The 576,716-nt window shown below is 46.4% G+C and overlaps 1 protein-coding gene and 3 non-coding genes across 6 annotated transcripts; 2 read left to right on the forward strand and 2 right to left on the reverse strand.

Moving 5' to 3' along the window:
* Positions 1-83,243: 83,243 nt before the first annotated feature.
* Positions 83,244-83,319, reverse strand: TRNAT-CGU (transfer RNA threonine (anticodon CGU)). The gene has a single exon. It is a non-coding gene; the product is annotated as a tRNA-Thr (tRNA).
* Positions 83,320-120,468: 37,149 nt separating this feature from the next.
* On the forward strand, positions 120,469-427,957 carry GULP1 (GULP PTB domain containing engulfment adaptor 1). 3 transcript variants are annotated; one of them, XM_060257247.1, is made up of 13 exons: positions 120,510-120,589; positions 229,502-229,635; positions 269,758-269,819; positions 307,512-307,573; positions 344,786-344,857; positions 362,116-362,214; positions 367,986-368,123; positions 369,307-369,423; positions 371,104-371,196; positions 401,673-401,897; positions 409,392-409,530; positions 418,439-418,533; positions 427,778-427,957. In XM_060257247.1, exons 3-13 carry the CDS (start codon positions 269,792-269,794, stop codon positions 427,847-427,849), a joined length of 1,140 nt encoding a protein of 379 aa, XP_060113230.1. In that variant the 5' UTR covers positions 120,510-120,589; positions 229,502-229,635; positions 269,758-269,791; the 3' UTR covers positions 427,850-427,957. The 3 variants fall into 3 exon arrangements, with proteins under 3 accessions (XP_060113228.1, XP_060113229.1, XP_060113230.1); XM_060257245.1 differs by lacking the exon at positions 401,673-401,897 and having other exon boundaries at positions 120,469-120,589; XM_060257246.1 differs by lacking the exon at positions 401,673-401,897 and having other exon boundaries at positions 120,469-120,589; positions 409,467-409,530.
* Positions 427,958-472,759: 44,802 nt separating this feature from the next.
* On the forward strand, positions 472,760-472,834 carry TRNAA-GGC (transfer RNA alanine (anticodon GGC)). The gene has a single exon. It is a non-coding gene; the product is annotated as a tRNA-Ala (tRNA).
* Positions 472,835-484,994: 12,160 nt separating this feature from the next.
* TRNAS-GGA (transfer RNA serine (anticodon GGA)) lies at positions 484,995-485,061 on the reverse strand. The gene has a single exon. It is a non-coding gene; the product is annotated as a tRNA-Ser (tRNA).
* Positions 485,062-576,716: the final 91,655 nt, after the last annotated feature.

Consider the following 576,716-nt stretch of genomic DNA (forward strand, 5'->3'; position numbering starts at 1 on the left):
TTCCTTCCCCAGGGGACTTGAGGGGGGGGAGCCTCAGCCAATAGAAGGAAGAGAGGCTTGGCTCAGTAGTTCTGCTGTGCGATTGAGAGAGCCTGGAAAAACAAGCTCTGCCTCCCCCCCCCCCTTTCTCCCCAAGGGAAAAACCTCAGCCAATGGAGAAAATAGAGGTTTTCCTCTGTAGCTCCTGTGCAATTGAGCAAGCCTTGCGAAGCAAGCTGTGATGAAGAAGGAAAGCAAGAGAGAGGGAGAAGGTAGCAGACAACAGCCAGTTGCTCAAGTGCCTGATAGAAGCCCTCTGGGGGCCTGATTCAGCCCCCGGACTGCATGTTTGACACTGCTGATTTAGAAGCACCAGGTGCTTAGACCTGGGGAAGGTGGGAGAAACAAAGTAATTCCTCTGAAGAGGGTTGCATTTTCATGGATACTCTCTCTGGAGTAGCTGTGCCGAACCCAGGGGTGGCCAAACTGCAGCTCAGGAGCCACATGTGACTCTTTCACACATATTGTGCGGCTTTCAAAGGCCTCACCACTCCATCAGCCAGGCTGGAGAAGGCATTTGTCTCTTTCAATCACTTCTCCAAGCCAAGCCAGCTGGCAGCTTAGAGAATGCCTTTAAAGTTAAAGTTGCTTTCTTTCCACCTCTCTCTCCCTCATCTATTTTCCTTCATTTGATTGCTTTGTTGGGCTATAAACATCGATTGAACTGAGGTTTAATAACAAGGCAATCCTAAAACAGAGCTGTGCCTTTCTTATACACTTAGAAGGGCCTAGCTCAGTTTAGGATTGCACTGTATATCTTTTAAATAAATAGACTTGGTGAGTTGTGGTGTTAGGGTTGGAGAATGCATTTAAAGTTAAAGTTGCTTTCTTTCCACCTTACTCTTCCTCATCTATTTTCCTTCATTTGATTGCTTTGTTGGGTGATAAACATTGATTGAACTGAGGTCTAATAACAAGGCAACCCTAAAACAGCTGTGCTTTTCTTATGGACTTAGAAGGGCCTAACTCAGTTTAGGATCGTATTGTATATCTTTTAAATAAATAGACTTGGTGAATTCTTGCGTTTCTCATACTTATACATTTTAATATCCCTGTTGAAAATGGCTGCTTTGAAGGGTGGACTCTGTGGCATCATACCCTGCTAAGACCACTCCCCTCCCCAAACCCGGCCTTCTACCGGATCCACCCCCAAAGTCTCCTGGTATTTTCCAACATAGACATGGTGACCCTAAGCCGACACTTCCTTATTGGTGACATCACAAACATAAATCCACTTTCTCACATGGGGATACAGTTATCAAGCAACACAACTGCTTTCTCTCTGGGTGTGCCACTCAACACCATGCCCTCCATTTGCTACTGTTGATTTCTAGCAAAGCTTCACACCCAAACGGGTCGTTATCTCTTGGCCTTTACACTTAGGGAACTCGGTCTCCCACGTGAGGTGCCATTTATGAGTTTAATCTGCGTTAATAAGACACAAAGGTTGCATTCGAAGAGCAGGGACTTGTAAGCGAGCTAATTGCAGGATTTTAACAGCACGAGCGCATTGTTTCCAATCGCTGGTAACAGAAATCTAGTATTTTTCCTCCTGGAGTTTTGAAACACACCTCCAGCTGACTTGTTCAAAACAGTAATAAATCTTGAAAATCACTGTGCACAGCCTTTACCAGCTGAGCACCTAATACATTGAGATTTAACTTGTTTAAATGCTAACCAGGGCATAGGATTGCCAAGTCCCTCTGCTAATGTGGCGGGGGACTTCTCACGTACGCGCAAAGCCCATGAGTACTACAATGATGTCACCCAGGAGTGACACGTCACCTGGACGTGGAGACATCGCACAGGGGATGTTCTAGGAATTGTGCTAAAACGCTATGGTACCATAGAGTTTAACCATAATTTGTAGAATGTCACCCTGGGGACACTCTAGGAATCACAGTAAAACCATGGTACCATAGAGTTTTAATGTGATTCCTAGAGCATCCACTGTGTGAGGTACACACACACTATATATATACACACACACACACACACACACACTGTGGCTAATAGCCACTGATGAACCTCTGCTCCATATTTTTATCCAATCCCCTCTTAAAGCTGGCTATGCTTGTAGCCGCCACTACCTCCTGTGGCAGTGAATTCCACATGTTAATCACCCTTTGGGTGAAGAAGTACTTCCTTTGGGTGAAGAAGTACTTCCTGACTGCTCAGCAATTTCATCAAATGCCCACGAGTTCTTGTATTGTGAGAAAGGGAGAAAAGTACTTCTTTCTCTACTTTCTGCATCCCATGCATAATCTTGTAAACCTCTATCATATCACCCCGCAGTCGACATTTCTCCAAGCTAAAGAGCCCCAAGCGTTTTAACCTTTCTTCATAGGGAAAGTGTTCCAAACCTTTAATCATTCTGTTTGCCCTTTTCTGAACTTTTTCCAGTGCTATAATATCCTTTTTGAGGTGCAGTGACCAGAATTGTACACAGTATTCCAAATGAGACCGCACCATCGATTTATACAGGGGCATTATGATACTGGCTGATTTGTTTTTAATTCCCTTCCTAATAATTCCCAGCATAGCGTTGGCCTTTTTTCTTTGCAATCGCACACTGTCTTGACATTTTCAGTGAGTTATCTACCACGACCCCAAGATCTCTCTCTTGGTCAGTCTCTGCCAGTTCACACCCCATCAACTTGTATTTTTAGCTGGGATTCTTGGCCCCAATGTGCATTACTTTGCACTTGGCCACATTGAACCTCATCTGCCACGTTGATGCCCACTCACACAGCCTCAACAGATCCCTTTGGAGTGCCTCACAATCCTCTCTGGTTCTCACCACCCTGAACAATTTGGTTTCATCTGCAAACTTGGCCACTTCACTGCTCACTCCCAACTCCAAATCATTTATGAACAAGTTAAAGAGCATGGGACCCAGTAATGAGCCCTGCGGCACCCCACTGCTTAACGTCCTCCACTGCGAAGACTGCCCATTTATACTCACTCTCTGCTTCCTATTACTCAGCCAGTTTTTGATCCACAAGAGGACCTGTCCTTTTACTCCATGACTCTCGAGCTTACTAAGGAGCCTCTGATGAGGAACTTTATCAAAAGCTTTCTGGAAGTCAAGGTAAACAACATCTATTGCACACAGCAGTTGCTGGAATCCAGCTGTTCATATTCTTCATTTTCACATTTGCCACAAAAAAATAAATAAACCTTTATTTCTAATTACCTTTCCAAAATGAGCAAGGTCTTGTCATTAGATCTTTGTGTAAGCTTTGCTTTATTGCCAATTGCTCATCTCTTTTCCTACCACTTATACAGCTGATCAGTTCAAATTAACACCGATGAATATTCTCGTTGCTAAATACTTAATTTCATCGGGTAAAAAAAAAAAGAAAAGCCCCAGGCATCTGCAAACATAAATGGGAAAATGACATTTATGAAACTTTCCCAAGACAGTGAAATATTACCAAGACAGTAGTCATTATTGACAGGGTGAAAAACAAGAACGCCTGTTCAACAACTGGGGAAATTATTAATAGAGAAGAGAAACGGGGTGAAATAACCCCAAATCAATTTCTAGTTTAAAGATATGCACATCGTGAGGCTGATTTGGGCTTGATCAGACCACTGGTCCTTCTGGGTTGCCAAGCTCCTGGTAGGGCCTGGAGATCTTCCAGAATTACATCTCATCTCCAGACTTGATTCAGTTCCCCCCAGTGGTCAACCAGTAAGGGTCTCACCGTTTCCCACCCACTTTCTGATGTTTCTTGATGGGGCACCATGATGACACCCACAAGCACCAAAATATAGAGGGGGGTTTTTTTTGCTTTGTACCACTTGCGTCAGCAGGCCCGTGGCGCAGAGTGGTAAAGCTGCAGTACTGTAGTCCAAGCCCTCTGCTGAGTTCAATCCGGGCGGAAGCTGGATTCTGGTAGCCAGCTCAAGGTTGACACAACCTTCCATCCTTCCAAGGTTGATAAAATGAGTGGTAGAACAATGAGATATTGGATTTATATCCCACCCTATGCCCTGAATCTCAGAGTCTCAGAGTGGCTCACAATCTCTTCTACCTTGCACCCCGCTACAACAGACACCCTGTGAGGTGGGTGGGGCTAAGAGGGCTCTCACAGCAGCTGCCCTTTCAACTCCTACGGAAGCTATGGCTAACCCAAGGCCATTCCAGCAGCTGCAAGTGGAGGAGTGGGGAATCAAACCTGGTTCTTTCTGATAATCCACAAACTTAATCACTACACCAAACTGGTTCTTGCAGCTCTCGCAGTACCCAGCTTGCTGGGGAAGGCAATGGCAAACCACCCCATAAAATATGTCCGCAATGAAAACGTTGTGATGCGACGTCACTCCAGAGTCGGAAACAACTGGTCCTTGCACAGGGGATCACCTTGACCTTTTTTACCACTTGCATCTACTGGTTCAAAATATTACTTGTCTCTTTCTCATTTACAGCTTTTCAAATTGTCCACTTTGCTCTAGCATTTCCCCGCTTCTGTTGCATGCAAGGTTCTTTCTGTAGTCATGCAAATAAAGGCTATGATCTACCGCAAGGCCTATCATATTTCCCAGATCACACCAGCACTCATGATGCAAGTGTCTGGAATGGGAATGTTCTCAAAGAAAAATAGAGGTCCTCGGTTAAGATTCGGGTTGCTACTGATTGCCTGCTTTTGTAATTGAATCTTGAATGCTTTGACCGCATACCCAGTTCTACGAAGTATGGAAACTTTTTAGCAAGGCTTTTTTTGTAGACAAAGCCCAGCAGGCGCTCATTTGAATATTAGGCCACACCCCTGATATCATTGTTTCTTTCCTAGCTGGAACTCATTTGCACATTAGGCCACACCCCCTGACATCACCATTGTTTTGCACGAGGCTGTTTTGTACAAAAGGCCCTGCAGGAACTCATTAGCATATTCGGCCACACCCCCTGATGCTAAGCCAGCCAGAATTGCGTTCCTGCTCAAAAAAGGTCCTGGCTTTTAGTATAGTAAATATCCAAATTTAGTTGGTTTATGCATGTCACAAAATGTAATACCAGGTAGTCGAGGTACAAAATTTATTAAGGACACAGACAAACTCAATTAAAGAATATTTAATTAAAAGATTAGCACCCTTGCAATATTTTTGTTTATTTAACAGTCTCTGATAATTCCTGCTCGGAATTATTGCATCAAAATCTGGAGGCAATGTCTGCACTGGAGCAATCTTGAGTATGCCGTTCAGGTGTATATCTGTAAGTTGTAAACCAACTTCTGATTTATTGACATTCATTATAGAAATCTCGTGGTCAATGCTTTGAGCCTAAGACCCAGGGAAAAACATGAAATGGTGGGGCATTGCAAGCTTTTGTACATAAGTTGTTTCATATGCTGATCCACCAATGGAGAAAATAGAGGCTTTGCTCTGTAGCTCCTGTGTGATTGAGCAGGCCTGGCAAAGCAAGCTGTGACAAAGAAGGAAGCAAGAGAGAGGAAGAAGGAAGCAGATGACAGCCAGTTGCTTGGGGTCCTGATAGGAGTCCTCTGAGGGCTTGATCTGGCCCATGGGCTGAACGCTTGATACCCCGATTAAGGGTATTCTCTCACTTAGGTACACTGGGCAGTTGGCTCCACCTTCTCATGGGTCAGATGTTGAGCCTCTTTGGCCCTTGCTTGACTTCTGGGTTTCATCTTTTTATAGGACCTCTCTTCTCCTCCTCTCTCTGAGCTTGCAGCTGTAGCAAGTTCACCTTTTTCTGAAGTTAATTTGTTCACAATAAGTTAATGGTCCCTACATGAATATGTCATGCAGGACGCGCTTCTATTTTTGTAAGTAATTTTTTTTTCTCTTGTCACCATTGGAGTCAGATCATCTTTGTCATTTGTTTGAACAGCATCTTTTCCATTAACCGGGAAATGAGGGGAATCAGCGATACTGCGAAAAGCTTCTATGCTTCCAAGGCAAATGTAATTTTTTTTTAACTAAGCCAGGGCTCACTTTTTTGCAGGAGCTCCTTTGCATATTAGGCCACACACCCCTGGTGTAGCCAATCCTCCAAGAGCTTACAGTAGACACTGTAAGAAGAACCCTGTAAGCTCCAGGAGGATTGGCTATATCAGGGGTGTGTAGCCTAACATGCAAAGGAGTTCCTGCTAGAACATAGGGTTCCCAATCCCCGGGTGGGTAAGGCAAAAACAGGAAAACACTGTGTAATTTACAAAGCAAGAATAAATGCGACAACTCTTATTATGCTTTCAGTTCATTGGAACATCACAAACACAGCTTTCAACCAAAATACAGTGGCTCTTCGCTGAGCTCAACATACATAGTCATTCTAAATCAATATGCAATGCTGTACAGGTACAAGATCTTGCTGTCTAAAAATGTCCTGTTTCTTGGTAGATGCAAGATTACCATTTATTCAAGTGTAGTGAGTTTAGCAGTCCTCAATTCCACAGGTATGGCGACACACGGCCCAGGTTCCTTCCGTGTTTCATACGCCACTTCCACTGGCTGCCCGTATTTTTTCCAGAACCCGTGCTGAGGCAAGAGCTCTCACATAACTTGCATGTCTCATCTCCACGCTTGGTTCTCCCACAACCAAGAACCAAGCATGCAAATAGAAGCAAATGTATGTTGAGCTCAGTGAAGAGCCACTGTATTTTGATCGAAAGCTGTGTTTGTGATGTTCCAGTGAACTGAAAGCGTAATAAGAGTGGTTGCATTTATTCTTGCTTTGTAAATTACACAGTGTTTTCCTATTTTTGCCTTCCGATCATTACACTGTGGTTCCCTGTTTGCCTAAATCCGCAGGTGGGGGCAGGGGATTCCTCAGTTTGGAGGCCCTCCCCCTGCTTCAGGGTCATCAGAAAGGGGGACGGAGGGAAATGTCTACCAGACCATCCTTTATTCCCTATGGAAACCAATTCCCATAGGGCCGGGGTGGCCAACAGTAGCTCTCCAGATGCTTTTTGCCTACAACTCCCATCAGCCCCAGCCATTGGCCATGCCAGCTGGGGCTGATGGGAGTTGTAGGCAAAAAACATCTGGAGAGCTACTGTTGGCCACTTCTGCCATAGGGTATAATGGAGAATTGATCAGCAGGTATCTGGGGCTGGGGGGGGACTGGTTTTTTTTAGCTAAAGGTACCAAGTTTGCAGCATAGCATCCAATCCCTGTCCCCAAAACACCCTCCAAGTTTCAAAAGTATTGGACCAGGGGGGTCCAGTTCTGTGAGCCCCAAAAGAAGGTACCCCATCCTTCATTGTTTCCAACTCCACCCCCCAAGTCTCCTGGCTCCACCCCCAAAGACCGCACATATTTTTTTGAATTGGACTTGGCAACCCTACTACATAGTAAGTCTTGATTGAGCTTAAGACATTTTTGGCAAATGCAACTCCCACAATCATCCTGAAGGGGGCGATCCATCCTGAGGCTCCTTTCATTGACTGATGAGTCCTGCCAGCCAAGCGTCCTTTTGTTATTAGAGATGGCCACTGGCCATCTAGCCTGGTTCTCCGATCGCTGGCGGCAGCAGCAGCTCCTCCGCAGAGCTGCAGGCAGCTTCGATACGTCAAGTAGTCATCTGGAAGTTAGCAGGCTCCAGCTTCAGAGCAGCGACTGATAAGGAAGCCTTCGCGCCGCTCTTACTAGAAGGCATTTGGACACCAGGCCGCACGGCTGCTTAGCAACTGGCAGCCCCGAGCGTGAATACAAGCCATGATGTCAGCCTCTGCTTCTGTTCTAGCATCCCTCCACGGCAGATGCCTGTTAACGCCAGAGAATCCCAGAATCCCAGAGTTGGACGGGGCCAAACAGGCCATTCCAGTCCAACCCCGTGCTCAGTGCAGGATCAACCTAGAGCATCCCTGACACGTGTTTGTCCAGCTGCTGCTTGAAGACTGCCAGTGGGGGGTAGCTGATTCCACTCTAGGCAGCTGATTCCACTACTGAACTCTTACTGTCAAAAGGTTTTTCCTAATATCCAGCTGGTACTTTCCCGCCAGTTTGGTGTAGTGGTTAAGTGGGCGGACTCTTATCTGGAGAACCGGGTTTGATTCCCCACTCCCCCACTAGCACCTGCTGGAATGGCCTTGGGTCAGACATCGCTCTCGCAGGAGTTGTCCTTGAAAGGGCAGCTGCTGTGAGAGTTCTCTCAGCCCCACCCACCTCAAAGGGTGTTTGTTGTGGCGGGGGGGGGGGGAGTAAAGGAGACTGTGACAGCTCTGAGACTCTGAGTATAGGGCAGGATATAAATCCAATATCTTCTTCTACCTCACAGGGTGTCTGTTGTGTGTGTGTGAGGAGGGGGGGGAGGTAAAGGAGATTGTGAGTGCTCCGAGACTCTGAGATTCAGAGTATAGGGCAGGATATAAATCCAATATCTTCTACCTCACAGGGTGTTTGTTTTGTGGGGTGGGGGTGGGAAGAAGGTAAAGGATATTGTGAGTGCTCCGAGACTCTGAGATTCAGAGTATAAAGCGGGATATAAATCCAATATCGTCGTCGTCATCGTCATCATCATTGCCATCATCATCATCATTGCCATCGTCATCATCATTGCCATCGTCATCATCATTGCCGTCGTCGTCGTCTTCTTCTTCTTCTTCTTCTTCTTCTTCTTATTATTATTATTATTATTATTATTATTATTATTATTATTATTATTATTATTATTATTATTATTTCAGGCAAATAGTTTGTTTTTGGAAGGGCCATGCATTCCAGGTGGTCTCTTCTCCTTATTCTTCTTTTCCATCCCACCTTTTCTGACCTTATGATGGGGAACAAGACTGTAGCGTTGCCAGGTAAATGAATGGAAGGGAGAGACTTGCTTGTTTCCTTGCCTCTTACTGTTCCACCTCTTCTTCTCTGACCAATACTCCCTCTAAGCTGTGGAGTCTTGTGAGCAAAAATTCTACTTTGTGATCTACTGGCATTAAAGTTGTGAGCTACTGCAGAAATTGGCATGCTCTGGGGCCATTTTTCCTGAGCTAAGACAAAAATGTGTGAGCCGAAGGCCTAAAAACTGTCAGTTTGGAGGGAACATTGCCTCTGACCCCCTTTGACAAGAAAATAATTCAAGTGGAGAGGGTTTAGAGTCCTCGATAGGGCTGCCAGTTCTAGGTTGGGAAAATACCTGGAGATTTGGGGAGTGGAGTCTGGGAAGGGTGAGGTTTGGGGAGAAGAGGAACCACAGCAGGGTATAATGCCAGAGTCCACCCTCCAAAGCAGCCATTTTCTCCAGGGGAACTAGGGCTGCCAAGTCCGATTCAAGAAATATCTGGGGACTTTGGGGGTGGAGCCAGGAGACTTTGGGGATGGATCCAGGAGACTTTGGGGGGGTGGAGCCAGGAGACATTAGGGGTGGAGCCAAGATCAAGGCTGTGACAAGCATAATTGAACTCTAAAGGGAGTTCTGGCCATCACATTTAAAGGGACGGCACACCTTTTCAATTCCTTCCTTCCATAGGAAATAATGTATAGGGGCACCTTCTTTTGGGGCTCATAGAATTGAACCCCCTGATCCAAACTTTTTGAAACTTGGGGGGTATTTTGAGGAGAGGCACTAGATGCTATACTGAAAATTTGGTACCTCTACCCCAAAACACAGGGCCCCCCCCCCCGCCCCCAGAGCCCCAGATACCTGTGCATCAATTCTCCATGATTTTCTATGGGAATAAATCTCCATAGGGAATAATAGAGTTCCCAGCAGACATTTCCCTCCCCTCCCCCCGCTTTCTGACAACCCTGAAGCGGGGGGAGGGCCTCCAAACCAGGGGATCCCCTGCCCCCACCTGGGAATTGGCAATCCTAAGGGGAACTGATCTCTGTAGTCTCGAGATCAGTTGGCATTCTGGGAGATTTCCACTTAGACAGAAGTGGAATTCTAGCAGTGCTCCTTTGCATGTTAGGCCACACCTCCCTTATGTAGCCAATCCTCCAAGTGCTTACAAGGCTACATCAGGGATGTGTGGCCAAATATGCAAAGGAGCTCCTGCTAGAATTCCACCCTTGCTCCTAGAGACTGGCAACCCTAGGATTTCTGGAGTACGTGCAACCCCTTTTTTTAAAACCCTGAAAAGTTACAGATTCGCCCCTCCCAAATCATTCTCTAACTAGTTTAGTTTTTGAGCATTTCCCGTAACCTCTGTAGCCGCTTCATAATCCACCAGGAAATTAGATAAATACCCTCTCTAGCAAAGTGCCTCCGTAATGCACTGCAAACTGCCTTTGAAAGTGGCCTCCTCTCTCTGCGTTAGCATACATTCTGGACTCAAAAAAACCCCTCAGGCACAGTCTTTAAATCTCCCTCTTCCTTGACAAATTATTCTCCCCTCCCCCTCAAAAAAAATTTCACTTTTGTTTCTTTATTAAATGTCCTTATATTTCGAATGTTTAAAGCACTGCCTCTGTGGACATACCAAATCTAATTGCTCTTGCGATCTAAAAAAGCCCAGGTCAATCTGATTTCATCTGAGAGCCAGTTTGGTGTAGTGGTGAAGTGTGCGGACTCTTATCTGGGAGAACCCAGTTTGATTCCCCACTCCTCCACTTGCAGCTGCTGGAATGGCCTTGGGTCAGCCGTAGCTCTCGTAGGAGATGTCCTTGAAAGGGCAGCTTCTGGGAGAACCCTCTCAGCCCCACCCACCTCACAGGGTGTCTGTTGTGGGGGAAGAAGATAAAGGAGATTATAAACCGCTCTGAGTCTCTGATTCAGAGAGAAGGGGGTGGTATAAATCTGCACTTCTTCTTCGTCTTCTCAGCAGGGTCATCAGGCTTCATTTTGGGCAGGAGCACACAGGAGTAGCTCTCCAGAACCTCTAAATTTTATTGTGCTCTTTCTTGCTTCCACCAAAAAAAGGAAGGGGAATAGCCAAAATATATAAAGCAGACAGATGGAAATCTTCACCATGCCGCTGTGGCCGCTTAGGAGAAAGTCATTTTAAAGTCTGATGGGAGTAAAGTTTTATTGTGACAATTACGATTCAAGAAGCACTTTAAGGTAGATGCTGAGCGGATATAATTTAGTGCCCCTTACGGTGATGCCGGGGGTGTGTGGCATGGGCAAACGAGTTATGCTAATGAGCTCCAGCACCTCTTTTTCTACTAAATGACCCCTGAGGGTCAGCCCTGGTTAGTACTTGGATGGGAGTCTCCCAAGGACACCCATGGTTGCTATGAAGAGGCAAGCACTAGCAAACCGCTTCTGAAAATCTCTTGGCTTGAAAACCCTATGGTTAAGTCGACTGGGACTTGACTACATTCTCAACCACCACCATGTGTTTTTTACCCTGGTCTATAGCAAATTTGTCAGATCTCAGAAATCAAGCAGGGTTGACCCTATTTCGTGCTTAGATGGGAGACCACCGTGGATGCCCATGGTTGCTACGCAGAGGCAGGCTATGGAACACCACCTCCATTCATCTCATGCCTTGACCAGGATGGTATAATCAACAAAAAGGGATCACAGTTAATAAGACAGGTAATACAAACAACTACTGCGATGTGCTGGCTAACAATATTTATCGAAATCATTTAAAACCTATCTTTTTGTACTTCATATTACGACAGAGCTCCATTTTCACATTTCAATATGACAAGAAAAAGTCCTATTAGAGACAATTTGGTGTAGTGGTTAAGTGTGTGGAGTCTTATCTGGGAGAACCAGGTTTGATTCCCCACTCCTCCACTTGCACCTGCTGGAATGGCCTTGGGTCAGCCATAGCTCTGGCAGAGGTTGTCCTTGAAAGGGCAGCTGCTGTGAGAGCCCTCTCCAGCCCCACCCACCTCACAGGGTGTTTGTTGTGGGGGAGGAAGGGAAAGGAGATGGTGAGCCGCTCTGAGACTCTTCGGAGTGGAGGGCAGGATATAAATCCAATATCTTCTTCTTTTATTAGCACCCGGATGTAAGTTCATTTTGTCAATGGACTTCCTCAGGAGTAATCATTCATAGAATTCTTCCAGGGTTACCAGCCTTTTTGTTACAACCCAATGTAAATGCTCTTCTACACCATCTTCAAGTTCTTTCATCCTGGAATAAACCAAAATACACACAATGACACTTAAGTGCATGTGCTTCTGTTAGGAGCTAAAGCCAGTCCAAACAATTTTTTTGACCAGGTGCACAAGCCTTCTGGAGTTTGCTGCCCTTTAAGGCTCTCTACAATATTTTTATTGGAAGCAAGCTCTTCTTTTGGATGGCCAATTGCTCTTCTGCTGTCTCTATTTAATTATTTTTAATTTTTATTTTGAGCCAGCCATTCCTTGGACAGCAAGTTTGCTCAAGACCCTTAAGTGTAAGATTCAAAACAGGCCAGTCCTGTGCCTCTACTAAATGCAAAAATCTCTTAAGAGTCTACTGGCAATGGCCTATGGATGGGACAGGCTAGCTTAAGCTCATCAGATATCAGAAGCTAAGTAGGGTCAGCCCTGGTTAGTAATTAGATGGAGGCCACCATGGAAGTCCAGGGTTGCTATGTAGAGGCAGGCAATGGCAAACCATCTCTGAAGTTTCTTGCCTTGAAAATCCCATGGAGAGGATGGGGTGAGTACGGGACTGGGGCGGGAGGCAAATGTGCTCTTTTCTGATCTGTTTCCGAGCCGTCCCTGGGTCATCAGTTTGGTGTAGTGGTTAAGTGCGCGGATTCCCCACTCCTCCACTTGCACCTGCTGGAATGGCCTTGGGTCAGCCACAGCTCCGGCAGAGGTTGTCCTTGAAAGGGCAGTTGCTGGGAGAGCCCTCTCCAGCCCCACCCACCTCACAGGGTGTCTGTTGTGGGGGGCGGGGGTAAAGGAGATTGTGAGCCACTCTGAGACTCTTTGGAGTGGAGGGCGGGATATAAATCCAATATCTTCATCTACCTCACAGGGTGTCTGTTGTGGGGGAGGAAGGTAAAGATTGTGAGCTGCTCTGAGACTCTTCGGAGTGGAGGGCAGGATATAAATCCAATATCTTCTTCTTCTTCACCTTAAATTGCCAGTCTGAAACCAGCCAATCTTTGGAAAGACGAAACTCAAGATGCAGACAATGAGAAAGTATTATTATTATTATTATTATTATTATTATTATTATTATTATTATTATTATTATTATTATTATTATTATTAATAATAATAATAATAATAATAATAATTTGCTTATTTATATTCCTCCCATTCCCCCATTGGGTGCTCGGAATGGAGTACAGCAAATAATAATAATAATAACTTTATATTTCTATCCCGCCCTCCCCGCCAAGGCAGGCTCAGGGCGGCTCACAGCATAAAATACATTATACATCAAGTTATACTTATAAAATCATGGTTAAAACAATTTACAGATTATATTAAAATTAACATTAACAATATGGCGCTATAAACATTAATAGGAATAAAACCATAATAAAATCATAATACAACCAATGGCAACATTCATCAAAGTGCGGCAAGATGATTCAGCAAGGTGGCATGGCACAAAATAGTACCGCAATACAGCATCGCAGTGCAGTAATGCAGTAGAGCAACAGAGCAGTAGGGGGGAGGCCAACCGATTGATGCGATGAATAGATGCCGCTGCCTCATCCAAAGACCTGGCGGAACAGCTCTGTTTCACAGGCCCTACGAAAGGCTAACAAGCCAGGTAGGGCCCGGATCTCCATAGGGAGCTGATTCCACCAGGTCGGGGCCAGGACTGAGAAAGTTCTGGCCCTGATAGAGGCCAGATGGGCATCTCTTGGGCCGGGGACTATCAGAAGATCTTGCGAGGCCGAACGGAGCAACCTCCGGGGCGTATATGGGAGGAGACGGTCCCATATTAGGCTTACCACATAGCCAGACAATTTAATATTTAATTTAACTTAATTGCGTCCTCAGAGTGGCTCAAAAAGTTACCACTTTGCTTTATAAGTGGATCTTCCATTTATTGTTTCAGAATTTGCCTCTGAGCTATCTTGCGTTTCCATTCAGCTCCCCTTTGCCCTGTTGCTTGCAGCATTTTGGAGGAGGGGAAATGCAGAATGATCCCAAATTACTGATGTACTACCGAACAGGAGAAACCGTTCTTGGTAATAATACTTTGATTCCTGATCTGATTTTAGTTACGTCTCAAGTGATTGCAGGAACGCCATCCATCCAGTTGTTCTTGGTTTTTTCTCATTTGTCATTGTTCTTTTCTGCTTTTATGAAGAACTTACAAAATCCATGTAATCATCCCAATATTTCCGGGGAGTGCTTTGGGCAATACGTCATGCTCAGTTATTCTTATGGGGTGGGGGGAGGAGACAGACCAAATGGAAAACACTGGATTTGAAGTAGGCAGTTCAAAAGGAATGGATCCTTAAGGGACAGAATAAACACCTGGAAAAAAAATAGCAAACGTTATAGCCTGGAGTGACAAGATTAAAAGGCAGGAGTATTCTACGGTTGCATGTGTTCATACAGAGTTTAAGAAACTCAGCAGGTGTGCTTATGATGTAGTGGTTAAGTGTGCAGACTCTTATCTGGGAGAACCAGGTTTGATTCCCCACTCCTCCACTTGCACCTGCTGGAATGGCCTTGGGTCAACCATAGCTCTGGCAGAGGTTCTCCTTGGCTTCATTCTGCCCTTCTCCATTTCATGGTTTGAATGGTTTCCCCCATGTCTTTGATGAAAGAATCTGGATTAGGTCTCCACTATATCCTTTTCAATCACTCTACAGTAATTTAGGCTAAGATTATGTGACTCGCCCATTGTCACCCAGGTCACCCAGCAAGATTTGAACCCAGGTTTCATAAGAACAATAGAAGAGGCCTGCAGGATCAGACCAGGGTCCATCTAGTCTAGCATCTTGTCTCACACCATGGCCAATCAGTTCCTCTAGAAGTCCAGCAACAGGGCACAGAGGCCAAATTCTTCTTAAGAACATCAGAAGAGCCCTGCAGGATCAGACCAATAGTCCATCTAGCCCACCATCTAGTCCAGCATCTTGAGAGCCAATTTGGTGTAGTGGTTAAGTGCGGGGACTCTTATCTGGGAGAACCGGGTTTGATTCCCCACTCCTCCACCTGCAGCTGCTGGAATGGCCTTGGGTCAGCCAGAGCTTTCATAGGAGTTGTCCTTGAAAGGCCCCACCTACCTCACAGGTAGTATTTCCTCTAAGCTGAGTTAGCATGAGCTAGCTCACAGATTTTTTTTTCTTAGCTGAGGAAGGATGACCCCAGAGCACACTCATTTATGCAGTAGCTCACAACTTTAATGACAGTAGCTCACAAAGTAGAATTTTTGATCACAAGACTCTGAAGCTTAGAGGGAACATTGCTCACGGGATGTCTGGTGTGTGTGTGTGGTGGGGGGGAGGTAAAGGAGATTGTGAGTGCTCTGAGGTTCAGAGTATAGGGCGGGCATTTCTGGGTGATGTCGTTGCGCCAGTGACATTGGGAGAGGTTCCCCCTGCCGGTCCAACCACAACTGAGAGATTGGCAAACCTATGCAGACATTTCAGAAGCTTCATGGAAGCAGCACAGTCTTCTTTCAAATGCATTACCCTCTCACTCCCTAGACTTTAGGGTTGTTGTTTTTTTAAATTATCTTACAATCTTACAAGGTGGGTTCGGACTAGGATCTTACCGGACATATGGTCCTGTTCTCTTTTAGAGCTTCATGTTGGTCTGCAACAGAACTACAACAGAACAGGATTTGTAGCTCTGTCAGAAAACCGGGTTGGGAAATATTTGCAGATGTGGGTGGGTGGAGTCTGAGGAGGAACCTCGGCAGCCGTTTTCCCCAAGGGAATTAGTCTCTGTCTCCTGGAGATTCATTCTCATTCCAGGAGATAGCCAAGCCCCACCAAGAAGCTGTGCAATCCTATTCTACCACTATAGCAAAGAGCAGAGGCATTGAACTCATTTGTTATGAGGCCTGGATCTGATATAAATGAGATCTTGTTGGGCCAAGCCATGTGTGTCAGGTAGCAGAGATATAAACTATATAAAGGACACAGGGAAACACAATTAAATATTCTTTAAAAAAAACACCCTTAAAAACATGATTAAAACATTAGCACTCGTTGGTCTTAAAGGTGCTTTCTTTGCAGCTCTCCCGTGGGATCCAGGGAACTGGGCAAAGGAAGTTCTGGCTCTTTCCTTCCTTCCCCAGGGGACCAGGAGGGAAGAGGAGCCTCAGCCAATAGAAGGATGAGTGGCTTGGCTCAGTAGCTCTGCTGTGTGAGAGAGCCTGGCAAAACAAGCTATCCCTCCCCCCCTTCCTTCCCAAGGGAGGAGCCTCAGCCAATGGAGAAAACAGAGGCTTTGCTCTGTAGGTCCTGTGCGATTGAGCAAGCCTGGCAAAGCAAGCTGTGATGCAGAAGTAAGCAAGAGAGAGGGAGAAGGAAGCAGATGACAGCTAGTTGCTCGAGGGGGCTGATAGAAGCCTTCCGCGGGCCTGATTCAGCCCCTGGGCCACATGTTGGACACCCCTGGCATAGAGTTTCAGATGATACCTTAGAGAGGCATGGCATCAATTCTGACTGACAAGTCAACCCTACTGAGCATTGGTATAGCTCTGGAGTTGAGCTCGTGTCTCATAAAGCCGTCAGATGTCTAGAGTGCCTTATGGCAGACATCAACATTTGTACTGCTTAGTAACAAACCTCTTTCCTCTAGGTTGTAATTTAGTTTTCATCTGCAGGCTCAGGGGTTTCCACGCTTCTTCAAAGGCATTTTTTTTAAAAAACTGACTCAAAGGCCAAGGGAGTTTATGATTAGCATGGACAAAAAATACCTCCATATGTGGTAATACTTTGGATGCATCTTCTACCAGGTTCCCTCTGCGTTCTTAAATAATGGCATTGTTCATCATACTTTCCTCCAATTTACTCTACACGCAGGAAGGCAAATCGGCCTGTAATTTCCTGAATCTTCCTGCGCCTCCTTTTTTTAAAAAAAAGTTGTTATTATTTTGGCCGCCTTCCCATTCCATCTTGTAAGAAGGCCAATTCTAATAAGGAACATATTTTTGTTAGAAGATCAACGATATCATACAAGGGACTCCAGGATCTGTGTGCAAGGCAGTTTTCAGAGCTTCCTTGACTCTGTACTTTAACTAAATAGGAATCCTCTTGGCTCATTTTTTTAACATTTCCTATAGTGCGGTGAAATAAGAGCCCTGCGGCGCAGGGTGGTAAAGCTGCAGTACGGTAGTCGGAGCCCTCTGCTCATGACCTGAGTTCGATCCCAGTGGAAGCTGGTTCAGGTAGCTGGCTTGAGGTTGACTCAGCTTTCCATCCTTCCGAGGTCGGTGAAATGAGTACCCAGCTTGCTGGGGGGTGGGGAAGTGTAGAGGACTAGGGAAGGCAATGGCAAACCACCCCGTAAAAAGTCTGCCATGAAAACTTGAAAGCAACATCACCCCAGAGTTGGAAACGACTGGTGCTTGCACAGGGGACTACCTTTACCTTTAAGAGCCCCATGGCGAAGAGTGGGAAAGCTGCAGTACTGCAGTCAGAGCTCTCTGCTCATGACCTGAGTTCGATCCCAGTGGAAGCTGGTTCAGGTAGCTGGCTCGAGGTTGACTCAGCCTTCCATCCTTCCGAGGTCGGTAAAATGAGTACCCAGCTTGCTGGGGGGAAAGTGTAGATGACTGGAGAAGGCCATGGCAAACAATCCCATAAAAAGTCTGCCAAGAAAACGTCATGATGCAACGTCACCCCAGTGTCGGAATTCTTGCTCTTTTCTACTCCCACCACCTGATGGTTTCCACCATTATCTCTTTTAGCTTTTCGGCCACCAGAGCAGCTGGGATCTCTTTAACATTTATGTATGAAATACTGTGCAGCGCCAGATACGCAGATGACATTGCATAAATGAATAACTAAAATTACAGGTTAAGTGTGCCCTTTTATCCTGCATGGTTGATTTCTCTTTTCGGTTTGATTTTTCTCTGTGTTACTTTATTCACGGTAACCACTTTTTCTCCTGTTTCCCGAGAAAAATGGTTTCCTTTGTTCCTGGGTCAGGGGCCTTCTCTCCTGAGCAAATTATTAAAACCCGCACTCTGTTGTTTGCATAGCGACAACTGCTTGCCGGGGCATATTCTTAATGAAAACCAGAAAGAAAATAAATTAAACTTTCCTATATTGACAAGAGCTTCCGGAGTTTGGAGCAGAGTGCTTTTTAAAATTTAATAAAGAAACTCTATATCTTGTTTGGTCTTTTGACTCGCTGCAAATAATTGCCTTTGCGCTTTCTAACATTCTCCTTTCTGGGAAATATTTCTACCATTAACTCCAATGAATAAAACTGCTTCATGCCGTTTCTCAAATACATGCTGCATATATAGAATATAGGGTTGCCAGGTCAGAAGGATACTCTCTGAAGAAGTGAGCAGTTACCAGGGGTCATTTTTGTAGAAAAATAGGTGGAAGAGCTCATTAGCATAACTCATTAGTATATGCCGCCCCCCCAGCCAAAAGCAATCCGTTGCAAGAAAAGAGAGCCATGGGTGAGCGAGGCCTGCTTGGGCTGGCTAGACATCCAGACAGCCCAAGCAGGCCTCGTTCGCCTGGGGCTCTCCTGGGCTGTCCCCCCGCTCAAAAGGCCAGCAAGCCACCTGCTGCCCGAAATCACATAAGAAGTGGAGAAAGCGTGGTGCAGGCTTCTCCATGGGTTGATGAGGACTGCTGGGGGCATGGCAAAGCCCCTGGTGGCTGGCTGGCTGGCTGGCTGGCTGGCTGCCCGCTCTTCAGGGATTGTTATGCAGCTGCACCTACTATTCAATGGACAAGGTAGGTGGGGAGGAAAAGGAGAAATTGTCTGAAAGGTTCAGGAGCTGTGCTCCTGTGAGCTCCTGCTGAACCTGGGCAGTTACTCATGAAAGCCATACCACACCACAGATTGTATTAGTCTTTAAGGTGCTACTAACTAGACTCTTTCTCTTTTCTACTGCTACAGACAGACTAACATGACTACCCATCTTGATCTATCTGAGACAGAGACCAATTTCACACTAGGCTTGTTCCGGTCCTGGAGTCCTTCCCCCCTCCAGAGAGCCAGTTTGATGTAGTGGTTAAGTGTGCGGACTCTTATCTGGGAGAACTGGCTTTGATTCCCCACTCCTCCATTTGCACCTGCTGGAATGGCCTTGGGTCAGCCATAGCTCTGGCAGAGGTTGTCCTTGAAAGGGCAGCTGCAGTGAGAGTCCTCTCAGCCCCACCCACCTCACAGGGTGTCTGTTGTGGGGGAGGAAGATAAAGGAGATTGTGAGCTGCTCTGAGACTCTGAGATTCAGAGTGGAGGACGGGATATAAATCCAATATCTTCTTCTTCTCCGGTGCTCCTGTCTGATTTTGCACAAGCTGCCACGGGGCTGGGACTTGCCCCACCTCTTTCCTGCGGCAAGCAGAAACCGGTTTTCAGAGGATCTTGCTTGCTGCGGGAAAGAGGAGAGGCAAGCCACTGCCCCACAGCAGCTTGTGTGAAATTGGACAGAAGTGCGGGGGGTGGGGTGGGGGTGGGAAGGGCTCTGAGACTAGAACAAGCCAGAGCCAGTTTGGTGTAGTGGTGAAGTGTGCAGACTCTGGGAGAACAGGATTTGATTCCCCACTCCTCCACTTGCACCTGCTGGAATGGCCTTAGGTCAGCCATAGCTCTCGCAGGAGTTGTCCTTGAAAGAGCCAGTAACCATGTAGTGGTTAAGTGCATGGACTCTTATCCGGTAGAACCAGGTTTGATTCCTCACTCCTCCACTTGCACCTGCTGGAATGGCTTTGGGTCTGCAGCTCCTGAACCTTTCTGAGAGTTCCACCTCCTCCTTCTCACCTTGTCCATGGAACAGTAGGTGCAGCTGCATAACAACCCCTAGATGAGCTCCACCACCTTTTTTTCTACAAAACAACCCCTGTATCTGGCAGCAGTTATCCTTGAAAGGGCAGCTGCAGTGAGAGCCCTCTTGGCCCCACCCACCTCACAGGGTGTCTGTTGTGGGGAAGATAAAGGAGATTGTGGGCTGCTCTGAGCCTCTGAGATTCGGAGTGAAGGGCAGGATATAAATCCAATATCAATCAATCAATCAATCAATCAACCTTTAATGGCATGTAAAAACAGGTTAAAAGAACAATGGGTTGAAAAACAGAAAATAGGTTAAAATGCTGGACATCAGGATTAGAGTACATTTACATAAGATCACAGTTAAATGGGACAACAAGACTGTTCCTTGTCTTGACGAATCTTTTTGGCCCAGTACAGAAATAAGGCAGTATTTACAGTTATGTCAGGAGCAACATCTTTCAAAAGAAACTGGACCTTATCTGGATCAGCCAGACCCATCTTATTTAAAAGAATAGGATCCAAGAATCGACCACGAATACTTAGATAAAAAGGACAATACAGGAGAATATGTGAAATGGTTTCAATAGATCCAGACTTACACGGACATAGTCTGGCCGGGTATGGTATGTTATGATACCAACCATATAGAACTGCTGATGGCATAACATCAAATCTTGCCAATGAAAAGGCCCTACGCTGTTGAGGACTTTGCAAAGAATAGAGATAGGAAGCCATATGGCCAACATCAAATGAAAACCCTAGACTCACAGGAGAACAAATTTTATTAGCGGCGCTTATCCGGTCTCCTCTTAAAGCCGTCTGTGATTGTAGACACCACCACTTCCTGTGGCAGTGAATTCCACATATTAATTACTCTTTGAATGAAGAAGTTCTTCCTTTAATCTGTTCTAAGCCTACTGCACATTAATTTTCATTGAGTGCCCACGAGTTCTTGTATTGTGAGAAAGGAAGAAAAGGACTTCTTTCCCTACGTTCTCGATCCTATGCATAATTTTGTTAACCTCTGTCATGTCTCACCCTTCAATCATTGTTTTTTTCCTAGCTAAGGAGCCTTAACCTCTTCAACGTTTTCTGCCACTCAATTTAGATCTGGGATTTTATGAGCTGTTCTGGAACCCAATTTTGGCAGAAGGGCAGAATAAACTACAGAACAAAGCAGTAGACAAGTGCACCTTTAAGACCAACTAAGTTTTATTCAGAATGTAAAGCTTCCGTATGCTCTTAAGCAGACTTCATCAGACAAATGGGAATGGAAGCAGCAGTTCTTAATATAAGTGGGCAGTGTAGAATCATGGAATGTTTTTAGCAGATTAAAAGAATTGCAAATAGGGATCTGTGTTTGTTAGTGTTAGGACAAAACAGGGCTGAAAAAGCACTGGAGGATGATAAAAAGTAGACTGCTATTGTATGTGCGAAGTGCCATAAATCTAGGTAACATTTTGGCTTTGTTAGTTTAAATAGAGGGCATGGTTTCTCAAGAGATTATAACATCCATTATAGTTTGCCATTAGAAAAAAAAGGAAGACATTAAAATACAGTGGAGGATGGTTTGGTATATGCAATAAGACAAACAGCCAATATCCCCCATTTGTGTATGCCAATACAAAAAAAAAATAATTCTGATATGCTGTTCTAAAAGAGAAATAATATAAGTTAGCCCTTAGAAAAACAGGGTGCATTAAAGTATAGTGGAAGGTAGGTTAGGATAGGATATGTAATGAGACAAACAGCCCGCATCCCTCATTTGAGCATGTCAAGACAAAAAAACCCCCACATTATTCTGATACACTGTTCTAGAAGAGAAATACATTGGAACACTGTGAATGCCCAGCTATACTCAGTGAGAGTTGGTTTAGCATCTGTAATGAGATAAAAAAAAAAACAACCAATATCCCTGTTTAGTCCTGGGGAGGTGTTTGTTCCAAGTTTCATGACAATTTGTAATTCAGCAATTTCTCTCTCCATTCTGTTCTTGAAGTTCCTTTGCAGTAAAACAACTACTTTGAGGTCATACTTTGAGGAATAAACTATAGTAAGCAAATCATGGCACTCAGGATATATCTGAAGCAGGTCAGATAACTTAGTCAGCAGGGAAAATAAAATTAAAGGGTGCCACTTACCACAATGTGGACCCTCATAAGAAAAGCCTTGAAGTGTTCAAGCGACTGACCTGTTTGGTTTCTGATCAAAGTGACTTCTTTTTGGTATTTGTGTGTGTGTGTGTGCCTGGAAATCATGGCGACTTCTGAACAATGCTCCCTCTAAACCGTGGCATCTTGTCAGCAAAAATTCTACTTTGTGAGCTACTGGCAATAAAAAAGGCCAAAGCCATGCTGGGAATTATTAGGAAGGGAATTGAAAACAAATCAGCCAGTATCATAATGCCCCTGTATAAATCGATGGTGTGGTCTCATTTGAAGTACTGTGTACAATTCTGGTCACCGCACCTCAAAAAAGATATTATAGCATTGGGAAAAGTGCAGAAAAGGGCAACTTGAATGATTCAAGGGTTGGAACACTTTCCCTATGAAGAAAGGTTAAAACGCTTGGGGCTCTTTAGCTTGGAGAAACGTCGACTGCGAGGTGACATGATAGAGGTTTACAAGATCATGCATGGGATGCAGAAAGTCGAGAAAGAAGTCCTTTTCTCCCTTTCTCACAATACAAGAACTCGTGGGCATTCGATGAAATTGCTGAGCAGTCGGTTTAGAATGGATAACGGAAGATTGGTATCACTTACCGTGAAGCTTCCTTCTCGGTGGACTGGCAGTGGGTCGGTCCGACTACTGGGTATAGGCTCCTCCTCCTCGTCACAGGGTCGGGTGCTCCAATCGATCCGGAGGGGGAGTGACCTATACCACCCAGGACGCGCCAGTTGTATCCAAGCCGCATCCCCCTAATAATAAAAATTTTCACCACCTCCCCATTCACGTACAGAGACGAATAAATGAGAAGATTAGTTTATTACAGTTCAACACACCATACAAATGGCAGATTGAAAGAAAGTCACTGTTAAGCAAAGCAAAGGTAACATCCTCCCCACAGGGAAAGCACCATTGCTCCAGGATCCATCTCCAAAACTCAGGAAGCCGCTCAACCCTTAACGGGCGGGCCGGACCGACCCACTGCCAGTCCACCGAGAAGGAAGCTTCACGGTAAGTGATACCAATCTTCCGTTCTCCGGTGGTCTGGACAGTGGGTCGGTCCGACTACTGGGACGTAACAAAGCTGAACATCCCCGGGCGGGACCGGCTTCCCTGTTTAGAGTGCATGCTGCAGCACACGCCTCCCAAAGGCCGCCTCCGCTGAAGCCCATTTATCCACTTTATAGTGCCTGGTAAAGGTATGTACCGATTTCCAAGTCGCTGCCTTACACACAGCTTCTAAGGATGGAAAGAACCGGTACACAGCTGATGTTGCAGCACCCCTTAGAGAATGGGCCGTGATCCCATCTGGAGGGGTTTGACCTTGGGCCTTGTAAGCCAAAACAATACACTCCCGTAGCCACCTGCTAAGGGCGGAAGTGGAGACCTGTCGTCCCTGCGACTACTTGCTAAATGAAACAAACAATGCATCAGACTTCCTCCAGTCTTTTGTGCGATCAATGTAAAAACTAAGTGCCCTCCTAACGTCTAAACAGTGCAGCTCCCTTTCCTTGGGAGACTGGGGGTTGGGACAAAAATTTGGAAGAACCAACTCCTGGGACCTATGAAAGACAGAATTAACTTTAGGAATGAAAGATGGGTCTGGCCTCAGCACCACCCTTTCATTATGGAAAACACAAAGCTCCTAGTCGACCGACAGGGCCCTTAACTCAGACACTCTCCGTGCTGTAGTGATACCCACTAGAAAAATTGTTTTTAGAGTCAGTTCCTTCAGACCACAGGAAGCCATAGGTTCGAAGGGACGCCCACACAACGCAGTTAGTACTATATTCAACTTCCACGAGGGGAATCTATGTACCTGTGGGGGCTTAAGGAGAGCAACACCCTTCAGGAACCGTTTAATGTGCGGATGCGCTGACAAGGACTTACGTCCCCGCACCCCCTGTATAGATGACATGGCTGCCACCTGACGCCGTAGCGTGCTGGTAGAAAGCCCCTTGTCTGCCCCTTCCTGAAGAAAACCTAGAATACCATTTACCTTCACCTTCATCGGATCCCACCCCCGTAAGGTAGACCACGAAGCAAAAACCTTCCAGGTGGTATTGTATATCCTATTAGTGGAACACTTACGCGAAGCTAACATAGTGTCCACCACTCTGGTGCTACAACCTAGTTCCTTGAGCTGTAACCGCTCAACTTCCAAACTGTAAATTGCAACATGTCTGGTTGAGGATGAGACATGCTGCCCTGTGTCAGAAGGTCGTCCCTCTCTGGCAGCCGCCAAGGAGGCTGAATAGACAACCTCAGGAGCTCCTGGAACCATGACCGTCTCGGCCAGAAGGGAGCCACCAACACCATCTCCGCCTTTAGTTCCACCACCCTCTGTAACACCCTGGGTAATAGAGGAAGGGGCGGGAAGGCCTACACTAGTCCCGTCGGCGCTGAGGGCATCGGTTCCTTCTGCCCTTGTGTCTCTGACCTTGGCAAAGAACCTGTCCACTTGGCAATTTTCTGCCGTGGCAAACAAGTCCACCGACACAGGTCCGTACCTGTCCACTATTAGACGGAAGGTGTCCCTGTGTAACATCCACTCTGTTTGGTCCAGCCAGCGTCTGCTGAGCCAATCCGCTAGCAGATTGTCCTTCCCTGGAACATGCACCACTTTGATTGACAGGAGATTGACTTCGGCCCACTCGAAGAGAACCTTCGCCTCGGCATGAAGTGATTTCACCCTGGTTCCTCCCTGTCGATTTACATATGCTTTGGCGGTTGAGTTGTCCGTTTTCACCAGGACATGGTGACCCCTCAGAACTGCCTGCAACCCTAACCGGATCGCCCTGAGTTCCAGGAAGTTGATACTGCGCTTCATCTCGTGAGGCTCCCACTGACCCTGGATCATTTGATCCTGTGAGTGAGCCCCCCAACCCCATAAACTGGCATCTGTAGTCATGCAAACCCTCTGAGGTTCGCGAAGCGGGTAACCTGGACTGAAAAGACCCGGGTTCAACCACCACTGTAACTGGGACGTCACCTCTAACGGTAGTGTCACCAGTTTGGGAATTTTGTTCCTTATAATCTCCTGAAAAGGCCGCAGAAAAAATTGTAGGGGATGAGTGTGGAATCTGGCCCAAGACAGTAGATCCTGAAAGGATACCATCATCCCTAAGACTTGTGCTAACTTCATGACTGGTACCTTCGGTTGAGTAACACCCCTTGCAGAAGGAGGCAAAACTTCTCCCGTCTCTCTGGGGTTAAGAAGACTCTGTCCACCTTTGTATTTATTTCCACTCCCAGATGCACTAGTATCTGAGTGGGAAGCAGATTGCTCTTCTCTAGGTTCACCACGAAGCTGTGAGAGCGCAACATGGTCACTGTCTGCTGCATGCCCTCCAAGCGTTGCTGGTGGGACACTGCCTTCACCAGAATGTCGTCCAGGGAAGGAAATAGGGCCACACCCCGCAATCTCAGCTCCGCCACCAGGGTCACCAGAATTTTTGTGAATACCCGGGGCGCAGACTGCAGACCAAACGGCAGGGCTCGATATTGAAAATGCTTCCCCCCGTAGGAGAAACGTAGAAAACGTCTGTGTGATTCCCGAATGGGAACATGCAAGTAGGCCTCTGACAGATCCAAGGAAGCCAGAAAATCCTGAGGCTGAATGGCTAGCAATACTGACCGTAGTATCTCCATCTTGAAATGTTTTGTCAGGATGAACTTGTTGAGCCATTTCAGATCCAGAATGGTTCTGAACTCCCCGTTCTCTTTGGGAACTAAAAATATCACCAAATAGACCCCCAAACCCTGTTGAAGTACCGGGACGGCCTCCACTGCCCCTATATTCCCCAAGTGCTGAATGGCCGACAACATTGCTCTGTGAGCAGATAAATCTTTTTTCCAGGGAACCCCTCGAAAATGGTTGGGGGGAAGAGAGTGGAATTCCAAGGCGTAACCTTGTTCCACTACTTCTAGAACTCACTTGTCCTGAATTGACTGATTCCAAATGTCTGTGAAAAGGGAAGGACGACCCCCTATTTTGTTTGTCGGCTGGTGAGAGGCATAGTCACTGGGATCCTCCTTTCTTGGAGGAATTTTTGGAACCCTGATCTGCCGTCCCAGAGTAATATGGTTTGGGATCACGCCCCTTCTGCTGCCACTTGCCTCTGAAGGGACGAAAGGAATCTGGTCTGGATGGTTTCTTCGAATCTCGAAAGGAAGGAAAGGACTTCCTGTTTCGACTCTTTACTCTTGGAAGGTAAAGCCTTCTTTTTATCCTTGTTCTCAATGAGGTATCTATCTAGACCCTCCCCGAACAACAAGGCTCCTTTAAAAGGCACCGCTGCCACCCTGGCTTGGGCTGCAGTGTCTACCTCCCAATTACGCAACCAAATGTTGCGTCTGGCAGCTACCCCACATGCCATGGCCCTGGCCGCCAGTTGCATGGTGTCTAATGAACTATCTGCCACGAAGGCAGCGGATAAAGCAATCTTTTTTTAACTCGTCCTTGAACTCCTTAGGAGCTCCACTGTCTGCTGCTGCCAAGATATTAGACCACGTGCACATTGCTCTGGCAAACAATGAAGACGTAGTGGCTGCCTTGATGGCCCAAGATGTCGCTTCAAACTCTTTGCGTAAGGCCTGCTCAACCCTCCTATCGCATGGATCCCTGGGTAAACCATCTGCGTCCATAGGAAGGACCGAATTGGAAATCAGGCTAGTTACAGGGTCATCCACTGTTGGTAACTTTAATCTCTTAGTAGCCTGTGGAATAAGCGAATAAAGTTTGGAGAGAACCTGTTGGTTTGCTTTAGGCTTAGTCGGACGTTCCCATTCCGCTTTGACTAAGGCAAAAAAGGCCGCAGGCAAAGGAACCCCTGTCTGAGCACTGCTCAATTTTGGCATCATCTCCCCTGAACCTGTGGAGAGATCAGGATCCAACTCCTCATTTTCTTTAGGAGTGGGTACAAAGTTGAGGGTCCTCAGTACTTTGGGAAGCAATTTTGAATAGTATTCAGAAGGAAAGAGCCTAGATTGAACAGTGTCAGTCTGCTCCTCCTTGTCTGACAGTTCACCCTCCTCCTCATCTGACTGCTCAGAGTTTTCTGATTCCTCAGCTGAGCTCAAGAGGGGGAATCCAAACCCAAAGGAGGCTTGATCTTAGAGCGTCCTTCCATAGTGTCACTGGGACTAGTATCTCTGCCCCTTTTCCCTCCATCCTTCTTTTTTGGTTGTAGGGAAGCAGGGGAGTCCAGCTGCTGACGAAGGTCCTGTCCCAACTCTTTTAGCAGCTCTTTCTTAAGCCAAAGGACGAAATTTGACTTGGCATCCTCTCCTGTGAGGTCAAGATTCTGAGCCTCCTGTTGAGGAGTCAGAGCCCCAGACAGAAGAGGTAGATCACATTCGCTGTGTGAGTTGCTGTGTGAGCTAGCCGCCATTTTGTAGCTTCTCACGTCCCTATAAGGGAAGGAAAGGCAAAAGCAACTAAAAAAGAAGCGGGAAAAGGCTCAGAATGGAAGACAGAATGTCTCCGTTGCGCCCTCTTTTGGGCCTTTTGGTATCTTGCCTTCCAGTCAGGAACAAACCCCCTCAGAGGCCTCTCTCTCTCACTCCTTTGCCAAGCCTATACGACTAGGCAGTCCGAAGGAGAGACAACGCGGGCAGCCTGGGCACCCATCTGAAGCCCCGTGGACTCGCGCGCAGCCCTGTTGCTGTAGGGCGGCTTACCGCGCTGCCTCTTCGCTTGCCGCCTCTCTTTCCTTCCGGCTTGGTTCCAATCGCGACTGCGAGGGAACGAAGCGCTGCGGGCGTCTGCCGTTCGCTCAAGGTCTACTCGTGAGTAGACCCTGCAGACTGCCGCCACCGGTGTTGTTGGGACCGATCCCAACGCTTCCGGTCTGTTTTGTTTCAGTAATCCGGATCTTCTGCGCTTCTCAGCAAGCGCCTGGAGAAAAACCGTCCTGCCTCGTGCAGGGCCGGGAGAAGAACTGGCGCGTCCTGGGTGGTATAGGTCACTCCCCCTCCGGATCGATTGGAGCACCCGACCCTGTGACGAGGAGGAGGAGCCTATACCCAGTAGTCGGACCGACCCACTGTCCAGACCACCGGAGAAAAGGAAGTACTTATTCATCCAAAGGGGTGTTTAACATGTGGAATTTACTGCCACGGGAGGTGATGGCAGCTACAAGCATAGACAGCTTCAAGAGGGGAATGGATAAGCATATGGAGCAGAGGTCCATTAGTGGCTACTAGCCACAGTGTATTGTTGGAACTCTCTGTCTGGGGCAGTGATGCTCTGTATTCTTGGTGCTTGGGCAGCACAGTAAAAGGGCTTCTAGCCCCACTGGTGGACCTCCTGATGGCACTTGGTTTTTTTGGCCACTGTGTGACACAGAGTGTTGGACTGGGTGGACCATTGGCCTAATCCAACATGGCTTCTCTTTTATGTTCTTATGTGACACAGAGTTTTGGACTGGATGGGCTATTGGCCTGATCCAACATGGCTTCTCTTATGTTCTTCTGTGACACAGAGTGTTGGACTGGATGGCCACAGGCCTGATCCAACATGGCTTCTCTTATGTTCTTATTTCTGGCCAGTGATGCTCTGTATTCTGGGTGCTTGTGGGGGGGCACAGTGGGAGGGCTTCTAGTGTCCTGGCCCCACCGGTGGACCTCTTGGTGGCACCTGGGGTTTTTTTGACCACTGTGTGACACAGAGTGTTGGACTGGGTGAGCCATTGGCCTGATCCAACATGGCTTCTCTTACGTTCTCATGGCAGTAAAGTTGTGAGCAGGCAATTTGGCTATTGCCTAAATTAGTTTGCTTTAGGGGCCATCCTTCTAAGCTAAGACAAGAATGTGTCAGCTGGAGGCTAAACAACTGTGAGCTAGCCCACACTGACTCAGCTTAGAGGGAACACCACTCCTGAAGACACCTACTGGGGCATGAAGGAGATAATGGTTTGATACAGTGGCCTGATATAGCTTGCCCCTGTCTTCCTGACTGCTGGTATTGCAAGGAGGTCTCCCTTCCAAGTACTTACCAGGGTTGGCCATGCTTAGCTTCCAAGAGATGTTGAAATCGGGCTTGCCTGGGCTATCCATGTCAAGGCACTAATCACAGTGACTTTGGAATCTCTGAAGTGTTAGTTTTGGTGTCAGATTCTCAAATATGAGGGGGACTCGAGGGGCCAAACACACTGTCTCTCAGGGGTGGAATTCTAGCAGGAGCTCCTTTGCATATTAGGCCACACACCCCTGATGTAGCCAATCCTCCTACAGAACATAGGAACATGAGAGAAGCCATGTTGGATCAGGCCAATGGCCCATCCAGTCCAACACTCTATGTCACATAAGTACATAAGAGAAGCCATGTTGGATCAGGCCAATGGCCCATCCAGTCCAACACTCTATGTCACATAAGAACATAAGAGAAGCCATGTTGGATCAGGCCAATGGCCCATCCAGTCCAACACTCTGTGGCACATAAGAACATAAGAGAAGCCATGTTGGATCATGTCAATGGCCCATCCAGTCCAACACTCTGTGTCACATAAGAACATAAGAGAATCCATGTTGGATCAGGCCAATGGCCCATCCAGTCCAACACTCTGTGTCACATAAGAACATAAGAGAAGCCATGTTGGATCAGGCCAATGGCCCATCCAGTCCAACACTCTGTGGCACATAAGAACATAAGAGAAGCCATGTTGGATCAGGCCAATGGCCCATCCAGTCCAACACTCTGTGTCACATAAGAACATAAGAGAAGCCATGTTGGATCAGGCCAATGGCCCATCCAGTCCAACACTCTGTGGCACATAAGAACATAAGAGAAGCCATGTTGGATCAGGTCAATGGCCCATCCAGTCCAACACTCTGTGTCACACAGTGGCCACAAAAAAAACACACCCAAGGGCCATCAGGAGGTCCACAAGTGGGACTGGAAGTCCTTCCACTGTGCCCGCCCCGCCCCAAGACCCAAGAATACAGAACATCACTGCCCCAGACAGAGAGTTCCAACAATATGCTGTGGCTAATAACCACTGATGAACCTCCGCTCCGTATGTTTATCCAATCCCTTCTTGAAGCCGGTTATGCTTGTAGCCACCACCACCTCCCTCCTGCGGCAGTGAATTCCCGGTTCTTTTTTATTTATTTTATTCAATTTTTAGCCCGCCCTTCCCATAGGACAGGCTCAGGGCGGGTTACATCATTAAAAACAATCTACAATAGAAACAATAAAAGACCAATTTAAATATATAGCATCTAAAACTACAGAGTGACAATAGGTACTAAAATGGCGGGTTCTGCCTCACAGACGTGGCCTCACAGACAGGTCCAGCAGATCTTAGAGCACTGGGATGGAATGAAGAGGGGAGGCCAGTAACAGGTGCCATCCGCTGCCTCAGCTGAAAGCCTGGCAAAAGAGCGCTGTTATACAAGCCCTGCGGAATTGGAGCAGGTCCCGCAGGGCCCGGATCTCCAGGGGGAGCTCATTCCACCAAGCAGGGGCCAGGGTTGAAAAGTCCCTGGGACTCATTGAGGGCAGATGGACATCTCTGGGGCCGGGTATTACCAAAAGTTGTTGGGTCGCTGATCGTAAAGACCTACAGAGCTCGTATTTATTTATTTATATTTATTTATTTATTTATTTATATTTTGACTTATATCCCGCCCTTCCCACCGAAGTGGCTCAGGGCGGCTTACAACATAAGCCGTACAGGGAGCGCGGTCCCGAAGGTATGCTGGCCCTTTTTGCAAAAAGCTCTTAATGGATTGGCTACATCAGGGGGGTGTGGCCTACTATGCAAAAGAGGTCCTGCTAGAGTTCCACCCCTGCTGTGTCTGATGCACTCGGCAGATTATGTATACTCAGCCATCCACTGACATTTCCAGCTAATCAGCAAGGTACACTCAGCAGCTGCTGGTTTTGTCCTTTGCACTATAAAAGCTTTTGCTTTTTGATAAAGCATGCTATTTGTGAGCCCCGAGAGAACATTCTGATGGACGGACGAAGGGAATACTACTTTATGCTGTGAGTGATTAAAATGTGGAATTCACTGCCAGAGGTTGTAGTGGTAGCCACGGGAACAAATAGCTTTCAAAGGGGGTTGGATAGATTCGGGGAGGAGAGGTCTATCAGTGGCTACTAACCATGGTGACTAAGGGGAACCTCCAAATTCTGAGGCATGAATCCTTTAAACCCCAGAGCCCAGGAGGCAACATCAGGGCAAGGAAGGCCTTGGCTTCTCTGCCCTGTTGATGGCCCTCCAGAGGAACTGGTTGGCTGCTGTGTGAGACAGGATGCTGGACTAGATGGACCACTGGTCTGATCCAGCAGGGTTCTTCTGATGTTCTTAGGAAGGCCTCAGCCTCTCTGCCCTGTTGTTGGCCCTCCGGAGGAACAGGTTGGCCACTGTGAGAGACAGAATGCTGGTCTGATCCAGCAGGGTTCTTCTGGTGTTTTTAGGAAAGCCTCAGCCTCTCTGTCCTGTTATTGGCCTTCCAGAGGAACTGGTTGGCCACTGTGTGAGACAGGATGCTGGATGAGATGGACCACTGGTCTGATCGACGAGAGCACTTTTTATGTTCTTATTAGAGGAAAACCTGACTTGCTATGTCCTGTTGTTGACCCACCAGAGGAACTGGTTGCTGGGCTAGCTGGACCACTGGTCCAATCTAACATGGCTCTTATGTTCTTATGAAGGCCTCAGCCTCTATGGCGTTTTGCTGGCCCTCCAGAGAAACTGGTTGGCCACTGTGTGACACAGGATGCTGGACTAGATGGACCACTGGTCTTATCCAGCAGGGATTTTCTGATACTCTTAGGAAGGCCTCAGCCTCTATGCCCTGTTTATTTTGCCCTCCAGAAGAGCTGGTTGGTCGCTGTGTGAGACCAGATGCTGGTCTGATCCAGCAGGGCTCTTCTTATGTTTTTAGGAAAGCCTCAGCCTCTGTTCTCTGTTGCTGGACCGCTAAGTAACTGGTGGGCCTCTGTAAGACAGGCTGCTAGTCTAGATGGACTATTGGTCTGATCCAGCAAGGCTCTTCTGATGCTTTTCTCATGGAAGGCCTTTGCCTCTATGCCCTGTTGTTGACCCTTCTGCTTAGCAAATGTAAACTGGGTTTTAGTGGTTTACGTTTGCTACGCAAAAGCCACGGCACTTCCTGTAACTCCGGCGCAGATGGTGCAAAATCCGACCGGACGCTGCGGAGGGAACAGGATTGTGACTGCGAGGTTAGCTGTGTGCAAAAACAGTCGTTATTTTAAAAGCTTCGGCCTTTATGCCCTGCTGTTGACTGTCTAGATGTGTGTGATAGGATGTTGGACTAGATGGGTGGCCAAACTTGCTTAACATGAGAGCCGCACAGAATAAGTATCAGATGTTTGAAAGCTGCAAGACATGAACATCAGATGTTTGAGACCAGGAAGGGAGGGAGGGAGGGAGGGAGGGAGGAAGGAAGGAAGGAAGGAAGGAAGGAAGGAAGGAAGGAAGGAAGGAAGGAAGGAAGGAAGGAAGGAAGGAAGGAAGGAAGGAAGGAAACTCTAACTTTAAATACATTCTCTAAGTCACCAGCTGGCTTGGCTTGGAGAAGTAATTGAAGGAGAGAAATGCTTTCTCCTAGCCAGCCAACAGGGTGGTGGGGATTTCAAGAGCCACACAATATGTGTAAAAGAGCTACATCCATCCATCCATCCATCCATCCATCCATCCATCCATCCATCCATCCATCCATCCATCTATCTATCTATCTATCTATCTATCTATCTATCTATCTATCTATCTATCTATCTATCTATCTATCTATCTATCATCTGTCTGTCATCCATCCATCCATCCATCCATCCATCCATCCATCCATCCATCCATCCATATGATTGTACTATTACTTCATGGCCCCACATCTCTAATCCCCCAATCCCTACAAACACTTCCCTTCAGAAACCCACTCACCATTATGACAAATTCTGTCAATCTTCTGTGACTTCTGGCTATTTATATATAACGGTGGAAGACTGTTTTGCATTCAGCCAGCAACATCATCCAGCTGTATGAGGGCAATTCAGACCAGGAAGAAAGAATATGCAATGTTCTTGACGCTGAAAAAATTAGACTTTTTTACCATGCTGCTAAATAACATGCAACCCCCTTCTTGTGAGGCTGGATATTCTGCTTTTAGTACCTCCCTCACATATAGTTTTGTGACGCACACACAAGAACTGGACGAAGAGCACCTAGTAGGCAAAATACCGCCAACACAGGTAAATGGTGTAAATAGCCCCAATTAAAAAAATAAAATGGCAGCCATGGCTGCTGACATCACCTTGAGGGCCTGGCAGATTAGTAGTACAAAGACCACCCACTGAAGAAATTGTGTTTCTATTCTACAGGAGGGGGCAGGCCTCATTTTGGGCAATAACTCTCAGGAGCAGAGCTCTGGAACCTTTATATTTTATTGTGCTCTTTCTTTCTTACCTGCCCCCCTCCCCGATACTTTCTTCTGGGCTCCATTGTTCAAACCCCCTCTGAGAATTTTGTTGAACTCTAAGATTTGACAAATAATATTTTTTCTAATGTTTCTAATATTTTTCCCCACTAAAAAAGGGGAGGGGGGGAATAACCGAAATACATAAAGCAGATAGATGGAAATCTTAATCACACCACCATGGCCACATAGGAGAAAGCAATTTAAAAAGTATGATGGGAATAAGGTTTTATTATGGCATCGATAATTCAAGAAGCATTTTAAAGTAGATGCTGAGCTGATTTAGTTTAGTACACCTTGAGGTGATGTCAGGGGTGTGTGCAGGGCTGGAATTCTAGCAGGAGCTTCTTTGCATATTAGGCCACACACCTCTAATGTAGCCAATCCTCCAAGAGCTTACAAGACTCTTTTTTGTAAGTTCTTGGAGGATTGGCTACATCAGGGGTGCATAGCCTAATATGCAAAGGAGCTCCTGCTAGAGTTTTACACTTGGTTGTGTGGCATATGCAAATGAGTTGTGCTAATGAGTTGTGCTAATGAGCCCTGGGAATCTCTTTTTTCTATAAAATAACCCCTGGGAGGGGGGAGGTAGGCTTCCCAATCCCCAGGTCCCAGCGGGGGATCCCCCATTTTTACAGGCTTCTCCCAGCCCCCAGCCACCTGGGTGGTGGGGGAAGCCCCGCCCCGCACAGTCACCATGTAGTTTTGGAGCTCCTGCAGGTCCGTTTTTAAAATATGTGCCTTTAAGGCTGAGCAAGAAGCAGGAAACAGGAAGGGCTTCGGAGAACGGCCCCTCCCTTTCTTTTGCTTTCGTTTTCAGATGAAGTAAAGTTCTGCAGGAACAAGACCCAGTAAGTATTTGTGTGCGAGAAAGAGGGAGGGGGCAGGGGATTCCCTGGTTTGGAGGCCCTCCCCCTGCTTTAGAAAGCGTGGTGGGGAGGGAAATATCTACTGGGCACTCTATTATTCCCTACTGAGAATGATTCCCATAGGCAATAATGGGGAATTGATCCGCGGGTATTGGGGGCTCTGGGGGTCTATTTTTTGAGGTAGAGGCACCAAATTTTTAGTATAGCATCTAGTGCTTCTCCACAAAATACCCCCCCCAAGTTTCAAAACGATTGGACCAGGGGGTCCAATTCTACAAGCCCCAAAAGATGGTGCCCCTATCTTTCATTATTTCCTATGGAAGAAAGGCATTTAAAAAGGTGTGCTGTCCCTTTAAATGTGATGGGCAGACTTCCCTTGGAGTTCAATTATGCTTGTCACACCCTTGCTCCTGGCTCCACCCCCAATGTCTCCTGGCTCCGCCCCCAAAGTCCCCAGATAGTTCTTGAATTGGACTTGGCAACCCTAGGGGGAGGAAAAGAAATCACAGCAAAACAGTTCTTGGAAAAATTGGGAGTGTAACAGGAAAGGTCAACTTGAGCTGGATAGGCCAGGCTAGCCTGATTTTGTCGCATCTGAAAGATAAGCAGGGTCGGCCTTGGTCAATATCTGGATGGGAGACCACCAAGGAATCCCAGGGTCATGACGCAGAGGCAAACTTTGGCAAACCACCTCTGATGGTCTTGTCCCCAAAACCCCATAAGGTTGCCATAAGTCAGCTATGACTTGACACCAGTTTCCACCCCCAATGGGAAAGATCAAGAGAAGAGGAGATATAGTGGTATGAGTTGGAACCAGTGTTCCCTCTAAGCTGAGTTAGCGTGAGCTAGCTCACAGATTTTTAGCCTCCAGCTCACATATTTTTGTCGTCGTTCAGGAAAAATGGCCCCAGAGCACGCTAATGGATGCAGTAGCTCACAGCTTTAATGCCAGTAGCTCACAAAGTAGAATTTTTGCTCACAAGACTCAGCGGCTTAGAGGGAACGTTGGTTGGAACCACTGTTATAACTGTGTGTAAAACTTTTGATAACTGGATTGCCACTTACTGGTGTGAAATCATCCCACAATTTTTTTTTCAGGAGCACTTACGTAGCTGTAGGGTGGGGGTGGGGGGTGGGGGGGCATATAGAAACCATCAAAATGGTGTCATGGGAAACATAATAATTTTCTTTAAAAATTCACCCAACATGTTCTTGTATGAAGGGTAGCCAAAAATAAAACGGATATATAAATCTATATACATAGGAAAATGGAATAATTGTCTAGGTACCATTTTCATGTCAATTGGAATAACTACTCCCTCTTAATGGAGATTTGTATTTGTATTACCTTTGACAACAGTTTTTTTTATGTTTGTTCTTATAGACATCAGGGCACTATTTGTACCTTTTCATACTTAGTATATTTTTGTTGAGACAGGCAACAGCAAACTAAATCTGACCACCTCTTGTCTGGAAAACTCCGCGGGGTAGCCATGTCGGCCACGACCTCGTGAGTTTTCACAACCACCATATTTTTATTAATGATTTTGTTCCTCTGAATTGTTTCTGTAAATTAATTTGCATTGGGTTGTATTTGTATTGTTACATGCCTGACTAGCTTTGATAATAGATACGGTATTCATTGACTGACAACTGATATGGTATTTATGTGTACAATGTAAGTCAAATAAAGTTTGATGCTGATTTATTGGTACCACGGAACATTTTATAACATTGTACCAGACAGGAAAGGGGGCTACGAATGGAAAGGAGACAGTCGAAGGAACTGTTTGTCAGAATTTGGTTATTCAGTCCTGCATTAATTTTTTTTTTAACTAAATGAACAACCCTGACATTTATTTATTATTTTAAAAACATTTCATTTAATGGTGCTGTATCACTACAATATAATATAAGCGGTGATCACATAGTACTCTATAATGATATAGAGTGGCAGCTCTCTCCTGGTTAGCTCTCAAAGGCCTGTCGAAACAATTCGGTCTTACAGGCCCTGCGGAAAGTAGAGAGACCCCACAGGGCCCTTATGGCATCCGGGAGAGCATTCCATGATTCTGGTGCTGCCACCGAGAAGGCCCTAGCTCATGTCAGCTGCAACCTAGCCTCTTTGGTCCGCAACCTAGCCTCCTTATCATAAAAAGACATTTTACTTGCATTAGGGTTTGAGCCTGAGGTTTGAACACCCACCTGTGAGGGCAAAAAAGAGCCAGTTCGGTGTCGTGGTTAAGTGTGTGGACTCTTATCTGGGAAAACCAGTTTGATTTCCCACTCCTCCACATACTACTGCTGGAGTGACCTTCGGTCAGTCACAGCTCTGCCAAAGACTGTTCTGGAAAGAACAGTTTCTGTCAGAGCTTTCAGTCCCACCTACCTCACAGGGTGTCTGTTGATAGGAGGGGAAGGGAAAGGAGATTGTAAGCTGCTCTGAGACTCCTTCAGGTAGTGAAAGGTGGGGTATAAATCCAACCTCCTCCTCTTCTTTTTCTCCTCCTCCAAGAAAAAATATCAGTTTTTGGTGATATCACAAAATGGCACAGCAGACGGCTGAAAGAAAAGGGGAGGGTTTCTTGGGAAGGGGGAAGGAGTAGGATGACAAATTCAGAATCACCCCCATCCTTGATAAAGAACAGTGCCTCAAAATGTGTGAGGTGATTTTTTTTTTTGGGGGGGGGGACGGTGGGAGAATAATTTCCCACTGAGATGCGAAGGCTGGTACAAATCACACACTCCACCGGAGATGCCTTTGAAGTTTTTAGCAACAATACTTAGTATTTATGCAGCATCACAGGGCTTAGGAGGACGAGGAGGGGAAGAAATCATAAAAAACCCAGTCACCATCCATGCGGCTTCCATGAGGAGAACAGGCCTCATGCATTATGTTGCGCGCACAGGGAACAGAAGAGTTCTCTGGCGGCCCCTCCGCCGCGCAAATTAAAATGCTAGGCCAGTGCAGAAGGAAACCAAGCCTGACATCCATAAATTAAGTTTTAAACTGGCAGATGGAAATCATTATATTTTCTTAGAGATACATTTTTCATGCAAACAATACTGTCCCCGCATTCTTAAACTGGCAGGAGCTGGTGAGAAGTTGCCTCCCTGACAGAAGTAATGACTCAAAATGTGTGAGAGAATCATAACCTCTCTTCTTTGGTTTCCCATCACATTAAACAAAGAAAAAATGATTGGCTTATTTTCAAAACAAATTCTTCAGTCATTATTTGCCCTCCCTTGTCGGGGTTTTTTTTTTTTTTTTTGAGTACTCGGGGCAGGGGAGGCCTTTGAATTAGGGTTGCCAAGTCCAGTTGAAGAAATATCTGGGGACTTTGGGGGTGAAGCCAGGAGCAAGGGTGTGACAAGCACAACTGAACTCCAAAGGGAGTTCTGGCCATCACTTTTAAAGGGACCACACACCTTTTAAATGCCTGCCTTCCATAAGAAATAATGAAGGATAGGAGCACTTACTTTTGGGGCTCATAGAATTGGGCCCCCTGATCCAATATTTTTGAAACTCAGGGGGTATTTTGGGGAGAGGCACTGGATGCTATATTGAAAATTTGGTGCCTCTACTTCAAAACACAGCCCCCCCAGAGCCCCAGATACCCATGGATCAATTCATTATTTTCTATGGGAACAAGTCTCCATAGGGAATAACAGAGTTCCCAGCAGATGTGTCTCGGGGGGTGGGTCTCCAAACCTGGGGATCCCCTACCCCCACCTGGGGATTGGCAACCCTACTTTGAATCCATTTGTGTATTCACTGGTTTCAAACGAGATTTGATAGATAGTGAAAAACTCTGGAGGAAGAACCGGGGGGGGGGGGGGTTGTAGCAAAAACTCCTTTGCATATTAGGTCACAGTGTCAGATTAAACCCTGTGGAGGTCCCTATGCAGTCGAACTCTTGGGTACCCCCTCGCAAATTTCCTCACAGTCTGAGTGCCCCACCACCAATGTCCCCCGCTGCAGCCTGCAGGCACCTTCTCAAAAGCCCCTTGGACAAAGCTGCGGGGGAGAAGCAGAAAGAAGAACTGCAGATTTATACCCCGCCCTTCTCTCTGAACCAGAGAATCAAAGCAGTTTACAATCTCCTTTACCTTCCTCCCCCACAACAGACACCCTGTGAGATGAGTGGGGCTGAGGGGGCTCTCACAGCAGCTGCCCTTTCAAGGACAACCTCTGCCAGAGCTATGGCTGACCCAAGGCCATCCCAGCAGGTGCAAGTGGAGGAGTAGGGAAGCAAACCAAGTTCTCCCAGATAAGAGTCCGCACACTTAACCACTACACCAAACTGGCTCTTCAGTTTGTTTCTCCAGTCTGGCTCTCTAGAGTGGCAAACTTGGCGACAACGCCAGCCGCAACCGCACCAGGCATGTTGGGCAAAGAGCGGCTCAGTTGCTGGCTGTGCGTGCAAGCTGGGAGGGCTGCAAGCAAGGGGAAAACAAGGGGGAAAGCCATCCCGGGCCCCCTAAAGGCATGGGGGGCCATAGGCCAGTGCCTATTTGGCCTAATTGTTAATTCGGCTCTGTTAGGCCACACACCCCTGATGTAGCCAGTCTCGCAAGAGCTTAATAGGGCTCTTCGTACAGGGCCTACTGTAAGCTCCAGGAGGATTGGTTGCATCGGGGTGTGTGGCGTAATATGCAAAGGAGTTCCTGCTACAAAAAAAAGCCCTGAGGAAGAGTAACATAGCTAAAATATCCAACTTGAGTTTGAGTGAGAAAGGCAGACGTAGGGGTGCCTGGTCCCCCTGCTCACTGGCAGGGAATGGGAAGTAAGATTGCCGGATCCTGGAGATTGGGGGTGGAGCCTGGGAAGAGAAGGGTCTTCAGTGGGGTGCAATCAGGAGTGGAATTCTAGCAGGCTCTTTTTTGTAAGCTTTTGGAGGATTGGCTACATCAAAGAAGGGTGGCCTAATATGCAAAGGAGCTCCTGCTAGAATTCCACCGCTTGGTACAATCCCATAGAGTCCACCCTCCAAAATCTCCAGGGGAACTGATCTTCGTAGTCTGAAGATGAGCTGATATTCCAGGGGATCCCCAGATTCCAACCGAAGGCTGGCACCCCTATCAAATCAATCAATCAATTAGAGGAGGCCCTTCTGCACAAATGGATCCACATGGTAGTATTTTTTTCCATTCATGGGGTGGCATAATTTTGCAGGGGAATGAAGAATCAGTGTCTCACTGCATTCAAATTACCCTTGATGGAAAATGAAAGCAGATTTAGTTCATGAGAGGAAAAGCAAAATATCTTTCCTAACTGGGAGAACATCATCTTCAGTTCTGCATTTCATTTCCCAGTGTATTCTCTTATTCAGATCTATAAAAATGTTCAAGCTGATATTCCCAGACAAATGCCTATTAGACAGCTGTCAGTTTTGGTTCTCCTGTGAAAACTGAGACATGGTAGCTGCTGCAAACGATCAACAGAACTCAGAATCAGACATTTATTCTCTCTCACACGCATACTCGGGGCTATTTTTGAGCAGGAACGCACAGGCACACAGTTCCTGTTTGGTGTAGTGGTTAAGTGCGCGGACTCTTATCTGGGAGAACCGGGTTTGATTCCCCACTCCTCCACTTGCAGCTGCTGGAATGGCCTTGGGTCAGCCATAGCTCTGGCAGAGGTTGTCCTTGAAAGGGCAGCTGCTGTGAGAGCCCTCTCCAGCCCCACCCACCGCACAGGATGTCTGTTGTGGGGGAGGAAGGGAAAGGAGATTGTGAGCCACTCTGAGATTCGGAGTGGAGGGCGGGATATAAATCCAATAGCATCATCTTCCAGCTGTCTTGGCATCAGGGGGTGTGGCCTAATATGCAAATGGATTCCTGCTGGGCTTTTTCTACAAAAAAGCCCCGTATGAAACAATTGCCATCACCTGGAGAGTCCAGGCAAATCAATCTCATTAGATCTCAGAAGCCAAGCAGGGTCAGCCCTCATTAGCACTTGGAAAGGAGACCAACAAGGGAAGCTCAGAAGTGGTTGGCCATTGCCTGTGCCAAGAATACAGAGCGTTACTTGCCCCAGACAGAGTCCTCCATCTATACCTTGTGGCTAAGAGCTACTGATGGACCTCACTCCATACGTTTATCCAGTCCCCACTTGAAGTGGTCTATGCCTGCAGCTGCCACCGCTTCCTGTGGCAGTGAATTCCATGTGTTAATTACTCTTTGGAAGTAAACAAGTACTTCCTTTTATCTGTTTTAAGTCTACTGCTCATTAGAGGAGGGCAACAAAGATGGTGAGGGGTCTGGAGATCAAGTCCTATGAAGAAAGGTTGAAGGAGCTGGGCATGTTTAGCCTGGAGAGGAGGCGGCTGAGAGGTGATAGGATCACCATTGTCAAGGACTTGAAGGGCTGTCATATAGAGGAGGGTGTGGAATTGTGTCCTGTGGCTCCAGAAGGTAAGACCAGAACCAATGAATTGAAGAACTTCCTGACCGTTAGAGCGGTTCCTCAATTGAACAGGTTTCCTCAGGAGGTGGTGGGCTCTCCTTCCTTGGAGGTTTTTAAACAGAGGCTAGATGGCCATCTGACAGCAATTAGGATTGTGTGAATTTAGGGGGAGGTATTTGTGGGTTTCCTGCATTGTGCAGGGGGTTGGACTAGATGACCCTGGAGGTCCCTTCCAACTCTTTGGTTCTATGAATTTCATTGAATGCCAATGAGTTCTTGTCTTGTGAGAAAGGGAGGAGAGTACTTCTTTCTCTACCTTCTCTATCCCATGCATAATTTTGTAAACCGCTATCACGTCACCCCTCAGCCGATGTTTCTCCAAGCGAAAGAGCCCTAACCCCTTTAACCTTTCTTCTTAGGGAAGATCTTCCATCCCCCTAATCATTTTAGTTGCCCTCTCCTGCACCTTTTCCAATGCTGTAATATCTTTTTTTTTGAGGTGCAGTGACCAGAACTGTGCACAATATTCCAAATGATCACTAATACTTGGAAGTATCTGCAAATCAAGCTGCTTTTCAAGTTGACCGCAGCATGGCTCCACCACCCCTGAAGGTGGACGGGGAAGGTCCTTCCCCCCTTTTTTTGTGATTGTACTAGTTCATTATGCATAATCTTCCTTGAATTCTTGCAGCAAAGGTGGACAATAAATAACATAAGTAAACATATAAATAACATAAATAAACGGCTCACAACCAGTACGATCAGAACAATTGAACAATTAAAACAAATTAAACGATTAAAAGAGTTAAGAACAATTAGGACAGGCTGGTGCTAATCGTATTTGATATTTTCTCGCATCAGATGGCGTTCAGTATATATTAGATGTATCTCAGTCACATCGTATCAGTCCTTCCGTGTCAATTAAAAGCCTGCTTGAATAGAGTTGTCTTATAGGCCTTGCGGAACTCGGCGAGGTCCCGCAAGGCCCTAACTTCTTCTGGCAGTTGATTCCACCAATAGGGGGCAGCAATCAAGAAGGCCCTCTCTCTGTTGGACTTTAATCTAGCCTCCCTCGGCCCAGGGATCGCTAATAGATTTTTCATCCCAGATCGATGTACCCTCTGGGGAACGTGCGGGGGAGAGATGGTCTATAAGGTAAGCAGGTCCTCGGCCATATAGGGCTTTAAAGGTAATAACCAGCACCTTGTAGCGAACCTGGTATACTATTGGCAGCCAGTGCAGTTCCCGCAGCACCGGCTGTATATGCCCCCACTTGGGGAGCCCCAATAGCAGCCTGGCCGCCACGTTCTGCACTAGCTGCAGTTTCTGGGTTCGAGAGGGGCAGCCCCATGTAGAAGGCATCACAGTAGTCCAGTCTCGTGGTGACTGTTGCATGAATCATGGTTGCCAAGTCACCACGCTCGAGGAAGGGAACCTGAGCCTGCTTTGGCAGGGAAGGCGGGATATAAATCCAATAAACCGAAACCTAAACATATAAACAGCTTATAAAGCTCCTTCAAGAGTGACACAGTTGAACAGAAGCTGCTCAATTCCGCTTCCTTGTCCTCAGTTCTGTGCTGCCTCATCGTTACGATCACCCAATTATGAAGGCCTCGCTCGTCTTTACCTGGAAGAGCTCCGATTATTCCTTTATTTCTGAGTGATGGATAATGGCGAATAAGAGCCGGCAGTTTAAATTATTTACTCCAGCGACCTTTGCAGTTCACCTTCATAAGCCTCAAGCAACTTGCGGTGGACGAACGCTTTGAAGGGGTTGACAGTTTTGGAATCAATGTTGATCCGGGAGGACACCTCCTGCTTTTCGAATGGATCGTCTGGAATTAGGTCTCTGTCAGGCATTCCTTTTGAATCTATTTAAGACCGGACAGTCAATCAATACAGAAGATGGACACGTTAACATCTGTTGGAAGCAGTTGTCAATCCAGCTGTTTGCTGCGTCGCTGTTAAATAAGTCCAACAACCCACATTCAGATTGGCACAACCAGCCCTTGAATTCAGCAAGAGCTCACAGGAGTGACAGTTCCCCCTCCTTCTCCCCACCTACATACCTTGTCCATTGAATAGTAGGTGCAGCTGCATAACAATCCCTGGATTAGGAGAGCGGGCAGCCAGCCAGCCACCAGGAGCTTTGTCACACCTCCAGCAGCCCTCATTAACCCTGTCATGAGCCCTGATGAGGAGGAGCTGGAAGGGTTAATAGACCTGGAAGTGTTGCCAGCCAGTTCCTCAGCTGAACAAACAGCTGCTGGCCCATCAATCACTCTCCAGGCACCAGTGTCAGCTGTTGATGATCAATCTCCTCCAAGCTCTCCTCCTCCCATCTCAAGAGTTCGAAGCAGGCTCTGGGAAGAACTTTCAGAGCGAAGACATGAGGCACACCAATGCTTCAGATCTCTCAGCCCTGAGTTCTAGCAGAGTCACTGCCACCCAGGGAGCAGGCTGATTGAGGCTTCTATATAGCTCCCACTCAGGACCTGGTAACCTTGTGGAAGCAACAAGTCTATTCTCTGGCTTGCATCCACGCTCCTTCCTGATCCTGACCTGCTTGATTTCCTTGGCACCCTGACCTTTTGGCTTTTGGACATTGACTTCTGATTCTGGTTTGTGATTCTGCATTGGTGATTTGGCTCCTGCTTGATTTCCTGGACCTTGGACTGGCTTTGGACTCCTGCCTGCCTGCACCCTGAGAATATGACAGACCCCTGGAGAAGCCCACACCACCCTTTCTCCACTTCTTATGTGATTGTGGGCAGTGGGTGGCTTCCTGGACTTTTGACTGTGGAGGGGGGCAGCCCAGGAGAGCCCAGGGTGAGCAAGGCTTGCTTGGACTGGCTGGATCTCTAGCCAGCCCAAGCAGATCTCGCGTGCCTGGGGCTCTCCTTTCTTGTGTTCGCTTGCTTTTTGCTGGTGGTGGGGGGTGGCATATGCTAATGAGCCCCATCACCTATTTTTCTACAAAATGACCCCTGGACACAACCATTTCCACAGCATGTAAATGAAACCCGAATACCAGCACAATTCGAAAGAGCTCCCTAGACAGTAAATAAGCATTCAGTGCCGAACAGCAAGCGGTGAGAAAGATCTAGAGGCCTGCGTTTGCATCTGAAATAGAAAGCAGGATTGATGGACACAAGAAATGTCATTCTTCTAAAAAGGATTAACTGAAACAAACAATATTTCACGTCAAATATGCCAAGCGTTGTTTTTTCTTAAATGAGACTCTGAAGACAGACGGGCATCAGAGAATGAAACATCTGGGAAACTCTCATAATTTGTAATAGAATCAAAAGAAAGGTGTGTCCTCAAGTTGCAATGGACTCCTGGCAACCCCAGGATTGTGGGGTTTTCAAGGCAAGAAATAAGCAGAGGTGGCTGGCCATTGCCTATCTCTGTATAGCAACCCTGGAGTTCTTTGGTGGTCTCCCATCCAAATATGAACCATAGCTAAACCTGTTTAGCTTCAGGCTCTGATAAGATCAGACTGTGGATGAAGAAGGAGAAGGAGGAGGAGAAGAAGAAGAAATTGGGTTTATATCTTGCCATCCACTCAGAATCTCAGAGTGGTTTACAATCTCCTTTATCTTCCTCCCCCACAACAGACACCCTGTGAGGTGGGTGGGGCTGAGAGAGTTCTCACAGCAGCTGCCCTTTCAAGGACAACTCCTATGAAAGCTATGGCTGACCCAAGGCCATTCCAGCAGCTGCAAGTGGAGGAGTGGGGAATCAAACCTGGTTCTCCCTGATAAGAGTCTGCGCACTTAACCAGTACACCGAACTGACTCTCAGGCTGCCTAAGTTATAGCAGATCGGGGCGGGGTGGGGTGGGGGAGAGACCACAGTCCTGCCTTTCCCTGCTTCTACTAAATTTACTGGCAGAAGGTGGTGGGTTGTAAGAGGAAGATAAAGGTCAAACAGTCCACAGCAGTGAGCTGCATACATCTGGCAGTGGGTAAAGGCTGGGTACTCAACCTTGCTGGTAGACTGGAGACTCAGAGGTAAAGTTTGGAGGGAGGTCTGAGTTCCAGAATATGAAGAAACACTGCAGCTACTGAAAGGGGAATGCACGGACATTATTGCACATAAATATTGGGAACACAGAAGGTTGAGGCACTAAATCATTCACATTCGTTTGTATGTTCTACATACATGTTCATAACTGCAACCACTGGCAACCCCTGGGGCCAAGGGAAAGAATTTATTGGCAGCATGAAAAGGCCTAGACAAGAGTAATGGCATCATTTTACCATAGAGGTTTTGCTCAAATACTAGAGTGCTCTGTGTTGCTAGTGATGCAATAATATTACTTCCTGTGTGTGCAGGAAGTGACATCACTGCACTGCCAGAAACATCGTTATGTCTACCTCCAGAACCGCCTTTCCCCATAGATACCCCAGAGAGCACTACGTTCAGGGTCTCAAAAACTCCTGAAGATCCCTGGACCGAAAGAAACTTGATTGTCCACCACCAGAGCCGGAGTGTTCTCAGTAATAGCCCCCACTTTGTGGAATGCCCTCCCTGATAACATCAGGGCCCTGTGGGACTTGCCACAGTTCTGCAGGGCCTGTAAGACTGAATTATTCAAACTCGCCTTCAACGGTTAGGGGGAGGTGGCTATCACCAGACAGCACCGACAATCTCACTGAATTAACATAATGGAAATTAGAAACTTGCCATCTTGGTCTTTTAATGAATGGATTGATGATTGTTAATATGTATGGAAATATTTTATTTTTTTAATACGCTATGTTGTTGATAGTTAATTTTTTTTAACTTTTGTTAGCTCCCCTGAGCCTGTTAGGGGAGGGCAGGATATAAATCTGACAGACAGACAGACAGACAGATAGATGGATAGATGGATAGATGGATGGATGGATGGATGGATGGATGGATGGATGGATGGATGGATGGAGGATGGGTGGGTGGATACATGGACAGATAGATAGATGATGGATGGATGGATGGAGGATGGGTGGGTGGGTGGATGGGTGGATAGGTGGATACATGGACAGATAGATAGATGATGGATGGATGGGTGGGTGGATAGGTGGATACATGGACAGATAGATAGATGATGGATGGATGGATGGATGAATGGGTGGATGGGTGGATAGGTGGATACATGGACAGATAGATAGATGATGGATGGATGAATGGATGGATGGATGATGGATGATGAATGGATGGATGGATAGATAGATGGATAGATGATGGATGATGGATGGATGGATGGATAGATAGATAGATGATAGATGATGAATAGATGGATAAATGGATAGATAGATAAATAAAGCTGGCCATGACCTCTCCCCACTGCTGGTAAGTCCCCTCATCAGCCAACTGATTCATGGGGGGGGGGGGGCAGGTTCCAAGTCTGGGGGATCCCCGCCCTCAACAGGGCCTGGAAGCCCTAACTGTACATCAGAACGGTCCATTGAGCTTGACTCCATATAGAGGTCATAGACTGCTCTTCTAGCCTGCAAAATGCCTTTCTGTGCATCTGTTCTACAGTCATGACTCGGCAGAATTCCGAGAACTTTCCTCTGACCGGACCACTCGTCATTCCCGCTTGGGGTTGGGTCTCCTCTCCTGCCAGGTATCTGGCTGGGGACTGCTGGAAGCCGAATGCTGGCAACACGGCCCTTTGATCTGAGCCAGCAAGGCAGGGCTTATGTTCAGTCTCATCCCAAGAAAATAAAATGTTGTGCAGAGGGGAGGGGGAAATCTGGAGATCTCTGTGTTTGGTCTGTCTGTCCATAATGCAAAATACTGAATAAATAGGATTAGGCTCCACATTACCTGAAGCACTTTTCCACCTCATCCCCGCCCCTTCTCTGTCTTCTGTTGCAGCATGATTCCTTTAAAAAAAAAAGTTGGCATTTTATTTTTTCTGAATTTTCCAGGGCTTTTTAAAAGCAGGAACGCACAGGGATGTGATTCTGGCTAGCTTGGTGTCAGGGTGTGTGGTCTAATATGCAAATGAGTTCCTGCTGGGCTTTTTCTACAAAAGAAGCCCTGTGTAAAACAATGGTGATGTCCTTATTGGTATTTATCACATATTTTCTCAGCCAGTCACCAAGTGGGATACTGATTAGGCTATCCAAAAACAGTCACCCCGAACAATCCTGAAAATATTCGGAATTTTTCAGGACTGCAGGATAGCCGCAGTTAAAGAAAGCAGGCATTTAAAGAGACTGCCCCTTTAAATCTTTACACTTGCTGTGGAGTCACATGGTTTTCAACGCCTGCCTTCTCCAAGCTGCATGACTCCATGGTGAGTGAATGTCAAAGGCATTTAAACGCTTTCAGAGTTAGCTCATCACAGAGTTGTGTGGCTTGGAGAACGCAGGCATTTAAAAGAATAGTCACTTTCTTCCGGGCCCCATAGAATCTGAAACCCAGGTCCAATCTTTTGGAAGTGTTGGGGAAGGTGGGGGGTTCAGGATAGACAACAGCAGCTATGCTGCAAATTTGGTGCCTCTGCCTCAAAAAAGCAGAACAAAAACCCAAATCCTTTCCCCAGTGCCCCAGATACCCTCAGATCTATTATCCATCATAACCTAAGGGGACCATTGACTGTAATGGTCCCCATAGGGTATAATGGAGCCAAAAGAATTTGGCAATCCCAATTGTTTCCCAAATCCCAGTACCATATTAATATCGGGATTCAGGAATATCAAGAAATACCATTTTGGGGGGTATAAATCTGCATTTCTTCTTTTTTGTTCGATATACCTGAACCCCCCAAATACTGATTTTCTTTGTATGCTCATCTCTAGTTGTTACATCGTTTCCGATTGCATTCTGTGTGTCTGGCGAGGTTGCCAGCTCTGGGTTGGGAAATATCTGGATATTTTGGGTGTGGAGTTTGGAGAGGGGAAGCACTATAACCCCATACAGTCCACCTTCCAAAGTGGCCATTTCCTCCATGTGAACTGATTTCTGTTGCCTGGATATCAGCAGTAATCCCAGGAGATCTCTGGTCACCACCTGGAGGTTGACAAGCCCAGTCACGATCTCTCAGTCTAATTTGCTTTGCATAGTTGTAGTGAGGAGGGAGAGGGAGGGGCATGCACACACCTCTGAACTCCTTAGAGGAATGACAAGTTTTTTTAAAAAACCAAAAAGACATAAACGAATAGTAACTTACAGCCCTCATTTACATATAGGATATTCTGACCATAGAGTTCCTGATGATTCCTAGAGCTACCTAGAAGTGACAATCCCTAGAAATTCACTTTACACAGTCGTGAGGATGGAAGGGCATGCACACAACTCTGAACTCCTTTGAGGAAAGACAAATAAAGACAAATAAAAAAGACATAATAATAATTCACAGTCCTCATTTACATATAGGAAGTTCTGACCATAGAATTCCTGATGATTCCTAGAGCTACCTAGAAGTGACAATCCCTAGAAATTCACTTTGCACAGGCATGAGGAGGGAGGGGCATGCACACAACTCTGAACTCCTTTGAGGAAGGACAAATAAAGACAAATAAAAAGACGTAATAATAATTTATAGTCCTCATTTACATATAGGAAGTTCTAACCATAGAGTTCCTGATTATTCCTAGAGTGACTTAGAAGTGAAAATCCCCAGAAATTTGCTTTACACAGTTGTTGTGAGGAGGGAGGGGCATGCACACAATTCTGAACTCCTTACAGGCAAGACAAATAAATAGACAAATTAAAAAAGACATAAACAGTAGTAATACACAGCCCTCATTCACATATAGGAAGTTCTGACCATAGAGTTCCTGAGATTTCTGGAGCAACCTAGAAGTGACAATCCCTAGAAATTCTATGGTACTCTTACCATACAGTCTGTGGTGATTGTTAGAGCTACCCTTGCTTCCTCCAGGTAGCTGTAGCAATCACCAGGAACTCTATGGTCAGAACTTCCGGTAAGTGGTCAAGGCTGTATTTTTTTTTAAATCTTTCTCTGCCCCCCAACAAACCCTCCTGTAATTTGCCAGATGCTGCCTAGCAGCCCCACTTCTCGGTGACCTGCCTCCTATTGAGCATTCAGATTGGGTAGAGTTTAGCATCGGCTCAGCCTGCCAACAGCCTGTGAAATCCCATCACCACTGATAAGACAATGGTTTCATCCTTTATCATCATTAGACACCTACAAAACAGATCTGCTCTTTTGGTTTCAATAACAAAAGCAGCTTAATCATTCAATTTGCTGTTATCATGCGGAAGAATTAACAACGGTGCCTTATCAAGCAGGATAAGACATGGAAGACTGATAAGTGTTGTTATTACCTGAGGCTTCCTTTTGTAACAGAATCAATCTTTTGTCTCATCCGCAGATTAGAGGTACCGAAGAGAAAGACAGCCCTCTTCACCTTTCCCTGCTTAATCAGGTACAACATTTAAATACTTACAAATTAATATTCATGGTCTGTGTTTGTGAGGAAGCCCTTCATACCACATGACTATGGGAGACTGAATAGTATTCCTTGACTCTGAGAACTGAGCAGGGTTTCAGCACAGCGGACATTATCCCTTATGCTGCCACCTTGGCGTTCAGCATGTATACGCCACTGTTCCATGGACTGAAAGGAAGCCGTGCTCTTAATGGCCATTTTCCCACTGAGCTTACCTCGGAGCGATGTCCCTCTTCACCACGCAGCGTCCGCGCGGATTTCCCACCAACTGCTCCGAGGCTGCTCCGAGGAACCAGGAAGTTCTCGACCTTTTGCGTCGCAAATGGAAACCGCCAAAAACCAGTTTACATTTGTGACGCAAAAGCCGCGGGACTTTGCGGCTCTTCCGGGTTCTGCGGAGCAGTTGGTGCGAAATCCGCGCAGATGCTGCGCGGTGAAGAGGGACGCCGCTCCGGAGTAAGGTCAGTGGGAAAACGACCACTGTATGAACGAAAGAAGAGGCCTGCCGGATCAGACTAGGCAGGGGTGGAATTCTAGCAGGAGTTCCTTTGCGCATTTGGCCACACACCCCTGAGGTAGCCAGTTTGAATCACCAGTTTGGAGGCCCTCCTCCTGCTTCAAGGTTATCAGAAGGAGGAGGGGAGGGGAATGTCTGCTGGGCACTCCTTTATACCCTATGGAGCCAATTCCCATAGGGTGTAATGAAGAATTGATCCATGGGTATCTGGAGCTCTGAGGGGGCTGTTTCTTTTTTTTAGGTAAGAGGCACCAAATTTTCAATATAGCATCCGGTGCCTTCCTCCCAGCATCCCCCCCTTCCAGTTTCAAAAAGATTGGACCAGGGGGTCCAATTCTGTGAGCCCCCCCAAAGAAGGTGCCCCTATCCTCCATTATTTCCAAATGGAGGGAAGGCATTTAAAAGGCATGTGGTCCCTTTAAATGTGATGGCCAGAACTCCCTTCAGAGCTCAATCATGCTTGTCCCACCCTTTCTCCTGGCTCCACCTCAACATCTCCTGGCTCCACCCCCAAAGTCCCCAGATATTTCTTCAGTTGGCAACACTACACGTGGCCCTTCTGTATTCACTTAGGGTCAAGGAGCTGTGTTCATACAGCTCCGGTATCTTATATTCCTGCCTCTCCATTTTTATGCAGTTTACTGAACAAAATCCAGAAGGTTAAAAAGACTGAATGGGGTCCAGTTTAAATGTGAACTGGGCCTCCTGCCAAAGGTTAAATGTGGTGTAATCAAGGATTGAATGAATCTTGCCCATTTAAGATAGTCCTTGTTGCATTGGTCACCGCACCTAAAAAAAAATATTATCACATTGGAAAAGGTGCGGAAAAGGGCAACTAAAACGATTAAGGGGACGTAACACCTTCCCTATGAAGAAAGGTTAAAGAGGTTAGGGCTCTTTAGCCTGGAGAAATGATGGCTGAGGGGTGACATGATAGAGGTTAACAAAATTATGCATGGGATACAGAAGGCAGAGAAAGTGCTATTTCCCCTTTCTCACAATACAGAAGCTCCTGGGCACTCAATGAAATTAATGAGTAGTAGGCTTTGAACAGATAGAGGGGAAGTACTTCTTCATTCAAAGAGTATGTTTGCCAGTTTGCTATTGTAGATAAGTGCTTGGAATCTTATCTGGAAGAACCAGATTTGATTCCCGACTCCTCCACTTGCAGCTGCTGTAACGGCCTGGGGTCAGCCAAAGCTCTTGCAGGGTTGTCCTTGAAAGGGCAGCTTCTGTGAAAGCTCTCTCAGGCCCACCCACCTCCTAGGGTGTCTGTTGTAGGGGAGGAAGTTAAAGGAGATCATAAGCCGCTCTGAAACTCTGAGATTCAGACTGGAAGGTGGGGTATAAATCTTATATCTTTTTCTTCTTTTAAAATAAAGAGTAAAGAGTAAACTAGAACTGCTGGTTTCCCTGTGTTAGTCTGAAGAGCTTGGTAGAATATATAGCAGATGGTTACATTCAACAACTCTGTGAGTAAATTGCCCCAGGAAGAACACGAAACTGTGGGATTGCAAGCTGTTTAGTTTGGCTGCTTTGTGTGTGTGTGTGTGTGAGAGAGAGAATTAGCAGCTGCTGGGAGATGAGGAAATGAAGACTATTCATGAGAACTGTACTGCTGTATTTTTATTTATTTTTAGGGAATGTGAAAGTCTCCTGGCTCCACCCCCAAAGTCTCCAGATATTTTCTGAGTTAGCCTTCACGGATATCTTTGATCAGTTAAATTTTCATCTTTTTTTTTCTTTTTTTTTTTACCCAGCAGCAAGCAGATTACCATAAGGTTCATTAGAAAAATTAGATCTCCCCAGGGTTTGTTAAAGAATTTCTGGATCCCTTTCAGAAAGATGAATGGTTTAGTGCTAGGGGGAGACAGCAGAGATGCTACCAAAGGGAATCATTCATTTATCTGCTTAAGCAGCGTTGAATGCCTGCCGTTCTAATGCCTGAAGCATCGATTGGGATACCTTTCGAAAGATCCTCTCTGCCTTCTAGTTCTCCTCCTGCGCCAGAAGTATTTTGTTCCTTCAGCGTTCAAATGAACGCTTTGCTCACTGCATGTACCAGGTGTACTTATTGACCTTGATCAGTCTTTTGTCTGACACCGAAGTGCCCTCTGCGGTCGTTAAGCTGAATTACGTTCGCTAATTCCTCCGTCCGTCTCATTTGTTTCAAACTGCAAGGCATAAAAAAGTCAATTTTTCTCAAGCCTCTGATAACTGCACCCGATAAAATCGTAATTTTTAAGAATGTCCCACCTCTAGAATCAATTAATGTTATTAGGAAAGATAGATGAGGTGTATCAGCTCTAAACCAAACTTTCATTTAAAATATTTGATTCTCACAGTCTTAGCCTGATAGCTACCGGTGTGGTATCATTAAAACTACACATTCAGTGGCAGAGTCAAGAGGTGACATCAGGGGAAAGCCTCAGCCTCTTCACCCTGCTGTTGGTCTTCCAGAGGAACTGGTTGACCACTGTGTGAAACAGGATGCTGGACTTGCTGGACTACTGGTCTGACCCAGCAGAGCTCTCCTGATGTTCTTAGGAAGGCCTCGGCTTGTTGTTGGCCAACCAGAAGAACTGGTTGACAACTGTGTGAAACAGGATGCTGGACTAGATGGACCACTGGTCTGATGCAGCAGGGCTCTTCTGATGTTCTTATGAAGAAGAAGAAGAAGATGAAGAAGATATTGGATTTATATCCCGCCCTCCACTCCGAAGAGTCTCAGAGCGGCTCACAATCTCCTTTACCTTCCTCCCCCACAACAAACACCCTGTGAGGTGGGTGGGGCTGGAGAGGACTCTCACAGCAGCTGCCCTTTCAAGGACAACCTCTGCCAGGGCTATGGCTGACCCAAGGCCATGCTAGCAGGTGCAAGTAGAGGAGTGGGGAATCAAACCCGGTTCTCCCAGATAAGAGTCCGCACACTTAACCACTACACCAAACTGGCTCTCCATGAAGGCCTTGGCCTCTCTGCCCTGTTGTTGGCCTTTCAGAGGAACTGGTTGAGCACTATGTGAAACAGGATGCTGGACTAGAAGGGCTCCTGGTCTGACACAGAAGAGCTCTCCTGATGTTCTTAGGAAGGCCTTGGCCTCTGCTGTTAGTTGTCCAGAAGACCTGTTTGGCCATTGTGTGAGACAGGATGCTGGACAGGATGGACCACCGGTCTGATCCAACAGGGCTCTTCTTACGTTCTTATGAAGGCCTTGGCCTCTGGGCCCTAGGGTTGGCCAATCTCCAGGTGGGTAGCAAAGGAGCCCCTAAGGGTTCTGTGACTAAACCAGCCTCCAATATAATCAACAAATTTTCATTGAAATTTATAAAGGAAACATAAACAACCACTTAAAGCAGTGAATTGTACATAAGGTAAAGTCATACAGTATGCATAGTCCTTTATAAGGACAAAATTAGGTGAAGTTATATAGTATGCACAGTCTTTCTGGGGCCCAATAGGCCTCCAAATGGTTTCAGCCAGGAGCTGGCAAAATAGAGTCTTCTTCACAAGTCAACCTGCTGTAGAAAAAAAGCCAACAGTAGCAACCAGCTACGAAGGCGACACCTCTCTGCCTCCGTTACTCTGAAGCTTCCACAGGCTGAGTGAAGAAGAATACAAACTGAGTATACAAATAATCCATACAAAAATAGTTTCAAATAAACAAATGAACCATTTTGCCTTAATGCAAAAGATTACAAAGTTGATAATGGAAATCAATCCTTCAAGTACAATGAAAGTTGCATTTATAATGTGGTGCTCCAGCGACCATTAAAACCTACTATACATTCATGCAATATAAACCCATTTACAGGTGTTCACAGTTAACATATTCATTTAAAGGAGCCACATCAAGTCTACAGATGCTGCAAACACTCATATAAAGCAGGACAAATCACATTCATAGTTTAAACCATTTGGTTGAAGAGAATTACATTTGAAAATCCAGAATGCCTCACATTGTAATAACCATTTAGTAACATCATTTCTGTTGTATACATTGGAATTGAATTTTTCAATGACAAAAAATCTTAAAAGACTCAGGAGCATGTTTTTTTGCTGTGAAATGTTCCACCAAAGGAGCTGATTCAGTTTGATGTTTTAATCTACTCTTATGTTCCAATAAGCGTGTACGTACTACCCGTGTAGTACTTCCCACATACACCAAAGAACAAGGGCATAAAATTAAATATATACAAGCCCTAGTGGAACATGTAGTAATAGACCTCAACTTGATCCTAAAACCTGTTTGTGGATGCACAAATTCAGAGGAACTGGTTAGCCCCTGTGTGAGACAGGAGGATGGACTAAATGGACCATTGGCCTGATCCAGCAGGGCTGTTCTTATGTTCCTGAACTACAGATTATTAGAACGAAGATAAACTATAAGAATGAAATTGTATTAAAATAAACAATTAAGCAAAGGTAAGATGTTAAAATATGAACCCAAATTATTAAACCAGTAAGAATGAACAATGAAATTGAAAATGATGACATCAAAGGACTCACTTGGAACCTGGATGGTGCCTGCTTCCTTCTCCTTATCTCTTGCTTCCTTCTGCATCACAGCTTGCTTTGCCAGGCTCGCTCAATCGCACAGGAGCTATAGAGCAAAACCTGTATTTCCTCCATTGACTGAGGCTCCTCCCTTGGGGAGGAAGAGAGGAGGAGTAGCTTGCTTTGATAGGCTTTCTCAATTGCACAGCAGAGCTACTCAGCCAAACCTCTCTTCCTTCTATTGGCTGAGGTTCCGTCCCCTCCTGGCCCCCTGGGGAAGGAAGAAAAGAAAGAGCCAAAGCTTCCTTTGCCCAGTTCCCTGTGCCCAGTTTCCTGTGCACCAAGGGAGAAATACAATTAAAGCACCTTTAAGGCTGAGTGCTGATATTTTAAGGATGTGGCAGTTATTTTGTGGCTGGCTTCACCACCTAGGTTTGCCAGACTTCAGATGGGGCCTGGAGATCTACTGCTTTTACAATTGAACTCCAGCCGGAAGAGATCAGCTCCCCTGGAGAAAACAGCTGCTTTGCAGGGTGGACTCTATGGCATTGTAGCATGCTGGGGACCCTCCCCTCCCCAGACCCCACCCTCTCCTTGATCCACCCCCAAATCTCCAGGTATTTTCCAACACAGGCATGGCAACTCCAGCCAGCCCCCAGATCCTGGTGGTTTTGCAGGCTCCTCCCCACCACCAGCCAGCCATCTGGTGAGGGGAAGCTCCACCCCAGCACCCATGATGTGCCTTTGGACCATTAAAAACTTGCAAACTGCTTTTGTTATGGAATGTGTGTGCCTTTAAATCTCAGCAAGACTATAGTTGTGGGGGGGGGGGAGAGAGAGCAGACAGAGCCATGTGGCTCTTCCTGGTGAGTGTGTGAGAGAGGGAAAAAGCATGGTCCCTCTGTTTTGCATTCCTTTCAGAAATGGTATAGTATAATGGAGAGCAAAGAGTTAACTAGAACCTGATTATGGGATGAAGGAAAATTCCACCCCCTAGACCTCTCTCTGCTTATTTACTTTCATTTTAATCTGAAGAAGTCTGTTGAAATACAGCAGACTGTTACATTCAGCAACTCCTGTGAGTAAAGCAATCTATACCATTGCCCCAGGGAGATCATAAAAGTGTGGGCTTGCAAACTGTTTATTTTGGCTGCTTTGTGCGTGTATGTGTGTATATGTGTGTATGTTTGTGTGTGTTCACTTTCAGTGAACTTTTAGTGGAAGTGCAGCTGCTGGGGGAAGGCAAAAAAGAGGAGGAGGAAATGAAGACTGTATTCAGGGGAATCGCACTGCTGTATTTTTATTCATTCATTTTTAATAGGGAAATGCAAAAGTCTCCCAGCTCCACCCCCACATTCCCCAGATACTTCCTGAGTTGGACTGGGCAACTCTATCACCACCTGTGGCAGCCATTTTGCGTCTGCCCAGTGCACTGTATCAGTATTCCAAAGGTGCCCACTGACTCCAAAAGGTCGGGGACCCCTATGCTTAACGAATTTTGCATCATTTGAGCTGTCTGTATCCTGCCATTCCTAAAGGGAGTGACTTGGTATTCCTCCCCTTTAGATGGACTCAATCCAAGTTTGGGATGTTTTTAAGGTGCCCATGTTACACTGGATCAGGAGCTGTCTACCCTATTTCGACAGTTGAGGGTAACCCTTTGAACCCTTGTGATGGGCATCAAAGATAGCAGATATTCCCCATATTCAAGGAATTTTCAGTGAGTAAGGGTCATATTCAAACTCCTGAAGTTTTATTTGAAGTTTACTCTTATGAAAGAAAGTGAAAGAGCGGGATGACTTCAAGATTTTTTCCCTCTTTAAATTATGTTAGTCCGTGCTCTTGGAAGAGGACAGGAGATCAATCATCCATGGCAGAAAAAGCAAAGGCCGTTTTGTTTTTTTCCTGATTACTTCTGTCTTTTTGTTGCCTGCTCAAAAGAACTTGCTGTCCTTCAGATTTCAAATTGTCTTTATCGTCTCCAGAAATGCTGCTAGTATCAGAAAGGTGTCTGGAATTTGGAGGGAATGAGAACGAGTTTTTGAATGCACAGATTTTGGCAGACAAATGAAGGGTATTTAAAAAAAAGAAAAAGAAAAAGCAACCCATTAAACAAATGCTGCTGGAATGGCCTTGGGTCAGCCACAGCTCTTGCAGAGGTTGTCCTTGAAAAGGCAGCTTCTGGGAGAGTCATCTCAGCCCCGCCTACCTCACAGGGTGTCTGTTGTGGGGGAGGAAGATAAAGGAGATTGTGAGCCGCTATGAGATTCAGAGTGAAGGGCGGGATATAAATCCAATATCTTCTTATTTTATAGCTCTTACAGAGGTTGTCCTTGAAAAGGGAACTTCCATCCACAATTTAAGATAGAGAGCCCCATGGTGCAGAGTGTTAAAGCTGCAGTACTGCAGTCCAAAGCTCTGCTCATAACCTGAGTTCAATCCCCGGCAGTTTTCAGGTAGCCGGCTCGAGGTTGACTCAGTCTTCCATCCTTTCGAGGTGGGTAAAATGAGTACCCAGTTTGCTGGGGGGAAAGTGTGGATGACTGGGGAAGGCAATGGCAAACCACCCTATAAAAAGTCTGCTGTGAAAACGTTGTGAAAGCAACATTGCCTCAGAGTCGGAAACAACTGGTCCTTGCACAGGGGACCTTTCCTTTCCCCCAACTCCAGGTTGGGAAATTCCTGGAGATTTTGGCCATGGAGTCTGAGGAGTGTGGGGTTTGGGGAGGGAAGGGAAAGGACTTCAACAGACAATAATGTCATAGAGTCCACTTTTTAGAGTGGCCATTATTTCTAGGGGAGTGGTGTCAAACATGCAGTTTGGGGGCCAAAGGCCTCCGGAGGGTTCCTGTCATGCCCCCATGCAGCTGGCTGTCATCTGCTTCCTTCTCCCTCCCTCTTGCTTCCTTTTGCATCACAGCTTGCTTTGACAGGGTTGCTCAATCACACAGCAGAGCTACAGAGCAAAACCTCTATTTTCTCCATTGGCAGGCTCTCTCAGTTGCACAGCAGAACTACTGCGCTAAGCCTCTCTTCCTTCTATTGACTGAGGCTCCCCCCCCCCCAAGTCCCCTGGAGAAGGAAGGAAGGAGCCAGAGCCTCCTTTGCCCAGTTCCCTGGATCCCATGGAAGAAATACAAAGAAAGCATCTTTAAGACCAACGAGTGCTAATTTTTAAGGATGTTTTAAGGTTAAATATACTTTGTGTTTCTCTGTGTCCTTTATAAAGTTTACATCTCTGCTACCTAATCATAAATAGATTACACACATGGCTCGGCCCAGCAAGGTCTCATTTATGTCAGATTCGGCCCTCATAACAAATGAGTTTGACACCCCTGCTCTAGGGGAACTGATCTCTGCCACCTGGGGATCAGCGGAAATCCCATATCTCCAGCTATCACCTGGAGGTGGGCAGACCTAATTTAAGTCTAGCTGCTACCCAGCTAGGGTTGCCAAGTCCAATTCAAGAAATATCTGGGGACTTTGGGGGTGGAACCAGGAGACATTGGGGGTGGAGCCACAAGAAAAGTTGTGACAAGCACAAATGAACTCCAAAAGGAGTTCTGGCCATCACATTTAAAGGGACCACACACCTTTTAAATGAAGAATAGGGGCACCTTTGGGGAGGGTCATAGAATTGGACCCCCTGGTTCAATCTTTTTAAAACTTGGATGGTGTTTTGAGGAGAGTTATCAGATGCTATGCTGAAAGTTTGGTGCTTCTACCTCAAAAAACAGCTCCTCCAGAGCCCCAGATACCTCCATATCTATTCTCCATTATACCTTATGGGAATAAATCTCCACAGGAAATAATGAAGTGCCCAGCAGACATCCCCCCCCCCCCCCCCCGTTTCTGATGACTCTGAAGCAGGGAAGGGCCTGTTCCCACCTGGATATTGGTACCTCTACTCATGAGTTGCTGAACTTCCAACTTCTCCAAAGTAACACAGGGCAACCAAAAGTTCAAGTTTACCGTTCCTATGCAAACAACCTCTAAAAAGATTGTGCAACCAACGGAGGGTCTGGGTTTCTTTCACAGCCATGTTGTTCTGCTTGCTCCCTCTGCCTCCCTTCAGCCTTAAAGATGCAGACACACCATCCCAAGAGGAAGCCTTTCCAAGTGGAGTCTGAAACTTCCGGAGGTGGAAAGGCACATGGTGGATGTGGGGGCAGGGCTTCCTCCCGCTGGCCAGCTGACTGGGGGCGGGAAGGAGCCTGGGAAAGCGGGAGAACCCCAACAGAACTCCCTGCAGCTGGGACCTAGGGATTGGCAAGCCTATTCCCAGCCCAGTTGAGGGAAGATCAGGTAGGATGGCAGAACCCCTTTCATTAAAAGCAAATTATGGTATACCTGCCCCCCAAATGGGCACCACTGATCTGAGTTCTCAAGGAGTCCATGGCCAAAATTTGAATTTGTGTGGTCTCCTCAAAAGCAAGGGCAATGCCCCTGCCAGTGAACCACAGTGGCTGTTCACAGAAAGTACAGCATTTCCCAAAAGAAGAGGTTGGTTGCTCGAACATCCTGTCAACCCTGCTATAAATAAATGATATCGCTGTGAATTATTGCCAGGCAATTCGAAAGCTGAATGCTTGGCTCATTTGGGGATGGGTTCATTTAGAAACACTGAATTGCCAGGAGGCCTCAGAAGGTTCCGGTGAGTAGACCCCAGAATTGCACAGAGACCATCTGGGAAAAACAGGGAGGAAGGAGAAGAGGAAAGAAAGTTTGTCCTGATCTTTTAGGACATAGAGGGCCTGTTCAGATGCACAGTTTAATCAGTTGTCGCTGCTGTTTCCCATCGGATTAAAAGTGGTTGATCAGACAGCAACATCTCCTCCGCGTAGTCACTCATTGTGGCCCTTCCCCCCTAATCCTTTTCCAACCCGAATTATTTTTTTACCTGCTCCTTTGTGGTGTTTTCTAAGTTATCTGGTTTCACCTCATAGTTTTCTCCATCTGGATAGTTCTGCTGCAATGTTAACCAACTTCCAGATGTCTGAAGGCTTTACCGCAGCAAAAGGAGCCCCAGACATCGGATTTACGGTTGCCTTTTTTTTTTTTTTTACTACTTAACGATATGTGCATAACCACATATAAAATGTTTATGCACGTAATAGCGGGAGAAACAAAAAAAGAACTGCATGGTGCCATCGTGTAGAAAGCAGAGGATAGCACTAGCACTTTTATTAACTATTTTTTAAAACTTAATGTGAATTTTAACTAAACTGTTTAAATGTAATTTTATTTATTTCTGTATAATTAATGTTTGAATTGCTGTTAGCCGCCCTGAGCCTGCCCCGGCGGGGAGGGCGGGATACAAATAAAATTTTGTTGTTGTTGTTGATTTCACCGTGGAGTGATTCGAATTGCAGTATGGCAGTCTGATCAATAATATCAACAAAGATATTTGGGACAGAACCGGGTCAGTTTAACACAGACTCAACATGCTGTGTAACCAAGCCCGGAGTGTCAAAGTTGGAGGGAGCCTTGGTGAAACTTCTTGCTGCCCTTTTTCACAGAAACACTCCAATTTTTTATCTACTGCTTTAAAAAAAAATCATGTAATATACTTATCTATATATTTATTTATTAATTAATAAGGTTTTCCCCACCTTTCTAACTATAGTGTGTATGGGGAATGGATCGTTAAGTATCTGAAAGGTTGTTATGTGATTGTTATGTTCACTGTTAGTAGACCTGAGTTTGAGGCAGGCACTCCTTGCAAACCAGGATCCTGAAGCCTGTGAGAACTAGCCAATCAGGATGCTAGGCATGTAACAACTTGTAACAAAGAGATGCAAATGAAGGATTCTGAAGTAAGCCAATAGGAGTAACTGTTGCCTGCTAGGGGGTGTGGCTTGCCATGGCCAGACTGTATACAGTTCTCTCTGTGTCTGTGTGTGACTGTTTCTTCTTGCAATTAAGTGTTTGTGGTTGATACAGGGCTTTAATTATATTAAAGAATTATTCACGCATTTAACGACGAATAGATAGAAAGAACATATACCCTCACCCAAAGTCACTCAAAGACAAACCAGTGTCCAAAAACTATCACTGGCTGGGTGCAGGTAGAAATTCAGCTGGTGCAGTCTTATTCGAAGAACAATGCTTCCAGAAATTTATATTCCAGTAGGGTAGCTTCACATGGAGAACAACGCTCCAAGAAGGATGGTGTGGAACTCACTATACAATCAAGATTACCCCCAACAAAGCTGCATGCGAAACACGTAGGGTTTATACAATCATTAAAGATTCTTTCCTTTGCACTATTTGTCTTTCCATCTTCATTTTGCTCTTCAGAAAAGCCAAGACTTTTGACCAGGGGGACTTGGGTAAAACTATCTCCCCTTTTGACCTGGATCCACAGGAGAGTGGTAGGCCCAACTGGAGGATGAGGCCAGAGATGAAACCAAGTGGAGAGCATGATGACAGACCCTTTGAGACTTTGAGTTGCTGCCTGACACTGGTATCTTTGGTGACTTAATTAATTATAACTTAACTACAACTAAATTGCGGGTCGCTATGAAGAAAGGTTAAAATGCTTGGGGCTCTTTAGCTTGGAGAAACGTTGACTCAGGGGTGACATGATAGAGGTTGACAAGATTATGCATGGGATAGAGAAGGTAGAGAAAGAAGTACTTTTCTCCCTTTCTCACAATACGAGAACTCGTGGGCATTCAATGAAAGTGCTGAGCAGTCGGGTTAGAACGGATAAAAGGAAGTCCTTCTTCACCCAAAGGGTGATTAACGCATGGAATTCACTGCCACAGGAGGTGGTGGCAGCTACAAGAATAGAGAGCTTCAAGAGGAGATTGGATCAACATATGGAGCAGAGGTCCATCAGTGGCTATTAGCCACAGCTTATCATTGGAACTCTGTCTGGGGCAGTGATGCTCTGTATTCTTGGTGCTTGGGGGGGGGGACACAGTGGGAGGGCTTCTGGTGTCCTGGCCCCACTGATGGACCTCCTGATGGCATCTGGGTACTGCCCTCAAAAATCTCACAGCATTGTCCAAGGCACTGCTGACTACCCTACTAAGGGTTTATTGTTTGTGTACAATGTAGATGAAATGGAAGCTTTTCTCACCAGAGCTATGGGTGGTAGGAAGCAGAAAGAAGCCGGGGTGGGTGGAGGTTATTCCTTTGGTAGAAGGCATTCCTTTGTGGTACCTGTATTTCTTGGGAACTTGGTGGCTTCTTGCTCTCTCCCGTTGTGATCGTATCGTGCTTTGTTTGGCTTTTCTAACCATTACTCCACTTAGCACATCATGCTCACGCTTCTGAGCGGATCGGAATTAATCTTCAGGCACCCTAATTGACACCTGGCAAATTCTCAAGAAGGAGGGACGGCGGGCTTCATTCTGCCGTCCGATATCGAGAGAGCCGCATAATTATCAAAACGGGTGGGCCCTTTCAGAAGAGAGAAGGCATCGTTTCCCTGCCACCGTGCCTGGTGTTGTTTTATGGGAAACTGGGGACATATGCTCACCTGGTTATAGCTGGTTGCGCTCCAAAGGCAATTTGTGGGTCGCTTTATGCCTTCCCATAAAATATACTGCCGGGCTATATCGAGATGGCAGTGATGCAGCCGTGAAAGCCAAAGTCGGTTACATAAACTGCCTGTCAAATTGTAGTGGAGGGGTTACTCAGAAGAAAGGTCGGCATTTCACTTGGCCAAATGTTCCAGGAGAGAGGCACCAGGCTGGCTTTCCATAGAGCTCTTCTGTCTACATTTTTATAGAGACGAAAGATATTAGAAGCCATGGAGCATGTGCATTCTTTCAGAGAAGATACTGGATTTATATCCTGCCCTCCACTCCGAATCTCAGAGGGACTCACAATCTCCTTTACCTTTCTCCCCAACAACAGACACCCTGTGAGGTGGGTGGGGCTGAGAGGGCTCTCACAGCAGCTGCTCTTTCGAGGACAACCTCTGCCACAGCCATGGCTGACCCAAGGCCATTCCTGCAGGTGCAAGTGGAGGGGTGAGGAGGAATCAAACCCAGTTCTCCCAGATAAGAGTCCGCGTGCTTCACCACTACACCAAACTGGCTCTCTGCCACAAGCATTTGCCCCCTACACACTGTTATGGCCAACAACATGTTATCTCCAGTTCTTTCCGAAATTTCATCACCCTAACCATGAGAGAGAGCCCCGCGGCGCAGAGTGATAAAGCTGCAGTAACGCAGTCGGAGCCCTCTGCTCATGACCTGAGTTCGATCCCAGCGGAAGCTGGTTCAGGTAGCCAGCTCCAGGTTGACTCAGCCTTCCATCCTTCCGAGGTCAGTCAAAGGAGTACCCAGCTTGCTGGGAAGGAAAGTGTAGATGACTGGGGAAGGCAATGGCAAACCACCCCGTAAAAAGTCTGCCCTGAAAATGTTGTGAAAGCAACATCACCCCAGAGTCGAAAACGACAGGTGCTTGCACAGGGGACTACCTTTACCTTTTTAACCATGAGAACACCTATACACCCTTAGAGTGATGTAGCGCCACCGCCACCCCCCTTCCCCCACAATGTCTAGACATGTTGAGTTGCTCGCTCCAACAGGTTCTTGATGTGCTGAAAAGATCATCCATACTGTTCTAGGGTTACCAATCCCCAGGTGGGGCAGAAAAACAAGGCTAAAAACCTCCACAGGAACCAGCTTCAATAATACACAGATAAATACATTTTAAACAAATTCCCAAAAAGTATTCAAAATTATATTAAAAAATTATTCACACATTTAACAACAAATAGATATAAAGAACATATACCCTCCCTCAAAGTCACTCAAAGACAAACCAATGTCCAAAAACTTTCACTGGCTGGGTGCAGGTAGAAATTCAGCTGCTGCAGTCTTATTCGAAGAACAATGCTTCCAGAAATTTATATTCCAGTAAGGCAGTTGCACATGGAGAACAACGCACCGAGAAGGATGGTGTGGAATTGTTTTCTGTGGCCCCAGAAGGTAGGACCAGAACCAATGGATTGAAATTAAATCAGAAGAGCTTCTGGGTCAACATTAGGAAGAACTTCCTGACCGTTAGAGTGGTTCCTCAGTGGAACAGGCTTCCTCGGGAGGTGGTGAGCTCTCCTTCCTTGGAGGTTTTTAAACAGAGGCTAGATGGCCATCTGACAGCGATGAAGATCCTGTGAATTTAGGGGGAGGCGTTTGTGAGTTTAGAGTGGTTCCTCAGTGGAACAGGCTTCCTCCTTGGGAGGTGGTGGGCTCTCCTTCCATGGAGGTTTTGAAACAGAGGCTGGATGGCTATCTGACAGTAATGAGAATTCTGTGAATTTAGGGGGAGGTATTTGTGAGTTTCCTGCATTATGCAGGGGGTTGGACTAGATGACCCTGGAGGTCCCTTCCAACTCTATGATTCTAGGATTCTAAGCTCTTCTTCTGTACAGCGAGCACAGAAAGTGATATGCGTCGCGGTAGTACTTTCATCCCACGTTTCGCATTCGCTTCTACGAGCTTTCAAAAAAAATACTGCCTTCATCTCAATGCTGCTGCTTCCAATAGTTTTCACTTGGTATGGTCAATTTGACCATACCAAGTGAAAAAATATATATATTATAATTTTGAATACTTTTTTGGAATTTGTTTGAAACATATTATCTGTGCATTATTGAAGAGGCTGGTTCTCGCAGAGGTTTTTAACCTTGTTTTTCTGCTCTGTTGTCCGCATCGCTCTTTGTGGGTTGCTCAATCCCCAGGTGGGGGCAGGGGATCCCCCAGTTTGGGGGCCATCCCCCCACTTCAGGGTCATCAGAAGCAGGAGGAGGGAAGGAAATGTCTGCTGGGTGCCAAGGCTGGTCCTAGACTGTCCAACACCCTAGGCGAGGCTAACTTCTGGTCGGCCCCCCCTTGCACTGATCACATCACTGGGTCACATTGGGGTGCCCAATTTTTTGCTCCCAGAAGCCTGACACCCTAGGCAATTGCCTAATTTGCCTAATGGCAGGGATGGCTCTGCTGGGCACTCTGTTATTCCCTAAGGAGACCGATTCCCGTAGGGCAAAATGGAGAATTGGTCTGTGGGTATCTGGGGCCCTGGGGGGCTGGTGTTTTAGGTTGAGGCAACAGATTTTCAGCATAGCATCCAGTGCCTCTCCCCAAAATACCCTCCAAGTCTCAAAAAGATTGGACCAGGGGGTCTAATTCAATGAGCCTCAAAAGAAGGTGCCCATATCCTTCATTATTTCCAGTGGAAGGAAGGCATTGAAAAGGAGCGCAGTCTCTTTAAATGTGATGGCCAGAACGCCCTTTGGAGTTCAATTATGCTTTTCACACCCTTGCTCCTGGCTCCACCAGGAGGAAGGGAGGGAAGGAAGGAAGGAAGGAAGGAAGGAAGGAAGGAAGGAAGGAAGGAAGGAAGGAAGGAAGGAAGGAAGGAAGGGAGGGAGGGAGGGAGGGAGGGAGGGAGGGAGGGAGGGAGGGAGGAAGGAAGGAAGGAAGGAAGGAAGGAAGGAAGGAAGGAAGGAAGGAAGGAAGGAAGGAAGGAAGGAAGGAAGGAAGGAAGGAAGGAAGGAAGGAAGGAAGGAAGGAAGGAAGGAAGGGAGTATCTCAGTCACACAATCCTAAATATTTTGCTCATACTTCAGTTCCTATTTGTGAATTTTCACTATGCCAAACTGGAGGCTGGCATCCCTAGCCCAGGCATCCCAGATCCTAGCCTGACACTCTTATCACCATGCTAAATGATGATCCATTCATCATTTAGTAGTACCCTCTCTGGCTATCCTAAGCATCAAAATCTGCCATACACATTAGAACTGAGTAAGACAACTTAACATGGGCTCCACAATGCCTACCCATGGTTTCAAGGTAGCTGCTCCATCTACTTTTGTGCCCATGCACTTTTGTGCCCATGCACTGAACTGGTGCGTAGGCATTCCAAGGATCAAGAGAGATCCATTCATCATTTGGTCAGTTTGCGCTCATTGGTCCATGGCACATGCACACCACATAAACAGAATCTGACAGCTAACTAACCCACGCCAACCTCTTCCCAAAAATCATTTATCACTGTAGTGTGACTTTAAATGACAGCTGTCACAGGAGACCACGGAGGAGGAATATGATTTCTTTTCCCAGGAATGAGGGACGTACACAGTGAAATGGATTTGCCCTGATGCTTTGCAGGCTTAGAGTTCAATGACTGTAAGCATTCTTCTTGCCCAGTGTTCTTGGAAGGCTGGTGAAAGGGCACTTCTTCTTCACCCAAGGAGTAATTAGTATGTGGAATTCACTGCTGCAGGAAGTGGTGGCAGGTACATGCATATAACTCTTGGCACATAGGCTCTGATCTTACACCTACCTTGATCAATTCTGGACCGTGTGGCGTACAATAAGACACTGGATCAGCGGTCATTTTGTAGAAAAATAGGTGGTGGAGCTCATCCAGGGATTGCTATGCAGCTGCAATACTATTCAATGGACAAGGAGGTGGAACCCTCAGGAGGAGGTAGAACTCTCAGAAAGGTTCCGGAGCTGTGCTCCTGTGAGCTCCCACTGAATCTGAGGCCTGCACTGGATGCCATATGTATGCCCTTGGTGAGGACACAAGGCTGTAGAATAAGAGGCCTCAAGAATATCTTTAAGCCTTTGTCACTTCATTAAATTTCCTTGTGGTCCAGCATTGTTCTACTGTGCTATTGTATTCTGTATTATGAGCCAACAGGTGTACTTCCTTTTCTGCCCTCTGAAGAAGACCAGTTTAGGTCGCAACACGTCAGGTCAAGTTGAGTGGGTTCCCATTGTGGTTTTATGATTGTTTGTAGGCTAATGATGGGCCCCTAGATGGTTTTAGCTTTCTACAATAAATACATGTATGTGGGTTAATGATTTATTTTACAGTTTGTTTTTAATGTTTGGCCCCTTAATTGCATATTAACCTTTCAGGTTTCTTACTCCAATTTTTGGGTTAAGTTTCTTTCCCCTCTTCATTTTTGTACACACATAGACAGCTCCACTATTGAGTGGAGGTCCATCAGTAGCTGCTAACCCCAAGGTATACATGGAACACTCTGTCTTATGGGGCAGTGATGCTCTATGTTTATGGTGCTTGGGGGCAGGTCTGGCGCTAGACGTTCTGCCGCTCCTAGGCCGAAGCCCGCCCCCCCCCCCAGACTGTTGCCGTGTGTGCTGGGCTCGGCCCTCCCCTGTCGCGGAGGGCCAGCTCACAGCCAGCGGGAAGGTGGGCATGGGGAGGTGGGGGGCAGCTGGCAGGGGGAGGCGGACATGAGGGGAGGTGGGGAGGGTGAGGGGAGGTAGTGGGGGATGGTGGCGGACAGTGGCAGGCAGGAGGCGGCGGCAGGTGCAGGGATGTGGTGCTGGGTGAGGAGAGGAGGCAGGCGGTGAGTGAGGGGGGGAGGGGGGCAGCACTAGGCATGGGGAGAGGGGGCGCCTCATGGCAGCCTCCTACTTGGCCTACTCCCATGCGCTGGCCCTGCTTGTGGGGGGCAACTGAGGGAAGGCTTATGGAGTTCTGGCTCCACTTATAGACTTCTGGATGGCACCTGAGTTTTCACCGCTAAGTGACACAGCGTGTTGAACTGGATGGGCAATTGGCCTGATCCAACGTGGCTTCTCTTATGTTCCTATTCTGAAAAGCAAAAAAAGAGGACATATTTTCTGACTGACTATTTCAAACAAGTGGTCACCGTGACCAGCGTTCCCTCTAGGCTCTGGAGTCTTGTGAGCAAAAGTCCCATTTTGTGAGCTATCGACATTAAAGTTGTGAGCTCCTGCATACATTTGTTTGCTCTGGGGCTGCTTTTCCTGAGCAAAGACAAAAATGTGTGAGATAGAGACTGATTCCCCACTAATCCTTGCTCCATGCCAGGCTTCCGTTCCTCTCCGGAGCAAGCTAGTGATTTCACACCAGTTGCTCCGTGCCGCCATTTTGCTCCGGGGAAACCTGCAATTTGCCGCACAGCAATGTAAACCTGTTTTGTCAACCTGTTGCACAAAAACCGTCGTCTGCATTTGGTACTCCTGTTAAAAGGAATAGAAAAATGTGCTCCTGCTAAACATAACATCTCCCAGATGGCCCCAAGAAGGAAGTAAGGACAAATCCATCACTTTCCCAGGATCACATCACCTGGCTTGACCCATAAAACATTGAAATGAATGCTTTAAAATGTTATAGCATTTGTTTAAGGCCCATTTGACGCATCGCGGTGAACACTGTAGGCTTCCAGCATTCAAAGATGACAACCCTGGCCATCAATTCTAGTTTATTCTCAAGCAGTACATCCTATAATGGTCCTAACAACATTTCTAGATGGGGATTTAGGTGGTATCAGCCCTCTAAGGTCCTTCCCCTGTGTGGCCAGTGAGTAAGCATGAAGAAATAAAAGATACTTCTTGGTGATTTAGCATGGATGTAAATCTCTTTGCTTTGTGGAACACAGCGGAAAGGGGGGGGGGGGAAATGCTACTTCAGCGCAATGAAGAATTGTTTATTTATTTATCTGAGATTTATATCCCGCCCTTCCCACTAGGTGGCTCAGGGCGGCTTACAGCATGTAAAACTAACATAAAATATAAATTTAACATTACATAATTTATAGTTAAAAATCTAAACATTTGTTATATACATAAAACATTAAAATCATTCAGTGGTCTTAAGCTACACTCAATTCAAATTCGATGTTCAGTGTTCGGTGTTCAGAACTCAGTGCCAGTCAGTTGTGGGCCAGCCGGAAGAGGGCTGTCTTACAGGCCCTGCGGAATTGGGTAAGGTCCCGCAGGGCCCTTACCTCTTCCGGCAGCTGGTTCCACCAAGATGGAGCCATTATGGAGAAGGCCCTGTCCCTTGTAGCTTTCAAACGGGCTTCTTTTGGCCCGGGGACAACCAGGAGGTTTTGAGTTCCCGATCTCAGTGCTCGCTAGGGAACGTGTGGGAATTGTTGTACCCATTATGGGAATAAAATGCTATAGCTGACGTAATGCTAATGATGCAAAAAGGGTATAAAACAGAACTCTTGTTTCCATGGCACAGAGTGGTAAAGCTGCAGTACTGCAGTCCGAGCTCTCTGCTCATGACCTGAGTTCGATCCTGGTGGAAGCTGGGTTCAGGTAGCTGGCTCAAGGTTGACTCAGCCGTCCATCCTTCCAAGGTCAGTCAAATAAGTACCCAGCTTGCTCGGGAGTAAAGTGTAAATGGCTGGGGAAGGCAATGACAAACGACCCCGTAAAAAGCCTGCCATGAAAACGTTGTGATGCGATGTCACCCCAGAGTCGGAAACGATTGGTGCTTGTAAAGGGAACTACCTTTACCTTTCCCCCCCTAAAATTGCTGAAATTAGATACAAAGCATCACAGAATCAAGAGTTCAGGTAACCGGTACCCCATTCTACATCACCATTTTGTGGCAGGTGGATCCGGGAGAGGGCAGGGTTAGGGGAGGGGAGGGGCCTCAGCAAAGTACAATACCCTAGAGCCTACCCTTCAAAGAAGCCATGTTCTCCAGAGGAGCTAATCTCTGCCAGCTGGAGATCAGTTGTAAAAGTGGGAGATCTCCAGGCCCCACCTGGAGGCTGGCAACCCTACTATCCAGGGTATAATTTTTTTTGAGAATCAAAGCTTATCTCTGGAATTCTTCTTGGTCTTTATACTATCGGATTCAAATCTAGCTCTTCTATGGCAGACCAACCTATGGCAGACCAACATGAAGACTCATTGGAGATGCTACCATATCTAAAGTGAACTAAGCCATGCAGCTAATAAAGAGAGGGGCATGGCACAGTGGTAGAGCTTCTGCTTGGCATGCAGAAGGTTCCAGGTTCAGTTCCCAGCATCTCCACTTAAAAGAATCAGAGAATAACTGATGTGAAAGACCTCTGCTTGAGGCCCCGGAGAGTCATTGCCAGTCTAAGTAGACAATACTTGATGGACCAATGGTCTGATTCACTATAAGGCAACTTCAAGAGTTCAGTACAATATGGGTCACCCATAGGCCCTAACCAGGGGTGGAATTCTAGCAGGAGCTCCCCTAATGTAGCCAATCCTCCTGGAGTCTACAAAAAAGAACCTTGTAAGCTCTTGGAGGATTGGCTACATCAGGGGGGGGGGTGGCCTAATATGCAAAGGAGCTCCTGCTAGAATTCCACACCTGGCCCTAACCAACTTGGCTCTGCCAAAAATGAATTGGGACCAGTGTTCTAAAGACTGCAGATTTATACCCCGTCCTTCTCTCTGAATCAGAGACTCAGAGTGGCTTACAATCCCCCCCCCCCCACAACAGACACCCCGTGAGGTGAGTGGGGCTAAGAGGGCTGTCACAGCAGCTGCCCTTTCAAGGACAACTCCTACGAGAGCTGTGGCTAATCCAAGGCCATTCCAGCAGGTGCAACTGGAGGAGTGGAGAATCAAACCAGGTTCTCCCAGTTAAGAGTCTGCACACTTAACCGCTACACCAAACTGGCTCTTCTTTGCACTGTACATGGAGTTATTCTTTCTGCTATGGAGTTATTCACCATACTTTCTATATTGTGTGCATCATGAGGAATCAAGCAATGAAATAAGAGCTATCGAAGGTAGAACTAAATGCTGTGCTTGAAGTAGGGATGCCAGCATCCAGGTGGGATCTGAGGATCTGTTGGAATTACAGCTTGTCTCTAGACTACAGAGGCCAGTTCCCCTGTAGAAAATGGCTGCTGTGGAGGATGGACTCTCTGGCATTGTACCCCACTGAGGTCCCAGCACTCCCCAGGTTCCATCCCCAAATCCAGTTTGGTGTTATGGTTAAGGGCATGAAGTCTTATCTGGGAGAATCGAGTCTGATTCCCCACTCCTCCACTTGCAGCTGCTGGAATGGCCTTGGGTCAGCCATAGCTCTCTTATCTGAGAGAACCGGGTTTGAACATAAGAACATAAGAGAAGCCATGTTGGATCAGGCCAATGGCCCATCCAGTCCAACACTCTGTGTCACACAGTGGCCAAATACACACACACACACACACACACACTGTGGCTAATAGCCACTGATGGACCTCTGCTCCATATTTTTATCTAACCCCCTCTTGAAGCTGTCTATGCTTGTAGCCGCCACCACCTCCTGTGGCAGTGAATTCCACATGTTAATCACCCTTTGGGTGAAGAAGTACTTCCTTTTATCCGTTCTTACCCGACTGCTCAGCAATTTCATCGAATGCCCACGAGTCCTTGCATTGTGAGAAAGGGAGAAAAGTACTTCCTTCTCTACTTTCTCCATCCCATGCATAATCTTGTAAACCTCTATCATGTCTCCCCACAGTCGACGTTTCTCCAAGCTAAAGAGCCCCAAGCGTTTTAACCTTTCTTCATAGGGAAAGTGTTCCAACCCCTTGAATCATTTTAGTTGCCCTTTTCTGCACTTTTTCCAATGCTATAATATCCTTTTTGAGGTGCGGTGACCAGAATTCCCCACTCCTCCACTTGCAGCTGCTGGAATGGCCTTGGGTCAGCCATAGCCCTGGCAGAGGTTGTCCTTGAAAGGGCAGCTGCTGGGAGAGCCCTCTCAGCCCCACCCCCCTCACAGGGTGTCTGTTGTTGGGGAGGGAGATAAAGGAGATTGTGAGCCGCTCTGAGACTCTTCGGAGTGGAGGGCGGGATATAAATCCAATATCTTCATCTACCTCACAGGGTGTCTGTTGTGGGGGAGGGAGGGAAAGGAGATTGTGAGCCACTCTGAGACTCTTCGGAGTGGAGGGCGGGATATAAATCCACTATCTTCATCTACCTCACAGGGTGTCTGTTGTGGGGGAGGAAGGTAAAGGAGATTGTGAGCCACTCTGAGACTCTTCGGAGTGGAGGGCGGGATATAAATCCACTATCTTCATCTACCTCACAGGGTGTCTGTTGTGGGGGAGGAAGGGAAAGGAGACTGTGAGCCACTCTGAGACTCTTCGGAGTGGAGGGCGGGATATAAATCCAATATCTTCATCTACCTCACAGGGTGTCTGTTGTGGGGGAGGAAGGTAAAGGAGACTGTGAGCCGCTCTGAGACTCTTCGGAGTGGAGGGTGGGATATAAATCCAATATCTTCATCTACCTCACAGGGTGTTTGTTGTGGGGGGGGAGGTAAAGGAGATTGTCGGCCGCTCTGAGACTCTGAGGTTCACACTGGTGGCCAGGAGGGACCTACAACCCTAGCTTGAGGCCAGGCTGCCGCTGAAAATGGCGCCCACATTTTCTGAGCTCTGACTCCCTTCTCCTCGTATCACTTTGGTTTAATTACTCGCAATGTTTACTGGGCTTCCTCCTCTTCTCTGCAGCGGCCGTTTATTGAAATGGAGAACATACAGTGATGATATCAGAAATTGGCAGATGTTACCCAGGGCTACTGTTTTTGACAGCAGCTGAAGAAGAACATAATGGTCGGTTTTGGCTAATTCCGTTGAAAGCAACCGAGTGGGAATGACTGATGTCTAATTCAGGTCCCCTTCGTTATAATATAATATATTTATGCTTATATCTGGAGGGCAAGCCCTTGAGCTCTCCTCCGGTCCTGACCTATTACCTCCCACCCGGGATGCTGGCGGGCGAGGCCAACCAGCCAGCTGAGGCATCGATCGGTGCTACTTCCTGCTCCAACAACAGCCAAGGGGTGAGCAAGGTCCCACAGGGAAACGCCTGCCAGGCCATGGGGGAAACAAATACCAGACCTCCTCTTGCGAGTCACTCAGCCGGTCTCAATAAAGCTAATGGGGAGTCAGTGGTGGGGGGAGGTGGAGGGAATGGCTATTTAGGTAATGGGAACGGAATATTTGTATCACTTACCGTGAAGCTTCCTTCTCGGTGGACTGGCAGTGGGTCGGTCCGACTACTGGGTATAGGCTCCTCCTCCTCATCACAGGGTCGGGTCTTCCAATTGATCTGGAGGGGGGAGTGGCCTATACCTCCCAGAACTCTCCAGTTGTATCCAAGCCGCATCCCCCTAAGAAAAATAACTTCCAAAACCTCCCCATTCACATACAGAAAACGAGTAAACGAGGAGAACAGTTTTATTATGCTTCAATACCCCATACAAAATGGAAGATTGAAACAGAGCATTGCAAAACATAGAAACTGCAACGTATTCCAAGAGAGGAAACCAGCTCCAGAATCCATCTCCAAAACCCAGGAAGCCGCTCAACCTCCAAAGGCTGCCTGCGCGGTGCCTCTTCCCGGGGTTTTAGTCCGCCCGCGCCAGGCCCTTTCCCGCTGCGGGGCGACTTACCGCACTGCAGCTTTCGGGCTCACGCGGCTTTGTGCCGCTTTTCTCCTGCTCTGTTTCGATCGCGTCAGCGAGGAAACGGAGCTCTAGAGGGCTCTGCCATCTGACAAACGGGTCTACTTGCGAGTAGCCCTAGCAGCTTGCCCCTCTGCCGGTTTTGTTGGGGACCAACCCCTACGCTCCCGGCCTTTGTTTTCCTGCTCGTCCGGATCTTCTGCGCTTTTCTCCGAAGGCGCTCGGAAGAAGACCGTCCTGCTTCATGCAGGGCCGGGAAAAAAATGGAGAGTTCTGGGAGGTATAGGCCACTCCCCCCTCCGGATCAATTGGAAGACCCGACCCTGTGATGAGGAGGAGGAGCCTATACCCAGTAGTCGGACCGACCCACTGACCAGACCACCGGAGAATTGGGTATACCGGGGAGGAAGAATGCAGGGCTGCCGACGCAGACGTTACCCAAAGAGAAGAGCAGTGAGCGCAAGGGCTGCGAGTGGGGTCCTGGTGCAGTTAACCTCCCCTCCAGCCCAGCCTGAGGTGTACCCTCCTCTGGCAAAGAGCATCCTGGAGCCACTTCCCAACCCCCTCCCCCACACACTCCGTGGCCAGGAGATCCTGACAGCTCACCTTTTGCTGGGTTGTTTAGAGCAGGGGACCCCAAGCTTTTTGAGCCTGTGGGCACCTTTGGAATTCTGAAACATGGGTGCAGCCACAAAATAATAATAATAATATAATAATAATAATAATAATAATAATAATAATAATAATAATAATAATAATAATAATAATAATAATAATAATAATAATAATAATAACTTTTATTTCTATCCCGCCCTCCCCGCCTAGGCGGCTCAGGGCGGCTAACAACAACTTAGACATTAACATAAATGATAAAACTTTAAATTTAACAATTAAAATTAAGCATAAAAACCAGTCAGTTAAGTTAAAATACATGATTTTCGTTAGCCTAGATATATATGAGTGTATCTGGCAGCGATTGAGCTGTTATGGCGCTGGTTCTGCCAGTTTAGGTAGTCTTATAGATGGCGGTTCTTACATCAGGCAACTCAGCAGTCAGTGTCGTTATAAGCTTGCCTAAAAAGGGCGGTCTTGCAGGCCCTGCGGAACTGGCCGAGGTCCCGCAGGGCCCGCACCTCCTCCGGAAGCTGGTTCCACAATGCCGGTGCAGCCGCTGAAAAGGCCCGTACTCTAGTATGTTGGAGTTTGACCTCTCTCGGCCCAGGGATGGTCATTTTGTTTTTACCCACTGACCTCAGTGCCCTCTGGGGTTCATATGGGGAGAGACGGTCCCTTAGGTAGGCTGGTCCTCGGCCATATAGGGCTTTAAAGGTGATAACCAACACTTTGTACTGGACTCGGTAGATAATTGGTAGCCAGTGCAGTCCGCGCAGCCCCGGCCGTATGTGCTCCCATTTCGAGAGCCCTAACAGTAGCCTGGCCGACGCGTTCTGCACCAGCTGTAGCTGCCAGAGGAGGTGGAACCAGCTGCAAAATGGCTGCCACAGCTTACCTTCAGTCACGCAGTGCAGATTGTTGTGCTGTGTTGGGAGCTGCTGCAACACTTTTTTTGAAATCTGCACAGCTAATCGAATCCCCAATGGCCAATCAGAAGCCTTTCTGGGGGAAAGCCCCATTTGGCCCCACCCACTTTCTAAAAGCACTTGTTGGGCACCAGGAAAGGTGTCAGTGGCCCACAGTCGCTGATTTAGAGTGTAATCAGAATGAAGAGAAAAGGGAATTGAAAATACTGAAGAGACAGAGAAGTGACTGAAGTAAAAACCTCACTACAAAATTTCAACAGTTTATAGGCTGATCAGTTTTCTTCACGGAACATGGCCTGTGTGTAGTGAAAATGATACTGTGTCATATCTCATTCATCCAGAATGAGGAAGCAAGAAAATATAAATCGTGCTTTAAAAAAGCAGCTTCGTGTCTGTCTTGTTTAGAAGGCAGCTGTGTGGGCTGGGCAAATCAAACCTGACCTCGTTTCAAGAACTGAACGCGTTCGAGAGAGATGAGCCCAGATATAACTCCAGTCCTTCAGCGGCTCTTGTCAGAAGGTCGTAAAATCACCACAGAGCCGTCTGCCTTCCTATAATATAATGGGTTCTATGCATGGAGGAGTCGCCAGTTGAGTGATAACAAGCTCTTTAATAGACATGATATAGAATAGGGCTACATTACAAGACTGGGAATGGGGCCTACCAACTGATATACATCTCTGGATTCCTGCGCTAGCACATCATTGGGTCATTCAAACCAGTGGGGGCTTGTGATTGGTCTAGGGCTGCAGAGATTTGGATCCTGTAGCCCTTTGTTCCCAAGTCTCCAAGCTCAGTCCGTATGGCTCCAATGAGCCCAGCAGGCACACCCAAAGTCTTCACTTGAGTCCACATACATAACACTTCCCATCATTAAATCCACTGTCTGTTGATACTAATCTGCTTTTGAGTTTGAAATGATACTTCAGCATACTTGCTATATGATAGTGTATGTTTCGTTTCTTCTTTTTCCTTGAATTGCTTCAAATCGCCTGCACTGCAAGTTACTAGAGCTCTTGAAAAACTGGACCTGTTTCTTTTTAATATGCTGCATATTGCTGAAGCAGACCATTATCTTAAATGTGCTACTGGACTTTTGTTTTATTCAATAGATATTGGATTTTCCTGCATTCTTATTTCCCTTGCTTATATGTTCCTCTTTCTTTGGGGAACATTTTGTGTTCTGCACATGTTTTGTTCCCTCTAGTGCAGGGGTGTCAAACATGTGGCCCAGGGGCTGAATCAGGCCCCCAGAGGGCTCCTATCACGGCAACTAGCTGTCATCTGCTTCCTTCTCCCTCTCTCTTACTTCTCTCTCTCTCTCTCTCACAGCTCGCTTTGCCAGGCTTGCTCAGTCATATAGGAGCTACAGAGCAAAACCTCTATTTTCTCCATCGGCTGAGGCTCCTCCCTTGGGGAGAAAGGGGAGAGGGAGAGCTTGCTTTCCCAGGCTGTCTCAATTGCACAGCAGAGCTACTGAGCCAAGCCACTCTTCCTTCTGTTGGCTGAGGCTCCTCCGCCTCTTGGTCCCCTGGGGAAAGAAGGAAAAAGCCAGAGCTTCCTTTGCCCAGTTCCCTGGATCCCATGGGAGAAATAAAAAGAAAGCACCTTTAAGACAAATGTGCTATGCTTTAAGCATGTTTTATTTTTATTTTTTAATCTTTACTTGTGTTTGTCTGTGTCCTTTCTGCTACCTAATCTTAAATAAGAACACACACAGCCCAGCCTGACATAGCCCGGCCCAACAAGGTCTCATTTATGACAGATCTGGCCCTCATAACAAATGAGTTTGACACCCCTGCTCTGCTGGTTCATTTGATATTACATTAGTTTATGTCCAGCATATGTCCCTGCAGATTTCGATGACGTTTTTTATGCTGGACATAAAACAATGCATGGCTTTTTCTCTGGGGGAATCTGCTGGAATAAAGTTCCGAAATCTCTTTGACAATTTTTTTTAAATGTTTAAAAGTTCATATGTTTTCAGTATACAGGCTAAAAACTTCATTTCCCTCTTGAGAGTTCTGGCACTTCTTTCCCAAAAAATGGCTCACTGAAACAATGTAATATCAAATTGACCTCTAGAGGGAACAAAACATAAGCAAGACAGAAATCCCCCCACCAAACAGGAACTTACAGTCAAGGTAAATGAGACTGCAGAGGAGGAGGAAGAGAAAAAAGAAGAAATTGGATTTATACTCTGCCCTATTCTCTAAATCTCAGAGCAGCTTACAATCTATCTTCTTCCCCCCACAACAGACATCCTGTGAGGTGGGTGGGACTGAGAGTGTGTGTTTCTGCCCTTTCAAGGACAACTCTGCCAGAGCTTATGGCTGACCTGAGGCCATTCCAGCAGCTGCAAGTGAAGGAGTTGGGAATCAAACTCAGTTCTCCCAGATAAGAGTCCACGCACTTAACCACTACACCAAACTGGCTCGCCAATAGTCTTTTATAACCAAAGTTAAGTCATGAGTTTGCTTTTCTCTGTTGCTGTCATGATTTTGGGTATTTCTGTTAATTAATTTCTTAGAGATCAGCGGCCGCACTTCTTAATTACAGTACTTAAAACTCAGAACATACACTTATATACAGTGCATGCATTAACGCCCTTTGTTCTATTCAGTGCAACATTTTGAAACTATTAAGTTTTATACTGCTTTTGACTTTCGCCCACTATATCATTTGGATGGGTTCTGATCTTGTTTTCAGATACCTTCACCCAGACTGAATTATGCGCTGTGGAACAGTATTAACATCTTGTCGGCTTTGGGGAGCTGGATTTATTAGACCTACTAATGTTTCTGCAGCAACTGCTAATGCACCAACTGCTTTACGGTCAGGGCCAGTGCGTCCATTAGGTGACCTTAGGCAGATGCCTATGGGCATGGCCCTGTGGGGGGCGCTGAATTGGGCGCCCCCCCTCCCAGGCAGCAGCGGGGGAGCCAGTGAGTTAGTGAGGAAGGGAGAGCTGCTGCCTTTCCCGCTCGCAGATAAAGAGCTTGCCAATCAGCTGATTGGTGGGCCCTTTCACTGGCGTCCTCTGGTGGTTTTTATATCAATGCAGGAGGGAGGTGGCAGCAGAGGTGAAGGTGGTGGGCATGCTTGCAATCCAGACATGCGTCCAGATTGCAGCCCCCACAGCCAGGTTGCACTGTGCTACTGTGCTGGGGCACTCTGCATGGCTGGTGGCAGCACGGATAGGAACTCTGCCCCACTTCTCAGGTAAGGCAGCCAGACAAGGCTGGCGTCTGGGGGGGGGAGACCATGGCAGGGGGCACCTTGCCTGGGGTGTTCGACACCCTAGCACCGGCGCTTTTTGTGTCCCTTGAATGATTTTGTCCCATTCCATCCCGAACTCAAATGGGGGATATTGGCTGTTTGTCTTATTGCATATACCAACCCATCCGATGGCAAACTGTATGGATGTTATAATCTCTTGAGAAACCATGTCCTCTATTTAAACTAACAAAGCCAGAATGTTACCTCGATTTATGGCACCCGCAATTGCGACAGCAGTATGCTTTTTATCACTCTCCAATGTTTTTTCAACCCTGTTTTGTCCTACACTAACAAACACAGATCCCTATTTGTGACTCTTTTAATCTGCTAGAAACATTCCCATGATTCCACACTGCCCACTTATATTAAGTATTGCTGCTTGCCATTCCCATTTTGTCTGATGAAGTCTGCTTAAGAGCGTACGAAAGCTGACATTCTGAATAAAAACTTAGTTGGTCTTAAAGGTGAACTTGTCTACAGCTTTGTTCTGGAGCTCTGTTCGTTGCTTTCTGAAGCTCGAGCCAATGAGGCCGAAAGAAGCAGCTTGGCCCAAGGCCCTGTATGACTGAGTGGAGATTTGATGATGCAAAGTGTTACTACCTCATAACACTTTGTCTGCTTCTTTCGAGACTGGCAGTAGGAAGTGTTGCGAAGTCCCAGCTAGCTTATTGCAATCCCGTAGGCGGGGGGTGGAATTCTAGTAGGAGCTCCTTTGCATATTAGGCCATGACTCGGAAGCGGGGGGAGGGCCTCCAAACCAGGGGATCCCCAGCCCTAACCTGGGGATTGGCAACCCTATTAGAAAGCGGAAGGAGCCAAGTTATTTTCAGCCTCTGTTAAGAGACAGTAGGTGATTGGGGCACACATCTTGTGAGTTTATGAGCTGCAGTAAACAACCAGCCCAATAAATGGTTTTAGTAACATTTTCATCGTCAACTGAAATAATCAGAAGGCACTTGATAAAATCGTTCAAACGAAGTCCTCAAGAAGCCCAAAACCATTTTAAGAAATTGAATCCAGTTTAGAAGAATAATTTCTGCACACAATTTACGACGCAGTCCAATCTTCACTTTCTCACTGGAAAGGTTACCGATTATAGAGTCCTTTATTCCATTTTAGAAGACGCGGCCCGTGATGAATAAGATGATCTAAAATTCTGAATGTTTAGTTTATCACAGTGTATGCACCACACGCTGGTGGAATAACAAGGACGAGACCTTCGGCAACATATTTTTCAAGTATTAATTTATGTCTCCTGAAATCATTTTGGAATATGAGGTTGGGACAATGAAAGTTTACAAAGCTTCCCAGAGAAAAATGTTAGAACAAAGCAGGAGTCCAGTGGCACTTTTAAGCCTCAACAGATCCCTTTGGAGTTCCTCACAATCCTCTCTGGTTCTCACCACCCTGAACAATTTAGTGTCATCCGCAAACTTGGCCACTTCACTGCTCACTCCCAACTCTAAATCATTTATGAACAAGTTAAAGAGCATGGGACCCAGTACCGAGCCCTGCGGCACCCCACTGCTTACCGTCCTCCACTGCGAAGACTGCCCATTTATACTCACTCTCTGCTTCCTATGGAGAAAGTAGAGAAAGAAGTACTTTTCTCCCTTTCTCACAATACAAGAACTCGTGGGCATTCGATGAAATTGCTGAGCAGAAAGGTTAAAACGGATAAAAGGAAGTACTTCTTCACCCAAAGGGTGATTAACATGTGGAATTCACTGCCACAGGAGGTGGTGACGGCCACAAGTATAGCCACCTTCAAGAGGGGTTTAGATAAAAATATGGAGCACGGGTCCATCAGTGGCTATTAGCCACAGTGTATGTGTGTATATAAAAATTTTTTTGCTACTGTGTGACACAGAGTGTTGGACTTGATGGGCCGTTGGCCTGATCCAACATGGCTTCTCTTATGTTCTTATGTTCTTATTCAGAATGTAAGCTTTCGTATGCATGCATACTTCTTCAGACAAGGGGATAGGGTACAATGGGCTGAAATACATGTAGTTGGTGGGTTAAGAGTGACCCATTTCACATACGGCTTACCCCACGGCCATGTTCCTGTTCTCTGCGCAGCATCTGTTGGATTTCCCACTATCTGCGACGGAGTTACAGGAAGTGCCGCGGCTTTTGCATAGCAAACGTAAACTGGGTTTTAGCGGTTTACGTTTGCTACGCAAAAGCCGCAACACTTCCTGTAACTCCGGCGCAGACGGTGGAAAATCCGACGGACGTGGCACAGAGAACAGGAATGTGACCGCAGGGTAAGTTGTGTGCAAAATCGGTGTGAACTGATCAAATGGCAAAATAGTGTAAAAATCACTCTTTGGTCTGGAGAGCAATACAAGGTAATAAAAGTTGCCTGTTAATTGCTGTTGCTGAAAGTCTAGGTAAAACAAAAGGACATGCATTTCCTAGTTCTTGTCCACCTAATTTACTTTTTAACATCGTTCTATACATGATAAGCATCACTCTAGTTTGCCATTAGAAAAAAAAAAAGAATACATAAAATGAAAATGGGTTAAGTATTTGTGAAAAAGAGAAAAATGTCGCCGATGGAAAACGAAGCAAGTAAACTCAGTTGGCCTGTGAAACCAGAAATCCTGAAAACTTGAAGTGGAATACCAGAATCATGGAGGTGGGGTTGGCAGAAAGCCCAAAAAGTAGCTGAGTGGTGTGCAGCAGCCTGCCCCCAACTGCTTAATTGTGTTCCGGGCTTTCTTGCACAGTCCCTTTAAACTCCCCACCACTCAGTTGTTTTCGCAGCTTTTGTAGGGAACAGAAAGGGGTTTAAAAGAACCCTGAATCCTTTTAAACGCCTGTTTTCTGATCCAGCCACAAATCACTACAAACAGCTTGAAAGTTCATGGAAGTTCATAATGGGAGAACCCAAGCTTCATCTTGGGCAGGAGCTCACAGGAGGGGAGCCCCAGAACCTCTAAATTTTATTGTGCTCTTTCTTTCTCCCCCCCCCCCCACCCCCCAAAAATACTTGCTTCTGGGCTCCATTGTTCAAACACCTGTGAGAATTTTGCTGAACTCGAAGATCGGACAAACCATCTAATAATTTTCCCCACCCCAAAAAATGGGAAAATAACCAAAACATATAAAGCAGACAGATGGAAATCTTCATCATGCCATTATGATTACATAGGAGAAGGTAATGTAAAAAGTAAGAACATGAGAACATAAGAGAAACCATGTTGGATCAGGCCAATGGCCCATCCAGTCCAACACTCTGTGTCACAAAAGAACATAAGAGAAGCCATGTTGGATCAGGCCAATGGCCCATCTAGTCCAACACTCTGTGTCACATAAGAACATAACAGAAGCCCTGTTGGATCAGGCCAATGGCCCATCTAGTCCAACACTCTGCGTCACACAGTGGCCAAAAAACCCAGGTGCCATCAGGAGGTCCACCAGTGGGGCCAGGACACTAGAAGCCTTCCCACTGTTGCCCACCCCCCCCCAAGCACCAAGAAGACAGAGCATCTCTGCCCCAGGCATAAGAACATAAGAGAAGCCATGTTGGATCAGGCCAATGGCCCATCCAGTCCAGCACTCTGTGTCACACAGTGGCCAAAAAACCCAGGTGCCATCAGGAGGTCCACCAGTGGGGCCAGGACACTAGAAGCCTTCCCACTGTTGCCCACCCCCCCCCAAGCACCAAGAAGACAGAGCATCTCTGCCCCAGGCATAAGAACATAAGAGAAGCCATGTTGGATCAGGCCAATGGCCCATCCAGTCCAGCACTCTGTGTCACATAAGAACATAAAAGAAGCCATGTTGGATCAGGCCAATGGCTCATCCAGTCCAACACTCTGTGTCGCACAGTGGCCAAAAAAAACACAAGTGCCATCAGGAGGTCCACCAGTGGGGCTAGGACACTAGAAGCCCCCCCCTCTGTGCCCCCCCCCCCAAGCACCAATATTGAAATTTGATAGGAAGGTTTTATGTTGACAATTACAATTCAAGAAGCAGTTTAGATGCTAAGCTGATATCATTTAGTACACCTTCCAGTGATGTCAGAGGTGTGTGGCATATGCAAATGACTTGTGCTACGGAGTTGTGCTAATGAGCTCTGGCACCTCTTTTTCTACAAAATTCCCCTGGTTGATCCATCTTGAACTTTGGTTCGCAAACCACAAAACAGGGCAAAATTCCCATCAAATTTTGTTTTGTGGTTGGTTCGGTCCCATCCCCAGAGATAAATGTATAGTTGTGGAACTGCGGTACCTGCTACTCCACATGGAAGTCTCTGCAATGGACACGGTATGACACAAATGGAAATACTTCCCAAATTTTTTGTTTTATTTTCGCTGCATCTGTGGTTTTTCGACTGGAAAACAAGCAGCAGACATTAAAAATGCCCTCGACAAAATGTCAAACAAATTTAAGAGAGAGAAACTATTAACCCTTTTTGGCTGGCATTCTGCCTGGTTGTGATTCTCTGTGCTAGGATCTTTCCCAGCCTCTGAGAACTTTTCTAGCGGAAGATGGTAAGGTCATTTTGTTGAAAAAGAGGCACTGGAGCTCATTAGCACAATTCATTCACATAACTCATTTGCATATGCCATACACCTCTGACATCACCGGAATGTGCACTATGTCATGAGCCCTGATGAGGGGGAGCTGGAAGGGTTAACAGACCTGGAAGAGTTGCCAGCCAGTTCTTCAGCTGAACAACCAGCAGCTGGCCCATAAATCACTCTCCCCACATTCCAGGCACCAGTGTCAGCTGTTGATGATCAATCTCCAAGCTCTCTTCCTCCCATGTCAAGAGTTCGAAGCAGGCTCCAGAAAGAACTTTCAGAGCGAAGACATGAGGCACGCCGATGCTTCAGATCTCTCAGCCCGGAGTTCTAGCAGAGTCGTTGCCACCCAGGGAGCAGGGTGATTGAGGCGCCCATATAACTTCCACCCAGGACCTGGTAACCTTGTGGAAGCAACACGTCTATTATCTGGCTTGCATCCACGCTTCTTCCTGATCCTGACCTGCTTGAATTCCTTGGCACCCTGACCTTTTGGCTTTTGGACATTGACTTCTGATTCTGGTTTGCAATTTTGCTTTGGTGACTTGGCTCCTGCTTGACTTCCTGGACTTTGACCTTGGATTGGCTTTGGACTCCCGCCTGCCTGCACCCTGAGAATGTGACATACTAAATTATAGCAGCTCAGCATCTATCTTAAGACGCTTCTTGAATTATAACTGTCCTCAAATTCCCAGGTGGTTGCTGGGTTTTGCCTTGGAAGTTGAAAGCTTAATATGAGGCTTCTATTTAATGAATTCTGACCTGGATAGCCCAGTGTAGCCCTGGTTAGTCGTTGGACCACCACAGACATCCCAAGTTGTTACAGAGAGGCAAGCAATGGCCAACCATCTACGTTAGCCTTTTGTCCTGACCCAGATGGTCTAGGCTAGCCAGATCTCCTCAGATCTCAGAAGCCAAGCAGGGGCAGCCCTTGTTCGTACGTGTATGGGAGACCACCAAGGAAGCCCAGGGCTTGCCACACAGAGGTAGGCCATGGTAAACCACTCTGTTGGTCTCTTGCCTTGAAAACCCTATGAGGTAAACATCCGTTAATTGTGACTTGCAGCCTCGGTGCTAAAGGTTCCGCCACCCCCGTGGACTCCAATCACGCGCGCAAAAGTGACGCCATCATGATGGCATGTGACGCACCACCTACCCAGCCCCCTGCCCTCTTTGGAGGGAGCTCAGCAGGGACTGCCATGTTCTTTGATGAACATATGATGAACATATGAAGCTGCCTTCTACTGAATCAGACCCTCAGTCCATCAAAGTCAGTATTGTCTACTCAGACTGGCAGCGGCTCTCCAGGGTCTCAAGCTGAGGTTTTTCACGCCTACTTGCCTGGACCCTTTTGAGTTGGAGATGCCGGGGATTGAACCTGGGACCTTCTGCTTACCAAGCAGATGCTCTACCACTGAGCCACCATGCCTCCCCTTAGACATATGAACATATGAAGCTGCCTTCTACTGAATCAGTCCCTCGGTCCATCAAAGTCAGTATTGTCTACTCAGACTGGCAGCGGCTCTCCAGGGTCTCAAGCTGAGGTTTTTCACGCCTACTTACCTGGACCCTTTTTAGTTGGAAATGCCAGGAATTGAACCTGGGACCTTCTGCTTACGAAGCAAATGCTCTACCACTGAGCCACTGTCCTTTCCTAAAGTCAGTATTTCTACTCAGACTGGCAGCGGCTCTCCAGGATCTCAAGCTGAGGTTTTTCACACCTACTTGCCTGGACCCTTTTTAGTTGGAGATGCCAGGGATTGAACCTGGGACCTTCTGCTTACCAAGCAGATGCTCTACCACTGAACCACCGTCCCTCCCCTTTCTTCATTCTGCGTGATCGGAGAGAAGAAAGAACACTCCACACGCCCCCTGCCCAGCCCCCTGGCTACTTCGGAGGGATCTGACGAAGGGCTGCTCCGTTCTTTCTTCGCTTTGAGCAATCAGAGTGAAGGAAGAATGCGGCTGAGTCAGGGCCACCAAGAGCAGGGAGGGGGCACCCGACCCTCACCCCTGTGGTGAGGTGTTGCCCTAGGTGGCTGCCAACCTTGCCTACTCCCATGTGCCAGCCCTGGTGATCTGGCAGAAATTCACACATACAGAGAGAGAGAGAGAGAGAGAGAGAGAGAGTGTTTTGTTGAAGCATTTGTGAAGTTCTGAGGGAAATGACCAAGATTTAATGCTCCGAATGACATTGCTCACAGGGGTTTTACAGGCCTAGTTAAATATAAGAGGCTCCAAAATAGAATGTCTCCTTTAAAAAAAAATCAACCCATAAAACCACAGCTTACCTCCAGTGGGACACACCACTTCCCTTTAAAGACATAGAGGAGCCCGACCACCTAGGATATGTATAATTAATGGAAATGAGTCAGAAGGAAGGAAACTCTATTTAAAGCAGGATGCTTCCAAACCACTCTGGTCCATTAGATATTCAGGACATTGGCAAGAGGAGCTGTTCTCCATGGCAGTGAACACAGCTGGGGACTCTCACAAGAAAGATGGACATCGATCATGAACAAGACCGAACTGTTTAGGCAGGCTTTTCTGGTTGACTGAAAATGGGCTGCCACCGGACATCCTACAGAAGCTGGCGGTCATAGTCAGACCCCAATACCGCCAGACTAGACTGAGATAGCGTACTAGTTTTTAACTTGATAAATGTTTTATGGTTTTATATGTTTTATGGAACTGACTGTTTTTATGATACTGTAAGCCGCCCTGAGTCCGCTTGCGGAGAGGGCGGGATATAAATGTAAAGTAATAAATAATAAATAAATAAATAAATGGTGCCGGCATCAGGGAGCAATTACCTCAGTTACCATGATGGTGCCAACAGTGTTATCCCAACTGACCAAGCCACTGCAGTTCAGTATATCGGAGGTCAGATATGAAACCACAAGGAACTAGGGTTGCCAAGTCCAACTCAAGAAATATCTGGGGACCTTGGGGGTGGAGCCAAGAGACTTTGGGGGTGGAGCCAGGAGCAAAGGTGTGAGAAGCACGATTGAATTCCAAAAAGAGTTCTGGCAATCACATTTAAAGGGACCACACACCTTTTAAATGCCTTCCCTCCATAGGGAATAATGGAGGATAGCGGCACCTTTTGTGGGGCTCATAGAATTGGACCCCTGGTTCAACCTTTTTGAAATCTGGAGGGTGTTTTGAGGAGATGCATCCTGACAACAGGCTCTCCTGGGACTTTTGAACCTCGTTTTCACCTGAAGGGCTTTTCCCAATACATGACTTCTGCGGGCCCTGTAGAGTCTTGACCAATTCCGTAGGGCCTGCAAGACTACTCTTTTTCAAATGGCCTTTGCTTAAATGTAGACTTAATGTAGACCTGCTGTAGACATAATCTATTATATCCAGTGACCAAACCTACTGAGGAAAACATCTGATATGTAGCACTGCAAATGTTAATTTAAATTGTAAATGATGGTTTTAATTATGGTGGTTTTATTTCATGAACTATGTGCTGTATTGTACTGAGGTTTTTATATTGCAAATTGTAATTTTATATGTTGTAAGCCGCCCTGAGCCTGCTTTGGCGGGGAGGGCAGGATATCAATAAAATATATTATTATTATTATTATTATTATTATTATTATTATTATTATTATTATTATTATTATTATTATTATTATTATTATGAGGCACTTCCAAGCAATTCAGTGTTTCACATTCTTACGCTTCCCCAAAAGGTTTCAGTCTTTACTTAAAGACTGAAACCTTTTTGGGAAGCATAAGAATGTGAAGCACTGGATTGGTTGGAAGTGCCGTTTCACCTATTGAAGCTTAGAAAAAGCCCTTCAGGTGAAAATGAGGTTCCAAAGTTCTGGGAGATCCCATTCAGTTTGTAGAAGGATTAAAATATCACTGCACATCAAAGAACCTGTTGGACTGCAGTTTGCTATTCTCCTTGCGTCCTGAGGTCCGTCCTTTCAGTATCTACACCACGGGAGGAGTAGACAGTCAACCTAAAAAAAGAAAGTTAAACAAACTTACCTGTTGAGCTGTAAGGTTTGGGGAACTGACTGTCCCCCTTCCTGGTTAAATGTAATATTTTGCTCTGTCCTTTATAAGTGTATGCTTTGTTATGCGCTATTAAGGAATTCAAGGGAATCTTCTAAGTGGTTTTCTAAGTAGTTTTTTAATTGTAGTTATTTCTTTAATACTTTAGTTTAGTTTAGTCTATTAGATTTATATTCTGCCCTTCCCGCCGAAGCAGGCTCAGTATTGTTTGGATGTTTTACACAGAAGCGTTGCTTCTTCTAGAGCCAGTTTTGCTTCTTCTAGAATTAGCACCTAAAATCTATTTGTAATTGTATTTGTTTTAAATTGGAATGTTTTTAAGACTAATGTGATTTTAAACCTTTGTATAATTATATGAATATGTTGTTAGCCGCCCTGAGTCCGCTTTGGCGGGGAGGGCGGGATATAAATAAAATTTTATTATTATTATTATTATAACTCCCCATCATAGTTCAATCCTGCTTGTCACAACCTTTCTCCTGGCTCCACCCCCAAAGGCTCCCGGCTCCAACCACAAAATCCCCAGATACTTCTTGAGTCAGACCCGGTAATCCTAATCATAAATGTTATAAACACTTTTGCCACCCAACAGCTGTTTACTGGACATTAATGATCCCTACTATGAAACAGATTCTAAATTTATTGTTGCAACAAATGGGCCTAGGTTTAGGTTATATAGCTCATTAGCTGGACCCGCTGCTCACCAGAGACCGTTTCTAGCAAATAACAGTAAAAAGCACATACTTATTAACAATAACAGAGTGGGGAAGGCTGAATATGGTTAAAAATGAAGGTGGAAAACAAAGTACAGAAGTTAATGCCTTCTGTGCCAGAATAAAGTTCCTCATGACAGTCCTTTGGTGGGAGTGGGGGATCCCTTGCTTCCAGCAGGTGTTTATCTTACTACTATGAGCAGCTGCTAGGGAAAAATAAAGTCAGAAAATATAAAAGGCAAATGCAGTTTTGGGCTGTATCAACAGAAGTATAGTGTCCAGATCCCGTGAGGTGATGGTATCACTTTACTCTGCTCTGATAAGATCTCACCTGGAGTCTTGTGTTCAGTTTTGGGCACCACATTTTCAGAAGGATATAGACAAGCTGGAACGGGTCCAGAGGAGGGTGACGAAGATGGTGAGGGGTCTGGAGACCAAGTCCTATGAGGAAAGGTTGAAGGAGCTGGGGATGTTTAGCCTGGAGAGGAGGCGGCTGAGAGGTGATAGGATCGCCATCTTCAAGTACTTGAAGAGCTGTCATATAGAGGATGGGGTGGAATTGTTTTCTGAGGCCTCAGAAGGTAGGACCAGAACCAATGGGTTGAAATTAAATCAAAAGAGCTTCTGGCTCAACATTAGGAAGAACTTCCTGACCATTAGAGTGGTCCCTCAGTGGAACAGGCTTCCTCGGAGGTGGTGGGCTCTCCTGCCTTGGAGGTTTTTAAACAGAGGCTAGATGGCTATCTGACAGGAATGAGGATCCTGTGGATTTAGGGGAGGTGTTTGTGAGTTTCCTGCATTGTGCAGGGGGTTGGACTAGATGACCCTGGGGGTCTCTTCCAACTCTATGATTTTATTAAAAATTGTGGTTGGCTGGCTGGGTGACATCACTTCCTGGCAAACTAAAAGTGACAACACACATCTTTAGGAATTGATCAAGACCAGGGTTGGCTAACCTTGTTTAACGTAAGAGCCACATAGAATAAACGTCAGGCGTTTGAGAGCCATAAGCATGAACATCAGATGTTGGAGGGAGGGAGGAAGGAAGGAAATAGATGGGGGAGGGAGGGAGAGATGGAAATAAAGAAAATTTACCTTTAAAGGCATTCTCTAAGCTGCCAGCCAGCAGGGCCACGTAATATATGTGAAAGAGCCACATGTGACTCCTGAGCCACCGTTTGGCCATCCCTGGTCAAGACTCTATGGTAAATACATAGGGCGTTTTCGCACTGACCTTCTAGTGGCGCGACCACCCTCTTCACACCGGAGGATCTGCCCGGATTTCGCACAAGAAGCGCCGGCGCACCCAAAAGAGCCGGCGACTTCCGTCGCAAAACCCGCTCAAACGGAAACTGCCAAGAAGCAGGAAAATGTTTGAGTGGGTTTTGCGACGGAAGTCGCCGGCTCTTTTGGGTGCGCCGGCGCTTCTTGTGTGAAATCCGGGCAGATCCTCCGGTGTGAAGAGGGTGGTCGCGCCACTAGAAGGTCAGTGCGAAAACGCCCATTGAGTTTGGGCTATTCTTAGAAATGATGTCGTTCTCATTTACAAATCGCCAATGACTCCATGGTTTTACCATAGAATGTTGGCCAAGAGAGGCAGGAAGTTTTGGATTTTCCTGGAAGTGAGATCATGTCATTGGGCACCAGTCAGCCCCCCCCCCCAATGTCCCTGCCCCCCAAACTTGTCCCAGTTCCCAGACCAGACCTGGAAACCCTTGATACAGCCAGGCCTCGGATTCAGCAGGAGCTCACAGGAGCACAGCTCCTGAACCTTTCTGAGGGTTCCCCCTCCTCGCCCGTTGAATAGTAAGTGCAGCTGCATAACAATCCCTTGATGAGCTCCACCACCTATTTTTCTACAAAACGACCCCTGGATACAGCAGTTTTTTCAATGGCATGTAGGAATTCCAGGCTGCGAGCTGAAACACATTTACTAAGGAATAAACCTGTTAAACTGAACGAGAGGTGCCTCCAAGTAAACAAGCAAAAGGCAAATGCATTATTTTAATATGTTTGCAGTGAGCTCTACGCAGGTCTTCTACACTCTGGTTCCCTCTACTTGATAATTTTACGACTCTGAAGCTAGTGATTTGGAAGTGTTAGACTGAGATCGATGCATTTACATTCAACTAAATACACTTCTGCCAAGATGTAAAAGCTTAAAGAATGAAGACACGGGTAGGCAGAGCTTTGATAAGCCAATGACACCCCAAAACAGCCACAAAATGAAAATTGAAAATGGTTTTCTCTTAGGAGTAGGGATATTTGGGAAATATTTGTGTGTAAATGCTTCATTTGAACTGCAAGGATTAAACTAACATTTCCCATTTGATTTGATTCCCTCTGTCAGTCTTAGACCAAGGAACCAAGGCACAGTCTGAAGTTTGATAATACTGGGGGGTGGAGGGGGCAGTGACCTCCGTTAGCATCTCCTAATTTCCACTGATCTCAGACTCGCACTGTTATCGCCTGGGCTCTCTGGAGTGGAACTGCTGAAGCACAGGTTCTTCTGGAAAACTCCCACAATGATGCATAAAGCATATGAACGCCTGAAGCTGCCTTCTACTGAATCAGACCCTCAGTCCATCAAAGTCAGTATTGTCCACTCAGACTGGCAGCGGCTCTCCAGGGTCTCAAGCTGAGGTTTTTTCATGTCTATTTGCCTGGACTCTTTTTAGAGTTGGAGATGCTGGGGATTGAACCTGGGACCTTCTGCTTACCAAGCATATGCTCTACCCACTGAGCCACCGTCCCTCCCCAAAGCTGTGAGTTACTATGAACATATGAAGCTGCCTTCTACTGAATCAGACCCTCAGTCCATCAAAGTCAGTATTGTCTACTCAGACTGGCAGCAGTCTGAGAGTCTCAAGCTGAAGTTTTTTCACATCTATTTGCCTGAACTCTTTTTAATTGGAGATGCCAGGGGTTGAATCTGGGACCTCCTGCTTACCAAGCAGATGCTCTACCACTGAGCCACCGTCCCTCCCCATAACTGCCTTCCTCCTGCCCCTAGTTCCTGGTTCAAGCCTCATTGTTTTGAAGACTTCAGGGTTGTCAGACACCACCACCCCTCAGTGCAGGAGGGGGTTCTCTGCTACTATATCCCTCCACCCCACTGCTGATCAGGTTGGCTGGAGTGGAGAACTTACCCCCAACAATACGGAGGCCCAACCAATGTGCAGAAGCATATCTACACCACTGCCCACATGACCTGAAAGTGACATCATCACATTGAGGTGACGCTCTGGCATTTGGGCAAAAACTCTATGGTGGAAGCCAAATTTACCATAGAGTTTTTGCCCAGATATCAGATCATCCTAACATCCTGAGCGTGATGACGTCCCTTCCAGGTCACATAGGTCACTGCACATCGGATGGGCCCCCATGCTGCTCACGCCAGTTGCTACGAGAGATCTGACAACCCTAGAAGACTTATACGGATGGAGTTAAGCATGCAAAAGAAAAATTGTTTGCAGAACCAAAATATTACTTCTTACGACTTTCCCCCAGATCTCATGTGGCTATGAGTTCATTAATTACTTTCACCTTTAATGTTACCGTTTATTAAGCTTTTTCTTCTCCCGGAGTAATTTCCTCCTTCACCCCCCCAACCCAATTGAATTACTCAAACAGAATCTGAAGAATTATATTCAGACAACTTGAACAATGATTCGCAAACAATGGCTGTGATCTTGAGCCTAACTGCGCTGCCGAAGGGATTTCAAGAGTCTCTTTATACGGCTGCAACCAAAACTGGGGGGAAGCTCTAATGTACTTAGGCAAATTGTTTGTACGGAGAAGCACAGTGGTAAACTTCTCAGTTTACAACTACCAAATCACATCAGGTTCCTAAGGACTTGGCTGCGTGTTGCGCGACCACCCTGGAGATGAGGACTTGCGACCTTATGATCAGACACCACAGATGTTCCCCTTTGAGGTGGGGCATCTCCTCTAGTGGGACCTTGGCAACATCTCTCTCTTGCTCGACTTCTCCTAACCTTCGTAGAGCCTTCATGTTAGCTCGCTTTAATGTTCTTCCTTCTGCTGTGCTGTATGGGAGGTTTAAGAAAATTCCATATTCCAACAGGTTTTGTGGTTGTGGTTCAAGGGATACAGAAAGTACTGAACATGTTCTCCTGCACTGTACATTTCACTGTGCCATTCGTGACATGTACTTAGAGCCTCTTCTTCGAAATCACGAGGGACAATCTGATGGGGGTAAGACTCTCTTCCTATTGTGCTTTCATCACCCTGAGATTATTGAGACTGGTTAAATATCTGTGCTGTGCTTCTAAGAGGAGAGGGATGTTTCAAATGTTGGGGTAATATATGTTGTTGTTTTTTCCCTTGCTGAGTGTACACAACTATGCTGTTATGCCAAGTTCTAACCTCTGCTCACGACCTTGGTTCAATCCCAGCGAAAGCTGGGTTCAGGTAGCCGGCCCAAGGTTGACTCAGCCTTCCATCCTCCCAAGGTTGGTAAAATGAGTCCTCAGCTTGCTGGGGGGAGGGGGAGTGTAGATGACTGGGGAAGGCAATGGCAAACCACCCTGTAAAAAGTCTGCCATGAAAGCGTTGTGATGCGACGTCACCCTAGAGTCGGAAACGACTGGTGGTTGCATAGGGTTTTGTACCTTCACCTTTTGTTGCTGTTAATGATGATTATCAGATATCAGCTACAAACATGGGAGGCCTTTACAAGGTGAATTCACCTTCTGGTGTCCTCATCTCATTGGGAGCAGTTTGTAGCATCTTCCCTCAACCAACCGAAGATCATTGGAGGGCCTTCCCTTTGCGTGGCTAGCATTGACCTGCCTCCTCACACTTCTTTCATACCTGGTCTTTCTCTCTCTCATAGGTTCCCAAAGTGGTTTACATTATTCACCTCTCCTCTGAGCTTCAAAGGGTGAGGACAGAAGAGGGGAGGGAGAAGAAAAGAGCCCCACAGGCCTGATTAAAGCCCTGGGTGGGCCGCCTGTGATCCACAGGCCGGACATTTGACACCCCTGCTTTAGACCCTTGAAAACTCATACACTGAAAATCTGGTCGGACTCTGAGGTACTACCAGGGCTGGCCCTATCCCTTCTAGCACCCTAGGCAGCACGGCTCTGCCCCACCAAAGTTGCCGGCCTGCTGCCTACTCACGAGTAGTGTCTCCTGCCTACTCATGAGCAGTAGGGCCCAGCCTTGTCTCTCCTCTGAACATGGTGGGGAGGTGGCAGAGCAGGGCGCTGTGCTGTGCTGGGGAGGGAAAGGAAAGGGAGGGGGCAGGAGGCAGCAGCGATAAACAGACAATTGCCTTGGGCGGGGAGAGCCCAATTTGACACCTCAACCTCCTGGCGCCCTAGTGGGCAAGCCGGCCCTGGGTGCTATAGGACTCAAATCTATTTTTTATTTTATTTATTTAATAGGCTTATATTCTGCCTTTTCCCGTAAACGGGCTCAAGGCATATCACAACATATAAAAATAACAATAAAAACCTACATATCAAAGTTTAAACACCGATTTAAAATTAACAGTAAAAACAATAAATCAAACGCACCACCGGCGGACAGGGCACAGCATATCAATAACCAGTTATAGGCCCACCTTATATGATGGTAATAATGATAGCATAGCACTGTAATAAGCATGATGTCACCACAAGGGAGGTCAAATAATGGAATAATGGGACACCTGCTGCCTCAACTATAGGCCCAGCGGAACAGCTCCGTCTTGCAGGCCCTACGAAATGGCAGTAATTCAGGTAGGGCCCGGATCTCCACAGAGAGCTGATTCCACCAGGCAGGGGCCAGGGCTGAAAAGGCCCTGGCTCTGGTTGAGGCAAGTTGGATGTATAGCTGTTCTACTTTAGATCAGCATGGCTGCCGTCTGAAAAAGCAGACTGTGTTTCACAGAGAGACCAAATATCTACAAAATACGTTCTCTTCCCAATCTGGCTCGCCCTTCGTTCAAAACAGAAACGAGGATGCTATTTTTATCAATGAATTGGAAACTGCTAACGAAACATGGAGACGGTGAAGGAATTCTTCAAAGAAAATAATGCCGGGAACGGATATTTGTTTCCAAAAAAAGGACCTTGAACAATCCCGCACTGTTCGTGAAAAGGCCTCAGCAAAGAGCATACAAAGCCACAGGTTTACACAGCTGTTTTTGGGGAGGCGGGAAGCAGGCGTGCTCCGCTTCAAAAATATTTGTGTTTTAAAAACAAACAAAAAAAATCCAGAATGGAAGCGACTTGCAGCTTCGAGCCCACAGTTTAGATTTCTGCTACTCAGATGCCCTAGGTTGGGAAAAATTTATTTGAACGCTCCACCCCTTAACCTCCAAGGGAACAAACGTGTGGCTTTACTCTTTCAGCAGAACTAAAATGATCCGCGTAGGCAGTCGGAATGGAAAGTTACTCGTGAGGAAGGAGGGAGTTCATCTTTGCCTCATGAAGCTTTTGGGAGGGCGGCTTCTTTTTTTTGCAGCAGGAACTCCTTTGCATATTAGGTTGCACCACCTGGTGTAGCCAATCCCCCTGGAGCTTACAGGAGGCCTTGTAGTAAGAGCCATGTAAGCTCTTGGAGAGTTGGCTACATCAGGAGGTGTGGCCTAATATGCAAAGGAGTTCCTGCTGCAAAAAAAAAGCCCTGGCCTTTGGGCAAGAAAAGTATTTGGGGGTAGAATTCTAGCAGGAGCTCCTTTGCCTATTAGGCCACACACCCCTGATGTAGCCAATCCTCCAAGAGCTTACAAAAAAGAGCCCTGTAAGCTCTTGGAGGATTGGCTACATCAGGGGGTGTTGTCATCAGGGGTATTTTATTATAAGATGGCTGAACAAATGTCAGGGCAATGCTCTGGTCCTTCCCCATGATTTACAACCTAGCACCCACTTAACACCTCACCATCTGGCAAAAGAATGTTTACGGTATTGGGAAAAGCCTGCCATGTCTCAAGAATGCACTCCCTAAATTCACAGGCTCCTTCTCAGTTTGCAATGCAGTGTGAGAATGCTTTCGTAGTGAGAATGATAGTGGCTGCTGTAACCTTTGAACCTTAGATCTGAATGAAGCGACTTTTGTAACAGTTTATGATACCCTATATAGTATGCATGCAACCTCTGGTATCTCAGTCTTTCCAAGGACCATGTTCCTTGTAGCACCTGTGAATTCCTAAATAAACCAGTCTATTTGAAATACAACAAAGGACTCCATTATTGGGAATCTCGGGGATCGACAGGTGTGGTCTGATATGCAAAGAAGCTCCTGCTAGAATTCCGCTCCTGATTTGGGGGTGACTGTTATGGATTCCAGCCGCCAAGCGGGACCAGAAGGCCCTCAGGAATTCCATCTCTAGGCTTCAGGAATCAGTTCCTCTGGAGAAAATGGATGCCTTAGAACAGGGATGGCCAACAGTAGCTCTCCAAGTGTGTTTTCTTTGCCTACAACTCCCATCAGCCCCAGCCAGCATGGCCAATGGCTGGGGCTGATGGGAGTTGTAGGCAAAAAACATCTGGAGAGCTACCGCTGGCCACCCCTGCTTTAGAAGGTAGACTCCATGCTGTTGTACTCCACTAAGGTCCCTGTCCTCCCCAGGCTCCATCCCCAAATCTCCAGGCAGGGTCAGCCCTAAACTGTCTGACAACCTAGGCAAAGCTAACCTCTGCCCCCCCCCCACACACACACTGATAATGTCATGAGTCACATGGAGGGCGTCTAATTTGGAGCCCCCAGAAGGTCAGCACCCTGGGCAATCACCTATAGAGATCTCCCCCCTACCTGAGACCTGGAGCAGGCTGGTCAAACCCGAAGGGTCAGGGTCACACCCGATGTTCCCTCTAAGCAGTGTTCCCTCTAAGCTGAGTTAGTGTGAGCTAGTGCAGATTTTTAGCCTCCAGCTCATGCATTTTTGTCTTAGCTCAGGAAGGAGGACCCCAGTGTAGTGTATCAAGAAATGTCATGCGACCCGACGGGGGGGGCAACTGGGCAGTCCCAGGAGCCCCAGCGCCGGGAGCCAGTTCCCCGCCTATCTCCAGCTGTGGCGGGAAGTTCAACGGGGCTGGATTGGCCCGACCAACCCAGTAGGCTGTACCCGGGATTGTACATAAGCGGGACCCGGCCCGCGTGTTTGCTCTCTTGCAACGTGCTCCTAATAAACCATGTTGCCCTACTCTCGTCTCCGCTTCGAGTACGTTACACTGGCGACGAGGATGGGATACTAGCCTCAGCGGCTACGACGGAGATCGGGGCAACAAGCGACTGCCGCCGCCATCATGGCCAACCAAGGCGGAATCACCGGCTACCTCGAGCCCTTCGACCCAACCAATCCAGAGGGATGGGAGTCCTACGCGGAGCGGGTCGAGTTCTACCTCCGGGCCAACAAGATCACTGACGCCGGAGCAAAGAGGGACGTTCTCATGAGCGTCTGCGGGCCTGCCACGTTCGAGATCGCCAAGGGTCTCTCGGCACCCGCCCGTCTGGCAGAGAAATCCTACGACGAGATCATCCGACTCCTCACGGGACACTTCTCACCACAGCCTTCGCGGGTGGCTCGCAGGTTCCTGTTCCACAAACGGGACCAGATCGCGGGCGAGTCCGCCGCGGACTACCTGGCGGCCCTCCGCAAACTCGCCGGGAACTGCAACCTCCCCCAACTGGAGGAAGCCCTGGCGGACAGATTCACGTGGGGCCTCCGCGACGAGAGGCTCCAGCAGAAGCTCTTCGCCAAAGAAGAGCTTACTCTTCAGGCCGCCTTCAGCGAAGCGGTGGCATGGGAACGAACCGCACGAACGTTTCCCCGGGCCAAGATGGAAGCTGCCCACCACGGAGAGCTGGACCACGACGGCCCCGAGGAGGAGGAAGCCCATCAGCTACGCCGCCCAGCCGGGCCACCCAACAGAGCGACCCAACGCCCCCGAGCGACCGACCGACCACCAGCGTCGGAGAGAGCCCCGGCCACCAAGTGCGCCAGCTGCGGCGGCCCCCACGAGCGGAGAGACTGCCAGTACCGGACCTGGGACTGCAGGAGCTGCGGAAAGACCGGCCACATTGCCAGGGCTTGCCGAGCCAAGCCCAACCGCAGGAAGCCGACCACGTACCACGAGTCCGCGGAGTCCCACGCGGTAGACTCTACGTCCCTACAGGTACTGAACTTGCCCCACGATTCCCCCGATAAAATCAAAGTGGCGTTCCTTATAGAGGGGAACCCCTGCCAAATGGAGGTGGACTCAGGGTCCTCCATTTCCCTCATTGCGGAAGAAACCCTAAGAGAACTGTGTCCCCGCCAGCGGCTACAACTTCGGCCGGCAGACTTCATACTCCGGGACTTCCAGAAAAACCCGGTGCAAATTGCGGGGTGGGCGCGGGTACAAGTCGAGCGGGGGTCCTTCCACGGCCCGCTGGACATCCTGGTGGTTAAGCGCCAGCTGGCCACCCTGCTAGGTCTGGCCTGGTTCAAACCCTTGGGAATCCGCGTGGAGGGGGTGGGCCAGACCATAACGCCCCGGGGGTTCGGGGAGATTTGCAAGGAATTCCCCGAGGTATTCGATGGGTCCCTAGGGAGCTACCGGGGGCCGCCCATCTCCCTGCCCCTAGACCCCACGGTCAGACCGATTCGGCTCAAGGCCAGGAGGGTTCCGTTCGCCTTGAAACCTAAGATTGAGGCAGAGTTAGACCGCCTCACGGCACAAGGCGTCCTCGAGCCGGTGGACTACGCCACCTGGGAAACCCCCATCGTTACCCCCATCAAGCCAAACGGGGAGGTGCGGATCTGTGCCGATTATAAATGCACCATAAACAAGGCACTACAGGACAACCCCTATCCAGTGCCGGTGGTGAGCCATGTCCTGGCCGCCCTAGCGGGGGCTAGGATATTTGGGAAGCTAGACCTGGCCCAGGCCTACCAGCAGCTCCCAGTAGACAATAAGACGGCGGAGGCCCAAACGATCGTGACCCACAGGGGGGCTTTCCGGGTAAAGAGGCTGCAGTTTGGGGTTAGCGTCGCTCCGGGGATTTTCCAGAGCCTAATGGACGCTCTCCTAAAAGGGATCCCAGGAGTCCAGCCGTTTTTCGACGACGTTTTAGTCGCCGCTCCGGACCCCGAAGAATTCGGCAACCGCCTTCGAGAGGTGCTCCGCCGGTTCCAGGCAGCGGGGCTCAAGGTCAAGAGAGAGAAATGCTTGCTGGGGGTTCCACGGGTGGAGTTTCTGGGGTTCGCCGTTGACGCAGCAGGAATCCACCCCACGGAAGAAAAGACCCGAGCCATCGTGCAAGCCCCGGCTCCCACTTGTAAAGCGGAGCTCCAAAGCTTCTTGGGGGTGCTCAACTTTTACCACTCCTTCCTCCCCCACAAGGCAGCCCTGGCGGAGCCCCTTCACCGGCTGCTGGACAAAAAAGCCCCTTGGGTTTGGGGCAAACGACAGGCCGCGGCGTTTCAGGCGGTCAAGGACGTCCTGGTGTCCAATGCGGTGCTCCACCATTTTGACGAGGCCCTCCCCGTCATCCTGGCCTGCGATGCGTCGCCGTATGGGGTGGGAGCAGTCCTGGGGCACCAGCTTCCGGACGGGAGGGAGGTACCGGTCGCATATTACTCCCGCACGCTCACTTCAGCCGAGCGCAACTACGCGCAGATAGATAAAGAGGCCCTGGCAATCGTGGCAGGGGTCCGAAAGTTCCATGAGTATCTATATGGGAGAAGGTTCACCATTGCCACGGACCACAAGCCCCTCTTAGGTCTACTGGCCCCAGACCGACAAACCCCCCAAATACTCTCACAGCGCGTGTTGAGGTGGAACCAATTCCTCAACTCATACACGTACACACTGGTTCATAGGGCCGGCAAGGCTATGGGACACGCGGATGCGCTTAGCCGTTTGCCGCTTCCGGAGACGGGTCCGGACCCCGCACCCGCACACCAGGTCATGATGATAGAGAGCCTCCCAGAGCCGCCCCTCCACGCAACGGAGGTGGCCAAGGCCACCCAGAAACACAAGACACTGGCACGGGTGCTCGACTGGGTGGTGAGGGGGTGGCCAGAGGGAAACATGGGGGAAGAATTCAAGCCTTACAAGGCGAGGAGGGAGGAATTAGCCGCACACAAGGGCTGCATACTTTGGGGCAGTAGGGTAGTGATTCCACCCCCGCTCCAAAGGCGTGTTCTAGAATCCCTACACGAGACTCATCCCGGCATAGTGCGAATGAAGGCTCTGGCCAGGAGCTACGTCTGGTGGCCGGGAATGGACGGGGAGATCGAGGGCTGGGTCCGCGGGTGCCAGACCTGCCAGGAATCACGGCCCGAGCCGCCCAGCGCCCCCGTCACTAGGTGGGAGTCCACCCGGAAACCATGGTCGAGACTCCATATCGACTTTGCGGGCCCATTCCAGGGGCAAACCTTCATCATAATGGTGGACTCCTACACCAAATGGCTGGAGGTCATCCCCGTAGGGTCCACCTCGTCCACAGCCGCGATCAGAGCTCTGCGCAGGGTCCTATGCACACATGGCATCCCGGACACCATAGTCTCTGATAACGGGGCCGCCTTCACCTCAGCCGACTTCCAGGCGTTCCTGCAAAGATATCTGATCAGGCACATAAGGTCGGCTCCCTTCCATCCGGCCACCAACGGCCAGGCGGAGCGGATGGTCCGCACAACAAAGGAGGCCCTCGGCCGAATTGTACAGGGGGACTGGGACCACAGGCTGGCCGCGTTCCTCTTCGATAATCGGATCACCCCTAACCCGGTCACAGGAGTCAGCCCGGCTGAGCTCCTCATGGGACGCAAACTCATAACCCGGCTGGACCGGCTGCATCCCGACCGAGCTTCAGACACCCGCGGGAGCCCCGAAGTCCGTGACGCCGCCCGGGGCTTCTTCGCGGGCGACCCAGTTTTCGCCCGAAACTATGCAAGGGGCCCCGATTGGGTGGCGGGGCGGGTACTGAGGGTAACCGGGTCCCACCACTACGACATATCAACGGAGGGGGGCCAGGTACTACGGCGGCACATTGACCAGTTGAGGCGCCGCACCCTTCCGGAGGCCCCCACAGACACGGACGAGGCTATATCCAGCGAGGAGCCTAACGGAGACCGCCTAGAGGACGCGATCCCAACATCCGTGATGCGGGCGCCGGAGGTACCGGAACCGACCGAGCCCGAGGGATCCGCTGAACCGGACAGGCCGCCCCCGTCCACTCCAGGACCCACCGAGGCACCATCCTCGGCGGCCGCGCCGCCGCCACCGGGACCCCCCAGACGGTCCACTCGGGAGCGCCGGCCCCCCGCATACTTACAGGACTTTGTACATTGACCAGGGGGGGAGGGGTGTAGTGTATCAAGAAATGTCATGCGACCCGACGGGGGGGGCAACTGGGCAGTCCCAGGAGCCCCAGCGCCGGGAGCCAGTTCCCCGCCTATCTCCAGCTGTGGCGGGAAGTTCAACGGGGCTGGATTGGCCCGACCAACCCAGTAGGCTGTACCCGGGATTGTACATAAGCGGGACCCGGCCCGCGTGTTTGCTCTCTTGCAACGTGCTCCTAATAAACCATGTTGCCCTACTCTCGTCTCCGCTTCGAGTACGTTACACCCAGAGCACACTAATTGATGCAGGAGCTCACAACTGTAATGCCAGTAGCTCACAACTTTAATGCCAGTAGCTCACAAGGTAGAATTTTTTGCTCACAAGACTCTGCAGCTTAGAGGGAACATTGCCTCTAAGCTGTGGAGTCTTGCCAGCAAAAATTCTACTTTGTGAGCTACTGGCATTAAAGTTGTGAGTGAGCGATTTGGCTACTGCATCAATTAATTTGCTCTGGAGCCATCTTTCCTGAGCTAAGACAAAAATGTGTGAGCCGGAGGCTAAAAAACTGTGAGCTTGCTCACACTAACGCAGCTTAGAGGGAACGCTGGTCACACCTGAACGTGAAAGCTCCTATTTTTATGTGAGTTATCCTCTCCCCCCCCCCCCCCCCCGACAGTTTCCTCCCAGGCGGTTGTTGCCCATCCTAGCATATCTACTTCTGAGGAAAAGGCCTCTGGGATTCTAGATTGATCATTTTCTGTCAATGCCTGACGGTATCAAAGATGACTGGATTTCAGGTCTGTGAAAACAGGTCTTGTCACCCAGGGCGGGCTATTGGTCACGAAAGACAAACTCACAGCTTAATAAAAGAAAGGAAAGAAGTATATATTCTTGAGCAGATGCTTTCTTCACAGGAATGGTTGCATGCGAACTTCTGTTTTTCATCTCACGCAACGGATACATCGCCATAAAGCGTTAGAACCCGGCCGACTTCTGAGCGCTACTTCGCAGAAGGCAATGTGGGAATGAATTTAAATGCGTTCCGCTGTCTGAATCATAAATGAATCCTGATATCAAAGCTCATGTTCTCCGGCAGTGATCTGAAAGACCAAGCTGGGCCCGTTCATCTAGCAGGAGGATTGGGGGTGTCTTAGACGATCTCACAGAGGGTCTTCCTGAGGTAACTTATTTTCCTCACTGTGGGATGGGAGGAAGGATTTTCATTCCACAAGCAAATACTCCTGTGAGGTAATGCAAGGTGACTGAAGAAACAGATGAGATGAAGGATCTACATCCACACCTGACCTCGACAATAAAACCATGAGAAGAGGAGGTAAAGGAAGACTGAACGGTGGTGTTCATAGTTGGATATTATCTCACGGGATAAATGAGGCAGGCATATTGCAAACTTCATGCACAAACACAAAAGAACATAAGGGAAGCCATGTTGGATAATGCAAATGGTCCATCCAGTCAACACTCTGTGTCACACAGCAGCCAAAAACCAGGTGCTATCAGAAGGTCCACCAGCAGGACCAGAACTCCAGTAGCCCTCCCACTATTGCCCCCCAAACACCAAGAATGCAGAGCATCACTGCCCCAGACATAAGAACATAAAGAAACCATGGTGGGTCAGGCTAAGGGCCCGTGAGTCCAACATTCTGTGTCATACCGTGGCTAAAGCCCAGGAGCCATCAGGAGGTCCACCAGCAGGACCAAAGTACACAGAATGAAGAACCAAGTTCATGCCGCGAGAGCAGGGGTCAGAGGACAGCTCTCAGATTAAAATAAAGAGGGAGATACCCCATTCAAGGCGATAGCACCTATAAACCCTTAGGAAAATGTAGCGTCCCCCAAAGCCCAGACATGCTGAGTCAATGGGGAGTTTCTTATGGTGACTGTTCGCAAGTGGACTTTGCTGTTCTTACCCAGTAAAAATCCAGGTGGAAGGTATGTTATTTGGTGCGTGTGAATGTACCCAGTCACTCTAACACAGGGGTGTCGAATTCATTTGTTATGAGGGCCAGATCTGACAAAAATGAGGCCATGTTGGGTTTGTCAAGCATCGATGTTTCTCAATAATCAGTCTTTTGTTATTGAATCAAAAGTTGCTTTATTGTAGAAACTCCATAGCTTTGCCAAGGACAGAGTCCTTGGAAGTAATGACGTATACAGGCTTACATAGTTACTTTATTGGATAGCTTCAAAGGATACCATACAGATGCAATACGAGTCACGGGTTCAAAGGTTACTACATAGTATCTCTTTTATTACTAAGGAATGTAGGCTATTAAAAACATCTCCCTTTCTCTGAGAGTAGATAAGACCTGTCTGTGTGAATCTGGGGGAGAGGCACATCACACTGTTACCAGCCAGGCTAACCTAAACATCCTTGGGCCACATGGATTTATTACTTGCCCTTAGGTTGTAAAAGAGGGGGGAGCAGGAGAGGTTGGTGTTCTGCTCTTTGTCTTAGGGACCATCATGGCACACAGAAATATGTATGCTTGACAGGGTTGGGGCGAGTCATGTTGGGCTGGGCCATCTGTCTACCTATTTAAGATTAGGTAGCAGAGATACAAATTTTATAAAGAACATAAACAAATGTATATTTTTAAAAAACTTTAAACTGCTTAAAACATTAGTACTCATTTGCCTTAAAGATGCTTTCTCTGTATTTCTTTCATGGGATCCAGGGAACTGGGCAAAGGAAGCTCTGGCTCTTTCCTTCCTTCCCCAGGGAACCAGGAGAGGGAGGAGCCTCAGCCAATAGAAGGAAGAGAGGCTTGGCTCAGTAGCTCTGCTTTGTGATTGAGAGACCCTGGCAAAGCAAACTATTCCTCCTCCCCTTCCTCCCCAAGGGAGGAGCCTCAGCCAATGTAGAAAACATAGGTTTTGCTCTGTAGTTCCTGTGCAACTGAGCAAGCCTTGCAAAAGAAGCTGTGATGCAGAAGGAAGCAAAAGAGAGAGAGAGAAGGAAGCAGGATGACAGCTAGTTGCTCAGGGGCCTGACAGGAGCCTTCTGGGGGCCTGATTCGGCCGCCAAACTGCATGTTTGACACCCCTGCTCTAACACTTGGGAACCTTCTGCACGCAAAGCGGAGATTCTCCCATTGAGCCGCTGCCCTCTGCATGTCTTGATATCACAGGAGTAGAAAAATCTTTAGGGGCAAGAACAATGTTCCCTCTAAGTTGTGGAGTCATGGGAGCAGAAATTCTACTTTGTGAGCGACTGGCATTAAAAGTTTGATACCCCAGAGTCCAGTTGCACATTTAAGACCGACAAAGTTTTATTCAGAATGTGAGCTTTCATGTGCTAGAAGCACACTTCATCAGCCGATAAGATGGAATGGCAAGTCGTCCTAAATATGGAGAAACTGGGCAGGGAGTTAGTGCGCAGAGTCATGGAAATGTTTAATTTTTTTAACAGATTCAAAGAGTCACAGGTTGGGGTCTGGTGATTGTTAGTTTGTGTTGCCTGGGCTGAAACCACAATGAAGGGCAATTAAGTTGGACTTAAGATAGATGTCCATGTACTAAACCCATTAAGTATCCTGGGTGTGAAGTGCAATAAATGAGAGTCTGTTGTAAAGTTAGCTTTGGGTTAAAATGTGGGCCTGGGTTTCTCAGAGATTTTTATTTAAACACGTAACACACATATAAACATAATTCTAGTTTACCATTAGAAAAAAGAACACATGAAAATATAGTGGAAGATGGGTTAATATATGTAATGAGAGAAATAGTCAATATCCCTTATTTGAGTATGTCAGTACAAAAAACGTTATTCTGATACACTGTTCTAAGAGAGAAATACATTGGAACAGGGCTTTTTTCTTTTTTTTTAGCAGGAACTCCTTTGTATATTAGGCCACACCCCCTGAGGTAGCCAATCCTCCAAGAGCATACAGGGCTCTTCTTACAGGGCCCACTGTAAGCTCCAGCTACATCAGAGGGGTGTGGCCTAATATGCAAAGGAGTTCCTGCTACAAGAAAAAAAACCCTTCCTTGGAATACTGTGAATATATAGCTATACTTGGTGAAAGTTTGTTTCGTATATGTAATGAGATAAAAAAACCCCAATATCTCTGTTCAGTCCTGGACTTCCAAGGGATGACTGAAAGCAGAATTTCAAACAGCCAAGTCTTTCAATGGAGCAGGAAACAAAGACTTGACCGTTTGAATTTCTGCCTTCATCCATCCCTTGGAATTTCCTGGACATTGATTTGTCTCTAAATGACTTTGGGTGAAGGTTTATGTTCTTTATTACCATTTGTATATGGAATGCTTTTGCACAATTGAATATAAATTTCTCATATTTGTATTTATTGGTTATTAATAGTTGGTAATTTGAGGCCGGGTTTTGCGGAGGGTCATTATCTTTATTTCCTGCCCCGCCTGGGGGTTGGCAACCTTACCCCAGAGCAAACTAATGTATGCAGTAGTTCACAACTTTAATGCCCCTAGTTTAGGGAGTAGAATTTTTGTCTGCCAGACTCCACAGCTTAGAGGGAGTATCGGCAGTGGCTCTCCAGGGTCTCAAGCAGAGGTCTTTCTCATCACCTACCACTTGATCCTTTTCAGGGCTCTCTTTCTAGCAGAAGCTCCTCTGCGTATTAGGCCACGCCCCCCCTGATGTAGCCAATCCTCCAAGAGCTGAGAGGGCTCTTCTTACAGGGCCTACTGTAAGCTCCAGGAGGATTGGCTGCAGCAGGGGGGGGGGGGCATGGCCTAATATGCAGAGGATCTCCTGCTAGAAAGAGAGCCTCGATCCTTTTAATCGGAGATACCAAGGACCGAACCTGGGAGACCTTCTGCGTGCCAACCAGATGCTCTGCCACTGAGCCACAGCCCCTCCGCTAACACATGAAGCTGCCTTTTAGTGAATCAGACCCTTGGTCCTTTAGGGTCAGCACTGTCTACTCAGACTGTCAGCGCCAGTGTTTCATGTCAGAGCCGGTTTGGTGTAGTGGTTAAGTGCATGGATTTATATCTGGGAGAACTGAGTTTGATTCCCCGCTCCTTCGGATGCAACTACTAGAGTGACCTTGGGCCAGTCATATCTCTGTCTGATAGGGTTGCCAAGTCCAATTCAAGAAATATCTGGGGACTTTGGGGGTGGAGCCAGGAGACTTTGGGGGTGGAGCAGGAGACATTGGGGGTGGGGCCATAAGCAAAGTTGTGACAAGCACAACTGAACTCCAAAGGAAGTTCTGGCCATCACATTTAAGGGGACCACATGCCTTTTTAATGCCTTCCCTACATTAAAAATAATGGATAGGGGCATCTTCTTTTGGGGCTCATAGAATTGGACCCCCTGGTCCAATCATTTTGAAACTTGGAGAGCATTTTGAGGAGACTCATCAGATGCTACACTGAAAATTTGGTACCTCTATCTCAAAAAACTGCCCCTCAAGCGCCCGATATACCCTGGGATTAATTCTCCATAATACCCTATGATCCAGCAGACATTTCCCCCCCTCCCCGTTTCTGATGACCCTGAAGCTCCAGAGGGCCTCCAAACCAGGGCTCCCCTGCCCCCACCTGGGGATTGGCACCTCTGCTCACGAGTTGCTCACAAGTTTTTCACAGTAACCCAGGGCAACCAATGGTTCAAGTTGACCTTCACACTATGCAAAGGACCTCTGCAAGGCTTGTGCAACCGACGGAGGGTCTGGACTCCTTTCACAGCCATGTTGTTCTGCCTCCTCCCCCCCCCCCCCTCTCCCCTTCAGCCTTAAAGACGCAGACACACCATCCCAAGAGAAAGGCTTTCTCAAGGAGAGACTGAAGCCTCCGGAGGGGGAAAGACACATGATGGCTGTGGGGGCGGGGCTTCCCCCCGTCGACCAGCTGACTGGGGCGGGAAGGAGCCTGGGAAAGCGGGAGAACCCCCGCTGGGACCTGGGGACTGGCAAGCCTACTGTCAGAGGCCGTTCTGGAAAAAGCACTTTCTGTCAGAGCTCTCTCAGCCCCACCTACCTCACGGGTGTCTGTTGTGGGGGAGGGGGGGAGGTAAAGGAGATTGTGACCGCTCTGAGACGCCTTCGAGTGGTGAAGGGGGGGGTGTCAATCCAATCTCTTCTTGTTCACCATCATCCCCCAACTGCCTCGTCCTTTTCTAAACCCTTGAAAGGTCGAATTCTTCAGGTTGTCCTTTGAAAGTTAATGATGTGCTCTGAGCTGGTTTGATAGTAATATGGCTTTCTCTGAGTCATGCATTTTAATATTTTAGATGTATTGTTTGATTTTTAAGATGTTGGATTGTCTCAGAGGTAAGAGCTGGTCAGCTGTGGTTTACCGTTGCCTTCTTCCGCACAGTACTAACCACGGGGAGCTGAAGCGGCACTTCTGTTGTCTATGAAAGATCCTCCACCAAAGTCACCTTCCTCTACTGCTGCTGCCCAGAAGTTGTGACCATTCCAGGATCCCTCCATCCCCGTCAACATGGCAAACATCTGTCCTCTTCTGCTGAGGTGGCTATTGGTCCCTGAAGTGGGCGGATGTACCTTATGTCTCAGCCTACACTCTCCCTGGGAGCTAAAATGACAGAACTAATTCTGGTTTTTAATGACACCAGTGTCCGTCCTTCCTTCCTTCCTTCCTTCCTTCCTTCCTTCCTTCCTTCCTTCCTTCCTTCCTTCCTTCCTTCCTTCCCTCTCCTCCCTCTTCTTCCTTCCTTCCTTCCTTCCTTCCTTCCTTCCTTCCTTCCTTCCTTCCTTCCTTCCTTCCTTCCTTCCTCTCCTCTCTCCCTCCCACCCTCCATCTCCTTCCTTTCCTCCCTTGCTTTCTTCCTCCTTCCCTTCCTCCCTCCCTCTTCTTCCTTCCCTCCACCTCCTTCCTTCCTTCCCTCCACCTCTTCCTTCCTTCCCTTCCTCCCTCCCTTCCCTCCCTCTCCTACCTTTCTCCCTCTTCTTCCTTCCTACCTTTCTTCTCCTTCCTTCCTTCCTCCCTCCCTCTCTCTCCTCTCTCCCTCCCTCTCCTCCCTCCCTCCATCTCCTTCCTTCCCTCCCTCCCTCCCTTCCGTCCTTTGTCCTTCCTTCCCTCCCTCCTTTGCTTCCTTTCTCCTTCCCTCCCTTTTCCTTCCTCCCTCCCTCCATCTCCTTCCTTCCCTCCATCTCCTTCCTTCCTTCCATCTCCTTCCTTCCCTCCGTCTCCTTCCTTCCCTCCATCTCCTTCCTTCCCTCCACCTCCTTCCTTCCTTCCCTCCACCTCTTCCTTCCTTCCCTTCCTCCCTCCCTTCCCTCCCTCTCCTACCTTTCTCCCTCTTCTTCCTTCCTACCTTTCTTCTCCTTCCTTCCTTCCTCCCTCCCTCTCTCTCCTCTCTCCCTCCCTCTCCTCCCTCCCTCCATCTCCTTCCTTCCCTCCCTCCCTCCCTTCCGTCCTTTGTCCTTCCTTCCCTCCCTCCTTTGCTTCCTTTCTCCTTCCCTCCCTTTTCCTTCCTTCCTCCCTCCCTCCATCTCCTTCCTTCCCTCCATCTCCTTCCTTCCTTCCATCTCCTTCCTTCCCTCCGTCTCCTTCCTTCCCTCCATCTCCTTCCTTCCCTCCATCTCCTCCCTTCCTTCCCTCCCTCCAACTCCTTCCTACCTTCCTAGTTCTGCCATGTTGCTTGTGGGCCAGATAGGAACCCTTCACGGGCCTGATCTTCCTCGGGCATTGCCCCTGGATCTCCAGGAATTTCCCAAGTTGTAGTTGACAGCCCTAAGAGACGCACCTTATGTCATCCACGTTTCAGGTTCAGGAAATGCAAGTGTATGTAGAACAATAGGGTTGCCAGCTCTGGGTTGGGAGATACCTGGAGATGTGGGGAGTAGATGCTGGAGGGGGGGCAGGATTTGGAGAGACGAAGGACCTCAATGGGATATAATGCCACACCATCAAAAGCATCCATTTTCTCCAGGGAACCGCTCTTGATCATCTGATGGTCAATTGTCAGAGCAGATCTCCAGATGCAACCTGGAGGTTAAGCAGGACTTTTTTTGTAACAGGAACTCCTTTGCATATTAGGCCACACACCCCTGATGTATCCAATCCTCCTGGAGCTTACAGAAGGCCCTGTACGAAGAGCCCTGTAAACTCTTGGAGGATTGGCTACAGGGGTAGAATTCTAGCAGGAGCCTCCTGTGCATATTAGGCCACACACCCCTGATGTAGCCAATCCTCCTGGAGCTTACAGTAGGCCCTGTATGAAGAGTCCTGTAAGCTCTTGGAGGGTTGGCTACATCAGAGGGGTGTGGCCTAATATGCAAAGGAGTTCCTGCTACAAAAAAGCCCTGGAGTTTAGTAACCCTATAACGGTCATGTTTACTAGGTAATATAAACTAAGCCTCTCAGGAGGTCTTTCCAGGCCAGGCCAGAAATATCTGCATGCCAAATACCAGGAAGAACCCGTGCATTCCACACATCAGGTGACCAATCCCTTGTCCCTGACCATTTCCTGCATTTCTCCCTCCCCACACAAAAGCTTTCTCTCCCCTCCCTCCAGAGCTGAAATTTCTTTAAGAAGCTCATCTCAATGTGGGGGGGGGGGGGGGGAGAGAAGATTCCCATACTTCGTGCCAGGGAAAACAGCCTATGGAGCCGCAGCCTGTCTCTTCCCTTCTTCTCCCTTCCTCTCTTTTGTCTTGGAGGTAATCCGGGCTCGTCTCCTTTGACAAGCTTGAAAAGCAAGGGGTGTTTTCTTCTCCCGCTTAATCTGTTTACATGGGACGGTTTCTTCCTCTAGGAGGAGACTGTTTTTTTTAAAAACAGAACAAAATAAAACCTCAAGGCATCGGCCTTGTTGCCGACAATAGGAATCCCTCTAGGGGAAGTGCACAGTCTTCTAATTGCAGCCCTAGGAATGTGTGCAAGTGTGTGCATTGTGTGTCTATGCAGGGCTAGTTTACCGCTGAACATTCTGCAGCAAGAAGATGCTTGTGCTACAGGTGATCTCGAAGCCGATGCAGAGAAAAACTTACACCTCTGCTCGGACTGTATGCTCCGCAACGGCACTGACTGGGGTTGCCAAGTCGAATTGAAGAAATATCTGGGGGCTTTGGGGGTGGAGCCAGGAGACACTGAGGGTCAACATCGGCAGCTACTGATCAAGCAATCAAATGTTGGGACAGTTGACTTAGGAGGACACTCCCCCCACTGGCCACAGAAATCAGTTCCCCTGGAGAAAATGGCTGCTTTGGAGGGTGGACTGTGGAGAAGTCTCTCTCCTCCTTAAATCCTCCCCTACCAGGCTAAGTGTTCCCTCTAAGCTGAGTTAATGTGAGCTAGCTCATGTCAAGGTTAGGGTTGGCAGGTCTAATTCAAGCAATATCTGGGGACTTTGGGGGGTGGAGGCTGGAGACTTTGGAGGTGGAGCCAGGGGACTTTTTGGGGTGGAGCCAGGAGCAAGGTTGTGACAAGCAGCATTGAACTCCAAAGGGAGTTCTGGCGATCGCATTTCAAGGGACCGCATGCCTTTTCAGTGCCTTCCCTCCATAAGAAATAACGAAGGATAGGAGCACCGCCTTTGGGGGCTCATAGAATTGGACCCCCTAGTCCAATCTTTTTGAAACTTGGAGGGTCTTTTGGAGAGAGGCACTGGATGCTATGCTGAAAATTAGGCGCCTCTTCCTCAAAACACAGCCCCCAGAGAGCCTCAGATACTGGCAGGTCAATTCTCCATTATACCCTATGGAAATCGGTCTCCGTAGAGAATAATGGAGTGCCCAGCAGACATTTCCCTCCCCCCCCTCCCCGCTTTCCGATGACCCTGAAGCGAAGGGAGGGCCTCCAAACTGGGGGATCCCCTGCCCCAACCTGGGGATTGGCAACCCTAGTACTGATGATTCACGTGTTTGTAAACAAGTTTGTTCCACTCTTCCTTTTGTCTTTAATGCACTGTTTCAGGGCATCCTAGGGGTACATATCGGGAAAAGTGTAATGCAGGGGTGGCCAAACTGTGGCTCTTTCACACGTATTGTGTGGCTCTCAAAGCCCCCAACGCCCCATCGAATGGCTTGGAGAAGGCATTTGATGGCCATCTTCCATCCAAATACTAGACACGGCCAACCTTAATTGGCTTCTGAGATCTGATGTGATCAGGCTAGTATGGCTCATCCAAATAAGGGAATATAGAGGTTGGGGTCGTTTTGTAGAAAGATTGGTGGCAGAGCTCATTAGCAGAACTCGTTAGCATATGCTGCCCGCTCCCTAGCCGAAAGCAAGGAGAGCCCCGGGCGAGCGAGGCCTGCTTGGGCTGGCTACAGATCCAGCCAGCCCAAGTAGGCCTTGCTCACCTGGGGCTCTCCTGGGCAACCCCCCCCCCCATCCCAGTCAAAAGGCCAGCAAGACACCCGCTGCCCAAAATAACATAAGAAGTGGGGAAAGATTGGTGTGGGCTTCTCCAGGGGTTAATGAGGGCTGCTGGGGGTGTGGCAAAAGCCCGTGGTGGCTGGCTGGCTGCCCGCTCTCCTAATCCAGGGATTGTTATGCAGCTGCACCTTCTATTCAACGGACAAGGTAGGTGGGGAAGAGGAGGGGAACCCTTAAGAAGGTTCTGGAGCTGCGCTCCTGTGAGCTCCTGCTGAATCCGTGGCCTGATAGAGATCAACTACACAAGTGTCCTTTCCCATTTCTTTTGCTTCTCGGATGTTGTCGCTTTTGACCTTTTCCCTTCCCCTCCCCACGTTCATTGCCTGCGTTCTCCATTCGTTTCTGTCCTGCTGCTTAGATGGGATATGACATTTTGTACCCAGCCGACGTAGAAACAGGGTTGAAAAATGTGGACACATGACACAGTTGGGTTGGGGAAAGGAAAGGAAAGGTCTCCTGTGCAAGCACCAGTCGTTTTTTACGGGGTGGTTTGCCATTGCCTCCCCCCGTCATCTACACTTTCCCCCCAGCAAGCTGGGGACTCATTTGACTGACCTCGGAAGGATGGAAGGATGAGTCAACCTCGAGCCGGCTACCTGAAAACCCAGCTTCCGCTGGGGATCGAACACAGGTCGTGAGCAGAGCTTAGGACTGCAGTACTGCAGCTTTACCACTCTGAGCCACGGGGAGGGGGGAATTGGCCAAAGGAAACAGGGAATGGCATCGAAACGGCGTGCCACGAGATCAGCTGGTGCAAAGGAGAAGCTAATGGTGCAATCCTATGCACAGTCAGTCGAAGGGAAGCCCTTTGACTTTCCATGGATTTCAGCAGGAGTAACTCTGCATAGGACTAGATTGCAAATCTCCTTAAAAAGAAAAGTAATGCGCAGGGCTGCCAATTCCCAGCAGGGGGCAAGGGATCCGCCGGTTTGGAGGCCCTCCCCCTGCTTCAAGGTTATCAGAAAGCAGGGGTGGGGGAGGGAAATGTCTGCTGGGCGTAATTCCCTATGGAGACAGATTCCCATAGGGCAGGGGTGGCCAACGGTAGCTCTCCAGATTTTTTTTGGCTACAACGCCCATCAGCCCCAGCCAGAATGGCCAATGGCTGGGGCTGATGGGAGTTGTAGGCAAAAAACATCTGGAGAGCTACCGTTGGCCACCCCTGCCATAGGGTATAACGGAGAATTGAACAGTGAGTATCTTAGGCTCTGGGGGCCCCTGTTTTTTGAGATAGATAGATATAATTTTCCACATAGCATCTGGTGACTCTCCTCAAAATACACCCCAAGTTTCAAAAAGTTGTGACTGGGTGGTCCAATTCTATGAGCTCTAAAAGAAGGTGCCCCTGTTCTTCATTATTCCAAATGGAAGGAAGGCATTTCAAGGGTACGCGGTCCCTTGAAATGTGATGGCCAGAACGCCCTTCGGAGTTCAGTTGTGCTTGCCACACCCTGGCTCCTGGCTCCACCCCCAGTGTCTCCTGGCTCCACCCCGATATCTCCTGGCTCCACCCCCGATGTCTCCTGGCTCCACCCCCAAAGTCCCCAGATATTTCTTGAATTGGACTTGGCCACCCTAGCAAGGCAGGCAAAGAGAATTTTAATGGCGTCCCAAACTGGTTACATTTCAGTCTCTGAGATCTTTGTTTGCAAAAGCTTCTACTTTAATTGCCAGTGCTCCGGGCAGAGGACTCATGACGTCTCTCTTCCTCACTCAGGCTGCGTTAACAATGACCTTCGTATCAGCATTCAGATCTCTTGGGCGGCCACTTTCTTATTTCTAATCTTATGTTTCCATCCCTCCCATCTCATTAATCCCACTGGGCGGCGGGTGGGAGGACTTGATCCCTGTTCTCTGCCTGCTCCACCAATTCTTCTACCCCCTTTCTCCTGGAAGGGTGATACTCTTGCTTGTCGTCCTCTAGACATTCCGTTCCAAAGAACAGCCAGTATCATCATGCCCCTGCAGAAATCGATTTATTTATTTATTTATTTATAGGGAGGGACGGTGGCTCAGTGGTAGAGCATCTGCTTGGGAAGCAGAAGGTCCCAGGTTCAATCCCTGGCATCTCCAAAAAAGGGTCCAGGCAAATAGGTGTGAAAAACCTCAGCTTGAGACCCTGGAGAGCCACTGCCAGTCTGAGAAGACAATACTGACTTTGATGGACCAAAGGTCTGATTCAGTATAAGGCAGCTTCATATGTTCATTTATAAGGGAGGGGCGGTGGCTCAGTGGTAGAGCATCTGCTTGGGAAGCAGAAGGTCCCAGGTTCAATCCCCGGCATCTCCAAAAAAGGGTCCAGGCAAATAGGTGTGAAAAACCTCAGCTTGAGACCCTGGAGAGCCGCTGCCAGTCTGGGAAGACAATACTGACTTTGATGGACCAAGGTCTGATTCAGTATAAGGCAGCTTCATATGTTCATATGTTCATATTTATCTGAGATTTATATCCCGCCCTTCCCACTAGGTGGCTCAGGGCGGCTTACAACATGTAAAACTAACATAAAATATAAAATTAAGCATTAAAATTAACATTTCATAATTTATAGTTAAAAATCTAAACAATTATTATATACATAAACATTAAAATCATACAGCGGTCTTAAAGCTACACTCGATTCAAATTCGATTTCAAATTCAGTATTCGGTGTTCAGTGTTCAATGCCGGTTAGCTGTGGGCCAGCCGGAAGAGGCTGTCTTACAGGCCCTGCGGAATTGAGTAAGGTCCCGCAGGGCCCTTACCTCTTCCGGCAGCTGGTTCCACCAAGATGCGGCCATTACAGAGAAGGCCCTGTCGCTTGTAGCTTTCAAACAGGCTTCCTATGGCCCGGGGTCAACCAGGAGGTTTTGAGTTCCCGATCTCAGTGCTCGCTGGGGAACGTGTGGGAAAAGACGGTCCCTCAGGTAGGCAGGTCCTAGGCCATATAGGGCTTTAAAGGTAATAACCAGCACCTTGTACCGAACTCAGTAAGGTATTGGCAGCCAGTGCAGAGCCCGAAGTCCCGGCTGAATGTGCTCCCACCTTGGGAGCCCCAGTAACAACCGGGCGTCGTCGTTCTGCACCAGCTGCAATTTCCGGGTTCAGCACAGGGGCAGCCCCATGTAGAGGGCATTGCAGTAGTCCAGCCTCGAGGTGACCGTAGCATGGATCACTGTTGCTAGATTGTCGTGCTCCAGGAAGGGAGCCAGCTGCCTTGCCCGCCTAAGATGGAAAAATGCGGACTTGGCAGTGGCTGCTATCTGGGCCTCCATTGTTAAGGAAGGCTCCAGAAGTACCCCCAGGCTCCTGACTCTATGCGTCGCAGTCAGCGGCGCACCGTCAAAAACCTGGAGGGGTATTTCCCTTCCCGGACCCCGACGGCCCAAGCAAAGGACCTCTGTCTTCGCCGGATTTAGCCTCAGCCCGCTCTGCTTGAGCCACCCAGCCACAGCCTGTAGTGCCCGGTCCAGATTTTGTGAGGTGCAGACCAGCTGGTCGTCCATAAGCAGATAAAGCTGGGTGTCATCAGCATACTGGTGACAGCCCAGCCCGTACCTTCGGGCAATCTGGGCGAGGGGACGCATATAGATGTTAAATAATATCAGGGAAAGAACCGCACCCTGGGGCACCCCGCAATCAAGCGTGTGCCTACGGGAAGGCTCATCCCCAATAGCGATGGTGCGGTCTCATTTGGAATACTGTGTGCAATTCTGGTCATTGCACCTCAAAAAGGATATTATAGCATTGGAAAAAGTCCAGAAAATGGCAACTAGAATGTTTAAAGGGTTGGAACACTTTCCCTATGAAGAAAGGTTAAAATGCTTGGGGCTCTTTAGCTTGGACAAAAGGTGACTGCAGGGTGACATGACAGAGGTTTACAAGATTATGCATGGGATGGAGAAAGTAGAGAAAGAAGTACTTTTCTCCCTTTCTCACAATACAAGAACTCGTGGGCATTCAGTGAAATTGCTGAGCAGTCAGGTTAAAACGGATAAAAGGAAGTACTTCTTCACCCAAAGGGTGATTAACGTGGAATTCACTGCCACAGGAGGTGGTGGTGGCTACAGGCATAGCCAGCTTCAAGAGGGGATTGGATAAAAATATGGAGCAGAGGTCCATCAGTGGCTATTAGCCACAATGTGTGTGTGTGTGTGTGTGTATATAGACCACTGTGTGACACAGAGTGTTGGACTGGATAGACAGTGGCCTGATCCAACATGGCTTCTCTTATGTTCTTACTGCATCAACCTGATCTCCTTTTTCTTTCTCCAAGATGTTTGGCTGTACACAGACCTCAGATTCAGCGGGAGCTCACAGGAGCGCAGCTCCTGAGCCTCTCTGAGGGTTCCCCCTCTACCTCCCCACCGACCTGGTCCATTGAATAGTAGGTGCAGCTGCATAACAATCCCTGGATTAGGAGAGCCAGCCACCAGGGACTTTGCCACACCCCCAGCAGCCCTCATTAACCCCTGGAGAGCCCGCACCACCCTTGCTCCACTTCTGATGTGATTTTGGGCAGTGGGTGGCTTGCTGGCCTTTTGACTGGGGTGGGAGAGTTGGGGGCCAAGGAGAGTCCCAGGTGAGCGAGGCCTGCTTGGGCTGTCTGGATCTCTAACCAGCCCAAGCAGGCCTCGCTTGCCCGGGGCTCTCCTTTCTTGCATCCGGTTGCTTTAGAACAGGGGTGGCCAACAGTAGCTCCCCAGATGTTTTTTGCCTACAACTCCCATCAGCCCCAGCCATTGGCTATGCTGGCTGGAGACGATGGGAGTTGTAGGCAAAAAAAACATCTGGAGAGCTACCGTTGGCCACCCCTTCTTTAGAAGACTACAGCTCTATTTAGGATTCAACTCCACGTCAGTCACACTTTCTCCTCTTGTGGAAACTGATTGACAGTAAAGTTACAAGAGAGAGCAGCCCAAGCAGGTCTGCTCTTCAGTGGGGCTTCCTTCCAGGAACGCTTTCCTTGGGAGGATGACCACTTTAGTATCGATTTCAGCACAGCTAGATTTCAAAGAACTCGGAAGGGTGTTAACGTTGTCGGGAGCCAGCCCTGCGAGAAGCACCAAGAATAAGACTGCCGAGGCTTCTGGGTAATACTTCTTCCTTTCGCCGCTCCTCAAGCTTTAATAGCTTCCATCCCGTCAGAGAAGCAAGACGCTGAGGCAACGGAAACAATGATGCTGTCAGCTCGTCCTGCTAACAAGCTGTTGGAGCTGCTGCTGCTGCTGTTTCTTATGTGCTTGCAGGTGAGTAGCTGTCAGCAACAAAAATCACGGCTGTGGTAGGAGCTCAGGAGCCACGTGTACGGTTTTTGCCTTCCCAAGCGCAACCTGACTCCAGTCCCTGGTGTGTACCTGCCTACCAGTGTTCCCTGCAAGCTGAGCTGGTGTAAGCTAGCTCACAGGGGTTTTTTGTTGTTGTTGTTCAGTTGCACAGTCGAGTCCGACTCTTTGCGAACCCGTGGACCAAGTCACGCCAGGCCCTCCTGTCTTCCACCATCCTCCAAAGTCTGCTCAAATTTGTGTTTGTTACATCAGTAACGCTGTCCAGCCATCTCCTCTTTTGCCGTCTTCATCTTCTTTTGCCTTCTGTCTTTCCCAGCATCAGGATCTTCTTCAGGGAGTGCTCCCTTCTCATTGGGTGGCCAAAGGATTTGAGCTTCAGCTTCAGCATCTGACCTTCCAGGGAACAGTCTGGCCTCCAGCTGAAACGGCATATTTAAAATGACCTGTTTTAATCCTAAAATAACAACATAGAATATAGGTAATATGTGTTCATTCTCATAAATGGAGATGAATGTTTATCCCAGATTATAAATATCTATGGTGTTTAAAATTGTATTTTCCATGTGGGCTTCTTTCCATGTGGGCTCTTTTCTGTATGGGCTTTCTTCCATGTAGGCTTTCCTCCATGTGGAAGTATTTCCATGTGGGCAATTTTCCACATGTGCTTTTTTCCTGTGAGCATTTATGACCATGTTTTTTTTTTCTGTGAGCTTTTTTCCTGAGGGCTTTTTTCGTGGAACCGAATATCAAATGTTGGAAGGAAGGAAGGAAGGAAGGAAGGAAGGAAGGAGGGAGGGAGGGAGGGAAGGAAGGAAGGAAGGAAGGAAGGAAGGAAGGAAGGAAGGAAGGAAGGAAGGAAGGAAGGAAGGAAGGAAGGAAGGAAGGAAGGAAGGAAGGAAGGAAGGAAGGAAGGAAGGAAGGAAGGAAGGAAAATAGATGGGGGGAGGGAGAAGAGGTGGAAAGAAAGCAACTTTGACTTTAAATGAATTTTCAAAGCCACCAGCTGGCTTGACTTGAATAAGTGATTTAAAGAGAGAAAAGCTTTCTCCAAGTCAGCTAATGGGGTGGTGTGGGGTTAAAGAGCCATACAATCTGTGTGGAAGAGCCACATGTGGCTCCCAAGCCACAGGTTGGCCACCCCTGGATTAGAGCATGTTGTCTAAAAGGAAACACTGAGCGATAGACACCACTCTTTCTCCGCTGACTGAAAATGCAAAGGCCACCCAAAGTCCATCCAAGCCACGGCAAGGATTCTTTTTCCTCCTTGAAATGTGTGTGGGGTGCCATACAGGTGGGATTGTACTGTCACAAAGAGATCCTTGGCAGAAATCAATATCTGCAGAAACAAAGTTTACTAATCACTTTTCTAAACTGCAAAATGTGTCGAGCAGATTTTTCTCCTCATGAAGGCAGAGTCTCGCCCGGCAGTGTTGCATTCCTGATAATGGTTTTTACAGCAGGCTACAGACCGCTGTGAGGATTTCCAGGCTGTTTTCTGTCATCGCTTCACCTGAGACAGTGCCTTATTTCTAACTTGGACTGGACGGACTGGACAGACCACTGGCTGGATCCAACATGGCTTCTCTTACGTTCTTATCCTTCGTTGAGATGCAGCTGGCTTACGGCTCAAAAAGGTTTGGGACCCCTACCATAGAGTATTCCTCTATAGTAAGAACATAAGAGCCTTGTTGAATTGGACTAATAAGTCATCTAGTCCAGTAGTAGTCCATCTACTCCAGGGGTATCAAACATGTGGCCTGGGGGCTGAATCAGGGTCCCGAATGACTGGCTGTCATTTGCTTCCTTCTGCATCTCAGCTTGCTTTGCCAGGCTTGCTCAATTGCACAGGAGCTACACAGCAAAACCTCTATTTTCTCCATTGGCTGAGGCTCCCCCCCTCTTGGTCCCCTTGGAAGGGAGGGAAAGAGCCAGAGCTTCCTTTGCCCAGTACCCTGGATCCCATGGGAGAGATACCAAGAAAACACCTTTAAGACCAACAAGTGCTAATGTTTTAAGCATATTTTAAGTTTAAAAAATCTTTAGCGGTGTTTGTCTCTGTCCTTTAAACCGTTTATACCTCTGTTACCTAATCTTAAATAGGTCCACACATGGCCCGGCCCAACAAGGTCTCATTTATGTCAGATCCGGCCCTCATAACAAATGAGTTCAACACCCCTGGCCTGGACTGTCTGGCACCCTAGGCAAGACTAACTTCTGGCACCAACCTCTGCACTGATAACGTCACCAAGTCACATGAAGAGCCGCCCGATTCAGCGCCCCAGAAGCTCACACCCTAGGCAATCACCTAGTTTGCCTAGTGGCAGAACCAGCCCTGCTTCTGGCTCTAAACTTCAGAGGCTCAGTACCGACCGAATGTGGATTTCCCCCCTCAGAACTCCTCCTTTCCTTTGTTTCTTGTTCTCTACACCTTTTTTTCCTTAATTCTGACACTGTATTTCAGGGATGTCAAACTCATTTGTTATGAGGGTCAGTTCTGACATAAATGAGACCTTGTCGGGCCGGGCCATGTCGAGCTGGGCCATGTGTGTACCTATTTCAGATTAGGTAGCAGAGATATAAACTTTATAAAGGACACAGACAAATAAACTTAAAACATGCTTAAAACGTTAACACTCATTGGTCTTAAAGATGCTTTCTTTGTATCTCTCCCATGGGATCCAGGGAACTGGGCAAAGGAAGCTCTGACTCTTTCCTTCCTTCCTCAGGGGACTAGGAGGGGGAGGAGCCTCAGCCAATAGAAGAAAGAGAGGCTTGGCTCAGTAGCTCTGCTATGCTATTGAGAGAGCCTGGAAAAACAAGCTGTGCCTCCCCCCCCCAGGGAGGAGCCTCAGCCAATGAAGAAAACAGAGGTTTTGCTCTGTAGCTCTGCTGTGCAATTGAGCAAGCCTGGCAAAGCAAGCTGTGGTGCAGAAGGAAGCAAGAAAGAGGGAGAAGGAAGCAGATGACAGCCAGTTGCTCAGGGGCCTGATAAGAGCCCTCCGGCCTCCAGACTGCATGATTGACACCCCTGGTATATTTTATATATAACCTTTATGGATTTTGTGTAATTTGTTGCATGGCTAACGGCTTGCATATTCTTGTAGGACTACACAATGCCTCTTTGAGAAAGAATAATGGAGAAATGGATGCGCAAGTCAACAGTACCCTTCAGAGGTTATCTTTTAGGCTCATGCCAACGTGTTATGAATCTGAACATGAAACTACCATGAATGCAGCTTGAAACCAGAACTCTACAAGCCCTTTATTCAGCTGGAAAAGGACTGGTGGCAACAAGCAGTTTTTTCCTTGCCCTTTAAGAGACGAGGGTCTTGGTATGTTTAGCTTGTATGGAGAAAAATGGTTATTTATTGGGCGGAATAATAACTTGCGTGGAATAAAACATGTGATCGAATTCGTACAAGAGCGCCTTAGTCATTTAGTTACTGCGTTTTTCCTGGCTTCAACCGCCTGTGGGGTGGCAATCCGTATTCCCTCTAAGCTGAGCTAGCTCATAGTTTTTAAGCCTCCAGCTCACCTGTTTGTGTCTTCGCTCAGGAAGGGTGGCACCAGAGCACAATCATTTATGCAGCAGCTCCCAACTTTAACACCAGCAGCTCACAAAGTCAAATTTTTGCTCGCAGCTTAGAGGAAACATTGGTGGTAACCGATGTTCCCCTCTAAGCTGAGTTAGTGTGAGTTAGCTCAGCTTTTTTTAGCCTCCGGCTCACTCTTTTTCGTCTTAGCTCAGAAAAAATGACCCCAGAGCACACTAATTTATGCAGCAGCTCACCGCTCGAATGCCTGCAGCTCGAGAAGTAGAGTTTTTTCTCAAAAACCCCCCACAGCTTAGAGGGAGGATTGGTGGCTTGCCCGAGGTCTTTCCCAAACCCCGACATCTTCTGGCTTCACCCTCAAACCTCCAGGAATTTTCCAGGCTAGAGATGGCATCCCTGTGCTTCACCAGGAGACTGGCAATCCTGATGGTATTATAGGGAGGGGGGGTGTTCTAAAAAAAATGAAAAAAAAGAACCCCCTACATTAGGATCCAGCTATTCCTCCACTTTCTGGCTTCACCCAAACAGCAGTCTGCAGGGCCGAGGCTGTAGGGGGGCCAGGCGTCCCCCCTTCCTGCAGCCTACTCCAGGGGGCAGGGTTGTGGGATACGGGTGAGGAAACTGCTGGAGATTTGCGGTGCACCCTCCAAAGCACCTGTTTCCTCCGGGATTAGCTGATCTCTGTAGTCTGGAGAGGAGCTGTCATTCTGGGGGATCTCCAGGTCCCCCCTGGAGGCTGGCATCCCTGCATAGTCAGCAGGGAACTAGGTCCTCTTTTTTTTTTTTGACTTTTCAAAATGCGTGAACTCTATGATGGGAGAAAGAAGGGTCCTGGCAAGGGTTCATAGAATCATAGAGTTGGAAGGACCTCCAGGGTCATCTAGTCCAACCCCCTGCACAATGGAGGAAACTCACAATGCAGGTTGCCAGGTCCGACTGAAGAAATTTCTGGAGACTTTGAGGGTGGAGCTGGGAGACTTTGGGGGTGGAGCCAGGAGCAAGGGTGGGACAAGCAGGTTTGAACTTCCAAGGGAGTTCTGGCCGTCACTTTTAAAAGGGGCCGCGCACCTTTTCAATGCCTGCCTTCCATTTGAAAATGGACAGCTTTGGGGGCTCATGGAATTGGACCCCCCGGTCCAATCTTTTTGAAACGTGGAGGGTGTTTTGAGGAGAGGCACTGGATGCTATGCTGAAAACTTTGTGCCCCTACTTCGAAAAACACCCGCCCCCTGAATCAATTTTCCATTATACCCTATGGGAATTGGTCTCCATAGGGTATAACGGAGTGTCCAGTAGACATTTCCCTCCACCCCCACCCCCTGCTTTCTGATGACCCTGAAGCGGGAGGAGGGCCTCCAAAACAGGGGATCCCCTGCCCCCACCTGGGGATTGGGAAACAGGGGAGACCCCTGTTCTACACAAAAAAAAAAAAAAAAAAGTCAATTTCAGTGAAATTTACAAGACTATGCTGTAGTTGCTCGGTCTTGTAAATGTCACTGAAAATGACTTTTTTGGTAGAACAGGGGTCTCCCCTGTTTCCCAGCTTTACTGTGTTGATCCCACCAGGGGACTGGCAACTCTCACAGGACACAGCCGTCCGCGGGGTGCAAACCCCTAAGAGTCCCCCCTCCAAAGCAGCCATTTTCCCCAGGGGAAGGGATCTCTGCAGTCTGGAGATGAGCTGTCATTCCAAGGGATCCCCAGGTCCCACCTGGAGGCTGGCACCCCCACCAGTGTCCCCTTCTAAGCTGAGCTAGTGCCAGCGAGCTCACAGTTTTTTAGCCTCCGGCTCATGCCTTTCTGTCTCAGCTCAGGAAGAATGGCCCTAGAGCAAACGTATCTTTGCTGCAGCTCACCACTTTAATGCCTGTAGCTCACGAAGTAGAGTTTTCGCTCCCAAGACTTCACAGCTTAGAGGGGGACATTGATCTCCCAACATATGGCGAGCCCTTTTTTGAAGCAGCCAGCGAGGAAAATCCGTCCTCTTTTTGGCTTTCCAAAACATGGGAGCCCTGCTACGGGAGGCGGAAGGGGGCACTGGCGTGGGGCAGGAGAAAAAGAAAGGTCCCCTGTGCAAGCACCAGTTGTTTCCGACTCTGGGGTGACGTTGCTTTCACAACGTTTTCACAGCAGACTTTTTACGGGGTGGTTTGCCATGGCCTTCCCCAGTCTTTTACGTTTCCCCCCACCCCGGCAAGCTGGGGACTCATTTGACCGACCTCGGAAGGATGGAAGGCTGAGTCAACCTCGAGCCGGCTACCTGAAAACCCAGCTTCCGCCGGGGATGGAGTTCAGGTCCTGAGCAGAGCTTAGGGCTGCAGTACTGCAGCGTTAACACTCTGCGCCGCTGGGGCAGGAGAGGAGAGGCCAAAAAAGTTTTCCCCTTCGCCTTCCCCGGGCAGGAGCGGGGGCCGAGGCTCCAACCAGGCGGGGGAGGAGGAGGAGGCAGTGACGGCGGCGCGGCCAATGCGCTGCGCCCAGGCGAGGAGCGAGAGCCCAGCGCGGGGCCTCCCTTCGCCGGCGAGAGGCCGAGGCAGCCCGGGAGGCGGCCAGCAGCCGAGGCAGGGCGGGGAGGGGAAGGGAAGGGAAGGGAGCCGGGGCGCTGACGTCAGGAAACTTTGCTCGGGGGCCGCGAGAGGCTCCAGCCAGCCAGCCGGGGAGAAGGGAGAGGCGAAGGCGGCGGAGCCAACGGAGAGGCCACCGCAGCGCTGCGCACTCCGCAGGCGGCGAGGTAAGGCGCCCTTCGGCGGGTTGCTCGGCGGGGGCGGGAAGGGGGGAGTCCGCCGCGGAGTTTGGGCGGCTGGGAGGCGCCCTCGGGGCTGCTGCTTCTGCTGCTGGCCGGGGAGCGGAGCTGCGCACCCGGCTGCCGGGCGCCCCTTCCCGGTTGCTGCTGCCGCTGCTGCTTCGGAGGGGGCGGCTCCGGCTCGGCGGCTGGCAACTTCGGCGCCGGAGGCGGCTCTGGGGCTCGCCGGGCGGCTTCTTTCGGCTCGGGGGTTTGGAAAGGCTCGCCCCGGAGCCCTCCGCCGGCTCCTGCTGCGCTTTTGGAAGTAAGCGGGGGCTGGCAAGGTGGGGAGGGGCGCGCGGCGGACTCGAACTCCGGGCGGGGAAGTTGGGCTGGACTTTTCGTGGCTTTCCTCCCGGTGGGGGGGGGGGGGTTGTAGGTGGCTGGGTCGGGGTTGGAGGCAGCCCCTGGCGCTCTGCGGGTGCGGGGGGATTTGGCTGCCTTGAGGGCGAGGACTTGCGAAGAGGAGCCTTCCATGGGAAGATCGTAACGTGGGGACGGGGTCGGAGACGCGTGTCGGGGATTGCGGGGAGACGGCTTGCATTCGGGGAGGCCTTAGTCGTGGGTTGGGTGGAGGGGTTCTTCAGGGTGACGGCTCCTGGTTGGACACCGTTTCTGGCGCTCCCGCCCCCCGAGGGTGCATTGTGAGTGGCTTAGGCTTGCCAACTTCCAGGTGGGGCCTGGAGGTCTCCTGACCGAAGAGATCTGCCACCCCAGGATGGTTTGTGAGTGTCTTAGAGTTGCCAACTTCCAGTTGGGGCCTGGAGGTCTCCCGGCCGAAGGGATTTGCTTCGGGGATGGAGTGAGAGGGTTGCCAACGTCCAGGTGAGGCCTGAGGTCTGCCCCCTCAGAGTGGATTGTGAGTGTCTTAGGGTTGCCAACTTCCAGGTGGGGCCCGGAAGTCTCCCAGCTGAAGGAATTTGCTCCCCTCCCAAGGGGTGGATTGTTTCTCAGGGCTGCCAACTTCCAGGCAGGGCCTGGGGGTCTCCCAGCCGAAGAGATTTGCCCCCCTGGGGGGTGGATTGTGAATGACTTATGGTTGCCAACTTCCAGGTGGGGCCTGAAGGTCTCCCAGAACTAGAACTCAGCTCCAGGCGACTGAGATCTGTCTCCTTGGTCAAAATAGCTGCCTGGGAGGGTGGCCTCTATGAAATGAGACCCCGCTTTAGTCTTGCCCCTCCCCAACCCCCTCCCACCAGTCTTCACCCCCAAGATCTCCAGGAGTTTCTCGACCCAAAGTTGGCAACCCTAGGACTGGGTCCCCTTTAAAATGCTGTATTGCTGGACGAAGAGCAGTGTAAACCTGACAGCATGCATGGCATCTGGGGTTGCCAAGCCCAATTCAAGAAATATCTGGGGACTTTGGGGATGGAGCCAGGGACTTTGGGGGTGGGGCCAGGAGACATTAGGGGTGGAGCCAGGAGCAAGGGTGGGACCATCATAGTTGCACTTCAAGGGTAGTTCTGACCATCGCATTGAAAGGGACTGCACATCTCCATTGGAAATAATGAAAGATAGGGGGACCTTCTTTGGGGTCTTATAAAATTGGATCCCCAGGTCCAATCTTTTTGAAACTTGGTGGGAGTTTTGAGGAGAAGCACCAGATGCCATGCTGCAAATTTGGTGCCTCTACCTCAAAAAACAGCTCCCCCAGAGCTCTAGATACTCGCAGCACAATTCTCCATGATACCTATGGGAGTCGGTCTCCATAGGGAATAATGAAGTGCCCAGCAGACATTTCCCTCCTCCCCGTTTTCTGATGACCCTGAAGAGGGAGGAGAGGGCCTCCAAACCGTGGGATCCCCTGCCCCCACCTGGGGATTGGCAACTCTAATGGTATCTAACGAAACGTGGTCTGTTTCCCAGACACCGTGGGCAGGACACACCTCCTCAATGGGGATGTGTAGTGGAGGGGTGTGTGTGTGTGTGAATTCCTGAATCCTCAGAAGGGACAAGGAGCCGTTAGGGGTGGGCATTAAACCGAAGCAGACGACCCCGTGGTCCCTGCAAAGACAGCCTCTTGGGGCTCAGCCAAAACCTTTTGGCGCCTGAGAATAACAAAAAAACCATCGCTGCTCTGGAAGATCCAGATGTCTTGCAAAGGCAGCCTTGTGTACAGATGCAGAGGAAAGCGCGCCTGCGAATTTGGTCCAGCAGACTCGGCGGACGTTAGCCGGGTAGCACAATCCGATTGTCACGGAAGGAAGGGATGCCACAGCAAGCCGGCATTCTCTGCCAGTCCTTTGAAAACATCTAAAGAAAGGGGGGCATTCTTCTGTGGCATTTCTTCCAAACAGGTGACTGGCATACGCCGCACCATATTGCTTACCCTAGATCCACCCGCACGTGGCTGCAGAAAGGCTAATGGAAGCCTGTTTTCCGCACAAGAAAGTCGGGACAGGAAAGGATCGTTGTGATGGGGTCTGTTTTGACATTCCACAAGTTTTTCCTCTCCTGGATGTGAAGACCGAAGAGCCAGACTAAAATAGTCTACAGTGTTTTATAATTATATACCTCTCTGTCTCTCTCTCCTTTTTTGGGTTGTTTTCTTCTCTTACCTTAGCACACGTTTGAGTCTTTGGTTTCTAACGGCAGGCACTGAGTTATTAAACCGGCGGTCTCTCCTGAGAAGGGGACGAGGCACCGCGCTGTCTGTTTATGGTCGATCCGGTGAGCCAGGGTTGCTGCTTTTAAAAAACTTTCTTGATAAGGCCTTACTGGATGAACGAAACAATAGGTGTGCGAACTCTTACCCCGGGAGAACTAGGTTTGATTCCCCACTTCTCTACTTGCACCTGCTGGAATGGCCTTGGGTCTGCCATAGCTCTCGCAGGAGTTGTCCTCGAAAGGGCAGCTGCCGTGAGAACCCTCTCAGCCCCACCCACCTCACGGGGTGACTGTTGTGGGAGGAGAAGATAAAGGCGGTTGTGAGCTGCTCTCTGATTCAGAGAAAAGGGCGGGGTATAAATCTGCAGTCTTCTTCTTCTTCTTCCGTGTAACATCCCCAGCTGGAGTTTTCCGTTGTCTCTAAATGGCTGGCAAACCAGTCACCTGTTGCACGTTCCCTGCTACGGACAGTGTTGAGAAGATGCTCTGTGGAGGGATGAGATGAAAGAATTGGGGCTACTTCCCCATGGGGAGTTTTCGGGGTGGGTGGGGCATTTAGGGCCCATTTAGCCTGGGGAAAAGGCGGAGGAGGGGAGACGTGATGAGGTCTATAAAATTATGCCTGGTGTGGAGAGAGGGGATGGAGAAACTTTCCCCCCACTCTGATAATACTAGAACCTGGCGTCATCTGCAAGAGACTCATTGTAGGCAAAAGGAAGTACTTCTTCACACGGTGTGTAGTTAATCTGTGGAACTCACTGCCACAGGAAGGGGCAATGGTTGAGGGGAGGGGAGATGTGATATGGGGCTGTAAAATTATGCCTGGTGCAGAGAGAGTGGATGGAGAAACTTTTCTCTCACCCTCATAATACTAGAACTAGAACCCGTCAGAGACTCATGGCAGACAAAAGGAAGTCTTCTTCGCACGATGCGTAGTTAATCTGTGGAACTCACTGCTACAGGAAGGGACAATGGTTGAGGAGAGGGGAAATGTGGTAGGGGTCTATAAAATTATGCCTGGTGTGGAGAGAGGGGATGGAGAAACTTTCCTCCCACCTCTCCAATACCAGAATCTAGGGTCATCTGTGAAAGTCTCGTGACAGAGAAAAGAAAGTACTTCTTCACACGGTGTGCAGTTAATCTGTGAAACTCACTGCCACAGGAAGGGGCAATGGTTGAGGGGAGGGGAGGGGAGACATGATATGGGTCTGTAAAATTATGCCTGGTGTGGAGAGAGTGGATGGAGAAACTTTTCTTCCATCGTCATAGTACTAGAACCTGAGGTCATCCGCAAGGTATTTATTCGCACGGTGTATATACCTGTGTAAATCTGTGGAACTCACTGCCACAGGAGGTGGTGATGGTTGCCAACCTGCAGGGCTTTCCAAAGGAATTAGATGAATTCATGGAGGATGAGGCTATCAGTGGTTACTAAGTCATGTCTGCTTCCTCCACTTCTGGAGGTGTAGTTTGGTGTAGTGGTTGTCCTTGAAAGGGCAGCTTCTGGGAGAGCTCTCTCAGCCCCATCTACCTCACAGGGTATCTGTTGTGGGGGACGAAGGTAAAGGGGATTGTGACTGTTCCGAGACTCTGAGATTCAGAGTGAAGGGGGGATATAAATCCATCATCATCATCACCATCATCATCATTATCTTCTCCTTCTCTTCTTCCTCCTCCTCCTTCTCTTCCTCCTCCTTCTCCTCCTCCTTCTCCCCTGTCTTCTTCCTCCTCCTCCTTCTCCTCCTCCTTCCTCTCCTCCTCCTTCTCTTCCTTCTTACTCCTCCTCTTCCTTTCCTCCTCCTTCTTCTTCTCCTCCTCCTTCTTCTTCGTCCTCCTCTCCTTCTTCTCCTTCTCCTCCTTCTCTGTCTTCTTCCTCCTTTCCTTCTTCTTCTCCTCCTCTTTCTTCCTCTTCCTCTCCTCCGCCTTCTTCTTCTCCTTCTTCTTCTTCCTCCTCCTCTCCTCCTCCTTTTTCTCTGTCTTCCTCCTCCGCCTCTTTTTTCATCTCCTCCTCCTTCTTCTCCTTCTCCTCCTCCTTCTCTGTGTTCTTCCTCCTCCTCCTCCTTCCTCTCCTTTTCCTTCTTCTCCTCCTCTTCTTTTCCTCCTTCTTCTCCTTCTCCTCCTCCTTCTCCGTCTTCTTCCTCCTCCTCCTCCTCCTCCTCCTTTTTCTCCATCTTCCTCCTCCTCCTTCTTCCTCTCCTCCGCCTTCTTCTTCCTCCTCCTCCTTCCTCTCCTCCTCCTTCTTCTCCTCCTCCTTCCTCCTCCTCTTCCTCTCCTCCTCTGTCACAGGCTGGGGCCGGGTCAGGCAAAGTCCAGGGGCAGTCCAAGGTCTGTAGCCGGTGAGCAAAGAGGGTCCAAGGCGCCAAAACCAAATCGCAGTCCAGGTATCGCAGGTCAGAGGTTCAGAAGCCGAAGTCAGGGGGTTCAGAAGTCAAAGCCAAAGTCAGGGGGTCCAGAAGCCAGAGTCAAAAGCCGAAGTGGATGCTAGAATGTCAGGTAAGTGACTAGTTGCTTCCACAAAGCCTCCTCCCAAAGCCCACAGCTATATAGCCCTCTGCTGCCTGTTGCCTATTTGGGCTAATTGCCGACTCAGAGAGGCAGCCAGGATCCTGCTTAGACTCAAGCATCCTCACTCCTAGAAGGGCCAGAATCCTTTCAAAACTCAGGGCTCAGGGAGAGTCTTGCTCGTGAGCGTGCCGCCCTCCTCTGATCCCTGAGGTCCTGACGAAGGTGGTCACGCACACGAGCCACCCGAGAGGGCGAGGCAGGGGGGCTTGGATCTTCTCCAGCAGGAGGCAGGGGCACTGGTGCAGGTGGCAGGGGCACAGTTTCTTCTTCAGGCTCAGCTTCTTCTGCAGGGTCCCCAGTACCCATGACATCCTCCTCCTTCTCCTCTTCCTCCTTCTCCGTCTTCTTCCTCCTCATCTCCTCCTCCTCCTCCTTCCTCTTCCTCTCCTCCCCCTTCTCTTCCTCCTTCTCCATGTTCTTCCTCCTCCTTCCTCTTCCTCTCCTCCTCCTCCTCCAATCAGTTGAGGGGGAGCAGGGGTGGGGGGATGCAGTTGCGGTCATCCTGCTTGGGGACTTGGACAGTCACTTGATAGGCCCTCAGCCTGATCCAGCACAGCTCTTCTCAAGTTCCTGTATGGACAGCCGCATACTGTATCTTCGTTTTTCAAAAGAAAGAATCCACGCAACGTGGTGTTCCTTCTCTGCCCAGTCCGGGGGCTCCCCTCGTTGATCCAGCTCAAAGGAAGGTGAGGGGGCGCAGCATCCACATGGACATTCCGAGAGGGGGTGGAGCTAAGGGGCGGAGCCAAACTCCATCTTCAGAACGAGGGAGCTCTCCATTTCTTCCCTATCTTTAGTCATTTCACAATTTTTGCCATTCCCGGACCTCCAGTTGGAAGACTTGGCTGTCTCTCCTTCAGTGGCTGCTCTCCAGTTGCCCAATTTCTTCCTTTTGGGTCCTTGCCCAAGCAGGTGGAACAGACTGTAGTAAAAAGAAAAAAAGCTGCCAGCTAGGGAAGAATCATCTTTTTGCTATTAGTGTCTGCTGAGGAAATGTCTTTATCAGCTGAATAAAGTACTCGGAGAAAAGCCAAGGTAATGTTCCCTGATTGGGACCCGTGACTCAGGAAATAAGAAAAGCCATGGTTCTGGGTGGCCACCTCCCTGCAGTGTCCTGTTGATGCTGGCGAATGGCACAGCCTGATTGGGTTACTGGACAGTGACATCTTAGAGCAGGGGTGTCAAATATCTGGCCTGGAGGCCGAATGAGGCCCCTGGAGGGCTCCTATCAGGCCCCGAAGGAACTGACTATCATCTTCTTCCTTCTCCCTCTCTCTTGCTTCCTTCTGTGTAACAGCTTGCTTTGCCAGGCTTGTTCAATCGCACAGGAGCTACAGAGCAAAGCCTCTGTTTTCTCCATTGGCTGAGGCTCCTCCCTTGGGAAGGAAGGGGGGGGGAGGAAGACCTTGTTTTGCCAGGCTGTCATGATTGCTACTGATCCAAGCCTCTTTTCCTTCTATTGGCTGAGGCTTCTCCCCCTCCTGGTTCCCTGGTGAAGGCAGGAAAGAGCCAGAGCTTCCTTTGTCCAGTTCCCTGGTTCCCATCACGGGAGAGATACAAAGAAAGCAACTTTAAGACCAATGAGTGCTAATGTTTTAAGCATGTTTTGAGGGTTTTTTAAAAAAAATTGTGTTTTTCTGTGTCCTTTATAAAGTTTATCTCTCTGCTACCTAATCTTAAAGCGGTACACACATGGCCCGGCCGAACACGGCCCAGCCTGGCCCAACAAGGTCTCATGTATGTCAGATCCAGCCCTTGTAAGAAATGAGTTTGCCACTCCTGTCCTAAAGGGACCGCTGATCCGATCCAGCATTTCTCATTATATATTCTTAAACCTGGACATCCTCGGTGGCCTACTGACCCCAGTTCCAGTCAGGCTAACCCTGATTAGCTTCTGAGATCTGATGAGACTGAGCTTACCTGGGCCAGCCGGGTCAGGGTGAAAATGAAGAAGATATTGGAATTATATCCTGCCCTCCACGCCAAACCTCAGAGTCTCAGAGCGGCTCACAATCTCCGTTACCTTCCACGCCCACCCCCCAACAGGCACCCTGTGAGGTGGGTGGGGCTGAGAGAGCTTTCCCAGAAGCTACCCTTTCAAGGACAACTCTGCCAGAGCTGTGGCTGACCCAAGGCCATTCCAGCAGGTGCAAGTGGAGGAGTGGGGAATCAAACCTGGTTCTCGCAGATAAAAGGCCACACACTTCACCACTACACCAAACTGGCTACCAAGCGTTTTGCCCACACACTTAGAATAGTGCACACGGCTCTGTTTGCACCATTTCATTGTAGATACTGTAGCATGGGAAGAACAACTAGAACAGGGATGTCGAATTCATTTGTTATGAGTAGGGTTGCCAAGTCCAATTCAAAAAAAATCTGGGGACTTTGGGGGTGGAGCCAGGAGACATTAGGGGTGGAGCCAAGATCAAGGCTGTGACAAGCATCATTAAACTCCAAAGGGAATTCCAGCCATCACATTTAAAGGGACGGCACACCTTTTTAAATGTCGTCCTTCCCTCCTGCCTCCGCGTGCCGCAGCCTAGGCGGACCGAACTTCTTTTTCCTCCTTTGGAAGTGAGGTCGCTCTAGGCCCGCCTCCATGGCGCGGGGGGAAGCGGAAGCGGGCTGGGTGTTGCTGTGGCAACCGGCGGTGGCATTGTCTGGGCTGGCCGGGAGGCTGAGGAGCCATGGAGGAGGCGGCCCCGGTCTCCGCCTCGGAGGGCACCTTCTACCTCCAGTGTATCCTTCCCTTCGCTCAGGCTGAGCCCATCTCGGAGGAGCAGCTGCGGAGAAGAGGCAGCAGCACAGCGGCATTGCCCGCTCTGCTCTGCTTCTGAGGTTAGATCAGAGAAGGGGAGGGTGGAGGCAGGCCAGGAGCGTGGCGAGCCACGAATCTGGGTCCTTCTAGGACCCGGACTCGCGGCTCGCCACGCTCCTGGCCTGCCTCCACCCTCCCCTTCTCTGATTTTACCTCAGAGGCGGAGCAGAGCGGGCAATGCCGCTGCGCTGCTGCCGCCTCTTCTCCGGTTCAGCTTAGCTGCTCCTCCGAGATGGGGCGACTCGCCACGCTCCTTGGCGCCATTTCTCTCCCCCCTCCCCCCGCTTCCATTTGTTTGGATAGCGGGGGAAGAGGCTGTAAATCCTGGTCCCCCGCCAGGGCGGGAGGGTTGGGAAGCCTAGTTATGAGGGCCGGATCTGACGTAAATGAGACTTTGTCGGGCCAGGCCATGTCAGGCTGGGCCAGGTGTGTACCTATTTAAAATTATGTAGCAGCGATATAACGGACACAGACAAATACAAGTAAAGGTTTTTTTAAAAAAACTTAAAATAAAAAATGCTTAAAACATTATTACTCATTAATCATAAAGTTGCTTTGTCTTTATCTTTCCCATGGGATCTGGACACCTGGACAAAGGAAGCTCTGGCTCTTTCCTTCCTTCCCCAGGGGACCAGGAGGGGAAGGAGCCTCAGACAATCGAAGGAAGAGAGGCTTGGCTCAGTAGCTCTGCGGTGCAATTGAGGGAGCCTGGCAAAACAAGCTCTCCCTTCCCCCCTCCCCAAGGGAGCAGCCTCAGCCAAAGGAGAAAATAGAGGTTTTGCTCTGTAGCTCCTGGACAAAGCAAGCTGTGATTCAGAAGGAAGCAAGAGAGAGGGATTGAGAAGGAAGTCGACAACAGCCAGTTGCTCAGGGGGCTGATAGCAGCCCTCCGAGGGCCTGATTCAGCCCCTGGGCCACATGTTTGACACCCCTGAACTAGAACAACAGGTTGTTGTTGAGACATTGTCTGTTTTCCAAAATGCAACATTTCCAAGGCCGGAGGTTGTTAGTGCTAGTATTGGTAATGGACCTATCTAAGGCAAAACTTGAAGTAGAGAAAAGGATTCCTAATGAAGTTCAGATGACTCCTCCCTAAACTCTATCAGTTTGGCCCACTTTGTGCTGTTGTGTATGAAAGAAGCCTCATTTGCATGAAAGGGGCTGGGGAACAGACATCACTCGGGGGGGGAGGGGGGGTGATTTTGGAATGGTGGCCTGACAGGAGACTGTGACAGTTGAGTGGCGGTTTATTGGCGATAAACAACAGGGTGGGGGTGGCTTATACCCAGCTTCCTGGAAGTGCAGTTGTCCACTGTGGGGAAAAAGGAAGTTGGACCTGTGGGTTGATTATTTGATGGTTCAAGGTTGGGCTAGAATGACTCCTGTTACAGTGGCCCACTGTGGAGAAATAGGAAGTTGGACCTTTGAGTTGACTACTTGACGTTTCAAGGTTGGACTAATATGTCTTCTGTTACAGTGGCACATTCTGGAGAAACAGGAAGCTGCACCTGTGGGTTGATTATTTGATTGTTCAAGGCAGTGGCCTACTGTGGAGAAACAGGAAGCTGGACCTTTGAGTTGACTACTTGAAGTTTCAAGGTTGGATTAGTATTCCTTCTGTTACAGTGGCCCATTCTGGAGAAACAGGAAGTTGAGCCTGTGGGTTGATTATCTGATGGTTAAAGGTTGGACTAGAATGACTCCTGTTGCAGTGGTCCCCTGTGGAGAAACAGGAAGTTGGACCTTTGAGTTGACTACTTGAAGTTTCAAGGTTGGACTAATATGTCTTCTGTTACAGTGGCCCATTCTGGAGAAACAGGAAGTTGGACCTGTGGGTTGATTGTTTGATGATTCAAAGTTGGGCTAGAACAAGGGTAGCCAAACTGCGACTCAGGAGCAACATGTGGCTCTTTCACATATATTGTGTAGCTTAAAAACTTAAAACATGCTTAAAACATTAACATTGGTCTTAAAGGTGCTTTCTTTGTATCTCTCCCATGGGATCCAGGGAACTGGGCAAAGGAAGCTCTGGCTCTTTCCTTCCTTCCTTCCCCACGGGACTAGGAGGGGGTGGAGCCTCAGCCAATAGAAGAAAGAGAGGCTTGGCTTGGTAGCTCTGCTATGCTATTGAAAGAGCCTGGAAGAACAAGCTGTGCCTTCCCTCCCAGGGAGGAGTCTCAGCCAATGGAGAAAACAGAGGTTTTGAAGGCCCCACTGCCCCAATGGCCAGCTTGGAGAAGGCATCTGCCTCTTTAAATAATTTCTCCAAGTCAAGCCAACCAGCAGCTTGGAGAATGCATTTAAAGTTGCTTTCTTTTCACATCCCCCTCCCTCCTGGCTCTCAAACATCTGATGTTCACATTTTGTGGCTTTCAAACACCTGAGCATTTATTCTATGTGCTTCTTACGTTAAGCAAGTTTGGCCACTAGAATGACTCCCATTACTGTGGCCTGTTGTGGAGAAACAGGAAACTGGACCTGTGGGTTGGTTGTTTGAAGGTCCGAGGTTGAACTAGGATGCCTTCTGTTATGGTGGCCCACTGTGGAGAAACAGGAAGCTGAACCTTCGGGTTGATTGTTTGAAGGTCCTTGGTTACATTGGAATGACTTCTCTGGCTGTGGGAAACAGAAAGTTGGACTTTTGGGTTGATTATTTCAAAGCCCGGGCCTGGATTGGTATAACTCCAGCACTGGATGCATGGCCATGCCCCATTTTTGTATCTCTTCCTGTACCCGTCTCGCTGACAGAAATTCCGCATTGAGAAGGAAACAAATAAACCTGCATTTGGAGATGAGGAAAGATGGCTCGTGCTGAGTGGAAGAGAGATTAGTTTTGAAATAAAATACCCTTTTTGTTCTGATGATGATTGCCTTCCAGACAGGAAATCAATGGCAGATCTAGTGCTAGACACATACATTACCAGGGATGAGAGTTTGTACCATTCGAAGTATAGTAACCAGAATTTAAAAAGAAGAAGAAGAAGAAAAAGACGAAGAAGTGAAATGCTAGTAAGGCATTAAAACTATTACAGCACCCTGTTATGCAGGTAAAGGGAAAGGAGCATTGTTATTTGATGCCGAATTGCTAAACCGCATATGGTTTCTGGGAATAACAAGCATATTTTGAGGGGCCGTTTCTCCAGGGAGAATAAAGAGCTCGCGAGGCCGAGCCCCTTCCGGAGCCTCCTAATCGGTTTCACATGCGTGCACTTTAGAAGAGCGTTCTTTGTCTTTGTAAGCAACCTCTCGGTATTTTTTGCCCCCAACTTTTGTCACGAGGGAACTTGCGAAGGGAACGGGCTACACATTTTCGGCGCTAAAACTTTTAATGCGGTAATCCGTCCCGCTGTACCTGTTGCACAGAAAGCAGGGGGCAAGTTTCTTAACCACAAATTTTACAGTTGGTGTCGATGCTAATACTCTCATCTCTTTGCCACCTATGTTGTAGTTGCGCAAAAGGTCTGCTTTGACTACGGGGTGCGTTGGGCTGGCGTGGTGGACTATGTGGTGCGGTGCAGTGGCGTGCACGATGCAAAGGTTCAGAAGAATGTAATACTTTGATTTGTCTTTTGGACTGAAAGAACGTTTTATGGGGTTTCCCGGCGGCGGGCTAGTTTGCGGTCCATTGCAAAGAACTGGAGCCCTGTGGCTCAGAACAGTAAAGCTGCAGTACTCAGTCCGAGCTCTCTGCTCACGACCTGAGTTCAATCCTGGCGGAAGCTGGGTTCAGGTAGCCAGCTCAAGGTTGACTCAGCCTTCCATCCTTCTGAGGTTGGTCAAATGAGTACCCAGCTTTCTGGGGGGGAAGTGTGGATGACTGGGGAAGGCAATGGCAAACCACCCCGTAAAAACGTCTGCCGTGAAAACATCATGATGTGACGTCACCCCAGAGTCGGAAATGACTGGTGCTTGCACAGGGGACGACCTTTACCTTTTTTTACAAATAACCTGCTGCTAATGGACTTTGTGCTTGTGCAGGGGGACTACCTTTACCATTTTTAATTGACATTGTTAGCTTGGCTTTGTACAATACAGGCGTGTCCAAACTGCAGCTCTGGAGCCACATGTAGCTCTTTCACACATATTGCGTGGCCCTTGAAGCCCCCAACGCCCCGTCAGCCGGCTTGGAGAAGGCATTTGTCTCTTTAAATCACGTCTCCAAGCCGAGCCAGCCAGCTGCTTGGGGAATGTAGTTGAAGTTAAAGTTGCTTTCTTTCCAGCTCTCCTTCCCCCCCATCTGTTTGCCTCCCGCCCTCCTTCCTGTCTTGCAGCTCTCAAACATCTGACGTTCATGACTTGCGGCTCTCAGACACCTGACGTTTATTCTGTGCGGCTCTTACGTTAAGCAAGTTTGGCCACCCCTGGTATAATGTGTTCTATAATTATCTTTTTGCATGCCGCTACCATGCCGTCTGTGGAATTATAATGTCGGAGTCTAAAAGTGAGACTGTTCATGTTTACCTGCGACTCCCTGTGAGGGGAGACTGGCGGCTCACATATTCCTGCTTAATTTGAACTTAATGAAAACACGCAGTCCCTCATAATTGAATTTATAATCCTTTTAGGAGTTTGCGGGAGATTGCTTGTTCTTCAGGCAGAACCGTGAGGGAAAACATGATTGTCGGTCATCATGGAGTGTCATGTTATGGCTTAATATTAGGACAGAGGAGTCTCCGCCGGGGTGACCCATTGATCTTTTTGATCTCTCTCCCTGTCTGAGTCTTCTGGCTATAAATACCAGTCAAAGAGGGTGGATGTTTACCTGGCGTCTCCCAGGGAATAAGGATCTATGCAATAACTGCAGTTCCTGGGCAGGATGTGAGCGGGGCAGAGGACAATTGTGATATGAACACAGGAGAAACCGCAGCAGAAAGGTGGGGGTGGGGAGAAGAATCAGAGGAGGAGGAGGAGAGGAAGAGGAGGAGGAGAAGAGGAGGACAGGAGAAGGAGAAGAGGAGGAGGAGAAGAAGAGGAGGAGGAGAGGAGAGGAGAAGAGGAGGAGAGGAGGAGGAGAAGAAGAGGAGAAGAAGAGGAGGAGGAGAAGAAGAGGAGGAGAAGAGAAGAAGAGGAGGAGGAGAAAAGGAGGAGGAGAGGAAGGGAGGAGGAGGAGAAGAGGAAGAGAGGAGGAGGAGAAGAGGAGGAGGAAAAGAAGAGGAGGAGAGGAAGAGGAGAAGAAGAGGAGGAAAGGAGGAGGAGGATGACGTCCACCACCACCACCTTCTAGTGTTGGTTCTAGCCGGCACCTCTCTACAGAAACCTGTCATGGTTGTATAGGGTTTCCATGTCTGTGCTGGAAAATATCTGGAGACTTCGGCGGTGGATTCGGGAGAGAGTAGGGTTTGGGGAAGGGAGGGGCCATAGAGTCTGCCTTCAAAGCCGCCATTTTCTCCAGAGGAGCTGATCTCTGCCTGCTGGAGAGCAATTGTCAAAGCAGGAGATCTCCAGGCCCCACCTGTAGGCTGGCAACCCTGTCAGGCTGCAATTTGTAAGAGACTTCTGCTGCAATTGCTGAGCATTAAGTTACCTACAAGTACACAACATCCGCATATTGTTTTCTAAACGAGTAAACACATTAAACATTTCTGCAGTGTCCCCTCCGAGAGGTATAAAAATTTTAATCAGTTTAAATCAGGATTTTTTTTGTATGCTTCTAGTAACTGATTAGTATGAACTGATCTTCGAAGGTATCTAAATTTAAAAAAAAACCAGAACACAGTAGCTCTGTGGAGCAGAGTGATAAAGCTGCAGTACTGCAGTCCTAAGCGCTGCTCACGACCTGAGTTCGATCCTGGCGGAAGCTGGGTTCAGGTAGCCGGCTCATGGCTGACTCAGCCTTCCATCCTTCCGAGGTCAGTAAAATGAGTACCCAGCTTGCTCAGGGGGTGGGGTGGGGTGGAAGTGTAGATGACTGGGGAAGGCAATGGCAAACCACCCCGTAAAAAGCTTGCCAAGAAAATGGTCTGATGCGACATAGCCCCTGGGTTGGTAACGATTCTGTACTTGCACAAGGAACTGCCTTTACCTTTAAGCAGGTGTACTCAGATTCCTCTTCAAGTCTGCTTGATGGGGCTGACTTCCGAGACCATTTCCTTAGGATTGTGAGAGAATGTTATGATTTTCCATGGTTCTTAATTAAAAAGTAGGATTTTCATCGGTGGTTTAGCCGTGTGACTGACTCAGCCAGGGTGCCACGTTTGATGATGGGTTTCCTGAGCCACCTGGTGGGAAGGGCGGGATACAAATCATAAATAAACTAAACTAAAACTAAAACTTCACACAGATTTTACAACTGGAAGGCTGAGGCGCTGTTCAAAGAAAAAGAACTATAGTAGGATTGCCAGACAGTGCCGCTCAGTTGGCTGGAGAGTTTTGGGGAGGGCAAAGCTGAGGATGGGGGCTTTGTCCTGTTTACTGGCGATTCTGTCTTGATAGATTTCCTGGTAATTCATAGTGCTACCCACAGGTAGGACTGGAATTCTAGCAGGAGCTCCTTTGCATATTAGGCCACACACCCCTGATGTAGCCAATCCTCCAAGAGCTTACAAAAAAGAGCCTTGTAAGCTCTTGGAGGATTGGCTACATCAGGGGTGTGTGATCTAATATGCAAAGGAGCTCCTGCTAGAATTCCACCCCTTACAAGGCTCTTTTTTGTAAGCTTTTGCAGGATTGGCTACATCAGTAGTGTGTGGCCTAATATGCAAAGGAGCTCCTGCTAGAATTCCACCCTTGCCCACAGGGGTCATATCATGGAAGAAGAGGTGCTGGAAAGGAAGGGATAAGTGGTTGTATACAGGTTGGGGGGTTTTTTGTAGCTGGAACTCCTTTGCATATTAGGCCACACACCCTTGATGTAACCAATCCTCCTGGAGCTTATACTAGGCCCTGTAAAAAGAGCCCTGTAAGCTCCAGGAGGATTGGCTACATCAGAGGGGCGTGGCCTAATATGCAAGACAGTTCTTGCTACAGAAATCCCCAACAATAACCCTGGTTGTATTAAGGAGAACATAGGAACTAAAAGGACATCAAAGTGGATCCCAATCTCAGGTCTTCTAAAAGCTGCTTAAATTTCTCCCGGATTGGAGGAGTCCAACTTTGATGTAGTTTGGTGTAGTGTGTAGGAGCCAGTTTGGTGGCAAAACCTATTTGGCAAAATGACTCAGGTGTGATGGAAGAGCTGCCTTATAGCACAGAATCAGATTCGACCTTTCTGCTGAGGATAAGGCACTCCACAAGGCTAGGATCTGAGATGAACTAGGTTTGATTCTGATTCTCTCTCTCTGGTGAGAGCCAGTTTGGTGTAGTGGTGAAGTGTGCGGACTCTTATCTGGGAGAACCGGGTTTGATTCCCCACTCCTCCACTTGCAGCTGCTGGAATGGCCTTGGGTCAGCCATAGCTCTCACAGGAGTTGTCCTTGAAAGGGCAGCTGCTATAAGAGCTCTCTCAGCCCCACCCACCTCACAGGGTGTCTGTTGTAGGGGAGAAAGATAAAGGAGATTGTGAGCCGCTCTGAGACTCTGAGATTTGGAGTGGAGGGTGGGATATAAATCCAGTACCTTCTTCTTAAGAATATAAGAAAAGTCATGTTGGATCAGGCCAATGGCCTATCCAGTCCAACACTCTGTGTTAGGGTTGCCAAGTCCAATTCAAGAAATATCTGGGGACTTTGGGGGCGGAGCCAGGAGACTTTGGGGGTGGAGCCAGGATACATTGGGGGCGGAGCCAGGAACAAGGGTGTGACAAGCATACTTGAACTCCAAAGGGAGTTCTGGCCATCACATTTAAAGGGACAGCACACCTTTTTAAATGTCTTCCTTCCATTGGAAATAATGAAGGATAGGGGCACCTTCTTTTGGGGCTCATAGAATTGGACCCCCTGGTCCAATCATTTTGAAACTTCGGGGGTACTTTGGGGAGAGGCACTAGATACTATATTGAAAATTTGGTGTCTACTTCAAAAAACAGCTCCCCCAGAGCCCCCAAAACCTCCAGATCAATTCCCCATTATACCCTATGAGAATCGATCTCCACATAGGGAATAATGACGGCGTTTCCTTCTCCTTCCCCCCTCCCCCCGTTTCTGGCAAATCTGATGCAGGGGATTGGCCTCTCTACTCACAAGTTGCTGCCAGCTTCTTCACAACAACACAGACACACCATCCCAAGTTGAAGCCTTTCAATCAAGCCTCTGGAGGTGCAAAGGCACATGGTTCTTTGGGGGCGGGGCTCCTCCCCCCCACCACCAGCCAGCTGACTGGGGGGCGGGAAGCAGCCTGGGAAAACGGAAGAACTCTGGCTGCTGTGATCGGTTCTGGGTGGGAAGGGAAGGGACGAGGAGAAGCTGCTGGGATCAGGGCTGGGTGGAAAGGGCCACCATTCCCCCTCCCCCCCCCCCGCTTTCCGGATTTTTGGCGAGCGGGGGGAGGAGGCTCCAAATCAGGGGTCCCCCGCCCAGGCGGGGGATTTGGGAAGCCTACTCTGTGTCACTCTGTGTCACACAGTGAATTCCACCTGTTAATCACCCTTTGGGTGAAGAAGGACTTCCCTTTATCCGTTCTAACCCGACTGCTCAGCAGTTCTTCTTTGCTGTGTGGGTGATGATGGTTGTTGCTGTTGCTATTGTTGTGGTTGTTATTATTATCCCATCCGGTAGCAGCATCTTATGGCAATCCTGAAGGTTTTTCAAGGCCAGAGGCATTCAGAGAAGTGGATTGCCGTCGCCCGCCTCTGTGGAGCAACCTTGTTCTTCCTCAGTGGTCTCCCATCCAAGTGCTAAGCAGCTGCTGAACCTGCTCAGCTTCCGAGATCTGACCAGGTTTTAGAGAATGCTGTAATTGTCAATGAGAGTGGTAAAGCTGCAGTACCGCAGTCCGAGCTCCCTGCTCACGGCCTGACTTCGATCCCAGCAGAAGCTGGTTCAGGTAGCCGGCTCCAGGTCGACTCAGCCTTCCATCCTTCTGAGGTGGGTAAAAGCTTGCTGGGGGGCGGGAAGCGTAGATGACTGGGGAAGGCAATGGCAAACCACCCCGTAAAAAGTCTGCCGTGAAAACGTTGTGAAAGCAGCGTCGCCCCAGAGTCGGAAATGACTGGGGCTTGCCCAGGGGACTACCTTGACCTCTTTTATAATTGGTTCAGTTATCCAAATTAAGCAATAGATCAAAAGCAATGCGGGGAGGTTTGTTAGAGGAAGACGTCCTTTTCATAACTTGGGGGATCAAACACACAGTTGTTGCGTGATGCATTTTTTTTTTTAACGGATCCTCTGCTCTTGTTTTCTACTTCAGTCTGCCCGGTTCTCGTTGACTGGTGTCTTTGGTGTGCTGCTTTCGACCCAAGCGACATTTTCTCTTTACAGCTTTAAAAATTAAAAAAAAAAGGTTCATCGGATATTGTTGACCTTATTTAAACTTCGCTTCTCATTTCTGCGCTCTTACTCTTCTGCTTAGCGTTTAACGCTGTTCTACAAAACCCTGCCCCATTTTCCTGCGTTGTTGTCCAATTAAGAGGACGGCGATGAATGGAATGTCTCCTTAAAAAAACACCCAGAAGCTTGGGGCAATGGCCAAGACCATCGTCTACTTTGGATGGCAATTTGAATTCTCTTTAAAATCCTCGAAGCAACACCGAATTTCAGATAAACACCGTTTTAGCTTCTTAAGGTCATAGCGGGTTCGGGGCCCCCCCGCTTCATGGCTTTCAATCTCCAAGAAAAAGGAGATAACTATGATCAGGGCTTTTTTTTTTTTTTTGCAATAGGAGCTCCTTTGCATATTAGGCCACCCCCCCCCTGATGTAGCCAATCCTCCAAGAGCTTACAAAAAAGAGCCTTGTAAACTCTTGGAGGATTGGCTACGTCAGAGGGGTGCAGCCTAATTTGCAAAGGCGCTCCAACTAGAATCCCACCCGTGGCTGTAACGTTCATAAAGCCACCCTGTGTTTCACAGTCCAGTGGGGTACAGAACCTGGAGCAGCTCCAGACCAGATGTTGGTCATGGTTTTGGATAATCTGGATCTAGGCAAGCCGTTAGGAAGGACTGTTATGCCCTGCGCCCCTTTCCCATTATCATCAGGGCTTTTTTTGTAGCAGGAACTCCTTTGCATATTAAGCCGCGCTCATGTAGCCAATCCTCCAAGAGCTTACCGGGCTCTTCTTACAGGGCCTACTGGAAGCTCCAGGAGGATTGGCTACATCAGGGGGGCGTGGCCTGATATGCAAAGGAGGTCCTGCTACAAAAAAAGCAACAACCCTGGCAATGATAGTCCCAAGCCGAATTCCCAAACAAAAGCCGTATTATGCCTTTTATTAAGACACAACTAGAGTGACATCACCCTGGCCTGTATATTTGGGGCTAGCCTGATTTCATCAGATCTCACAAGCTAAGCAGAGTGGGCCCCGGTTAGTGTTTGGATGGAAGAAGAAGAAGGATGATGGATGATGATGAATTGATATCCCGCCCTGTACCCTCAGAGTTTCAGAGCAGCTCACAATCTCCTTTCCCTTCGTGCCCCGCAACATACACCCTGCAAGGTAGGTGGGGCAGAGAAAGCTCTCACGGAAGCTGCCCTTTCAAGGCCAACCTCTGCCGGAACTATGGCTGACACAAGGCCATTCCAGCAGCCGCAAGTGGAGGAGTGAGGATAAGAGTCTGCGCACTTAACCACTACACCAAACTGGCTCTCCAAGGATGTCTGGGGTTGCTCTGCAGAGGTGAGCAGTAGCAAGCCACCTCTGAATGTCTCTTGCCTTCAAAACCCTACGGGGTCACATAAGTTGTCAAAAAAAAAAAAAGTAAATGATAATGAAACTCAAGGCAGTATATCCTCCTGAACTGAATCGAGACCTAGGTTTCCTGTCTCATCATTAACGTTGTTTTCTACCCCTTGTATATCACGCCTAATCCAATCACGCCTGCTGTCGTAATTGACGTGCTGCTGTCATTTGCTTTCTGTTGTTATTCGGTGTCTGAAATAACTCCCCTCTCCAAGGTGTAAGGACAGACATTCTGGCTGTGTGTGAAGAAGTGAGCAGTGCAAGGCTATTTTTGAGCCCATAGGAGAGTTGTCCCGGCTGGCTTGGAGTCCCTTGATCTCAGTGTACTTAGAGGGATGTGAACTTTGTTAAGGATGGCACAGCAAATGTCTGTTGTTGCATGTTGGAAAATAAGAAATAAATAAAAGCTGAGACCAGTGTTTCCTCTTAACCTGCAGAGTCTTGTGAGCAAAAATCCTACTTTGTGAGCTACTGCCGTTAAAGTGGTGAGCTACTGCATCAATTGTAAGAGCCCCACGGCGCAGAGTGGTAAAGCTGCAATACTGCAGTTGGAGCCCTCTGCTCACGACTTGAGTTCGATCCCAGTGGAAGCTGGTTCAAGTGGCCGGTTCCAGGTTGACTCAGCCTTCCATTCTTCCGAGGTCGGTAAAAGGAGTCCCCAGCTTGCTGGGGGGAAAGTGTAGATGACTGGGGAAGGCAAGGGCAAACCACCCCATAAAAACGTCTGCTGTGAAAACGTCGTGAAAGCAACGTCACCTCAGAGTCGAAAATGACTGGTGCTTGCGCAGGGGACTCCCTTGACCTTTTTTTTTTTTACTGCATAAATTAGTGTGCTCTGGGGTCATCCTTTCTGAGGGAAGACAAAACTGTATGAGCTGGAGGCTACAAATCTGTGAGCTAGTTTACACTAACTCAGCTTAGAGGGAACACTGGTTGAGGTTAAGAATGAAGGAAACTTCCCTGTTCCGAAATGTAGAATGTAGACTTCAGCATCATCGCACAGAAGTAAACAGAAGCTGTGTTTCCAAGGAAAGAAGACGTAGACATTAAACATCCCTGTAGTGCAATTAAAATATTTATAGTGATCATGCTGAAAACGAAAACATATTGGCAAAAGTATTTCTTTATTTCCGCCCCTGTCCCATTGATCCCAGGGAAAAATATATATCTCCACCGCACTCCCCCCCCCCCCCCACAAGCGTTTGTTTTTCTAGACCTTTACATTCGAGACATGGTGTCATTTGTTTCAGGACGTTGCCGTTGTTAGAGTTGAGTGAGCACTTTCTGAGTGGATTGTTTCAGCGAATAGTTAGAATAAGAGCAGCGCTTTAAATTATGCAGCGTATTGATATTGCTTTCCAGCAGCCTCTCGCCTCTGCATTCGGAAGGGAGAAATGATACAGAGTCCTCAAGAGACTCTTGTGTTTTGCTGGGTGTTTAGATATACCGAACAAACCCAGAAAAAAAAAATCCTGTAGAATTATGCTGTCACCTCATGGTAGCTCTTATACTCTACGTTTGGCAGACTGTGTGTGCTATGTTTTTAAACACACACACACAAATATTTTAAAACCACTGGCAACAGGAAGGTTTTAAAACAGGATTCCTCATAGTTTAGTCAGTCTTCTGGAGCTTTAGCAGTAGAGAAATGCGGTTCTGTTTTTAACCCCGCTTTCTTGCTTTACCATTGTGAGTCTGCAGTAGTTGGGCGAATGACTTGATTCCATTGTCTTCAGATTTTTATGGTAAGTGAGTGCGCAGGCGTTATTGGAGTTCGTCCTAATTGTTCTTACAGAAGAGCCAAAGGGGTGTTGTAGTCAGCCTGGGATCTGAGAGACCCAGGTTTGAATCTATGCTCATGCCATGGGATCTGGCTGGATGATTCGGGACTAGGGTTGCCAATTCCAAGTCATGAAATATCTGGGGACTTTGGGGGTGGAGCCAGGAGTAAGGTTGTGACGAGCACAACTGAACTCCAAAGGGAGTTCTGGCCATCACATTTAAAGGGACCGCACACCTTTCAAATCCCTTCCCGCCATTGGAAATAATTGAAGGACAGGGGCACCTTCTTTCGGGGCTCATAAAAGTGGACCCCCTAGTCCAATCCTTTTGAAACCTGGAGGGTGTGTTGAGGAGAGGCATTGGATGCTGTGCTGAAAATTTGGTGCCTTTACCTCAAAAAAACAGCACCCCCCCCCCCGAGCTGCAGATACCTGGCGATCGATTCTCCATTATTCCCTTTGGGAATCAGTCTTCGTAGGGAATAATGGAGTGCCCAGCAGACATTTCCCTCCCTCCTCTGCCTTCTGATGACCCTGAAGTGGGGGGAGGGCCTCCAAACCAGTGGATCCCCTGCTCCCACCTGGGGATTGGTAGCCCTACTTGGGACCAGTCACACTCAGTCAGACTAACCTACCTCACAGGGTAGTTGTGAGGATATGAGTCCTTGTCAGGTAACAAGGAAGGGTAGAATTAAAGTCAATAAACAGGGTTCGTTTGGCAGGGTGTTTGTGGGGAGGGTGAATGGAAATATGTATTCAATGAATCTGATCGTGAATTCGCCCCTTCTCTTTTGTATCATCGCTAATCAAAGCCTACGAAAAGATTTGCTAAAAACCTGGGATGGGATTGCCACTCGAAGTTGGCTGTAGTCATTACAGCAATTTAACCGGAATCTAATCAGAGTGTGGATCGCTGTGAAGAAGAAGGAGACTGCAGATTTATACCTTGCCCTTCTCTCTGAATCAGAGACTCAGAGCGGCTTACAATCTCCTCTATCTTCTCCCCCCACTGCGGAAACCCTGCGAGGTGGGTGGGGCTGAGAGGGCTCTCACAGCAGCTGCCCTTTTGAGGACAACCTCTGAGATAGCTATGGCTAACCCAAGGCCATTCCAGCAACTGCAAGTGGAAGAGTGGGGAATCAAACCCGGTTCTCCCAGATAAGAGTCCGCACACTTCACCACTACACCAAACTGGCTCTCTATTAGAGCTATGGTTGATCCAAGGCCATTCCAGCAGCTGCGAGTGGAGGAGTGGGGAATCAAACCCGGTTCTCCCAGATAAGAGTCCACACACTTCACCACTACACCAAACTGGCTCTGTGGCCAGATCATACTTCAAGAGGAATGACCATGGTGGCCAAACAGCCAGAGCTGGTAAGAGGTATCATGTGCCACAGAATAGAGTTTCCCCAGGAAACTCCACATCAGCTGTTTGATTCCCCCCCCCACACACACCCCACCACCATGGCAATCATGACCAACAAAGTTTAATTCTGGGGTATCAGCTTTCATGTACATTAGGTATCTGAAGAAGTGTTGCGTGCACACAAAAGCTAATACCCAGAGTTAAACTTTGTTGGTCTTAAAGGTGCCATTGGACTCAAACGTTGTTCTTCTTGTGAATGGTTTGTTCCTCCTGGCTAATGTGAATAATCTCCTATGATGATGATGAAGAAGAAGGTATTAGATTTATATTCCGCTCTCCACTCCGAATCTCAGAGTCTCAGAGTGGCTCACAATCTCCTTTACCTTCCTCCCTCACAGCAGACACCCTGTGAGGTTGGTGGGGCTGAGAGAGCTCTCCCAGAAGCTGCCTTTTCAACATTTGCAAGAGCTCTGGCTGACCCAAGGCCATTCCAGCAGGTGCAAGTGGAGGAGTGGGGAATCAAACTCGGTTCTCCCAGATAAGAGCCCGCGCACTTAACCACTACACCAAACTGGCTGGTTAGTTACTTACAGAACTTAAATATTTATGTATTCAGTTTGCCCACAGTTGCTGTTTTGTTTCTGGATTTAGATAAACTGTTGTGAATTTTCAAAACTTCCTGGAGCCTGAGTGAAATTAACTGGCATTGTAGTCATAAACCTGAAGGCAAGCATATGGTATTCTTTCTAAATTTGTGGACACTGTTGGGCATGTTCGTAGAAATATAGAGCTGGAAGGACCTCATGAAACATTTTGGAATCCTGTGACCCCTAGGGTTCCTTAGACCCTAGATGACCCCAGACGGCTTTTTTTTTGTAGCAATAACTCCTTTGCGTATTAGGCCACACACCCCAATGTAGCCAATCCTCCAAGAGCTTACAGGGCTCTTATTACAGGGCCTACTGTAAGCTCTTGAAGGGTTGGCTACATTGGGGGGGTGTGGCCTAGTATGCAAAGGAGTTCCTGCTACAAAAAAAAGCCTCTGGGGTCATCTAGGGTCTAAGGAACCCTAGGGGGTCACAGGACTCCAAAATGTTTCATGTCTCTATATTCAGATGCCTTGGAAAACTATAGTTCCTTGGGACTCTTTGAACATTTTTGTATGCTTACAATGTTTGCATATATTCTGGATCAGAGAAGAATTTGTGGCAGGTGGGGATCTACTCAGTGAGTGATGTAACCTGGACAAAAATTCATATTGTAAATTGAATAAATATGAAAATCTGAGAACTCACTAGAGACCGCTTTGCGCCTCTCAACGGGACCGTGCTCAAGGGCTCCTTCGTGTTCTTCGCATGCTAATAAAATGAAAGAGTTGCCTGCAAACTCTGATAATTGTTTGTTCATATTTATCATCCTTAATAACTGTGCTCAGCCGGGGACGCTGTCTAGCAGAGGTGTCTGTCAGCTCGACACAAGCTGAGACGCAGCCGGCAGAGTAGGTTTGCATCCTTGCAGAGAATGTGTTCAGAGGTGGATCAGTTCGTTGGTGGTCCAATGTGTATCTTTAGGTTCTGAGACATTCACTTCAAACGGTAGGGCTGGGGACACAGAATTCTGAACGGACGTTGAGAGAATACGTATACATTCTAAAGGCTTTAAATCAAGGGCGGCCAAACTTGCTTAATGCAAGAGCTGCATAGAAGAAATGGCAGATATTTGAGAGCCACAAGACGTGAACATCAGATGTTTGAGAGTTGCAAGACAGGAAGGAAGGAAGGAAGGAAGGAAGGAAGGAAGGAAGGAAGGAAGGAAGGAAGGAAGGAAGGGAGGAAGGAGGGAAGGAAGGAAGGAAGGAAGGAAGGAAGGAAGGAAGGAAGGAAGGAAGGATATATAGATGATGGAAGGAAGGAATTTTTAATTTAATTTTAATTTAATTTTTCAATTTATATCCTGCCCTATCCCATGAGCGGGCTCAGGGTGGCTTACAACATTAAAAACTTTACAGCAACATTAAATAAACCATATTCAAACAAAACAATATAATAATTTCAGAATTTGTCAAATTAGAAGAAGAAGAAGAAGAAGAAGAAGAAGAAGAAGAAGAAGAAGAAGAAGAAGAAGAAGAAGAAGATATTGGATTTATGTCCCGCCCTCCACTCTGAAGAGTCTCAGAGCGGCTCACAATCTCCTTTACCTTCCTCCCCCACAACAGACACCCTGTGAGGTGGGTGGGGCTGGAGAGGGCTCTCACAGCAGCTGCCCTTTCAAGGACAACCTCTGCCAGAGCTATGGCTGACCCAAAGCCATGCTAGCAGCTGCAGGTGGAGAAGTGGGGAATCAAACCCGGTTCTCCCAGATAAGAGTCCGCACACTTAACCACTACACCAAACTGGCTCAAAAACCCAGGAAGGAAGAATAGATGATGGAAGGAAGGAAAGAAGGAAAATAGATGGGATGGGGGTGGGGAGGTGAAAAGAAAGCAACTTTATCATGAATTCTCCAAGCTGCCAGCTGGCTTGGCTTTGAGTCGTGATTCTCCAAGGCAGCCAATGAGGCAGTGGGGGCTTCGAGAGCACCCTGCATGCGTGGAAGAGCCACATGTGGCTCCTGAGCCACAGTTTGACCACCCCCTGCTTTGGATGATGCTTTGTACTGGGTTAATGAGATGCGTTATTTACGAAATCAGGGGCTTGAAAAGAGAAGAATGTGGGAGCTGAAATTATGTTAAGGCAAACAGTCAGCAAATTTCTTCTGGTTTAACAAAATAGTATTGTACTGGGTTAATGATGATGCTTTGTACTGTTGTGTTAGCCAGAGATTTTTCACTTCTCTTGTGGGGGGGGGGGGGTAGGCAACTTATTGTGTTTTCCCCATCTCTCTTAGCAACCTGTTTCACTGTCTTGTTTAAGGATATTCCAGTCAGTCTGTGTCACTGGTTCTTTCTTAACACAAAGCATTCGTTCTCTGTGCATTCTTTTAATTCTTCAAGGCTTTGTGACAACATTTCACCACCCACTCAGAAGGAGAGTAGGTTTTTATACCCTGATTTCATCTAGCAGGGGTGTCGAATTCACTTGTTATGAGGACTGGATCTGAAATCAATGAGACCTTGTTGGGCTGGATTATGTCAGGCCAGGCCACGCGTGTACTTCTTTAAGATTTGGTAGCAGAGAGATAAATTTTATAAAGAGCACAGACAAACACAAATATATCTTTAAAAAAAAAACTTAAAAGAGGCTTAAAACATTAGCACTCATTGGGCTTAAAGATGTTTTCTCTGTATTTCTCTCATGGGAACCAGGGAACTGGGCAAAGGAAGCTGTGCCTCTTTCCTTCCTTCCGCAGGGGACTGGAGGGGGGAGCCTCAGCCAATAGAAGGAAGAGAGGCTTGGCTCAGTAGCTCTGCTGTGCAATTGAAAGAGCCTGGCAAAGCGACCTCTGCCTCCTCCCTTCCTCCCCAAGGGAGGAGCCTCAGCCAATGGAGAAAATAGAGTTTTTGCTCTGTAGCTCGTGTGCAATTAAGCAAGCCTTGTAAAGCTGAGATGCAGAAAGAAGTAAGAATCATAGAATCATAGAGTTGGAAGGGACCTCCAGGGTCATCTAGTCCAACCCCCTGCACAATGCAGGAAAGTCACAAACCCTAAATTCACAGGATCCTCGTTGCTGTCAGATGGCCATCTAGCCTCTTCTTAAAAACCTCCAAGGAAGGAGAGCCCACCACCTCCCATGGAGGAAGCCTGTTCCACTGAGGAACCACTCTAAACTCACAAACACCTCCCCCTAAATTCACAGGATCTTCATTGCTGTTAGATGGCCATCTAGCCTCTTCTTAAAAACCTCCAAGGAAGGAGAGCCCACCACCTCCCGAGGGAGAGGGAGAAGGAAGCAGATGACAGCCCGTTGCTTGGGGGGCTGATTCGGCCCCTGGGCTGCATATTTGACACCCCTGGTCTACAGTAAGGAGTCTCAGACCAGCTGATGGTCACCTTCCCTTCCTCTCTGCACAATGGGCACTCTATGAGGCAGGTGGGACTGAGAGAACCAGGACAGGCTTAGGGTCCCCCAGCAGGCCTCCTGTGTCTCAAAATGACTGACAATTGCCTTCCCTTCCTCTCCCAGCAACAGTACTGTCGCCATGTCCAATTCCAGAAATATCTGGGGACTTTGGGGGTGAAACCGGGAGACTTTGGGGGTGGAGCCAGGAGACTTTGGGGGTGGAGCCAGGAGCAAGGTTGTGACAAGCATAATTGAACTCCAAAGGGAGTTCTGGCCATCACAGTCAAAGGGACCGCAAACCTTTTAGATGCCTTCCTTCCATTGGAAATAACAGATAGAGGCCCCTTCTTTTGGGGCTCATAGAATTGGACCCCCTGATCCAATCTTTTTGAAACTTGGGGGGGGGGGTATTTTGGAGAGAGGCACTGAAAACTATGCTGAAAATTTGGTGCCTCTATCCCAAAAAACAGCCCCCCCCCCAAGCCCCAGATACCCAGGAATCAATTCTCCATTATACTCTAAGGGAATTGGTCTCCATACGGAATAATGGAGTGGCCAACTGACATTTCCCCCCCCCCTCCCCGCTTTCTGATGACACTGAAGCAGGGGGAGGGCTGGGGCTGAGAGAGTCCTAAGAACCAGGCCTGGCCCGAGATCATCCAGCAGGCTCCAGTAAGCTTAAAATTGCCTTCCCTTCCTCTCCCTACAACAGAACCCTTGTGAGTCAAGTAGGGCTGAGAGTCCTGAGAGATCTGAGGCTGGCCCAGGGTCACCTTGCAGGCCTCCTGTGTTTCAAAATGGCTGACAGTAGCCTTCGCCTCCTCTCCCCACAACAGAACCCTTGTGAGGCAAGTAGGGCTGAGAGTCCTGAGAGATCTGAGGCTGGCCGAGGGTCACCCCGCAGGCCTCCTGTGTTTCAAAATGGCTGACAGTAGCCTTCGCCTCCTCTCCCCACAACAGAACCCTTGTGAGGCAAGTAGGGCTGAGAGTCCTGAGAGATTTGAGGCTGGCCGAGGGTCACCCCGCAGGCCTCCTGTGTTTCAAAATGGCTGACAGTAGCCTTCGCCTCCTCTCCCCACAACAGAACCCTTGTGAGGCAAGTAGGGCTGAGAGTCCTGAGAGATCTGAGGCTGGCCCAGGGTCACCCTGCAGCCCTCCTGTGTTTCAAAATGGCTGACAGTAGCCTTCGCCTCCTCTCCCCACAACAGAACCCTTGTGAGGTAAGGGAGGCTGAGATAGTCCTGAGAGATCTGAGGCTGGCCCAGGGTCACCCAGCAGGCCTCCTCTCCCCACAACAAAACCCTTGTGACGTGAGCCTGAGATAGTCCTGAGAGAACCGGGGCTGGCCCAGGGTCACCCCGCAAGCCTCATGGGTCTCAAAGTGTCTGACAATTGCCTTCCCTTCCTCTTCCCACAACGGGCACCTTGTGAGGCCACCCCTCAGGCTGCATGTGGAGCAGGAGTGGGGAATCAAACTGGCTTCTGCAGATTAGAGCCCACCACTCTTAACTGCTACACCACGCTGGCCGTCGAAGGTTCATGTTACTGCTGTGTGTGGTTAATGGCTCTGAAATGGCATTTGTAGACTTAACGGGGAAGCAGGTATGAGTTCTGCTCTTCAAGGCCTTCCAAGCCAGCTTCTCCACTGTTGGGAATATGCTGAGTTTCTGTCATGTGTATGGAAGTTAAGGACTAGAGAATACGATATATAGATCTATTCTGCCTGCCTGCTCTGCCTTTGCGAGCCAGTGTGGTGTAGTGGTTAAGTGTGCGGACTCTTATCTGGGAGAACCGGGTTTGATTCCCCACTCCTCCACTTGCACCTGCTGGAATGGCCTTGGGTCAGCCACAGCTCTCACAAGAGTTGTCCTTGAAAGGGCAGCTGCTGGGAGAGCCCTCTCCAGCCCCACCCACCTCACAGGGTGTCTCTCGTGGGGAGGGGAGGTAAAGGAGATTTGTGACCACTCTGAGACTCTGAGATTCAGAGTGAAGGGCAGGATATAAATCCAATAGCATCATCATAATCATAGAAGGAATAGAATAGAAGGAAGTACTTCTCGACTAAAGGGTGATTAACATGTGGAATTCACTGCCACAGGAGGTGGTGGCGGCTACAAGCATAGCCAGCTTCAAGAGGGGGTTAGATAAAAATATGGAGCAGAGGTCCATCAGTGGCTATTAGCCACAGTGTGTGTGTGTGTGTGTGTGTATATATGTAAAGAAGGCTGCCACCAACCAGAACCCACTGAAAAGAAGAAGAAGAAGAAGAGATTATGATGATAAGAATATAAGAGAAGCCATGTTGGATCAGGCCAATGGCCCATCCAGTCCAACACATCTGGATGGGCCATTGGCCTGATCCAACATGGCTTCTCTTATGTTCTTATGTGACACAGAGTGTTGGGCTGGAGGAGCACTTGGCCTGATCCAACATGGCTTCCCTTATGATCTTATGTGACAGAGTGTTGGACTGGATGGGCCATTGGCCTGATCCAACATGGCTTATCTTATGTTCTTCTGTGACACAGAGTGTTGGACTGGATGGGCCATTGGCCTGATCCAACATGGCTTCTCTTATGCTCTTATGTGACTCAGTGTCGGACTGGATGGGCCATTGGCCTGATCCAACATGGCTTCTCTTATGTGACACAGAGTGTTGGACTGGATGGGCCATTGGCCTGATCCAATATGGCTTCTCTTATGTTATTATGTTCTTATCATTATAATCTCTTCTTCTTCTTTTCCGTGGATTCTGGTTTGGTGGCAGCCTTCTTTACATTTTTAGGTGTCTAGTTCCTGGACTGTTTATCCCTGTTTTATTATATTATTATGCCATTAAAAGTTCATTTGATTTGTGATTGAGAGTTTTTGGATAAGAGATGTGGATTTCTGAAACCAGTTTTCTGGATGTAATCTGTTTTAAAGAAGTGTGTGTGGGGGGGTCATATTCATGTCGAAAGTGACTGTGGATCGTAAATGCTCCACCACTCATCGTAACAGCTGTTCCCTACCAGAAAGCTACAGACTGCCCCAAATATTTTATCGGGCTGTCTCATTTCCTAGGCTTTGCACTGCAGCAACAGTAGCTGGGTAGATCAGCATCGAGAGTTGCATTACATTACATATTTGATACTGAGTCCTCTTTGTATTCTCCGTTCCTGTTTCTGAGCTCATGCCTTGCACGATTTCTTAGAAACTGAGAGAAGCCTAATGAAGGCTTGGTGAAACATAATCAAGCTGTAATAGCTTTCTGTGCTTGGAATGCAGGATATGATCGTTTTTTTCCGTACAGCAGATAACCCGGGCTTGGTCCTGTGCGGATGTGTTGAAATAAGAATGTTTTTAAAAGCTCCTCTGGAAGTGGTAGTTTGCACGTAAGGTTCCGAGTTTGAGTCCAGTGGCACCTTTAAGAGCAACAGAGTTTTATTCTGGTTTTGGTGCCAGTTTGGTGTAGTGGTTAAGCATGCAGAGTGTTATTACAAATGGAAAAATTTCCAAAAGAAGATAGAACTCTAATTTAGTACTTGCTCTCAGCTGCTAGGACATTGTATACGCAGTTGTGGAAGCAAGAAAAAAATACCAGAGAAATGGGACTGGATTGTGAAAGTTTTATCGTGGAGTGAGATGGACAAATTAACAGGAACTTTAAGAGATTATGATCTGGATGTGTTTAAAAAGGAGTGGAAGAAATTTAGAGGATATATAGAGAAAGAGTGGAATGTAAAAAGACATTGGACAATTTTTTTAACATGAATACGAGAAAAGAAAGATATTGAACTTTGATTGGTTAAGGGTACCTTTATAAATGAACTTAAGTATATAACCTCGGCGGGAGTCTAGTAACGGAGGGAGGGGGGATTGGAAAATATCATATGGGTTAGAGACAGTAATGATATAATTAGATATTGTTACCATATGTTATCAATAAAATTGTTTAAACTGAAGCATGCAGAGTGTTATCTGGGAGAACCGGGTTTGATTCCCCACTCCTCCACTTGCAGCTGCTGGAATGGCCTTGGTTCAGCTTTCGCGCTCTCGCAGAGCTGTCCTTGAAAGGGCAGCTGCTGTGAGAGCCCTCTCAGCCACACCCACCTCACAGGGTGTTTGTTGGGGGGTGGGAAGGTAAAAGAGATTGTGATTGCTATGAGACTCTGAGATTCAGAGTATAGGGCGGGCTATAAATCCAACATCTTCTTTTAAGCTGGGCATGAGCTTTTGCGTGCGTGTGGAAGTCTTCCTTGGATGAAGCTTATACCTTGAATAAAATGTTGTCAGTCTTAAAGGTGCCACTGCACTCAAACTTTGTTCTGCTGCTTCAGACCATCTTAAAGGATTGTAATGTAGAGCACGGGTGTCCAAACTTGCTTAATGTAAGAGCCACATAGATTAAACATCAGACGTTTGAGAGCTGCAGGAAGGAAGGAAGATAGGAGGGGGAAGGGAGAGATGGAAAGAAAGCAACTTGAAATGCCTTCTCCAAGGCAGCTTGGGCAGGTGGTGGGGGCTTCAGCTGGATTCAGATTGAACATATGAACATATAATTCTGCCTTCTACTGAATCAGACCCTCCTTGGTCCATCAAAGTCAGTATTGTCTACTCAGACTGGCAGTGGGTCTCCAGGGTCTCCAGCTGAGGTTTTTCAAACCTACTTGCCTGGACCCTTTTTAGTTGGAGATGCCGGGGATTGAACCTGGGACCTTCTGCTCACCAAGCAGATGCTCTACCACTGAGCCACCGTCCCTCCCCTAAATTTTTCTGTTGCAGACCGGTAGGACTGCCCTCCCCAAATTATATACTTGGGCTGGGTACAGACAGGCAGCTTGGGACGGCAGCCTCCCGGCAAAGAAAAAAAGCCCGCGCGGTGCGAGGTGCTCTGGGGCAGTCAGATAATGCACACCCGGCTGCTGGAAGAGGGACACAGAGGCTGCGTGTGCTCCAGAGGAGTGGTCAGACTGTTCAAGCTCATGGGAGACACCTCCCCGGCATTCCCGGGCCTTTAAGACAGCTGGAAAAGGAGACATGGAAGCGCTTTTGAGATTTGCTACCACTTCATAAGTGGTAGCTTTTTAGGGCAGCAGAGAGGCGCCGGAGGATGACATAATGGCAGGAGCGAGGCGGGACCCAGATGTGCGGGTTTGAATGTGCAATTTAAATCCAGCTGTGGGGAGTTCCTGTGTCGGCCCGAATAGGCTGTCTGTATTCAGCCCCGTGGCGCAGAATGGTGAAGCTGCGGTACTGCAGTCCAGACTCTCTCCTCACGACCTGAGTTCGATCCCAGCGGGAGCTGGGTTCAGGTAGCCAGCTCAAGGTTGACTCAGCCTTCCATCCTTCCGAGGTCGGTCAAAGGAGTCCCCAGCTTGCGTAGGTGACTGGGGAAGGCAATGGCAAATGCAGGTGACCGGGGAAGGCAATGGCAAACCACCCCGTAAAAATGTCTGCCGTGAAAACGTTGTGATGCGACGTCACCCCGGAGTCGGAAACGACTGGTGCTTGCACCAGTACTGCAGTAAGTGGTAGCTTTATAAGGTGGCAGAGAGGCGCTGAAGGATGACATAAAGGTAGAAGCGAGGCGCGACCCAGATGTGCGCGTTTGAATGTGCAATTTAAATTCAGCTGTGGGGAGTTCCTGTGTCGGCCCAAATAGGCTGTCTGTATTCAGCCTTGAGAGTTGGACCATAAGGAAGGCTGAGCACAGAATAGATGCTTTCGAGCTGTGGTGCTGGAGAAGACTCTTGAGAGTCCCTTGGACTGCAAGAAGATCCAGTCAGTCAGCCCTAAGGGAAATCAACCCAGACTGTTCCCTGGAAGGTCAGATGCTGAAGCTCAAATCCTTTGGCCACCCAGTGAGAAGGGAGCACTCCCTGGAGAAGACCCTGATGCTGGGAAAGACAGAAGGCAAAAGAAGAAGGGGGCGGTAAAAGAGGAGATGGCTGGACAGCGTTACTGATGTAACAAACACGAATTTGAGCAGACTTCGGAGGATGGTCGAAGACAGGAAGGCCTGGCGTGACTTGGTCCATTGGATCGCAAAAGGTCGGACTCAACTGTGCGACTGAACAACGACAAATTCAGCATTGGTGATGCTAGTCGAAACACACTGGATGGGCTTTGCATTCTGTGGGGGCTGTGCTGTTCTTTAAATAGAAGAACTCTTTGAAGTAAGGGGAAGCGCATGACAATAAGGAATACTTGGAAGCATCAAGCAGGGATTTACGGGACCTGTGGCTAAGCTGAGGGTAGTAGTGCGGGAGGAAGGCTTAAGGATAAGAGCTTGCGAGAGTCTCGAAACCCATTAGAGTTTGACAGAAGGGAAGAATCTTTGGATGACCCCCTCTTGCCTTTGAAAAACCGGTGCGTGTGCGTGAATGGGAGCTTCTGAGTGCGATAGTGGACCGAATACTAAGCAGAAGGTAATAACAACTGGATAACGGTAGAACGGTAACTAACCTGAATTAATATGTTTGCCTGTTGTTAAACTAAGAAATATATTGAAAATACTTGTATCTTTGGTTGAGTCAGTTCAGGGGTGTGAGTGAGGAAATTTGGGGAGCAACAGTAGGAGGGCTTCTAATGTCCTGGCCCCACTGGTGGATCTCTTGATGGCATCTGATTTTTTGGCCAGTGTGTGACAGAGGGTTGGACTGGATGGGCCATTGGCCTGATCCAACATGGCTTCTCTTTTGTTCTTATGTCTGGGGCAGTGATGTTCTGTATTCTTGGTGCTCAGGGGTGGGCAACAGTGGGAGGGCTTCTAGTGTCCTGGCCCTCACGACTGGATAACGGTAGAACAGTAACTAACCTGAATTAATACATTTGCTTGTTGTTAAACTAAGAAATATATTGAAAATACTTGTATCTTCGATTGAGTCAGCTCAAGGGTGTGAATGAGGAAATTTGGGGAGCAACAGTAGGAGGGCTTCTAATGTCCTGGCCCCACTGGTGGACCTCTTGATGGCATCTGTTTTTTTAGTCAATGTGTGACACAGAGTGTTGGACTGGATGGGCCATTGGCCTGATCCAACATGGCTTCTCTTATATTCTTATGCCTGGAGCAGTGATACTCTGTATTCTTGGTGCTTGGGGGGGGCAGTGGGAGGGTTTCTAGAATACTGGACCCACTGGTGGACCTCCTGATGGCACCTGATATTTTTTGGCCTCTGTGTGACACAGAGTGTTGGACTGGATGGGCCATTGGCCTGATCTAACATGGCTTCTCTTCTGTTCTTATCACCTTGCGTATGGAGAAGGCAATATGGCTTCTTGTACAAAGCATTATTTATCCCATGGACCTGCAGTATAATGGACATTTGGTGTTTCACCTTGCCCATCAGCATGGGTGCTTCGTTAATACTTCAATAAACTGTGTCCAGACACTTGATTCATTACTGTATTCAATTCAGCTAGTACCACCGTTGCAATATTAACATGCTTTCTAAAACAGATTTCCCTTTTGCCAACCCCTACTTAAATCATGTGGACTTACGGTTTACGTTTCTGTTTCCCTCTTGAAGTGGGCAGTGCACACAGGGTTAAAATTATATATTTTAAAAATTGAATATATGTGCAATGTCATTGTGTTCTGATCTTTCCTTGCTGCAAAATTTCTGAAAAATCTTACTGGGTGATATTGTTGCTTTGATTGACGATTCAGCAGGATACTTTGACAGCCTTGCTGCAAGAAAAGCAGAGAATCGTGAATTTTCTCTTGATTTGTCATACATATTCATCATTCGGTGTTAAGCATCACAGTTATTTTGGGATTACAATTTATTACCACTCTATTAACCACTTAAACTTTATATTTTTTATTTGAATATGCCATGAATGTTGCTTTTCCAGTACATTTCCATTGGTACATCTGATTGATTCCTTTTGTATTAATGTTAAATTTCAGACCCATCAAATAATTAAAAACATAAGAGAAGCCATGTTGGATCAGGCCAATGGCTCATCCAGTCCAACACTCTGTGTCACATAAGAACATAAGAGAAGCCATGTTGGATCAGGCCAATGGCCCCTCCAGTCCAACACTCTGTGTCACATAAGAACATAAGAGAAGCCCTGTTGGATCAGGCCAGTGGCCCATCCAGTCCAACACTCTGTGTCACATAAGAACATAAGAGAAGCCATGTTGGATCAGGCCAATGGCCCATCCAGTCCAACACTATGTCACATAAGAACATAAGAGAAGCCATGTTGGATCAGGACAATGGCCCATCCAGTTCAACACTCTGTGTCACACAAGTACCATCAGGAGGTCCATCAGTGATAGATAACTCACTGAAAGTGTCAAGACAGTGTGCGTTTGCAATAAAAAAGGCCAATGCCATGCTGGGAATTATTAGGAAGGGAATTGAAAACAAATCAGCCAGTATCATAATGCCCCTGTATAAATCGATGGTGCGGTCTCATTTGGAGTACTGTGTGCAGTTCTGGTCGCCGCACCTCAAAAAGGATATTATAGCTTTAGAGAAGGTGCAGAGAAGGGCAACTAGAATGATTAAAGGGCTGGAGCACTTTCCCTATGAAGTTAGGTTGAAACGCTTGGGACTCTTTAGCTTGGAGAAACGTCGACTGCGGGGTGACATGATAGAGGTTTACAAGATAATGCATGGAATGGAGAAAGTAGAGAAAGAAGTACTTTTCTCCCTTTCTCACAATACAAGAACTCGTGGGCATTCGATGAAATTGCTGAGCAGACAGGTTAAGACGGATAAAAGGAAGTACTTCTTCACCCAAAGGGTGATTAACATGTGGAATTCACTGCCACAGGAGGTGGTGGCGGCCACAAGTATAGCCACCTTCAAGAGGGGTTTAGATAAAAATATGGAGCACAGGTCCATCAGTGGCTATTAGCCACAGTGTATGGAGCACAGGTCCACCAGTGGCTATTAGCCACAGTGTATGTGTGTATATAACATTTTTTGCCACTGTGTGACACAGAGTGTTGGACTTGATGGGCCGTTGGCCTGATCCAACATGGCTTCTCTTATGTTCTTATCAGTGGGGCCAGGACACTAGAAGCCCTCCCACTGTTGCCCCCCCCCCAAGCACCAAGAATACAGAGCATCACTTGCCCCAGACAGAGAGTTCTAACAATACTCTTTGGCTAATAGCCACTGATGGACCTCTGCTCCATATGTTTATCCAATTCCCTCTTGAAGCTGCCTGTGCTTGTAGCCGCCACCACCTCCTGTGGCAGTGAATTCCATGGGTTAATCTCAGAGCGGCTCACAATATCCTTTCCCTTTCTCCCCCACAACAGACACCCAGTAAGGTAGGTAAGGCTGAGAGAGCTCTCCCAGAAGCTGCCCTTTCAAGGACAAACTCCCACGAGAACTATGGCTGACCCAAGGCCATCCCAGCAGGTGCAAGTGGGGGAGTGGGGAATCAAACCTGGTTCTCCCAGACAGGAGTCCACACACTTAACCACTACACCAAACTGGCTCTCTATTAGAGCTATGGCTGACCCAAGGCCATTCCAGCAGCTGCCAGTGGAGGAGTGGGGAATCAAAGCTGGTCCTCCCAGATAAGAGTCGGTGCACTTAAGCACTATACCAACTGGCTCTTTCAAACCAAGACCGATTTCCCCAGTTGTGTTGCTCTGCCCCCAGGCTTCTGTCCCCCCCGCCCCACCACTCAAATGATCAATTCCCCATCTGTTGCTCTGCTGACCCTACTGCTGTCTTACCCTACAGTGGTGCCCAGCATTCCCCTGGGTGTGTAAGAAGAAGACCGTAGATGTATATTCCGCCTTCTCTCTGAATCAGAGTCCCAGAGCAGCTCACAATCTCTTTTATCTTCTTCCCCCACAACAGACACGCTGTGAGGTGGGTGGGGCTGAGAGAGCTCTCCCAGAAGCTGCCCTTTCAAGGACAACTCCCACGAGAGCTATGGCTGACCCAAGGCCATTCCAGCAGGTGCAAGTGGAGGAGCAGGGAATCAAACCCGGTTCTTCCAGATAAGAGTCTGCGCATTTAACCACTACACCGAATTGGCTCTCTCAGATGTTGTGTTTGTGCCACCTCTCAAATATTTGTTTCTGCACATGCCTTGCAGTTGCATATTAAGTGGCTGCTGCCAAAATGTTTGAGGATCAGGCTTTCTGTAATGAACAGGTTTGCAAATCTGTTTGGCTACAGATTTAACATATTCTCTGATAGCTGTTCATGACAGAAATATCTTTTCTGATTTTATAAAATGTGTACAGAACCATCTCTAAATGCTTGGAAGACACAAGCTAGTCAATCTATATTTGGAACAGAATATTCAGTCAAGCACCAGAGGGACAAACTACGTGTTACAGACATCTGTAAAAAGAACAACTTCGAAAGGGGATGATTTTTGTGCAGATAAACATGTCTAATATTTTTATGGTTCTTGCAGTCGATGGGTATCTTTGTCCTGGGTGGGTTTTTTGGTGTGATTTTTTTAAATTGTCCAGTGTTTAATCAATCTTGTAACAAAAAAAGACAATCACAGGAGTGGTAATTTTTATAAAAGTTTTTGGCAACATCAGAAATGCTCCCCTTTAGTAGCTTTTTTTTGTGGGAGGGGACGCTGCAAAAGCAGACAAAAGAGTTTGTTAATCTAGGAAGCCTTATTTATTTATTTACTTTCTATTTATATCTCGCCCTCGCCACAAGCAGGCTCAGGGCAGCTAACAGACTGAAAACGGCATCATAAAAATGTAACAATCTCATAAAACAATCTCTCTATCAAACCTATCAAACAATATTTAAAACCATAATACATAAAATTATCAACTTTGGTGCTATTTCTACTGATGCACAGTATAAGAGGTAGACGGCATTCCCATAGTTCTTTACGATTCTCCACAATTTCCAGATTTGCTTTTGGCCTAGGTCGATGTCTCACGGATGTGCGAGGGTAGTAATTTAAGAATAGCTGGCTGATGGTACTTGCTCTGAAGAGACTTCGTATTAGGTGACGGTTTCTGAGAACGTAGGTCCAAGAAACGCTGCTCTAACTCTGCATCGGTTTTGCATGCCCCCATTTGCAGTCAACATAAGAGAAGCCATGTTGGATCAGGCCAGTGGCCCATCCAGTCTAACACTCTTTGTCACACAGTGGCCAAAAAAACCCAGGCGCACATAACCATATGTGATTGAGTGTGTGGTGTCACACGGACAGTGTCACTTATCAAAGATTTCAGGTTTTCACGGCTGGTAACATCATTAGGGTTTGTAGAATCTTTCGGGCTCAAGTGCCGTGTTCTACTGGAGAGTTTTTCTTCCAGACGTTTCGTTCTCAGCTGAGGATGTTCTCCGCAGCTGAGAACAAAACGTCTGGAAGAAAAACTTTCTCCAGTAGAACACGGCACTTGAGCCCGAAAGATTCTACAAACCCTAGTGTCACTTATGTGATCGCTGATTGAATTGGATCAGTCTAAGAAGCAGAACAAGCCTTTATTGAGGTTTGAGGGGAATGGTGGGAGTCAGAGGTGGAATTCTAGCAGGAGCTCCTTTGCATACTAGGCCACACACCCTTCACGTAGCCAGTCCTCCCAAGAGCTTACAGTAGGCCCTGTTCTAAGAGCCCTATAAACACTTTGAGGATTGGCTACATCGGGGGTGTGGCCTAATATGCAAATGAGCTCCTGCTAGAACTCCACCCCTGGTGGGAGTACAGCAGCAGACAGGAGAGACAGGGGCGATCTTTTAACGTCTTTAAAACGCGAACCTTCAGTACAACTCCAGACCAATTGGTCTGAAACCCAAGTGACTATAGCAGATGTCCATGGGATTACATATAGAATGAATAAATGGAAAGCAGACTTACTTTAAGAAGGAGAAGAACTGGTTTTAATCTGTGCTGGCCACTACCCAAAGGAGTCTCGGAGTGGCCTAGCATCACTTCCCCTTCGTCTCCTCACCACAGACACCCTGTGAGAGAGGTGTGGTTGAGAGAGCTCTGGGAGAGCTGTAACTGGCCGAAGATCACCCAGTGAGCTTTAAGTGGAGGAGCGGAGAATCGAACTCGGTTTTCCTGGTTTAGAGTCTGCTGCTCTTAACAACTACATCACAGCTGGTTCTCAAAGGTGTAAGGGACTTCCTTCCATATGAACCTACCCATTCCCTCCACTCATCTTCAGAGGCCCTGCCTTGGGTCTCCCTGGCACTTGAGACAAGATGGGTGGCACTGGCAACTCAAGAACTTCAAGAGCCTGTTCCAGGGTGGGCAAGACACAAACAGAAACGAACAAACAAAAACTTCCTTCCCAAGGAGATGAATCCATCTCCCTCTATCAGTTTTGTTTCCCAACAGGTGAAGAGTTTTTTGTTTTGCATGGCATACTCTCAGTAACCAGGGCTTTTTCTGTAGCAGAAACTCCATTGCATCTTAGGCCATGCCCCTCTAATGTAGCCAGTCTTCCAAGAGCTTATAATAGGTCCTGTACTAAAAGCCCTGTAAGCTCTTGGAGAATTGGCTGCATAAGAGGGGTGTGGCCTAATATGCAAAGGACTCCTGCTACCAAAAAAAAAAAAAAAAGCCCTACCAATAACCCCTTTCTTTGGCCTTCTGGATTTTGGTGTTATGTCTATGTTTTTTGTTGACTTCTTATATATCACTTTAAAAGCTTTTAATGTCAAAACATTTTAAAGTCCAAAGTTTGCCATCCAGAGGAACCCTATTTGGGTGGGAAGGAGGTATAGAGCTGTTTGAAATAAATATTATGTGCCTAAGAACGTAAGAGAAGCCATGTTGGATCAGACCAATGGCCCATCCAGTCCAACACTCTGTGTCACACAGTGGCCAGTTTACCTATTTGCCAAAGACCCTTTTTAGAACTCTCTGAGGAAAAATGTCCAGATGTACTGAAATGTACAAAACCTGATACAAAACCTTGCTTGAGCCTGTATCACCCCTTGCTCTGTTGGAACTTTTTGTGTGTGTCGGTTCAATCATTCTGGTATTTTATGTAGAATACCTGCTTTTATGCCATCTCCTCGCTGTGAAAAATCTCTGTGAAGCTATCCAACAGAAACTTTTTTCATCATTAATCTACACACACACACACACAAGTTCTTTGATACATTGCTTCATGACTAGACATACCGTTCACCAGTGGAACCAGAAACTTGCATCTTTTCCCCCTCTAAATGTGACTTTGGAACGGACCTTCTTTCCTAACAATTAGAAATCCAATTTTCACAAAGGAGCAAAATAGCTTAGAGTCCCCTTCTTCTCATTTTTAATATGCTAACCATCTGGGGCTGTGGTGACTAATTTTGAATGGATTTAGAAATATCCTAGTGTGTGGATCCCCAAAGAATTCTTTGAGCCTCTCCAAAGCAATGGTATTTTTATCCCCCCTGAAAGGACAGCATTTAAATTAAAATTCCAACATTGGCGACAATGTGCCTTTTCACATTGGATAGCTTTGTGTCATTGTGAAACTGAATTAGCAATTCACTCTCAAAATGGAGGGCCTGTAAGTTGTCCGAGGGAGGGCAGGGGTGGGATCTGGAGTAGAGACAGTCTTCTGTGGGCTGAGAATGCATTAGACATATTTCAAGAGGACTGCATCCTGGCAACTTTGCTGTATGTATTTAGCATGTTTTTACTTACATCGAATTGCTCTTTCATTTGGGGAAGAGGCCAAGGTCTGGCTCTGCTGGCAGACTTCCTGATGGCACCTGGGTTTTGGCCACTGTGTGACACAGAGTGTTGGACCAGATGGGCCATTGGCCTGAACCAACATGGATTCTCTTATGTTCTTATGTCTGAGGCAGTGGTGCCGGGTATTCTTGGTGCTTGAGGGGCAAGAGTGGGAGGGTTTCTGGAGTTCTGGCCCCACTAATGGCACCTGGTTGGCACCTTGTTTGGCCACTGTGTGTCACAGAGTGTTGAACTGGATGGGCCATTGGCCTGATCCAACATGGCTTCTCTTATGTTCTTAGGTCTGAGGCAGTGATGCTCCATATTCTTGGTGCTTGGAGGGGCACAGTGGGAGGGCTTCTAGTGTACTGGCTCCTCTGATGGACCTCCTGATGGCACCTGGGTTTTTTGGCCACTGTGTGACACAGAGTGTTGGACAGGATGGGTCATTGGCCTGATCCAGTGTAGCTTCTGTTATGTTCTTATGTCTAGGGCAGTGATGCTCTGCATTCTTAGTGCTTGGGGGGCAACAGTGGTGGGGGGAGGTTTCTGGAGTTCTGGCCCTGCTTGTGGTAGACTTCCTGATAACCCCTGTGTTTTAGCCACTGTGTGGCACAGAGTGTTGAACTGGATGGGCCGTTGGTCTGATCCAACATGGCTTCTGTTACATTGCTATGTCTAGGGCAGTGATGCTCTGCATTTTTAGTGCTTGGGGGTCAACAGTGTGGAGGAGCTTCTGGAGTTCTGGCTGAACTGGTGGACCTTTTGATTGCACCTGGGTTTTTTTGGCTACTGTATGACACAGAGCGTATTGGACTGGATGGCCACTGGTCTCTCTCAACATGGCTTCTCTTATGTTCTTAGGGACACTGACTTGAAATGTACTGACACCAGTCACCTAGCTCTTGTAAGCAAGGGTTTTTTTATAGAGAAAATGTCATGCATTACCAGGGCTTTTGGGGTAGAAAAAGCCCAGCAGGAACTCATCTGCATATTAGACCATACCCCCTGACATCACTATTGTTTTTGCAGGGCATTTTTGGTAGAAGAAGCCCAGCAGGAAGTAATTTGCATATTAGACCACACCCCCTGACACCAAGCCAGTAAGCAGTAAGCAGTGGGGTGCAGCAGGGCTCAGTACTGGGTCCCATGCTCTTTAACTTGTTCCTAAATGATTTGGAGTTGAGAGTGAGCAGTGATGTGGCCAAGTTTGCAGATGACACTAAATTGTTCAGGGTGGTGAAAACCAGAGAGGATTGTGAGGCATTCCAAAGGGATCTGTTGAGGCTGGGTGAGTGGGGGTCAACGTGGCAGATGGGATTCAATGTGGCCAAGTACAAAGTAATGCACATTGGGGCCAAGAATCCAGCTACAAATACAAGTTGATGGGGTGTGAACTGGCAGAGACACTGACCAAGAGAGAGATCTTGGGGTCGTGGTAGATAACTCACTGAAAATGTCAAGACAGTGTGAGATTGCAATAAAAAAGGCCAACGCCATGCTGGGAATTATTAGGAAGGGAATTGAAAACAAATCAGCCAGTATCATAAACCCCTGTATAAATCGATGGTGTGGTCTCATTTGGAATACTGTGTGCAATTCTGGTCACCGCACCTCAAAAAGGATATTATAGCATTGGAAAAAGTCCAGAAAAGGGCAACTAGAATGATTAAAGGGTTGGAACACTTTCCCTATGAAGAAAGGTTAAAACGCTTGGGGCTCTTTAGCTTGGAGAAACGTCAACTGCGGGGTGACATGATATAGGTTTACAAGATAATGCATGGGATGGAGAAAGTAGAGAAAGAAGTCCTTTTCTCCCTTTCTCACAATACAAGAACTCGTGGGCATTCAATGAAATTGCTGAGCAGTCAGGTTAAAACGGATAAAAGGAAGTCCTTCTTCACCCAAAGGGTGATTAACATGCGGAATTCACTGCCACAGGAGGTGGTGGCGTCTACAAGTATAGCCAGCTTCAAGAGGGGGTTAGATAAAAATATGGAGCAGAGGTCCATCAGTGGCTATTAGCCACAGTGTGTGTATGTGTGTGTGTGTGTATTGGCCACTGTGTGACACAGAGTGTTGGACTGGATGGGCCATTGGCCTGATCCAACATGGCTTCTCTTTTGTTCTTATAAGCCAGCTGGAACTGCGTTTCTGCTCAAAAAAAGCCCTGGGCATTACAAGATGACTGCTTTTTTTTTTAACCCGCTGTCCTTCTCTAGTTAAAATGCCTTTTAAAAATTATATAAGTATCACTGTTTTGGCCAGAAAGGGTGTTAATGCAATATATATATCTTTGTAAACTGCTGCTGCTAGTAACGAGTTGGAATGCATTTCAGCATCACCAAGTTCCTTTTTAAGATGTGAGATAAATATCGTATTTTTCCTCCCTCCAATGATGAATAATGGCTTTGTCATCACATTTGACATTGTGCTTTCTTTTCTGTATTTTATCCGAAAACCCTTTCAGAAGCATCCATCAATCTCTAATTTGCAGGGGGTGGGGAAAGATTTCAGCCCAGCAGCACCTTAGAGACAACAAGATTTGGGGGTGGGGGGGCATAAGCTTTCAAGAGTCAAAACTCCTTTCATCAGAGCTTTGATTCTTGAAAGCTCATACCCAAAAAATCTTGCTTGTCTTAAAAATGCTTTCTTGGTATCTCCCATGGAATCCAGGAAATTGGGGGAAGGAAGCCCTGGCTCTTTTCTTCCTTCCCCAGGGGACCAGGAGGGAGAGGAGCCTCAGCCAATAGAAGGAAGAGAGGCTTGGCTCAGTGGCTCTGCTGTGCAATTGAGAGGGCCTGGCAAAGCAAGCTATTCTTCCCCCCACTTCCTCCCCAAGGGAGGAGCCTCAGCCAATGGAGAAAATAGAGGTTTTGCTCTGTAGCTCCTGTGCGATTGAGCAGGCCTGGCAAAGCAAGCTATGATGCAGAAGGAAGCAGGAGAGAGGGAGAAGGAAGCAGATGACAGCCAGTTACTCGGGGGCCTGATAGGAGCTCTCCGGGGGTCTGATTCAGCCCCTGGGCCGCAGAAGTGTCCTGAAGCATAATCATACACTGTGGATGGGAGTTGTTCAGAGGTATCGTTTTCTGAACAGTGTTAATGAAAAGAAGTTGGTTCAGCTGGGGACAAAACTCTGTGCCTATTAGTGTTACAGCCTTGTTCTAGCAGAGACCTCTGATGTACTGGAAGAGAGCAGACTTCAAATGAAGGCATTTTTTGTACTTGTGTCTCCACCAAACTGCCCAAGGCTGTCTCAGGTAGTGAATTTAATTGGATGGCCTTGGGAGCACAAGTCTCAACTACCTCACAGGGTGATTGTGAGGGGATAAAAATGTGATAACTCAATACTCTGTGGCGTTTCATATTAACAAGGACACTGAACAGAAATGGTTTTATCACTTGCCATTTCAGTGAAACTTTTTGCTGCTTGAATCTGGGAGTCTCACAACCCGAAGGAGGTAGTGATACGCAAGTCACTGTTATAAAACTAGTTTGACACACAGGTGACACATTCAGTATTGCACAGGTATTGTAGAATCTGAATAACTTCATTTTATAGAACGTTATCTTTCATCTAATCGCATTAAAAATTAATTGGAATGTATTTTAATATAAATCTGGCAGGTGGGAAGTTTCGTCAAAACGCAGCAAATTTAGGGCAACCTCCGTGGGGTTTTCAAAGCAAGAAATGTTCTGAGGTGATTTGCCATTGCCTGCCTCTGTACAGCAACCTTGAACTTCCTTAGTGGTAGAAGATGATGAAGAAGATATACATCCAATATCCCGCCCTATACTCTGAATCGCAAAGTCTCAGAGTGGTCACAATCTCCTTTACCTCCCCCCCCCCAAACACACAACAGACACTTTATGACAGGGGTGGCCAACGGTAGCTCTCCAGATGTTTTTTGTCTACAACTCCCATCAGCCCCAGCCAGCATGGCCAATGACTGGGGCTGATGGGAGTTGTAGGAAAAAACATCTGTAGAGCTACCGTTGACCACCCCTGCTCTATGAGATAGGTGGGGCTGAAAGAGCTCATAACAGCTGCCCTTTCAAGGACAACTCCTATGAGAGCTATGGCTGACCCAAGGCCATTCCAGCAGCTGCAAGCGGAGGAGTGGGGAATCAAACCCAGTTCTCCCAGATAAGAGAGCACTGCCTGACCCAAGGCCATTCCAGCAGCTGCAAGTGGAGGAGTGGGGAATCAAACCCAGTTCTCCCAGATAAGAGAGCTATGGCTGACCCAAGGCCATTCCAGCAGCTGCAAGTGGAGGAGTGGGGAATCAAACCCGGTTCTCCCAGATAAGAGAGCTATGGCTGACCCAAGGCCATTCCAGCAGCTGCAAGTGGAGGAGTGGGGAATCAAACCCAGTTCTCCCAGATAAGAGTCCGCACACTTAACCACTACACCAAGCTGGCTTTCCCATCCAAAGACCGATCCTGCTTAGCTTTTGAGATCTGATGAGACTGGGCTAGCCTGGACCATCTAGTTCAGGGTAGTATAGACCTATTTATCCTTTAAAAAAAATCAGTTTATATTGACTTATTGAGTATTTGGGTATGTATCTCATATTTAGATGCAAGGAATCACGCACAATAATTTGACAAAAATTCGGGAAGATATCTCCATAACATCTACTTTAAATTTATCATTTTGAATACAGATTAACGCAGGCCGAATTTTCTGATATTTCCGTAGAAGTACTTGAATAGGAGTTTACAGATTAGGGAATACAGTGTCTGCGCCGAATAATTATGGAAAGGGTAGTCAAAAATGGCACAGGTACACTAGGAATAGCGGATTAGTTAATTCTGAGTGTTTGTGCTCTGCTGAAGTCCAATCAATCTGGCTCCCAGCCTGGATATAAAGTAATGGAAACTGTTTTGCTGATTGCCGTGGATCAATTGTTGTGCAAATTTCCATCAGATTAACTGGTCTGGTTCAAAATGACAGAGACAGAGGTATCGTAAAAACGTCTGTCTCAGCACTATTGAACTCCTGGGATAAATTGAGAACTAAACTATTCCCTTGGTGTCTGAGACCTGGCTACAAGAGATGCGGATTTTAATCCTGACGAGCAGTTAAGAAATTTCAGTCTGTGGAGGTGGGCGAAACATAATAATACTGTTCTGTTCAGTAATAACAGGGCAGCAATAAATAATGAAGTCAGTGGTAGGGTGGAAGCTGGTTTGTGTGCCTTTCAAATCAGTATTTCCCGAAACTGATATTTCCTTAAATTCACAGAAATTAAATTTGGGAAAATGAACCATTAATATTTGTAGGTCATGAGAATGTACAAGATCTGAATACTGTTGAGTTTACTTGGCCACATGTGTGGATGGGAAACATTTTGTGAAATAAACCTTGCACAGTGGAACATGTGCCATTGCTTTTGTTTGCCTCTGTTTTTACCCTCATGCTACTAATTGACAAGTGGAATTCACTGCCGTGGGGAATCCACTGCCGAAGGAGATGGTAGCGGTTACAAATACAGACAGCTTCAAGAGAGCATTGGATAAACATATAGAGCAGAGATCCAGCTGGGGCTAGGAACCACAAGGTATCAATAGGACACTGTCTGGGGAAGTAAAGCTGTGAACTCTTGGTGCTTGGGGGGCAACAGTGGGAGGGCTGCTGGAGTTCTGGCCCTACTGGTGGACCTCCTGATGGCCCTGGGTCTTGGCCACTGTGTAACACAGGGTGTTGGACTGGATGCGCCATTAGCCTGATCAAATATGGCTTCTCTTATGTTCTTATGTCTGGGGCAGTGATGCTGTGTATTCTTGGTGCTTGGGGTGCAGCAGTGGGAAGGATTCTGGAGTTCTGGCCCTGCTGGCAGACCTCCTGATGGCCCCTGGGTTTTGGCCACTGTGTAACACAGGTTGTTGGACTGGATGGGCCATTGGCCTGATCCAATATGTCTTCTCTTATGTTCTTATGTCTGGGGCAGTAATGCCATGTATTCTTGGTGCTTGAGGGGCAACCGTGGGAGGGCTTCTGGAGTTCTGGCCCCACTAGTGGACCTCCTGATGATTCCTGGGTTTTGGCCACTGTGTAACACAGAGTGTTGGACTGGAGGGGCCATTAGCCTGATCCAGCATGGCTTCTCTTATGCTTTTACGTCTTCATCCTCCGCTCCACATACCCCACCCCCCCAACTGAAACCCTTCCCTGGCATCACTTTCTCAGTACAGTTTGGTGTGGCAGCTGTATTGTTCATCCCAGTGGTTCTACTGCATCCCCAGTTGGTACGGTTGCCAACTGAGGGTTGAGAAATTCCTGGATATTTGGGATTGGAGCATAGGGTGGGCAGTGTTTGGGGAGGGGAAGGGATTTCAGTAGGACATAATGCCATAGAGATTACCTTCCAAAGCAGCGATTTCCTCCAGGGGAATTTATCTCTGTAATCTTGAGATCAGTTGTAATTCTGGGAGATCTCCAGGCACCTCTCGGAGGTCACCAGTTGGATAGTGCATCAATTCTCTTTTGAACATATAATAATAAGAAGAAATTAGATTTATATCCAGCCCTATACTCCAAATCTCAGATTCTCAGAGTGGCTCACAATCTCCTTTATCTTCCTCCCCCACAACAGACACTCTGAGAGGTAGGTGGGACTGAGAGAGCTCTCACAGCAGCTGCCCATTCAAGGACAACCTCTGCCAGAGCTATGGCTGACCCAAGGCCATTCCAGCAGGTGCATGTGGAGGAGTGGGGAATCGAACCTGGTTCTCCCAGATTAGAGGTCTGCGCACTTAACCTCCACACCAGAGTGGCTTATAGAATGTCCCACCATTGGTTTGTCATACAGTTTGGTTTGCTCTTACTGGCAGCAAGGCTTTCCCACTTCACATGCCATCTCATTCTTTATTTTTTTATTTTGAACTGGAGATGCTGGAGATTGAAGTGGGACCTTCTGCATACTGAGCTGATGATCTTTAGATGAGGCTCTGCCCTTGACCGTTTTCCTTCCAAATTTGTCTCCTTTAGAGTTGTCAAGTCCTCTTCATCCCCCAGCGGGGGGACAGTTGTGTGTGTGATGTGCGTCGCGCAACAAAATGATGTCACCCGGAAGTGAACGTCATCAAAATGGTGGCGCCCAATGCGGGGCTGCTCTAGGCGTTTCCCAGGAAAACTCTATGGTTTTCCTGGATGCTCTAGCCATTTGGGAGGTTAAAACTCTATGGCACCTATTTGCACCATAGAGTTTTACCTCCCAAATGGCTAGAGCATTGGTTAAATGCCTAGAGCGGCCCCCGCACAGGCGCCACCATTGAGAACCTCCTGGCGGGAGATTCCCCGCCCGGATCGAGGGGTTGGCAGCCCTAGTCTCCTTTTCCTGGAAAATGGTGTTTCTGCTTCATTTGCCCTCAGTCATTTTGTCATGTAGCCAAATCTCTTTGGCTGAACAAGAAGGTCTCTGCTTTTATTTTATTTTTAAGAAGAGGGAAGAGGCTTGGAAAAAAAGAAAAGGAAGCAGCCAATTTGGACTATGAACACCAACAAACGGGCACAAAAGAGAAGGAGAGAGCTTGGAGAACAACGATAACTCTCTCAGCCCTACCTATCTCACCGGCAGTGTTCCCTCTGAGCTGAGTTAGCGTGCACTAGCTCACAGATTTTTAGCCTCCAGCTTGCACATTTTTTGTTCTTAGCTCAGAAGGATGACCTCAGAGCACAATCATTTATGCAGTAGCTCCCAGCTTGAATGCCAGTAGCTCACAAAGTAGAATTTTTGCTCGCAAGACTCTGCAGTTTAGAGGGAACATTGCTCACCGGGTGTCCTGCTGTGGAGACAAGAAGGGAAAGGAGATTGTAAGACACTCTGAGACTTCTGAGTGAAGGGTGGGGTATAAATCCAGTTTCTTCTTCTCTTCTTCTTCTTCCATTTGGATAAGCTTCCCCAACGTGTCAAATTAACCTTGACCGGGATAGCCAAGCTAGCCTGATCTCTTTAGAGTGTAGAATATGGGTGGCCAAACTTGCTTAACGTTAAGAGCCACATAGAACAAATGGCAGATGTTTGAGAGCTGCAAGATATGGACATCAGATGTTTGAGAGCCGCAGGATAGAAGGCAAGCAGGCAGGCAGGGCAAATAGACGGGGGAGGAAGGGAGAAGTAGAAAGAAAGCAACTTTAACATTAAATGCATTCTCCAAGCCATCAGCTTGCATGGACGTCATTAGCCTAGCTGACAAATGAGGGAAATAATTCCTTTGTGTGCAAATCGTTAGCCTCAGTGGCAAGTGAGGGAAATAACTCCTTTGTGTGGAAGTCATTTGCCTAACTGTCAAGCCTTTTTAGCTTGGTCTGTTTAGGGAACTTTAGAGAAAGGAGAACTGTACCTGTTTTGCAACCAATAAGTTATTAGTAAAAATGATACCATTATGCTTTTGAAACATACTTAAACCATTAAGCTTTTATGCTCCTTAATAAATTATATTTCTTTTTAAACAAAGACAGCCATTTCTTTGAGAATAAAGGATCCCCTTTTACCTCAAAACCACCCCTGTGTGCTGAGCGTGTTCTGTTGTTCCAAGAAATATAACTAAGCCATCCTGTTTTTTTAGTTAAACTAAGAGGCCTAAAGCTTTCATGGCAGTGAAAATCATTCAGAAATGTAAGGAATTCAGTCCTTTTAGAGTGCTACAGAGAGAGGCATTTACAGGTGTTACAGTAAAAGGGACAAAGTTTTACATACGCAGTCGCTAGGTTTTAAAATAAAAACCAATCCACAAAGGACTGAAAGCAGTCTGACTGGAACAGAACACTTTGAATGTGAACAGGATGAGTGAACGTGCTCTCATTCTCTGCATAAGATTTGATACAGAAAGTCATGCTTCCCTAGAAAACCACATTGTAGCTGTTGGGGTGGAGGTTATGGGTTTGTGAGTCAACACCACAAGTTCTCAACAGCCAAGAAAACTAAGCGCCATCTGAAAATGTGAAAGACATTCTTCACAATAGTATCAGCTGTTTTCTTAAAGAGTACTGATATGCCCTGACCTGGATAGGCCAGGTTAGCCCAATCCCGTCAGATCTTGGACGAGATCTTATCAGATCTTGCAATGTTTTGATACCTTTTCAACGGTGTCAGACATGCAGTTTGGGGACCGAATCAGGCCCCTGGAGGGCTCCTATCAGATTGCCATTTGTTAACTGGAGGGTTCTTTAACTTTTATTTCTTCATGAAAACATTTATATCCCACCTTTCCTCTTGCTTCAACGCAGCTTACGGTAAGTGTTAAAAAACATCCCCAGCTAAAACCATAGATAAAATAGGGACCCCCAAAGCCATCCCTGCCCATCAAAAATGCCTGCTATTTTGTTGATCTTAAAGGTGCCAGTGGACTCACACTTTGTCTGACGAAAGCTGACATCCTCAATATAAAACTTCGTTGATCTTAAAAGTGCTACTGGACCCCATCTTTGTTCTATTGCAGAGGTGTCAAACATCCATCCCGGGGGACAAATCAGGCCCCTGAGCAACTGGCTGTCATCTGCTTCCTTCTCCCTCTCTCTTGCTTCCTTCTGCGTCACAGCTTGCTTTGCAGGGCTTGCTCAATTGCATAGGAGCTACAGAGCAAAACCTCTTATTTTCTCCATTGGCTGAGGCTCCTCCCTTGGGGAGGAAGGGGGGAGGAGAGGAATAGCTTGCTTTGCCAGGCTCTCTCAATTGCACAGCAGAGCTACTGAGCCAAGACTCTCTCCCTTCTATTGACTGAGGCTCCTCCCCCCCCCCCCCGCAGTCCCGTGGGGAGTGAAAAAAAAGAGCCAGAGCTTCCTTTGCCCAGTTCCCTGAATCCCATGGGAAAAATACAAAGAAAACACCTTGAAGACCAATGAGTACTAACGTTTTAAGTTTTAAGTTAAGTACTAACGTTTTAAGTAAGTTGTTTGTGTTTGTGTTTGTGTTACTCTTAAATAGGTACACATGGCCTGGCCCAATATGGTTTGGCCCAACCTGACATGGCCTGGCCCATTTATGTCAGATCTGGCCCTCGTAACAAATGAGTTCGACACCCTTGCTTTACATAGTCTAATATAAAAGTCTTTATGTTACATAGTTTTTAGAAATAATATTGGAGGATTAAAATATATGAATACATTGTTATTTATCATTGTAAAAGAAAATATTTCATCATCCATTTTTCAATTTTTTCTGAGGGGAAAACAGTTTTGGGGGGCAATCCCCCCCCCATTTCCCCCCCTGGTCTTCCCCTCAGGCCTTCCATCTCTAGCTCAAGCATGTCTTTTGAATCGAACCTTTTTGACAAAGTTTTTTTAATTTAAAAAAAGGCTATGATTCCTGAAGAGTCAACAGTCTATTTACAAAAGATTTACAGTTTCCAGTAATCTATGTGAGAACTGCTATGAAATGGCCGCCACTGAATGTGGAGGTTCCCCTCGTTCCCCATGGCTAGTAGCCACTGACAGACTTAACCTCCATGAATCGGTCTAGCCCATTTATTTATTGATTTATTTGTATTTTAATTCCATCCTTCTTTTTAAAGCTATCCAAGTGCCATCATGACACGCACTGGCAGTGAATTCCACATTTCAGTTACTTCTGTTGTTGCTCCACCCCCGGACGTCTGCTTTCGTGGGATCAAGGGATCGATTCCTCACCAGTTGCTGCGCTGCCACATTTTGACCTACAGCTCCCTCCAATTTCCCTCGCATCTACTTGATCTTGTTTTTTAGCGATCAAGTAGATGCGAGGGGAATTGGAGGGAGCCATAGGTCAAAATGCAGCTACTCAGGAACTGGTAGGAAATTGATCGCTTGATCCAACAAAAGCAGGAGGGGCGGAACAACAGTGACTGCAGAATCGGTCATAGTTACTACTCGGTTTCATCATCTCAGAAAAGAAGATTTTTATCTAGACATGAAAGACTTGTATAAGAAGCTGGAACTTTGGGAAAAATTTTCAATGTGGCAATAAATGAAATACAAGATAAAACACACGGTTACTGTTTGAGCCGCGTTTGTATGCCTTACGATATGTAAAATTTAAAAAAGTGGCAAGGATGCATTTTTTAAAAAAGGTAAAGGTAGTTCCCTGTGCAAGCACTAGTTATTTTTCCGACTCTGGGGTGACGTCGCATCATGACATTTTCATGGCAGACTTTTTATGGGTGGTTTGCCATCGCCATCCCCAGTCATCTACACTTTCTGGGTACTCATTTTGCCAACCTCGGAAGGATGGAAGTCTGAGTCAACCTTGAGCTGGCTACCTGAACCCAGCTTCTGCTGGGAGCGAACTCAGGTCGTGAGCAAAGAGCTCGTAACACAGTACTGCAGCTTTACCACTCTGCGCCACGGGGCTGCTAAGAATGCATTTGGTAGTATGATATTTGTTGGTTGGCAGAAGACTGAAAATGCCTGTTACTGAAAAGGCTGAACATTTCTTTTCCCCCAGAAACAAAATGATGCTTGAAAAACCAGGATTTAAAGTACCTCACGAAACTGTTTACGTGAATTTGTTGGCCCCAATTCCCTCATTAATAGAACGTTGGATGCTGACAGTGCAAGGGATAATGAACCGAAATACTGAGTTGTTTTGTAACGTGACTGGATTTGCTTTCAATATATATTTTCTCCGTTTTAAGTTACTTGCTTTCGTAAGCAGAGCTGGCAGTGTAATTTTATGCAAAGTTATTCCAGTTTAAGCCTCTTTGATTTCCAAGGACTTAGAGCGGAGTAGCTTTACATAAGATCGCTCTTAAATCTCTCATTGTTCTTTTCGAACAAGAGATAACTTTAAAAAAAAAAAAGTATTTCAGAATATTGCTGCGAGAATAACATGTCACGGAGAACTTCTTGAAGGAAGAACAAAATGCCAGGGTGATTAAAGAAATATGAGATTCCCAAAGGCTCCCTATGGATCACTCTCTGAGAAGGAATGTTAGAATAGAATCTAGGAGTGTCAAACTCTTTTGTTATGAGGGCCGGATCTGACATAAATGTGACCTTGTCAGGCCAAGCCATGTCGGGCTGGGCCACGTGTGTACCTATTTAAGATTAGGTAGCAGAGATATAAACTTTTTAAAGGACACAGACAAACACAACTAAAAAAAATTTAAAAAAATAAAACATGCTTAAAACATTAGCACTTGTTGGTTTTAAAGGTGCTCTCTTTGGATTTCTCCCATGGGATCCAGGGAACTGGGCAAAGGAAGCTCTGGCTTTTTCCTTCCTTCCCCAGGGGACCAGGAGGGGGGAGGAGCTTCAGCCAATGGAGAAAATCGAGGTTTTGCTCTGTAGCTCCTGTGCGATTGAGCAAGCCTTGCAAAGCAATGTGAGATGCAGAAGGAAGCAAGAGAGAGGAAGAAGAAAGCTGACAAGAGCCAGTTGCTCGGGGGCCTGATAGGAGCCCTCCGGGGGCCTGATTCGGCCCTTGGGCCACATGTTTGACACACCTGATCTAGGTGATGCTTTGGTAATCTGAAATTGCAAGACAAGTTCTTATTCATAATCAGGGGTCATTTTGTAGAAAAATAGGTGGTGGAACTTATTAACATAACTCATTAGCTTATGCCACCACCCCCAGCAGCTCCTGTGTGTAAAGCCCCAGTGAGATCACAAAAGTGTGTGCTGCAAACTCTGTTTATTTTGGCTGCTTTGTTAGTGTAGGTTCACTTTCATTCACTGAAATCTCTGGAGGGACAAGGAAATGAAGGCTATTCAGGGGAATTGCACTGTTGTATTTTTATTTATTTTAGGGAATGGGAAACTCTCCTGGCTCCACCCCTAAAGTCCCCAGGTATTTTCTGAGTTGGACTTGGCAACCCTACCACCCTCAAAGAGTGGATTATACCCCACCCTTCATTACCTGAAGATGTCTCAGAGCAACTTACAATCTGCTTTCCCTTCCCCTCCCCACAACAGACACCCTGTGAGGTAGGTGAGACTGAGAGAGCTTCTGGCAGAAACTGCCAGTTTGGTGCGGTGGTTAAATACATAGTGTCTTATCTGGGAGAACCGGGTTTGATTCTCCACTCCTCCACTTACAGCTGCTGGAACGGCCTTGGGTTGGCCATAGCTACCACAGGAGTTGTCCTTGAAAGGGCAGCTGCTGTAAAAAAACCTCTCTCAGCTCCACCTACCTTATAGGGTGTCTGTTGTGGGGGGTGGGGGGAGGTAGAGGTGATTATGACCACTCTCTCTGAGATTCAGAGTATAGGGTGGGATATAAATCAAATGTCTTTGGTGTTTGGTGTAGTGGTTAAGTGGTTAAGTGTGAGGACTCTTAACTCGGAGAACCAGGTCTGATTCCCCACTCCTCCACTTGCAGCTGCTGGAATGGCCTTGGGTTAGCCATAGGGGTTGTCCTTGAAAGGGCAGCTGCTGTGAGAGCCTTCTCAGCCCCACTGACCTGAGAGGGTGTCTGTTGTGGGGGGAGAAGATATAGGAGATTGTAAGCCGCTCTGAGTCTCTGGTTCAAAGAGAAAGGCGGGGTACAGATCTGCAGTCTTCTTCTTCTTCCTCCTCCTCCTCCTCCTCTTCTTCTTCTGAAATTCCCAGCAGAGAAAGACTGTGAAAGCTGTGGAGAGACTCTGCAGGGTTTCTCCTGAGCCACGGCAGCTGAGGCTGGATGTAAACGTGACACTGCAAAGCGAAAGCTCCAGCTTGTGGGAGTTCACCCTCGCACAGCAGCTCATTAAGCTGGATTCCTACCTTTGCAGGAACGGCTCCAGGTGCTTAATTAGCACACCGGCCCTACCACCCAGCTGGTGAGCCTGTGTGGCTGCTTTGCATAGGTAGCAAGCCCACCTTAATGAGGTGCCGCGTGAGCGCAAAGTCCCAGAAGGACGTATGTGCGTTTCTGCCTCCACGACATCCCATTTAATTCCGGCCTGAATTGCTTGCTGTGCTGTGAGCATGTGGGGATAATTGTGTGAGGAGAATGAGTGAGGGTTGGGGGAAAAATCTACCTCAAAATGTGTGGCACATAATTGTGTGAGGGGAATGGGTGAGCGTTGGGGGAAGATGTCTACCTCAAAATGTGTGGCGTGTTCTCGCTTTCTCCCTCTCTCTCTCTCTTGGCTTCTTGGTCTCGGCGAAGAACAGGCCAGCATCTTTGCCTCACTCCTTCAGATTTCTAAGAGCTGTCACTGAATAAAGAAAATGTTAGCCAGTCAGGACACCGCAGTCGCTATGTGAATGCACACCTCGAGCTAACCTCAATCAGACCACTGGTTGATCAAAGTCCGTATTGTTTTCTCTGTTCCGCACTCCACCACATGGACCTGGGTCAGTTGTAACTCTCTCAGATCTGTTCCTCTCAAAAGCAGTTTCTGCCAGAACTCTCTTGGCCCCACCTACCTCACAGGGTGTCTGTTGTGGGGAGGGGAAGGGAAAGGAGATTGTAAGCTGCTTTGAGACGCCAGGTGAAGGGCAAAGTATAAATCCAATCTCCTCCCATTCTTCTCCTCCTCCTTTTTCTTCTCCCCCTTCTCCTCCTCTTCCTCCTCCTTCTGTTTCTCCTTCTCCTCCTCCCTTCCTCCTCCTCTTCTCCTCCTCTTCCTCCTTTTCCTTCTTCTCCTCCTCCTCCCCCCTCCTCCTTCTCTTCAGTGGGGCTGAGGACTCTCACTTACAGCTGCTAGAATGATCTTGGGTTAGCCATAGCTATCTCAGGAGTTGTCCTTGAAAGGGCAGCTGCTGTGAGAGCCCTCTCAGCCCCACCCACCTCACAGGATGTCTGCTGTGGGGGAGGGAGATAAAGGAGATTGGGAGCCACTCTGAGTGGAGGGTGGAATATAAATCCAATGTTGTCGTCGTCTTCTCCTCCTCCTCCTATTTCTTCTCCTTCTTCAACAGAGGTCTTACATATCCCTTACTGCCTGGTCCTTTTATAGACTGGAGATGCTGGAGATTCTGCATGCCAAGCAGATGTGCTACTGCTGAGCCACAGTCCCTTCCAAATTTACTTAAGCATGGATTTTATCTTTCCCTTCAGTCTCTGCTTTTTATTGTTCAGACCATCAGTCTGTCAAGTTCAGTCTTGTTTACTGAGACCGGCAGCATCTCTCTAGGGTCTCAGACTGAACTCTTTCGTATCACCTACTGCCAGATATTTTCACTGGAGATGCCGGGGCTTGAAGCAGGGACCTTCTGCATGCCAAGCAGATGCTCTGCCGCTGATCCATGACCCCTCCCCAAACACAATCCCAGCAGCGGCGCATTGGGTCGCTGAGCTCCCTCCCCCAGCCTCTGCTACTGATCCGCTGACTGGCAGGGGAAACCAGCAGCCTGGCACGGCAGTGACATTGCTGGTGATGCCACTTCCGGTGTGTACAGGAAGTGATGTCATTGCATCACCAGCAACATGAGTCACTCTAGTAGTTGGGCAAAAACTCGATGGTAAAAAAAACAGGTTCTACCATAGTTGTCGCCCAAATATCGGAGCTGCTTGTGTTGCTGGTGATGGGATGACATCACTTCTGGTGTGTGCTGGAAGTGACATTGCTGCAACACCAGGATAAGCCTCCCCACTTCTCATAAATTCCTTCAGCTGGTAGCGAGGGAGACCTAGACATCCTAGTAGCACAAGATTATCTCTAATCCCTAGACAGAGGTCTTGTACCTTGGTGTAAAAAACGTTTCCTGGGAATGAAATTGCTCAGCAGTTGGGTTAGAACAGATAAAAGGAGGTACTTCATCACCCAAAGGATGATTAAGCCATGGCATTCACTGCCACAGGAGGTGGTGGCAGCTATAAGCATAGATGTCTTCAAGAAGGGATTGGATAAGCATATGGAGGAAAGGTCCATCAGTGGCTATTAGCCACAGTGTATTGTTGGAACTCTCTGTCTGAGGCAAATGATGCTCTGTATTCTTGGTGCTTGGGCGGGGGACAACAATGGGAGGGCTTTTGGTGTCCTGGCCCCACCAATGGACCTCCTGATGGCACCTTTTTTTTTTGCCTACTGTGTGACACAGAGTGTTGGACTGAATGGACCATTGGCCTGATGGCTTCTCTTATGTTATTATGTTTTGGCCAGTGATACTTTATAGTTTTGGTGCTTGGAGGGCAACAGTGGGAGGGCTTCTAGTGTCCTGGCTCCACTGGTGGACCTCCTGATGGTGCCTGTTTTTTTTTTTTTTTTTGGCCACGGTGTGACAGACTGTTGGAGTGAATGGGCCACTGGCCTGATCCAACAAGGCTTCTCTTATGTTCTTATGTGGCACAGAGTGTTGCACTGGAGGGGCCACTGGCCTGATCCAACAAGGATTCTCTTATGTTCTTATGTGACACAGAGTGTTGGACTGGAGGGGCCACTGGCCTGATCCAACATGGCTTCTCTTATGTTCTTATGTGACACAGAGTGTTGGACTGGAGGGGCCACTGGCCTGATCCAACAAGGCTTCTCTTATGTTTTTATGTGACACAGGGTGTTGCACTGGAGGGGCCACTGGCCTGATCCAACAAGGATTCTCTTATGTTCTTATGTGACACAGAGTGTTGGACTGGAGGGGCCACTGGCCTGATCCAACATGGCTTCTCTTATGTTCTTATGTGACACAGAGTGTTGGACTGGAGGGGCCACTGGCCTGATCCAACAAGGCTTCTCTTATGTTTTTATGTGACACAGAGTGTTGGACTGGAGGGGCCACTGGCCTGGTCCAACAAGGCTTCTCTTATGTTCTTATGTGGCACTGAGTGTTGGACTGGAGGGGCCACTGGCCTGATCCAACAAGGCTTCTCTTATGTTTTTATGTGACACAGAGTGTTGGACTGGAGGGGCCACCGGCCTGGTCCAACAAGGCTTCTCTTATGTTCTTATGTGACACTGAGTGTTGGACTGGAGGGGCCACTGGCCTGATCCAGCATGGCTTCTCTTATGTTCTTATGTGACACTGAGTGTTGGACTGGAGGGGCCACTGGCCTGATCCAGCATGGCTTCTCTTATGTTCTTATGTGACACAGAGTGTTGGACTGGATGGGCCACTGGCCTGATCCAGCATGGCTTCTCTTATGTTCTTATGTGACACTGAGTGTTGGACTGGAGGGGCCACTGGCCTGATCCAACAAGGCTTCTCTTATGTTCTTATGTGACACTGAGTGTTGGACTGGAGGGGCCACTGGCCTGATCCAGCATGGCTTCTCTTATGTTCTTATGTGACACTGAGTGTTGGACTGGAGGGGCCACTGGCCTGATCCAGCATGGCTTCTCTTATGTTCTTATGTGACACTGAGTGTTGGACTGGAGGGGCCACTGGCCTGATCCAGCATGGCTTCTCTTATGTTCTTATGTGACACTGAGTGTTGGACTGGAGGGGCCACTGGCCTGATCCAGCATGGCTTCTCTTATGTTCTTATGTGACACTGAGTGTTGGACTGGAGGGGCCACTGGCCTGATCCAGCATGGCTTCTCTTATGTTCTTATGTGACACTGAGTGTTGGACTGGAGGGGCCATTGGCCTGATCCAGCATGGCTTCTCTTATGTTCTTATGTGACACTGAGTGTTGGACTAGAGGGGCCACTGGCCTGATCCAGCATGGCTTCTCTATGTTCTTATGTTCACATGAAGACCCCTGCCGTGTGGCTCAGTCATCTTGCTACCCTGTCACTCATCTCTGTCTCTGAAGCGTTCCATACCCTGTGATCAAATGGCCCCATCCGACGCCTCTCCCTTTCCCTTGCTCGCTTTTTGATTGCACATTCCTTTGTCGGTGAATGACATCTTGCTGAGTGGCTGTGATGGGCCTGGCACCGCTTGAGAGGTTTTGAAGTAAGCAGGTCTGTCATTGAAGTGTCTGAAGTCTGATCCGGCAGTTGTTAATCCCGGCTGCGATTCCCACACCAAGCAAATTGTCCGACAAGAAGGAGCCCGCCCCGGGGGAGTTGTTTTGCCTGCAAAAGGACAGTGTGACACTCGCTGGGATTATTTCCAGGCACTTATGCTAATTGCTGCTTGCTCCAAGAAGCACTGACCTGCTCTGGTATTTTATTTCACTTCATGTATTCAGACAGAAACTGAACCGCTGGGGACTGCCGATGTAAAGAGCAGGCAGGATCTTCTTGTTCGCGTGTAGCATTGACTTTAGTAAGGCCTTCTTTTGACCAGAGTCCTTGAGTGCTGTCTTGTCTTTAGCACTGCCGCATCATACCCCTCAGTTTGGTGTAGTGGTTAAGTGAGCGGACTCTCATCTAAAAGAACCGAGTTTGATTCCCCTCTCCTCCGCTTGCAGCTGCTGGAATGGCCTTGGGTCAGCCATAGCTCTGGCAGAGGTTGTCCTTGAAAGGGCAGCTGCTGTGAGAGCCCTCTCAGCCTCATCCACTTTACAGAGTGTCTGTTGTGGGGGAGGAAGGTAATGGAGATTTTAAGCAATGTTCCCTCTAAGCTGCAGAGTCTTGTGAGCAAAAATTCTACTGGTATTAAAGATGTGAGCTACTGGCATTAAAGTGGTGATCTACTGCATAAATTATTGTGTTCTGGGGACATCCTTCCTGAGCTAAGACAAAAATATGTGAGCTGGAGGCTCAAAATCTGTGAGCTAGCTCACACTAACTCAGCTTAGAGGGAACACTGATTGTAAGACACTTTGAGACTCTGAGATTTGAAGTGGAGGGCGGGATACAAATCCAATATAATCGTCGTCATTGTCCTCATCGTCATCTTCCTCCTCGTTTCTTTTTTTGTTTCTTTTCCTTTTTCTTCTTCCTCATGTTTTGCAACAGTTCTTTGCCTAACAGGATGCCGTGTGGATCGTTAAGCTTTTTATGAAGCTCTTGACTCATTCCGGAGCAAAAATTCAATGCAAAAGAGTTGGGCAGGCTTCCCTGGTTCAGTGGATAAATTCCTACAGTCACATTCACAATAAATACTTTAAAAACATCATTTAGCAGATGGGCATGATTCTGATTCCTGCCAGCCACCATCTACAGCAGGTGGTTGTTTGGCTCATGAGGCTGACGTTTGTGGCTTTGCTAGCAAATATTTCTGATCTAGATGTACACTCAGAACGCAGTTGTAAGCGAGATACTGCAAAGGCTCTCATTTCAGAGCAGCCCAAACCTGGGTGGCCCAGGCTAATCAGATCCCGGAAGCTAAACGAGGTCGGCCCTGGCTAGTACTTGAATGGAAGACTACCAAGGAGTATCAGACACAAGAGTGTGTGACATAGAAGTAGGCGATGGCAAACCACCTCTGTATGTCTCTTGCCTTGAAAACCGCATGGGATCCTAAGAACGTAAGAGAAGCCATGTTGAATCTGGCCAGTGGTCCATCCAGTCCAACACTCTGTCACGCTGGCCAAAAAAACCAGGTGCCATCAGGAGGTCCACCAGTGAGGTCAGGATGTTAGAAGTTCTTCCACTGTTGTCCCCCCAAGTACCAAGAATACAGAGCATCATTGCCCCAGACAGAGATTTCCATCTATACTGTGGTTAATAGCCACTAATGGACCTCTGCTCCAGATGATTATGTAATCCTCTCTTGAAGATGTCTATGCTGGTAGCTGCCACCACCTCCTGTGGCAGTGAATTCCATATGTTAACCACCCTTTGGGTGAAGAAGGACTTCCTTTTATCTGTTCTAACCTGACTGCTCAGCAATTTCATTGAATGTCCGCGAGTTTTTGTATTGTGAGAAAGGGAGAAAAGGTCTTCTTTCTCTACCTTCTTTATTCCATGCACAATCTTGTAAACCTTGTAAACCAGGGGTGGCCAATGGTAGCTCTCCAGATGTTGTTTGCCTACAACTCCCATCAGCCCCAGCCATTGGCCATGCTGGCTGGGGGCGATGGGAGTTGTAGGCAAAAAAAACATCTGGAGAGCTACCGTTGGCCACCTCTATTGTAAACCATAAGTCAGCTGAGACTTGACTCCACTTTCCACCACCACCGCATCTCAGAGGGCATATCTTGACTGTGTTCACCAATGACCATTAAACCTTGGCATGAACCTTTCCCACTATGGACACCTCAAGGCACTTCTGCTTCCCACATCTAATCTTCTGGTTTAATGCTAGATTATCTTGCTCCAATAATGGATAGGTGCTGTGTTGTTGCACTCTGAGAACCCTTTATGCTAGTGCTACAAGGGTCAAAGAGTAGTGTTGTTATTTGAACACACACATGGATGCTCCTGCAGGACTCTTTTCATGGAGCTTTGTTACTGTATGGCTGTGCTGGAAAGTGCTGTCAAGTGGCAGCCATCTTACAGCAACCTCATAGGGCAGGGGTGTCAAAAATCATTTGTTACTTGGGCCAGATTTGGCATAAATGAGACCTTGTGGGGGTGGGCCATGGATGTCATAAAATGTAATACCCAGTAGTAGAGATATAAAGTTTATAAAGGATGCAGGAAAACACAAAGTTGTTTCTTTTTTTAAACAGAACTTAAAATAAATTTTGCTCAAAAGATCTAAACTATTGCAATATTTTGTTTATTTAACAGTTTTTGATAACTTACACTTTTTGCTCTGAATTACTGAATTGAAATCTGGAGACAATGTCTGTGCTGCAGCAGTCTCGAGTATGCTGTTCAGGTGTGTGTCTGTACGTTGAAAACTTACTTTTGATCTCTTGACATTCATTACAGAAATATCATAGTCTGACCTTTTCGGACCAAGCATTTGATTTAATATAAGGCAACTTCATGTGTTCATCGTCCCCAATCATTTTTCCAAGTAATTTTGTGAATCAGTTAGTAGTGTATCTGTGTTGTTTGTGTTGAAAAGCTCTCTTAAATGAATTAGTTTTGTTTGCATTTTGTGTGTTTGTGTGTGTGTGTGGACTGCCATCAAGTTACAGCTGATTTATGGTGACCTCATAGGGCGGGGGTGTCAAACTCATTTATAATAAATGATCTGACATAAATAGGACCTTGTTGGGCCGAGCCATGTCTGTCATAAAATGTAACGCCAGGCAGCAGAGATATAAACTTTATAAAGGACACAGACAAACACAAAGATTTTTTAAAAGCTTAAAATAAAACATGCTTAAAACATTAGCACTTGTTGGTCAAAGGAGTGTTCTTTGTATCTCTCCTGTGAGATCCAGGTAACTGGGGAGCTCTGGATCTTTTGTTCCTTCCCCAGGAGAGCAGGAGGAGCCTCAGCTAGTAGAAGGAAGAGAGGTTTGGCTCAGTTGCTCTGCTGTGTGATTGAGAGAGCCTGGCAAAGCAAGCTATTCCTCCCCAAGTGAGGAGCCTCAGCCAGTGGAGAAAACAGAGGCTTTGTTCTGTAGCTCCTATGCAATTGAGCAACCCTGGCAAAGTGAGCTGTGATGCAGAAGGAAGCAAGAGAAAGAGAGAGAGAGAAGGAAGAAGACTTGCTAGGGGCCTGATAGGAGTCCTCCAGAGGTTTGGTCTGGCCTCTGGGCTGCATGTTTGACACCTCTATCATAAGTAGGGTTGCCAAGTCCAATTCAAGAAATATCTGGGGACTTTGGGAGTAGAGCCAGGAGACTTTGGGGGTGGAGCCAGGAACAAGGGTGTGACAAGCATAATTGAACTCCAAGGGAGTTCTGGTCATCACATTTAATAGGACAGCACACCTTTTTAAATGTCTTCCTTCCATAGGAAATAATGAAGGATAGGGGCACCTTCTTTTGGGCTCATAGAATTGGACCCCCTGGTCCAATTGTTTTGAAACCTGTGGAGTACTTTGGGGAGAGGCACTAGATACTATACTGAAAATTTGGTGCCTCTACCTCAAAAAACAGCTCCCTCAGAGCCCCCGAAACCTCCAGATCAATTCTCCATTATACCCTATGAGAATCAATCTCCACATAGGGAATAATGAACGTTTCCCTCCCCCCGTTTCTGGCGACTCTGAAGCGAGGGATTGGCCTCTCTACTCACGAGTTTCTGCCAACTTCTTCAAAGTAACACAGACACACCATCCCAAGAGGAAGCCTTTCCAATCGGAAACTGAAGCCTCCAGAGGTGGAAAGCCACATGGTCCTCCGGGGGCGGGGCTTCCCCCCGCCAACCAGCTGACTGGGGGCGGGAAGAAGCCTGGGAAAGCGGAAGAACCCCCGCTGGGACCTGGGGATTGGCAAGCCTAGTCATAAGGGTTTTCACAGCAAGTGACTAAGTAGAAAAGGAAGTCCTTCTTCATGCAAAGGTGATTAAAACATGGAATTCACTGCCACAGGAGGTGGTGGCAGCTACAAGAGGGGATTGGATAAACATATGGAGCAGAGGTCCATCAGTGGCTATTAGCCTCAATGTATTGTTGAAACCAGGGCTTTTTCCCAACAGGAATGCAGTTCTGGCTGGCTTAGTGTCAGGGGGTGTGGCCTAATATGCAAATGAGACCCTGCTGGGCTTTTCTGCAAAAAAGACAAAGTTGGAACTCTCTGTCTGGGGCAGTGATGCTCTGTATTCTTGGTGTTTGGGAGGGGCATCAGGGTGAGGCCTTCTAGTGTACTGGCCCCCTGATGGACCTCTTGATGGCACCTGAGTTTTGGCCACCATGTGACACAGAGTGTTGGATTGGATGGGCCATTGGCCTGATCCAACATGGCTTCTCATAGGTTCTTATGTGATATAGAGTGTTGGACTGGATGGGCCATTGGCCTGATCCAACATGGCTTCTCTTAGGTTCTTATGTGACATAGAGTGTTGGATTGGATTGGCCATTGGCCTGATCCAACATGGCTTCTCTTAGGTTCTTATGTGACATAGAGTGTTGGATTGGATTGGCCATTGGCCTGATCCAACATGGCTTCTCTTAGGTTCTTATGTGACATAGAGTGTTGGACTGGATGGGCCATTGGCCTGATCCAACATGGCTTCTCTTATGTTCTTATGTGACACAGAGTGTTGGACTGGATGGGCCATTGGCCTGATCCAACATGGCTTCTCTTATGTTCTTAGGTAAAGGTGCTTTGTCTTTGCCTTACTCTGCAGAGTCTTCCTCGGTAGCCTCCCATCTAAGTTCTGAGCCTGCTTAGCTTCCGAGATCTGACAAGATGGGACTGTAATTTGACAGTCCACATCTGGCGTTTTTACTGCAGGCTTCTGACAAAATCAGCGTCACCCGTGTCCTTAAAGTTTCTTCTGCATGTCTTCTGTTTGAGCCATCTTCAAGAAAATATATCCTGGCTTTGGGAAGTCACTCTGTATCCTTGCTGACAAGAAAGCACGCTTGAGAAAGTTGTCATGTTACATAAGCCTTGCTTTTTTTAAGAGTGCGGAAAAAGTTGGAAAGATGAATCTAAGAACTTTAGAGCACGGTCTTTTTAGATTTACGTGTGTTCGGGGGGTGGGAAGGCAAGTGAAAAGTAGCCAGGCTTCTTGGGACCATATCACCAGCGGCACAGTTTGACCTCTTAGTTTAATGGAAGTTATTTGTAATCTGTATGGTTGAGTTGACACAGCTGCCTCAATTTTGTAGCAAAAGGTCCTTTTTTTAGATCACTGATGTTTCAAAGTTGAGTTTAAGTACTGTTTGTTTCAATAGGGGGTCTCACCTCTCTTTCGGGCACTTATTTGGAGTTTTTAAAAAATCGGTGGAAAGTTTTAAGTACCTGAAAAAAGAATATGAAATATTTTATTCCAGTTCAAAACCAGCACAAATGTTCTGTGAGCTCCAGTTTTTAAAGCCAGAAATAGTGATGCTTTAGTGGCATAGTGGCACAAATTAACTGATCAAAAATAATTTAAAAAGTAGGGGGAGGCGGTATAATTTTCAGAAAGAAGGCATGTTCTCTCACTTCTTCACTCATCTGAAAGACAGCTTCAAGAGGGGATTGGATAAACATCTGGAACAGAGGTCCATCAGTGGCTATTAGTCACAGTGTATTGTTGGAACTCTCTGTCTGGGGCTCTGTATTCTTGATGCTTGGGAGGGGCAACAGTGGGAGGGCTTGTAGTGTCCTGGCCGCACTGGTGGACCTCCTGATGGCACTTGGTATTTTTGGCCACTGTGTGACACAGAGTCTTGGACTGGATGGGCCATTGGCCTGATCCAACATGGCTTCTCTTATGTATGTTCTTATGGCAAATGAATATAAAATCCAATGGTTTGTTGTTGTTTTTTGGACAAATGCCTGTGGATGTCTCCTTAATAACATGGTTAACTCTTGAGCAAAATCATGAGTTATTGGTGTGAAAAAGATGACCAGGGGTGACCAAACTTGCTTAACGTAAGAGCCACATGTAATTTACGTATTATGTTTGAGAGCCACAAAACATGAACATTTGAGGGAAGGAAGGAAGGAAAGCAAATAGATGGGGAAGGGAGGGAGAAGTGGAAAGAAGGCAACTTTAAATGCATTATCCAAGCTGCCAACTGGCTTGGCTTGGAGAAGAGATTTAAAGAGAGAAAGGCCTTCTCTGAGTCAGCTGACGTGGTGGGGGGGGGGCTTCACGAGCCACACAATATGCATGAAAGAGCCACATGTGGCTCCCGAGCCACAGTTTGACCACCACTGTGTTAAGCAGACACAGCTTTACCGTTGACGGGAATATTAAAAGAACTTCCTTACTTAAAACTAAGTCACGTGGTTGTCACGGTCCCGGCACTGCCTCTTCTTCAACAGGTGATCCTCAGAAAAAGAAAAGAAGGCCTCCGTCTTCCTTCAGCACCTCCTTTCATTTTCCCCTTTCTGTCCCCCCCCCCCCCCCAAACAACAGCAGCAGCAGAAAAAGGCTCATGCTGCCACCAGACTTCGTCACTCTGCCTCTGCCACAAGCCGCTGATAAGATTTGACTGGGTTATAAAAACCCAGGGAGCTCTCGCTGACTGACACGTCTTCCCGGATTTGATAAATGGAACTGTCATTCTGCCTTTCTTCCCGCATAGGCAGGGCTGGCTGGCAGTGGGTGATGGTTGTGTCTCATCCCCCGTTCTGGGGAAGTGGTGATTCTTAATTGTAAGTTTGAAAGAGGACTCCGTGCATAATTAGCCACCTACATCCCTCACCAGGGCTTTTTGGGGATCAGGAACTCCTTTGTATATTAGGCCACACACCCCTGAGGTAGCCAGTCCTCCAAGAGAGGATTGAGCCTGCAGCTGGCCCCTCTGGTGCTTCTGAGGTTGACAGCTTGCTGCCAGCATTCCCTGCTCCTGACTCAGAAGCAGAGGAGTAGGACGAGGTAGCTGCAAGCAGGGAGCTCACCTGAGTCACCCCCGTGGGTAGCTTTGTTGAGGGAGCGACTCTGCTGAGACTTAGCGGCCCAGTGGAGGGTCGCATGCTTACGAGGATGGCAGTCACTGAGTCCTGAGTTCTAGCAGGAACTTCCCCGCTTGCTAATTGGAACATCACCAGAGGCCCATTTAGCCCCCTGCTCAGGGCTGGGCTGTCCGTGGAAGCAACAAGTCATTTCAGCACGACTCATGTCCACCATAGCTCTTGGGATCCAGGGAATTGGGCAAAGGAAGCTCTGGCTCTTTCCTTCCTTCCCAAGGGGACCGGGAGGGGGAGAGAGCCAGTTTGGTGAGTGGTTAAGTGCGTGCACTCTTATCTGGGAGAACTGGGTTTGATTCCCCACTCCTCCACTTGCAGCTGCTGGAATGGCCTTGGGTCAGCCATAGCTCTGGCAGAGGTTGTCCCTGAAAGGGCAGCTTCTGTGAGCTCTCTCAGCCCCACCCACCTCACAGGGTGTCTGTTGTGGGGGGAGAAGATATAGGAGATTGTAAGCCGGTCTGAGTCTCTGATTCATAGAGAAGGGCGGGGTATAAACCTGCAGTCTTCCTCTTCTTCTTCTTCTTCTCCTTCCTTCCTTCCTTATCAGAATCCCCCCACCAGCAAAACTTAGTTGCTCAATTTATTTCTAGATAGATTAGCATAAAGAGAATTTAAGATCTTGGAGCTGCACAGCATGAGGTCTTTCTATATATATGTGTGTGTATATATATATATATATATATATGTGGCATATTCATTTATGAAACTGTACAAGCGTAAACCTTTCTTGGGAGACGGTTTCTTAACTCAATTTTCTGTTTCAGTAGCAGAAGTCCCTCTCTTGTCAAATGCCATTACTGTCTCTGCACTCTAATTGAGCTTCAGAAGTTCTTTTTCAGGAAGCATCAGAATCCGCATGTGAAATTGACGGTGTCAGAAAGGATCACATTATTCTTTGCTTTTTCCCTGCTGCTGGTTGGTTTGGGTCCATTTCTAAGATTTGGTTTGCATCCCATTTCTAAGATTTTTTAAAATTAATTCAGAGGGACCCCCCCCCCCTCTAATGTCCTATTCTAACACGAATTTGAGCAGATTTCGGAGGATGGTGGAGGACAGGAGGACTTGGGGTGACTTGGTCCATGGGGTCACAAAGAGTTGGACTCGACTGTGCGACTGGACAACAGCAAATATCCTATTGGAAAGGAGTAGAGTTGTCTTGACAAACAACAATATGATTGTGGTAGAGCAGACCCGTTATTCAGTCTTTCATGGAACCTTTTTCTGTGTACTTTGCATCCCGCTGGCCAGTGCAAGAGACCAGGTTTTGTCCCTACCTGAAGAGCCGTAGCACTCTCATACCCAGGCTTTTTTTGTAGCAGGAACTCCTTTGCGAATTAAGCCACACCCCCTGATGTAGTCAATCTTTCTGGAGTTTACAGTAGGCCCTGTACTGAGAGCCCTGTAAACTCCTGGAGGATTGGCTACATCAGGGGTGTGCGTCTTAACATGCAAAGGAGTTCCTGCTACAAAAAAAGCCCTGTTCATACCGATTCCTCTCTTGCAGTCACTGTCCCCCCGGACTTCTGCTTTCCTCGGAGCGAGCAACCAATTCCGCACTAGTTGCTGTGCAACCGCATTTTGACTTGCGGCTCCCTCCAGTTTCCCCCGTGGTGACTTGGTCTTCTTCTTCTTCTTCTTTTTTTTTTTTTGGGGGGGGGGAGATCTGGAAGCTGTGAGGGAAATTAGGGGGAGCTGTGAGTCAAAATGCAGCCCTGCAGCAACTAATGGGGAATTGGTCGATTGCTCCGAGGAAAGCAGAAACGCAGGAGCGGAGTGACTGCTAGTGAGGGATCGGTATCATAATCCCTTTTAGAGATTATTTGCAGTGATTGAAAAGCACTCGTGGTATGTCCTTGATGGACGTTGTTGAAGGAGGAGATGCAGTTGTCCCTGGCTATCCCTGGGTCTCTTCTAGGATTCCACTGTTAGTGTCTCATTAAATTTGACCCCAGTAATGAGGTGACTTAAATGGTGGTTTGGGGAGTGTTAACCATATATCAAGGGGGAAAGAAATCCGTTCCTTTACCTCTAAATTGCACATAGATCCCCCCCTCCCTTTAATGAATGGTAACTACTGAAAAACTTCTTCAGCATAGCTTTCAAATCATGCTACACAGCTGCTCAACCAACAGTCCAAGGATTTTTCAGTAAGCGTTTTGGGCTTTCTCTGGTTCGATACAGATTTCTCATTCAATACCGATTCGTTTTGGTGGCGCTGAAAAATGCCGTGCTTGCTTTGGCAGCATAGGGCTTTTTTTGTTGCAGGAATTCCTTTGCATATTAGGCCACACTCTTCTTCTGTAGCCTATCCTTCAAGAGCTTATGGGGCTCTTAGTACAGAGCCTACTGTAAGCTGTTGGAGGATTGGCTACATCAGGGGTAGGTGCAGGGCCGTAGCCAGGATTTCATGTTTGGTGGGTCCCACAGCAGGATTGGTTGTTGGGGGGGGGGGTGTGCTGGGGGACATGCGGTTTGGTGGATCTAGGCTCCCGGCACTGTAACCTGCCTTGAGTTCTACAAGCTAACTCCCTTCTCCTGCGCAGTTAAAGCAACTCCGCTCCCCTACCCCTTTCTTGTGTTTTAACAATTTATTAATAACACATGGTTACAATATTTAATTATCTCTTTTCTATACTAACCCATATGATATTTCAACCCCCCCTCCCTCCAATACTTGACTTCCCCGAAGTTATAAATTTAAGTTCAATTATAAAGATACTGCTAACCAATCAAAGTTCAATACTTTTCTTTTCTCATTAATACTAAAAAATTGTCCAATGCCTTTTAACGTTCCACTCTTTCTCATATATAATTTAAATTTCTTCCACTCCTTTTTTGAATATATCTAAGTCATAGTCTCTTAAAGTTTTAGTTAATTTATCCATCTCACTCCACGATAAAACTTTCACAAACCAATCCCATTTCTCTGGTATTTTTTCTTGTTTCCATAGCTGCTCCCCCTACCCCTTTCTTCTGTGCCCCTCTCATGGCAGAGAGACAAGCCGCAATGCTACTACTTGTTCAGAGTGGCAGTGAGCAACGGGAACAGATTGTGGGCCCTCCAATGGAGGGGCCATCCAGTTGGAAGGGGGTTGAAAGGATGGGCCTGGCCCCCCTCAGGCCCCACTGTAGCTATAGGCCTGGGTGCGTGGCCTAATATGCAAAGGAGTTCCTGCCACAAAAATATGAGTTCCTGCACATACTACTACTGCAAAATACTTGTGTATTCCAATGGAAAAGGATACGGGCACAGATTAAATCGGTCAAGAACAATGGGACGTTAGAGAAAAAAAATTTCAAATGCAAAGATTAAATATCCGAAGCTCGGTCTGAGGCTGATTGCAGTTCGATATAAGGAACGAGGGTGGTGGGAAATTAAACGTGCCTCCGCATTTTGAACTTGATGCAAGCAGGTGATAGACGGAGCCCGGTTTCTGTCAATTTGACGGTGGCAGTAATCATATTGTTGAGTCAGCAGCGGCCGACTCTTTTAGCAGCTGGCGTGATGAAGCATTTAATATTTTCGACCCTGGGTATCCAACAATTGCCGGCGAGCTAGCTCGTATAACATATATAAGAGGACTTGTTCAGCGGCATAAATGATAGACGTCGTCAACCCAAAGTAAGTGGCAATCCAGTTGAATTGACGCCCGTAGATCGTATGCCCTGAAACAGCGTAAAGATTGACATCAGAGTTACCAGGATCTTTCCTACTTCTTGGCAGGGAAAGGAGAGAAACAGAGACGGATCTGATAACTGGCTGAGAAATGTGTTTCTGATTGCGGTGGAGTAAAGCGAGCAGTGTACTTAGCAAAATTGTCCGGCGTGTTTTCTTTTCTCAGTGATGGAAAGCGGACAGTACGTGGCATTGTTAAAACTAGTCTGGCAAAGTGATGGGTATCTGAACTTCGGCGTCCAACAGAGCCCGTTTTATGATTGCTGGCTTCCTGACAGACATATTCAGCACATTTGTTTGCTTCAGACCAAGAGGGCTAATCTTTTAAGCATCTTTTAAGGTTTTTTTTTTTAAAGTTTTTTTTGTCTGTGCCCATTATAAAGTTTATATCTCTGCTACCTGGCGTTACATTTTATGACACACACATCACTAGGGTTGCCAAGTCCAATTCAAGAAATATCTGGGGACTTTGGGGGTGGAGCCAGCAGACATTGGGGGTGGAGCCAGGAACAAGGGTGTGACAAGCATAATTGAACTCCAAGGGAGTTCTGGCCATCACATTTAAAAGGATAGCACATCTTTTTAAATGTCTTCCTTCTATAGGAAATAATGAAGGATAGGGGCACCTTCTTTTGGGGCTCATAGAACTGGACCCCCTGGTCTAATCGTTTTGAAACCTGGGGGGTACTTTGGTGAGAGGCACTAGATACTATACTGAAAATTTGGTGCCTCTACCTCAAATAACAGCTCCCCCAGAGCCCCTGAAACCTCCAGATCAATTCCCCATTATACCCTATGAGAATCGATCTCCGCATAGGGAATAATGAAGTGCTCAGCAGACGTTTCCCTCCCCCCCACCCCGTTTCTGGTGAGTCTGAAGCAGGGGATTGGCCTCTCTACTCACGAGTTGCTGCCAACTTCTTCACAGCAACACAGGCACCCCATCCCAAGAGGAAGTCTTTCAATCGGAGACTGAAGCCTCCGGAGGTGCAAAGGCAGATGGTCCTCTGGGGGAGGGGCTTCTCCCCACTGGCCAGCTGACTGGGGGCGGAAAGGAGCCTGGGAAAGTGGAAGAACTCCTGCTGGGACCTGGGGATTGGCAAGCCTACATGGCACGGCCTGACAGGGTCTCATTTATGTCAGATCAGGCTCTCATAAAAAATGAGTTTGACACCCCTGTACATACTTAAAGAGCAAAAAGCAGGAACTGCAATTGGGAACAGGTATCACAGTAGAAGAACCTCACCTCAACAAATGGCAGTGTTTGGCAATATGTGGTACAAGCAGTGGTCATTTTGTAGAAAAATAGGTGGTGGAGCAATGCACCTCACCCCACTTCAACCAGTGAAAACAGAGTTGGATGAGATCCCCACCCTAGAAGAGACTGTTAAAGCCATCAAGCAACTGAAAAGTGGCAAGGCAGCAGGAGTTGATGGAATTCCACCAGAGATCTGGAAGCATGGGGGCACAGTACTACATAGCTCACTTCACAAAGTACTTGTCACCTGCTGGGAACAAGGCAAATTACCATAGGATTTTCGCGATGCAATCATCATCACCCTATACAAGAACAAAGGGGAAAAGTCAGACTGCTCCAACTACCGGGGGATAACCCTGCTCTCCATCGCAGGCAAAATCCTTGCCAGAATACTCCTGAACAGACTGGTGCCCACCATTGCAGAAGAACTCCCAGAGAGCCAGTGCGGCTTCAGAGCTAACAGGAGCACCACCGACATGGTATTTGTTCTCAGGCAGCTCCAAGAGAAATGCAGGGAACAGAACAAGGCTCTGTATGTGACTTTTGTCGACCTTACCAAAGCCTTTGATACCGTTAGCAGGAAAGGCCTGTGGCAAATCTTGGAACGTTTAGGATGTCCCCCAAGGTTCCTCAGCATGATCATCCAGCTACATGAAGACCAGCGAGGCCAAGTCAGACACTGCAACGACCTCTCGGAGCCCTTCCCAATAGGCACAGGTGTAAAGCAAGGCTGCGTTCTCGCGCCAACTCTCTTTACGATCTTCTTTAGCATGATGCTTCAAAGAGCCGCAGTAGATCTAGATGATGACGATGGTGTCTACATCCGCTATCGCACCGATGGCAGCCTGTTCAACCTGAGGCGACTAAAGGCCCACTCCAAGACGATGGAAAAACTCATCCGAGAGCTACTGTTTGCTGATGATGCTGCACTCGTCTCCCACTCGGTATCAGCTCTGCAGCATATGACGTCCTGCTTTGCAGAGGCTGCCAAGCTATTCGGCCTAGAAGTTAGTCTGAAGAAGACAGAAGTTCTCCACCAGCCTGCACCCCAGGAAGATTATCACCCTCCCTGCATCACTGTGGGTGAATCAGTTCTGAAGACAGTCCAGCAGTTCAGCTACCTGGGGTGCATCATCTCCTCAGATGCCAAGATCGACAAGGAGATTGACAACAGGCTGGCAAAGGCAAACCGTGCATTTGGCCGACTGCACAAAAGAGTGTGGAGCAACAAGCATCTGAAAAAAGGCACAAAGATCAATGTTTACAAAGCGGTTGTGATGACAACCCTCATCTACAGCTCCGAATCGTGGGTTTTATACCGTCATCACCTGCGACTCCTAGAGCGCTTTCATCAGCGCTGCCTTCGCACCATCCTCAACATCCACTGGAGTGATTTTCTGACCAACACTGAAGTCCTCAAGCGGGCGGAGGTTACCAGTATCGAGGCACTGCTGCTGAAGACGCAGCTGCGCTGGGCAGGGCATATTTCTAGGATGGAAAACCACCGCCTTCTCAAGATTGCCCTGTATGGCGAACTCTCCACCGGCCATCGAAATAGAGGGGCACCAAAGAAGAGGTACAAGGACTCCTTGAAGAAATCCCTTGGCACCTGTCGCATCAACCATCACCAGTGGTCTGACCTAGCCTCAGATCGCAAAGCATGGAGACACACCATCCACCAGGCTGTCTCTTCCTTTGAGAACACGCGCATAGCTGGTCTTGAGGACAAAAGGAGATTGAGGAAGAATCGCACTGCTACAGCACCAACCCTAAATCAGACTTTTCCCTGCAGCCACTGTGGCCGGACCTGCCTGTCCCGCATTGGTCTTGTCAGCCACCAGCGAGCCTGCAGCAGACGTGGACTATTGCACCCTTCTTAAATCTTCGTTCGCGAAGCCAAGCCGAGAGCGAGAGAGAGGTGGTGGAGCTCATCCAGGGATTGTTATGCAGCTGCACCTACTATTAAATGGGCAAGGTGAGAAAGAGGAGGAGGAATTCTCAGAAAGGTTCAGGAACTGTACTCCTGTGAGCTCCCCCTGAATCCAAGGCCTGGGTACAAGTGGGGGACCCATGATCTTGCAGCGGAAGTGGATTTCCTTCCCCACTCTGACTTCCTGTCTCCCCCTTTTACTCCCGTTTCCTTCCCTCTCTTCCTCTTTTCCAGCTTCTCTTTCCTCGCTCTCTCTTCTCCACCACCTGCCCATATTCGTATTTGTCCAGCCTCTTCCTCATCTCGCCAATTCAACTTAGTTTCCAAATAGAATAACTGAAATCGTTTTTGAGATCTTGGCAGCCATTTTAGGTTGCCGGGACAATGTCTGTGGTTGCTAGAGGTTGCCAAAGCCCAGGTGGTCACCCCCAAAATCTCCAGGTATTTCCCCACCTGAAATTTGCAGCCCTAATGAATGCCCAGGCAATTCAAAATGGAGAACTCATGAGGTAATCCTGATGTCAGAATTTTTAAACTTCTGTATTGTATTTCTCCCTTTTTCGTATGTAGGCTTCCCAATCCCCAGGTCCCAGCGGGAGATCCCCTGTTTTTACAGGCTTCCACCCCCCACCCCCGCCCTCAGCCAGCTGGACAGCGGGGGAAGCCCCGCCCCCACAGTCACCATGAAGTTTTAGAGTTCCTGCAGGGTTAGAAACCTGCAAACAGGTCTGTGTGCCTTTAAGGCTGAGCAGGAAGCAGGAAACAGGAAGGGCTTTGGAGAACAGTCCCTCCCTTTCTTTTGCATTCAGTTTTCAGAGCAAGTAAAGTTCTGCAGGAACAAGACCCACTAAGTATTTGTGTGTGAGAGAGAGGGAGGGGACAGGGGATTCCCTGGTTTGGAGCCCCCCCCCCCCGCTTTAGAAAGCGTGGGGGGCAGGGAAATGTCTACTGGGCACTCTATTATTCCCTATGGAGAACGATTCCCTTAGGGAATAATGGGGAATTGATCTGCGGGTATTGGGGGCTCTGGGGGGGCTATTTTTTGAGGTAGAGGCACCAAATCTTTAGTATAGCATCTAGTTCCTCTGCCCCAAATACCCCCCCAAGTTTCAAAACGATTGGACCAGGGGGTCCGATTCTATGAGTCCCCAAAAATTTGCTCCTATCCTTCATTATTTCCTATGGAAGAAAGGCATTTAAAAAGGTGTGCTGTCCCTTTAAATGTGATGGCCAGAACTCCCTTGGAGTTCAATTATGCTTGTCACACCCTTGTTCTCGGCTCCACCCCAATGTCTCCTGGCTCCATCCCCAAAGTCTCCTGGCTCCGCCCCCAAATTCCCCAGGTATTTCTTGAATTGGATTTGGCAACCCTATTCGTATGTAATGTTTTCCAGCAAACCTCTGTGATTGCAAAAAATAAAAAATCTACCATAGCCCTTCATGGCCCATCTATGTGGTTTTTAAAAAACATAATCTGTGTGGGGCCGTGCATTGCTAATAGATAAATTATGGACATTTAATTCATTTCATCCGAATTACAACAGCCTTTCATCAAGGAATTCAATGGCATACTGTGGTTCTGACTTAATTATATTCTATCAGTACAGTGGTGAAAGAGCACGAATAGCAGCCTTTTTGCATGTGGGAATTATTTCAAAATTCTTGAAGCATACATCTCCTGAGCTTTTTCTTGTTTCCTTTCCCACTATCTTAGTTTTATGTTCAAGAGCTGACCATGTAGTTAGGCCACTCCTGTGTGCCAGAGTGCCTTTAGATCAGGGGTGTCAAACATGCAGCCCAGGGGCCAAATCAGGCCCCTGGAGGGCTCTTATCAGGCCCCTGAGCAACTGGCTGCTTCCTTCTCCCTCTCTCTTGCTTCCTTCTGCATCACAGCTTGCTTTGCCAGGCTTGCTCAATCGTACAGGAGCTACAGAGCAAATCCTCTGGTTTTTTTCCATTGGCTGAGGCTCCTCCCTTGGGGAGGAAGAGGGGGAGGGAGAGCTTGCTTTCCCAGGCTCTCTCAATTGCACAGCAGAGCTTTTGAACCGAGCCTCTGTTTCTTCTATTGGCTGAGGCTACTCCCCGTCTTGGTCCCCTGGGGAAGAAGGAAAGAGTCAGAACTTCCTTTGTCCAGTTCCCTGGATCACATGGGAGAAATACAAAGAAAGCACCTTTAAGAGTGACCAGTGCTAATGTTTTAATCATGTTTTACGTTTTTAAAACATCTTTAATTGTGTTTATCTGTGTCCTTTATAAAGTTTATATCTCTGCCACCTGGCATTCCATTTTATAACAAACGTGGCCTGGCCCAACAAAGTCTCAGTTCTGTGAGATTCAGCCCACATAACAAATGAGTTTGACGTGCCTGCTTTAGATCATGAAATGGATTTCTCTTTTTCTTCTTCTTTTGCCTTTGCCAAGTGCATTGAGGATCATCACAGATCTACTAACTTCTCTTTCCCAATAAGATGATGCAGACAGAAGTGTCCGGGTTGTAATTTCTCCCTCATGTGCCTGAAAACTGTGGAACGATTCTTCATTTTAGTGTTTTAGAAAATTTTATATACTGCTCTTTATTGAATCCAAGCATGGGATGGAGAAAGTAGAGAAAGAAGTCCTTTTCTCCCTTTCTCACAATACAAGAACTCTGTGGGCACTACGTGGAATTGCTGAGCAGTCAGGTTAGAACAGATAAAAGGAAGGCGGCTACAAGCATAGACAGCTTCAAGAGGGGATTGGATCGACATATGGAGCAGAGGTTTATCAGTGGCTATTAGCCACGGCCCAGTGATGACGAAGTATCATGCTAACAGGGAATCAGGTTGCTGAATTTGCAGGAATTTGCTATTAGCCACAGCTTGTTGTTGGAACTCTGTGTCTGGGCCAAGTGATGCTCTGTATTCTTGGTGCTTGGTAGGGGCAACAGTGGGAGGGCTTCTAGTAGTCCTGGCCCCACTAGTGGACCGCCTGTTGGTATTTTTGGCCACTGTGTGACATAGAGTGTTGGACTGAATGGGCCATTGGCCTGATCCAAATGGCTTCTCTAATGTTCTTTTGGTGTAGTGGTGAAGAGTGGCAGATTCCCAGGTTTGATTCCCCCCCCTCCTCCTCCACATGAGGCTTTCTGGGTGACCTTGGGCCAGTCCCAGTTCTCTCAGGACTCTCTCAGCCCCACCTGCCTCACAAGGTACCTGTTGTGGGGAGAGGAAGGGAAGGGGATTGTTAGCCACCTTGAGGCATGTGAGGCCAGCAGAGTGACCTTGGGACAGTCCCAGTTCTCTCAGAGTTGTTCTCGGAGCTCTCTCAGCTCCACCTGCCTCACGGGATGCCTGCCGTTGGAGAGGAAGGAGAGGTGATTGGCAGCCACTTTGGGGCTCCTTAAGGTAGAGAAAAGTAGGATATAAAAACTTGTTCTTTTTTTCCCAGCATTCCATGCATAATATTGGGAAGAGTGGCAAAGACCCAACTCTTTTTGTTTTCATAGAATAGAATCATCTAGTCCTGCCCTCTCATTGCTGTCAGAAGGCCATCTAGCTTCTGTTTAAAAACCTCCAAGGAAAGAGAGCCCACCACCTCCCAAGGAAACCTGTTCCACTGAGGAGCCGCTCTAACGGTCAAGAAGTTCTTCTTAATGTTGAGCCGGAAACTCTCTTGATTTAATTTCAACCCACTGGTTCTGGTCTTACCTTCTGGGGCCACAGAAAACAATTCCACATCCCTCCTCCATATGACAGCCCTTCAAGTATTGAAGATGGTGATCCTATCCCCATTCAGGCTAAATATGCCCAGCTCCTTCAACCTTTCCTCATAGGACTTGGTCTCCAGACCCCTCACCATCTTCGTCGCCCTCCTCTGGACTCGTTCCAGCTTGTCTAGATCCTTCTTAAAATGTGGTGCCGAAAACTGAGCACAAGACTCCAGGTGAGGACTTACCAGAGCAGAGTATAGCCTTACCATCATTTCATTTGATCTGGACACTATCCTTCTGTTGATACAGCCCCAAATTGCATTTTTCCCCTTTGGAAGCGAAAGAATAAGAAGACGACATTGGATTTATATTCCGCCCTCCACTTGAATGAATACATTCAAGCACTAGTTCATTTCCCTGGAGCTAAAACATTGTATCTGGCAAGTGCTTGTCTGGAAACTCAGATTTGTGTTTTTTACTTGTATGAGTTTTGGCTGGTACAGGTTTGTACTAGACTGTGTATTTCCTCTTGGACTCAAGCCGCAGCTTTTTGGGTGCCTGTGAACTGTTTTACTCTGGCCTGTCGGATGTATCGTTGGGAAGCTTAAACATCTTTTCCTTGGGGAAATTCAAAACTCCGCAGCCAAGGGCCCTATTTAGTAGAGAGAGGTCTGTATCCTAATGCCAACAGTAATCGCCAATGAAACATCGAGCAGCATCTTTTTAGAACCAAGTAGACAGATCCAAGTGGGCAGCTGCGTTGGTCTGAAGCAATAGATCAGGGGCGTCAAGCTCATGAGGGCCGGATCTGACATAAAGGAGACCTTGTCGAGCCGGGCCATGTCGGGCTGGGCCATGTGTGCAACTATTTAAGATTTAGGTAGCAGAGATATAAACTTTATAAAGGACACAGACAAACACAATTAATTTAAAAAAAAAACCCTTTAAATGAAACATGCTTAAAACATTAGCACTTGTTGGTTTTAAAGGTGCTTTCTTTGTATTTCAAGAGCCCCGTGGCGCAGTATTAAAGCTGCAGTACTGCAGTCCTAAGCTCTGCTCACGACCTGAGTTCGATCCCCAAAGGAAGCTGGGTTTTCAGGTAGCCAGCTCCAGGTTGACTCAGCCTTCCATTCTTCTGAGGTCGGTCAAATGAGTCCCCAGCTTGCTGGGCGGAAAGTGTAGAGGACTGAGGAAGGCAATGGCAAACCACCCCGTAAAGAAAAAAAGTCTGCCGTGAAAACATCGTGATGCGATGTCATCCCAGAGTCAGAAAGGACTGGTGCTTGCACAGGGGACCTTTCCTTTCCTTTTCCTTCTTTGTTTTTCTCCCATGGGATCCAGGGAACTGGCAAAGGAAGCTTTGGCTCTTTCCTTCCTTCCCCAGGGGACTGGGGGGGAGGAGCCTCAGTCAATAGAAGGGAGAGAGGCTTGGCTTAGTAGCTCTGCTGTGCGATTGAGAAAGCTTACAAAAATAAGATGCCTTCCCCACTTCTTCTCCAAGGGAGGAGCCTCGGCCAATGGAGAAAATAGAGGTTTTGCTTTGTAGCTCCTATGCAATTGAGCAAGCCCTGCAAAGCAAGCTGTGACGCAGAAGGAAGCAAGAGAGAGGGAGAAGGAAGCAAATGACAGCCAGTTGCTCGGGGGCCTGATTTGGCCCCTGGGATGGATGTTTGACATCTCTGCAATAGAACAAAGTTGGAGTCCAGTAGCACTTTTAAGACCAACAAAGTTTTATATTGAGAATGTCAGCTTTCGTCAGACAAAGTGTGAGTCCACTGGCACCTTTAAGATCAACAAAATAGCAGGCATTTTTGATGGGCAGGGATGGCTTTGGGGGTCCCTATTTTATCTATGGTTTTAGCTGGGGATGTTTTTAACACTTACCGTAAGCTGCGCTGAAGCAAGAGGAAAGGTGGGATATAAATGTTTTCATGAAGAAATAAAGGTTAAAGAACCCTCCAGTTAACAAATGGCAGTCTCATCCAGCTGATGGAATACTCATTTGGAATACTCATTTGCAGGGGTGGAATTCTAGCAGGAGCTCCTTTGCTTATTAGGCCGCACCCTCCTGATGTAACCAGTCCTCCAAGAGCTTACAACAGGGGTGGCCAGTGGTAGCTCTCCAGATGTTTTTTGCCTACGACTCCCATCAGCCCCAGCCAGCATGGCCAATGGCTGGGGCTGATGGGAGTTGTAGGCAAAAAAAACACCTGGAGAGCTACCGTTGGCCACCCCTGGCTTACAAGATTCTTTTACTTGGAGGACTGGCTACATCAGGGGTGTGTGGCCTAATAATGCAAAGGAGCTCCTGCTAGAATCCCACCCCTGCTCGTCTGCAATAATGTGCTCATCACAGTATCTCCAAAAGAATATTGCAGAGCTGGGGAAAGTACAGAGAAGGGCAACCAAGATGATTCGGGGATTGGAGTACCATCACTGTGAGGAAAGGCTGAAGAGGCACCCTGTGAGGTAGGTGGGGCCGAGAGAGCTCTGACAGAAGCTGCCCTTTCAAGGACAGCTCTGCAAGAGCTGTGCCTAACCAAGGCCGTTCCAGCAGCTGCAAGCGGAGGAGTGGGGAATCAAACCTGGTTCTCCCAGATAAGAGTCCACACACTTAATTACTACATCAGACTGGTTGATAAAGAGAATTTTTTCTCACTCTCTCCCGAAACACTAGAATGAGGGCATCCGGTGAAACTGGTTGGTAGTAGGTTCAGGACAGATAAAAGGAAACATGACTTTATACAGAGAGTAATTAAAATGTGGGATTTACTGGCAGTGAATGTAGTAATGGCTAGAGGAATAAACATCTTTAATGGGGGATTTGATCGATTTGTAGAGGAGAAGTCTTATCAGTGGCTGCTAGCCATGATAACTGAGGGGAACCCTCCACATTCGGAGGCGCTGATCCCCTCAATCCCAGAGCCAGGAGGCAACATCTGGAGAAGGCCCCAGCCTCTATGTCCTGTTTGTGGCCATTCAGAGGAACTGGCTGGACTTGATGGACCACTGATCTGATGCAGTACGGCTCTTCTTAGGTTCTTAGGAAGGCCTCAGCCTCTGTGCCCTTGTTGTTGGCCCTCCAGAGGAACTGGTTGGTCACTGTGTGAGACAGGAGGCTGGACTAGATGGACCACTGGTCTGATCCAGCAGGGCACTTCTAATGCTCTTAGGAAGGCCTTGGCCTTTCTGCTCTTTTGGCCCTTCAGAGAAACTGACTGGCCACTGTGTGAGACAGAATGCTGGACTAGATGGACCACTGGTCTGATCCAGCAGGGCTCTTGTTATGTTTTCAGGAAGGCCTTGCCCTCTCTGCCGTGTTGTTGGCCCTCCGGAGGAACTGATTGGCCACTGTGTGAGACAGAATACTGGACTAGTTGGATCATTGGTCTGATCCAACAGAGCTCTTACATTCATTTTAAAGTTTAAAACAAATGCACCATTGAAACCCTGGCAAAAGCAGATTCCAGATACTTTTTATTGGCTTTGATGGGTGTTTGCTACAACAAACAAATCTGATTATCCCTCTGGCATCTCTCCGCCAAACAATCCATTAAGTATCTTGCTCAGGAAGACTAATAATAACTCTGAGCCTGTTTTTTTTCCTCGCTGAGCTGCATCCCTACTAAGTTTTCAGTGGAGTTTTGCCAGTGTATTCCGGACGGTGAAGTGCAATAATCCTTTATATACTTCCCTCCACCCCCGAAAAGTTTATATAGCACAAAAAGGTTAAGGTGGCAGCTGTGCAAGCACTGAGTTGTTAACAACCCAACCCATGGGGTGATGTCGCATCATGGCATTTTCATAGCAGATTTTTTACGGGGTGGTTTGCCATTGCCTTCCCCAGTCCTCTACACTTTCACCCCAGCAAGCTGGGTACTCATTTGACCGACCTCAGAAGGATGGAAGGCTGAGTCAACCCTGAGCCGGTTACCTGAACCCAGCTTCTGCCGGAATCGAACTCAGGTCATGAGCAGAGTTTAGGACTGCAGTACTGCAGCTTACCACTCTGCGCCACAGGGCTCCTACACCTGCTTATGATTGCTCTGTTATTCCCATACTGGAACTCCTTTGCATATTAGGCCACATCCCCTGATGTAGCCAATCCTCCTGGGGCTTACAGTAGGCCCTGCACTAAGAGCCGTGTAAACTCTTGGAGGATTGGCAGGTTACCTGAATCTAGTTTCTGCCGGGATCGAACTCAGGTCGTAAGCAGAGCTTGGAGTGCAGTACTGCAGCTTCCCACTCAGCGCCACAGGGCTCTTCTTACATAGCAGGGGTGGCCAACGGTAGCTTTCCAGATGTTTTCCCCTACAACTCCCATCAGCCCCAGCCAGCATGGCCAATGGCTGGGGCTGATGGGAGTTGTAGGCAAAAAACATCTGGAGAGCTACCATTGGCCACCCCTGCTATATAGCATATTGGCTTTACATGATTTTTTTTAAAAAAATGTTAAAATACAAAGGAATGGAATATTATTCCTGAATTTGAAAGAACTAAGAGCACATTTTTAAAATGGCATACATTAAAATGGTGTAAAATGGAAGACTACACTGAAATTCAATAGGCTTGCTTCTGGATTATCCTAATGGCAAACGAATGGAGATGGTTTGAATAGCTCAGATATATTTGAAAACGGCCCGAGTGGTGAGAATTTTCATTTCCAAACAAAGAGACTCGATATGCGATAATCATCTGGACAGTTGGGGAACAATACCAAAAAAGGGGGTTATCAAAAGAGCCCTTAGCCTACCATAAAATTTGCATGAAAAGAAAAAAAGTGTATTAGGGTTTCCATGTAATCATTGCAAAGCCATTTTAGAACTTGCAAAGCATTAACGAGGGTAAAAGAAATTGCAACATGGATAAGAATTTGGGGGGGGCAGTAAAAAAAATTGTCTCTGGCGCTTCACAGAAGACAGAATTCGATTGTATCCTCAAACATGGAATATTGAAGAAGAAGAACTGCAGATTTATACCCCGCCCTTCTCTCTGAATCAGAGACTCAGAGTGGTTTACAATCTCTTATGTCTTCTCTCCCCACAACAGACACCCTCTGAGGCAGATGGGGCTGAGAGGGCTCTCACAGCAGCTGCCTTTTCTGCCAGAGCTATGGCTAACCCAAGGCCATTCCAGCAGGTGCAAGTGGAGGAGTAGGGTTGCCAATCCCCAGGTGGGGGCAGGGGATCCCCCAGTTTGGAGGCCCTCCCCCCGCTTCAGGGTTGTCAGAGAGCGGGGGGAGGGGAGGGAAATGTCTGCTAGGAACTCTGTTATTCCCTATGGAGATTCCCATAGAAAATAATGGAGAATTGATTCACGGATATCTGGGGCTCTGAGGGGGCTGTTTTTTGAGGTAGAGGCACCATATTTTCAGTACAGCATCTAGTGCCTCTCCCCAAAATATCCCCCAAACGATGGGACCAGGGGGTCCAATTCTATGAGCCCCAAAAGAAGGTGCCCCTAGCCTTCATTATTTCCTATGGAAGGAAGGCATTGAAAAGGTGTGCCGTCCCATTAAATGTGATGGCCAGAACTCCCTTTGGAGTTCAATTATGCTTGTCACAGCCTTGATCTTGGCTCCACCCCCAAAGTCTCCTGGCTCCACCCCCAAAGTCCCCAGATATTTCTTAAATTGGACTTGGCAACCCTACAGAGGAGTGGGGAATCAAACCCCATTCTCCCAGATAAGAGTCCACGCATTTAAAGTAGGCAGTTAATTGGATAATTCACCAAGCACCTTTTAAGGGTGATGGATTTCCGCAAAGCCTTAAATGGATTTTAGACATTATTTTATGCCATTTGTATTTTTTTCAATGATTCATGGAGAAGTCTGTCAGTGTCTACTAGCCACGGTGACTGAGGGGAACCTCCACATTCAGAGGCAACATCAGGCGAAGGTCTTGGCCCCTATGCCCTGTTGTTGGCTGTCTATCATAACTGGTTGGCCACAGGATGCTGGACTGGATGGACTATAAGTCTGATCCAGCCAGGCTCTTCTTATGTCCCCCATCAGCCTCCTCTTCTCCAGATAGAGGATTTCCAGGTCCTTCCGGCTTTTCTTTCAGGCCCCTTATCATCCTAATCATTCTCCACTGCACCCACAGAGTAGCATTTTGTTTTGAGAATAATAATAATAATAATAATAATAAGAAGAAGAAGAAGAAGAAGAAGAAGAAGAAGAAGAAGAAGTAGTTGATGGTGATGATGGATTTATACCCCACCCTCCAGTCTGAATCTCAGACTGGCTTACAATCTCCTTTACCTGCCTCCCTCACAACAGACACCCTGTGAGGTGGGTGAGGCTGAGAGAGCTCTCCTGAAGCTGCGCTTTGAAGGACAGCTCTATGAGAGCTATGGCTGACCCAAGGCCATTCCAGCAGCTGCAAGTGGAGGAGTGACAAAGTAAACTCGGTTCTGTCAGATAAGAGCCTGTGCACTTAACCACTACACCAAACTGGCATTTAGTTTCTTAAATACTATAGGTCTAGGGGTGGTTTTTTTTGTCCAGAAAAATGTGATATAAGCCTTAGTTTTATGATGCTGCTGTTGCTGCTGTTTCTTCTTTGCAAATCCTTCTCTAGAAATGGAAGTAGTTTATGTGTACTGAGAAGTATTTTCTGCTTTAACTTAAAATGTTTCCGGACGTCCAAGGCATGCTGTTGAAAGCAAGTGATCGAGTTAAGTCTTTGCTGGAATTCTTGGGTGCTGTTAGAAGATGCATCTGTCGCCTCTCCCGTTTCAGGCAATTGACAAGATAAGAAAGAAATGAAATCATTTTAAAGCGACATAACAATATCAGTAGGAAAGTGTCAGAACAGCAGATTGGGATTCCTTCTCTGAGGCACGTCAACATTCTGTTTTGTTCTGTTTTGTTTTCACCGTGCTGTTCAGTATCTGCGTGAGACCCCTGAAATGAGATTGTCCGGAGCTTCCGGGTTGGATTCCATCGATATCCAGTTGACAGCCAGCTCTACATTTCATCAAGACTTCAGATTCATCCATCCTGGCTCTGAACCAGTGTGTTGGCTGGTCAGGAAGTCCAGTAGTTTAGAACGATTCAATCCCCTTGTAGAGGGTGGAGTGGATTTTGGCGTTTTGCAGGGTGATTCAGGTGGGTACCCGTGCTGGTCTGAAGCAGTAAAACCAGGGCATTTTTTTGTAGTAGGAACTCCTTTGCAAATTAAGGCCACGCTACCTAATGTAGCCAATCCTCCAAGAGCTTACAGGGTTCTTATTACAGGGCCTACTGTAAGCTCTTGGAGGATTGGCTACATCAGGGTTGTGTGGCCTAATATGCAAAGGAGTTCCTGCTACAAAAAAAGCCCTGAGTAAAACAAAGTTTAAGTCCAGTGGTACCTTGAAGAACGACAAAGTTTAGTTCTGTGTATAAGCTAGGGTTGCCAAGTCCAATTCAAGAAATATCTGGGGACTTTGGGGGTGGAGCCAGCAGACATTGGGGGTGGAGCCAGGAACAAGGGTGTGACAAGCATAACTGAACTCCAAGGGAGTTCTGGCCATCACATTTAAAGGGACAGCACACCTTTTTAAATGGCTTCCTTCCATAGGAAATAATGAAGGATAGGGGTACCTTCTTTTGGGGCTCATAGAATTGGACCCCCTGGTCCAATCGTTTTGAAACTTGAGGGGTGCTTTGGGAAGAGGCACTAGATACTATACTGAAAATTCAGAACCTCTACCTCAAAAAATAGCTCCCCCAGAGCCCCCGAAACCTCCAGATCAATTCCCTATTATACCCTATGAGAATCGATCTCCACATAGGGAATTATGAAGTGCTCAGCAGACGTTTCCCTCCCGCCCCCAACCCCATTTCTGGCGACTCTGAAGCGAGGGACCGGCCTCTCTACTCATGAGTTGCTGCCAGCTTCTTCAAAGTAACACAGACACCCATCCCAAGAGGAAACCTTTCAATTGGAGACCGAAGCCTCCGGAGGTAAAAAGGCACATGGTCTCTGGGGGTGGGGCTTTCCTCTGCCGGCCAGCTGACGGGGGGCGGGAAGGAGCCTGGGAAAGTGGAAGAACCCCCGCTGGGACCTGGGGATTGGCAAGCCTAGTATAAGCCTTTGCAGGGCTTTTTGTGTAGCAGGAACTCCTTTGCATATTAGGCCACACACCCCTGATGTAGCCAGTCCTCCAAGAGCTGACATAGGGGTGCTGAACTCATTTGTTATGAGGGCCGGTTCTAACATAAATGAGACCTTGTTGGGCTGAGCCATGTCAGACACAATTAAAGAATTTTTTTAAAAAACTTAAAAATATGCTTAAAACATTAGCACTCATTGGTCTTAAAGGTGCTTTCTTTGTATCTCCCATGGGATCCAGGGAACTGGGCAAAGGAAGCTCTGGCTCTTTCCTTCCTTCCCCAGGGGGTCAGGAGGGGGAGGCACCTCAGCCAATAGAAGGAAGAGAGGCTTGGCTCAGTAGCTAAATAAGCTTCGATATTTGGGGTACAGCCTTTGTCTCCACTGACAACCACTTAAGAAGAGTATTGGTTTCGCTTGTGGATCACTAAAATGGATGCAGTGGAGTTTAGTATGTTTTGAACTGCTGTTCTGTCTTCGTCCAATTGCAGTGGAAGCTTGTTGGGTTAAAGTGAAGAGTGAAAGAAGAAGCACACATTGAGTTGAATATGTTCATTTAGTTGCACGTTTTGAATATTGTATCTTTATACTTTGAATATTATACTTGTAATTTTGTACAAATCGTTGTTTGCCAATAATTTCCAGTCGTGAGGCTTTGGGTTTCTCTGCCTGCATTAATTCCACGGCTTCCACTTTCTGTGCCTTGTGCGATTGAGAGAGCCTGGCAAAGCAAGCCATTACGCAGATGGAAGCAAGACAGAGGGAGAAGGAAGCAGACAGAAGCCTGTTGCTTGGTGCCTGATAGGAGCCCTCTGGGGGCCTGATTTGGCCCCCAGGCTGCATATTTGACACCCCTGTTCTAGGATGCCCCTTTGTCTATTTTCTTGTTCGGTTCTTGGTTGTAGAACAAACTCACCCCCCCCCCCACAATCACCGATGAAGGAAAACAAACTTGATTACTTCTGTAAATATTCATAAAATAAACTTTTACTTTGGATTTAACATTCTTAACAAGAATTGATTAATATTATTCCGTGTCCTGCTATTGTATATCGTCCACCTAATTTACTGGCATTCAGTCTCTGATTTCAGCACCTAAAACACAATTATTGTAACGCATTCTGTATGTAAATCTGGGGAAATTAAAAGCAATATATCGTAATATAACATGTTGATTCGAAATGACTGCAAATTGGACTGTTTTTCATATTGCATCTGTAAGTAAAACAAAATTGGAGCGTGAATCGAGTTCTGTGGCAATAATAATTTTAAATACTTCGTTGAACAGACTTTAAATTCTTCTTATATAAACATATATATCTTGTTGGCACAAAGTAAAATTGAATTGAAACTGTAAGGCAAGCTTAGAATCACTGTGTTGGAAGGGACCTCCAGGGTCATCTAGTCCAACTCCCTGCACAATGCAGGAAACTCACAAACACCTCCCCCTAAATTCACAGGATCTTCATTGCTGTCAGATGGCCATCTGGCCTCTGTTTCAAAACCCACCACCTCCCGAGGAAGCCTGTTCCACTGAGGAACTGCTCTAACAGTCAGGAAGTTCAGGAAGTTCTTCCTAATGTTGAGCTGGAAACTCTTTTGATTTAATTTCAACCCATTAATTCTGGTCCTACCTTCTGGGGCCACAGAAAACAATTCCACACCTTCCTCTATATGACAGCCCTTCAAGTCCTTGAAGATGGTGATCCTATCACCTCTCAGCCACCTCCTCTCCAGGCTAAACACGCCCAGCTCCTTCAACCTTTCTTCATAGGACTTGGTCTCCAGACCTCTCACCATCTTCGTCACCCTCCCCTGGACCCGTTCCAGCTTGTCTATATGGTGGTGCCCAAAACTGAACACAGTACTCCAGGTGAGGTCTTACCAGAGCAGAGCAAAGTGATACCATCACTTCACGTGATCTGGATACTATAGTTCTGTAGATACAGCCCAAAATTGCATTTCCCTTTTTAGCCACCACATCACACTGTTGACTCAAGTTCAAGCTTGATTGAAGTATCGTTTGAAGACTTCTCCTCCCCCCCACCCACCACACACACTGTTTTTCAAATACAGAATTATTAGGATTAGGGGTTACTTTTAATTTGCTGTTTATCTTTCCTCTCATCTTAACTGATTTGTCTTAATATTATGAAATGCGTACGAAGTATATGTGGGAGGATGGAAAGCACCATTAGCATATGTCTTCGGTTGTATTTAGACAAATGATCTTTTTATGCACTTAGATAACTATTTATTCAAATACTTCAGATTTGCTTCAAGATTACAGTTTTGATGGTCAGCTCTTTAATTAGATTCCGGTGGGTAGCCGTGTTGATCTGAAGCTGTAGAACAAAGTTTGAGACCAAGACCAACAGAGTTTAATTCTGGGAAATAAGCTTTTGTGTGCAGGAACATTTTTTTCAGATACATTGAAACAGACTTCCTCAAGACTTACTTATAGGGAGAGAGAGGGTGGGAGGGGTAGTTGTGAGGAAGGGCTAGTTAGAGCAGAGGTGTCAAACGTGTCAAACGTGCAGCCCATGGGCTGAATCAGGGCTCCAGAAGGCTCCTATCAGGCCTGTGAGCAACTCACTACTTCCTTCTTCCTCTCTTGCTTCCTTCTGCATCGCAGTTTCCTTTGCCAAACTTGCTCGGTTAAGTTACAGAGCAGAGCCTCTGTTTTCTCCATTAGCTCACCAGCATTTGAAGCAACTTATGTACAAAAGCTTGCAATGCCCAGCCATTTTGTGTTTTCCTTTGGGTCTAGGCTCAAAGCACTGACCATGAGATTTCTGTAATGAATACTGATAAATCAAAAGTAGATTTTCAGCTTACAGATACAGAAAGCGAGTAGACGGGAGGAAAGTGTCTGCTGAGCACTCCATTATTCCCTATGCAGACCGATTCCCATAGGTTATAATGGAGAATTGATCTGCAGTTATCTGGAGTTCTGGGGGGGCTGTTTTTTGAGGTAGAAGCACCAATTTTTTAGCATAGCATCCCATGCCTCTCCTCAAAAGACCCGCCAAGTTTCAAAAGGATTGGACCAGGGGGTCCAATTCTGTGAGCCCCAAAAGAAGGTGCCCCTAACCTTCATTATTTCCAAGGGAGGAAAGGCATTGAAAAGGTTTGAGGAAAGGAAAAGGAAAGGTCCTCTGTGCAAGCACCAGTTGTTTCGGACTCTGGGGTGATGTTGCTTTCGCAACGTTTTCACGGCAGACTTTTTATGGGGTGGTTTGCCATTGCCTTCCCCAGTCATCTACGCCTTCCCCCCAGCAAGCTGGGTATTCATTTGACCGACCTCGGAAGGATGGAAGGCTGAGTCAATCTTGAGCCAGCTACCTGAAAACCCAGCTTCCACCGGGGATTGAACTTAGGTCATGAGCAGAGCTTAGGACTGCAGTACTGCAGCGTTAACACTCTGCACCATGGGGCTCTTGAAAAGGTGTGAGGTCCCTTTAAATGCGATGGCCAGAACTCCCTTTGGAGTTCAGTCCCGCTTGTCACCACCTACTCTTGGCTCCACCCCCGTGTCTCCTGGCTCCACCCCCAAAGTCTCCTGGCTCCACCCCCAAAGTCCTCAGATATTTCTTGAATTGGACTTGGCAACCTTAGTTGCACAGCCTATTAGGAGCATTGTTGGGCCATCACATCTCTCCACTCAGATGTACATTCAGCCAGTTATCTTCCCCCTTTCCCTCATGATGTGTTCAAAAGTTTGCCTATTTTCTTGCCAGCTTTTTAAAAAGAAAGAAAAGCAGACAGAAAGTAAATCACACCGAATTAGGTAACACGAAGGCCTGGGATAATTGCATACACCAGAGGAAAAAGGAAGTGCAATCAGGAATCGATCTGGAAGATAAATTACCATGATGTCCTTTCATTGAAGTAGTGGTGGGCGAACCATCTCTGCGACTCAGTTCAGAATTGGATATGACAAACATGGCTATTTTGGGTTGAAAATAAATTGCAAAGTAGTCGGGCCTTTTCCAAGCCCGGCTTCAAATTTGGACAGTGTCTATCGCACCATTGCACTCATTTCACATGCCAGCAAGGTCATGTTAAAGATCCTACAAGCTAGGCTTCATCAGTATGTCAATTGGGAACTACCAGAAGTTCAAGCTGGGTTTCGGAGAGGTAGAGGAACTGGAGATCAAATTGCCAACATTTGATGGATTATGGAGAAAGCACGGGAGTATCAGAAAAATGTCTATTTCTGCTTCATTTACTATGCTAAAGCCTTTGATTGTGTGAATCACAACAAACTGTGGCAAGTCCTTAAAAAGATGGGAATACCAGCCCACCTCACATGTCTCCTGAAAAACCCGTATAAGGGTCAAGAAGCAACTGTCAGAATGGGATATGGAACAACTGATTGGTTTAGAATAGGAAAAGGAATTCGACAAGGATGTATATTGTCACCCTGCTTATTTAATTTATATGCAGAGTACATCATGAGGAATGCTGGCCTGGATGAAACACAAGCCGGAATTAAGATTGCCGGGAAAAACATAACAACCTCAGATATGCAGATGACACTACTCTAATGGCAGAAAGTGAGGAGGACCTAAAGAACCTCTTGTTGAGGGTGAAAGAGGAGAGCACAAAAGTAGGCTTGAAACTCAACATCAAAAAAACTAAGATCATGGCATCCGGCCCCATCACTCCTTGGCAAATAGAAGGGGAAGATACGGAAGTAGTGACAGACTTCACATTTCTGGGATCCAAGATCACTGCAGATGGTGACTATAGCCATGAAATTAAAAGACGTTTACTCCTTGGGAGGACAGCTATGGTGAACCTGGGCAGTATAAAAAAAAATAGAGACATCACCCTGCCAACAAAAGTCCGTATAGTCAAGGTGATGGTATTCTGGGTAGTAATTTATGGCTGTGAGAGTTGGACCATAAGGAAGGACAAGTGCAGAAAAATAGATGCTTTTGAGCTGTGGTGCTGGAGAAGAATTTTGAGAGTTCCTTGGACTGCAAGATCTGATCAGTCAGTCCTAAGGGAAATCAACCCAGCCTGTTCACTGGAAGGTCAGATGCTGAAGCTGAAGCACAAATACTTTGGCCACCAAATGAGAAGGGAGCACTCCCTGGAGAAGATCCTGACGCTGGGAAAGACAGAAGGCAAAAGAAGAAGGGGACGGCAAAAGAGGAGATGGCTGGACAGCGTTACTGATGTAACTAACATGAATTTGAGCAGACTTCGGAGGATGGTGGAAGACATGAAGGCCTGGCGTGACTTTGTCCATGGGGTCACGAAGAGTCGGACTCGACTGTGCGACTGAACAACAACAACTAGTCTAATAGGAAGGTCCTCCATTCCTTAACGGTGTAGTGCAAGAGTTCTGTTCCAGGTTTGCCAAATCCGTATTACGGACTCATCATTGAGCACTGTTTGCAGCATCGTAAGTGCCAGACTGGGAGGAACAAAGGGACTTAAGAACATAAGAACTTAGGATAAGCCATGTTGGATCACGCCAGTGATCTAGCAATTTGGGAGGGAAAATGCTTTGGTACAATAGATACCATAGAGCAGGGGTGTCGAACTCATTTGTCACAAGGGCCGGATCTGACATAAATGGGACTTTGCAGGGCCTGGCCATGTGTGTAATAAAATGTAATACCGGGTAGTTGAGATATAAACTATATAAAGGACACAAACACACACAATTAAAGATTTAAAAAAAAAAAACTTAAAAAACATGCTTAAAACATTAGCACTCTTACAATATTTTGTTTTAACAATCTGACAACTCTTGTTCTGAGGAGCCTCGGCCAATAGAAGGAAGAGAGGCTTGGCTCAGTAGCTCTGCTGTGCAATTGAGAGATCCTGGCAAAGAAAGGGAGGAGCCTCAGCCAATGGAGAAAATAGAAGCCGTGCTCCATAGCTCCTGTGTGATTGAACAAGCCTGGCAAAGCAAGCTATGATGCAGAAGGAAGCAAGAGAGGGAGAAGGAAGCAGATGACAGCCAGTTGCTTGTGGGCCTGATAGGAGCCCTCCAGGGCCTGATTCAGCCCCCAGACTGCATGTTTGACCCCTGCCATAGAGTTTTCCCTCCCAAATTGCTAGAGCATCTGGGAAAATCATGGAGTTTTCCTGGAAGCTCCTAGAGCGGCTGGCACGCGACTTCGCCAGCACGATGATGTCACTGCGAGTGATGTCCAGTGCAGTGAGCCCAATGCAAGTTAGCAGGTTGGGAACCTTTGGGGCCTGGCCCGGGAACTTGGCAGCCCTACATATGACTTTGTTAGGGCTTTAAACATAGAAAAATGATTTCAGAAAACAAAATTTAGAGTTCTTTTAAAATCAACAAGTCTCTGGTCGTAGCGACACATTAAAACCATGCGGGATGTTCTAGTGTATGGGTCCTCGATGTCCTTGAGCCAGCAGGCATCTTTGTAATTTTGACACAGTGTGTTGGGCACAGACCCAAAATAGCTGACACAGAATGCCTGCTGCAGGCGGTGAAACCAGCCACAAAAATGGCTGTCGCATCTTACTTCCAGTCATGCAATGAAGACCCTTGTGCTGTGGTAGCAGCTCCAGCCACAAGAGTGTTTTTAAATCTCTGCGCAGCCAATCAGATCTTGAATGGCCAATCAGAAGTCTTGCTGGGCAAAAGCCTCACTGGGTCCCACCCACTTTCCGAAAACGTTCAGTGGGCATCAAGAAAGGTGTTGAGGGGCAGACGGTGAAGTAGCGATTAGCCGGGCTTTTTTTTGTAGCAGGAGCTCCTTTGCATATTAGACCACACACCCCTGGTGTAGCAAATCCTCCTGGAGCTTACAGTAGGCCCTGTAAGAAGAGCCCTGTAATCTCTTAGAGGATTGGCTACATCGGGGGGCGTGGCCTAATATGAAAGGAGTTCCTGCTACAAAAAAAAAGCCCTGGAGATTAGAATTTGGATTTATGAGTCAGTTATAAATGGAAGTTTGGAGGCAGCGAGATTCGCTAAGCAATGCAGGAATCAGGGACATGGCAAGTCAGATAGTAAATTGTTTTAAGATTAAAGCCAAGCTATCATAGATTGCCTCTGGAGAAAATTAAAAACTCCTCTCGCTAGTTAGTATATGCCTGTATCATCATATGTTTTAACCACTGCCCTCGGGACATAATTGACATGCAACACAGACAGCTGCTTATAAAGTTAAACATCTGTTCCTTATTTAAATGTGTAGTTTGAAGTTGGCTGCTGGGTGATTTTAATGTAACTTCAGCGTGTTTTGTTGATTCCTAAGGCATCGGGATCCCTGTTGAGAAAAAAAAAGATCATTTTTTCCCCCTTTCCTTTTCACAACAATAGGTTACAGAACATAGAGTTAGAAAAAGTATTTTAATCTGGCAAAGGTTTAAATAACACATCGCAGCTGTTGGCCTTTTACCTCATTTTTCACATCATTGGGAAGGAACGTCTTTTATCATGGATAGGGTTGACAGGCTGAACCCAGCAACTGGTGGGCAGGTTGGGAGCGGGGGCACTGGGGGGGGGCATGGCATCATTGACATTGCTACATTACTTCCTGGTTTATCACAGAGCTTCAGGCATTTACCATAGAGTTTCAAAGAGTTTCCAGGTTTACCATAGAGTTTCTGGTGATTCCTAGAGCTATGCTTTGTCACTTCCAGGTTGTATCCAGAAGTGTCCTAGTGACATCGGCAAAGTCACTTATTTTCTTTTAATGGAGTCTGTTAGTCAGAGGTCAGGTCAACCTATTGATGGGCCCCTGAAAGCATTTATTACATTACAGTCAGAGAGGCCCCAGCGATCATGAAGTTCGGACCTTCTGAGAACAAGAAACTCGGTTTGAAACCACTTTTCAGTGTTTGTCAGTCTCCTGTAAGCTCTTTGAGGATCGGCTACATCAGGGGTGTGTAGGCTTGCCAATCCCCAGCTCCCAGCAGGGGTTCTTCTGTTTTCCCAGCCAGTATCATAAACCCCTGTATAAATCGATGGTGCAGTCTCATTTGGAGTACTGTGTGCAGTTCTGGTCGCCGCACCTCAAAAAGGATATTATAGCATTGGAGAAAGTCCAGAAAAGGGCAACTAGAATGATTAAAGGGCTGGAACACTTTCTCTATGAAGAAAGGTTGAAACGCTTGAGACTCGTTAGCTTGGAGAAACGTCGACTGCGGGGTGACATGATAGAAGTTTACAAGATAATGCATGGGATTGAGAAAGTAGAGAAAGAGGTACTTTTCTCCCTTTCTCACAATACAAAAACTCGTGGGCATTCGATGAAACTGCTGAGCAGACAGGTTAAAACGGATAAAAGGAAGTACTTCTTCACCCAAAGGGTGATTAACATGTAGAATTCACTGCCACAGGAGGTGGTGGCGGCCACAAGCATGGCCACCTTCAAGAGGGGTTTAGATAAAAATATGGAACAAAGGTCCATCAGTGGCTATTAGCCACAGTGTGTGTGTGTGTGTGTATGTATGTATGTATATATATATATAACATTTTTTTGGCCACTGTGTGACACAGAGTGTTGGACTGGATGGGCCATTGGCCTGATCAAACATGGCTTCTCTTATGTTCTTATGTTCTTAAATTCCACTTCTTTATGGGTCTTCTGTGTCCAGCTGAACGAAATATCGCCATGTATTTATCCGTGCCCTAGGGTTGCCAGCTCCAGGTTGGGAAATACCCAAAGCTTTCAGTGGTGGAGCTGGAGGAGTGTGGGGTTTAGGGGATGAGAGGGACTTCAGTGGGGTTCAATGCACAGAGTCCACCTTCCACGGCAGCCATTTTTTTCCAGAGGTTGCCCAGAAGAAGAAGAATTGCATATTTATACCCCGCCCTTCTCTCTGAATCAGAGACTAAGAGTGGCTTTACAATCTCCTATATCTTCTCCCCCCACAACATTCAACATCTGCCAGAGCTATGGCTGACCCAAGGCCATTCCAGCAGGTGCAAGTGGAGGAGTGGGGAATCGAACCCGGTTCTCCCAGATAAGAGTCTACACACTTAACCACTACACCAAACTGGCTCAGAGGTCAGTTGTAATCCCAGCAGATCTTTAGCTACCACCTGGGCATTGGCAACAATGCTCCCTCTAAGCTGCGGAGTCTTGTGAGCAAAATTCTACTTTGTGAGCTCCTGGCATTAAAGCTGTGAGCTACTGCATAAATCAGTTTGCCTCTGGGGCCCTCCTTCCTGAGCAAAGACAAAAATGTGTGAGCCGGAGGCTAAAAAACTGTGAGCTAGCTCATACTAACTCAGCTTAGAGGGAACACTGGTTGACAACCTTACCCTGCCCATGTGGTTGTGATACGCATACACAACTTTATAAAAGTGAGAACCAACTCAGGAACTTTAAAAGCTGGAATTTTAAAAACAAGAGCTTTTGCTTGACAAAATCAAGAGTTAAGTGCTATACCCATTAACATTTGGACATCCTATTATTTTTTGAGTCGTAATCATGATCGCCCGATTAACAGAGTAATAAATGTGGATACTTAGAACCAATTCAGAGCAAATGGAGTGTTACTCTTCGGAATTACCGGAGTTGTACACTCAACGAACGAAATCTACTTTTGAAAAAATGAGTCGTGATTGAACCAAGTGGGTGTCACGGGGTGGGGGAGGAGTCTCTCTTCAGCAGTGTTAACGTAAGGCCCGTTGAATTCACTGCTCATAATGAAATATTGATCTCTCCCTTGTTGCAGTTGGTGTGCCACAAAAGTGCCTAGGTGGTTTTTCTATACGTGAAGATAGCCGCAGCTGAGCCATAATTGGGGCTGTCGTCTTCAAGTGTTCATTCCTGACAATCCATTTTATTTTGTCGAGTCACCGTAGCGGGTCTTGCAGACGCCAAAATCAGCAAATTGTGCTTGGCAGCAGAAGCATAAAATTGGGGAAGGCCTGGAGTGAAACATGTACAGATTTACAGTCGAGATGATTTCAGTTGCTGTTGTTGCAGCAGATGTGACCAACGACCATAGGCCTCTGGAGCCTAGTGAAGGAATTTTGGGTGCAAAATGAGTGCATCAATTTAAAATTATAGAATATATATATAAAACTGTCAGGGAAGTATTCTGATGACAATCCAAAAGGCAGTAGAATGGTGACTGGCAGGGGTGGAATTCTAGCAGGAGCTCCTTTGCATATTAGGCCACACACCCCTGATGTAGCCAATCCTCCAAGAGTTTACAAGGCTCTTCTCTGTAAGCTCCAGGAGGATTGGCTACATCAGGGGTGTGTGGCCTAATATGCAAAGGGGCTCCTTCTAAAATTCCACCCCTGGTGACTGATAGCTGTTGGCTGAACTCAGACAGCCAGTCTGAGCCAACATAGGGATGGTCCCCAGGCGGATTAAAAAAAAATAAGGTGAGACAGGCACAGTTGCCACCCGTCCCGCTCTCGCACTCACCCCATCCTCCAGTGTCTCTGAGATGGATGATAGCTACCACTTGGGAAATAACAGCATGGGATCACAGTTCATCATAGAAACAATATAGACAACCAAACACTGTGTTATACTGACTAATGAAAGAACATAAGAGAAGCCATGTTGGATCAGGCCAAGGGCCCATCCAGTCCAACACTATGTGTCACATAAGAACATGAGGAGCCATGTTGGATCAGGCCAATGGCCCATCTAGTCCAACACTCTGTGTCACTTAATAACATAAGAGAAGCCATGTTGGATCAGGCCAATGGCGCATCCAGTCCAACACTCTGTGTCACATAAGAACAGAAGAGAAGCCATGTTGGATCAGGCCAGTGGCCCATCCAGTCCAACACTGTGTCACAAAAGAACATAAGAGAAGCCCTGTTGGATCAGGCCAATGGCCCATCCAGTCCAACACTCTGTGTCACACAGTGGCCAATATATGTGTGTGTGTGTGTGTGTGTATATATATATATATATATATATATATATATATATATATATATATATATATATACACACACACACACATATGCATACATATACACACACACACAAATAAACTATGGCAGTTATAACAAGGTACAATGCAAAGCTGACTAGGGGTAACTTTTTAAAATTTTAATTTAGAACTTAAGTCTCAATGCCACTTAGGTGCTTAAATTTATATGGCGCGAGTGAGTCCTGAACCTAATCTGTTGCAAAAGCCTTTGATAAAAGTTTTACTAACATGTTAGCCAGCATATCACCTGGATGCTAGCATCCCTAGGTCCTGTATAAGATGAAACAGAAAGCAAGCAAGGGCCAAAGAGGCTCAACATCTAATTCGGGGGTGTCAAACTCAACTGTTATGGGTGCCGAATGTGACCTAAATAGACTTGGTTGGGCCTGGGCCATGTGTATACCTATTTCAGATGAGGTACAAGAGATATAAACTTTTTAAAGGATACAGACAAACATGATTAAAGATTTTTTTAAAACTTAAAATAAAACATGCTTGAAATACTAGCACTTGGTCTTAAAGGTTCTCCCAGGGGTCCAGGGAACTGGGCAAAGGAATCTTTGGCTCTTTCCCTCCCTCCCCAGGGGACCAGGAGGGGGAGGAGCCTCAGCCAATGGAGAAAATAGAGGTCTTGCTCGGTAGCTCCTGTGCGACTGAGCAAGCCTTGCAAAGCAAGCTGAGATGCAGAAGGAAGCAAGAGAGGGAGAAGGAAGCAGGGAAGAGCCAGTTGCTCAGGGGCCTGATAGGAGCCCTCCGGCGGCCCCTGGGCCACATGTTTGATACCCCTGATCTAACTGATGGGGGAAGGCAACTGCCAAGTGTCAGAGAGAGAATTTTCTTAACTCTTTCCCTCCCAAATCCTCTTGCATGAAGAGTTACAATATTAATGGGGATGGAGGATTGCATTTCAAGCTGGGGTGGTGGTGATGGTGGTGGTGGTATCTCTTTTCCTCTACATAGATGGAAGTATTCACCAGCTGACTTGCTGTGCTTCCAGCAGCCCAGCAAGCCAGTCTGGTGGGGGGGAGCACTCCTCTGTCCTTCCATGGCTTCTGGAGAAGTCCCTGAGGTGTGAGAGGGAGCATGCCGGCCACATATACACCCCAGTGAAAGAGGCCCCTTCCTTCTTGAGCCAGTTTGGTGTAGTGGTTAAGTGCGCGGACTTGTATCTGGGAGAACCGGGTTTGATTCCCTACTCCTCCACTTGCACCTGCTGGAATGGCCTTGGGTCAGCTATAGCTCTCACAGGAGTTGTCCCTGAAAGGGCAGCTTCTGTGAGAGCTCTCTCAGCCCCATCCACCTCACAGGGTGTCTGTTGTGGGGGAAGAAGATAAAGAAGATTCTTCTTCTTCTTCTTCGCCGAGCCCATGCCTCAATGAACCAGTGACACTGACTGAGACACTTCATGCTACTTTAGTGTTCTTATTGTAGTGAACCACAGCCAATAACTGGACTAAGAGCTCCTTAAGAAAGTTTGGACGCGAGGGGAAACCATGAATGTTTTGAGAAGCCCCCGGAATGTATGTGGGGGAATGTACCCAGTGCAAGAATACAGCAACAGTCTCACGGCAAACACGTTTGCGCCTGTGTGCATTGAGTCATCTGCGCTTGTGGAACAAATTGGGGTTAGGCGGACACAAAGCACTGGCTTTGTTTGTCGTATTGGAACGGAAAATATTGTTAGGCATACAGAATGAAGTGCGGAATTTCATCCTAATTGGAATGGAAGAGTATAAGCTAAAGGGTTTTTTTGTTTGTTTGTTTTGTCAGACCTTCAAGTAGAGGTAAAAATAGAAGGTTTCATTTTATTATCTAAATACTTGCAGTCCAACGCTTTAGAATACCTGCATCTGGTTGTTTTGTTAAAAAATATTATGGGAGGTAGACTTAATTTTGTGCAGGACCTGTAGGAAAACGCTTCTAGTTCTCTCCAAATATGGAGAAGTAAGGTTAACACTTTCCAGATAATACTGTCTTTGCCCAAAAGGTAGACCCTGGACTAATTTTCCACTAATCCTGGTTTAGCCCTGTTCCTGGGTTGACATTCTACACTAGAATCATAGAGTCATAGAGTTGGTTTCTCTGATTCTAGTGTAGAATGTCAGTTTGGGGACAGGGCTAAACCATGATTAAAGGTCTAGTGTGAAACTGGTCCAGGTGTTTTCTCCCCAGATGTGCTTTCAAGAAAAAAAGAGGATTGTCTTACATTTACACACAAGTTACAATTTTATTTGTTTTAATTTTTTAATTTTTGTTAATTTATATTCCGCCCTTTTCCATGAATGGGCTCAGGGCGGATAACAACAAAAATTAAAACAAAAGCTACAAACTGAAACCATAAAATACAATGCAAAAGACAGCATATATATCACAGCTGCAGTTTCCATTGGGCACTTTCTATGTACCAGTAGAGCAGTAGACCCAAAGATGGAATAACAAATTAAGATTAGATTAGAATAAGAGTCCACACTTAACCACCACACCAAACTGGCACTCTTCGAATAAGATGGCATCACAAGCATGTGTGTTTCTGTTTTGCTATCAAGTCACAGTTGATATCTATGTGTGTGTATAGATATATATTGGCCACTGTGACACACAGAGCATTGGACTGGATGGGCCACTGGCCTAATTAGAGGGGGGGGCGAAGTATTGCTCACACCTAAAGGCCACTGGCCTGATCCAACATGGCTTCTCTTACGTTCTTAAGTGACACAGAGTGTTGGACTGGATGAGCCACTGGCCTGATGCAACATGACTTCTCTTATGTTCTTATGTGACACAGAGTGTTGGACTAGATGGGCCATTGGCCTGATCCAACATGGCTTCTCTTCTGTTCTTATGTGACACAGAGTGTTGGACTGGATGGGCCATTGGCCTGATCCAGCATGGCTTCTCTTCTGTTCTTATGTGACACAGAGTGTTCGACTGGATGGGCCATTGGCCTGATCCAACATGGTTTCTCTTATGTGACACAGAGTGTTGGACTGGATGGGCCACTGGCCTGATGCAACATGACTTCTCTTATGTTCTTATGTGACACAGAGTGTTGGACTGGATGGGCCATTGGCCTGATCCAACATGGCTTCTCTTATGTTCTTATGTGACACAGAGTGTTGGACTGGATGGGCCATTGGCCTGATCCAGCATGGCTTCTCTTATGTTCTTATGTGACACAGAGTGTTGGACTGGATGGGCCATTGGCCTGATCCAACATGGCTTCTCTTATGTTCTTATGACTTACGGCACCCCGTAGGGTTTTAAGACGAGAGACCTATCAGAGGTGGTTTGCCATTGCCTGACCCTGAGTAGAAACTCTGAACATTCTCGGTGGTCTCACATCCAAGTACTAACTAGGGCCAACCCTGCTTCGTTTCCTAGACCTGACAAGATCAGGCTAGCCTGGGCTATTTAGGGCAGGGTCAAATGTGTGTACAGTCACAAAAACATTTTGTACATATGTCTTTTAGTGAAGTTGTCTTGTGTTCAAGGTTATCTTTCTTGGGGATCGTGCTTGAGAGCTAATCAGAAGCATCAGGGGTGTCGAACTCATGTGTTATGAGGGCCGGATCTGACATAAAGGAGACCTTGCAGGGCTGGGCCATCTGTGTCATAAAATGTAATGCCGGGCAGTGTTCCCTCTAAGCCAGGGATGGCCAATGGTAGCTCTCTACAACTCCCATCAACCCCAGCCAGCATGGCCAATGGCTGGGGCTGATGGGAGTTGTAGGCAAAAAACATCTGGAGAGCTACCATTGGCCACCCCTGCTCTAAGCTGAGTTAGCGTGAGCTAGCTCACAGATTGTTAGCCTCCAGCTTACAGATTTTTGTCTTAGCTCAGAAAGAATGACCCCAGAGCACAGTCATTTATGCAGTAGCTCACAACTTGAATGCCAGTAGCTCACAAACCAGTAGCTCACAAGACTCTGCAGCTTAGAGGGGACATTGATGCCAGGTAGCAAAGATACAAACTTTAAAAAGGAGACAAACAAACACAAAGGTGTTTTAAAAACTTAAAAATAAAATATGCTTAAAACATTAGCACTTGTTGGTCTTAAAGGTGCTTTCTTTGTATTTCTCCCATGAAATCTAGGGAACTGGGCAACGGAAGCTGTGGCTCTTTCCTTCCTTCCCCAGGGGACGAGGGGGAGGAGCTTCAGCCAATAGAAGGAAGAGACACTTGACTCAGTAGCTGTGCTATGTGATTAAGAGAGCCCGGCAAAGCAAGCTGTTTCTCCCCCGCTCCTCTCCAAGGGAGGAGCCTCAGCCCATGGAGAAAATTGAGGTTTTGCTCTGTAGCTCCTGTGCGATTGAGCAAGCCTGGCAAAGCAAGCTGTGATGCAGAAGGAAGCAAGAGAGAGGAAGAAGGAAGCAGATGGCAGCTAGTTGCTCAGGGGCCTGATAGGAGCCCTCTGGGGGCCTGATTCGTCCCCCGGGCCGCATGTTTCACACCCCTGTTCTAGATTCTTTCAGAAAGACGAGCTATGGGAAAGTGGAACTCCATTAAGATTAGGTGAGGGTATTAACGGGGTTGAACGGCAAGGATCCTCTGGCAGGTGTACGAAAGATGAGCTCATGTTCTTTAAAACACTTTAGGTGTGAGCAATACTTCGCCCCCCCCCCCCTTTAATTATTTTGTAGGTGCTAAATTGTCGGCACCGCACTATGGTTGTCTGAAGGACGAGAAAGTTGGACATCTAGTAAAATTATCTTTTTTTACCTTTGCCCCAGCAGTACCATTAAGCAAGATCTACTGCGGCTCTCTGTGACAGGGGATGCATTCGTAATTGTGATGACCGGAAATATTGTCTTCAGCCAAGGTTGAAGCTACATTTATACAGTGTGACCGGTCGCAATAATCTATTGATGTTGGTTTTAATGAAGGACATGTGTGGAGTGCCAGAACGGTACTAGGAAAGGATGATTGGAACAGCTCCGTGCAGAAGAGTGTGGTCTCATTAGTGTGTGTGGTGGAGGGGCATACAGTCTCTCTCCAACATGCCTCCTGCACTAAGATTCATCACTGGCTGTTTGTATCATGATTTTAAGCTCTTGGTGCTGAAGAGTGAACAGCCAGCAGCTAACCCTGGATGATAGCACACTGGTGGTTGTGTTTGGTTGTAGGAAAGCATCCACTGTGTACCATTTAGTTAGGAATGGTCCATCTAGTGGTCCATCTAGTCCAGGATCCTGTCTTGAACAGTGGCCAACCAGTTCCTCTGTAGGATCAACAACAGGTCATAGAGGCCAAGGCCTTCCTAAGAACATCAGAAGAGCTCTGCTGGATCACGCCAGTGGTCCATCTAGTCCAGCATCCTACCTCACACAGCAGCCAACCAGTTCCTCAAGAGGGCCAAGAACAGGGTGTAGAGGCCGAGGGCTTCCTAAGAATTTAAGAAGAGCCCTGCTGGGTCAGACCAGTGGTCTATCTAGTCCAGCATCCTGTCTCACACAGTGGCCAACCAGTTCCTCTGGAGGGCATTAAGGCTGAGTCCTTCTTAAGAACATAAGAAGAGCCTTGCTGGATCAGACCAGTGGTCCAACTAGTCCAGCATCCTGTCTCAAACAATGGCCAACCAATCCCTCTGGACAGCCCAACAACAGGGCATAGAGGCTGAGGCCTTATCCTGATGTTTCCACCTGGCATTCGGATCCAGAGGTTGGTGGCTTCTGTACATGGAGGTTCCCCTCTGTCTATGGCTGTTACCCCCAGATGGGCCTCTCCTCCAGGTTGCTGAAATAGGAAGTCAGTAAAATGAATAAAATACAGTAAACTAAACTATATGAAGGAGTCAGCGAAGGAAGCCCATGAACTAGAAAACTCAAGTCTTATAGATGTTTGCAGAATGGGAAATTAAAATATTGCCCAAACAGGCCCGTAGTTGATAGAGAAGTTAGCAAAAATTGAGTGCTATAATTCCCTATTAGAATGGTTTTGATATTTACAATGCTGCTGGCAATTTCCCCCCCTAACACAGGAACTTTTCTGTAGAGTCTAAGCAGAAGCCAAGCAGTTCTAACAGATTCCAACTAGCAAGGCCATGTTACCGTTGTTACAAGTACCAGTTAAATAACGAACCTATCCTCCAATAAATAGCAGCCGGAACAACTCAGCCTAACCTGAGCTTGTTAGATCTCAGAAGTTGAGCTGATTAGAACATAAGGACATAAGAGACGCCATGTTGGATCAGGCCAATGGCCCATCCAGTCCAACTCTGTATCACACAGTGGCAAAACCCAGGGGCCATGAGGAGGTCCAGCACCAGGGTCAGAACTCTAGAAGCCCTCACAGTCTTGCCCCCAAGCACCAAGAATACTGCCCCAGACATAAGAACATATGAGAAGCCATCTTGGATCAAGCCGATGGCCCATCCAGTCCAACATTCTGTGTCACGCAGTGGCCAAAACCCAGGGGCCATCAGGAAGTCCACCACCAATGTTCCCTCTAAGCTGCAGAGTCTTGTGAGCAAAAATTCTACTTTGTGAGCGATTGGCGTGAAAGTTGTGAGCTACTGGCATTAAAGTTGTGAGCTACTGCATAAATTAGTGTGCTCTGGGGCCACCTTCCTGAGCTAAGACAAAAATGTGTGAGCTGAAGGCTAAAAATCTGTGAGCTAGCTCATGCTAACTCAGCTTAGAGGGAACAGTGTCCACCACCAGGACCAGAACTCTAGACGCCCTCACACTATTGCCCCCCAAGCACCAAGAATGCAGAGCATCACTTAAGAACATAAGAGAAGCCATGCTGGATCAAGCCAGTGGTCCTTCCGGTCCAACACTCTTGTGTTACACAGTAGCCAAAACCAAGGGTCCATCAGGAGCCCTCCCGCTGTTGCCTCCAAGCACCAAGAACACAGAACATCACAGCCCTTGACAGAGTATTCCCTGTATGCCTTGTGGCTAATAGCTACTGATAGACCTCTGCTCCAGATTGGTCCTGGTTAGTACTTGGATGGGAGGCCACCAAGGAAGTCCAGGGTCGCTATGCAGGGGAAGGCAATGGAACACCACCTCTGGATGTCACTTGCCCTGAAAAGCGTATGAGGGGGTGAGGATAATTCAGTTGCATCTTGACATCACTTTATTATTATTATCATCTCCATTGAGTAATATTAATGTAGGTGTTCTTTGTTGAATATATACTTTCCATTAGATTTGAGTCCAGCAGCACATTAGAGACCAACAACATTTTTCAAGCTATAAGCTTCCAGGAGCCAAAGTTCCCTTGGTCAGGTATCTTTGAGAGCCAGTTTGGTGTAGTGGTTAAGCGCATGGACTCTTATCTGGGAGAACCGGGTTTGATTCCCCGCTCCTCTACTTGCACCTGCTGGAATGGCCTTGGGTCAGCCATAGCTCTCTTATCTGGGAGAACCGGGTTTGATTCCCCGCTCCTCCACTTGCAGCTGCTGGAATGGCCTTGGGTCAGCCAGAACTCTCTTATCTGGAAGAACCGGGTTTGATTCCCCACTCCTCCACTTGCATCTCCTGGAATGGCCTTGGGTCAGCCATAGCTATTGCAGAGTTGTCCTTGAAAAGGCAGCTGCTGTAAGAGCTCTTTTAGCCCTACCTACTTCACCAGGTGTGTGTGTGTGGGGGGGGGAGGTAAAGAAGATTGTGACCGCTCTGAGACTCTGAGATTCAGAGTATAGGGTGGGATATAAATCCAATATCATCATCATCTCCTTCTCCTTCTCTTGAAAGCTCATACCCTCCCCAGATCTTCCCTGAAGATAGCTTCAGATGGGTAGCAGTGTCAGCCTGAAGCAACAGAACAAAGCTTGAGTCCAGTGGCACCTTTAAGACCACCAAAGTTTAATTACAGGTATGAGCTTTTGCACTCATGCATACTAAGAAGTATGCATGCTTGCAAAAGCTCATACCCAGAATTGGCTGTTTTTTCTGCTGGAGCCCGCAGGAGCAGAGCTCCACCTGGGTTGGCCACAGCTCCGCCCCGTGGCAGCCACATGTTCCCAGGCCAGGTGGTGTGGCCTAAAATACAAATGAGTGCCTGCTGGGCTTTTTCTACCAAAACAAAAAGCACTGCCCAGAATTAAACTTTGTTGGTTTTGAAGGTGCCCCTGGGCTCAGACTTGGTTCCCAAAAATCTTCTTGGTCTCTAAGATGCTACTGGACTCAAAATCTGACTATTCCACTTCAGACTAACAGGGCTACCTTGAGATTTTTTAAAAAAAAAAATGTTTCAAAACTTCCCTTTGCTTTTTGTATTTTCTCCTTTTAAGTTTTCCGGAGGCTGCTGTCACCGTGCTGCTGAGAGCAGAACGGCTTGCTAACTGGAAGTTGTTGTTGGCCCTTAAGTATTCTCTCTGTTTTATGTTTACTGCGGTGTTTCATATGTTCTACTGCAAAATATGCCGCTTCCTTGAACTCTTGATTTTTTTTCTGTGAAAGGCTTAGAATTGATTGCTTTCAAGGAGATGTCGAGTTGTAACGTATCGCTTTTTCTTTATCAAATACTCCGTACAATGAGTCTCGAGGCACAAACAGGAACGCAGCATCTTTTGATGCAGTATAGTCTTCGGTTCGCTGTGAAAGGCTGGGGCTTCAAGAGGGTTTCAGCCTTTCTTTTTAAGGTACTTTGCTGTCTTGCTTTTCTGCACTGATGTATGAGGGCCAGAGTCGTCCTCGCTGAGTGCCTTCAGGTGTTTTCTGGTTGCCAAACTGCAGCCTCATTTGCTGGTTTTCCAGGCATTCAGTCTCTGGGGTGGCTTTGTTTGTTTGGTTTGGTTTTTTTCCTTACTCCTCATACTCTCCCAGCCTGTGGGTGAGGTGGCGTGAATTCAGACTGTACTTGGCCCCCCACTGTGTTGCTATGTTGCTTTGCAATGTTGTTGCTCAGTTTCATCTGCATTCCTTCCATCTGATATTGATCTCGTCTGCCCCCCCCCCCCCCCCCCCCGTTTAATTGCAGCTACATCACCCTGTACACACGCGGGGAGCCCAGGAGTAGACGACTTTGGTGCCATCGATAGTGAACTATTAATTCAGTGTAAATTGAGATATTGAATTTTAATTGTTGATATTGTGTTAGATATATATTGATGTAACCCAACCTGATGGCCTGCTTGCCAGCGGAGGGAGGGCTGGAAGTCAGATGGATGGATGGATAGACGGGTGGGTGGACAGATAGATAGATAGATAGATAGATAGATAGATAGATAGATAGATAGATAGATAGATAGATAGATAGATAGACAGACAGACAGACAGACAGACAGACAGACAGACAATAATAATAATAAACAGATAGATAATGATGATGAAGACAGACGGATGGATGGGCGGGCAGATGGATGGACGGACAGACAGACAGACAGATAGATAACAATAATAATATACAGATAATGATGATGAAGACAAACAGTTAGACGGATGGATGAACAGACAGACAGATGATAGATAGATAGACAGACAGATAACAATAATAATAATAAATAGATAGATAATGATGATGAAGACAGACAGACAGACATAGATAGATAGTATTGTATAGTGGGTTCCATGTACTGATGAGTTGAAGGATAAGTGATATCAAGCTCTTTAATAAGTACAGCATAGTAGGTTGGCTGCACTACAAGACTGAGAACTGGGCCAATGGGGCCAAACTTATATACATCTCTGGGTTCCTGCACAAACACGTTATTGGGTCATTCAAACCGGTGGGGGCTTGTGATTGGTCCAGGGCGGCAGAGATTTGGATCCTGCAGCTCATTGTCCCCAAGCTCAGTCCGTATGGCTCCAATGAGCCAGGCAGGAACACCCAAAGTCTTCTTTTGAGTCCACATGCATAACTGATAGATACAGTGTTCAGATCTTTTCTATCCAGGAAAGACTACAGTTGTCTAACTAGATGAAACTGGATAAAGGCATCCACGTATCGGTGACAACCCAGCCCAAATGCAACATTGATTTATTGGCTACTACTTTTCTTTGAACATGTCCATTGATCAATTGGAGGGGGATTAAGTAGAGATTCTCATTTTTAAAAGCCCAAAACCTTAGGAGCTTTTTTTTTTAAACACGCTTTTGTGTTATTGGCCTTCTCTAGCCTGGGAAGGAGGCAGCTGAGAGGTGATATGATCACCATCAAGTATTTGAAGGGCTGCCATATAGAGGATGGTGTTTTCTGTGGCCCCAGAAGGTAGGACCAGAACCAACAGGTTGAAATTAAATCAAAAGAGTTTCCGGCTCAACATTAGGAAGAACTTCCTGACCGTTAGAGCGATTCCTTAGTGGAACAGGCTTCCTCGGGAGGTGGTGGGCTCTCCTTCCTTGGAGGTTTTTCAACAGAGGCTAGATGGCCTGTGAATTTAGGGGGAGGTGTTTGTGAGTTTCCTGCATTGTGCAGGGGGTTGGACTAGGTGACCCTGGAGGTCCCTTCCAACTCTGATTCTGTGATTCTATGATTCCCTGAAAAGGCAACAAGAAGGCGATACATTTTCCCTTCAAAACAAATTTATTATTAACACACGCTTATAAATCTCAAAGGAATAAACTTATTTTCTTGCTTTTCTTTTTTAACTTTCCTCTGCCTAGAAGTGAAACCTAGGAAAACCTCTCTCCCCTTTAAAAACGGGGTTTTAGAGCAATATGAACTTCTAAGATGCTATTGATGCAAAACAGGAAAAGGGAGTGCTTGGAGCCACAGTAGGGGAAAGTACAAGGGGAAGATCCTCTGAAACGTACGCTATGAATAGTAAGGGAAATCATTAATTATCCTCTTGTTCTTTGCTTGCAATTATCATGAGCTGTCATAGAGAACTATGGGAACTCAGAGGACTGTGTAGAGTTTCCAAGAGTACTCAGGAGGGAACGATAATTGTCCAAATAAGTTTTAATTGTCTCCAGATAAAAGAATTGCCATCCGAGGGTGTGTTTAGTGATGTGCAATTGTGCCTCTGCTCGAGAACGTAATTCGATTGCACCCTTGAAAGGGGTTGTGAACAGCAGTGCAAACTGTTTCCTGCCTTCTTGCAAAACGAAGTCCTTTCTGCTGTCTTTTTCCTCCCCCCAGCTGCTTCCCAAGAACGCTAATTTAATATGCTTTCTTTCGTCGCGTCGATCTCTTGATCCTGCGGGGATGAGGGGCAAAACGTGCGTTCCTACTGTAGCACCCCTTCCGCAGCCAAAAGCCATGGGGGTTGCGAATTTTTGAAACTGGCTTCTAAACTCTGTGCATTCTTCGCACGGCTGCCTGGGAATTGTAGCATGACAGAAGTTCTGAGAACCTACCAAACGGACACTTCTAATTACACAGGCAGGAAAGCAGCACGGCCGCCCACCTGGATCTGTTCAGCAAACTGTGAGCATGTGGTAACAATGGCAACCTGGCCAGATTCTAGGGTTGCAAAGTCTCCTGCAGCCTCTGGCGGGGGACTGTTAGAAACTCTATGGTTTTCCCGGACGCTCTAGCAGTTTGGGAGGGAAAACTCTATGGTACAATAAGTACCATAGAGTTTTCCCTCCCAAATTGCTAGAATGTCTGGGAAAACCATAGAATTTTCCCAGAAGATCCTAGAGTGGCCGGCGTGTGCTGTCGCGGGCACTATGACGTCACTGTGAGGATCAAACTGCCAGGATCAAACTCAGGTCGTGAGCAGAGAGTTTGGACTGCAGTACTGCAGCTTTACCACTCTGTGCTGTGGGGATCTTCAGATCTAATTTACTTAAATGAAATGATGGGAACTAGTATTTTTTTCCCCTATAAAGTTTATTTTCTTGAAACAGCAGAAACCCTCCCTGCGCCAAAGTAGTTCTTTTTGACACGTTAAATTTTGTTCTCATTTCTATGTCTTCCTCAGACCTGTTTTCCTTCCCATCCGATACGTCTTTCTTCCCTGTGGATTAATTGCGTAAATGATTCCGACCAATCAGAGCTCATGTAAAATCGTTCTGCTAATCTGACTTGTTAGCTCTCTCTTTCTTTCAGTAGATTGCACACACTTGAAATGTCATTCCCCATTAGAGCCTTAGTTGAATAAAGAAATCCTTGGGTAAATGAAGAAAAATCCTGTGCAGATTTGCACCTGCCGTTGATGGACTTAGACCAGAGTCCCTCTGCATGAGTTGACGCTGTGGAATACTTTCTACAGCAGTGCGCTGGTTGGTTGAACGAGAAATGTTAATCAGATGCTTAATTCAAAACTCGTTTTTTGTATTACAGAAATACTAAATCATTCAGCTCTTACTGCCAGCAATCATTTATATTCTGTAAACACCGTATAACCCTTGTATATCTTATTCATGTTTGGGAATAGGAAAGTAAATTTGCTTGAATAGGAAAGCTCTGGGGTGTGCGGGGATGTGTGTTGAAACTTGATGAGATGCCTGTTATAAAGTGGCATTGAGGTAGATAACCCTTATGAAAACGAGACACTCCCGAACACTCTCGAACCACTTTCCCTTTTAAAACAGTTTAGGGAGCAGCAGTCTTTTTATTAAACTTCGAGAAGGTCAAGTCAAGAGACGTCCTGAGGTGGTTTGCCGTTGTCTGCCTCCGCGTCACACCCCTGGCATTCCTTTCTGACGTTTGCGTGCAGGGCTTTTTTGTAGCGGGAACTCACAGGGTGGGTGTGAAGATAAAATTGAGAAGGAGGGGGAACCGTGTAGAAAGGCAAACTAAAAATGGGCATGGTGGGGTTTTGATTTTACTGGCGAGTTCCAGCTGTCTTCTGACACCTTGTGAAGACCCATAGGCATGGGCAGCTTCACATGCACCTGAGGCATCTCAAATTGTGCCACCCCAAACTGGAGCAGCCATATCCCGATCAGATGCTCCCGTGCGATGCACCTATATATTGCACGGGGGCGCTTTGGCACATTCACACGGCTGTTGTGCATCACCTCCTTAGTGGAGTTTGAGTTTCTTTTTTTCCCCTTACATTTTTAGTAGCCATGCGATCATGCACTTTGAACAGTTTTTTTTTTAAAAAAGGATACCAGTGAGCGCCTAGAGCAGATGGATGGGTTCACACCACCAATCTGCCTCACTAGTGTGCTCCCACGGATGGAGTGCGGCAGAAGAATTTGCTACCACTTTCCAAGTGTTTTTGCTTTGCAACAAGGTCTTTGGAACTTTGAGAGAGGCTTTCTTTTCGGTTTCTGCTTTAACTCCCAAGCATAGGTTTTTGAGTTTCACTGACAATCGTAGTTTAGAAGGCAGGAATGTACAATCAAGTTCCTGAAATCATTCCATAGACAAGGGATCACTCCTCTCTTAAGAATTATCTCCCTTTTCATTGAGCAGGGATTACACCTCTTGACAAGAAATTCTGTCCCTTCTCGGCTTGAATGGGGATCTTCTGTGATCCTCTCATTCCTCTTTGCCTCCTTCCCAGTCCTCAGTCAATGCTAAACTGTCTCTTCTTCAACTGTCATTTCTTAACTGATACTTTCAATAGAGTTCTGTTTGAACACCCTGTCACTCAAAGGTTCTCAGAATCTGCTAGGCATTAACTTTTGACAGTCCATCATATTTATTAATAAAGCAAGCTGGTGAATTAGCATTCTGGCCTCATAGTTTCTTTCCATAACTACTTTCTCTAACCATTTTTGATAGAAAGGCATAGTTTTCTATTAACTACTTATTAATAAAGGCTCCTCTCTGTATCTTAGTACACAGCTGTCAGGGTATATTCTGCATGAATAAAAATTGAACCCACTTATGATCTGTGCCAAAAGAGTACCTATAATTATTTTTATCTGTGTATTTGCCATTACAGTAAAAATCTATATGTGTCTATGGATAGTGTGATACACTGTTTTAAAATGGTGTTCAGAGTCTGTCTGGTATTTTTTTTTCCGACATGGATAAAAAAGTGTATTTGAAATGCCACAGGTGGTTTTCATTTCAGTCTAATTTATAGCTTAATATTCCCTAAATTTTCACAGTAAATAGTGCAGCTGTTTACCTTTAGACAAGACAAGATACATTTGGGGCCCACTGCTGTGCGGTCTCGACATCAGCGTCAAAATGTTGTCTGTACATGGAGAGATATGGAGATACTGAAGTAAAAGGAGAAAAAGTGATTAGCACACTAAGGGTCAAATTTGTCTCTCATTGTGGAATTCTATAGAGTTCTGAAATGAAATGCTGTGCGGTCTCGATATCAGCGTGCAAAGAAAGTTTAAAGTGAGTGGATCACCTACAGGTAGTGCTGAAAATGTTCTTTTGTACTTTTAATGTTCTGAAAGATCCTGGCAGAACAATCCCCAGGTTAAAAAAAAATATCCATTCTAAGGCTGAGTTGAGCACTGCAGACTGTCTTAGTGTGAAAGATACAGCGACCCTACTGGATACCAGGGGTAGAATTCTAGCAGGAACTCCTTTGCATATTAGGCCACACACCCCTAGTGTAGCCAATCCTCCAAGAACTTACAAAAAAGAGCCTTGTAAGCTCTTGGAGGATTAACTACATCAGGGGAATGTGGCCTAATATGCAAAGGAGCTCCTGCTAGAATTCCACCCCTGCTGGATACAATTAATAATCCCTCACATCGGTAGCCTAAATAGGAAAAGTTAACAAAATCAGAATAATGGATTTGCTTTGGTGACACACCATCTATTTGGCTGACTTTTCCCATTTGATACTTGCAGCATATTGAATGCAAGAAACTGGACCAAGAGAAGATAAAGACATGAGGTCAAATACGATGGCGAACGAGTGATCTATTTTCCCATGAAAACGAGCAGCTTACTCTAACCCTTGGTGAATATTTGGGCTCATCACGGTAAGAGTTTGTGTTAACCATTTTTTAAAAAAAATGTTGTACAACTGCTGTACTGCAGTAGACTTGAAAATCATGATGGCGAGCGTGAGGAGAGAGCTCTTTAATTGATTATAGCAGGATTTGATTAATCCCCTGACTGGCAAAATAGTGAACCCCCCCGATTTGTCTTAATAACTGACGAATGAATATTTAAACTTCCTCCTTTGAAAAGCATTTTATTACGGTGAGTGTCAGATGAAGTAAAATCTTTGGTCTGTACTGTTAAGAACGTAAGAACATGAGAGAAGCCATGTTGGATCAGGCCAGTGGCCCATCCAGTCAAACACTCTGCGTAGGATCGCCATTCCCCAGGTGGATGACAAAAGATAATCCTAAGGTTCTGTGATGACCAGCCTCCAAACCAAAAAAACAAATCCTTAAATTCATACAAAATGATTGTATAGTACAGGGGTGGCCAGCGGTAGCTCTCCAGATGTTTTTGCCTACAACTGCCATCAACCCCAGCCAGCATGGCCAATGGCTGAGGCTGATGGGAGTTGCAGGCAAAAAACATCTGGAGAGCTACCGTTGGCCACCCCTGGTATAGTATTTTAAACATTCTCATAAACTTTTCTCATAAACATACCTTGAGAAACCGAACACCTGGTGTGAACAAACAGGAAGGACACAATCTCAAAATGTTAGATAGATAGATAGATAGATAGATAGATAGATAGATAGATAGATAGATAGATAGATAGATAGATAGATAGATAGATAGATAGATAGATAGATAGATAATTTTATTTGTATCCCGCCCTCCCCGCCGAAGCAGGCTCAGGGCGGCTAACAACATCATACAAATTTCAATTATACAAAGAAAGCAAAAAACACAAAATTACATTTAAGCATTAAAATTCTGATTAGGTTTAAAAATTAGTTAATTAAGTTAATAAAAGTGCTAATACTGTTCTTTTAGGATGGCGGTTATCATTAGCAATTTCTTTCTTCGTCAGCGAAAGCCAGTCAGAAGAGGAAGGTCTTGCAGGCCCTGCGGAATTGTTCAAGGTTCTGCAGGGCCCGCATTTCCTCTGGAAGTTGGTTCCATAGGCTTGGGGCTACAGAGGAGAAGGCCCGGTTACGGGTGCATTGCAGCTTCACCTCTCTCGGTCCGGGAGTAGTCAACAAGTTTTTTCCGGCTGACCTCAGTGCTCTCTGGGGTTCATATGGGGAGAGACGGTCCCTAAGGTAGACAGGTCCTCGACCATATGTTCATAGTATACAGTCCCACGTAGATGACAATCCATCCTCAGGAGCAAGTGGACTGAGGATTCCCTTTGTATGCGGAAGGACGGATTGTCATCTGCGTGGGACTGTATTCTATGAACATTTTGAGGGTTAGAGGTGGGGACACGACATCTTCAGTGTGATGACATCACCCAGAAGTGATGTTGTTGTGCTGTGACATCCCTGTTTGGTGGCAGAGTTTCCCTCACTGGCCAGGTGGACAGTGGTAGATCAGCCCCCCAAAACAGGGGAACCCCCCCTGGGACCTGGAGGCTGGCAACCCTACCTCTAGTTGATCCAGGTTTGGATGGGTTTATAGCCAGGCCCAGAGACCATCCCCTCAGAATTTGTTAAATTCCTGTGGGGAATCCCAGTGCCATGTGTTAGGTGGGTAATTGTGATGGAGAATAGCAGGGCTTTTTTTTGTAGTAGGAACTCCTTTGCATATTAGGCCACACACCCCTGATGTAGCCAGTCGTCCTAGAGCTTACAGTAGGCCCTGTAATAAGAGCCCTGGAAGCTCATGGAGGATTGGTTACATCAGGGGTTTGTGGCCTAATATGCAAAGGAGTTCCTGCTATATGGCAAGCCCTGGAGAATAGGCTGTGGGCTGGTGTCTTGCCACTCAGTGTGGCTGTCGTCTTCTGGAAGGATGGAGGCTGCTCAGAAAACCACACTTGAGCAGAATAAAAACGCAGGTTTGTAATGTAGCTGCATGTGGTCAGGGAGATACATGAACACTGAGTGTGAGTGTTACCTATTTCCCATTTGGCAGAAGTCCACACAAAAATAACTGGAATATGTGACAGAGAAATCCTCCTTTTACCTCATTCCTTTGATAAAGGAGCTGCTACCTCTGTAAGCTTCGGAAAACCTGGCAAAATAACACAAGAAATATAAGGTACTTGGGGGGGATAAGTCATACAGATGGGCTGGCGAATTAGCAATTCAAGCAGGCAAAACAGTACCAAGCATTCAGTTCTACTAGTCTCTTATTAAGAGACCACTATTCAGGGTGGAGGAATATATTTCACTAGAGTGCAGAAGGCAAGAATCTAAAGAGGTGCAGAACAAGAGGGTAGAACAAGCAGAGGCCGCGGTCAGACGCACCATTTAATCCATCAGCGAGGCGCTCCTGTTTTGTCCGTCCTTATTTGAAACGCCAGACATCCCAAACAGAACCCACCTTGCAGAGTGCCTGTCCCATTGACTGATCAGATGGCGCATCCTTTGCACACGCACATAAACAATGCTGCTGATTGGGTGAACCTCGTAGGGACTATTTTCTAGAAGCATGGACTAAATAATGATTGTGTCACAAAATTCAACCCCCCAAAATTAAAAAGAAACATGTGCAGTTGCTCGGAATGCGTCTGTTGTAGTGCTTAAGGCACCCAGGAGCCTCTGCTGCCTTTCACTGATTCTGTGGTTACGCGTGTATCGCTAAGATTTTTAAGAAATGGCGCTGATCTGGGATGCAAACTGTGACGACTTGCTAACGCTGGTGTGATCAGACAGGGAAAATCCGTTTTTGGCCCGTCATCAAGCATTTAGGACCGGATTTTATCCAGCGGCCCCGTGGCGCAGAGTGGTAAAGCAGCAGTACCGTGGTCTGATCTCTTCTCATGACGTGAGTTTGATTCTGGCAGAAGCTGGATTTAGGTAGCCGGCCCAGGGTTGACTCAGCCTTCCATCCTTCCAAGGTCGGTCAAAGGAGTCCCCAGCTTGCTGGGGGGAAAGTGTAAAAGACTGGAGAAGGCAATGGCAAACCACCCGGTAAAAAGTCTGCCATGAAAACGTTGTGAAAGCAGCGTCACCTCAGAGTCGGAAACGACTGGTGCTTGCACAGGGGACCTTACCTTTCCTTTATCCACTATCAAAAAAGTCCAACAGTAAGTCGCAGCATGACAGGATACCCCCAACTCATCAACTACTCCCAGAGGTTGTCGTATGGACGTGCACTTTAAATCCGAAGAGCTTTCGCTGTTGTGCCGGATAAAAATGTACATCTGACCACGGCCTAAGACTATCCAGATGGATCCAACAGTTCTCAGGTAGGGGTCCAAGAGTCCAGGCAGCAAATAATCCAAAAGGTTGATTGTCACATTGTGCAAATAGGTGTTCAGACTGGGCATTGTACAGTTCATACAATGATGGTAGCCCTTGCCCAGTAAGAACTCTTTTGGGGAACAGATTGTGGGCCTATTTCTATGGTTTAAAAACAGATTTTAAAAATAAAAAACTATTTTCTTTCTGACCTCGGAAAGGAAGCAATAAGTGGGCTGTCCGCTATTCTACCTGATTGTCCAGCTGGGGTGTGAGAGATAGTCAAGGTTTCTTGGAACATCTCCGTATCAGGCAAGATGGAGAGGTCTGGGGGGCAGGAAGAAAATGTGCTTAAAGGCATTCTCAGTTACCTTAGTGAAATAGGATTTTCTGTGGTCCTTTCAATCTGTTCAAATTTCATTACTGGGCCTGTCTGATTTGTTCTCAGCTACAGTTCTTTTTTTGGCCAAATGTTCACTAGAGAGGCCTTGAGTGATAGCTAGATACAGAGTGAAATTTGACTTCTTTCTGGAACTGTTTTCTTCATTAAGGAGGATGAAATTAGTCACAGTCCTCCTCCAATGCTGTCTTTCAGTCTTTTGATGGTCTGATGACCAGAATCTTATTTGTTTAGCCTGCTGATGCTGGAAGGAAAAAAAATGCTGGTTTGATGGGGCTGAGGGAGATAGGAAGGTGATCTAAAATGAACTCTTTGGGTGATATCAGATGGGTGTTTAAAGCCCCCCGGGGGACGAGAGGCAGGCGGACCAAAAAAGTGCATACATGCGGACATCTGCCTGCCATCCCCGCCCCAACCCAGGCTTGCTGGCAGCTGGCTTGAAAAGGCACCACTTTCAAAGCAGTACCTTTTCGCTAGGGCACCTCTAAGGCACCTCCCTGGCCATCTGGAAAGCCGGAAGGTGCCCAGAAAGCGCCTGGAGAGCTGCGGACGGGACGTGAGAGCATTCCAGATGCTCCCTGGGCACCCACGGTCCGTCCCTTTTCTGCGCACCATCCAGAAGCTCTGGGATGCTCCATTTCTGGCCGGCTCTCTTTGGGACAACTTGAAGCCGACCCAAACCGGCCATCTGGTATCACCCTTTGTGTCAATACCAACAAATTTCACCTGGCTGTCTTCTCTCAACTCACTGCTTCTCGCTTCACTTCACTTTTAGGATTGTCTGTAGACAGAGTACATCAAAATTATCTAAAGAAAATCAATCAAGATGCCACAATATCCCAGAAAAGCAAGGGAAGGTTCCAGTGGGCAAACTGAACAGGAGTCCTCAACATGGTGCATGAGGGTGCCATGAAATCCACCAACACCTTTCCTGGGGCCCGCTGGATGTTTCTAGAAAGTGAGTGATGCCAGTTGCCTAGCAAGACTTCTGACTGGCCATTGATGAGCAGCATGAAGACCTTTACTGTGTGACTGAAAGGAAGCTGCGGCAGCCATTTTGTGGCTGGCTCTGCTTTCTGTTGCACTCATTTTGTGACTATACCAACCATGATGTGTCAGAATTCCAAAGCTGTCTGCACCCCCAGCCCTGGACACTAACAATAAAGTAAAAATAATAGAATATTTAGGGTTTGTAGAATCTTTCGGGATCAAGTGCCGTGTTCTACTGGAGAAAGTCTTCCTTCCAGACGTTTCGTTCTCAGCTGTGGAGAACATCCTCAGTGGCGTTGCAGCCGGAGCAGGCGCTCAGACCTTCTTGGCTGCTGTGCATTGAGTGGGCACTCAATGCACAGTAGCCAAGAAGGTCTGAGCGCCTGCTCCGGCTGCAATGCCACTGAGGATGTTCTCCGCAGCTGAGAACGAAACGTCTGGAAGGAAAACTTTCTCCAGTAGAACACGGCACTTGATCCTGAAAGATTCTACAAACCCTAATGATGTTACCAGCCGTGAAAACCTGAAATCTTTAATAGAATATTTTATTATTTGCAGGATCAGCAATAGCTCACTGCACATCCGTGCTAACTGCCATTTTAGAAGGTTATTATACAAAAACACCAGCTACATAAATACATTGATGTATATGTGGAGCCTTCTATGCTATGCAGTAGACATTTTCTCCCCCCCCCCCCCACTTTCTAAAGTGGGAGGAGGGCCTCCAAACCGGGGAATCCCCTGCCCCCTCCCTCTCTCGCTCTCTCTCACGCACACTTACTTGGTCTGGTTCCTCCACAACTTTATTTGCTCTGAAAATGAAAGCAAAACAAACGAAGGGTCTCCGCTCTGCTGAAACTGCTGCTGACCCTTCCCCATGAAGCGCTTCCTGTTTCCTGCTCCCTGCTTAACTTTAAAGGCACACATTTTAAAAACAGACCTGTTTGCAGGTTTCTAAACCTGCTGGAGCTCTAGAGGTACATGGTGACTGTGGGGGCGGGGCTTTACCCGCCGGCTAGCTGGCTGGAGGCAGGGGGAAGCCTGCAAAACCAGGGGATCCCCCCTGGAACCTGGGGATTGGGAAGCCTACCGTGGTTGTCTGTGTGTCTCGGCGCATCCTAATTGTGATGGTCTTTGGTCTTTTGTTTTGTTTGCCTGGGTTTCCAGAGGGAGCCAGTGAAGACCCGCACATTCTCACAGCCAGGATACAGTTCACAGAGATGGTCATCTCCTGAAAGCTTATGTAACCAATTGGACTATTTGTCCAAATCAAGCGTACCCTTTCATGTGACTCTAACAAGTTTTCTCTGAGCCTATGAATCTGTCACGGAAAAGGAATGATCTTCCTTTATGGGCACTACTGCAGATTCTAATCAGGTTGTAACTAACTCACAGATAAACATTTTTGATGGGGAATATCAGTCTGGCCCATTCTAACAGCGTTTCCCGTAAATCTTTTGTTTGCCCTCTTCTAACAATCTTAAAACAGCTAGACAGAGATAAAAAAAGTTTTGGTGATGCCATAGATTGGGCTAACAGTTTCAACTTTTAATGGGCAGTGCTGTGAGGAAAAATCTGCTTCTTCAGCTCTACATTGTAGATGTTTTTTTTTGTGTGAAGAAAAAAATGGTTTAAGGCACTAATTCTACCTTGTTAGAGCCATAAATGTCTACTTCTGGTCCCCGCCCCCCCCCACACACTTCTTTTTGATCATTTTTGTTTTTGCTGTTTTCTTCCTTAGAGGAGTTCTGGAGTCTAAAGTCAGGCTCTAATTCACAGGGTGCCCAATTGAAGCTCTAATTTGTTTTACGTCATACCCTTTTGTATACTAGATTTTTAAAAATATCTGAGCTTCCTGAATCATTACTTTTATTTTTTTTTTGTGTTTGCGGCTGTTTATTGTGAACACATTTCCCCCCTAATAAGCTGAATCTAAAAGTCTATAGACCAGAGAGAAAGCATACTGGCGTTCTGGATTTCGGAAGAGAAATTGGTACGTAAGTCTCCATGATGTAGGACCCCGGCATAAGTTTTTTTATATGGTCTGCCATGAATTGTTCTGAACTATGTTTTTCAGCTGGAACGACACCATATCGGTTTCATAAAAAAAAGGTTCCAGTCAGTTGCGCTGGTGTCATTATGAACACAGCATGCTAGAATCTGTGAGGTAATTTCAGAGGGTAGCGGTGTCGGTCTGAAGCAGAACAAGTAGATTCAAGTCGGAGAGACCAAACAGATTTTCAAGGTATAAGCTTTTTGAGGGTCAAAGCTCTATATGACAGATTCTATACCCAACTTTCCTCTAACTTTAGGAGTTTCAAATTGTCTTACAAGCAGCTTCCCTTCTTCTCCGCACAACAATGAGCCAAGTGGGACTGAGAGAGTCCTGAGAGAACCGTGACTAGCCCAAGGCCACCCAGCAGGCCGCATGTGTCTCAAAGTGACTGCCAATCACCTTCCCTTTCTCTCCTCTTAGAGGCCCCTTGTGAGGCAGGTGGGGCTGAGAGAGTCCTGAGAGAACCGTGACTGGCCCAACGTCACCCAACAGTCCTCATGTGTCTCAAAGTGGCTGACAATAACCTTCCCTTCCTCTCCCCACAGAGGCCCCTTGTGAGGCAGGTGGGGCTGAGGGAATCCTGAGAGGAATGTGACTGCTTCAAGGTCAGCCAGCAGGCCTCATGAGTTTCAAAGCAGCCGACAACCACCTTCCCTTCCTCTCCACAACAGGCACCCTGTTGGAGCTGAGAGAGCTCCAAGAGAACATCCCTGAGAGAACTGGGACTGACCCAAGGTCACCCAGCAGGCCTCATGTGTCTCAAAATGGCTGACCATTGCCTTGCCTTCCTCTCTCCACAACAGGCATCTTGTGAGGCAGGTGGGGTTAAGAAAGTCCTGAGAGAATTATCTCTCAGACCGATGGGTGCTAATGTTTTAAGCTTTTTAAAAATCTTTGCCTTTGTCCTTTATAAAGTTTGTATCTCTGCTACCTGGCATTACATTTTATGACACGCTTGGCCCGGCCCGACAAGGTTTGATTTCTGTCAGATCCGGCCCTCATAACAAATGAGTTCGACACCCCTGCGCTAGAAGAAGTTGTCTGAGACACTAAGAAGAAAGGATGAAGCTCCTAAAGAAGACACAAAACTGCTGATATTCGAACAGCAAGTTGACTCAGGGATTCTTTTCTCCACTGTGGGAGCTGGTCATTTGTTCAAAAGAAGTCCCATTGATACCTGTTCTTAGGAATGGTATAGGGCTTGCTATGACCTTGGGACTATATCCCTAGAACTTCACACTGTTCTGGAATTGTATTTCATGGACTGTGATTGTATTGTGGTATAATCTTATAATTGTTATAATACACCAACATGTTATTTATACTTGGGACTTGCATAGGCTGTTTTGTTGTTTTGTATTGTCTAGAGCCGGTTTGGTGTAGTGGTTTAGTGTGCAGACTCTTATCTGGGAGAACCTGATTTGATTCCCCACTCCTGTACTTGCAGCTGCTGGAATGGCCTTGGGTCAGCCATTGCTCTCGCAGAGGTTGCTTGTTGTGGGGGAAGAAGATCAAGGAGATTGTAAGCCTCTCTGAGACTCTGATTCAGAGAGGATGGCGGGGTATAAAACTACGGTCTCCTCCTCCTCCTTATTAGTTTATTTCTATTCCGCCCCTTCCCCCTTTCGGGGGGCTCAGAGCGGAGTACAACAATTTGAATTAAAATCACAAAAAAATCATAATAAAATCAACTTCAACATTCAGTAAAGTGCAACAGGTTAGTTCAGCAAGATGATATGAAGCAAGATAGTATAGCACCCCGATACAGTGGTGCAGTGGGCCGTGAGGGCGTAGGGGAGGCCTCTGATAGATGCCCGCTGCCTCATCCAAAGACCTGGCGGAACAGCTCCATCTTACAGGCCCTAAGAAAGGCCATCTAGCCAGGTAGAGCCCGGATCTCCATAGGGAGCTGATTCCACCAGGTCGGGGCCAGGACCGAAAAAGTCTTGGCCCTGGTAGAGGCAAGACGGGCATCCTTTGGGCCGGGCGGGGACTATCAGAAGATCCTGGGAGGCCGAGCGAAGCGACCTCTGGGGCGTATATGGAAGGAGATGGATATTCAGTACTTCTTCTTCTTCCTTGTGTTTATCTGCTTAGCTCATTTCAGCTTGGTTTCACACTAGACAAGGAGGCTGCTTTGACTGCAGCAGAAGATGATCTTAGACTTCAGATGGATAGATGTATTTATTCCCTTTTGATTATGCTGGAGCTTCCGGTAGCCTTTGGCACAGTGGATGGCACTATTCCATTGTTTCAGTCCTTCCTGTCTGATCTGATGAACAAAGTTTCCATCAGGGGAACTGGAATCAGTTGTGTCGCTCCGAATTTATGGTGCACTTCAAGGTAATGCTCCTTTTATTTTATCTCAGATCTTTGAATAAGATTATCGGAAGTTTTGGGGTTGGGTGTCGTCCATATGCTGATGACACCTAGCTCATCTTTTTTTGTACGTGAGTATACTCCAGAATCGGTGCTTGGGTAGGAAAGAACTATCTCAAGTTAAATTCACAAGAGGTAGTGCTAGTAAGTAGATCTGATATAGTAGATGGTATTGATTTACCGAAACAGGCAGCCCAATCCAGACATAAGTGGCGGCCGGCCATAGCGTAGCTGCCATGCCGCTAATAGACTTCCTGAGGACTTCGGTACGCTGGAGCGTGGGGAGGGGAGAGGTATAGCTTGCCATGAGGGAGGCGGTCGCCGTGACAACGCCGCTGGCATAGGCACACAGGGGAGGTGGAGGCAGCCGGCGGGGAGAGCCAGCCCCCCCCCCCTTTGGCCAGTCCTGGCGCATGCACCGCAGCTCATGACAGTCAGGAATGGGGAGAGGTGGCCCCAGAGAGGCTGATAGCCATCCCCAACCCGCCCCCAAACAGAATGGAGCCAATGATGAGCAAAGGCAAAGGAGAGACGTCCCACCAACATGGGGAGGGAACAGGAGTGAGGCTGGGCGTGCGCGCACGAGAAGCCTGGTTTGTTGGGGAGGCGGGGGTGAGACAGTCCTGCACAGGACCACGGAAAAACCGTCAATCCCCTCACACCCTCCCGCTGTCAGAGACTCTGCCAATGGCAGGCAGACAAGCAGGAAGTGCCAAGTGCAGGAGTTTGCTGTCATAGACAGCAGCTGGAATGTGTGTCTGGGAGTGAGCAGCCCAGCAGCAGACACCCCCACACCCAGAGACCCCCTGTGTTGCCCTGATACCCCCTGCCATGTGCATGGAACACCTCCCCCGGGGGCTGCAGAACTCAGAATGTGAGTGCATCAGTCGCTGAACTCTGTGTCCACTTCATCAGCCCCCCCTTAATGCTCTGCGCACAACACCCCTGTGGGGTCGGGTAGGTTGTCAGCCCAGGCAGGCTGAGGGGCGGCACTCCCCCTCCCCTGTCCAGTCATGCGGGGGGCAGCGTGGCAGCTCATAGACCATTCCCCCTCCCCCAAAACCAAGTCTGCCCACCCTCCCAGGCATTCCCTCGGAGGCCACTAGGTTGCCCAGGGAATGTGCAGCAGATGCCAAGCAGGAGAGACAACAGAGGGCACAGCTTAGACTTTATTTTTCTGGAACAGAGTGCAACAGTCTCCCTGGCGTGTGCTGGGCAGTCTCGCTGTGGGTGGGGCTCCATTCTGAGTGGCGGGCAGAAACAGCTGAGGGAGTGGGGGGGGGCGGTGGAGCGACACACACAGAAGCATCTGTGTTGGAGTCCCACCTGCAAAACGGAGACAGATATCAAGAGCACCTGCAGGGGCGGTGGCTGGAAGAGCAGGCTGCGTTTCAGCCGAGCTCTCTCTTAAAGGGACAGTCTGTGATCCACCTCCCCGCAACGGGGCAGCTGCCACACACATACACCCTGTGCCCTGCCAGGAGTCGGGAATGCGGCAGAGGGCAGACCAAAGGAAGGGAGCAGGTGGCAGCACAGGGGAGCAGGGTCAGCAAATGCCCCCTGCCAGAGCCCACTGCCTGGTTCAAGTGCCAGAGATGCTTGCACACCGAGCAGTCGAGAGCGAGGGGAGGGGGGGCCCGGGGGGGAGACAGTGGAACTTACCCAGCCATGGGCGAGAGTCCTCGCTCGCATGCAGAGCCTCTGGGAGCCTGGAACCTGTGGAGACCTGGAAACAAGAGCAGTTAGCCCCAGGGGAGAGACCTCTCTCTCCCCCTCGCAAGTCAAAGATACTGTCAAAGCAAACGGTGCAGTGCAAAACCCGTCACCAACGTACCTTACTCTAAGTCTGTATGGCCACGAGCTCGCCGGCAGAACTTCCCGCCATACGCTCCTCTTCCTAACAACTGAGTTGTGCGAAGCCAGAGCGGAAGTATTTCTAGGAGGGGAGAGACCGCAATTGGGTGCTGGGGAGGGGGCTCTTCAGCCCAAGGTGTGTGTGGCCTAATATAGTTCTATCTTCTTATTTTCCAACCCCGGAAGTCTCATCTATGGAGAGTCTTCTTTGAGCTCTGTGGAGAGCTGCCACATCATCGATCTTATGCATGCCAGAAAAATTTCCAGAGATTGAGTCAATGGCTCCCCACTAGACCGGGATGAGGAAAGAGAGAAGGCAACATTCTGAAGGAATTTTAATAAGAATGTATAATGTGCTTTCTGAGTACACAGAACCTTTTTAGTTGTAGATTAAGATAATGCCATGAAATAGGTTTGTGTAAGGTGATTAATCACAAATACTTGGGTAGATTTTTACTGATTGGCTAAGGATTTATTGAGTTATCTGCTTTTGTTTATAAAAGGCTGAAAGCGTGTGTTAACTGCAGTGGCTTCTGAAATGTGATTGCCGGTACGAGGGCTTTTTTTTGTAGCAGGAACTCCTTTGCATATTAGGCTACAACCCCCTGATGTAGCCAATCTTCCAAGAGCTTACAGTAGATCTTGTAAGAAGAGCCCTGTAAGCTCTTGGAGGATTGGCTACATCGGGAAGGGGGCGGGGGGGTGTTGTTTAATATGCAAAGCCCTGGTTTGTACCAAAGAACAGTGTTGTCATCCGAAATAAGCTTAAACCATGGTGTGTTTAGGGGACATTTATAAATACAGAATGCAAGCAGTCCTCAGATTCAGCGGGAGCTCACAGGAGCAGAGCTCCTGAACCTTTCTGAGAGTTCCACCTCCTCCTGAGAGTTCCACCTCCTTGTCCATTGAATAGTAGGTGCAGCTGCATAACAATCCCTGGATTAGCTCCACCATCTATTGTTCTACAAAATGACCCCTGAATGCAAGCAATCTGAATTGCAAATGCAAAGTTATAAATTTCATGGCCTCCTGTACATTGTAATGGGTTGTATAATAGATATGAATAATGTGATGAGTAGGGTTATCATATTGGTCTTGCAGTGCTGACACCATTCTTTTTATTAATTGTTATTTCAGAGTAGTTGTCATGACTCAGGGGGGTCTTACCAATTGCTGCCACCACTCTGGGTTAAGCGTCTCTCTTGAGAAGGCCCAGAGTACCCTCCCAAACCCTTCCAGGCCTCCCTTAGCTAGGCCAAATAATGGGCATGAGGACCAGGCAGAGTAAACAACTACAAAAAGGTTTATTTCAGTACAATATAAATTAACAAGGTGCATAAAACAGTAAAAGGGTGAAGGGAAAATAAACAAATGCCCTAACTCGTCTATGTATACAGTCCCTAAACTAATACTAACACTTACCCCCTTGGGTAAGGGCCTTTCCCTTGCTTCCAGCTCTCCAAGTGACAGCCTGCCTCTAGCTAAGCCTTCCAGGGAAAGAACACCCACTTCCTGGGCTTGGCTTTTATATATTCTCTTCCAACGCCCCACCCCTCTCTGGACCAGTTTCCATCCAAACCCCTTGCTACCCAGTCAGAGGGACAGGGGGGATTCTGGGAGATGTAGGCTTTTCCCAGTAACTCCTAAGCAGGCTTCCCTGGGGCCTGCAGGCCTCACTAGGCCCAGGATCATGAAAGTAGCTCAGATATCATTTTACACATAATGAATAGTGAACCTCACTATCCACGTCCAAATGGTTTACGCTGCTGTAGTCATTCCCTGTTACTATGTTATGGGTGTGAACGTTGAGTGGTGAAGAAAACTGTCTGGAAGAAAGTTGATCCATTTGAAATGTGGCGTTGGAGGGGAGTTCTAATGATAACTGTGGGCCACCAAAAAGGAGAATAAGTGGGGTTCTAGATCTAGATGCTAAAATGATTGAACTGAGGCTATTGTACTTTGGCCACATGATGAGAAGACTAGACTCACTGGAAGAGACAATGATAGGAAGAGTTGAAGGCAGCAGGAAAAGAGAAAGACCCAAGATGAGATGGATTGATTCACTAAAGGAAGAAAGACCTGAGCCAAGGCTTTTAATGTGAGGTAGGGTTGCCAAGTCCCCAACTTCCCACAGCAGGACCACTCTAGGCGTTTCAGGGAAAACTCTATGGTTTTCCCAGACAATCTAGCCATTTGGGAGGTAAAAACTCTATGGTACCTATGCATCATAGAGTTTTTACCTCCCAAATAGCTAGAGCGTCCAGGAAAACCATAAGAGTTTTCCTCGAAACGCCTAGAGCGGCCCTGCATGGGCACCACCATTTTTATGACGTCACTTCCGGGTGACATCAGTGCGCCAGTGATGTTGGGAGAGGTTCCCCCCACCGGTTGGGAACATCCTGGGCGGGAGAACTCCCACCCAGATCTGGGGGCTGGCAGCCCTAATTGTGAGGGCATTTTGGAGGTTCTTCTTCTTCGCCTTCAAATTGCAGCTGACTTATGGTGACCCTGTAGAGTTTTCAATGCGTGAAATGTTTGGGGTTGGTATGCCATTGCCTGCCTCTGTGTGACAACCCTGGACATCCTTGGTCATCTCCCATTCAAATACTAACCAGGGCCAACCAAATACTAAGAGCACCAAAGCGCTCCGAACACTGCCGGAAGCCGCTGATTTGCTACCATTAGTATAACGCCAAGGGTCCGCCCTCCAAAGCACCCATTTTCTCCAGGGAAACCAATCTTGGTCATCTCTAAGTGAGCTATAATTCCTAGAAGTCTTTAGGCCCCACCTGGATGTTGGCAACCCTGGGTGTTTGGCTTCCTGTGCGACAATGGGCTAGTTAAAGGGAAAAGCTGAAGTAGGCTAGGCAGGTTGGTCTCTAGTGTATATCTGTATCATTTTCACTTAAGATAATTTCTTATGTCTGTTTAATTGGGCTTTCTATGTCTTCTAAACTGATAGAAGGCCTGAGGCGTTTTGTTGAAGGACGCTTGGGGCGGGGAGGGGATGTAGCAAGACTTCTTCGAGAACTAAGTGCGAGCCTTGAAGGATAGTACTGTAGGAATCAAGGTGACATCATTATACATTGGAAGTATAGAAGAACATTATTTTGGAGGCACAATTCAAGGGGTAGGTAATAGAGACCATCTGCACCCTTGTGATTTTGCCCCTCTTGCACGTCTAATGGAAGCCAAACTTGGCGTAACCGAATGATGAAAGTGGGCAGGGTTGGAATTCTAGCAGGAACTCCTTTGCATATTAGGCCACATCTCCCTGATGTAGCCAATCCTCCAAGAGCTTACAAAAAAGAGCCTTGTCAGCTCTTGGAGGACTGGCTACATCAGGGGTGTGTGGCCATATATGCAAAGGAGCTCCTGCTAGAATTCCACCCCTGAAAGTAGGTATCTCTTTTATATGAAGGTTTAGGTTATTTATTTATGCCATCAGTGTGTGAACATATGAAGCTGTCTTATACTGAATCAGATCCTTGGTCCTTCAAAGTCACTATTGTCTACTCAGACTGGCAGCGGCTCTGCAGGGTCTCAAGCTGAGGTTTTCCACACCTATTTGCCTGGACCCTTTTTAGTTGGAGATGCCGGGGATTGAACCTGGGACCTTCTGCTTACCAAGCAGATGCTCTACCACTGAGCCACCGTCCCTCCTCTGTGTGTGTGTGTGGCACTTCCTCAGTGATACCTTCTTCTGTGTGTGTGTGTGCGTGCACGCGCGCACATTCTGGAGGGAAACATAGTAAAGGAAATAAATATATCTGAAGTGGAGATGGATGGGCAGTGTCCCTTTCTTAATTGTGGAATGCTGAGAGGGTAATTTTTACATTTTGTGGACTGAAGTTCTGTCTCTTAACATTGTTAAGCAACTACAAAAAGAAAAAGAAAAAAAAACTCTCCGTGTAAAATGCAATTTTAACTTGTTGTGAATAATAAGTATCGAAATTCAAAACGAATATTATCAGTATATATCACCAAGTTAAAACCTCATAAGTTACTCAGTGCTCCTACTGCCCTTCTGTGGCTGAAAGCCACTAAATTACATTCAGTCCAGTATTAAAAATAGATGGTCCACCTCTTAACATTGTTAAGAGCAGAAAGATTCTCATAAGAAACCTAGACCACTGCCCCTCCATGCTCAAAAATGTAGAATATTCAAATCCAGGGCTCTTTTTTTGCAGCAGGAACGCCTTTGCATATTAGGCCACACCCCCTGATGTAGTCAGTCCTTCTGGAGCTTACAGTAGGCCTTGTACGAAGAGCCCTGGAAGCTCTTGGAGGATTGGCTACAGGGGTAGAATTCTAGCAGGAGCCTCCTTTGCATATTAGGCCACACCCCCTGATGTAGCCAGTCCTTTTGGAGCTTACAGTAGGCCCTGTCCGAAGAGCCCTGTAAGCTCTTGGAGGATTGGCTACAGGGGTAGAATTCTAGCAGGAGCCTCCTTTGCATATTAGGCCACACCCCCTGATGTAGCCAGTCCTTTTGGAGCTTACAGTAGGCCCTGTCCGAAGAGCCCTGTAAGCTCTTGGAGGATTGGCTACAGGGGTAGAATTCTAGCAGGAGCCTCCTTTGCATATTAGGCCACACCCCCTGATGTAGCCAGTCCTTCTGGAGCTTACCGTAGGCCCTGTACAAAGAGCCCTGTAAGCTCTTGGAGGATTGGCCACATCAGGGATCTGTGGCCTGGTAGGCAAAGAAATTCCTGCTACCAAAAAAGAGGGGGGGAAAGCCCTGCTCAAATTTCTGGTCACCTGTTACTTAATGGCACTTTCTGTCACCATCACCAAGGCAGAGAACCCTGAACTGGATAGACCAGGCTAGCCCAATCTCATCGTATCTCAGAAACTAAGAAGGTTGGCCCTGATTCGTACTTGGATGGGAGACTACCCAGGAAATCCAGGGTCAGGCCACAAAGACAAGCAATGGCAAACCACCTCTGAACGTCTCTTGCCTTGAAATCCCTCCAGGATCGCTATAAGCCAGCAGCAACAACAGCAGACAAGAGATGACTCATGTAGGTCAGGGGTGTCAAACATGCAGCCCGGGGGCCAAATCAGCCCCGCAGAGGGCTCCTATCAGGCCCGCAAGCAACTCACTGTCGTCTGCTTCCTTCTCCCTCTCTTGCTTCCTTCTGCATCACAACTTGCTTTCCCAGGCTTGCTCAATCACACAGGAGCTACAGAGCAAAGCTACTGCCTTGGGGAGGAAGTGGGGGAAGGAGAGCTAGCTTTGCCAGGTTCTCTCAGTTGCATAGCAGAGCTAACTGAGCCACGCTTCTCTTCCTTTCATTGGCTGAAGCTCAATAAACCAGTGAGATGGATTAGGCTGAGTGTGTATGTTTGTCTGTGTTCTTTATAAAATTTATAACTCTCCTACCCGTGGTGCAGAGCGGTAAAGCTGCAGTACTGCAGTCGGAGCCCTCTGCTCATGACCTGAGTTCAGTCCCAGCGGAAGCTGGTTCAGGTAGCCAGCTCCAGGTCAACTCAGCCTTCCATCCTTCCGAAGTCGCTAAAATGAGGATCCAGCTTGCTGGGGGGAAAGTGTAAAAGACTGGGGAAGGCAATGTCAAACCACCCCGTAAAAAGTCTGCCGTGAAAACGTTGTGAAAGCAACGTCACCCCAGAGTCGGAAACAGCTGGTGCTTGCACAGGGGACTACCTTTACCTGACATTACATCTTTTGACACACATGGCCTGGCCCAACAAGGTGAAGATACAGCCCTCATAACAAATAAGTTTTAACACCCCTGCTGTAGGTATTTCCAGGATTAGACACTAGTACAACTAAAAAGGAAGGAGGAAAAAAAAACCAGATTATTCTAGCACATGACTTGTGGGAATTTCAATCCAACCTGATTCTGTCTGATTCTCCACTTTCAGTTATAACCCATTTTTAAATTATTCAGGTGTCAGGGGACGGTCTACATGTTAAGGAACCAAAGCTCTCTGGTTTTAGTAGGCTAACAGGCTTTTAGGACATTTTAAAATATGTAAAGCTTGTTGAGTGTAAATAATGCCAACATCATAGTCTTCTCAGTCTCTTAAGAGATTATCCGCCTGGAAGAAAACAAGTACCCATCTCAGAGATCTCGGGAACATCTGAGGCGTTCTCTCTCAGACGCCAGGCTTGTTGAAGGGTTTACTGCCTCACAGTGTTGTTCACTCTGGAATAATTTCTGAGTGGAAATAATTTTAGGAATAATTGACATTTAATATGCTGATTTTTTTTTTTCCAACCAGCATGGCACTGGATGTTTTGATTGCCATCTGCCATGGTTCTTGATCTCCGTAGGTTCAAACAAACATAGGAATTATTTGTTGAGCTCTGGATTCATATTGTCCAATACTTTATAGAACTTGACATTTTGCCTAAGAATAAGTACTATTGTAATTTGGTACTCTTCTATAATACACAAAGAAGATGTACTATGGACCTTTTTTTTTTTGCTTTTCTCAGATTGTATTACATTCCTCTGAAATGTTTTCTTTTTATGTCATCTGGGAAATTAGCATCTGCCATAAATGCTAGTCAGGAAAGCTTGAATAACCAAATTGTATGTCTCATAACTGCTATATGTTTAGAAAAAAAATGGGGGGGGCGGGGATCTATGACATACCAAAGGTGTATTGGTACTGGATGATTTAGGGCAGGGCTGTCAAACTCATTAGTTGTGAGGGCCGGATCTGACATAAATGAGACCTTGTTGGCTGGGCCATGTCGGGCCGGGCCATGTGTGTACCTATTTAAGATTAGGTAGCAGAGATATACATTTTATAAAGAACAGATACACACATACACACACACAAATTGAAACATGCTTAAAATGTTGTCACTCATTGGTCTTAAAGATGCTTTCTTTGAATTTCTCCCATGGGATCCAGGGAACTGGGCAAAAGAAGCTCCAGACCCCTCACCATCTTCGTTGCCCTCCTCTAGACCCGTTCCAGCTTGTCTATATCCTTCTCAAATTGTGGTGCCCAAAACGTAACACAATACTCCAGGTGAGGTCTAACCAGAGCAGAGAAATGTGTGTGCCGTGTGGAAGATACTAGCCCGGGTGGCAGGCTGGGAAGTGAAGCTTTGTGGGAGTTATTGGCCCAAGTGGCAAGTGAAGAAAATTGGTCTGTGCGGCTAGGTCCATTTCAGGAGCCATTTTGGTTTTGTACCTCTCTGAAGCCATTATACTTATTAACCACACAGAAACTATTACATGCATTTTTACATATAAATAAACCACACAACCTGTGGGCAAACGTGCCCCCTCACCCAATTGAAGGCATGCCTGAAGTCCTGCTGAAAAAAGGAACCTGAAAATAATTTATTGATAAATTATGAGAGACAGAGACAGCGAAATCTTGGCCTTTTCTGAGGAATACAGAAAGTGCAGGAAATTTTGTAGCTAAAATGACATCACTCATAATTATACAAAGCAGATTTGATTTGTTATGCAAATTGGCTATCCAAATATGATTGGTTAATTCAATACGGCTGTGATCACATAGAAAATAATGCACTTTCAATCCACCTTCAATGCGCTTTCCAACTGGGACTGATTTCCCACTCGCCTCTTCTCAGCGGGGCTTCCATCCAATTTCACACTGTCTGCCCCAGGGCTGCAACTAGCTTCGGCTTTTTCACACGACAAACAGAAACTGGTTTTTAGAGGTTTCTGTTTACTGTACGAAAAAGCCAAAGCTTGTTGCAGCCCTGGGGCAGACAGTGTGAAATCGAACAGCAGCCCCACAAAGAGGAGCGTCAGAGCAGCGTAAGGCGAGTGGGAAATCGGTCTAGATTTTACAGTCTGAACTGGCAAAACCTAGTTGAAAAGTGCATTGAACGTGGATTGAAAGTGCATTATTTGGTGTGTGATCACAGCATATGAGTCCATGTTTGGAGACACCCCTTCTGAATGTTTCTGTTGACCAGTCTCTTGTGGTTTGGACTGAAATTCTCTTGTGGTTTGGACTGAAATTCCCTTGGCTTGCAGGTCCCTTTGTCCAGTCCAGGGTGCTTTCCTTCCTGTTTTTGGTTTTTTACTTGCCTCCCAAAACAATCTGCTTCCAGGAAGTCCCAAACTTACTGCAGACACATCAGCTTGCAGTAAGGACAATGGCTCCTTTGAGACATTCGCTACCTCCTCGAAGAGCATTGATAGCTTACCTTAATAACTTGTGTTAAGGAAGCTACTGGAATTAAATGAACTCTAATAAGAGTGTCTCTCATATTCTAGTGTGTCTGTAAGTGCAAAGTATGCCTCTGGGTTAGTAGTATAAACTAGAGATGCAGATAAGTAGCCATACCCATCAGCAGTGCCTTCCATGAAGATAAATTCAGGTGGGTAGCCATGTTAGTCTAAAGCAGGGGTGTCGAATTCATTTGTTATAAGGGCCAGATCTGATGTAAATGAGACCTTATCGGGCCAGGCCATAAATTGTAACACCAGGTAGCAAAGATATAAACTTTATAAAGCACACAGAGGCTGATACCAGATGGCTGGTTTGTCGGCTTAAAGCCTTCCCAAAGAGAGCCGGCCAAAAATGGAGCACCTTGAAGCTTCCAGATGCCGCTCAGAAAAAGAGCAGGCCGTGGGTGCCCAGGGAGTGTCTGGAATGCTCTCGCGTTCCATCCGCAACTCCCCAGGAGCCTCCCAGCTTTCCAGACAGCCGGGGAGGCACCTCTGCCCCAGTGAAAAGGGACCAGTTTGAAAGTGGTGCCTTTTCTAGCCGGTTCCCGAGTCCCGGCATGCGGACGTGCTTTTTAGGTCCACCTGCCTCCCATCCCCCGGGTGGCTTTAAACGCCCATCTGGTATCACTCAGACACACAATTAAAGATTGAAAGTGCATTGTAGTGCATTGAAAGTGGATTGAAAATGCATTATTTTGTGCTTGTGATCACAGCATATGAATCCACATGCTTGGAGACATCCCTTCTGAATGCTTCTGCTGACAAGTCTCTTGCGGTTTCGGCTAAAATTCTCTAGGCTGTCGGTACCTTTGTCCATTCCAGGGTCTTTTCTTAGCTGTTTTTTGTTTTTTACTTGCCCTGACAAAACCAAAACACTGGTGTCTGGAGGTGGGAGGCTGTGCTTGTGTTCCTCCACTAGGGGTTCTTTCACACAAGATATTTGGCTCAACCTAGGCACTTGCGTTAAGTGAGTTTGCCCGCCTCTGCTCTAGTGTGCCTTGTGCCACAGGTACATTTTTTGTTGAAAAGTTTGATCTTTTGGCAGCACCTTCCAAAAGTTTCCCTCTCTGGGCAAACGCATAAAACTCCTCAAAACAATCATGCACTTTCTCTCCGCGCCTCCCTCAGTGCGTTAGATATGGATTTGTTCTTCCTTCAGAAAAGTAGTGTTGTCAAATATGATTTGCGTCACAACAGAGCGCTAGTCAAATACAAATGAATTCCCCGTGGGTTTCGATGCATCTTTATTTCAGATAGGCTCCTTGAATAGATATACAAATGGCAATTGTTACAGATGAGGTCCTTTAAGATTACCAAGTGATGGGTTATGTTTTTGCATGAGATAATTTTTAATGTGCTGTGTCTTTATTCTTTTTATTGCCTTTCGTCTTGAGTTGGTCAGGAGAAAGCTGGGCATATTAAGAGCTTAACAAAAGCTAACGATCTGCTAACGAACTGTGGCAAGTGCTGTGATTTAAAATGTTTCATCAAGCAGCCCTCAAGACGCTTGCAGCATGATTTCTTTCTCTTCAACCCCCTTTTAAAAATCTCGATAATCCAGTTCTGCATGATATCAATAAAACTCGTCTGCTACTTCGGACTCCAGTTTCCTTTTGTCTTCTCAAAGCGCAGATTGTTTTGTGCTCTGCACGGAGGTTCCCTGGTTTTCTCAGCAAATGGTTGAAATGTGTCAGGTCAAGTGGTTTCCCATTGTGATCTTATGATTTTATAAAGGAAAGAAGCTCATGATGGGCTCCTAAATGTTTTATCCTTCTATAATATAATAAATATATGTGCTCCCCAAGCTGCCGGTCTGAACCCAGTCTATCTTGATCTTGTGGATACTGTAAAATGCCATTATTATTATTATTATTATTATTATTATTATTATTATTATTATTATTATTATTATTATTATTATTATTACCAGTTTGGTGTGAGAGCCAGTTTGGTGTAGTGGTTAAGTGTGCGGACTCTTATCTTGGAGAACCGGGTTTGATTCCCCACTCCTCCACTTGCACCTGCTGGAATGGCCTTGGGTCAGCCAGAGCTCTGGCAGAGGTTGTCCTTGAAAGGGCAGTTGCTGTGAGAGCCCTCTCAGCCCCACCCACCTCACAGGGTGTCTGTTGTGGGGGGAGAAGATAAAGGAGATTGTCAGCTGCTCTAAGTCTCCGATTCAGAGAGAAAGGCAGGGTATAAATCTGCAGTCTTCTTCTTCTTCTTCTATTATTATTATTATTATTATTATTATTATTATTATTATTATTATTATTATTATTAATAATAATAATATGCTACCCATTCCCCTGTTTGGGGGCTCAGAGCGGAGAACATCAAAATAGAAATAAAATCATCATAAAAATATGATAATAAAACCAATTTCAACATTCAGTAAAGTGCAACAGGATGATTCCGCAAGATGATATGGCAGCAAAATGGTACAGCACAAAAACACCACCATACAGCACCACAAATAGTGGAGAGAGGGACCGCGGAGGCAAAGGGATTGGATAGAAATATGGAGCAGAGGTCCATCAGTGGCTATTAGCCACAGCATATTATTGGAACTGTCTGGGGCAGTGAAACTCTATATTCTTGGTGCAAAGTGGAAGGGCTTCTAGCCCCACTTGTGAACGTCCTTTCTTTTTTGGCCACTATGTGACACAGAGTGTTGGACTGGATGGGCCATTGGCCTGATCTAACATGGCTTCTCTTATGTTCTTATTTGACACAGAGTGTTGGACTGGATGGGCCATTGGCTTGATCCAACATGGCTTCTCTTATGTTCTTACGTGACACAGAGTGTTCGACTGGATGGGCCATTGGCTTGATCCAACATGGCTTCTCTTATGTTCTTATGTCACACAGAGTGTTGGACTGGATGGGCCATTGGCTTGATCCAACATGGCTTCTCTTATGTTCTTACGTGACACAGAGTGTTCGACTGGATGGGCCATTGGCTTGATCCAACATGGCTTCTCTTATGTTCTTATGTGACACAGAGTGTTGGACGAGATGGGCCATTGGCTTGATCCAACGCGGCTTCTCATATTTTCTTATGTGACACAGAATGTTGGACTGGATGGTCCATTGGCCTGATTCAACATGGCTTCTCTTATGTGACACAGAGTGTTGGACTGGATAGGTAATTGGCCTGATCCAACATGGCTTCACTTATGTTCTTATATGACACAGAGCGTTGGACTGGATGGGCCATTGGCTTGATCCAACATGGCTTCTCTTATGTTCTAATGTGCCACAGAATGTTGGACTGAATGGGCCATTGGCCTGATCCAACATGGCTTCTCTTATGTGACACAGAGTGTTGGACTGGATAGGTCATTGGCCTGATCCAACATGGATTCTCTTATGATTTTATTTGACACAGAGTGTTGGACTGGATGGGCTGTTGGCCTGATTCAACATGGCTTCTCTTATGTGACACAGAGTGTTGGACTGGATAGGTCATTGGCCTGATCCAACATGACTTCACTTATGTTCTTATGTGACACAGAGTGTTGGACTGGATGGGCCATTGGCCTGATCCAACATGGCTTCTCTTATGTTCTAATGTGACACAGAATGTTGGACTGGATTGGCCATTGGCCTGATTCAACATGGCTTCTCTTATGTTCTTATGTGACACAGAGTGTTGGACTGGATGGGCCATTGGCCTGATCCAACATGGCTTCACATGTTCTTATGTGACACAGAGTGTTGGACTGGATGGGCCATTGGCTTGATCCAACATGGCTTCTCTTATGTTCTTATGTGAAACAGAGTGTTGGACTGGATGGGCCATTGGCCTGATTCAACATGGCTTCACTTATGTTCTTATGTGACACAGAGTGTTGGACGGGATGGGCCATTGGCTTGATCCAATGTGGCTTCTCTTATGTTCTTATGTGACACAGAATGTTGGACTGGATGGGCCATAGGCCTGATTCAACATGGCTTCTCTTATGTGACACAGAGTGTTGGACTGGATAGGTAATTGGCCTGATCCAACATGGCTTCACTTATGTTCTTATGTGACACAGAGTGTTGGACTGGATGGGCCATTGGCTTGATCCAACATGGCTTCTCTTATGTTCTAAAGTGACACAGAATGTTGGACTGGATGGGCCATTGGCCTGATTCAACATGGCTTCTCTTATGTGACACAGAGTGTTGGACTAGATAGGTAATTGGCCTGATCCAACATGGCTTCACTTATGTTCTTATGTGACACAGAGTGTTGGACTGGATGGGCCATTGACTTGATCCAACATGGCTTCTCTTATGTTCTAATGTGGCACAGAATGTTGGACTGGATGGGCCATTGGCCTGATTCAACATGGCTTCTCTTATGTGACACAGAGTGTTGGACTGGATGGGCCATTGGCTTGATCCAACATGGCTTCTCTTATGTGACACAGAGTGTTGGACTGGATAGGTCATTGGCCTGGTCCAACATGGATTCTCTTATGTTCTTATGTGACACAGAGTGTTGGACTGGATGGGCCATTGGCCTGATCCAACATTGCTTATCTTATGTTCTTATGTGACACAGAATGTTGGACTGGATGGGCCATTGGCCTGATCCAACATGGCTTCATTTATGTTCTTATGTGACACAGAGTGTTGGACTGGATGGGCCATTGGCCTGATTCAACATGGCTTCTCTTATGTGACACAGAGTGTTGGATTGGATGGGCCATTGGCCTGATCCAACATGGCTTCACTTATGTTCTTATGTGACACAAAGTGTTGGACTGGATGGGCCACTGGCCTGATCCAACATGGCTTCACTTATGTTCTTAATGCAGTAGTGCAGTAGAGGAGTAGGGGGGAGGCCAAGCAACCGAATAGATAGGTGAGGCTGAGAGAGCTCTTGCAGCAGCTGCCCTTTCAAGGACAACTCCTGCAAGAGCTCTGGCTGACGCAAGGCCATTCCAGCAGCTGCAAGTGGAGGAGTGGGGAATCAAACCTTCTCTCAGATAAGGGTCCACGCACTTAACCACTACACCAAACTGGCTTTCAGAATTCTAGGGTTGCTACACAGAGGCAGGTGATAGCAGACCCTCTCTGAATGTCTCTTGCCCTGAAAATGTGGCACTTTTACACACGCACAGAGTGCTGTCCAAGTACCTACTGGTATATAAACTCTATGCAATACTCGCATTAGCGTTGAAGAAATCGTCTAAGCATAACGGAGAGATTTTCTTTTTAAGGGAAAGGATGCATTTCAGCAAAATGATACGTAAATAAATGCATCAGTTTACTTGCACCCAGCAGGCCTGAGGGAAAGCATTTCTAGTTTAAAGGAATTCTTTCTTTCCAGATATGAGTTTTGGATCCTGAGGTGACAGAATCAAAATCCTAGTTGCGTGAGAGACGCAGCTACAGAAGCATTTTCAGCCTGAGGGCCGGTTCAGGTGTGCGATAGCTGAGATGGCAGAATCACCTTGAGAGCCAGTTTGGTGTAGTGGGTAAGTGCATAGACTCTTATCTGGGAGAACCGGGTTTGATTCCCCTCTTCTCCACTTGCACCTGCTGGAATGACCTTGTGTCAGCCATAGCTCTGGCAGAGGTTGTCCTTGAAAGGGCAGCTGCTGTGAGAGCTCTCTCAGCCTCATCTACCTCACAGGGTGTCTGTTGTGTGTGAGGGCCAGGAAGGTAAAGGAGATTGTGAGCCACTCTGAGACACTGAGATTCAGAGTGTAGGGTGAGATATAAATCCAATATCTTTTTCTTCTTCTCTCTCACACAGTGTCTGTTGGGGCGGGGGCAGGAAGGTAAAGGAGATTGTGAGCCACTCTGAGATTCAGGGTGTAGGGCGGGATATAAATCCAATATCATCTTTTTTTCCCCTAAAAGAAGCCCATTTGCAAACTCTTCCTTGTGGTATCTGTCTGTTTGCCAAACACATGCGAATCTGAACATTCCTCTCATAAGAAAGGATCTGAAATTAAAGAGGCATGGGGTGGTTCTGTCCCTTAATGTCTGGTTTCTCAGCATTATAATCGTCATAAGTCTGCATTTATCTGCGTTGACACCTTGAGCCACACTGCAAGCGGTTTCCTCGAGGAACGGCCGCCCCCTTGGCTACTGCTTCTTTCTTGCTGTCCTGCTTTTATTTATTTTTTTAAGTCCTCAGAAGTTTTCTGGAAACCTTTCCCTAAAATTTAATGCAGTTTAGGTCATGCAGACCTTGATACAGTTCTCACCAGAGCAAAGCCAAGTCCGCGTGCGAAGATTTCATCTCATCCAGTCGCCCCCTGGCAATCTCTTCCTGATGCATAGTGGATAGAAAATTAATATGTTAGAGAATTTTCTTCCAGGACGTCCGTGCGCCTGGTCGTCTTCTAAACTTTCAGCAAACACCACAGTGGGATACAGTGTAAAATGTATGTCAGATAGAAAAACCTCAGCGGAAGACAGGCAGACACCCCTCTGAGAGCACAAATTTGCCAAATCCGTCTGTCAAATCAGGATAAACAAACAGGAACCATGATGGGGACTCCTTGGCTGTGCACTTTTTTTTTTTTTTTAAGAAAAGGTTGCTGTGGCAACAGCTGCCACCATAGCACAAGGAACTTTACTGTGTGACTGAAGTTAAGCTGTGGAAGCCATTTAGTGGCTGGCTCTGCCTCCTGAGGGAGCCATTTTGTGACCACCATTTTGTAGCAGTCCCCACTCAGCTACGTCAGTCGTCCAAAGGAGCCCACAGGGTTAAAAGGTTGGGGATCTTTGATGTAGATAGACTTCAGTTTACACTGATTTCATTTTTAATTGCAGTTTTATACCGTTTTTAGAATGTTGTTATCCGCTCTGAGCCCGTTTTTGGGAACAGGCGGAATATAAATTACCTAAATAAATAAAATGTATACAACTTAGTTGTTATAGATTTTCCAGGCTGTATGGCCGTGGTCTTGGCATTGTAGAACCTGACATATCGCCAGTAGCTGTGACTAACATCCTCAGAAGTCTAACATAGAAGGTTAAAGCTCTCTGTGTCAAAGTGAGAAGAAGATGGAAGGCAGGTAATTTATATCTTCTCAGGAAGGTCGGGTAGGATTTATTGCCGTACTAATACAAGGAATTAAAATGCTAATAATCCCAACAGGGTACAGGAGTGGCACATCGTTCTTTTGATACAAATTACCATAAATAATTTAATCAAGGAGCCTAATTACCATAAATAATTTAATCAAGGAGCCTACTCAGGAAGGTGGGGTAGGGCTGGGGTAGTCATTACATTGTAGGAGTTTCCCAGGCTGTGACATGCTCATGGAGGAGCTTTCCTGAGGAGGTTCTTTTGCATATGAATTCGCCGTTGAAATTCTTATCTGTAGTGCTGTTGTAAGATGTAGAGCATTTTGTGTTTTTCAGGACTGGAAACCATGCCCTATTCATTTTTAAACTCTCTTCTTTCCTGTACAACTTAGTTGATTTGTATCTAATGTTTCCTCAAAGCTGTGGAGTCTTGTGAGCAAAAATTCTGCTTCTTGAGCTACCGGCATTGAAGTTGTGAGCTGCTGCATAAACTAGTGTGCTCGGGGGCCATCCTTTCTGAGCTAAGACAAAAAGTGTGAGTCAGAGGCTAAAAGCTGCGAGCCAGTTCACACCAACTCAGCTTAGAGGGAACACTATATACAACTGTCGTAGGCCCCAAAGATTCCTTTTGTACCATTCCACATGCTCAACAGCCGCAGGCGAGACGCTTGATTAGAATAAGTATGCTGCTTACTAACCGTTCTGGCACCGCGCCCAGCACACCTCTGGAATGTTGTAACCCTCGTCACCTTCCTCTGGGCAGCACTGCAGTACCTAAATCCTATAAGACGCCGGTGGCAGTGGTGTTAAATAATTACTGAAGGATTTATTGCTGTACCAATACAAGGAATTAAAAATGCTAATAATCCCAACAGGGTACAGGAGTGGCACATCGCTCTTTTGATACAAATTACCATAAATAATTTAATCAAGGAGCCTAATCTCTCTCACCTTCTGTTCGGCGGATCAGCCCCATGAAGTAAGATCTTGTCTGCTAGCTTCTATGCCAGATTCCCCCCTAGGGTTGCCAATCCCCCGTTGGGGGCAGGGGATCCCCCGGTTTGGAGGCCCCCCCCCCGCTTCAGAGTCATCAGAAAGTGGGGGGGAGGAAGGAAATATCTGTCGGGCACTCCATTATTCCCTATGGAGAACGATTCCCATAGGGTATAATGGAAAATTGAGCCATGGGTATCTGGGGCTCTGGAGGGGGGCTGTTTTTTGAGGGAGAGGCACCAAATTTTCAGTATAGCATCTGATGACTCTCCTCAAAACACCCTCCAAGTTTCAAAAGGATTGGACCAGGGGGTCCAATTCTGTGAGCCCCCTCTCCTTCATTATTTCCAGTGGAGGGAAGGCATTTAAAAGGTGTGCGGTCCCTTTAAACGTGATGGCCAGAACTCCCTTTGGCATTTAATTATGCTTGTCACAGCTTTGCTTCTGGCTCCACCTCAAGGTCTCCTGGCTCCACCCTGCAAATTCCCCAGATATTTCTTGAATTGGACTTGGCAACCCTGTCCCCCACCACCCCCCAAGCATGTCGTGATCAGAAAGCCTTCCTATTTGGACATGGTTCAGAGCTAGCGGCGGACCCTTTGACGCCCTCTGGAGATGACGCAGGAGTTGTTCTTGAAAGGGCAGCTTCTGGGAGAGCCCTCTCAGCCCCACCCACCTCACAGGGTGTCTGTTGTGAGTGGAGAAGATATAAGAGATTGTAACCCGCTCTGAGTCTCTGATTCAGAGAGAAGGGTGGGGCATAAATCTGCAATCTTCTTCTCTGGAGGTGTTTGGCCTTTGTTGGCTTTTTGCTAAGAATTTCCTTGAGAATGACTGATCTGTGGTTTCAGAGAGTAGCCATGTCGGTCTGCTTGAGTTTTCATTCTGCCATGGAAACTTTCCACTGGGCCAGCCAAAATCTTCCAGTGGCACTGGGCCGGCCAAAATCTTGAAGACTTGTCACAAAGCAACAGCACACGTTTCATTATTTACCAAAATGTACCTTATCTTGACCTTAGCTGGTAGGGCATTCTTATGTAGATTTACTCCAGTGAAGTTAAACTGGAGTAATTGCGCTGGATAGCGCTGAAGGGATGCTATCAGGTACACCAATTTGGCATAGTGGTTAAGTGTGTGGACTCTTATCTGGGACAACGGGGTTTGATTTCCCACTCCTCCACTTGCATCTGCTGGAATGGCCTTGGGTCAGCCATAGCTCTTGCACACTGTCCTTGAAAGGACAGCTTCTGGGAGAGGTCTCTCAGCCCCACCCACCTCACAGGGTGTCTGTTGTGGGGGAAGACGATAAAGGAGATTGTGAGCTGCTCTGAGACTCTGATTCAGAGAGAAGGCTGGGATTTAAATCTATGGTCTTCTCCTCCTCCTCCCTTTTTCTCACTTGTCCAGCTCAAAAACCTCCCATTTACATCTCCCTTCTATAAACTGAACCCAAAAGTTTTTATCATGTACTATTTTGCTTTAATTGGCATAAAAGAAACAAACAAGGAATAACACCCATGACCCTGGACAGAACACAACAGATCGCAGTAACTGTGAGCCAGTGTGGTATAGTAGTTGAATGGATGCTAATCTGGAGAACTGGGTTTGATTCCCCATTCCTCCAAATGAGGCCTGCTGGGAGACCTTGAGCCAGTCCCTGTTGTCTCAGGACTCTCCCAGCCCCACCTATTTCACAAGGTTCTGTTGTGGGGAGAAGAAGGGAAGGAGATGGTAAGCAACTTTGAGATTCCTTGAGGTAGAGAAAGGAAAGAAAAGGTCCCCTGTGCAAGCACCAGTCATTTCCGACTCTGGGGTGACGTCGCTTTCACAGCATTTTCACGGCAGACTTTTTACGGGGTGGTTTGCCATTGCCTTCCCCGGTCAGCTAAACTTTCCCCCCAGCAAGCTGGGGACTCATTTTACTGACCTCGGAAGGATGGAAGGCTGAGTCAACCTTGGGCCGGCTACCTGAATCCAGCTTCCACTGGAATCAAACACAGGACGTGAGCTGAGAGTTCAGACCACAGTACTGCTGCTTTACCACTCTGCGCCAAGGGGCTGCTTTAAGGGTACAAAAAGCAGGGTACAAAAACCTACTTGTCTCACTACATAAATAAAAGGTGGGTGGGGCATGTTCATACATTTCTAAATCAAATCTGCTTCGCAGAACAGTTGGAAGGATAATATTAGTTCAGAATCTTTTATCCCCTATCCTAATCTCTTAGAATAAAATTCACCGCTAAATGCTGCATGCTACATTAAGATATATTTACGTATACAGAGAAGTATATTTACGTATACAGAGAACTGAATGGGTATTTCTCAGCAGCTGCAATGCAACATGGGCTTTGTAGTGTTGACATAGATATTAATAAGCAAAAGTACTCTAACATGTTGCATAAAGTGGTTGAATATGAAGAGAACTTTTAAAAATAATATTAAATGAGGGAATGAAAGTAGTTTTTGGTGAGGCAAACAGAAGGTTCAAAATGATGTTTATGATTCTGAGAACCTGTGTGTTTCATTTCAGCATCTGTACATTTTGGCAGCCCAATGATGGCTGTATAATGAAAATCAGGCCTCATTTTGGGCAGGAGCTCACAGGAGCAGAACTCTGGAACCTCTAAATTTTATTGCTCTCTCTCCCCCCCCCCCCCCCCAACACAATACTTGCTTCTGGACCCCATTGTTCAACCCCCCTGTGAGAATTTTGCTGAACTCAAGGTAATTCTAAAAAATTATGATGGGAGTAAGGTTTCATTAAGGGAATTATAATGCATGAGGCATTTTAAGGTAGATGCTGAGCTGATATAATTTAGTACACCTTCTGGAGACGTCAGGGGTGTGTGGCATATGCAAATGAGTTGTGCTAATGAGCTCCAGCACCTCTTTTTCCACAAAATGATCCCTGGTAAAAATCACTTTGCATATATGCGGAACAAACTTTTTGATCTCATGCCTGTACGCATATGGAATCTGTAAGGCATGAAACAGTTTTTTCCAGGGTGGATCCAGTGCTAATCTTAATAATGAGATATTTTTTCCCAGTTACAGCCCACTGTTAAATGGCTTTCTTTCTTTCTTTCTTTCTTTCTTTCTTTCTTTCTTTCTTTCTTTCTTTCTTTCTTTCTTTCTTTCTTTCTTTCTTTCTTTCTTTCTTTCTTTCTTTCTTTCTTTCTTCTTTCTTTTCCTTTTAAAACAAAAATCACTAGGGTTGTGACATTCATGTCCTTTTGTATGGGAAGTTCCATCTTGTATCTCAACTGTCCCATGTCTGGATAACCGGCTCCCAAAAACGAAATATGTGGCCCAACTTTTAAACAGCGGTGCAAGATTGGTTTATTCAAAGGCCTCGGAATGTGCTATATCACTTAAGTAGCATCCCAAAGAAGAAATTAATAGGATTTTTCCGAATAGAAAAACATTCAGCTATGAATGAGTCAGTTACTGGGAAGTACCTTTGCTAAACATATGCAGTTAATAAATGCAGACAGCAAAGTTCTTTCATTATGAAGTATCTGCAGATTTATTCCATATTCTGTTGGCTTTGTTGCAATAATAATTAATTCCTTGGCTATGTATAAGTGCTTAGAAATGAAAACGTTTACTGGTCAGGCCAAACTGATACAAAATTATTTGAGTCATTGTTATTTCACAATACTCAATTTGGTTTTAGAATTATCAGTGCATATCCCAAAATGGCATCATATTAATAACAGTAGAAAACTGGAATAATGTATGTTGAAATCTACAGTGCGTTGCTGTCATCTTTTTTGCAGTTGGAACAATAGATCATAATTAGATTCGTTTGGGTGAGGAAAAGTTTCCCAAAACTAACCAAAAGAAGAAAACTGCAGATTTATACCTCACCCTTCTCTCTGTCTCAAGAGACTCAGAGCGGCTTACAATCTCCTATAATCCCCCAAAACAGACACCCTGTGAGGCGGGTGGGGCTGAGAGGGCTCTCACAGCAGCTGCCCATTCAAGGACAATCTCTGCCAGAGCTATGGCTGACCCAAGGCCATTCCAGCAGGTGCAAGTGGAGGAGTGGGGAATCAAACCCGGTTCTCCCAGATAAGAGAGTTATGGCTGACCCAAGGCCATTCCAGCAGCTGCAAGTGGAGGAGTGGGGAATCAAACCTGGTTCTCCCAGATAAGAGAGTTATGGCTGACCCAAGGCCATTCCAGCAGGTGCAAGTGGAGGAGTGGGGAATCAAACCCGGTTCTCCCAGATAAGAGAGTTATGGCTCACCCAAGGCCATTCCAGCAGCTGTAAGTGGAGGAGCGGGGAATCAAACCTGGTTCTCCCAGATAAGAGTCTGCGCACTTAACCACTACACCAAACTGGCCTGCATATTCTATGTAGAATTCATTTTTTTTTTGGGGGGGGGGGGTGTTACATGCCAAGAAGTTGCAGTTGATTTATGGGGATCCCAGAGGTTTTTCGAGGCAAGTGATTAAGCAGTGGGGGTTTGCCGTTGCCTTCCTCTGCAAAACCTTCCTTGGCCATCTCTCATCCAAGTACCAACTCTACTCTGCTTTGCTTTGACAAGATTGAGCTGCATTTTACCTTTCCACATCTCTGTAGAGTTCATTACTCCGTAGTATTTTCTCTTAATCTTTAAATATTTTAAGTAGACTACCACTAATGCTTGAAAGCTAATTCCAATTAAGTCAGGTAAAATACGTCCACTTACAGAGATGTAGATGTTGGCCAAGAGCTTGGTAAGTTAATTTCCACCAGAGCTAGGTTTTGTGGGCTCTGGGCAAAGAGAGCAGTTGGGTCCCCTTCCCTTTCCCTACCACCACACTCTCTGCTCACACCCGTTGTCTCGCCCACTTGCCTGTGTGCCCTTCCCCAACTGCCTATCTCTGCCAATGAATCTCCTGCTGGCAACTGGGTTTTAACCACTCTGTGACATAGAGCGTTGGACTGGATGGGCCATTGGCCTGATCCAACATGGCTTCTCTTATGTTCTTATGTGACACAGAGTGTTGGCCTGGATGGGCCATTGGCCTGATCCAACATGGCTTCTCTTATGTTCTTATGTGACACAGAGTGTTGGACTGGATGGGCCATTGGCCTGATCCAACATGGCTTCTCTTATGTTCTTATGTGACACAGAGTGTTGGACTGGATGGGCCATTGGCCTGATCCAACATGGCTTCTCTTATGTTCTTATGTGACACAGAGTGTTGGCCTGGATGGGCCATTGGCCTGATCCAACATGGCTTCTCTTATGTTCCTAGGCACTGATGTTCTGCATTCTTGTTTCTTGGACGACAACAGATGGAGGGCTCCTGGAGTTCTGGTCCCACTGGTGGACCTCCTGATGGCCCCCAGAATTTAGGCACTGTGTAACACAGAGTGTTGGACCGGATGGGCTACTGACCTGATCCAACATGGCTTCTTTTATGTTCTTAATCTGGGGCAGCGATGCTCTGTCTTGTGTTTGGGGGGCAAGAATGGGAGGGCTTCTGGAGTTCTGTCCATGCTGGTGGACCTCCTTATGGTCCTTGGGTGTTGGCCACTGTGTGACACAGAGTGTTGGCCTGACACAACGTGGCTTCTCTGATGTTATTATGCATGTCCATATATCCTTCCCTACCAGCTCACTCACTTGCAAGCTCTCCCACTAACCCATTCTTCTAGCCACATGCACCACAAGCATGCAGTTTTCTTGATGGTACTGGGTGGCATGTGGGCATTGAGTCAGGCAGCAGATGAGCTCAGGTGAAGAAGAAGACCACAGCTTTATACCCCACCCTTCTCTCTGAATCAGAGTCTCAGAGCAGCTTACAATCTCTTTTATCTTCTTCCCCTGCAATAGACACCCTGTGAGGTGGGGCTGAGAGAGCTCTTACAGCAGCTGCCGTTTCAAGGACAGCTCCTACACGAGGTATGGCTGACCCAAGGCCATCCCAGCAGATCTTCTTCGTGGTCTCTGTGCTTCACACCCATAGGATGAAGCTCCAGCACTGATCCCCGATCGGTAGTACCAAATCCGGGATTTTTTTTCGAGCCAGCTCCCATGAGCATGCGCAGCATCTCCAATGCACATGCTCCAGGAGCAGGCACGACAATCTTGGCAGTTCCTTCTTTACTGCTGCGTCGGATAGACACATCTTCGTCTTCTCCAGTTGAACTTACGTTTTCGTAGAATTTCCAGGTGTTTTTCCTCTTTGTTGATTTTCCCTTCTCTTACCATATAAAAAAAGAGTAGAGACTGTTAGTAGTTTCCCACCCTTTGGGAATACCCACCCCTCCGCGTGTTGTCTATGGAAAAATGCTGGGGCTTTTTCAAGCGCTGCCTTCACTGTGGGAATAAAATCCCACCACTGGACGGATGGCTTACTGTGCCTCAGTGAAGGACATCGGGTGGACTCCTGCCATCACTGCTCGAAGTTTTCTAAACAGACCGAGAACTTTCGGCTAGACTTTCAGCAGCCCTTTTGAAATCGTCTCTCTCTCCTCAAATGGCGGCATCGACATCAACAGTGGCCGCGGTATTGACTACATCCATGGCGTTGCTCCCGACATCACTATTGGCAGTGAGTCAGCTGACACACCCTTTTCACACCGACCACCCCCACAAGCGCAGGGGCTCGGTGTCAGCCTCATAGCCCTCTATCCCAGCTAAAAGGGCTAGAAGGGAGGAGGATCTCTTGCAGGACTCAAAGAGGCATAAAAAGGAAATACGCAGGCACCAGGACAGGCACACTCCTTCTCCGCTGCCGAAAAAATGTCCGGACCCGGTGATTGTCCCGGAGTTCCCACCTAGGCAGCTTCTAGCCTCTGTGGTTGGATCGAAAAACCCCTCGGACCCAGTGGACTCACAACCGATCTCTTTCTCCACATCAGACCCAGAGATTAACTTGACTCAGAGATCAGCAGGAAGGGATAGCTACTCGGCCTTGCCATTGGATCTCGATACCAGTCATCATCGAGACCGACCTAAGATGGCTCCACATCCCACGACACCCCAGGATAAGGCTCCGGAGCTGCCGGACCATTTCCGTCACCCACCTCCGCTACCTAACTGGGACCCAAGTCCATGGTCTTACCTGTTCGGGGGGTTTCCTTACCAGTCACCTTACCCTTGGTACCCCCCCCCCTACAACGCAGACTGGGACCAAAGATCAGGAGCTTCCCATTACTCTTGATCTAGGGACCAGCCTGAGCCTTCGACCTCGACATCGAAGCAGACTGCCACCCACAAGGTCTGAGCTCCACCTTGCACGCCAGAACTCATTCTGGACACTCCTCGCTTACCTGAAGGGAATGTCGGTAGCGACTCCTCTTCTCAGTCCGCCTCCGAATCCGAGGCCGAACACCATTCCGACCAGCAACTCACCGAATTGTCTCCAGATCCCAAGACAGCAGAAGATCTCCCAACCTCTCTGTTGGAGGACCTTAAATCATATGGTGACCTGGTAAAGAGGATGGCACAGTCTCTCTGCAGGTGGTGCAACCGCAGCCTGTTATAGACGATACAGTCTTTGACATTATGCAAAGGGACACTTCTACAGCAATCGCCCTACCCATAACCAAGGTGATTCTTCAATCCATCAAAGACTCTTGGGCAAAACCTGCCTCTACCCCTGTTTTGTCCAGAAGGATGGATCACACGTATCAGGTCCAGGAACAAGGTGTGGAGTTGTATTTAATCACCCGTGTCCGAACTCTGTGGTAGTGCCTTCCTCATCCAAGGCCAAGAAAATGCACTCTACCCCTCTGGATAAAGAGGGCAAGAGAATTGATAACTTTGACAGGCGTTGCTACTCGGTGGGAGCACTGGGAATAAAGATTTCCAACTATGCCACATGCATGGCAAGGTATCAATACTCCCTTTGGGAGCAAATGTCACCCCTGCTGGCCTCACTCCCTGAGGATAAGAGGGCCCTAGTGAAGAAAACCCATAAGGAAGGCCTTCTTCTGGCAAAACAACAGCTGGCAGCATCCAAGCACATGGTTGACACAGCAGCCAAAACCCTGACTTCAGCAATCACCCTGAGAAAACACTCCTGGCTTAGGACCACAGCCCTGCACACAGACACTAGGTCCTGGGTCGAGGACTTACCCTTTGAAGGCGAGGGGCTGTTTAGCTCCACTACTGACTCTGTGTTACATGAGATGGACAAGAGCATCATGACCTCATGAAATCTGGGTGTGCCTTCCTCTTCCTGTACCAGCAGGCCTCAACCCTGGTCTATACAGTGGCCAAAAAAACCCTATGCACAAGCCAAATCACCTGATAGAGCCTGGAAACCTCGCACACCTCAGCATGATAGCAGGGGTTCCTATCCTTCGGGGGGCAAATCCAAGTTCTCCCTCTCGATGGCCCATACGCCTAAGACCAAGGGAGCACGCAACCCTAAGCAGGGCCTTTGACTTTGACCCACGGGTCATCCCTTCCTTCCCCCCCTCCTCGGGCCCTACTCATCTCCACAAATTTCTACCAGCTTGGAGACATATTACCACCAACAGATGGGTCTTGTCCATCATAGAAGAGGGTTACATGATAGAATTCAATCAGCTCCCTTCACATTCCAAACTAGTGGTCACCCACCTGACTCAGGTTCTCTTGGAAGAAGTGCAGAACCTGTTGGAAAAACATGCAATAGAGCCAGTTCCCCCTCACCTTCAGGGTCAAGGATTCTACTCAAGGTACTTTGCGGTTCCCAAGTGAGACGGGGGGCTGCGCCCTATTATGAACTTGAGGGATCTCAACACCTTTATAACTTATCAGAAGTTCAGGATGCTAACCCTACAAAGCATCCTTCCATTGATCAAAAAAGGGGACTGGACTTAAAGGATGCTTATTTTCATATCAGCATCCTTTCCCATCACAGGGAATTCCTCCGGTTCGCTATTGACCAGTCTCATTTCCAGTACAAGGCACTTCCATTTGGGCTCTCTACGGCTCCTGAAGTCTTCACAAAGACAATGGTGGTCGTAGTGGCTTACCTGCGACTCCAAGAGATTATCCTCTTTCCGTACATCGACGACTGACTGGTAGTAGCCAGCTCCAGGGATCGTCTTTTGGGACACTTCGATACCATCCTTCAGTTGTTGAGAGAGCTAGGCTTACAGGTAAACGAGAAGAAATCACACCTGAACCCATCCAGAAGGGTTCAGTTCATCGGGGCCATCCTGGATACCACCCATCACCTAGCCCTGCTCCCAGATAGCAGAGCAAAGGACATCATCTCCCTAATCAGCGTTCTCCAGTCTCGGAAGCATGGAACGATGCTGCAGGTACAATGCCTCCTAGGGTTGATGGCAGCTACAGTGAGTGTGCTTCAATTCGCCAAGCTCAGGATGAGGATCCTACAGCTTTGGTTTCTCACCCACTTCAGCCCATTGATGGACTCTCCAAAGAGGTCACTCAGCATCCCACCACTAGTTCTAACATCTCTAGACTGGTGGAGGTCACAGACCAACCTGTGTCAAGGAGCTCCCTTCCACCCACCGTCTCCCTCAGTCACCATCACGACAGATGCTTCCCTCTAGGGGTGGGGTGCTCATCTGGGGCACCTGAATATCAGGGGACCGTGGGCCCCATCCTTTGCTCAACATCACATCAATTTCTTGGAGCTCACTGCAATACAGCTGGCTCTCTGGTCTTTCTGACCTGTTAGAGAACCACAAGGTAGCCGTCCTCATGGACAATACGATGGCTGTGAGTTATGTCAACCACCAGAGGGGAATGATATCGAGGAAACTGTGTGCCTTGGCTCTGAGTCTGTGGGAAGACTGTCTGCAAGTGCAGATTTTTGTGGTGGCTACACATCTCCCAGGAGATCTCAATGTTCAGGCGGACTCACTGAGCAGGGGGGCAGCATCACCCCACGAGTGGGAGCTGAACTGGACTTACCTATCTCCCCTCTTCAGTCGCTGGGGCCATCCCACCATAGATGTGTTTGCTGCCACGGAGAATCGGAAATGTGAACAGTTCTGTTCCAGCGGGGGGACCGGCTGTGGCTCTCTAGGAGACGGCCTTCTACTGCCATGAGCGGGAAAGTTCCTGTACCTTTTCCCTCCACTGCCTCTTCTGACCAGAGTTGTACACAAGCTGTCGAGGGAAAAACAAGACTATATCCTGATCTCCCCTTAGTGGCCTCGGCAGAATTGGTTTCCGATCCTTCTAGACTGGGCAAAGGATCGCTACCACATGTTCCCTCCGGCACCCGATCTTTTGCTGGCGCAGAGGGGCTCCTTGTTCCATCACAACATACCTCATCTCAAGTTGACAGCCTGGAGGATCAGCTTCCAGAATTTTCAGGCAGAGTGCGACACGTCCTACTGAATAACAGGAAGCCTTCTACCCGCCACTCATATGCAGGCAAGTGGAAGAAGTTTGCGTGCTTTGCTGCTGGAAGGGGTGTGCGGGCTGAGGAGGCTGGTCTCAAAGTCATATTTGAGTTCTTGTGGTGGACACAGGGCTCAATCACTCATCCATTAGGGTCTATCTTGTGGCCATTTCAGCTTTCCGCGGCCCTTTAGAGAACAAATAGGTGTTCATGCACATCCTCACCAAGAGATTCTTGAAGGGACTTGTGAGGTTATACCCCCCCTCTAGGGTATCTCCTCCACCTTGGGATCTCCCTTCGGTCCTGGACAAGCTCACAAGGTGACCCTTTGAATCCCTAGCCTCGTGTCCATTGTATCTTCTGGCTTGGAAGACAACCTTCTTGGTTGCCATCACTTCAGCAAGGCGTGTTGGGGAACTGGTTGCCTTGTGATGTGACTCACCTTACATTACTTTTCATGAACGGGGAGTTTCTCTACCGCCAGATGTCTCCTTCCTCCCTAAGGTGGTGTCTAGTTTCCATCTTAATTTGGAGGTTAACCTTCCTACTTTCTATCCTTCTCTGTCTACGGTAGAGAAGAGGAGGCTTCACTCTCTGGACGTAAAAAGAGTGCTGCTGTTTTCCCTGCAGCACACCAGGGGTTTCAGAAAGGACCCTCATTTGTTCATCTCCTACACACACACACACACACACACACTGGGCTTGGTTGTGAAGATCTCAGCTCAGAGGCTTTGAAACTGTGAAGTTGTGCTATTTGTTAGCAAAATGGCCTTTGCCGGGGCCAATCCGTGCTCACTCAACTTGAGCCTTGGCCACTTCTACAGCGTTCTTCAAGGGTGCGTCCATGGCAGACATTTGCAATGCAACCACTTGGGTTTCACCACATGTCTTCATGAGACACTATGCCTTAGATGTTCGGAGGCATCATAGAGCTCAACGGGACAACCTGGTTCTGCAGTCTGTTCTTTCGGCTTGACCGTCATCTCCCACCTCCAGGTAAGCCTAGCTTGCTAATCTCCCGTGGGTGTGAAGCACAAAGAAGATAAACAGGTTGCTTACCTGTAACTGATAATCTTCGAGTGGTCATCTGTGCATTCACACCACCCGCTCTCCTTCCCCTCTGCTGCCAGTCTCCCTTTAAGACTAGTGGCGGTCCGAAGGAACTGGCGGGATTGTCGCGCCTGCTCCTGGAGCATGCACGTTGGGGCTGCTGCGCATGCTCGTGGGAGCTGGCTCGAAAAAAATCCCGGACTTGGTACTGCCGATCGGGGATTGGCACTGGAGCTTCATCTCGTGGGTGTGAATGCACTCGAAGATCATCAGTTACAGGTAAGCAGCCTGTTTTTGCATGTGAAGGAGTGTGGAATCAAACCCAGTTCTCCCAGATAAGAGTCCGCACACTTAACCACTACACCAAACTGGCTCTTAACCACTACACCAAAACTGAGAGCAATGGCCGTGAGCCCTGCTTGGGGTATACTGACACAGTCCCTCAGTCCCATTGTGGCAGAATGCAGCATGTATGAGATAGCAGCTCATGTCTAACAGCGTAGACCCCAGATATGTATATTTCTAGTTCTTCTTCATAAGTACTTGAGACCGTTTGTCACTATTGGGATATTTGGTTTTGGCACAGCAGAGTTCGTACAGTCATAGGAGCGTGATAACTGAGAGCAGTAAACAAATTTCCCAAGGAGCATATTGCAAATAAGGTAAATTTACATTTATTCAAGTAAATCCAGTTCACATTCAGGGTGCTGTCAAAAAGGAGAGAGAGAAGTGTAATCTAAAGAGCACTTTCCCTATCACAAAGGACCTGTTATTCCAGCATCGCATGTATGGGAGTAGGAGGGCATTGTATCTAGAGGAGAGACTTACAGAGAGATGGGTCTCCATGGAAGGCCATGTGAGGTGACAGGGGACAAAGAGAGAGAGGAGGGGCTAGAGGGCAGCTCCCAGTTTAAGACAAAGAGAGGCATCCTGTTCAAGGAGATAACACCTGCACACACTTAGAGGGATGTAACTCTTCCCCACCCCCACCCCCAATGTCTAGCATTGCTGCGTCACTTATTCCAACAGTCACTTGATAAAAGTACGCTTTCTATTATCCTTTGTATGGAAGATCTTATCCAGATGCTTTCGATACTGCAAAATTTGGCACTCAGCTTGATCTTGAATCACCATTGTTAGCATCAATGTTCCCTCTAAACTGTGGAGACTTGTGAGCAAAAACTGCTTTGTGAGCTACCGGCATTAAAATTGTGAGTGAACGACTGGGCTACTGCATAAATTCTGGGGCCGTCCTTCCTGAGCCAGGACAAAAGTGTGTGAGCTGGAGGCTGAAAAACAGTGCACTACCTCACACTAAGCTTAAAGGGAACGCTGGTTAGCATTGCCCATTTGGAGTTGGTCCGTTTTTGCTGTTTTGAGAATGCGGAGTTAATTAACTTTTTTAAAAATAGCACATTTCTATAGAGGTTAATTGTTTCTTTTTTTTAAAAAAAAAGGCTTGTGTTGTTAATAGCTGAAACTTCATGTTGTTTACAAAATCATTGAGCTTTTAACTGTACTTAATGTTTTTTCCCCCCTAGATTAAATTGCACGCACATTGGGTGATTTCTCATCATGAACCGTGCTTTTAGCAGGAAGAAAGGTAAGCGCATTCTGACTTGTTTTGTACGGGAACTGCAAAAAAAGGGGAAGGAGACCCGAGGTAGCGGAGAGGAGGCATGCCTCAAAGTGTTACCAGGTGGAAAATTGATTCATAAAAGGAGGTCACCCCTCCCAGGTGTTTCAAGGGTGGTTTCAAGGGGGCCGGGAAACATTCTGCAGGGAAGAAGAACTATGGGAAAGCACCCTTTCAAAATGAGAGGACCTCTGACTGTTCTTTTAAAAGAAGATTTCTTTGTTGAAAGGCATCTGGCGGTGGGCTTTTATTAATAAACTCTCCCATCTGGCATCAATTTGAGGTTTGCCTATATTATCCCTTCCCTTGTCTGCTCTGTCGGGAAAAGCGGGCATCTTTTTTTATGAATAAAAAGCCTTATATTGCTATAGTACTACAGACAAATTGCGTCAAATCTGGGGGAAAAGATTGCTTTTTAAAATGAGGCCTGTGTTAACAAGAGACTGCAGCTTAAAGTGGAATGTCTGTGTTGAACCCCAGATTCTGTTTCCTTTATTTATAACAACCAGATGGCTTCCAGAAAGGGTGGAATTTCCCTTTTATTATCGCTGTTCATTCTGTCTGTCGTTTCCACTGAAGTACTCCTTAACACTGCTGCATTCTGATTCCATACATTGAAATTAAGCTTGTGTTGAATCCTGCGTTCTGTAGATGCCTAAACTCATGTTTACCGCCTCCCCCCCCCCCAAAAAAAAAACCCGGAGCAGAACAATATCTTTAGATTTTAGCATTTATTACAGTCCAGAGATCAGTCAACAGCAGTTTAACAGCGTGATTTACGTACAAATGTAAAATTAATACGCTGAGATTAAAATTCATGGTTTCGTTGTGCTGTAATTAATTATACATAAAAAACTTGTTTAAAATTTTGGAATCTGCGCTTCCTTTTGGACAAAGTCTTAGCACGGGATTTGTCTACTTCAGAGGAGATCCGCAAGAAGGAGATACGTATGGAATTTATCTGATCTTCTTGGGAATTTGGGCAGAGTAAGAGGTGCGATATGTGGAGTGGATGTCCTTATGTTTCTGTTTGTATGATTCAGCGAGTTGAGCAGATAATCAGTTCTGAGCTGCTTAGAATGCACCTGGGTGTCCGGGCTCAACCTACAAGATTTTCTTTTTGTCTTATAATAGTCAAGTAGCTGGAAAACAATAAACGCCATTCAAGTAAACTGTCGTGCTGTAAGGAAACAAGCCCTTGTTAAAACAAATGCAGCAACAACAGTCATAACATCGGTATTTATCTAGTATGTATTCGGCTGGTCACTGAGGACGTTGGTGATTTGGCTATCTAAAAATGGCTGCCCTGAAAGAAACTGAAAATACTTGGGGGGTTTTAGGCCACTAGATAGCATTTAAATCAGGGGTGTCAAATATGCAGTCCGAGGGCCAAATCAGGCCCCCAAGCAAGTGTCTGTCATCTGCTTCCTTCTCCCTCTCTCTTGCTTCCTTCTGCATAACGGCTTGCTTTGCAAGGCTTGCTCAATCGCACAGGAGCTAAAGAGCAAAACCTCTATTTTCTCCATGGGCTGAGGCTGAAGGGAAGGAGGCAGAACTTGTTTTTCCAGGCTCTCTCAATCGCACAGCAGAGCTACTGAGTCAAGCCTCTCTTCCTTCTATTGGCTGAGGCTCCCCCCCCCCCAGTCCCCTGGGGAAGGAAGGAAAGAGCCAGAGCTTCTACTCCATCCTTAAAAACCTGGTACAATAAACTTTGGAATTTATATATCCTAGCAAAACTTAATGGCAAATTGAAACCATTAAGGGACTCTAACTACCGTTCTGATATAATGACTGTCTGGTTTCCAGTTTTAGAATTCCTACAAGAAAGATCTGAGACACCTACTGTTATAGGAGCTTTTCATTTACTTGTAACAATAAGTTTGACAACAGTGACATGGAAAAAGTATTTGTTTATTAATAGTGTTAAATAATACATAATACAGAACAAATTCAGCCGCCCTGAGCCACTTGTGGGAAGGGCGGGGTATAAATCTTAAATAAATAAATAAATAAATAAAAAATAAGTTTGTATTGCTACATAACAAAATAACCAATAAAAAGTATTGGGAAAAAAAGAAAAAGCCAGAGCTTCCTTTGCCCAGTTCCCAGGATCCCGTGGGAGAAATACAAAGAAAGCACCTTTAAGACCAATGAATGCTAATGTTTTAAGTTTTTAAAGAAATATATATTTAATTATGTTTGTCTGTAAAGTTTATATCTCTGCTACATAATCATAAATAGGAACACACATGACCCAGCCCAACATCGCCCAACCCAACAAAGTCTCATTTTTGTCAGATCCAGCCCACATAACAAATGAGTTCGACACCCCTGATTTAAAGAGATCTCACTCCATTTAAATGCCTTTGGGCTAAACCCTCAGGCATTTAAATGGATTGTGGTCCCTTTAAATGCCTTTGGTGTTCACTTCTGCTGCAGCTTGAAGAAGGCAGTTAAAGGGACCGCATCCCTTTAAACAATGGAGGAAAAGGCACCTTCTTCTGGGGCCCATAGAATTGGTCCAATCTTTTTGAAATTAGAAGGGCTTTTTGAGGAGAGGCTCCAGCAGCTGTGACACAAATTGATTCTCTGTTACACCATATCAGGACCATTGCCTATAACAGTATCCATAGGGTAAAATGGAGGCAGAACAAATTCAGCAAACCCGAATTTTCCATGAAACCCAATACCATTTTGATACTGAAGAAGATGATGTTGATACTGGATTTATATCCCATCCTCAGAGCAGCTCACACTCTCCTTTACCCTCCTCCCACACAACAGACACCCTGTGAGGGAGGCAGGGCTGAGAGAGCTCTCCCAGAAGCTGCCCTTTCAAGGACAACTCTGTGAGAACTATGGCTGACCCAAGGCCATTCCAGCAGCTGCAAGAGGAGCAATGGGGAATCGAACCCGGTTCTCCCAGATAAGAGTCTGCACACTTAACCACTACTCCAAATTGGGATTTGGGAATATTGGGAAATACCAATATTTGGGGGGGGGGCTCAATATACCAGAACCTGAAAAATACCATTTTTTTTATTGTGTACACCCCTCGTCAGTTGTTGTCTTATTCTCAGAGAAGGCAACTCACTGATGACTCACCTGCCCAACACAGAGCAGCTGGTGAGAAAACTCAGTCTGTCCGATCGCTTGTGAATTTCGCTGTGTTTGCAGTTGTAGCATTTTGCTTCCATTAAAAAAAAAAATTAAATGAAGAACGAAACCTTTTGGAAACATCATCTCCCTTCAGCTGTGTATCTTTATGTAGTGGTGACGTTCAGAGCGCAGTCCTTATGTTGTCCATATGGCAAAGATATCTGCTGCAGTCACGGAAATGGCACTCCTGAAAGTTCACATGACTTCACCGTGCAGAGTCAGATTTGGCCAAAGTACAATGGCACACACACACACACACACACAGGCCTCAGATGCAGCAGGAGCTCACAGGAGCACAGCTCCTGAACCTTTCTGGTGGTTCCCCCTCCTCCTCCCCACCTACCTTGTCCATTGAATAGTAAGTGCAGCTGCATAACAATCCCTGGATTAGGAGAGCGGGCAGCCAGCCAGCCAGCCATCAGGGGCTTTGCCACGCTCTCAGCAGCCCTCATTAACCCCTGGAGAAGCCTGTGCCATCCCTTACTCCACTTCTTACGTGATTTGGGGTGGTGGGTGGCTTGCTGGCCTTTTGACTGTGGGGGTGGGGGCAGTCCAGGAGAACCCCGGGCAAGCAAGGCTTGCTTGGACTGGTTAGATCTCTAGTCAGCCCAAGCAGGCCTCGCTTGCCCAGGGCTCTCCTCTCCTGCATTATTGGTGCAATAATAATCATTGGAAGAGGAGGAATTTGCATTATGGTAGGGGCTAGAGCAGGGGTGTCAGACATGTGACCTGGCCTTTCAAGCCCCCGAACAAGTGGCTGTCATCTGTTCTCTTCTCCCTTTCTCTTGCTTCCTTCTGCATCACAGTTTGCTTTGCAAGGCTTGCTCAGTAGCTCAAGAGCGACAAAGCAAAGCCTCTATTTTCTCCGTTGGCTGAGACCTTGAGAAGGAAGGAAAGGTGAAAGAGCTTGCTTTGCCAGGCTCTCTTGATCGCACAGCAGAGCTACTTGAGCCAAGCCTCTCTTCCTTCTATTGGCTGAGGCTCCTCCCCTTCCTGGTTCTCTGGGGAAGGAAGGAAAGAGCCAGAGCTTCCTTTGCCCAGTTCCCTGGATCCCATGGGAGAGATACAAAGAAAACACCTTTAAGAACAACGAGTGCTAATCTTTAATTGTGTTTGTCTGTGTCCTGTATAAAGTTTATATCTCCGCTACCTGGCATTACATTTTGTGACACACATGGCCCCACCCAGCAAGGTCTCATTTATGTCAGATCCGGCCCTCATAGCAAATTTCGACACCCCTGGACTAGAGGATGCAGCACACAATTCTCTGGCCCAATCTCTTGAGGGCTCTAGAGTGGTGAGATTTTTCCTTTTTTGTGATAACTGGTTCATTATATGATGGTGAGGATAGAGAACTGACCGGAGTGGGTCACAGGGACCACATCTGAAATAAAGCAAGTTCAGCTATCTCTGAATCAGCCAAGAACACTTTGTTATAAGAAGAAATAGTCACCAACAGCACAAGCACTTCACTCATATACACTCTGGCCAAGGTTAACCATGCCTCCCTAGCAGGCAACAGTTACTCCTCTTGGCTCACTCCAGAATCCTTCATTTGCATTTCTTTGTCACAAGTTGTTCCATGCCTAGCATCCTGATTGGCCAGTTCTTGCAGGCTTCAGGATCCTGGTTTGCAAGGGGTGCCTGTCTCAAGCTCAGGCAACAAGACCCCAGCACAACACAATACATAACACCATCAGTTACTCCACCTACCCCTGCTTCCAGTTTGCTTCCAGGCTAAATTCAGGGTGCTTTAAAGCCCTGTACAGCCTGAGACCAACATACCTTCAGGACTGCCTTGTTTCACATGAACCTTCCCATTCGCTCTGATCATCTTTGGAAGCCTTGCTTCAGTTGACCTAAGACTGCCAAGGTCCGGGTGGGGGTTCCCCCGTCCAGGAGGTTCCCAACCTGCTGGCCCACATTGGGTTGGCGGGGGGAACCTCCCCCGATGTCACAATGATGTCACCCCGGATGTGACATTATCATGCTGGCGACGTCGCGAAGTGGCCTCTCTAGGTATTTCTGAGAAAATGCTATGGTTTTCCCGGACGCTCTAGCCATTTGGGAGGGGAAACTTTATGGTACAATAGGTACCATAGAATTTCTCCTCCCAAATGACTAGAGCGTCCAGGAAAACGATAACGTTTTCCTGGAAACACCTAGAGCGGCCACGAGCAGCATCAGCGGCACAATGACATCGCTTCTGGCTGACGTCATTGCATTGTGCATGTGAAAATCCCCCACCACAGAATGGCGGGGACTTGGCAACCCTAAGTTGACCCCACCATCTGAGAAGAGACGGGGTCTTCTCAGTAGTGGCACTGCAACTTTGTAACTTTCTCCCTCCCTCCCCCTCTCTCTCCCTCTCTCTCTCCGTGTTTGTGTTTTTCACCAGCCAGTGAATCTCTCTCTCTCTCTCTGGGCATACCCCCATTAATGGTTAGTGGACCTCCTCTCTGGTTCTAGTGTTAAGTGTTTTTAGTGAATTATTTTAAATTTGTTAATGTTTATAAATGTTTATATATTCTTATGGATGCCACCTTGGGCATCTTGACTGGGTAAAAAGGCATCATAAAAGTGACTTACGTAAATGAAATCAAGATAAACATATATTTTTGTAGCTAAGATGAATTTATCAGTGCCAAAGCTAGTATATCTTTGCCTTGCTCTGCTGACTGCAATGCTGATGTAATAAGTCTGACCTGTGGTGTTTTGCTGGGAAAATATTGTGTGTGTTTTATTTCTGTGATTTAATGTGTGTGTGTTTTCTCCAATGTGTTTTGCTGTGGCTTAAAAGTCAGGCCTCCAGAGTAAGAAAGAACGGAGCTGAACGTGTTATGATTGGATGGTGGCTGAACTCGAGGGGGCAAAGTTGACCGGGTTTTTAAAAAGGGGTTTTGTGTAGGAGAAGGGAGTAGAGTGAGTGAAACGCTCGGAGAGAGATCTGTGTTCTTTGTGGAAGTTATTAGCCTAAGTCGCAGGTGAGGAAAAGAAGCCTTTGTGGCGTGGTCTATTGAAGGAACCGTAGAGAAGGGGAACGGCCCTTCCTGTCTGAAAGCTGAGCTGGTGAACCATACAGAGACACTGCTATCCAGCTAAATAAAGCGTATTCATGTTTCAGTGGAAACAGCCATTTTATTGAGATGGATTCAGGTGGGCAGACATGCCGGTCTGAAGCAGTTGGGGGGGAAAAGTTTGATTCCAGTGGCACCTTTAAGACCAACGAAGATTTAATTCTAGGTATAAGCTTTTGAGTGCATGGACACCAACCAAGTTTAATTCCGGTTATAAGCCCACGAAAGCTTATACCCAGAGTTAAACTTGGTTGGTCTTAAAGGCACCATTGGACTCAAACTGTGATTCTTTTATGGAGAGTAAAGGGTGTGCTTTTTCTTCAGAGCCATCCCCACATGATGACCATTCTGTCAGTACACCACAAACAACTCAGCCATCTTGTTCTTTGGGTCCAATTAAGAATCCTAAACTGGGCTTTTTTTTTTTTTTTGTAGCAGGAACTCCTTACCATATCAGGCCATTCCCCCCTGAAGTAGCCAATCCTCCTGGAACTTACAATAGGCCCTGGATTAAGAGCCCTGGAAGCTCTTGGAGGATTGGCTATAGCAGGAGAGTGTGGCCTAATATGCAAAGGAGTTCCTGCTACCAACAAAACCTTGTTTGAGATCCAGTTTGGTGTAGTGGTTAAGTGTGTGGACTCTTATCTTAGATTCCCCACTCCTCCGCTTGCACCTGCTGGAATGGCTTTGGGTTGGCCATAGCTCTTGTAGGAGTTGTCCTTGAAAGGGCAGCTGCTGGGAAAGCTCTCTCAGCCCCACCCACCTCACAGGGTGTCTGTTGTGGGGGAAGAAGATAGAGGATATTGTAAGCCGCTCTGAGTGTCTGATTCAGAGAGAAGGGAAAGGAAAGGTCCCCTGCGCAAGCACCAGTCGTTTCCAACTCTGGGGCGACATTGCTTTCACAACATTTTCACGGCAGACTTTTTACGGGATGGTTTGCCATTGCCTTCCCCAGTCATCTACACTTTCCCCCCAGTGAGCTGGGGACTCATTTTAGAGACCTCAGAAGGATGGAAGGCTGAGTCAACCTCGAGCCGGCTACCTGAAAACCCAGCTTCCACTGGGAATTGAACTCAGGTCGTGAGCAGAGCTTAGGACTGCAGTACTGCAGCTTTAACACTCTGCGGCATGGGGCTCTTTTTCAGAGAGAAGGGAGGGGTATAAATCTGCAATTCTTCTTCCTCCTCCTCTTCTTCCTCCTCCTCCTCTTCTTCTTCTTCCTCTTCCTCCTCCTCCTAAGGCAAGAGTCTTTGGTGGCAGCAAAAATAAATAGGGAACACTACAGAGAGGAAGCTTTTCAGGGGTTACATATAAGGAGTCTCAGAAAAGAGCAAAAACTTATGGCCCATTTTATAAAATGGCCCATTTTATAAAAGTGACTCCCCCGCCAACAGAAGGCCGCTGCCGCTTGCACAAAGGGGTTCATTGTTTCTACAGATGTCTTCTTCCCACTGCACCCGACCCATGCCTTTCCTAATAGGAACTTTGACCTTTCAGGAACAGGTTTTTGGGTAGTGCGGGGCCTGCAGGATGGTGGGGGAGTGGAAAAAGTCTGTTCCGTGAGCAGAGCCTGCATAAGTGCTTAGAAACTCCACACACACACACTCAGCTTCCCTTTTGTGTCTGCTCTTTCTACAGTGAAAATTCAGAACAGCAACAGAACTGTGTGGGCGCGTTTGTTACACAATTCCACGCTGCCGAGTCCGTATACTACTGCAAAAGCCACCCACGGTTTTTGGGAGATGGCAGGAAAGTTAAACACAAATTGTGTGTAGTAGCTGCATCAGTCCAAAACAAAAGCCACGTAGTAGCTTTGATCGGGACTAGACTAGGGTGACCAGATGTCCTCTTTTTAGAAGACATGTCCTCTTTTAGGGTCTTTTTAAAAAGACGGATGAAAATGTCCTCTTTTGGAGTTGGAAGGTTAGGAATATTCCTAAATAGAAGCAATTAAAACATTTTAAAAGGTCAAGGTCGTCCCATGTGCAAGCACCAGTCGTTTTCAACTCTGAATGTTACTTTCATGTTTTCACAGCAGACTTTTTACGGGGTGGTTTGCCATTGCCTTCCCCAGTCATCTACACTTCCTCCCCCCCAGCGAGCTGGGGACTCATTTTACCGACCTCAGAAGGATGGAAGGTTGAGTCAACCTGGAGCCGGCTACCTGAACCAGCTTCCGCTGGGATCAAACTCAGGTTGTGAGCAGAGGGCTCCGACTGCTTTACCACTCTGTGCCACAGGGCTCTTTTAGTAGCAGTTACCACAGTTTAAATAGGAGAGATCTTCAGGCTTCATTTTGGGCAGGAGCTCACAGGAGCGGAACACCAGAAACTCTAAATTTTATTGTGCTTTTTCTTTCTCTCCCTCCCCACCCCCATTGTTCAACCCCCCCTCTGAGAATTTTGTTGAACTCTAAGATTTGACAAACTTTCTAATATTTCCTCCACAAAAAATGGGAAAATAACCAAAGGGAGGAAGTTTGGTGTGGTGTGGTGGTGAAGTGCGCGGACTTTTATCTGGGAGAACCGGGTTTGATTCCCCACTCCTCCACTTGCACCTGCTGGAATGGCCTTGGGTCAGCCATAGCTCTGGCAGAAGTTGTCCTTGGAAAGCCAGTCTGGGGTAGTGGTTAAGTGTGTGGACTCTTATCTGGAAGAACCAGGTTTGATTCCCCACTCCTCCACTTGCAGCTTCTGGCATGGTCTTGGGTTAGCCATAGCTCCAGCAGGAGTTGTCCTTGGAAAGCCAGTCTGGGGTAGTGGTTAAGTGTGTGGACTCTTATCTGGGAGAACCAGGTTTGATTCCCCACTCCTCCACTTGCAGCTGCTGGAATGGCCTTGGGTCAGCCATAGCTCTCGCAGGAGTTGTCCTTGAAAGCGCAGCTGCTGTGAGAGCCCTCTCAGCCCCACGCACCTCACAGGGTGTCTGTTGTGGGGGAGGAAGGGAAAGGAGATTGTAGGTCACTCTGAGACCCTGATTCAGAGAGAAGGGCGGGGTATAAATCTGCAATTCTTCTCTTCTTAAAACATATAATCGTCCTCATGACACTGTGGCCACGTAACAGAAAGTCATTTAAAAAGTATGCTGAGAGGAAGGTTTTATGATGACCATTCTAATTCCAGAAGCACTTTCAGGTAGATGCTGAGGGGATAGAGGTTAGCTCACCTTCCGGTGATGGCAGGGGTGTGGGGCACATGCAAGTGAGTTGTACTAATGAGCTCCAGCACCTTTTCTTCCTCCAAAGTGACCCCTGGGGATCTTTAAAATGAGATTGGTCGTAGTGATCACTTATTCGAAGTAGTCAGTTGGGAAATACATCCTCTTTTTGCTTTCCAGTAATCCCAGACTAGCAAAAATAATGCAAAGCCACGTGCAGGCATTCAGGTTCCCCATAATCCTTCAAGCTGGATGTTAAGAAGCGTATGTGTGGGGGAGTATCTCTCAGCGCAGGATGTTAAGGCATTTCCTTGTAACCGGCCTTCGTGAAAGGCTGAGCCCGGGGTGCAGATTATAAACGGTGCTCGTGTCAGATTGCATTTAGGCCCTTCTTTGAGGAAGAAGCAGAAGCAGAAGGATCCAGTTTGGTGTAGTGGCTAAGCGCGTGGACTCTTATCTGGGAGAACAGGGTTTGATTCCTCACTCCTCGCTGCTGGAATGGCCTCGGGTCAGCCACAGCTCTCGTAGGAGTTGTCCTTGAAAGGGCAGCTTCTGGGAGAGCTCTCTCAAGCCCACCTACCTCACAGGGTGTCTGTTGTGGGTGTCGAAGAGATTGTGATCTGGTCTGAGACTCTGAGGTTCAGATTGGAGGGTGTGGTATTTCCCCAAGCTAAAGAGCTCTAACCTCCTTAACCTTTCTTCATAGGGAAAGTGTTCCATTCCCTTGTTTTATTTGCCACTTTACAATACTGTATCTTTATGTCATTTATGTCTAATTTATGTCAGATCCAGCCCTGCAGGGGTGTCAAGCTCATGAAGGCCTGATCTGACAAAAATGAGACCTTGTATGGCTGGGCCATGTGTGTCATAAAATGTAATGCCAATGGAGATATGCGCTTAATAAAGGACACAGACTAACACAATTAAAGATCTTTTAAAAACTTACAATATACTTAAAACATTCGTGCTCGTGGTCTTAAACGTGCTTTCTTTGTATCTCTCCCATGGGATCCCAAGCTCTGGCTCTTTCCCACCTTCCCCAGGGGACCAAGAGGAGGAGGGGGAGCCTTAGCCAATAGAAGAAAGAGAGGCTTGGCTTAAGTAGCTCTGCTGTGTGATTGAGAGAGCCTGGCAAAGCATACTCTTTCCCCCCCTTCCTTCCCAAGGGAAGGGCCTCAGCCAATTGAGAAAACAGAGGATTTGCTCTGTAGCTCCTGTGTGATAGAGCTTGAAAAGCAAGCCGTGATGCAGAAGGAAGTAAAAGAGAGGGAGAAGAAAGCAGACAACAGCCAGTTGCTTGGAGGCCTAATAGGAGTCCTCTGAGGGCCTGTTTCGGTCCCCGGGCTGCATGTTTGACATCCATGGTCTAGAGTACCCTGGTAAGTGCTTGTCCGGCCACTGCTTAAATGCTGCCAGTGAAGGGGAGCTCACCACCTCCCCGGGTAGTTGATTCCACTGTTGAACAACCCTTGCTGTCAGATTTTTCCCCCAGATATTCAGATGGTACCTCCCCTCCCTTAATTTAAACCCATTCTTGCGAGTCCTCTCCTCTGCCGCCAACAGGAACAGTTCCCCGCCCTCCTCTAAGGGACAGCCCTTCACATACTTCAGGAGAGCAGTCATCATGTCCCTCCTCATAGTTACGCATTCCTTTGAAGAAGCCTTTTGGCAAAACATGTAGGCAATTTTTTTGCTGCGTAATAAAATATGTTTCTTTCAGCCTTGGCCTCATTTTTATATTCATGTGGAAGTTGCCATCGTTTCCTTATTAAATCCAAAACTCCCCCCTGTAATTCAAAACCTCTGACAAGGAAGAATTGATTGAAGAAGTGGAAATAGCGAGCACGCTGGGCAGTAGTGACCATGTGATTTTGGAATTTGCAGTCTTAGGGAAGGGAAAAGCTATACGTAGTCAGACTTATAGGTTGGACTTCAGAAAGGCAAACTTTGATAAATTTAGAAATATGCTGGGTAAAATCCCATGATCAGAGATACTTAGGTAAAAGGGGATTCAGGAGGGGTGGGAGTTTCTTAAAAGCAAAATACTGAAAGCGCAATCGCAGACGATTCCTATGAGAATAAAAAATGGAAAAAGCCTAAAGAAGTGGAAGTGGCTCCATAAACAGCTCTCTAAAGACTTGAGAAATAAAAAAGACTCCTTTAGGAATTGGAAGGAGGGCGTTATAACCAAGGATGAAAACGGAAATTGTAACAGGTAATGAAGAGAGGGCGGAACTGTTCAATTCCTACTTTTCCTCACTCTTCTCTTCTGAGGGAAATGGTGCTCAGCATGGCAAAAACAGAACATATAAGAAGGGTATGAAGTTCCAACCTAGGATCAGCATAGGGGTAGTACATAAACACCTAGTTTCTTTAAATGAAACTAAGTCCTCAGGGCCAGATGAATTGCATCCAAGGGTTCTAAAATAGCTTGCTGATGTAATTTCTGAGCCTCTGGCTATTATTTTTGAGAATTCTTGGAGAACAGGAGAGGTGCCGGAAGATTGGAGACGGGCGAATGTTGTCCCCATCTTCAAGAAGGGGAAAAAAGAAGATCCGGGTAACTACCAACCCATCAGCTTGACATCTATACCTGGAAAAGTTTTGGAACAAATCATCAAACAGTCAGTCCTGGAACATTTAGAAAGAATGGATGTGATTATCAAGAGCCAGCATGGTTTTCTCAAGAACAAGTCATGTCAGACTAACCTGATCTCTTGGTTTTTGAGAAAGTGACTACCTTGCTGGATCAGGGGAATGCTGTAGACATTGTTTATCTTGATTTCAGTAAGGCTTTTGATAAAGTTCCACATACTATCCTTGTTGACAAGTTGGTAAAATGTGGTTTGGATCCTGTTACCATTAGGTGAAACTGTAACTGGTTAACAGATTACACCCAAAGAGTGCTTTTGAATGGTTCCTTATCCGCTTGGAGAGAAGTGACAAGTGGAGTGCCTCAAGGATCTGTCCTGGGACCCGTATTGTTCAACATCTTTATAAATGATTTGGATGAAGGAATTTATTTATTTTATTTACATTAAACTTTTATCCCTCCCTCTCTGCAAGCGGACTCAGGGCGGCTTACAACATTCGTTTACACGATTTAAAACAATGTCAATATAATCTATAAAAACATTAATACAATTAAAATTTAAAAACTATTTCACAGTGCTGTACCATTACTATGTTGGCAGTTCTGCTTTCCAGACGGTTGGTCACCGGAAACTCTAGCCGATGTCCGGTGGCAGCTCTCTCTCAGTTTAAGCATCGAAGGCCTGTCGAAACAATTCAGTCTTACAGGCCCTGCGGAATGCAGGAAGGAATGCAGGAATAGAGGGAATGCTTATTAAATTTGCAGATGATACTAAATTGGGAGGAGCTGCAAACACAGAGGAAGACAGAAACAGGATACAGGCTGGAAAACTGGGCTAAAATCAATAAAATTAATTTTAACAGGTATAAATGTAAAGTTCTGCATTTAGGTAGGAAAAATCCAATGCATGGTTATAGGACGGGGGAGACTTGTCTTAGCAGTAGTATGTGCAAAAAAGGATCTATGGGTCTTAGTGGATCATACGTTGAACATGAGTCAACAGTGTGATGTGGAGGCTAAAAAGGCAAATGCAATTTTGGGCTGTATCTACAGAAGTCTAGTGTCCAGATCACGTGAAGTGATGGTATCGCTTTGCTCTGCTCTGGTAAGACTTCACCTGGAGTATTGTGTTCAGTTTTGGCACCACATTTTAAGAAGGATCTAGACAAGTTGGAACGGGTCCAGAAGAGGGCAACAAAGATGGTGGGGAGAGACCAAGTCCTATGAGGAAAGGTTGAAGGAGCTGAGAATGTTTAGCCTGGAGTGGAGGCAACTGAGAGGTGATATGATCACCATCTTCAAGTACTTGAAGGTCTGTCATATAGAGGATGGCGTGGAATTGTTTTCCGTGGCCCCGGAAGGTAGGACCAGAACCAATGGGTTGAAATTATATCAAAAGAGTTTCCGGCTCAACATTAGGAAGAACTTCCTGACCGTTAGAGCGATTCCTCAATGGAACAGGCTTCCTTGGGAGGTGGTGGGCTCTCCTTCCTTGGAGGTTTTTAAACAGAGGCTGGATGGCCATCTGACAGCAATGAAGATCTTGTGAATTTAGGGGGAAGTGTTTGTGAATTTCCTACATTGTGCAGGGGGTTGGACTAGATGACCCTAGAAGTCCCTTCCAACTCTGTGATTCTATGACAAGATATCACTGGGGAGCTTGCTATATGATAGTCATTCTGCTTTGAAAACGGCTCGTTTTGCCAATAGATAAAAGATTATAGGGCCCATAACAGTGGCAAAGAACAATTTTTTTAAGGCTTGGGAGTAGGCCAAGCCTATGCATAATGTAATGGATCGTGCTGAACACGGACAATGCACCATGTACAACACCACACCAAGGTTCACTTAAATCTCTTGAGTTTTGCTTCTCCTCCAGAAATACATAGAATACATAGAATCATAGAGTTGGAAGGGACCTCCAGGGTCATCTAGTCCAACCCCTAGCACAATGCAGAAAACCCACAAATACCTACCCCAAATTCACAGGATTTTCATCGCTGTCAGATGGCTATCTAGCCTCTGTTGAAAAACCTCCAAGGAAGGAGAGCCCACCACCTCCTGAGGAAGCCTGCTCCACTGAGGAACCGCTCTAATGGTCAGGAAGTTCTTAATGTTGAGCCAGAAACTCTTTTGATTTAATTTTAACCCACTGGTTCTGCTCCTACCTTTTGGGGCTCAGACAACAGAAAATGCAAAGGGAAGGGGCTGCTAAGCATCAAACAAGTCATCACTTGCGGTTGATTGATAGCCGCTGGTCTGATAGATTGTAAGGTGCTCATAGAGGCAATGCAGGGTACCTCAATGGACACTGAGGAATGCCCCAATTTCAAAATGCTGGCATATTAATGAATGCCAACGTTTTGCATGACTCGAAGTATCTGTATTCTTGGGAAATGTGTCCCGTAAGCACACATGCCTGAGGAAGCCTTTGGGAAACGGCATGGTTTTGCTAGCTACTCTGTCGCAAGAATTTTGTATGCGGAGATCACTTCAATAATTGCAAAAAAGTTTACTCCAGCAAAAGAAAAGGAACAGGAGTTCCCCAAAATTGACAACCTGGTTTCTGGATCGTCTGCATTGGAAGCCATTCTAGTCGGGTCTGCAAAGAATTACATGTAAAAAGTATATGGGAATGTTCGCTTTCTAGTTGGGTCTGCAAAGAATTACATGTAAAAAGTATATGAGAATGTTCTTCACTATGAGTTTTGTTATATCACTGTCTACTGAAGAAGAAGAATTGCAGATTTATACCCCGCCCTTCTCTCTGAATCAGAGACTCAGAGCGGCTTACAATCTCCTATATCTTCTCCCCTCACAACAGACACCCTGTGAGGTGGGTGGGGCTGAGAGCTCTCTCCCAGAAGCTGCCCTTTCAAGGACAGAGGAGCTTACAATCTCCTAACTCTTCTCCCCTCCACAACAGACACCCTGTGAGGTGGGTGGGGCAGGAGAGGGCTCTCACAGAAGCTGCTCTTTCAAGGACAACTTCTGCCAGAGCTATGGCTAACTCAAGGCCATTCCAGCAGGTTTTTGATACTGCTTTTTTTATATTTACTCTACTATATTATCTGATGTATAGCCTTTGGGACTGTGAGCATTTTTGCTTCTCTGATTTCAGAGAAGACATTAATTCCTGAGAATGGAGCAATAAATCCTTCAGAGTTCAGACTGAGAGGAGATGAGTTTTCTTTATGGAGACAAATAGGCAGGGTAGAGGTGATTGTTGGCCCACCGGGCAGGAAGGGGCAGGACAGATGGGTATTCGGATAGTTTGAGGTGGGCCCTAAAAGGCTGAGGGCACACGCTTGGAGATGACTGGAGAGAGGATGTAACGGGGACTTCATTTCAGGATAGGTCAAAGTAAAAACTCCTTTCAAATGGGGTAGGAAGGGTTAAAAAGGGGTGCAAGTCAAGAATCAAGGAAGAAGAGAAACGGGAGTGGAGTCTGAGTTGGCCAGCCTCTATTTTCAGACTTCAGAATTTTCAGACACTAGTTTTAAGACCCCTCCCCAAAGGGAAATGATTACTTCTTACTGTGCCTCTTTAACCCACAGAATTTAGTGCTGTGGGACTTTGGCTCTTTGTATAAATGGCTTTTAAGGATGGCTAGTTCTTTGGTTTTTTTAGTTAGCAACTAACGAAGGTGCTGGTCACTACCTTTAAAGCCCTATATGGCCAGGGTCCTACATACCTCAGGGACCGCCTTTCCCTGCACATGCCCCAGCGAGCACTTCAGTCCGGGTCTCAAAACCTGTTGACAGTCCCCAGCATCAAAGAAGCGAGGCTCAAAACAACGAGAGCCAGGGCCTTTTCCGTTGCTTCCCCATCGCTGGTGGAATAAGTTGCCGGAGGAGGTTAGGGCCCTGCGAGAACTTTCACAGTTCCGCAGGGCCTGCAAAACGGCACTCTTCCGCCAGGCATTTACATGATGGTAACGACTGCAGCAACGGGACTAGCCCATAAGAACACCACCAATGGCCTATCCTACGTTATGGCGATCCTGAGACCTCTGAGTACAGCTAACCACCAGAATTCATTCGCTGCCTGAAACTATTATAGTAGCACACGCAAAATGTTTTAACCAATTGTTTTGATGTTTTTGCTGTTGTTTATTTTACCGGTCACACTAATGCGCTTGCGTCGACCCTCGGTTTGTGAGCCGCTCTGAGCCTGCCTTCGGCGGGGAGGGCGGGACATAAATTAAATAAATAAATAAAATAAACAGTCACAACGGTTGTGCTCAGGATCTGACCTTGGCGGGTGAGAGCAGCGATGCTGCTGCACTGTAGCTTCCGCTTTGGCTTTGCTTTGGTTGCGGCGTAAACTGTGGGCTGAAATTCATTCTGCTCTTCCTTGGTTCCCGAAATTAAAACTCGGCCACACCTTCTGGTTCTGTCTTCTTGCACTCTGGCGTGTGTAGTGAAGACAGCCGTCATCGTAAGAAGACCGACGTTCACGGCTAAGTCAGTTCCCTCAAAGAAGAGCTTGCTTTTCCAGCATCTGGAGGAAACGCGGCTGTATCAACAAGCAATAATTGCTTCCTGGTGTTCTGAGTGTTGCGAGATGGGTGAAATGCACAGGAACGTCCAACAAGACGGCCTTTGATATATGAGCCTGCAGCAGTGACCCAATGTGAAAAATCAGAGTCCTGTGGAAAACCTGAGCCATGCGGAGCTCAACCTGCAAGTTAGAGCTCTAAATATAATCTACTTGGGGCTTGTTTTGTAGCAGGAACTCCTTTGCATATTAGGCCACACACCCCCTGATGTAGCCAATCCTCCAAGAGCTTAAAGCAGGCCCTGTATGAAGAGCCCTGTAAGCTCTTGGAGGATTGGCTACATCAGGGGGGGTGACCTAATATGCAAAGGAGTTCCTGCTACAAAAAAGTCCTGAATCTATTAAAGTAATTGCCTATGAAAATGAAAAGGGGTTGAAAAGTTCCCTCACAATTTCAGAGGGTAGCCACATTGGGCTCCAATAGAACAAATAAATTTGTGTCCAGTAGTGCCTTAAAGACCAATAATACTTTTCAAGGTGTATATCAGGAGTGTCAAACATGTGGCCCGGGGGTCGAAACAGGCCCTCAGAGGGCTCCTATCAGCCCCCTGAGCAACTGGCTGTCATCTGCTTCCTTCTCCTTCTCTCTTGCTTCCTTCTGCATCACAGCTTGCTTTGCAAGGCTTGCTCAGTCGCGCAGAAGCTACAGAGCAAAACCTCGATTTTCTCCAGAGTTTGAGACTCTTCCCCCTCCTGCCCCCTGGGGAGGGAGGGAAAGAGCCAGAGCTTCCTGTGCCCAGTTCCCTGGATCCCATGGGAGAAATACAAAGAAAGCACCTTTAAGACCAACAAGTGCTAATGTTTTAAGCATGTTTTATTTTAAGGTTTTAAAAAAAAAATTAGTTGAGTTTTTCTGTGTCCTTTAAAAAGTTTATATCTCTGCTACCTAATCTTAAATAGGTACACACGTGGCCTGGCCCTACAAGTTCTCATTTATGTCAGATCCGACCCTCATAATAATTGAGTTCGACACCCTGGTGTATATGATTGATAGATGAGCACCTTTCTGAAGTGGAGAAGGGTTCCATGTGAGCACCACCTGTACATGAGCAATTTTGTGGAGATGCCAGAAGACAAAAGTTTTAATGCTCAGAACTGATGCCTGACATAAGGACTCCTCAGGAGAAAGCAGTTGAACGCCCTGATAAGAAAATTGTCAATTTCTGTCAATGGTAGACTCTTTCTTGGGCCTGAGGGGATGCAAATCAATCAAGAGAGAAGATTGAAAGAGGAGGTGTGGGCTTACTACATCACTCTGTTTATCTAGTGAATTGTGCCCCTGGGCTTCCAGTAGTAATGTGGGTTGCTTATATCCACTTCCTGAGAATCAGAGCATCGCTTTTTTTAAAAAAAAGAGACTAAGATGCTAGCCACCTCCCTGAAGATCAACCACGCCCCCAGTTGGGTCAGTCACCAGATGTCACCATGACTTCCAGGCTCTCTCTCTCTCTCTCTCTCTCTCTCTCTCTCTCTCACACACACACACACACACAAATACAAAAGAGAGAGAGAGAGAGAGACCAAGATCAAGCCTGGAGAGGAGGCGGCTGAGAGGTGATAGGATCACCCTCTTCAAGTACTTGAAGGGCTGTCCTAGAGAGGATGGGGTGGAATTGTTTTCTGTGGCCCCGGAAGATAGGACCAGAAACAATGGGTTGAAATTAAATCAAGAGTTTCTGGCTCGACATTAGGAAAAACTTCCTGACAGTTAGAGCGGTTCCTCAGTGGAACAGGCTCCCTCAGGAGGTGGTGGGCTCTCCTTCCTTGGAGGTTTTTCAACAGAGGCTGGGTGGCCATCTTGACAGCAATGAGGACCCTGTGAGTTTAGGGGGAGGATCCTGTGAATTTGTGAGTTTCCTGCATTGTGCAGGGGGTTGAACTAGATGACCCTGGAGGTCCCTTCCAACTCTATGATTCTGTGATTCTATGAAGATGCTAGCCACCTCCCTAAATATCTTCCAGGCCCCCAGTAGGAGTCAGTCACCAGATGTCACTAAGAGTTCCAGGCTCTCTCTCTCTCTCTCATACTTAGAGCCAGTTTGGTGTAGTGGTTAAGTGTGCGGACTCTTATCTGGGAGAACCGGGTTTGATTCCCCACTCCTTCACTTGCACCTGCTAGCATGGCCTTGGGTCACCCATAGCTCTGGCAGAGGTTGTCCTTGAAAGGGCAGCTGCTGTGAGAGCCCTCTCCAGCCCCACCCACCTCACAGGGTGTCTGTTGTGGGGGAAGAAGGTAGAGGAGATTGTGAGCCACTCTGAGACTCTTCAGAGTGGAGGGCGGGATATAAATCCAATATCTTCTTCTTCTTCTCTCTCTCTCACACACACACATTCACACACACACAAATACAACCCCCCCCCCCCCCAGCCTCAGATTTTGGTCTGCTTCAGTGCCGTTCAGTCTGGTCACTGGCATTGTAACCGTCTATAGTTCAAACAGCATGCCAGTGCTTGCAGAGGGGTGACTGTTCCAAATAACCTGTTATCATTCATCTCTGCTGAGATTTGTGTTTCATAAATCAAATTTGACTCTACATTCAGATTTGACTGCAATATGAATGATTAATAGCCTGTGGATTTCTATATAACGCTGATTAAGTGGTATCATAAGATTTGGGTGTTCTGATTGGTTTTGGACTACAGAGAGCTAGGTAAGCATATGTGCATGAGTTCCGATTGGCGGACTTGTTGTGATGTCACAGCAGGAATTTTTTGGCCTCTCTGACTGTTGACTACGTTTAAGAGCAGCTGGCTGCTCTTATGGGCCAATAATTATGTAGTTTGTATAACCAAACTCTATTTAATCATAAGTTTTATATTAAAGGTTAAGGTAGTCCCCTGCGCAAGCACCCGTTCTTTCCGACTCTGGGGTGACGTTGCATCATGTTTTCACGGCAGACTTCTTTTTACAGGGTGTGGTTTGCCATTGCCTTCCCCAGTCATCTACACTTTCCCCCCAGCAAGCTGGGGACTCATTTGACTGACCTCATAAGGATGGAAGGCTGAGTCAACCTGGAGCCGGTGACCTGAACCCAGCTTCTGCCAGGATTGAACTCAGGTTGTGAGCAGAGAGCTTGGACTGCAGTATTGCAGCTTTACCACTCTGCTTCACAAGGCTCCTCAAGTTTTATATTAGTATAATTTAAAAAAAACCCAAAAAACTGGTGTTCTTATCTGTAAGAAAAAGAATAATAAGTGGTGGATCATCCAATAGCAGCATAGCTCTATCTGGTGGATCATCCAATGCTCTTTTTTGTTACCTACTTAGGATGCAAGTCACAAACTATAACTGTTCCTATAGACCGTGGGAAGAAATCACACTATACTTGTATAAAGCGATTAATCTCTTGTTGCTTTGGGAAGAACCAGCAGATGTGATGGATGGTGATCATCTCTCTTCACTGTCATAATCTCATCAGTCTTTGGTTTATGTGCATGAATTCCCATTGGTTGACTTCCTGTGATGTCACAGCAGGAATCTGCAGCCTCTCTGACTGTTGACTAAGCTTAAGAGCAGCTGGCTGATATGGTCACTGGAGGTCTTTAGAGCAGTGGTCCCCAACCTTTTTTGGCACCAGGGACTAGTTTTGTGGAAGGGAGTGTGTGTGTGTGGTTTTGGGATGATACAATTGTGCACTTTATTTCTATTAGTTTGGCATGGTAGTTAAGTGTGCACTTATCTGGGTTTGATTCCCCCCTCCTCCACTTGTGGCTGCTGGAATGGCTTTGGGTTAGCCATAGCTCTCATAGGAGTTGTACTTGAAAGGGCAGCTTCTGTGAGAGCTCTCTCAGCCCCACCCACCTCACAGGGTCTGTTGTGGGAGAGGAAGGCAAAGGAGATTGTGAGGCGCTCTGAGACTGAAATTTTGAGTGGAGAGCAGGATATAAAGCCAATGTCGTCGCATTATTATTATTACTACATTGTAATATATAATGAAATAATTGTACAACTCACGGCTTGGTTCCTAACAGGCCACGGACCAGGACCGGTCTGTGAACCGGGGGTTGGGGACCCCTGCTTTAGAGTGTTAATCGCAAAGTCTCAGAAACTTTTTGGTGCATATAGCATTGATAGAAGTAGAACTTGGGCTGCTGAAGTGCATTACGATGCAGTCCCCAAGTTGCCCGGAGCCACCAAATGACTCTGTGAAGATGCATTTACCTGGGCCCCGTGGCGCAGAGTGTTAAAGCTGCAGTACTAAAGTCCTAAGCTCTGCTCACGACCTGAGTTCGATCCCTGGCGGAAGCTGGGTTTTCAGGTAGCTGGCTCGAGGTTGACTGAGCCTTCCATCCTTCCGAGGTCGGTCAAATGAGTCCCCAGCTTGCTGAGGGGGAAAGCGTAGATGGCTGGGAAAGCAATGCCAAACCACCCCGTAAAAAGTCTGCCATGGAAACGTGAAAGCAGCGTCACCCCAGAGTCAGAAACGACTGGTGCTTGCACAGGGGACCTTTCCTTTCCTTCTCAATCACATCTCATGTACACTGAGCTCAGCATAGACCAGTTGATATACTGAGTGGTAGCTGGTGGTTCTTTTTATCTTCATTTGGTGCTGATCAGGGGAGTAGCCAGGATTTTAAAAGTCAGGGGGGCTTTTTTAAAAGTTAGGGGCTACCCTTTCCCATCCACTGCGGGGCTTGCTGCTTCCCAGAAGCATTCTTCTGGCAAAAAAAAAAAGAAGAAGAAGCAGGCTGCACCCTGGAGGGCCGACAGGAAGTCAGGGGGCCTTGCCCCAGAAGTCATGGGGCAGTGCCCCCACATGCCCCTCTGTGGCTACAGGCCTGGTGCTGATTCTGTGAAATTAAGAAGATCGTGAGAAGGAGGGCAGGAAGGGTTGCACCAGTGCTTAGTTCTCATCAGACCTTTTCTTTTTTTTTGCCGCAGAAGCTCCTTTGCATATTAGGCCACGCCCCTCTGATGTAGCCACTCCTCCAAGAGCTTACAGAGCTCTTCGTACAGGGCCTATTGTAAGCTCTTGGAGGATAGGCTACATCATGGGTGCATGGCCTAATATGCAAAGGCGTCCCTCCTACAAAAAAGGCCCCATTTCTCACGGCCCTTTCTTACACACCCAGGGAAATGGTGTTTGCCGCTTTGGAGTCAGGCTGCAATTTTTCTCCAGGCCAGTTTGGCTAGGAATCCCGAAGGGGTTTTTTTGTTATTGTTTTTCCCCGTCTTCTGGGCATGGCGCACGGGTCACTGGGTGTGGGTGGGGGAGGTATTTATGAATTCCCTTCACTGTGCAGGGTGTTGGATTAAATGACTCTGGAGGTAGCTTCCAACTCTATGATTCTAGGTACCAGAACTCTCAAGAGGGAAATGACAGAGAAATACATGAGTGCTCCTCTTGAACTTTTGAACATTTTTTTTTGAGAATTTTGTTTCCACAAAGAGGTTTCGGAACTCCATGCCACTGCACTGCCCCATACTTATAACCTCAGACAGAAAAGATGTTTCTAAGTAGGAAGCGATGAAACCAACTTTATTCCACTTAACATCTTATTTCTAAAGATGCAGCTGTATCGTTTGAGCACTACCTCCTTTTGTCTTTGCCAGCCCCTGAAATGTCAAAGGTTGTTAACGCTTCTTTGAAAACCTGGTTTGCAGCATTATTAGCAAGGAATGTAATAAGCTGTTGTCAATACTAAATTAACAACTCGTCATCTTAATAAGCTGCTAGATAAATCAATTTATAAAGGGTTGGTACTTTGTAAAGGAAGAAGATATTCTGTGCAAGGAAGATAAGGTTTTCAGTATCCTGGGAAAAGAATGAACATCTGTCTCTAAGGATTGTTGCTCCAAATGCTAATGGGGAAAAAACTTCATGCAGATTATTCCTAACCTGGTATAATTAATTGGAGAAATTACCCATGCATTCCAGAAGACTAAAGTGTAGCAACATTTTTCCCCATTATGTGAAATCTTAAAACTCGGATAACTGCACTATCTATTTAAATGTTATTTAAAAACGCTTGAAGCGCAGTCATAATTTAAGTGGAATAATAAGGGAGGGTAATTCCATGCCTCATTACAGAAAGGACTGAAAAGGTGTTACCTTTGAGAGTATTTGGCATGCTACGAATGCGAGGGTCAAACCAGGCAATCAAAAAAATTTTCTTTTCCAGATTACAAAACTAATCTCCAAGAACGTTTGCTTGACCGCCGGTATTTTTATAAGAAAAATCTTCGTCCGTTTGCCAATTTGCCTTGTAGCCTAGAAAGAACTAATGGAAATAAAAGTATGATTTCACTCAGTTAGTCTTAAATTATATGTTGTAAGAAAACAGAATGCCATAACTGATTAAATCTATGCCGGCTGAACAAGCCACAAGGAACACTGATTCTATGCAACATTCACTGCCCAGACCTTGCTTATTTCCAATCGGGCTCCAGTAAGTGGTGTTGATCAGTTTGGCCACTATAGGATGCTGAGAGTTGTCTAGAGCAGCGGTGTCAAACGTGCAGCCCATAGGCCGGATTAGGCACCTGGAGGGCTCCGAACAGGCCCAGAGCGACTGGATGTCATCTGCTTCCTTCTCCCTTTCTTGAGAAGAAGAAGATTTAAGAAGATATTGGATTTATATACCGCCCTATACTCTGAATCTCAGAGCGGTCACAATCTCCTCTACTTTCCAACCCCCGCACGACAGACACCATGTGAGGTAGTTGGGGCTGGGAGAGATCTTTCAGCAGCTGTTCTCTCAAGGACAGCTCTGCCAGAGCTATGACTGACCCAAGGCCATTCCAGCAGGTGCAAGTGGAGAAGTGGGGAATCAAACCCGGTTCTCCCAGATAAGAGTCTGTGCACTTAACCACTATGGCTGACTTAAGGCCATTCCAGCAGGTGCAGGTGGAGGAATGGGGAATCAAACCTGGTTCTCCCAGATAAGAGAGCTCTGGCTAACCCAAGGCTGTTCCAGCAGGTGCAGGTGGAGAAGTGGGGAATCAAACCCGGTTCTCCCAGATAAGAGAGCTCTGGCTGACCCAAGGTCATTCCAGCAGGTGCAAGTGGAGGAGTGGGGAATCAAACCCGGTTCTCCCAGATAAGAGAGCTCTGGCTGACCCAAGGTCATTCCAGCAGGTGCAAGTGGAAGAGTGGGGAATCAAACCTGGTTCTCCCAGATAAGAGAGCTCTGGCTGACCCAAGGCTGTTCCAGCAGCTGCAAGTGGAGGAGTGGGGAATCAAACCCGGTTCTCCCAGATAAGAGAGCTCTGGCTGACCCAAGGCCATTCCAGCAGCTGCAAGTGGAGGAGTGGGGAATCAAACCCGATTCTCCCAGATAAGAGTCCGCACACTTCACCACTACACCAAATTGGCCCTCAAGAGAGAAGGAGAAGGAAGCAGACAACAGTCAGTTGCTCGGGGGCCTGATAAGAGCCTTCTGGGGGGCCTGATTTGCTCCCTAGGCCACATGTTTGACACACCTGCCCTACAGGGTCACCATAAGTCTGCTGTTACTTGATAGAATTTACCACCAGCACCGTGTGGCCTTACTACGGAGATTCGGGTATGTGTATGTAATCTGCATTGAGTCTACATTACTGACAAATGATGGTGGAGAAATAAAGATATGAACTGTTACTCCCAATATTTGTTATTGTTGTTCAGTCGCACAGTCAAGTCCCACTCTTTGCGACCCCATGGACAAAGTCACGCCAGGCCCTCCTGTCTTCCACCATCCTCCGAAGTCTGCTCAAATTCGTGTTTGTTACATCAGTAACGCTGTCCAGCCATCTCCTCTTTTGCCGTCCCCTTCTTCTTTTGCCTTCTGTCTTTCCTAGCGTCAGGGTCTTCTCCAGTGAGTGCTCCTTTCTCATTTGGTGGCCAAAGCATTTCAGCTTCTGCTTCAGCATCTGACTTTCCAGGGAACAGTCTGAGTTGATTTCCCTTAGGACTGACTGATTGGATCTTCTTGCAGTCCAAAGGACTCTCAAGAGTCTTCTCCAGCACCACAGCTCAAAAGCATCTATTCTTCTGCGCTCGGCCTTCCTTATGGTCCAGCTCTCACAGCCATAAATTACTACTGGGAATACCATCACTTTGACTATACAGACTTTTGTTGGCAGGTTGATGTCTCTGCTTTTTATTATACTGCCCAGGTTCTCCATAGCTGTCCACACAAGGAGCAAATGTCTTTTAATTTCATGACTACAGTCACCATCTGCAGTGATCTTGGACCCCAGAAATGTGAAGTCTGTCACTACTTCCATGTCTTCCCCTTCTATTTGCCAAGGAGTGATGGGGCCGGATGCCATGATCTTAGTTTTTTTGATGTTGAATTTCAAGCCTACTTTTGTGCTCTCCTCTTTCACCCTCTACAAGAGGTTTTTTAGGTCCTCCTCACTTTCTGCCACTAGAGTGGTGTCATCTGCATAGCTGAGGTTGTTATGTTTTTCCCGGCAATTTTAATTCCAGCTTGTGCTTCATCCAGGCCAGCATTCCACATGATGTACTCTGCATATAAATTAAATAAGCAGGGTGACAATATACATCCTTGTCAAACTCCTTTTCCTATTCTAAACCAATCAGTTGTTCCATATCCCGTTCTGACAGTTGCTTCTTGACCCTTATACAGGTTTCTCAAGAGACATGTGAGGTGGACTGGTTCTCCCATCTCTTTAAGGATTTGCCACAGTTTGTTGTGATGCACACAATCAAAGGCTTTAGTATAGTCAATGAAACAGAAATAGACGTTTTTTCTGATGCTCCCGTGCTTTCTCCGTAATCCAGCAAATCTTGGCAAATTGATCTCTAGTTCCTCTCCCTCTCTGAAACCCAGCTTGAACTCCTGGTAGTTCCTGATCGACATACTGCTGAAGCCTAGCTTGTAGGATCTTTAACATGACCTTGCTGGCATGTGAAATGAGTGCAATGGTGCGATAGTTTGAACATTCCTTGGCATTACCCTTCTTTGGGATTGGAATATAAACTGATCTTTTCCAATCCCATGACCACTGTTGCTTTTTCCAGATTTGTTGACATAATGTGTGCATAACTTTAACAGCATCATCTTTTAGGACTTTGAATAGCTCAATTGGGATACCATCATCTCCACTCGCTTTGTTGTTAGTAATGCTTTCTAAGGCCCATTTGACTTCACACTCCAGAATGTCTGGCTCAAGGTCAGCGATTTCACTGTCATGGTTGTCAAGTACATTGAGATCCTTCTTGTATAATTCTTCTGTGAATGCTTGCCACCTCTTCCTGATCTCTTCTGCTTCTGTTAAGTCCCTACCGTTTTTGTTCTTTATCATGGCCATCTTTGCACAAAACGTTCCCTTGATTTCTTCAATTTTCTTTAAAAGATCTCTTGTCCTTTCCATTCTATTATTTTCCTCTATTGCTTTGCATTGTTCCTTCAGGAAGGCCTCCTTATCTTTCCTTGCTGTTCTCTGGAAATCTGCATTCAGTTGGGTGAATCTTTCCTTTTCACCTTTACTTTTTGCTTTCCTTCTTTCCTCAGATATTTGTAAAGCCTAATCAGACAGCCACTTTGCTTTCTTACATTTCTTTTTTGGGGGGATGGTACTGGTTGCTGCCTTCTGTACAATGTCACGAACCTCCATCCATAGTTCTTCAGGCACTCTATCAACTCTGGTCCCTTAAATATATTCTACACCTCCACTGTATATTCATAAGGGATGTGATCAAGGTCAAATCTGAATGGCCTAATGGCTTCCCCAGTTTTCTTCAGTTTAAGCCTGAATTTTGCAGTGAGTAGCTCATGATCTGAGCCACAGTCAGCTCCAGGTCTTGTTTTTGCTGACTTTAAGGAGCTTCTCCATCTTGGACTGCAGGGTATATAATCAATCGGATTTCTGGGTTGCCCATCAGGTGATGTCCATGTGTAGAATCGCCTTTTAGGTTGTTGGAAGAGGGTGTTCGCTATGAGCAGCTTGTTCGCTTGACAAAACTCTATTAGCCTTTGCCCGGCTTCATTTTGTTCTCCAAGGCCAAACTTGTCAGTTGTTCTGGTTACCTTATGACTTCCTACTTTTTGTCATTCCAGTCCCCTATGATGACGACATCTTTTTTGGTGTTAATTCTAGAAGGTGTTGTAGATCTTCCTAGAACTGGTCCACTTCAGCCTCTTCTGCATTAGTGGTTGGGGCATAGACTTGGATTACTGTGATATTGAATGGTTTGCTGACTGTAAGGAGCTTCTCCGTTTTAGGACTCCTAATATCATCCTAGTATAATGACTGGCTCTCCAAGGGGGAGTACCCAGAATGTTGACTCATGCAGAAACAAAGGAGGGTGGATTTCTCAGAGATCAGTGAGCTCTTAAAAAGCTAAAGGTAGTCCCCTGTGCAAGCACCGAGTTGTTACCGACTTATGGGGTGACATCACATCACAATGTTTTCTTGGCAGACTTTTTGCAGGGTGCTTTGCCATTGCCTTCCCCGGTCATCTCCACTTTCCCCCCAGCAAGTTGGGTACACATTTTATCAACCTCAGAAGGATGGAAGGCTGAGTCAACTTTGAGGCAGTTACCTGAACCCAGCTTCCGCCAGGATCGAACTCAGGTCATGAGCAGAACTTGGACTGCAGAACTGCAGCTTACCACCCTGTGCTACGGAGCTCCTCAGTGAACTCTTACATAGTTAACCTATTAAGACGTAAAAATTGAAGTGAGTTTTGGCCATCAGGGAACAGTGAATGGATAGTACTTAAGTCCCGTTGATGGACCCGGACAGTTTTTAGGCAGTACGAAGCTAGGGTTGCCGGAGTCTCCCACGATGGCAGGAAATGCCCTGCCATCAGTCCATTTTTCCTGCCATCTCTCAGCAGAAGAATAAATATGCAAAAAAAAAAAAAAAACCCACATCAACTTTGAAAGTCCAGGAGTGTTGTCACACTTCTCTAGGAATTGCTGGTATCTTCTGATTCCTGGTGGTGCGTGATGTCACTTCCAGGGTCCCTCGAGATGTTTAAAACATGCTAATGGTGCATGCCTGCCCCCAGGCAGGTGCACACCCTGCCCCGGACTCCCTATGTGAAGCTGAGCAACTAATCTTAAATACGGACTCATTTGGCAATCAAAAGAAGTTGTCCAATCTTTGTAGTTAAATATTTTTCAGTATGATTCTATTTTTCATCTCCTCTGTCATCTTCTGTTTTAAGAATAATTGCCTACCATGGGGAGGCATTTTGGAAGATACTGCATCAACCGCAGTTCCTCAAAGATGGATCCTACATCTTCTGTTTTCCAAGAGTAATATATTCAATTAGGGGAAGGAGTCTTCCATGAAAGGAACATTAAGGTCCACTTCTATGTCTTTAGCTACATATATGGCATTATCATAGAATCTTTACGTTTAGTGTGCCCGTTGTTATATTACATTTTATATACTCAGGGGTGGAATTCTAGCAAGAGCTCCTTTGCATATTAGGCCACACACCCCTGATGTAGCCAATCCTCCAAGAGCTTAGAAGGCTCTTTTCTGTAAGCTCCTGGAGGAAGGGCTACATCAGGGGTGTGTGGCCTAATATGCAAAGGAGCTGCTGCTAGAATTCCACCCCTGTATATACTTCATTTATGAGATTGGAATTGTCTCAGTATGACCTGTGTCCCAGTTTACAGTTAGAAGCATCTGTTAAATATTTAGCCTTTTCTTGTTTGTTTGAGATGGCAGTCTTGTCAAAACTGGTTATTGTTTAGCTGGCCTTGTTTTTAAAATTTCATCTCTTTTCTCATTTTAAGTTCGTGCAGGAAGGGAGCGGCTCATTTCTCGAACGAACTTTACCACTAATAGTAATGTACAAAGTTGCATGTAATCTCACAGAGGTGGGCCGCTTCAAGGGAGCAAAGGCTGTCTTTTCTGTAGGTCAATTGCCCTAGTTAGATCTAGGCAGGGCTTTTTTTGTAGCAGGAACTCCTTTGCATATTAGGCCACACCCCACTGATGTAGCCAATCCTCCTGGAGCTTACAGAGCTCTTCTTACAGGGCCTTCTGTAAGCTCCAGGAGGATTGGCTATATCAGTGGGATGTGGCCTAATATACAAAGGAGTTCCTGCTACGAAAAAAGCGCTGGATCTAGAAATGAACGCAAAATATCCTCTACCTATAAATCCTATAAAAGAGTTTTGGAAAGGGATTTTTTTCTGTGTGTGCCCTTGGCAAATGCAGGTCTCATGGTCTGTTGGCCCGTCTTTGAAGTATGACTCATTCAAATGAAGCATAGCATCCATGCGTAATTAACAGATTTAAGAAATCGCCAAAAATCATATGAAGACATGGAATAGAAAAGGTCCCAGACAGTCAGATAAATGCCGTTCTGTAGTTCATGATTAGCTGGCGGCCAGCCTGAATGCCCAGAGAGGATTGTGCATCCATTAGTGGTCTTGATCTATCGAAGTTTTTCAGTCGACCAAAAGCTGTGCCAAAATGTTGTTCAGACGTACAATTAGGTAAGTTTCACAGCAAGGTGGATCGCCGCTGGGCTGGGATGAATTATTCCAGACTGAGACCAATGCTTCCCCTAAGCTGTGGAGTCTCGTGAGCAAAAATTATACTTTGCGAGCTACTGGCATTAAAAGTTGTGAGCGACTGCATACATTGGTTTGCTCAGGGGCCATTTCTTTCCTGAGCTAAGACAAAAATGTGTGAGCCGGAGGCTACAAAACTGTGAGCTAGCTGACACACTGACTCAGCTTAGAGGGAACGTTGAGTGAGACCAGCAAACCGAAACCCAGGCATCTTGATGAGAGCCAGTTTGGTGTAGTGGTTAAGTGCACGGACTCTTATCTGGGAGAACCGGGTTTGATTCCCCACTCTTCCGCTTGCAGCTGCTGGAATGGCCTTGGGTCAGCCATAGCTCTGGCAGAGGTTGTCCTTGAAAGGGCAGCTGCTGTGAGAGTCCTTTCAGCCCCACCCAGCTCACGCCTCCCTGATGTAGCCAATCCTCCTGAAGCTTACTGTAAGCCCTGTACTAAGAGCCCTGTAAGCTCTTGGAGGATTGGCTACATCAGGGAGGGGTGTGGCCCAATATGCAAAGGAGTTCCTGCTACAAAAAGAGCCCTGAGAACTCAAAGAATAAAAAAAACCAGAATGGCATTCTTTGGAGACTGTGGAGGCTGGGGAATCGTGAGAAAAACAATTCATCTGTTGCAACATCAAAACTAATACAGAGAAATAGAAACCCCTTCAAAACCTATTCCTTTACTTGTCAGAGTTTTTTCAGCCAGCATAGGCGCCTCTTAAAGCCGTTGCTATTATCTTTTTCTTTCTTTTCTTTCTTTCTTTCTTTCTTTCTTTCTTTCTTTCTTTCTTTCTTTCTTTCTTTCTTTCTTTCTTTCTTTCTTTCTTTCTTATTTGTCAAAGAGTGAGATGGAACAAATAATAGAAACCTTTTAAAAACGATTCCCTTGTGTGCCTTATTTGTGTGTTTTTGGCATACAAAGGAATCGTTTGAGGTGTTTTTTTCTTTCTTTCTGTTCTCTTGTTTTGCTTCTCCGATGTGATACGTGAGGATTGCTTTTCCTGGTATTGCTCCTGATGGATGACGTCTCCATGGATACTGGTGATAATTTTTTTTTTTTTGGCAGGGGGAACCCTCCGACTGCTCTCTAGATAACTTATGGAGCAAGGTTTGGATCACAGAGGAGTCTGATAAGGGAAAGGGCATTGCTTATTTGCAAAACCCACCCTACTCGTAAACTGGCGGGAGGCCATTTCAACCTTTCCAGACATTGTAGCAGGAACTCCTTTGCATATTAAGCTACCACCACCACCCCCGCCCCCCGATGTAGCCAATCCTCCAAGAGCATTCAGGGCTCTTGTGTTTTAACAATTTATTAATAACACATGGTTACAATATTTAATTATCTTTTTCTTACACTAAACCATATGATATTTCACCCCCCCTCCCTCCAATATTGACTTCCCTGAAGTTATAAATTTGAATTCAATTCTAAAGGTACCACTAATCTATCAAAATATAATACTTTTAGTTAATACTTAAAAAATTGTCCAATATCTTTTTATGTTCCACTCTTTCTCCATATATCCTTGGAATTTCTTCCACTCCTTTTTGAATAAGTCTAAGTCATAGTCTTTTAAGGTTTTAGTTAATTTGTCCATTTCACTCCACGATAAAACTTTTCACAATCCAATCCCATTTCTCTGGTATTATTCCTTGTTTCCAAAGCTGCGCATACAATGTCCTCGCAGCTGAGAGCAAGTACCAAATTAAAGTCCCGTCTTCCTTTGGAAATTTTTCTGGAAATTTTATTGACTTCCCCGAAGTTATAAATTTGAATTCAATTCTAAAGGTACCACTAATCTATCAAAATATAATACTTTTAGTTAATACTTAAAAAATTGTCCAATATCTTTTTATGTTCCACTCTTTCTCCATATATCCTTTGAATTTCTTCCACTCCTTTTTGAATAAGTCTAAGTCATAGTCTTTTAAGGTTTTAGTTAATTTGTCCATTTCACTCCACGATAAAACTTTTCACAATCCAATCCCATTTCTCTGGTATTATTCCTTGTTTCCAAAGCTGCGCATACAATGTCCTCGCAGCTGAGAGCAAGTACCAAATTAAAGTCCCGTCTTCCTTTGGAAATTTTTCTGGAAATTTTATTGACTTCCCCGAAGTTATAAATTTGAATTCAATACTAAAGGTACCACTAATCTATCAAAATATAATACTTTTAGTTAATACTTAAAAAATTGTCCAATATCTTTTTATGTTCCACTCTTTCTCCATATATCCTTTGAATTTCTTCCACTCCTTTTTGAATAAGTCTAAGTCATAGTCTTTTAAGGTTTTAGTTAATTTGTCCATTTCACTCCACGATAAAACTTTTCACAATCCAATCCCATTTCTCTGGTATTATTCCTTGTTTCCAAAGCTGCGTACACAATGTCCTCGCAGCTGAGAGCAAGTACCAAATTAAAGTCCTGTCTTTCTTTGGAAATTTTTCTAATTGTAATCCAAGCAAAAAAGTCTCTGCAATTTTTTTAAAGTCATAACCCAAAATTTTGGAGATTTCTTGTTGTATCATGTTCCAATACTCCTTCGCTTTTTCACAAGTCCACCACATATGAAAGAAAGAGCCTTCATGTTTTTTACATTTCCAACATCTATCCGACATCTTTTTACTCATCTTAGCCAGCTTTTTCGGAGTCATATACCACCTATACATCATCTTAAAGCAGTTCTCTTCGATACTCTGACAAGTTGAGATCTTCATCGAGTTCTTCCAAAGGTGCTCTTAGCTCAGGGCTCTTAGCTCAGGACCTATTGTAAGATCCAGGAAGATTGGCTACATCGGGGTGTGTGGCCTAATATGCAAAGGAGCTCTTGCTACAAAATGAGCCCTGAGTAACAGACACAAAGGTGACAGAGCTTTAGCAGTAGAACAAAGCTGGAGTCCAGTTGCACCTTTAAGACCTACCAATTTTTATTCAGAACGTCAGCTTTCGTGTGCTCTCTTAAGCACACGTCATCGGATGAGGGAAGCTTTAGCAGAACAGGGATTTGAAACGTCCCTCCTTACAGGTCCGTGTGTACTGTTTGGCTTGCTTTGCCAATTCACCATCGCCAGGGAGCGGTCCACAACTCTGAATGGAGTATTTATTCTTGTTTTCATCCGTGGTCTTCATTTTGCTGTAGCCAATGTTCCCTCTAAGCCGCAGAGTCTTGTGAGCAAATTTTTTTACTTTGTGAGCTACTGGCATTAAAGTTTGGAGCTACTGCATAAATGAGTGAGTTCTGGGGTCCTCCTTCCTGAGCTAGGACAAAAATGTGTGAGCTGGAGGCTAAAAATCTGTGAGCTAGCTCACACTAACTCAGTTTAGAGGGGACACTGGCTATAAACTGCCTCAGTCTTGGAATGCTCCTCCCCCCTGCCTCCCAAAAGTCCTTCTCTTTGTATTCTGGTGTATATAGGATTGCCAGGTCCAATTCAAGAAATACCTGGAGCCAGGAGACTTTGGAGGTGGAGCCAGGAACAAGGTTGTGACAAGCAGATTTGAACTCCACAGGGCTTTTGGCCATCACATTTAAAGGGAACGCACACCTTTTAAATGCCTTCCCTACATTTGGAAATAGTGAAGGATATGGGGCACACCTGGAGACCTCACCTGGAGTCTTGTGTTCAGTTTTGGGCTCCACATTTTAAGAAGGATATAGACAAGCTGGAATGGGTCCAGAGGAGGGCGACGAAGATATTGAGGGGTCTGGAGACCAAGTCCTATGAGGAAAGGTTGAAGGAGCTGGGGCTGTTTAGCCTGGAGAGGAGGCGGCTGAGAGATGATATGATCACCATCTTCAAGTACTTGAAGGGCTTTCATATAGAGGATGGGGTGGAATTGTTTTCCGTCACCCCAGAAGGTAGGATCAGAACCAATGGGTTGAAATTAAATGAACTTTGAAGGGAGTTCCGGCCATCACATTGAAAGGGACTGCACACCTTTAAAAATCTTCCCTCCTTTGGAAATGGTCAAGGATAGGGAGACCTTCTTTTGTGGCTCACAGAATTGGACCCCCTGGTCCAGTCTTTTTGAAACTCGGGGGGGGGGGGTGTTCTTCAGCAGGACCATGAGAGGGAGGTGGTAGAGCATCTGTTTGGTAGGCTGAAGGCCCCAGGTTCAAATCCCCAGCACCTCCAGTTAAAAGGACCAGGTAGCAGGCGATGTGAAAGACCTCATCTTGAGACCACGGAGAGCAGCTGCCGAGCTGAATAGACAATATTGTCCTTGATGAACTGTTTCAGTATACTGCACCTTCATTTGTTAATGAGATCTGTCCTTTCATACTTTGGGCAAAGTGTTTACGTCGGGGCTTTTTTTGGTAGCAGGAACTCCTTTGAATATTGGGCCACACCCCCTGATGTAGCCAATCCTCTAAGAGCTTACAGGGCTCTTCTTACAGGGCCTACTGTAAGCTCTTGGAGGATTGGCTACATCAGAGGGGTGTGGCCTAATATGCAAAGGAGTTTCTGCTACAAAAAAGAAAGCCCTGGTTTACATCAAATGTCCACCCATAATGCTATAAGAATTCTCAAATTTAAAAAGTAGGGCACAAAACAAAACCAAATTCAAGTATGTTCAGATCCCAACATCTCCCTGGGAAAACAAACCATGTGCTTAAGGCTCTCTTTTTGAACGAAGTGAGACCAACGTGCTTACTGCTTTGTATCACGCCTGTAGGGGCTTAATGTGGCATTTAAAGTTCTTGCTGGCTATTGTTAAAGTTATCGTTTCAGCTGCTACACTGAGACATTTTCCCATTTTTCGATGGGTACGAAATGCCAAAGTAATCCTAATTGTTGTTGTTCCAAGGTTGCTCTATTCTGGAGTCGCGTGTTTTGTGTATTATTTCAGAGCAAACGAACAAGGAGTAGACTGTGAAGCCCCGTTAAAATTAATTTTAAGGGGAATCGGTGAAGGAACACAGTCATCTGGCTTTCATTGTGAAACCCATTCATCTAATAAATTGAAAGCACCCACTGCCAAATCCCTTTGCATAATCTTCAGCTGAACTTCTTTCCCCCCATGGTGTTGAATTTCAGAGCAGCCTCATCCTGTTGCTTTGAAACTAAATTGCATTAAAAACATAAGAAGGGCCTTGCTTGTATAGCCAACAACAGGGCGTAGAGTCCAAAGCCTTCTCCTAATAAGAACATCAGAAGAGCCCTGCTGGATCAGACAAGTAGTCATCTAGTCCAGCATCCTGTCTTGAGCAGTGGGCAACCAGTTCCTCTGGAGGGCCAACAACAGGACAGAGAGGCTGAGGCCTTCCTAAAAACACCAGAAGAACCCTGCTGGATCAGACCAGTGGCCCATCTAGTCCAGCATCCTGTCTCTCACAGTGGGCAACCAGTTCCTCTGGAGGGCCAACAACAGGGCAGAGAGGCCGAGGCCTTTCTAAAAACATCAGAAGAACCTTGCTGGATCAGACCAGTGGTCCATCTAGTCCAGCATCCTGTCTTGAGCAGTGGGCAACCAGTTCCTCTGGAGGGCCAACAACAGGGCAGAGAGGATGAGGCCTTCCTAAAAACACCAGAAGAACCCTGCTGGATCAGACCAGTGGTCCATCTAGTCCAGCATTCTGTCTCTCACAGCGGCCAACCAGTTCCTCCGGAGGGCCAACAACAGGGCAGAGAGGCCGAGGCCTTTCTAAAAACATCAGAAGAGCCTTGCTGGATCAGACCAGTGGTCCATCTAGTCCAGCATCCTGTCTCACACAGTGGCCAACCAGTTCCTCTGAAGGGCCAACAACAGAGTATAGAGCCTGAGGCTTTCCCTTGATGTTGCCTCCATGAATCTCTCTAATCCCCCTTTGAAGCTGTTCATTCCTGTGGCCATCAGTACAATCTCTGGCAATGAATTCCACATTTTAATCACTCTCTGTGCAAAGCAGTAATTCCGTTTGCCCATCCTGAACCTACTGCTCACCAACTTCACCGGATTGCCCTTGAGCTCTACTCTTGTGGAAGAGGGAGAAAAAGTTCCCTTTGGCAAGTCTTCTAACGGCAAACTGGAATGATGTTTATAATGTACAGAATGAGGTTGAGAAGTAAATTAGGTGGACAAAAACAAGGAAATATACGTCCTTTTGTTTTATGTAGAGTTGCAGCAACACCGATTGGCATGCAACTTCTATTACCTTTTATGGCTATCCAGACCAAGTGGCCTTCTAATTTGTCACACTGTTTGGCCATGTGATCCTAGCTTTTTATCAGTTTGCCCTCTTAACCCACCAACGACATGTATTTCAGCCCACGGTACCCTATCCCCTCTTCTGAAGAAGCATGCCAGCATACGAAAGCTTACGTTTTGAATAAAACTTGGTTGGTCTTAAAGGTGCAACTTGACTCCTGCTTTGTTCTACTGCTTCAGACCGACACGGCTGCCCGCTTGGATCTATGCCCCCCCCTCTTAGTCGTCTCTTTGCTAAATGTCCCAGACTCTTCAGCCTTTCCTCCTAGAGAAGGTGTTCTACTGGGGCAGAAGCTTGGTTGATGCTGTCCCCTAGGTCAACACCTTGCCCCCTGCCCATTTCTGGTTCCCTCTTCTGGCCCCACCCTCTTCCTGAAAATACTTAGGAGGCACCAGGAACGGTGTCAGCATGTATCATGTTGGGGAAGGATTTCTTCCTTGCTAGCTAGGGTTGCCAATCCCTAGGTGGGGGCAGGGGATCCCCCGGTTTGGAGGCCTTCCCCCCGCTTCAGGGCCATCAGAAAGCGGGGGGAGGGAAATGTCTGCTGGGCACTTCATTATTCCCTATGGAGACTGATTCCCATAGAAAATAATGGAGAAGGAATCCACGGGTATCTGGGGCTCCGGGGGGGGGGGGCTAGTTTTTCAGGTAGAGTCACCAGACTTTCAGCATAGCATCCAATGCCTCTGCCCAAAATACCCTCCAGGTTTCAAAAGTATTGGACCAGGGGGTCCAGTTCTATGAGCCCCCAAAGAAGGTGCCCCTAACCTTCATTATTTCCAATGGAGGGAAGGCATTTAAGAGGTGTGCGGTCCCTTTAAATGTGATGGCCGGACCTCCCTTTGGAATTCAATGATGCTTGTCACACCCTTGCTCCTGGCTCCACCCCCAGTGTCTCCTGGCTCCACCCACAAAGTTCCCAGATATTTCTTGAATTGGACTTGGCAACCCTATTGCTAGCTGTACTCAAGGTAGCATGCCATTTGAAAGTCTAAAACAGCAGATAGAAATATAAATGACAAAACCGTAAAACCCGCAAAATCTTCAGGGCAGCAAAGCCCGCCATAGCACTTAAATGAAAATGGGTAGCCCCTCCTTCCATTTAGATCCTGGGACAACATCTACATTATGGGAGTTCTTCCCTTTAGACAAAATGGTGGGCTCTCTTAGCTCTACATTACATCCTGGGAGCAGGAAAAAAATATTATGCCAATAGGAATCCTTCTTAAATTGGAAATTCAGGTCCTCCTGTGCTCCAGTTTGAGAGCCAGTTTGGTGTAGTGTGTGGATTTTTATCTGGGAGAACTGGGTTTGATTCCCCACTCCTCCATTTGCAGCTGGTGGAATGGCCTTGGGTTAGCCATAGCTATTGCAGGAGATGTCCTTGAGCAGCTGCTGTGAGAGCCCTCTCAGCCCCACCCACCTCACAGGGTGTCTGTTGTGGGGGGAGAATATATAGGCGATTGTAAGCTGCTCTGAGTCTCTGATTCAGAGAGAAGGGTGGGGTATAAATCTGCAGTCTTCTTCTTCTTTGACTCATGAAGATTACATCTCGTGTTTAATTTTGTGTTGAGTTGTTTAATACTGAGTTATTACAAATTGTTTTGTATTTGACAGCATACCTCTACAGATGAGTTTTCTATTTAATCTGTACACTTATCTTATTCATTACGCTGCTCTAGAATCATACTGTGTACCATTATCACCTGTGTTATGTTTAGGCAGCCTTATGTGTGTGTATAAAGATTGATATTCTATTTCAAACTATTCTGTAACTTATTTATTTCTCAATAAACTGGTTATTAATCTAAAAAAAATGAAAACCGCAAAATTCTCTTGGACCATTAGTGGTCTTTTCCCATGGCACAGAGTAGTAAAGCTGCAGTACTGCAGTCGGAGCCCTCTGCTCACGACCTGTGTTCAATCCCAGCGGAAGCTGGGTTCAGGTAGCCGGCTCCAGGTCGACTCAGCCTTCCATCGTTAAAATGAGTCCCCAGCCTTCCATCGTTAAAATGAGTCCCCAGCTTGCTGGGGGGGAAGTGTAGATGACTGGGGAAGGCAACGGCAAACCACCCCACCATAAAAAGTCTGCCACGAAAACGTCCAGAGTCGGAAACGACTGGTGCTTGCACAGGGGACTACCTTTGCCTTTTCATGACATGTGTTCCCTGGCTTCTTCACTTGTTTAAAGGATTTCTGAGACGATGTACACGAAGCTCTTTGAACACTGAAAGAATCCTGTCTAAATACAAAAGACCCTGGCATAACATGTTTGCTTAGGTATGCAGTAACATTTTGTCGTCGTTAGGGGAAATTCTTTTATAGCAAGAGTTCTTACAAGGACTCGATTAGAAAGACGGATGCCAGAGTGAAAAGATCCCAGGTTGAGAGCAAGCCAAGACTGAATTGTGTATGTGGTTTTTTTTTTCCCCTTTGCAGACAAAACGTGGATGCACACTCCGGAGGCTCTATCAAAGCATTACATTCCCTACAGCGCAAAGGTGAGAGTTCTGCTTATTTACATTGTTCTTGTCGCAGGCGGCTGGCGAATTTCTTACCTCTGGTTTTGCTTTCCTCTTGCAAAAAACGTGAGCCACTTGACATGATTTGAAAGGGGCCAGGAATTCGATCCCCGGCAGAATAATTTGATCACAGCTTGTTCTGTGAACTGAAAAAAGCTTCCCAAGCCGGCTGATATATACAGTTTAGGGTAGCCGAGTCCAATTCAGGAAATATCTGGGGACTTTGGGGGTGGAGCCAGGAGACATTGAGGGTGGAGCCAGGAGACAAGGTTGTGACAAGCACAATTGAACTCCAAGGGAGTTCTGGCCATCACATTTCAAGGGACTGCACACCTTTTAAATGCCTTCCTTCCATAGGAAATAAAGAAGGATGGGGCACCTTCTTTTGGGGCACATAGAATTGGACCCCCTGGTCCAAACTTTCTAAAACTTGGAGGGTATTTTGGGGAGAGGCACCAGGTGTTACGCTGCAAAAAACAGCCCCCCCAGAGCCCCAGATACCCACGGATCCATTCTCCATTATTTCCTATGGGAATACATCTCCATAGGGAATAATAAAGTTCCCAGATATTTCCCTCCCCTCCCCCCGCTTTCTGATGATCCTGAAGTGGGGGGAGGGCCTCCAAACCGGGGGATCCCCTGCCCCCACCTGGGGATTGGCAACCACAAGTGGATCCACAAGTATCCACAAGTATCTGGGGCTTTGCAGGTGCTGTTTTTTGAGGTAGAGGCCCCAAATTTGCAGCACAGCATCTGGTGCCTCTCCTTAAAATACCCTCCAAGTTTCAAAAAGATTGGACCAGGGGGTCTAATTCTATATGCCCCAAAAGAAGGTGCCCCTATCCTTCATTATTTCCTATGGAAGGAAGGCATTTAAAAGGTGTTCAGTCCCTTGAAACGTGATGGCCAGAACTCCCTTTGGAGTTCAATTGTGCTTGTCACAACTTGTTCCTGGCCCCACCCCCAATGTCTCCTGGCTCCACCCCCAAAGTCTCCTGGCTCCACCCCCAAAGTCCCCAGATATTTCTTGAATTGTATTTGGCAACCCTAACACACACCCATCTACCTGTTGTGTCCTGTGGAAGACTGCAGATGGGCAAATTGTTATTGTTAATGCTGACAACAGAAGCACATCCCACCCAATTAACTAGGGTTGCCAAGTCCAATTCAAGAAATATCTGGGGACTTTGGGGGTGGAGCCAGGAGACATTGGGGGCAGAGCCAGGAACAAGGGTGTGACAAGCAGGATTAAACTCCAAGGGAGTTCTGGCCATCACGTTTAAAGAGACAGCACACCTTTTTAAATGTCTTCCTTCCATAGGAAATAATGAAGGATAGGGGCACATTCTTTTGGGGCTCATAGAATTGGACCCCCTGGTCCAATCATTTTGAAACTTGGGAGGCACTTTGGGGAGAGGCACTAGATGCTATACTGAAAATTTGGTGCCTCTACCTCAAAACACAGCTCCCCCAGAGCCCCCCAAACCTCCAGATCAATTCTCCATTATACCCTATGAAAATCGATCTCCACATAGAGAATAATGAAGTGCTCAGCAGAGTTTCCCTCCCCCCCCCCATTTCTGGTGACTGTAGCGACAGATTGGCCTCTCTACTCACGAGTTGCTGCCAGCTTCTTCAAAGTAACACAGACACACCATCCCAAGAGGAAGCCTTTCAATCGAAGACTGAAGCCTCCGGAGGTGGAAAGGCACATGGTCCTCTGGGGGCGGGGCTTCCCCCTGCCGGCCAGTTGACTGGGGGCAGGAAGCAGCCTGGGAAAGCGGAAGAACCCCCGCTGGGACCTGGGGAGTGGCAAGCCTACAATAAACTGATGCTCTGAGACCGATTCCTCACAGGCAGTTTCTCCGCCCCCTGAGTTTCTGCTTTCCCCAGTTCAAGCAATCAATTCCCCACCAGTTGCTGCGCAGGCACATTTTGATCCACGGCTCTCCCCAGTTTCCCTTGCCACTTCCTGCTCTTGGATTTTTTTAAAAAAGTTCCAGAAGCTACAAGGGAAATTGGAGGATCTGCGGATCAAAATGCACTAGGGTTGCCAAGTCCAATTCAAGAAATATCTGGGAACTTTGGGGGTGGAGCCAGGAGACATTAGGGGTGGAGCCAAGATCAAGGCTGTGACAAGCATAATTGAACTCTAAGGGAGTTCTGGCCATCACATTTAAAGGGACGGCACACCTTTTCAATTCCTTCCTTCCATAGGAAATAATGAAGGATAAGGGCAACTTCTTTTGGGGCTCATAGAATTGGACCCCCTGGTCCAATCTTTTTGAAACTTGGGGGGTATTTGGGGGAGAAGCACTAGATGCTATACTGAAAATCTGGTGCCTCTACCCCTAAAAACAGCTCCCCCCCAGAGCCCCAGATACCCGCGGATCAATTCTCCATGATTTTCTATGGGAATAAATCTCCATAGGGAATAATAAGAGTTCCCAGCAGACATTTCCGTCCCCTCCCCCCGCTTTCTGACGACCCTGAAGTGGGGGGAGGGTCTCCAAACCGGGGGATCCCCTGCCCCCACCTGGGGATTGGCAACCCTAAAATGCACCCGTGCAGCAACTGGTGGAGAAATTGATCACTTGAGCTGGGAACAACCGCTAGTGAGGAGTCGGTCTGATTGTGCCGAAGAGGTGATCAGCGGAAGCGTGGTTTAGGTTATATTCTTCTCGGTTAGAGGTTGCCCAGTTTTCCTTCCAGCAGGCAAAGCAGTGACGTTTTTTAGTAGTCTTTGTACTTGTTTTTTCGGCTCAGAGTTGCATCTGTGGTACTCATCACAATGATATATACAGAAAAGCAGAAAGGATTATTACCGCTTCTGTGGAGGTTTAAAAGAAGTGTATTTTTTGTGGGTTAACTGCCCAAGGCCCAGGGTTGCCAACCTCCAAGTGGGGGAAAACGTAGGAGACTGTGAACAATCACTGTGCAAAGAACAATTACAGCTCGTGTGACACAACGTAACCCAAGAATTACACACTCAAGCATTATATCAGTGCTTAATCGCACTCTGCAATATATTGAGTATTTATGTTAACAGCGTTTAAAGGGAAAACACCACCATGTTTTTTTTCTTAGAAGTATTGTTTTCTTAGGAGTATTGTTGTTAACAAGTTGATTGTGGTGTTCCCCCTTTAAGCATAAATACCCAGTATATTGCAGAGTGCGATTAAGCACTGATGCAATGCTTGTGGAGTGTGTGTAATTCTTGTATCAAGCGGTGTGACACAAGCTGTAATTGTTCTTTGCACAGCAATATTTTACAGCCTCCTATGTTTTTCTCAACCTTTGCTGTGCTTCCCTTGCTTAGTTGCCAGACCTCCAGGTGGGGCCTGCATTTCTCCCAGAATTGCAGCATCTTCCAACTATGGTGATCAGTTTCTCTGGAGAAAATAGTAGCTTTCTCTCTCCCCGGAGTCTCTCTCTCTGGGCTCTGTCCCCAGATTTCCAGGAATCGCCCAACTTGGAGTTGGCAACCCTACCAGAGGCCTTCACATCACAGCACCTAAACAAATAGAGATAACTAGGTCATGAGGGAGACATTAAACTCCACCCAGGGTGAGGCATGATGGAACAGCTGTCGGTAAGTGAAAGTTAGACGTTTCCCTGGAACTGGATTAATCTTTAGTTGTGTTTCTCTGTGTCCTTTAAAAAGTTTATATCTCTGCTACCTAATCTTAAATAGGAACACACGTGGCCTGGTCCAACATGGCCCAGCCCAACAAAGTTCATTTATGTCAGATCCAGCTCTCATGAGTTTGACACCCCTGGATTAGAACGTCTCGTCGTCTTTGACTATTCCCAGATAGTGTAATTTTTTTTTGAGGCGTCCAGATTAAATTCCCTCCAATCCCCTGAATTAAAAGGCCATTTTGCAGGAGTCGCTTTTTTCAGATCATTGCTGATTTTCTAGCATGGAGAAGACAGTGCCGTGGCTCACGTAGTCCTTGAATGCCCATCATTTAGTGAAGAGAAACAAAGATGGATGACCTTGATGTTAAAGAAGGATGAGTTTATGAGCAGTGATCAAAGCTTTTCCTTTTTTCCCTGTGGGATATGGATCTAAAACCTTGGCCTCTTATGTTTTAGTAGTTCAGCACAAAATATATATATTTTTTTAAAAAAACTTTTATAATCAGGGTGGGCTTAGAAGGGGGAAAGGAGATTTAAAAAATAATGTGGCTAAACTTAAGGCTATGGCCAGTAAAGAGGAAGGAAGGAAGGAAGGAAGGAAGGAAGGAAGGAAGGAAGGAAGGAAGGAAGGAAGGAAGGAAGGAAGGAAGGAAGGAAGGAAGGAAGGAAGGTAGGTCTCCATTTCATTGCATTCAGTTTGCACAAAGAAGTGGAAAAGTGGGTGTAGATGGGGTGGGTAAGCTGTTGATCTGATTTATAACTGGATCAGTTTTGGTGTGCAGTAGGCATTCCTCCAAAGGGTATGTGGTTTCATACACCAGCTCTGAATCAGAACCAAGGGAGTTCACGCTTCACTTAACCCTAAGAAGGAAGGGAATGGAGAGGAAAAGAAAGAAAGAAAGAAAGAAAGAAAGAAAGAAAGAAAGAAAGAAAGAAAGAAAGAAAGAAAGAAAGAAAGAAAGAAAGAAAGAAAGAAAGAAAGAAAGATTCTCTGGTCACTGAGAACAAAATTCTGTGCAGCATCGGCATAAGAGGTTCCTGAAAATTGGTTTTTCCACATCTCCCTGCCCTCATTGTCTGCCTTTGAGCTTCAGAAAGCTAATTTAATGGGTTGGAGATTTGCACAATGATCAAACAAGTGGCTGCACTGAGGAGGAAGAACAAGTGGCATCAGTGAAGGGAGGTGATTTTCTCTCGTTTTCTGATCCTCAGTGAAGGTGATAGGGGTCCCAACCCCCCCGCTCTACCGGGGGACCCCAGGTTTCCGAGCCTCTTCCCCCGCTCCCCCCCAAAACGGAAGCGGGGGGAGAAGCAGCGTCCTCCTGCTGCTGCTGGCGGCGTCGGGGAGGATGCTGGGGGTGAACAGCATCACCAGCGGGGGTTGAGGGGGCGAGGCCGCCGCGCCGCTGCACTGCACGCCCAAGCGCTTGCATCCGAGCAGCGCCCCCTGGGCATGCAGCCAGCAATGCGCCCTCACCCTGCGCGCCCCTGCTCGGCTCACCCGCTACGGAGGCTCCAGCTCCGCTCCCGACCGCTCAGGCTCCAGCGCGGAATGCGGCCCAGCCAGGTGACAAAGGCAGGCGATTGGGCCCCCGCTCGGCCCGCCCACGGCCGCCTCTTCCTCCTCCTTTTCGCGCCTTCCCCGCCGGCCCGTGCCAAGTTTCCTTGTGCGCTGCCGTGCCAAGTGCACCCTTTGCGCACTGCCCGGGGCGAGCCCCGCGTGTGCCCGGTCCGGAGCAGGTAAGACCAGCTGGGCTTTCCGGGGAGAAGGGGGACACCGGGCCTGGCTGGAGGCGGCCGCCAGCTAGCGATAGGTCTGCCCGGGCCACGTGGGGGGTGGACTGGGGCTGGGCGCCTGGCGCGTAAACAGAGCCTCGGGCAGAGGAGGAGGTGGCTGCAGGCTGCTGTCTCCATGCGGGGTTGCCAAGTCCCACTCAAGAAATATCAGGGGATTTGGGGTGGGGGGAGCCAGGAGCAAGGGTTTGGCAAGCACCATTAAACTCCCAAGGGAGTCCTGGCGCTCACATCTGCACGGACCTCAACGCCTTGGAAATGCCTTCCCTCCATTGGAAAGAAGGAAGCAGATAGGCGTGCGTAGAAGAGGCAGCAGCGCTCGCCACGCTCCCCGGCGCCGTTTCCCCCTCCCCCTAGCTCCACCCCAGTGTCTCCTGGCTCCACCCCCAAAGTCTCCTGGCTCCACCCCCAAAGTCCCCAGATATTTCTCGGGTTGGACTTGGCAACCCTAGAAGGTGACCTTTCTGCTGCTTGGGCCACATGGACCCATCACTGGACCCACCACATGGACCCATCACTGCCCCCCTTTTTTAACTTTGCAGAGGTTGCTGAGAAAAAGAGGGAGGTGGGGAGGGGGGAATGCATTCCCACCAGCATTTTCTGCTGGGGCTGCAAAGAATTCAGCTCTGATACTTCATGCTACGCAAAATAGCCCACGATAGTGCAACTTCTCAGTGCTTTCTTGTGAACAAATGGAATGGGTGCTCTTTTTCCTATATTCATGCCCTCCAGTCTTTCTCAATAGAAAAGCATGTGAACTATTTAGAAGAGCAATAACAGCAAGCCATTGATTTGATTTGATTTATATCCCACCCTCCCTGCCGAAGCAGGCTCAAGGTGGCTCACAACATAAAATCCCACAACAATTAAATTAATAAGTATTAAAATTACACATTTGGTAATAAAATAGATATGCAACAGAAAAACAGAATATTGAGTTGGTGCTATTCTGGTGGCGACGGCCTTCTTCCACTTCTCTTAAGTACTGGTGCCGAGTCAATTGAATGCCAGCTGGAAGAGGACAGTCTTGCAGGCCTTGTGGAACTGCACAAGGTTCTGCAAGGCCCTCACTTCATCTGGCAGTTGGTTCCACCAGCAGGGAGCTACGATTGAGAAGACCCTACAATTGAGAAGGGTCAGCCACAAGTTTTCTCAAGGCTGTTCTGCTCAAGAGCAGTTCTGGGAAGGCTCTCTCAGTCCCACCTACCTCACAGGATGTCTTTTGTGGGGAGGGGAAGGGGGAGGAGATTTGTAAGCTGCTCTGAGACTCCTTTGACTAGCAAAAGGCAGGGTATAAATCCAATCTCCTCCTCCCCTCCTCCTCCTCCTTTTTGAATCAAAGGAATAATCTGCAAGCTGAATCTCTTTTTAAAGCAGGTAAAACAGGAACCTCTCAGATAATACTTCCTCATTTTTTTCCTCAACTGAGCACAGCAGTTCACATCTTGAGCAGACAAGTTAGGACGGAAATGTCTGTGGGCTTTTCCCAGTGTGTAAGCCAAGTCGCCAAGTCACATGGGAAGTGCCCAATTCGGTGCCTAGACAATTGCGTAGTTTGCCTAGTGGCAGGGCCGGCCTGGATGAAATCTCCAGCGGCTCCTCAGATACCTTGCAGGGCAAAACCGTCACCTGGCCCTGCCTACTTAAAAACAAACAAACTTGATGGGCTCAAAGAAAGGTGTCGGTGAGTGCCATAGCGCCCCTGGGTACCATGATGGAGACCCTTGACTTAAGCATTAGATCAAATGCTGTTCAGTTTTGACTAGGGTTGCCAAGTCCAATTCCAGAAATATCTGGGGACTTTGGGGGTGGAGCCAGGAGACTTTGGGGTGGAGCCAGGAGATACTAGGGTGGAGCTAGGAGCAAGGGTGTGACAAGCACAATTGAACTCCTTCCCTCCACCCTCCCCTTCTCCGATTCCACCCCAGAGGCGGAGCGGGCAACGCCGCTGTGCTGCTACCGCCTCTTCCCCGCCCCACCGCAGCCGCTCCTCCGAGATGGGCCCAGCCTGAGCCCATCTCGGAGGAGCAGCCACGGAGCAGCCGAGGCGAAACCAGAGAAGGGGAGGGGAGGGTGGAGGCAGGCCAGGAGCACGGCGAGCCGCGAGTCCGGGTCCTAGAAGGACCCAAACTCACGGCCCACCACACTTCTGGCCCGCCCTTCCCCCCGACTCCACCTCAGAGGCGGAGCGGGCGACGCCGCTGTGCCGCCGCCGCCCCCTCCCCGCCCAGCTGCTCCTCCGAGATGGGCCCAGCCTGAGCCCATCTCGAAGGAGCAGCCACGGTGAAGTGGAGAAGAGGCGGCAACTACGCAGTGGCGTCTCCTGCTCCGAGATGGGGCAGCTCGCCACGCCGTTTCCCCCCCTCCCCCACTTCCGTTTTTTGGGGAGCAGGGGAAGAGGCTGGAAATCCTGGGGTCCCCCGCCAGGGCGGGAGGGTTGGGAAGCCTAGTTTTGACCTTGTATTCTGAAACCATCTTTATGAGCTGTGCCTTGCAAGCAATTGTAGTGCTCCAGTTGCAGTGAAGGGAACACAAATTACAGTTTTGATTTCTTTGATTTAGGAATCATTGTCAGGTTCGCGTCTGAATTTTAGCTGCAGCGATATAATTTTATGGCATTTTTAGCACGGTGTTGTTGAGATGAAGCTCAATGAAAGCGATATTTTATCCTACGGACGCTTTCTAAGTGCATCCTATTCATGCGAGAAATAAACAAAGCAGGCCTACCTTATAAAAAGCAGTTTCGTCCTCGCCGTTGGGCACCGTTCCCCCGTTACAGCCACAGTTGGATAACCAAGGTCCTGATTGGCAAATACACATTAAAATGTGTTTGGTTATGCTTGGTTTTATAAGCTGTGACTTGCAACGTAGATAGGGTTTTTTGCTACATTAAATTGGTTCCAGCTATAAGCACAGTTACCGGTTTAATTTTCCCCATTCAAATCAAGGGGTGCATCGTTAATAGTTTTTTTGCTTTGTTGTCCTTTGCTAATGTACAAACTAGCATGGCTCTTTTTCTAGTCCCCTTTTGTAATTTTGTGCAGGGTTTTTGTGGAATTTTGGGCAGTGCAGTGTTCCCCCTTAGTTTCATAGCTCTCGTGGGAGCGGTATTTACTAACTTTGGTGTCAAGGCGAAGAAAGATGTGTAATAATGCAAATGGCAGTCAATGATTAATATGGCACATGTGTGTTTCATTCTCCCACTGATGCCAAAAAAACCCATTGCCTAATCTTTCCCTATGCTGGTCTTATGTGGACTGTTATTCCCAGCTTTTTTTTTAAAAAAAAGTCTCCTTCTAGCATGGTTGCGTTGCAAAGTGCATACATATGTATTTTATCTTTCTGTGCAAAGAAGAGTTTTAATAAAGATGTATAATATTTGTTCAATCCTTGTGGCTCTCAAATATCTGATGTTTACTTTGTGTTGCTCTTACGTTAAGCAAGTTTGGCTACCCCTGGTATAGACAAAAGCTGACATTAGGCCATGCAAACAAATATCACTAAGATGGTATACTCTAATACTTTACTATAAATTTGGTACCCACCAACGACTGCTATTAAATATATCACAGCCATTGAATTGCGGGGTGGGGCATCAAGTTGCAGCCAACTTACTGTGACCTCATCAGGGTTTCAAGGCATGAGACCTATTAGAGGTGGTTTGCCATCACCTGTCTCTGCAATGAACCCTGGACTTCCTTGGTGGTCTCCCGTCCAAATGTTAACCAGGGCTAGCTCCGCTTAGCTTCGGAGATCTGACGAAATTGGGTAGCCTGAGCCATCCAAATCAGGGCACTGTATAACGCAGGGTCGGCCAAACTTGCTGAATGTCATTTTCTTAGGGCTAACTGATATTATTTCTCTTTTAGAACAGTGTCTCAGAATTTTTATTTTTGTTTTTTTTGTATTGACATACTCAGATGGGGGATATTGGCTGTTTGTCTTATTGCATATACCAACCCATCCTATGGCAAACTACATGGGTGTTATAATCTCTTGAGTAAACATGCCCACTACTTAAACTTAACAAAGCCAGAATGTTACCTAGATTTCTGGCACCCCTACGACAGCAGTCTGCTTTTTATCACCTAGTGTTTTTTTAGCCGTTTTGTCCTACACTAACAAACACAGATTCTTTTAATCTGCTAAAAAACATTCCCATGATTCCACACTGCGAACTTATATTAAGAATTGCTGCTTCCATTCCCATTTTGTCTGATGAAGTCTGCTTCAGAGCATATGAAAGCTTACATTCTGAATAAAACTTCGTTGGTCTTAAAGGTGCTTTGTTCTGTTGCTTAATGGAAGAGCCTCATAGAATAAATGTCAGATGTCTGAGCGAAGAAGGAGATATTGGATTTATATCCCGCCCTCCACTCCAAAGAGTCTCAGAGCGGCTCACAATCTCCTTTCCCTTCCTCCCCCACAACAGACACCCTGTGGGGTGGGTGGGGCTGAGAGGACTCTCACAGCAGCTGCCCTTTCAAGGACAACCTCTGCCAGAGCTATGACTGACCCAAGGCCATTCCAGCAGGTGCAAGTGGAGGAGTGGGGAATCTAACCCGGTTCTCCCAGATAAGAGTCCGCACACTTAACCACTACACCAAACTGGCTCAAAACATGAATGTCAGATGCCTGAGAGCCGCAAGACATGAACATCGGATGTTTGAGAGCTGTGGGACAAGGGAGGAAGGCAAATAGACGGGGGGTGGGAGGAGGGAGAGAGAGGTGGAAAGAAAGCAACCTTAACTCCAAATGCATTGTCCAAGCTTTAATCCAATCTTAGCCACACGTATTGTTCAGGTACTTCAGCATCTTGACTCTAACTAACCTTTCCAGGCAACCTGCCCTCAGCCTGTTTTGGAGACTGAAATCTAAAATAACAACCAAACAAACCAAATTAAACCTCAGCCCCACACCTCTCTACCTATACACAAGGCTTGAGGAAGTCTGTCTCAGTGTGTCTGAAAGTGTGCATGCGCACTAAAGCTAAGGGTTGGTCAAACTTGCTTAACATAAGAGCCACATAGAATAAATGTCAGATGCTTGAGAGCTGCAAGACATGAATATCAGCTATTTGCGAATTGCAGGACATGTACATCAGATGTAGGGAGGGAGGGAGGGAGGGAAGGAAGGAAGGAAAATGGGGAGAAGTAGAAAGAAAGCAACTTTAACTCCAAGCTGCCAGCTGGCTTGGTTGGAGAAGTGAGTTAAAGAGACAGTCAGCCGATAGGGCAGTGGGGGCTTCAAGAACCGCACAATCTGTGTGAAACAGCCACAGTTTGGCCACCCCTGGTATAACACCTTCCGAAAGTTCCAAATGGCTGGTGTGACTTTGCAAAACTGCTTCTGATGTTTTGTGGGAAAATGAAGCAGACGAAAGATGCAGTGCCAAAACAATGAATACGAATTGTGCATTTTTCGGTGAAGTCCTTTCTCGACAGATAACACAGATCCCAGCTCAAAGTATGTCCCGCATGGTGCGGGACGTACATCATGCAGTGACTGATGTTACATAAATTTCTAAAACAGACATTTCTTGAAAGCCGCGGTGCTGCTTTGCTGGTCCTTTGAGCCTCGCTCCGCTCTAATTGCAGTCAAACCCATTTCAGTTAATTTTCCCAGGAGACGGGTCAGGCCTCCGGTGAGTTTATTATGTATTACCCTTTAAATTATTGCCACTGCATGGATCTTGCCTGGGGTCTGAAATCACATTTAGAATGGGCATTTTCTGTTCCTGTTCCCTTCAGACTTCATAAAGCCTTTTGCTCACGAGAGGCTTAGCAGAGCAGCGCGGTTGACTGCACAAGGCTAAAAACGTAGGGGAACCACCGTGTAATTTGCATGGCATGTAATGAAACGTAGTCTACGTGCGCGCTACTCGGGGCATTATCACAAAGCGATCAGGAGTCATAAAGTGAAATTGCTGGGAGACCACCCTATGTTCACAGCGGCAAATTCCGTTGGAGACGTGTTCATCTTCGTTTGCCCGCATCGCTTATGTTTGGCGTGCGGCGCATGTCTTGGTTTCTACTTTAAATGTGCTTGGAGATATTGGAGAGGAATTAAAGTTGCGTGGCAGGGAGCGATGAGTTTCACAGCTGCCCCTTTGGGCAGCATCGATCAGTCAAAGCAAGCCCTTTCGCTTTACTTGGATTAGGAGCTAGTAAGCTACCCACTCTGCAAATCCTCTGGCACAGTTTGTGACATTCAGGAGTTTGACACATCGTGCTCGTTTCAGTATTTCCTGTGCCTTAGAACTTAATGGATCCTGTGCTGGATAGCCCGGGTTAGCCTGATCTTGTCATATCTCAGAAGTTAAGTAGGGTCTGTCCTGGGCCGTATTTTAACGGGAGACCTCCAAGGAAGTCCAGGGTTGCTACACAGAGGCAGGCAATGGATAACCATCTCCAAACATCTCTTGCCTTGAAAACCGTAGGGGGTCATGATAAGTCAGCTACAACTTGGAAGGAGGAGGATGTTGCATTTATATAACGCCCTTTACTCTGAATCTCAGAGTGGTCACAATCTCCTTTACCTCCCCCCCCCCACAACAGACACCCTGTGAGGTGGGTGGGGCTGAGAGAGCCCTTACAGCAGCTTTCAAGGACAACTCTGCAAGAGCTATGGCTAACCCAAGAGCTCATTCCAGCAACTGCCAGTAGGCTTCCCAAATCTCCCGCTCTGGCGGGAGACTTCTGGTTTCACAGCCTCACCTCCCGCTTTTCAAAACTCTGGAAGCGGGGGTGGGGGGTGGAGGGGGGGGAGAACATACCTTTAGGCTTCATGTAGAGCTCCTGAGCCGTTTGCAAAATGTCTGCCCCTTTAAGGCTGGGCAGGAAGCCGGAAGCAGGAAGGGCTTTTGAGAACGGCCCCTCCCTTTCTTTGCTTTCGTTTTCACAGGAAGTAGAGTTGTCCAGAGGAAGATCTGGTAAGTGTGTGTGTGTGAGAGAGGGAGGGGGCAGGGGATTCCCTAGTTTGGAGGCCCTCCCCCCCCTTTAGAAAGCGTGGGGGGGGGAGGGAAATGTCTACGAGGCACTCTATTATTCCCTGTGGAGAACGATTCCCATAGGGAATAATAGGAAATTGATCTGTGGGTATTGGGGGCTCTGGGGGGCTATTTTTTGAGGTAGAGGCACCAAATTTTTAGTATAGCATCTAGTGCCTCTCCCCAAAATACCCCCCAAGTTTCAAAACGATTGGACCAGAGGGTCCAATTCTATGAGCCCCAAAATATGGTGCCCCTATCCTTAATTATTTCCTATGGAAGAAAGGCATTTTAAAAGGTGTGCTGTCTCTTTAAATGTGATGGCAAGAACTCCCTTGGAGTTCAATTATGCTTGTCACATCCTTGTTCTTGGCTCCACCCCCAATGTCTCCTAGCTCCACCCCCAAAGTCTCCTGGCTCCACCCCCAAAGTCCCCAGATTTTTCTTTAATTGGACTTGGCAACCCTAACTGCCAGTGAAGGAGTGGGAAATCAAACCCAGTTCTCCCAGCTAAGAGTCCTCGCGCTTAACCAGCACACCAAACTGCTGTCATAAGTCAGTTACAACTTGACAGAAGAAGAAGAAGTTGTTAATGGCTCTTCTCTCGCTCGACTCTAATCTTATACTTCTCTCAAAGTAATAGACAAGGGAGATGTGAAATTTCCAGTAATGTTGAAATTGGATGAATCTAGTCCCGGGATGCATGAATGTGTCATGACATGAGCCATCCTTAATGTTTAAGCATTTGATCTACAGCTGTGGAGAAGCTTTCGTTATAATGGCTAACAGCCTGGTAAACCGGGATAATGACCTATTACCATGGATACCTGGATAGCGCAGGCTACCTGATCTCATCAGATCTTATAAGTTCAGGCTATGGATAGTATTTGGATGGAAGACCTCCAAGGAATACCAGGGACTTGACATGAAGACAGACAATGGCAAACCGCCTCTGAATATCTTCTGCCTTGTCAACTTTACAGTCACCATAAGGTACCACCACCACCATCACGGACTGAAACTCATCCCAGGTATGAAAGTCCTTGAAGACTCATAGGCAGAAATGGTCTTAAGTACAGTGTTTCATGCAGGACTCTTTTTTTACAGCAGGAACTCCTTTGCATATTAGACCACGCACCCCTGATGTAGCCAATCCTCCAAGAGCTTACAGGGCTCTTCATACAGGGTCTACTGTAAGCTTTTGGAGGATTGGCTATATCAGGAATCATATCATAGGTCCATCAAGGTCCTTATTGTCTTCTCAAACCGGCAGCGGCTCTCCGGGGTCCCAGGCCGAGGTCTTTCCCATCACGTCCTGCCTACTCCTTTTAGCTGGAGATGCTGTGGATTGAACCTGGGACCTTCTGAAGCCCAGGTTGAAGCCCCTCTTGAATTTTGCGAGCATTTGCAACTGCTGTGCTGCGTCCCTAATCAATTGCCAACGTTTAAAAAAAAATCATGGGGAAAAAAGATGATTTGACAACTCGGGAATCGAGATAATGCTAAAGGAGATGATTTTCATCTCCCTAGTTTATAGGAAAATCAATAAGCTAAAAGTGGGAGATAACACAGCTGTTCGGACTAATGGTACGGTAGATGGATTACTAAGAGATTTGCCAGTAATAGTAATTGAGTTGGAAGCGGGAACAATGGGGTGACCTCTGCGGTGAAACAAGGAGAATTAAGAATCAAGTGGGAAAACAGCAACTTGGAAGTATCGTCTGATACTAAGGTGGCGTCTGGCTAATAAAAGGGCTTTTTTAAAAACATTGGCCAGGGTGGGACATGTATTCTTCAAAGCTCAAGGCAACGAACTTAGTTTGGGGCCTAAATAAAATGTGAAAAGGTAACAGGTATTCCCCGTGGCGCAGAGTGGTAAAGCTGCAGCACTGCAGTCGGAGCCCTCTGCTCAAGACCTGAGTTTGATCCCAGCGGAAACTGGTTCAGGTAGCCGGCTCCAGGTCGACTCAGCCTTCCATCCTTCCGAGGTGGGTAAAATGAGTCCCCAGCTTGCTGGGGGGGAAGTGTAGATGACTGAGGAAGGCAATGGCAAACCACCCCGTAAAAAGTCTGCCATGAAAACGTGAAAGCAATGTCACCCCAGAGTTGAAAACGACTGGTGCTCGCACAGGGGATTACCTTTACCTTTTAGTCCCCTGTGCAAGCACCAGTCATTTCTGACTCTGGGGTGACGTCACATCACGTTTTCATGGCAGACCTTTTTATGGGGTGGTTTGCCATTGCCGTCCCCAGTCATCTACACTCCCCCACCCCCCAGCAAGCTGGGTACTCAGACCTCGGAAAGATGGAAGGCTGAGTCAACCGTGAACCGCTACCTTAACCCAGCTTCTGCCAGGATCGAACTCAGGTTGTGAGCAGAGAGCTCGGACTGCAGTACTGCAGCTTTGCCACTCTGCGCCACAGGGCTTGTTAATATAAAATGTAATAATCAGTAAATGCAAGTTATGGAGCCAGCAGTCAGTGCTGGCCCAGTAAGGAATTGAGTCTCGTTTGTGTAATGAATATTCCAGCAGAAACAAACACACTGATTTTCCTGCTGATGAGATGAGAGAGTCCTAAAACCGCACCCTGCTGGCTTAATTCCTGCGATGCTTATGATGAATTAGTGTTTCAGTAATTGCTCAGAAGGACGTAGCCGTTGGCACAGCAAATCTTTCCCAGCACGCTGTCATAATGTATCCCTGTCGCTTCCCTGAGAACATTTTATGATCCATCCATTTCTTTGCTGTCAAAACCTCACAAGCAGAAAGATGGGTTCGGGCTGCTCTTTCCCAGATACGGCCTGATATTTTTGAAACACCCGGCATCACATTTCAACAGTGTTTTGGGGTTGGGCTGGAGGGACACTTCTCTTGTTAGTTCCAGAGAAGTGAAACTCTGAAACAAGTGTAGAACAACTGGGTTTGAGTCATGAGAACATAAGAGAAGGCATGTTGGATCAGGCCAGTGGCCCATCCAGTCCAACTCTCTGTGTCACACAGTGGCCAAAAAACCCAAGCGCCATCAGGAGGTCCATCCGTGGGGCCAGGACACTAGAAGCCCTCCCACTGTTGCCCCTCCCAAGCACCAAGAACACAGAGCATCACTTGCCCCAGACAGAGAGTTCCAGCAATTACACTGTGGCTAATAGCCACTGATGGACCTCTGCTTCACACGTTTGATTCTGGTAGCATCTCAGAGACCAACAAGATTTTGGGGGTGTAAGCTTTCAAGAGTCAAAGCTGTGGCAAAGGCTTGACAACTTTCCGAGTGGTAGCTGGAGATCTCCTGGAATTGTAGCCGATCTCTAGGCTACAGAGACCAAACCTCCAGCCCCAGGAATTTTCAGGAATTTCGCAACCCAGTGCTGACAACCCTAGCTTTATACCCCAAAGATTGTGTTGGTCTCTAAAACTGCTGCTCTTGATTTGATTCACATTTCCTGGGAATCTGTTCTTTTTAAAAAATACAAGAAAAGTCCAGAAAATACTCATTAATAAGCAGTGTTTTCAAACACCTGGCTTTAATAAACTAAAATGCAGGAGATGTGCGAGATAAAATAAATATACTATTAGTGGAATGTGAAAATAAGGGGGGAAATGTAACAGCCTAATGGAATGTTAATAAAATTGCTATTTATAGGCAATTAAATTGCATTGGAACTGGACCAGCTTCACACCATTAAATCAAGGCTTGTTTTTTTCGGCACCACTATTTCTCAGTTTTTGTAAATGTACATTGATGCCCATTTTTCTTTTTTACAATTTTATAATTCTGTTGGTTGTGTTTTATACTTCTTTATAGCTGTCCTCTCATTGTGTATTGCTGTCCAATTTAAAATGTTACTTCTGAAATTCAGTTTAAAAAAGCAGTATTTTTTTTTTAAACAGCACTGGTCTAATCCTGATGTTTTTAGGAAGGCCTCAGCCTCTGTGCCCTGTTGTTGGTCCTCCAGAGGAACTGGTTGGCCACTGTGTGAGACAGGATGCTGAACTAGATAGACCCTCACTGGTCTGATCTAGCAGGGCTCTTCTGATGTTCTTAGGAAGGCCTCAGCCTCCATGCCCTGTTGTTGAAATATGAACATATGAAGCTGCCTTATACTGAATCAGACCCTTGGTCCATCAAAGTCAGTATTGTCTTCTCAGACTGGCAGTGGCTCTCCAGGGTCTCAAGCTGAGGTTTTTCACACCTATTTGCCTGGACCCTTTTTTGGAAATGCCAGGGATTGAACCTGGGACCTTCTGCTTCCCAAGCAGATGCTCTACCACTGAGCCACCGTCCCTCCCCAGAGGAACTGGTTGGCCACTGTGTGGGACAGGATGCTGAACTAGATGAACCACTGGTCTGATCCAGCAGGGCTCTTCTGATGTTCTTAGGAAGGCCTCGGCCTCTCTGCCCTGTTGTTTGCCCTCCAGAGGACTTGGCTGCCAGTATGTGAGACAGGATACTGGACTAGGTGGACCACTGGTCTGATCCATCAGGGCTCTTCTGATGTTCTTAGGTAGGCCTCGGCCTCTGTGCCCTGTTGTTGGCTCTCCAGAGGACCTGGCTGGCCAGTGTGTGAGAAAGGATACTGGACTAGATGGACCACTGGTCTGATCCAGCATGGCTCTTCTTATGTTCTTAGGAAGGCCTCACCCTCTGTGCCCTGTTGTTGTTCCTCCAGGGGAACTGGTTGGCCACTGTGTGAGACAGGAGGCTGGACTAGATGGACCACTGGATTGATCCAGCAGGGCTGTTCTGATGTTCTTAGGAAGGCCTCAGCCCCCCTGTTCTGTTGTTGGCCCTCCAGAGGAACTGGCTGGCCACTGTGTGAAACAGGATGCTGGAGTAAATGGACCCTCACTGGTCTGATCCATCACAGCTCCTCATAGCTTTTACCAGCCTACCTCTTACATTGAAATGAAGCAGCAGCAACTCCCTGTGCTCCAGAGCTTCTGTCTCTGCACCTGATAGCTGAACTGTACGAAAGCTGTCTGGACTGAAGCTGTTACCAGATATTAAACTTGGTTCTTTGAAGCTATTTGGCAGGGACTGAGGGTCAAACTCAACGTGATGTCAGGAGATCGTAAAACGGATTTCTCTCTTTTCTTTTTAACCGGTTGGCGGAAGAGTATACCTTCCCCCCATGCATTTCCCAAGCTCACTTGGTTGACCTTGTTGTTTGTATAAGATTTGGGTAAGCTATAGCCTTGCATGAGAGGAGCCCCGTGGCGCAGAGTGGTAAAGCTGCAGTACTGCAGTCGGAGCCCTCTGCTCACGACCTGAGTTCAATCCCAGCGGAAACTGGTTCAGGTAGCTGGCTCCAGGTTGACTCAGCCTTCCATCCTTCTGAGGTCGGTCAAATGAGTCCCCAGCTTGCTGGGGGGAAAGTGTAGATGACTGGGGAAGGCATAAGAACATAAGAGAAGCCATGTTGGATCAAGCCAATAACCCATCCAGTCCAACTCTCTGTGTCACTCAGTGGCCAATATATGTATGTGCGTGTGTATACACACACACACACACACATATATATATACTGTGGCTAATAGCCACTGATGGACCTCTGCTCCTTATTTTTGTCCAATCCCCTCTTGAAGCTGGCTATGCTTGTAGCCGACACCACCTCCTGTGGCAGTGAATTCCACACGTTAATCACCCTTTGGGTGAAGAAGTACTTCCTTTTATCCGTTTTAACCTGACTGCTCAGCAATTTCATCGAATGCCCACAAGTTCTTGTATTGTGAGAAAGGGAGAAAGTACTTCTTTCTCTGCTTTCTCCATCCCGTGCATAATCTTGTAATCATGTCACCCTGCAGTCGACGTTTCTCCAAGCTAAAGGCAAGGGCAAACCACCCCGTAAAAAAGTCTGCCGTGAAAATGTCGTGATGTGACATCACCCCAGAGTCGGAAATGACTGGTGCTTGCACAGGGGGACTACATTTACTGAGAGAGAGTCTTGCATACAGTTGAGCTGCTGATATCTGCTTTCAGTGGGATATAAGTAGCCTCCAAATGGGAAAGATCAAGGCTTTTTTTGAGCAGGAACGCACAGGAATTGAGTTCTAGCTGGCTTGAACTCAGGGGGTGTGGCCTAATATGCAAATGAGCTCTTGCTGGGCTTTTTTCTACAAAAAAGCCCTGGGTGAAACAAGGTGATGTCAGGGGGTGTGGCCTAATATGCAAATGAGTTCCTGCTGGGATTTTTCTACAGAAAAAGCACTTGGCAGGATCACCGCCCAAATTCCCTCGTGGCGCTGGTGGAAAGTGCCGTCAAGTTGCAACCAATTTATGGAGACCCATCATGGGATTTTCAAGGCAAGAGATGTTCAGAGGTGGTGTTCCATTGCCTACCTCTGCATAGCATCCCTGGATTTCCTTGGTGGTCTCCCATCCACGTACTCACCAGGACCAACACTGTTTAGCTTCCAAGGTCTGTTGAGATCAAACTAGCCTGGGTCATCCCGGTCAAGGCAAGAGAGGAACAGAGGTGGTGTTCCATTGCCTGCCTCTGCATAGCAACCCTAAACTTCCTTGATTGGTCTCCTTAAGACCAATAAAGTCTTATTCAAGGTATGAGCTTTCTTGTGCCAGCACACTTCTTCAGATACAACGAAATGGAATTTACCAGTCCGTCCATATAGGTAGAAAGAAAGCATCACTACTCCAGACAGAGTGCTTCTAGACTTGAATCTTGCAATCCTGTCTCATCTGCTTCAGTTAAAAAAAAATGACTAGCAAACAAGTCAGATGCCCTTTCAGGAGATGTTTAAAAATGGTACAGAATCAGATAGAAGAGTGTATTAAACGTGCTGGGTAAACTATATTTTGTAATAAAATTTTGTGAGAAATGCATCGTTGGATCCTTGAATATTGGAGTTAAATGTCATTTTTGTGTTAAATGTCATTATTTTTAGCTTAAGAGTCAAAAAATCTAACCCAATTATCAGTTAATGTATCCTTAATAAGATATTTATTTAGATATGTATTTATTTATCTGTTATGGTTGGTTGGTTGGTTGGTTGGTTGATTGATGAACTGGACGTTATCTTAAATGCTAAATAGGATATTCTACAAAGTTACATATACCATAGTACTTTATGCGCAGTAGAATTTTGTTATGTGTGAAATTAATTTACCTGATACTACTTCATCCAACAAAGTTCTGTATAACTTGGAATTTTATAAAATAAACATTATATGTTTTAAAAAAATGTCATTTAAAAAAATAAACGTGCCAAAAAAAAAATCAGTTGCCTGAAGTACTAGGGCAGCTACAAAACAACTGAGGGGTCAACATTAATTGGCTGATAAGTGCAGAGCTTCTTTTGTAGCAGGAACTGCTTTACATATTAGGCCATATTAGAGCCAGTTTCGTGTAATGGTTAAGTGTGTGGACACTTATCTGTAGGCTTGCCAATCCTCAGGTCCCAGCGGGGGTTCTTCCGCTTTCCCAGGCTCCTTCCTGCCCCCTGACAGCTGGCCGGCGGGGGGAAGCCCTGGCCCCAGAGGACCATGTGCCTTTCCACCTCCAGAGACTTCAGTCTCCGATTGAAAGGCTTCCTCTTGGGATGGTGTGTCTGTGTTCCTTTGAAGAAGTTGGCAGCAACTCATTAGTAGAGAGGCCAATCCCTCACTTCAGAGTCGCCAGAAACGGGGTGGGGGGGGAGGGAAACGTCTGCTGGGCACTTCATTATTCCCTATGTGGAAATCAATTCTCATAGGATATAATGGGGAATTGATCTGGTTTCAGGGGCTCTGGGAGAGCTTTTTTTTTTTAGGTAGAAGCACCAAACTTTCAGCATAGTATCTAGTGCCTCTCCCCAAAGTACCCTCCAAGTTTCAAAACAACTGGACCAGAGGGTCCAATTCTATGAGCCCCAAAAGAAGGTGCCCCTATCCTTCATTATTTCCTATGGAAGGAAGACATTTTTAAAAGTGTGCTGTCCCTTTAAATGTGATAGCCAGAACTCCCTTGGAGTTCAATTATGCTTGTCACACCCTTGTTCCTGGCTCCACTTCAATGTCTCCTGGCTCCACCCCCAAAGTCTTCTGGCTCCACCCCCAAAGTCCCCAGATATTTCTTGAATTGGACTTAGCAACCCTACTTATCTGGGAGAACCGGGTTTGATTCCCACTCCTCCACTTGCAGCTGCTGGAATGGCCTTGGGTCAGCCATAGCTCTCACAGGAGTTGTCCTTGAAAGGGCAGCTTCTGGAAGAGGTCTCTCAGCCCCACCCACTTCACAGGGTGTCTGTTGTAGAGGAGGAAGATAAAGGAGATTGTGAGCCGCTCTGAGACTCTTGAGATTCAGAGTGGAGGGTGGGATATAAATGCAATATCATCTTCTTCTTCATGCAATATCATCTTCTTCACACACCCCTGATGTAGCCAATCCTCCTGGAGCTTACAGTTGAGAGCCCTGTAAGCTGTTGGAGGATTGGCTACGTCAGGGTGTGTGTGGCCTAATATGCAAAAGAGTTCCTGCTACAAAAAAAGCCCTGGATAAGTGCATCTGTCAGATGCTTTGGAAAGGCAAGAGGAATCCAGGAGAAAGACGGAGGGAGGAAGCCGCCTTTTTTAAAGCTATGATTGTAGGATTGTCCTGGCGACAGTCAAAAGGTAAGAGCCAGGTAACTTTCCCCTGTGAAATTATGGCTGCTGCCGCAGGAAAGTAAACTGATTCATGGCAGGTTTAACTCCAGTCTTTTGATGCCTCATAAGGGTTTATGACTGTAATTTTAACAGACGCCAAGCAAACAAGGGAGGCTGTTAATCACGGACCCCATCAACCCGATAGCCCAGCTCCAGAGCTTTTAGCTCAGATCTCTCCTGTCATGTGCAATTGTAATGGGTATCAATTCTAAGAGACATTTTTGGTTTCTTAGAAACATCTGCCTTATCCTTGCACCAAAAAAAGGCAAAAAAAAACTGAAATAAAGAACCTAAAAGAGAGCCAGTTTGGTGTAGTGGTTAAGTGCGTGGGCTCTTTATCTGGGAGAACCGGGTTTGATTCCCTACTCCACTTGCAGCTGCTGGAATGGCCTTGGGTCAGCCATAGCTCTCATAGGAGTTCTCCTTGAAAGGGCAGCAGCTGTGAGAGCTCTCTTAGCCCCACCTACCTCTCAGGGTGTCTGTTGGGGGGCGGGCGTGGAAGGTAACGGAGATTGTGACGGCTCTGAGATTCAGAGTATAGGGCGGGATATAAATCCAATATCATCTTCCTCCTCCTCCTTCATATACTGTTAGGGAATTCTGTTCGAAATTCTATTTCTTTATCTCAAACAGTGCGATGGATCACTGGATCAAATAATCATTGAGAGGCATTTAACATGAAAAAGCAAAAACATATTTATTTCTACAGGGAAAGGGTCTCTCTCTCGGCTTGGCTTCGCGAACGAAGATTTAAGAAGGGTGCAATAGTCCACGTTTGCTGCAGGCTCGCTGGTGGCTGACAAGACCAATGTGGGACAGGCAGGTCCGGCCACAGCGGCTGCAGGGAAAAGTCTGATTTAGGGTTGGTCCTGTAGCAGTGCGATTCTTCCTCAGTACAGGGAAAGGGTACTGGGAGATAAAACAACAAACTCTAAGAACTACATGGTAACACATAGAGAACCTCATGCTTAATGGAGACTACTTCCTCCTCCTCCTTGACCTCTCTGCCTGAACAAAGGAAGTCACCTGACTAACTCACCAAACAGACAAAACAGGTTTTCCCGCTTCTAGACCTTGATTGACAGCAGTCAGTATCTTCTTCCTAGGTCATGCAGGCAATAGGGAATCTGGCACAGTGTTAACCCTATAATGACTGGAACTTTAGAACATTGCAAAGGACGTACAGAACAGATACATATTTCCAGCATATACAACTTAAGGGCCAAACATTAAAAGCGGATGGTAAAATAAAATCGTAGCCAATATATTTATTTATTTATTACAGAAAGTTAAAAGCATTTAGGGGCCCATCGTTCACCTCCTTGCTTAGTAAAATCATACTACAGCAATGGAAAACCGCTTGACCTGAGGCGATTCTACCTAAAATTGTCTTCTTCAGAGATCAAACAAATATCTACACATACAGGCTCATAATACAAAATACAATACATGCATGCTGGACCGAAAAGAAAGTTGTTTAATAAAGTGATAAAGGCTAAGAGATGTGATTGAGGCCTCTTATAAAGCAGCCTAAGAGCCCCGTGATGAAGAGTGGTAAAGCTGCAGTACTGCAGCCCGAGCTCTCTGCTCACGACCTGAATTCGATCCCGGTGGAAGCTGGGTTCAGGTAGCCGGCCCAAGGTTGACTCAGCTTTCCATTCTTCTGAGGTCAGTAAAATGAATACCCAGCTTGCTGGGGGGGAGGTGTGAATGACCGGGGAAGGCAGTGGCAAACCACCCCGTAAAAAGTCTGCCATGGAAAAGTTGTGAAAGCAACACCACCCCAGAGTCAGAAACAACTGGTGCTTGCACAGGGGATTACCTTTTATAATGCAGCCTTATGTCCTGGTCAAGGACATACGTGTTGCATCGTGTCTATTGTATGCCAGAATGGTCCAGAATTGATCAAAATCAGTGCCAGAGCAGAGCCAGTGTGCCAAGAGAGAGAACTGCTCTGAGAGAGTTATGACTGACCCAAGTTCGCCTAGCTGGCTGCATGTGGAGGAGCCGGGAGTCAAACCCGGTTCTCCCAGATAAGAGCCTGCAGATTTAACCACTACACCAAACGGGCTCTCTACAGCAAAGGTGCAGCCGGAGGAGATCACAAGGCTAGTACAAGATCAGTGTAGTACTAGAGAATCCGTAAAACCAGATGGAATTCTGATGCAGTCTAGAACCGCCAAGTCTTGTGCGTTGTGCTCATAGTTTGCTTCCATTTCACATGGCAGAGATGATTCAGAGAAATCACTTCCTGCCTGCTGGCATCTGGGGCATTTGGAGGAGTCCTGTAGTTGTTGTGTATAAATTATTTTTATTATTACTATTATTATTATTGTCACTGATGAATCGCCCTATCCTGACCAGTGCCAGGCTCAGGGCAATGTACAACAATAAAATCAGTTACATTAATATATATATATATATATATATATATATATATATATATATATATATATATATATATATATATATATATATATATATATATACACATTAAAAATTACAAACCCTGATGGCATCTTTAAAGTGCTCTTATTCAGTTATTGATCACATCAGGGGTGGGAGAATCCCCCACGAGGGGGTGGAGAGGAAAAGATGTCAGGATGGCAACCGTCGCTGTCTTCTTGCAAAGGCTCGGCGGAACATCTCTGCCTTACAAGCCCTGCGAAACTGTAAAAGATCCCGCAGGGCCCTGATGTCTTCTTGCAGAGCGTTCCACCAAGGGGCCAGGACTGAAAAAGCTCTGGCCCTTGTTGAGGACAGCCGGACCTCTTTCGGGCCAGGGATCACCAGCAGATTTCGACTACTGGAGCGCACGCACCTACCAGCACCTACCGTCAAGAGCTTCGGAGGGACATAGTGGAGGAGGCGGCCCCATAAATACATCGGTCCCAGACCACTCAAGACCTTAAAGGTCATAACTAAAACCTTGAATCTGACCCGGTACTCAACTGGCAACCAGTGTAGCTGGCGCAGCACAGGTAGAATATGTGCCGTCCGTGGTGTTCTTGTCAGGACTCGCGCTGACGCATTCTTAGGGTTCCCAATCCCCAGGTGGGGCCAGGGGATCCCCCGGTTTGGAAGCCCTCCCCCCGCTTCAGGCTCATCAGAAAGCGGGGGGAGGGGAGGGATATGTCTGCTGGGAAATCTGTTATTCCCTATAGAGACTTTTCCCATAGGAAATAATGAAGAATCGATTCGCAGGTATGTAGGGACTCTGGGAGGGCTGTTTTTTGAGGTAGAGGCACCAAATTTTCAATATAGCATCCAGTGCCTCTCCCCAAAATACCCTCCAAGTTTCAAAAGGATTGGACCAGGGGGCTCAATTCTATGAGCCCCAAAAGAAGGTACCCCTATCCATTATTTTCTATGGAAGGACGGTATTTTAAAAGGTGTGCAGTCCCTTTAAATGTGATGGCCAGAACTCCCTTTGGAGTTCAATTATGCTTGTCACACCTTTGTTCCTGGCTCCACCCCCAATGTCTCCTGGCTCCACCCCAAAGTGCCCAGATATTACATGAATTGGACTTGGCAACTCTACGCATTCTGGACCTATTGGAGCTTCCGGATCAGACTCAAGGGTAGGCCAGCATAGATGGAGTTACAGTAGTCTAGTCTAGAGGTGACCATCGCATGGATTACTGTTGCTAGGTCGGAGCGAGATAGGAGAGGAGCTAGTTGCCGGGCTTGACGGAGATGAAAAAATGCTACCTTGCCAATATGTGTGACCTGGGCCTCCATTGAAAGCAAGGTATCTAGTGTCACTCCTAAGCTCTTGACGGTAGGTGCTGGTGTTAGTAGCACCCCATCAAGAGTCAGCAGTCTACGCTCCAGCTCCAACCACAGAACCTCCGTCTTTGATGGGTTCAGCTTCAACCTGCTCTTCCTTAGCCAGCCCACCACGGCCTCCAAACCCTCAGCCAGAGTTGGTGGGACTGTAGCCGACCGGTCATCCAACAGCAAATATAGCTGGGTGTCATCTGCGTTTTGATGACATCCCAGCCCAAAGCTTTAAATGGTTTTAATGGTTTAAATGGTTTTAGATGTATTTAAATGGTATGAATATGAATATGTGTGTTTGATGTGTTGGTATGTTTTGTGGAAGAGCACCTCATTTCGTTGCTCTCTTTTTGTTGAGAACAATGACAATAAATTTATCTATCTATCTATCTATCTATCTATCTATCTATCTATCTATCTATCTATCTATCTATCTATCTATCTTATACCAGCTGGGCAAGGGGCGCATATAGACATTGAATAACATTGAGGAGAGGAGTGCCCCTTGAGAGCCAGTTTGGTGTAGTGGTTAAGTGCGCGGGCTCTTATCTGGGAGAACCAGGTTTGATTCTCTAGTTCTCCACTTGCACCTGCTGGAATGGCCTTGAGTCAGCCAAAGCTCTGGCAGAGGTTATCCTTGGAAGGGCAGCTGCTGGGAGAGCCCTCTCAGCCCCACCCAACTCACAGGGTGTCTGTTGTGGGGGGGGGGGAGGTAAAGGAGATGGTGAGCCACTCTGAGATTCTTTGGAGTGGAGGGTGGGATATAAATCCAATATCATCATCATCATCTTCTTCTTTGTGGAACCCCACATAAAAGGGGATATCTAGTGGACACATCCTCACCTTGCACCACCCTCTGTCCCCGACTGTGCAGAAAGAAGGAAAGCCATTGCAAGGGCACCCCACGTATCCCCACATCGGTGAGGCGGTGAGTCAACAATGCATAGTCAACTGTGTCAAACGCTGTTGTAAGATCTAACAATAACAACAGCACCAACCCACCTCGATCCAGCTGCTTACGGAGGTCATCCATTAGAGCGACCAGGGCAGTTTTAGTCCCATGGCCAGGGCAGAAACCAGACTGGAATGGGTCTAGTGCCGATGTGTCCTCCAGAAAGCCCTGAAGCTGCTCGGCCACCACTCTCTCCATTACCTTGCCCAGAAACGGCAAGTTTGAAACTGGGTGGTAATTGGCTGGATCTAAAGGATCCATTGATGGCTTTTTTAAGAGCGGTAAAACCACTGCTTCCTTGAGGCCCCCTGGAAAACACCCCTGTCTCTAGGGACAGGTTGATGATTCATAGGGCCCCGGATCCTCATTTAAAAAAAAAATTATAACTTCAGGAACTCGACCAAGGTAGCCCAGCATAAAAATAAAAACAAAGACCATCAGCTAGTAAAATATAATAGCCGTTAGAAGATCAACTCTTTAATTAAAAAGCCTGGGTGAACAGAAACATTTTAATCTGGTGCCTAAAAGAAAGCAATGTAGGTTCCAGGCGAGCCTCAAGGGAAAGGGCATTCCTCAGAGGAGGTGCCACCACTGAAAAAGCCCTGTCTGTGGTTGCCACCCACCATTAGGGTTGCCAGGTCCAATTCAAGAAATATCTACGGACTTTGAAGGTGGAGCCAGGATACATTGGAGGTGGAGCCAGGAGCAAGGGTGTGACAAGCATAATTGAACTCCAAAGGGCATTCTGGCCATCACATTTAAAGGGACTGTATACCTTTTAAACGCCTTCCCTCTTTTGGAAATAATGAAGGATGGAGACACCTTCTTTGGGGCTCATAGAATTGGACCCCGGGGTCCAATCTTTTTGGAACTTGGAGGGCCTTTTGAAGAGAGGCGCTGAATGCTATGTTGCAAATTTGGTGCATCTACCTCCAGTTCACTTACTGTATCAAGACTGGCAGGCAAGTCACGACGGAGCGACAGGACTTTATCCGCAAAAAACCTCTGAAACGCCTCTGAATCAATAGCCGAATTTCTGCACTATTTGAACCTCCCGGTGTGAGGGATGTTAATGATTGAATTAACCCTAAACAATTGAGCTTGGCATGAATCTGTAGATGCAATGGAGGCTGAGCAGAAATCCCTCTTCGCAGCCTTCGCCGCCATTTCATAGGCTTTCACATGTGTCGTGTGAGATGTTTGTGTTGCCTCGTCGCGAGGACGGTGCCAAACTCGCTCTAGTCGTCGGAGCTCCTGTTTCATCCCCCTGAGTTCTTCTGTATACCAGGGGGTGGAGTTCTAGCTCAGTTTTATAAGCTGTGACCTGCAGTGTAGCTAGGGGTGTGTTTTTTTGCTACATTAAATTGGTTCCAGCTATAAGCACAGTCCTGCTGGTTACCGGTTTAATTTTCCCCATTCAGATCAACGTGTGCATCGTTGATCGTTTTTTTGCTTTGCTGTCCTTTGCTAAGATACAAAATAGCATGGCTCTTTCCCTTTTGTAATTACACAAAAGTTTTGCAATTTAAAGCCATACTGTCAGGCCTCGGATTCAGCAGAAGCTCCCAGTAGCACAGCTCCTGAACCTTTCTGAGGGTTCCCCCTCCTCCTCCCCACCTACCCTGTCTATTGAATAGGAGGTGCAGCTGCATAACAATCCCTGGATGAGCTCCACCACCTGTTTTTCTACAAAACAACCCCTGCATACTGCATTTGGGGGGAGGGGCATCAAGTTGCAGCCAACTTAACGGTGACCTTCTCGGAGTTTCAAGGCAAGAGACCTTCAGAGGTGGTTCGGCATTGCCTGCCTCTGCAACGAACCCCGGACTTCCTTCCTTGGTGGTCTCCCATCCAAATGTTCATGGGTGGAATTCTAGCAGGAGCTCCTTTGCATATTAGGCCACACCCCCTGATTGTAGCCAATCCTCCAAGAGTTTACAAGGCTCTTTGTTGTAACCTCTTGGAGGATTGGCTACATCAGGGCCATGTGGCCTAATATGCAAAGGAGTTCCTGCTAGAATAATTCCACCCCTGTGTGTACCTCCAACTTGCCACTGCAAGAACACTGGTAAGAATCAGGGGGGGGTTGTTTTGTTTTGTTGTAGCAGGAACTCCTTTGCATATCCGGCCACACACCCCTGATGTAGCCAGTCCTCATGGATCTTGCCATAGGGCCTGCAGTAAGAGCCCTGTAAGCTCCAGAAGAACTGGCTACATCAGGGGGTGTGGCCTAATATGCAAAGGAGGCTCCTGCTAGAATTCTACCCCTATAGCCAATCCTCCAAGAGCTTACAGGGCTCTTCGTACAGGGCCTACTGTAAGCTCCAGGAAGATTGGCTACATCAGGGGTGTGTGGCCTAATATGCAAAGGAGTTCCTGCTACAAAAGAAAAAAACCTGGTAGGAATCATACAGTTGTGTAGCCTTCTGACTATTTTTTTACATCTGATCATAATACCCGTTCATTTAGCTGCAAGAGTGCATGAACAGGGCAGAAAATGAACTTGCTAAGTGAATGAGAAACATGATCACAGCTGGATGGGGTTTTTTTGGGGGGGAGGGTTTTAAGTAGGCTAGAGTCATTTGTTTCTTTCCTCAGTTCAGTCCAGCTGAGAAGAGCATCATTCCGTTATGGACTGGCCTAGTTTTAATCTCTGGAAAGATGGCTGAGAGCCAGCATGGTGGAGTGGTTAAGAGCGGCGGACTCTAATCTGGCGAACCAGGTTTGATTCCCACTTCTCCTCCACATGAGGCCTGCTGGGTGAGCTTGGGCCAATCACAGTTCTCTCAGAACTCTGTCAGCCCCACCTTGCCCCACAAGGTGCCTGTTGTGAAGAGAGGAAGAGAAAGGAGACTGTAAACTGCTTTGGGACTCCTTAGAGTAGACAAAAGTGGGGTATAAAAACCAATTCTCCTTCTTCTTATGGTAGACAGACAGATAGATCCATAGAGTGAGTAGGTAGGTAGGTAGATGATGATGAGAGAGAGAGAGAGAGAGAGATGGGTTATTTCATAGAAAAAAGATGCTAGAGCTCATTAGTGCAGCTCATTTACATAACACATTTGCATATGCCACACACCTGTGACATTGCAGGAAAGTGTACTAAATTATATCAGCTCAGCATCTACCTTAAAATTCTTCTTGACATAGAATTGTCATAATAAAATCTTCCTCCCATCATACACTCCCATCATACTTTTTAAATCACTTTCTCCTATGTAGCCACAGTGACATGATGAAGATTTCCATCTGTCATCTTTATTCGTTTTTGTTATTTTCCCTTTTTTTTGGTGGGGGAAAATATTAGAAAGTTTGTCGAATCTTAAAAGTACAGCAAAAAAAATTTAGGGGGGGTGGCTTGAGCAATGGTGCCCAAAAGCAAGTATTTGGGGTGGGAGGGAAGAGTAAGAAAGAAAGTACAATAAAATTTAGAGGTTCTGGAGCTGTGCTCCTGCCCAAAATGAGGGAGGGGTGGATAGGAAAAGTTAATGAGAGAGAGAGAGAGAGAAAATCATGTTTCTTTGGTGACGTATCCCAGAGTATAGCAAAGAATCTGCAATGCACATTTTCAGCCCGTGTTCCTAATGCTCCATTGATTTATCTTCCAGCTTTGGTTTCCAAGAAAAAGTGGCATTTCAAGAAGAACTCCACTTTTCTCCCCCCATTTCATTATTTTAGCTTTACAAGACTGGGGGCGTTCAAGCTTTCTTTCAGCTGTAAATCATCTCCCTCCTAACTTCTGTGATGAGAGAGAAAGAGGGAGCCCATGTATCAAGCGTGACAGCAGGTTTTCTGTGCAGTGTTCCAAAGGCTTCGGGTTATCAGGCTGGTTGGAGTCAGGAGATACCCTGTTTTTGTTCCAGGCTGGCTTGACCTTGTGCAATTCGTGGCCTTTTCTTTCAGCCGTCCCCAGTTCTTTCTCTCCATTATCTGCGAGGGTTTTACCTCTCTGCCAACTAACACTTTGCGCGTCTGCCAAAGTGTTCTCCAATCCATGAAAACAGTGTCCCACAATAACTGTTAGCCTTGAAGGTGTGTAGTTAGGTTTGTTGTTTCTGCTTCTGTGCTAAACACTGTGAGCATTCCATAATTCAGAGGCTTTTTAAAAAGTCTTTGTGAAATTTCAAGGATATTTTCATAAATTAGGAATAAGGAAAACGCTCTCTAGAATCTGAGTAGCATATCCTACAGTGCTCTCTACTGGAAGAGAAGGATTTATGTCACGTTTTGATAACTCGGGCTTAATTATTCCATAGCTGAGTCCAAGTTCAGCTAATTTTTTTTTAAAGGGAAAAAAAATCAATGTCAAGTAATTGGAAATTGATTTTGACCATTACTACGATAATTCTGCCTTTATTAGTGGGAAAAGACAGCATCTTTAAGCATGGTCATTTATTTTGCGCTGCCACCTGAGCCTTAACTACCTGTCCTATTTATTTATTTATTTGCTTGTTCGTTTTTGTTTTTTTTAAATTATATTTCCAGGAACTCGACCAAGGTAGCCCAGCATAAAAATAAAAACATAGACCATCGGCTAATAAAATAAAGTAGAAGATCAACTCTTTAATTAAAAAGCCCGGGTGAACAGAAACATTTTAATCTGGTGCCTAAAAGAAAGCAATGTAGGTGCCAGGCGAGCCTCAAGGGGTAGGGCATTCCTCAAAGGAGGTGCCACCACTGAAAAAACCCTGTCTGTGGTTGCCACCCACCTTTAGGGTTGCCAGGTCCAATTCAAGAAATATCTGCGGACTTTGGGGGTGGAGCCAGGATACATTGGAGGTGGAGCCAGGAGACATTGGGGGTGGAGCCAGGAGCAAGGGTGTGACAAGCATAATTGAACTCCAAAGGGCATTCTGGCCATCCCATTTAAAGGGACTGCACACCTTTTAAATGCCTTCCCTCTTTTGGAAATAATGAAGGATAGAGGCACCTCCTTTGGGCCTCATAGAATTGGACCCCAGGGTCCAATCTTTTTGGAACTTGGAGGGTCTTTTGAAGAGAGGCACTGAATGCTGTGTTGCAAATTTGGTGCATCTACCTCAAAAAACAGCCCCCCAGAGCTCTAGATACCCACAGATCTATTTTCCATTATACCCTATGGGAATTGGTCCCCATAGAGAATAATGGAGTGCCGAGCAGACATGACTAACCCCCCTGCCCCCGGCTTTCTGATGACCCTGAAGCACAGGGCAATTCCCTGTCCCTACCTGGGGATTGGCAACCCTATCCACCTTACCTCGGAAGGAGCATAGAGAGCAGGCCTGGCTGGCTGGATGATATGGGAAGAGAGGGTCCTTTCTCCATTCTGAAAAATAGAAAGCTAAAAGAAATGTGATGCAGCTGACCCTCCATGATGTACCTGTGTTTGCTGGTGTATCCTCTTGCCCCCTTCAAAGTTGCCACTGGAAGTAAATGCCAGTTTGGTGTAGTGATTAACTATGCAGACTCTTATATGGGAGAACCGGGTTTGATTCCGATGTCCAAATCATGCCCTCTGGCTCTTCCCCAAAGTATTCAATAATAAGTGCCCGGAGGAGGTGTACGATCATACTTTTAAAACTGGGCTCACTCCACCTAAGTCTTGTAAAGAACACTCACTCAGTGAGAAAATGCCTAAAAGCTGGCCAATCAGAAATCTCCCACGCTCAAAACCCCACTTTATTCAAGTTTGAGACATGGACCGATGCCCTACTAGCCTTACGCCGCTCTCACGCTCCTCTTCTCTGCGGGGCTTCCTTCGGATTTCCCACTCTCTGCCCCGGGGCTGCAACTCGCTTTGTCCTTTTCGCGCAGCAAACACAAACCGTTTTTAGAGGATCTTGTTTGCCACGCAAAAGAGGCGGAGCTAGTTGTAGCCCCAGAGCAGATAGTGTGAAATCCGACAGAATCCCCGCGGAGAAGAGGAGAGTGAGAGCAGCATAAGGCTAGTGGGGAATCAGTCATGGTGTTCATAGACAAGATTGCTGAACAAAAGAACTCCTGGATCGCCGGGCTTTTTTTTTTGTAGCAGAAACTCCTTTGCATATTAGGCCCCACACCTCTGATGTATAGAGGTGCCAAGTCCAATTCAAGAAATATCTGGGGACTTTGAGGGTGGAGCCAGGAGACTTTGGGGTGGAGCCAGGAGACATTGGGAGCAGAGCCAGGAGCAAGGGTGTGACAAGCATAATTGAACTCCAAGGGAGTTCTGGCCCTCACATTTAAAGGGACAGCACAGCTTTTTAAATGTCTTCCTTCCATAGGAAATAATGAAGGATAGGGGCACATTCTTTTTGGGCTTATAGAATTGGTTCCCCTGGTCCAATCGTTTTGAAACTTGGAGGGTACTTTGGGGAGAGGCTCTAGATACTATACTGAACATTTGGTGCCTCTACCTCAAAAAACAGCTCCCCCAGAGCCCCTGAAACCTCCAGATCAATTCCCCATTATGCCCTATGAGAATCGATCTCCACCTAGGGAATAATGAAGTGCCCAGCAGACATTTCCTTCCCTCCCCACCCCCCACCCCGTTTCTGGTGACTCTGAAGCGAGGGATTGGCCTCTCTACTCACGAGTTGCTGCCAGCCTCTTCAAAGTAACACAGACACACCATCCCAAGAGGAAGCCTTTCAATCAGAGACTGAAGCCTCCGGAGGTGGAAAGGCACATGGTCCTCTGGGGGCGGGGCTTCCCCCCGCCAGCCAGATGACTGGGGGTGGGAAGGAGCCTGGGAAAGCGGAAGAACCTCTACTGGGTCCTGGGGATTGGCAAGCCTACTGATGTAGCCAGTCCTCCAAGAGCTTACAGGGTTCTTGTTACAGGGCCTACTGTAAGCTCCAAGAGGATTGGCTACATCAGGGGTGGGTGGCTTAATATGCAAACGAGTTCCTGCTACAAAAAAAGCCCTTTGGGGCGCTATGATGCCCAGAGACTTCAGATGACTGTAAGAACTGCGATTAATTACTGTTTTCATGACAACGGTCATAAACAGTGACATCGTGATCATTTGACACCGAAATCCCATAATTCTTGAAACACATGCTACTTTTGTGTTCTGCTTTGTTAAGCTGTGTTAATCATTCTTGTGTGGTACAAGGTTTGTGAAGGCAATTAACTGTATCCAGTGGCTGGTTGGAAAGATGTGGGCAGTATTAAAAGTCCGTACATCCATCAGCTTATATTTTGCTCCAGAGAGTCCCAGCCCACTGACTTCTATCTCACATTGAGCTGTTGTTCTTGAGAGATTGTTTACGGGTGACTTTTCAAGGTGCATGTAATAAGCTGGTGGTTAATTGAGCAGTTGAGTACGATGCGAAGCCAACTTGCAAAAGTCATATTAGACCAGGGGTGGCCAAACTTGCTTAATAACGTAAGAGCCACATCGAATAAACAGAAGAAGTTTGTGAGCCACAAGAGAGGGAGGGAAGGAAGGAAGCAAGGAAGGAAAATAGATGGGGAGGTGGAAAGAAAGCAACTTTAACTTTAAATGCATTCTCCAAGCTGCCGGCTGGTTTGGCTCAAATTGATTTAAAGAAACAAATGCCTTCTCCAAGCTGGCCAATGGGGTGGGAGCTTCAAGAGCCACACAATATTATATGTGGAAAAGCCACCTGTGGCACCCGAGCCACAGTTTGGCCAACCCTGCTATCCAGCAGTTTCATGCGTTTGTGCTAATTAGGTTGTGCACATGCTTATCCTTTCCTTGTGCCTTTGCCACTCGCAACTGCACATGGAAGTGAAGCATTAAGGTTCTGATGGAAGTCAGAAGGGCTGCAAGCCAGTAAGAGTGTACCACTGAGTGCCTTTCAGTTTTCACCTTGATCCCGAGCATTTTCTGGCGCAACACCATGATTTATGATGTTGTGCTGTTGCTAAACTATGTGCCAGGACAGCGAGATTGAGGGTTGGGGTGTTAGTTTTGTGGTTCTCGAAGCGACAGCGCTGGAGAGCAGCCAGACCTCAGGCATGACCTGATTTTGCAAAGTTATTTTTAGAAAAATGCTGCGCTACAGTACATTTCGACATATTTGACACACATTAAACACAATAACTATGAGTACTGTACTGTTGACACAGCACGCTCTTTGACGTTGCAGTCCGATCCCTATACATGCCAACTGCTTTCCTGTATACCAGCAGAAACAATTGTCAACTAGTTTTCTAGACTGTGAGCTGTTTTATTGTGCTTCAGTGCTGCTAATTTCACCATTCTAATACTCTCTCAAACCCTTCCTAACCCGGTTCAGGTGAGTAGCCGTGTTGGTCTGAATCAAACTGAACAAAATTTGACTCCAGTGGCACCTTTAAGAGTTCACTTCTGGGTATAGACTTTTGTGTGCATGCACACTTCTTCAGATATACCGAACCAGACTTCTTCAAACCTTACATATAGTTAGATGGAGTGGGGCGGGGGGAGGTAGTTGCCTGGAAGAGCTAGTAAGAGTCAAGAAGCATCAGTCACTGAGTGCTAAGCAGGCTTCAGATTCAGCAAGAGCTCCTAGGAGCACAGCTCCTGAACCTTTCTGATGCCCCCCTTCTCCTCCCCACCTACCTACCTTGTCCATTGAATAGTAGATTCAGCTGCATAGCAATCCCTGGATTAGGAGAGCAGCCAGCCAGCCACCAGGGGCTTTGCCACACCCCCAGCAGCCCTCATTAACCCCCCGAGAAGCCGGCACCACCCTTTCTCCACTTCTTATGTGATTTTGGGCACCAGGTGGCTTGCTGGCTTTTTGACTGGGGGGAGGGCAGGAGAGCCCCAGGCGTCAGAGGCCTGCTTGGACTGGCTGGATCTCTAGCCAGCCCAAGCAGGCCTCACTCACCCAGGGCTCTCCTTTCTTGCATCGGGTTGCCTTTGGCTGGGGGGGGCATATGCTAATGAGTTATGCTAATGAGCTCCGCCACCTATTTTTCTACAAAACAACCCCCGGCGATAAGTGTCACTAAGATTGGATTAAAGCAGTTGGCAAAACCTGTGAACAGCAGCACATTAGCTTCCTAGCCAATCTGTTTTGCTAGGATTATGCCTTTATCTGTTAATATTTTGCCAGAGCTAGGCTTGCTATTTCAAGCAAATTGAATACCACCGCTTGCACAGGCGTAGGAACTGTTTTCGTATAATTCGGTAAGAAAAGCATCGGCTCGAAAAGGTAAACTAATTCCCAAATATTTCTAGTGCCACATCTGGTATCACTCCCCGGATTTTCTGTGCTCTATTTCAGACCCACCCCACACATGGCATAACCTGATTTTTATTTGGAGAGGGGGAGTTAAATAGTTTTAACCTGATCCGAACATAGGGTTCCCAAGTCCAATTCAAGAAATATCTGGGGACTTTGGGGATGAAGCCAGGAGACTTTGGGGGTGGAGCCAGGAGACATTGGGGGTGGAGCCAGGAACAAGGGTGTGACAAGCAGAATTGAACTCCAAGGGAGTTCTGGCCATCACATTTAAAGGGACAGCACACTTTTTAAAATGTCTTCCTTCCATAGGAAATAATGAAGACTAGGGGCACCTTCTTTAGGGGCTCATAGAATTGGATCCCCTGGTCCAATCGTTTTGAAACTTGGGGGGGGGGTACTTTGGGGAGAGGCACTAGATACTATACTGAACATTTGGTGCCTCTACCTCAAAAAACAGCTCCCGCAGAGCCCCCGAAACCTCCAGATCAATTCCCCATTATACCCTATGAGAATTGATCTCCACATAGGGAATAATGAAGTGCCCAGCAGACATTTCCCCCCACACCCCTGTTTTCTGGCACCTCTGAAGTGAGAGATTGGCATCTCTACTCACAGGTTGCAGCCAACTTCTTCCAAGTAACACAGACATCCCATCCCAAGAGGAAGCCTTTCCAATCGGAGACTGGAGCCTCTGGAGGGGGAAAAAAATCACATGGTGGCTTTGGGGGCGGGGCTTCCCTCCACCGGCCAGCTGACTGGGGGTGGGAAGGAGCCTGGGAAAGTGGAAGAACCCCCACTGGGACCTGGGGATTGGCAAGCCTATCCGGACGGCCCAGGCTAGCCTGGGTGGTTTCACACAGGAGATTTGGCCCAACCTAGCCCTGCCTTCCATTTGGATTAAAAGTGCCCCATCACACGAGCCCATCTGCCCTTCAAGCTGCACCCATTCTCACGCCTTTCCTCAGTGGATCCTTGGTAGAGCCGGGCTAGCAGTGTGAATGGGCAACCGCCGACTGCTGCCGGGATTCTGCCGCTTCAGCAGCAGCTGGGCTGATGCCCAGAAATGGTTCAAACTGTAGTGGATATTTTTGGAACGGGATGAAATCGTGTCCATTTCACAGTGTGAAACCAGCCATCAAATGTCAGAAGCTCAACAGGGTCAGCCTAGGCTTGTATTTGGATGGGACAATGCCAAGGAATACCAGGGTGGCTCTGCAAACCACCTCTGTTTGTCTCTAGTCTTGAAAACCCAGCAGGGGTGTCAAAATCATTTGTTACGAAGGGCCAGATCTGACATAAATGAGACCTTGTTGGGCTGAGCCATGTTGGGCCGGGCCATGTGTGGACTTATTTAAGATTAGGTAGCAGTTATAAACTTTATAAACGACACCGACAAACACAATTAAAGATTTTTAAAAAAATTAAAATAAATCATGTTTAAAATATTAGCATTTGTTGGTCTTAAAGGTGCTTTCTTCATATCTTTCTCCCATGCGATCCAGGGAACTGGGCAAAGGAATCTCTGGTTCTTTCCTTCCTTCCGCAGGGGACCAAGAAAGAGGGAGCCTCAGCCAAAAGAAGGAAGAGTGGCTTGGCTCAGTAGCGCCACTGTACGATTGAGAGAGCCTGGCAAAGTAGCTCTCAGCCAATGAAGAAAATAGAGGTTTTGCTCTGTAGCTCTTGTGCGATTGAGCAAGCCTGGCAAAGCAAGCTGTGATGCAGAAGGAAGCAAGAGAAAGGGAGAAGGAAGCAGATGGCAGCCAGTTGCTCGAGGCCTTGATAGGACCCCTCCGGTGGCCTGGTTCGGCCCTCAGGCCACATGTTTGACACCCCTGCCCTACGGGGTCTCCATAAGTCAGTTGTGACATGATGGCACTTCACACACACACAAAGTAGTTTTGTCAGCTGTCTTCCTAATTCCTCCATTCCTGTTATTATTATTATTATTTTTCCTAAAAAATTGCACCGTCACTTAGCAGTGGTTTAGAGTGACAGTTTATCTTAATTACAGAAATGAAGATTGGGCTACAGCAGCTGTAAAACACACTTTCAAATAAATGAAATATTTTCTTCCTTAATCTGAATTACAGTGTTTCTGTTTCTCCATTCTTAGCAATTCTGCAGAGATTTATCATTGGCAAATAAAATGCTGATTGGTTATTTTAAATGCATTAAAAAAAAAAAACACCTTAACTGGTTTTCATTCACTTTCTCACAAATTGCAATGTGTTTAGTTTCTTGGCAGCACAGAAGTGGAACAACCCAAAGGCACCGAAGTCGTGAGAGATGCCGTTAGGAAGCTGAAGGTAGGAAAGCCTTTCCAAATGTTGCAAAAGCAAAGCAAGCCACGGCTGATATTCTGGTAGCTTCATTAGCACGATTTTAATTAATTTTGGTTTTGTGATTTCAATCAATTGTGAACATATATGAACATAGGAAGCTGCCTTCTACTGAATCAGACCCTCGGTCCATCAAAGTCAGTATTGTCTCCTCAGACTGGCAGCAGCTCTCCAGGGTCTCAAGCTGAGGTTTTTCACGCCTATTTGCCTGGACCCTTTTGAGTTGGTGATGTCGGGGATTGAACCTGGGACCTTCTGCTTACCTTCTGCTTAACATTGAGCCACCGTCCCTCCCTTGTGTTTTCATCACAAGATGATTTAGTATAAGACTCTGGGCTTTGCTTCAGTATGTAAAACTAATACCAACCGGAATAGGGTTGCCAGACCCCCACCAAACCCCTGCTTTTGCAGGGTGCTTCCCCACCTCCGGCCAGCATCAAGAAATCCCACCCTCAACTCGCCCCAAAAGCAATGTGATGATATCACCTGGAAGTGACATCATCACATGACCGATGGATGCTCTAGTTTGGGGAAAAAACTCTGTGGTAAGTTGGCTACAGACCACAGAGTTTTGCCCAAAAACGAGTGTCACCCTCTCCCCCGATATCGGCAACATGATGACATCACTTCCGGGAGTGCATGCAACAGAAACTTCCAGAGAGGAGTGAGGTTCCCCCCGCCGGCAGCCAGGTAGGACCTGGCAACCCTAAACCAGAAACTGAAAGTGAATCCTTTCATAAACGTAATGCTACGGCTGTAATTGTAACATTACAACTAAGTAAGGGCAGGGTTATCTCTTCATGTGCTGGCGCTGGATCCTTACATCTTGTTCAGACCCAGGCACTATTTGGTAAGAAGACTGACATTCCATAATGACCACCGCAGGTAGCCATATTAGTCTCCCTGAGCTCCGTGGCACAAAGAGGTAAGCTGCAGTACTGCAGCCCAAGCTCTGCTCACGACCTGAGTTTGATCCTGGTGGAAGCTGGGTTCAGGTAGCCGGCTCAAGGCTGACTCAGCCTTCCATCCTTCCGAGGTCGGTCAAATGAGTACCCAACTTGCTGGGGGGAAAGCGTAAAAGACTGGAGAAGGCAATGGCAAACCACCCCGTAAAAAGTCTGCCAAGAAAGCATTATGATGTGATGTCATCCCGTGGGTTGGTAATGACTCGGTGCTTGCATGGGCTGTTAAGCTTGGAGAAACATCGACTGCGGGGTGACATGATAGAGGTTTACAAGATTATGCATGGGATGGAGAAAGTAGAGAAAGAAGTACTTTTCTCCCTTTCTCACAATACAAGAAGTCATGGGCATTCAATGAAATTGCTGAGCAGTTGGGTTAGAACGGATAAAAGGAAGTACTTCTTCACCCAAAGGGTGATTGACGCATGGAATTCACTGCCACAGGAGGTGGTGGCGGCTACAGGCATAGCCAGCTTCAAGAGGGGGTTAGATAAAAATATGGAGCAGAGGTCCGTCAGTGGCTGTTAGCCACAGTGTGTAGTGACACAGAGTGTTGGACTGGATGGGCTGTTGGCCTGATCCAACATGGCTTCTCTTATGGGGGATTAGCCTAGTAGCACCCTAAAGACAAAATTTGTAGCAGGGTACAAGCTTTCATGAGTCACTGCTCACTTCTTGAGATATCCAAAGTGAGCAGTGACTCATGACAGCTCGTTCCCTGCTACAAATTTTGTCTTTAAGGTGCTACTGGACTCAATGCTACTGGACTCAAGGTGCTAACGGCCACAATAAGCAATTGTATGGATGTATGTTTTCATTTTACAGTTATGGGCTTGAAAAATTTGGAGTGGGGCAATAAGATCATGACCAGTGTTCCCTCTAAGCTGAGTTAGTGTGAGCTAGATAACAATTTTTTTTTTTAGCCTCCGGCTCACAAATTTTTGTCTTAGCTCAGGAAAGATGGCCCCAGAGCAAACTAATTTATGCAGTAGCTCACAAAGTGGAATTTTGCTCATAAGACTCCACAGCTTAGAGGGAGCATTGAACAGGACCTCCTTAAATATGCTTATTTGTCGATCCCTGTTGTCGATCCCCAGCATCAAAGAGGCCAGGCTCAAGATGACAAGAGCCAGGGCCTTTTCTGTTTTGGCCCCTTGCTGGTGGAACAAGCTTCTGGAGGAGGTTAGGGCCCAGCGAGAGCTTTCACAGTTCCACAGGGCCTTCAAAACGGTGCCCTTCCACCAGGAATTTCTGAATTAAAATCCATGACAACAGATAAAAAACCAGATATTAAACCATCTGGCCCACAAAAACAGACACTATTTGGCCCACCTCGTTCACTCTACTGTGACCTGGGACCTTTCTTTTAATAGGACATCTAGCAGTAACAGTGTCACGTTCTCAGGCTGCAGGCAGGCAGGAGTCCAAAGCCAGTCCAAGGTCAAAGTCCAGGAAGTCAAGCAGGAGCCAAGTCATCAGTGCAGAATCACAAACCGGAATCAGAAGTCAATGTCCAAAAGGTCAGGCTGCCAAGGAAATCAAGCAGGTCAGGATCAGGAATCAGGAAGGAACGTGGATGCAAGCCAGAGAATAGACTTGTTGCTTCCACAAGGTTACCAGGTCCTGGGTGGGAACTATATAGGAGTCTCAATCAGCCTGCTCCCTGGGTGGCAGTGACCCTGCTAGAACTCAGGGCTGAGAGATCTGAAGCATCAGCGTGCCTCATGTCTTCGCTCTGAAAGTTCTTTCCGGAGCCTGCTTCGAACTCTTGAGATGGGAGGAGGAGAGCTTGAAGGAGATTGATCATCAACAGCTGACACTGGTGCCTGGAGAGTGATTGATGGGCCAGCTGCTGTTTGTGCAGCTGAGGAACTGGCTGGCAACTCTTCCAGGTATGTTAACCCTTCCAGCTCCTCCTTGTCAGGGCTCATGACAAACAGCTGAATAATAAAACTTAACATCGATTGAATTGGCAGCTTCCCGCCATTACTAATACGTCGATATATTCCGCTGTTAGATCAAAGCACCTGACATTGTTTTATGATATTGTTTTATATGCTTTTATCTATGATGTACTTTATATTTTTATGTCATGGTTTACTAATGCTGGTTTTTATGACCTTTGAATGTGAGCCGCCCTGAGCCTGTTTTGGCGGGGAGGGCGGGATATAAGTCAAATAAATTTTATACATTTGACTAAATTAGGAATATGCCAGACTCCTGGTGGGACCTGGGGAATCCCTGGAATTCCAACTTATCTCCATACTATGGAGATCAGCTCCCCGGGCGAAAATGGCTGCTTTGGAGAGGGGACTCTATGACATTACACCCCACTGAGGTCCTCCCCAGGCCCCACCCCCCCAAATCTCCAGGAGTGCCTCAACTTGGATCTAGCAACCCTGCCTTCCACCCCCCAACGGTAACCAGGAGGGATTTGGCAAACCTAGATGAAGCATTAATTTGGCAGTCACCGCACAAGGGAGAAAACTACGCATTGATAGCACTTTCGTCGTGTCTGTCATATTTGTCGGTCCGTATTCCAACATACGTTCCATAGGCTCATTAGGCAGATGAGGTGTGTCTTCACTTGGCAGACGTATCTTTGAGAGGTTGCAAAGGAAAAAACGAAACAAAACAAAACTTTGAGGCCAGGCCTGACAACCAACTGCATTCCTTTGTACTCATCCGATACTGTTCCAGGACCTAATAAAGCTATCTGTACCATCTTTGGCACCTCCACTTGCTTACCTTTCCCAGTAGCCATGTTCACATGTTACGGTGAATTTATGTACATCAGTGTTCCCTCTAAGCTGAGTTAGTGTGAGCTAGCTTACCTTTTTTTTAGCCTCCGGCTCACACGTTTTTGTCCTAGCTCAGGAAAAATGGCCCCAGAGCAAACTAATTTATGCAGTAGCTAATAACTTTAATGTAAGTAGCTCACAAAGTAGACTTTTTGCTCACAAGACTCCACAGCTTAAAGTACTGAAGTACATCCTGCCCATTCACAAGAAAAAACCACAATGGATTCACTTTATGATGAAACCAGGAACCTGTACCTGACGAAATGTGGGGTTTGTATCACACATTTAGCTGTTGACTGTAATATCACTCCACACACATACAGTAAAGAATACTCTGTACACAAATCATATGTACATTCTATATAATTTGTGAACAGGGCTTTTGCTATATATACCCGGGGTGGCCAAGAGTAGCTCTCCAGATGTTTTTTGCCTACAACTCCCATCAGCCCCAGTCATTGGCCATGCTGGCTGGGGCTGATGGGAGTTGTAGATAAAAAACATCTGGAGAGCTACTCTTGGCCATCCCTGATATATACCTTCAGGTGTTATTCTATACTACATTTTGTCATCCTTTTGTAATCCTAATTCCTCTCAATTTGCTCAGATTCTACTGAGAGTAATGTGGCTTTCTACACAACATGTGGAAGATGTGGAGCAACCATTCCATGGGAAACCCATTCACTATTCTTAGGAAAACTCCCTTGTTTCTCTAGAAATTCCTCAGAAGTTTCATGAGAAACATCATGTGCTTTGATTTTTGCTTTATGCATGACTCTGATTTGCATTCTGTTGAGATTTGAGGGTGGTTGCGGAAAATGCTGTGTAGGACAGAGCTACAAGGTCAGACCTTTGACACGTTTCTCCTGAGATTTCACTGAGGAGTTGACAGGCAAGGTTATGTTTTTCTGCCTTAGTTCTTTCACACAGCCAAGGTCATAGCAGGCCTTCGAGGCATATAAAGTATCTAAATCAACCCCCAAAATGCTCATTTGGCATGTTTTGGCTCAGACGGAAGTGTCAGCCATCCCCTTGAGTTTTTTATTCCTGCCCATACATTTTCAGCTGAGGGCGGAAACAGGATCACAAATCTGTGAGACCTCATTGCATTTGGGGGCCATGATAGGATCCATTTTCTATTATAAAGCAATACACTTTTATGTTTTTACATTAAAATTAGAGCCTTATAAAATATTGGAGGGTTTTTAATGTGTGTTTTTAAAATTATTATTTTGAATCTAATTGGTCCTGAATCTAATTGGTCTTGAAGTTGCTCGTGGGAAGCAGAAAAGCAGTCACCGCTCCCTAGCCAAAAATTACATCTGGCACGTAAAATCTTTTTAAGTGTGTCTGCCTTTGCTATCAACATTTATGTGAACCACAATAGCTACAGGAGGTGATGGGGTTGTTAAAACCCTTGAGTGAAAAAGCTCCTATTGTCCTGCCAAGTTTACCCAAACGGTGGAAAGACAAATGAAGGGAAAAGCCATGGTAGCGCTGGAAGGAGCCATCAGTTCACATTTGGGTCGACTCAGAGATGACTCTGAAGTCGACCCCAAAAAACCCTTCAGACGGCAACATCTTCTGCCCACCCCTGTCCTGTACTCACCCCGTCTTCTGGGCCGCTCCACCCGGCTCAATAAGGCACCACTTCAAAAGAGATGCCTTTTTGCTACATCGTCTCTGAGGTGACTCCCAGCCTTCTGAAAGTTCCGGAAGCGCCTGGAGAGCACCCGGGGAGCCACGGCCAGGACGCGTGAACTTTCCTGACGCTCTCCGGGTGACCACGGCCTGTCCCTTTCCCCAAGCGCCCTCCGGGATGCTCTATTTCCGGCCGGTTCTTTTATGGGCGGCTGCAAGCCGCTCCAAACCAACCGTCTGGTTTCAGCCATCATGACCCCTTGGGGTTTTTAAGGTAAGAGATGTTCAGCGGTGGCTCGCCATTGCCTTTGGTGTGGCTTTTTAAAGTTTCTGAGATTTGGGGGCAGGTGAGTCTTCACTTGGGAGACATATCTTTGAGAGGTTACAAAGGGAAAAAAAAACTTTTTAAGGCCCAGCCTGGCAACAAATTGCATTCCTTTGGTACTCATCTGATACTGTTTCAGGACCTAATAAAGTTATCTGTGCCATCTTTGGTGCCTCTACTTGCTTACCTTTCACCAGGGCTTTTTCTTTTAGCAGGAACACAGTTCCAGCTGGCTTGGCAACAGGGGGTGTGGCCTGATATGCAAATGAGTTCTTGCTGGGTTTTTTCTACAAAAAAAGCCCTGACTCACAATAGCCCTGTCCACGTGTTACAGTGAACATACAGTGTTCCCTCTAAGCTGAGTTAGCCTGAGCGAGCTCCCAGTTTTTTTAGCTTCTGGCTCACACATTTTTGCCTTCTCGGGAAAAATGGCCTGTTGTGAAGAACCCACCAGACACCTGCTGTTCACCTTGGCGTAGCATGCAAATGATATTATCGGCAAGGTTCTGTTTGATGGGTCTTTCGTGGAATAAAGGAGAAATGTGTTGCTGCTTAAGCCTAGTGTGAATGTGTAGTCTACCTTAGAGTAAATGGTTAGAATGTTGATGTTCCATGCAAAAAGATACGATTGAGATAAAACATGTGGTTGACAAACACTGGAAATCTTATCTAAAACTACGACTGATTTCACACTCACCCTACGCCGCTCTAACGTTCGTCTTCCCAGCGCGGCATTCTTCCGATTTCCCACTATCTGCCCTGGGCTGCAGCGAGAATCAGCATTTTCACGCAGCAAACAGAAACTGGGGGTGGTTCCGCACTCACGTTTGTTTGGGGAGGGCTTCCATTTTGGGGCGGTGCAAGCTGGCGATTTCGCACCAGTTGCATAGGGCAAACCCGTGATTTGCCCCACCGCAGTGTAAACCTGAAAAAACAGGTTTGCACTGCAGCGGGGCAGATTACGAGTTTGCCCCGCGCAAAATGCCAGCACAGAGCAACTGGTGCAAAATCGTCAGCTTGCTCCACCCCAAAACAGAAGCCTGCCCCGGACAGATGTGAGTACGGAATCAGCCTGGTTTTTAGCGGTTTCTGTTTGCTGGGCAAAAACACTGATCCTTGCTGCAGCCCCGGGGCAGATAGTGGGAAATCGGAAGGACACCACGCTGAGAAGACAAACGTGAGAGCGGCATGAAGTGAGGGCGAAATTGGCCTATGTGTATTAAATGCCATCACTTCCGACTTACAGCGACTATGAATGTGACCAAAGCATAATAGCCTTAGTTTAGTCATTTTAGGTTCTAGGGGGAGTTCAGTCTTGATTTTATGATATCTAAAACTATGAGGTTAAAAAGCTTGAAGAAAGCAAGCAAAATAGAGAAATGGAAAGATGTCAAGCATTACTCGGTGAATTTAAAAACTCCTCCCTTCTTAATTCTCTTTAAAGATGCATCAGGAGACTTCTGCAGTCCCACTTAAAGCCTGTTGTGTGTGAGTGCTCTGATCAGTAAAAGTTTATCATTGTTCAAATTTCTATTCTACCCTCCCCACTAGCTAGCTCAGGGTGGATCCCAACAAAATGAAAATGTATTCCTCCTATCTCTTCACTCTTAATTAGAAAAAAAAAACTTCTTCACTTTTTTTTCAGAATAGAAATGTCAAAGTTTCGTGAAACCTCAACAGTATCGTTAATTTCATTAAGAACTGAATTAACTGGAGAAGCGATGAAACATGCTTAACATGTTTAGGGTACTGTTGATTGTGGAGCGACTATTCCACCTTTGGGGTCAATAGAAACTTGCATTTTAAAAAAAAAATGTTGCCTCATAGTTCGGACTGTGACTCAAGTTCAAGGACTTGTTGCATCAAAGAGTTGAGTGTCTATTGCGAGCCTGCCTTGACAATGGAGGCCCAGATAGCAGCCACTGCTAAATCCACATTTTTCCAACTTAGGCGGGCAAGGCAGTTGGTCCCCTTCCTGGAGCACGGTGACCTGGCAACAGTGATCCATGCAACGGTCACCTCGAGGCTGGACTACTGTAATGCCCTCTACATGGGACTGCCCTTGTGCCGAACCCAGAAGTTGCAGCTAGTGCAGAATGCGGCCGCCCGGCTGTTATTGGAACTTCCCAGGTGGGAGCACATTCAGCCGGGACTACGGGAACTGCACTGGCTGCCAGTAGTATACAGGATTCGTTACAAGGTGCTGGTTATTACCTTTAAACCCCTATATGGCCTAGGACCTGCCTACCTTAGGGACTGTTTCTTCTCACATGTTCCCCAGAGAGTACTTAGATCGGGATCACAAAATCTATCAGTAATCCCCGGGCCAAAGGAGGCCCGATTGAAATCAGCTAGAGACAGGGCCTTCTCAATTGTAGCCCCCTGCTGGTGGAACCAACTGCCAGATGAAGTGAGGGCCTTGTGGAACCTTGTGCAGTTCCGCAAGGCCTGCAAGACTGTCCTCTTCCAGCAGGCACTCAATTGACTTGGCACTGGTACTTAAGAGAAGTGGAAGAAGGCCGTTGCCACCAGAATAGCACCAACTCAATATTCTGTTTTTCTGTTTTAACTGTTTTAATCATTGTATATCTATTTTATTACCGAAAGTGTAATTTTAATACTTATTAATTTAATTGTTTGTGGGATTTTATGTTGTGAGCCGCCCTGAGCCTGCTTCAACGAGGAGGGCGGGATATAAATCAAATAAATAAATAATTGTGTCAAGTGTGGAATTCTAGCAGGAGCTCATTTGCATATTAGGCCACACACCCTTGATGTAGCCAGTCCTCCAAGAGCTTACAAAACAGAGCCCTGTAAGCTCTTGGAGGATTGGCTATATCAGGGGCATGTGGCCTAATATGCAAAGGACCTCCTGCTAGAATTCCACCCTTGATCGTGTGCCTTAATCTTCCATTGACTAGTGATGTCTTGCATTCATTGAAGCACTGTTTGGTCTACTGTGGGCAATTCCACCTCAAATATATCCTAGTTCCTTGAGCTGTCTTGAAGTTGTGCTTGGTTGAAAAACTCCTAGACAATTTGGTTCCAGGATGAAACCTTCGCCAAGCTAGAACTAACAGGGGTTTTTTGTTCAGTCGCACAGTCGAGTCCGACTCTTTGCAACCCCCTGGGCCAAGTCACGCCAGGCCCTCCTGTCTTCCACCATCCTCCAAAGTCTGCTTAAATTCGTGTTTGTTACATCAGTAACACTGTCCAGCCATCTCATCTTTTGCCATCCCCTTCTTCTTTTGCCTTCTTTCTTTCTGACCTCCCAAGAAACTGTCTGGGTTGATTTCCCTTAGGACTGACTGACTTGATCTTCTTGCAGTCCAGACTCTCAAGAGTCTTCTCCAGCACCGCAGCTCGAAAGCATCTATTCTTCTGCGCTCGGCCTTCCTTATGGTCCAGCTCTCACAGCCATACATTACTACTGGGAATACCATCGCTTTGACTGTACGGACTTGTGTAGGCAGGGTGATGTCTCTACTTTTTATTATGCTGCCCAGGTTTGCCATAGCTGTCCTCCCAAGGAGCAAACGTCTTTTAATTTCATGGCTGCAGTCACCATCTGCAGTGGTCTCAGATCCCAGGAATGTGAAGTCTGTCACTACTACTACTAACGTAGGATTGGTTAATTAATTGATTGATTCCCACCCTCCCCTTTAGCTTTCCCTAGCATACCAATAGGTAAGATTGCAGCATACAACTCTATGAAACTTGTTTTTTACCATTAGGTGGAGCTGATGTTCTACACTCAAAACAAACCCTCTTGGCAAAACAAACCCTTCTTTTTTACTCTCCCAGGTTTTAATTTCTGTCTCTGTTGTCAGTACTGAGTGATTATGTTCGGCCTGCGGATGTTTAGCTTACTAAATAGATACATCCTGGTTGCTTTATCAACTTTCTTATGTAGGGGCCTTCAAGCTTGGAATCTTTTTTTTTTTTTTTACTTGGATTGGATTCTCTCTTCACTTTGTATCCATGTGAGAGGGGGGAGAACATAAATCATAACTACCAAAGGAGTCAAAGATGTCTGGGGAGTCTAGGGAAATTTATGTTGTGCGTTACATAAACACTTTCTAAAATATTCCACTTGAATGCTTTGTTCTCGTTCCTGAAGTGATATTTTCTGGGATTTCAACCAGAAAAGCGTATCTCAATCTAGGTTCACAGAGCAGTTTGTAATGATTCCTGGCATGTGTACCCTAACCCCCAAACTGAGACAACCAAGCAGCGGTTACTTTTTTCCCCCCTGTGAAGGACATTAAAATGGTATCTTTTATCCTTTGTAAATTTTTAGAACAGATGAACTCTTTTCAGGAAGGGCAAAACATAGACCATGTAACCGTTGCCCTTTGTGATGGCTGTGCAAATTATCGCCTCAGTGTGTGTATTATTACTCAGGGTGCATCCACTGGTGGACCTCCTGATGGCACTTGGTTTTTTTGGCCACTGTGTGACAGAGTGTTGGACTGGATGGGCCATTGGCCTGATCCAGCATGGCTTCTCTTATGTTTTTATGTGACACAGAGTGTTGGACTGGATGGGCCATGGGCCTGATCCAACATGGCTTCTCTTATGTTCTTATGTGACACAGAGTGTTGGCCTGGATGGGCCATTGGCCTGATCCAGCATGGCTTCTCTTATGTTTTTATGTGACACAGAGTGTTGGACTGGATGGGCCATGGGCCTGATCCAACATGGCTTCCCTTATGTTCTTCTGTGACACAGAGTGTTGGACTGGATGGGCCATTGGCCTGATCCAACATGGCTTCTCTTATGTTTTTATGTGACACAGAGTGTTGGACTGGATGGGCCGTTGGCCTGATCCAACATGTCTTCTCTTATGTTCTTATGTGACACAGAGTGTTGGACTGGATGGGCCATTGGCCTGATCCAACATGTCTTCTCTTATGTTCTTCTGTGACACAGAGTGTTGGACTGGATGGGCCATTGGCCTGATCCAACATGGCTTCCCTTATGTTCTTCTGTGACACAGAGTGTTGGACTGGATGGGCCGTTGGCCTGATCCAACATGTCTTCTCTTATGTTCTTATGTGACACAGAGTGTTGGACTGGATGGGCCATTGGCCTGATCCAACATGGCTTCTCTTATGTTCTTATGGGACACAGAGTGTTGGACTGGATGGGCCATTGGCCTGATCCAACATGGCTTCTCTTATGTTCTTATGTGACACAGAGTGCTGGATGGGCCATTGGCCTGATCCAACATGGCTTCTCTTATGTTCTTATGTGACACAGAGTGTTGGACTGGATGGGCCATTGGCCTGATCCAACATGGCTTCTCTTATGTCTGGGGCAGTGATACTCTGTATTCTTGGTGCTTGGAGGGGGCAACAGTGTGAGGGCTTCTAGTGTCCTGGCCCCACTAATGGACCTCATGATGGCGCCTGTTTTTTGGCCACTGTGTGACACAGAGTGTTGGAATGGATGGGCCATTGACCTGATCCAACATGGCTTCTCTTATGTTCTTATATACGAATATATGCAGGACTTCTTTTGTAACAGGAACTCCTTTGCATATGAGGCCACACACCCTGATGTAGCCAATCCTCCAAGAGCTTACAGGGCTCTTAGTAAAGGGCCTACTGTAAGTTCCAGGGGATTGGCTACATCAAGGGTGTGTGGCCTAATATGCAAAGGAGTTCCTGCTACAACCCCCCCTCCAAATATATAGATTTGTATCCTTCCTCTTGCCCTCACCTGGATGACTTCAGCTAGCCTGATCTGGGAAGTGAAGGAGGGTCAGCTCCGGTTAGTACTTGGGTGGAAGACCACCAAGGAAGCCCACCCCTGAACCTCTCTAGCCTTGACAGCTCTATGATGATAGATTCAGATGGGTAGACCTGTTGATTTGAAGCAGCAGAATTTTGGGTATAAGCTATTGAGTGCATACACAATTCTGGTCACCAGACCTCAAAAAAGATATTATAGCATTAGGAAAAGTTCAGAAAAGGACAACTAGAATGACTAAAGGGTTGGAACACTTTCCCTATGAAGAAAGGTTAAAGAGGTTTGAATTCTTTAGCTTGGAGAAATGTCTACTGAGGGGGGAGACATGATAGATGCTTACAAGATTATGCATGGGATAGAGAAGGTAGAGAAAGAAGTCCTTTTCTCCCTTTCTCACAATACAAGAACTCGTGGACACTCAATGAAATTGCTAAGCAGTCGAGTTAGAATGGATAAAAGAAAGTCCTTCACCCAAAGGGTGATTAACACGTGGAATTCACTGCCACGAGAGGTGGTGGCAGCTGCAAGCATAGCCAGCTTCAAGCGGGAATTGGATAAACATCTGGAGAAGAAGTCCATCAGTGGCTATTAGCCACAGTGGGTATTGATGTAACTCTCTGTGTGGGGCAGTGATGCTCTGTATTCATGGTGCTTGGGGGGTGCAACAGTGGGAGGGCTTCTCGTGTCCTGGCCCTACTGGTGGACCTCCTGATGTCACCTGAGTTTTTGTCCACTGTGTGACACAGAGTGTTGGATTGGATGGGCCATTGGCCTGCTCCAACATGGCTTCTCTAACATTTTTATGTTCACGTCTTCTGTGGTATCTGAAGAAATGTGTGTGCATACAAAAGCTTATACCCAGGTTAAAACTTGGTGAGTCTTAGAGGTGTCACTGGACTCAAATTTAGTTCAGCCCCATGAGGGGTTGCCGTAAGTTGGTCTCAACATGACAGTACCTTCTATCGCCACATCTTGCCACTCAATCAAGGTGTGAAGCCTCCTTCCAGCCTTTCTCCTGCAGAAACACTCTTTCAGTTGCATGGGGGTTCTTTAGCCTGAAGGAAGGCTTCAGGCCTTCTGAGTCCACCCATGGGATACAGGTCATAGAGTCACCTTATACTGTGTCAGACCATTGGTCCATCTAGTGTAGTATCATCTTAAGAACATAAGAGAAGCCATGTTGAATCAGGCCAATGACCCATCCAGTCCAATACTCTGTGGCCAAATATATATATATATATATATATATATATATATATATATATATATATATATATATATATATATATATATATATATATATACACACACACACACGATAGCTCTCCAGATGTTTTTTGCCTACAACTCCCATCAGCCTGAGGCATTGGCCATGCTGGCTGGGGCTGATGGGAGTTGTAGGCAAAAAACATCTGGAGAGCTACCGTCGGCCAGCCCTGCACTAAGGATTGGTGATGAGCTGAACACTGCGGACACATTCTAACCAATGCCTCGGGCTGATGGGAGTTGTAGGCAAAAAACATCTGGAGAGCTACCGTTGGCCACCCCCGCCATAGCGGATTCGTAATACAGTCAAAACCCTGAGTCTTTGTGTATAGCTGTTTTATATTAATCCATTGAGAAAGACTGAGAATAATAGTCTTGGATGCAGGAAACAGAATCATTGCAAGCTCAAACACTATCCTAGGAGTCCCTAAGCTTCCTGCTCCTTGATATCTTTAGATCTCTTAAGATCCTGCAGCTTCTTTTGCAGTTTCTCTTTGGCCATTTTTCAAAACTGAACATTACACTGTACATTGATACATAGGAAGCTGCCTTATACTGAACCATATCATTGGTCCATTGAGGTCAGTACTATCTACTCAGACAGGCAAGGGTCTTTCCCATCACCTACCGTCTGTTCCTTTTAACCAGAGATGCCAGGGGTTGAACCTGGGACCTTCTGCATGCCAAGCAGATGCTCTGCAACTGAGCCGCGGCTCCGTTGAAGGCTAGTATTAAGAGAACCTGCTATCCTTCTGTTTGCTGACGTAAACTGTATAGTCGCTGCTCCCCTAAGCTATTGCTGCAACTTGAGTATGGATGACTTTTAGTTGTCCTCAGTGACATTTGTAGATGTTCTGCTGTTGTTTACTGGGATACACAGAATGCACGTAGCTTTGTTCCTTATGCTTCACATCAATGTACCTGTCTAATTAATAGAGAGTGGTTTGATCATTGCTAGTAACTTTGGGTGTTGACCTGAATAGCCCAGGCTAGCCTGATCTCATCAGATCTCAGAGAGGAGGTAGAGTTAGCCCTGGTTAGTATTTTAATGGGAGATCACCAATACTCCTTCTAAGCTGTGAAGCCTTGTGAGCAAAAATTCTGCTTCATGAAGAAGAAGAATTGCAGATTTATACCCCACCCTTCTCTCTGAATCAGAGACTCAGAGAGGCTCACAATCTCCTATATCTTCTGCTCCCACAACAGACATCCTTTGAGATGGGTGAGGCTGAGAAAGCTCTCACAGCAGCTGCCCTTTCAAGGACAACCTCTGCCAAAGCTATGGCTAACCCAAGGCCATTCCAGCAGGTGTAAGTGGAGGAGTGGGCAATTAAACCCGGTTCTCCCTGATAAGAGTCTGAGCACTTAACCGCTGCATCAAACTGCTACTGGCATTCAAGTTGTGAGCTTCTGCATCAATTAGTTTGCTTGAGGACCATCTTTCCTGAGCTAAGACAAAAATGTGTGAGCCAGAGGCTAAAAAAACTGTGAGCTAGCTCACACTAACTCATCTTAGAGGGGACATTGGAGACCTCCAAGGAAGTCCAAGCTTGATACTCGGAGGCCGGCGATGGGAAACCACCTCTGTTTTTCCTCTTGCTTTGAAAACCTTATGCGGACCCCATAAGTTGGCTGTTGGGCATTTCTACTACAATGGCTTTGGTGAGAGCCAATTCAGTCTGTTAATGCAGAGCAGGGGCGGCCAAATTTGCTTCATTTAAGAGCCACATAAAATAAACGTCAGATGTTTGAGAGCCACAAGATACGAACATCCAATGTTTGTGTGACATTGTGTGACACAGAGTGTTGGACTTGATGGGCCGTTGGCCTGATCCAACATGGCTTCTCTTATGTTCTTATGTTCTAATGTTTGAGAGCCGGAAGGAAGGAAGGAAAGCAAATAGGTGAGGGAAGAGGGAAGGAGAGGTGGAAAGGAAATAACGTTAGCTTTAAATGCATTCTCCAAGTCGCTGGCTGGCTTGCCTTGGAGAAGAGATTTAAAGAAACAAGTGCCTTCTCCAAGCTGGCTGATGGGGCAGTGGTGTCTTTGAGAGCCACACAATATGTGTGAAAGAGCAACATGTGGCTCCTGAGCCACAGTTTGGCCACCCCTGATGCAGAGCATCTGCTTGGCATGCAGAAGATCCCAGGTTCAATCCCCGGCATCTCCCATTAAAAGGAACAGATGGTAGGTGATGGGAAAGATGGTAGGTGATGCAGTTTGGCCACCCCTGATGCACAGTTTGGCCGCCCCTGATGCACAGTTTGGCCACCCCTGATGCAGACAAGATGCAGAGTCCTATGAATGGAACCCTCATGCAGCTGCTTTGGACAGGCGGTAACCTTTTCCCTTCCATGCAGTTTTCCTGGTCTCAGGTGCTCCTTTCCTGGGAGCTGGTATTTGCTGCATTGGGGGATTCGTGCAAGCGAGAAATTCGAGGAGGGTCATTTGAGGTAGGGAGGCCAGAGGGTGGGAAGTGTGCAACCTCTCTCTCCTCGCTTCGCTTCACGGCAACAGTTCTAATCAGGAGTCCGCAGCTGTAGTTGGCTAATACAAATCTAGTTCATGCATCTCTGGAGACTGACGCATAGTTTGGCCTGAGGACGAACGCAGACCTGGTAAACGAAAATGGGCTGAAACTGCAGCTTTACCATTCACTGGTACTGCTAACGAGAATTTTGGGTGGGAGGGAAAGGAAATCTTTTTAATGTCCAAATTGTTTATGTATCCGTTCCTTTTCTCTAAGAATGTATAGCTTACTTTTCAGTTTGTGTGGGTAGTTGTGTAGGTCCGAAGCGACTGAACAAAGTTTGAGTACAGTGGCACCTTCAAGACCTTTGTTGTTGTTCAGTCACACAGTCGAGTCTGACTCTTTATGACCCCATGGACAAAGGCACGCCAGGCCCATCCTCCGAAGCCTGCTCAAATTCGTGTTTGTCACATTTTGTCTGGGTTCTCAGCTGTGGCCTGTCCATCTTGGGTGGCCCTGCATGGCATAGCCCACAGCCTCACTGAACCGCGCAAGCCCTCTCGCCACATCAAGGCAGCAATCCATGAGATTGGGAAAGACCTACAATACATCCCTCAAGACCTACAAAGTTTAATTCTGGGTATAAACTTTGGTGTCAATGCACACTCCTTCAAGGACGTGAAAAAAATGTGCATTCACATGAAAACTTATACCCAGAATTAAACTTCGTTGGTCTTGAAGGTACCACTGGACTCAAAACCTTTTTTTTTCCCAGTTTGTGTAAATTCTCAAGACGGCGAACAAGATAAATATATACAGTATAGAATCTAAACTGTTACAGAAGGATCAGTTATTTAATACCTAAGGTAAAAAAGGTAAAGGTAGTCCCCCGTGCAAGCACCAGTCGTTTCCGATTCTGGGGTGACGTTCCTTTCACAACATTTTCATGGCAGACTTTTTACGGGGTGGTTTGCCATTGCCTTCCCCAGTCATCTACACTTCCCCCCCCCCCCCTTCAGCAAGCTGGGTACTCATTTTACCAACCTCGGAAGGATGGCGACCTGAACCCAGCTTCTACCAGGATCGAACTCAGGTCACGAGCAGAGCTTAGGACTGCAGTTCTCTTATGCGCCACGGGACTCTTATATCTTATTTAATATCTAGCAGCCTTCAATCGGAAATGAAGATCATAACTCTTCACCTAAGCCAAATAATGATCTTCACTGGCCATGTAAAGAAACCTGGAAAGTATGAAATTAAACAAAATTCTATAACCTAGACGTAAAGTTGGGTAACCCCGGTGCAAGCACTGAGTCATTACTGACCCATGGGGTGACATCACATCATATTTTCTTGGCAGACTTTTTGTTAAGGGGTTGTTTGCCATTGCCTTCTCCAGCAAACTGGGTACTCATTTTACCAGTCTCGGAAGAATGGAAGGTTGAGTCAACCTTGAGCTGGCTACCTGAACCTGGTTTCTGCCAGGATCGAACTCAGGTCGTGAGCAGAGTTTGGACTGCAATACTGGAACTTACCACTCTGCACCACGGAGCTCCTTGTATAATCCTAGAACTAAGCAGTAGGCAAGTTCACCTTTAAGACCAACTAGGACCAACTAAGTTTTATTCAGAATGTAAGCTTTCGTATGCTCTAAGCAGACTTCATCCTAGATCCAAAAACAAAGGTAAGAATCTGATGAAGTCTGCTTAAGAGCATACGAAAGCTGACATTCCGAATAAAACTTAGCTGGTCCTAAAGGTGCACTTGTCTACTGCTTTGTCCTATTGCTTCAGACCAACATTGCTGCCCACTTGGATCTAACCCTAGAACTACCACTCAAAAAAAAAAACCCTGAAGGACTTTTTAATGGACAGCCCCATTTCACAAGGATGTGGAATCTGTAGGATGGCTTCATCTTGGCAAATGGACGAAGATGCTTTGCGAGCGACCACAAAATAGCGCCCAGATATGTTATAAATATTCTAACTTTTTTTTTCATTTCCAGTTTGCAAGACATATCAAAAAATCTGAAGGACAAAAAACACCAAAGGTTGAGTTACAGATCTCAATATACGGAGTGAAAATCCTAGATCCAAAAACAAAGGTAAGAATCTTTTTTTTTTAATCCCATCCCCCTCCTCCTTCGAACATCCTCACCCAGAGAAGCAAAACGAGATTTCCTCATGTAATGCAAACACGATTTATGCAATATTCTGCAACAGGTGTTGGTTGGATGCAGGGGTGGAATTCTAGCAGGAGCTCCTTTGCATATTTGGCCACACATCCCTGAGGTAGCCAGTCCTCCAAGAGCTTACAAAAAAGAGCCTTGGAAGCTCTTGGAGGATTGGCTACAATCAGGGGGTGAGGCCTAATATGCAAAGGAGCTCCGGCTAGAATTCCACCCCTGGTTAGATGGTTTAGTTAAGTGGTGCCATCAAGGCGTGGTTGACATATGGTATAGTTCTCAAGACAAGAGATGTCCAGAGGTTGTTTGCCATTGTTCACCTCTGTGTAGCAACCCTGGACCTCCTTACATCAAAATATTAACTGTGGCTGATCCTGCTTAACTTCTATCCACCCACCCCAAATAGCAACATTGTGTGTGATGTACTTATGTGACTCGTAGTGAAATAGGCACATTGGTGATGTTTGGGAAAGGTGATGCTCTGGTTTTTGGACAAAACTCTATGGTTTGAGGGCATAGAGTTTTGGCAGTTTATCTAGTTGTTATGCACACACCTTGGCACGCTTGCACTTGGCAAATGGCTGTCTGTATTCATCCAACTTCTGTGGATCCAGGAAATCCAGGAAAACAGGTGAGAAAGGACCCACAGGTGCTTTTGAAAGAGGTGAAAAGAGCTGCAGTTGTGGGTGAAAGAGTGCTTTCCAAGAAGAAGAAGACTGCAGATTTATACCCCACCCTTCTCTCTGAATCAGAGACTCAGAGCAGCTTGCAATCTCCTATATCTTCTCCCCCCACAACAGACACCCCGTGAGGTGGGTGGGGCTGAGAGGGCTCTCCCAGAAGCTGTTGTTTCAAGGACAACTCCTGCGAGAGCTATAATAAATAAATAAATAAACTTTTATTTATATCCCACCCTTCCCGCCGGAGCAGGCTCAGGGCGGCTAACATGACATGGTATACCATGATTTATAAAACAATTTTAAAATACAATTAATACATACAGTTAAAACAGTTACATTAAATTACAGCTAAAATTAAGTTAAGGTGCTATATTCAGTTGACGTATTTCGATGGCGAGATATCGCTTTCAGGGTTCCTCATATGCTTGCAGAAAGAGAGTGGTTTTGCAAGCCCTGCGGAATTGATTAAAGTCCCGCAGGGCTCGCACTTCCTCCGGCAATTGGTTCCACCAGAGGAAGTGCGAGCCCTGCGGGACTATGGCTGACCCAAGGCCATTCCAGCAGCTGCAAGCGGAGAAAACTGAGTGAAGTAATGTTAAGTGCTCTTAGTTTCTGTACTTCAGTAAACACTGTCCTCAGTTTGGTGGAACAGCCGGTCCTTCAGTTGTATGTCACATCATGCAACACAGGGGTGGAATTCTAGCAGGAGCTCCTTTGCATATTAGGCCCCACCCCCAATGTAGCCAATCCTCCAAGAGGTTACAGGGCTTTTAGTACAGGAACTACTGTAAGCTCCAGAAGGATTGACTACACCAGAGAGATCTGGCCTAATATGAAAAGGAGTTCCTGCTACAAAAAAAAAAAAAACACCCTGGTTAAGGGTTAGAGTTAAAATACATATACAAAATAGAAAACCGTTAGCAAGGAATTTGGGATCATTCAGGAAATGCTAAATCAGGGGTGTCAAACATGTGGCCCAAGGGCCGAACCAGGCCCCCGGAGTGCTCCTATCAGGCCCTCGAGCAACTAGCTGTCATCTGCTTCCTTCTCCCTCTCTCTTGCTTCCATCTGCATCACAGCTTGCTTTGCAAGACTTGCTCAATCGCACAGGAGCTATAGAGCAAAACCTCTATTTTCTCCATTGGCTGAGGCTCCTCCCCTGGGGAGGAAGGGGGAAGGCAGAGCTACTTTGCCAGGCTCTCTCAATCGTACAGCAGAGATACTGAGCCAAGCCTCTCTTCTATTGGCTGAGGCTCCCTATTTCTTGGTCCCCTGGGAAAGGAAGGAAAGAGTCAGAGCTTCCTTTGCCTAGTTCCCTGGATCGCACAGGATAGATATGAAGAAAGCACCTTTTGACCAAAAAATGCTAATATTTTAAACATGTTTTATTTTAAGGGTTTTTTTTAAAAAAAATTATCTGTAATTGTGTTCATCTGTGTCCTTTATAAAGTTTTCATCTGTGTCCTTTATAATCTTTGCTACCTAATCTTAAATAGCCTGGCCCGACATGGCTCGGTCCAACAAGGTCTCATTTATGTCATATCTGGCCCTCATAACAAATGAGTTTGACACCCCTGTGCTAAATGAAACAACAACAAACTCTCCACCCGCTGGTGGAAGACAGCAACTGCAGGGGAACTCCCTGGAGAGAGAGTTCCAGAACTTTGGGGCCATGACCGAGAAGACCCTTTCTCAGGTTGCCACCCACCTGATATGAGAAGATGACTGTAGCGGACCTTAAAATGAAGATGTTTATACTTTTGAATTCAATAAATATGCTAAATTGTACAATGTTCTGAATTATGCATTTTATGTTCCATCAGTAAGAGAAGTTTGAGTTTTGAAGGAAAAAAATAAAAATCCTAACCCCCCCCCCAAAAAAAAAATAAAACAGGAAAAATTGGTGGGCGACCCCTGCAACTTCAAAGTTTTCAGACATTTTACATGTCTAGGTATAGACCACAAACGGCAAAAGTTTATTCTATGCACAGTTCTGCACAGGAGATGAAATCAATACAGAAACCAGCTCACCTCTTTGCATATTAAAGGTGATTTATTTGATGCTTTTACAGCCATATTCCAAGACCCTATTTGTATTTATATTCCACAATCTAACATAACATTCAGTATGTCTAAACCAACTGAAGTCTCCAAAAAAGACTTTCAGCGTATAATAAGACAACGAGGCAAAACAGAGGAGGAGATAAGATACTGCGTGTGAAAAATGTGTATTTCACTCCCTGCCCTGAACTGCATTTGTCTTTTCTCGCAACCTTGCTCATTGATATCCCCTCTCCCAAAACCTACTGCCTATACTTCAAGAGCAACATCTCAGCATTCCTGCCCCCACGCACTGATGCATAAAAGGAAGAAGCGGGAAGATATCTTTGGTCACCCGTTCCAAAGAGAAGCTTTGAATCTTTCTAACACGCCTGTATCCACCTATATCAGAATTTGCTGAGTAGCAAGCAGGAACGCACAGGAATGCATTGAGGGCTGGTTTTGTGTCAGGGTGTGTGGCCTAAAATGCAAATTAGTCCATGCTGGGCTTTTTCTACCCTATGTAAAACAATGGCAATATCAGGGGGTGTGGCCTAATAGGCAAATGAGTTCCTGCTGGGCTTGTTCTACAAGCAAAGCCCTGGTCATTTTAATTGTTTTGTAACCTGAAATGGTTGTTTTAAAATGATTGTTAGCCGCCCTGAGTCCGCTTGCGGAGAGGGTGGGGTGGATATCGCAGGCAAATAAAGAAATAAATAACTAATGGGTTGAGCAAATAATGTATGGGGACGTGGCTCTAAATTTGTCAGAAGGTGTCCAAACAGATGGGAATTCTTTCCTCCCCCGCCCCGCCCTTCCCAGTTTTCACTGTGATTTTGGGGATCCTCACAATTCCAACCAAAATGTTCTTGGTTATATATATTTTATTGAAGTTTTGAAAGGGGGGATGGGTAAAGGAATACAGGTGGGAAGGGGAAAGGGGAAAATAAAATAGAGTGCCCATCATTTTTTTCCCCCTGCATCATTAGATTAGATTACATAGCAGTACTCTTAGTCTTAACAAGTTTATAGCTTATAGGTTATGCTAAATAAATTGCTACCATAAATTCAGTCATCTCAAAACGAGGAATACGTTGGAGAAGTTCAACAGGTAATATACAAAATCAAGTTCATGCATTGAGCGGTTAGTAAAAAAAAAGGTTTCCAGATATTTCCTCCATCTTTCAGGAGCCTGCCTACAACCAAAATTTTCTTGTGTGTGTATGTGTGCATGCGTGCACACACACCCCTGGAAGCCATGGCGACCTCTGCTGACCTACCTCTGCTTGGGACCTGGAGGATATTCAGAGATGGCTGAATAAAGCCTGCCCCTGCCTCCAGCTCTGGTATTCCAAGGAGGTATCCCATACAACCATTTGCCAGAGTTGACCCTACTTAGCTTCCAAGATCAGGCTTCCCTGGGCTATCCATATCAGGGCAAGTTCAACTCAAAACATTCAAATTCCAGAGTTGTTCAGCAGAGGAATCAGCTCCCCCACACAGGCAGTTTTGAAGCAGCGGCTGGACAAACACTTGACAGGGATGCTCTAGGCGGATCCTACATTAGGCAGCGAGTTGGACTAGATGGCCTGTAGGGCGCCTTTCAACTCTGTGATTCTGGGAGAGCCAGCTCCCAGTGGTTAAGTGTGGGGACTCTTATCTGGGAGAACCAGATTGGATTCCCCACTCCTCCACTTGCAGCTGCTAGAATGGCCTTGGGTTAGCCATAGCTCTCGTAGGAGTTGTCCTTGAAAGGGCAGCTTCTGGGAGAGCCCTCTCAACCCCATCTACCTCACAGGGTGTGTGTTGTGAGGGAAGATAAAGGAGATTGTAAGCCGCTCTGAGACTCTGATTCAGGGAGAAGGACGGGGTATAAATCTATGGTATTATTATTATGCCAAAAAATGCTTCTTATGTGCATGAATTATTCAAGATGCCTCTGAGTAAGTTTTGAAAATGAAACTTGGTAATCCTTATTTACCATTTGCTTAAAAATCCCATTTGTTTTATCTGAGAAACTGGCATTATATTCTGCAGCTCTCACAGTAAATATGCAGTCGCGTCAACTGATAGAATGTCGTGTACAGTGTGATAGCGATTCATACAGAAACTGTGATCCAGGGAGTGAGTCCTCTGGATGAAGAGGGAGACCTTTTTGGATTTGCACTGAAACATCTGGAGAGCCAGTCTGGTGTAGTGGTTAAGTGCACAGACTCTTACCTGGGAGAACCGGGTTTGATTCCCCACTCCTCCACTTGCAGCTGCTGGAATGGCCTTGGGTCAGCCATAGCTCTCTTATCTGGGAGAACCGGGTTGGATTCCCCACTCCTCCACTTGCAGCTGCTGGAATGGCCTTGGGTCAGCCATAGCTCTCTTATCTGGGAGAACCAGGTTGGATTCCCCACTCCTCCACTTGCAGCTGCTGGAATGGCCTTGGGTCAGCCATAGCTCTGGCAGAGCTGTCCTTGAAAGGGCAGCTTCTGTGAGAGCTCTCTCAACCCCACCCACCTCACAGGGTTTGATTCCCACTCCTCCACTTGCAGCTGCTGGAATGGCCTTGGGTCAGCCAAAGCTCTCGCAGTGCTGTCCTTGAAAGGGCAGCTTCTGTGAGAGCTCTCTCAACCCCACTTATCTCACAGGGTGTCTGTTATGGGGGAGGAAGGTAAAGGGGATTGTAAGCTGCTCTGGGATTTGGAGTGGAGGGGTGGGATATAAATCCAATATCTTCTTTTTCATCATCTGTCATTTCACAGTTGGACCCAGTTGCTTGTGGCAACTACATCTAGCAAAGCCGCCTTATCAGAATTTGTTTACAAGAAGGGTAATTAACATTAGACAAAAGCAATATTGTTGGTCGTCATCAGTGTTTTGTGGAGCATAATTACGTCTGGCTTCATGTCTGGCTGTGTTAGGTTACAGTCAAATCCCAAAATGCAACACGAGATCTAATTGCACAATTGTCCTTTGTAGGAAGTCCAGCACAATTGTCAGCTCCACAGGATATCATTTTGTGCTGATGATAAAACCGACAAAAGGATATTCACTTTCATATGCAAAGACTCTGAGTCAAACAAACATTTGTGCTACGTCTTTGACAGTGAAAAGTGTGTAAGTATGCCATGTTTTCTGGAGTGTGGTGGGGGCAAGGAGGAGCTGAAGGCTGCTTGGTACCTACAGTAAAGATGCAAGAGAAGCAAGCAGAAAAGAAGGACTTCAGAAGAGCCCTGCTGAATCAGACCAGTGATCCATCTAGTCCAGAATCCTGTCTCACACAGTGGCCAACCAGCTCCTCTGGAGGGCCAGCAACAGGGCAGAGAAGCTGAGGCCTTCGTAAGAACATCAGAAGAGCCCTGCTGGGTCAGACCAGCAGTTCATCTAGTCCAGCATCCTGCCTCCCACAGCAGCCAACCAGTTCCTCTGTATGGCCAACAACAGAGCATAGCTGCTGAGGCCTTCCTAAGAACATCAGAAGAGCCCTGCTGGATCAGACCAGTGGTCCATCTAGTCCAGCCTCCTGTCTCACACAGTGGCCAACCAGTTCCTCTCTATGGCCAACAACACGGCAAAGTGGCGGAGGCCTTCCTAAGAACATCAGAAGAACCCTGCTGGATTGGACCAGTGGTCCATCTAGTCCAGCATCCTGCTTCACATAGTTGCCAACCAGAGGGCCAGCAGCAGGGAACAGAGGCTGAGGCCTTCCTAAAAACATCAGAAGAACTCTGTTGGGTCAGAGCCATGGTGCATCTAGTCCAGAGGAACTGGTTGGCCACTGTGTGAGACAGGATGCTGGACTAGGTGGACTATTGGTCTGATCTAGCAGGGCTCTTCTTACGTTCTTAGGAAGGCCTTGCTCTCTCTGTCCAGAGGAACTGGTTGGCCACTGTGTGAGATGGGATGCTGGACTAGATGGACCATTGATCTGCTCCAGCAGGGCTCTTCATGTGGAATTTACTGCCAAAGGATGTAGTGATGGCCATGGGATAAACAGGTTTCAAAGGGAATTAGATAGATTCATGGAGGAGAAGTCTACTAGTCATGGTGAATGGGGATGGAGCAGGCATCACTGGGGGTGTATTGGGGGGGAGAAGTATTTGTGAAGTTGCTGAATTGTGCAGGGGGTTGGACTAGATGATCTTGGAGGTCCCTTCCAACTCTGTGATTCAGCAACTTGTAAGACTTTCCATTTCATCAAGTTTCTTTGCAGTCCTTGAATTTGTAAGTGACTAGGTCTTTTTTCTCCCTCATGTAAAATAAGTTGACACGCTAATGGTAATATTTGTTTTCGATAAAGGCAGAAGAGATAACTTTAACAATTGGGCAAGCGTTTGACCTCGCTTACAGGAAATTTCTGGAATCGGGCGGAAAGGACGTGGAAACAAGAAAGCAGATTGCAGGGTTGCAGAAAAGAGTAAGTTACAGGGGCATGTTTCTTTAATGTATCATTTAGGGGGTTTTAAGCAAAACAAATGTGACATCCAATATTTTGGAAAAGTTTATAACTAGAGCCAGTAAAATCAGAGACGTCGAAATATATTAAGCGAGTTACCCATAAATTATTTAAATGACTTCAGTTCAATTTACGTGAAAGCCAACGATTTCAATATTACGGTCAGATTGTGCATAAATTTTACATCGGCATATCTGAGTATAGAATTCGGTGAGTCGCACACAATGAACATCAGGAGGATCGTAACTTTGGATTTTGTCAGAAGGCGATTGTGAAACTTTATAGCTTCAAAGATAAGCTTGGAAACGCTGGAAAAATTTTGTGGGAACATTTCCAAATCCAAAGAGGTGGGAAATGAGCAGGGCTCGGCAGCAGCCCAAACAAGAGCTTGAAGCCAGCTGGCTGAATGAAGCAGGCTTGAGTTTTCTGGATAGCGCTTGGGGCCAGCTCCACGGTTACTGGAAGCAGAATGAATGAGGAAAAAACAGAGGCCCCCCGTTCCCTTGACCACTCAAGTATTGTCAATTGCAACCGTGTTTTGCTTCAGTCAAATGTTGCTGTATATTCCATGAAGCCAAGGATGTCATAATGAAGCAAGAGGCTGAAATGTTACAGTTGCATGATATCCTGTCACACCTACAGGCAGGGGTGGAATTCTAGCAGGAGCTCCTTTGCATATTAGGCCACACCCCCTGGTGTAGTCAATCTTCCTAGAGCTTACAAAAAGCGTTGTATGCTCTTGGAGGATTGGCTACCTCAGGGGTGTGTGGCCTAAATGCACAGGAGCTCCTGCTAGAATTCCACCCCTGCCTACAGTAGGAATTATTTTCCCTCAGCATTCAGCGGTATTTGGCCAGCAGGGCTTTTTTTGTAGCAGGAACTCCTTTGCATATTAGGCCACATAACTCTGATGTAGCCAATCCTCCAAGAGCTTACAGTAGGCCCTGTAAGAAGATCCCTGTGAGCTCTTGGAGGATTGGCTACATCAGGGGGGTGGGGCCTAATATGCAAAGAAGTTCCAGCTGCCAAAAAAAAGCCCTTTTGGCTAGCATTCTTAACTGGTCCAGTGCTCAGTTCTAGGCAAACTAAAGATCTGTGTTTACAAAGCACAATTTATTGTTCCTATAAAATTCCCTTTTTCTGGGCTCATACCTGGTCTGCGTTGTATTTCTTAAAAAATGAAACCGTATGTTTGGGCCAACATACATGAAGGGCCTCCTACCCCAGGGGTGGCCAAACTTGCTTAACATAATCCTCACAAAGGATAAATATCAAATGTTTGAGAGCTGCAAAACATGAATGTGGATGTTTGAGAGGAGAGAGGGTAACCAAAATGATTTGGAGGTTGGAGCACCTTCTCCACTCCTCCACTTGCAGCTGCTGGAATGGCCTTGGGTCAGTCATGGCTCTCGTAGGAGTTGTCCTTGAAAGGGCAGCTGCTAGGAGGCCTCTCTCAGCCCCACCCACCTCACAGGGTGTCTGTTGTGAGGGAGGAAGGTGAAGGAGATTGTGAGCCGCTTTGAGACTCTAAGATCTAAACTGAAGGGCGGGGTATAAATCCAATATCATCATCATCATCATAGTTGCTGGAATAAACTTGGTTCAATCATCTGTGTGTCCTCTCACCTGCGTATTTTCTAGATTCAGGAACTAGAAACAGAAAATATGGAGCTTAAAAATAAAGTACAAGATTTAGAGAACCAACTAAGGATAACCGAAGTAAATTCATCGCCGGTAAGTACCCTTTCTTTCTACCGCTAGGAATGCTTCCGCAAATGTAATTAACGTTTTCTTGCTTCCTAATAATGGCAGTGGATTCCCCCCCCCTGATTAATTTAACTCATATATGATGATTTCAAAGCTAAGTAACTCTAAGGTTGTGGCAAGCTGACAAAGAGGAAGATTCAAAATCATATCACAATGTAGCCAATCCATTATCTTTATGCTTACATTTTGTCTTTCATTTGCTGCTACTGTTAAAGGTGGGCACATGCCCTTTTCCCAACCTAAATGCAGTTAAAGATGGGAAGAGCGTTGTTCTCAATTTCATGCAGGGGCCTAATTCTTGCAGGAGCTCCTTTGCATATTAGGCCACGCACCCCTAATGTAGCCAATCCTCCAAGAGCTTACAAGGCTCTTTTTTGTAAGCTCTTGGAGGATTGGCTACATCAGGGAGGTGTGGCCTAATATGCAAAGGAGCTCCTGCTAGAATTCCACCCCTGGTTTCATGGGTGCCCAAATCCAAATCCTAAGCGCTTTATTTATTTATTTTATTTAAATTTGTATGCTGCCCACTCCACATACGGACACTGGGCGGCTCACAGTCATAATGCAACATTAACAATACCTTATGATTATAAAATCAAAACACATCTAAACAATTTATAATTTTAAAACTTAAAAATGGTGCTATAAAATTTCTTGCATAGGCGGTCCAGCTTCATTTTAGTCCTCAATTCTCTGTATTGCTCTATCAGGTGCCTTATAGATAGATGATAGTATTCAGCGACATAATTGTGGCAGCTCCTCATGCATTTTTGTGGCGGGACTTCCTTTGCCATATTTAGCCATATATCCCTGATGTAGCCAATCCTCCAAGAGCATCCAGGGCTCTTAGTACAGGGCCTACTGTAAGCTCTTGGAGGAGTAGCTACACCAGGGGGTGTGGCTTAATATGCAAATGAGTTCCTGCTACAGAAAGCCCTGCCTGGAGCTATTACCCTTCTAAGTCCCTTGAAGCCAATAGCTTGGAAGGCAGTGTTCCCTCTAAGCTAAGTCAGCGTGAGCTAGCTCACAGATTTTTAGCCTCTAGCTCACACATTTTTGTCTTAGCTCAGGAAGGATGACCCCAGAGCACAGTGATTTATGCAGTAGCTCACAACTTTCATGCCAGGAGCTCATAAAGTAGAATTTTTGCTCACAAGACTCCATAGCTTAGAGGGAAGATTGTCAGAAGGGTGTTATCTCTGCTTTAAAAGGCACTGTTGAGTGGATGTAATTTCTGCCAACAGTAACTGGGAATCATCCTTGGTGCCTCTTTTCGGTGCCAGAACTTGTGGAATAAGAAGAGGTTAGAGGTCTCTGCGATGAGACAAAGCATATCCATTCCATTAGCGAGTAAACTGCAGAGTGCTCACATGTTACTATTCAGAGTGAACGGCTCCACATTCAAGGTGCATTGTTGCCTTTTTCAATCTGCCAGAGAATCATCCTTGGATTTGGAAATGCCCACCTTTCCAAATTCCTCAGTGAAGTGTTTGTCACAAGCATATGGTTACTCGTCTGCTTTTTATGTGCAATGCTTTTCTTCCTAATAACTTTTCTCCTAACGTGTACACTAAGAGTATACGTGCCATGGTTCGGCATCAGCGTCTGTGTGAATCTGGTGGCCCTCTCACTTTCTGAGAATCAGATTATGACAAATGTAGGTTTTTCAGAGAAAGTTTGTTACTGCGAGGTGCAGTGATTGCCGTGGAATTTTAGAAAGCCAGTTACTTGGAGTCCCCTTTTAAGCAATTAAAAATATTTTCTGGTGAAAGTATCAAGAACATCCCATTTAAACCAACGTATTGAAGCTATGAATTTTCCGTAAGGGTTCCACAACTGTTTGGATATGCATCTTGATAACTTCTAGAATCCTGGAGTATACATCTTTATCAAATGGAATCTCATCCGGAAAATTCTGTGTCATTTTTAAATTATTATTCTTTCTTTCTTTTAAGCTGAAGCTTTGTTTTTTTTCCCCTCCCTTACACAGTGTTTTTAAATCAATTTCTTTTTAATTATGTGTATTAATATTGCCAAAGAAAGTATTGGCTTTTTTTTTTCTGTCCTGCATACAGCTGTGTCTGGTTCAGTTCTCGGGGGGGGGGGGGGGGGTTGATTTTTAATCTGTGAAATCCTGTTTTGCATACAAAGGAAATAACACTTAAAAAATGAAACAGAGGTATTTTACAAACATGAACAGAAAGATTTCTAGTTAGCAGTGATAACTGGGTTAATAAATTCCACGATGGTCTACATTTCACAGATTTCTTTGCAGCCTGATGAGTGACGACCGAATGGTGTCTCACAATGCATTCAGTCAAAAGTGTTAACTTTCAATGAAAAATCTGGCCATCCCAAAACCTATGTGAATAAAGAGGTCATTCATAAAGTATGTCATGCTTGGGGAAGGAAGGCATGAGTAGCAATATTGTGATCAATTAACAGTGAGAGGGTAGAAGATAATATCGACTGATACGCAGGGGTGGAATTCTAGCAGGAGTTCCTTTACATATTAGGCCACACCTCCCTGATGTAGCCAATCCTCCAAGAGCTTACAAAAAAAGAGCCTTGTAAGCTCTTGGAGGATTGGCTGCATCAGGGGGTGTGGCCTAATCTGCAAAGGAGCTCCTTCTAGAATTCCACCCCTGATGAAATGTGATGTCACAATCATGCATCTTCTTCTCTAGAGCATTTAGTACTTGACTAGGCAGGGGGTAATAGGGACATTCCTAAACTATTTTCAGAGGGTAGCCATGTTGGTCTGCAGAAGAACAACTAGATTTAAGTCCGGTAAGATCTTAGAGTCTGAGAAGATTTTTGAAGGCAGAAGCTTTCAAGAAGCAAAGCTCCCTTCATCAGAGGCAGGCAGGCAGCCCAGCAGGAGCTCATTTGCATATTAGGCCACACACCCCTGATGCCAAGCCAGCCGGAACTGCATTCCAGTGAGTTCCTGCTCAAAAAAAGCCCTGCAGGTCGGAATGGAGGTCCCTGTTTCACAAAGGAAGCACTGATCCTCAAACACTTGTACTCCTAAAACCTTGTTGGCCTCTAAGGTGCTACCGGACTGGAAACTTAGCTGTCCCAAACTACTTACTGGCAGGGGAGACACCTTGATCGCTGTCCCAAACTATTGCTCGTTTTTCTCAGCGTTCCAATGGGCTGATGTTTTACTGTCCTATGGCCAGGGGTGGAATTCTAGCAGGAGCTCCTTTGCATATTAGGCCATGAGGAGGGACCCCGGAATAATTAATGAACACCCCTATAATAATAAATGAAAATATGCTCTTGCTTTTAAAAGCAAAAAGAATGTCTGATGCAATACTTAAAGTAACTGTTAGAGGCCACAGCCCAAATGGGTGTCAATCCAAGGTTGTAAAAGTAGATAAGAGAGGCCCCCCTGAGGAAGCTCCTTGTTAAAAACTGATAAGGCGTGGAGACAACGGAGTGGAAAATACTAGAAATTACAGCAAGGAGGGACATGTTAAGTAGATAAGGGGGAGGATTGTCTGCTTGTTTTGGGGGTTGAATAAAAACAGCTTGCATGAGGAAAACTTTAACTTGGTCATTTTGGGGCTTAAGCCGACTGAGTTCTGCTTTGATGTCAAAGTAAATCGTTTCATACCAAGCAATGTGTGGGGCTCCGTTATTTACCTGCTACAGCCACACGTCCCTGTTGTAGTCAATCCTCCAAGAGTTTACAGGGCTCTTTTTTGTAAGCTGTTGGAGAATTGGCTACATCAGGGGTGTGTGGCCTAATTTGCAAAGGAGCAGAATTCTAGCAGAATCCACCCCTGCATTTGTCCTCCCTTCATGTCCTGTGTATTTTCAAGCTTTCTTTGTTACCCCCTGTTTTCATGCATCACTCATCCACTCATCTCAGCAGCTTCTCTGTCTTGCTCGGGAATTACGAAACCTACACACCAATGTGCCAGCACACACAGCCTTTTCTCCTGCTTATTTACCTTTGTTTATATTCTCTTTCTCAAGAACAGCATTTCCTGTCAAAGAAGCTTTCTCAGTGTAGCTTCTTGTTAGCAGGCCAGTAGAGAATTCTTTACCCAGGAGGCTTCAGAGGTTCTTTTGTGGACGCTCTGGATGCCAGAACTTGTACAGTTGGAGGATGTAAGGTTTCTAGGTTTCCCACAAGATAGAAAGATACTTTTAGAAAGCAAAAGCTAGAGAGCAAAATAAAGTTTGCTTTCTAAAATAAAATATATATATAAAAGATAGATTCTTCTATCAAGAATTAACTGAACTGCTAACAGAAAGATAAGTTTGGTTTCCCCTCAGATTCAGGGGCCTCTATCCAAATGTTCCATGCACAGAATCAGGGCTCTTTTTGTAGCAGGAACTGCTTTGCATATTAGGCCACCCCCCCTCCCGATATAGTCAATCTTCCAAGAGCTTACAGTAGGCCCTGTAAGAAGAGCACTGTAAACCCAGGAGGATTGACTACATCAGGAAGGTGTGGCCTAATATGCAAAAGAGCTCCTGCTGCAGAAAGAGCTGTGCCCAGAATACACAGTTTTCCCACATTTCTCCTTCCTACAACACTTTCCAATCCACAGAAAGATCGTTCCAAGGGTCACAGGACTCGTGCAGACAAAGAGCCGTGCCAGTTGGGAAAGCTGGAGTAATGAAGGACAAGGGAATGAAATCACTTCTTTCCAGGGCCAAAATTCACATTACGTGTAACACAAGTGAGACATGGGTACCCAAGTCACATGTCCACACAGGAACTGACCTTCAAAAACTCTGTTGTTCTTCACGGTTTCAGATATCAAAGAGGGAGGAGGCCTCAGGCTTCCTTCCATTGCCAGTTTCACCAGTGGAAATTGCCAAGGGGAGCTGCATGTCCCTTCCTTGGGCTTTGTGTGTCCATCCCAAGACACTTAGATCTGAGGTAATGGCAAACAGATACTCTTTTCTGGCCATTCTCACTGGCAAAAAAAAGGCAGGAAGAAATTCTGAAGCCCCTCCTTCCCCCTCACAGTATTTGAAATCTTGCATAGCAATAAAGAAGAAGAGGAAGAAGATATTATAGTCTCCTTTCCCTTCCTTTCCCCACAACAGACACCCTGTGAGGTAGGTGGAGCTGAGGGAGCTCTGAGAGAACTCCTCTTGAGAGAACAGCTCCAAAAGAACTTGTGGCTGACCCAAGGTTACATCAGCAGCTGTATGTGGAGGAGTGGGGAATCAAACCCATTTCTCCCAGATTACAGTCTGCACTACATCCCTACAGCAAACTGGTTCTCTTTCTTGAAAGTTAGAATTTTCATTAGCATGTGACTGACAGTCAGGTCAAGCACCCATGACCCAACTCACATCACATATAACATGTATTTTGGCCCTCAGTCTTCCACAAGCACAAATTCACTGATATAGGATTGGATATTGGATTTATATCCTGCCCTATACTCTGGATTTCAGCATCTCAGAGTGGTCACAATCTCCTTTACCTCCCCCTCCACAACAGACACCCTGTGAGGTAGGTGGTGCTGAGAGAGCTCTGACAGAAGCTACCCTTTCAAGGAGTGGGGAATCAAACCCGGTTCTCCCAGATAAAAATCCATGCACTTAACACTACACTGAGCTGGCTCTCTGAGGACCACAGTTGGTTTCATCCCCTTGTCCCTCGTGAGTCCTGTCCACTGGCCCACATAGCTAGGGTTGGAAAATTCCAGGAGATTTGGGGACAGAGTCTAGGGAGGGCTGAGTATGTGGTGGAGAGGGGCTTCAAGAAGGATGTGATGTCTAACTTTAAATAGTCCCGGAATGAAGATAGTCATCAGTACCTTTTTTCTGCAGTTATCCAGATCCAACCGGTCTTGTATAGCTTTAGATGTTTAGCAGTCTCAAAGAAGGTTAGGATCCTGTCGAGCTTATGTCAAATAAATAACTCTGGAAACTTCTGCAGATGATGAATATGCAACTCGTCTCCGGAGACCCCTCAAAGCCTCAAAGGAGCCCCCCCCCCCCGGGACTCCCTTTTAGCCAAGGTAAATCTCCTCAGAGTTTCCTGTGCATATCTTGGACTGATCTCTGACTGAGAAAAGTAGGCAGTAGGCATTAAATTGCCCTCCACTACCCCGAACCGAAGCCCCAGCCTGCTCCCCTTCTGAGAAGCAATTTAGCTCGGTATTTTCCAACCCCAGAATAAAATCAGAAGGTGGGAAATAGGGATTCAGAAAGCTTGGAAGAAGAAGGGGAGAAGGGGCGAAATTTGAACGTTGTAAATTTAAAGGACAGTGCTAAAAAGTGGAAAGGAATTTATTGTTTTGTCTACTTGCGGTTTTGGTGAAAAAGCCCCATTGTCACAGATTTGCAGCTCTCACAGTCAACACAGGAAATACATCAAACATCGCGAGATCTTTTTACCAGTGAAAATGGGATTTGGTGGCAAGAAAAGCAGGAAGTGTCGGATGGAAGAGGGAAATCATTGAAGCAGGTAGCCTACTCTAGGACTATAATATCATAGAAAAACATTGGCGGCCATTGCTAGGAGGTCAAAATTTAAACAAAGTTTTTAAAGTGTTCAGGACATTAAAAATTGGTGAAGCTGACAGAGGTGACAATTATAAGGTAAATACTATTGGACATTATCGCTGATAATTATTTTAGAAGCCTTTTGAAGGAAATTTTTTTAAAGGGAAGCAGAAAGTCGCGACTGCCATTTTGGAAGAAATAAAAATTTTAAAAATTAATATCTGAGCCCAAGAGGCTCTGAGGACAGCGAAATTAGGCTTATTGAAAAGGGCAAGCCTTACTCTATCAAACCTGATAGTTTAAATTTAATTTGGAGAGGTCAAAATTTTCGGTGTTTTTTTAAATGTCAGAGCATAAGTTAACCCTTGCAAGGACTGCCTCAATGAAGAAAATGCAAGAACAATTAGAAGCAATGGAAGCCAGAATGATGAAAGGAGTGAGAGACATGATAACTGCTTCTAAAAAAGAAATTAGAAAAGACATTGAAGAGCTAAGGAAAGATATAGAAGATCTCAGAAATGAGACTGTGGTAATATCAAAGAAAGTGCAAGAGGTGGAAGAGAGAGTGAAAGTACATGATTCCACCTTGCTAAAAATGCAAGGAAAGGTGGCAATTCATGACTGCAAATTGATGGAAACCCAGATATGTCTGAGAGGAGTACCTGAGGATGAAGAGACTGATTTGAAAGGATCTCTCTCTCGGCTTGACTTCGCGAACGAAGATCCAAGAAGGGTGCAGTAGTCCACGTCTGCTGCAGGCTTGCTGGTGGCTGACAAGACCAATGCGGGACAGGCAGATCCGGCCACAGTGGCTGCAGGGAAGGCTGCTTGGTCGTTCAGGGTGCTGCCGAAAGATGCTTTCGTCTCCGGGTCAGCATCAGGCGACCAATACCCTGATCCGCCTACATGCAGGATCAGGACTGCGGCTTCCAGTGGCATCTTCCACCTGCCGTTTCGCCCCTTGCCCATCGCTGCAGGACTTGGTGTGTTGTGGGTTGTGGATGTGGATATGCCCTTCAGGCCTGCGCAGAGGAATTTTTAGGTGAAGCACAGTGTGCGCAGTACTGGCTCCACCCTTTCACCTTGGGGTCATCTGCCATGGCCCAGTAAGCCGGGACGCCGGCAGCAAGTCCTCCAAGTGGTAGGTGTTACATTAACGAGCTCTATCTGCCTGGGTTTGATGTTAGAGTTTTCCTTCTCTTGGCTGGCGAGGTTGGTGGGCCCAGCCTGCCCATCCGGTTATACCGCCGGACATTCGGTCGCACCATGACGTGGCAAACTCTGTGAGAAACGGGGGGGACCAGCGGGAAGGTGTTGCCACGGATGCAGTAATGCAGGAGAGGCCATTGCAGTGACCATCTGCCAGGCATAGCCGGACAGTGACCACGCGGCGTTCACTACACCGGGAAGGAGAGGCTATGTATTGCGCATACACTTTCCCTGGGGGGGCAGGATACCCAAGAGGGAGCCCACCCCTCCCCCCCCTTTGAAAGGATATATAATAAGAATAATTGCAGAATTTTTGGAGGAAGATCCTGAAGGAACTAGAAGCATGTATGGCTATATGTATAGAGTGAACACTATATGCCAAGAAAAATAATCTACCAAGAGATGTGGTTATAAGATATATGACAAAAGAAATGGTGGGAAAAATCTTGAATAAAAATTTTGAAAAGAAATTGATAGTGGGAGGCAGCAGAGTAAGAATCATGAAAGAATTGCCAAGACAAGTGATAAATGACAGAAAAGCATACAAAAAATTGACAGAAAAACTACGTGACAATGAAATGAGGTATAGATGGATAATACCTGAAGGTCTGAGCTTTGAGCTGCAAGGAAAAAAGGATTATAATTACAAGCACACAGGAACTGCGTAGGTTTTATGAGGAACATAAGAAATTTGCACCATGATGGATTACAAATTATTATCTTGGAATGTAAATGGACTAAATTCACCACAAAAAAAGAAAGGCAACGTTTCATTGGATTAAAAAGCAAAATTGTAATATTGTTTACAAGAAGTGCATATCAAACAAAAGGATTACAAATTTTTATGGAATAAACAACTGACACTAGAATTTTATTCATTGGCTGAACAGAAGAAAAGGAGAGTGATTTTTTATATTAAACAAGAATTGGAGCCGAAATTAGTGTTTAAAGATAAAGATGGAAGATTTGTAGCGGTAGAAATAATATTAAATGCAAACAAAAACATTGTTATTGGGACTGTATGCACCAAATGGTGCAAAGGATGCTTTTTTAAAAGACATTATACAACAATTTGATGAACTGACTTATGACCAAGTTTTGATAATGGGGGACTTTAATGGAACAATTAAGAACACACTGGATAGGTCTGCGGAAAAAAAATAATAAGGAAGGAAAATTGCCAGAGTCTTTTTTTTAATTGGTCAAGCAAGAAAATTTGGAGGATGTATGGAGGAAATTTAATCCTGAAAGTGCGGGACTATATCTTTTTTTCAGCAAGACATAAAACTTTTTCCAGAATTGACATGTTGTGGGGCACTAAAGACTTAGGCCTTATAACAAAGATAATAGAGATTTTACCTAAAATTGGGGCTGACTATAACCCAATAATGTGGATTACAAAATTGTCTAAGAAGTTAAGAAGATGAAGATTGAATGAAGATTTACTACAGAATAAATAGTGACATCTCTAGAAAATGAAACTAAAACTTTCTTCCAAATAAACAATAACGAGGATATAGAATTTCAGATGGTCTGGGATGCTTATAAAGCAGTAATGAGAGGAATATTGATTACACTGAATAATAAAGATAAGAGGACAAAAGAAAAACAGATGTTGGACATTCAAAATGAAATAAGGAAAAAAGAAGGGGAACTGAGAAAAAGGCCAAGGAAAAAGAAAATTATAAGGGAGATTACAATATTACAAACGCAAATGAGACATTTGTTAAATAAAGAACTGGAATGGAATCTGAAAAGATTGCAACAGAAATCTTTCGAGGGAGCAAACAAACCCGGAAAACATTTGGCCTGGCAACTGAAGAAAAAGAGAGAAAGTAAAATTATTAAAAAAAATTGTGGTGGATGGAAGAAAGGTGGTAGATCAAGAAGGAATAAAAAGAGAATTCTTTAAGTATTATGCCAAGTTATTTAAAGATGTTAAAATAAGGAAAGAAAAGATGGATGAGTATTTACAAAAGATAAAAATAGCACCCTTAGCAGAAAATATGCTTTTTAACAATTGAAAAAATAGAAATTGAAACAGCAATTAATGCAATGGAAAATGGAAAAGCACCTGGGCCAGATGGATATACAGCTAAATTTTTTAAAACCCTCAAAGAGGAGTTAATCCCGAAACTTCAGAAATTGATGAATATGATAAGAACAAAAAAAGGAAAATACCAAATACATGGAAGGAAGCTGTTATTTCGTTGATTCCAAAAAAAGATAGAGATGTTATAAACATAAAAAAATATAGACCAATTTCATTATTAAATAATGACTATAAAATATATACAGGAATCTTGGCAGAACGGTTTAAACAATATTTGATAAACTTTATAAAGGAAGATCAAGCGGGGTTTCTTCCCAAAAAAGGCAAATAAGAGACAATATCAGAACTGTTGTAAATATTGTAGAATATTATGAAAGACATCCAGAAAAGGAAGTAGCATTATTCTTTGCAGACGCAGAGAAAGCATTTGACAATTTAAATTGGGATTTTATGTTTGCAGTAATGGAGAAAATGGAGCTGGGAGAAAGCTTTATAAGAATGATAAAAGCAATATATACTGAACAACGTACAAGGCTATGTATAAATGCTGATCTTACAGAAGACATGATAGTTAGTAAAGGTACAAGACAAGGTTGTCCACTTTCCCCACTTTTGTTTATAATGACTCTTGAAATATTACTGATTGAAATTCAAGAAGATAAAGAAATAGAAGGATTAAAAGTAAAAGGATTTACTTACAAATACAGAGCATTTGCAGACGATATGTTTATAATTGAAAACCCCATACAAGTTACACCTTTGTTGTTAGCCAAAATACAAGAATATGGGGAGTTGGCGAGACTTTGTATTAATAAAGAAAAATCAAAACTTCTATGTAAAAATATGCAAATAAATAAGCAACAAGCATTTCAGAGACTAATGGGCTGTGAAGTTACCTCCAAGGTGTTGGGTGTGGAGATAACAATGAAGAATATTGATTTATTCAAAAATAATGAGAAGCTATGGCGTAAAATGGATGAAGATATGTTAAAGTGGAATAAACTTAATTTGTCACTGTTGGGTAGAATAGCCGCAATTAAAATAAATATTCTACCAAGAATAATGTATTTGTTTCAAACTATTCAAATTGTGAAAGACAGTAAACAATTTAATAGATGGCAAAGAAAAATTTCAGAGTTTGTGTGGGTGGGGAAGAAACCAAGAATTAAAATTAAAATTTTAATAGATGCAAAAGAGAGAGGCGGATTTCAGTTACCAGACTTAAAATTATATCATGAAGCAGTTTGCTTAGTATGGATAAAAGAATGGATAATGTTGTTAAACAAAAAACTCTTAGCGTTGGAAGGTCATGGAAATAAATTTGACTGGCACGCTTATATGTATTATGGGGGAAAAGATAGACGGCTTTTTCTCTTACCATTATATAAGAAACAGCTTGCTACATGGATGAAATATAAGAAATATGGAGATGAGAGAAAACCATTATGGATAGTGCCAGCCAAAGTGATAAAAATAACAGCTGAGACGGGTGAAGAAAAGTGGTTGTCATATAATCAACTATTAAAAATACAAAGTGGCAAAATAGAATTGAAAACTGCTGAAGAGCTGAATAATAAATATGATTGGTTTCAAATGCAACAAATAAAGAGCTTGGTGGAGAATGACATTAAAACTGAAGGAATAAGAAAAGAGCAAACAGAAATGGAAAAAATTCTCCTTGGAGACAACGAAAAATTAATTTCAAAATTATATAAATTACTTTTAAAATGGTCTACAGAAGATGAAGTAGTGAAATCTCAAATGATTAAGTGGGCAATTAATGTAAATAAAGAAATACAGATGGAAACTTGGGAATATTTGTGGAAGAACTCTATGAAGCTTTCGACGTGTCATAGTATTAAAGAGAACTGTTTTAAAATGATGTATAGATGGTATATGACTCCTAAGAAATTGGCAAATATGAATAATAAGATGCCAGGCAGATGTTGGAAATGTAAAAAACGTGAAGGTTCTTTCTACCATATGTGGTGGACTTGTGAAAGAGCAAAAAAGTATTGGCAGATGATTCAACAAGAAATTTCTAGGATCTTGGGATATGAATTTAAGAAAGTTGCAGAGACTTTTCTGTTGGGAAAAATTTCCAAAAGAAGAGAACTATAATTTGGTACTTGCTTTCAGCTGCTAGGACATTATATGCACAGTTGTGGAAGCAAGAAAAAATACCAGTGAAATGGGATTGGATTGTAAAAGTTATGACATGGAGTGAAATGGACAAATTAACAAGAATTTTAAGAGACTATGATTTAGAAGTTTTTAAGATGGAGTGGAAAAAGTTCAGAAGATATGTAGAAAAAGAGTGGAAAATAAAAGGATATTGGACAATTTTTGATAATGATTAAGTCTTAGAAAAAAGAAGAATATTAATTTTTGTTTTTATTAGTTAAGGGTACCTTTAAACATTAGTACTTTAAGTAAATAACACCGGCAGGGGTCAAGTAACGGGGGGAAGGGTGGGTAGAAAGTAATATATAGGATAGATAAAAGTTATTAATGATGCAAGAAATATAATTCGTTACCATATGTTACCAAATAAAATTTTAACACAAGAAGGTTGTGATGTCATAGCCTACCCTCCAAAGCAGCCATCTTCTCCAGGAGAACTGACTTCTGACACCTGGTGATCAGTTGTAATTTTGGGAGATCTCCAGACCCCACTTGGAACCTGCCAACTCTATGTGACAGGACCATTCTTCCGCAGTGCTTCCATGACCCCCAAAATTCTCTTTCCTGGTGTTAGAAGGGGCTTCAGGAATTCTGCTGGCCTTCCATGCACAGATTATTGAACATGGGTTGTTATTTTTCATGAAATGAGGTATCAAATTCACAGATTTTAGTAATGTGTGACCAGGAGCATGATGTGTGACATACATTTGGGGAAGGGGATCCACTAGAATAAGAAATTGTGAAATGGGGAAAAGGAAGCTTTAAATGGGGATAGGGTTAAAAGTATGAGATACTTTATGGACACTCTCAAAGAGTGAGATCTAATTCTAACCCAATCATAGATCCTGTGCAATTGTTTATGATAAATCTTGTGGAGGGTGGGGGGGGGGGACTAATAGAATATTTGCCGCAAGGAGAAGACTGTGATACTTGAGTTGTGATACAAGGTGTGGGGGGAGGGCACAGTATTGTTCTGGACCCTTTTCTGGAATTCTTTCTGTCCCTGAACATAATACTCAGTGGAGATAGTTTCAAAAGGCATCCATGTTGGTCTACAGTAGAAGAGATAGATTCAAGTCCAGTAGCTCTTCAGAGACCAACCAGATTTTGGGGGTATGAGCTTTTGAAAGCTAAAGTTCCCATCATCAGATATGGCAGCAGAAACTTTGGCTCTCCAGAGTTTTTGCCCCCAAAACCTTGTTGTTAATCAGATACGATGGAGTGAGCTCTCACTCTCAAAAGCCCACCTGGATCGATAACAAAAGCTTATAATCCCCAAAACCTTGTTGGTCTCTGTGGACTCAAATCTAAGCAATTCAGTGAAGGGGCAAGCGACTGCTTCTTGGTGTCAAGTCCCCAACAGTTCAATAATCAATGACAGTCTATTGCAAAAATAGCTATTGATACATGACAGGTCAGAGCATGACGGTCCTTGCGAAAACTGGTTAGGGCGGGCAAATGCCCTCTACTTACAGTTCAGGATTAAACCATTACACATTCAAATCTGAGGTGCGAAGCTAGCAATCCCTCCCCCAATAGTTCTTTCCTAGGCCCCTTGCAGGTGCAAACATAATCAGACAGAGACAACTTTGGCCATCCCCAAGACTAGGCAGAAAGAATGCTTCATTCGTTACACAGAGATAGGAGCGGCACAAAGTAGAGACAGTGGAAAGTGAAAGTACTCCCAGACTAATGGCAAGAGTCTCTCTTGACACTTGGAATTTATTTTATTTATTTATTTTATTTATATCCCACCCTCCCCGCTGAGGCAGCCTCAAGGCGGCTCACAAATTTGAGGTCGCACCGTTACATTGTGTGACCAAATAAAATCAAACAGCAATAAAAACATAAAACATAAAAACAATTTCTAAAAACATCTACTTATACTGGTATCAAGGTTTCAGACAGCGATCTGATTGGTGGTTAGCCATTCTAAGAGCTCCTAGGATCGCAGTAACATAAAGAGGTAGACCATCGGTGAAGTTTCTATGGGCCAATCCCGCTGCTGCAGATATTATCATTATAAAAATGCATGGCGGAAGAGTGCTGTTTTGCAGGCCCTGCGGACCTGTGAAAGCTCTCGCAGGGTCCTGATCTCTTCCAGCAGCTCATTCCACCAGCTAGGGGCAGCAACGGAAAAGGCCCTGGCTCTTGTTGATCTGAGCCTCGCTTCTCTGATGCTGGGGATTGTCAACAGGTTTTGAGACCCAGACCGAAGTGCTCACTGGGGCATGTGCAGGGAAAGGCGGTCCCTCAGGTATGCAGGACCCTGACCATATAGGGCTTTAAAGGTAATAACCACCACCTTGAAATGAATCCGGTACATTATCGGTAGCCAGTGCAGCACTTTCAGCACAGGCTGAATGTGCTGCCATAGAGGAACTCCCATTAACAGCCTGGCTGCAGCATTCTGCACTAGCTGGAGTCGTCGGATTTGAGACAAGGGCAGCCCCATGTAGAGGGCATTACAGTAATCCAGTCTCGGGATGACCGTAGCATGGATCACTGTTGCCAAGTCGTCGCGTTGGAAAAAGGGGACCAACTGCCTTGCCATCCGCAAATGGTAAAAAGCTGACTTGGCAGTGGCAGCTACTTGGGCCTTCATTGTTAAAGAGGAATCCAGGAGCACCCCCAAGTTTTTAACCTTGGGCGCCAGTAAGCGGACCTCCGGTCCCAAACCGTGACGGCTCAGATACAGGACCTCCGTCTTCATCGGATTTAATTTCAGTACACTCAGCCTGAGCCACCCCGCCACAGCTTGCAATGCTGTGAACAGATCTTCCGGGGTGGAGTCCGACTGGCCACCCATCAACAGATAGAGCTGGGTGTCATCAGCGTACTGGTGACAACCCAGCTCATACCTCTGGGCAAGGGGGCACATGTAAATGTTGAAGAACATCGGAGAAAGAACCGCTCCCTGTGGCACACCACCGATAAGGGTGGAATGTGGAAGGAACTGAATGTTGGCCACATTCTGTGCCTGGTTTCCTTTCTGTTTTTTCAGTAGCTTTTCTATGAAAACCTTGACCGATTTCCCACTCACCTTACGCTGATCACACATTCCTCTTCTCAGTGGGGCTTCCTTCCGATTTCACACTATCTGCCCTGTGGCTGCGGCTAGTGTCCGCATTTTCATGCAGCAAACAGAAACTGTTTTTAGAGGTTTCTGTTTGCCGTGTGAAAAAGCCAATGCTGCTTGCAGCCCCAGGGCAGATAGTGTGAAATCAGAAGGAAGACCCGCTGAGAAGAGGGACGTGAGAGCAGCATAAGGTGAGTGGGAAATCGGTCCTTTTTAATGTGCACGAAACTGCAGTTCTATTAGTACTTTCCCTATGTCTTCCAGTGTCTCACGTGGTTTCAATACGAAAGGTTAAGGCACAGAAGAATCGAAATGAGACATTGAGCTTTGGCTGGTCCATTTGGCTTCTCTGAGGTGGAAGAAATAATACTGGAACAAGAAGGCCAGTCCTGGGACCGGTTTGGAGCCATTTCTAGATCTTTTACTTGGGAGTAGATCTGGGGACATTTCTTGCAGCCCCTTCTATAACTTGCAGTGCCAGAATTGGCCCTTTCATCTCCTTATTTCCTTACAAGTGACCTTATTCAGCTCTGTCTGCAAAGGTGGGATTTGGACGTCCCGATTCTTCTGTACTTTAAAGAACTAGAGCAATGTAGTTAAGCTCTCAGTATTCAGGATTTGTGCTTCTAAGCATCTACTTGGTTCCAGCTCCACAGTTCCTTCTGGGTATTCAGAGCTATTGTTGTCGGAGACTGTTGTTATCTGCAAGGCAGAGCATATCTCCTTATAGGAACAGAAGGATGGTGGCTCAGTGGTAGAGCATCTGCATGGTAAGAAGAAGGTCCCAGGTTCAATCCCCGGCATCTCCAATGAAAAAGGGTCCAGGCAAATAGGCATGAGAAACCTCAGCTTGAGACCCTGGAGATCCGCTGCCAGTCTGAGTAGATAATACTGACTTTAGGTAGGGACAGTGGCTCAGTGGTAGAACATCTGCTTGGTAAGCAGAAGGTCCCTGGTTCAATCCCCAGCTTCTCCAGTGAAAAAGGGTCCAGGCAAATAGGCATGAGAAACCTCAGCTTGAGACCCTGGAGATCCGCTGCCAGTCTGAGTAGATAATACTGACTTTAGGTAGGGACAGTGGCTCAGTGGTAGAACATCTGCTTGGTAAGCAGAAGGTCCCTGGTTCAATCCCCAGCATCTCCAGTGAAAAAGGGTCCAGGCAAATAGGATCCAGAAAAACCTCAGCTTGAGACCCTGGAGAGCCGCTGCCAGTCTGAGAAGACAATACTGACTTTGACGGACCGAGGGTCTTATTCAGTATAAGGCAGCTTCATTTGTTCATATATTTAAGAGGAGATGGTTGTACTACTGCACCTTGTAACATGCACTGTTCACCCACACGCAAATATATTAACCTTCTCTAAGTTTTAAGGCTTCCTTCTCAATCCTCAGACGTTCCACCTGAAGACCAACTGCCAAAGTTTCTTTCAAATCGGAGTTGATTTCAAATTTCAGTTGTAACTGTTGTTCCGGGCTGTAAGGACTGCTGCTCCTGATGTAACTGAATTGTGACAAGATTTTATTTATTTTAAACTAAACTAGAACCGAAACCCAGTTCTTCTCTGAAATGTTTCAGTAAGGGTGTACCCACCACCAGTGTAAAATATTAATTACTAGCATTATGCCAGAAGCTGCTCAACTTCCTCGCTACTGGGGTGGAATTCTTGCAGGAGCTCCTTTGCCTATGAGGCCACACACCCCTGATGTAGCCAGTCCTCCAAGAGCTTACAGAAAAGAGCCTTGTAAGCTCTTGGAGGATTGGCTGCATCAGGGGTGCGTGGCCTCATAGGCAAAGGAGCTCCTGCTAGAATTCCATGCCTGCTCACTACTTGTAAGAAACACTGGCTGTATTCCAGTTGAAGTTCTAGAAAGTTATTAAGCCACAGGCCCGAGTAAATTCAAAAACTTATCAAGATGAAACGTTAAGAAAACTCTGCGTTATCCGAGTTCCTATTTAAATATGAAACGGCGAGCCGTTGTTATTTTTAGTTTTCCTTGGTGAATCTTAATATAAGGGTTTTATGCCTAATGCTAAAAATATATATCAGAATTTTGGCATTGTTTGAAGTATCTTCTCCATGGACTTTTGAGAATATAAAAAGCTGTATGTTCTAAACTGCGGTGTTGCATCTGGAGGAGAGAGTAATTAAGCTGAGATTGTTTGAGCAACACAAAACCATAACAAGTTAGATACTAATTCCCTCGGTCTGACTGTTCTTTTCCTCCCACTTCTGTTCTCGAATGCTGACCTTGCAATTCTGGGATACAGTTAACATATTCATAAATCCCAGACTCCTCCGCCTCCGTTTGCTGTGCATCTGCACGTTTTATGAACCTGTATCCTTCTCGCTTTACTCCTCCAACCTACAAGTCTTGAACGTCGTCAATCAGTTTCGACTAGGAATAAAAGGGAGAAAGGAAAAAAAAATCAAGCTAGAGAGGACAGGCTGCGCAAACCGGTATCGTAACTAGTGTCCACTCCAGGACTTTTTGTTGGAGCAGGAGCCCCTTTGCATATTAGGCCATGCCTCCCTGATGTAGCCAATCCTCCAAGAGCTTGCAGGGCTCTTAGTGCAGGGCCTACTGTAAGCTCCAGGAGGATTGGCTACATCAGGGGTGTGTGGCCTAATATGCAAAGGAGTTCCTGCTACAAAAAAAGCCCTGATCAGCACTATCTGTTTCTGAGTAGTGGCCATTCCCAGGGTTTTCTTGCAACCATTGCCGATTCTTCATTCTTCTACCCAGTCAAAGGGATCCAGTGGTTGATCGCTGGGCTTGTGATACAGCAACAGGTGGTGATTATGACATAGCTGCCCGTAAAATCAAGGCCTGAATCATCTGTTTTCCTACCCCTCTCCTTTTTTTTGTGGAACCTCTAGCCTGAAGAAGGATTCTGAAGAACTCCAAAAGTTGGCACACTGTTTTGTGTCATTTTGGTTTGTCCTACCCAGACTAGCCTGATCTTGTCAGATCTCAGACCTGAAGCTGGGTTTTTTGTTATTCAGTCGCACAGTCAAGTCCGACTCTTTGCAACCCCATGGTCTAAGTCATGCCAGGCCCTCCCGTCTTCCACCATCCTCTGAAGTCAGCTCAAATTCCTGTTAGTCACATCAGTAACACTGTCCAGCCATCTCTTCTTTTGCTGTCCCCTTCTTCTTTTGCCTTTTGTCTTTCCCAGCATCAGGGTCTTCTCCGGTGAGTGCTCTCTTCTCGTTGGGTGGCCAAAGGATTTGAGCTTCAGCTTCAGCATCTGACCTTCCAGGGAACAGTCAGGGTTGATTTCTCTTAGGACTGACTGATTTGAGTTAGCTCTTGCCAATATCTGGATGGAAAATATCCAAGGAATACTAGAGTCATAATGAGGAGACAGGGAATGGCAAAATACCTCTGAATATCTGTTGACTTGATGAAAACCCTTTGGGGTCACTGCAAGTCTTCTATGACTTGACGGCAAATAAAGAAAAATGAAGTATTATGTGGATGGTGGTTCATTTTTAGATTTTGATTTCAGGACCAGCATGGCCGCAAGCAAATTTGGTATATATCACTCGTGCCTATTCCTTTAAGTGCCATCGTTTCCCCCAGTTGGTCAGGGGGGAATTGTGTGATCAAAATCTACATGCTACTCTCCTCCTTCAACACAGATTTCCAGAAATTCAAACAAATGCCACCTCACCTTTCACTGTAAGCCAGAGTCTCACCTAATCAGCAGTGTTCGTTTACTTCCCACTGCGTGGGGCTGAGGATTCTTGGTTCAGGTGGATTGTGGAACTGCTTGACTAGCCAATTCCTGGGTTGCGCAAAAGGCCTCTTTCTAGATGCATCCATAGTATGATTTTTTTTTAAATAAAGTGAAATGTCAGCAGCATATGTCCTCTGAGCCGAGGGGAACAGTCAGAGCTGAAGAGTAGAGCCTGTGTTCTAGAAGTGTTACTTTGCCTTCTCAGGATCAGATTCAGTTGTCTTAGGTGTTATTGTCACACAGCCATATCTGCAGGGCTTTTTTTTGTAGCAGGAACTCCTTTGCATATTAGGCCACGCACCCCAGATGTAGCCAGTCCTCCAAGAGCTTACAGTAGGCCCTGTATGAAGAGCTCCAGGAGGATTGGAGAGCCAGTTTGGTGTAGTGGTTAAGTGTGCGGACTCTTATCTGGGAAAACCAGGTTTGATTCTCCACTCTTCCACTTGCAGCTGCTGGAATGGCCTTGGGTCAGCCATAGCTCTCACAGAGGTTGTCCTTGAAAGGGCAGCTGCTGTGAGAGCCCTCTCAGCCCCACCCACCTCACAGGGTGTCTATTGTGGGGGAAGAAGATGAAGGAGATCGTAGGCCGCTCTGAGTCTCTGTCCTTGAAAAAGCAGCTGCTGTGAAGGCCCTCTCAGCCCCACCTACTTCACAGGGTGTCTGTTGTGGGGAGAGAAGACATAGGAGATTGTGAGCCACTCTGAGACTCTGTCCTTGAAAGGGAAGCTGCTGTGAGAGCCCTCTCAGCCCCACCCACCTCATAGGGTGTCTGTTGTGGGGGGAGAAGATATAGGAGATTGTAAGCCGCTCTGTGTCTCTGATTCAGAGAGAAGGGTGGGTATAAACCAGAGGTCTTCTTCTTCTTCTTCCTGCTACAAAAAAGCCCTGCATATCTGCCCAGTTACATGATGGCAGTTCTGTCCCTAGGAGAGGTAGCTTGCAGAAGTAAAAGGGGTGGTGAAGCTGCCAACAAAGAGAAGCTCACAGATGAAGAATGAGCTCCAGAACGTGTACAGAGAGAGGATTTTCTTCTCTGCTGTGCCCTCCTGATAAAAAAAAAAAAAAAACAGATGGAAGAAAGCACCTGTTGGCCAGCTTCCATGTTATGGAACACACAGCTTGGGTCCTCACCTTGGATCCATTGGGGAAAACCCACAGGAAAACTTGTGGGTTTCGCTAGTGACAACACGGGCATCATCAGTAGGTCGAATAGCATTTCCTGGGATTGTTTCAGGTCAGGAAAGCAGTGGAAAGCAGTGGGGTTGAGGAGGCTTGAAGCTTCTTTTCCGCATGTGCTGCAGACGCTATCTGGATTAAGCACTGTATGTGTGGAAATTTCTGTGTCAAAGTGAGAAGAAGATGGTAGGCAGGTAATTTATATCTACTCAGGAAGGTGGGGTAGGACTGAGTCATTATCTTGTAGGAGTTTCCCAGGTTGTGACATGCTCATGGAGGAGCTTTTCTGAGGAGGTTCTTTTGCATATGGATTGGCTATTGAAATTCTAATCTCACCTGTAGTGCTGTTGTAAGATGTAGAGCATTTTGTGTTTTTCGGGACTGGAAACCATGCCCTATTCATTTTCAAACTCTCTTCTTTCCTGTTGAAATCAAAATACTTCAACCCCATCTGACACTTCCCTGAAAACCTCAACAGTCGGTTGTGTGTATTATACTAGATTTTTTGTCTTGAACCACACTTTCCCACACAAAGGCAGCATGTATAAATGTGACTTGTTCAGCGTGACTAGAGAGGAAATCACCTGCTTTGTGGTTCATGATTTGAAGGGGGAGACAGTCATGACCAGCCCCGTCTTGTAAAGATGAAAGGTGCTTTTCATGCTTCCCATTCATTCTTTTTTTGGGGGAAAGAGATTGTATGAATAATGGCTTCGTTAATAACTTCAGCACCAAAGTAGAGTTCACACAAAACTCCGGTGGATGCCGAGAGTTTCAATACATTTCGTACATCGCAAGAATTTAATGAGGGTGAATCATCACTGCAGTGAGGATGAATGGAAAGTACTTCAGAACCATCCATCGTTTTATCTTGGAGTCGGGGTTTGGAGAGAGGCCTTCGAGAGAGTTCTGATTCATTAATTACTCTTCTAATCCCTCTCCTGTCAAACAGAAGAGCCAAATTGCATTCTTCATAGGGAGCAGGGAAGGGCCAACAATTTACACCAGGGTGTTGAATTCATTTGTTGCCATGACCAGATCCGATACAAATGAGACCTTGTTGGGCCGGGGCATATGTGTCATAAAATGCAGTGTCGGGTAGAAGAGATATAAGCTTTATAAAGGACACAAACACAATTAAATATTTTATTTCAAAAATTAAAATAAAACATGGTGAAAACATTAGGATTCATTCGTCTTAAAGGTGCTTTCTTTGTATCTCTCCCACGGGATCCAGGGAACTGGGCAAAAGAAGCTCTGGCTCTTTCTTTCCTTCCCCAGGGGATCAGGATGGGGAGGCGCCTCAGCCTATTGAAGGAAGAGAGGCTTGGCTCAGTAGCTCTGCTGTGCAATTGAGAAAGTTTGACAAAACAAGCTCTCTCACCTTTCCTTCCTCCCCAAGGGAGGAGCCTCAGCCAATGGAGAAAACAGAGATTTTGCGATTGAGCACGCCTGGAAAAGCAAGCTGTTATGCAAAAGGAAACAAAAGAGAGGAAGAAGGACGCAGATAAAAGCCAATAGCTCGAGGGCCTGATAGGAGGTGGCAAACCACCTCTGAACATCTCTTGCCTTGAAAATCCTACAGGGTCATCAGAAGTGGGCTATGACTTGATATGGCTTTCCACCACCACTGAATACACAAATTTATTGATGAATTTATTAATAACGCTACCTCTCCAACCAATGCAGAAGTTAAAGATGATCCTTGATGAGTTAGGGGTCTACCTGCTTTCTTCCATCCCAAAACTGTTAGCTTTGAAATAGGTAGTGTATCTCATGTGCCGTAGGAGCTCCTCTGCATATTAGACCACACACACCTGATGTAGCCAATCCTCCAAGAGCTTAGAGGGCTCTTAGTACAGGGCCTACTGTAAGCTCCAGGAGGATTGGCTACATAAGGGGGGGCATGGCCTAATATGCAGAGGAACTCCTGCTAGAAAAAGAACCCTGTGTGTGACTGTTTGCTAACTGATAGAGACTTTGGTCTTCGACAGGGCTTCTTTGTTGAAATTCATAGCTAAGTCAATGGCCTTCTGTTTCACATAATTCTTCCTATATCCCATCGCAATGCAAAGCCTTTTAGAGACATAAAGGGACCCAAGTACTTCAGAATGTTCTAGCTGTGATGAAATACTGTACCACTTGCGGCAGATTGCCTTGCAGTATAGCTGGTGCTTGTGTGAAACAGAGAGCAAAACTGCTGATCCAGTGAAAAGCAGTTCACGCAAAAGAGTAGGGGAAGCAAGGCCTTTTTTTGTAGCAGGAACTCATTTGCGTATTAGGCCACACACCCCGATGTAGCTAATCCTCCAAGAGTTTACAGGGCTCTTAGTACAGGGCCTATTGTAAGCTCTTGGAGGATTGGCTACATCAGGGGTGTGTGGCCTAATATGCAAATGAGCTCCTGCTACAAAAAAAAAGCCCCGGGTGGAGGAGACTGTACAACATATTGCAACTAAAATAAAATATGCCTTGACTTGAATGGTCCAGGTTAGCCTGATCTCATCAGATCAGACCGTCTCTTCCCATATATGCCCCGGAGGTCGCTTCATTCGGCCTCCCAAGGTAGGCTGACTGTCTTTGGCCCAAGAGATGCCCGTCTTGCCTCTACCAGGGCCTGGTCTTTCTCGGTCCTGGCCCCAACCTGGTGGAATCAGCTCCCTGTGAAGATCCGGGCCCTACCTGGCTTGCTGGCCTTTCATAGGGCCTGTAAAACGGAGCTGTTCCGCCAGGTTTTGGGGTGAGGCGGCGGGCATCTATCCATTATATCGGTTGGCCTCCCCTGCTGTACTAGCCTACTGCGCTGATTCACTGTATTGTCTTGCTACACCGTCTTCTTAGATGATCCTGATGAGCCATTCTGTTGGACTGAACATTGTAATCGGCTTTTATTGTGATACTGTTGTGATCCTATTGTGATTTTATTATTTATGTTGTACTCTGCTCTGAGCCCCTACGGGGAATGAGCGGAATATAAACTAATAATAATAATAAAGAAGCTAAGCAGGGTTGGTTTTGGTTAGCACTTGGATGAGGGACCACCAAGGAAGTCCAGGACTGTTACGCAAAGGCAGGAAAGGCAAACCACGCCTTGATATCTCTTGTCTTGAAAAACCCTAAGGGGTTGCCATAAGTTGGTTGTAACTTGACGGCACTTTACACACGTGTGTGTGATTTTTATGACTGAAGCCTATGAAATGATGGGAGATGGAAAATAAAGTATACAGGGATTCTTTCCTTCAACCTGAATAAAGGTATCTAGTACTCAGAAGTTTGCAGTCACAGAGGGCGTCTTTCACGTGATGTTCGGGTCTCTAAACCTTAATTTGAAATGTAAGCATCAGAGTCTCTTTGTCTGGGGCAGTGATGCTCTGTATTCTTGGTGCTGGGGGGGGGGGGTAACAGGGAGGGCTTCTAGTGTCCTGGCCCCACTGGTGGATCTCCTGATGGCACTTGGTTTTTTGGCCACTGTGTGACACAGTGTTGGACTGGAGGGGCCACTGGCCTGATACATGGCTTCTCTTATGTTCTTATGTCTGGGGCAGTGATGTTCTGTATTCTTGGTGCTTGGGAGGGGCAACAGTGGGAGGGCTTCTAGTGTCCTGACCCCACTGGTGGACCTCCTGATGGCACTTGGGTTTTTGGCCACTGTGTGACACAGAGTTGGACTGGATGGGCCATTGGCCTGATCCAACATGGCTTCTCTTATGTTCTTATGAGTGCAATAGAATAATTGAGGTTGGATCACCCAGGTTCATGGAAGGTGTTACAAGCAAGTTATGGGTTGGTGGTAAATGAGGTTTGGAATCAGAGGTTTCAGTGAGGTTTATGTGTGAAACAAACACATAAATCACACATTGATAGATTCTTTTGATCTTATTAGTTAGACTTTGAATTCATTTTGTCGTTATCTTTTTCAGGCAGACAAACGATTGCCTTAATATTCTGTTTTCAGAATAATGTTCCGGGTTTCAGTCACTATCTGCACTAAAATACTTATGTGTCCATTTAAAGACAAGACAAACTTACAATTTGTAATTTAATGGAGTTAGGAAGATATTTTGTATTTTTAAATGTATCCGGTAATAGAAGAAACTTAAATTAAAGAGAGTAGCGGAAACGCTTTTCAAGCGTAGGTGCTAAATATCTCCATTTCTCTTTATGCTCTTTTCTGATCTTCTACAAATTGAGGTCAAATGTTTTTTTCAGTTTAGAAATAAAAGTTTCCAAATTATCTTTGCTGTTAAAAGCCGAAACCACTTACTATTATAATATGCATTCATTAGAAGTGGATTTGTGTGTAATGTAAACTAATACTGTTTTTAGCATTTCCTGAATAATTATGTAGGAGGCATTATCAAAACTCAACATGATTATTATAATGTGGTTTCTATCATTAACTGAGCTACATTTCTCAAGCCTTCTACTAGTGAAATGTCCAACTCAGTTAACAAGAGTTGCTCAGGAACAAAGAGTTCCAGAAATGCTGTAAGCGCAAGCACGGTTAGCATGTGAACTGCTTGTCTGGTTCACAGGGCTTTTTTTTGTAGCAGGAACTCCTTTGCATATTAGGCCACACACCACTGATGCAGCCAATCCTTCTGGAGCTTACAGTAGGCCCTGTACTATGAGCCTTGTAAACTCTTTGACGATTTGCTATGTAAGAGGGTTGTGTGGCCTAATCAGTGGTCGTTTTGTAGAAAAACAGGTGGCGGAGCTCATTAGTATATGCCGCCTCCCCCACCAGCCAAAAGCAACCCAACGCAAGAAAGGAGAGCCCTGGGTGAGCAAGACCTGCTTGGGCCGGCTAGAGATCCAGCCGGCCCAAGCAGGCTTCGCTCACTTGGGGCTCTCCTGGGCCGCCGCCCCCCAGTCAAAAGGCCAGCAAACCACCCGCCACCCAAAATCACATAAGCAGTGGAGAAAGGGTGGTGTGGGCTTCTCCAAGGGTTAATGAGGGCTGCTGGGGGTGTGGCAAAGCCCCTGGTGGCTGGCTGGCTGGCTGCCCGCTCTCCTAATCCAGGGATTGTTATACAGCTGCACCTACTACTCAATGGACAAGGTAGGTGGAGAGGAAGAGGGGGAACTGTCAGAAAGGTTCAGGAGCTGTGCGCCTGTGAGCTCCTGCTGAATCTGAGGCCTGGGCCTAATATGCAAAGGAGTTCCTGCTACAAAAAAACCCCTAATGGTTTGGTTTGGTGCAGAATTTTTGCCTTTTTTTATACCTAGCCCTTTGGATTCCTAACAAGGGTTTTCATCACTCTCTGCGGTCTGTTCCCTTTTTGGCTTTGTCTTGGCATTAAATCAGACATCTTTTTTTATTTTTATTTGAGGGCAGTGTGATTTTTCCAGATAATTACTTCCACATGTTCATTCGCTTTATGTCTTCGCAAGACTGCACATTCTTAAATGGGTCTTTGCACCCGGTTCGAATTAGATAAGTGGAAGGAGCAACAGGAAAGCCTTTCTCCCAAAGCCTTCGTTTTGGCAGTTGGGGGAGTATCTCACAATTCCCGGCACTTCCAACTTCATCCCATCGCATGGGTTGAAGAGATTTGAAAGAACTGGTTCTGTAAAGAGTTTGAATAAACAGGCAAATCTTGGAGTCCTGATCTGTCCAAGTGAAGCCTCCTCCCCCACCCCCCGAAGAGAAGAGATTGGATTTATATCCCGCCCTTCACTTGGCGTCTCAGAGAGGTTATGACTGACTCAAGGTCACTCCAGCAGTTGCATGTGGAAAAGTGGGGGATCAAACCCAGTTCTCTTGGACAAGAGTCCATGCACTTAGCCACTAAACTAAGAAGGCAAAGGCTTCTGTGGGGTTCATTGCTTTAATATCTTTCTTTCAACTCTTTATCCACTTCTTTTTGTTAAGGTGAAACCTGATGTGTACATCAGGGTAGGGGCTGTGGCTCGGTGGTAGAGTATCTGCTTAACACCGAGCCCAGGTTCAATTCCCAGCACCTCCAGTTAAAGGACCAGGCAACAGGTGATATGAAAAACTTTTACCTGAGACCCTGGGTAGCCACTGACAATCGGAGTAGACAGCACTTACCTTGAGAGCCAGTTTGGTGTAGTGGTTAAGTGTGCAGACTCTTATCTGGAAGAACCGGGTTTGATTCCCAACTCCTCTACTTGCAGCTGCTGGAATGGCCTTGGGTCAGCCATAGCTTTCACAGGAGTTGTCCTTGAAAGGGCAGCTTCTGGGAGAACTCTCTCATTCTCACCCACCTCACAGGGTGTCTGTTGTGGGGGGAGAAGATATAGGAGATTGTAAGCCACTCTGAGTCTCTGATTCAGAGAGAAGGGAAGGGTATAAATCTCCAGTTGTCTTCTTCTTCTTGATGGACCAGTGGCAGAGGATCTGCATGGCATGCAGAAGGTCCCAGGTTCAGTCCCTGGTGACTTCACTTAAAAGGGTCAGATAGTAAGTAGGTGATGTGAAAGACCCTTACCTGAGACCCTGGAGGGCCTCTGCTAGCCTGAATAGACAGAATTATGATGGGTTGATGGTCTGATTCATGTGTTCATTTGTGCTCTTGAATAGAACAGCTCAGACAGAATTATGACTGACCCAAGGTCACTTCAGCAGTTGCACTTGGAAGAGTGGAGAATCAGTTCTCCCGGACAAGAGTCCATGCACATAACCACTAGACTAAGAAGGTACAGGCTTCTGTGTGGTTAATTGCCTTAATAGTTTTCCTTTCATCTCTTTATCCACTTCTTTTTGTTGAAACCTGATACGTACATCAGTATAGGGGCTGTGGCTTGGTGGTAGAGTATCTGCTTAACATGCACAAGGGCCCAGGTTCAATTCCCGGCACTTCCAATTAAAGGACCAGGCAATAGGTGATGTGAAAGACTTTTACCTGAGACCCTGGATGGCCGCTGACAGTCGGAGCAGACAGCACTTACCTTGATGGACCAGTGGCAGAGCATCTGCTTGGCATGCAGAAGGTCCCAGGTTCAATCCCTGTCAACTGCACTTAAAAGGATCAGATAGCAGGTGATATGAAAGACCTTTACCTGAGACCCTGCCAGTCTAAATAGACAGTGGTGGTAGTGATAGACCAGTGGTGTGATTCATGTGTTCATTTCCAGAGCTAATGATTAGACACAAATAAGCCCAATTCAGATTGGAAACTCCATGATTGGGGGGCAGGTCCCCAGGTCCCTTTTCTGACCAAAGTTGGTCCCAGAAGGCCACTAGTTGCCCTATTGGGCAAATTAAATGATTAAAAAAATGAAATAGTTCAGTTCGTTTCAGTGCTCCTTGGAATCGTTATATTATGCAACCTTATTGTATATTACCCAATTATATATTAAGCCGCCATAGTAAGTTTCTGCCCGGTTTTCTTCAATATACAGCTTCTGTATTGCTTTCTTCACCTCGGAGCTCGCGCAGTTTCCTCTTACTTGATCGTTACCCCCTTTCCATCGTTCTGCTTCAAATCATATTATGTAGAGCTCCCGTAGCTAACCTAGTTATTGTTACTAAAGGGCAGCAGACTCCAGTTCTTTTAGCAAAGTTGAAACCCAGCTAAAATGAAATGCAGGCTGCATAAGAACACTGGTTGTTTCTTCACACCCTAAGACGGTGTGTGGGACGGTTGCAGAGACAGCAACCGATTTCTTACTAGCATTGCTCCTCCCTAGGCTTGCCAATCTCCAGGTCCCAATGGGGGTTCTTCCGCTTTCCCAAGCTCCTTCCCGCCCCCAGTCAGCTGACTGGCAGGGGGAAGCCCCACCCCCACAGCCACCATGTGACTTTCCACCTCCGGAGGCTTCAGGCTCCGCTTGGAAAGGCTTCCTCTTGGGATGGTGTGTCTGTGTTACTTGGAAGAAGTTGGCAGCAACTCGTGAGTAGAGAGGCCAATCCCTCGCTTCAGAGTCGCCAGAAAGGGGGGTGGGGAGGAAATGTCTGCTGGGCACTTCATTATTCCCTATGTGGAGATCGATTATCATAGGGTTTAATGGGGAATTGATCTGGAGGTATCAGGGGCTTGGGGGGGGCTGTTTTTTGAGGTAGAGGCACCAAATTTTCAGTATAGCACCTGGTGCCTCTCCCCAAAATACCCCCCATGTTTCAAAACAATTGGACCAGGGGGTCCAATTCTATGAGCCCCCAAAGAAGGTACCCCTATCCTTCATTATTTCCTATGGAAGGAAGGCATTTAAAAAGTTGTGCTGTCCCTTTCAATGTGATGGCCAGAACTCCCTTGGAGTTCAATTATGTTTGTCACACCCTTGCTCCTGACTCCGCCCCCAATGTCTCCTGGCTCCACCCCCAAAGTCCCCAGATATTTCTTGAATTGGACTTGGCAACCCTACTCTGCCCCCAGGCTTCAGAGCGGCTTTGTGCCTTTTTTGCTGTGAAGGGGCCAATTTTTTTTACCACAGATGGTTGCAGGAAATGGTGGAGATGTGTCTCCGTCTGTGGCAAGTTCATTTTGGTGACTCGGGGAGTGTCTGGCAGACTATAGTGGGCAGGTGACACCAAGTAGAGCCAATAGGAAAGCCAAAGCTTGCAGAAGATACCGGAGAAGCAGCAAAGACGTGTCTCTGTCTGAGGCAAGTTCGTTTTGGCAGTTGGGGGAGTATCTCACAGTCTACAGTGGGCGGGTGACACCGAGTACAGCCAATAGGAAAGCCAGTCTGGTGACGGAGGCTTCATTATCCAATTGCTGATGCAGTGCAGTCTCACCCAGTCCCAATGAATGAGGGCGCTGGGATTCTCCAACATGAAACCAGTTTTATGTCTATAGATTAAGGCTTTTGTATTGCTTTCTTCAAACTGAAGCTCACACAGTTTTCTCTTGCTGAATTGTTACACTCTATTCATCATTGTGCTTCAAATCACATTATGCAGAGCTCACATAGCTAATCTCATTATTATTACTAAAGGGCAGCAGACTCCAGTTCTTTTACCAAAGTTGAAACCCAGCTAAAATTAAATGTGGGCTGCATAAGAACACCATTTTTTTCTTCACACCCTAAGCTGGCATATGCAATGTCTGCAGAGACAGTGAGACACTGTCTGATTTCTTACTAGCATTGTTCTGCCCTCATTCTTCTGTTTTTCTACAGCGCAAGCCATCGATTTCCCACCATTTTCTCCATGGGTGCATTTTTGACATGGGGCTCCTTCCAATTCCCCATGTGACGTTGTAATCCTTACAAGACAGAATCACAAAACAATGAGGGAACTTGTTGTGTACTGAATTTATTGATTCACGCGGCTTTGCGCACTTCCACTGAACCATGGGAAACCGTGGGTCACCTTGACGGAGTTGAATTCTGCAAATGAACCAATGAGCGGTTGGGGCGCGAAACTCAACCACAGTGATTTGGTACGCTTATTACCCTAAGAACGTTTTGTATTTCAGGGGAACACAAGCAAACATACGAGAAGCCATGTTGGATCTGGCCAATGGCCTGCCCAGTCCAACACTCTGCGTCACACAGTGGCCAAACCCAGGAGCCATCAGGAGGTCCAGCTGCAGGGCCTCAACTCCAGAAGCCCTCCCACTGTTGCCCCCCAAGCACCAAGAATACAGTGCATCACTGCTCCAAACAATGTGTTCTCTCTATACCTTGTGGCCGATAGGCTCCGTTAAACCTCTGCTCTGCCTATTTATCCAGTCCCCTCTTGAACTGGCTATGCTTGTAGCCGCCACCATTTCCTACAGCAGGGAATACCACTGGAGGGTTTATAGTTTAAAACAAACCTGGTTCCTCACAATCATAGGAAGCGGTGTGAGTTCTCTCAGTAGGCAGGAAAAACCTGTGACACTCACTTTATGGTTTTTTTAAAAATCAGTTATGCCCACACGTGATACATTATGGAATCTTAATGTGTGAGGTGTTTGGGCCATTCTGTCTTATGGTCCCATAGAATACAATGGATTCTGTACACAATTTGGTGGCCCCCCTCCATTGACGCCTGGGACAAACACCCCCTTTGCCCCCCCCCCCCCCTGATCTGGCCCTGGGTCTTTGCAGCACTTTTGCCAGAAACTGAGGGACCAAATTAACATGAGAATTCTCTTGTGTGAATGACTGTTTTTGACAAACATGGTTAAGCTGTATCAATTAAGCAAAATGCTGGGCTGTACTTTAACCACCCCACCGTGTTTGCATATCAGTGCACACCAGTTGCAGACATGGCGATCTGCATATGTGTATGCTCCAAGCAGGAATTTTTATGGACACGGGAAGTCTGATATAAAATTTCATTTTGTGCCAAACTGCCAATGAATGTATTAAAACGAAGTTCTGCCGGTTCTGGGATCTCTCATTATTTGCTGTGGGATGTGTTTCTTTTTTCTCTCCTTTAATTTTTTGTTCCTCTGTTAAAGAAAATCCTTTTAATTTTTGTTCCTCTGTGGTTAAGTAGCAGATTGACAGCCGTCTTTTCTTTTAAAAAAAAATGGCATTGTGTTTCTTTCCCTCCTCTTACCACTTTCACTCCTTCAAATATTTTTTTTTCCTTTCTCTCTGTGATTCCTTTGCAGCTACTGCACATAAAATCTGATTATGACCAACACAGATTTCAGAGACCCTCCTCCTTTTTCTGGTGTAGCACAGAGGACCCGTCTCCTTGTTTAGATATCTCTTCCATTACGCTCACGCCCATGAGCTCTCCTGGCTCCATGAACTCATCTGGACTATTAACGCCGCCACCTTCCAAAAGTGGTCTTCCCAAGCCAGTCCATGAATACAGCATCCCGAGACCTCATGTAACCCCAATAAGCACAAGCAGTTCATTTATATATATCTATATTTCAAGCCTTTCTCTCTTGCTTGTACATGAATTGTATCAAAGCGCTACATTTTGTACAGTGGTTAAAGGACAAACCAGTTAAGTTTAATATCCTTTAATAGCAAAGACTTTGAGCCATGCTAACGCTTTGTGTCCTAGGGTCAGGGGCGGAATTCTAGGAGGATTCCTTTGCATATTAGGCCACACACCCCTAATGTAGCCAATCCTCCAAGAGCTTACAAAAAAAGAACCTTGTAAGCTCTTGGAGGATTGGCTACATCAGGGAGTGCGGCCTAATATGCAAAGGAGCTCCTGCTAGAATTCCGCCCCTGCCTACGGTTACCAAACCTCAGATTGGGGCCTAGAGATCTCCTGGAATTACAAGTGATCTTCAGATGACAGAGATCAGTTCCCGTGGAGAAAATGGCTGCTTTAGAGGGTGGAGTCTGTGGCATTGTACACTGTTGAGCTCTTCCCAAATCCCACCCTCAAATCTCCAGGAATATTCCAACCTAGAGCCGGCAACCATGTAGCCCTAAGAATATACTGCATGTTTCCAGACTTTCAAGAAGTCTGTTGACAATCTTTTGCTCAATTACTTGTGGATGTGGACATGGTGAAAGTTTTAAGTAAGACTCTTGCACCTAAATCTATGGAGGGGAAAGGCTAATAGAATCAAGGCTATTTACTTAAGAGTGGATTCAGGCAGGCAGCCATGTTGGTCTGAAGCATAAGAACAAAGTTTGAGTCCAGTGGCACTTTAAGACCAACAAAGTTTTATTCACGGTTAGGATTGCCAGGTCTGACTCAGGAAATATCTGAGGACTTTGGGGGAGGAGCCAGGAGCAAGGGTGTGACAAGCACGATTGCACTCCAAAGGGAGCTCTGCTGCCACATTTAATGGAACCACACGCCTTTTAAATGCCTTCCCTTCATTTCGAATAATGAAGGTCAGGGACGCCTTCTTTGGGGGCTCATAGAATTGGGCCGCCGGTCCGGTCTTTTTGAAACTTGGGGGAGGGAGGGTGTTATGAGAAGAGACCTGGACGCTGTGCTGAAAATTTGGTGCCTCTACCTCAAAAAACAGCCCCACCCAGAACCCCAAATACCCACAGATCAATTCTCCATTATACTCTATGGGAATCGGTCTCCATAGAGTATAGTGAAGAGCGCAGCAGACATTTCTCCCTCCCCTTTCTGATGACCCTGAAGCAGGAGTAGGGCCTCCAAACTAGGGTTGCCAAGTCCAATTTAAGAAATATCTGGGGAGTGTGGGGGTGGAGCCAGGAGACTTTGGGGGTGGAGCCAGGAGACATTGGGGCGGAGCCAAGATCAAGGCTGTGACAAGCATAATTGAACTCCAAAGGGAGTTCTGGCCATCACATTTAAAGGGACGGCACACCTTTTCAATGCCTTCCTTCCATAGGAAATAATGAAGGCTAGGGGCACCTTCTTTTGGGGCTCATAAAATTGGACCCCCTGGTCTAATCGTTTTGAAACTTGGGAGATATTTTGGGAAGAGGCATTAGATGCTGTACTTTAAATTTGGTGCCTCTACCTCAAAAAACAGCCCTCCCAGAGCCCCAGATACCCGCGGATCAATTCTCCATTATTTTCTATGGGAATAAATCTCTATAGGGAATAATAGAGTTCCCAGCAGACATTTCCCTCCCCTCCCCCTGCTTTCTGATGACCCTGAAGCGAGTGATGGGTCTGCAAACCGGGGTATCCCCCTGCCACCACCTGGGGATTGGCAACCCTACTCCAAACTGGGGCTTGGAAACCCTGTTCACGGTATAAGCTTCATGTGTAACTTGATGAATTGTGTGTGAATATGGAAGCTTATACCGTGAATAAGATTTTGAGGCTCTTAAAGGTGCCACTAGGCTCAAAGTCTGTTCCACTTCAGGGGAGGTTCATTTACTCAGCTGGGAGATGATAACAGCTTTGCTTATACCATTAAAATAAAGACAGATGCCTACCTTCAGGTTAATAATCTTGGATGGATTTCCCACTCACCTTACGCCGCTCTCATGTTCCTCTTCTCAGAGGGCTTCGTTCCGATTTCACACTGTCTGCCCCGAGGCTGCAGCTAGTGTTGGTTTTTTTCTTGTGTCAAACAGAAGCCTCGAAAAACCAGTTTCTGTATGACACGCGAAAAAGCCAATGCTAATTGCAGCCCCGGAACAGATAGTGACCGTTTTCGCACACAGCTTACCATGCGGTCACGTTCCTGTTCTCTCCGCAGCATCCGTCGGATTTCCCACTATCTGCGCCGAAGTTACAGGAAGTGCCGCGGCTTTTGCATAGCAAACGTAAACCGCTAAAACCCAGTTTACATTTGCTACACAAAAGCCGTGGCACTTTCTGTAACTCCGGCGCAGATAGTGGGGAACCCGATGGATGCTGTGGAGAGAACAGGAACTTGACCGCGTGTTAAGCTGTGTGCGAAAACGGTAAGTGTGAAATCGGAGTGAAGCCCCACTGAGAAGAGGAACGTGAGAGCAGTATAAGGTGAGTGGGAAATTTGTCTCAGATTGAAAGTATCTGAATTTTTATTGGACACATACAATTTTCCAGGGTGGTGGTTGTTGTTTTTGGGGGGTGCCAATATTTACCCATATTCTCCCAAGTCCTGAGGGAAGAATTGGTAGAAATCAGTGCAACCTAATATTACGAGTACTAGAATCCTTTATTAAAGTCTTTTTTTTTTTTTTTTTACTGGGGAAGAGTAAGAATATGGAAAGTGAGGGAAAGCAATAATTTGTGTGATTGCGGTTCATTTTAACTCTGTGCAAAATGAAGAATGCCCATTGCTGTATTTCAAAGATCCATTATTATGTGCTTCCTGACAGAAAAAAAACATTGGACTGATACAACTCCCCCCCCCCCCCATTTGTGATTAACGGTTGGCTGTTTTTGGCAAACATTGTGGCTTTATGCATGGGCATAGCTCAATAAAAATGCTTTTCATGGTCATTCAGGTATTGCTAACTTGCATTTTTTTTTAATGAAAGATCTTATCAAACACTAATTCTGATTTCTTCATGTCCTTAAGGGAATGAAAAAAGAGAGAGGAGTAACTTATCTGCAAGCTGTAAATGAAAACCTGTCTCTGAAAGGCTCAGTCAAAACTTACAGATACTGCTAACTTCTTTGACTTTCCAAAAAACGTGTAACTCTTCTTATCTGCCATGGGAGTTTTTCCACAATAATGGCGTATTCCTGAAAGTGTGTTCAGAGAAAAGTGAGGTCTGTTTAAGCATCCATAGGACCAGGGGTGGAATTCTATCAGGAACTCCTTTGCATATTAGGCCACACACCCCTGATGTAGCCAATCCTCCAAGAACTTACAAGGCTCTTTTTGATAAGCTCTTGGATGACTGGCTACATCACGGAGGTGTGGCCTAATATGCAAAGGAGCTCCTGCTAGAATTCCACCCCTGCATAGAGCCTTTGCTTAAAACAACCAGAAGGGGACTGGGGCATTAAAACAGGCCTGGAACAAACTGAGGTAGCACCTCCAGTTCTAACACAGACACAGATCCTGCTTGGATCCATTGGATGAGCCAGCATCCGTTGCTATAGTTGCAAAAGTCCCAGCTGAGCAGACCCTCCAATGAGGGGACACTTGGCTCAGCTTGCTTCAAGCTGCTGTGTATCTGAACCGTGCAAGTACACAAAAGTTTATACCCAGAATTAAACTTTGTTGGTCTTAAAGGTGCCACTGGACTCAGACTTTGTTCTGTCGGTTCTGAAAGTCTCCTTCACTTTGAAAACCAGTTTTTGCTTGTGGCACAAGGAGCTGCAGTTGGGAAGAAAAATCTAAAGGCAGCTATGAGACTCCAAAAGTCCAGTGCCACCTTTAACATTTATTTCAATATGAGATTTCCTAGAAATAGCTCCCTTTTTTTCAGATACATGACGGGAAAGTCATACTGGGAATTCTTTTTGGAGAAGGTTAGAAGGGAGGCAGAAGAAGAAATATGTTTCCACTATGAATCTTTCAAATTAAAATTCTCAGTGCAAGGGGGAAATGGTTGAGTTGGAAAGGTTAGGTGTGAATCACATCATCAGTCAGCTAAATTAGCAGTTGATAAAGGTCAGAGGTTCAAACAGATAAGCATGATGAAGTAGGATAATGGTTTAAATGAAGATAGATTCAGATAGAGGAGTCTTGAACCTTCTGAGGTAACCTGACTGGAGAAAGGGGAATCCTCAGGGTTCATTTATTCTATTTGAGAGCCAGCTTTAGCTTATATATCTGAAACCTTGAATAAAACTGTGTTGGTCTTAATGATGCCACTGGGCTTGAACTTTGTTTTAAATGAAAATTAAGAAAACAGGTACCAATTTCATGATTCTTTGCACCGCGGCCACTGAATACAGCCTAGACATAATTGCTCATAATTTGTATTAAGAAGTCATTTCATATCTAAGAATGGCTTATCTTTAAATGTAGGCCCAATTTTTAACCCATCTGCAGTCCTTTAAAGATGACTCTTGGAGCAGATTGTTTAGATCAGGAGCCTTCTGTTCTTTAATTTTTGTAAGATCGAAATTGCAGTTGCAGGTTCCCATTGAAATATCCTGACGAACGAGAAGGTTGTGTAACAGACACAAACAAATAAACCAAAAGCTCAGAGGGCACACAACCTATATTGCTCCAAACACTTATATACACAGACTTATAGTAAAGACTTATGTGAATTCATTAATGCATTTAATCCTGCATGCTGACTCGTAAAAATACTTAAAGCAGTTCATAAAGAGCAAACGCTCTATTTCACAACAACCCTTAAGGACCCATACAAATTAGTGAACAATTTCTACTGGCTCTGTGGAGCTCCCAGTATTGATCTGCAGTCCAAAAGAGTCCAAAGTCCCTTTGTGTGGAGGTCTTGCACAACAGGACACTGGTAAGACCCTGTTTCTCGGAATCGCTTCCTCAGGCATATGCGTGCTCCCAGCTACATGTTTCAAGGGACACTGCTGCTTCTACAACACTCTCATTGAGCCCAGCACGAACCACTAGCGTCTCCAAATGCTCAGCTTTTGGTTTCTTTGGTTCCCATTGAAAGCCATAGCACAGTATTCAGTCCACTAACATTGAAGGCAGTGTAGTTGTAGGGGGGACATCCTTGCTACTGTCTGGACATCTTTTAAAATTATGTTTAATGTAAACTCCAGAGCACAAAATGTTTAATGTAAACTCCAGAGCACAAAACCAGTTGAAGGATCCAAAGTCCCTTTGTGTGGAGGTCTTGCACAACAGGAAACTGATCTGCAGTCCAAAAGAGTCCAAAGTCCCTTTGTGTGGAGGTCTTGCACAACAAGACCCTGTTTCTCGGAATCACTTCCTCAGGCATATGCGTGCTCCCAGCTACATGTTTCAAGGGACACTGCTGCTTCTACAACACTCTCATTGAGCCCAGCACGAACCACTAGCGTCTCCAAATGCTCAGCTTTTGGTTTCTTTGGTTCCCATTGAAAGCCATAGCACAGTATTCAGTCCACTAACATTGAAGGCAGTGTAGTTGTAGGGGGGACATCCTTGCTACTGTCTGGACATCTTTTAAAATTATGTTTAATGTAAACTCCAGAGCACAAAATGTTTAATGTAAACTCCAGAGCACAAAACCAGTTGAAGGATCCAGTGCAAAACTACAAGAGAAAAATTTGTAGCACAAAAAGAAATATATATTTTTGTAGCAAAAAAGAGGAAAATACATTATTTTTTGTACTTATGTCGGTAGCACATAGTGTTTTCTATCCCCCCCTTCAAAAAAACCCAATTATTTATTTATTTAAAACATTTCCTAGCCACCTTCCTTCCTTCTGGAGATCATAGCAGTTTACAGTATAAATAAAGTACTTAAAATAGAGCACATAGAGATGCCTAAAACCAAAATCTAAAATGAACGACTTAGGACTGCTTTAATCACATGCAGTCCTAAATAAGTAAATAAATAATCTTCACCTACCTCCCAAGGATGGAAAGTGGGAGGGACAGACGCACCTACTGGAGAGGTTGTTTCGTAGTCGTGGAGCTACAACTGAAAAGACACTATCCTTTATACTCAACAAACCAGTTTTTTTGAGTGGTGAGACAGTCCCAGTGTTTTTTTTTTTTCTGGGGGAACAAGGTGGAACAGAGTTCTGGAACCTCTTCATAGAAACAAAATTCTTTTCAAAATGTTTAAAAATTCATAAGCGGCCCCTGTGTGTTTCTCCTTCATTTGCCTCTTAAGCATTGCAGCACATCTTTTTTTTCCAGAAAAAGAAACCCTGACTGCTCCCTACAATTTTAATTCCCAGACAGGAGACATCTTTGGTGTATGTGTGTCTTCTATGTGGTTGTATAGATTTCACAGTGTTTGGAGCATGTTCCCATAGTGGGTCATGGTAAACTTGGATGTAGTTACTTGGTGCAAAGCCACAGACCTCTATAAAATGTGAACCCCATGTAAACTCCAGCTAATACGTCTTCTAACCACTAACAGAACAATAACTTGTGAGCAAGGAGGAAACGTCTTCTGTGAAAATATGACGCTGAGGTCTACTTTTTGCATTGGTCAGTATAGGTCCTGTGCATTCAGATTGACCAAAGTGGAGATTTTTTTGCAAACCAGTTCAGATTTTCAAAGTTTGAGAAATACATTTCCTACTATGTTAGTAAAATAATGTTATTCCTTAATTGCCTGAGAAGGGTCATATTTTACCTTGCTTAGCTTTTCTGCTGGCTCTCGGTCAACCTCTCGTAGATCATTATATTGTGTTTAGAGCAATGATAAAATGAGCATCAGATAGGGTTGTTAATCTTGCTCAGAGGGAACACAACAGCAATGTTTTGCTGAGCAAATGAAAATGCTTAGCTTGATTTAATGCGGAGAACTTTGTGGCACTAAGTGAAAATTATATTTTGGACTGAATATAATATTCATTGACGTTAACTTGCTGATATCCAAATGACTCCTTTATCACAGAATGACTTCCCCATTTTTCGAATAACTGCCCCATCAAGTTGTCAGAGTTTTAATCCTATTATTATAGAGGATGAATTTAAAATTAAATTCAAATTCCATCTCTTAATTTCAGGCACCGGTTTTGATTTATCTCCTTGCTGCCCTGTTAAATGGATCTTTTGGCATTTTATCTCTCCTTTCATATATCTTTTTCTCACTCTTTGGTTTCGATAGCCATTTATTTCTGGGTACAACTGCCATAATGAAACTGTGCAATGTGATAATCTGGGTTGGGAATATGCCGATTTCAGCATGTCTCACAAACTTCAGGCTGCAAGTGCCGGGTTTTTTTTCTCTGTTCGAGCTCTTTGCCATGGCATGCCGCTGTGCTTGGATGCTGTCGCTGTTATCTTCTGCATGCATGCAAAAAGAAAGAAAAGAAAAAGCTCAATATTGTGATTTTGCCGTATGAAATATTACCCTAATGTTTATTGTCCTTATTGTAGGCAGGCAGTGTGACACCTAAATCACCCTCCACTGACATCTTTGATATGGTCCCCTTTTCTCCCATGTCCCCCCAGTCATCAACACCTACTCGCAATGGCACGCAGCCTCCGCCAGTGCCCAGTAGATCTGCGGAGATCAGTAAGTTTTGTGATGCATGCCCTTCTCTCTCTTTTTTGCTTACGTTGTGGGTTTTGTTTCCTCTAGACAGCAAAAACTATTGGTTTCCATCTTTATGCCAAATGCAGCTTTGGGGGGGGAGGAAACATACACTGAGCAGTTGTAGGGTTCCATCCCCCATCCCTTGTGGCCCATCTGTTCCTTTGATGTAGGGGGCCAATTCTAGTAGAAAGTCACTCCACAGAAACTAAATGGTTATACACAATCTGGTGTAGTTTTGCTTGAAATTATAATGTCTCAGTGCGAATTACTGTGTTTTTTTTTTCCCCACGTGTAATTTTATGTGTCCCTCTTTCCCTTTGTCTGTTAACAAATGTCTGCTGATTGAAACATTCTAGAGAAATGAAAGTATTGACATAAATGGAAAGTCTTCTCTGAGTTGGTCGTTTTGTACCTGTTGTTAATGTTACTGAGACCCCACTCGCCTTTCGCCGCTCTCACACTCCTCTTCTCGGCGGGGCTTCCGTCAGATTTCACGCTATCTGCCCCGGGGCTGCAACTCGCTTTGCCTTTTCCGCGTGGAAAACAGAAACTGGTTTTTAGAGGATCTTGTTTGCTGCACGAAAGAGGCGGATCTAGTTGCAGCCCCGGGGCAGATAGTGTGAAATCTGACGGAAGCCCCGCAGAGAAGAGGAGAATGGGGAATCGGTCTGAAAGAGAGGCATAAGGTGAGTGGGGAATCGATCTGAAGCTCTTTTCTTCCAGACTTGGTAGCAGTGTTCCCTCTAAGCTGAGTTAGCGTGAGCTAGCTCACAGATTTTTAGCCTCCAGCTCACACGTTTTTGTCTTCACTCAGGAAGGATGACTCCAGAGCACACTAACTTATCCAGCTCACAATTTTAATGCCACGAGCTCACAAAGAGAAATTTTGCTCACAAGACTGCAGCTTAGAGGGAACATTGCGTGGCAGTCAAGCTAACCTCTCACAGTTCCTTCTGGTTTACTCCCTTGCAGAAGGGGAGAAAAGTATGGGTTATTCCACGTTCCTGTGATCAGAGACAATGCGATGCTCTAATTATCTCAGCCTTAATAATAGCTCTGTTATGCACCGAATGGATCTCTGAAGCATTCCAAAAGCGGTAGCAGTCGAGAGCTGCCAGGTCATCCCAAAATGTGATAACATTTTACCACCATCTATTCAAGCGCTTGTGGTTAAGACTGCCTGAACTTGGATGACCCGAGCTAGCCTGGTCTTGTCAGTTCTTGGAAGCTAAGCAGTGCCAGCCCTGGTTAGTATTTGGATGGGAAACCAAGGGAGTCCCAGGATTGCTACACATAGGCAAGCAATGGCAAACCTGAATGTCTCTTATGCATTGAAAACCCTGTAAGGGTGCTATAAGTCCTCTTCAACTGGATGGTACTTTCCATCACCACCACCACCACAAGGAAGATACCAAGGGATCTGAAAATCTCAAAACATACAGTTACCCTCTCTGGGGACAGTGATCTTGGAAGCTTAAGCAGAGTTGACCCAGGTTAGTATCTGGATGGAAGACCACCAGTGAATTGCTACACAGAGAAGAAGGAGAAGAAGAGATTGGATTTATACTCCGCCCTTCACTTGGAATCTCAGAGCAGCTTTCAATAGTCTTCCCTTCCTCTTCCCACAACAGACACCCTCAGGGCTGGCTCTCCCACTAGGCAAACTAGGCATTTGCCTAGGGTGCCGGCAGGGTGGAGGTGACAAATTGGCCCTCCCCATGTCCAAGCAAATTCCTACTTTGCCTCTTCCTCTGCCTGCCGGCTCCTTCCCCTCCTTCATGGCTTGCCTGCCCTGCCTCCCCCCTGCCATCCTGTCCATCATCTTCCTTCACCCGCCAGCTCCTTCCCCTCCTCGTAGCTCGCCTGCCCCGCCTCCTCACTGTCACTTGTCCACCGTGCAGGCGGTGGGGCAAATCCTCAGAGGGGGGCGGTGGGTCATGAGTCTGCCTGGGGCCCCTGCACCCTAGGGCCAGCCTTGGACATCCTGTGAGGTAGGTGGGGCTGAGAGAGCTCTGCTCTTGAGAAAACTTGTGACTGACCCAAGGTCACCCCACTGGTTTCATGTAAAGGAGCGGGGATTCAAACCCGGTTCCCCAGGTTAGAGTCCGCCACTCTTAACCGCTACACCAAACTGGCAGGCAATGGCAAACCGCCTCTGAACGTCTCTTGCTTTGAAAGGCAGAAGGGGTTGCCATAAATCAGCTGCATATCATGCCATAAATCATCACCGTCACCCCAGGGAAGGTACCAAGTGATCTGAAGATCTCAAAACATATAGCTGCCTTCTCTGGGGCAGTAATCTGTTTGGGTGGTTCCTCTTGAGTCTTTCCTGGGGGGGAAGTGTAGATGACTGGGGAAGGCAATGGCAAACCACCCCATAAAAAGTCTGCCATGAAAACGTCATGATGCAACGTCACCCCAGAGCCAGAAACGGCTGGTGCTTGCACAGCAGACTACCTTTACCTTAACCTAAAAAGTTAAGGTAAAGGTAGTCCGCTGTGCAAACACCAGCCGTTTCTGGCTCTGGGGTGACGTTGCATCATGACGTTTTCATGGCAGACTTTTTATGGGGTGGTTTGCCATTGCCTTCCCCAGTCATCTACACTTCCCCCACAGCAAACTGAGGACTCATTTTACCGACCTCGGAAGGATGGAAGATTGAGTCAACCTTCAGCCGGCTACCTGAACCAGCTTCTGCTGGGATAGAACTCAGGTTGTGAGCAGAGAGCTCGAAGTGCAGTGCTGCAGCTTTACCACTCTGTGCCATGGGGCTTCTCTTGAGTCCTCTGGAAGGTACTTAACCCTGGCCTGCCTTTGCTCCATGCAGTGTCTTATAGCCAAAGCAAACAGGGAACTCCCCGTCTTGAGGCAGCCCTGAAACGTTTGTGATGGAATCTTCAAAGCAGGATTTGCAACCTTTGTTGTAAGGAAATCATTGAACATTTTGGAACCTCCAAAGAAAATGAGCAAAGGAGAGTTGTGTAAGTGACCGAAGAGAAGGAAAAGGAGTCTGCAGTTATTGAAGACATTCACATCCCTAACGAGATGAATCTTTGATGTGCATTCAAGCAAGTTGCATAAGGGTAGGTGTTTTGGTGGATGAAAAAGGGTTTTAGCAGACCTAGGAAACTATGCTGTAACGGTGACTAACGTTGTATGTGTTGGGCTTTAAAACTAGCTGGGTTCTTTTTCCTGAGAAGATGCCTGGCTTTTATTTGACTTTTCTTTCTAAAACTCATAGCCCTTCCCATAGGCCATAATGGACCAGGAGATTTTTCTTCTAGAAGATATTTTTGCTAGGTACTTGAAATGTCAACATGTTACCTGTTTGTTCAAGAGAGGCTTGAGAATGAACCCAGTGAACCGACACAACTGGTCTTTAAGAAGAAGAGTTGGTTTTAATACCCTGCTTTTCTCTACCGTGAGTAGTCTCAAAGAGGCTTACTATCACCTTCCCTTCCCTTTCCTTTCGAGAGCCAGTTTGGTGTAGTGGTGAAGTGTGCAGATTCTTATCTGGGAGAACCGGGTTTGATTCCCCACTCCTCCACTTGCACTTGCTAGCATGGCCTTGGGTCAGCCATAGCTCTGGCAGAGGTTGTCCTTGAAAGGGCAGCTGCTGTGAGAGCCCTCTCCAGCCCCACCCACCTCACAGGGTGTCTGTTGTGGGGGAGGAAGGTAAAGGGGATTGTGAGCCGCCCCGAGACTCTTCGGAGTGGAGGGCAGGATATAAATCCAATATCTTCTTCTTCTAAGTGTGCGGATTCTTATCTGGGAAGAACTGGGTTTGATTCCCCACTCCTTCACTTGCAGCTGCAGGAATGGCCTTGAATCATCCTTAGCTCCTTGCAGAGCTGTCCTTGAAAGGGCAGCTTCCGTGAGAGGTCTCTCAGCCCCACCTACCTCACAGGGTGTCTGTTCTGGGGGAGGAAGGTAAAGCAGATTGTAAGTGACTCTGAGATTCAGAGTGAAAGGTGGGGTATAAATCCAATATCATCATCTTCATCCCAACAACAGGCACCTTGTGAGATGGACGGGGGGCTGAGAGATTTCTGTGAGTGGCCCAAGGTGGCCTCATGTGGAGGATAAGAGGGGAACCAAATCCATTTCTTCAGAATAGAGGTCAACGCTCTTAAACCACTACATCACACTGGCTCTTTAAATCATTTTCCCCCCCAGAATAAGAGCTGAAAGAAAAGTCACATCAGAAATCTTAGTTCTGAACCATGTCCGCCGCTTTTAAGGTAGAATTAGAAACCTACAAGAATCTTCTTCTGAGACCAATCAGTAATTATCCTACAAAGTACTTTTATTCTGTTAGGAAAGTAAAGATCAGCTGTGAATAAAATTGAATTAAATTAGGCTTACTTCCAAGCAGGGGTGGAATTCTAGCAGGAGCTCCTTTGCATATTAGGCCGCACACCCCTGATGTAGCCAATCCTCCACGAGCTTACAAAAAGAGCCTTGTAAGCTCTTGGAGGATTGGCTACATCAGGGAGGTGTGGCCTAATATGCAAAGGAGCTCCTGATAGAATTCCACCCCTGATTACAAGTAAACCTGTTTGGGATCACTCCCATAGTCCCATAAATTAGGATACTAAGTCCAAGCTGAGAAATTCCAAGTTCCTTTTTCTTCTCAGCTGGGAGCTCACAAGCTCTCCTACAGACAAATGGCCCCATCCCGGACTATCTGTAATGGGAGGGTAATAATACCGGCCTCCCTTATAGGGTAGTTGCAGGGCAATTTTTGTAGCAGGAAAGCCTTTGCATATTAGACTACATTCCCTTGATGTAGCCAATTCTCCAAGACCGTGCAGGGCTCTTCATACAGGGCCTGCTGTAAGCTCTTGGAGGATTGGCTACATCAGGGAGGTGTGGCCTAATATATAAAGGAGTTCCTGCTACAAAAAAAAAAGCCCTGGGTAGTTGTAAGGACTGTTCAGAAGGAAAATCTGAATGTTCAACTCATGATGTATAAATATAAACTACTGTTGTTTTCTGGGAGATCTCGGATCCTTAACATGTCAGACAACAGGACTCTCCTTTCACTGAATTTACATTCCCATTACAATGTGCTATAGTTGGATCACTCTGTAGATGCAAACAGTGGTTACTTTAGAAAGTACCATCATTGTAGACCAGGAATCCCCAGCGTGGTGCCCTTGAGCACCAGGTTCTTGCCAACACCTTCTCTGGTGCCTGCCAAGTGTTTTATTTATTTATTTAATCATATCTCTATCCCGCCGCCCCTGACAGGCTCAGGGTGGCTAAGAACAGGTAATAACAACACATATTTATAAACAGAATATAAAATAAAACCATAAATTCATAATTTACTATCAGCAGAAAGTCCAAGACTGCCACGTTCTGAGGGTGCAGGCAGGCAGGAATCCAAAGCCAGTCCAAGGTCAAAGTCCAGGAAGTCAAGCAGGAGTCAAGTCACCAATGCAGAATCGCAAACTGGAATCAGAAGTCAATGTCCAAAAGCCAAAAGGTCAGGGTGCCAAGGAAATCAAGCAGGTCAGGATCAGGAAGGAGCGTGGATCAGGAAGGAGCGTGGAAGGAGCGTGGATGCTTCCACAAGGTTACCACGCCCTGGGTGGGAGCTATATGGGAGTCTCAATCAGCCTGCTCCCTTGGTGGCAGTGACTCTGCTAGAACTCAGGGCTGAGAGATCTGAAGCATCGGCGTGCCTCATGTCTTCTCTCTGAAAGTTCTTTCCGGAGCCTGCTTCAAACTCTTGAGATGGGAGGAGGAGAGCTTGGAGGAGATTGATCGTCAACAGCTGACACTGGTGCCTGGAGAGTGATTGATGGGCCAGCTGCTGTTTGTTCAGTTGAGGAACTGGCTGGCAACTCGTCCAGGTCTGTTAACTCTTCCAGCTCCTCCTCGTTAGGGCTCATGACAAAGACATATGTTGATGTTACTAATTATTATTTAGTGCTATGTTCATTATTTATTTATTTATTCATTCATTATTTAGCACTCTGACAATAGTGGGTGGGGCTCTTGCCTGGCGTGGCTTCTGATTGGCCACTGAAGATCTGAATGGCTGCACAGATTAAAATAACATGGCTTCGGTGGCAGCATTTGCATTGTTTAAGTTACCCCTCTTCTTCACTGGACTTGGACTTTCTCCAGGTGTGAGTGTGTCTCCACCTCCTGTGGCAGCCATTTTGCAATTGAGCCCATGGGCTGGCCCTGTGTAGGAATTCCTGAGGTGCCTACAGGCCCAAAAACGCTGGGGACCCCGCTTTAGATATTGTGTACAGCGAAATGTGAAAGAGCTATATCAAATTTCAGCCCTAATTTTCTGAATCCAATCCAATCTTCTGAATCGATCCCAACCACACTTGGCATACCGCTTTCCAAATGCTTCGTACAATAGCATTGTGGTTGAGAAAGGCGTACGGTAGACAGCCTGCTTCAGCCTCGTGAGGATCTGCAAACCATCGTTCTCACGTTCCTGTTTTGAGCGTGTACGTTTTTACACAGTGAGTTATATTGTGATGGGAAATGTATGTGGGATGCAAGAGAACATTGGAGATCCTGGGGTTATAGAGTCGATATTCTTTTTAATATGAGAGAAGGCACACATTTGTTCCTCGAGTGAAATGGAGAGTAGTTGTAACAAAAACCTTTTCAAATAAACACAATATGCCAGTAGTTCATAAAAGATTTCCTATTGCTAGTTTCCTATGTACAGACATCTCGGAAGACTTCCTGCGTAAATGCCGTGATTTTCTCATCAGCCTCTGTTCTGATTCGGTACAGCCCGAGAAACCCTGAAGTTTCCAACATCTTTAGTCCAGACATGCAAAATGCTTTCCGCCTGCCCTATAACCTGGGGATGATAAAACGAACCACGTTGGTGCCATATTGGCACGCTTGCATTTACTTACCTGGGGAAATGCTCCAGGACACTTCTCAAACCCCCACTTGAACAAGCCTACGGAGACGTGTTGTACAGACGATTTCTTAGAAAGGCATGCCGAATTCCTCTATTCAGAAATAAACAAAACCGTAAGCAAGCCAAACATCATAAACCCATCCAGCAGTGGAAGAGACAGAGATATAGAATGGAAACAGCATTGGACAACGGCTAGAACTTTTGGGCAGAATTCAGTAGGCTTTCACTTGCAGGTAAAGAAGATCCAGGTGTGTGCTTTGGCAGAGTGTTCCAAAGCAGTGGTGCCAGTCACTGTGCGTCGGCACACCTCTGTTGGCAGGGCGGACCTAGGGCAGGGCCTTCAGTGGCAAACTAGGTGTACAAGTTAGTTCCTAGGGAAGAAGGATTCTACCAACTTAACCAGTTGATGTAATGCGTTCCCAAAGGGACTACCAGAAGTTACTCATGTTAAAGGCCTTTGTTTGAGCAGGGTCAGCTCAAACAAAGACCTCACCGCGTTTTAAAAAAAATTATTTACGCACACACACACACACACACACACACATATATATATATGTATATGTGTGTGTGTGTGTATATATATATATGTAGGCCACCTTTCTCACTTGGATTCAAGGCGGATTACATAGGATCAGGGCTTTTTTAGTAGAAAAGGCCTAGCAGGAACTCATTTGCATATTAGGCTCCACCCCTGACTTCACCATTGTTTCACACCAGGCCTTTTATGTGGAAAAAGCGCAGCATGAACTCATTTGAATATTAGGCCACGCACCCCTGACACCAAGCCAGTCGAAACTGCGTTCCTGCTAAAAAAAAAACAAACCCTGCATAGAATGAGTCGATACAGTAGACAGGATGGGACATTCAATAAACGTTGTAATAAGAGTAGAGTTGTAGAACCAAGCAGAAGTCTGAAAACAGAACTGCAGCAAAGCATCAGTACCGGCACATTAATTACATAGCAAAATTCACGTAATAAATGACATAGTAGGATCCTACTCACAGGAAGCTATACACAGCAGCATAGACCACAGTCCCTAATAATTTTTCCAGGTCACTTTGTGGATCAATTAGTGCAGCATGACTCTGTTGCCTGTATAGAAAAGCCATCTTGAATAATTCAGTTTCGGATAGTTTGCAGACAGCCGGGAGAGAAGGAGCCATGGGGGACCAGAATAGAGAACATGTACAGACAGTTTTTAATTTTACCCATTTACACAAAAGCAGAAGTATCATTACCAAAACAAATAAACTATGGTTTTCTTCTTCTTTTTCTTCTTCATTTGCCTTTGTGACTTTAGAGCGATCGCTGCTGTTTCTGAATCACTGGCAAACCAATCATAAAGAATTTTTGTGGTCTGTAGAGATATTCGCTGAAATCCCTGTAATTGACTTGTGGTCATCTCTAGAAATGTACTTTAGTGGAGAAAAGACAGACTCAGTTGATCAGCCCCAGGTGGGCGTCTGCTTCTTGGGAGGAGTGGGACGCAGTGTTCCAGAAGGGCTTTCTCCAAGGTCTTCTGGAACGCCAAATAACATCGGTTACAGTTATTGCTGTTTTGGACTTCGAAGCGAATATTCGTTCCAGGCATTAAGTGCTTACGGCTGAAATCGCCCACACTGCAGACTTACACTATTACCTCTGTTTTCTTGGGCTGTCTGCATTTCAGCCAAAGGAGGGTGGGTCACTTTTCTGCTCAAAGCTGCTTTGTAACCACAGGTGGGCGGGCGGAAGGATACAGGGCGACGGAGATACATTGGAGGTGAAAGGGTTATAGAGACTTATCCACATGAATTTCCCACTTACAGTTGTCTTATGCTACTTCTGGTTCCAGAAAAAGAAAAAAAACCCTCCAAAAATGGAATCACATAAGCTCTGTCAAGTGTCATTTCAAGGCGAATTTCTGTACAATAGACCTCCCATTGTGCTGTTCATTTCCTTACTTGCTTTTTCTCTTTTATTGTTGTTATTCTTTCTAGAGAGAGACCTTTTTGGAGCAGAACCATTTGACCCTTTTAGCTGCGGAGCCGGAGATTTCCCTCCAGACATCCAGTCCAAACTAGATGAGATGCAGGTGATCAAATATTTACCGTTTCGAGAACGTCGTTTCCATTGCTGCGTAAATGCTGAACCTGTAGGAGTGAGACCAGATCATACAGCGGGCTCTGGGATCAGAGCCTGTGAGATGTTTGATGTTGCCAGGGCAAGATTGGAAGGGTGCGGACGGAGCAAATTCAGCTAACAGCAACATTTCAAACATCTGTGGAATAGCAGTTTCTCAGCTGCCCTAGAGGTTTTTATGCCATGCATTTAGCACACTTCAGGTGATCACAGACTACCGGCTCGAGGCGGCATGAAGCTGCCCCAAAGAAAGCTGGTGGGAAAGGGGGAGGATCAGAAGCTTCCAGATGGCCCGCGGCCCACCCCCCGGAACATGGACAGGCTGCGTGTGCTCTAGAGGAGAGCCAGTTTGGTGTAGTAGGAGAGCCACTTTGGTGTAGTGGTTAAGTGTGCGGACTCTTATCTGGGAGAACCGGGTTTGATTCCCCACTCCTCCACTTGCACCTGCTAGCATGGCCTTGGGTCAGCCATAGCTCTGGCAGAGGTTGTCCTTGAAAGGGCAGCTGCTGTGAGAGCCCTCTCCAGCCCCACCCACCTCACAGGGTGTCTGTTGTGGGGGAGGAAGGGAAAGGAGATGGTGAGACTCTGAGACTCTTCAGAGTGGAGGGCGGGATATAAATCCAATATCTTCAATCTTCTTCCAGAGCACTCGTGCACCTCCTGGTCACTTCCCAGGTGCTTCCTGCCTGTCCAGACAGCTGGGAAGCGCCTCAAAGCCGCCTCAGAATTTAGGCACCGCTTTGTAAGTGGTGCCTTTCTGAGGCAGCTTCGTCCCAGCCCCAGGTGGGCTGCAGTCAGGATGGGGACAGGAGGCAGATGTGCACATGTGGACACACATTTTTGGTCCTCCTGCCTCCCATCCCCAGGGCGGCTTAAACCGCCCATCTGTATTCAGCCTTAGAGAGCAATCCTAAACAGGTCTACTCTGAATTCTGTTACTGTATTCAATGGGGTTTACTCCCAAGAAAGTGTCCTTAGGATAACACTGTTAGTCTCTAAGCCCCTGTGGGAGGGAAGTGGGTCTAAGATCACCATGTATGTTTCCTCTGAAGTAGGAGTACCAATTTCATGAGAACTACACTAAAGGTTATGATTTTTGACTGTGGCAAGATAAGTACAATGCTATTCTGATCATGCAAACTGCCCAAAACAACCAGCAGGTTCTATATGTGTGGTGCATGTTTGTTCTAATATATGCCCAAGCTATGCTGGAACTGACCAGATCCATGAAAAAAAAATGGCATTACTGAATCCATTTACCAAATTTTAATCTACTATTTTTGCATCATGCGCAGAACACATATACATGTACTAGGAGTTCCCAACATTGTGCACCCACCAAAATTATGGCACCCACCAACCTATTTCCCAGAGCTTACCAGGTGCTTTTAGAACATGGACAAGGCCAGGTAGGACTTTTGCCCTGCAGGGCTTCTGATTGGCTGTGCAGATATAAAGGCATCTTTTGCATATTAGGCCACACACCCCTGATGTAGCCAATCCTCCAAGAGCTTACAAGGCTCTTTTTTGTAAGCTCTTGGAGGACTGGCTACATCAGGGGTGTGTGGCCTAATAAGCAGTCTGAAATGTTGAAGGGTTATGATTAGGGTTCTAGATAACCTGCCCTGAGCCTGTTCTCGAATAAAAATTGAATAAAATATAAATAAATAAATAAATAAATAAATAAATAAATAAATAGTTAGCTCCGCCTCCTATGTCAGCCATTTTGTGACTGGCTCCACCACCTGCAGTAGCCATTTTGTGATTGTGCCAACCACTCTGCATCAGAATTCCAAAGGTGCTCACAGCCTTGAAAAGGTTGGGAACCTCTGACATCTATTATCCTTTTCTCTGCACGGTAGCTCATCATATCCATCCTGCCTGTTCCTGTGTCCTGTTTAGCCCTTTGGAGCTTCTTTCAATATGTCCACCACCCCAAAATGCATAACAAATCCATGCTTATCAAATACATATGTCCAACAGCTCCGCCCTGTTTCTAACTGGCTACTGATCCATTTCTCACAAGATGTAATGACAACCTGTTTTCACCTCCTTATAAGAACATAAGAGAAGCCATGTTGGATCAGGTCACTGGCCCATTGCAGTCCAACACTCTGTGTCACACAGTGACCAAAAAACCCAGGTGCCATCAAGAGGTCCATCAGTGGGGCCAAGACACTAGAAGCCCTGCCACTGCCCCCCCCCAAGCACCAAGAATACAGAGCATCACTGCCCCAGACATAAGAATGCAAGAGAAGCCATGTTGTATCAGGCCAATGGCCCACCCAGTCCAATACTCTGTGTCACACAGTGGCTGAAAAACCCAGGTGCCATCAGGAGGTCCATCAGTGGGGCCAGGGCACTAGAAGCCCTTCCACTATTGCCCCCCAAGCACCAAGAATACAGAGCATCACTTGCCCCAGACAGAGAGTTCCAGCAATATGCTGTGGCTAATAGCCACTGATGGACCTCTGCTTCAGATGTTTATCCAATCCCCTCTTATGCCACCATGTCCTCCATCATGTCCTCTCTAGCTGTCACCTGAGCAGAAGAACAGGAACCCAAGTCAGCATTGGCCCTGAGCAAGTGGGAGCGAGTTGAGGGCAAAGTGGAAGTCCTTCTGCTGTCTTACCTCAAACACCAGAGGCAACTGCCTCGAATGATTCAGTGGTACAGCTGGGCCATGCTTTTGAACCCCTCTGTGACATTGCTTCAAGCTTCATAAAGTAAACACTTTGGCACCTCACAAAGTGAAACCAAAAGATACCAATCCTTTGTTCGTAAGTAGGATTCCCAGCCTCCAGGTGTTGGCTGAACATCTCCTGGGATTACAAGTGACCTCTAGACAACAGAGAGCAGTTCACCCGGAGAAAATGGTCCCTTTGGAAAATGAATTCTGTGGCATTTCAGCCCATTAAAGATTTTTCCCTAAATCTTGCCTTTCTCTGGTGCCACCCCCAAAATTTCTAGTTATTTCTCAACCCAGTGGTGGCAACCCCTTCGTAAGCGATGAACAAATAGTGAACATCCATCAGTGGTGGGATTCTAGTTGATTTTGAGCAGTACAGGATGTTAATTGGGGAAAACATACTGCATTAGGGTTGCCAAGTCCAATTCAAGAAATATCTGGGGACTTTGAGGGTGGAGCCAGGAGACTTTGAGGGCAGAGCCAGGAACAAAGGTGTGACAAGCATAATTGAACGCCAAAGGGAGTTCTGGCCATCACATTTAAAGGGACCGCACACCTTTTAAATGCCTTCCTTCCATAGGAAATAAAGGATAGGGGCACCTTCTTTCGGGGCTCATAGAATTGGACCCCCTGGTCCAATCCTTTTGAAACTTGGAGGGGTATTTCAGGGAGAGGCACGGGATGTTATACTGAAAATTTGGTGCCTCTACCTCAAGAAACAGGCCCCCCCAGAGACCCAGAGAACCACAGATCAATTCTCCATTATTCTCTATGGGAATAAGTCTCTATACGGAGTAATAGAGTTCCCAGCAGACATTTCCCTCCCCTCCTGCCCCCCCCCCCGCTTTCTGATGACCCTGAAGTGGGGGGGAGGGCCTCCAAACCAAGGGATTCTCTGCCCCCACCTGGGGATTGACAACCCTATACTGCATACTTTGGTCTTCTTATTTTCCAAAGTCTTTCTAAAACAAAACATAGAAAAAGAACCTCAGCTGAATAAATCTTCCATATTGTCTGAATTTAATGTTCAGTTTACTTGTATATTAAAATTGTAATTAACTTAAGGGATGTAATAACGTTAACCAATCTACCTAATGTGTTTATGTGTCTTCTGCCTTTCTGCTTCCCCGGGAGTGCAGCGTCAGCGATGGTTGGTATATTGTTTTCCACGGGTCTCAATTTATCTCCTGCAAAATCTGTTAAATTGAAACTGTAGTGTTCTTACATACGTTGTTCTGTTTCACCAAAAATGTTTCTGCGCATTCATCTTCCCTCTACCACAGTATTTCGGTCATCAGGTTTTTCCTCTTTATTTTCAGTTTCCTTCGATTTAAAAATAGGGGGAGGGGTATCGGTTCTTTCTCAGTGTTATCATTTTCATTGACTGTATGCATTCATTGTGTAATGTCACACCGCACAGTGGAATTGTACATACACATTTAAAAGCATACAGTCTCGACTGGAATATAGACCTTTTTTTTATGATTTCAGACCTGCAGCACTTCTGAGACAATGTTGTGTTGCTGTATAGTGGCAGTGATGGTTCTCTCTGCTCTTTCACACCTGCTAGACAATGCACTTTCATTCCACTTCCAATGCACTTTAGTGATCATTTGAAGGCAAAATTTGCTGTTTCCCACAGTAAAATCCAATCGCAAAGTGCATTGAAAGTGGATTGAAAGTGCATTATTCAGCATGTGTGGAAAGCGCAGTAGAAGACCAGATCATTCCCTTTCCCTTCTCCAGAGAAGTAATGTCGAGTGTAAAGTGCTCATTCTCTGCCAACACCCAGTCATGTATGGGTGCCCCATCCACGTGATTCTCCCCACATGCCTTCTGAGATGAAAGAATCTCACAGTTGTCTTTATGGTTGAGCATCATGGATGGGTGAAGAAGACCCATTATCACATGCAGGGCTCTAGCAGGAGCATATCTGCATATTAGGCCACACCCCCTGATGTAGCCAATCCTCCTGGAGCTTACAGTAGGCCCTGTACTAAGAGCCCTCTAAGCTCTGGGAGGATTGGCTACATCAGGGGTGTGTGGCCTAATATGCAGGGGTGGAATTCTAGGAGAGCTCCTTTGCATATTAGGCCACACCCCCTGATGTAGCCAATCCTCCTGGAGCTTACTGTAGACTCTGTACTAAGAGCCCTCTAAGCTCTGGGAGGATTGGCTACATCAGGGGTGTGTGGCCTAATATGCAGGGGTGTAATTCTAGGAGAGCTCCTTTGCATATTAGGCCACGTCCCCTGATGTAGCCAATCCTCCTGGAGCTTACAGTAGGCCCTGTACTAAGAGCCCTCTAAGCTCTTGGAGGATTGGCTACATCAGGGGGCGTGGCCTAATATGCAGAGGAGGTCCTGCTAGAAAAAGAGGCCTGATCACATGAAAAGTTTGGTACCATCACTGTGACGCTTGTGCTAGGCTTTGCTTTTGTCTTTTGTTGTTGGGATTTTTCCTTAGGGGGGGGGAAACGTCCATAGCCCTCAACCGCGGGCACAGTTCTAATCCCAGGAGAGAAGGCTAGCCTTTCTAATGCATCGTTTTCCAATATTCATTATTTATAGATCAAAGAAGTGTTCCTGAAGCACTCATACTACCAGTAAAAGTGCTTCTTATCTCAGTAAGGTCATCTTGCCAACAACAGTTTCTGCCTTATGTCGGGCTTCAAAAAAGAGCCATTCCGTTCTCAGTTCTGTGTCCAGAAAGTTCTGCTCTGGCAACTTGGGCTCGAAAACTCATATCCTGGAAATCTTGTTGGTTTCTACAGTCCTATCGGACCGGGATCTAGCTGTTTCACTGCAGACCAACCCGGCTGTCCTTGGAAGCTGTGCCAGCTTGAAAGGGGAATGTGGCAAAATTAGAAGTATTAAAAATATGCCAGCAAAAAAAAGGGGGGAGGGGAGTCTGTCACAATTTCAGTGTGTTTTCTAGTTGCGTCCTGTAGTCCCTGGTATGCTAATTGCTGAATAGTAATATTTGTCGTTTCTAAATGAGCAATTAAAAAAGTCCTTTAAAGCAGTGGTCCCCAATCTTTTTGGCACCAGGGACCAGTTTTGTGGAAGACGATTTTTCCACGGACCGGGAGGGGGGCACGCGATGGTTTCAGGATGATACAATTGTGCCCTTTATTTCTATTAGTTTGGTGTGGTGGTTAAGTGAGCGGACTCTTATCTGGGAGAACCAGATTTGATTCCCTACTCCTCCACTTGCACCTGCTGGAATGAACTTGGGTCAGCCATAGCTCTCGCAGGAGTTCTCCTTGAAAGGGCAGCTTCTGGGAGAGCTCTCTCAGCCCCACCCACCTCACAGAGTGTCCGTTGTGGGGGAGGAAGATAAAGGATATTGTGAGCTGCTCTGATATTCGAAGTGGAGGGCAGGATATAAATTCAATGTCATTATTATTATTATTATTATTACTATATTGTAATATAAAATGAAATAATTATACAACTCACGGCCCGGTTGCTAACAAAACCGGTCCATGGACCAGGGGTTGGGAACCCCTGCTTTAAAGTAGAACTTGGGCTCATTTCCAAATTACGTTACCCTACTTTATTATTTAATTTATTTGTACTTTGTGGGAACACAAAGCAGCTTGTATCATCTTCCTTTCCTCCATTTCATCATCACAACAACCTTGTAAGGGAGGTTAGGCTGAGAAAATGTGACTGGCCCAAGGTCACCCAGCAAGCTTCCATGGTATGAGTAGGGATTCAAACCTGGGTCTCCCCAGATACTAGTCCAGTTTCGTGTAGTGGTTGAGTGTGTGGAGAACCGGGTTTGATTCCCCACTCCTCCACTTGCAGCTGCTGGAATGGCCTTGGTTCAGCCATAGCTCTCGCAGAGTTGTCCTTGAAAGGGCAGCTTCTGTCAGAGCTCTCTCAGTCCCACCAACCTCACAAGTTGTCTGCTATGGGGGAAGAAGATAAAGGAGATTGTAAGCTGCTCTGAATCTCTGATTCAGAGAAAAGGACAGGGTATGAATCTGCAGTTCTTCTTCTTAACTACTACACCACACATTTTGTATATTTAATGAAATAACTGATTAATTTGTTTATTTGGGCTGTTGCGCATGTGATGTGTCCCTCCCCAAAAGAACCCTACTTTTGTTAAAACTCAGAGCTTTTTTTGTAGCAGGAGCTCCTTTGCATTTTAGACCATGTATAGCCAATCCTCCTGGAACTCACAATAGGTCCTGTACTAAGAGCCCTGTAAGCTCTTGGAGGATTGGCTACATCAGAGTGGGGGATGGCCTAATATGCAAAGGAGTTCCTGCTACCAAAAAAAGCCCTGTTTAAGCCTCTATTGTACATAAAACAACGGATTAAAACATTTTTCGTGTCAGAGGGTAGCTTTGTTGGTCTGCATTAGAAGAATGAGATTTGAGTCCCAACCAGATTTTCGGGCTATAAGTTTTCAAGATGAAGCCTAATGCACCAAGCTTTGACTTACAAAAATTTACACCTGGAGAATCATGTTGGCCTTTAAGGTGCTACTGGGCTCAAATCTTGACTGGTTAGGATATGCAAGATTGGATTACTTAGCTGTCTCCCACTAAGACAGAAGTCATCTTCTGTGATTTTGACCCAAGGGATCCCACCTTTCTCACCAAATCCGTTGTGTAGAGCACACACACCCCTGATGGAGCCAATCCTCCAAGAGCTTACCAGGCTCTTTTTTTATAAGCTCATGGAGGATTGGCTACATCGGAGGGGATGGCCTAATATGCAAATCAGCTCCTGCTAGAATTCTACCCCTGGTGTACAGAATGGGCAATATGTATTTTTCACAGCATCCAATAGGCAGACTACACACAAGTTTGAGCTCGGGTTGTTCCAGCCCTGAGCTGATTTATCAACAAGCAAAGGAGACCTGGGGTAATTATGTGGCTATAAAAGAAAAGAAAAGCCCCAGGGTCGCAAAAGACTTGAATACTTAACAACGCTCTGTAATTAAGAACAATATGTAAAGTAACATTTAAAGTAAAGTGACATATGTAAAGTAAAGAGCCCCGTGGTGCAGAGTGGTAAAGCTGCAGTACTTCAGTCGGAGCCCTCTGCTCACAACCTGAGTTCGATTTCAGTGGAAGCTGGTTCAGGTAGCTGGCTCAAGGTTGACTCAGCCTTCCATCCTTCCGAGGTCGGTAAAATGAGTCCCCAGCTTGCTGGGCGGAAAGCATAGATGACTGGGGAAGGCAATGGCAAACCACCCTGTAAAAAGTCTGCCGTGAAAATGTTGTGAAAGCGACGTCACCCCAGAGTCGAAAACGACTGGTGCTTGCACAGGGGACTACCTTTACCTTTACCTTTATGTAAAGTAACATATTGTTATTTTACATATTGAACTTAGGAGTGGAAGGATCATATTTCAGTCCAAAGGAAGGCGATAGATGTTCCGACAGCTAGAATATTTTTCCCCGCTCTTGGAATGTATTTCAAACATGGAGACATTGCTCTAATATTTATGCAAGCTGTAGACTGAGGCTACCCAATCACAGTACAGCTCTGCTTCCTTAAGGTGGTCAGGTCTGAAGTGGCCCAAGGAGAATACTGTAGAACAAAGTAGGAGTCAAGCGCACCTCTAAGACCAACAAAGTTTTATTCAGAACGTAAGCTTTCGCGTGCTCCAAGCACAACTTTGTCAGACGACGAATCCGGTACAGTGAGCAGGGCTATATATAGCTGGTAGGCAGTGGTTTAGAATGCAAAATGGTACAGATTTAAGATCCAATGACAGAATAGTAAAATTAACAAATTGAGGAGAGGGAACCTTTGATCTGGGTAGCATGAGCATGCGAAAGCAATAAAGCAGTAATATGTCAAAATGTGAGACTATCTGTCAAGCACTCTGTTATATAGATCCAAGTGGGCAGCTGTGTTGGTCTGAAGTAGTTGAACAAAGCAGGAGTCAAGTCGCACCTTTAAGACCAACCAAGTTTTATTTAGAACGTGACCAGTCTGCATGCGTAATCAACAAACGGCTTGTATTTCAGCCCATAATACCTGATCCCCTCATCTGATGAAGTGTGCTTAGAGAGCACACGAAAGCTTACATTCCAAATAAAACTTGGTTGGTCTTAAAAGTGTCACTTGACTCCTGCTTCGTTCAACTCTATTATATAAGCCTGGGTCAAAAAGCGGGCATTACTTTCCCAGAATACTGTTGGCTGAGCCACACTTTTGGACCAGCTTGATATCTATTTGTTAAGAGCAACCTGCATTTGTATTGATTACTACACTGTGTTACACTGCTTGTTGTTAGTAGACTTTTCCTTGTTATAGTGGGTTTCGTTGCTTTACATATTCTTTACAGTTGTCAGATACTTCAGAGTATTCAAGTTACAAAAGTCTTTTGTTACCTTGGGGCTTTTCTTTTATCTGAACTGATTTATAGATCCAGGTGGTTGGTCTTAAAGGTGCCACTTGGCTCCTGTTTTGTTGAACTAATTTATGTTGACGATCCATTCCCCCCCCCCCCCATTTGTTTCTTTCTCTCGTTCCAGGAGGGGTTCAAAATGGGACTGACTCTGGAAGGCGCTGTATTTTGTCTCGATCCCCTGGACAGCAGATGCTGATGCAAGAACACAAATTTGGAAGAATCACACGATCAATTTTTTTACGACAAAAAAAAAAAGTTCGAAAAAGGTATTACAAAAAAAAAAAAACTGTTAATGTGCCAAAAATTGTTTTTCAGCCTGTTCATTTTTTTTGTGTGCGAGGTTTCCCTTCCATAAAATTCCAAATAGGCTCCAGTATTAGCCCTGTACAAATGTAAAGAGCCTCACTTGTATATGAAATCTCCATGACTTTGTGCTGCTTCTTTGCTAAAACTGGTGCTGCAGGAATTTCTTTTCTCGTCCGTACCGCTTCTGTGTCGGTAGACAATATCCTTCGGAACTGTTATTGGAAACAGTAACCTTTTAAAATACAGTTCCCTCACTTGGGTCTTAATGAACCGTCGGCTCATTTTCACAGTGTTTTACAACCATTCCTTCGGTACCCCCAAATTGGAATTTTCACTGCACAGGACTGCAAAGGCCTCATAATCGAGTCCCATGACTGGTTGCGATACGGGCCTCCAGAACTGGAAAAGCTCCATTCACACTGCCCATTATTGGAACTGGATTCTGCGCACAGACAACATTGGTTGGTGTAGGAATGAACAGAAGCATCTTCCGTCCACATCGGAATTGTCGGATCGGGATGCGTTTGCTGTGTTGACTGGATGCGGACGTACCTGTCAGTCTTCATCACGCCTGAACGCTTTAATCGATAACCAGACTCAAACAACCGTAGCGGTAATGTTTGAAAAGGTCAAACGATCAGCGCTTCTGGTTCGATATGTAAGTTCACTTCACAATCCAAAGTCTGTTTGTAATTGGAGGAGTTTTGTTTCAAACGGCTACATTTTTAGTGGCAATTGTGTGATAAGGAATGGTCTGTTTTCACCCATATGAAAATACGGGAGCATGCCCGGAGACGTAAGCACGTGTAGGATCGGGACCTATCACCCCACCCCTCGAGGAGTTTTTTTGAAAGTCCTGTTGAATTCAGGAAAGTTTTAATTCATAGCATTCATGAGGAGATCTCTTTAGCTATGTTAAGCTGCTGTCTGTCATGGGAAACCACTCTCCTTGGACGCACCTCTAGGATATCATTTACCTAAAGCGTGAGAGGAATTCCTGAGATTTAGGAAGACAAGCCTTCTGTGGAATTGTGTGGTTGCACTCACTGGGATGTTAGCGGCCCAGAGAATGGTCTCAAGCAATGCTGCCTCTAAGCTGTGGAGTCTTTGTGAGCAAAAATCCTACTTTGTGAGCTGCTGGCATTCAACTTGTGAGCTACTGCGTAAATTAATTTTCCCTGGGGCCTTTTTTTTTCCTGAGCTAAGACAAAAACGTGTGACCTGGAGGCTAAACACTCAGCTTAGAGGGAACACTGGTCTCAAGGCATGTGATTAAACTCTACATCGACGAAAATCAGATTTACAGAGCCGTCTTATACAGAGTTACACCCTTTTAAGTCAACAGACACAGAATGGTGTGATTCTGCTTAGGGTGGTGCTGTTAGCCTTCCAAGCAGTGCCAACATATGGACGTTACTCTGATTTAAGTACTATATAAATTCTCCTTGGTATAAATATTTTTAATGAATGGAAAACTCATCCGGTTGACTATCCTATGGCAGGGGTCCCCAGCCTTGTACCTGTGGACACCACGATGCCCGCTCACACCTTTCATGGTGCCCACCAGGTGTTTTAGAAGTGGGTGGGGCCAGGTGTGGCTTTGGTCTGGCACATTTTCTGATTGGCCATCGGAAATCTGGTTGGCTGTGCAAATTTTTTTTAAGAAGAAGGAGAAAATGTTGGTTTTATACCCCGCCCAATTTTCTGAATCTCAGAGCCTCAGAGCAGCTTACAATCTCCATGTATCTTCTTCCCCCACAACAGACACCCTGTGAGGTAGGTGGGGCTGAGACAGCTCTCCCAGAAGCTGCCCTTTCAAGGACGGCTCTGCAAGAGCTATGGCTGACCCAAGGCCATCCCAGCAGCTGCAAGTGGAGGAGTGGAGAATCAAATCCGGTTCTCTCGTATAAGAGTCTGCACACTTCACCACTACATCGAACTGGCTGTTTTGCCAGAAGCTGCAACCACAGCTTCTGACAAGGATCTTCACTGTGTGACGAAAGGTAAGCTGTGGCAGCCATTGTATGGCTGGCTCCAGCTTTTGCGGCAGCCATTTTACGATTGCCTTCACCTCCTGCAGCAGCCATTTTGTGTAAGAGTTCAGAAGGTGCCCCTGGGCTCAGAAAGGTTGGGGACCCCTTTCATATTGCAGCAGTTGCAGGCAAACCTTTTGACCATGGTTGCTCAGAGGAAGTTTGGGAGGGAGTATTGAGAGCCTTGCAACCGGATGAACAGGCTCTGGCTGCACAGAACTTCTTAGGAAGGGGTATTTATCATCAAGTATGGACACTAGCCGCCAAGAGCCAGCATATTGCTGCCATGTCTATGCATATTTTTTTTTCCACTGGCCTTTAAACGAGCAATACGTGAACACTGTCATTTGCACACTCCTTGCATTCGCCCGATCCATGTGTTTCTCCGCGTTTCCCTTTTGTCACAATCATGCCGAACGTTGATCGAAAGAGACAAGGGCTGTGACCGCACACACGAAACAATGCACTTTCAGTCCGCTTTCAATGCCCTTTCCGACTGGATTTTACCATGCGGACTGGCAACATCCCGTTAGAAAGTGCATTGAAAGCAGATCGAAAGTGCATTGTTTCGTGTGTGTGATCACAGCCAGGATTCACTTCTGGGCAAGCTCTTTCCTCCTGTTGGGATCTTCATCTTTTCACCGAAGACACTAAAGGAGAGGCGGAAGGAGGGATCAGAGAAGCAACGTGAGATGTTATTTTGGCAGTTTTTATTTTTGTGGGGTGTGTGTGTCGAGGGTGGGGGAAAGAACTAGTTTTCTGGTACTTGGGTTGCAAAATATAGGTTTTTTAGCTTTTTAATTGCAAGGTTTACACAGAAAATAGAATGCGTTTATGCAGTATTATTACCTTAAAGCGAAGACCCAGCCCTGGAGAAGGATACTTGTGCAGATGGCCAAAGCGTTGGGGACCCTTCATTCGTGTAGGTACTTGCCTAGGTATGTCGCTCCCTGAGTCTTTCCTCTTCTGCATTGTGTTAAGTCTTCCTTCTTTATTCTTTGGACAACCTGCATGTATATCTATGTCTACAGCCAGGATTCAGGGGCAGTTGTGGTCAGGCTTCTGTAAATGCATAGGAATTAGGGGTGCCAGAGGAGTTGGGGAAGCATTTCAGGGATGGGCAGGGACATCGCATGGGGATGGATGAAACTCTATGGGGTTTTTTTCACCTTCAAAACCATAGAGTTTGCCCAACTACCAGAGCATCCCTGCGCGACACACCTGTTGCGATGATTTCACTTACGGGTGATGTCAGCACATTGGGGGCTTCACACAACAACATCCCTATTTAGAGAAGGGGTTCCCCCACTGGCCAGCTGGTCCATGGTGGAAAGAAGCTCCCAAGACTGGGGGATCCCTCACCCGGATCTGGGGGCTGGCATTTGGGTGAAACTCTATGGTTTTTTCCCACCTTCAAAACCATAGAGTTTGCCCAACTACCAGAGCATCCCTGCGCGACACACCTGTTGCGATGATTTCACTTACGGGTGATGTCAGCACATTGAGGGCTTCACACAACAACATCCCTATTTAGAGAAGGGGTTCCCCCACTGGCCAGCTGGTCCATGGTGGAAAGAAGCTCCCAAAACTGGGGGATCCCTCACCCGGATCTGGGGGCTGGCATTTGGGTGAAACTCTATGGTTTTTTCCCACCTTCAGAACCATAGAGTTTGCCCAAATACCAGAACGTCCCTGTGCGACACACCTGATGCGATGATGGCACTTCCGGGTGATGTCATCACATTGAGGGCTTCACACAACAACATCCCTATTTAGAGAAGGGGTTCCCCCACTGGCTAGCTGGTCAATGGTGGAAAGGAGCTCCCAAAACTGGGGGATCCCCCACCCATACCTGGGGGCTGGGATTTGGGTGAAATTCTCTGGTTTTGTCCACCTTCAAAACCATAGAATTTGCCCAAATATCAGAGTGTCCAGGTGTGACACACCCAGGACTCTTTTTCTAGCCGTAGCTCCTCTGCATATTAGGCTACACACCCCTGATGTAGCCCATCCTCCAAGAGCTTACAGGGCTCTTTGTACAGGGCCTACTGTAAGTTCCAGGAGGATTGGCTACTTCAGAGAGGTATGGCCTAATATGCAGAGGAGCTCCTGCTAGAAAAAAGATCCCTGGACTGATGTGATGATGTCACTTCCAGGTGTTGTCACCACATTGGGGCGTCCCACAACAACATCCCTATTTAGAGGAGGAGCTTCCCCCACTGGCCAGCGGGATCACAGTGGAAAGGAGCTCCCGTAACGGGGGGATCCCCCACCTGGACCTGGCGACAGGCAAGTCTAATAGGAAGATATCTAGTTGTTCCCTTTGGGATACAAACCCAAGAACTGTATGAAGTACTGCTCCAGGGGCTGCTGTAGGAAAGGAGGCCTCCAAAGCCATTGGGTGAGCAGAGCCAGCATCATGCTTTGAATCCTGTTGATATAGATATATGTGAATCACTAGTAAGTAGAGTAGGCTTTGTTTCATAGAGAGAAGTCTATAATTTTGTTTGTCACATAGTATTTTGCAATTTGTACAACGAGGATGTTTAGTAGCCACATTGCTGGCTTTTTTAAACAAATAGAATTTGTATTTTTTATTGTACTTTAAACAAAAAGCTTTACATTAAAAAAAAAAAAGCATATATTTAGGGTCCATTTACTATCGACAGTAACAGAACACTCAGAAAAAAAAAATATTTGCACATTGTATGGAATCTTTGTTTTACTGATTTTTATGGGTAATTGACTCTGTAAATTGCAAAATCGGCTCTGTCTGATCAATCAGTTCCAGGAGACCTAAAATTGATTCAATCCGAAGGTGTCGTTTTTAAATGAAAATGCTTTAGTGCTTTGGTTGAAATTTGTATTTCTATGTAATCTCAACTGTGTTTAATTTTGCTTCAAATAAATGTTTTAAATAAGGTTGCCTTGTAAAATGGGATTTTTTTTTTTATTTAATCCAAATAGTAAATGCATAAAAAGGGGATTAAAAAATGAGAGGCCATCTTTCTTTTATATTTTTTTAAATTATTTACCCAAGTTCAGGGGGTGACTTTCTGAAACGCTCCTCCTGAGGCAGACCTCTTATCCCAAGGAGTCCCTGCTGTTGTAATGTTCTGTCTGACCCACAACACACGAAGAGGAAGGGCCTGCAAATACATCCCCTCCCATGATCATGGAGGGTACTTGCAGGGTCATCTAGTCCAACCCCCTGCACAATGCAGGAAACTCACAAATACCTCCCCCAAAATTCACAGGATCTTCATCGCTGTCAGATGGCCATCTAGCCTCTGTTTAAAAACCTCCAAGGAAGGAGAGCCCATCACCTCCTGAGGAAGCCTATTCCACTGAGGAACCGCTCTAACGGTCAGGAAGTTCTTCCTAATGTTGCGCCGGAAACTCTTTTGATTTAATTTTAACCCATTGGTTCTGGTCCGACCTTCTGGGGCCACAGAAAACAATTCCACACCATCCTTTATATGACAGCCCTTCAAGTACTCAAAGATAGTGATCGTATCACCTCCCAGCCACCTCCTCTCCAGGCTAGACATGCCCAGCTCCTTCAACCTTTCTTCATAGGACTTGGTCTCCAGACCCCTGACCATTTTCATTGCCCTCTTCTGGACCCGTTCCAGCTTGTCTAGATCCAAAAGCAGCCATGTTGCTTTTGGAATGTTGCTGATCCCAGGGAGAAGGGTACACATAGACACTTCCTGTACATGTTCGCCCATGCAGACCACTCAGGGTTCTTACCGATCCAGCACTTGAAACTCTGACACTTCCTAAAAGGTTAACTTTTGGGAAGTGTAAAGAGTTTGAAGTGTTGGATCAGATAGAAGTGCCTTGTCATGAATTAAAACTTGGATAAAGCCCTTCAGGTGAAAATGAGGTCTAAACGTCTTAGGAGGGCCTGTTCAGCTTTTACAGAGAACATTGAATAATTTGCAGCACATCAAAGAGTCTCTCAGACTGAAGTTTGCTGTTCTTTTTGCATCCTAAGTCCATCCTATCAGCCTCACACAGTGGGGAAGAGTGAGCAGTTGACCTAGAAGAGAAGGGAAACGGACTTACCTGTTGATGTATACATTTTGTGGATTAATTGTCCCCTTCCCATTCATATGTGATGTTCTGTCTTTATGAAATGTATATTTTTTTGCAATGCACCATTTAGGATTTAAGAGCCCCGTGGTGCAGAGTGGTAAAACTACAGTACTGCAGACCTAAGGTCTGCTCACGACCTGAGTTTGGTCCCAGTGGAAGTTGGGTTCAGGTAGCCAGCTCGAGGTTGACTCAGCCTTCCATTCTTCTGAGGTCGGTAAAATGAGTTCCCAGCTTGCTGGGGGGGAAGTGTAGATGAGTGGGGAAGGCAATTGCAAACCACCCCGTAAAAAAGTCTGCCGTGAAAACAGTGTGAAAGCAACGTCACCCCAGAGTCGGAAACAACCGGTGCTTGCACAGGGGGTTACCTTTACCTTTAGTCCAAAGTAAGGGCATATGCTCTCATAGATGGTTTGGAACTTCTGAACCACTGTTCAGCATTGTCAAATCCTAATCATGGCCAGATGCGGGGATCCAGCCAAAAATCCATGCCTGAAGCCCCCAGGCCAGAAGCAGATGGATGCACATAATCCCCAGTGCAGCCCTTCCTGGACTGGGGCATATGAACATATGAAGCTGCCTTCTACTGAATCAGACCTTTGGTCCATCAAAGTCAGTCTTGTCTTCTCAGACTGGCAGCGGCTCTCCAGGGTCTCAAGCTGAGGTTTTTCACACCTATTAGCCTGGACCCTTTTTTGGAGATGCCAGGGATTGAACCTGGAACCTCCTGCTTCCCAAGCAGATGCTCTACCACTGAGCCACCATCCCTCCCTAAAGTCAGTATTGTCTACTCAGACTGGCAGCGGCTCTCCAGGGTCTCAAGCTGAGGTTTTTCACACCTATTTGCCTGGACCCTTTTTTGGAGATGCCGGGGATTGAACCTGGGACCTTCTGCTTACCAAGCAGATGCTCTACCACTGAGCCACCATCCCTCCCTAAAGTCAGTCTTGTCTACTCAGACTGGCAGCGGCTCTCCAGGGTCTCAAGCTGAGGTTTTTCACACCTATTAGCCTGGACCCTTTTTTGGAGATGCCAGGGATTGAACCTGGGACCTCCTGCTTCCCAAGCAGATGCTCTACCACTGAGCCACCATCCCTCCCTAAAGTCAGTATTGTCTTCTCAGACTGGCAGCGGCTCTCCAGGGTCTCAAGCTGAGGTTTTTCACACCTATTAGCCTGGACCCTTTTTTGGAGATGTCAGGGATTGAACCTGGGACCTCCTGCTTCCCAAGCAGATGCTCTACCACTGAGCCACCATCCCTCCCTAAAGTCAGTATTGTCTTCTCAGACTGGCAGCGGCTCTCCAGGGTCTCAAGCTGAGGTTTTTCACACCTATTAGCCTGGACCCTTTTTTGGAGATGCCAGGGATTGAACCTGGAACCTCCTGCTTCCCAAGCAGATGCTCTACCACTGAGCCACCATCCCTCCCTAAAGTCAGTATTGTCTACTCAGACTGGCAGCGGCTCTCCAGGGTCTCAAGCTGAGGTTTTTCACACCTATTTGCCTGGACCCTTTTTTGGAGATGCCGGGGATTGAACCTGGGACCTTCTGCTTCCCAAGCAGATGCTCTACCACTGAGCCACCATCCCTCCCTAAAGTCAGTCTTGTCTACTCAGACTGGCAGCGGCTCTCCAGGGTCTCAAGCTGAGGTTTTTCACACCTATTAGCCTGGACCCTTTTTTGGAGATGCCAGGGATTGAACCTGGGACCTCCTGCTTCCCAAGCAGATGCTCTACCACTGAGCCACCATCCCTCCCTAAAGTCAGTATTGTCTTCTCAGACTGGCAGCGGCTCTCCAGGGTCTCAAGCTGAGGTTTTTCACACCTATTAGCCTGGACCCTTTTTTGGAGATGCCAGGGATTGAACCTGGAACCTCCTGCTTCCCAAGCAGATGCTCTACCACTGAGCCACCATCCCTCCCTAAAGTCAGTATTGTCTACTCAGACTGGCAGCGGCTCTCCAGGGTCTCAAGCTGAGGTTTTTCACACCTATTAGCCTGGACCCTTTTTTGGAGATGCCGGGGATTGAACCTGGGACCTTCTGCTTACCAAGCAGATGCTCTACCACTGAGCCACCATCCCTCCCTAAAGTCAGTCTTGTCTACTCAGACTGGCAGCGGCTCTCCAGGGTCTCAAGCTGAGGTTTTTCACACCTATTAGCCTGGACCCTTTTTTGGAGATGCCAGGGATTGAACCTGGGACCTCCTGCTTCCCAAGCAGATGCTCTACCACTGAGCCACCATCCCTCCCTAAAGTCAGTATTGTCTTCTCAGACTGGCAGCGGCTCTCCAGGGTCTCAAGCTGAGGTTTTTCACACCTATTAGCCTGGACCCTTTTTTTGGAGATGCCAGGGATTGAACCTGGAACCTCCTGCTTCCCAAGCAGATGCTCTACCACTGAGCCACCATCCCTCCCTAAAGTCAGTATTGTCTACTCAGACTGGCAGCGGCTCTCCAGGGTCTCAAGCTGAGGTTTTTCACACCTATTTGCCTGGACCCTTTTTTGGAGATGCCGGGGATTGAACCTGGGACCTTCTGCTTCCCAAGCAGATGCTCTGCCACTGAGCCACCATCCCTCCACAATGCTTGCTGACAACAATTTATTGGGAGGAAGATAATTGCTGATATCCGTCATATTTCCAAGAACTGGTTTCTTCCCACTGAAGACAGCACTTCCTTATTTTTTTTTTGGTCTAATTTCCCTGGGAAGGCTTTGTTCTCATGCCCCAAAACATGCATTTGAGTTTGTGATCCCAGCGGACTCTGCATAAGAACAGCGAGATTCTGCAGTCGCATTTTAATTGCAGATGTTATTTTTAAACTTTTACCGTTCGCCTTCTGCAGCAAGCATATTTCATGCAGGACCTCTGTTTTAAAGCAAAACCTGAAAAATTTGGCATTGCTTTAGAAAACTTTTGGCCAAAATAAGGTTATAAGACGTTTTATAGCCTCTCATTAACCTTTATTTTATTTGGGGGAAGAAATCCAAGCACAAAAAGACCTGGGAGTCAAATTGCAAATGAGTTTCTTTCACATATTTATTTATTTATTTATTTATTTTATGACTTCTATCCCGCCCTTCCCAACAAGTGGCTCAGGGCGGCTTACAACACAGGAATCTGACATAAATAGGCATTAAACATAGAGCATTAAATTTAAACATTAAACCATTTAAAATATTGTACCATTTAAAACAATTAAAACATTTAAAACATTGGGGGCAGCAGACATCCAGTATAACTACGCTCAGTTTCTTGTACCAGCTAGTCATAGGCCAGCCGGAAGAGGGTTGTCTTACAGGCCCTGCGGAACTGGGCGAGGTCCCGCAGGGCCCTCACCTCTTCCGGCAGCTGGTACCACCAGGAGGGGGCCATAATAGAAAAGGCCCGGTCCCTTGTCGATTTTAAGCGGGCTTCCTTTGGCCCGGGGATATCTAGGAGATTTTGAGTTCCCGATCTCAGTACTCTCTGGGGAACATGCGGGGAGAGACGGTCCTTCAGGTAGGCAGGTCCTAGGCCATATAGGGCTTTAAAGGTAATAACCAGCACCTTGTACCGGACTCGGTAAGCTATCGGCAGCCAGTGCAGGTCCCGGAGCCCCGGCCGGATGTGCTCCCTTCTTGGGAGCCCTAACAACAGCCGGGCCATGGCATTCTGCACTAGCTGCAGCTTTCGGGTTCGGCACAAAGGCAGCCCCATGTAGAGAGCATTGCAGTAGTCCAACCTCGAGGTGACCGTGGCATGGATCACTGTTGCTAGATCGTCACGTTCCAGGAAGGGGGCCAACTGCCTTGCCCATATATTGAAGAAGAAGAAGAAGAAGATATTGGATTTATATCCCGCCCTCCACTCCAAAGAGTCTCAGAGCGGCTCACAATCTCCTTTACCTTCCTCCCCCACAACAGACACCCTGTGAGGTGGGTGGGGCTGAGAGGGCTCTCACAGCAGCTGCGCTTTCAAGGACAACCTCTGCCAGGGCTATGGCTGACCCAAGGCCATGCTAGCAGGTGCAAGTGGAGGAGTGGGGAATCAAACCCAGTTCTCCCAGATAAGAGTCCACACACTTAACCACTACACCAAACTGGCTCTCCACAGGAGGAGTATCTACTATCCAACAGATGATGATTCAACCAGGGGACCTACTGAAGTGCTAGACTTCAAAGGCACGAGTTGTTTCCAGTAACAGTGACTCATTTGCATGTTCAACATGGGTCTTCATTCATGAAAATTCATCTAGCATTTTAACAATATATAGTGGGGGGGTTGTTTTTGTTTGTAAAAGGTTTTTCCAAGGTTTTTGTTGTTCAGTCTCACAGTCAAGTCATGACTCCTTGTGACCCCATGGACCAAGTCACACCAGGCCCTCTTGTCTTCCATCCTCCTCTGAAGTCTGCTAGGATTCATGTTAGTCACATCAGTAATGCTGTCCAACCATCTCATCTTTTGCTGTCCCCTTCTTCTTTTGCCTTCTGTCTTTCCCAGCATCAGGGTCTTCTCCAGCGAGTGCTCCCTTCTCATTTGGTGGCCAAAGTATTTGAGCTTCAGCATCTGACCTCCCAAGGAACAGTCTGGGTTGATTTGCCTTAGGGCTGACTTATTGACTCTCCTTGCAGTCCAAGGGACTCTCAAGGGTCTTCTCCAGCGCCACAGCTCAAAAGCATCTATTCTTCTGCACTCGGCCTTCCTTATGGTCCAGCTCTCACAGCCATACACTGGGAATACCATCACTTTGACTATATGAACTTTTGTGGGCAGGGTGATTTCTCTAATTTTTATTATATGGCCTAGGTTTGACATAGCTGTCCTCCCAAGGAGCAAACGTCTTTTAATTTCATGGCTACAGTCACCATCTACAGTGATCTTGGATCCCAGGAATGTGAAGTCTGTATGTCACTGTAATTCTGGAAGATGTTTTCATTATTAATTTAAAATTATTAATTTAAAATATTTCTTTGCTGCCTTTTTGCCCAAATAAGACCCTCAAGATGGCAGACAGCAAAACATTAAAGCAGCACTTAAAATGAGGTATGTATCAAACACTTAAACATTTAAATAAAAGAAAAAGAGATTGGATTTATACCCCACCCTTCGCTACCCTAAGGAGTCTCAGAGCAGTTTACAGTCTCCTTTCCCTTCCCCTCCCCACAACAGACACCCTGTGAGGTAGGTGGGGCCAAGAGAGCTCTGACAGAAACTGCTCTTGAGAGAACAGCCCTTGAAAGAACTTGTGCCTTGAAAGAACTTGAAAGAAAGCCTTGAAAGAACTTGTGGGGATAAAAATACATTGGTGGGAGATGACCCAGATATTGACAAAATATAATAAGGACAAAATAAAGGGGTTTACTAAAGGAAATTTCGATTTCGATAAAATATTATTAATGGGAAAGAATAAGGTTATCAAAAAGGTTTACAACTATCTGATCCAAATAAAGCTAGAAGACGAAATTGTGAAAGAAACCATGATCAGATGGGCTAAAAATTTAGAAAGGAATATTAACCTAGAACAATGGTCCTTTTTCTGGAAGTTAAATTATAAGACTCTTAAACCAGTTAACTACAGAGAAAATTTCTTTAAACTATTTCATTGATGGCATATCACTCCGTTGCAATTATCGAAAATTAGTAAAAAAATATCACCTATGTGTTGGAAATGTGGAGTAATGATAGGTACTTATTATCATATATGGTGGTCATGTAAATTATCAAAAAAAATTTGGGTAAAAATTCACGGGCTGTTAAAAGAGATTTTAAATATAGACATACATCTCAAACTGGAGACGATGTTATTATCTCTAGTAAGAAATGAAATTCCACAAGAGGATGAGTATCTAACAATTTATATTCTCACAACGGCAAGAATATTATTTGCCAAATACTGGAGACAGAAGTTCTGCCCTCCTCAAGAGGAGATTGTAGATAAAATTCTACAAGCCGCAGAGATGGATGTTCTATCTAATCTATTGAAAGGGGTGTCGAAATGTGACGCTCTTAAAAAATGGGAAAAATTCTATAATTGGTTGAAGAAATATTAACTGGGAGGACGAGAAATTGACCAGGGTATTTATGTTTGTATTATAGGTTATAGTGTGGTTTTTTTCCCTTCTATCTCTTAATCCCAAATATGATAACTATTGAAGCTTTCTGTTTGACCACACTCACCCTCCTCTTGTATGAATATTGTGATGTTTTATTTAATGTTATAAGTTGTTAAATGCTGAATGAAGCAATAAAAGCAAAAAAAGAAAAGAAAAGAAAGAAAGAACTTATGCCTAACCCAAGGTCACATAAGCAGATGCATGTGGGGGAGGGGGGAATCAAACCCGGTTCTCTCATATAAGAGTCAGCGCACTTGACCACTACACCAAACTGGCTCTCAAAAACATATGAACATACAGCACATGTAACAACACAGCCAGTGTGGAGTAACTGTGGGGGAGGGGGAAGCTATACAAAACAAAGGGGATTGGATAAACATATGTGGACTGGGTAAACATATGGGGCAGAAGTCCCTCAGGGGCTATTAGCCACAGGGTATTGTTGGAACTCTCTCTCTGGGGCAGTGATGCTCTGTATTCTTGGTGCTTGCGGGGGGCAACAGTGAGTGGGGTTCTGGTGTCCTGGTCCTACTGATGGACCTCCTGCTGGCACCTGAGTTTTTTGGCCACTGTGTGAGACAGAGTGTTGGACTGGATGGGCCATTGGCCTGATCCAACATGGCTTCTCTTATGTTCTTATATTCTTAAAGAAGTGTTGACCTGCCAGTGGAAGACCGTGATAGAGGGAGTCAGATGAACCTTCATGGGTACAGAGTTCCATAGTTTTGGCACAGTGACCAAAAAGGCCTTTTCTTACCACATATTTAGCCTCAGGTGGCAGGGGAACAAACAGCGGTGCCTCCAAAGATGACTAAAATGAACAGGTAGGTTCACATGGGAGAAGGTGGCTCTTAAGAAGCACCTTAACTTGGGCCCCAGAAACAAATTAGGAAGCAGTACAGACAAAACAAGACTTGAAGAGATCTGGTCCCTGTGAGTCACTGTTGTTTATAAACATCAAACCAACTGTTGTTTTTTCTGATGAGAAGATTCTCCAGAAGACCCTCCAAAACTCCTAGGGGATGATTGACCAGGTAAGTAGGGGGGGTGGGGGGAGGAGGAAACTGTCAATAGCGTGTGGTCCTTCCATTTTTTTTTTCAAATTAAATGTTTGTTGAATATAGAAAAAGAAGAATTGCAGATTTATACCCCGCCCTTCTCTCTGAATCAGAGTCTCAGCGCGGCTTACAATCTCCTTTATCTTCTCCCCCCACAACAGACACCCTCTGGGGTTGGTAGGACTGTGAGAATTCTGACAGAAGCCGCCCTTTCAAGGACAATTCCTATAAGAGCTATGGCTGACCCAAGGCCATTCCAGCAGCTGCAAGTGGAGGAGTGGGGAATCAAACCCAGTTCTCCCAGATAAGAGAGCTATGGCTGACCCAAGGCCATTCCAGCAGCTGCAAGTGGAGGAGTGGGGAATCAAACCCGGTTCTCCCAGATAAGAGTCTGCACACTTAACCACTACACCAAACTGGCTCTCCAATGTAGTAAGTTACATACAATGGTTGAACAAGAATTAACATTTAAAAAAAAAAAAGATATATATATCATGACCTCAGAATTTGGGCTACAATATCCATACTGAAAAAAGGAGGTATATACAAAAAAAAAACAGAATAATCAAAGAGTTACAGAAGATAAATGAAGCAATCTCTCCAAAATGGTCACTCCCGGGAAAAGGTGTTATTAATTATAAAAATAAAATCAGGTAATCATGTAAATATTTGGGAAGAAAATGTTGGAAGGAGTGAGACTGGCATTCAAAGTCTAAAATGGGTAGCCATTTGTCTAACAGGGAGACAATTTGTTTCTATGACTGTTTGAGAGACGGAGTCCATCAATTTGTCCATCAAGATCAATTCCAAAATTTTTGCTCGACATTGATCCAAAGGAGTCACTTTAGATTTTCAATGAGACTCTGTTAACATTTTCACTGGCAACATGACTACCCTCTGAAACTATCTTGATGAAAACTGTAGAAATTCAGAGAATCCCCTGAATGAAATTTTTTTATTGCAAACGCACACTGTCTTGACATTTTCAGTGAGTTATCTACCACGACCCCAAGATCTCTCTCTTGGTCGTCTCTGCCAGTTCACACCCCATCAACTTGTATTTGTAGCTGGGATTCTTGGCCCCAATGTGCATTACTTTGCACTTGGCCACATTGAACCTCATCTGCCACATTGACGCCCACTCACCCAGCCTCAACAGATCCCTTTGGAGTGCCTCACAATCCTCTCTGGTTCTCACCACCCTGAACAATTTTGTGTCATCTGCAAACTTGGCCACTTCACTGCTTACTCCCAACTCCAAATCATTTATGAACAAGTTAAAGAGCATGGGACCCAGTACTGAGCCCTGCGGCACCCCACTCCTTACCGTCCTCCACTGCAAAGATTGCCCATTTATACTCACTCTCTGCTTTCTATTAATTAGCCAGTTTTTGATCCACAAGAGGACCTGTCCTTTTACTCCATGACTCTCGTGCTTACTAAGGAGCCTTTGATGAGGAACTTTAGCAAAAGCTTTCTGGAAGTCAAGGTAAACAACATCTATCGGGTCTCCTTTGTTTGTTCACCCCCTCAAAGAAATATAACAGGCTAGTGAGGCAAGATCTTCCCTTACAGAACCCATGCTGAGTCTTCCTCAATAACTTGTTTTCATCAATGTGCTTACTCATTCTGTCCTTGATAATGCTTTCTACCAACTTTCCCGGTATTGATGTCAGACTGACTGGCCTGTATTTTTCTGGATCTTCTCTGGAACCCTTTTTAAAGATGGCGGTGACATTTGCTACCTTCCAGTCCTCAGGAACGGAGGCAGATTTCAATGAAAGATTACATATTTTTGTCAGGAGATCCACAAGTTCAACTTTGAGTTCTTTCATCTTCATCCTTCATGCACCTTAAATCCCAGAATAATGATAAACTTGTGTGTTTCCAACTTTCTGCTTTCACCCCCTTCCCAGACAAGAACGATTTCATTGCATTGTAAGATGAGCAGGGCGAAATCTGAGACTTCGATATTTCAGTGCATATGCTTATTTTTCCGCTGTAATGCAACTACATTTGTTCCTTTTCTTTTGCTCTTCCACAAAGCAAATGTTCATCAACTAAGCAAAAAAAAAAAATGCATTTGAAGGAGGAATACCAAGGCTTCCGAGTGGCCACGGAAAGCACGTAGGATTCCGTGGCCACCCGGAGTGCCATCAGTCACTGTGATGAAAATACCCACAACTACAGTTTAAGGTTAACTAACAGCAAAGGGCCACATGTTTACAGCAATAGCGGTTACTCTTCCAAATGAAAGTGTAGTCTGCCAGCGAGGATAATGTTGGCTTTCAAGGCAGCCCAAGCTGTGATTTCCATTGCCTCACAGCAATGGTCATCTAGCCAAGCAATTTCCTGAGGAACTTGATTCGGAGGCTGAAGCTAAAACCTTTATCATGCTCAGGTCACTTTCCCAGGCCTTGGGTGATGGTAGCTTACCTATACTCAGTGCTTTTTTTGTAGCAGGAACTCCTTTGCATATTAGGCCACACCCCTCTGATGCAGCCAATCCTCCAAAAGCTTACAGGGCTCTTCTTACAGGGGAAAACTTTTGGAAATTGTAACAGAATTATGTGCAAAACGGCATCTTGCCGTGCTGTGATAAAGTGTCTGAAAGAAGAACAAGATATTGGATTTATATCCTGCCCTCCACTCCGAATCGCAGAGTTTCAAAGCGGCTCACAATCTCCTTTATCTTTCTCCTCCATAACAGACACCCTATGAGGTGGGTGGGGCTGAAAGGGCTCTCACAGCAGCTGCCCTTTCAAGGACAACCTCTGCCAGAGCTATGGCTGACCTGAGGCCATTCCAGCAGGTGCAAGTGGAGGAGTGGGGAATCAAACCCGGTTCTCCCAGATAAGAGTCCGCTCACTTAACCACTACACCAAACTGGCTGGTCAAAGCTTCTAGTGAAACCAGGGAATATAAAGTACCACTTTGTCACTGTGTTATGCTGTGTACAATATCAATTTGAAACTGAAATTCTACAGAAACATCACAAGGTCTCCTCAGGAGCGGCCACATTCAGGATTCCTCTGAATGTGGAAGGACAAAAAACCATTCATGACGGCTTGCTCATTATGAGCGTTTCTGTTATTTAATCCTTCCTTCGTATTGCACTGTGGGTGTTCTGTATATTGGGATATGTCTATAAGATAGTTTATGTGAGAGTGTGTTGGATATTATAAGAAATTTGTTTTAAAATAGTTTAAAATAGTGTCTTATTGCTTCTTTGGAGGCAGGTGGTCACGGAACCCAAGGGTTTTCTCCTGTCACCCATCTGGGGACTGAAAAATAAAGGTACATAACCCACCGTGAAAACCAGCTTGTATTATTGAATTATACAAAGTCAACAAAGATAAACATACTCATATAAATTCCACCATCATAAATTACAAAACAACCATAACTTTAGTCCTTAATGAAAAAGGAAGCATTAGCACCAAGAGTCTTTCTTTTCATCCTGTGGTAAAACTTCCCATCTCATTCCATGAAATCCTGGTGTAGTACTCCAGATGTTTAATGTTTGTCAAAAAATGCAGCCAATAATCCAAGTTTCCAAGGACAAGGTCGTACTGAACCCTTGTTTCGCGTGAGCTTCTTCAAGCTGCAATAATCCTTTTAGCAATTTCTTTTAAGTATTAGGCCAAACAGCCAGCATGTTTAAACGGACACCTACAAGTGTTGTAGGTGTTCGTTTAAACATGCTGGCTGTTTGGCCTAATACTTAAGAGAAATTGCTAAAAGGATTATTGCAGCTTGAAGAAGTTCAATTGCTAAGAGGATTATTGCAGCTTGAAGAAGCTCATGCGAAACAAGGGTTCACGTGGAGGTGAACAAAGAAACAAGGGTTTACGTGGAGGTGACATTGTTTCCGGTGGTTTCCCCTGGAGAAAATGGCTGCTTGGAAGGGCAGACTCTATGGCATTGCACCCTGCTGAGGCCCCTCCCCTCCCCAAACCCCCCCTCATCTCGCTCCACCCCCAAAGTCCCCCAAGTATTTCCCAACCCCAGGAATCAGTAAAGCAAATTGGCAATGGGGAAATAGGAAGAGAGAGTTTGGGTCAGGTTTAGGCTTTGCATTTTCCAATGCCTGCTTAAACCATTTCATTTCATAAGAGAAGCCATGTTGGATCAGGTCAGTGGCCCCTCCAGTCCAACACTCTGCGTCACATAAGAACATAAGGGAAGCCATGTTGGATCAGGCCAATGGCCCATCCAGTCCAACACTCTGCGTCACATAAGAACAGAAGAGAAGCCATGTTGGATCAGGCCAATGGCCCATCCAGTCCAACACTCTGCGTCACATAAGAACAGAAGAGAAGCCCTGTTGGATCAGGCCAATGGCCCCTCCAGTCCAACACTCTGTGTCACATAAGAACAGAAGAGAAGCCCTGTTGGATCAGGCCAATGGCCCATCCAGTCCAACACTTTGTGTCACTCAGTGGCCATTTCAATGTGGCCAACAGTGCGAGTGGGCTTCCATTTTACACAAAATCCAAAGGCACACAAGGTTTCTTCCCTTCGGAAGGCATGCCCTTGTTTTGTTTGCATTTGTGTGTTATTCTGACATATGTTTTCTCTCTGCTGCTCTCAGTCAGATACTATTATACAGAAACAAACCATCCAACCTTACAATGTACAGTGCCAAATGTCATATAAACGTTGTTATGAAGCATGGCAGGCAAAGGACGGACATTCTTGTCAACTAAATCATGTCCCCTTCTGATCTTTCTCAGGCCCAGTAGTAATCTCTTCTCCTCTGGCTTTGCCTCTTAGTCTGTTCCGCAGTGTGGTGCTCTCCCCCCACAAAACAGCTGGAGGAAACATAGTTGCAGATGCATCTGAAACGTTCCCTCTTTCATTGGGTCAGCATCTCTGGTAGGAAGCAGGAGTCGCCCCTCTCTGATCTGAGTTGGGTGAAGATTTGAGGAAGCAGACTGGGGGAAGAGAGGGGCATTTTATACTCATTCCATGGACACATTCTTCGGTTTTATCACTTGGAGTGACTCCAAACTGTGCATGAAAATAGATTCCGAGGATCGGGGGGGGGGGGTTGTGTTTGTTTTGCAGGAACTCCTTTGCATTTTAAGCCCAGGGCTTTTTTTGTAGCAGGAGCTCCTTTGCACATTAGGCCACACCTCCCTGATGGAGCCACTCCTCTTTGAGCCAGTTTGGTGTAGTGGTTAAGTGTGTGGACTCTTATCTGGGAGAACCGGGTTTGATTTCTCAACCCCTCCACTTGCAGCTGCTGGAAGGGTCCTGGGTTAGCCATAGCTCCGGTAGGAGTTGTCCTTGAAAGGGCAGCTTCTGGGAGAACTCTCTCAACCCCACCCACCTCATAGGGTGTCTGCTGTGGGGGAAGGAGATAAAGGAGATTGTAAGCCATTCTGAGACTCTAACCGTTTTCCCACACAACTTACCTCGGAGTGACGTCCCTCTTCACCGTGCAGGAAGTGCCGGGACTTCTGCGTCGCAAATGTAAATCGCTAAAACCCAGTTTACATTAGCAACGCAAAAGCTGCGGCTCTTCCTGCTTCTGCGGAGCAGATGGTGGGAAATCGAGCAGACGCTGCGCGGTGAAGAGAGAGGTCACTCTGAGGTAAGCTGTGTGGGAAAACGGTTTCTGATTCAGAGAGAAGAGCGGGGTATAAATCTGTGGTCTTCTTTTTACAGTAGGCCCTGTACTAAGAGCCCTGTAAGCTCTTGGAGGACTGGCTACATCAGGGGTGTGTGGCCTAATATGCAAAGGAGCTCCTGTTACAAAAAAAGCTGTTTAAGCCACACCCCTCGATGTAGCCAATCCTCCTGGAGCTTACAGTAGGCCCTGTACTAAGCCCTGTAAGTTCTTGGAAGATTGGCTACATCAGGGGTGTGTGGCCTAATATGCAAAGGAGTTCCTGTTACAAGAAAAAGCCCTGCCGACGATGAACTCACTGGCCGCACAGTTTAGGGACAGCCATTAACTCAAATGGCTTTCAAAGGAGTTTAGACAAACTCATGGAGAATTGGACCATTATTGGAAAGGAAAGGAAAGGTCCCCTGTGCAAGTGCCAGTCGTTTCCGACTCTGGGGTGATGTTGCTTTCACAACGTTTTCACAGCAGACTTTTTTACAGGGCGGTTTGCCATTGCCTTCCCCAGTCATCTATGCTTTTTATTATTATTATTTTTATTATTATTATCTCTTTATTTACTGATGGTGTCCAAATGGGAATCTCCACACCCAGTAGCAGTGTACCCTAAATTCCAGTTGCTGTGGAGCAGCAACAGGGGAGGTCTTTGGCCGCTGCACCCAGCTTGTTGGCTTTCCAGGGGCATTTGGTGAGAAACAGGAAGCTGGGCTAGACAGATCTTTGGTCTGTTCCAGCACTGTTCTTGTGACTGGACTCAAATGACACCCTGGCTCGTAGGAAAAAGCAATGCCCCTTATCCAAACTGGCCTCGCTTGTGAGTGTTGGTCCTTTGTCCTTTGGCTAACTCCTATCAGTTTCCCAAGTGTTGAGAGATGGGCCTAGAAGACAGGGGGGGGGGGGGAGGTGTGGTCAGCCTGTTCTTTTCTTGAGGAACACCAAGCCAACCATGATGTATCATGAAGGGTGGGAAAGGGACGAGCCTTTCATCAAAGAACAACTGCTAATGGGTTTAAAGAGAGGGTCTGAGGGAAATTTTGACTTTAATGAAAACTGAAAAAGAGTCTCTGCAGGATTACCAAATTCATTTCAGTACACAGTGTTGACTGTGTCCCAAGTCTCTTGTTCCACAGAAAATGGACCGTGGCTGCCTTTACCACATGGCTGCTTTTACCACATGCCAAAGTTGCTTGGCCCTTCCCTCAAGTTACTGAGTAACTATTGTTACAGAGGAAAGACTTCAGTTCTGCCTGCTTTGGATCTCTATTTATTCCCAATTGCATGGAAGAGATTGGATTTATACCCTGCCCTTAACTACTGGAAGGAGTCTCAGAGTGGCTGACCATCTCCTTCCCCTCCCCACAACAGACCCCTGAGCAAGGTGGGGCTGAGAGAGCTCTGAGAGAACTGGTCTTGAGAAAGCATTTCGGAGAGAACTGTGACTGTCCCAAGGTCACTCCAGCAGGTGCATGTGGAGGAGGAGAGGGGAATCAAACCCAGTTCTCCCAGATTAGAGTCTGTGCACTTAACCACTACACCAAACTGTTTCTCTTTATGTAGCAGTATAAATGGTGGGATAGGATGTTAAAACAGGATTTAAATTACCTGTGCACGTTCTTGACATGGATTCTTGATGCAAGTGAATTCTGCTTTTTTATTTTTAAAATGTTAATATGCTTAAACAGGTATGTGACCTTTTGTGCAAGAACTCCACAAAATGAAATAGACCAGGGGTGTCAAACTCATTTGTTATGAGGGCCAGATCTCACATAAATGAGACCTTGTCGGGCCAGGCCGTGTGTATCAAAAAATGTAATGCCAGGTAGCAGAGATATAAACTTTATAAAGGACACAGGTAAACACAATTAAAGATTTTTTTAAAAAAAAATTAAAATGTGCTTTAAAAGATTAGCACTCTTCCAATATTTTGCTTATTTAACTGTCTCTGATAACTGACACCTCTTGCTCTGAATTATTGCATCAAAATCTGGAGACAATCTCTATGCTGTAGCAATCTTGAATATGCTGTTCAGGTGTGTGTCTGTAAATTGCAAACCTACTTTTGATTTATTGACATTCTTTACAGAAACCTCATGGCCAGTGCTTTGAGCCTAAGACCCAGGGGGAAACATGAAATGCATTGTGACGATAGCCTCTGGCAGTGAATTCCACCTTTTAATCACTCTTGTGTAAAGTAGTATTTCCTTTTGTTCATCCTGAACCAACTGCCCATCGGCTTCATTGGATGCCCTCAAGTTCTAGTAGTTGGGACGAGAGAGAAAACGTTGTCTTTGTCAACTCTCTCCACCCCGTGTATAATTTTATAAACCTCTACCATGTCTCCTCTTAGTCACAGCGCATTTTAAATGGTGGTTAACAAATGTGCTGTGACACCATCCAACTCAGTGGGCACAGACTGTTCTATCTCCGCATAGCACTGCTCTATCTCGGTTAAGAAAAGCTAAGCCCAGATGAGTTTCTTGTCTTTCACCATAGGATTCGACCATCTAAGCTGTCCTAACAAGCATTGCCGACCAGTCTTCAAAGAATTACCATCTCCAGCTGTAAGCTCTGAGCTGGACTCAATAAGACAGTTTTGGATGGAATCTTGGAAAATCAACCACTAAAGCCAAAAAAAAAAAAATAAATCCCACTACCCTCATTCTGGCAGTATACTAATCTTGTAAATATTGCATCCCCTAAACAGCATGGCGGAAACAATCAGGCCAATGGTCTCATTAAGCTCGACGCAATTTCTCTCCCGTTTGCATACAGAACAGGGCAAATGAGCACAGCCAACGAGAGCATTACTGTCAGAAATGATGTTCTGGTGATCCTAAAGCCGGGGAATTGTGGGATCAAAAACCGTAAGAGTTGGAAGGGGCCGCATAGGCCATCTAGTCCAATCCCCTGCTCGATGCAAGGTTCCGCTAAAACAGTATTGCCCATTGGATATCTTTCAGTCCACGCTTTGGCACTTGACAGAATTGTTGTATCTTCTGAGTTGTTGTATAACCCTTTTGGAAATAGAGGAGGAGGAGTTAAGAAAAGGAAAGGTCCCCTGTGCAAGCACCAGTTATTTCCGACTCTGGGGTGACGTTGCTTTCACAACGTTTTCACTGCAGACTTTTCACGGGGTGGTTTGCCATTGCCTTCCCCAGTCTTTTACGCTCCCCCCCCCCCCAGCAAGCTGGGGACTCATTTTACCGACCTCGGAAGGATGGAAGGCTGAGTCAACCTTGGGCCGGCTACCTGAACCAGCTTTCTCTGGGATAGAACTCAGGTTGTGAGCAGAGAGTTCAGATCACAGTACTGCAGTACTGCTGCTTTACCACTCTGCGCCACGGGGCCGCTAGGAGGAGGAGAGGCCCTCCCAAAATGGAACACCGCCAAGAACTGCTTGGTGAGTGGCAGGAAAGAGCTGACGAAGCTAGCAGTGACTCACAATAGTTCATCCCCTGCTACGAATTTGGTTAGTCTTTCAGACTATATAATAGAAAATTGATCTGCAGTTATCTGGGGCTCTGGAGGGGGGCTGTTTTTTTTGTAAAGGCACCAAGTTTGCCACATAGCAGCCAATACCTCTTCTCAAAAGACCCTCCAAATTTCAAAAACATTGGACCAGGGGGTCCAATTCTATGAGCCCCAAAAGAAGGCGCCCCTATCCTTCATTATTTCCAGTGGAGAGAAGGCATTTAAAAGGCAAGCAATCCCTTTAACTGTGATGGCCAGACCTCCCTTGTCACAACCTTGCTCCTGGCTCCACCCCCAAAGTCACCTGACTCCACCCCTTGAATTGGACCTGGCAACCCTAGCCTGAGTTGGGGAAATAGGATAGTCCCAGTCCGTAACCTTACAAAATTACATGGGTTGAGGTAATGAGAAATTTGCCACAAGGAAGGTGATGATATCTACAGGGAATGTATCTAGAATCAGAGTCAGCGCTAAAGCAATAGCTTGCTTGTGGAGCCCAGAGGGAAAAGGCCAAACTGCATTTCCTGAATGTCCAGCTTTCCGATAATAAATGGGTTGTGAATGAAGCTCACCACGGTTGTTCTTTGCCAGAAGGTATCAGCGCCGTTCTTTGTGGCGCTTGCCCCCAAATCGCCCGCACGCTACGTTTTTAGACACCGGAAGGTTTTATGGGTCTGCGTCTGAGAAAGCCAGGAGGATGCCTGGCTTCTTGCAGAGATGCTGAACTCCACCGGAGAGCCCAGGACATCTGTATCATATCCAGACGGTCTTCGCCAAACAGGCAAAATCGGAAAAAGCAGAGGTCAGGCAGACGGCAGCCAACTGTAAACTGCCCTTTGCTTGATGCTCCAGATATAAAATGTCCAGCTGCTTTTTGTGAAACCTCTCTGCTTCTAGTCAGAGTCAAATGGAGCAAATTATCATCTCAGGAGGAGGTCAAGCTTAGGCAGGCCTCGAACTCAGCACAGCTCCTGAAACTTTCTGAGGGTTCCCCCTCCTCCCCAACTACCTTGTCCATCGAATAGGAGGTGCAGCTGCAGAACAATCCCTGGATCAGGAGAGCAGGCAGCCAGCCAGCCTCCGGGGGCTCTACCACGCCCCCAGCAGCCCTCATTAACCCCTGGAGAAACCCACACCACCCTTTCTCCACTTCTTATGTGATTTTGAGCAGCAGGTACTTGCTGGCCTTTTCACTGGAGAGGGCGGCCCAGGAGAGCCCCAGGAGAGCGAGGCCTGCTTGGGCTAGCTGGATCTCTAGCCAGCCCAAGCAGGCCTCGTTCACCCAGGGCTCTCTTTTCTTGCGTCGGGTTGCTTTTGGCTGGTGTGGGGGGTGGCATATGCTAATGAGTTATGCTAATGAGCACCACCTATTTTTCTACAAAATGACCCCTGCCTGTAGATATTACCAGGAGTGGAATTCTAGCAGGAGCTCCTTTGCATATTAAGCCTTTTGACTGGAGGGGGGGGCACTAAGGAGACCCAAGCAGGCCTTGCTCACCTGGGGCTCTCCTTGTGTCAGATTGCTTTTGGTTGGTGGGAGGCAGCATATGCTAATGAGTTATGCTAATGAGCTCCACCACCTGTTTTTCTACAAAACAATTCCTGAGTTTAGAACCAGAATTGGTAACATTGAAAGGAGAGGAGTAGAAACTCCAGCGGTCGAATGGCCCAATCCACATATTTTTTACTGAGCAGGGTTGCCAGGCCTCACTGGGGGCAAGGAATTCCTTTGACTCCCTTCCCTGGCAGCTGGAGAAATTTTTTAACAGGCTATCATGCCAATGGGATGACATCACTTCCAGGGGAAACCTGGAACTGATGCTGGTCCTCTCTAGGAATCGTCACAAACTCTTACTGTATTTAACCACTGAGTTTTTGGCAATTCCTAGAAGGTGTAGCATCTGGGTTTTCCCAGAAGTTATGTCACCAACGGCCACCCCTATATCCCCATCCCCTAGCCCCTCACTGGTTGTCAAGACCTGCCTGACAACGCATGTATGAACCGGTGTGCATAACGACATTTGTGGGGCGGGGGGAGTTTCCAGCTTTATACAGGTGGCTCTTCCATCATCCTCTATGCCTCTAGGCCAGGGGTGTCAAACTCATTTGTTATGAGGGACGGATCTGACATAAATGAGACCTTGTCAAGGCTGAGCCAAATGGGTCATGATGTAATGGCAGGTGGCAGAAATATAAAGGGCACAGACAAACTTAAAGATTTAAAAAAAACCTTAAAATAAAACATGCTTAAAAGATTAGCACTGTTGCAATATTTTGTTTGACAGTTTCTGAAAACTGACACCTCTTGCTCTGCATTACTGCATCAAAATATAGAGACAATGTCTGTGCTGTAATGATCTTGAGTATGAACCTACTTTTGATTGATTGACATCCATTACAGAAATCTCATGGTCAATGCTTGGAGCCTAAGACCCAAGAGAAAAGATGAAATGGCTGGGCATTGCAAGCCTTTGTATACAAGTTGTTTCATGTGCTCGTTGGCAAATGAAGAAGATAGAGGGTTTGCTCTGTAGCTCCTGTGCGATTAGGCAAGCCTGGCAAAGCAAGCTCTCCCTCCCCCTTTCCTCCCCAAGGGAGGAGCCTCAACCAATGGAGAAAATAGACACTTTGCTCTGTAGCTCCAGTGCGATTGAGCAAGCCTGGCAAAGCAAGCTGTGATGCAGAAGGAAGCAAGAGAGACAGAAGGAAACAGATGATAGTGAGTCACCCACAGGCCTGATAGGAGCCCTCCAGGGGCCTGATCCGGTCCTCACACCACATGTTTGACACTCCTGTTCCAGGTAGGGTTTCCAAGTCTAATTCAAGAAATACCTGGGGACTTTGGGGGAAGAGCCAGGAGACATTGGGGGTGGAGCCAGGAGACATTGGAGCAGAGCCAGGATCAAGGGTGTGACAAGCATCATTGAACTCCATAGGGAGTTCTGGCCATCACATTTAAAGGGATCGCACACCTTTTTAAATGCCTTCCTTCCATAGGAAATAATGAAGGACAGGGGCACCTTCTTTTGGGGCTCATAGAATTGGACCCCCTTGTCCAATCTTTTTGAAACTTGGGGGGGTGTTTTGGGGAGAGGTACTGGATGTTATGCTGAAAATATGGTGCCTCTACCTCAAAAAACAGCTTCCCCCAGAGCTCCAAATACCCTCGGATCAATTCATCATTACTTTCTGTGAGAAACAGTCTCCATAGGAAATGATGGAGTGTCCAACAAGCATTTCTCTCCCCTCCCCCGCTTTCTGATGACCCTGAAGCGGGGGGAGGGCCTCCCAACTGGGGGATCCCCTGCCCCCACCTGGGGATTGGCAACCCTATTTCTAGGCCATTTCTCACCCCACTTTTTTCTCACCAGTGGGGATATTGGGGTATTTGGTTAATATATCAGTGTTTTGCTCAGTCAGAGAAGCATAATAATGTGTGCAGTAAAAAAAAAAATCTCAATAAAGATATTGTTATTATTATTGTTATTATCATTATTTAGAATGATAGACTATGCTTTCCCGAAGGGCTCAGGGTAGTGCACAACAAGTTAATATCAGTGATCGATCAAGTTATAAATCTACTCTCTTCTTCTTGAAGGGGCCAATGGAGGTGGGTGGAGGCAAAGTTCGTTCACAAACCGAACCAGTTTGTTGTTTGTGCCCCCCCCCCCCGCAAACCCTGTTGAAAGAGGTTTACAGAAAGCCTTAAAAAACAGCTGAGTGGGGGGGGGGCACTCCCAGCCACTTAGCTGTTTCACTTTCTTGTGCAATCCCTTTAAAAGGACTGCACAAGAAGCCCCCAAAACAGGTAGCTCGGCTGTTTCTGAGCTTTCTGCTGTATCCATGAACTGCCTAAAAAAATGTTGAAATTCTTGACATTAACTTTGGTTCGCAAACCACAAACAGGGCAAAAATTGTGACATGTCCACGGACTCATGCCCGTCCCTACCCACAAGTCACCTTGTTGAGAAGGTGGGGCTGAAAGACTTCTAAGAGACCTGTGACTGGCCCACAATCACCCAATTGGCTTCATATGGAGGAGTGGGAAATCAAACCCGGTTCTCCAGATTAGAGTCCACCACTCTTAACCACTACACCACGTTGGTTCTCAACCTACCTCAGAGGAGTAAAATGGAACAGACAAGGACCACGTTTGATGCCTTGAACGCCTTTGAAGGAAACGACAGAATAAAAGTAGAACAAAATGTTTGATTATTAAGTTCACAGAGATGCTGGACTGTTTTCTATGAGGTTCAAGGCCTCAAGGCAATAAAAATGTTAAGGGGTTCTTTATGAACATGCCACAGTTCCGTAGTAATGGCTTTCAATTTAAACAGTGGAAAGTATTCACTCCTTCAACAGGTCACGAAAGGTTCCTCAGGATGAATGCTCTGGATGCATTAGCAGGAATGGAGGAGTAGCCCTCTTTTCTCCGAGAATTTCAAGAATTAGCTTAGATGATCTGCCAAAGACTAACAAATTATGCCGCTCAAAATGGAGAGAGACGGTAATGAGCGTCTGCTCGGGTGACGCCGTTGTCTTGACTGTTGTTCGTGGACACTCTTCAAAGCAAATTATTGATTATCTAAAATGCCTGAGTTTGATGTCTATCAACATAATGCACATGCCGAACCAAAAAAAAGTTTGCACAGATATTTCCAGTCCAATTCTGCGCTTGTAGTCTTGCATGGTTCAAGATTCTTGGAGAGGCTGATCTGGATTTGTTGGACTGCAAAGCAAATTAATAATGCTTTTACGTGTATAGAAACCTTAATAAATAGTGAATAAATAAAACTTTTCTTTAAAACCAGACACTCTTCTCCAAAATGGCTTGGTGGTGCTTGCTTCCTGCATGTGGAGACATACATATCATTAGGTTGCAAGTTACTCTGGCCTTGAGTATACAGACCTCAAGACCAGGAATAGCTTCATTTCAAAAATGACTTTTGATGGCCCTGTTGTATCCCAAAAGCGAAGAGGGACTTATTTAAGCAATAAATTGTCCTTACTTCTTGTGAAGTGTTTTTTAGACTCGGGTCAGAACTGATGTATTTTAAATTATGATTGATCATACTTTATGGTGTGTATTTTATTTGCTTTATCTGTAGAAGAAGAACAAGATATTGGATTTATATCCCGCCCTCCATTCCGAAGAGTCTCAGAGCGGCTCACAATCTCCTTTACCTTCCTCCTCCACAACAGACACCCTGTGAGGTAGATGAAGAGATTGGATTTATAGCCTGCCCTCCACTCCGAAGAGTCTCAGAGCAGCTCACAATCTCCTTTACCTTCCTCCCCCACAGCAGACACCCTGTGAGGTGGGTGGGGCTGGAGAGGGCTCTCACAGCAACTGCCCTTTCAAGGACAACCTCTGCCAGGGCTATGGCTGACCCAAGGCCATGCCAGCAGGTGCAAGTGGAAGAGTGGGGAATCAAACCCGGTTCTCCCAGATAAGAGTCCGCACACTTAACCACTACACCAAACTGGCTCTCCACTGAAGAAGGCTGTAGGCCTTTATCTGTACCACTGAAGAAGGCCATAGGCCTTCCAATTTTAATGATTTTAAATCTGGTTTTAATGATTTTAAATCTGGTTTTAATGATTTTTAAATTCGGGTTTAATGTTTTTTATTTATTTTTACGTTTTGCTGTGTATAAGTGGTGCTAATATTTTATATATGTAAACCTATTGTTATTTGTTTTGGTGTTAGGCCTTGTCTTAACCTTCTTGGTTACTTGGTCCTCTTGTGTGGAAGTTTTTTCTCCCTCATTTTTTTGTTATTGTTTTGGTTTTGTTGTTGGTCTGCAAAATTTTATTCCTAATAGGATAAGAAGATCCATGGGGTTTTTTTGACAGCTTGCCCACTAGTATGTTTTCCCCAAAGGATGCTAACAAACCTCATAAATAATGGTGCATTTTCCAAAAGGGGAGTACAGATATATTATTTAATGCGTTGCCACATATGTAATAGGCACTCCTCGCTGCAGGCTTTTGAAGTCTGTAATAAACGCATTGTCCTGACCTGGATAGTCCAGCCTAGCTCAGCCCAGGGCTATTTTTGTAGCAGGAACTCCTTTGCATATTAGGCCACACCTCTCTGACGTAGCCAATTCTCCTGGAGCTTACAGTAGACCCTGTAAGAAGAACCCTGTAAGCTCTTGGAGGCTTGGCTGCATCAGGGAGGTGTGGCCTAATATGCAAAGGAGTTCCTGCTATGAAAAAAGCCCTGACTCAGTCTCATCAGAGCTCAGAAGTTATGTCGGGTCACCCCTGTTAGGACTTGAATGGGAGACCACCAAGGAAGTCTAGGGCTGCTACATAGAGGAGGGCAATGGCCAATCACCTCTGAACATCTCTTGCCTTGAAATCTCCACCAGGGGTTGTCGTAAGTCAACTGCGGCTTGATGACGCTTTTCTCCACCACCTCCACCAATAAACCTATTAGGCTTAAAATAGAAACTTAACAGTATGCTAAGCTTAAATGGAGATCTCAACTGTGAAGTCAAGGCAGGACATTCATACAGATGCGAGCCTGTTCCTTTGTAAGACGGACACATACCGTGGTGGGATATATGTGTTCTGCAATCTACATCTGGTGATCCTCAATGTCTCATTAGAATTAGCTTCAAACCATAGAGCAGCGGCGGCCCAACTTGCTCAATGTAAGAGCCCCACAGAACAAATGCCAGATGTTTGAGAGCCACAAGACATGTACATCAGATGTTTGAGAGCAGAGGGAGGGAAGGAAGGAAGGACAATAGATGGGGAGGGAGAGATGAAAAGGAAGCAACTTTAATGCATTCTGCAAACTGCCAACTGGCTAGGCTTGGAGAAGTGATTTAAAGAGAGAAATGCCTTCTTCAAGCTGGCCAACAAACAGGGTGGTGGGGGCTTCAAGAGCCACATAATGTGTGCATGAGCCACAGTTTGGCCACCCCTGCCATAGAGTTTTGCCCAGAAACCCAGAGGTGACATAGGCATGTTGTGCTTCTTTCTTCCCCTCTCCCAGAGCATCCTCATAAGTTCCCCATCGGCTTGTCATTTGGACCTGACAACCCTACCTGGAGGTTTAAGGGCAGTGCCTTGTGGAAGAGAGCTTACATTGGGCCCTGTACTAAGAGCCCTGTAAGCTCTTGGAGGATTGGCTACATTGGGGTGTGTGGCCTAATATGCAAAGAAGTTCCAGCTACAAAAAAAAGAGCCCTGTTTTTACCTGACTGGAACACCAGAGAAATCTGTTGTCCCCGTGGCCCTTTTGTGATGCAAACGATGTGATGCATCCTGTCTGCTTGTTCTGAATGACGTTGTTGAGCCTTCTAAATATATCCCTTTAAAAAAATCTCCTGTTCTCCTAACAGTTTACCCAACCGCTCTCGGTTGCAACGTGCAAAGTCCAGCTTGATTTATGCCCCCGCTGTTTTCGATTAATTTGTCGCTTTCTAGTTTGCACCAGATGAGGACATCTAAAACAATAAACCTTTGCAGAAGCATCTTGCAATAGGATCCAGTCTTCTTGCTTTGACTTTCAGCGTGGATTCAGGGTGTTAGCTGTGGCGAACCTAAGCAGTATAAAAAAATGTAGAGGCATCAGCATGCCAACAAAAGTCCATATAGCTAAGGCGATGGTATTCCCAGTAGTAATTTATGGCTGTGAGAGCTGGACCATAAGGAAAGCCGAGCGCAGAAGAATAGATGCTTTTGAGCTGTGGTGCTGGAGAAGATTCTTGAGAGTCCCTTGGACTGCAAGAAGATCCAATCAGTCAGTCCTAAAGGAAACCAACCCTGAATGTTCCCTGGAAGGTCAGATGCTGAAGCTGAAGCTCAAATACTCTGGCCACCAAATGAGAAGGGAGCACTCCCTGGAGAAGACCCTGATGCTGGGAAAGACATCACCCTGCCAACAAAAGTCTGTACAGTCAAAGTGATGGTATTCCCAGTAGTAATGCATGGCTGTGAGAGCTGGACCATAAGGAAGGCCGCGCGCAGAATAGATGCTTTTGAGCTGTGGTGCTGGAGAAGACTCTTGAGAGTCCCTCAGACTGCAAAAAGATCCAATCAGTCAGTCCTAAGGGAAACCAACCCTGAATGTTCCCTGGAAGGTCAGATGCTGAAGCTGAAGCTCAAATACTCTGGCCACCAAATGAGAAGGGAGCACTCACTGGAGAAGACCCTGATGCTGGGAAAGACATCACCCTGCCAACAAAAGTCTGTACAGTCAAAGTGATGGTATTCCCAGTAGTAATGCATGGCTGTGAGAGCTGGACCATAAGGAAGGCCGCGCGCAGAATAGATGCTTTTGAGCTGTGGTGCTGGAGAAGACTCTTGAGAGTCCCTCAGACTGCAAAAAGATCCAATCAGTCAGTCCTAAGGGAAACCAACCCTGAATGTTCCCTGGAAGGTCAGATGCTGAAGCTGAAGCTCAAATACTCTGGCCACCAAATGAGAAGGGAGCACTCACTGGAGAAGACCCTGATGCTGGGAAAGACATCACCCTGCCAACAAAAGTCCATATAGTTAAGGCAATGGTATTCCCAGTTGTAATGTATGGCTGTGAAAGCTTGACCATAAGGAAGGCCGAGCACAGAAGAATAGATGCTTTTGAGCTGCGGTGCTGGAGAAGACTCTTGAGAGTCCCTTGGACTGCAAGAAGATCCAGTCAGTCAGTCCTAAGGGAAATCAACCCTGACTGTTCCCAGGAAGGTCAGATGCTAAAGCTGAAGATCAAATACTTTGGCCACTAAATGAGAAGGGAGCACTCGCTGGAGAATATCCTGATGCTGGGGAAGACAGAAGGCAAAAGAAGAAGGGGACGGCAAAAGAGGAGATGGCTGGACAGCGTTACTGATGTAACAAACACGAATTTGAGCAGCCTTCAGAGGATGGTGGAAGGCAGGAGGGCCATGGGGTGATTTGGTCCATGGGGTCGCAAAGAGTCGGACTCGACTGTGCAACTGAACAACAACAATGAAAGGAAGTGGGAAGCAAGGAGTTATCAGAGAGTGTGGGAGTTAAGCTTCTCCTATTTCTTGTAGCTTGAAAAATGTCGGCCGCTGGTCCCTTTGCCGTAGCAAAAAAAGAAAACTGTCCTGATAAGTGGCCCAGCCAACAACTGGACGCACAACAATATTTCCTGCCAAGCAGCAATGAAATAAATCATCCATCTCTGTTGAGCAGGCTTAATCCATTACATGGAAGAAAAATGGACTACATAAACCCTTTGAAAGCAGAAATGTTTTTAGTGCTGGAAACTATAGGATGATCCAGGGCTATTTTTGTAGGAAAAGCCCAGCAGGAACTCATTTGTATATTAAGCCACAAACCCCTGACATCACCATTGTTTCACACAGGGCTTTTTTTGGTAAGGAAAGCCCAGCAGGAATTTATTTGCATATTAGGCCACTCCCACTGACACCAAGCCAACCAAAACTGTGTTCCTGCTCAAAAAAAGCCCTGGGATGATCCGTACTCGGCTTTGCCAACTCTGGGTTGGGGAATTCCTGGTGATTTGGGAAGTAGAACATGGAGAGCAGGGGTGTCGAAGTAATTTGTTATGAGGGCTGAATCTGACATGTGAGACCTTGTTGGGCCGGGCCACGTGTGTCACAAGATGTAATGCCAGGTAGCAGACATATAAACTTTATGAAGCAGGGGTGACCAACGGTAGCTCTCCAGATGTTTTTGCCTACAACTCCCATCAGCCCCAGCCATTAGCCATACTGGCTGGGGCTGATGGAAGTTGTAGGTAAAAAACATCTGGAGAGCTACCGTTGGCCACCCCTGTTATAAAGGTCACAAACACAATTAAAGATTTTTTTTAAAAAAAACTTAAAAATAAAACATGCTTAAAACATTAGCACTCGTTGGTCTTCATGGTGCTTTCTTTTTGTCTCTCCCATGGGATCCAGGGAACTGGGCAAAGGAAGCTCTGACTCTCTTCCTTCCCCAGGGGACCAAGAGGGGAGGAGCCTCAGCCAATAGAAGAAAAAGAGGCTTGACTCAGTAGCTCTGCTGTGCGATTGAGAGAGCCTGGCATAGCAAACTGTGATGCAGAAGGAAGCAAGAGAGAGGGAGAAGGAAGCAGATGACAACCAATTGCTTGGGGACCTGATAGGAGCCCTCTGGGGGCCTGATTCGGCCCCCGGGCCACATGTTTGACACTCCTGATGGAGAGGGCAGGATTTGGGGGTGGGGGACCTCAGTGGGGTGTAATGCCATAGAGCAGGGGTGGCCAATGGTAGCTCTCCAGGTGTTTTTTGCCTACAACTCCCATCAGCCCCAGCCAGCACGGCCAATGACTGGGGCTGGTGGGAGTTCTAGGCAAAAAACATCTGGAGAGCTACCGTTGGCCACCCCTGCCATAGAATCCACCCTCTGAAGCACACATTCTGTTTTGCCAGGGGAATTGCTCTTTGTATTCTGGACAGGAGAGAGTAGCATTACCTGGCCATACTGCCCCATGCTCCTGTAGCCTCTAGGCTAGTGCAGTCTACTATATGTGGGTTCACAAGACTTACAGCTACAGGTGAAGATTCCTCTCCAGCCTGGGTACAGAAAAAGACCATCAGGGAATTGGATGAGCAGGAACAATATTAAGCCACTTCCTAGTCAGCCCAAAGCCAAGATCCACACAGTTTGACCGGATAGACTCTACTAGGACATCCTCAGACCCAGCATCCTTCTTTGTTTGCCTTGGTGAAGCTTCAGACATCTCAGGAAGTGAACGGCCTCTTTCACTGGTTGTCCTTCACCTTGTTCCTCATGGTGTGGAGGGCTTTTCTACGCTCCTTGTTTCCAGATGGTCCCATACGCCTTATCCTTTCATGGACATTCTCTCAGAGAGAGGTTGCCAAAAATACAGGAACTCCCAAAGACATATGTAAACACTTATCTAACTTGTTGGCCTGCAAAATAAAATAAAATAAAATAAAATCCTCAATGGGCATGCATAAACACCTGGATCTCTCCAGTACTATCAAATGGCATAGGAGAAGTGTTAAAGTGAAAGAAGAAGTGAAGAAAGTGAAGAAGAAGAAGAAGAAGAAGAAGAAGAAGAAGAAGAAGAAGAAGAAGAAGAAGAAGAAGAAGAAGAAGAAGAAGAAGAAGAAGAAGAAGAATTGGATTTACATCCCACCCTTCTCTAAATCTCAAGAGGCTCAGAATGGCTCACAATCTCCTTTCCCTTCCTCCCCAATAACAGACACCCTGTGAGGTAGGTGGGGCTGAGAGAGCTCTCCCAGAAGCTGCCTTTTTATGGACAACTCTGCGAGAGCAATGGCTAACCCAAGGCCATCCCAGCAGCTGCATATGGAAGAATGGGGAATCAAACCCAGTTCTCTCAGATAAGAGTCCATGCACTTAATAACTACACCAAACTGGCAATGTGACAGTATTTAGTAATTATATAATACTCCACATGTCTCTCTCTCTCTCCTACTTAATTGTTTTTCTATAACTAATGCTCAGGTTCTGCATGCTTAACATTCTTTCCGCATGTATAGCATTAACTGTCCATGAATGAAGATTTACTGAACAATGAATTTAATCGAATGAGCAATTTAATGAACAAATGACTGTCAATGAACTTTGTCAGGACACTAGCTCAGTCTATCATTGGTCCAAGAGATTCTGAATGCTCAGGACGATCAGCACTGGGGCAGCAGCAGCGAGAAACGAGAGAGCCACTGAAAAAGCGGCTGCACCACTGCCTCCTCCCCACTTCCTTCCCACTCCAGGAAGGAAGTGGGGAGGAGGCAGCAGCGTGGCCGCTCTTTCAGCCGCTCGCTGCCCCAGCAACTATCATCCTGAGCACACCAGAAGGCTGACATAGGAGCTGCCAGTCTCCTTGTCGCTTTACCTGCCAATCAGCTGATTGGTGAGGGTCGGTTTTTAAAGAGCTCTGGGAGCATAGTGCTTCACCTCCCATTCCCGGGCATTAAAATTGTGAGGGAGGGAGGAGGAGGGGCTGCTGTGGAGGGGGTGGGGGAGTGGTTGGGCACGGTGCAGTACAAGGGGGGCAGTGGGCAGCGAGGCTGCCTGGGGCACCATGTGCTCTAGAGCCGGCCCTGGTAATAGGACACACAGAACCACAGCTAAAATCAACCCCCACATCATATCTTTTATTAGGACCAATGACACAACAGATTGTGATGAAGAATTCTGGTGAGTGCAGAAGCTTGTGCAATGCGTTGCATCTTTTTCAGTTGGTCCTAATCATTTATTTATTTGTTTATTTATTTTATTGGATTTATATCCTGTCCTCCCCGCTGAAGCAGGCTCAGGGCAGCTCACAACAGTAAAAACATTTACAGATATTAAACATTAACTAATTAAACAATATAACAAAACATTTTTAAAGCAATTTGGTGCTAATAATACATTCCAGTAATTTCAGTCTTCTTGAGTACCCTCATATGTGGCTATCAATTAAAAGCAAGTTGAAATAAAGCTGCCTTGCAAGCCTTGTGGAACTGAACACGGTCCCACAAGGCTCTTGCTTCTTCTGGCAGTTGGTTCCACCAATAGGGGGCCGCTACAGAGAAGGCTCTCTCCCGAGTGATCTTCAGTCTTGCCTCCCTTGGCCCAGGGATTGATAACAGGTTCTGTGTCCCTGATCTGAGTACCCTCTGGGGAACATATGGGAAGAGACGGTTCCCAAGGTAGACAGGTCATCAGCCATATAGAGCTTTAAAGGTAATAACCAGCACCTTGTAGCGAATCCGGTACACTATCAGCAGCCAGTCCAGTTCCCGCAGCCCAGGCTGTATGTGCTCCCGCATGGGGAGCCCCAATAACAGCCTAGCCATTGCATTCTGCACCAGCTGCAGTCTCCGGATTTGAGACAAGATGCAGCCCCATGTAGAGGGCATTACAGTAGTCCACTCTTGAGGTTACCGTACCGTGGATCACTGTTGCCAGGTCGCCACGGTCAAGGAAAGGGACCGACTGCTTTGCCCGCCTAAGATGGAAAAAGGCGGATTTGGCAGTGGCTGATATCTGGGCCTCCATTGTCAATGATGGTTCCAGTAGCACCCCCAAGCTTCTGACCGTGGACGCCATTGCAAGTGGCGCACCATCAAAAGCTGATAGGGGGATTCCCCTTCCCAGGCCACTGTGGCTCAGGCAAAGGGCCTCTGTCTTTGTCTGATTCAGCTTCAGTCGACTCAGCTTAAGCCACCCTGCCACAGCCTTCAGTGCCAGATCCAGATTTTCTGGGGTACAGGCAGACCGGCCATCCATCAGTAGATAGAGCTGGGTGTCATCAGCGTACTGATGGCAACCCAACCCATACCTCCTGGCAATCTGGGCAAGGGGGTGATGTCGGAGCGGGAGTAGCAGAGTGAGGGAGATGACTTGCCCGACACAGGGCTTCAGGAAAGAAAATCAGGCAGACACGTGCAACTAGTGCCAAAAGGTGTATTAACATATATACACAACAAGTGCTCTCTTGTGCAGTCTATACAATATCACCTCCACGGACAAAGTGCTTCGCCTAACCACCATCTCACAGGGAGAGACCTGTGTGATGCACACACAGATCATATATAGTCCAAGCAGCCAATCCTGGCCGTGCTGACTCAGCAGATTGCATCACTTGGCTTCTGCCGGCTCAAGCCGGTCTGCTGATCAGGTCACTGTGACCTAGCCTGGCAGCTAGATCACCAGCTGTCATACTGTAGCTGTCAGACTGGGTTTATGTAGATTCTTGCTCCAACACACCTCCTAATCTATTTAAACCCAGTATACCCAAACACTTTACACAGTTTTCATGTTCACTTGCAGTTAAACATTTCGTGAATATATCAGCGGCATTCTCATCCGATGTACACTTTATTATTTTTATGAGGTTTTTAGCCGCTGCTTCCTTCACATTTTGGTACCTGATAAGTATATGCTTGCTTTTCCCTCGAGCAGCTTGGTTCTCCGTCAGTTCTTTGGCTGCTGAGTTGTCAGTATATACTGAAACTGGCAAATTTACAGGTATGCTAAAGTCCCTCATCAGTTGTACTGCCCACTCTAGGTTAAGTACACATTCGTTTATGGCACCGTACTCTGCCTCACACGTGCTACATGCCACCAGGGTCTGCTTGGTGGCTTTCCATACTACTAGGGCATCTCCCAGAAATATTCCAATTCCTGTGGTTGATTTTGCCTTGGGCCGGTCCCCCCAGCTTGCGTCAGCATAGGCGCGTAGTTCAGGTTTTTCTCCTACTCTGAGGGATAGCTTACGTTCTATTGTGCCGCTGAGGTAACGTAGTACTCTTTTAGCCGCCACCCAATCTTTGTGGTGGGGTTCAGCATTCTTCTGGCACAATATATGTACCGCATAGCTGATATCTGGCCTGGTCCAGCACGCTAGGTGCAATAAGGACCCGATCAGGGACTGGTATAATGGTACATTCTTGAATATCTCACCTTCAGGTTCCTTGCTATAACCTGTGGTCATGGGTGTTTGCACACTGCTAGCTTCGTTCATACCATACTGAGCTAGCAGCGCTCTCACTTTGTTGCTCTGGGACAGTTCAAAACAACCATCGGCCCTCCTCGCTATTTCCACCCCTAGGTAGTAGCTCACTGGCCCCAGGTGCTTGATAGTGAACAGCTTACTGGCTGTTTCTTGAAACCATGCTAATTGTTGGTTGGAGTCCACTAAGACAATCAGATCGTCCACAAAGATGAGGACTATCATTCTGGACTCTCCCACCACCCTGCTAAACATGCAAGGGTCTGCCAGATGCTGGTTGAATCCTACTTTCATTAATGCTGACTTCAAACACTTGTACCATGCGTGTCCGGCTTGTTTCAAACCATACAAGGCTTTGTTCAGTTTTAACACACCACTCCCACCATCAAAACCGGGGATTTGTTCCATAAACAGCTCCTGGTCTAAGGGGGAGTTCAAATAGGCTGTCTCGAAGTCAAAGTGATGGGCTTGTTGCCCCGTACTTCCAGCCTTACACAATGCTGCCCTGAGGGTTTCAGCTTTTAAAGTGGGGGCAAACACTTGCTGATAATCCAATCCCTTCCTTTGGCTGAACCCTCTGGCCACTAACCTGGCCTTTCGTTGCACGGCTCCATTTGCGTCTTTCTTTAACCGGTAGGTCCACCTACAGGAGATAATGTTCCGGTTGCCCGGCCTTAGCACCTCAGTAAACACTCTGTTTTTCAGCAAGGAATCATATTCCTTCTGCATTGCGGCAAACCATGCTAGCCTTTCTTTACTATCTAGCTTCAGCACCTCCTCGTATGTTTCAGGTTCAGGGGTGCTGACTTGGTTTGCACTTGGGAACCCGTATCTAGCAGGAGGGATGCCTTTTGTGGCTCTAGCCGACACCCGTGGCCCTGTGCCAGGATTCGGCTCACCTTCTCCAGCCCCACTGGGTGCCACCTCCTGGGCTGGGCTTCTGGGCTGCGCTCCAACATTCTTATCAGTACTTGGCAGCATTCCCAGGTCTCTTTCCGTAGAGTGCAATCTTGCCCAGCTGGACTCACTAAATCCAGCGGACCTACTAAAGGTTAGCTTCGCCCGCTTATCACAAAAGCGATATGATTTGGTTTCTGGCTGGTAGCCCAGAAAGGTTAGGCTCACTGCCCGGTCACCTCCTTTCCTTCTATGTTTCAGAGGAATATTCACCCAGGCTTGGGTTCCAAATACCCTCAGAAAGCTCAAATCTGGGCAGTGGTTATATAGCCGCTTATAAGGCAAATCATTTACAGGCTTACACCAAACCCTATTATGTACGTATGCCGAGCAATGCATCGCTTCCGCCCAATAACGAATTGGCAGCTTTGCATCCTCGAGCATGCTGTGCATTAATGTTTGTAACACGGCGCCTGTTCGCTCGGATAGCCCATGTTCTTGGGGCGTTGCTGGGTTCGTCAGACGGTGGGCAATGCCCTTGTTCTCCAGCCAACGTTTCATCTGGTTAGATAAGAATTCCCCCCCTCTGTCGGTTTGTACAGCCAGGAGATTAACCCCTAATTGTCTCTCCACTGCTTTGACCCACTTGGTGAATGTCTTATACACCTCAGACTTATGCACCATGGTGAAAACCCACGCGTACCTCGTGTGGTCGTCGGTGGCCACCAAGCAGTATCTCCTCCCCGACAGACTCTTTGGCAATGGGCCAATAACGTCTAAATGGACTAGTTCCAGGGCTCGTGTGCTTTCCCTTGAGCTTTCTTTAGCAACAGCACACGCCTTGCTTTTGGTCTTCTTGCAGACCTGGCAATCCAAGTAACATTCGCAAGGATTTACTTTCAAACTAGGCACAAGCTCCAGGGTTTTCTTTAACGCCCTAAATCCGCAGTGCCCGAGTCTCCTATGGAGCAAATGTATACAATTATTGTGCACAGGCTCATTCGACACCTGAGCCACCTGGGCACAATCACTCTGGACCACATACAGTTTACCTTCCCTCTTTCCTGTCACAAGCAACTTTCCCCCACCTCCCAGGATTTTGCAGCAGGTTTTCTCAAATCTCACCTGGTATCCCTGGTCAAACAGTGTGCTAACACTCAACAGGTTAGACTGCAGTGAGGGTACATACAACACATTTTGCAACATACATTTCAGTGCAGGAAATTCCACATTGCCTGAGCAAACAGAATTGGCAGTGGTCCCATCAGCCAATCTCACATACTTATGCTCAGGACTGTCAATGTTTTTCAACAACTCCTTCTCGCAGCAGAGATGGCTCGTTGCCCCGGAGTCTAAAATCCAAGCAGACCCTGTGCTCTCTACTGCAGACGTGACCAGCCGGGTTGCTTCCTCACACGGGCTGGCGGTCCTCCGCTCTCGCCGCACACGCCCCCGCCTCTTCTCCCTCTCAGGGCAAGCTCGGAGCAGGTGCTGCGACGACCCGCATCCATAGCAGCGACGGACTGCAAACGCAGTCGGCTCCACTTCCTCCACCTTCGGACGCCTGCCAGCAGCAAAAGCTGGCTCATTCTTGGCTATCTTCCCGGACACACCAATAACAGCACGCTGCCTGGCCGACACCCCCGGACAGCTCACGGCCGCAATTCTCTCTTGGAAGTCAAGCAGGTGGGCACAGACGTATTCCATGGTCAGGGTCGCTACGTCCACCGTCTCCAGAGAAGTTATCAGGGGAGTGTACTCAGGTGGCAACGACGACAGCAAAATGTACACTCTGTCGTCTGGAGCTACAGTCTTGCCTCTTGCCTCCAGCTCAACGAAACAGTCCGTTAGCCGTTTGATGTGATCTTTCACACACCCTCCAGCCGGCATAACGGTGCGGAACATCCTCCTTGTCAAGGCCATGAGGGAACCAGCAGTGGTACTAACATGCACCGCACTCAACGCGTCCCAGGCAGCCTTGGGAGTGTCCTTCCCTCGCACATAAACCAGCTGGTCATCTCCTATAGATAGCACTATGTTGGCCAGTGCCTTATCCGATAACACAGTCTCGGCAGGAGATAAGTCAGCAGGGGGGTTACTCACGAACAGCCATTGCCCTTCACGCTTGAGGTAGTGTTGCATTCTCAGGCTCCACACCGCGTAGTTGGCTGAGGTGAGCTTCTCAACGGCTACTCCAAGCTGTTGCTGAGCCATCGTGCCGACTCCTCCTCACAGCTGGCTGCCGACGTCCCTCTGGCTCTCAAACAGAGAACGGTGGTGCTTCTGTGTCCTTCACCGGCGTTCCTCGCCTCCGGCTCTTTCCAAACTCACAGTCAGCTCAACTCTCAACTCTCTCCTCCGCGCAGCGGAACCGCCCTGGGCCCATAACCCTGTCGGAGCGGGAGTAGCAGAGTGAGGGAGATGACTTGCCCGACACAGGGCTTCAGGAAAGAAAATCAGGCAGACACGTGCAACTAGTGCCAAAAGGTGTATTAACATATATACACAACAAGTGCTCTCTTGTGCAGTCTATACAATATCACCTCCACGGACAAAGTGCTTCGCCTAACCACCATCTCACAGGGAGAGACCTGTGTGATGCACACACAGATCATATATAGTCCAAGCAGCCAATCCTGGCCGTGCTGACTCAGCAGATTGCATCACTTGGCTTCTGCCGGCTCAAGCCGGTCTGCTGATCAGGTCACTGTGACCTAGCCTGGCAGCTAGATCACCAGCTGTCATACTGTAGCTGTCAGACTGGGTTTATGTAGATTCTTGCTCCAACAGGTGAATATAGATGTTAAACAGCATTGGGGAGAGCACCACCCCCTGAGGCACACCACAATTAAATGGATGTCTCTGGGATGACTGTCCCCCAATCGCCACCCTTTGTCCCCGATCATGGAGAAAAGAGGAGAGCCATTGTAAGGCCAACCCCTGAATCCCTCTGTCGTCAAGGCGGTGAATCAGCAACTGATGGTCAACCGTGTCGAACCAGCCGACAGATCCAACAACATCAGTATCGTTGAACCACCTCGGTCCAGATGCTGCTGGAGATCATCCACCAGGGCAAACAGTACTGTCTACACCCCATGACCTGGGCGAAAGCTGGACTGATGGGAGTCCAGGACGGAAGCGTCCTCCAGAAAACTCTGTAACTGTAGCACTACCGCCCTTTCAATAATTTTGCCCAAAAAGGGCAAATTCAAGACCGGCCGATAGTGTGCTAATTTCGGCTGAATCTAATTATTGTTTTTTCAGGAGAGGGTGGACCACTGCCTCTTTGAGGGGCCCTGGAAAGAGTCCCTCAGAGAGGGATAATATGACATGGACTCTAGTGACTCGAGCCGTATTGGATACCATTGCTGTATTCCATTGTGGTGGTGGGAATTGCTGTTAAGTCACAGTTGATTTATAGTGACCCCTTGAGGCCTTCAAGGCAAGAGATGTCCAGAGGTGGTTTGCTATTGCCTACCTCTGCATAGCAACCCTGAACTACTTTGAGTGGTTTATCATCCAAATGCTAACTAGGGCTGACCATGCATAACTTCCGAGATCTGATGAGAGAAGGCCAGGGCTTTTTTTGTAGCAGGAACTCCTTTGCATATTAGGCCACACCCCCTTGATGTAGCCAATCCTCCAAGAGCTTACAGATGGCCCTGTCAGAAGAGCCCCGTAAGCTCTTGGAGGACTGGCTACATCAGGAATGTGTGGCCTAATATGCAAAGGAATTCCTGCTACAAAAAAAGCTCTGGACAAGGCTAGCCTGTGCCATGCAGACAACAGATGTTCAGAGATTGTTTGCCATTGCCTGCCTCTGTGTGGTGGCCACGGACTTCCTTGGTGGTCTCCCAGTCCAAGTAATAACCAGGACTGATTTTGTTTAGCTCCTGAGAGCTGTCAAGATCAGGCCAGCTAGGTCTTTAAATCCAAAAACCTTTGTCCTTCTTCATACCAAAATGGGATTTCTACTCTTTGCAACTGGGAATGTATTGATCAGTATTTAGCTTGTGAACATAAGAGAAGCCATGTTGGATCAGGCCAATGTCCCATCCAGTCCAACACTCTGTGTCACATAAGAACGTAAGAGAAGCCATGTTGGATCAGGCCAGTGGCCCATCCAGTCCAACACTCTGTCACACAGTGGCCAAAACTCAGGTGCCATCATGAGGTCCACCATCAGGGCCAGGACACTAGAAGCCCTCCCACTGCTGCTCCCTCCCCCAAGCACCACGAATACAGAGCATCACTGCTTCAGACATAAGAACATAAGAGAAGCCATGTTGGATCAAGCCAATGGCCCATCCAATCCAACACTCTGTGTTTTTATTAATTTATGGTTAATTGTATTTTAATTGTATTTTTAAATGTTTTAAACTGAAGTGTTTGAATTATTATGCTGTAAGCCGCCCTGAGACACTTAGGTGAGAAGGGCGGGGTATAAATCCTAATATAAATAAATCCTAATATAAATAAATAAAATAAATAAACACTCTGTGTCACACAGTGGCCAAAAAACCCAAGTGCCATCAGGAGGTCCCATCAGTGGGGCCAGGACACTAGAAGCCCTCACACCATTGCCCCTCCCAAGCACCAAGAATACAGAGCATCACTTGCCCCAGACAGAGAGTTCCAACAATACGCTGTGGCTAACAGCCACTGATGGACCTCTGCTCCAAATGTTGATCCAATCCCTCTTGAAGCTGTCTATGCATGTAGCTGCCACCACCTCCTGTGGCAGTGAATCCCATGTATTAATCATTCTAACCCGACTGCTCAGCAATTTCATCAAGCGCCCATGAGTTCTTGTATTGTGAGAAAGAGAGAAAAGGACTTCTTTCTCTACTTTCTCTGTCCCGTGCATCATCTTGTAAACCTTGTGGCTTAAGGTAATGAAGTCTTCTTCTTGGGCTCTTGTTTAGCCAGAGCCTCTATATTACCAGATCTCCCCAGAACACTGGGGAAGTTTGGAGGTGTGGAAGTGACAGAGCTCGATCCCACTTTATGAACACCTGGAGATGAGCCTGCAATCACAGTCCCTCTGATGTTGCTGTGTGCAGATGTTTCACATACAGGAAGCCTCTAATCCAAACTTTCTCCCTTCTTCCAGTTGTTGGCCTCATTTGGCCTTGTGCTGCTTTTGACTCATTGTTCAAAAATGAGGGACACTTGAAAAGTCTCCAGGCCGTTTACAGTCTCTTCTTTTCAAAGATTTGCTAATCTTTTCCTAGGATAGTTTTCTGGCACTACGGTTCGAAATATGTCTTTAAAAATCCAGCTTTTTGAGCGCTTAGTGACTATTTTGCATTTTCATTACATTGCTTTCCTGCCATAACTGGAATCCAATGTGGTCCACTCTGCCCACATCACTTGTTATAGAATCATAGAGTTGGAAGGGACACCCCAGGGTTATCTAGCCCAACACCCTGCACAATGCAGGGCATTCAAGAATACCTCCCCCTAAATCCACAGGATCCTTATTGCTGTCAGATGGCCATCTAGCCTCTGTGTAAAAACTTCCTAGGAAGGAGAGCCCACCACCTCCCAAGGAGGAAGCCTGTTCCACTGAAGAACTGCTCTAAACTCACAAACACCTCCCCCTAAATTCACAGGATCTTCATTGCTGTCAGATGGCCATCTAGCCTCTGTTTAAAAACCTCCAAGGAAGGAGAGCCCACCACCTCCCGAGGAAGTCTGTTCCACTGAGGAACTGCTCCAACTGCTAGGAAGTTCTTCCTAACGTTGAGACAGAAATTCTTTTGATGTAATTTCAACTTGTTGGTTCTGATCCTACCTTCTGGGGTCACAGAAAACTATTTCACAGCATCTTCTATGTCAGGGGTGGCCAACAGTAGCTCTCCAGATGTTTTTTGCCTACAACTCCCATCAGCCCCAGCCATTGGCCATGCTGGCTGGGGCTGATGGGAGTTGTAGGCAAAAAAAAACATCTGGAGAGCTACCGTTGGCCACCCCTGCTCTATGTGACTGCCCTTTAAGCCCTTGAAGATGGTGATCCTATCACCTCACAGCTGCCTCCTCTCCAGGCTATGTGAAACCAGAGATCACACAAGTATGAGTAAGGTATATCGGACAGGGGTGGCCAACGGGCAGGCTAAACATGCCCAGCCCCTTCAACCTGGTATGAAAATCAGCAAATTGCATCTGAAAATTAGTAATTTGTTCAAGGGCGGACTGTGGACCTAATAACTGAAAGATCTGTACTTCAGCATCCCATCTCCAAAGCCCCAAACCAACACTCCAGACTTTAACATATATCTTTCCGTGATAGGTTGTCTTGGAATGTTCACAAACATCCTATATTGAAGGTTAAATTACAGATTGTTGATCGTTGTTGCTAGGAAGGCCAAAGTCTGGCTCCAACTGGGGGACAAGACAAAAAAAAATGGGGGGGGGGGGCTGTGTAGGAGTGGAAACATCTGGACTAGAACGCATGCTCAGGAGGTGGCAGAGTTGGTTTTCCTTTGCACACCGCTTTGACTGAACCACAACTATGCTGATTCGTTTTTCCTGCAAAGCCCTCGAATCAGTTTGATGTTATTTAAACGTCCCTGCTGAACACACCACACCGTGTCGCCGAGTGTGGTTGGCTTTAGGAAGACTTTCAGAATCTCCTAATTCGTTGCACTTCTTTCCAAGTGCGCCAACTGTGGAAACGCCTGGGCTTTTAAATAGAATGAGGAAGGGCCTTGAAAGGTGATTTTGGCCTCACTTGCTGGCTGCATTCTATACTGTAAAAAAGCTGACGCCCTCAATAGACATAGTTATTTGAAGCACAGTGTAAATCAGGCAGGAAGCATTCGGCTGCTTTCCTCTTTGGCGCTACGCATTCATGGAACAATTATTTTAACTTATATGTATAATCCTGCTGGCAATACAAATAGTGGAGAGAGAGACCGCAGAGGCAAAGGGATTGGATCAACATCTGGAGCAGAGGTCCATCAGTGGCTATTAGCCACAGCATATTGCTGGAACTCTCTGTCTGGGGCAGTGATGCTCTCTATTCTTGGTGCTTTTGGGGGGGGGCAAAGTGGAAGGGGAGGGATGGTAGCTCAGTGGTAGAGCATCTGCTTGGCAAGCAGAAGGTCCCAGGTTCAATCCCTGGCATCTCCAAAAAAGGGTCCAGGCAAATTGGTGTGAAAAATCTCAGCTTCAGACCCTGGAGAGCCGCTTCCAGTCTGAGTAGACAATACTGACTTTGATGGACCGAGGGTCTGATGCAGTATAAGGCAGCTTAATATGTTCATACGTTCAAGGGCTTCTAGCCCCACTTGTGAACCTCCTGATGGCACTTGGGTTTCTTTGGCCACTGTGTGACACAGACTGTTGGCCTGGATGGGCCATTGGCCTGAGCCAACATGGCTTCTCTTATGTTCTTATGTTCATAAAGGGAACTGTGAAATAACAATGCTCACACTCCGCATAGAAAAAATGTTCAATATAATCCACAATTGGTTCCTTCCTAAAATTCTCAACAGTGATACGGACAAGAAAACCATCTATTGCAGGGTTGGCCAACGGTAGCTCTCCATATGTTTTTTGCCTACAACTCCCATCATCCCCAGCCATTGGCCATGCTGGCTGGGGCTGATGAAAGTTGTAGGCAAAAAACATCTGGAGAGCTACCGTTGGCCACCCCTGATCTATTGCACAATGCGCCTACTGTCCAGAAAAATCATATATTATTAAAGTCCAACGAATCATAAAAGAACTGGTCCAATTTTGTTTTGGGAAGTCCCTTCTTCAGGGTCTTTTACTTTTATGGGCTCAGCAGTGTTGATGCGCCATTTTTCATATCTCGGCTTTCCAACTGACAATCTCATCTAAAGTCTCTTGGAACGCCACTGCGGATCCTTATCCTGCAGCATTTAATAGCGCTCCAATGCTATTAAACAAAACGAAATTGGACTGGTTCTTTTATGATTCGTTGGACTTTAATAATATATGATTTTTCTGGACAGTAGGCATGTTGTGCAAGGAGACTTTGGGGGTGCAGCCAGGAGATATCGGGGTGGAGCCAGGAGCAAGGTTGTGACAAGGTATGGCCTGGGACCTGCCTACCTTAGGGACCGTCTCTCCCCACATGTTCCCCAGAGAGTGCTGAGATCGGGGTCCCAAAACCTTCTTACAATCCCTGGGCCAAAGGAGGCCCGTCTGAAAGTGACCAGAGACAGGGCCTTCTCGATTGCAGCTCCTTGTTGGTGGAATCAGCTCCCGGAGGAGGTGAGGGCCCTGCGGAGCCTTGAACAGTTCCGCAGGGCCTGCAAAACAGCCCTCTTCCGGTTGGCATACAATTAATTGTTATCGGAATGCCTGAACACTCAATCTCGAACACCAGATTATTTAATACTGGAATATTGAAGAATTGATTTAAAGAAGGTAGCATAGTACATAGTGAAGTGAGCTTTATGTGTTTTATGTATTTTATAGGTATTTTATGTATTTTATTGTATAATTATAATAATGTATTATTAATGTATTTAAAATGATTTTGTTGTTTTTTTATGTTGTAAGCCGCCCTGAGCCCACCTCGGTGGGGTAGGGCGGGATATAAATCGAATAAAATAAATAAATAAATAAGCATAATTGAACTCCAAAGGGACCGCACACCTTTTAAATGCAATCTCTCCAGGGCTTTTTTTGTAGCAGGAACTCCTTTGCATATAAGGCCACACACCTTATTGGGACTCCATACATCCCAGATGTAGCTAATCCTCCTGGAGCTTACAATGGGCCCTGTACTAAGAGCCCTGTGAGTTCTTGGAGGATTGGCTACATCAGGGGTAGGTGGCCCAATATGCAAAAGAGTTACTGCTACAAAAAAAGGCCTGCTTCCCTCCACTGGAAATAATGAAGGATAGGGACACCATCTTTGGGGGCTCATAGAACTGGACCCCCTGGTCCAAGCCTTTTGAAACTTGGAGGGTATTTTGGGGCGAGGCACTGGATGCTATGATGAAAATTTGTTGCTTCTACCTCAAGCAACTGTCCCCCCCCCCCCCGAGCCCCAAAAACCCATTATACCCTATGGGAATCGGCCTCCATAGGGAATAATGGAGTGCCCAGCAGACATTTCCTCCCCCCACACACACACACACCAGCTTTCTGATGACCCTGAAGTGGGGGGAGGGCCTCCAAACCGGGAGGTCCCCTGCCGCCACCTGGGGATTGGTAACCCTAAGTCCACAAAGGGATTTTTTTTTTCAGGACAAGAGATAAACAGAGTTAGTTTGCTGTCTCCTTCCTCTGCTAAGCAACCTGCAGTCAACTTATAGAGACCCTAAGGTGTTTCTTTTGACGGGGGGGGGGGGGGGGGGAGAGAAATGAACAGAGGTAGTTTGCCATTGGCTTCCTAACTTATGGAGCTAAATTATGGAGACCACAAAGGGTTTTTTTTCAAAGCAAGAAACAAACAGAGGTGGTTTGCTGTCTCCTTCTTCTGCACAGCAACCTGAAGCCAATTTATGGAGATATCAAAGCATTGGGGTTTTTTAGGGCAAGAGACAAACGGAGGTGATTTCCTGTCTCCTTCTTCTGCATAGCAACCTGCAGCCAACTTACGGAGACCCCATGATGGTTTTTCTTAAAGGCAAGAGATAAACAGAGGTGGTTTGCCATTTCCTTCCTCTGCACAGCAAACTGCAGCCAACTTATGGAGACCTTAAAGGGTTTTTTCAAGGCATGAGATGAACAGAGGTGATTTGTTGTCTCCTTCCTCTGCATAGGAACCTGCAGTCAACTTATGGAGACCCCAAAGTGGTTTTTTTCAAGGCAAGAGATGAACAGAGGTGGTTTGCCATCTCCTTCCTCTTCATAGCAACCTGCAGCAAACTTATGGAGACCTCAAAGGGATTTTTCAAGGCAAAAGATGAACAGAGGTGGTTTGCCATTTCTTTCCTCTACATAGGAACCTTCAGCCAACTTATGGAGACCTCAAAGGGTTTTTTTCAAGGCAAGAGATGAACAGAGGTGGTTTGCCATCTCCTTCCTCTGCATAGCAACCTGCAGCCAGCTTATGGAGACCTCAAAGGGATTCTTCAAGGCAAGAGATGAACAGAGGTGGTTTGCCATCTCCTTCCTCTGCATAGCAACCTGCAGCCAACTTATGGATACCTCAAAGGGTTTTTTCAAGGCAAGAGATGAACAGAGGTGGTTTGCCATCTCCTTCCTCTGCATAGCAACCTGCAGCCAGCTTATGGAGACCTCAAAGGGTTTTTTCAAGGCAAGAGATGAACAGAGGTGGTTTGCCATCTCCTTCCTCTGCATAGCAATCTGCAGCCAGCTTATGGAGACCTCAAAGGGTTTTTTCAAGGCAAGAGATGGACAGAGATGGTTTGCTGTCTCCTTCATCTGCCTAGGAACCCGCAGCCAACTTATGGAGACCCCCAAGGTGGGTTTTTTTTTGGCGGGGGGGCAATAAATGCACAAAAGTGGTTTGCCATCTCCTTCCTCTACATAACAACCCTGGATTCCATAGAGCAGGGGTGGCCAACGGCAGCTCTCCAGATGTTTTTTGCCTACAACTCCCATGAACCCCAGCCATTGGCCATGCTGGCTGGGGCTGATGGGAATTGTATGCAAAAAAAAAAAAATCTGGAGAGCTACCGTTGGCCACCCCTGCCATAGAGGACTGCCCTGGTGGACTCCCATCCACATACTAACCAGCAGGGTTTTTTTGCATATTAGACCACATGTCCCTGATGTAGCCAGTCCTCCAAGAGCTCACGGGTTTCTTCTTGGGGCTTACTGTAGGCTCTAGGACAGGGTGTCAAACTCATTTGTTATGAGGGCCAGATCTGACACAAACGAGACCTTGTCAGGCCGGGCTGGGCTGTGTTGTGCCGGGCCGTGTGTGTTCCTATTTAATATTAGGTAGCAGAGATGTAAACTTTTTAAAGGTCACAGACAAACATGACTAAAGGTTTTGGTTTTTTTTAAACCAACCTTGAAAACATTAAGCACTCGTTGGTCTTAAAGGGAGAACAAAATAGGAGTCGATTGCACCTTTAAGACCAACTTAGTGTTATGCAGAACGTCAGCTTCCGTGTGCTCTCTAAGCACACTTCCTCAGACGAGGAATCCAGCACAGTGAGCAAAGCCACACATAGCGGGTCGTCAGTGGCTCAGAATGCCAGCTGGTACAATTTTAAGATCCAATCACAGTATAGTAAAATTATCTGGTAGGGATAATGCTATACTGTGATCAGATCTTAAATTTGTACCAGTTATGTTGGTCTTAAAGGTGCAACTTGAGTCCTATTTTGTTCTACTACTTCAGACCAACGCAGCTGACTACTTGGTCTTAAAGGTGTTTTCTTTTTATTTCTTCCATGGGATCCAGGGAAATGGGCAAAGGAAGCTCCGGCTCTTTCCCTCCCTCTTATATACAGTAAAACCAAAAATACTGGAGTGATGGTAAAGATCAAATATAAACAGCAACCCGACACTAGGCAATTATGAATAAAGATGCCACGCAGTGGTTCAGCTCAATACAAGAACTCGTGGGCATTCGATGAAATTGCTGAGCAGACAGGTTAAAACGGATAAAAGGAAGTACTTCTTCACCCAAAGGGTGATTAACATGTGGAATTCACTGCCACAGGAGGTGGTGGTGTCCACAAGCATAGCCACCTTCAAGAAGGGGTTAGATAAAAATATGGAGCAGAGGTCCATCAGTGGCTATTAGCCACAGTGTGTGTGTGTATGTATATATATATATATATATATATATATATATATATATATATTTGGCCGCTGTGTGACACAGAATGTTGGACTGGATGGGCCATTGGCCTGATCTAACATGGCTTCTCTTATGTTCTTATGTTCTTATTATGTTCAAGGTCCGTTCCAGAAGGAGACCCCAGGATTTATTATCTCCGTTTCATTTTTTTATATCTTCAACAGTAGAATGAGCTTACATGAATTATTCTGGACCTCAATGTCCATGGAAATTACTCCTGATTTTTTACTTAGTATTTGTGAAATTCCAATATTAATTCGATGGTGCTTTCCACCCAATTTCAACCATTTCCCATTTTAAGTGAAATTTATTTCATAGGAATCAATCCTTCATTCTATGTAATGCATGCTCCTTTCCCTCCCTCCCCAGGGGAGGAGCCTCAGCCAATGGAGAAAATTGAGGTTTTGCTCTGTAGCGCCTGTACGACTGAGCAAGCCTTGCAAAGCAAGCTAAGCGCAGAAGGAAGCAAGAGGGAGGGAGAAGGAAGCAGACAAGAGCAGTTGCTCGGGGGGCCTGATAGGAGCCTTCTGGGGCCTCATTCGGCCCCCAGACCGCATGTTTGACACCCCTGCTCTAGAAGGATTGGCTACATCAGAGGGGTGTGGCCTAATTTGCAAAGATGTCCCTGCTACAAAAGAAGCCCTGCTAACCACAGCTAATCTGATGGACTTCTGAGACAGAAAGCCTTTCAGGTCAGGGCAGAGTTCCATAGTTTTATAGTTCCATCATTTGCTTTAATCATCGTGTGGTCTAACATCTGCGCTGGCACTAACGACAATGAACTCTAGTCAGGTTTCGTTGTGTTTAACTGGAATTTGTAATGCCAGGAGATCTGGATAGCTTTGGCCATTCTTTGCAAGAAGCAAATGCAAAACTATGGGTGTTTTTACATTCAGTTTGATCCAGAGGTTTTAGAGTCTTCAAATCACCTGCCACCGTTCCACTTTAATTATTTTCCTCTCACATTTGTGGACTTACTCTGCTCATTTTGCATAGCCAAGCTTTTATATTTCCTGCTGAAAGCGTTTCAGCTGGGGGGCAGGGGGGTGGTCTCTGATCAGAGGGCAGCTGGAATACCAGCGCTTAGTTCAATGTATACAATTGCTTGGAAATCGTGTCAACCCTGCAAAAACAATGTGCATTTCAATTACAAGATGAGGCAAGCAATGATATGTAAAAATTTCAAGTGCTGTCAGTTCTCATGCAAATTACTGCACCTTGTAGCTTTTGGAGGAGCCTTTTAAAATGCATGAAAACTTCTACAATGCAAGTTTGAAACGCCTGTAGAGAAATGACCGGATCAAAACTAGTTTCGAGAAAAACATTGCAGCAGCAGCGCCGGAACTCATCTCACCGAAACAAATGTAGATGCTTCGGGCAGCAAGGATGCAAAACAGTTGTGAGAACGTTAGGTCATGCAAAAGGTGAGTTTCCAATGCGGTGATAGAGAGTCACAAACTGTCAGTGTAAAAACACCCAATATCTAAGGCAAGCCCAAGAAAGAGACGTTTTCATTGGAGAAGGGCTCAGAGAAGGAGCAGGAGTGTGTTGCCAGGTCTGGGTTTGGAAGTTCCTGGAGATTTGGGAGGTCGGACCAGGGAAGAGTGGGGTTTTGGGAGGGGAGAGAACTCAGCAGGTAATGCCACAGAATCCACTTTGCAGTGGAAGCTCCTTCCTTTCCTTCTTGCGGCTCTCCTCTCCTCTCCTTTGTTGGCAGTGGAGGCTCTCTGTTTCCGAGAAAACTACACGTCCCAGGGGCCTTAGCACCAGGAGAGGGCAGAGGCACGGGGAAATGAGCAGAACAGCTGCTGCAACAGCTGCATTGGCAAGGAGTGGAGAGAGAGGGGGCGCCCACGCACTGCTGCTACTGAAGAAGATGCACCAGGAGAAATCTGATTTCAGAGACCAGCAGTAGCCTTCAAGTTAAGGTTGCCAACTCTGGATGAAAAAATTCCTGGAGGTTTGGAGGGGGTGGAGCCTTGGGAGGGCGGGGTTTGGGGAAGGGACGGACCTCAGTAGGGTAGAGTTCCATACCAGAGCAATCGTTTCCTCCAGGGGAACTGATCTCTGCAGTCTGCAGGGGTGGAATTCTGGCAAGGAGCTCCTTTGAATATTAGACCACACCCCACCTAATGTAGCCAATCCTCCAAGAGCTTACAGTAGGCCCTGTAAGAAGAGCCCTGCAAGCTCTTGGAGGATTGGCTACATCAGGGAGGTGTGGCCTAATATGCAAAGGAGCTCCTGCTAGAATTCCACCCCTGGTGGTCTGGTAAAGTTGCCAGGCAGGACCTGGCAACAAGGGGGAGACCCAGGAGAACAGGGATACGGGGGAGGCAGCAGTGGTCATCACCCGCAAAAGCCCCACCTCGAGAGCCAGTTTGGTATAGTGATTAAGCGCGTGGACTCTTATCAGGGAGAACTGGGTTTGATTCCTCCCTCCTCCACTTGCAGCTGCTGGAATGGCCTTGGGTCAGCCATGGCTCTGGCAGAGGTTGTCCTTGAAAGGGCAGCTTCTGGGGGAGCTCTCAACCCCACCCACCTTACAGGGTGTCTGTTGTGAAGGGAGGGAAGGTAAAGGAGATTGTGAGCTGCTCTGAGATTCAGAGTGGAGGGCAGGATATAAATCCAATATCATTGTCTTCTTCTTCCTCCTCCTCTAGGGCTCTGAACCAGTCCACCTTCTTTTTCTTCTCCTTCCTCCTCCTCCTCTTCCTCCTCCAGGGCTCTGAACCAATTCTTCTCCTCCTCCTCCTCCTTCTTCTTCTCCTTCCTCCTCCTCCTCCTCCTCTTCTTCCCCTTCTTCCTCTTCTTCCAGGGCTCTGAACCAGTCCTTATGATTTTGGTTTCATGCCAATCCGAAAGATTGTCAGCCAATCAGAGCCCACAGAATGCAACTGGAGGGGAGGGGCTGAGCCAGCCTCAACTTAAGCAAGGGGAAGAAAACTTTCTTTTTCTTTGGAAAACTGGTGTGTGCAGCCCTGCGGAAAGGGCTTTGTGGGGGGCGGGGGGAAAGCAGCCTTGTACCTGCTGTGGTATCCTGTCCCGAGCAAGGGAATCGAATCTCCCCTCAGGGCTTAGTTACTTTAGCTGAGAGCCAGTTTAACTTTCTACACTGAAGCCATTGACACACAGCATTTCCCTGTTAAATACTGTATTTATTTTTGTTTGTTAAATAAACGTGTTATTCATCTCCATCTTCATCCTTGGTGTAGCCAAACTGGTGTAGCCCGTTTGGTGTAATGGTTAAGCACATGGACTCTAATCTGGGAGAATCAGGTTTGATCCCCCACTCCTCCACCTGCAGCTGCTGGGTGACCTTGGGTCAGTCACAGTTCTCTCAGAGCTCTCTCAGCCCCACCTGCCTCACGGCGTGTCTGTTGTGGGGAGAGGAAGGGAAGGAGATTGTCTGCTGCTCTGAGACTCTTTCGAGTAGTGAATGGCAGGGGTTAAAACTAATTCTTCATCATCATCATCTTGTCTGCAAAGTCAAATATCTAAGAAAAAGTATCTCTATTTATCAAAGATTTCAGGTTTTCATGGCTGGCAACATCATTAGGGTTTTTAGAATCTTTTGGGCTCAAGTGCCGTGTTCTACTGGAGAAAGTTTTTCTTCCAGACGTTTCGTTCTCAGCTGCGGAGAACATCCTCAGTGGCGTTGCAGCCGGAGCAGGCGCTCTGACCTTCTTGGCTGCTGTGCATTCTCCAGTAGAACACGGCACTTGAGCCCGAAAGATTCTACAAACCCTAAATATCTCTATTTACCTCACAAATAAGTACAGCCTTGGTGTAGCAGGCTTCCCAATGAGAAACCTCCAGAAAGCACATAGTTTACATGCTCCCAATCCTTTATTCAAACCCTGTGTTCCCTTTTTTATTTGCTTGTAGATGGTTGGGGTCAGGGCTTTTTTGTAACAGGAACTCCTTTGCATATTAGACTACACCCCCTTGATGTAGCCAAATCCTCCAATAGCTTACAGGGCTCTTTGTACAGGGCCTACTGTAAGCTCCAGCAGGATTGGTTGCCTCAGGGGTGTGTGGCCTAATATGCAAAGGAGTTCTTGCTACAAAAAAAAAGCCCTGTTTGGGGTATAAAGAATCCATAGGAAAGTCCAGAGTAGGGGACTAGGAATTCTTCATTCCAGAAGGCAGTTGTCTCAGAGCCTCCCCATCCCAACCATGGTGTGATGTCATTTCCAGGTAGAAAGCCAAGGTGACCTCACAACTCTAGAAACCACTGGGAACTCTATGGTAAAACTATAGACATTTCTGGAAATACCTAGAGAGGACTGATGTCACTTCCAGGTTTTCCTCAGAAGTGACTTCATGGAATGGTTCGATGGCCCTTTTTCTTTTCCCACTGCCTCTCAATTGGTGGTGGGGAAAATAAGGTAGTGGTAGGCAATCTTCTACCCCACCCAGGGCCTGACAACCTTATCTGAAGATGATTTGTAACCTGAGAGTGACTTCCCCACCCATGTATTCTCCACTTTTGCCAGGTGCAGTGCGAGGTCCATCATTGGCTATTAGCCACAAGGTTTAGATGGAACTCTCTGTCTGGGGCAATGATGCTCTGTATTCTTGGTGCTTGCGGAGGGGAACAATGGGAGGGCTTCTAATGACCTGGCCCCACTGGTGGACCTCCTGATGGCACCTGGTTTTTTAGCCATTGCGTGACAGAGTGTTTGGCTGGATGGCCATTGGCCTGATCCAACATGGTTTCTCTTACATCCTTAAGTCTGGGGCAAGTGATGCTCTGTATTCTTGTTGTTGGGGGGGGGCAACAGCAGGAGGGATTCTAGTGTCCTGGCCCCACTGGTGGACCTCCTGATGGCACCTGGGTTTTTTGGTCCACTGCGTAGCGCACAGTGTAGGACTGGATGGGCCATTGGCCTGATCCAACATGACTTCTCTTATGTTCTTATGAGGTTGGGAACCCTATCAGGAGATCAGTTATAATCCTGGGAGATCTCCAGCTACAACCTGAAAATTGGCAACCCCACCACATTAGCTTTTTATTTTTATTGGCACCATTAGAGAAAAGGAGGCAGCCATTCAGACGGTGGTGATAGTTAGGACGACAGCAGAGAAAGTGAGCAAGAGGAAGACATCAGAAATGAATTTGGCAAAAATGATATCTGCTTCCCTTTGCTGGGAAATGGGATTTTGAACTGCATGACAATAACAGCCTTGTGTTCAAGCAAAATCTTCTTTCCAAGAACATTTTTCTTCTTTAGCTGCTTTAAAGCACTGAATCAAGAAAATATTTTATTATTTGAAAAGTCCACAGTGTTCTCCCGACTACCCCGCAATGCATTATTTTGGATATTTTTTTTCTGCTGCATGCAGAAATCAAAAGGCAATATAGTACTGACAAGAACAAACTTTAGGATAGGAGGGAGTGATAAATTCAGTATTCAGAATCATGTTGCATTACCAAAACTGTAATGAAAAGGAACAAAATGGCGGTGCCTAGAGAAGAAGACTGCAGATTTATACCCCGCTCTACTCTCTGAATCAGAGACTCAGAGCGGCTCACAATTTCCTTTATCTTCCTTCCCCACAACAGACCCTCTGTGAGGTGGGTGGGGCTGAGAGGACTCTCACAGCAGCTGCCCTTTCAAGGACAACCTCTCCAAGGCCATGCCAGCAGCTGCAAGCAGAGGAGTGGGGAATCAAACCCGGTTCTCCCAGATAAGAGTCTGCACACTTAATCACTACACCAAAAGAGCTCAGATGAAAGTTTCAGTATTTACTCTCAACTCTTCATTCCACCTCTGTTTTCTTGTGGGTGGAACTGTTGTCATTTAGAGAAAATGTAGATTTATATTCTTTCAGTGTTCTTATCTAAGCATTCTTAAGTACCTTTTTTATCTCTCTTATCTAAATGGAAATGAAAATATATCTAGTGAAACCCAATCCCTTGAAAATGTGAGAAAGCCTCACCCAATCCCATAGGAGTTCCTCTCCTGATGGGCTCATCCTGAGACTGGACATTTTAAAATATGCATTACAGATTTTTATTTTTTGCAAAGTCGTTTTAATATTAAATAGCAGTGACCGGGAAGAAGATGATGTGTGTATGTCATAGGAAACGCTGTCAGAATACTACCATGGCTTGCTTTAGTAATGCCCAGGGGTGGAATTCTAGCAGGAGCTCCTTTGCATATTAGGCCACACACCCCAGATGTAGCCAATCCTCAAAGAGCTTACAAAAAAGAGCCTTGTAAGCTCTTGGAGGATTGGCTACATCAGGGTGTGTGTGGCCTAATATGCAAAGGAGCTCCTGCTAGAATTCCACCCCTGGGAACATCTGTTGGACAATGTCCATAGAACAACAAAAAGATTCCCACGTAGAGAGCAAATATTTTCCAACTCCTTTTTCCTGCTGTGTTAATAAGAGTCGCGTTGGATCAGACTAGTGATCCATCTAGTCCAGCATCCTGTGAAGAAGAAGAAGAAGACAATGAAGAATAAGATGAAGAAGAGTTCATTTTATACCTTGCTCTTCACTACCCAAAGCGGCCCCGTGGCGCAGAGTGGTAAAGCAGCAGTACTGTGGTCTGAACTCTCTGCTCACGACCTGACTTTGATTCCAGCGGAAGCTGGATTCAGGTAGCCGGCTCCAGGTTGACTCAGCCTTCCATCCTTCCGAGGTCGGTCAAATGAGTCCCCAGCTTTCTGGGGGGAAAGTGTAAATGACTGGGGAAGGCAATGGTAAATCACTCCGTTAAAAAAGTCTGCCGTGAAAACGTGAAAGCAACGTCACCCCAGAGCCGGAAATGACTGGTGCTTGCACAGGGGACTTTTCCTTTCCTTTTCCTTCATTACCCAAAGGAATCTCAGAGCACCTTTCAATCACTTTTCCTTCCTCTCCCCACAACAGACACCCTGTGAGGTAGGTGGGCTAAAAGAGCTGTGATTGACGCAAGATCACCCAGCAGGCTTCATGTGGAGGATCAGGGAGTCAAACCCAGTTCTCCAGATTACAGCCCATGGCTCTTAACCACTACACCGAAGAGTGACCAGCTAGCTCCCTTGGAGGTCCAACAACGGGATATAGAGGCCTTCCCCAATGTTGCCTCCTGACACTGGTATTCAGTGGTTTTGGTGCCTCTGAACATGAAATCTGTCTCATCTCCTTTAAAGCCACCTATGCCTGTGGCCATCACTACATCTTCTGGCAGTGAATTCCACACTGTAATCACACATTGTGCAATAAAAGTATACTTTTGGTCCATCCTGAAGCTATTGCCTATCACAGGGGTGTCAAACAAGCTGTCTGGGGGCCAAATCAGGCCCTCGGGCTCCTATCAGGCCCCTCAGCAATTGGCTATAATTTGCTTCCTTCTCCCTCTCTCTCGCTTCCTTCTGCATCACAACTTGCTTATGAACATATATGAACATATGAAGCTGCCTTATACTGAATCAGACCCTCGGTCCATCAAAGTCAGTATTGTCTTCTCAGACTGGCAGTGGCTCTACAGGGTCTCAAGCTGAGGTTTTTCACACCTATTTGCCTGGACCCTTTTTTGGAGATGCCAGGGATTGAACCTGGGACCTTCTGCTTTCCAAGCAGATGCTCTACCACTGAGCCACCGTCCCTCCCCTTTTGAACATGAACATATGAAGCTGCCTTATACTGAATCAGACCCTTGGTCCATCAAAGTCAGTATTGTCTTCTCAGACTGGCAGTGGCTCTCCAGGGTCTCAAGCTGAGGTTTTTCACACCATTTTGCCTGGACCCTTTTTTGGAGATGCTGGGGATTGAACCTGGGACCTTCTGCTTACCAAGCAGATGCTCTACCACTGAGCCACCGTCCCTCCCTTGCTAGGCTTTGCTAGGCTTGCTCAATCACACAGGAGCTATAGAGCAAAGCCTCAATTTTCTCCATTGGCTGAGGCTCTAACCTTGGGGAGGAAGGGTGGGAGGGAGAGCTTGCTTTGCCAGGCTCTCTCAATCGCACAGCAGAGCTATTGAGCCATGCCTCTCTTCCTTCTATTGGCTGAGGCTCCTCCCCCGCCTGCTCCCCTGGGAAAGGAAGGAAAAGCCAGTGCTTCCTTTGCCCAGTTCCCTGGATCCCATGGGATCCGACGAGTGCTAACGTTTTAAGCATATTTTATTTTAAGGATTGTTTTAAAAAAATCTTTGTGTTTGTCTGTGTCCTTTATAAAGTTTATATCTCTGCTACCTTATCTTAACTAGGGACACATATGGCCATGGTACGGCCCAACGAGGTCTCATTTATGTTGGTTCCGGCTCTCATAACAAAGGAGTTTGGCACCCCTGGCCTATCAGCTTCATTTGAATCCCTCGAGTTATAAGAACATATCTCTTTCCCAGGAATAACCTCTGGTGAGAAGTGAATGGACAGTTCAGTAGAATTGCTTTTTTCTCACAAAGAAGCGAGTGGAGATGACAGACCATAATGGCTTTGAGCGTTGGTGGGATTCTAGCAGGAGCTCCTTTGCATATCAGGCCACACCCCCTTGATGTAGTCAATCCTCCAAGAGCTTACCCAAAAGAGCCTTGTAAGCTCTTGGAGGATTGGCTACAATGAGGGGGTGTGGCCTAATATGCAGAGGAGCTCCTGCTAGAATTTCACCCTTGAATGTTACTGATGATATACTCTTTTTTATAAGTTCTTGGAGGATTGGCTGTATCAGGGGTGTGTGGCCCAATATGCAAAGGAGCTCCTGCTAGAATTCCACCCCTGGATGGATAGATGGATGGATGGATAAAGATAGAGAGAGACAGCTAGAGAGATAGCTAGATAGACAGACAGACAGAGGTGGAATTCTGGCAGGAGCTCCTTTGCATATTAGGCCACACACCCCTGATGTAGCCAATCCTCCAAGAGCTTACAAGCCTCTTTTTTGTAAGCTCTTGGAGGATTGGCTACATCAAGGTTATGTGGCCTAACATGCAAAGGAGCTCCTGCTAGAATTCCAAGCTCTTGGAGGATTTGCTACATCAAGGGGGTGTGGCCTAATATGCAAAGGAGCTCCTGCTAAAATTCCAAGCTCTCAGAGGATTGGCTACATCAAGGGGGTGTGGCCTAATATGCAAAGGAGCCCCTGCTAGAATCTCACCCCTGGCTTTGAGTATGCTGAGAAACTTCAAATCATTTCAAAAGGAATGAGGTGAAAGTCGTCTATAATATTTTGCCAGTGGGCACTTCAGGAAGCTCTCGGGAGCCCTCAACTGTGCACCTTTATCCTGCCATAATGTTTTTTTTCAAATGAACAAGAATCCCATAATCCATTTGAAAGTGCCTTGAATCAAGTCCAGCTTCCTCTCCCTTTCGAACGTACTTGTGTTAATATGCAGCGTGTGCTCCAATTTATTCTCCGCGCTTGAATAATTGATCAAGGTGACTGCCGCAAAGAAGTTCTGCTCTTATCTTATTAATGATATTGCTCATTGAGCGCCACGAACCGATTACTCACCGGAAAACGAAGCTACTTTTGTTTGCTCTGAATCCGGGGACGTAGTTGTTTTCCTTCTACCCTTAGCATCTGGGTGAATGACTAATTGAACCCCAGATGACACAGGGAAAGAAGCTCATTGCACAAACTTTTGTGGGGTCAGTTTCCTATGAGAAAAGCAGGGGTGGAATTTCAGCAGGAGCTCCTTTGCATATTAGGCCACACACCCTTGATGTAGCCAATCCTCCGAGAGCTTGGAATTTTAGCAGGAGCTCCTTTGCATATTAGGCCACACCCCCTTGATATAGCAAATCCTCCAAGAGCTTGGAATTCTAGCAGGAGCTCCTTTGCATGTTAGGCCACACACCCTTGATGTAGCCAATCCTCCAAGAGCTTACAAAAAAGGGCCTTGGAAGCTTTTGGAGGATTGGTTACATCAGGGGTGTGTTGCCTAATATGCAGAGCAGCTCCTACTAGAATTCCACCCCTGGGCCACACACCCCTGATGTAGCCAATCCTCCAAGAGCTTACAGTAGACCCTGTACTAAGAGCCCTCTAAGAGCCACTCCTGCACTATACCAATGCAAACTAGGGCCCTTTTTAAAAGCCGGAACACACAGGAATGCAGTTCCAGTTGGCTTGGTGTCAGGGATTGTGGCCTAATAGGCAGATGATTTCCCGCAGGGCTTTTTCTACAAAAAAAATAAGAGCCCTGATTGTGTACAATAGACATCACAGTGTTAGTCGGGCAAACTTTTTGTTCGCCTGGCGTGTGTAACTGAGCAACTCCCAAAACATGGGGTTCTCCGATATGGGCAGGAGGGGTCCTTGCTCAGGATGGGAATCCAGAGAGGGGTGGAAGGAAACGATCGGACGGCAGCAGGAGTGGAGGTACTCTGCTAGCCGTGCAGGCGCAGTTCATCAAAAAAAGATGCGAAGCATTCGTTTATTGATGGTGCGCCTGTGGCTAGGAACGGGGTTGGCGCCCGCCTGGATTAAGTCAACAGCAAATCAATCACTCGCCCGTGCTGGCGCACACCAATGTCGGTTCTATCGAAGAGAAACTTTCTAAAGATCAGGTCACAAAACCGCACTGCAGAAACTGTGGCGGTTCTGATCTTTGGAATGTCTTAGGGGCAGGGGGTCTTGTAGAAAAATAGGGGGCAGAGCCCATGGGCATAACTCGTTAGCATATGCCACCTCCCCCCAACCAAAAGCAACCTGATGCAAGAAAGGAGAGCCCCGGGCGAGTGAGGCCTGCTTGTCCTGGCTAAAGATCCAGCCAGTCCAAGCAGGCCTTGCTCACCTGTGGCTTTCCTGGGCTGCCCCCCCCCCTCGGTCAAAAGCCCAGCAAGCCACCCGCTGCTCAAAATCACATAAGAAGTGAAAAAAGAGTGGTTGGGGCTTAATGAGGGGTTAATGAGGGCTGCTGGGGCGTGGCAAAGCCCCTGACGCCTGGCTGGCTGCCTGCTCTCCTAATCCAGGGATTGTTATGCAGCTGCACCTGCTATTCAATAGACAAGGTAGGCGGGGAGGAGGAGGGGGAACCCTCAGAAAGGTTCAGGAGCTGCACTTCTCTGAGCTTCTACAGAATCTGAGGTCTGCTTATGGGGTTGCCAACTGTAGATTGTATTTTTTTAAAATAATAATAATAAAATGATCTCCTCTGCACAATGGAGAATTGATCTATGGGTATCTGGGGCTCTGGGGGTGGGGGTTTAAGGTAGAGACACCAAATTTTCAGCATAGCATCTGGTGCCTCTCCTCAAAACACCCTCCAAGTGTCAAAAAAAATGGACTGAGGGATGCAATTCTATTAGCCCCAAAAGAAGGTGCCCCTATCCTTCATTTTTTCCAACAGAGGGAAGGCATTTAAAAAGGTGTGCAGTCCCTTTAAATGTGATAGCCAGAACTCCTTTTGGAGTTCAATCATGCTTGTCCTAGTCTTGCTCCTGGCTCTACCCCCCCCTCCCAAGTCTCCTGGCTCCACCCCCAAAGTCCCCAGATATTTCTTGAATTAGATTTGACGATCCTAGGGACACATGGGTAAATGGGTGGGAAGGGGGACCCTGAGAACTCTCCACTCAGCCCCTCCCCTCCAAATCTTGGAAGACTAGATCCTGGGCCCTGGTTGAATTGTCGCTCGCATGCTTCACATTTTCTTTCCTGAAGTCTGGAGCAAGTACAGCTTTTCGAGCTTATTCTGTCAAGAAATATATATCTAGTCAACTCATTTTCTCCAGAGAACCTCAGTTCGACAATCACCATTTGGAAAGGCTTTGTGTGGCTCAACCAGTAACGTATGCAAAAGCAGGGCTTTTTTTGTAGAAAAAGCCCAGCAGGAACTCATTTGCAAATTAGGCCACACCCCCTGACATCACCTTTGTTTCACACAGGGATTTTTTGTAGAAAAAGCTCAGCAGCAATTCATTTGCATATTAAGCCACACACCCTGATCCCAAGCCAGCCAGAACTGCGTTCCTGTATGTTCCTGCTCAAGAAAAGCCCTGCGCAAAAGAAAACCGGAACCATTATAAATTTATAAATATAAATTTATATTTATAAAGCATTGGCACCCCTGCAACACGTCCGCAAGTTCCCAAAAGGCAGAGCTTTTTTGGTAGAAAAAGCCCAGCAGGAACTCATTTGCATCTTAGGCCACACCCTCTGATGTCACCATTGTCTTGCACAGGGTTCTTTTTGTAGAAAAAGCCCAGATAGGGTTGCCGAGTCCTCTTCATCCCCCAGTGGGGGACATTTGTGTGCGTGATGTTTGTGCGCTGAAATAATGTCACCCGGAAGTGGTACCCGTGCAGGGTCGCTCTAGGCATTTCCGGAAAAACTCTATGGTTTTTTCTGGATGCTCTAGCCATTTGGGAGGTTAAAACTTTATGGTACCTATTGTACCAAAGAGCTTTACCTCCCAAATGGCTACAGCATCTGGCAAAACCATAGAGTTTTCCTGGAAACTCCTAGAGCGGTCCCGCACGGGTGCTGCTATTTTGATGACATCACTTATAGGTGATGTCATCACACTAGTGATGCAGGGGGAGGTTCCCCCCCCCACCGGCCCAATGACACCAAGCCAGCCAGAACTGCGTTCCTGTGCGTTTCTGCTCAAAAAAGGCCCTGCCAAAGGAAATGCTTATGTTCACATCAAAGGGAAAAAGAAACATCATTTGAGTTCTAATGGAAAGGTTAATCTCCATATCAGAAGAGGAACATGTGAAGAGGCAAGCACATGGAGCTGACGCTGTAAACCAACCAGTGGTTACTTGAAAAGTGGACCTCAACCCGTTGAACTGTTATTTTGGAAAGAAGAACTGACCCAGACAACCAGGAGGAAAACCCTGGCCAAATAATGATGGAAAATGTAACTAAGATATTACAGCAAGCTCAGATTTGCTGCGGTTGACAAAGAAATATTATACTTTGCATATGTGGGCCACAACTTTTTTTTAACATCTTCATGTACATTTTGAGTTCTTGAGGAGAGATTCTGACAAAGCAGTTCTTCCCCCATCATCAAACTGCATGCTACGCTCGCAGCTCTGAGAAGTTCTGAAAGCCGTTTTCCACGCAGTAGGGATCTGTGGTGTTGACATGTTCAAAAGAAAAACAAAGACAGGGACGGCCAAACTGTGGCTCAGGAACCACATGTGGCTCTTTCACACATATTGGGCAGCTCTTGAAGCCCCCACTACCCTGCCAGCTGGCTTGGAGAAGGCATTTCTCTTTTTAAATCATTTCGCCAAGCCAAGCCAGCCAACGGCTTAAAGAATGCATCTAAAGTTGCTTCCTTTTCACCTCTCCTTCTCTCCTTCCTTCCTTCCTTCCTTCCTTCCTTCCTTCCTTCCTTCCTTCCTTCCTTCCTTCCTTCCTTCCTTCCTTCCTTCCTTCCTTCCTTCCGTCTTGTGGCTCTCAAAGATCTGACATTTATTCTATGTGGCTCTTACGTTAAGCAAGTTTGGCCGCCCTTGACCAAAGACATACTTGGCCTATGAATGGTCGCTTGTCCTTATAGGCAAGTTTGCTAGAGTTTTTTTTTTTTTTAACAGGATCTTGTATCTTTAGTAAAAATTGGTGAGCTCCATAGTCTCCTGATGGGAAAGATAATACAAAATACTTTGTGATATATAAAGTTGTCATACCAAGACAGTTCACTTCTCAGTCTAATCCTTTGTCATCTACTCTGAGTGGTAGTGGCTTCATTCTCAGCTCTAAGGTCAAAGTTTAGCACAGGGGTGTCAAACATGCAGCCTGAAGGCCAAATCAGGCCCTCGGAGGGCTCCTATCAGCCCCCTGAGTGACTGGCTGTCATCTCCCTCTCTCTTGCTTCCTTCTGCATCTCAGCTTGCTTTGCCAGGCTTCCTTAATCGTACAGGAGCTACAGAGGAAAACCTCTATTTTCTCCATCAGCTGAGGCGCCTCCCTTGGGGATGAAGGGTGGGAGACAGAGTTTGCTTTGCCAGGCTCTCTCAATTGCACAGCTGAGCTACTGAGGAAAACCTCTCTTCCTTCTATTGGCTGAGGCTCCTCCCCCTCCTGGTCCCCTGGGAAAGGAAGGAAACAGCCAGAGTTTCTTTTGCCCAGTTCCCTGGATCCCATGGGAGAAATACAAGGAAAGCAGCTGTAAGACCAATGAGTACTAAAGTTTTAAGCATGTTTTAAGTATTTTTTTTTTTAAAAAAATCTTTAATTGTATTTGTCTGAGTCCTAGGTGCGCAAAAGGCCCAGTCTGAAATGGCCTGGCCTGACAAGGTCTCATTTATGTCAGATTCAGCCCTCATAACAAAATGATTTTGACACCCCTGGTTTAGCAGGTATGTGGAGAACCAGAGATTTTCTGTATGCAGACTATGTGATCCAACACTTAACTTGGGCTCAAGTTTATCTGCTTTAGCATCAGGGTTTTCTTTTGGGTTTTTTGTAATAGCAGAAACGCACCGGAACGCAGTTCCAGCTGGCTTGGAATCAGGACATGTGGCCTAATATGCAAATGAGTTCCTGCTGGGTTTTCCTACCAAAAAAGGGCCCTGTTTAGCATGTGTCACAAATCCACTGCAAAGCAGGGATGCCAGCATCCATTTGGGACCTGGGGATCCCCTGGAATGACAGTTCATCTCCAGACTACGGAGACCAGTTTCCATGGAGAAAATGGATGCTTTAGAGAGTGGACTCTGTGGCATCGTGTCCCACTGTGGTCCCAGGCCTTCCCAGCTCCACCCCCAAATCTTGAAGCATTCCCCTATCTGGAGCTGGCACCCCTTTCCCCTCTTCCCCTCCAGTGGTCAGAGGGACCTGGCAACAGCACTGCATAATTTTTGTTGTCTGGCAGTTAAGAACGCTACTAATTTTGTAACCCATGCCACTGGGGCTCGGAAATCTTTGTGTTGACCTCCCTTGTGTGAATCAAACCCACAGGTTCTTAGTTTCACACCACAATTAGAATCCTAGAGTTGGAAGGGACCTCCAGGGTCATCTAGTCCAACCCCCTCCACAATGCAGGAAACTCACAAATACCTCCCCCTAAATTCACAGGCCATCTAGCCTCTGTTTAAAAAACTCCAAGGAAGGAGAGTCCACCACCTCCTGAGGAAGCCTGTTTAACTGAGGAACCGCTCTAACGGTCAGGAAGTTCTTCCTAATGTAGAGCCAGAAGCTCTTTTGATTTAATTCCAACCCATTAGTTCTGGTCCTACCTTCTGGGGCCACAGAAAACAATTCCACCCCATCCTCTATATCAGGGGTGGCCAACGGTAGCTCTCCAGATGTTTTTTGCCTACAACTCCCATCAGCCCCAGCCATTGGCCATGCTGGCTGGGGCTGATGGGAGTCGTAGGCAAAAAACATCTGGAGAGCTACCGTTGGCCACCCCTGCTCTATATGACAGCCCTTCAAGTCCTTGAAGATGGTGATCCTATCACCTCTCAGCCTCCTCCTCTCCAGGCTAAACATGCCCAGCTCCTTCCACCTTTCTTCTGTTCCCTTGACTTGATTTCCCCTCCTTGTTAAATTAATACAACTGTAGTGTTATTTCGATATCCAATGACATTAGGTGGTGTAAAAGAAACAATCAGATCAAGGATACCATCAATAAAAATGGGATAAAATGGGAAAACAATCAAACAAAGGATTTTTTTATATATAGCAGGAACTTCTTTACGTATTAGGCCACATACCGCAGATGTAGCCAATCCTCCTGGAGCTTCCAGTAGGCCCTGTATTAAGAGCCCTGTAAGCTCGTGGAGGATTGGCTGCATCAGGGGTGTGTGGCCTAATGTGGAAAGGAGTTCCTGCTACAAAAAAAGCCCTTATTTTTGTACATCCCTACCCCAGCAACCACGGACTACAGCACTGTTCATGGAATCAAACCACCAACATCAGTCTTCTGTTACATGTGCATAAACATCGTGTTGAAAGCCAGACTTTTTTGGCCCAGGGAGTTCCCTAGAGAAAGGGGAGGGGAATGCATGAATGTGTCAGACAGTGACTCTTTAATGAAAAACGGGAAACGTTTTGCTCGATTTTGATCGGTTCCTGTCATAAAACAAAAGTTAATTAATTTTGTTTTCCTCTTTGCGGCTTTGAATCTGTGGCAGTAGATCTGCCGAAATCTCTGCAGTGTTTTTTTTTTAAAGATAACGAAGAAGAATATCAAAGAGAAGGCCCCATATTTAGGCAGGGCAGGATGTTAGCCAATGCTCTGATGAACCAAAGCAGACCATAGGGGAAAAAAGAAGGAAAAACTGGGCAATTAGAACCTTCAGAAAAGCCACCATTATTCAACAAGGGCTTGACGGATTAGCTTGCTGAGTACAATTTAAACTTCTGCCCATGGGTCTGTGTGCAATTATCGTTATACAAATATATTGCAATGAGGGACATCATCAAAAGATTTTGAGGATATCAGTTTCCTATTTTTTACATTATATATCAGGGGTGGCCAACGGTAGCTCTCCAGATGTTTTTTGCCTACGACTCCCAGCAGCCCCAGCCATTGGCCATGCTGACTGGGGCTGATGGGAGTTGTAGGCAAAAAACAACTGGAGAGCTACCATTGGCCACCCCTGTTATATATAGTCCTTTTTTTCACTTGGACTCAAAAGGGATTACATAGAGCGAGTCAATACAATTGATAGATGGGATAGTCAATAAACCCTGCAATAGGATTAGAGTTGTGGAACCAACTGAAGCAAAACGTAATTATCAACATGACACGTTAAAAGTTGCAAAAAACTACACAGCGGGATCCTTGTTTCAACAAGCGCCATGCAGTACTATAAATCACAGTCCCTAATAATTTCTCCAAGTAACTTTGTGAATCCAGTGTAGTGTGACTTTATTGCCTGCATAGGAATGCCCTCTTGAATAATCCAGTTTAGCATAGTTTTGTGGAAAGCCAAGAGAAGGGGATCCTGCCTGACATCCTCAGACAGGCTCTTCCACAAAACTGGGGCCACTACAGAGAAGGCACTTGTACCGGCAGTTGTTGGTTTTGTCGATTTGCAGAGGACCCTATTCCATTGGTTTTGTCGATTTAGAAGACCCTATTCTAATGAGTAAAGTTGTGGTAGAACATTAAGGGCTAAATGCAAGGAATGCAGGATAAAACCTGTTGCCCATTTCCAAAGCAGTAGATTACCAAATAAATGTTTGGTAAACCGGCCATCTCTATAGCTTTGCCAAACAGTCACAATGATTCAGATGTCCAGGGATATCCTATTTGCTTCCTCTTAGAATTGTGTGGCCAGTTCTATGCACTTCTGAATCCCTTGTTTTGGGAATCCTATGTTTGGGGAATGTAAAACATAAGCTTTATGTGACTAATTCTTGCTGGGCAGAAACCCAAATGATAATCTCTGCTGATGCTCTCCGACTTAACCTTGCCAGCAGTGCCCGAGTTCTTCAGAAAATGTCCAGAGATAGTTGACTATAGTTTTTCAAAGTTCAAATGCTCCCTTCAGCACTGCTAGAGATTCTCTTACATTGCAGAAGCTGAGTTCACATGTGGGTTTGTAACCAATGGAGGTTTTTTAGGCAATGCCGGCTTTTGAGGACTATAATCATGCGGTTTCCAAGACCTCAGGCACTGCTCTGAAAACTCTGCCACTCAAACATGCGTGCCAAAGGCTACTGCTGTGCTATCATCCTAGAAAGGCAGGAGCAAGGCATGATGGGAATTCTACAGTGAACAAGCTTGTCGGGTGCTGGTAGCTACAAGCAAAGACAGCTTCAAGAGGGGATTGGATCAACATATGGAGCAGAGGTCCGTCAGTGGCTCTTAGCCACAAGGTATATATGGAACTCTCTGTTTGGGGCAAGTGATGCCCTGTATTCTGGGTGGTTGTGGTGGTGGGCTCCTGGAGTTCTGGTCCCACTGGTGGACCTCTTGATGGCACTTGGGTTTTTTTGGCCACTGTGTGACAGTGTTGGACTGGATGGGCCATTGGCCTGATCCAGCATAGCTTCTCTTATGTTCTTATGTCTGGGGTGTTGGAATTCTGTACTTGTCCTTCATGACATTGCAATGATCTAAGTTCCAGTCATTATAGGGTTAAAATGTTTACCTGTCCTCTGTTGTCTGCCTGACCTAGGAAGAGGAACTTGGCTCCCTGCCAATGAAGAGATAGCCCCAGAAAAGGACTGTTTGTTTGTATAAGCTATTGGTAAGCTAGTCAGGTGACTTCCTCTGTCTAGGTAGAGCAGGGGTAGGGAAAACAAAACAGTGGCAGCTGCTGTGAGAGCCCTCTCCAGCCCCACCCACCTCACAGGGTGTCTGTTGTGGGGGAGGAAGGGAAAGGAGATTGTAGGCCACTCTGAGACTCTGTCCTTGAAAGGGCAGCTGCTGCAAGAGCCCTCTCAGCTCCACCCACCTCACACAGTGTCTGTTGTGGGGGGAGAAGATAAAGGACAGGGGTGACCAATGGTAGTTCTCCAGATGTTTTTTGCCTACAACTCCCATCAGCCCAGCCAGCATGGCCAATGGCTGGGGCTGATGGGAGTTGTAGTCAAAAAACATCTTGAGAGCTACCGTTGGCCACCCCTGATATAGGAGATTGTGAGCCACTCTGAGACTCTGATTCAGTGAGGGCAGGGTATAAATCTGCAGTCTTCTTCCTAAATCAGATGGAGATAAAATGATAGCCTGTAATTCCTCATTTGAGTTGGCACTTGAACACATGAAGCTGGCTTAAATTGAATCAGATCATTGGTCCATCAAGGTCAGTATTGTCTAATGAGACTAGTCGTGGCTGTCCAGCATCTCATACATAGGTCTTTCACATCACCTGTTACTTGATACTTTTTAAACTGGAGATGTCAGGGACTGAACCTGGGACATAGTTCACGCTGACCTGGATAGCCCAGGCAATCCCAATCTCATCAGATTTTGGGAATGCAGTAGAATTGGCCTTGTTTAGGATTTAGAATGGAGACTGCCAAGAAGTCCAGAGCTGCCACTAAGAAGTAAACTATGGTGAACCACCTCTGAAGGTCTCTTGCCTTCAAAACCATTTGAAATCACCATAAGTCAGCCAGGGCTTTTTTTTTTGTAGCAGGAGCTCCTTTGCATATTAGGCCACACCCACTGATGTAGCCAATCCTCCAAGAGCTTACAAAAGAGAGCCTTGTAAGCTCTTGGAGGATTGGCTATATCAGGGGGGTGTGGCCTAATATGCAAAGGAGCTCCTGCTAGAACTCCACCCCTGGTGTGGCCTAATATGCAAATGAGTTCCTGCTGGGTTTTTCTACCAAAAAAATGCCCTGATTAGCATGTGTCATAAATCCACTGAAAAGGAAGGATGTCAGACTCCAGATGGGACCTGGGGATCCCCCGGAATTATAGCTCATCTCCAAACTACAGAGACCAGTTTCCTCAGAGAAAATGGATGCTTTGGAGGGTGGACTCTGTGGCATCGTGCCCCACTGTGGTCCCAGACCTGATGTGGCCAATCCTTCTGGAGCTTAGAATAAGCCCATTATTAAGAGCCCTGTAAGCTCTTGAGGGATCGACTACATCAGGGGGTGTGGCCTAATATGCAAAGGAGTTCCTGCTACAAAAAACCCCTGACTCAGTCTCACCAGAGCTCAGAAGTGCAGAGAGGGGCAGCCAAGATGATTAGGGTCTAGGCAAATTAGGCAATTGCCTAGGGCGCTGGCTTTCTGGGGGCACCGAATTGGGTGCCCCCATGTGACACTGTGATGTTATCAGTACAGGGGGGGCACCAGACGTTAGCCTTGCCTAGGGTGCAAGACTGTCTAGGGCTGGCCCAGGACTCTTTTTGTAGCTCCCCCCCGATATAGCCAATCCTCCTGGAGCTTACAGTAGACCCTGTACTAAGAGCCCTGTAAACTCCAGGACAATTGGGTACATCAGGGGGCGTGGCCTAATATGCAAAGGAGTTCCTGTTACAAAAAAACCCCTGAAGTCATCGATGACTTGATAGCAATTTCTACCACCTCCACTATGTGGAACTCACACATAATGTACCTCTATGCTTATTAACTCTATCAATTATCCCTTCTATTTACAGGTTTATGCCCTGCTAATATACCTTTATAAAGTATGCTGGTGACTTGATTCATACCATAATTTTTTCCACTTAGCTGCAGCATAAATGGGAAGGCATTCTTGGAAAGCATTCAAAAAAGCCTCCAGCATATATTCTGCTGTGTGCATCACTATGGTTACAGGACGATAAACAAAAGTGTTAAATAATCTCCACGCACTAGTAACACATTTGGTAAGCACAGCGAGTAAATGAAAGCAACCTTGGCTTAAAGTTCCCCATTCTTAGTTCCTGAGAAGACGGCACAGCCAGGAAAGTTTAGCATTCACGTGTAAATGGATCCGAGTGTAATTACAGTTGACACAGCAATGGCCTATCAAGTTGCATTTTGACGGTACCAGGAGAATTGAACACCAAAGGAATAGGGAAAAAACTATGCTAACGAATAAGATTAAGTGCTTCAGTCATCTACAAAATGGCTTGATGTATCTCAATGATTAAATTATCTTGATCCAGATCGGTCCCTCTGTAACTATGGCAACTGGGCTGCTACTTACCCATTTGTCTTAACAAGGGGTGGAATTCTAGCAGGAGCTCCTTTGCATATTAGGTCACACACTCCTGATGTAGCCAATCCTCCAGGAGCTTACAGTAGGCTCTGCACTGAGAGCCCTGTAAGCTCTTCATGGATTGGCTGCATCAGGGGGTGTGGCCTAATATGTAAAGAAGCTCCTGCTAGAATTCCACCCCGGTCTTAACAGAAAGCCTACGTGAGGTCTACAGATGGGGAATCTGAAAACAGGATACCATCACCATGAATATTGGGGGGGATATTCAACATGAATTTCTTACACCTTTAGAAATGTTAAGCAGGGGTGTCAAACATGCGGCCTGGGGCCAGGTCAGGCCCCACAAGCAAGTCTGTTTCCTTCTCCCTTTCACTTGCTTCCTTCTTGCTTTGCCAGGCCTGCTCAGTTGCACAGGAGCTACACGGGAGCTAATATCTGCCAGCTGAAGATCAGTTGTAAACGTGGGAGATCTCCAGGCTCCACCTGGAGACTAAACAACCCTAGGGTTCCACAGAATGAAGTTAGAACATAAGAAAAGCCCTGTTGGATCAGGCCGATGTCCCATCCAGTCCAACACTCTGTGTCACATAAGAACATAAGAGAAGCCATGTTGGATCAGGCCAATGGCCCATCCAGTGCAACACTCTGTGTCAAATAAGAACATAAGAGAAGCCATGTTGGAACAGGCCAATGGCCCATCCAGTCCAACACTCTGTATCACACAATGGCCAATATATACACACACACACACACACTGTGGCTAATAGCCACTGATGGACCTCTGCTACATATTTTTATCCAATCCCCTCTTGAAGCTGTCTATGCTTGTAGCCGCCACCACCTCCTGTGGCAGTGAATTCCGCATGTTAATCACCCTTTGGGTGAAGAAGGACTTCCTTTTATCTGTTTTAACCTGACTGCTCAGCAATTTCATTGAATGCCCATGAGTTCTTGTGTTGTGAGAAAGGGAGAAAAGGACTTATTGCTCTATTTTCTCCATCCCATGCATAATCTTGTAAACCTCTATCATGTCACCCCAGAATAACCATGGATCATTAACGAAACAACGATAAATTCAAATAGTATATCACTTCAAAAACCTTCATAAGCATTACAAATTGAACAGCACCATCCTCAAATTCATAAATATTCTTAAATTGTTAATAATACAATAGTATAATCTCCCCAAAGTTCATAACAATCATAAGTCATTTCTCAAAGAGGCATATTTCCACATCACAACAAGTCCATTCACACAAACACTAGTCACGGAGTGATTCTTCGAGATCACTCGAAAAGTGATTCTTCTGTAAGGCCTGATTCTTCTAGAAAGAAAATGGCAACATAGGCTAACATTCCAGTCAGAGGAAAATCTGTGATTTCCACCCTGTTGTATATTGAAATCTTGGAAATAATTGAAATTTAAAATCACCACACTGAAGGCAACAAATATTTAAAAGAACAGAATGGAACTGTTTACAGTGGAGTCTAATTTCAGCACTAGTGCTTTACATCCTCCCATGGCAGCAGACAGATCGTCTGTGAAGTTTTTGGAAGTCTGAATTGAGACATCATTCGCACATTGGAATGGACTTATGATTGTTATGAACTTTGAGGAGTTTATACTATTGTATTTTAACGATTTATGAACAGTTATGAATTTGAGGATTGTATTGCTTATGTTTTAATGCTTATGGATGTTATTGAGTGGTGATTTGGATTTATTGTTGTTTTGGTAATGATCCACGGTTATTCCAGTGCTTCCCCATCTGGAGGCTGGCAAGGCAACCCTAGGGGAAAGGAGATAGGGCAGTAGCTCTGATATCGCTAAGCTTTTCTTGATAAGGAAAGGAAAGGTCCCCTGTGCAAGCACCAGTCGTTTCCAACTCTAGGGTGACGTTGTTCTCACAACGTTTTCACGGCAGACTTTTTTTATGGGATGGCTTGCCATTGCCTTCCCCAGTCTTTTACACTTCCCCCCCAGCAAGCTGGGGACTCATTTGACCGATCTTGGAAGGATGGAAGGCTGAGTCAACCTCGAGCCGGCTACCTGAAAACTCAGCTTCCACTGGGGATCGAACTCAGGTCGTGAGCAAAGCTGAGGACTGCAGTACTGCAGCTTTAACACTCTGCGCCACGGGGCTCTATTTTCTCGCTGAGTTTGCAAGCTAACCAAGAGTTCAAGAACTTTTCAACTGTCAATGAACTCTGTTTGCTTCAAGTTATTTTCATCGTGGGCCGTTAGTTGGAACAGTTACAGAAAAGTTAGATTAATTGTTTTTTTAACAGAAATTAAGTGTTGAGATTGGCCTTCTTAGCTTGCTGTATCAGATGTATCTCATATGCAAATACTGACTGGTTTACTTGCACATAGGTTGCGTATCTCATATTTGGTCATTTTAATAGTCTTTTTATTACTCTTTTAAATAGTTATTAAACTTTTAAACGATATACAGCAGTTGTGGTTAAATTTTCACAAAATACTTAACCCTTTAAATCCCACCTCCCCCCCCCCCAGGTGAAACCTATAAAAACACATCTGTTCAATTATCCTAGGAGCAGATTCAGACACATCTTTAGTCATGAACCAATCAATTATCTAGATAATAATCACATGAGAGAGAAATTTAAAGAAAGATAAGATTGATATTTTTCTGTAACACAGGCACTCGTGGCAAGCAAAAAGCTTTTAAAACTGTTACTTGCATACTATGATCAAGCAATGCTAAGTACGTTGATCATTTTAGCATTTATCTTCATAGTCATTCTATGGTTGACTTCTTTGTGCCTGTACTTTTTTCTGTCTAGCTCAATTAAAGAAATAACTTCTCTCAAGGCGTTTAGTGTGGTTGGCTGGTTACATTTCAAAGAACTGTACTCACCCTGTTACTCTTTTGAATTATCAGAATGAAAGGGTGTTAATCACCCCTTAATAGATAAATCCAGAAGTGGACTCTGGTGCTAAACATTTTTTTCAGAGGCAAAGTCTTTAAAAGAGTTTAATTAGATCTAGGAATGCCAAGTTCCCAGGCCGGGTGGGGATTTCCCTGCTCTGGAGGTTCCCAACGCACTGGTCTGCATTGGGCCAGCAGGGGGAATCCTTCCCTGATGTCACCGGCATGATGATGTCATTTGCAGTGATGTCATCGCACCGGTGACTCACATGCCAGCTGATATAATAGTAGGAAAGGATACCTAATAAGTACTTAAGAACATAAGAGAAGCAATGTTGGATCAGGCCAGTGGCCCATCCAGTCCAACGATCTGTGTCACACAGTGGCCAACCCCCCCCTCCCCCCAAGTGCCATCAGGAGGTTCACAAGTGGGGCTAGAAGTCCTTCCACTTCCCCCTCCCCCAGCACCAAGAATACAGAGCATCACTGCCCCAACAGTTCCAACAATATGCTGTGGCTAATAGCTACTGATGGACTTCTGCTCCATATTTTTATCCAATCCCATATTTTTATCCAATTACTTTGCACTTGGCCACATTGAACCTCATCTGCCAAGTTGACGCCTACTCACCCAGCCTCAACAGATCCCTTTGGAGTTCCTCACAATCCTCTCTGGTTCTCACCACCCTGAACAATTTAGTGTCATCTGCAAACAATTTAGTGTCACTTCACTGCTCACTCCCAACTCCAAATCACTTATGAACAAGTTAAAGATCATGGGACCCAGTACCGAGCCCTGCAGCACCCCACTGCTTAATGTCCTCCACTGCGAAGACTGCCCATTTATACTCACTCTCTGCTTCCTATTAATTAGTCAGTTTTTGATCCACAAGAGGACCTGTCCTTTTACTCCATGACTCTCAAGCTTTCTAAGGAGCCTTTGATGAGGAACTTTATAAAAAGCTTTCTGGAAGTCAAGGTAAACAACATCTATTGGGTCTCCTTTGTCCACATGTTTGTTCACCCCCTCAAAGAAATTCAACAGGTTAGTGAGGCAAGATCTTCCCTTGCAGAACCCATGCTGAGTCTTCCTTAATAACCCATGTTCATCAATGTGCCTACTCATTCTGTCTTTGATAATGGTTTCTACCAACTTTCCTGGTATTGAAGTCAGACTGACTGGCCTGTAATTTCCCGGATCTCCTCTGGAACCCTTTTTAAAGATGGGGGTGACATTTGCTCCCTTCCAGTCCTCAGGAACAGAGGCAGATTTCAATGAAAAATTACATATTTTTGTCAGGAGATCCACAAGTTCACCTTTGAGTTCTTTCAGAGCTCTTGGATGTATGCCATCCAGACCTGGTGACTTATTAGTTTTTAATTCGTCTATCAGTTGTAGGACTTCCTCTCTTGTCACCTCAATCTGACTCAGGTCTTTCAACACCAGTACTGAACGCCATCGGAAATGAAATGACATCAAATGATATTAGCACCAAATTGTTTTAATTGTTTAATTTTAATTATGAACTCTTGACTTGATGAATCGTTTATATGTAACTAATGTTAGGGGAGGGACGGTGGCTCAGGGGTAGAGCATCTGCTTGGGAAGCAGAAGGTCCCAGGTTCAATCCCTGGCATCTCCAAAAAAGGGTCCAGGCAAAGAGGTGCGAAAAACCTCAGCTTGAGACCCTGGAGAGCCGCTGCCAGTCTGAGAAGACAATACTGACTTTGATGGACCAAGGGTCTGATTCAGTACAAGGCAGCTTCATATGTCCATATGTCCAATGTGGTTGAATTGTTTTATTGTGATTTTTAGCTGTGAGCTGCCCTGAGCCTGCTTTGTCAGGGAGGGCGGGATATAATCTAATCAGCCGCTCTAGGATCTTCCAGGAAAACTCTATGGTTTCTTTCCCCAGACACTCTAGTAACTTGGGAGGGAAAACTCTATGGTACCTATTGTACCATAGAGTTTCCCCTCTCATATTGCTAGAGGATCTGGGAAAACCATAGAGTTTTCCCAGAAGCTCCTAGAGTGGCTGACGTGCGACATCACCGGCACGATGATGTCACTTGCAAGTGACATCATCACTTAACATGTGCTCTGCACACGTGAAAATAGCCCCCACCAGAGGCTGTGGGGGACTTGGCAAGCCTAGTTAGGTCCTCTAATTGGATGAGAGAGGGAATTTCTCATTACAGAGGGATCTCAGTGGAGTACAATGCCATAGAGTTGCCCCTTCATAGCCATCATTTCCTCCTGGGGAGCTGATCTCTGTAGTCTTGAGATGAGCTGTAATTCCATGAGATCCCCCAATCCTACTTGAAGGCTGACATCCTTATTATTTCTCTATGTTCTCTTCCTTGATTGGACAATCCCAGGGCAGCATTCCTAAAGCAAGGAAATCATTTTAAAGTAAGCACTGTGAGAAGGAACATGTAGTTGAACCTTAAGAAGGATGCCATCCAATGGGAACACAAAGAGTTGTTTTCTGGAGGAACTGTGAGGGGGTTGCCTAGCAACAGGAAAGACCTGGCTGTGGCCTACTAGCCTATTAGTTTGGAAACTGAAAGAGAAAAGTTTATGACCATTGGTGACCCTAAGACCTGGTCCTTTTTGCTGACAGGGAAAAAGAGTTACAGTGCCAAAACTGAAAGTTTGGGGTCAAGTATTATTTTAGCACTTCAAGCCTACTTAGAAATCTGTAATAGGTTGCCAATTCCGCTCCTCTGTTTTTCATATTATATTTTACCAAGAGGTTCCTGCAAAAGCAATCAGGTTATGTGGAGTGACTTCATCCCACTACCCGATGACATGACTTTTGGAAAAAAGAAGTTCAGAAACACATGTAGTGAAATCCTTCCAGTTTCTCATGGCAGGGTGGAAGATTTCCTGTAGTTCGCTGTGTTTCATTGATCTATGACTCTTCCTGTATTTCCTTGTTTTTGTGACCTTAATTTTTACTCCCATGTGCCATGGAATCCTTGTATGGAAATGCATTCTGTGTATTACCTGTGATGAAAACTAACCATAGTTTAGATACAAAATATCAGCAGAGCTCTGTGATGAAACAGAACTTTCCCCCCTTCCAAATTCACTGTAGCATAGCCCCCATATGCTCATGGGAAATATGGGGTGCTTAGGAAATGGAGGCAATGTAGGGGTTTGCAGCAAGGGGAAACTGGTGAAATGCCCCCTTTCCACTGACCAAAGTGCCTTCTGCTTAGGGTTGCCAATCCCCAGGTGGGGGCAGGGGATCCCCTGGTTTGGAGACCCTCCCCCTGCTTCAGGGTCATCAGAAAGTGGGGGGGGGAGGGGAGGGAAATATCTGCTGGGAACTCTATTATTCCCTGTGGAGATTTATTCCCATAGAAAATCATGCAGAATTCATCTGCAAGTAACTGGGGCTCTGGGGGAGCTGTTTTTTGGAGTAGAAGCACCAAATTTTCAGTATAGCATCTAGTGCCTCTCCGCAAAATACCCCCCAAGTTTCAAAACGATTGGACCAGGGAGTCCAATTCTATGAGCCCCAAAAGAAGGTGCCCCTATCCTTCATTATTTCCTATGGAAGGAAGGCATTGAAAAGGTGTGCCGTCCCTTTAAATGTGATGGCCAGAACTCCCTTTGGAGTTCAATTATGCTTGTCACAGCCTTGATCTTGGCTCCACCCCTAATGTCTCCTGGCTCCACCCCAATGTCTCCTGCTCCACCCCCAAAGTCCCCAGATATTTCTTGAATTGGACTTGGCAACCCTACTTCTGCTGCTTCCATCAGTGCAAACAATGTTTGGAGTCAACCCCACAACTATTGTAAGTGGGACACAATCTTTGCAATCAAGGGCACACCATAAAAATTAGAGTTAGGGATTGTTTCAGAAATGATAACATTTTGCTCTTGAGCTGAACTTTGGATAACCTGTTAATTTATTTCTCCCTTGCTCCCAGCATTTCTCTTAAATCATCGTCATCATCATCATCATGATCATGGCTTTTTGTAGCAAGAGCTCCTTTGCATATCAGGCCACACATCCCTGATGTAGCCAATCCTCTAAGAGCTTACAGGGCTCTTCTCACAGGATCTATTGTAAGCTCTTGGAGGATTGGCTACACCAGGGGGGTGTAGCCTAATATGCAAGGGAGTTCCTACTACAAAAAAAGACCTTATCATCATTTCTAGGGGTGGAATTCTAGCAGGAGCTCCTTTGCATATTAGGCCACACACCCCTAATGTAGCCAATCCTCCAAGAACTTACAAGACTCTTTTTTTGTAAGCTCTTTGAGGATTGGCTACATCAGGGGGTGTGGCCTAATATGAAAAGGAGCTCCTGCTAGAATTCCACCCCTGATCATTTCCAACAAAACCATTTGTAAAACTCATTGCAAATATATGCTTTTGGGGATTACAGTTGATGTCCAGATTGCAGAGACCAATCCCCCTGGAAGAAATTTGGAGGGTGGACTTTATGCCAGCTGAGGTTCTTCCCCTCCCCTCCCCAGGATCCACCCCCAAATCTCCAGGAATTTTCCTACCTGGAGTTGGCAACCCTAGGGGGAGTGGTAACCCAAGCAGACACTGTAGATAGACCAGTCCAAGTGTTTTGCGGGAGGGAAGAATTATCATTTGAACTTGCATGTCGACCAGCATTGGAGAACAAATGGTGTTGAAGAACATCTCTCAGTACATGCTTGAGGCTTGGGCTGGGAAAAGCAAGATACCAGGCCAAAGTTATCAGGCAAGGTACCTCCACTTACAGCTGCTGGAATGGCCTTGGGTAAACCATAGCTCTCGTAGGAGTTATCCTTGAACGGGCAGCTTCTAGAAGAGCTCTCTCAGCCCCACGCACCTCACAGAGTGTCTGTTATGGGGGAGGAAGGCAAAGGAGATTATGACTGCTCTGAGAGAAGAGTGGGTATAAATCTGCAGTCTTCTTCTTCTTCGAACACAAAGCCAGAATGGTTCTGCCAAACCCATGAGGAAGCTGCTTCAGATGCCCAAACAAATGAATCTGAATTTACAGTTAAATTTAAATAATTGGCTGTTTAGTCTCGATTATGAATATCACTCTAGCCTAACCCACAGAGTCACACAGCATCTTCATTTTCGATATGGGATAGAAGGGGCATCTGACAAATTCTGAGGCAGGGAGAAATTTCCCAGTCACCGTTGATCTTATAATGACCATTTCTGTGCTTTGGGGAACCTAAAGATCAAGATGGGCAGCCCCAGGGCTTTTGGGGGGCAGAAGCGCACAGGGGCAGAGCTCCACTGGGACTAGCCAGGGGAAGATGCAAGGAGGCTTCTTTCATTCCTTCACGAGGGCTTCAGCCTTCCCCAGAATTCCTGCTGCAGCACGTACTGGGAAAGGCACAGGGTAGCACCTGCTGGGTAGCCCTGTTAATCTGTTTGTAAAAAAGTAGTGAAGAAGGAGGAGGGAGAGGAGGAGGACAAGGAGATTGGATTTATACCCCACCTTTCACTTGGAGTCTCAGAGCGGCTTAAATCTCCTTGCTGTAGAGAACCAGTTTGGTGCAGTGGTGAAGTGCATGGACTCTTATCTGGAAGAAGCGGGTTTGATTCTCCATTCCTCCACTTGCACCTGCTGGAATGGCCTTGGGTCAGGCATAGCTGTGGCAGAGGTTGCCCTTGAAAGGCCAGATGCTGTGAGAGCCCTCTCAGCCCCACCCACCTCACAGGGTTTGATCCCCCACCCCCACTCCTCTACTTGCAGCTGCTGGAATGGTCTTGGGTCAGCCATAGCTCCCTCAGGAATTGTCCTTGAAAGGGGAGCTTCTGGGAGAGCCCTCTCAGCCCCACACACCTCACAGGGTGTCTGTTGTGGGGGAGGAAGATAAAGGAGATTGTGAGCTGTTCTGATTCAGAGAGAAGGGTGGGGTATAAATCTACAGTCTTCTTCTTCTTCTTCCCTTCCTCTCCCCATGTCAGACACCCTGTGAGGTAGCTGGGGCTGAGAGAGCTCTTTCAAGAACCGCTCTTGAGAGAGCAGCGGCTGACCCAAGGTCACACCAGCAGCTGCATGTGGAAGAGTGAGGAATCAATCAATCAGATTAGACCAAACTGGCTTGCCTTTTACGGTGCTACTGGACTCTAGCTCTTTTCCACTGCTGAATAAATTTTGCCTTTCTTGAATCCTCTTTAATGCCCTGACTGTTTTGGAAAAGGGCTATTTTGCTGACACTCATAATCCTCAGGTTTTCCAACTGGGGCATAAATCGCTAGAAAATGTTTCTATCACTTATGTTCTGCTTCATCTTCAGCCATACGGTCTAGAAGGTGTTTAAAAACAGTAGGCAAACTTCTCTGGGCTTCAGCAAGGCTAAGTGATTTTCAAGAGATCCTGGCAGAGCCTGCCTTGTTTCATTTTCTGTGGTCAGGCCCAAGGATGAAGTCAAGAAGTGTAACTTTTGACATGCTGAAGGAAGAGAAAACCTATATTTTCTTGCAGCCTGAAGAAGGCAGCCACCCATTAACAAGACCCAGACTACAGAGATCAATTCCTCTGGAGAAAATGCAGGGATTTTTTTGTAGCAGGAACTCCTTTGCATATTAGGCCACACACTCCTGATGTAGCCAATCCTCCTGGAGCTTACAGTAGGCCCTGTACAAAGAGCCCTATAAGCTCTTAGAGGATTGGCTACATCAGGGGGTGCAGCTCAGGGCTTTTTTTGTAGCAAAAACACCTTTGCATATTAGGCCACACCTCCTTGATGTCGCCAATCCTCCGGGAGCTTACAGTAGGCCTTGTACTAAGAGCCCTGTAAGCTCTTGGAGGATTGGTTACATCAGCAGGGTGTGGCCTAATATAAGAACATAAAAGAAGCCATGTTGGATCAGGCCAATGGCTTATTCAGTCCAACACTCTGTGTCACACAGTGGCAAAAAAAACCTCCAGGCACTATCAGGAGGTTCATCACTGGGGCCAGGACACTAGAAGCCCTCCCACTGTGTTCCCCCAAGCACCAAGAATACAGAGCATCACTGTCCTAGACAGAGAGTTCCAGCAATACACTGTGTCTAATAGCCACTGATGGACCTCTGCTCCATATGTTGACCCAATTCCCTCTTCAAGCTGGCTATGCTTGCAGCTGCCACCATCTCCTGTGGCAGTGAATTCCATGTGTTAATCACCCTTTGGGTGAAGAAGGACTTCTTTTTATCAGTTCTAACCTGACTGCTCAGCAATTTCCTTGAGTGTCCATGAGTTCTCGCATTGTGAGAAAGGGAGAAAAGTACTTGGGTCAGTCATAGCTTTGGCAGAGGTTGTCCTTGGAAGGGCAGCTGCTGTGAGAGCCCTTTCCAGCCCCACCCACCTCACAGGGTGTCTGTTGTTGGGGAGGAAGGTAAAGGAGATTCTGGGCCGCTCTGAGACTCTTCGGAGTAGAGGGCGGGATATAAATCCAATATCTTCTTCTTTCTCTGCCTTCTCTATCTCATGCATCATCTTGTAAACCTGGGAAAGGAGTATGCAAAGGAGTTCCTGCTACAAAAGAAAGAAAGAAAGAAAGAAAGAAAGAAAGAAAGAAAGAAAGAAAGAAAGAAAGAAAGAAAGAAAGAAAGAAAGAAAGAAAGTCGTGGTTTTAACGGTCAGAGTTCAAATATTGACACTGGGAAATGCTGTACGTTGTCTCAGTGTAAAGAATAACAATGGGAAATTATATGTTTCAAGAGAAGGAAACCAGTTAAAACATCAAAGCATTGTGAAAAGGAGAATACTTTGTATCTTGAAGTCAGGGTGGAAATGCCAGAAGGAAAGAGGAGGGGGGGGGGACCACGATAAAGAGAGCTCTGCAGTTGTGTAGTCTGGAGAGAATAGAGACAGGATTTTCCCTAAGAAAAGCAAATCAATATTTTTGACTTACGGTATTTCTCACTGCTCAAGCTGTCATTGCTGAGTCAGATGTAAAAAAAGAAGCAAACAACACCAGTCTATGGAAATGTTGTAAAGTGAGCATGATTGCCTGTGAAGAGCACTGCAGTTACAAGCAAAACCACTTTCAGAATGCTGAGCAACACACCAAGGACGACAGAAGGGTGTCTGTGTATCAGACCACAGTTTACTGAGTCCAGCATTCTGTCTGCAGTGGTGGCCACTCTGATGCCTCCAGCAAGTTCACGAGGAGGACATCTCCATTGGTCCACGTCCATAGAGAAGGTTATCTGGATAGCCATTATAAAAGTGGTTTTCAACCATTGTGGCTAATCACCATCGACAGATCCATCCTCCATCTGAGGCTGGAACCTCGATCCTAAACTTTGCATGACCTGGCGTACTTCCCTACACTACCAAAGTCACATTCATATATCCAGGGGTGGAATTCTAGCAGGACTCCCTTTGCATATTAGGCCACACCCCCTGATGCAGCCAATCCTCCAAGAGTTTACAAGGCTCTTTTTTGTAAGCTCTTGGAGGATTAGCTACATCAAGGGTATGTGGCCTAATATGCAAAGGAGCGCCTGCTAGAATTCCACCCCTGCATGTATCAGCAGTACAGTGTAGAGTTGTCAAAGCTGGGCTGCAGAATTCCTGGAGATTTGGGAATGAAACCCACGGAGGGCAGGGCCTGGGAAGGAGAGGAATCTCAACAGGGCATAATGCTTAATGTAAGAGCCACATAGAATAAATGTCAGAGGTTTGAGAGCCACAAAGGCATGAACATCAGATGTTTAGCAGAAGGAAGGAAGGAAGGAAGGAAGGAAGGAAGGAAGGAAGGAAGGAAGGAAGGAAGGAAGGAAGGAAGGAAGGAAGGAAGGAAGGAAGGAAGGAAGGAAGGAAGGAAGGAAGGAAGGAAGGAAGGAAGGAAAATAGATGGGAGAAAGGTGGAAAGAAAGCAACTTTAAATGCTTTTTCCAAGCTGCTGGCTGGCTTGGCTTGGAGAAGTGATTTAAAGGGACAAATGCCTTCTCCAAGCTTTGCTAGCCACGCAGTGTGTTTGAAAGAGCCACATGTGGCTCCATATCCACAGTTTGGTCTCCCCTACCTTAGAATCTACCCTCCCTAGAATCCATCCCACTGAAAATACTGCTGAATAAATCTGTGGCCAGCACCAAAGTTACGTTGCTGTCATCTAGCTCACATCACTTTTGATAACAAGTAAAAAAGAAAAATGCATACAAAGTGCCAGATTTCGCACTCAGCTTACCCCACTGTCCACTGGTGTAGTGGTTAAGTGTGCGGACTCTTATCCTGGAGAACCGGGTTTGATTTCCCACTCCTCCACTTGCACCTGCTAGCATGGCCTTGGGTCAGTCATAGCTCTGGCAGAGGTGGTCCTTGAAAGGGCAGCTGCTATGAGAGCCCTTTCTAGCCCCACCCACCTCACAGGGTGTCTGTTGTGGGGGAAGAAGGTAAAGGAGATTGTGAGCCGCTCTGAGACTCTTCAAAGTGGAGGGCGGGATATAAATCCAATATCTTCTTCTTCTCCGCACAGTGTCCTTCAGATTTCCCACTATCTGTGCCGGGGCTGCAGCAAACATCTCAGTTTTCACACAGCAAACAGAAACTGCTAAAAACAAGTTTCCATTTGCCCTGTGAAAACCACGATGTTTGCTGCAGCTCCGGAGCAGATAGTGGGAAATCCGAAGGAAGCTGCGCGGAGAAGAGGAACGTGACAGTGGGGTAAGCTGAGTGCGAAATTGGTCAGTATCTTTGTCATGTCCAGGCTAAGGACATGGAAAATAAGGGTCTGTTGAGTTTATCATTGGGTTATCTGAAAAAGGCTCACCTTCTGTCCCTGGGAAACAACTTAGAGAGCTATAATCTCCTGAGCCAACTGATTCAGAAAGCAAAAATTGAACGGAAACCACAAAAAAGGCTTCTCTTCTGTGATGCTTTTGTCTGAATTCATGTGAACTGTATGCTAAATTAAGTCATATGGGCTTCTTTTGTAGTGGATAACCTTGAACCCTTTCCTACACTGCCATCACCACCCCCACCCCCACCCCCTGCAGAGCCAGATTGAATCTTATTTTTAGTGCAAACACACACTTAAAGATAATTTGAAACAGAGCAGAACTGCCCTCCTAATTAGTTCCTCTCTGGCCAACTCCTTTTGACATCAACAGTGCTTAGAATTATTCTAGTTTCCCCTCTTTCTCTCACTATCTTGTTGTTTATGATCTGGAGTAAATGCTACATATCATGAGGAAAGGTAAAGGAAGGGAACAGAGAGGCTGGGGTACAAGGGTGGTTTCACACAAGAGAGTTTGCCTGACCTAGCCCCGCCACCCATTCGGATTAAAATCACACAATCACACAAGCACATCTGCCCTCCAAGCTGCACCCGTTCCCACCCCATCTTCAGACACTTCCTATCTGGATTAAAAAGCCACCTGGATTTTCCCAGTAGTTTCCTCCTGAATCACATTTAGGTCACATAATCAGGGGCTGTCTGAATGCCTGGGTGCAACTCATAAGCGGAAGAGCTGTGTGATTGCACAAATTTGTTTCTGGCATGGTTGGGGTTTCCCCCCACCCAGCCCTTCTCTGAGGAGTGCTTGTGCGCTTCTCTGCTTGAAGAAGAAGAAGAAGAAGAGGAAGAGGAAAAAGAGAAGAGGAAAAGGAAGAAAAAGAAGAAGATGATATTGGATTGATATCCCTCCCTATACTCTGAATCTCAGAGCGGTCACAATCTCCTTTACCTCTCCTCCCCCACAACAGATTCCCTGTGAGGTGGGTGGGGCTGAGAGAGCTCTCCCAGAAGCAGCCCTTTCAAGGACAACTCCTATGAGAGCTATGGCTGACCCAAGGCCATTCCAGCAGCTGCGAGTGGAGGAGTGGGGAATCAAACCCAGGTCTCCCAGATAAGAATCCATGCTCTTAACCACTATACCAAACTGGCTACACCAAACTTGAGCGCATACACCGGGGGACTTTTTAAAAAAGAATAACTCTTTCCGCAGCGAGTCTGTGGTTGAGTCGCGCTAGCAGTGAGAATGGCCAACCACGGACCACTGCCAGAATCCTGCCGTTTCAACGGCAGCTGTCTGATAGCCTGGAAACGGACCAAACGCAAGCGGGTTTTTTTTTTGGTGACGGGATAATATTCCATCAATTTCATAGTGTGAAACCACCCTAAGGAATGCACACCACTGCAGTCCCATGTATTTCTACAAAACCACTCCTGAACGGCAGGGTCCATTTGGGACAGTATCAGGTACACGTCAAGGATCTGTAGATGGAAATGAAATCTGAAAATCCTGTTGGTCTAAGGTTCTACTGGACTCGTATCTGATTATTTGTTGACATGGTTCCTAAGAAAATATATATATTCTCTAGAGCTGTTATGCAGAGATCCAGAGAAGACTTTGCCCCCAAGAATGTTCTATAACATTTTCATAATGCTTTAAAAAAAAAAAAAAGCATATGATGATCTACAGGAGGAAATTTTCATCCATTTGGCATTATCTCTCGCAGTTTTCAGGATAATGCTGGCAGATTACGGTTTAATGATATCATTACAGTAATTCGGTTCAGTGAGATCCCGTTAATGCTGGGCTAAAGACGAGGAAGGGCTCTCAAAATGCCTCCCAAGCACATCACAGTGTCAGCTGTAAAGATAGTTTCCAGAGAGGAGCCATGTTGGTCTCCAGCAGTGGCTCCTTTGACACCACCAAGAGTTTCAGGGTATCAGCTTGTGAGCTGCAAGTAAAAGAATCAAGGGTTGCAGCATCCAGGTTTTTTCCCAGTATGTTCTAAGGCAGAAGACCCAATGCAGAGGTGACATCCTTGATTCGAGAGATATTTGTGGCTTTCGAAGATTGAAGAATTGGTGAAGACTGACCAGGAAGAAACCAAGCCTGGTTAGAGAAGGAAGAGCATTCAAGGGTTCTAAAAGAGCTTGCAGATGTAATTTCTGAGCCTCTGGCTATTATTTTTGAGAATTCTTGGAGCACAGGAGAGATGCCAGAAGATTGGAGGCAAGCAAATGTTGTCCCCATCTTCAAGAAGGGGAAAAAAGACGGTCTGGGTCTTCCCCTTTTTCTTGGCATGAATGGAAGACAAAGAAGACCGCAGATTTGGACCCCGCCCTTCTCTCTGAATCAGAGACTCGGAGCGGCTTACAATCTCCTATATCTTCTCCCCCCACAACAGACACCCTGTGAGGTGGGTGGGGCTGCGAGAGCTGCCCTTTCAGGGACAACCTCTGCCAGAGCTATGGCTGACCCAAGGCCATTCCAGTAGGTGCAAGTGGAGGAGCGGGGAATCAAACCCAGTTCTCCCAGATAAGAGTCCGCGCACTTGACCACTACGCCAAACTGGCTCCCCAAACTTAACCACTTCACCAAACTAGAAGGCATCTACCAAGGCAGCTCAAGAAATACGAGTTTCCAATCACATGTCTGGAAAAGCTCAACCATATACCCTTTGTCCACAAAACAGAGAATGAAGATATCAAGAGGATCACAGGTAGCATAATCTCCTGGCATGCGCGGCGGGAGCATCAAAAGGATAACTGAAAAGAGCTTTCAGGTGTGTATTGCAGAAAATGGGAATTCCCTCATGAAGAGAAATGTGATTTATGTTGGAATGAAAGACTCAGCCTGCCTGGACATGGGGGGCGCTATATTACTCTAAGTATGTATAGGTGTTATCTCCTTGAATGGGATGCCTTTCTTTGTCTTAACCTGGTAGCTGCCCTCTGACCCCCCTCCTCCCTCTCCCTTTCTCACATGGCCTTCTATGGAGACACACATCTATGTATGTCTCCCCTGTAGAGACAATGCCCTCATACTTCTGCAGACATAATGTCAGACAAGCTGTCCATTTGTGATAGGGGAAGTACTCTTCACAGTAGGCTTCTTCAACTGAAACCTGAATGTGAACTGGAAGAAGGAGGCGGAGGAGGAGGAGACGACCACAGATTTATACCCCACCCTTCTATCTGAAACAGAGTATCAGAGCGGCTCACAATCTCCTTTATCTTCTCCCCCCACAACAAGCACTCTATAAGGTGGGTGGGGCTGAGAGAGCTCTCCCAGAAGCTGCCCTTTCAAGGACAACTCTGTGAGAGCTATGGCTGACTCAAGGCCATTCAAGCAGCTGCAAGTGGAGGAGTGGGGAATCAAACCTGGTTCTCCTAAATAAGAGTCCGCACACTTAACCACTACACCAAACTTGAATAAATGTAAGTCTACCTTTTTCCCCAATATATTTCTTGGAAGATTTATTTTCTGCTCTCAGTACCACGCTTCTATGACTGGACAAAACTCTGCTATATTAACCAAACATCCCAATATTTTATAGCAGTGAAAGAGCTTTCCAAGCCCATCAAGTCCAAGTCTGAAGGCCAAGATTTAATCTGATGTTTTGAAGCATAGCGAGGACTGCCACCCCGCTGAGAGCAAGCTCATAATGCGATTTCTCCTCTTCTTGAAAACGACATGGCATGGGAGTTTCGGAGAACCTTTCCAAATGGCTGATGTATTCTTCTCTGGCAAATTTAGTGAAACCAATCGAAGCAGCTTTTCAAGGCCAATTTTAGACGCTGCACAAGCAAACTTGCCAATGTGGGTTTCTTTTAGTTTAATGGCTTCATTATGTGTGTGTGTGTGTGTGTGTGCTTTAAAGTCTGTAAACATAGAGAAGGAAGTCCTTTTCTCCCTTTCTCACAATACAAGAACTCCTGGGCACTCGATGAAATTGCTGAGCAGTTGGGTTAGAATGGATAAAAGGAAGTCCTTCTTCACCCAAAGGGTGATCAACACGTGGAATTCACTGCCACAAAAGGTGGCGGCAGCTACAAGCATAGATAGCTTCAAGAGTGGATTGTGTAAAAACAATTTTATTATATACTGTATCCACATATCAACATTTATCATTAAATGTTAGTACACATATATAACTTTTTCACCACCCCACCCCTCCCCTTTTGGGACTCCCAGCTGTGCCTACCTCTTAATAAGCATTCCCATATTGTTATTCAATCTTATTTGTTATAAGGTAAACTCTATCAGAGCCAGTTTGGTGTAGTGGTTAAGTGCGTGGACTCTTATCTGGGAGAACCGGGTTTGATTCCCCACTGCTCCACTTGCACCTGCTGGCATGGCCTTGGGTCAGCCATAGCTCTGGCAGAGGTTGTCCTTGAAAGGGCAGCTGCTGTGAGAGCCCTCTCCAGCCCCACCCACCTCACAGGGTGTCTGTTGTGGGGGAGGAAGGGAAAGGAGATTGTGAGCTGCTCTGAGACTCTTTGGAGTGGAGGGCAGGATATAAATCCAATATCTTCATCTACCTCACAGGGTGTCTGTTGTGGGGGAGGAAGGGAAAGGAGATTGTGAGCCGCTCTGAGACTCTTCGGAGTGGAGGGCGGAATATAAATCCAATATCTTCATCTACCTCACAGGGTGTCTGTTGTGGGGGAGGAAGGGAAAGGAGATTGTGAGCCGCTCTGAGACTCTTCGGAGTGGAGGGCGGGATAGAAATCCAATATCTTCTTCTTCTTCTTCTTCTTCTTCTTCTTCTTCTTCTTCTTCTTCTTCTTCTTCTTCTTCTTCTTCTTCTATCTATTAAAGAATCTTTTTCCAAAAACCCAAAAGTTATAATAATAGTCCATCATCATATTATTTCTTCTTAATCATTAGGCAGTAAAAAAATACAAAAAAATACAAAAAAACAAAAATGGTTATTAATCCATTAATCCAGTAGTCCAATAACTGTAATCCATATATTGTTTCTTTAAAAGTTAACCATTGTCAAAGATCACCAGATGTGCTTTAACATTCCATTGTTTTTCAATATACTTTTGAAATTTTCTCCAGTCATTTTTAAAGTTCTCTAAATCTTTTTCTTTTAAGATTCTTGTAAGTTTGTCCATTTCACTCCTGGAGTGGACTGGATAAACATATGGAGCAGAGGTCCATCAGTGGCTGTTATGCACAATGTATGGGGCAGTGATGCTCTGTATTCTTGGTGCTTGGGGGGCAAAAGTGGGAGGGCTTCTAGCATCCTGGCCCCACTGGTGGACCTCTTGATGGCCCCTGGTTTGTTGGCCACTGTGTGACACAGAGTGCTGGACTGGATGGGCCATTGGCCTGATCCAACATGGCTTCCCTTATGTTCTTAACGTGTAGTGGCAAGCAAAGAGGAAAGCAAAAAATACAAATAAAAAAAACCCTCTCTAGTGCTACCCTCTCTAGAAGATCAGTCTTCTATTAGGAGCTACTTGTCAATATTTAAAGATTTAATCACCCTAAAGCCAGGGCACGAAAGGTTTTGTTTAATTGCAGATTATTTCCCACTTGAAGCTAATCCTTGTACTAAAAGGTACTTTAGTAGATACTTGAAACGTATTTTAAAATGTACTTCATTGAAAGACGTTGGCTGGTTTCAGAACAGAATCACAGTACTTTTAACTTCCAGGAGCAGGGTGGTTGCCAATCTCCTGACGGCACCTGGAAATCTCTTGCTATTATAAGACCAAGAGACAGACCAAGAGAGAGATCTTGGGGTCATGGTAGATAATTCACTGAAAATGTCAAGACAGTGTGCGTTTGCAATAAAAAAGGCCAACGCCATGCTGGGAATTATTAGGAAGGGAATTGAAAACAAATCAGCCAGTATCATAATGCCTCTGTATAAATCGATGGTGCGGTCTCATTTGGAGTACTGTGTGCAGTTCTGGTCGCCGCACCTCAAAAAGGATATTATAGCATTGGAGAAAGTTCAGAAAAGGGCAACTAAAATGATTAAAGGGCTGGAACACCTTCCCTATGAAGAAAGGTTGAAACGCTTAGGGCTCTTTAGCTTGGAGAAACGTCGACTGAGGGGTGACATGATAGAAGTTTACAAGATAATGCATGGGATGGAGAAAGTAGAGAAAGAAGTACTTTTCTCCCTTTCTCACAATACAAGAACTCGTGGGCATTCGATGAAATTGCTGAGCAGACAGGTTAAAACGGATAAAAGGAAGTACTTTTTCACCCAAAGGGTGATTAACATGTGGAATTCACTGCCACAGGAGGTGGTGGCGTCCACAAGCATAGCCACCTTCAAGAAGGGGTTAGATAAAAATATGGAGCAGAGGTCCATCAGTGGCTATTAGCCACAGTGTGTGTGTGTGTGTGTGTGTGTGTGTATATATATATATATATATATATATATATATATATATATATATATTTGGCCGCTGTGTGACACAGAATGTTGGACTGGATGGGCCATTGGCCTGATCTAACATGGCTTCTCTTATGTTCTTATGTTCTTAATTGACCTCCGGTTGACCAAGATCACTTCCCCTGGAGAAGATGGCTGCTTTGGACTCTATGACATTATACCCATGATACCCAAGGGTGGGATTCTAGCAGGAGCTCCTTTGCATATTAGGCCACACACCCCTGATGTAGCCAATCCTCCAAGAGCTTACAAGGCTCTTTTTTGTAAACTCTTAGAAGATTGGCTACATCAGGGGTGTGTGGCCTAATATGCAAAGGAGCTCCTCCTAGAATTCCACCCCTGATGATACTCATACCTATAACATGATTCCCCACTCCTCCACTTTGCTGCTGCTGGAATGCCCTTGGGTCAACCACAGCTCTCTCAGAGCTGTCCTTGAAAGGGCAGCTTCTGGGAAAGCTCTCTCAGTCCCATCTACCTGACAGGGTGTCTGTTGTGGGGGAGGAAGAAAAAGGAGATTGTGAGCTGCTCTGAGACTCTGAGATTCAGAGTGAAGGGCAGGGTATAAATCCAATCTCTTCTTCTCCTTCTACCCTGCTTAGGCCCCTCCCTTCCCCAAACCTTGCCCTCCCAACATCTGTAGGTATTTCCCAATCCAGAGTTGGCAGCCGTATTGCCAATTCTGCTCCCCAAGGCATCCATTTTCTCCAAGGGGACTGATCTCTGTAGTCTGGAGATGAGCGGTACTTCTGGGGATCCCCAGGTCCCACCTGGAGGCTGGCAGCCCGACACAGTGATCTCTTGTTTGAAGTAGTCAGCTGAAAAATAGGACCTCTTTTTTGTTTTTCAAAATACAGGAATCCCCAATACACCGAAAATGAGAGAAGTCTGTCAAAAGAGGCCGATATAAATGTAGTGATCACAGTTTGGGCTATCGTCTCCAAGTTGGGCATTTCCTGGAGAGTTGGGAGTGATGGCTGGAGAAGGGAAGAACCTCAAAGCAGATGCTTTCTCCAGGGAAACATATATCTGAGATCTGGAGGGCAGTGTTCATCCTGGGAGATCTCCAGGCCCCACCTGGAGGCTAAAGACAGCGCAACCAAAGGTATAGTGACCAAATAACTAAGACTGTATTGAAACAAAATCATACAAATATGTTCAATAGAAGAGTAAATAGCAATAACAATTCCCCAAAAGTTTCACCGTTCCATCAAAGGAGTCCCAATGAACAGGATTCTTCCTACTTTGAATCCTCTTCTAGCAGAGGGGGCTCCAACCACAGATCTCAACCAAAGGCAGAAGCTCAGAAAAGATGTCAAAGTGTTTCTGGTGCATCAATAAGCTGCAAAAAGCTGCACAAGATTCTTTTTCAGTGCGTCTAAAGACTGCACATAGAATTCCCAATGGACAAATGGGGCAGAAAGTCTCCAGTAAGATTTCCAAATAGCACTCAACTCCAAAAGGCTCAAGGCCTTTGGTTGAGATATGTGGTTGGAGCACATATCTGTATGATTTTTGTTTCAATACATTCTTAGTTATTTGGTCACTATAACTTCGGTGGTGCTGCCTTTATCCTGTCTTTATCTCCCCCCCCCCCGACTCCCTCAACCTGGAAGTTGACTAGCCTAATTACTGCAGCGAATCCTACAGATTTTTGTGAGGAGCTCACTGCCACATAAGGAGCATAGCGTCAGATAAAGAAATCAATAACAGATCTGGTGTTTGTATCTGTGTTTTTCATTATTCCCTTTCCTGCTCTAGGAACGCATTCACTACTTGTCGGAATCACCTTGTGAAGTCCCGGCTGAAGCGTTGAAGGCCGCCTCAGTCTTCTGCAGTTGATGTTGTCCTAGAAAGGCGACAAAACTTTAACCCAAACCCACGTCCCATTTTGTAAATCAATAAAGGCGCTGTGTGAAAAATAAGTCTCACTTGGAAGGAGGAGTAAAAACATCTATTTACACATATGGAAATCCACGTCACCCCGTAGGTATTTTGTGCTGGACAAAATCCAGTTTAAGCTAAGCATTCGTTGCGGATTAGAGCATCCCAGCTATTTTGGTGCTAAATAGAAACAATGACATCGTGAAGAACGGAAGAAATACTTCAGAAACTGAAGAAATACTTTCAAAGGTGCAAGTCAATGTAACCACAGTAACATGGGAATGGAGTCCACCATTTCATACTAGCCATGAAGGCGACCATATTTTTTAAAATAATAAAAAAATGTGTTTTAAGTAGAAAATTAGTAAAGGAAGGAGTAGGTTGGGCTCAGAGTTCGCCATCTGGACAGAATTTGATCATCCATTCTGTTTTATCTTTCTTAAGGCCAAAGGTTTCTGGCCAAAGCCTTGAACGCCACACACCAAAGTTTATTATCTATATTATTGACAAAAAACACTACACTAGATGCCAGATTTTAACAACATCGGCAAAATTAAAATAGAGGGTTGATGTTACAGCAACAGCAGCAACGATGGATTGCCTAGATAACTATCCATTTCATTCGCCTTCTTCAGGCTGCAGTACACTAGGTCAAGCCTTGAATTCAATAATGGGATATCCAGCTTAGCACAGAGACATTTTGAATCTGACAAAGGGTAACCTGTAATGGAAGACTGTTGATCTCTGAGGCTCCAACTGCAACTGTCTGTACAACAATTGTAAAAGCTGGAGAGTGTCTAAATATAAATTTGAAGGAAATACTGGGCACAATAAAATTTAGAGGTTCTAGAGCTCTGCTCCTGTGAGATCCTGCCCAAAATCTTTTCCACTGCTGGTAAAAACCAGGAAATGACACAGGGTAGTTTTAGGAGTCACCTGAAAATCTATGGTTAAAATTCCAGTTTCTTACCAGAAGTTACATGATGACGCAGTTGGCATTTCCCCCCCCCACCAATCCCCAGGGCTTTTTGTATCAGGAACTCCTTTGTATATTAGGCCACACCCCCTGATGTAGCCAATCCTCCTGGAGCTTACAGTAGGCCTTGCACTAAGAGCCCTCTAAGCTCTTGGAGGATTGGCTACATCAGGGTGTGTGACCTAATATGCAAAGAAGTTCCTGCTACAAAAAAAAAGCCATGCCAATCCCTGTCCAGAGTTCTCCTACCCGGTGACTATGGCTACAGGTGCAGGATGCAGATTTAGGAAGCTTCAATCTCCTGCCTCATTAAAAAAAGTTGGGAAGGTTCAGCTACTTGGATGTTCGGAGGTGTTCCTCCGCTTTTTGCTTCTTTCGTCTGTAGATCTCTGCCAATCCTGGAGGCTCTTAACCTTTGCTTTGAACAAAACTCGGCCATTTAAATTGTCTCATTGGCTATAATTTAGATGGATTTCAATAGACTGTGTGGGAATAACAAATCAAACAAATGGATTTCAATAGACTGTGTGGGAATAACAAATCAAACGCGTGCAGGATTCATCACCCAGATGCTCCTCTCCCTTCTCCCAGAGTAGCATAATTCTTGTCTCCAAACAGGCAAGGAAAAATAAACCACAGGCTGTGCTCCTGAACTTTCTTGAGGACGGCAAAGAGCTGAAACAATAAACAACTGCCATAAATGACAGTTTCCAGATCCTTCCAAATAAACTAGTATAGACAGAACTCTAGCTGCAATGGAAATAAAGATCAGGTGTATGCATTAGCCGTGTTTTTGAGGGGGCTTTGGGTGGTAATTAGAGCTAACACATAAATGTACCAAACTGTCCCTGTTAGCACCCTGAACAGAAGCCAGATTCTAGCTCCCAAGTGGTAGAGAAACCACCTTCTCCTGCACCCACTTTCCCTTGAGGACAGGAAATTAGGAACATGAGGAAGAAGCTTTTTGTGGCCTGTCCAATAGGAAGAGGTAGCTAAGGGTTAATTTAAGTCATGCTGTATCTACAGGCTTTTTGCTTCAGACCTGCCCGCCTTTCTGTAGAGTACTCTGTGATTTGTTGGTCACTTTATTCAATGACTAGCAGATTCACAGCAAAGACTGTTCTTGTTAGAACTGACCTCCGCAGGTCAGGCTACACCTTTATACCTTACTATGACTGTTATTTGCATAAGCGTAAAGGTGTGCAAGCTTTGGCAGGATGAATTTAGACATCGGTATATTTCAGAGACGGATACTACTCATCCCCTCCCCACAAAGTTCAAGCTGTTTCCTCAAAAAGTGAGAGTTAACAGTCTCTGGCTGGCCAGATATCTATGACCTTCACAGCTCCGAAAAGGAATGGAACATCCTCATAGACTGGCCTTAATAACCAAGGCAGAAAAGAATATTTATAACCTTGTTATCAGGGGTCATTTTGTAGAAAAATAGGTGGTGGAGCTCATCCAGGGATTGTTATGCAGCTGCACCTACTATTCAATGGACAAGGAGGTGGAACTCTCAGAAGGAGGAGGTGGAACTCTCAGAAAGGTTCAGGAGCTGTGCTCCTGTGAGCTCCCACTGAATCCGAGGCCTGCTTGTTATACAGACACAACAGTGCAGACAGTGTAAAAGCAAGTGCGCCTGAGCAGATTACAATGGTGAGCAGTCTTACAGCAAAGGCCAGTTCTTGACCAGCTGCAGCTGAGAATCTCTGCATGAAATAGGGTTGGTGTGGGGTGAGGTGGGATCAAAGGGCAGGCCAAGTCCAGAGGGGATGCCCAAGTTCAAAATGTTCAGAAACACTGGCTTGGAGCCTATACAGTGTTGGTGGGGGCAACCCCCCTTCCCCCAGCAGTTGCCTATGAGCAACCCCCCCCCCCAAAAAAAACAACCCAATGCTGGCGGAACCACATGGACAAAAAGCAGTGCAGTTGCACTGAGGAGGAGGATCTAACTCTGGCAAACAAAGGCGGCGTAGGATTGAACCCCCAGTATTAGAGAGGGGTTATATCCAGGGCTCATTTTGTAGCTGGAGCTCCTTTGCATATTAGGCCACACACCCCTGATGTAGCCAATCCTCCAAGAGCTTACAGTAGGCCCTGTACGAAGAGCCCTGTAAGCTCTTAGAGGATTGGCTACATCAGGGATGCAAAGGAGCTTCTGATACAAAGTGAGCCCTGGTTATATCAAACAAGACTGGCTTGACCAAACACCGGAGTTGCCCAGAATCTCATATAATCTGAAATTCAAATGACAGGAGTTTCTGATTCACTGAAACATCTGTTATTAAAGGGGGGGGGGGGGACCAGGGCAATTACAAGGGTTTCAATCACAGTCAAAAAATTCACTCATGGGGGAGTTAGTAAATCTCTTTGCAGCGAACAGCGATGACTTCAGTAGTAATTCTCATACTAGTGAGACGTACCAAGATGAGTAAGCAGGGTAGAAGCTTCCAGGATTAATGGATACATGTAGGAATTTGTCAGCACATTTCTGTTGTCATTTCTTCTGAATAGCGCCAACGATGCACGGTTCCCAATGTGCAGATTTTTCATTTTGCTTTCAGAATACCGGTAAAGAAAAACCACACGAAGGATGCTCTGCAAACTCGTCTTTCTAGAACACACACCTGCACAGCTTAGACAAACAACGGGTTAGAATTTTATTAGAAGAGCCCCGTGGCACAGAGTGTTAAAGCTGCTCGCGACCTGAGTTCGATCCCCGGCAGAAGCTGGGTTTTCAGGTAGCCGGCTCGAGGTTGACTCAGCCTTCCATCCCTCCGAGATCGGTAAAATGAGTACCCAGCTTGCTGGGGGGGGGGGCGGAGTGTAGATGACTGGGGAAGGCAATGGCAAACCACCACGTAAAAAGTCTGCTGTGGAAACGTTGTGAAAGCAATGTCACCCCAGAGTCAGAAACGACTGGTATTTGCGCAGGGGACCTTTCCTTTCCTAGAATTTTATTGCAAAGGGCAAACAGAAAGGACTCTGAGGTTGACTGGTAGACATCGGAATTCATTGCATCGTTATTGGGTTGTACGATGGCCAGAGAACACAGATGTGCAGGCACCATCCAGAAGAAGAAAAAGCTGGAGACTGTGTTTCCTGGTTCGCGCAGCTCTTCTTTATTAACATCAGTTCTTGGTTCGGCATCTCCTGTGTGCAATTACTGGCTTCTCCTGTTTGAAACGAGAATTCTGCTAAAAAAGGCAAGGAATTTTCGCTTCAACGAGTTAGATAATGGAAGCATGATTCTCTGCTTCTCCCAACTGATACTGCAGGAGGACACCATTTTTGTGCGTGTGTGTGCATGTGTATTGAACTAATATTTAACTCTGCTTTCTAAAACTCTCTCCAAAATTGCTTTAATGATGTATTTTGGAAGGGTCTGGTTTACCTTTGTGTAAGTAAATAACAAGGAGCTGTAAACAGCTGTGGAGAGAAGAAGCTCAAGTTGTTATCTGACAGCTCTAATAAGAGGAATTGAGCTATTTATAGAAGACTGTCTTAATTTGCTATGAGCTTCATGAACTGCACTCTACAATTAGATTTTATAGATATAGTTTTTATTCATTTCAGTGATTCCCTATTGTTGGAAATTTGCACTTTTGACGATGGATGTCATTCGAAGAACCAACATATAACTATGGATTTATGATAACCGTGGTGTTTCTGATTTGCATCGTGCAGAATGGAGAGCTTAAATATTCTGATTGGCTTTCTGGTAAAGAGTCTTTTGCTTATCGAGAACATTTGCTAACACCAGGCAGACATTTCGGGGTCTTCTGCTGCTCCCTAAAAATCCCTTTTTAAATATTTTTTTGGCATGTTTAGATCTCTCACCTGACTCATTTGTATTGCAATGACATTTCTGTTGATAAATATCCAACGATGAATATCCAAAACCGGGGAACACCAGACAACGTTCAGCATAACAGCCTTCGTTTGAAGTCATCTTGAGATAGTATCTGTGATGAGATCATAGAATCACTGAAACATAGAGTTGAAAGGGTCATCTGGGGTCCTCTAGTCCATGGTCATCTAGTCCAACTCCCTGCACCAGGGGTGGCCAAATTTGCTTAATGTAAGAGCCACATAGAATAAACATCAGATGTTTGAGAGCCACAAGATATGAACAGGGCAGAGCCAGGCAAAGGGCACTGAGGCAGGGAAAGGGCAGTTTGGGCCCTCCCATTGTCCCTTGCTTCCGAGCGGATGGAAATACTCTGCTCAGATGCAACAACGAGGCTCCTGTCTCTGCATGCATGCCGCCGTTGCCTTCCATCGCTCTGCCTCTAGTGTCACAGACGCGACAAGCAAAGCAGTGGTGGGTAGCGGCGACATGCACGTGGAAACCGGGAACCTCGCTACCGCTACACTCGCCCTCGCCGCTGCTGGTGGCGGGGCAGCAACCGTGGCTTGCCTGGGGCAAAGGAAGGAAGGAAAACATGGGGAGGGAGTGGTGCAAAGAAAGCAACTTTAACTTTAAATGCATTCCCCAAGCCTTCTCTAAGTTGGTCAACAGCTTTGAGAGCCACAAAGTATGTGTGAAAGAATCACATGTGGCTTCCGAGCCACCATTTGGCCACCCCTGCTCCTGCTCCTCCTCCTATCCTCCTCCTCTTCTTCTTCTCCTTGCCTCCTCCTCCTCCTCTTCTTCTATGGTTTATCTGGAGAAGCAGCCTATTTCCTCACCTTCTCGCTGAAGGGGTACAGTCCAGAATGCAGCCACCTCATTCTACATCAGATGCAATGGCTGCTTTGGAGGGTAGAATATGGCATTATACCCCATTGAGGCCCTTCCTCTCCCCAAACCCAGACCTCCCCAGGCTTAACCCTTAAATCTTCAGGAATCTCCTGACCCAAAGGTGGCAACCCTAATCTGCGGTGGGGGTATGACCCATAGCAATAGTGTGTGCCATAATCGATACTCTAAATGTTGCCAGTGCAACAGCAGACAGGCGCTTCTTACAGTCGATTTCCAGCAAGCTGGCTAAATTGCGCTATCTCTGTGTGGCCCAGCCTTGCGATTATCCACACAATGTATAAACAGGTTTCCTTTTACAAAGCTCGGCGGCACAGATGTTTCTGATTTTCCATCCTACAGATGCTGCTTACGAGGCAATTTAGCTTAAGGAAACCATGTTGACTCAGAGGAGCAAGACGTACAATTCTCGGTTTTCGCCGAACATCACACCGTTCCTTTTATCACCAGCACGATTTCGTGATGGGTAGAGCAGCCCGTTTTGGCCATGTGGAGAAGAAGAGTGTGGTTGCTGACACTGGCCCAAAATTCTACTCTCTGGGAGGCGGATTCAGCACCCTGTAAACACTTTAGCCATATGCTCCCCCAGCTCCCCCGCTGCAGAAGAAAATCCCAGTGAGTCACGATTTTGGCTACGGAGGGAACAGGATTGTGACTGCGAGGTGAGCTGTGTGCGAAAATGGTCTATATCTCCATAGTCCTGAGGATTTCACCCACACATCAGAATGTTACCATATGCTTCTCCGGTGCAGAGTATCAAGTATCCCTGGATGTGAGGTGAAACCATCAAAAGTTGCTTAGTAATGACCCTCCATTTCACAGTGTAACTTTGGGTTGAGTTTCCCCCCCTTTTCCAGGGCCGGATTAACAATTAGGCCAAGTAGGCACTGGCCTATGGGCCCCCATGCCTTTGGGGGCCCCGGGCTGGCTTTCCTCTGTGTTTTCCCCCTTGCTTGCTTTCCCCCTGCTTGCAGCCCTCCCAGCCTCCATGCACAGCCAGCAACTGAGCTGCTCTTTGCCCGACTTGCCTGGTGCGGCTGCTGCTGGCGTTGTTGCCAAGTTTGCCTCTCTCTGCCTCTCCCCCACAGCTTTGCCAAAGGGGCTTTTGAGAAGGTGTCTGCAGGCTGCAGTGGGGACCATGGTTGGTGCTGCGGGTGCTCTGACTCTGAGATAATTTGTGAGGGCCCCCTCAAAAAAGATTTTGACTGCCTAGGGACCTCCACAAGTTTTAATCTGGCACTGCCCTTTTCCTTGTTCTTTGTGAGTTCCATAAGCTTGACCCCACAGTTTATCGCAACACATTAAATGGGGACATTTGAAACAAAGGAACAGAAACTGCAGTTGGCAAGATTCTGTTAAAGGGAAGACAAGGAGCGGGGAGCTATACCTATCCTAGTGTGTATACTGTCACTAGCAGTAACAGTACGCGACTCAGCACCGAACCTAGAACTTGGGCATGCAAAACACATGCTCCACCTCCAAGCTCTGAGCCCCCCCCCCCCCCGAATCCACTGCCTCGCCCTTCAAGTGAGATTTTTTGTAGCAGGAGCTCTTTTGCATATTAGGCCATACCTCCATGATGTAGCCAATCCTCCAAAGAGCTTACAGGGCTCTTAGTACAGGGCCTACTGTAAGCTCCAGGAGGAGTGGCTACATCAGGAGTGTGTGGCCTAATCAGCACCAGATCTACATGTTTTTTGAGGTGGGGGGGGCAAAATTAAAAAATGGTACCCCCTTATGGGCCTATTCTACCTTATGGGCCCATAGAATAGAATGGACCATACCCAATTTGGTGCCCCCTCCTTCCGGTGGCGCCCGGGGCAAGCACCCCCCCTCTGCCCCCTCCCCTAGATCCAGCTCAGGGCTGAATATGCAAAGGACTTCCTGCTACAAAAAAGCCCTGGTTACAGGATGCGGAATTAGGTGGATCCTTAGCAGGGCTGACCTTAGACTGTCTGGCACCCTAGGCAAGGCTAACTTTTGTTACCCCCCTCCGGCAATGATAACGTCACTGAGTCACATGGGGGGGGTATCCAATTTGGGACCCCTAGAAGGCTAGCCCTTAGCTTTACCCAGCAAACCAGTCCTTTCATTTGCAGAGTTAGAAGTACGTATAATGCTTATGGCGTAACCAAATGGTGGAACACTTACCTGGTGATTGTGTGTTCAAATGGGTGTGTCAAATGCTTGCTCACAAGTATCTCCAGTCAATTTAACAAGAAAGTATATTCAGGGGTCATAGCAAAACAGGTGGTGGAGCTCATCCAGGGATTGTTATGCAGCTGCACCTACTATTCAATGGACAAGGTAGGTAGGTGGGGAGGAGGAGGGGAGATGCGCTCCTGGGAGCTCCTGCTGAATTCAAGGCCTGAGTATATTTAAGAATTGCAACCAAGTCATCTTAAGACGGGCGCCTGTCAGAGATCAGGCTGCTGGTTATAAAAAAAAAAAATCTGGAAATGTTTTTAATTTTTTAGATGTGTTTTCAAGCTTTTTACATTTTGTTCCTCTCTGACCTGAATTACTGATGACTTTGGAAAGGCTGTCAGTGCAAAAACAGTCAATTTTTTTTTCCATTTTTTACTCATCATTAGTTGCTGTTAGCTTATTACCTCTGGCACCGTTCGACTGGATGAAGGCCAACCTTCTCTGGACTTTTTGGAATCCGGCAACACCGAATTTTGTCCTATGTCTTCCCTCTCGGTTCACACCCTTTGGGTATAATATAATATCGTCCATTACAAAAGTTCCAATTGCCTATTTATCAGCTGGATTCTCAGACATATGAATCATCAGCAGTGAACCTTAGTTCTCAAAGTCTTTTTCTGACAGAAGGTTAAATGGCTTTGAAGAATGGCTATCCACTTGCAGAACTGATCGGAGATGAGATGGAATTGCCCTTTTAGCCAAGATGTTAAGGTTCTTTGTTGCAATCTTAAGCATAAAAATTTAGTAATATTCTCATGTTAAACAGAGATGGGTTTTAGAACCTAGTTCTTCCGGTTCTTAGGAGTTTCAAGAGAAATAAACATACAGGGAACTTTTTGGTTATTTAGGAGGGGAAGATTTTCAAAAACGTTGTGGCTTTTTTTTATCTTGGTTTTGCATCTGCATTAAAATAATGCCTCTCTGATCAGGGATGGATTTCCATCAAGCCGCTGAAGATGTTCTTGGAAGAAGAACTGAAGCTATGCAAATTATAGTTTGTTTCTCCAATTTACATAATGGCTCACTTGAAGTGATTTAACTGCCATTTTCTTCACTGTTGTAGACTAAATCTTCAAACTGACCACATGCATTGTCTGGCTGAATTTTTTTTTTTTTAACCAAAATTGTAACTGTGTCTTTAGGCTGAAGTAGCAGAATCCTCAAGAGGTTATTCCCTTGTTAGCAAAATACACTTTGGGCTCTGTTAGACTGCTGGGGAGAATCAATGGATGCAGTCCATGTAGGGTTGACAAGTCCTATTTGAGAAATATCTGGGGACTTTGGGGGTGGAGCCAGGAGCAAGGTTGTGGCAAGCAGAATTGAACTCCAAAGAGAGTTCCGGCCGTCACATTTCAAGGGACTGCTCATCTGTTAAATGCCTTCTCTCTATTGGAAATAATGAAGGATAGGGGCACCTTCTTTTGGGGCTCATAGAATTAGATCCCCTGGCCCAACATTTTTGAAACTTGGAGGATGTTTTGAGGAGAGGCACCAGATGCTATGCTGAAAATTTGGTGCCTCTATCTCAAAGCACGCCCCCCCCCAAGCGCCAGATAATCACAGATTCCCCAGATACCCACAAATTCACGATTATACCCTTTAGGAATCAGCCTCCATAGGGATTAATGAAGAAGAAGAAGAAGAAGAAGAAGAAGAAGAAGAAGAAGAAGAAGAAGAAGAAGAAGAAGAAGAAGAAGAAGAAGAAGAAGATATTGGATTTATATCCCGCCCTCCACTCTGAAGAGTCTCAGAGCGGCTCACAATCTCCTTTACCTTCCTCCCCCACAACAGACACCCTGTGAGGTAGATGAAGATATTGGATTTATATCCCGCCCTCCACTCCGAAGAGTCTCAGAGCGGCTCACAATCTCCTTTACCTTCCTCCCCCACAACAGACACCCTGTGAGGTGGGTGGGGCTGGAGAGGGCTCTCACAGCAGCTGCCCTTTCAAGGACAACCCTGCAGTGAAGTGCCTTGCAGACATTTCCTTCCCCCCCATTTTCTGATTACCCTGAAGTGGGGGGAGGGCCTCCAAACCAGGGGATTGTAGCTACAGTGGGGCCCGGGAGGGTCATGCCACTCCATTCAAAAACCCCTTCTATCTGTATGGCCCCTCCATTGGAAGGCCTCCAATCTGCCCCCTCAGCTCACCTCCACTTGGCGCCACACTGAACAAGTGCGGCATTGCTATTGTAGAGGCTTCAGATTGGCACTGGAGGGAGGAGAAGCCTATTCACAGCCGGATCCCCCTGGAAGGTGTACCGAGTTAGGCAAATGGGGGGGGGGTGCTGTTGCTTTACTTGAGAAGCAGAGAAAGTGTGTAGGGCCAAACTGGTTGGCCTCTTAGCACCTCCCCCCAACAAAAAATGCTGCTGAGGGCCCCACCAAACATGAGATCCTGGCTACGGCCCTGTTGCCAAGTCCCCCGCTGCCTACCATAGAGTTTCCCTCTCAAATTGCTAGAGCAGGGGTGTCGAACTCATTTGTTATGAGGGCCAAATCTGACCTAAATGAGATCTTGTCGGGTCGGGCCGTGTTGAGCTGGGCCATATATGTACCTATTTCAGATGAAGATAGCAGAGATATAAACTTAATAAAAGATACAGACAAATGCAATTAAATATTTTGTAAAAAAACTTAAAACATACTTAAACACTAGCACTCATTGGTCTTAAAGGTGCTTTTCTTGTGTTTCTTCCATGGGATCCAGGGAACTGGCAAAGGAAGCTCTGGCTCTTTCCTTCCTTCCCCAGGGGTCCAGGGGACTACAGCTCAGGGGACACAGCTCAGTTGTGTGATTGTGATAGCCTGGCAAAGCAGGCTCTTCCTTCCCCCCTTACTCCCCAAGGGAGGAGCCTCAGCAAATGGAGAAAATAGAGGTTTTGCTCTGTAGCTCCTGTATGTTGAGCAAGCCTTGCAAAGCAAGCTGTGATGCAGAAGGAAGCAAGAGAGAGGGAGAAGGAAGCAGATGACACCCAGTTATTCGGGGGCCTGATAGGAGCCCTCTGGGGGCCTGATTTGGCCCCTGGGCCGGATGTTTGACACCCCTGTGCTAGAGTGTATGGGAAAAACATAGAGTTTTCCAGGGAGCTCCTAGAGTGGCTGGCGTGCAATGTCCCTGGCACAATGGCATCACTTGTGAGTGATGTCATCACACCGGCAACATCCGGAGGGGATCCCGCTGCTGGCCCAATGTGGCACGACATTTTCACAGCAGACTTTTTACGGGGTGGTTTGCCATTGCCTTCCCCAGTCATCTACACTTTCCCCCCAGCAAGCTGGGGACTCATTCTACCAACCTCGGAAGGATGGAAGACTGAGTCAACCTTGAGCCAGCTACCTGAACCCAGCTTCCGCCAGGATCGAACTTAGGTCGTGAGCAGAGCTCGGACTGCAAGACTGCAGCTTTACCACTCTGCATAACAGCCTCCTAAAAATATATCCTTGAGTCTCTTCATAAAAGGCAAAATATTTTGTTTTCTTCCTTTCCTTTTGTTACACTTTGCATTGTTTTAATAAACAGCCGATCATTTCTTTGTCAAAACTTCACTTACCCTTGCCCCCTTTCCCCAGCTTTGATCTGTAAGGTCCTTCAAAGGTGGTCCTGTTCCTTTTATAATCATTGCAGAAAAGAGAACAATCACCTTGTGTAAACTGGCTGCTACTCTCCAAAAGCATTTGCTGATTATTCTATCAAGCCAAATTGTCCCACTCAAGGGAAACCAGAGCCCTGCAGCTTCGTCGGCTGCTGGACAGCATGACTCACCGACGCACACACCACCTGGATTTCCTGCGGTGGATCATTTTTCTGACCCCGGAGGGAGGGTTTTACAAATACAGCTTCTAGCCAGAGTCAAGGAAGCGGATGAAACTTGAAATGACTGCGGTTTTGCAGACTTTGTGGGATGTCTGCTTTTCCTGAAAATTCAGCACTGCATAAGAACGTAAGAGAAACCATGTTGGATCAGGCCAATGGCCCATCCAGTCCAACACTCTGTGTCACATAAGAGAAGCCATGTTGGATCAGGCCAATGGCCCATCCAGTCCAACACTCTGTGTCACATAAGAACATAAGAGAAGCCATGTTGGATCAGGCCAATGGCCCATCCAGTCCAACACTCTGTGTCACACAAGAACATAAGAGAAGCCATGTTGGATCAGGCCAATGGCCCATCCAGTCCAACACTCTGTGTCACACAATGGCCAAAAAACCCACCAGGGGAACCAGAACTCCAGAAGCCCCTCCCACTGTTGCCCACCAAGCACCAAGAATACACAACATCACTGCCCCAGACACAAGGACACAGGAGAAGCCATCCTGGGTTAAGCCAATGGCCCATCCAGTCCAATACTCTGTGTCACACAGTGACCAAAAAAAGCCAGGTGCCATCAGGAGGTCCACCAGTGGGGCCAGGACACTAGAAGCCCTCCCATTGTTGTCTCTCCCAAGCACTGCCCCAGACCATAAGAGAAGCCATGTTGGATCAGGCCAATGGCCCATCCAGTCCAAAACTCTGTGTCACACAGTGGCTAAAAAACCCCAAGTACCATCAGGAGGTCCACCAGTGGGTCCAGGACACCAGAAGCCCTCACACTGTTGCCCCCCCCCCAGAATACAGAGCATCACTTGCCTCAGACAGAGAGTTCCAACAATACACTGTAGCTAATAGCCACTGAGGGACCTCTGCTACAGATATTTATCCAATCTCCTCTTGAAGCTGTGCTGTTGTTCTTGGGGGTGCTGTTGTTCTTTCCCCTAGGTACCCCAAAAAGCTTTGGGTTTAATTAGTTTAATTCAGGGATCATTTCGTAGAAAAAGAGGTGCCAGAGCTTATTAGCATGACCCCTTTGCATAACTCATTTGCATATGCTGCATACCTCTGACATCATTGGAAGGTGTACTAACTTATATCAGCTGAGCATCTATCTTCAAATGCTTCTTGAATTATAACTGTCGTGATAAAAAACCTTAATCCCATCATACTTTTTAAATTACTTTCTCCTATGTGGCCACAGCGGCATGATGATGATTTCCATCTGCCTGCTTTGTATGTTTTGGTTGTTTTCCTCTTTTTTATGAAAAATATTAGAAAGTTTGAAAGTTCAGCAAAATTCTCAGAGGAGGTTTGAACAATGGAGCCCAGGAGCAAGTATTGGGAGTGGGGGCTAAGAAAGAAAGAGCACAATAATATTTAAAGGTTCTGGAGTAGGCTTGCCAATCCCCAGGTCCCAGCGGGGGTGCTTCCGCTTTCCCAGGCTCCTTCCCACCCCCAGTCAGCTGGCCGGCAGGGGAAAGCCCTGCTCCCAGAGGACCATGTGCCTTTGCACCTCCAGAGGCTTCAGTCGCTGATTGAAAGGCTTCCTCTTGGGATGGGGTGTCTGTGTTACTTTGAAGAAGTTGGCAGCAACTTGTGAGTAGAGAAGCCAATCCCTCGTTTCAGAGTCGCCAGAAAGGCGGGGAGGGGGAAGGGAAACGTTTGCTGAATACTTCATTATTCCCTATGTGGAGATCGATTCTCATAGAGTATAATGGAGAATTGATCTGGAGGTTTCGAGGGCTCTGGGGGAGCTGTTTTTTTAGGTAGAGGCACCAGATTTTCAGTATAGTATCTAGTGCCTCTCCCCAAAGTACCCCCCCAAAGTTTCAAAATGATTGGAGCAGGGGGTCCAATTCTATGAGCCCCAAAAGAAGGTGCCCTTATCCTTCATTATTTTCTATGGAAGGAAGACATTTAAAAAGGTGTGTTGTACCTTTAAATGTGATGGCCAGAACTCCCTTTGGAGTTCAATTGTGCTTGTCACACCCTTCCTCCTGGCTCCACCCCCAAAGTCTTCTGGCTCCACCCCCTATTTCTTGAATTGGACTTGGCAACCGTATTCTGGAGCCAGAGTTGGATCTAGGGGAAAGCAGAGGGGGCACTTGTTATGGGTGCTCTCGGGGGGGGGGGGGGAGGGCACCAAACTGGATATGGAGTCCATTCTAGATAGAATAGGTCCCATAAGGGTGCATCATTTTTTAATTCCCCGCCCCCCTCAAAAACATGTAGATCCGGTCCTGTTTAGAGCTCCACTTCTGTGAGCTCCTGCCCCAAATGAGGCCTGGTTTAATTGAACTGATTTGCATCATATTTAAATATGCTAACATATCTAAATGGACAGGGCTGCCTTTTCTGGCAGACCCCACCCTGACTCCAAACAAAACCAGTGTCTTCTGCCAGCTTTGTTTATCTTTGTCTGCACACAATGTGACAAAAAGAAGAATTCCAGATTTATACCCTGCCCTTCTCTCTGAATCAGACTCAGAGTGGCTTACAATCTCCCATGTCTTCTCCCCCCACAACAGACACCTTGTGAGGTGGGTGGGGCTGAGAGGGCTCTCACAGCAGCTGCCCTTTCAAGAACAACCTCTGTGATAGCTATGGCTGACCTGAGGCCATTCCAGCAGCTGCAAATAGAGGAGTGTGGAATCAAACCTGGTTCTCCCAGATAAGAGTCCACGTACTCCCAGAAGCTGCCCTTTCAAGGACAGAGTCTCAGAGTGGTTTACAATCTCCTATCTCTTCTCCCCCCACAACAAACACGCTGTGAGGTGGGTGGGGCAAACTTTCAAGGACAACTTCTGCAAGAGCTATGGCTGACCCAAGGCCATTCCAGCAGGTGCAAGTGGAGGAGTGGGGAATCAAACCTGGTTCTCCCAGACAAGAGTCCGTGCACTTAACCACTACACCAAACTGGCTCCAAGAGGTGCCCAGTTCCAGCCTCCTCAATTGGTGTGCCATACAACCACTGCCAGGTTTGGAAAGTGCCAAGAGCCAGTCCTTCTCACGGTAGGTTTGCCAGTTCTGGGTTGGGAAAAACCGGGAGATTTGGGGGTGGAGCCTAAGATGGGTGGAGTTTGGGGAGGGGAGGTACTTCAGTGGGGTCTAATGCCACAGGGCCTGCCTTCCAAAGCGGCCATTTTCTCCAGGCAAACTGATCTCCATCACCTGGAGATCAGTTGTAATCCCAGGATATCTCCAGCCACCACATGGAGGTTGGCAACCCTAACTTTGGTTGCTCCATTGACAAGAAGGAAACAAAACAACTTAAGAACTATCAAGTATACTGGGCTACGAGAACGATGCACAATGAGGTGTGAGCAATGTTCCCTTCTCCCTCTTCACATTCTGTGTATCCAACTCAGTTAAAAACAGGGTGCTTTTTTGTAGCAGGAACTCCTTTGCATATTAGGCCACACCCTCCTGATGTAGTCAATCCTCCAAGAGTTTACAGGGCTTTTTATACAGGGCCTACTGTAAGCTCCAGGAGAATTGGCTACATCGAGGGGGTGTAGCCTAATATGCAAAGGAGTTCCAGCAACAAAAAAGAGCTCTGGTTAAAAATATATATCAATTCAGTTCCCCCAGAGAAAATGGCCGCTTTAGAAGCTGGACTTTGTGGCATTATACTTCACTGAAGTCCCTCCCCTCCCCAAACTCCCTAGCCTCCATCCCCTAAATCGCCAGGTATTTCTCAGCCTACATCTGGGAACCCAACCTGACCAAACGTTTTGAATGCTCTGCATGTCTGCAAGGAACATTTTTTTTAAAAGTGAGCTTACGAACTCCGCCTAACCCCTCTGCTCAGTGTAGCTGACTCAACAGTGTTCATCCTACGTTGACCAATCAAATGGATGACCTTTGTACCTCCCCCGCAGTGCTACATCCCCCATCCTTAGCAACCTCTCTTGGTGGGGGGGCTAGAAGTTGTCAAGGGGATGTTTCATGATTCAAACTGGTTTTGCTTCTTCATATTTTCCAGATTGAAGAGAGAAGGGACTCTTGTCTTCCTCGGGGCCCGTTGAAGGCTTTGGGCCAAAAAAAGAAAGAATTGGATCCTTTTATATCCATGTAGAGTCAATTAGGCAATGAGGGAGGGCAAATCAATAAGGAAGACAGGGCCTCCAAAACACTGCAAGCTACTAAGTATATTAATTTCCCTTCAGAGCCTTTCAAAATGTATTCATTGCGCCATTAGTGACAAAAGCACTTAGCTACCAATTTAGAAAATTGTTAGGCTAAGGGCTTTAAAAAAACAACCCAAACTCTCTTTTTTTCAGTCAAGAGAGCCAGGCACACACACACCCCTGACACATGAAGGAGAAGAAGATATTGGATTTATATCCCGCCCTATACTCTGAATCTCAGAGTCTCAGAGCAGTCACAATCTCCTTTACCTCCCCCCCCCCCCACAACAGACAACCTGTGAGGTAGGTGGAGCTAAGAAAGCTCTTAGAGCAGCTGCCCTTTCAAGGACAACTCTTGTGAAAGCTATGGCTGACCCAAGGCCATTCCAGCAGGTGCAAGTGGAGGAGTGGGGAATCAAACCCGGTTCTCCCAGATAAGAGTCCACACACTTAACCACTACCCCAAACTGGCTCTCTCAAGGAAGAGGAGGAGGAGAAGAAGAAGATGGTGGTGATGTTGAATTTATATCCCGCCCTATACTCTGAATCTCAGAGTCTCAGAGCAGTCACAATATCCTTTACCTACCCCCCCCCCCCCCACCACAACAGTCACCCTGTGACGTAGAAGAAGATATTGGATTTATATCCTGCTGTATACTCTGAATCTCAGAGTGGTCACAATCTCCTTTACCTCCCCGCCCCCCCCCCCCCCCACAACAGACACCCTGTGAGGTAGCTGGGGTTAAGACAGTAGCTGCCCATCAAGGACAACTCCTATGAGAGCTATGGCTGACCCAAGGCTATTCCAGGAGGTGCAAGTGGAGGAGTGGGGAATCAAACCTGATTCTCCCAGATAAGAGTCCATGCACTTAATCCTCTGCCAGTGGAAATCCTTCTTTATGTGTGATGTCTAGGCAGGATCCAAACCCAGGAAAACAGTAGGGACACTTCCAAAATAGTTATCCAAGTATCTCCTCAGATTTGGGATTCCGAACTTAACTGGTCTTTTTCTAAAGCATTAAGAATAGTTTTGTTATTGCTTTCCAAACCAAAGAAACCTCATAATGTATCTTACTAGTATAAAAATGTAAAGAGTTGTTCAGCCACAAATGATGTTTTTCTGTTGGAGATGCTTTGCTTTTACTAAAGCCAGATGATAGGTAATAGAAACCTGGTTGGAACAGGCTAGCCTGATTTTGTCAGATCTCAGAAGCTAAGCAGGGTTGGTCCTGGTTAGAATTAAGATGGGGAGACCCCCAAGCAAGTCCTGAGTCTTCGTTCAGAAGCAGACTATGGAAATCAACCTCTGAAAGTCTCTTGCCTTGAAAACACTACCAAGGGTTCTTGTTGCTTGGGGGGCAACAGTAGGAGGGCATCTGGAGCAGTATTCTCTCTAAGCTGAGTTAGTGTGAGCTAGCTCAGTTTTTTAGCCTCCATCCCACACAGTTTTGCCTTGGTTAAAGAAAAATGGCCCCAGAGCAAACTCATTTATGCAGTAGCTAACAACTTTAATGTCAGTAGCTCACAAAGTAGAATTTTTGCTCACAAGACTCCACGGCTAAGAGGGAGATTGGTCCAGAGTTCTGTTCCCATTGCTGGACCTCCTGATGGCACCTGGGTTTTGGCCACAGTGTGACACAGAGGTTTGGACTGGAGGGACCACTGGCCTGATCCAACATGGTTTCTCTTGGTTCGTATGTCTGGGGCAGTGATGCTCTGTCTTCTTGGTGCTTGGGGGACAACAGTGGAAGGGCCTCTGGAGTTCTGGCTGCACTGTTGGACCTCCTGATGGCACTTGGGTTTTGGCCACTGTGTGACACAGAGGTTTGGACTGGAGGGACCACTGGCCTGATCCAACATGGTTTCTCTTGGTTCGTATGTCTGGGGCAGTGATGCTCTGTCTTCTTGGTGCTTGGGGGACAACAGTGGAAGGGCCTCTGGAGTTCTGGCTGCACTGTTGGACCTCCTGATGGCACTTGGGTTTTGGCCACTGTGTGACACAGTTTTGGACTGGATGAGCCATTGGCCTGATCCAACATGGCTTCTCTTATGTTCTTATGTCTGGGGCAGTGATGCTCTGTCTTCTTGGTGCTTGGGGGGGGGCAACAGTGGGAGACCTCTGGAGTTCTGGCCCCATTGGTGGACCTCCTGATGACACATTGGTTTTGTGTGACATTGACATTGCCCTGATCCAACATTGCTTCTCTTGTGTTCTTACATATATATTTAAATTAATTATACTGACCTGTCGCCCCATTCTGAAGGCTCAAAGTGTTTCAGTCAAGTTTCCCAAATGACATAAAATCCTCTCCCCAAACATATATATGCTGGCACAAGAAATATTCATAAACATTCAGGATTGCATCTTCCCCTGACTCATAATAAGCCTCAGGATACATATTTAAAATTAATTCATCCCGAGTTGTCCTTAACTTTCAACACCCTTAGTTCCCTACTGGGTTAATTTCATTTTGGCTAGACATTGCTGATATTGCTATCAATTGCTGGAAACAATCTGTGTAAAGGCAATAACGTTGACTCGTCTGTTTTAACAAGACAATCAAATGCGTTTGGATAGAAGGACTCCCGTTTTAAAGCGGTTCTGGTTTATTAGAAAAACCAGACCTGCAGGATATAAAGTATTTAGCTTTCTGTACCTTTATCTCAAAATACAGATTTAAAAACAAATGGGATGACCTTTCTCATGACATGGCAAAGCCAAGGAACGTGATGATACTTTGAAGTTCTTCGGAGAGGTCGTTTCTAAGGTTCCCCAAAGTTTAATTTCTCCCTGCTAGAAATTTGCAAGGAATTAAAATCAGGCCTTGATAGGTCCTGTGAACTAATATATTGCGAACCATCTAGATTTTCTTAGCCTGGTCAAATGGTTAAAACATGGTGCCCCTGAACTCATAAGGAACAAGTGCAAGCTGTACGGTATCTGCAAATTCAAGTCTGAAAATAAACATCAGAATGTCATTACTTATTTAAATGGGTTTTTTTTAAAAAAGAATGCCATTGCCATTATCTGGAATCCACACCATCTGGCAATGAAGTATCTTTGGGAACGTGTACCAGCAAGGGGAATGAAATTTTTATGCTCACGAGTGTGTGGCAATGAATGTAATTATGGCGCCATAAAACCCAATCATTACTTTAATGCTTCGAAGGTTATCAACAGTGCCATCCACAGAGCACTTTTCTGAGAGTAAACCCATGGAATTGACTTGCATAGATTTCTGAGTAAATTGGCTGAGGATTGTTTTTTGGTAGCCTAGATGCCTTAATTCATATTGAATCAAGAGAATCGATCTAGGGGTATTCAGGGCTCTGGGGCTGTTTTTTTTTTTTTTTTTTTGAGGTAGAGGTGCCAAATTTGGAACATAGCTCAACCTGACCCTAGTTTTAAAAAAGATTGGACCAGGGGGTACAATTTTATGGATCCCCAAGAAAATGGCCACATCCTCCATTGCTTTCAATGGAGGGGGAAGAGGCATTTAAAGAGACCTTCTCAGATCTCAAAATTTGCCTAGAAATGCCAAGAAATTTGAGGACAGCATTTTCTCAAGAAATGGAAGCCTCGATCTGAACTCTCACAGAGATGTAGGGTTCCCAGATCCCTCATGACCACCGGTAGGACTTCCAGATCTAGGCTGGAAAACTCCTGGAGATTTGGGGGTGGATCCTGGGGAGGACAAGGACCTCAGTGGGGTACAATGCCAAAGAGTCCACCCTCCAGACCAGCCATTTTCTCCAGGGGAACTGATCTCTGTAGTCTGGAGATGAGCTGGAATTCTGGGGAATCCCCAGGTCCCATCTGGAGGCTGGCTGATGTGTAACATCAACAGATTCTCCTTTTGGTCTCCTTGCCTAACTCTCTTCTCTCTCTGAGTGATATACTTCATACATTCGTGGGGTTGTTTGGAATAATCACATTTCATTGTGGCTGTTCTAGTACATGAAACTATTTGTATGCTGTAAGTAATTTTGACCGCTTGAGTGTATTGTTATTCTGCTCATTAAAAGTCTCTATGTTCAGTATATTTCATTTGTCCATGATCTGTTCCATCTTGCTTCCAGCATCACATTGCTCTTTGGAACAGTAGTGGATGATCTGAGTCTTTATTTTTGACAGGGGTGGAATTCTAGCAGGAGCTCCTTTGCATATTAGGTCACACCCTCTGATGTAGCCAATCCTCCAAGAGCTTCCAAAGCTCTTTTTAGTAAGTTCTTGGAGGATTGGCGTCATGTGGCCTAATATGCAAAGCAGCTCCTGCTAGAATTCCACCCCTGATTTTTTATATGTATCTCTAGTCACATGTTAAAACCTAAGCCAGCTGTTAAGCCAAGAGCAAGAAGCAGCAAGAAGCAGCAAAGATTCTTCTCTGCATTTGACTGTTTAATATGAAATTGTGTTCTAGACTGGGAAGTGAAACCATCATCTGTCCGTCTGTCTGTCTGTCTGTCTGTCTATCTAGCTGTCTATCTATCTGTCTGTCTGTCTGTCTGTCTATCTATCTGTCTGTCTGTCTAGCTTTCTGTCTGTCTGTCTGTCTGTCTGTCTGTCTGTCTGTCTATCTATCTATCTATCTATCTATCTATCTATCTATCTATCTATCTATCTATCTATCTATCTATCTATCTATCTATCTATCCTGTCTGTCTGTCTGCACAAATATTTACCTTTGTTTTACAATTACATTAATGTGCACAGTAGAGAGATGACATATTGTCTGCAGTTATGCCTGATTTGTGCAACTCACATCATTATGAGAGCAACCCTTGTGAAATGACATCTGCATCCTACATTCCCCCTCTTCGTAAATCTATTAAGGACAAAAGTTGGCCCAGATTTCACATAGGAATGGACCTGACCTTTTCTGCTTCCATTGTGCAATTGATGTAGAAGTATCAGCAAGAGTTTAACAAGACACAGAGAAGATGCAAGCTGCCAAGTATCTTTACGGGGCATGTCTGTTGAGAAGATAGAACATCCCCCTAGCCACAGGACACCAGCTGATAAAACTACATCTTCTGAAGCTAATCCCCTCCCCCATTAATTGTTCATATTTTGAGAGATTCAAGCCTAAAAGCAAGCTTTCCTTTTATTTTTTATTTTATTAATGTACTTCTTTTCCCTTCTATGATCCCGGTTCACAGAACTTAGGCCCATAATTCCGCTTATATCCACAGATAACGTGCTTTCCGCAAAACAAAGTTAGGTTAAAGAGAAAATAGCAGAATAGATTTTTCTAATGATATAAATTGCAGCGGTATCTTGTCTTGCTTTTACAATGGATGATTCGTTGGGACTTGGAAAAAGCAAAACTCTACTAATTATCAAGAACTGTATAAAAGACCTAGATTGCTCCAGCTCGGTTATATGAGCTCAAAGAGTATTCTCCACCCAGTTATTTGGTAGCCTTCCATCTCCAACTATTCCAGTCTATATAAAACCACAGTCCCTCATTACCGCAGAGCATTCATGCTCTCACATTAAATGCTGCCCCTTCAGCAGTGTTACATGGGAAATATTCAGGGCTTTCTTTGTAGAAAAAGCCCTGCAGGAACTCATTCGCATATTGGGCAACACCCCCGATGTCACCGTTGTTTCACACAGGACTTTTTGTAGAAAAAGCCCAACAGGAACTCATTTGCATATTAAGCTAAACCCCCTGATGTCACCATTTTTTCACACAGGGCTTTTTTGTAGAAAAAGCCAGTTTGGTGCAGTGGTTAAGTGTGTGGACTCTTATCTGGAAGAATCGGGTTTGATTCCCCACTCCTCCACTTGCAGCTGCTGGAATGGCCTTGAGTCAGCCATAGCTTTCATGGGACTTGTCCTTGAAAGGGCAGCTGCTGTAAGAGCTCTCTTAGCCCCACCCACCCCACAGGGTGTCTGTTGTGGAGGGGAAGGTAAAGGAGATTGTGACCGCTCTGAGATTCAGATTATAGGGCGGGATAGAAATCCAATATCTTCTAGAAAAAGCCCAGCAGGAACTCATTTGCATATTAGGCCACACACCCTGATGCCAAGCCAGCCGGAACTGCATTTCTGTGTGTTCCTGCTAAAAAAAAAAAAAAGCCCTGGAGATATTGTAATTGGACAGACTTTGCCAACGTGATTTGAAAAAGACTGACTCTCTGTTCCATATGCTACTGGAATGCCTTTACCACAATTGCAAGCTATGGATTGGTCCTATTTTAACAAAATTACTCTTTACTGTACTAAAAGATAACATAGTTTCCTATAGCGATTCAAGGAGCATGCTGGCAGTGGCCACGTATCTCTCCTTCAAACTTTCCTTTTTTAAAAAAAATAAAGACTCCGTAACCACTGCTCAAGATCTATGGATCAAAGGAGCTTGAAAGAATGAAAGGAAAGCATTAAAAACTGCAAAGGTATATCAAAGCACTGTTTCCCACTGATAAAAGAATCTTTCAATCAACGATGGAGGATGGCTGCTTTTGGCAATTCCATTCTCCCCACAGGCCGCTCCCTGCTGCTCAGTTGTTTCTGTGGCTTTCACAGGGAATAGAAAGCAGGGGGTTAAAGGGACACAGAGGCCCTCTTCAGATGCACAATATAATCAGATGTCGCTGCTGTTTCCTTTAGGATTTATAGTGGCTGATCAGACAGCAACGTCTGCCTCCTGGTATTAACTCGTAGTAACTCCCCCCAATCCTTCTCGGAAATGGATTATTTTGTTACCTGCTCCTTTGCGGTGTTGAGTTCTCTGGTTTCACCTTGTAGTTTTCTCCATCTGGATAGTTCTGCTGCGATATTAACCAGCTTCCGGATGTCTGAAGGCTGTCCCGGAGCAAAACGAGCCTCAGACATCCAGTTTACGGTCGCCATTTTTTTTTTACTACTTAGCGATATCCGCATAACTGCATAATGTTTTACTTATGCGCATGCGCATAAGCACATCTGCACGTGTGCATAATAGTGGAGGAAACAAAAAAAGAACTGCATGGTGCCATCATGTGGACGGCAGAAGACGCTTTCACCGCGGAGTGATTCGAATTGCAGTATGGCAGTCTGATCGATAATATCCGGAACAAAGATATTCAGAACAGAACCAGGTCAGTTTAAGATGGACTCAACACACTGTGTGAACAGGGCCAGAGGGTGATTACACACCAACACTTTGGGCTTACTCAGAGACACCTCAGAAAACAACCCAAAAAATCCTTCCACACACAAACATTTGCCACCGGTCCTTGTCCCGTACTCACCCCATCCTCCTGCATCCTGAGAGCAGCTCAAAAAGCTACCAATTCCAAAGCGATAGCAAATTTTTGAGCTGAACGCCAGTCGCCTCCTTGCCGTCTGGAAGCGGAAGGGCACAAGCCAGGAGACATTGGGGGTGGAGCCAGGAGACATTGGGGGTGGAGCCAAGAGGAAGGGTGTGACAAGCATAATTGAATGCCAAAGGGAGTTCTGGCCATCACATTTAAAAGGACCACCCACCTTTTAAAATGCCTTCCTTCTATAGGAAATAATGAAGGATAGGGGCACCTTCGTTTGGGGCTCATAGAATTAGACCTCCTGGTCCAATCATTTCAAAACTTGGAGGGTGTTTTGGGGAGAGGAACTAGACACTATAGTGAAAATTTGGTGCCTCTACCTCAAAGAACAGCCTCCCCAGAGCCCTCGATACTGGTGGATCAATTTCCCATTATTCCCTATGAGAATCATTCTCCATAGGGAATAATTGCCCAGTAGACATTTCCCTCCCCCCCCCCCGATGCTTTCTGATGACCCTAAAGCGAGAGGGGGCCTCCAAACCTGGGGACTGGCAACCCTCTCTCTCTCTCACACTTTCTGGGTCTGGTTCCTCCACAATAACATCTGAAAAGAACAGGGGCTACGCTTCTCCCTCTCTCTCTCACACACACACACACACACTTAGTTGCTCTGAAATGAAAGCAAAACAAGCCGAGGGACTGTGTTGCTGACCCTTCCCATGAAGTACTTCCTGCTCAACTTTAAAGGCACGCAGACACACACACATTTTGAAAGGGACCTGTTTGCAGGTTTCTAAACCTGTCCAAGATCTAGAGCTGCATGGTGACTGCGGGGGTGAGGCTTCCCCCACCAGCCAGCTGGTTGAGAGTGGGGGAATCCTGTAAAACCAGGGGATTCCCTGCTGGGAACTGGGGATTGGGAAGCCTAGCAGGGGGCGCATCATTCTTTCTCAGCTCCAATCACTGAGAACCAAGAAAGAATGATGTGGGGTATCAGAGTGGGTGCTCACCCCCATCTCCAGCCCCCGTGGTGTGGTGTGGTGTCACCCTAGGTAGTTGCCTACCTTGTCTACTCCCACACACCGACCCTGCCACCTCCTTCTCCTCCACCACCTCTTAATTTAATTTAATTTGTAGATTTATATCCTGTCCTATCCCGCAAGCGGGCTCAGGGCGGCTTACAACAATAAAACAACAGAGTTAAAAATAATATAATAAAAACAGACGTTACAAAACAGGAGCAGCACAGCAAACAATCTTACAGACATCGGCGGTAAACAGCACACGGCTGAGGGCTAACAGCATATCATAACACCATCATGGTGAAATGCTGGGGGAAGTGACAACTTTCAAGGACGCCCGCTGGATTAATTAAAAGCCTGATGGAAGAACTTTGTTTTACAGGCCCTTTGAAACCTCGATAAGTCCCACAGGGCCTGGATCTCCTGTGGGAGCTCATTCCACCAGGTAGAGGCTCTGACCAAAAAGGCCCTGGCCCTCATTGAAGCCGGCCAGGTGTCCTTAGACCAGGGACTGTGAGGAGATGTTGAGCAGCAGACCTCAGAGCCTGGGGGGGTTCATATGGGAAGAGGAGGTCCCAAAGATATGCAGGCCCCTGGCTGTAAAGGACCTTAAAGGTAAGGACCAACACCTTAAACCGGATCTAGTGCTCGAGAGGTAGCCAGTGCAGTTCGCGCAGCACCGATGCATCCGCGCCCGTGTAGGCCTCAGTGCCAACAACCAGGCTGCTGCATTCTGCACCTGCTGGAGTTTCTGGAGCAGGGTCAAGGGAAGCCCTTCTTCTTCTTCTTCTTCTTCTTCTTCTTCTTCTTCTTCTTCTTCTTCTTCTTCTTCTTCTTCTTCTTCTTCTTCTTCTTCTTCTTCTTCTTCTTCTTCTTCTTCTTCTTCCTGATTCATCCAGTAAACCATCCAGGTTAAAAATACTCAGGCTTCTACAATGTGCAAACCAGCTGTCTGACCTTGGCCCGATCTAGGTGGAGATTTTGTGGGCTGGAATTGGGATTTCTAAATTCTTCCCTCCCCCTCAATTATTCCTCGTGGGCCCCAGATTGCTGGAATGGAATCGCGAACACATGAGAAACACATATTAGAGCAATTATTACCGGCATGCTCGTAGTGCCAAATTAAACTGGATTCACTCATGCACATATGCATATCCACACAAACACATTTTGCTAGGGAAATTCAAAGCAGATCTATTATTTCTCCTAATGATCCAGATTGGCAGTATAGAAGGGTGAGAGCATGCTTCTCTACAGAACAGTGGGGGATTTTTTTTTGGGGGGGGGGAGGTTTCAAAACAGTGAATTCTCTCTCATCAGACAGATAAAAGTGCTGGAGTATTGTTTAAAATGAATTTTTTTAGCTAAAACTGCAAAGCAATCACACAATTTGTTGTTGTTGTTGTTGTTCAGTCGCACAGTTGAGTCTGACTCTTTGTGACCCCCTGGACCAAGTCACGCCAGGCCCTCCTGTCTTCCACCATCCTCCGAAGTCTGTTCAAATTCATGTTTGTTACATCAGTAACACTGTCCAGCCACTGCATCTTTTGCCGTCCCCTTCTTTCGCCTTCTGTCTTTCCCAGCATCAGGGTCTTCTCCAGTGACTGCTCCCTTCTTATTGGGTGGCCAAAGTATTTGAGCTTCAGCTTCAGCATCTGACCATCCAGGAAACACACAATAGTAGATGCCAAAAGAGCGACACACAGGAAACCCAAACCAGGGATATTTTGACAATTCCAGCCATTGCATCTAGTTCCCTGCCTACTTTTCTCCTCTGATGACTTCTTGAGTGGCCTGATAGCTTGGGGGGCAGAGGAGGGAGGGAGGGATATCTCTTCTTGACTACCGTATGTGTACACCGCCTCTTCCAATGTGATGTAGTGGTTAAGACTGGCAGACTAATGTGGACAGCGGGGTATAATTCCCCACTCCTCCACATGAAGTCAGCTGAGTAACCTTGGGCCAGATACAGTTCTCTCAGGACTCTCTCAGCCCCACCTTCCTCACAAGGTGTCTATTGTGGGGAGAGGCACAGGAGGCCTGCTGGGTGACCTTGGGTCAGTCCCAGTTCTCTCAGGTTCTATCAGTCCCACCTGTCTCACAAGGTGCTTGTTGTGGGGGAGGAAGGGAAGGTGATTGTAAGCCACTTTGAGACACATGAGGCTAGGTGGTTGACTGGGACCAAACAGTTGACTGTGTTAAAGGAAGCAGACAGATCCAATTGGATCAATAGCGCCATCCCGCCACCAGCATGGTGTAACCAAAGATCATCAACTTGAGCAACTAGAGCTGTCGCTGTCCTGAATCCTGGCCAGAAGCCAGATTGGAAGGGATCTAGGACAGATATCTCATCCAGAAATTCCCACTGCTCATCCAATCTCCTTTCCCAGAAATGGAAGATTAGATACTGAGCAGTAATTGGTTCATTCCCTCCCATCTAACAATTACTTTTTGCTCCTTGAGTGCTGTGGGTCTCATTCTATAAAAGAAGAGGAAATGCTTTTTCATCAGATCCAGGAGCACGATTTGAAACCAAACCATTGCAGATGCCGATCTTGCAAAGAACTACAGGACAGCCCTGTTCAACATCAACACTAAAAAGTGAAAGATTTCACTTCTCTGGATTTAAAATGATTAAAAATTTCTCTCTCCCCTCGCCCCACAACTTCCATCGCCACAGATGGCTTAGAGAGGGGCTTCCAAGTAATGAAGACAAGCCAAAGGACAGAAGGTCACGCATAATAAATCCAAGGCGCATAGAAACGCTTTATTTCACTCTGTCAACGAAAACGTCTTTTGCTCAAAACATGCAGCTTGGAAGCATTCTTCGCTTTACCGGAGAAGAAACGAAGAGCAAGTCTTATATATGTAGACCTCCCCACTCCTAGCTCTGCATCGTGCAATCGGTATGCCACAAACTGGACATAGAGATTGCTCAAATGAAGTTCGGTGAATGTTAGACTCAGGGGTCATTTTGTAGAAAAATAGGTGGTGGAGCTCATCCAGGGATTGTTATGCAGCTGCACCTACTATTCAATGGACAAGGTAGGCAGGTGGGGGGGAGGAGGGGAAACCCTCTGAAAGGTTCAGGAGCTGTGAGCGTCTGCTGAATTCAAGGCCTGGTTAGGCTCCATGCAGCTGCGACAACCCATACGGGGGGCATCTGGTGTAACTCTCCCTCACACAAAGTCCTATCCTCTGCAAAGGACCATTAGTAAAGTTCAACATGCTAAAAAGCTAGCATTCTAAGACCTTAATTGGAAGTGACGCAGCCACATGCTGCAGTTATATAAAGCAGAGCCTGCATATTGTGATTTTTTTTAAAAAACGTTCAGTTGCATACCTCAAAATGCATTTTAAGTTATTAATCTCGGGAAACAGGCCTGTAAGCTCTCTGGTCTTCTTATGTAAATCTGGAAGGCTGTGGCATCCAGAGGCCCTACCCCTCCCTGAGCTAGAAAAGCATTGTGTGTGACCCTCAAAGAGTGAGACAACATTAGCATGTGAACATGCTTTGTATGGGCTAATGTGCTGTGTCAGGGCTTTTTTTTGTAGCAGGAGCTCCTTTGCATATTAGGCCACGCCCCCCTGATGTAGCCAATCCTCCTGGAGCTAACAGGGCTCTCAGTACAGGGCCTACTGTAAGTTTTTGGAGGATTGGCTACCTCAGGGGCGTGTGGTTTAATATGCAAAAGAGTTCCTGCTACTCAAAAAGCCCTGGTAGTTGTTCCAGAGGATAGAAAGTAAAATAGGCGCTTAAAATCTTTCTTTTGAGAGGAGGAGGAGGAGGAAGAAGAAGATATTGGATTTATATCCCATCCTATACTTTAATGGAGAATACTGTGGCATGACTTGACTTGTTCTTAGTCACTGGATCCTTACACTTAAAGATCTTTTCTAGCTCCTTCATGGCTTCTATTCCTGGTTTCAATCTCCTTCTGACTTCTTTGGTGTAGTAGTTAAGTGTGCGGACTCTTATCTGGGAGAACCAGGTTTGATTCCCCACTCCTCCACTTGCAACCTGCTGGCATGGCCTTGGGTCAGCCATAGGTCTGGCAGAGGTTGTCCTTGAAAGGGCAGCTGCTGTGAGAGTCCTCTCAGCCCCACCCACCTCACAGGGTGTCTGTTGTGGGGAAGGCAGATAAAGGAGATTGTGAGCCGCTCTGAGACTCTTGAGTGGAGGGCAGAATATAAATCCAATGTCTTCTTTTTCTTCTTCTTGGTTGTAGTCTCCTCTTGAGCTGATGAACTCCCAGCTAACACAGTGGACTTAGGTGACTCTCAGGTAATGTGGTGGACTTTTCATACCTTTTTTCCTAAACATATTGATCAAGGTGGACCGCTGTGTTAGTCTGAAGTAATAAAACAAAGTTGAAGTCCAGTAGCACCTTTAAGACCAGCAAAGTTTTATTCAGAATATAACTTTTCGTGTGCATGCGCACTCCATCAGACAATGACGGAAGTTCTAAAGTTGAACACGGGGACCGATTTCCCACTCGCCTTATGCCGCTCTCACGCTCCTCTTCTCCGTGGGGCTTCCATCTGATTTCGCACTATCTGCCCCAGGGCTGCAACTAGCTTCGGCTTTTTCACGCAGCAAACAGGAACCTCTAAAACCCAGTTTCAGTTTGCCGTGCAAAAAAGGTGATGCTAGTTGCCGCCCTGGGGCAGATAGCATGACATCGGAGGGAAGCCCCATGGAGAAAAGGAGCATGAGAGCAGAGTAAGGCGAGTGGAAAACTGGTGAGGGTTTTGATTCTAGGTGTGTACAGCTCTCTTTCTCTCTCTCTCTTTCTTGTCTCCCCCCCTCCCCCCCCCCCCGCACAGGGCCGTTATCAATGTTGGGAGCCTTCCAAATACCTGTGTCTTATCACTCCTGTGAGCAGCTCACAAAACATCAAAGAGACAGGCAGAAACAAGGATTATATTGGCTAGGTGTACATTGGAAGGGAACAGGGAGCTAAAATGGAAAACAGAAGACTCCCGGACACAAGGTGTGATATGCCCATAATGGAAGTAAGGCTATGTCACATGGCAGTAAAGGTATGTCAGATATACAGCTTATTGTCGTGTGGGAGGGAGAACTGCAGCTGCCTGACCTGAATTAGCAGTCCAGGAGGAAGGGCTCTTCCCCAGGAGAAAAGCCAGAGCTGTCCAAATGAAAAGCTTGCTCGTGAATAGGCTTGGACCGTTCGTTGCTCCTTATAAAACTTGGGAAGAAAACTGGTTCTTATTAGTAATGACTCCCCCTTCCACCTCCAGCTACATCTATTAATGGTTTCTGAAACTTTGAGAAAGCACATCTCCTTACACATTTCTGTTGGCCAGCAATCGTTAAAGCTTGTCTTAGAGACCCAAATCTGAAACATATGTCCCAGTTCTGGAGTAACAGGGGTTCTCAGATATGTATGGAGCTCCATATTCCCCCTCTGAAACTTTTTTAAAAAACATATCTTCTTACACATTGCTGTTGGCTAACAATTGTTGAAGTTTATGATAGACTGAAGTCCAAAAAGTCCCAGTTCTGGGATAACAGGGATTCCCAGATATGTATGGAGCTCCATGCTTCCTCTCTGAAATTTCAACAAAGCACATCTGCATACACATTTCTGTTGTCCAGCAATCTTTGAAGCATGTCATAGACCCAAATCTGAAACATATGTCCCAGTTCTGGGGTAACAGGGGTTCTCAAATACATACGGAGCTCCACATTCCTTGTCTGATACTTTTTTAAAAGCACATCTCCTTACACATTTCTGTAAACCAGCAATCTTCGAAGCTTGTCTTCAACCCAAATCTGAAATGTCCCAGTTCTGAGGTAATGGGGGTTCCCAGATACATATAGAGCTCCATATTCCCACGCTGAAACTTTTCATAAAGCAAATCTTCTTACACATTTCTGTTGTCCAGCATTTTTAACAGGGATTCCCAGATATGTATGGCGCTCCATGCTTCCCCTCTGAAATTTTAAAAAAGCACATCTTCTAGCACATTTCTGCTGGCTAGCAATCTTTGAAGCTTGTCTTAGACCCAATTCCAAAACAAATGTCCCAAATCTGAATAACAGGGATTCTCAGACATCTATGGAGCTCCATGTTCACTCCAGCAATGATCATGGTAATGTTTCCCACACCACTATGCATGTGGAAAGTTTGAAACTTGAAAAGGTGTCCCTTTGCTAGCATATAGCAAACGCATGTCTTTTCGAGATCTTTATTGGGGTCCAGAATAAGATCAGCACGCCAAAGAGAGTGTAGTGGTTAAGTGTGGGGACTCTTATCTGGGAGAACCAGGTTTGATTCCCCACTCTTCCACTTGCAGCTGCTTGCAGTAGCAGGAACTCTTTTGCATATTAGGCCACACACCCCTGATGTAGCCAATCCTCCAAGCGCTTACAGGGCTCTCAGTACAGGGCCTACTGTAAGCTCCAGGAGGATTGGATACATCAGGGGTGTATGGCCTAATATGCAAAAGAGTTCCTGCTACAAAAAAAGCCGTGTTTAAGACTATATGCTTGTGGGAGACATGTAGCGTAGGATATGCTCCACTACTTGTTGAACTGTCCTGCTTACAAAGAAAGAGGGCACAAAGAATGTAAAACAGCTTCTTGTTGAAAATTCCTTTTTGACAAATCATCAGAAACATGAATTTCTGCTTTCCAACAATAATCCATTAAGATTTGAAAAGGGGCTTTATTCGCCTTTGGAGCAGCATGCGCACAAAACCAAGTTCTGTTCCGCAGAGGTAGCAGATTCTTCTGATGATTCATTCCTTCTCAGACTTTGCTATTTTTCTCCTCTGACATTATGCTGTTTGTACTTGTTGCCTATAAATGTGCCCTCTTTCATATCGACCCACCATGCAAATATATAAATAAAATGCATTTATTTTATCATATCTGATATCAATTGAAATGTTCACTTTAAACTGCGAACATTGTCATGTCAATGAACACTTGTTTTCAAAAATACATATTTTTCAAGTGTTGGGGGTCACAGTCCAACAGAAAGTTTTGTAAATCTTGAAAAGCAGGGTAGGAGATAGGGATGTTAGCCTCCAGGTAGAAACTGGTGATCCCCTACAATTGCACCAGACCACTGCACCAGATCAGTTACTCTGGAGAAAGTAGGTGTTTCGGACAATTTAAGAGGAGCCATGTCGGATCAGGCTAATGGCCCATGCTGTCCAACACTCTGTGTCACACAGTGGCCAAAAAACCCAGGGGGCATCAGGAGGTCCATCATTGGGGCCAGGGCACTAGAAGCCCTCCCACTGTCGCTCCTCCCAAGCACCAAGAATACAGAGCATCACTGCCCCATACATAAGACCATAAGAGAAACCATATTGGATCAGGCCAATGGCCCATCCAGTCCAACACTCTGTCATAGAGTGGCAAAAAAACCCTCAGGTGTCATCAGGAGGTCCATCAGTGGGGCCAGGACACTAGAAGTCCTCCCACCGTTGCTCCTCCCAAGCACCAAGAATACAGAGCATCACTGCCCCAGACAGAGAGTTCCAACAAGAGGCATCGTGCCCCACTCAGGTCTCTGTCCTCCCCAGGCTCCATTCTCAAATCTCCATGAGTTTCCCAGCCTAGAGCTGGCCACCCTACCCCTAGGGCTGCCACCAGGGCGATCCCCGCCCCCTAAGAGCCCCATCGTTGTGCGACATACCCTGAGCAATGATGTCACCTGGAAGTGACATCATCACTCAGGGCATTTCATGCCGGGGATGCTCTAGGAATTGCGGTAAAACTCTATGGTCACACTGGGGATGCTCTAGGATTTGTGGTAAAACTCTATGGTACCCTTGGAGCACTTATATAATGGCCAAAATCTCTGACAACGTTAACCAACTAGAACGTCCTCTCTATTCTTCCAGCTTCTATGCTATATGGTTTCCTATTCTAGAATATCTCATTTCACAAGAAGTTATTCCAAATATACTTAATAACCTTTCTTTGTGGTAGCATTTACATTTTGGCTAACAAAGTGATTAGAGGTCAAAAATACAGGGATTTTCAGTACTGTTTTATTTGATTGTATTTATAGTTTAGTCGTCTCATATTATTGATTACGTGTAAATGTTTTTTGGGTTATCTGCAATAAGTACTATGTGATCTTATACTACATCGGTTCTTAATCTCATATATATGTTCTATATATTATGTAAAATTACAATAAAATGTATTTGAAGGAAAGAAAACTCTATGGTACCATAGAGTTTTTACCACAAATCCTAGAGTGTCCCCAGTTCAACGTGCTCTGTGCGATGATGTCACTTCTAGGGTGATGTCATTGCACCGTGCGTGCTTTGCATGCATGAGAGAAGCCCCCCGCTGCTGCAGCAGAGGGACCTGGCAACCCTACCTACCCCCCACCCCCATCAGAAGGAACCTGTTAGCCCTAGTAGGAGAGCTCGTGGAGAGCTTCTGAAATGTGATGAGATCAAACTATACCACGCTGCCTTCCCTCCCTATGGGTTTGTTGCAAAGCCACGTTAACATTTGCTTGAATGTTGCTCATTGTTTTCCTGAAGCTTTGTTGAGATTCCGATTTTGGTCAGCTGCCTTGAGAACCTGTCGGGCCATTTGGTGGAGCGTAACACAACAAATAAACATTCAAAATCTACCCCAAGGTTTCGAAGAGAGGCACACAACAATTTCTGGAAGATTCCAGTGTCAGAATTGAATTTAGCAATGTTCTGGCTAACGTTTGTGTATACACAAGGAGGATGCCTTTGGAGCGTTTCTCAAAATGATCATGAAGCTCCACCAAAATGAATCACCTCATCAGGAAATCAAGGCTGCAAGCTTTCTGGGTCATATGCGGACTTCTCTCTCTCTCTCTCTCTTTTTTTTTGTTGCTGCTGCTATGAAAAGCAAGACCCCAGTTTTGAACTTAAGAATAGATTCCTGTCTGGCCACTATTGAATTGTGCCCAGAACATCTGCGAAGATTTGGATTCCGAGGCTGAAGTTCTACCTCCTCCTTCAAGCCCTTTCAAAAATGTGTTGTTCATTTCGGGTTTGATGATGAGGCTTCTATTGGAATAAGACACATTTTTCCTTGCCTCAAGGATGACTTAAAATCATAGGGTTGGAAGGAACCTCAAGGGTCATCTAGTCTAACCCCCCTGAACAAAGCAGGAAATTTCCCTAGTGACCCCTGCTCTGTGCCCAGAGGAAGGTAAAAAACCCTCCAAGATATCTTGCCAATCTGTAAAGCTGCCACTCCAGGTTGAGAAATACCTGTAGATTTTGGGATGGGAGCCTGAGGATGTTTCTTGGTGGAGTCCTTTATTTGAATAAGAGCCACTTCCATTGGCAGAAGTTGTCTCAGGCTAGAGAAAGTCATAAGAACATAAGAGAAGCCATGTTGGATCAGGCCAGTGGCCCATCCAGTCCAACACTCAATGTCGCACAGTGGCCAAAAAAACCCCAAGTGCCATCAGGAAGTCCACCAGTGGGGCCAGCACACTAAAAGTCCTCCCACTGTGCCCCCCCAAGCACCCCAGAATACAGAGCATCACTGCCCCAGACAGAGATTTCCAATGATAAGCTGTGGTTAATAGCCACTGATGGATCTCTGCTCCATATGTTTATCCAATCCCCTCTTGAAGCTGTCTATGCTTGTAGCTGCCACCACCTCTTGTGGCAGTGAATTCCATGTGTTAATCACCCTTTGGGTGAAAAAGTATTTGCTTTTATTAGTTCTAACTCGACCGCTCAGCAATTTCATTGAATGTCCACAAGTTCTTGTATTGTCTTGTCTTCAGGTTTGAACAGTGGACTTCTCCTTGACAGATTCTTCCACTAGCAGAAGATCCATTTAAGTTGGCGGAAGGCTCCTTAGGCTGGTAGAAGGTTCCTTAACAGATTCTTATATGGGCAGAAGAACCACTTGAGTTGGCGGAAGTTGTCTCAGGCTGGAGAAAGCCTTCAGGCTTGCACAGTGAACTTCTTGAAAGATACTTCCACTAGTGGAAGAGCCACTGAAATTGGCGGAAGTTTCCTTAGGCTGGTGGATGGTTCCTTAACAGATTCTTATAGGGGCAGAAGAACTACTTCAGTTGGCGAAAGTTGTCTCAGTCTGGAGGAAGCCTTCAGATTTGCACAGTGGGCTTCTCCTTGACAGATTCTTCCACTAGCGGAAGATCCACTTAAGTTGGCGGAAGGCTCCTTAGGCTGGCAGAAGGTTCCTTAACAGATTCTTGTATTGGCGGAAGAACCACTTGAGTTGGCTGAAGTTGTGTCAGGCTGGAGAAAGTCTTCAGGCTTGCACAGTGGACTTCTCCTTGATAGATTCTTTCACTAGCAGAAGAGCCTCTTCAGTTGGCGGAAGTCTCCTTAGGCTGGTGGATGGTTCCTTAACAGATTATTTTATGGGTGGAAGAACCACTTAAGTTGGCGGAAGTCGTCTCTGGCTGCATGAAAGCTGCTTGGTGGATTCCTCCTTTGGAAGAAGAGCCACTTCAATTGGAGGGTTTCTCCTTAGGCTGGTGGAAGGCTTCTTGGTGAGGTCCTTCATTTGAGTAAGAGCCACTTAAGTTGGCAGAAGTTGTCTCAAGCTGGAGAAGGGCTTCAGACTTGCACAGGGGAGTGGTAGGATGGGGGAGGATCTACCCCACTGCCCCATTGGCCAAAATGCAGGGAGTAGCAGGGCTCTTTTTCTATTCTAGTAGGAGCTCCTCTGCGTATTAGGCCACGCCCCCTGATGTAGCCATTCCTCCTGGAGCTTACAGTAGGCCCTGTACTAAGAGCCCTCTAAACTCTTAGAGGATTGGCTACATCAGGGGGGCGTGGCCTAATATGCAGAGGAACTCCTGCTAGAAAAAGAGCCCTGGGGAGTTATTTTGTCCTTGCAGTGGCATCAATTAACATGTCCCCATTGCACAAAACAGGCCCTTAGGGCCAACCTCAATCAAAGCATAATGTTTTAATAAAACACTTCTGGTTTTGTACTGGAGCCGAATGTCGTTTCTCTTCCACTGAGGCATTAGTACTTATCAATTAATTGCTCTAAAAAGCCCATCGGATACTGAGCAGTGTGCATGCCAAATGCTGGGTTATTCCCCTTGACTCCTTTATTTTTCTTTTAAATCTTCTGACCAGCCCACACAGTTCCAATCCACACATCCCACTCTTCAGCGATTCCACATCTGGATAACTACTTCCATCTCCTCCTAGTATCTCTCAGGAACTTTAAGCTCTGGAGGGCTGTAAAAGACGCTGGAAAACTTCCACCTGGTAAGAAACGTACAGCTTGCTCTTTAACATAAAATCTTCCCAAGTTTCTAAGCAGAAGAACTTGCACACTTGAAGTTGTTGCAGATATAAAGGTGTTCAGGGCTTTTTCTTATAGCAGGAACTCCTTTGGCTATTAGGCCACGCACCCTTGATGTAGCCAATCCTCCAAGAGCTTACAGGGCTCTTAGCACAGGGCCTACTGCAAGCTCTTGGGGGATTGGCTACATCAGGGAGTGTGTGGCCTAATAAGCAAAGGAGCTCCTGCTACAAAAAAAAGCCCTGAAAGTATCTGTTTGTTTGTTGGATTTTATTGAATTTGTATCTTTCTCTCCCTTGCAATGCGGGGCTCAGAGTAGGTTACAAGAAGTTGATAAAAGGGTCAAAACCAGGACCTTTTTTTGGTAGAAGAAGCCTGGGAGGCACTCATTTGCATATTAGGCCACACCCCCTGATACTACTATTCTCGCAAGAAAGCCCAGCAGAAACTCATTTGCATATTAGGCCACACACCCCTGACACCAAGCCAGCCAGAACTGTGTTCCTGTGCATTCTTGCTCAAAAAAAGGAGACCCTTGTTAAAACATTCTTCCAGCATGGCTATGCGAGCAAACAAATAAGTGATAAATTACAATACACAAGATGGCAATTTGGCATAAATGCACAATGTTTCTATTAAGGTTGCCAATCCCCAGGTGGGGGCTGGGGATGCCCTGGTTTGGAGGCCCTCCCCCGGCTTTACGGTCATCAGAAAGCGGGGGAGGGAAATGTCTATTATTGGGAACTCTATTATTCCCTATGGAGACTGATTCCCATACAAAATAATGGAGAATTGATCTGCGGGCATCTGGGGCTCTGGGGGAGCTGTTTTTTGAGGTAGAGGCACCAATTTTTCAGTATAGCATCCAGTGCCTCTCCCCAAAATCCCCCCAAGTTTCAAAAAGATTGGGCTAGGGGGTCCAATTCTATGAGCCCCAAAAGAAGGTGCCCCTATCCTTCATTATTTCCTATGGAAGGAAGGTATTTAAAAAGATGTGCGGTCCCTTTAAATGTGATGGCCAGAACTCCCTTTGGAGTTCAATTGTGCTTGTCACACCCTTGGTCCTGGCTCCACCCCCAATGTCTCCTGGCTCCACCCCCAAAGTCCCCAGATATTTCTTGAACTGGACTTGGCAACCCTAGTTTCTATACAAGCTAAATAAAGATGTACTGACGATGAACCAACTGGACATCGGGTAAATCAGTGCTGATAATCTGATCGGATCATATACCAGGCCCAGAGTTTGGTGGAGCAGGGGAAGACAATATAACTGGACCCCAGACACCTCAACCAGAGGCCTGGCCGAGCATCTCTGCTTTGCAGGTTCTGATGAACTGAAGATGATCCCACCAGTGTAAGCAGAGCCATATGGACTCTGAATAGCTTTGTTAGAAAGAGCCAGTGGTCTACATAAAGTCGCGTTTCTTCTCTGTGTGTAAATGCCATCAAGTTAGGGCTGCCAGGTCTGTGTTGGGAAATACCTGGAGACTTTGGAGGGTGGAGCCAGGAGAGGGAGGAGTTTGGAGAGGGGCGGAGTCTCAGCACGGTACAATGCCCTAGGGTCCACCCTTCCAAGCAGCCCATTTTCTCCAGGGGAGAAGAAGAAGAAGATATTGGATTTATATCCCGCCCTCCACTCCAAAGAGTCTCAGAGCGGCTCATAATCTCCTTTCCCTTCCTCCCCCACAACAGACACCCTGTGAGGTGGATGGGGCCGAGAGAGCTCTTACAGCAGCTGCCCTTTCAAGGACAACTCCCACGAGAGCTATGGCCCAAGGCCATTCCAGCAGGTGTAAGTGGAGGAGTGGGAAATCAAACCTGGTTCTCCCAGAGAAGAGTCCGCACACTTAACCACTACACCAAACTGGGAGCTGATTTCTGCCGGCTGGAGAGCAATTGTAAAAGTGTACTATATGTACTATATGAGATTATGATTAATCCTTTGTCTGATGGAGAATTTGGTTTAGAAACAGGAAGACAGCTGGGACACCTGCTGCACAGGACTTATATAATTTTTTAATTGGAAGACTGACAATCTGATTATATTAATTCCATGCCTTTATTTGAAATGGATGATTGAGAGGATCGTATGTTATCTGCAATCAAAATTCGCTGACATCAAAGGCTTCCAACGGAACTGTATATTGATTGATGGGTGTGGAGGAACTTGCAAAGGATTTGGATATTGTCAACCGCTGTGGATTTATTTAGATTTGTTTCTTGGGGTAAAGGTGTTCGTAATTAACAAGAGCATTGTTCAATTTGCAATGTAATTGAAGTCACATTTTTTATTTTCTTTGTCCCATCTGGAGACTGGAAACCCTGTTCCACTGTAGTTTAACAGGAAATTACAACAGTGAAATGAACCTGCTAAATTTGTACATTTAGACCCACACCGGCCTACAGAGATCAGTTCCCATGGAGAAATTGGCTGCTTTGGAAGGTGGACTTTCTGGCAGTGTCCCTTGCTGAGGTACCTCCCCCTCCCCAAAACCCTCTCCAGGCTCCACCCCCAAAATCTCCAGGTATTTCTCAGCCCAGAGATGGCAACCCTGCAGTTGCCATATCACTTTCTGCAGCTCATTAGCAGGAATGACATCAAATTTCTCATCCCAGCTATTTGGACCCTGAATGCTTGTTGCAATACCAGTTCTCCCTGGTATCCCTGGATCTGAAGGGCTTTTTTTGTCGCAGGAACTCCTTTGCATATTAGGCCACACACCCCTGGTGTAACCAATCCTCCTGGAGCTTACAGTAGGCCTTGTACTGTAAGCTCTTAGAGGATTGGCTACATCAGGGGTGTGCAACCTAATAGGCAAATGAGTTCCAGCTACAAAAAAAGCCCTGGCTGTAATTCTTTATTTCCAGAGCATTGATGTATCTCCAGATTGCATTTTTAAAACTGAAAAATGCATTTTCATTGTTGTTTTGGCATCAGTAAGTGAATATGGTTTCAGTAAAAGGTAAAGGTAGTCCTTTACCAAGCACCAGTCGTTTCCGACTTTGGGTTGACGTTGCTTTCACAACGTTTTCATGGCAGACTTTTTACAAGGTGGTTTGCCATTGCCTTCCCAGGTCATCTACACTTTCCCCCCAGCAAGCTGGGTACTCATTTTACTGACCTCGGAAGGATGGAAGGCTGAGTCAACCTCCAGCCAGCTACCTGAACCCAGCTTCTGCCGGGATCAAACTCAGGTCATGAGCAGAGCTTAGGACTGCAGTACTGCAACTTTAACACTCTGTGCCACAGGGCTCTATCAGTGCATTACATTAAAAGACGTACAGCATGCATGCAAATACCATGCAAGTTACATATAAGAAATGTTACATATAAGAGAGCCAGTTTGGTGTAGTGGTTAAGTGCACGGACTCTTATCTGGGAGAACCGGGTTTGATTGGCAACTGGCAACCCTACCGTGAGAAGGACTGGCCCTTGGCACTTTCGAAACCTGGCAGTGGTTGTATGGCACATCAATTGAGGAGGCTGGAACTGGGCACCTCTTTGAGCCAGTTTAGTGTAGTGGTGAAGTGCGCGGACTCTTGTCTGGGAGAACCGGGTTTGATTCCCCACTCCTCCACTTGCATCTGCTGGAATGGCCTTGGGTCAGCCATAGCTCTGGCAGAGGTTGTCCTTGAAAGGGCAGCTGCTGTGAGAGCTCTCTCAGCCCAACTCACCTCACAGGGTGTCTGTTGTGGGGGAGGAAGGTAAAGGAGATTGTGAGCCACTCTGAGACTCTTCGGAGTGGAGGGTGGGATATAAATCCAATATACCTCACAGGGTGTCTGTTGTGGGGGAGGAAGGTAAAGGAAATTGTGAGCCCCTCTGAGACTCTGAGATTCGGAGTGGAGGGTGGGATATAAATCCAATATCATCATCATCTTAAATGCAATATGGGTTTATGTCATGCAAATGAATCTAACCGAATCAACAACCCAAAATGAAAAATCTTCTTCTGCTTAGTTACTGGTTTTTACAACAAAAGTCCTAAACAGCAAGGAATTTGAAGTCAAAAATCAGAACAGCTGGCAAAAATATAAGTGAACACAAAAAAGAAATCCAAAGGGGAACTTTTGCTCACCCTAGTCAGCTAAGTGCTGCTGCAAATGATGGTCAAAGAAGAAGAGACTGGATTTACACCCTGTCCTTCACTCAGTCTCAGAGTGGCTTAGAATATCCTTTCCCTTTCCCTCCCCACAACAGACACCCTGTGAGGTAGGCAGGGCTGAGAGAGCTCTGAGAGAACTGCTCTTGAGAGAACAGTTCTGAGAAACTTTGTGACTGACCCAAAGTCACCCAGCTAGCTGCATGTGGAGAAATGGGAAATCAAACCTGGTTCTCTTAGATCAGCAGTCCCCAACATTTTTGGCAGCAGGAACTGGTTTTGTGGAAGACAATTTTTCCACGGACTGGGTGGGGGGTGGGGGATGGTTTCAGGATGATTCAATTGTGCACTTTATTTCTATTAGTTTGGTGTGGTGATTAAGTGTGCAGACTCTTATCTGAGCTATGATTTTCCACTCCTCCACTTGCAGCTGCTGAAATGGCCTTGGGTCAGCCATAGCTCTTGTAGAGTTGCAAAGGCAGCTTCTGGGAAGAGCTCTCTCAGCCCCACCCACCTCACAGGGTGTCTGTTGTAGGGGAGGAAGGTAAAGGAGATTGTGAGCCGCTCTGAGACGCTGAAATTCAGAGTGGAGGGCAGGATATAAATTCAATATCTTCTTCTACCTCACAGGGTGTCTGTTGTGTGTGTGGGTGGGAAGGAAGGTAAAGGAGATTGTGAGTGCTCTGAGACTCTGTGATTCAGAGTATAGGGCAGGATATAAATTCAATATCTTCTACCTCACAGGGTGTCAGTTGTGTGTGTGGGAGGGGGGCAGGAAGGTAAAGGAGATTGTGAGTGCTCTGAGACTTTGTGATTCAGAGTATAGGGCAGGATATTAATCCAATATCTTCTTCTGCCTCACAGGGTGCCTGTTGTGTGTGTGTGTGGGGGGGGGAAGGTAAAGGAGATTGTGACCGCTCTGAGACTCTGAGATTCAGAGTATAGGGCAGGATATAAATCCAATATCTTCTTCTACCTCACAGGGTGTCTGGTGTGTGTGTGTGTGGGGGGGAATTAAAGGAGAATGTGAGTGCTCTGAGACTCTGAGTATAGGGCAGGATGTAAATCCAGTATCTACTTCTACCTCACAGGGTGTCTGCTGTGTGGGGGGGGGGGGGGAGGAAGGTAAAGGAGATTGTGTGCTGCTCTGAGACACTGAAATTCAGAGTGGAGGGCAGGATACAAATCCATTGTCGTCATCTTCTTATTATTATTACTACTACTACTACTACTACAATGACTACATTGTAATATATAATGAAATAATTATACAACTCACAGCCTGGTTGCTAGCAGGCCATGGACTAGTACCGGTCCATGGTCCAGAGTTGGGTACCTTTGTCCTAGATTACAGTCTGGTTCTCAAATTGACTTAAGGGAGTGGGTGGGGGCAAGATGATTCAGGGTTTTTTAAAATTTACATGACAGGAACTGCATATTTATTATAAAATTTATTTTATTGAAATTTTTGATAGCCCTTCCCGATAGCCAGGCTCAGGGCAGTTCACAACAATCGTAGTTCCAGACAAAAATAAAAAAAAATCAAACGAAATAAACAGTAACAACATTGCAGTTCCATAAAAGCAAAGTGATATCCCAGTTGCTTCTCAAGCTATACACAGAAGTGAATCGTCATTTTTCCCCTCTAGTAACTACACTGTGTTCCCCCCCCCAACACACACACCCCATATGCAACTTTCCAGATAACATGTCTCTGTGTATATCATTTTAATTCAAACCATTCCTTCTGGAAAGCCTCCATTTTGGAAAAGGTTTTCTTGGTCAAGTTTGAGTTCACTAATTAGGCTCAGATTTTTTTTCTTTCTTTCAGAGGAAGATGGAAATTCTTGAGTGTTAAAACAACATTATTTGGTAACATATGGTAACAAATTATATTTCTTGCATCATTAATAACTTCTTTTATCTATCCCATATATTACTTTCTACCCACCCCGCCCCCCGTTACTTGACCCACGCCGGTGTTATCTACTTAAAGTACTAATGTTTAAAGGTACCCTTAACTAATAAGAGCAAAAATTAATATTCTTCTTTTTTCTAAGACTTAACTATTATCAAAAATTGTCCAATGTCCTTTCATTTTCCACTCTTTTTCTACATATCTTCTGAACTTTTTCCACTCCATTTAAAAACTTCTAAATCATAGTCTCTTAAAATTCTTGTTAATTTGTCCATTTCACTCCATGTCATAACTTGGAAGATGGAAATTCTTACTGCCGCTGATCTCATTCTGATAGGGTAACACATTTTCCAACTGAGGAGGGATAAAATGTCTGGGAAATATATAATACTGTGTTCATTTTAATTGCTAAAGTTGGACGTTTCCCTTCGCCAAAAAAAGAGAGGGAGAAATGGTTTCAATCAAGAGGGTTTGGACGAGACTGCAAAACAAGCTGGCAACAAATAATTCTTGTGGAGCTTGAGCTGAAGTTTTCAGGACACGGTTTTAGCCCGTCCATCTGATTAACTGATGAGATGAAAAACTTTGCAAGTGTCTTATATTGGGGTCCCCAAAGTGGTACCCATGGGCAGGGGTGGAATTCTAGCAGGAGTTCCTTTGCATATTAGGCCACACACCCCTGCTGTAGCCAATCCTCTTGGAGCTTACAATAAAGAGCCTTGTAAGCTCTTGGAGGATTGGCTACATCAGGGGTGTGTGGCCTAATATGGAAAGGAGCTCCTGCTAGAATTCTAGCCCTGCCCATGGGTGTCATGGCACTCACTAGGCTTGCCAATTCCCAGGTCCCAGCGGGAGTTCTTCTGCTTTCCCAGGCTCCTTCCTGCCGCCAGTCAGCTGGCCGGCGAGGGGAAGCCCTGCCCCCAGAGGACCATGTGCCTTTGCACCTCCAGAGGCTTCAGTCTCTGATTGAAAGGCTTCCTCTTGGGATGGTGTGTCTGAAGAAGTTGGCAGCAACTCGTGAGTAGAGAGGCCAATCCCTCGCTTCAGGCTCGCCAGAAACGGGGTGGGGTGGGGAGGGAAACGTCTGCTGAGCACTTCATTATTCCCTATGTGGAGATCGATTCTCATAGGGTATAATGGGAAATTGATCTGGAGGTTTCAGGGGCTCTGGGGGAGTTGTGTTTTGAGTTAGAGGCACCAACTTTTCAGTATATCTAGTGCCTCTCCCCAAAGTACCCCCCAAGTTTCAAAATGATTGGACCAGGGGGTTCAATTCTATGAGCCCCAAAATAAGATGCCCTGTCCTTCATTATTTCCTATAGAAGGAAGACATTTAAAAAGGTGTGCTGTCCCTTTAAATGTGATGGCCATAACTCCCTTTGAGTTCAATTATGCTTGTCACACCCTTGTTCCTGGCTCTGCCCCCAGTGTCTCCTGGCTCCATCCCCAAAGTCTCCTGGCTCCACCCCCAAAATCCCCAGATATTTCTTGAATTGGACTTGGCAACCCTAACACTCACTTATACCTTTTCTGGTGGTTTTAGGAAGTGCCAGGCAGGACTTTTGCTCAGCAAGGCTTCTAATTTATTACTGGAGATTTGATTCGCTGTGCAGGGTTTTTTAAAAAAAAGACATTGCCTTGCCAGCAGCTGCCACCACAGCATGAGGAACTAGACTCTGTTAATGAAGTTAAGCTGTGGCAATTGGGTTGTGGCTAGCCCCACCTCCTGCAGCAGCCATTTTGTGGCAGTCATTTTGTTGCTGCACTCACCATGCTATGTCAGAACTCCAAAGGTGCCTGCAGGATCAAAGAAAGGTTGGGGACCTTTGCCTTAGACATACATGCCAGTGGGTCTACCTTTGGCTTATAATGAAATAATGTGGCCGAAGATTTATTAAGCTTCCCAACGAAGCTGAAAATCTTGCTCCAGTGTTGCCTCACAGGGTTGTTGTGAAAATAAAATATCAGAGATATAGGTACACTGGCTTGCTTGAAGAAGTCATTTAAAGTCTCTTTAAAATCACTTCTCCAAGCCAAGCCAGTTGGCAGCTTGGAGGATGCATTTAAAGTTAAAGTTGCTTTCTTTCCAGCTCTCATTCCCTTCTCCCTACCCTATATCCTTCCTTCCCTTCTCCCTACCCTATCTATTTCCTTCCTTCCTTCCTTCCTTCCTTCCTTCCTTCCTTCCTTCCTTCCTTCCTTCCTTCCTTCCTTCCTTCCTTCCTTCCTTCCTTCCTTCCTTCCCTCCCTCCCTCTCTTCCTTCCTTCCTTCCTTCCTTCCTTCCTTCCTTCCTTCCTTCCTTCCTTCCTTCCTTCCTTCCTTCCTTCCTTCCTTCCTTCCTTCCTTCCTTCCTGTCTTGTGGCTTTCAAACGTCTGATGCTCATGTCCTGTGTCTCTCAAACATCTGACGTTTATTCTATGTGGCTCTTACGTTAAGCATGTTTGGCCACCCCTGGTATATATCCTTTGGGCAAATGGAATAAAAATGGAACTTGGATTAAACACTTTGCTATTTGAAACACATTTCCCAGCTATTTCCAAAGGAACTGCATGATAACAATCCATCTACCTCCTGCTAAGATTAACAAGCATGGCTTGAAGAACCATAATTGACCAAAGACCTCACACACATTTGAGCCAGCCCTATTGGGGAAGATATAAATTTAATGAAGCCTCCTCGAAGGAGCGACTTATGACCCACGGTGAAGTAATAAATTAATTGCTGGAAATCTATCAGGCCATGTGGGAAACTGTGACAGACAGGGAGCTGTTCTGACCCTGAGAGGTAAAACAGCCAGTCAGTCTTTTTCTGTTGGGAGCTGAGGGCTGTCGGACGGAAAGCAATTCTGCAAACAGGAGAGAAGAATTGCAACAGCAAAGGAGCAGACAATTTTGTCTGTCCTTTTGCCTGGTCATGTGGCAAAGAGGTTTAACTCTACCTCTGGGAGAGGATAGAGTAGCGAGGTCTGTTTCTGGTCATGAGCAGACCTGGTACCGACAAGTTTTAACAAGAATTCGCCAAATAACCTGGACATTAATCAATCTTTCTTTGTCGTTTTATGAAACCCCCTGTTTATCATAATACAAAATTTACCTCACAGCAGTAACCTAGAGCAGGGGTGCTGCTTCATGCTGGCTGGGGCTGATGGGAGTTGTAGGCAAAACACATCTGGAGAGCTACCGTTGCCCACCCCTGACCTAGAACTTTTACACTTGCTACCCAAAGAATACCTAGCAACTGAGGGGAAAGTTTCTATCTCAAAACCAGCAAGCTCCCCAAATTCATCAGAGAAGCAGTGTGAGTGACCTCCATTTCAAAAAAGGGTCCGTCACAGACGGAGAAGGCCTACTGCTCCAAGAGACGCAAATGATCTTCAACCCTGATGCTATTGTCCCAGTTCTAATAAGAAATCTTCTGTGTTCCCCCCTCACCCCACATTCAAGGGTCAACAACAGCATGGAGGGGATTGCTGAAGCCCCATTCCAAAAGCTGATGGAAAAGGCAATGTCTGGTGTAGTCAAAAGGACAAAGTTTGAGTCCTATTGTAAACTGAGTTCAGTCAGCTGTGAATAAACCAAGGACAGTTTATTGCAAGAAGAAACAGTCACCAACAGCACAGGCACTTCACTCATTATATACACTCTGGCCATGGTTAACCACACACCCCTAGCAGGCAACAGTTACTTTTATTGGCTCACTCCAGAATCCTTCATTTGCATCTCTTTGTTACCGGTTGTTACATGCCTAGCATCCTGATTGGCTTACTCCAAAATCCTTTGTTTGCATCTCTTGGTTACAAGTTGTTGCATGCCTAGCATCCTGATTGTCCAGTTCTTCCAGGCTTCAGGATCCTGGTTTGCAGGGAGTCCTTGCCTCAAGCTCAAGCAACAAGAACCCAGTAAAATACAGTATATAACAAGTCCAGTGGCACTTTTAATGTCAACAAAGTCTTTGTTTATTCAGCCACAGGCCAGCACAAGTCTCACCAAAATGAGTAAGTGAAAAATTAAAATTAACTTCCACATATAAATTAGCTCATAATTCCAAGGGTGGAAGCTAAGGAGATCGAGGTTTGGGGAGACGAGGGATTTCAATGCCATAGAATCTCCACTGTCCTTTATATATGAAGGTGTATTTACTACAAAAGGTTGCAAAAAATAAATAAATAAATTGAGAAAGTGGTTCCAGCAATGAATTAGATCCCGATACTATAGGTCTACCCGGGGGAGGGAAACCAAGCTTGTGGATCTTAGGTAAAGAATATAGCACCGGAACCTGGGTTTCTCAATTTATTGATTTCTTTTTGCAATCTTTTGTAGTAAATACACCTTCATATATAAAGGACAGTGGAGATTTTATCACCAAGGTGGAAGGGAAAGTTGTGCCAGCAGATGCTGTTTTTTGCACGCTGGATATAACTTCTCCGTATACCAATATTCCCCTTGAGGCGGCTCAGGCTGTAGTAGAGTCTGTGCTTAATAATAGAGCATGCCGTGATCCTCCCACTTCTTTTTTGTTACGATTAGTAGACATAGTATTTGAAAAAAATATTTTCATTTTCAAAAGGTTTTTTATTATCAAATTAGGGGGGTTTCATGGGAAGTAGCATGGCTCCCAACTTGTTTCTGGCAAAACTGGAGGAAGAATTTATTAACCATCCCCACATTAATTTGTTTTTTTGCTAACATTCTAATTTATTACTGTTATATTGATGATCTTTTTTTATTTTGAGAGACAGGTCAAATGTTGAACCATTTGTGGAGTGGCTGAATAATATTCATCCGACGATAAAATTTTCTGGCAAAGCACGTTCTAAGTGCATGTCTTTTCTAGACCTTATGGTCTATCGAGACTTTGAGGATAAAATAGCTGTAAAACCTTATTCTAAAGACACAGACTGGGGGCCGTATTTGCATTTTCCTTCTTTTCATCCGTATCACCTGAGGGCAAATTTGCCGTACTCACAGTTTTTAAGATTAAAAAGAAACTCAACAACTGAAATAGAATATAAACAGCACAGAAATCTTATGACTGAGAGCTTTTTACAAAGAGGGTTTCCTGCTGAAGTCATTGCTAAGGCGTCCTGTAGAGCGCAGGGTGTTCACAGATCTACTTTATTACAGCGGAAAAATAAACCAAACCACCAGGGTATTTCCTGTGCTATTGAATACACGCCTCATGCATTTGCAATTTATTTATTTAATTTACATGCCTCGTGTGTTTGCAATAAAAAGAATAATAAATAAGCAATGACATCTCTTATCGGAAGTGCCGGGCTGCAAGGAACTGCCTTTCGTAGGCTTCCGTAGAACGCGATCTTTTAAGGACATTCTTATTCGTTCTGATTTAACAAGATCTTTGGCACCACCTGGCGGCCGTTTGAGACACTACCGATGCGGAAACTGTACAATGTGCCCGGTGGCAATTCAGACAAAAAATTTTCACCACCTGACAGTGATATACAATATAAATTACCACATTTCAGTAATTGCAATTCTGCATACATAGTGTACACAATTTTGTGCAGTTGCAATCAGATCTACGTGGGAAGTGCCACCCGCCCCATTAAAATACAGGTGGCGGAACACCTTTCCCGGGTGAGAATGAAAAATCTTGAAGCTCTGTTAACTAATCACTACCTAGAGACGAATCATAGCATTGATGACATGAAAATCATTGTTTTGTTTAAATATTCTGGCCGTGTAGATGACTCTGCTAGAAAGTGTTTGCAGTGGGAAGAAACTTTCTGGATCTTCCGGTTGCAACCACTGGCCCCGAAAGGGTTAAATAATGGTATAGACTTCTCATGGTATTTATAATATGATGCTCACAATTTTTGTAGTAAGTGTTTGCGTTGTTCTCCTGGCTTGTGTTAAATCTTATACAGGTGTGTTGAAAACCTCTTGGTAAATGTACCTTTAAATATTGCTTGGGGTTTGATGTGCATTGCGGTAATACACCTTGGGAATGATACCGCGTGCTTGTATTAGCTTCAGTCTTTGCCCTTAGTGGTGAGTTGTTTGCAATTATTGTCAACATGAATTTTGTATTTTTTTTTAAAAATGTTATTGAAGATGTATATGTTTGCTTTAGGTAGCCATTGTGAAATACAACTTTTTGAATATCCCTCTTTGATAAAGACAGTGGAAACGGTGCAACAAGCATCCTGCTGGCTCCAGGCTCCGTCAGAGAGAATCTTCAGATATATTCCTTTTGGAAGAAAAAATCTGCACAGGCGCTTTGACTTACGAGCACTTCGTAGCACTAAGCACTTTTGGCAATTTGTCCTAATGAAGTTTGTGCTTAGATGCGTTTTGTAAATGAATTATATGTACTTATCTTAATATACTAACTGCTGAATTGGATCATGATAATCAAGTGCTTTGAAGTTTCATACGTAAATAATTGTAAATGAATTAATAATTGTGTTCATTATTTTGACATGGTTTTTCATTGGGTTTTCACCACCTGGAGGGTGGCAACCCTAACTACATGGCATACAACAACCAGAGCTAAAGTTTATTTCCAGGATGAATGCACCATTTCCAGGAATTCAAGTATCCTTTTTTAAAACCTAGATTAAGCAGCAGGGATCTAATGTCTAGATCAGATCTTGTTCTAAAGCTATTTCATCATGGGGGGGGGGAATAATTTTTTGTTAACTTTCAAACTAACACTTCAGGGGCTTTGGTGGGTTGGAAGCTGACTGTGAGATGTTTGTTGCAAATTAGAGCCAGGCAACCAACACAGTACTGATTGTTTTCGAGGAAGAGTTTTGGAGGGATGCGTAATCTGACATCTGTCATTTATTCCTCGTTGGACATGGTTTGTGCCCATTTTTATTGTCCGTGTCAGTTTCAATAACATTGCAGTATCGCACATGAGACCTTCCTTTTAATTCCTAGAATTCTGTTGAGCTGAGAAGAGCACTAAATGAAGAAGAAATGATGTCACAACATTTCCAAGTCTTTTCCTCTGACTGAAGGATGTTAGAAGGTGTGTGGCATTCTCTAGGACAGAATCCCTGACATGGTGTGCCCACCAATACCTTTTCTGCCGCTAACCCTCCCCCTCAAAAAAAAATGTTTTCAGACCGTGGAGCCAGCTACAGCTTTTTCCTGGCAAGGCTTCTGATTGGCCAGTGGAGATTTGATTGACTGCGCAGGGTTTTTTTTTAAAAAAAGGTTGCTTTGTCAGGACCTGCCACTACAGCACGAGGATCTTCACTGTGTGATTGAAAGTAAGCTTCAGCAGCCAGTTTGTTGCTGGCTCTGCCTCCAGTGGCAGCCATTTTATGACAGCCATTTTGTGGCTGAGCTCACCAGGCTGTGTCAGATTTTCAAAGGGGTTTGCAGGCTCAAAAAAGGTTGGTCACCAGTGTCCCCTCCAAGCTGTGGAGTCCTGTGAGCAAGGGGGTTTTCTTCCACCTCTCTCTCGCCGACCCTGGCACTTAGCAGCCAGCAATTCTTCTGCTGCTGCTTCTTCTTCTTCTTCTCCACCCATCCCCTCCTCCCTGGCCCATCCCATGTGGCTTCCTCTGCCTTTCACTCCTCTGCCTTCCTCCTCTCCACCTGCTGCTTTTGTTGCTGCAGTGCACTATGCCCTGCTCAGGTCTCTAAGCTCCAGTTGCTAATGCTTCTTTGGCTCGGACATGGTGAAGAAGAAGAAGAAGAAGACTGCAGATTTATACCCCGCCCGTCTCTCTGAATTAGAGTTCCAGAACGGCTTACAATCTCCTTTATCTTCTTCCCCCACAACAAACGCCTGTGAGGTGGGTGGGGCTGAGAGAGATCTCACAGCGGCTGCCCTTTCAATGACAACTCCTACGAGAGCTATGGCTGACCCAAGGCCATTCCAGCAGCTGCAAGTGGAAGAGTGGGGAATCGAACCTGGTTCTCTCCGATAAGACTCTGCACACTTAACCCCTACACCAAACTGGCTCTCAGGAGAGGAGGAGGAGCAGGCTGCACCCCCAAGGCCCCTTGAAAGTCAGGGTTCTCCACGTGAAAGTTGGGGGCAGTGCCCCCGCAGCCCCTCCCCCCAATGGCAACAGGGTGCTGCTGGACTCTGTGGCACCTGGTGACCCCTTTCCTGGTGCTTGCAGATTGTTTTTAGAAAGTGACCGAATGAGATTAATTAACTAATGAGGTCTGCAGACCTAATTTAACACTAACCCTTTCAACAACTGTACCAAAGCTAAGCAGGTACGGGTTGAGTCTGTGCCTGGGTGGGAGACCTAGAAGAGGGTTGGACTTGAGGACCTCTAAGATACTTTCCACCTCTATGGCTAAGCAACCTTGGACCCTGCCGTGGCTGTCTATACATGATGCTTTCAAGCAAGGGTAGAATTCTAGCAGGAGCTCCTTTGCATATTAGGCCACACACCCTGATGTAGCCAATCCTCCAAGAGCTTACAAAAAAGAGCCTTGTAAGCTCTTGGAGGATTGGCTACATCAGGGGTGTGTGGCCTAATATGCAAAGGAGCTCCTGCTAGAATTCCACCCCTGCTTTCAAGATTAACACCAAAACTGCAAAATAGCTGCACCAGCGCACATCTGCCCTGAAATTGTAGTTTCAGGAGAGGAAGCTTCTGAAAGAACGAATATCCGATCTAATAGAGCCAACCATCTTTATTTTAGAAACAGGGTGGGTTCTCCTCCCAAGTGACTAGGAAACTGATTAAGCCAGAGATGTGAAAACTGACCACAAATTAAAGATTTCCTGGCAAGAATATTGTCTTCAAATATTTCTTCCTGCGGTCCATTCCTCCTTCCAAAGCAGATAATTTATGTGGAACAGGTAACAGATGTGAAATTCTCAGCCTCTATTTAACAGGGATCCTGCTATGTTCAAGAAAACATGCTATAACAGGGGTGGCCAAGGGTAGCTCTCCAGATGTTTTTTGCCTACAACTCCCAACAGCCCCAGTCAGCATGGCCAATGGTTGGGGCTGATGGGAGTTATAGGCAAAAAACATCTGGAGAGCTACCCTTGGCCACCCCTGTGCTATAAAATTCTTATGAGAAGTTTGTGAAATGGCTATCAAGAATTTGCCTTAGGGCTGCCAAGTTCCTGCCGGGGATGGGGGATCCACCCAAATCATCAACAACCTCAGATATGCAGATGACACCACTCTAATGGCAGAAAGTGAGGAGGACCTAAAGAACCGCTTGTTGAGGGTGAAAGAGGAGAATGCAAAAGTAGGCTTGAAACCCAACATCAAAAAAACTAAGATCATGGCATCTGGCCCCATCACACCTTGGCAAATAGAAGAGGAAGACATGGAAGTAGTGACAGACTTCACATTTCTGGGTTCCAGGATCACCGCAGATGATGACTGTAGCCATGAAATTAAAAGACGTTTGTTCCTTGGGAAGAAGAAGAAGAAGAAGAAGAAGAAGAAGAAGAAGAAGAAGAAGAAGAAGAAGAAGAAGAAGAAGAAGAAGAAGAAGTTGGATTTATATCCCGCCCTCCACTCCGAAGAGTCTCAGAGCGGCTCACAATCTCCTTTACCTTCCTCCCCACAACAGACACCCTGTGAGGTGAGTGGGGCTGGAGAGGGCTCTCACAGCAGCTCCCTTTCAAGGACAACCTTTGCCAGAGCTCTGGCTGACCCAAGGCCATGCTAGTAGGTGCAAGTGGAGGAGTGGGGAATCAAACCCGGTTCTCCCAGATAAGAGTCTGCACACTTAACCACTACACCAAACTGGCTCTCCTTGGGAGGATAGCTATGGTGAACTTGGGCAGTATAATAAAAAGTAGAGACATCACCCTGCCAACAAAAGTCTATATAGTCAAAGTGATGGTATTCCCAGTAGTAATGTATGGCTGTGAGAGCTGGACCATAAGGAAGGCCGAGCGCAGAAGAAGAGATGCACAGGATGGTGTGGTTTTGGGCCACTGTGCAACACAGAATGATGGACTGGGTGGGCCATTGGCCTGATCCAACATGGCTTCTCTTATGGTTTTATGTTCTTATGGTGCTTGAAGTGAAGAAGATCAGACAGCCTCCTGCAATAGACTGGGGGGGGGGCAGCCCAGGAAAGCCCCTGGCGAGCATCTCTAGCCAGCCCAAGCATGCCTCGCTCACCTGGGGGTCTCCTTTCTTGCATCGGGTTGCTTTTGGGTGGGGGGGCATATGCTAATGAGTTATACTAATGAGCTCTGCCACCTAGGCCTTTTTTGTAGCAGGAACTCCTTTGCATATTAGGCCACACCCCCGATGCAGCCAATCCTCCTGGAGCTCACAGTAGGCCATGTACTAAGAGCCCTGTAAGTTCTTGGAGGATTGGCTACATCAGGGGTCTGTGGCCTAATATGCAAAGGAGTTCCTGCTACAAAAAAAGCCCTGGGTGGCAGAGCTCATTAGTATTCCTGCTACAAAGAAAACCCTGCTTCCACTTAACTGTTCTACAAAACAACCCCTGGAGAGAACCAATGTGGTGTAGTGGTTAAGAGCAGCGGACTCTAATCTGGAAAACCAAGTTTGACTTCCCATTTCTCCTCCACATGAAGCCTGCTGGGTGACCTTGGGCCAGTCATGATTCTCTCAGGACTCTCTCAGCCCACCTCACATGATGTTGTGGACAGAGGAAGGGAAGGCAATCATAAACCACTTTGAGACTCCTTAAGGTAGAGAAAAACAGAAGTTAAAAACCTACTCTTCTACACAGGGCTGGCGGTGCCGCTAGGCAACTGCCTAGAGCATCAGTCTTCTGGGTGTGCCGAATTGGGTGCTAGAAGTTAGCCTTGCCTAGGGTGCCAGACAGTCTATGGCCAGCCCTACTTCTTAAAAAGACACCTAATCCAGGAGTTTCCCAACCTCGAGCTGGCAATCCTACCCTGCCCCTCCGCCCCTCCGCCGGTGTCTGGGAAGGCACTGGCAACTCTAATTTAGATCCTACCAGCTTTTCTGCTAATAGAAGAGGGGGGCTCTCTTTTGACCACCAAAAAAAACTAGACCATGCCACTTGGTGGGGGATATAGTGATAAGGAAAACCAGCTGAGATCCAGTGGAAAAGCTGAAAGGATCTGGCTGGAGCTCATTGTGAATACCTGGACTAAAAAGTTCACTTGTATTTGGTACAAGTGATTTTTTTCCCTAATGATTTCCTCAGCGCACATTATTCAGCCAGAGAGCTGCTACTAAAGTTAATCACTGCCATGCATTAATTCACACCAAGTTAACAAATTGGATGCAGAAGAGTCTTTCCGACTCTAATTGCTCATTGTAGGACGCCACGTGCTGACACGCTGAAATAAATCGCAGAAGACGTTCAAGAGGAATCTGTCTCGTCCCAGCCACCGAGAGGTTTTGGTTTGTGAGTTTGCGGTTCTCCTCCTTCGATCATCTCTAAGCAGTGGTCCCCAACCTTTTTGGCACCAAGGACCAGTTTTGTGGAAGATTATTTTTCCACGGACCGGGGTGAGGGTGGGGGCAATGGTTTCAGGATCTTAGAGAATGAATGAGGAAACGTCACAATGAAGAGGACATGAAATTATGGTGTGCTGTGGAAGTGTTCACCAACAAAAATTCCTGACAGAGGGCGAACTGAGATGGCTTAAACATGCCCACAATAGTGTCCCCAGCCTCCCATTGGGAGTGTCCCCTAGTTTGTGGACCTCCAACCTGCCATAATGGAATTGGCCAGCAGGCAGATAACACCCCCCCCCCCCCAAAGCTCTGTTGGCACCCAACGCGACCGGCATGATGACATCACCTAGAAGTAGATAGGGTTGGAGGAGGGGAGGGATGTAATACCATAGAGTCCACCTTCCAAAGCAGCCATTTTCTCCAGGTGAACTGATCTCTGTCACGTGGAGATCATTTGTCCTCCCAGGAGATCTTCAGCTGCCGCCTGGAGGTTGGAAACCATATCTATCATGCAAGTAAGAACAGTTTCCCATGATTTAATAGGACACTGTGATGGCTGCATTCTGGATGGTACCACTTCCAGCCTCAGGTGGTGGTGGGGTCATATTTGCACAAATTCCCCATGTATTTAAAATTCCCTACACATAGCATTTTCCTAATATGTTGCTTTCCCTCATTCACAATTTTTTTACTTGGAGAGAAATCAATACAGGGAGGCTAGCATCACAAAACAACAATAAAAGACACACAGAGAGAAATGCCTATTTATCTCACTTTATATTACGTACACTGCAATCCTAAGCAGAGTTTCTAAATTTATTGGACTTTGGAATTCTTCATTTTCTTACTTCAGTATCTCTAAAGCAGGGGTGTCAAACATGCGGCCCGTGGGCCGAATCAGACCACTGGGCAACTGGCTGTCATTTGCTTCCTTCTCCCTTTCTCTTGCTTTCTTCTGCATAACAGCTCTATTTTCTCCACTGACTGAGGCTCCTCCCTTGGGAAGGAAGGGTGGAAGGCAGAGCTTGTTTTCCCAGGCTCTCTCAGTTGCACAGCAGAGCTACTGCGCCAAACCTCTCCCCCTTCTGTTGGCTGAGGCTCCTCCCCTCCTGGTCCCCTGGAGAAGGAAGGAAGGAGTCAGAGCTTCCTTTGCCCACTTCCCTGGATCTCATGGGAGAAATACAAAGACCGAGTGCTAATGTTTTAAGCATGTTTAAGTTTTTTTTAAAAAAATTATTGTGTCTTTATAAAGTTTAATTTTAAAAAAATTTATTGTGTCTTTATAAAGTTTATATCTGTGCTACCTAATCTTAAATAAAACACACATGGTCTGTCCCGACATGGCCTGGCCCAACTCGACATGGTCTGGCCCGACAAGGTCTCATTTATGACAGATCCAGCCCTCATAACAAATGAGTTTGACACCCCTGCTCTAAAGTATCTATTAGATGCTATCTAGTAAAGTAATCAATGATCTATTATATGATTGCACTGTTTATTTCATCACTGGACATTCTATTTCTGTCCCGAAGACATCACCAACGCTCCATCTTTCCCAAATCCCTCTCGTTGTGGTTTAGTTGGGGGATGATTGTAGAACATCCTCCAGCTTTTTCGTCCCCCAAAGACAGAGAGGAACCCTGAGCCCAACTTTGATTCTATTCCTTTCCATTTGAATTAAGATTAATTACTTCAAACTTTTCAAGCGAAATCCGATCACAGCTTCCTTGTCAGTTCAGTGGCCTGTCAAACGCAATTAATTCAGAGTGCTCCTGTCTTTCAGCACTTGTAATTTTTCAAGGCATTGAAGTACTGGCTCCGGGCTGATTCTCTTGGGCTTTCCTAAAAGCAAAAGTAGAGGAGGAATGAGGAGTTAGGAAATGTCCACAAATGTCGTAACAGAGTAGTATTATATTTCTGCTCTTTCATTCCTGAGGGGCTCTGATCCAAATTAGGCATTCTCGATTCAGGTAAGTACGAAGCAGAAACACTTTTGTGATAGAAATTCCTTACGTCCCATGCCGGATCAAAGCACATCGTGCTATTATTAAAGATCTCAATTTACATGAGTTGTGTGAACGCTAATGTTCAACACCTCAGTGCTTTCCCCTTACAAAATGTAATGCAACTCCTAGGATTTCAACATCCAGAAGGAATTTGTGCCAGTCATTTAATCCTTCCTTCCTTCGTCTGTCCCCACCCACCACCACCACCACCCCCCGCCACCTGCAATAACAGCACCAGAGAGTATAAAACCATTGGAGAATGATAACATCTTTATGGGATGCAGAGGAAAAATCACTCCGCGTAATTTTCCATCTCCTACTCTAATTCTACCAGGTGGGTTCCAAGTACTTCCTGAGGTTATTTGTAATTAAAGGGGCACTTCCGGGTTGTCCAGGGCTACAGAAATTGTGAAAATATGAAGAAATTTGCTTTATTTGCTTGACTTCTATCCCACCCTTTCCTGAAGGTTCAGGGTGCATTACAACAATAAAAGAACAATTGCATAGAAAGCACATTATGTAAGACAATAAAATCAGACACCGGCCATTCATGAATAGTCAACAAAATATTAAAAAGTTAATGGGTGGGTAAGTCCAGAGAATGGGGTCAAAAGAAGGCCTCCCTGAACAAGACTGACTTGCAAGTCCTGCAGGAGTTTGGAAGGTCCCACTGGGCTCGAACCTCCAAACTCTTAACCACTATACCACGCTGCCTCCCAAGTTAGTACTTGTGGGAATGGGCAGATGGAAGAAAGTACATAATTTCTGGATATAAATGTCCTGGTCCTGTCCCTAGTATCTCCAACTAGAAAAATATTTCTTTTAGGAATACTAGACTTTCCTTTCCTTATCACCAGGGCTTTTTTTGTAGCAGGAACTCCTTTGCAAATTAGGCCACACTCCAGTTATGCAGCCAATCCTCCAAGAGCTTACAGGGCTCTTACTACAGGGCCTACTGCAGTGGTGTAGGTTGGTGTGCCGTAGTTTGGTGTAGTGGTTAAGTGCGGACTCTTATGTGGGATAACCAGGATTGATTCCACACTCCTCCACTTGCACCTGCTGGAATGGCCTTGGCTCAGCCATAGCTCTCGTAGGAGTTGTCCTTGAAAGGGCAGCTGCTGCGAGAGCCCTCTCAGCCCCTCCCACCTCACAGGGTATCTGCTGTGAGGGGAGAAGATATAGGACAGGGGTGGTCAACAGTAGCTCTCCAGATGTTTTTGCCTACAACTCCCATCAGCCCCAGCCAGCATGGCTGATGGCTGGGACTGATGGGAGTTGTAGGCAAAAACATCTGGAGAGCTACCATTGGCCACCCCCGATATAGGAGATGGTAAGCCACTCTGAATCTCTAATTCAGAGAGAAGGGTGGGGTATAAATCTGCAGTCTTCTTCAGTCTTCTACTGTAAGCTCTTGGAGGATTGGCTACATCAGGGGTGCGTAGCCTAATATGCAAAGGAGTTTCTGCTACAAAAAAACCCTGGTGATAAGGAAAGGAAAGTCTAGTATTCCTGAAAGGAATATTTTTAACAGCTGGACTAGAGCTCATAGATTTAAAACTATTTGTTCCTGTTATTCCAAACAGGACTAAATTAGCTTCAATCTCACTCATCATTTTTATCACACTGTTTTTTTTATTGGGGTTGCAGGACAAAAATTCTGCAGCTCTCCAGGACATTGTTTATGTCTGCACGAGTGGATTAAGATTAGACCGGGCTCGTAAAAGAAGAACATGTCCTCTTTTGCTCCGTTTGAGCTCTTGCACACACATGCATTGGACAGGGCAATCGCCCCAAGCCTGCTTGTCATAGGACAGTCCTGCTGGCACTGAGAGGGGCCGTGGCTCAGTGGGAGAGCATCTGCTTTGCATGCTGATTGCAGAAGGTCCCAAATTCAATCCCCGGCATCTCCAGCTAAAACAGGGCTGAGGAACCTTTTTTCTACCAAGGGCCATATGGATATTTATAACATCATTCGCAGGCCATACAAAATTATCAACTTAAAAAACAGTGCTCCGCCAAGGGAGAATGATTCAGGCAAGCAAAATTAATGCAAATAATTGTTTTTCTACTTGAAGTCATGTGGGGAGAGCCTAATCTGACACACCACACACACACACACAACCTGCCACCCTAGGCAAATGCATAGGTCCAGGGCTTTATTGTAGAAAAGGCCCAGCAGGAACTCAGTAGCATATTAGACCATATCCCCTAATATTAGCATATTAGGCCATACCATCAGGGATAATCAAGTGCAAACTGAACTGTGACAGTAACTTTTCCAGGCCCTGCAGCAATTTAAGGCTTGCCAACCCCCAGGTCCCAACGGGGGTTCTTCCGCTTTCCCAGGCTCCTTCCCACCCCCAGTCAGCTGGCCAGCGGGGGGAAGTCCCACCCCCAAAGCCACTATGTGATTTTTTCCCCCTCCGGAGGCTCCAGTCTCCGATTGAAAAGGCTTCCACTTGGGATGGGGTGTCTGTGTTACTTAGAAGAAGTTGGTTGCAACTCGTGAGTAGAGAGGCCAAGCCCTCACTTCAGAGTCACCAGAAAAGTGGGGGGGAGGGGAGGAACGTCTGCTGAGCACTTCGTTATTCCCTATGTGGAGATCGATTCTTATAGGGTATAATGGGGAATTGATCTGGAGGTTTCGAGGGCTCTGTGGGAGCTGTTCCTTGAGGTAGAGGCACCAAATGTTCAGTATAGCATCTAGTGCCTCTCCCCAAAGAACCCCCCAAGTTTCAAAACGATTGGACCAGGGGGTCCAATTCTATGAGCCCCAAAAGAAGGTGCCCCTATCCTTCATTATTTCCTATGGAAGGAAGACATTTAAAAAGGTGTGCTGTCCCTTTAAATGTGATGGCCGGAACTCCCTTGGAGTTCAATTATGCTTATCACACCCTTGTTCCTGGCTCCGCCCCAGTGTCTCCTGGCTCCACCCCCAAAGTCCCCAGATATTTCTTGAATTGGACTTGGCAACCCTAAGCAATTCTGACCAG

Source organism: Heteronotia binoei, chromosome 16 (assembly GCF_032191835.1).
Source record: "Heteronotia binoei isolate CCM8104 ecotype False Entrance Well chromosome 16, APGP_CSIRO_Hbin_v1, whole genome shotgun sequence".
In the NCBI taxonomy this organism is placed as follows: Eukaryota; Metazoa; Chordata; class Lepidosauria; order Squamata; family Gekkonidae; genus Heteronotia; species Heteronotia binoei.

Coding starts and splice junctions, on each gene's coding strand:
- GULP1 (XM_060257247.1), top strand. CDS start 269,792: ATGAACCGTGCTTTTAGCAGGAAGAAAG. Junction 368,124..369,306: donor TCTTTGACAGTGAAAAGTGT/GTAAGTATGCCA, acceptor TTTTCGATAAAG/GCAGAAGAGATAACTTTAAC. Junction 371,197..401,672: donor CCGAAGTAAATTCATCGCCG/GTAAGTACCCTT, acceptor ATTCCTTTGCAG/CTACTGCACATAAAATCTGA.